The 554935-nt window shown below is 33.9% G+C and overlaps 3 protein-coding genes across 8 annotated transcripts; 1 reads left to right on the top strand and 2 right to left on the bottom strand.

Moving 5' to 3' along the window:
- Positions 1-165710: 165710 nt before the first annotated feature.
- LOC114333446 (uncharacterized) lies at positions 165711-512671 on the top strand. Of its 5 annotated transcripts, none has more exons than XM_028283317.2 (13): positions 165711-166058; positions 265749-265782; positions 408952-409039; positions 430057-430254; positions 431915-432060; positions 458636-458774; positions 461418-463127; positions 474986-475192; positions 477319-477670; positions 489715-490070; positions 495321-495439; positions 495494-495672; positions 506657-512671. In XM_028283317.2, exons 3-13 carry the CDS (start codon positions 408995-408997, stop codon positions 506842-506844), a joined length of 3639 nt encoding a protein of 1212 aa, XP_028139118.1. In that variant the 5' UTR covers positions 165711-166058; positions 265749-265782; positions 408952-408994; the 3' UTR covers positions 506845-512671. The 5 variants fall into 5 exon arrangements, with proteins under 5 accessions (XP_028139118.1, XP_028139119.1, XP_028139120.1 ...); XM_028283318.2 differs by having other exon boundaries at positions 165729-165925; XM_050663624.1 differs by lacking the exons at positions 165711-166058; positions 265749-265782 and adding exons at positions 377328-377459; positions 393714-393797.
- On the bottom strand, positions 346730-353139 carry LOC126893131 (uncharacterized). Its single transcript, XM_050663079.1, has 2 exons — positions 352769-353139; positions 346730-346793 (listed from the first exon to the last, which is right to left on the bottom strand). Exons 1-2 carry the CDS (start codon positions 353104-353106, stop codon positions 346730-346732), a joined length of 402 nt encoding a protein of 133 aa, XP_050519036.1. The 5' UTR covers positions 353107-353139.
- On the bottom strand, positions 424374-426573 carry LOC126893434 (piggyBac transposable element-derived protein 4-like). 2 transcript variants are annotated; one of them, XM_050663626.1, is made up of 3 exons: positions 426328-426573; positions 426154-426267; positions 424374-426094 (listed from the first exon to the last, which is right to left on the bottom strand). In XM_050663626.1, exons 1-3 carry the CDS (start codon positions 426524-426526, stop codon positions 424512-424514), a joined length of 1896 nt encoding a protein of 631 aa, XP_050519583.1. In that variant the 5' UTR covers positions 426527-426573; the 3' UTR covers positions 424374-424511. The 2 variants fall into 2 exon arrangements, with proteins under 2 accessions (XP_050519583.1, XP_050519582.1); XM_050663625.1 differs by having other exon boundaries at positions 426154-426573.
- Positions 512672-554935: the final 42264 nt, after the last annotated feature.

Genomic DNA, 554935 nt, shown 5'->3' with positions numbered 1-554935 from the left:
GGAGGTGAGTTTCACCCCTTTTCGGGGGTGAAAAAAGAAACATTTAAAATAAGTCTGGAAGTGGATAAACTGATTAATTCTAAGCAACTTTTGTTCTATACAGTTTTTTCGCTAAGTCACTACTTTTCGAGTTATTTGATTTTTTTGTTGAAAAATGAACATATTCACTCGCAAATAACTCGAAAAGTATTGACTGAGTGAAAAAACTGTATAGAACAAACGTTACTTAGAATCAGTTTATCCAATTCCGGACTTATTTTAAAGGTTTCTTCTTTCACCTCCGAAACGGGGTGAAACTCACCCCCAGGGTAAAAGCACACATCGGCACAATATCGCTTGTTTTGTTTGACATGTTAGCTACGTGCATGCCAAATTTCATGTCATTCCAAGTGGCTTTTTAAAATTTAGAGCAAAAACCGTGAGTAAACGTACTATAAACCGTTATTTTTGCAATAATTTATTAATAACAAAGTAGGAACGTGGTTTAAGCTATTACGACTAGTGACAATCGATTTAGCGTATAAAATTACTATGAAAAAGACTACAAACTTGCTGTAGATAACGCATTTCGAGCTTTTCGGCGAATAAACAATTATTTTGTTATTAACAAAATAAGAACACATTTTGAGTAATTGCGACTAGTCGCATTCGATTCAGCCACCAAAAATATATCAGAGAAGACCTTAACACTATCAATTTATTTACAGGGCTTCTAATAATTCCTGAAAAACACCTAATTTTACCATAATTTGTTAATAACAATTAAACGCACCACATTTGGGCTTCCAGACCACTTCCATTGGATTCAGCGACCCAAAAAACCTATAAGACCACCATCAAATCGCGGCGAACTAAAAGTGTCCACGGGACCCCCTATGTTGCAACTAGACTATTAATACAGAAATAAATATTTGGTAAATTTAAGTTACAGAATACTAATCCCGTGCGTATACACTTGGGACATATTAAAAGTGAAAGCAAGAAATAGTGACGATTTTAGATTACACTCAGTCTTTTATTAGCAAATGAGCATATTTATAGAATAAAGAGACGGTCAATAGAACCGTTTTGAATACAGTTTATTTAGAACTATCTCAGTGCCGTCTATCTTTAGGTGTACTCATTTGCTAAGAAAATCCTATGACATGTATAATTGAATCTAATTTTAGTTTTATATTCAACTGTGATATGATAAGTTTGTTATCGAACAAAAAAGTAATTTATGCGCTCCAGATAGACGTTACACAAGCTGTAAGATGAATCTTTCCCATGCAGAATTATTCATAAAGAATGGATGTTGTTACTTGCAGATTTTCGGTAGTAGGAAATTAACTTTTTGAAAAATATTTTTTTTTTTTGTATTTTTAGCCCTGAATAGAACCAATTATTAAAACAATGAAAACATAGTCCAGGGCGCATCTGTTTTGAGATGGACGTTGAGAGGTGACTCAAATTTTTTTGCAGAAATTGCTTGAAATTAACTCATATAATAATTGAGTTATCCTCCGACTCAAAAAGGTACGGAACATTGCTTAAATAATCAAAATGTCAAAAAATGAAGGAAAAATTCGATTTTTTTCCTTCTTTTTTTGATTATAACTTTAAAAGTGTTCACTTCTGAGAAAAGTTGCACCGACATAAAAGTTGCAAATTAAATTTCGTACAATATAGGATTGGTTAAAAATTTTAAAAGTTGTCACCTTTGTTGCAAAATAGCAATAATTGCGAAAAAACCATAAAAAACAAGTATTCGCATTTTACGTTTTTCAACCATGTATGCTACACTTGGACCTTCATTTTTTTATCCAGAAAAACTTTATGATATAATAGAACAATACTGCAAATTTCATTAAGATCGGTGTAATAGATTTTGCAATCCAACTTTCGCAAAAAAAATCATTTTTTCAAAATGTTGCAGGACTGAAAATAAAGCAGGTAGCAAGTTGAATTTTTTTGCGTATAGAAGAATACTGTACATTTAATTTGCAATTTGCAAAACTAAAATCGGTTAACTACTACGGCATCAGGATTTTTTTTTAAATAAACATTAATTTTTGGTGCTACGCGCAGGACAGCGGTGTTCGATTCACACAAGTTGATTTCCACCAAAATTTCTTTCAATCTTTATCTAATATATTATTTTCTAACTCTATATTTTGTTTTATTTTAATTCCACAAAAATCAAACTAATTTGATTATTGTTTGTGAAATATTGTTTAAACAATTGCATATGTTTAAAAATAATAAACTTTTATTCTCTAAGTTAAAATATATGAACAAAGAAAGTTTTTGCTAAAAAAGTGTTATTTCAAAGGACAGAGTATGTGTTTTTATTTTACAATAAACAAATTTATTTATTTATATCGAAATGTACTAAAAATTAAAATTTATCAATCATTATCAAAGGAATGGAATGCCCAATCAGAGCAAACGTATCCGCTTTCCTGCGCGTAGCACCAAAAATTAATGTTTATTTAAAAAAAATCCTGACGCCGTGGTAGTTAACCGATTTTAATTTTGCAAATTGCAAATTAAAGGTACAGTATTCTTCTATATGTAAAAAAAATTAACTTGCTGTATGCTTTATTTTCAGTCCTGCAACATTTTGAAAAATGAATTTTTTTGCGAAAGCTGGATTGCAAAACCTATTAAACCGATCTTAATGAAATTTACAGTATCGTTTTACTATATCATAAAGTTTTTCTGGGTGAAATACGAAGGTCCTAAGTGTAGCATAAATGGTTAACTTGTTTTTTTTATGGATTTTTCGCAATTATTGCTATTTTGCAACAAGGGTAACAATTTTTAAAATTTTTAACTGATCCTATATTGTAGGAAATTTAATTACGCAACTTTTATGTTGGTGTAACATTTCTCGGAAATGAATACTTTTTAAGTTAAAATCAAAAAACGAAGAAAAAGACTTTTTGAGTGGGAGGATAACTGAAAATATTATTATATGATATAATAATACAATGGGATAAGACAGGGGATTCCTTGAGTCCTTTATTGTTCAACCTGATCATGACGAAATAATAAAAAAGGTAAGAACTAAAAAAGGATACCAAATGTGAAGAAAACAACTTAAAATAATCTGCGATGCGGACGATGCAATATTAATCTCTCAAAGTGAAGATGATTTACAACGTATGCTGCACCAATTCAACATAATCGCTAGAAAATTTAACATGTTAATTTCCTCAAAAAAGTCAAAATGCATGGTTATAACAGCAGATTAGGCATCACACTATCTAGCTACGGAAGGCTCTAAACAGATGTGGAAGATCAAGTAAATAGAGCAAACAGAGCCGCAGGTTGCCTGAATGACACAATATGGAAAAATAAAAATATCGGAAAAGAAATGAAAGGCAGAATTTACAAAACAATCATCAGACCAATAATGACATACGCGGCAGAAACACGACCCGACACAGAGAGGACAAAAAGATTGCTCGAAACAGCGGAGATGAAAACCCTTCGAAAAATCGATGGTAAGACTATGGGACAGAGCTAGAAGTACAGATATACGACGGAGATGCAAGGTGGATAACATTAATAACTGGGTAAGAAACAGACGAATAGAATGGAATGACCACAGCCGAATGACAACAAATAGGGTAGTCAGGACAGCGAGAGACGGTTCCCCAATAGGAAGACGATCAGTTGGAAGACCATGAAAACGATGAAACGACAACTTACTAGAGGCACATTGAAAAAAAACAGACAGAGCCATGTCTATTAAAAAAGAAGAAGAGTTATTTTCTAGCAATTTCTGCGAAAAAAAATATGAGACCTCTTAACATCCAAATGTACTAATATTTTTACAGATGCGCCCTGGTCTAACAATTAAATATCTAATATAATATTATGTTTCTGACTGATTCCTGGGGATATAATCGCTTCCCACTCTTCATATAATGCAGTTTTTAGCACTGCCACTGTCCCTGGTGCTGGCTTACGGACCCGAACCCTGATTATGCAAGATCAGTAATATATTTGATACAAGATCAATTTCAACATACCAAAACACAAGCCGATACTTCTTGCAATACACGTCCAGATAAAACATTTTTATGTTTTGAGTATTTTGAAAATGTTCATAATCCAAATAAATAAATAATATATGTTCGAACCAATTATAATTTTGTCCACCTATTTGGTGGTGAATGTACTTATGTCTTGGTTTTCCCACGAGAAACCGAATGTTCTATTATAATAAATAAGAAACTTCTAATCTACAGCGTATTTCAGACATGCGATTCAGTGTGCGAAGGATAGGACCATGCAAACTAAATGAATAACAAAGTGACACTAAGTGAATTTTCTTGACGTTTCCGCTCTTCACGGCAGCGGCCGTAGTAGTATTTGGCAGGTACTTGTAGAGGATGATCGCTGTTCCACAACTGCTGTGGAATACAAAAGGAGGATTTATTTATGATAATTCACAGAATGGGCAAAATATGGCAAACCCGCTTGCAATATAAAAGCATACTGATACTAACGTTTTAAACGCAGTACTGGCATTCCTGGGCAGTTAAATAAGATTTTGTCTTGTCACCAATGAGTACTCGTGTCCACCCAATTGTGTGTACGTGGCACTTAAACTGATATTGAAATAATGATAAAATAATCGAAATAAATTGAATTATTTTTTATAACTAAGTAAGTAATAATATTTAACCTCTCAGTTATTAAAGAAAAGTTAATACTTCGCTTTAGAGAATATGCAAGAACAGCCCATTCATTATAAATCACTGTAAATGTTTGATGATTGTATTTGATTGTGTAATCGTGATTATTCAGTTCGTAAAAATTATCTTTTTGATTATACAACTGCCGACATGGAGTAGAAGAACTCTTGTTAAGTACCTAATTACCCTAAGACACAGTAGAATAATTCTTGTCGAGGACCTCATTACCCTAAGACTCTTGTCCCACCAAAGCTACGCAACAGCGACGTGACGGCAACACGATTTCGATAGGGCGCAAGCATGAGACATGGTGTTGTCCCATCAAACCAACGTGTCTACTACATTCAGTTCGGTGAACAATGTCGTCAAGTGAAAACTATGATATGATTTCGATGTACTGATACATAAGAAATAGAAAAAGTTAGTGAAAATGGTGGTTACATCCTTTTGCAAGAAACCAAAAAAACAGAATATTTGTTGCTGCTAAAGAACTCTACAGACATCCAGTGAAGTGTGAGTGTTGATGGAAGGCTGTTAATAAAAGGTAAACAAATAATGATTCATTTTATTGCTGTAAAGGTAGACTTCCGCACCACGCGACCGAGACAGGCGACAGATTGGCGAGGTCTCCCCACTACTGCTCTCAATGCAATTATATCGGGGTAGTGCTGCAGCCCGCGACCGAGACCAGCGACTAACTATAGCCTTTCCCGACCTATCTGTCGCCTGTCGCGGTCTCCTGTCTCGGTCGCTGGGTGCGGAATTCTACCTTAAATATGTGTAATTTACAAATTTATTCTTCTACAGCATCTACTAATTTTTCATTATATGAAATGTTCATGTTGTGCCATGATTTCCCTTTTCGTTAATTTTCCATACGATACACCGCACATGTAGCTTGAATGTCGCTTTAAAAACTGATCTGTCTAGTCGCTCGGCAACAAGATACCGACATGTAGCTTGAATGTCGCTTTGCCGGAGTGTTGGTGGGAGCACGGTGTATATAAACTATAGGTTCAAAAATAAAGATACGTCGCTATCGCCGTCGCATAGCTTTGATGGGACAAGGACCCAAGTTTTTTCGATTAGTGTGCAATACGGAAAGTTTTAATTATTTTTCTGGTATCCTTGAGGCATCCCAGTTTCTATCAAATAACGCGTTGGGATAAAGCATAATTATAAAATAATTATTTATTTGACCTTTTCCTTCTAGATCGGGATTCGTTTTCAAAAAAACAATTTTTTGCTTTGGAGGTGTATATTTATTGGATTTTAATTTATTTTTTGAAGTAAAACAGTGTGTTTTGAAGACGGTTTCCGAACTAGAAACGCAAATGGTTAATAGTATATTGTATAATTGTGGTTCGGATTATTTTTACCATAAGACCCTGTACACATGAAGATGTTAGACGCCGCGTTTTATTAACGCCGCATTTCAAGTTACCAAGGAACAAATGATATCGTACACATGCAAGCGCGCGTTTAGGATAAACGTCGTCAAAATGTGGCCCTTGTAGAATACACTTCAAACGCCGCATTTGCAGCGCGGTTTTAGTTACTAGGGGAGGTATGTGATCGTACACACGTCCCAGTAAAGCGCGCTTTTGCCCTGTTGATATAGCTGTGCCATATTCAAAAGTCTGGAATGGAAGTTGAGAATTTTGATAGAGTACTATTTATATAGGGTGAGGCAGATAAAGGGCCTATTAGAAATATCTCGAGAACTAAAGTTAAGAAAATCATGAAAATTGGAATACAGGGGTTTTGAGGTATGAACTATTTAATGAAAATATTTTGGTTTCTTTGCTACTTCCGGTTATACCGGAAGTTGATTGTAACTATAATACAGGGTAGGTAGTTTAAAAGATAATTACAGTTTTTTATAAATTTTGTAGCAAACTTCACACCCTGTAGAATTGTACTGATTTGATAACAAAAACTCCATTTATGTTCAAATGATTTTATTGATTGATTATTATCAAAAATTATTAATATAGCGAAATGTTTAATTTTAGTATACAGGGTTGGTCGAAACTCGGAATGAGTATTTTCTGAGTTTTCTTAAATGGAACACGCTGTACTTTAGTATTGTAATGAAATGATAATTTATAGTACTTTTTTATTTCTTAAACATTCCCTATACCTAACTGATTTAATTTGTAAGTTATTCGTAGTTCTTTAAGTCAAGCATTAATTGCAACAAAAATTACGTGAAATTTTATTAGGTTTGCCGTGAAAATATTCAATCATAAATAATTTTTTGAAAATTCATACATTAATCGTTAATAATCGAAAATAAATACGTTAATCTAGAATTATCCATAATTTATTAATATTGGATGAGACACCAAAATGCCTACGTTGTTAAGATTGTTGGTGCATAAAATATTTACAATAGTTTTTGTTCGGTCAGATTTCTCGTAATCTAAATGTCCAGTTCGTTGAAACCGCTCTAGTAAATTTTGAAAAGTTTCTCTTTTTGGTTGTCATCTATCATGGAATTGCTGATGATAAATTCTTATTGCTAGTAGCACAATTTTATTTGTTATACTCTCTTAGAACAAAAAAACATCTGAATCAGTTCCTCATTAGAAAAATTCATATTAGTAATGGTAGCAAAAGCAACTGGAACTTCAAAAATAATAGCAAAGCAAATGTTTAAGCATATATAGTGTCAAGGTCATAGCCAACTAGATATAATATTGTTTATTTTTATGAATATTATACAAAACACACCAACAATCTTAACTACGTAAGTATTTTGATATATCAACCAGTATTAATAAATAAAGGGTCAGTCGAGATTAATATGTGTTTATTTTCGAAAAAAATTTTATGATTGAATATTTTCACGGCAAACCTAATAAAATTTCACGTAATTTTTGTTGCGATTATTGTTTGGCTTAAAGAACTACGAATAACTAACAAATTAAAGCAGTTAGGTATAGGGAATGCTTAAAAAATAAAGAAGTAGTATAAAATATCATTTCATTACAATACATAAATACAGGGTATTCCATTTAAGAAAACTCAGAAAATACTCATTCCGAGTTTCGACCAACCCCGTATACTAAAATTAAACATTTCGCTATATTATTAATTTTTAATAATAAAAGACTATATTAAAATCATTTGAACATAAATGTGAGTTTTTGATATCAAATCAGTACAATTCTACAAGGTGTGAAATTTGCTACAAAATTTATAAAAAACCGTAATTAACTTTTAAACTACCCTGTATAATATTACAAAATCTCATATTTTAAGAAAGAAGACATCGAGCAGAATCCAAAAATGTAAAAATATACAGGGTGTCCCATTTAAAAAAACGAAGTTACAATCAACTTCCGGTATAACCGGAAGTAGCAAAGAGACCAAAATATTTTCATTAAATAGTTCATACCTCAAAACCCCTGTATTCCAATTTTCATGATTCTCTTACCTTTAGTTCTCGAGATATTTCTAATAGGCCCTTTATCTGCCTCACCGTGTATATAACACGTCTTTCTTTTTTTAACATTGTTAATATTCTATATCTTTTAAACACAGATATTTCGAAATTGTATATAACACTTAACCACTGCCATGTGGTATGCCATACCTTGCCGAAAATATATTTTGCTGTAGAACTTGTTTTATAAAAGATTTCTAGAACACCCTCTATGTACCTTCAAGTGGTGTGTAATTGTACCTGCTCCGAACTACTGCAGTTTTAGTATGGTTTAGTAGTTGAACTACGTTGAGGTAAAGTTATCTTGCCTGTTTACGTTTCTATAGTTAACACGTTGCCAAACAGTGCGTCTAATGTATGAGCAAATGTTGTGACACTATATGCATTTTGCAAAGTAGAGTAGGGAAAAATGCAACGTCTATAGACGTTGTTTCACATTACATCAATGGAATTAGACTTCTGTCCGTCAACGTGTTAAAAGTAGCCCAATGTATTCTTTCGCTATTAATATGGAGTTCATCCAGTTGTCCACCTTCAAGTTCCACACTATTTTACTATTTTTGAGTTACCAATACTGAAGTTTTTTGTAATATTCAGTTTATAAGGGATTTTGTAAGAACCTCCACCATTTTTAAATATAATGCACGCGTTCATAATTTACTTGAAAAAATAAAGCAGATTTTATTTTGAGCAGTATTTAATTCTACAGCAATGTGAAGAATCATTGCGTAGTTGATGTAAAAAACAAATACAGTGATATAGTCCATTCTTTCACGGTTTTTACTCTAAATTTTAAAGAACCGCTTGGATTAACATGAAATTTGGCATGCGTATAGCTTACATGTCAAAGAAAAAAAGTGATATTGTGCCGATGTGTGCTTTTGCCCTGGGGGTGACTTTCACCCCGTCTTGGGGTGAAAAAATAAGTCCGGAAATGGGTAAACTAACTAATTTTAAGTAACTTTTGTTCTATAGAGCTTTTTCACCAAGTCAACACTTTTCGAGTTATTTGCGAGTGAATATATTCATTTTTCAACAAAATAACCACATTTTTAGACGGTTTTTCGCAAATAACTCGAAAAGTAAGTATTTTGTCGAAAAAACGTTCTTAGCAAAAATATAGCCTATAAAAAAGTAAAAAAAATGGTGTACGCGTTAGGTCTCTGGATCTCGTAGAACTAGAGTTATAGCCAATGAAAAATAGATTCATATTCACCAAATTTCAAATAGAATATTTCGACGTGAAATATCGAAAAAATTAAGCACTTTTTGGGGAAAACCCATTATAACTTTTTTAAAGTGTTTAAAAAAAGCTTTATTTCTGTTTTTACAAAAAGTTTCTAGCATTAATTTTAAGCAAGTTACGCTCAAAATAAAGTTGGTCCCTTTTGTTGTTGCAAAAAAAAATCGGGAAGACCAACCCCTAATTAGCAACTTAAATGAAATTAATCGTTACCGCTCCACAAATTATTTTACTTATGTTGTGTTTATATAATCTGTAAGTTTCATCGATTCAAAGTGCTTATTTTTGAAAAAATTTGGTTTCAAAGTAAAAATTTTTAAAAATTTTAATTTTAACTTAAAAATTGTTAAAGATGCCAAAAATCTCGAAAAACAAGAAAAGTCAGATTTGCTTTTCTGAATATCATGTATTTTTTTGTTTTTCTGTTAGACAAAAATTGATTAAGATTTGATGTTTCTAAATTTGCATACATTCGTGATCAGTGACTCGTTCAACCCTTTTTAACTACAGCCCTTTCAATAGTAAGGACTTTGAACCGATGAAACTTCAGATCATATAAACAATATATACACGAGTCAAGAAACTTGTGACGTCGTAACGATTAAGTTCATTTAAGATACTAATTAGGGGGTGATTTTCTCGATTTTTTTACCAAAACCAAAAGGGACTAACTTTATTTTGAGCGTAACTTGTTTAATTTTGATGCTAGAAATTTTTTTATAAAACAAAAATGAAGCCTTTTTTTAAACACTTTAAATAAGTTGTAATGAGTTTTCCCCGAAATGTGCTTCATTTTTGGTTATTTCACGTTAAAGTATTCCATTTGGAATTTGACGAATATCAACCTATTTTTCATTAGCTATAACTCTGCTTCTACTAGGTGTAGAAACGTGATGTATACACCTTTTTTTTTTTATTTTTTACAGGCTATATTTTGGCTAAGAATGTTTTTTCGACAAAATACTTACTATTTGAGTTATTTGCGAAAAACCGTCTAAAAGCGTGGTTATTTTGTTGAAAAAATGAACATATTCACTGCCAAGTAACTCGAAAAGTATTGACTTAGTGAAAAAACTCTATAGAACAAAAGTTACTTAAAATTAGCCAGTTTATCCATTTCCTGACTTTCTTTGGACGAATATTTTTTCACCCCCAAAAGGGGGTGAAAACCACCCCCAGGGCAAAAGCACAAATCGGCACAATATCACTTTTTTTCTTTGACTTGTTAGCTATGTGTATGCCAAATTTCATGTCAATCCAAGCGGTTATTTAAAATTTAGAGGTTTTGCAATATTTTACCGTTAAAGAACGGACTAATATAAGACAAATTCATATCGAAATCAAAGGAGAATAGGCAACGGTATGCCATACCGCATGTCAGAGTCAATGTACTGAAACATCCATGTCAGTAGTTCAGGGTTAAATGGCATGCGGAATATTCTGTTTTATAACTATGTTCCGTTATTTATTAATCATAATTTTTTCCATAAAAATTTTTAATTGAAACAATTACTCATATAGCAGCACAGTAGATTCTTAGTTCCTAGTTGTTAGGTTTTATCAATGAATTAGTTGTATTTCTATTTCACATTCCTAGCAAACATGACAGACAGCCGAGTATCTAACTCATAACTGTATCTACTGGCTGGCTGTCGACTAAAACGCAGCGCTAAACGCTGTCATGTGTACGGTACCACTTTTTTCTAACGTGCGTTAAACGCGGCGTTTAACGTCCTCATGTGTACAGGCCCTTAGTTATCGCTCAACATTAACCTTTGTACTAATACTATTTCCTTGGACATCTTAGATTTTTAATAATGATGTAGTTGAGAAATACCCACAATTAAAGGACAAAATTTTTACTTGGCTTTTCGGTCTCTAGATTGAAGTTAATTTTCAAAATATAATTTTTTAATTGTATTTTGAATGTGTATATTTAGTTTTTTAGTTTATTTGTTAAATTAAAGAGTGTATTTTGAAAAAGTTTATTATCTAGAAGGCGGAAACGTCAAATAATGGGTGTATTGTATAATTGTGTGTTAAATTATTGTTTACCAAACTTACGAGCTTTACTGAAATTGTAAAAATTTCCTGCATAGCATATTTAAAACGTGAAACAAACTAAGGTTCCGGTTGGGTTATTAGACACACTGTTTTGAGACACTTTATTAAAAATATGAAATTATACATTATTTTAAGTTATTTCCAAAAACGTGGTAGAATATCCATTTGTTAAATAGAAAACCATTTTAAAAATTGAAATTTTTAAAATTTTTAGAGGGCCATATTGAGAATCATTGAATGCGATCTTACCAAATATAAGAAAATGTTGAGTATTGTAAGTAGTTAGCTACACTTGAGCACTCGAACCATCTCCTCCGGTCTTTCAGATATGAGTTATGGCATCTTCCTACTGATCTTTTGTCCAGGACATTACCTTCCAATACGATTCGACGTTATTCACCTTTCATCTCTCGAGCACATGACCCAAGTATTATATTTTCCTTTCTTTAATTATTCTTAGTCATTCTTTTTGTACATCCATGTGTCGAGGTCCCTCATTGTTAGTAACTGCAACAAAAATAAAATTATATTATTTACATATACATTATTATTTATTATTTTTATTTCTTATTTGTTATTTATTATTTATTATTTTTCAACAAAACAAATTTTTAAATGTCCTTATTTATTTATTATTATATATTTATTTATATATGTTACAGTTCAAGTTGATTCACACAAACGACCGATTCTATTTAGAAATTAAATGTTACTGGATATTAGTTCAGGAAATGAAACATTTTGGCTCGCAATTTTTTCGTTTATCATGGATTTACTTGAAATCTTCACAGAAGGTAGTGAATAGCCCAAGGATCATTTTCTATATCATGCCGCTGTACGATGAAACCTTAGAGGCGGTTGCCACCCCATCTCGGGGGGCGGGAATTTTTCATTACATTTTAACCAGGGAAATCGATTGAAAATGCACTTCTAAAAAAATTGTTCCTTACGTTTTCTTCGTAAAACTAATATTTTTGAGGTATTCGCGGTTGAAAGTAACAGTTTTTCGACAAAAAAATCGACTTTTTAGAAGGTTTTTTGAGAATAACTCAAAAAATATACAGTGAATAAAAAAACTATAGCTTTAAAAATTGTATCTTTTAGAAACAGAAACAAAATCCTTTTTTTATAATTTTTCTACAACCAATACAAACTGAGATACGGCATGTTAAAGGTTAGCTTTTTTCGTCAAATGCATAATTTGAAATATTTCAAGCCAAATAACGGAAAACTGCATTTTTCAAGTATAAAATTAGACCTTTCAAAAAAAGTTTCTAGCATAAAAATTGAGCGACTTATGATAAAATAAGGTCGGTACCTACTTTTTTCAAGGAAAAATCTGTGAAAACTACCCCTCCTAATTAAAATTGATCTTCGGCCTTCTGTAATTCTTTTTATATATGTATTATCAATGCACCCAAGAAGTTTGACCTATTTAAAATTTAGAAAAATTGGAGTTAAAAGAGATAAAATTGGAGATTGGAGAGATAATTTTTTTTTGAAATTTCGTCAAATATCTCTTATTCAAAATATCTCTTATTTTTTATTCAAACTATCTCCGAAAATATTAGAGATACAAGAAAAATTATAAAGTATGTATTAAATTGTATCTTTTTTAATAACTAAAATTAACCTTTTCCAAGATTTTCTTTACAGTGAAAATTTAGCGAGGTATAGCTGCTTAAAATCTCTATTTACAAGCAAACAACTCCTTATTCGAGCCCTTTAAACTCACCCTACTTAAAAACTAAGGGATCTTACGGAATTTAATTTACAAAGTCTTTATATATAATTTAGCTCTTATAGCTATAAGATAGCCCACCAGTTATAGAAAAAGACGAAGATGACATCGATCTCGATGAAGATGACTAAAAAACTATTTGTATTTGTAAATTCGTATTTTTGTGTAAATAAATGTTTTTGTACGTAATTCTACTTTTTTTTCGGTATAGATCTATTAAATTACTTATAAAAATTGCAATGTTATTAAGGGTGATTTTTAAGGCATTATAAGTATTATGATATTATATCCTAAAGCATAATACAGTCATTATTTAACCAATGAAAACCAAATTTTACCCATATTAAGGTTTACAATGTTTTATATAATTTTTGACAATATGGGGTAGTTTACACCCCTAAAAATAATCAACGCCCTTAGGCATGATATAGAATATGAAGCACAGGATGAGATGGTCCTAATCCCAAATTTTTATCCAAATCGATGCAAGCCGAAATCATTCTTTTAGGATATATAATTTTTTATATATAGCTCCAACAAGGGTGGTTTTAAGAGTTGAAATATTATAATATATCCTAAAGCATAAAACAATGATGATTTAAATAATAAAAACTAAATGTTGACCATATTAAAGTTTAAAATGTTATTTTATAATTTTTACAATAATTAGGGGTAGTTATCACCCTTAAAAAACCAAAAGCGTATAACGACTCAATATAGAAAATGTACTAGAGGGTAAAATGAGCCTAATCCCAATTTTTTTGTACAAATCCATACTGGACGAAAAAATTGCGAGGTTTTTTCATTTTTTTCAGCTTCATTTCCTGGCCTATATGTTCAAATCATGATAAGTAGTTGAAACAGTCAAAACAAAGAGACGCACAGTCATCAAAAAAGCACGTGAGATTATACTCGTATAATCAACATTTTACTGAATCGATCCAGGAATAGTCAACTCAAACTAGTAAAAGTTGAATTAAATTTTTCAAGTTAACTTTTACTGCCCGTTTTAGTTGGAGTTGATTCGAACTAGGAATAGTCAACTCTAACTGAGAATCAACTTGAACTGTAACATATATACTGTTATGATCTGCTTCTTATTAATTTTATATTAATTATTATTTATTTGATTAATTATTTTATTGTCGCAAATCATACATAAAAAATGAATAAAAAATCTCAGGGTGCCTTTTTATAATATCAAGAAAATGTCTAAATTATCTTACGTTATACTTATCTTCTCTCGTGGGTTCAGTATCTCTTAGTTGATCCTAATCGGGATAAAATAGGGAAAAGAAATAAAGCAAAAATATAAAATAAACATACAGAATTGTCTTTTATTTATCATAATCGATACTCTAAAAATCTATCAAATCTAAAACCTGTGGACACAGATGTCCGAATGAAATTTCTACCATTTAAATTTATTCTAGTTAAAAAAAAACAATTTATCGGTTTGTTCCCGATGACTTTGGTACAACAAAATAAACAAAACCAAATTATGTATTCGCAAGATTAGCTATACTTCCTATTTACTTTTTGAAATATTGGAATTTTAATTCCTACGCTTTTTACTCAAAATTTTAGTTTCTGAACATAAAAATATCTTTCACATAAGTTGACTGACCTTTTTCTTCACTCACTCTGATGTCTTCTCGTGACCCAAAACAGCTCTCCCTCGTTGACTATGTTAAAAGCTACTCATCAAAGCCCTCTCCGTTCTCCAGCTTCAAAACTATCAGCATACCAGCACCAATTCTCCAACAAGCCGGGCCTCTTTTGACCAGTACTCGATTCAAACAAAACTCCAAAAATTCTCTGCTCTCCTCACAATAATACAGAATCAAAGAGGTATTTCGTCTCAATTTGATCTGTCTCTCGTTCCACTTTTCAGCACTATTCTCCACTATCAAACAACCACTGGTACTTGCTAACTATCTATCCACGAAAACGTCGAACTGCTCCTCAGCGATGCCAATAACATAATGACTTCTTTTTCAAACTCCCTCAATCATTCAAACCACTTTTCCCCTTCCAAATTGCCAAGACTCAGAAACATTTCTCTTTTCCATTCGACAAAACAAACAGTCATTTTCAAAATTATTCCGACCATCCTAATTACTTTCGGGGAACCCTACAACATTTACTCGGGGTGAAACAAAGATATTAAAATTCCAAACTTTCTTTTAAACCATTTTTCTAGAAAATGATAATTACCTCTACCTGTGGATTCTATAGTTCCCGTAATAAACAATCTTTCCATTTTAAACCTAAATACATCGTCCTTTTCACTTTAATTATTCACAAAAGTCTTTAATGGTTCATCGGAAAGCTCATTAAAAAAGAAATCCACTTACATCCAAACTAAATTCTAATAAATATTTACAGATCAATATACAGGGTGTATTAAATTTATGTGCCCGCGTTATTTAAAAAAAAATTAATATAATTTTCATTTTGCCTTTGATAAATTGAAAACACAATAATACATTATTTAGATTTCTGGCTAATGCCTTCTACTATACTCTTAAACCTCTCACGAGCATTGTGTCGACATAATGAATCTCACATAAACTGATCAATATAATATTCAGGTAGAAATGGGTAACTCAGGCCCGGATCTACAAATTTTGGGCCCTGCTGCAAACCGCATGAAGGCCTCCTCACCCATGGGCAATTCTAGGCATTTTCGGTGTTTACCGGGAGTCTTAACTACCCCACAACCCAAAATTATGTTAACAGTTCAAACGAAATACACATTTAAATAAATAAAATACATTACATTTAAACAAAATCCTTTTTTTCTATTCTTCATTATTGCAAAATTTTGTATTAGTATTTTCGTGTCAAGTTAGGCAGCTTCCTTTGAGTTGATTGCCAATAATTCAAGGCCACCTAATCTCTCCTGACCCATACCACTCCTTAAAAAACTTTTAATTCGCTTTAACACTGAAAATGAGCTTTCAGCTGATGCAACTGAAACAGGCAACGTTAAAAATAACAGTAGAGCAGTCAGTATTTCAGGATAACTGAGGATAGTGTATCGAACTGATTGATCAGTGCAGGCCATATCATGACTTTTTTTATGGTTGTTATTTCAGTTTTCAACTTTTCCCGAAGAGGAATTACTTCCAATGGCAGAGAAGGGCCAAAGTCATTTTCATACTTCTTTTGAAGCTTTTCCGCTCTTTGCATAATTTCATCTTGTGTTAGTTTTACAAGCACACTAGGAAATATGCATGAAAATGTATCAAGTACATCCTGCAGAAAATTGCACCGTTGTGCAATCTGACCATTTAGAATGTCTAAAAGATTATAAAACATCTTTATAGAGATCTCTTTCAAGGTCAAGGTAAACGGTCTTTACTCGTTTTTAGAGTCTGCACAGTTTTTTCTAGATCTGTTTCTTTAGAATGAATATCTTAGATAGAATAACAGTCGTAATAATGAATTTAAAACTATCCATTGCTTTCACAAGTCTGTTTGCCTCTGCAACTTTGTCCGGTTTTTTGCTTTCAACAAAATCCTTCTTAGTGCTTTCATAACATCTGGGAATTTAAGTTTTATTGCGAAAATAGATTCATGTCTTGAAGCCCATCTTGTTGAATTAAACTTCTTCAAAGTCACATCGGATTCACCTGTCAATGAAGACAATACGTCCCATCTATTGATACCATGGCCAAAGAAAATATATATATGTACTTTGAAGAAAAGCGAAGTAGTTCGCGACATCCCTTCCATTACACTTCCACTGGATCATTGATAATTAAATTGTTGTGAGCTGCACAGTGTATGTATATAGCGCGAATATTCAATATCCCGAAGTCTGGTCTGCACGCTTGAGTATACTCCTACATCACAGAGGCCCCATCATATCCTTGGCCTCTGCACTTATTTAAATTTAAGCCACAATTCTGTAATATGTGTACAAACGTAAATGTAACAATAATAGATAGGCCTACTTTAAAAGTTGTACAAATTAATGTTGGAAATTATGAATTATCATTATCAATATAGGAAACCATAAAACAAAATATCAATTTCTAACAAATTTCTTATCAGCCTTTCAAATGAATATAGCTTTTTGTTTCCCATTTATTTCTTCCGTCCGGGCCCCCCCGCATTGCGTGTCTCGCGGTTCCTAGATCCGGGCCTGGGGAACTCATCACTCCAAGTCTTCTCACATATTGTTTAAGACCAGACCAACGCACTTATATCTGGTTTGCACAGATACATGTTTGTGGATCCTTAAAATATTGACTAGGATTCAGTTTTGTTAACATAGTCAATAAAACTCATATCTTCCCGAAACTCATTGTTCTTTTATCACTCTACCACGGTTATATATTCTTTGTTATAACACTTTCATCTATCTAAACAGTGTGTTCTTCTCCGCCTGTAATAACAAGAGTGAAAAGGTTCTTCTTCTTGCTATTATAATTCCGAAATTACATTAAATTTTTTCATTAATTAATCCAATATTTTATAAATATTGGATTAATTCCGCATTGTTTCTTGTGTAATATTTGTGTATATCAATAATAGAAGACACTTTCATGTTGTCATAATAAAAGCAAAAATAAACTAATTTGAAACTAATTTGAGAGAAACTTACGACAAAAATTGGCAACCTCGCACAGACGCTGTCATAATTTAATGCAAATGTCATAAAGAATACTTATTACTTTTTTTTTCTCAATCCTATGCCTTTCTTAGAAAGAAAGAATATTAATTAGCAAAATTATTATGTTAGTAGAAAAATATAGTTTTGTTTTATAAAAATAATTCAAATTAGTGTGGCTAATAACCAACTGGCCAGTGGCGCACCCTGGGGTGGGCTTTGGGGGTTAAAGCTCCTTCCAGGGCATATAACAAATTTACAAAAATAGTACAAAAACAATACAAAAAAAATTTCAGTGCCCAACCCCTTCCCCTCCCCCCCAGAGGAAAATTTTGGGTGCGCCACTGCAACTGGTACCCAAACTAAATATCAACTGAATTTATAAACTGTCTTCTAACTATCCCTTGTTGCACCAGGAGCAAAATTGTAAACTTTAGTTTATAATGTTTGATACTACCAATAAAATATCCCTATCTTTACTCGTTTACAAAAAAGTATCTACTGATTATATAATGACACTTAGCGGTGAGCCTTCTCATTCATTTGCTCAAGGCTCGTTGTCCACTCAAGTATGAATCGAAAGGTTTTTGTAATAATTCTGTTGTTTTTTCAGTACATATTAATTATTTACAAACAACATGTTTTAATTGACCAACTCACTTGAGTGATTGTTAGGTACTAGATTGTAGACGGCAAATACTTGTTGGAGACTTAAGGCCCCGTCTCACCATCAAATAATTGACAGTTATTTGATCAAACTTGACAGTCAAACTTGACTAGTGACACAAACTATACGTACTAACTGTCACTTTGTGTCACTAACTGTCAAGTTTGATCAAATAACTGTCAATTATTTGATGGTGAGACGGGGCCTTAACGAGTTTCTAAAATATGATACCCATTCACTAAACGTATGTATACAAGCCGACTGCAGTACGATAGGTAAATAGCATATGGCTTACAGAAAAAAAAAACAATTTAATTTGAACCAGAAATTATATTTTAAATTTTAAAATAATTTAAATTCATAATTTTAAAATACATGATTAAAATTTTATTGTTTGGTCCAGATTTGTTAATAAAACAATCTTCATAAATGTGACAGTTGGAATTTAATTTACCAGGTGATGTGGGTGTAATAGTGTCGAATTTTAACAGTGTGACAAAATGAACAGTTTGTCAAATATACGCTGACACTTGGCCGTATTGATATTAGGCTCCACCTACGATGCGCAGTCAACAGGAACACAATTCACTGAATGTGTTCCCACTTATTTTTCTACACAAGTGGACAAAAACGCTAAGTGTCACCGTATATTTGACAAGCTGTAACAGTGTTGTTCTAATATTTTAATATTATTTTCAAGTTGTCCATATCATTTTACTTGTGTAGTTAATTTGATATAAATTGGAAATTTGTTGTGTGTTATTTTGTCTGACAGGAATTCTTAAGTAGATTTCATTCAATCAAATGAATTATACTCCAATAATTCGTTCCAAGAGTGCATCTCAAAAATACTGAACAATTTTTTATAGTCTTTAAAATGTATATTATATGTCTTAATGGTCAATATAAAGGAGGTTGACGCTATTAGCTTTGTAAAAGTTAATGTCGTTAATATTTTGTAAAAGTTTATGGACCGAAATAAATAGACCGCCCGCTACTTAATAAGGATACTTAATAATTTTCGTCACGTAAGTAAAAGAGTGAATCTCATTTATAAAAATGAAAACAGAGATACATTCTGTACATGTGCGGATAGAGCCCAATTAATTGTAAGTCTAATCATTATTATGCAAGTTTTTGGGACGTACATGTGTTATATATGTATAAGCTCTCCTTTTATTTGGCCCTGGTGTAACCAGGGCTCTTGTATCAAGATGACATCGAACCTTCTCATTGCCTTCAATTAATTAAATCTAATAGTTTTTGGAACGTAGATGTATAAGCTCTCCTTATATTTTGCCCTGGTATAACCAGGGTAATGGGTATAAACTTTCTCATAGCAACAGTAATTTATATTCTGATTGGGGTCATTGACAACTTTTTGGGGCAGGGAGTCCGCGATAGGGGTCGCCCTCGACATGTTATTTCCATTTGTAAAGAGGTATTTATTTTTGAATACTCTTCTGTCCCATTTGTTTTCTCCGTGTCCATTGTGGTCCCACGAGATTTGCAGGTACGTCAGCCGTCAAGGCTATAATCCCCAAGAGATCGCTAGCTCTCTGCAGGCTTTGGGATAAAAACTTCCCCACCTAGCTTGTCATGTGCGGAGAACTGGAGTGCTCAGACTAGCACAGGGTGGTGAAGATGGTTTATGATAGAAAATATATTATACAAGTTTTTTTTAATTTGCTCGCACCAGAAATACAATTTTCGGTTTCATAATTTTCCCCCTACATAAGTTTTAGTGCTGAATCCGAATCACACAATACTATTTTTTTTTTTTCAAATTTTTTAGATGCCAAAAACTATTATTTTAAATTGATTTTCTTTATCAAACATAATATCATTGTTGCTTTAGTAAATTATTGTATAGTACAAGTCACTTGATGACCCTAGGAACAGTTGTAAATATTAATATAAAATGGACATGTGACTACAGAATTTTATAATTTTTTTATTGTTTCAGAATATTAACTTTGGATAAATGCGTTTTGTTTTCGTCAGGTTTCGAAATTTTGTTGCTTTTATTTACTGATAACGTTAAAGCTTTCTCATCCGTTGTAGATTTTTTATAACATCGAAAATATTGTTTTGGTGGTATTTTAGAAAGTTGTGAAAAAGGTCAGACATTAATTTTTTGATCTGAAAAGTAGATTGTATATTTCGAGAGTCCTCAAAATTCGTAGAGCTTTCCATATTGAGACCTGAAAGATCTTTTGTATATACCATAAATTTTCTATGTGGGTTTCTAAAATACCTTCGTCTCTTTTTATCCTCTTTTTCTTATTTGTGCATAGACACGACTCTGTCTGTTTTTTCAATGTGCCTCCAGTAAGTTGTCGTTCCATCGTTTTCGTGGTCTTCCCACTGATTGTCTTCCTATTAGGGAACCGTCTCTCGCCGTCCTTACTACTATATTTGTTGTCATTCTACTTAAGTGGTCATTCCATTCAACTCTTCTGTTCCTGACCCAGTTATTGATGTTCTCCACCTTGCATCTCCGTCGTATATCTGTACTTCTAGCTCTGTCTCATAGTGTCTTACCATCGATTTTTCGAACGGTTTTCATCTCCGCTGTTTCGATCCATGTTTTTATCCTCTCTATGTCAGGTCGTGTTTCTGCCGCATATGTCATTATTGGTCTGATGACTGTTTTGTAAATTCTGACTTTCATTTCTTTTCAGACATTTTTATTTCTCCATATTGTGTCATTCAGGCAACCTGCGGCTCTGTTTGCTCTATTCACTTGATCTTCCACTTCTGCTTCGAGCTTTCCGTTGCTAGATCATGTGAGGCCTAGATATTTAAACTCCACTTGTTCTATGACCTGACCCTCCAGCTCCAATTTACATCTTATTGTATTGAGAAACATTATTAAGATTATGGTATTATGATATATGGATGCTGCCATTCACTGTCTATTCGAAACGAGGTGGACTATGTTTTATTGTGGTTGAGGAGTGGTCTCCATGTTGATGTAACCGGTGCCGTCATCTCTTATTGAAACAATTAGGGTTCATTTCAATCTCGATGGCTTCCCGGATAATTTTTGGTTTGTAGAAGCGGTTGGTGACTCTTTCTCTCAGATTGATTTTGTGACTAACTTAACTTTTGGACAGTGCTGTGTACGTCTTTTTATGATAGGTCATTTTGATAAAAGAAAAGTGTATAATTCTTACTAATATAAATGTATATATACATAGTATGTGATTACCAATGTTCATAATAAAATAATAAATGTTCTAGATGTTATATGTGTGGTGATGTTAATCATATTAATTTTTGCCATAGTCCGCCAATATGTTGTTAAAGGGGTTTTTGCACATGTGCAGGAAATTTACAGTAGGTACACTTGGAGTCGTCATTGCATTCTTTTGATTTTTTTGTATTAATTATAATTACATATTTTTAATATGATTTGTTCCATATCATGCATGTAATAATTGTAGTGCAAATGCCAGTAATGTAATTTATATTGTAATTTTCATTGTATATGTCGATATTAGTGAATTGTGAAACGCCAAATTGTTTATTTATCAAAGCACAAAATAATAAAGTTATTTTAGTTCTGTTCTTTTGTTTGTTTTTTTTTTAGTTTTGTTGTTTCAGCTATTTTCTAAATTAATTTATTATTTATTCTGCAATTTTTTATGTACATTTCGACATTAATTAGTTAAATAAGAAATACTGAAATTGATTTATCCTACCTCTCGTAATATAATGGTATTCACTATGTTCTCTTGTTTTCTTTGGTTTATCTTGGTTTACTTTTGTTTTTTTTTTGGGTGGGGGGGGGTTTGAACTGGATCAATTGATCCTAGGTATAACAAAATTGTATTATGTCGTTCAATTATATAGTATTATTGTAATTATTTGGTGACGTAAATTACAAATAATAATGGCATAATGAACTTATATTTCCATATTTTATCGCTGAAAGATAATTTTACGACAAATTAATTTAAACTAATATGATGAGTCCATTGAGTTCTTTCAGAGCACTATACAAAAATTGCATTATACATAGTGTGACCAACTCCAATTCAGTCGAATCCGGGACAAGGCTGAAAAAAATACCTGAAATTCGGGACTCTTCAATGAAAATCAGGCCATTTTTTTTAATATAGAACCTTACTATTATCATCATTTTATTGATTATTTAACATTTTTATTAACCACAATTGGTTGTAACGGTATGTAATTACATTTTTTTAGTCGTTGATGTTTCGACTTCCAATCGGGAAATCGTTCACAAAAAAGGAAAAATTAGAAAATAAACTGATGTTGGATTTGCATGTAAATATAACCTTAGGTTAATATAAAATTGTAACTATCATTACAGCCGATTATGGCTTAATCCCATCAAAAATATAGTCTTTGTCAAACATCCCACAAGAAAACAGCTTCAGAACATTTTAATGTTGATTAATTCTTACTAGGTATCATATTTTTTTGTTCAACGATTGAATTTGCTTAAAAATGAGAAGGAAATCTTTAAAAATCAATCGTCCGTTTTTGAATCATCTCTTCAGAAGACGATAATAAAAATACAGAAACGAAAAAAGTCCACAGTTTGAGTTTTCGTAAAACTATAATACGACATAAATGCATGTGTTTTGAATGGGATATTATTACACTCTAGAAATTGTCGACTTTTTTCGTCCCACCAATTCAATTTCATGTGAATTCTTAGAAGAATAACGTATTTAAAATTGCAAAATAGAATTTTACCAAAACGTTGAAAATTCGGATGGCGCGGAAGCTTGTCCAGGACGCCGGGATACGACTTCGTAATTCGGGCCATGTCCCGGATTTTTCGGACTAGTTGGTCACACTAATTAGACAGTATATTTTTTATATAGATTTTATAGATTCACGAAATGTACTCCTAAGTTTACTATTGTCATTCTATAAGAAAGAAGGGCCTGTGAAAGTACTTAGATAATATTATTAATCAAGCCACTCATATATCCATCCGTTTTCCAGGGGCGTGCGGTCCATGGAAGCAAGGGAAGCATTGGTTTCCGTAGGTAATACCGTACCAACTGAGTAACAGATTATTTAAAAAAAAATTGAACAAACACATAAGCAGGATTTTATGTTACATACGAGACTATTTAATTATGTAATACAAGCAGTAAGTAATAAGAAAAGACAAACGTATTTTACTCTATTTTTGTCATACAGTAAATAACAAAGCAATGAAATACTCGTAAGCAGCGCTGCATGCTGCATATTCTAGCTTTTGTTCCGTACGCGGATCCATATGCCATGATCGTATTTCTACGTTGGTATTCGGAGTCATGTCGGCAGATAATCTGATTTCAAATTTGCTTCTCCTCAGCCTATGTAAAAATCACCGGGGTTACACGCAGAGTGGCGAGTTCAAATTTCGGGCATATCTATCGGTTATAAGCAATTTTGTCAACTGCATACAAGGATCTGTTTTCCTGAATTTGAATGGGATTTACCAGCATTTGACAATGACGGGCTTGGTTGACTAATTTTGTGGAATTATGAAGATTGATTTTATTTAATTATTTATATAAATAAATATATATGTATTAGGGTTTTGGAGAATGCCGAAAATTTGAAAAGTGGGATACAGAAACCATAAATAGCTCGAGAGGATTTATGGAGTTTTTTTAACTTTGCTTTTTTCAGAAATATTTACATTCTCAGATAATTTATTTAATGTATCGCAATGCAAGATAAACGAGATTTGTTTCTGTGTAAAAAAATTAGCGAATTTAAAGATGTTATTAACAAAAAGGGAGAGATGACTTTGAAAAATGCTGGAATAATATGATGGCAAGAAGTTTTAGCCTAATAGGAAACACATACGCACTGATAATGTTGGAGATGTCCAATCGTGCTACCGCCGACTATACTTTCAGATTTTAGATCAAATATGCCAACGAATGGAAAATAGGTTTAAGAGTTTTGATGACCAAGACTTTCATTCAGGTAAAAGAATTGAATTACATTATAAATAGGTGTTTTTACAATTTTTTTATAAATTACCTTCCCTGTTTCAAATTTCACCGCACGCCCCTGACGTTTTCATTTAACTGTAATATTTTCGTACACCATAGTTTGTCCCATAAAGCAATGAAATTTATTTGGTTCTATTGGAAAGTATTCAATAAGATAGGAACAAGAAAGACAAGACCTTTCGTGTTCAACAAAGAGTCTACTTCAGAGATGCTGCGCATCTCCAGTGTTATTCAAAATATAGTTGGAAAGTAAACTAAAAATGTTGTAAAATAAGCCTTGCAGATGATAAAGTAGTAATTTGTAGACCAGGTAGATCTGACTTAGATGATGAAAAAGCTGTAAGAAGAATATACTACAGACCTCGAGATTAACTAAGGGAAATACGTAAGATCAATAGACGAGGAAACAGAAGATTTACAGCAAAACGAGAACGTAATCATAAATGGAATACAGATACTCTTCAGTTACTACTTATAAATGAGGAAATAAAACACCGATAAATAAATAAATATCAACTTACATAGAACACAAACTATTGAAGTGGTATCGGTATATAAGAAGAGCCAACGACAGCAGTTTTTTCATGCAGTTTTGTTAACTTAAAATGTCTTTATCTCTAAGCGAGAGTGTATAATTTACGTAGAAGGTATAGAGAAATTGAAAAATTGTCCTAAAATGACAATTTAGCCAGAAACGTAGCATACCAACGCCGTACGCCTCTGCTTATATCGAGAGTCTATTTTAGACTATTTCCTTGAATCTCATAAACGAGCAACATGGGAGGTTCGAGACAAAATGACAAAAAAGATTCTAGGTTTTTGCTCCTATGGAACTTTACGTACTGAAAAATGACTTACTTGATATACAAAACTATTTGTAGACATTAGAAAGGGTAACATACCCTTATGGTTAGAATATTGTCAAAGAACTATGCAAAAATGTTGACTAGAGAACATTTGGTAATACATATTCACATATGTATATTTGCTGGTACTTACCAGCTAAGCAAACAAAACGTTGGAAAGCAAAATAATCATATTGATGGGATAAAAGCAAGAGTAATGTCAGTGACATATAAGAAAACAGAAGACAAATAGCAGAAGTGAATAAACGAACTCAAGTTAATAATACCAGCAAGAATAGAATATTAAAATATCTTAGCCGTATAAAAATATGTAATGCCAATATTGGAAGTCAAACGTAGGGGTGCAAGAAAAATCTTAATAAATTTAAGTTAACTCTATACTATTATCATATTAGCTTGCCAAGCAGAAATAGGTAAAGAAGATGAAGTTTATTATCTAAGAGCCCATTATACTTGGAGAGAGACAAAAATCTAGAGTATAGACAGCTGACGATTATTAAAATCACTTCGGGAAGGGAAAGCAACAATAAAAATTCATAATATCATTAGGTCTTCCACATGATTACACGAGATATATCAGAATTAAGTGATATGTGATCCAAAATGCACACAAGATTTGATTTTGCCGCTAATTGTGCAGTAAAGTGTTGCAACCCAAAAAAAAAGAGGACAACTTTACTGATAGTTTAGTGTGTTAAAAAGGTGGAGCGTTACACGAGAGAACAACGCGTTTTCATTGTTAAACAATATTTTAAAAGTAATGAAAGTTTGTCGTCCACATTTCGATAATTTCGTACGAAATATGGTCAGGATATTGATTTCGCTTCGTCAACTGTAAAGAGAGTAATTGGGCAACGAGCATGTAGGGATGACTATTACGATGTTGAAGTTTGCGACACCGAGCCGTAGGCGAGTGTCGTAATTCATCATCGTGAGTAATAGCCATTACATGCGAGTAAAATACTATACTTTTTCTACGACCTTTTTTATTTGGATTAGTAGACAAATATAATTTTCAACTACTAACATTATTTACAGTCGGGTGACATACCCAATGAATGGTTGACCTCAATATTTATTTGTCTCCCAAAAAAGAAAAATGCTAGAGAATGCACCGACCACCGCACCATAAGCCTGATGTCTCACACACTTAAACTGTTTTTAAAGATCATTCATAAACGCATTTACCAAACACTTGATATGGATATCGATGAACCCCAATTTGGATTCGGTAGAGGCGTAGGTACCCGTGAAGCTCTCTTTGCGTTCAACGTACTAATCCAGAGATGCTTGGATGTGAACCAGGATATGTACGTCTGTTTCATAGATTATAACAAGGCTTTCGATAAAGTCCGCCACAAACAACTGATGGACGTCCTTAAAGCAAAACAATTACAATACAATGACCTTCGAATTATAACAAATCTATATTATAAACAACAGGCACACATACGCATTAATGAACACACATCAGAAGAGTTCGAAATTAAAAGAGGAGTGAGACAGGAGTGTGTATTGTCACCACTACTATTCAATGCATACTCTGAAGAAATTATGAAAAGAGCTCTTGAGGGAGAAACAGCAGGAATAACGGTAAATGGAACGCCAATTAACAACATTAGATATGCGGACGATACTATCATAATAGCGGACAACTTCAAAACCTCCAAAAGCTAATGAACAAGATAGTTGAGTATGGAGAAGAATATGGATTATCAATAAACATCAAGAAAACTAAATTTATGAGGATATCAAAGACCCAAAAAATGATAAAAGCCTGGCAATTAAAAGTAAAACTTTAGAACAAGTTGAAAACTATAACTATCTGGGCACAATAATTAATCGCACAAACGATTACTCCAAAGAAATCAAAGTTCGAATAGAGAAAGCAAGAACAAACTTCAATAAAATGAGAAAGATACTTTGTGCAAGAGAACTGAAATTAGACTTGAGAGTTAGGCTGGCAAGGTGTTATATTTTCTCGACTCTGCTTTACGGGATAGAAGCATATACACTTAACGCGTCGACTACTAAAAAGTTGAAAGCATTTGAACTGCGGGTGTATAGAAGAATCCTGGAGATATCATGGACCGAGCATGTAACAAACAACGAAGTCATGAGAAGAGTCAACAAAAGACTGGAAATATTGGAAACCATCAAGACACGAAAGGTGCAATACCTGGGGAATGTTATGCGTAATGAGAGATACAACATACTTCAATTAATTATACAGGGGAAAATCCAGGGCAAGAGAAGTGTAGGAAGAAGAAGAATCTCATGGTTGCGTAACTTGAGGGAATGGTATGGATGCACATCAACCGAACTATTCAGAGCAGCAGCATTTAAGATCAGAATAGCCATGATGATTGCCAACCTCCGTCGCGGAGATGGCACGTAGAAGAAGAACATTATTTAAAATCGAAAGATTTTATTTTTCATAGGAAAACATATTTTATATAACTATGGCAACACTGTTAGAATCTTGGAGTTTATGAAAGTACATAGTTGTCATTAGTGTCATGGTATATAATGGTGGTGACTTTTAAAAATAAGACATATTTTAAGGCAATTACATGAAAAAGAACGTTTGCTTCCAATAAAAATCTATTGTACAATCAACAGTAAGTGAAACAGAATTCATTGATATAAATTTCACATCCGTAAATCCTTTTAGGGAATTAGAACCCAAATGTTTATGTTTACCTTTTAATAGCGTCAATCTTAAAATGTCAAATGTTGAAATTTAAACGTAAAAATATACTAACCCATTGTTACAGTTAAAAATCCTTTAATCATTTTTCGAAGTTAATTGTTGATATAAATTACAATGAATATTTTATTAAATAAACAAGTTCAAGTAATTTTATTTGCTAATAATAAGTATATTATTAAAAATGCACCACTTGAATGTAACTTCAACCCGTGAGTAATGAACTATTACTCACGGGTAAAGTAGTGGGTGTTATTATCTATTCAAAAACAGTGAATAATGAGCATATTATTAAACGGTCGTAGAAAAAAGTAATTTACTGAATCTCAATAAAAACTAGTATAAAACAGGTTAGAGATTATTGCCAACATTTATATTTTTTGTATTAGCGGGGAATCGCACACTCAGGATCATTAATTATTTTAGAAAAACGTATTTAACAGGGATACATTTTACGGAAGTTATTATCTAAACAAAAAATTCACAGAACCTTTATTCCCGAGTTATAATGTGTACCGATGCCCTAAATCTCAAGACTGTCCAAAATATGGAATAGAAAAGTTGTATATGAAGACAGCTACCATACGTAGTAACAGCCTAATTTCAGAAGTTATGGTACCTATATTCCAGAGTTATTTAAATGTACCGATTCTACCGATGCCCAAAACTCAAGGCTGCCCAAAATATGGAATAGAAAAGTTGTATATTGAAGACAGCCAAGTAAAATATACCGATACCCTAAGTCTCAAGACTGCCCAATATATGGAATAGAAAAGTTGTATAAGAAGACAACTACGATACCTAGTAACAGCTTAATTTTAGATGAAGATTAGCTACGATCTACATCAAAACAAACCATCGAGACATGCAATCCAAGGGAATTAATATCATAGTAATTTCGTCTGTACAAATTTTATATAGAAATAACATATCTAAATATACAAAAAAAGCTGCTTTCATTTGAGCACAACCCTTACGGTGCGCTTATATGGGCAATTTTTTGAGCAATAATTGCTCGACAACACGAATGGATCAATCTGGAGTAATTTCAAAAAAATGCAGCAATTGTTTCTACTTGTTCGATATATTCCATATTGACCAATATCGAAAATACCAATTGCCGAATATTCAGTGGGTATAGAAATTGAAGTATATTTGTTTATATCTTGTATAGAAGAAGATTGGAAGTACCGCGGCGCCCCAACGCGCCGAGGCGTGTGTCGTCTGCCTTTATTTGTTGTGAATTGTGGCTGCACTTAGTTCATTTAAAAAGACGTCTTTTTCGTGAAATCATGAAAAGATTATTCTTTTTATTGATGCAGTTCACTTGCATCCTTGTTTGTGGGATAACAGAAGTTCCGATTTTAAATATTTGCTGAAGAAAAGATAAATGGTTTCCTATTGGGTTCATCAGCATCAATCAGCCAATCACGTCTACTGCTGGGCATAGGCCTCTTTCTGGGCATAGGTTGCTTCCAGTGTTCTCTACACTGAGCCGCTTGTAGCCAGTTTCCCGGTACTCTTTTTACGTCGTCGGTCTATCTAGTCGGTGGTCATCCTCTGCTTCTTTTATAGTTTCTGGGCTTCAATTCCATGATTCGTCTTGTCCACTCTCCATCTTATGTTCTAGCGAAGTGCCCTCCCAGTGCCACTTAAGTGTTGTGATTCTTTCGATGACGTCTTGCACTTCTGGTCTCTACCTGATTTGTTGGTTTGGTATGTGGTTTCGAAGGCTCGCATCCAGAATTGCACGTTCCATGGCTCGTTGTGTAACAGTTTATTTGCGGATTTTTGCGTCAGTGTTTTTTCTGACTTTTTCTTAGTGAACTTTCTGCTCCATAAAGTTTGTACTGACAAAAAACATTGATTATAAACATTTAGTTTGAGACACATGGGAATTGTACTTTTTAGAATAGAGCTTAGTTTGCCAAATTCTGCCCATGTCAGGCCTATTCGTCTCTGTATTTCATGTGTTAGATTGTCTCTGCTTATTTTGATCTCATGACCCAAATATTTGTAAGCATTTGCTTGTTGTATGGTATTATTATCAATAGTTATATTTCCCTCATTACGATATTTATCAAAGTTTAGTTTTGTCAAAGTTTATTTTTAATCAGACAGAGTTTTCAGCGAATGTATCAGAGAAACTGTACCTTGTAAGTTGTCATCTGCAAACATCAGATGGTTTAATCTTTCTACATCTGTATTAATGCCTATATCCTTCCATTCTTCTTCTTGCAGTAGCGTCTCCTATCGAAGGTTGGCTACCATCATAGCAATTTTAACTTTGTTGGCTGCAGCTCTGAACAATTGTATTGAACTGCACCCGTACCACTCCCTTAAATTTTGCAACCAGGAAATCCTTCTACGTCCCACATTTCTTTTTACCGATATTTTTCCTTGGATGATGAGCCTTAGCAGGGAGTACTTTTCGCCTCTCATTATGTGGCCTAGAAATTCCAGTTTTCTCGTTTTATATTGTTTTTATGACTTCACATTCCTTCCCCATCTTCAGCAAAACATCTTGATTTGTCACTCTATCTGTCCATGGTATTTTCCACATTCTCCTGTAGCAACAGGAGAATCCAAGGAGGTCCAAGCTTCCATGCCGTACAACAGTACGGAGAAAATATATAGCACCTTAACATTCTCGTTATTAATTTCAAATTTATAAATGATTGTCTCGCTATTTCTCTTCGCCTCTTAATTTCTCTTGTCTGGTCATTAGTACCTATCAGTGAACCAAACCCCTAAATAATTGTAGGACGTAAATCTTTCCACTTGCTTATTATTTATGGTTAAATTTACATTGGTGTAGCGTAAAGTGAGGCTACTTTGTGACACATATGGTTACTTTGTGACAGTAGCCTCTAAAGTTAAACTTATTGCTGGAATTGCTGGAATAATTCAAATGTTTTATTTCAATAGTAGACTATGTGCACTATCTAAGGAACAATAACCAAAGTTCCTACTGCAACTTCGCTCGTCATGCCACAGCTGATTTGATCATCGTCAAAACAGGTGATTTTAGGTTGGCGTGAAAATTTGACTTTTGAACAAGAATTTTTAGAAGATATTTGTACCAAAGTAAATTTATATTTTAACATAATATGTTAACTCCATTTAACATTAAAACGTTGTTTCTAAAAAATGTACGGGTGTTTCTTTGTGCCAAGGTTAGAATTCCATATAAATATCGCAGAAAAACTTACGTGTCACAAAGAAACCCCCACCCATGGGGCGACTTTGTGACAATTTGTTTTGACATTTTCTTGATTTCTACAACATATTGCGCATTTTAGTTGTCACTGAACGTAGAGGAAAGATTGAGCTATCAGGTGATATTTTTAAATATATAATAAACCGAAAGTGTATGTACTATATCATCACAAAACCTAAAAAGGTGTCACAAAGTAGCCTCACTTTAAAGCCTACATAGAGGTCTTGGTTCACATCCAAACATCTCTGCATTATACACTCACACCAAACAAAGCTTCCCGTGTTCCCAGTCCACTTCTGAATCCAAACTGTGTGGCACTTATGTCCTCTTCTAATTTATTAAATATTCTTTTGTGGATTATTTTTTAAAATACTTTCAATGTGTGGCTCATCAATATATATATATATATATATATATATATATATATATATATATATATATATATATATATATATATATATATATATTGCATCAATCCTTCCATTAAGTCTTCTTAAATGTTGACTTCTAGTCAATTTTGGTGAAATATTGTCTCCTTGTCTTACTCCTCGACCTAAGCTGAATTTTACTGTGTCTTCGTGTAGTCGTATAGGTACCTACTTGATGTAGCGTTGATGTAATGCCCAGTTTCTTCGAGTTTCTCCTTATTGCTCAATATTACAGTTGCTAAACATTTTTCCAAATCGATACTTGTTGTCGTTTCCGTAAAGTGCTTGATATTTTATCACGTCGCAATCGACCATTATTGCTTATAATTCCATAATTGAGCGATTTTTGTTGCCCATGTAAGCACACCTTTAGTGGTCGGAAACAAGGACGCTGTGTCTCCACCATTGTTCAAGATTTATTTGTAACAAGCCTCTAGAGTTGGAGAGTTGTATAAAAACTAAGAGGAAACTTAAAAGCTTAGGGAAAAGAGACTTAAATTGCAATGTCTAGAATAACAGATGACGACAACTTAAAAGCGGAACATGCCCAATGTTTTAACCCAATAGTAATATTGTAGGATTAGTGGTAATAGTTGTTTTGCGTTGATCACCAAAATCATAATGTATTATCTATGTTAGATTTACACTACAACTGAAAATTTATACAAAGTTTAAATAATAATAAATCTTTCTTGCGTGTTTAATTGAATAAATGTATAGAAAATTATAAGGCATATGCATGTAAATCAAATGAAGGTAATAATTCCTGAATTTAGATACCAAGACTTACAATCATTTAATGCATTTGCGATTGAAAATATCTAATATCCCTAAAAATCACGAAACCAAAGAAGGATTTTTAAAGGACACCGCACACATCTTATGGACAATATAATGTCACTCCAGTGCAATAAAATTTACATGAATAGATTCGTCTCGAAATTACCATCATTTCATGTCATTGCTCCAACTCTGCTCTAAAATCAAATGGGTATGTAAACGATTTAAAGAGAAAAGAGATTTTGTGATTCGCCAGTTCATAAATCTTTCTGCAGGTATTAAGGCAGAGGCTTACTCTTATCTTAGAGATAATAAAGTAGGTATAATTTGATCAGTCGTACCAAAGTATATAGTTCCTCTAATCGGCTCACGTTGGGTTAAGCTCTTTTCAATAGCCACTAGACTAATAGTATTTATGAATGACAGTTTTATGGACTTCAAAAGTGTGATTTATATAAACTTTGATTATAATTTAGGCCGTTATTAATCAAAATTCAAAGTTGGCGCAATGGTATGAAATGGTTGTAATTTCGAGACGGAATCTATTCATGTAAAGTTTATTGCATACGTGACATTATATTTTCTATAGGGTGTGTGCGGTCTCCTTTAGAAATGTTTCAAATTAACTCTTTATCTAATAATCTATACCGACGGACCATTGTAAGTTAAACACCTTTAACAAAAGAGGACCTTCTAGAAAAAAAATCCTATTTTTGAAGTTTTTTTTCTGCACTGTATGTATGTGTACACATTAAGTAATAAAGTTGTAGTCAATGTTGTGCTGCCTGTATATAGAATTTATTAGTTGTTAACTGATTGTACATCGGATCTACTAGAATCAGCTACTGAAGTGAAAAATAATTGTACAATCACTTCTAATGGCTGTATGAGTACCCTAATAGCACACGACGTCCAATGGACGTCCAAAATAGGTCCATTTTTGGTCCTAACGTCCATGGACTATAAATGGACGTCCTTTGGACGTCCCATGTTGGACGTCCTTCGGAAAGAATAAATATGGACGTCCGACGTTGGACGTCCGACGTTGGACGTCCTTCGGAAGGAATAAATATGGACGTCCTTTGGACGTCCGACGTTGGACGTCCTTCGGACGGAATAAAAATGGACGTCCTTTGGACGTCCGACGTTGGACGTCCTTCGGAAGGAATAAATATGGACGTCCGACGTTGGACGTCCTTCGGAAGGAATAAATATGGACGTCCTTTGGACGTCCGACGTTGGACATTCTTCGGACGGAATAAAAATGGACGTCCGACGTTGGACGTCCTTCGGATGGAACAAATATGGACGTATATATACTGGACGAAATACGGACAATTCCCTAATAGCACACGACGTCATTTGGACGTCCAAAATAGGTCCATTTTTGGTCCTAACGTCCATGGACTATAAACGGACGTCCCATGTTGGACGTCCTTCGGAAGGAATAAATATGGACGTCCTTCGGACGGAATAAATATGGACGTCCTTTGGACGTCCGACTTTGGACGTCCATACTGGACGAAATACGGACGTTTTATGAACGCATATATTGGACACATTATACCAATTACGAGATCAAATAGCAAAATAATTCAATAAAATATTAACTTGCGTTAACTTTACGTTAATGAAATACAGTCAAACCTGTCACTAACGGCCACTAAAATGAAAGAACTATTGGCCGATATAGAAAAGTGGTCGTTATTGCCAGTTTTTGTAGCCTAGATATACAGTACAACCTGTGTTACTGGCCACCTGTACTAACGGCCAGTTTAAAAATTCCCCAAACCAATTATATCTAGACTACAAAAACTGGCAATACCGGTCACCTTTCTATATCGGCCAATAGCTTTTTCATTTTTAGCGGCCGTTACTGACAGGTTTTACTGTAATTAGTGTGGGGAATTTTTAAACTGGCCGTTAGTACAGGTGGCCGGTGTTGGCAGGGGGCCGGTAACACAAGTTTTACTGTAGTTTAAATCGATTAGATCGAAAGATTAAATCTTAATTCAAAATTGTATATTAAATTATTACAATTATAAAACTATATAGTTTAATATCCAAAACATGTTTTGATTTCATGTAATGTAATGAAAATCTTATTTGTAAATTATTGGTTACAATGTTTAACAACAGGAAATATTCAAGAATAAATAAAATAAAAGTTTCCCCTAACAACATAAAACATTCCAGGAATTCTACTATCAAAGTTCTATTCCGTGAACATCTGATTAAATTATGGCTGGAAAGTTACCACAAGATATTCTATGAAAAGAGTACAATGTCCTCCTGGAGGGGTAAAATTTTCCATACTCTAAAGAGAGGCCATTTACTATTCAATTTGCGTTCATTTTCAAATTTGCCGCGCGAGTATCTATGTAGCGTCGCGTGGTCATTGGTCATCAAGTCATCAATTATTTCATTTTCATCATAAGATAACCTAAAAATTTAGTAAAAATTTTGATTGGAAAAAAATGCATCGATAAGGGGGTGAAAAATGGAAATTAGTGGCTTTTTTTGCTGTACTCAACTGTACTGTTTAGTATGCTAGTTTTGGCTATGGCTGGATCTCTTAAACAATTATGTAAGTATTATAAAATCCGTTTTCAATTTTCTTTATGAAACGAATCATTTATGCATGTATTACCTGTAAATATTTTGATTTTTAATTGTAAAGAATAGAAAAATTACCGTTCATTTTAATTTTTTTTAGAATCAGCTGAAAGTGGTCTACAAAAAACCAGATATAACCAAAATAAAGATATAAAAAGTGTATTGGCTAATTGGAAGAAACAACATTGTCCATGCATAATAAGTTATTACTTTATAAACAAATATTAATACCTAGGAATGGAACCTGGATATAATCATCAAGAAGATAGCAGGAATCCCGACAAACAACTTAAATAAGTACAAGAATATTGAGGAAATCCTCCTCGATACTACTGGGCAAACTAGAAGATTGAAGAGGACAAAGCCTTTTGAACTAGTTTGAGTGATAGGTGATAGTGAAAAGCAGAGCATAGTGCGTGATGTGGCTGTGTATGTTAGAATAGTGCACGATCTTGTTAGATTAGATAAGAGACGCTATCGGGTAAGCTCTTCATTTTAAGAAACATTAGTAATTTAGGTTAAATTAAAATTGCTCATTGGTCAGTTATGACCAGATTGCTTTTTTTATGTTTGGCAAAAAGGGCGTAAGTCAGAATTGCACATTGCTAATGTTTTGATGATTTCTGGACCAGCAAAAAACTGTTGTAGACGTAAACTGTATGTACCAATAAAAAGAGCCGATTTTTCTGGTCCAGAAATCATCAAAACATTATCGATGTGCATTTCTGACTTAAGCCCTTTTTCCCAAACATCAGAGAATTGTAATGTACAAATTCTCCTATCTGATTTTTCATGAATTTTGTAGGAGACGAAAAACCATTTTTAGGATCATCTCCTGCTTTCACATGTAAATTTTGACATGTCTTGTAGTAAATAGATAGTTGAATTTACTACAAAACATGTCAAAAAATATATGAAAACAGGAGGTAACCATAAAAAAGTTTTTAGTCTCTCTTACAAAACTCATGAAAAAACAAATCGGAGGTATGTCACATCAGTCACTATATCCAGGGAATGTCTAAAAAATATACTTTGATGTCCCAAGAACCAAATATAACCTTTATATATATATACAGGGTGTAACAAAAATACAGGTCATAAATTTAATCACATATCCTGGGACCAAAAATAGTTTGATTGGACCTAACTTACCTTAGTACAAATGTGCACAAAAGAAAAGTTACAGCCCTTTGAAGTTATATATTAATAGCACCAAGGGCCTTAGAGGCCCATGGCTTGAAAAGTTTGTTTTTTCTTCATTTTCACGTTTCTTTATGTACTGAGATCTTCTCTGGCTTGATATGTGATTTTTCTCCATTCCTTCCTCTTATTCATTTTTCTTTTCTGACCCTGTAACACCATTCTTTCCAAATCTTTTTCGACCTCTTGCTTCCATCTATTTTCCGGTCTTCCTCTTCTCTTTCTTGAAGCTATAGTGTAGTTTAGTACCCTTTTCGGAGTCCTCGTTTTTGGCATCCTTTCAATGTGACCTCGTGATCTAAGTCTCTGTGCCTTTATCACTCATTTGAAGTTACAAAATGAAAAGTGATTTTTTCCAATGTATCGAAAACAATGTGCTTTTGTGCACGTTTCAATTTAATTATTATTGTAGTACCTACCATTTAAACAACGTTTTAAAAACTTTTTTGCCTCTTATTGCTTTTTCGAAAAGTCAATTTTTATCGAAATATTGTGAATATTTGTCAAATCCACCACATATTTGTATATGGTTAAGTACGATTATGGAGACTTGGTAATAATATGCAAACTTATTTATGCTTTACATTTTTAGGTATATTTTGAACCATATTAAAAAAGAAGCCAGACTCGATAAAACGTGCCTTATCGAAAAAATACAAAGAGGCAAAAAAGTTTTGAAAACACTCTGTTTAACTAATGGTACCTCAGTAATAGTTTAATTGGAACATACAACATTTGGGGGGTTTAAAGGAACAAAACCCCCATAAAATTTTTACGTGGACATATTAAAAAAGAAGTCGCAACTCGATAAAAACTGCCTTATCTGAAAAATACTAAGAAACAAAAATATTGAATTTAACTAATGGTACCACAATAATAAAATTGAATTGGAACATACACAAAAGTTTGGGAGGATTTAAGGGATCAAAACCCCCATAAAATTTTTATGGGGTGCACAAATTTCACCATAATTTTTCTTTAAGATATTCCTGCCATAATAATGCCACATGTCACATGTCCATTTTCAATAAAAAATCGCTAATAGTTTTCGATATAATCGAAAAAATCCATTTTCATTTTGTAATTTCAAAGGGCTGTAACTTTTTATGTGCATATTTGTACAAGGTAAGTTAGGTTCATTTGAACTATTTTTGGTCCCAGAATAATGTGATTTAATTTATGACCTGTATTTTTGTTACACCCTGTATATACAGCCCATTACGCACCACCTTAAAAATTGGGCATTTTTGATGTCTCGAATTTCCTAGACCTGTTGTTGCATCTAAGTGATTTTTTTTATAATATTCTAGCCTAGGCCCTAGAATATGTTACCTCCTTATGCTTGTCATGCACAGGGAGCTATACTGTAATATATATTATATCACATTACTATAGAGAGCGATATGATATAATATACATATATTACAGCATGACAAGCTTAAGGAGGTAACCTATAGCCTAGGCTATAATATTATAAAAACATCACTTAGATGGGACAACAGGTTTAGGAAATACGAGACATCAAATATACCCCATATTTAAGGTGGTGCGTTAATTTCTTGGAGAAGTGTATTGTAATTTAATGTAAATACTGTAATATCCAATAATTGTAATTTGATATAAGATGAAATATAAGTTCCTTAAAAAATATATTTTTTATTTCCCACAATACATTCTCCACAGGTCTAAATATCGTCGCTAGACGTCCACCGAATGACCTTCCAGGACGTTAGATGGATGTTCAGCAGCAAGACATTGGACCAAACTGGGACATCCTATGAATGCCCAAATGACGTCCACCGAACGTCCCCTCCGACGTTAGGTGGACCTCCATTGGACGTTTAACAACTTGGCCTTTGGACCAAAATTGGACGTCCTGTTAAGGTCCAATTCACGTCCCCTAGGACGTCCGATTAAGGTCCAATTCACGTCCCCTAGGACGTCCGATTAAGGTCCAATTTACGTCCGATTAAGGTACAATTTACGTCCGCTTAAGGTCCCATTTACGTCCGATTAAAGTCCAATTTACGTCCGATTAAGGTCCAATTTACGTCCGATTAAGGTCCAATTTACGTCCGATTAAGGTCCAATTTACGTCCGATTAAGGTCAAATTTACGTCCTATTAAGGTCCGATTAAGGTCCAATTTACGTCCGATTAAGGTCCAATTTACGTCCGATTAAGGTCCAATTTACGTCCCCTAGGACGTCCGATTAAGGTCCAATTTATGTCCGATTAAGGTCCAATTTACGTCCGATTAAGGTCCAATTTACGTCCCCTAGGACGTCCGATTAAGGTCCAATTTGCGTCCGATTAAGTTCCAATATACGTCCCCTCGGACCTTAGATGGACGTCCAATGGACGTTCGGTAGCGCGACATTTGGACCAAAATAGGACGTATAAAGGACGTTCCTCGGACGAAAACGGACGTCCAAAGGACGTCCCTAAAGTCCGTGAAGGACGTCCAATGGACGTCCATTGGACGTCCTTGTGCTATTAGGGTAGCCAATTCTAGGAATATTTGAAGTCACGTTTGGTTTATTGTATTTAAATGTTTTTGCGACAAAAACAGTAAAAAACTTTAGAAGAGGACCTTTTACATATACAGGGTGTATACCCCATTCGACGAATATACGACCCTCTTGGATTATCGCGAAAACGAATATTTTACTGTGCAAAATATGAAGAATGAAAGTAAATTGCAAATTATAGTGTTGTTTATTGGAGTAATTATTAGAGCAAAAGACTTTCGTACTTCTTATGTTGCACACTAATAGACTCGCGATCATAAAAAGCGGGTCACTCGATGAGTTATTCAAGTTAGATGTCTCGAATTTTCTAAACCTGTTGTCCGATTTGAGTGATTTTTTTAGTATGTTATGGCCTTATTCTTTAGCAATATCGCTATAATAATATTGTTGCTAGACCGGTAAACTGTCATTGTATACTGGGTGTAACAATCATACTGTGTTTATTCCTAATAGTTCGGAACACCCTGTGGAATGTTTTAGTATAGATAAAATATTGAAATTAAAACTCAATTGTAGCCTTAGGCTCTCTTAACATTTTCTTTTTTGATTTATTTGTTTATGTTGGATAATAAAAAAGTTAAGCACGTTAATAACTAGTAATGTTGTTCATCAATAAAGGGTGTTTCTAAATAAGTGCGACAAACTTTAAGGGGTAATTCTGTATGAAAAAATAATGACAGTTTGCTTTATAAACTTATGTCCTCAAATGCTTCGTTTCCGAGATACGGGATGTTGAAATTTTTCTTACAAACTGACGATTTATTTATTGCTCTAAAACTAATAGAGATATGCAAATGAAATTTGGTAGGTTTTAAGAGGCAATTATTGTGGATTTTTTGACATACATCAATAATTCTATATTCACCATTGGCGTGCATACGGGTATAAACATTTTAGATACATCCCGTATGCACGCCAATGGTGAATATAAAATTCTTAATTGTATGTCAAAAAATCCGCCATAACTACCTCTTAACAACTACCAAATTTCATTTGCATATCTCAACCGGTTTTAGAGCAATAAATAAATCGTCGGTTTGTAAGAAAAAATTCAACATCCTGCATCTCGAAACCGAAGAATTTGCGGTCATACGTTTATAAAGCAAACGGTCATTATTTTTTTTATGCAGAATTGCCCCTTAAAGTTTGTCGCACTTATTTAGAAACACCCTGTATTGATGAAGAACATGGTTAGTTGTTAAGGTGCCTAACTTTTTTATTATCCAACATAAACAAAAAAATCAAAAAGAAAATGTTAAGAAAGCCTAAGGCTACAATCGAGTTTTAATTTCAATATTTTATCTATGCTAAAACATTCCACGGGGTGTTTCGAACTTTGAGGAATAAACACAGTATGATTGTTACACCCGGTATACAATGACAATTTACCTGTCTATCAACAATATTATTATGCCGATATTGTTAAAGAATAAGGCTATAACATACTAAAAAAATCACCCAAATCGGACAACAGGTTTAGAAAATTCGAGACATCTAACTTGAATAATTCATCGAGTGACCCGCTTTTTATGATCGCAAGTGTATATTCGTTGTTGTAATAATCCAAAACAGTCGTATATTCGTGGAATGCACCATACCTACGGTGTAACACAAAGCTAGATCATAAATTAAATCACATATTCTGGGACCAAAAATAGTTCGATTGAACCTAACTTACATTAGCACAAATGTGCACCTAAAAAAGGTTACAGCCCTTTCAAATTACAAAATGAAAATCGACTTTTTTCAATACATCGAAAACTGTTAAAGATTTTATATTGAAAATGAAAATAGACATATGACTTCAGGAACATCTTAAAAAAAATAACAGAAATTTGTGCACCCCATAACAATTTTATGTGGGTTTTGTTCCCTTTAACCTACCCAAACGTTTGTGTACGTCTTAATTGAATTATTATTATGGTGCCATTAGTCAAACACAATGTTTTTAAAACTTTTTTGACTCTCAGTGCTTTTTCGACAAGCTAGTTTTTATGTATATATAAATTTAAAAAATGTAAATTATAAATTAATTTTCATTATTACCAGGTATCTTATATTAACCTTACTTGACCATTTACAAAATATATGTGGTGGATTTTACATTCAAAGTATCTAGATAACAACTGGCTTATCCAAAAAAGTTTTAAAAACATTGTGTTTAACTAATTGCACCACAATAATAATTTAATTGGAACGTACACACACTTTGGGGGGGGGGGGGTTAAGGGAACAAACCCCCCATAAAATTTTTATGGGGTGCGCAAATTACACTGTCATTTTTTTAAAGATGGTCCTGCCATAAGAAAGCCATATGTCCACTTTCAATATAAAATCTCTAACAGTTTTCGATATATATATTGAAAAAAATTGATTGTCATTTTGTAACTTCAAAGGGCTTTAACTTTTCTATGTGCACATTATTTGTACTAAGGTAAGTTAGGTTCAATCGAACTATTTTTGGTTACAGAACATGTAATTTAATTTGTGAACTTCCTTTTTGTTACGCCCTATGGGAGCGTTCAAGTATTACGTAACGCGATTTTTGAAGATTTTTGACCCCCCCCACTCCCCCCTACGTAACGCACTGTAATGGGCGTTTAACTATTACGTAACGCAATTTTTGAACGATCCCTTATTAATACTTGAACGATCCCTATATATCAAGGTATTTTTACTGTTAACTCGTTAATTAAAATTTGTTACTTTCAAGAATCATCAATATTTGTTGCAAAACATTTGGAACAATGTACCTAAAACTCAATTTTACAGTTTATTTAACATTCGCTATTTTTGTATGTATACGCTGTGCCAGAATTAATATTTTTACAAAATTCATTCATGAATTAGATTGTCTACGTTGTTTTAGCAATTTAAAGATTTTTGAAGTTTTTGTAGTTAAACTGTTGTTGTCAGAAAGTACAGGTGTACAGGTATACGTAGTTTCCATATTTTTCGAATATTTATAAAAGATCAATATGTAGTGTTGAAAGAATTATTTAAGAGAAGTAGGACAGTCTAGACATGGATGATTTTTAATTAATTATAATTATGTTGGTTAATGACAGACAGTGGCGGATCTACGGGCGAGGGGAATTGGGGAAATCTCCCCCAACAAGCTCCAAAATTAAAAAAAAATTGTTGAAAGATAAAAATGTATAAGCTGATATGAAACTTAAACCATAGACAGACAATTCAACCATCCGCTAGTAGCGATCTTAATGCATATTACACATAGTTTCAAAAGTTATGCATCACCCCTCGTATTCGCGATGTTTACGCTTTTATAAATCGTATCTATATCACATATTTATTGGGCCTTTTTTATAAAAAATATACTATTTTTGGTTTTTTATTTTATTTGAATACCCATTTAATTGACCTGGTTTTGCCAATGTGTAAACATTTGAAAAATTTATTTTGGTGAAATTTTTGAAAACGCGATTAAAAATGAATTGTACTTTAATTTCTGAGTTGGACCGTATAAGAATTATCGATTTAGTTGCAGAAGGCCATTCACAGCGGTTCGTGGAGGAAAGAGTGGGTGTTTTTCAGAGTGATGTCTCACGGATATAAAATAGGTTCCTGGAGACAAACTCGATACGGAATAGAGCTCGGTCTGGTAGACCCCGAGTTACCAATGATCGACAGAATAGATTTATCAGAATTTCCATCCGTAGAAATTCTTCTATGTCTGTACCAGCCCTCCAAAGAGAATTCAGGCATGCTACAGGAGTCCGAGTATCATTTTCTGTAATAAGAAGAAGAATTTTAGATTCAGGATTGAGGAGTCGTCGACCAATAAGAGTTCCTCAGCTACACTCAAGACATGTTTTGGACCGCCTCCAGTGGGCTCAAGAACACATACAGCTCCCCCAACAATTTTGGAATTTTGCGCTTTTTTTAGACGAGACCAGAATCTGTTTAAATAGTGATAACTGGCGAATTTGTGTGTGGCGAGAGCCAACAAGAGCTGCACAACTAGCCACACACGAATTTACCGGTTATCACTATTTAAACAGATTGTGGTCTCGTCTGAAAAAGCGCAAAATTCCAAAATTGTTGGGGGAGTTGTATGTGTTCTTGAGCTCACTGGAGGCGGTCCAAAACATGTCTGGGTTGTAGCTGAGGAACTCTTATTGGTCGACGACTCTTCAAACCTGAGTCTAAAATTCTTCTTCTTATTGTAGACAACGATACTCTGACTCTTGTAGCTTGCCTGAATTCTCTTTGGAGGGCTGGTACAGACATAGAAGAATTTCTACAGATGGAAATTCTGATATATCTATCCTGTCGATCATTGGTAACTCGGGGTTTTCCAGACCGAGCTCTATTCCGTATCGAGTTTGTCTCCAGGAACCTATTCCATATCCGCTAGATATCACTCTGAGAAACACCCACTTTTTCCGCCACGAACCGCTGTGAATGGCCTTCTGCAACTAAATCGATAATTCTTATACGGTCCAACTCAGAAATTAAAGTACAATTCATTTTTAATCGCGTTTTTAAAAATTTCAAAAAAATAAATTTTTCAAATGTTTCCACCTTGGCAAAACCAGGTCAATTAAATGGGTATTAAAATAAAATAAAAAACCAAAAATAGTATATTTTTTATAAAAAAGGCCCATTAAATATGTGATAAAGATACGGATTTATAAAAGCGTAAACATCGTGAATACGAGGGGTGATGCATAACTTTTGAAACTATGTGTAGTTATTGGAATGGTTGGTGTTTCATTGGAAGTTCCCTCCCCAAGTCAAGTCGCCTCCTCCAAGCAAATGTCTAGACCCGCCACTGATGACAGATAGAGTTTTGCTTCACAGCGAAAATATTTTTTACTACTTGGCACATGTAATTAACAGTAGTTATAATTCTCAGAAACCTACATGTAGAAAATAAATGTAAAATATTTATTTGGAGGCTGATCATATCAAAATTATCGTTGTGTTGATAAATGTATTTTTTTGCAAGTGTTAGCAAAATGTGAATAGTCACGTATATTTCTAGTATAAAATAAAAAAATAATTTTGAAATAATTGGCCTCTTAAAATTTATTGTTTATTATTTATGCATAAAAAACGTCATTAATTTTATACTTAATGTACCTACCTAATATATAATATATTCTGAAAATTGCTAGTGTTTCTCTTTGGAAATAAGTACATATTTAAATAAATATGTTTAAACCATAGAGCAGTATTTGGGTAAAAATCATTTTAACTTAGTTTTTTACGTATAAAGCATAATTTTGCGTATAAGGTGCCCCCGCCTGCAAAACACCAGTAAAAAAAAATCATTTTGGCGTTCCAAAAAAAAAGGAACGCCCGCCTGCAGGCACGGGACGCAACCTTGCAGGTACGTTATTGCCGGCCCTGAGCGGACTTTTTTAATTTAATAAAGAAATAACATTTTATTAAATGTTATATTAAAAAAATTCGAGAAATTCAGTATTTTTCCTAGTTTTTTCTCACATATCTCAGCAACTATTAGTTTTATAATAATTTTAGAATGAAAATTTTGCAATTAATAAATTTTACATAAGATAGGTAAATGTGGCAAATCTTAAAAATTATTATTACTAATGCACAAATACTAAAAATTACAAAAAAAAATAGTTAAAAAAAACTTTTTTTTGAGATTGTATTTATCATAGTTATATTTTATATTATACGCAGGCTTCATACTTCGAGAAATAAAATCTTAATATTTTCGATAATAATTTTTGCATAATAATTTATCTTTTTTTATAAGAAAAGTTAATAATTTTCAAGATTATGTAAGACCAAAACTGAAGTATGAGAAATAAAATCACAAAAAAACTTATTTTAACTATTTTTTGGTGATTTTTCAGTATTTTTTTATCAATAATTTTTAAAATCTGCGACCATATTTATCTTATATAAAATTTAATTACCAAACTTTTATTCCCGTTGAAAACTGTTATATAACCAATAGTTTCTGAGATATATGAGAGAAAACAATTAAAATACTGCATTTCTGGATTTTTTAAATATATTATTTAATAAAAAGCCCATTTTTGAGAACGCACGCGTAGTGAAGTTATGATTTCAAGCAAAATGCAAAATAATTGATTTTGATCAAATGTTTATATGAAGTGTGTACAAATGTATTTGAAATTTATAAATTCTGTAAAATTACAAACTAAACTTTAAGGTACTAGTACACTTTAGAAGACCAAAAATAATCATTTTTTTCAAGAATTTTTTTCTCAGAACCTTTATTAAAAATGAACATAAAACTTTTTACATGTTAATATCTAGAGTACAAAAAAAATATATATTTTCATTTATGCACGTACACTAATATTGTAGAGGGCGCAAAGTCAGGGCCACGAAAAATGATGGCGGACAGTTAATCTCAGGATTGGGATATCTGAAACAAAAAAATCGTATTTCATTTGAAAAAGGAAGGTTTCTTACGTGACAATTTACCACAATTTGACCAAAAAACAAAAAATAAATATTTTTAACCATGAAAAACTGAAGAAAAACGGGCGATTTTTTCACAAATTTTTTTCAAATTTCCGTAGAATCTTTTTTTTGCGGAAGTTTTCACTAACGGTAAATTGTCACGTAAGAAACCTTCCTTTTTTAAATGCCGTACGAATTTTTTGTTTCAGAGATCCCAATCCTGCGATTAACTGTCCGCCATCGGAACTACTTTTTTTCGAGGCCTCGACTTTGGCGCCCTCTACAATATTAGTGTACGTGCATAAATGAAAAAAGATATATTTTTTGTATTGTCTAAGAGTTAGATATCAATATGTAAAAAGTTTTATGTTCATTTTTAATAAGAGTTCTGAAAAAAAAATCGTGAAAAAATGCTTATTTTTGGTCTTCTAAAGTGTACTAGTACCTTAACTTCAGTCTTATTTTATCTATACAAATTAAAAAAAATATCGTTTTATATAATCTGTATCTATTCCAATAGGTCTTGGGCCCACACTTAAAAAAATTATTACCTCCCTCGTGAGAATTTTTTTTTCAATTATTCATGTCGAGTCGGACAACTTTTATAATACGGAAAATTTTCGGGAGGGGGACGTTTAGTAAATATAGAGGATTCTAAACTTTGGTGCATCCGACTACTGGAGTACCCTTAAAAATTTGTCGGACGATATTATCAGTTAATTATGAATATTATCATACGGGGGGCGCACTATGGAGGCATAAATGGTGATTTTTTTGCAGGGTTGCTTGATAAAAATACTTGTTCGACAAATTTTTAAGGGTACTCTAGTTGTAGGACGCACCAAAATTTAGGAACCTCTATATTTACGAAAAGCCCAAAGCCCCCTCCAGAAAATTGTCCGTATTATAAAAGTTGTCCGACTCAACATTAATAACTGAATAAAAAGTCTTATGAGGGAGGTAATAAATTTTTTTATGTCCAGTTTATGTTTTTTTACCTGTTTATTGTACAAGTAAATGGTAACCAAAGATAGTGTGTATTTGGAAACAACTAGTAATTTTCAGAAATCACCCATTAAATGTTAACACTAGATGGTTTCATGTGGTGTGACAACTTTGATGTTATTTTGGATGGTATGCATGATTTCTAGTAATATTTACGAAGTATATGGCCAATTGTAAATGTAGCACAGTTTGTAAATTATTACAGTTTGTTACATTAAATATATTTATTCATAGTACATTAATAGTTTTCACTCTCACTTTATTATACTTTTTGTTTTTTTTTTGTTTTTGTTAAAAAATTAAACTTGCCCTATTATTTTTACTTTTATTGTGTTCGCCCTTTTTATTTTCGGACAACTTCCCAGTCGCAAAGTTGAAGTGACAAAGAAAGGATACATACTGTTCAAAATTGGACATGTTGTGCAAGTATCTCTGGAAAATGGAAATCTCCAACGACAATGAGATTTTGAAGGGATGATAATTCCTCAAGTTTGTCAATAAGCATATTATCCTGGATAAGTACTCTATCTGGAGGTCGGTAAATGAAAACTATATAAAATGTAAAAGAGTTATTGATAATAAGTAAAGGGCTGATTACCTATATGTATGAAAATATGTACAGGGTTATTCACTATATTTTGACCCCCCCTGTAAACTGCTTTATTTACAGAATTAGAAAAAAATGTTAAATACAAAAGTTATTCGATTTTTAAATTATGGTTTTTTGACATATATATCGTACTAGTGACGTCATCAATTTGGGCGTGATGACGTAATCGCCTATTTTTTTTTAAATGGGAATAGGGGTCGAGTGCTAGCTCATTTGAAAGGTTATTCAATTCCCTATTCAGTAATATAAACATTAACATGATTACTTATACAGGGTGTCAAAAATTTTTTTTAAATTAAATTAATTGACAAAAAGAAGAATGTATGTAATTTATTTAATTCAAAATACATTCTACTGTTGTCAGAAAACAGAAATAAATGTATATTAAACAGATAAACACTACTTTTCACTTAAATTCAATGTTCAAGCTGCCACCCATCTGCCTCTTGGCAGTTTGAACATTGAATTTAAGTGAAAAGTAATATTTATTTGTTCAATAAACATTTATTTCTGTTTTCTGACAGCAGTAGAATGTATTTTAAATTAAATAAATTACATACATTCTTCTTTTTGTGTCAATTAATTTAATTAAAGAAAATTTTTTTTGGACACCCTGTATAAATAATTATCTTAAAGTTTATATTACTGAATAGAGAATTTAATTACCTTTCAAATGAGCTAGCACACGACCCCTATTCTCATTTAAAAAAATAGTCGATTACGTCATCACTTCCAGATGGATGACGTCACTAGTATGTCATATATGTCAAAAAATCATATTTTAAAAATCGAATAACTTTTGTATTTAACATTTTTTGCTAATTCTGTAAATAAAGCAGTTTACACGGGGGTCAAAATACAGTGAATAACCCTGTACATACACTCACCGGCACAAAATTCCGCCACCCAAAATTTTTGATTAAGTTTGACAATCTATAACTTTATTATTTGTACTCCGATTTTCAAGATTCTTGCATCAGTTTGTAGGTACATGTATTAATGTCGTTTGTTATTGTTCCGATTACAAAAAATTTTTGTTTACATGACAGTATACGGGGGTGCATGGAAGCGTTGTTTTTTCTCCTAATTTTAAAAAATTCTGTGGAAAAATTGGAGGGCTAATTTTGTTTCATACTCCTTGTGTATTATTCTGAAGGAATTACTAAGGTTTTGCTTTTTGAATTATCCAAATATCTCTTTTCTTGTAAGAGCTGTAATAAAAACACTGCTTTGAAGGTTTATTTAGTTAAAAATATCAAACGCACTAAAATTAACAAAACAAAACAAAATTAACAACAAAACAAAATCGGGTGTGTCCACCTCTTGCAGCAACGACTGCTCGCAATCTGTTTAGCATCGAATAAAGATGTGTTATCCTTGCCTGGGGAAGAGCCCGATATTCCTCTACCAGGGCCATAACGGTACCAAATTTTCTGGAGGCCTAGGATGACGGCAAATATCTTTTTTTAATTCATCCCATAAATGCTCAATAGGATTGGGATCTAGGGTGCATACGGGCCATTATAATCTTATCAATCCAACCTCTATTTTATGAGTCAATCAGTGTTTTTATTTACAAAAAATTGTACAGCTCTTACAAGAAAAGAGATATTGGGATAATTCAAAAAACAAAATTTTAGTGATGCCTCCGGGATAATATGACAGCACTATGAAACCAAATCAGCTATTCTATTTTTCCACAGAATTTTTTAAAGTTAGGAGAAAATACAACGCTTTCATTCACCCCTGTATAATGCCATGCAAGAAAAATTTTTTTTTACCGGAATAATACCAAATGATATCAATTAATGTACCTACAAACTAGTGCAAGAATCTTGAAAATCGGAGCACAAATAATTAAGTTATAAATTGTCAAACTTAATCAAAAATTTTGGGTGGCGGAATTTTGTGCCCTGAGCATTCGTCGAAAATATGTAATAAATAAATTAAAGCAATAATTATACAAAAAGAGTTAAAAACAGCTAAATGAATTAAAATGAGCTAATTAATTCGTTCACAAGAGGAAATTGGCATCTGATAATCTCTGCAACTCTGTTAACTCCATGAGCTAAACAAGTAATATGAAAAAGATTCTGAAAAAATATTTTTAAATTTTGGCCCACATTAACCAGTATATGGGGCAGCATCCGATAAGAAAATCACAAATTTATTTAACTGAATGACATCTGGCAAAAAGAAGTTTCTCAAAGTGGCTTGAATGCATCGTGTAACGGTCAAATTGTTGGCTTTTTCAAGTTGTTTTGAAGATATTAAAAATGAGTTTCCTGGACCATGTTCTTCTAGTGCGCCAATTAGCAAATGAACAATATACCTATCTTCCACAGGCGTCTGTAGTTTCGTCCACAATAACATAAAAGTAATTATCACGTATGACTTACCGTATTTGGATCATTATTGATTTATATAATATAGAGTCGACACTTGATTTTTTCAACGTGAATTCATCCGGGATATTAAACTTGCAATATTTTTCCAAAAACGATCTTAGATTAACGTTATTCACTTTTTTTAATGGAATGTTAGAAGCAACCATTGCCTTGCACAGATCTTCATTAACTTGTGTTTTATCGTTGCTTAATGAACCCGAATTAAAACAGTTTTTCAATGATTATTGACTATTTTCCCCATTTCTAATCCTTTTTATATTTGCAGTATATTTGGCTGTTTTGACATTCGTTCAAGGATCTGTAGATCTATTCAAATTATAAATAAAAAATAAATAATAGTTCATTTGATGATTATTTCTGGTTAATGCCAGGCCCCACATCTAAGTCTGTCAACTCAATTTGCGGAGATTAATAATGGTTAAGACTTAAGAGCTCAGGTAAATAGTACCTAGAAATAAATTGACAGGCCCTACATAATTACATCTTAATGGTTTTCAGGTTTTCCGTTGCAGGGTAAAGTGACGAAAATATGTAAATATATATGTATTTACCACTTAAATATTTACTTTTTTCAAAAAATCTATAAATATGTAACTTACATATAATCCGCGGCCTAGTAATAAGTAAGTGGATAATTTCTATACCTGGCCAGTCTATGTCTAAAGAAGTGCTTAATTTAGTAAAACAACGTAAGCTTGAGTACCTTGGCCACGTGATGCGGAACGAAGAAAAATATCGAGTTCTTCAACTCGTCATGCAGGGCAAAATATTTGGCAGGAGAGGACCGGGACGCCGTCGTATCTCTTGGTTGAAAAACCTCCGACAATGGTTTGGGATAACCTCCGCGGAGCTGTTTCGCAGAGCAGTCAACAAAACAATGATAGCCTTGATGATCGCCAACATCCGGACCGGATAAGACACTGAAGAAGAAGAAGGCCAGTCTATTGTTTTATTATTTTTGAAAAAATATTAGTAATTATATTTGCTAAATATTATATGCATATACCTAGATACTCCTCCTCTGTCTCTGCGAAATATAGTACAATTATCAATGTTTACAATAGTATCGGGGATAAAAGAATTAAGCCACGTTTCTATTAGGAGAATAATATCGGGTTTTAAAAGTAGAACAGTATTTAAATTCATTAAATTTAGACAGAAGAGAGTTTACATTCGTATACACATAAGAAGCCAATCTGTAAATTTTGGTGCAAGATAATTCACAGCTTTACAAAAAAAAAATAAATTTTGGACTATTTGACGAAACCATTTGACTAGAGGGTTTTTGGGGTTCGCTGACCTCTATCACGTTAGGTAAAGGTTATTTCAAGGCCAAATCAAGATAAATCGACTAGGAGTCAAAATAAATAGTAAAAGATCACAAAAAATAGGCCCACAAACATGCTTAATTGAACTAGAAGATAAAGAAGAAAAAACAACAGTCCTAAGAAACAAATACAAACTTAAGAATGCTTCACCCGAGAAAATCTGGACAACAGAGGATCTCACAAAAGGAGAGAGAAAATAAAAGAATTAAGAGATAAAGCAAGAGAGATGAGGAAAAATGGTCAAAATCGGATACAATAAAATCACAGTAGATGGTAAGGAATGGAGATGGAGTCATAAAGAAAAAAAAGTAGTGGAAATAGCGAGCTCAAAAAACTACCAGAGCCGCATACAAGGAACCAAGGAGAGGACATGCAACGAACAGGGAAAAAAGAATTTCTAAATAAGTTGGACAATGTTAATAAATGTTTAGTTTTAAGTAGTAATAAGAATTGGATTAGGAGTAAAAATGATAAATACTGTATTAATAATATTACTGGTGATGGGAATATAGGTACTAACAAGTACTAGTATTATATAGTATAATAACAATAACAATATGGTCAATATGATGGGTGAAGGAAATATTGGGAATGGGTATTTAAATAGTAATGAAGGTAGGGAAAAATTAAATATAAGCATTATAAATAAACACAGTAACGAAACAAATAGCAGATATAATGATAATACGAAAACCAAGGAGCATGAAATCATCGATAATACTAGCAATGGAGAAGAAGAAAACGGTAATAAGGAAATACATCATAACGAGACAAATCATATAGAAGTAGCGACATGGAATGTGACATCTGACATCTCTGACAGGCAAGGAACTAGAAGCTACAGAGGGTTTTTGGGGTCGCTGATCACAAAACTGGGGCCCGTTGAGCTCTATTACATCAGGTAAAGGTCATTTCAAGGTCAAATCAGGACAAGTCCACAAAACTGATTTGACCTTGAAATGACCTTTACCTGACGTGGTAGAGCTCAACGGACCCCAGTTTTGTGATCAGCAACCCCAAAAACCCCCTAATATACTTTTCAGAACGATTGTGGATTTATCTTGATTTGACCTTGAAATGATCTTTACCTGACGTGATAGAGGTCAGCGGACCCCGGATTCGTGATCAGCGACCCCAAAAACCCCCTAGTAAAATGGTTTCGTCAAATAGTCAAATTTTTTTTTGAAAACTCTGTGTTTTCTCCTAAACCTCGAAATTTCATTGACTGCGTTCACCAGATGCAAACACGTTCACAAATGTTTGCGCTTTGATTCTAAACTTGTTGACAGCGAGCTGAACGGTTGGTTGTTTAGGTTAAAATTTGACATTTTGCTTGCTTGGTTTGAACGTAACCTAAAATAAATTTTCTCAATAAATACGTTTTTGATTTTATTTTTTTTTATTAAAGAAAAAAAGAAAATTTATTTAATAGATAATAACGTAGCAGAATGTCTTCAGTAGCCTTTATTTTATATATAAAACCCTTATCAATATATTCTACAATATATACAATTTAAATTCCCGCCATATTTTTTCAATATTCAACATGTTTGCAAAGTTCAACTTAAATATCTTATGTTTGCAAAAATGGCGACCGCTTTCCAAACATGTTTGACGTTAGCAAGTCGTTCAGAACCATAAAGCGCAAACTGATTGCCAACGTTTGCATCTGCTGAACGCGCCCATTATCTTTGTACCTATATCCATTCACATATTTGATCTTAATGTCATTTTCTCCATTATTTTTACGAGTTTCCAGCTCAGTATAAAATTCCTTTAACCGAAGTTGCTGCATCAATAACAGAATAAGTTCCATTAGTTATAAGTACCTACCTATTTGTTTTCCAAAAGCTTATTTTTGTTACGAAGAATTTTTCGAGTGTGGTATTCAGAACTCATTATTCCTTTTATCATTTACCGAACCTATAAAATACGACTTTCTTGACATCCATTGACTTCCCGGGACTTTAGGGCTAAATAAATTTAAAATAATGTTAAAGGATTCTTTTAAAATATATTATAATAGGCTGCTTCCGATATCACCAAGGAATAAAGAGGCTTTGGTTGGATGGCCAACAAGAGGGAGTGTATGCGGCAAAATAAACAGTAGGTACTGAAATTCGTATGCCTCAGATTTGTATGTGTCAGGTGCCGAAACGTACTGAGTGGTTTCCGAACGTTGTTATAATCTATGTGAATATTGTGTTAATGTTAGGTGCTCCAAAATGGTTCTCAGTTTTGCGGAAATTTTTTTTATTGTGGAGTACTATTTTCGGTCATACGGAAAAGGTCACGAAAACGATCCAAGCTTAAAATCAACAATGGTTTCAGCAGGACGGGAAAACCTGTCACACTGCCAGGAAGTCTCTTCGAATACAGCCCCACTCCCTTATCTATGGAATACTGCTCGATCATTTTACGAGTTGCCACTCACCAGAACTAAAGCCACCAGATGCGTACATATGGGGAATGCTGAAGGAGGCAGAAAAACCCTCCGTCTGCCATTTCGGAATTGCGGACTAGAATTAAAGATTTTTTTCGTGTCAGAGGCAGTGGTGGATCTAGGAATTTGCCTTAGGAGGAGAAATTTGCATTAGGGGAACTTCCAATGAAAAACCAACCAAAAGTTTCCTTAATTTTCCTAATTAACTTGTTTATTGGGTTGAATTTGTCTTTCTGTGGTTTCGGTTTCATGTCATCTAATATATTTTTATGTTTGAACAATTTTTTTCTTTAATTTTGAACCTTGATAAGGAGGAAAATTTTCTCATTTTCCCTCTCCGTAGATCCGCAACTGGCCAGAGGACATCTTTAATATCTGTTTTATCGGGAACGTGCGTCATCGTGAATAATGTTTGGAAGCCTATGGTATACTAGATATCAAGGGTGATTCCATTTCAAATCACTCAATTTTGGACCAAAAAAACTTTTGGATCTCCGATTTGTCTGAAAATTGGTTATATTATTTCTACATCATCTAGACCATCTCAGAATGGTTGGGGGTAGTTATCCCCTACGATAGGGGTTGATGAAGTAAACACTACTCACAGTATATTCATTTATTATCAACTCGGAGTACGACTGTAAAGAGTTGGTGTGCTAATGTACGTTCACCCTCTGGTGTATCTCAATTATCAATCGTGATTGATCACACAATGAAATTAGAATGCCTCCCGATGTTTTCTGTGTATATAAATAAAAGAGAAAGTGTTGATATTATTTATGCTGAGTCGGCTTTGGCCATGAATTAGGAATATTTAATATTGAATCGCTGACACCGCAGGATTGACAACTGGTACACTTGTGTGGAGTAATCTGGGTCACGTAATATGTATAATAAACAAACGTGTGTTTGTTTACTAAGGACATTTAAATTTTAAAAGAATATGTCTTGCTCTTAATTGGATGCTTAATAATGGATGCTGTGAATCCCAATACATCTTTCCCCTCCTGGCAAAATTATCTGACTTCGGAGAAGGAAGAAAATTTTCAGATAGCACCACCAACTGATTACTGCGTTTTAATCAATACAAATTAAATATTTATTTCCTATAACTAATAATTAAATACAAAGAAAAAAATGTTCGTTATCAACATTGTTCCCGTTTCACTTATCACTCACTGTGTTCTCGGATTGTAAGCATATAATCTATTCTTATGTATTTCCTTGATTTTATTGTTTTCCATTCTGATCTTACAATTAACGTTATTTACCTCTGTTATTGTGAAGGGGCCTACATAAAGACTATTACACTTACCTTTCTCTTCCCTTTTTACCAGGACTAGGTCTCCTATTTTAAAATGTTGTGGTGTTGCTTTGGGCTTATTCTCTTCTTGCCGCTCTTTTTTGTCTTCATTGCTTTCATTACTTCTAATGAATTGACCTATCGTATCTATGTACTCTGTGTCCTCTGGTTTCGAAGAAGTGTCCGATATCACGAATTCTTCGACATGTGTTCTTTTCGGTTTGTTAATTTGACATTCATGACATTGTTTAGCGTATTTTCTTACGTCTTTTTCCAAATTTTTCCATCTGAGTCTTGCTTTTAGCTTCTTTATTAGTCTATTATTTCCTACGTGTCCTCCAAATATCGGGTGATTATGATATTCCTCTATGAATCTGAGTTTTTCTTTATCGTCTTCTATTTTTTCTGGTACTTCACATATGTATATCTCTACATTTTTCAATATTTTGTTTCCTTGTTTAATAAATTCATCCATTGTGCACAATTTAAAAATAATATCATTTACGTATATCTTTACTTTACGTACTGCATTCTCTACCGCCAGCTTATCAAGCTGTGCCAACGTTTGGTTTAAATCGAAATGATCGAATCCTGTGGCTATGCTCTTGCTGCATTTTATTTTGTTTTTGGCCCTAATGCTCAGTCGTGGTGAGATTAGTTCTGCTCCAAAAGACAAAATTGGTAGTCTATGCGCCTCTAAATTATTTAGTACCTTTCTTACTGTCTGTTTGGTGGCTTCGGGCTGTAGTGCGAGTTCACTTTCTGCTTTCGTTTGCCTTGATTCTTTCTCCTTTTCTCTTGCTTGAGCTCGTGTTATAGCTAGTATATGGGTATTGTCTATGTATAGGTTCTTTAGTTGATGCAATGATGCTATTTCGAAATCGTATTCCTCTAGATCTAATCTGATCCTCGTGAGTTTCGAAGTTGGTTCTTTCATTGCAAATAAATGTGTTAGTGGTTTATGATCTGTTTTTACTAAGAATGTTGGTGCTCCATACAGATAACATTTGAAATGATTAATTCCCCAATGGATCGCTAGTAATTCCTTAATGATTATAGGTTTATTGCATTTTCCTTTACTAAAACTTCTTGATGCGTAGGCTATCGGTAGGTCTATTCCGTTGTAATCTTGACTTAAAATTGCTGAACAACTCTCGTTGGATGCGTCTGTCGTTAGGATAAATTTTTTATTGAAATCTGGATATTTTAAGATCGGTGGCTTCATCAGAGATGATTTAGGCTTATTGAATGCTTTTTCGCATTCCTCTGACCAAAAAAATTCTACTCCCTTTCTCGATAATCTGTTTGGTGGTCTGCATATTTTAGCAAAATTTTGAAAAAAAGGTCGATAATAGTTACAAAATGCTACGAATCTTTTTGTTTCTTCTGCTGTCTTAGGTGTCGGGTATTGTTCAACCGTTGCGTATTTCGCTTTGTCTAGTGATACTCCTTCCTGAGAAAGATCATGTCCTAAATATGTGACTTCTCTTCTAAAAAATTGACATTTTCCTGGGTTAAGTTTCAAATTGAATTTTCGACATGTCTCGAATGTCTTTTTCAGGTTGTCTAGGTGATGTTTTTCAGATATTCCTATCACTACTATGTCATCCATGTAAAGAAATGCTTTGTCTGGTGTTAATCCTGAAAACGCTATTGACATCGTCTTTAAAAAGCTATTCGGACTTACGTTTAATCCAAAAGGTAATCTGGTAAATTGAAATGCTCCATTTTCCGTGCTAAACGATGTGTATTTTCTCGATGATTTTTCTAATGGTATTTGGTGAAAACCTGACATTAGTCTATAACTGAAAACCATTTTGCTCTTCCTAGTTGATCTAATATCGAGTCTATTCTTGGTAATGGAAATTTATCTGTGACTATTTTCTTGTTCAGTTGTCTAAAATCTATGCATAACCTCCATGCTTTATTTCCATCTATAGCTTTTTTCGGTACCAGCACTACTGGGCTGTTGTATTCTGATGTAGACGGTTCTATGATTCCTTGGTCTCTTAGTTTTTGTACTTGTCGGTTTAAGTCCTCTATTTGTGCATGAGGTGTCCTATAGTTTTTAATATATATCGGAGTTTGGTCTTTAACTCTCAGTTTCTGTTCGTAGAAGTTGTTACATGTTAGCATGTCATGCCTTAGGGCGAATATATCTGAATATTCTTCGCATAAAGATACTAAGTTATCGCGTATGTATTCTGGAATGTCTAACTTCAGTGATTCCCGTAATTCTTTTTTTCTATCCTTGCTGTCGTTGATCAGTCTATATATGTTGAATAATTTAATGTCTAACGTCCTGATTGTGTTTGCCTCTACATTTACTGTTTCGTAGGTTGTGTTCAACATTTTGATGTACGGATTATTACTTGAAATAATTGCTCTCGCTATGAATATTCCTGGTTGTATTTCCTGTTGTTCCACTATCCTGTCGTTCTTCAGTGTTTGAGAATTTTTTACTATTCTGTAAATTTCACATCTAGGCGGTATTATTATTGTGTCATTATCTATATTATCCAAAATGTTCGTATCTACTAATGTAACAATCGTTGTCCTCTTTAATGTGCACTTTAAGGTTAGCGTAGTCTAGTATGCATTGAAAGTTTGAAATAAAGTCTCTCCCAATGATTCCGTCTGTTGGAATGGGAAAGTTAGGTTCAACTAATTGAAAGATATGCTCGAATCGACTTCCTTTTACTTCTAGTGTTGTTTCAACTTCTCCCATTGTCTGCAATTCTCCTTTAGTTACACCTTTTATTTTCGCCTTCGTGTTTGGTTTCACATGTTCCTTCATAAAATCTTGTGAACATTCCAGTATTGAAATATCGGCTCCTGTGTCTATGATGAATGTATTTGTCTGTTCTAGGATTCCTGTTCTCATCTGTACAAAATTCGTTAAGTTTAAGTCGAAGTTGTAAATATTATATTACACTTCTGACTGTGTACTTCCTTTGTCTCGGTCATTCAAAACCCATTCAAAACTGCGGTTTTTCTTGTTCCTCTTGGCTGTCCTCTAACTCTAGTAGCCTTACGTTCCTGTTACGTCCTCCTCTCTGGTTTCCTCTGTATGTTTGGTTGTTAAATTGTCTATATCCTCTGTTCGAATAGTTCCGTTGGTTTTCCGTTGCTTCTCCTTCGTTCCGTTGTCCGAAGTTATTTCTTCTCCCTCTATCGTATTTGTTATGGTATCCTCTTCGGTATTGCTGCTGTCCTCTTCTATTTTCATAATTTGTCCTATAATTTAAGACTCTTCCCTGTGTGTTCTCTTCTGTCGTATCAATCAATAAAAATTTAGATACTACTTCCTGTGGTGTTGTGAAGTTACCTGCCTCCATTATTAGCTTAGCTTTATCTGCATTAACGTTTCGTTTCATCGTTGTTACCACTGTTTCCGTCGTATATTTTTTCGCTAATTCCAATGGCATTCCTTCCGCTATGTATGCCACTTTTAACTGTTCTGCTAATTCTTCTACTTCAGATGCGTACACTGCTGCATCTCGATACCCTTGCCTTTTCTTGGCTAACTTGGCTATTACAGTCTTCGGATTATCGCCTCTTAGTTCTTTCTTCAGTGCCTCGGCTATACGTGGAATCGTATCTTCCGTGGTTATTAGGTTTCTAGCCTTATTGGTCAACCTTGTCTTTATTAATGTTACAGCTGTTTCTTCATGTCCTTCTGCTATTTTCCTAAGTAGTTCTAATGCGTCTAAAAATGGTTGTAGTTTACCCGCGCTTCCATCGAACTCGTTGGGCAATACCTTGCTTGCGATATTCAAAAATTCGTTGATCGTCAGAGCCATGTTTAATATTTTTATATCTTGTTTTATGTCGCTTTTTCCCTCTTCTATTTCCTCGTCAATTTTTTCCTCTTCTATCTCGTCACCTTTTTCCTCTTTTACTTCCTCGTCGCTTTGTTCTTCTTCTATTTCCTTGTCGATTGGCTGATGTATTGAACTTGGAACTACTGTTCTTAAGTTTACAGCTTGAAATGAGCGTATAACTTTGTCTCTGATTCTTCCAAAATATTTGTTGCACGCTTCTCTTTGTTTGTCTGTTAGCGCTTCCCAATTTTTCTTCGTTAAGTGTGTGAACTTGTTATACGATTTAATTAACTGTGTCGTTACTTCTTCTTGTATATCCTTAGATTTAGGTACTTTCTTCTTCAAGACCCTTCTGCTTTGTCTTATTAGGTCTTGCGTAATCTCCTCAACAATGTTGACGAAGTCTTCCCAAGTAACTTTGTTGCTACTCATTTATTCATAATTTTTCCTATCCTTTATTCCTGTACTTCGTAACGAAAGCATAAATTCGATAGTCTTACGAGGTATAATAAAATTGTCACATAAATAATATGTCAAAAATAGTAAATGTTATATAGTGATTATATAGTGAATAGTATTCAGGGGCGTAACAGAGGGCCTCGCAGCATAAAGCTTGCGGGGGCCCCAATCGCTTAAGGGCCCCATCTTGTCATCCGATATTATGTAAAAATCTGTTATTGTTATATTATTTTTACGTTGTCTGTTTAAATTTAAAAACGTAAAAATTTCTAACTAGACGTATTTGCCAAGTGAATCATCTCATAATACACTAGAAACTTAATCCCTTCCGGCCTACCTAAATTTTATGGCAGCGACAATAAACTATATAATGCTTTGTACGTGACTATTGAAAGATATTAGAATTGCAATTTGCCGAATTTAAGAACAATATTTTTAAATCTGAAAATGGGTTTCCTTTCTCTCTGTTCTTTACATACTTTTAGTATTTCGATACAATATTATCGCCAGTAATTTCATATTGGTTGTTTGCATTGAATGTTATTTATGTTTGTGTTGTTTTACGGTTATAGTTGCAACAGTTTGGTACGAATTTATTTAACAATTATTGACGACTTTTCTTGTGTAATCATTGGACAATCTCTCAGCAGATAAACGGTAAGATAAGGAAATTATAACACTTACGCTTTAGGGAAGTCAATGTAGAAAAACTTGCATTGTTTCGGTTTCGGAAAAAATCAAACAAGCTTATATTTTTCTAAAACATTTTTTGTTAGTTTATATATCTTATCTTAAAGTGAAAAGTTCTACTCACAGATGCCTCTAATTGTTTATTAATTCTTTAAACAATAAAACTGTTTCATATTAAATAATTTTAAAAGATATCGGTGAATTCATCATTTTATTTTGTTCAAAAATGTTTCTATTTGCTTTTTGATTATGCTGAATTCGAATATGTCATTAAATCAAGGCCATAAGTACGATGTTGGGGGCCCCGGGGCAAACGTGATCTGGGGCCCCCCTACCGGGGAGTCTGGGGTTAATCACCCAGCAGAAGGAGTCCGGGAAAATTGATATTTAACCACTTGAAAACGCATTTTAATGTACTCCATGACTGAAGTTTCCTGTACCTACCTACATAAAATATTGCTATTTTAGTTGACCACCACAAAAAAATTTGAAATCACATTATTTTAAGCTAAATATTTACCATCAATATAACATCTTTTCTGTTTTCATAAAAAATATACTACATATGATGTTACTTACATTCTTCGGCTATAATGTAGGTTTTCAATCGCGTTATATTGCCTATAGGCAGTATAACGCGATTACAATCGCGGGGCCCCCTTCGCCGGGCTGTCAGACATTACAATTTGAAAATTCAAAATAATTTTTTTTGAGCACTTATACAGTATGTCTGCGTGGCTTCGAACGATATGGGAAACATTTTTGTTATCAATTTAACGAAAAAGTTATTCTTCATGAAATGCTCTAAATGGTCTTAAATCTGAGATACAAAATAAGTCAGATAAACCATCAGATATCAAAGCTTATCAATTTTCTACGAGGTAAGTCAAAAAATAGGAATTTAACTCAAGGATAAAGTTCTTTTATATTTAACAATATACGATTTTAATTTTAATATGTAATTACATCCTTGTAAATAAAAAATTAATTTTTCCAAATATTTCTCAAATTACCGATAACCAACATCATTTTATTACAATTATAATAACTATTTTATTATTAATTTTTTAATTTTACGAAAAAATTATTTATAAAATTCTTATCAGATTCTTTATAAAAAGCTCTGCATTATCTCAAAACGAAGATTCAATCGTAATATATCACATTTTACCAACTTTATACGAGGTATGTCGAAAAATATGAATTTCTCTCTAAGAGTTAAGTACCTTTATAATTGACAATATTTCAACTGGAATGATATAATTGCATATTTGAACATAGTTTTTAATTGCGAACAACTTTTTATAATAAAATTTTTCAATATTGTAAAATATAAAGGTGGTATAGGTAGGTACTACTGAGCGACATTAATATTTTTTGATATACCTCGTATAAAATCAATAAAATTTAATATCTGATTATTGAAACTTAAGTTTTATACCATGCAGAGCATTTTATGAAGAATAACTTTTTTTTCGTAATATAGATATGTAATAAAAAAGTTTCCCATAGGTTCCAAGCTACGCAAACAAACTGTATAAGAAATCAAGAAAGAATTGTTTTAACATTTACTATTTTTAAAGCTGGTTATTAAATGTGTTGTAGGTAAGTTGTACAGAAAACAACAAAAGAAGTTGTTTATTTGGACTGGGTCTGTATACCAATAAAGATGAGAAATGTAAGTTGTTATGAACAGTGAATGATAACGCTAACACAAAAAAGTTTTTGTTAAATAAGCCGTATTTAGTAATTGTTTAACGCGGGAGCAGTCGCGCTCACTTCTGTCACGTAAGCAGTCGCGCGTAGAACAAAATCTAACAATACGAATTTAAAACAAAGTTCAATTTTATAATATTTTTGTTTGCTTGTTATGTCAAAAATATCTATTTCTAACAATTTTAAAACTAATTGGTTCCCACCAAAGCCATAAATTCCAAAAAAAATGAAATTAAAATTTTTTAAAAAATCCTACTCATTACTACAATCTTCTTCGAGGCACTTACAAGTGGAAAGTTATGTTGCAAAATTTTTCATTAAGTTATCACGGAAAATGATAAAAAGTTGGATTTTTTCTAACGGCGCGACTGCTCCCGGGTTAAAAGGGGCCCCATTTCAAATTCTGCGGTGGCGGCCCCGACGGAGTTTGTTACGCCACTGAGTATAGTGATTTCTATTGCAATCATTATATCAATCATTATGAATCATCATAAAATCAGTTTGATAGAAATCGGTAATAAAATATTTGGATAAAATAGTAAATATATAAAAATCATGAAAAAATGTAAAATGTATCAATACATCCTATAAATAGCCATAATATTTGTAAAAAAAATTCCCGATAATAGCAATAAAGGTAATTAAAAATAGGTTACGTCGATAAAAATAGGTAAATATTAGATTATGTATACCTTAAATTAATGTTATATTATCATTATTATTTATATTATACGAATTACTACTATATAATGGAAATACCACAAGAATAAACAATATGGACTTACCACTTTTAAATGTCAATGTTCGTATCACCAAAAGTCTTCGATGCACGTCCCTTTTCCATACCATATTCCATTTTCCATACCATACTCAGCTCCGTCTCGGGCCTGATGTCTCCATTCTTTCTCTATCTACCACACTGTTTTTTAGGGTGGTCGAGGTGCAAGAAACCTCATCCATAGACGTTTTTCTTTACATACTCGTTCCAGACTGCCAGTTCCTGCATATATATATATATTAGTTCTACATCATCTGGACCATCTCAGAGTGGTTGGGGGTAGTTACCCTCTACGATAGGGGTTGATGAAGTAAACACTACTCACAGTATATTCATTTATTATCAACTCGGAGTACGACTGTAAAGAGTTGGTGTGCTAATGTACGTTCACCCTCTGGTGTATCTCAATTATCAATCGTGATTGATCACGCAATGAAATTAGAATGCCTCCCGATGTTTTCTATGTATATAAATAAAAGAGAAAGTGTTGATATTATTTATGCTGAGTCGGCTTTGGCCATGAATTAGGAATATGTAATATTGAATCGCTGACACCGCAGCATTGACAACTGGTACACTTGTGTGGAGTAATCTGGGTCACGTAATATGTATAATAAACAAACGTGTGTTTGTTTACCAAGGACATTTAAATTTTAAAAGAATGTGTCTTGCTCTTAATTGGATGATTAATAATGGATGCTGTGAATCCCAATACATCTCATAGCATCTGCGGGATATAGAAATAAAACATTTAAGGTCGAATTGTCTTTTTCTTCTTCTTCCTCTTTTTCTCAAAATGGTATTTTAAGCGATTTTACAGTGATTTGGTATTTATTTAAACAAATTTGCATTTTCTATCGTAAACTATCAATGAAAAACATAATATTTTAATAGAAGGGACTCAAAAATGTCATTATATGGCATTATAACAAGTTATTTTGATTTAAAACAAGTTTTTGATCAAATTTTATAGTGTAGAAAACGTTAAAATACCGTTTCTTACATTTTCTTCCATTCCCAAAATACATCATAATCCATTTGGCTGAAAATTGGCTCACAGATAGCCAAAACATAGGACTTTAAGCGGTTAGAAGGATTTGAATTATATTCCAATAGCAAAAAAGTTACATGCAATATCATAGTCAAAAATATAGGCGTCTACTGTAAGTACAATTAACTCGGAAAATATCGACCTCACGACAAAAATTGTTAAAAAGAAATTGTAATAATTGTAAATGCGATTTATTTGAAACAATTTTAGTTCCTACCATTTTTGCCGAAGAGTTAAAAATGGCGGAGATATTGAGCAAACACGGTTCTCCTTTAAAATCAAGATGGCGGCTAACGTAACGGAGGAATTCATTCGCGATTTTAAATTTAGGCTACTATTGACCCCCCTAAAGATTAGAAAAATAAAATTTTGGGAGCTCGGCATGCAAGGTCAAATGCTATCCCGACTGGACTAATATACTTTTGAGTCTGATATTATTGCATGTAACTTTTTTAGTATTGTAATATAATTCAAATCCTTCTAACCACTTAAAGTCCTATGCTATGGCTACTTGTGAGAAAATTTTCTGCCAAATCGATTATGTGTTTTGGGAATGGAGGAAAATGTAAAAATGTATTTTACCGTTTTCTACACTATAAAATATGATCAAAAATTTGTTTAAATCAAAATAACTTGTTTTAATGCCATATAATGACATTTTTGAGTCCCTTCTATTAAAATATTATGTTTTCCATTAATACTTTACGATAGAAAATGCAGATTAGTTTAAATAAACACAAAATCACTGTAAAATCGCATAAAATAACATTTTGAGATAAAAAAGAGGAAGAAGATTTTTGCCCGTAAATATCTTATTTTTACGTCCCGCAGAAGCTATACACCAAGTTTCAAAAAAATCGGAGATCCAAAAGTTTTTGCCTGAGTGATTTGACATGGAATGTACCATAAATAATCATAAAAATTTCAATATTCATTTTAGTACTGTTTCTTTGCCGCATACTGTAATTACTAGATCTCCAGATATTAGTCAATCTAGTCAGTGAAGACATTGTGGAAGTGCCATTTCAAAGATAAAGTGAATGGCAATTGGGAAGATTCAGGTCTGCTTTAATGGAGAAAAGACAACGTGTAAACCATTTTAAATACCTTGACAGCTTTAAATTGTCACTCAGGACTCAGATGAAAATAACCAGGGATCGAAATATCACAAGGCTTTAATGACCTTGAAACCTGTTTTTAGAACGCTGTGTCTATATAGGTACACGCTAACGTGTACGCAAATAAAAAAGTTAGGTACACGCTTAAACGTCATCAAGTCAGTGACTTCATTATTTAGCGTGTACTATGACTGGGTTTTTTGGTACACGCTAATTTGAGCCGCGTGTATGCTGTGGTATTAAGTATCTGTAAGTATCGCGAGTGTCAGAGTGTGGCTAGAATTTGTCTAATCGCCTTATGTTTACACTTTAATATTGATTTGTAAAGAGTTTCCTTATTTCTTACTTGTTTAATGTTTTTTTTAAATTAACTATATAGTGTGGACAATTACTGAGTTCTTTTAATAAGTTTAACAATATTCTAAAACAGTATGAAAAAGATAAGAGACAAAAATTCGTGATTAAGGGCAGCAGAAGTAATAAGATAAAATATACGGGGTGATTGATTAGTGTGATAAAGCTCAGTAGATCCGCTATAGTAATAGGTAGCAGTAAAAGTTGGTAACAAAAATTTTAGCAAACTTTGAGGTTCATATTACAAAATTACTAAAATTAGTTAGAATGTTACAGGGCGTTCGATAATATAGTGGCAGACCAAACTTATGTTTTTTTAAATGGAACACCCTATATTTTATGTTCGAAATCTTCTTAACTTCCATATCACAAAAATATAAAGGTTTATTATGTTATACAGGGTATTTACAAAGTTATAACCAATTTTCTATGAAAATCGTAACAAGTTTAACTCGCTGTATAAATAAAAATAAACACCACAGCAAAAATAAACACCAATATAAACTGGTATAATATTAACTTACGTATAAAAATTATTTTAGTAGTATTTTGTATATATCATGTTAACTAATATTTATTTTGCTAACCTGAATATATACTTTTATATACATATTGTTCTATTACAATTAAGTTTGAAACATCTGAATAGCTTTGCTTCCCTTCCACTTCCCTTAATAAAAATATTTTATATCAAAGAAACAACAAAGACTAAACATATCAAAATAGCGTGTACCAAAATATAAAGTCACTGAGCACGCTAAATAATGACGTCACTGGCTTGATGAAGTTTAATTCGCGTGTACCTAACTTTTTTATTTGCGTACACGTTAGCGTGTACCTAGACACAGCGTTTTTCGCTACCAGATGTGTGGTCTATCCTAGTATGTGGTTGTGAGTCGTGAGACATGGATATTGAATACCACAATGCTAAACAAATTATAGAAACATTCGAATTGAGGTGCTATCGACGGATCCTAAAAATATAGTGGATTTCGCACACTTCACACATGCAATGAAGATGTTCTTAAAATGATGAATTCAGAACGTCTACTCATAAAAACCAGGATAGGGGAGACCGGGGGAATTCTGCGCACCTAAGGGAAAATACTTACAAAAAGTTTCCTACGTGCCCACACACTTCCATAATTTAACTATTGAAACTTGTATCTATTGGGAACGTTATTCCCATAAAAAAAAGTTTAAAGTATTACGAACTTTGAAGAAAAAAATTACTTTAAAAAACTGTCATTGCGCGGTATTCCCCCAAGTACGGGGTAATTCTGCGCAGAAATGAAATAAAGCTGTATTCGGAAAAATTATTGTAATAAAGCAAATATATGCTTCTGATATATGCTCTGTTAAAAATGGAAGCAAGTTCAAAATATGTGATCTATTTAAAAAACGTGCGAGTTCTCAGATACAAGTCGCACTCACGGTTTAAAGCAGGGGTGGGCAAAAGGCGGCCCGCGGGCCGCATCCGGCCCTTTTGCTTACTTAATCCGGCCCGTTGAAAAATCCCGCAAGCAATTTGTGTATCTCTTTTCTCCGCCAAAAACATTAGCGTATGCATAACGCCCATACGCGGTGTAGTCCTCCGGCCCGGGAGACATTTTGAAAATTTCATTTTGGCCCGCGCTTAAAAATATTTGCCCACCCCTGGTTTAAAGCTTTCTTTAGAGGTCCAAAAAAAATTAAGTCAAGAGGTTGAAGTCTGTGTGAGGTATGAGTGGGAAGCGAAACCATAACAATTCCGTGTGATCTGCAGCTGCAGTAAATATAAATTTCCAAAGAAATGTGACTCCCATTGTTATCCAATATGAGAAGCACTGAACTTCTTTCGAGGCCTTTATATGCTGAAAATTTTTTTTTCCAGTCGAAAAATAACTGTTCATTTATCCAACCGTTTTTTGAACATCTGTATGCTTCTGCAATTATTGGGCCTCCTCTCAGTAATTGTGGATTTATGCGTATTCGAGGGAATATGAACATAGAAGGGACTAACTCTTCTGAAGCATTTACAGCGCATACTATGGCAACATTTTCCCCTCTTTCCCAAGATATTATGGATCTTACTTGTTTTCAACCTTTTAGTGCTAAAATTTTTTATGGTTTCTGGACCGTAGAAATGCATATTTAATCTACATTAAAAATTCGACTCTCAGGAAATTTGAACTTTTCCATAACTGTGAGCAGATTGTTAAAAAATCGTTCAGCCTTATCTTTATTGAATGAGGAAGTGCGGTTTTGACTGGTTCTTTCGGGTTTTCTAACACTAATAATATCTAGATGGAGCTTTAAAGAGTTCTAACCAATCTTCACCAGCGATTTTTTTGTCGAGTCGATAAAAATTGTTTTATTTTATTCGCTTCAGCAAACTGGTATATGTATAGTTCTGCTGGTGTGATTTCAAAAAACATTTTCGCCCATTTTTTCACAGGGTTGGATACGGCGGATTCCTGTTCATGATTAAAAATTGGTTTTCTGTTAAGTTTTATTTTTTTTATGGCTATCGGACTTTACTTTGTCACGTAGAGTGAATTCTGGAATGTTGAGTGATGGACCCACTTCTCGTATTTCTCGCCCAGATCGTATAGCAGTGATAGCAGCTTTTAGTTCATCTTCTGTCCATTTTGATCTTTTGGTTTTCCGAACGTAAGCCCGGGGCATTTTCGAATCTAAAAAGCAATACAAACACTATGTCAGTAAAAATTCTCACACGGGGTAATACTGCACAGCGCGAAATTACCCCGACAAAGCTGCGCGTTATTCCCCTTTGTAACGGGTAGTCCTTTCAAGACGACGGACTCAGTAAAACACAAGTTAAAAATAAAGTAAATATATTAAATAGAATTATATACAGTTTAAAACAAATAAAATAAAATATAATTCCGTCTTCTGCAAAGGAAAAACAATATTAAACTTTCTTACAGTTATCCGATCATAATAGCAACATTAAAATAATACGATAAACAGTTTATTTATATACAATAGCCGTGTTCGTGCTGCATGCCCCGAGTATGCCCAGAGGGAGAACGCCTGCGCATTACGTTTTCGGAGGGCAATATACGACCTTATTGAACGTCCAATTTTGTAATGCGCAGGCGTTCTCCCTCTGGGCATACTCGGGGCATGCAGCGCGAACACGGCTAATAACAATCTCTCTACGTTAAATCAACATAGCCCTATATTCCGATCCGGAGATCATTCCTCGCTACTACCGCACACTGCGATAACGGTCATGGCAAGACTCCACGTCACTACTGTGGCGTCCGCCTAGGCATAGTTCCACCTCAATATACGGTGTATCTTTGTCAAGCCAGCTAATGCTAGTTCAACACGCTAGCAGCAGCTGTTGAGTCATGGTTAGCTCAACACGCTAGCCACGACTGATTTTCTCATTCTCCTAGCTCGCCTTAAATATGCTCTCGATGCCCTCTCCTTCGGTTTCCACCAGTGGTGCTATGCGCCAACGCTGACACTCCTCCGGTCGTCTCTGGTAAGGTAGCTCATCGCTTGTCGAGGTATCATATCGTTACACCCCCTTCTCTTTGGAAAACAAAAAAAAAAGTAGCATACATTTTTTTTGTGCCGTGTGTGCAACACGGCTTGGACTTATCAACGGTGTGGTCTTGGTTGGTTCTTCCTTACTTCGTAAACTGGTCCTGGATAGCTGTCAAGAAGATGCTTCCCTCTGTAGATCTCGGGCTTGGTCCCCTCAAATGGATTGGGATAGTGTGCCAAGGCTTCTCTACAGCAAATGGTCACATTCTTCCTGCTGGTTGCATCTGCGGCGGTTTACTCTTAAGGCATATACTTTCTGTCGGTTTTCTTTTCGCAAACTGGTCTGGGATGATTGTCAAGAAGATGTTTCCTTCTGTAGATCTTGTTCGTGGTCCCCTCAAATCCATTGGGACAGTTTGTCAAGGTTTTTCTACAGCAAATGGTCACATTTTTCTTGCTGGTTTCATCTTCGACGGTTCCATTCTTTTTCGGTCTTTTTCGGTGATTCGTAAATTGGTCTCGGATGACTGGCTAAAAGGTGCTTCCTTCTGTAGATCTTGGGCATGAACCCATCAACTTCATTGGGACAGTGTGCCAAGGCTTTTCTACAGCAGATGGTCGCATCCTTCCTGCTCGATGCATCGGCGACGTTTATTTTCGGATCATTCTCGGTTTCGTTCATTTTCGGTTCCTTAAGAATCTGAAAACAAAGAAGCTTAATCATCTTTGAACGGGTTCTATTTATATATCCACGACGTGGACCTGTTACTGAGTCTGTGTCTTTATCTGCCGGCATATTTGGTATTTTCCGGGTAATAAGTAACAACGTTTACTTACGTATATTCTAATTTTGGCTCGGGCGCCATTGTAACGGGTAGTCCTTTCAAGACGACAGACTCAGTAAAACACAAGTTAAAAATAAAGTAAATATATTAAATATAATTATATACAGTTTAAAACAAATGAAATAAAATATAATTCCGTCTTCTGCAAAGGAAAAACAATATTAAACTTTCTTACAGTTATCAGATCATAATAGCAACATTAAAATAATACGATAAACAGTTTATTTATATACAATAACAATCTCTCTACGTTAAATCAACATTGCCCTATATTCCGATCCGGAGATCATTCCTCGCTACTACCGCACACTGCGATAACGGTCATGGCAAGACTCCACGTCACTACTGTGGCGTCCGCCTAGACATAGTTCCACCGCAATATACGGTGCATCTTTGTCAAGCCAGCTAATGCTAGTTCAACACGCTAGCAGCAGCTGTTGAGTCATAGTTAGTTCAACACGCTAGCCACCAGCCACGACTGATTTTCTCATCCTCCTAGCTCGCCTTAAATATGCTCTCGATGCCCTCTCCTTCGGTTTCCCCCAGTGGTGCTACGCGCCAACGCTGACACTCCTCCGGTCGTCTCAGGCAGCTCATCGCTTGTCGAGGTATCATATCGTTACAAGGTGAGTAACCGAACTTAATATATCACTGTTCGTTAATGACTAAATACAGCGCATTGTTTTAGTATGTGAAATTATCTATACATATAAAGCAAAATAATCATGGAATAGTTTTAATGAAAATTAATAAAAAAAGCACTTACCACTTTTTAAAGGTTATTCGAAATCTACATCATCGTCTTGAAAAACAAACAATCGGCGATTTTGTCTAAACCAACACTACGAATGCAATCATATTAAAACATGTGGTGGCTAGCAAATACGAGACTGCGCGCTTTTTTTTTGAATGTTAAACTACTTGTTGGCCGTGTTGCCAAGATACCGATGCGCAGAATTCCCCCGTGCGCGGAATTCCCCCGGTCTCCTCTACTCCTACTCCATATAATTATAGAGGAACTACATACCATCTTCTTCGTCTTATACCTAACACAAGGAAAATTGAAGGGAAATAAATTGATTGGTCGAAAGAAACTTTCATGGCTGCGTAATATTAGGCAATGGTGTGGTTGCACGAAGAATTATTTCGCACAGCAGCCGATAGAGAAAGATTTCAGGAAATTGTAAACATAACTGCGAACATCTGAATACGGACACCGTACACGGTACTTAAAGAAGAAAAAGTATCTAATAAACGTAAAGCTCTGGATAATTTAGACCTAATGGATAGAAATAAATTAAATATTATGCTTAGATACCTATATAAAGTTTGAGGATAAAGAGACTTGGTGGTGGTCAAACGAAGTACAAGGAAAAATAAAAGAGAAGAGAAAATTATATAAAAAGTGGCAAGAAACCAGATCCGACACAGATCTTCAAAACTATATGGTGGCGAGAAAGGAAGCGAAAGTAGCAGTAGCAAAAGCCAAAGCAGAAGCGCATTCAAACCTATAAGATCAACTTGATACCAGGGAAGGCGAAACGAAGATATTATATGAAATAGCCAAACAGAGAGCAAAGAAAGCAAAAGATTTTAATCAGATTAGATGTATCCGAGATGAAAATAATAAAATACTAGTTCACGAAAGGAATGTCAAAAAGAGATGGAGAAAGTACTTTGACAGCTTATTAAATGAAGAATTGGACAGAAAGCCTGCAGAGTCAACGGAGACAGTAGCAGCAATGGTCACCAAAATAACAAACGAGGAAGTGGCTCAAGCGCTTCAAAAAATAAAGAAAGGAAAAGCGGTAGGACCAGATGATATTGCTGGGGAAGTATGGAGAGCATTGGGAGAGACAGGAACAAGGTGGCTAGCAGGTCTATTTAATAGAATTATGGAAGTTGGACAAATGCCAGACGAATGGAGAAGCAGTATACTAGTACCTGTTTACAAAAACAAGGGAGATATACAACAATGTACAAACTACAGGGCTATAAAACTGCTTAGCCACACCATGAAAATATGGGAAAGAGTAATTGATAGACGGATACGTGAAGAGACCGAAATATCTGAGAATCAATTTGGCTTCATGCAGGGCAGATCAACAACAGATGCAATTTTCATTATAAGGCAGTGGATGGAAAAATACAGGAGTAAAGAAACAAACGCTCATATGGTATTCATTGATCTTGAGAAGGCATATGATAGAGTTCCTCGAGAGATTCTGTGTTGGGCACAGAGCCGGCTCTAGCCCATGTAGCGCCCGTGTGCAGTCGATGCCCTGGCGCCCTTTGGTAGACGCGCAGTTAAAATGAAATAGTCGAATATGTAGATACCTACCTAGTACTAGTACATAGGGTATTAGAAGGTATTAGGTACGCTTATAATGTAAACAAAAATCCAGATGCAAATAGTGCAATATTAAATTATGTCGGGAGCCAATTGGGACCGTGCAAGTTCGGAAGAGCGACAACTAGTGTCATAGGTCAGCAACATTTGTAGCACTTTCAATTATATTGGCCAATTATATTAGTCCTGGTTACTGAATAATTCTCAAGGCCATGGCAAAAAAAGAATAAGAAGAAAAAGTAAGATTGAACTTATGTTATTAAAAGGTAAACATTTTATGGAAATCCACTTTTCTCTTTGTATTAATTTGTGCTTAGGAGTTGGAAACGAATAGAACTTAAATTGACAATTATTTGTTGTATTTTTAAAATTTATAACACAGCATTTGCGAAATCCTATATTCTTCAATAACAGTAGGTATGAAATATGTCAATATGACAATTTCAATTGACAATGTGAATTGTCACATTGTCGAAAGTTGCAAGATTTTTCCGCTACTCGTGCACGATCGTTTCTCGTATCCCCTCCAAGTACTTGCGCACAGCGAATAGGTATTCACGGCGTCAGAACAACCTACCCAAATCTATTAAAAATGTTTCATTAAAAATGAATTTTTTTATCTAGGTATAAGGTAAGGTTTGAAAATTGGTTGAGGAAATTTGACAGGTTTGAGTACACGAGCAAATGGTACTTTTAGGAAGGAATTGGTTAGATGAATAAAAAAGATCAACTTTGTGATTATTTAAAAAAAAATAATTTATTAACGAATTATTACAAGAAACATATACTACAACATATAATTATAAAAAAGATAATTTTCGTGCTTTTGCATTAGCAAAATCTTGAATAATAATCACGTATTTTCAGTATTACTAAAAAAAGCCAACAACAAATTGTTAATATGGATAATTTTTGAGGAGCTCTGACTCCGCTGAAAGTCGCAATAATTGTGGTAGTTATAAAAGAAAAACACGTTTGAAAATGCCCAGCAAGTCCCAAGCAATTTGACCTTTATAGGTTTCACAACCGATTTCGGAATCATTGGCGGTATGTCTTCAACCGAACCAAAATATTGCCGCCCGTCCTTTGGACGGACAGCCGGGAGGGCGGCAATCTATAAATCGCGCTTAAGTGCCAATGTAATTTTTTATTAATCGTTTTAAAGCATATTTTATGTTAAAACATCCCGTCGCGCGCCCCCAACATCCCGGCGCCCGTGTGCACCGCACACCCTGAACAATAGGTAAAGCCGCCTCTGGGTGGGCACTCAATAAGAAAGGAGTCCCTGATGAATATGTAAAGATTGTGAGGGATATGTATGGGCGAGTAACGACTAGTTTTAGGACAGGTGTGGGAGAGACTGATAAAGTTCATGTGAAAGTAGGATTGCACCAAGGCTCGGTGGTTAGTCCGTATTGTGCTGCCTGTATATAGAATTTATTAGTTGTTAACTGATTGTACATCGGATTTACTAGAATCAGCTACTGAAAAATAATTGTACAATCACTTCTAATGGCTGAATGAGTAGCCGATTCTAGCAATATTTGAAGTCACGTTTGGTTTATTGTATTTAAATGTTTTTGCGACAAAAACAGTAAAAAACTTTAGAAGAGAACCTTCATATACAGGGTGTAATGTGTAACACAAAGCTAGATCATAAATTAAATCACATATTCTGGGACCAAAAATAGTTCGATTGAACCTAACTTACCTTAGCACAAATGTGCACCTAAAAGCAGTTACATCCCTTTCAAGTTACAAAATAAAAATTGATTTTTTCCAATATGTACATCGAAGACAGGAGTCCCTGGTGAATATGTAAAGATTGTGAGGGATATGTATGAGCGAGTAACGACTAGTTTTAAGACAGGTGTGGGAGAGACTGATAAATTTCATGTGAAAGTAGGATTGCACCAAGGCACGGTGCTTAGTCCGTATTTATTCTCATTAGTTTTGAACCAGATAACAGCGAGATTACAGGGTAACATTCCATGGTGCTTAATGTATGTTGATGATGTCGTGTTAGTAGGAAATAGTGAAAGAGACTTAGAACAAAAACTGGAACAGTGGATGCAAGCTCTGGAGGAAAAAGGTTTAAAACTTACTCGTAGTAGGACAAAAGCAGAGTATTTGGAATGTTCATTTAAAGATGGAGTTACTATAAATAAAATGGTATCTTTGGATGGTGAACTGATTGTAAAAAGCAATAGTTTTAAGTACCTGGGATCGGTATTACAGAATAATGGAGAAATAGATAGAGATGCATGCAGTAGAATTAGGGCTCGATGGATGAAGTGGAAAGAAGCGAGTGGTGTGTTGTGTGACAAAAAAATTCCAATGAAGCTGAAGGGAAAATTCTATAAAACAGCCATAAGACCGGCTATGATGTACGGAACTGAATGTTGGGCAGTGAAAAAGAAAGAGGAACAACGAATGCATGTGGCGGAAATGAGAATGCTTAGATGGATGAGTGGAGTGAGAAAGAAGAATAAAATTAGAAATGAGTATATTAGGGGAAGTCTAGGTGTGGCACCAATTGATGCTAAAATGAGAGAGCATAGGTTAAGATGGTTTGGTCATGTTCAACGTCGAGACGTTAATCACCCAATACGAAGAATAGCTGAAGTGCAGATTCCTGGAAGGAGTAGGAGAGGAAGACCAAAGAAGACCTGGGGGAGACAATAAGGCAGTACATATTGGTAAAGGGGATTAACATTGATATGACCCAAGGTAGAATTGTGTGGAGAAATGCTATTAGGGAAGCCGACCCCGCATAGGGATAAGGCAAAGAGAATGATGATGATTAGATACCTATATCGTTAGTAGAATAAATACTAATAGCGCTACGCTAAGGTCGTTGGAATTTTCAGGGGATCAAAACGTAGAAATTACAATCGAAAGAGTTTTAGATCAAATTTAGAAAAAATCTTTAAAATTTAGCACCAATTAAGCATTCTGATGCGTCAATATTGACAAGAATAATCCTTTGAATTCCATTTCTCATAATAGAATAAATAATTGAGTAGTAACATAATCATAGAAACATAAATATGATTCAAATTTGTTCATTGCAAAATCATTTACTTTTCAAATGCAAAAAGTTTAAAAATCTATCGGTACCTGATAGGTTTAAATTTGTTAAAATAGATGAACGTTGCATAAATTGTTTTGAATATCAACACTTTGTCACGATACATCAAAGCAAGAAATCGTGTTTAGTGTGCGGAATAATGCATCACATATACACTCATCGCCGAGAAATTTAAGTTGCTCCAGCAACTTAAAATCAGGATTTGCAAAGTAATAGCTCGTTTGAATCCTCGTGGTCTATCTTTCAGGAAAATACTATTCGTATAATAGTTTCCTTGCGTTATTCGACATCATCATTCATCATCATCATAAATACAGCTCTTCGTGAGTTTTTGCCGCGTTTACTATTGCCTTCCATATACGTCGCTCCTGTTCCACTATTTCCCATTGTCTCACTTCCATTTTCTTCAGATCTTCTCTGACTGCATCTTTCCACCTTTTTCTAGGCCATCCTACAGACTTTCTTCCATCTGGTCTTTCCCAAAACACATTGTTTATAAGGCGATTGTGGTTACTGGGTATCACATGCCCTGGTCATCTTATATTAGCCTTTATACACTAAATTTTCCTTTCCGAAGAGGGACGGCGGTCAGGCCGTGGAGTTGGAGTATTTACATTGTAAAAATGTCGTGTACCCCATCCTCCATGCTATGGCATGCTGGACGAGCCATACATTCTGTAGTCAACACCCCGAAGTATGAGCGGGAACACAAAGTGTATTAATACTCATACGCTTATACACAAACACAACGTGTATTAATACTCATACGCACCTGGCGGATCATAAAGGCCTTCTTATTTTACTATCTTTCAATTTGCCTTGAGTGAAATGTCTTTCAATCTTTTCTATCAGCCTCTCTTGGCTAACTCTTGTTTCTTCCGACCCCGAATGGCGATTAGGTTTCCGAAGGCAGACGGGTCACTAGATTTCCTTCTACTACACCCTCTACTAACCGAACGATTACCGGTATAAGTAATCCCCCATTTGTTGGTCAACAGCTACGGGTGGAAGAACCGACACTTGAGGCTGGAAAATTGACTCCGAAGGCGGATGAGCTAAATTAGCCAACGGCATTGAGATGTGGAAAGCCACGGGATGACTACTACATTAAAGATCCGTAAGGATATCCCCAGGACACCACAATGGCTGAAAACCCAAAACAAACGGCCCTCAGTCCCGGGCAACCCTTAAGTGGGGAGAGGGTGCTAAAATTCCCCCGGTCAGCCAATAATGTCCCAAAAGTGAAAAAGATCGGTACGTGGAACATTAGAAGCATGTACCAAGTATTGAAATGTTGGCTATCCTGATCCCCAAAAACATGTAAATCAGGTTGGCAATATTGACAGTAGAAGTAGTCTAATAAAATGGTTGTCACGAAGTGTTGCATATGAATTATATCTCCCAGTAAATATACCTAATTAATAAGTACTCGGCAAGCTTCCTTCTCCAAAAGGTTATGGACTCCAGTTTTACATGCCAAGAGTACATTCAATAAGAAGTAAAGTTTTTTAGTGTTGCTGTTTATACCGACCGGCAGTGTTGTGAGTGACCGCAAAAAAAATGGCAGTCCAAAGTTTAAATGGCGCGAATTCAACCGTGAGTTTGTATCCGCAATTAACATCTACGAACTTTTCGTCATGGAAATTTAGATTAGGCAATCTTCTAGATGCCAAAGGTGTTAAAGATTTTATTACCACTGAAGTAACTGCAACTCAACTCACACAATTGTCAAGAGACGAGCAATCTCAATATAAAAAGCACGATGCAACAGCAAGGTCAATCATTGTCACATGCATTACAGATGAACATTTAGAATATATTCGTGACTGTGACTCAGCATTCGAAATGATAAAAAGTTTAGAAAAAGTGTTTGAAAGAAAAAGTATTCTTTCTCGTTTATATGTGCGGAAAAAGTTGTTAACGTTGAAATATAAACAAGGTATCGATTTACAAAAATTTTTCGTTGAATTCGATTCTTTAATCCGAGAGCTTGAATCGACTGGAACTACAATCGAAGAAGATGACAAGGTTGAACCTTTTGTTGACAATGACAGATACGTTTGACACTGTTATTACTGTCTTGGAAACTTCAAATGATAAACTAACTGTTGATTTCGTTAAAGCAAAATTACTAGATGCAGAATTGAAGCTGTTGCTTGCAAGTTCTAATACAGAGAGCCAGGGATGTCAACTGCGATGTGTATGCATATTTCATAGATTTCGAGAAGGCATTTGATAAAGTCCCACATGGAAAACTAATCGATGTCCTAAAAACATCAGGACTCGATGGTAAGGATATAAGACTCGTCTTAAACTTATACCTCCAAGAAAAAGCAACAGTTCAATTCGAAAATGAACTGTCCGAAATCTTCACAGTCGAAAAAGGAGTTAGACAGGGTTGCATACTGTCACCAGCATTATTTAACAGATACTCTGAAAACATCCTTAGAGAGGCCTTGGACGAATCAGAAGAAGGTATTGCAGTAAATGGACAACTTATAAATAATATTAGATATGCAGACGATACAGTATTGCTGGCAGATAGTGCGCTGGCAGATGTTGTAGAAGCATGTAACAAATACGGTTTAAAACTAAACTGTAAGAAGACAAAAATAATTATCAGTAGTAAAAACACCAACATAAACGCCCAAATTACCGTAAACAATACACCCCTAGAGAGAGTACAGAAAATATGCTATCTCGGCTGCAACAGTAAGGATACTTTGGATTATAGCTACGAAATAAGAACTCGTATTGAAAAAGCCAGAAGCTCTTTTAACAGTCTTAGGAAAATTCTGTGCAACTTGTCTTTAAGTATCAATATACGCATAAGAATTCTTAGATGTTACGTCTTTAGTGTCCTCCTCTACGGAGTTGAAAGCTGGAGCCTGACAGAAGATGCCATAAAACGGTTAGAGGCGTTTGAAGTATGGTGCTACCGACGTATTAGGGGTCTCATATATACACCACACAACTAATATAACTATTCTCCAGAGGCTAAGAAAAGACAAAGAAATAATTAACACCGTAAAGAACAGAAAATTGGCTTACTTCGGCCACATTATGCGTAATGAAAAATACCGACTGCTACAGTTGATTCTACAAGGCAAGATTGAGGGCAGGAGAGGCCCTGGACGTAGACGTATATCCTGGCTGGCCAATCTTAGAAAGTGGACTGGTCTAACGTCAACTGATCTATTTCGAGCTGCCGTAAATAGAATAAGATGGGTCAATGTGGTCGTCAACATCTCCAGAAGGTAGGCACCTTTAGAAGAAGAAGAGGGACTCTAACTCGTTATTGTATCTGCGCCTCAATTCGTTTGACATGCTGTCTCTGCGAGGGGCAATATTTCACTCGAAGGATTTTACGTTCCCACACCACCAATTTATTTACTTCTCTTTTTGTTAGCGTCCATGTTTCGCTTCCATACGCGAATGCTGGTCGTATTATGGTTTTATATGGTCTATTATATTATATAGATATTATATATGGTCTATAAACATAGTTTCATAAGTTATGCATCACCTAAAATTATGCTCATTTTCATAGTTGATTTTTCATGAACAGATGAACGGATTCTGCTAATTTTTTTTATTATTTTAGATTTTCCTTTGGTATTTACACGCTTGGGCAAATGTTTACTCAAACTTTTTTTTTAACTTATACCGGGTGGAAGAACAGAAATGTTTTTCTTATGTTAAGTTTGAGACACCCTGTAGGGAGGACAAGGTACACAAGTTTGAGTATACATCGAAATCGTATTATAGTCTTATGTTTTGTGAACAGTTTGTTTTTTGAATGTCCCTGATAGAAACAAAGAAAATATACGGTTTTATTCTTTAACATGTGTTTTAACTGAAACAAAAGTTTGAGACACCCTGTAGAAAGGAAATGGTACAAAGGTACATACATCGAAATAATGTTGTAGTCTCATATATTGTGAACATTTTATTTTTTTAGTTTCTCTTTTATCTTTAATAACAAAGAAACTATACTGCGTTCCACGGTCACCTTTCAGTACAGACTCTTATGAAGAACAGTGTTGCCAAGAGATATTAATATTTATATTAAATAAATTTTAAAGTATTTTTATACCTCACTTGGTCAATTAAATTTGTCAGTATATATGAGAAATCTTGTAAGCTGTCAAAGCAAAGGGAGTTTAGCTCGGTGGTAGCTCGTTCGACCGGAGATCGAGAGGTCCCCGGTTCGAATCCGTGTGTTATCTAACTTTTTTTTATTTTTAGTATTGTTTTAATAAACATTTTTGGAAAGTAGTAAGTAAAAATTAGTTTAATCTTTAAATACAAATAACCTGTTGAAAGTATATTTATTTCGTTGAAATCATATAATAGAAGTATAACTTCTTACGTGCTTACAAAGTACACGTGTTAAAAAGTACATTTTTAAGGCACTCATGTGAATTGCAGAATTCGCTTCGCTCATTCTGCAAACTTTCACATGCGTGCCTTAAAATTGTACTTTTAACACTTATATCATAAATAACTATTAAATATAATATTAATCACAGGCTAATTATAATTAATATTCAAATGATATATCTTTTATATCGTATAAATATCTTTAATAGTACATATCTATGAATTATTTAAAAATAATAAAACCCACAGATTTTCAAATCAAGATGTTTTGGGCTTCTGGAGTATTCTATTTAGACGGACTTTAAGTTCGTCTGCTTAAAACCGGCAACACTGAGCTGCAAGGTTCCATAAGTTTTATATTGGGATATGCTGCCCACACTGCAAAGTGACTGCGGAACGCAGAATAGACGGTTTTACTCTATAATATGTGTTTTAACTGAAGACATGCGATATGTGAGGAGGTCATGTCTTATCATTCACTAAGATGAAATTATTTCATATACAGGGTGTAACAAAAATACAGGTCATAAATTAAATCACATATTCTGGGACCAAAAATAGTTCGAATGAACCTAACTTACCTTTGTACAAATATGCACATAAAAAAAGTTATAGCCCTTTGAAGTTACAAAATGAAAATCGATTTTTTCGAATATATCGAAAACTATTAGAGATTTTTTATTGAAAATAGATATGTGGCATTCTTACGGCAGGAGCATCTTAAAGAAAAATTATAGTGAAATTTGTGCTCCCCATAAAAAATTTATGGGGGTTTTGTTCCCTTAAACCCCCCCAAACTTTTCTGTACGTTCAAATTAAATTATTATTGTGGTACCATTAGTTAAATTCAATATTTTTAAAACTTTTTTGGTTCTTAGTATTTTTTCGATAAGGCAGTTTTTATCGAGATGCGGCTTCTTTTTTAATATGTTTACATAAAAATTTTATGTGGGTTTTATTCCATTAAACCCCCCAAATGTTTGTGTACGCTCCAATTAAACTATTACTGCGATACCATTAGTTAAACAAAATATTTTTAAAACTTTTTTGCCTCTTTGTATTTTTTCAAGAAGGCAACTTTTATCGAGATATGGCTTCTTTTTTAATACGGTTCAAAATATACCTAAAAATGTAAATCATACATAAATTTTCATATTTTTTACCAAGTCTCCATAATCGTACTTAACCATATACAAATATGTGGTGGATTTGACAAATATTTAAAATATCTCGATAAAAACTGAATTTTAGAAAAAGTACTAAGAGCCAAAAAAGTTTTAAAAATATTGTGTTTAAGTAATGGTACTACAATAACAATTTATTTGGAACGTACACAAAAGTTTGGGGGGGTTTAAAGGAACTAAACCCCCATAAAATTTTTATAGGGTGTCCAAATTTCACTATAATTTTTTCTTAAGATGCTACTGTCATAAAAATGCCATATGTCCATTTTCAATAAAAAATCTTTAATAGTTTTCGATATATTGGAAAAAATCGTTTTTCATTTTGTAACTTCAAAGGGTTCTAACTTTTTTTATATTCACATTTGTACTAAGGTAAGTTAGGTTCAATCAAACTATTTTTGGTCCCAGAATATGTGATTAAATTTATGACCTGTATTTTCGTTACACCCTGTATAATAGTGCGAAAGGAACAAAGTGTTTAAAGAGAGAAAATCTGCTCAATGTACCTCTCGCTATTTAAAGAGCCTCCATGTAGCCCCCAATTCGTACTTACTCTTAAGGAAATTCCACCTCAAAACATCACAGAGCCTTAATTAAACAATCTTGTCTCGATTATGTTGCGCTGTGCATACCGCTAACTTGGTCGACAAATAACTCTTAAGGTGCCGACCAGAATTGTTAACGTTATGTGCCTTTCTGTTGTTAATTTGTTAACTGTTATTTTTTATTGTTAATTTAGTTTTCTTTCAGTTAAAACACGTCATATAGTCATGATAAAGAATAAAGGCGTATATTTTCTTTGTTTCTAAAGATATCAGGGACATTCAAAAAATAAAATGTTCACAAAACATAAGACTACAACATGATTTAGATATATACCCATACTTATATCTCGTCCTCCCTATTAGTTCAAAAAAGAGGTTTGAGTAAACCTTTGCCCAACTGTGTAAGTACCAAAGAAAAATCTAAATATAATAAAAAAATGAGCGGAATGCATTAATCTGTTCACGAAGAAACCAACTATGAAAATGACCATACTTTTTACGTGATGCATAACTTTTGAAACTATGTGTATTTGGGATTTTGTACATTGTGAGAGAAGTTTTGACTTCATTAGATGTTGCATTGCAAAGACAGATCTGTTTCCCACCATTATTCGCGCTTCAACTTATTGTTCTATTTTGTTGTCATTGATATCTGTTCCTCCAAGATATTTAAATTATTTAATCACTTCGAAGTTATGATCGTTATGTTTTGCCTTATTCGCCGCCTATCTTGTTTTGAAACGACCAGGTATTTTGATGATGAATGATTATGATCTATACTAAATTTACAATCAAGATGCAGTAGAAATAAACAAACCGAGACACATTAAATGCTACTAGGAGCACTCCCGAATCATAATTTACAATATATATATACAATATACATTGTAAATCCCAAATCATGATTTCCAAAGTTTATACATTGTAAATTATGATTCGTGAGTGCTTCTAGTAGCATTTAACGTGTCTTGGTTTGTTTATCATGTTCCTGTTGTTGGTAAATTTATGTTTAGATTCAAGAAGGTTGCAAAAAAGAATAGCAACAAAAAGTGCGATATGAGAATACTGAAAGGTAAGAAAACAAAAGAGACAGTCGCACAGATTCTTTCAGAGAAGCTAAGTAATATGGAGCAAACATATAATGCTGAAGAATCACTCCAAAATATATGTGAAACCTTTACCAGCATCAGAGAAGAATATCTAATAGAAAAGAAAGAGATGAGAAAAAGTTGGATGAATGACAATATACTGCAACTTATGGAAGAAAGAAGAAAATCAAAGAAGAACAAAATAATGTACAACACGATTCAGAGACAAATAAGAACTGAAATACGAAAGGCCAAAGAAAATTGGTTAAAATCACAGTGTGAAGAGATAGAGTTGTTAGAACAAAAACATGATACGTTTAACATGCATAAAAAGGTGAAACAAGCAGCCGGTCTTCAGAAATCCAACACAGCTAGCAAATTGCGAGACCAACAGAGGAATATCATCTCAGACAGAAATCAAGAAATCTGCATATGGACAAAATAATACAGGAACTTTTTGATGATACTAGATCCGAACAACCTCCATCCTACATATTATGTGATGACCACTCCTGGACGTGACAATGCATATGCTGAATTAATAAAACTATTTAACACCGACGACGGTACTCAACGCCTTACCAAAATATTTAATGTAAGCGGAGTAATACCAAGAACATGGCTGAAGTCGACGTTTATTGCTTTACCAAAGAAAACAAAATCCGGATCCTGCAGTGATTTCCGAACCATCAGCCTAATGAGCCATATTTTAAAATTGTGTCTAAAAATTATACATCAAAGGATATATAGACTGTGCGAAGAAAAAATCAGCCGTACACAGTTTGGTTGTCGAAATGCAGTGGGTACAAGAGAGGCTCTATTTAGTATACGAGTGCTATTTCAACGATGTAGAAACGTAAATTGCGATATTTATACATGTTTTATTGATTACCATAAAGCGTTCGATACTGTAAAGCACGACAAGCTGATGGAGATACTAAACAATATTGGAATAAAACCTGTGATTTAAGGATTGTCAGCAATCTGTACTGGAATCAAACATCATCTATCCGGACAGAGGCAGGAGAATCCGATGATATCAAAATTAAACGTGAGGTCTGCCAGGGATGTATAATATCACCACTGCTGTTTAACATCTACTCTGAGGAAATCTTTCAAGAAGCAGTGGACAATGTTGAAGCCGGAATTCGAATTAACGGAGAATGTATCAATAACATTAGATACGCAGACGACACAGTGGTATTCGCTGACAGTGCTGAAGTCCTCCAATAGTTAATGAACAGAATCGCAGAAGTCAGTCAGAGATACGGTCTTTCGCTAAATACTAAGAAAACAACATGTATGATGATCTCTAAGAAGGAACAGCAATTTGGACGAATCAGTGTGAACGGTCAACAAATAGAAAGAGTAAAAACATACACCTACCTTGGTACGAACGTCAATGAAAATTGGGACCATTCCATAGAAATCAAATGTAGGATAGAGAAAGCAAGATCTGCATTTCAAAAAATGGCAAAGTTATTCAAATGTCATGACTTTTCAGGAGTAACCTGAAAAATCAGGTTACTCCGATGTTATATCTTTCCTATACTGTTGTACGGAGTTGAGTCGTGGAGTCTCACAGACGCCACCTGCAAGAAAATTGAGGCGTTTGAAATGTGGCTTTATCGTCGAATTCTGAAGATATCTTATACCGACCACATTACTAATCAGGGTGTTTTGCTGAGAATGCAAAAAGAAAAAGAGCTGTTAATCACAATAAAAACAGCCAAAATCGAATACCTCGGCCACATCATGAGGAACAGTGAAAGATATGGACTGCTGCAACTAATCTTGCAAGGAAAAGTGGAAGGAAAGCGAGGACCAGGAAGGCGAAGGATTTCCTGGCTGAAAAATCTACGTACGTGGTTCAACACAACAACCACAAATCCTTTTAGAGCAGCAGTGTGCAAAGTACAGATTGCCATGGTGGTCACCAGCATCCGCAACGGATAGGCACAAGAAGAAGAAGGTTTGTTTGAAGGATTTCTACTGCATCTTGAATGTAAATTTAGTATAGGCTAGGATATTTTTCGTACTTCTTGTGATATACAGTAGAGTGATCCATTGGCTGTTAAGTGTATAGCAATAATTTAAAACACTCGCAAATCCGTGAAATATACTTTATACAAGTGGGCAAAAATAAAACTCATTTTGGGGAGCATAAATCAGTTATAGAAAAATATTTAGTAAATATTTAGAGCAACTACATCACTACTAGGATCGTTTTCCTATTGGGGACCGTCTTTCTCCGTCCTTACTACTCTATTTGTTGTCATTCTGCTTATGTGGTCACTCCATTCTACTCTTCTGTTTTTTACCCAGTTATTAATGTTCACCTTACATCTCCGTCGTATATCTGCATTTCTAGCTATATCCCATAGTATATTACCAGCGATTTTTCGAAAGGTTTTCATCTCTTCTGTTTTTAGCATTCTTTTTGCCCTTTCTGTACCAGGTCGTGTTTCTGCCGCATATGTCATTATTGGTCTGATGACTGTTTTGTAAATTCTTTCTTTCACTTCTTTGCTGATAGTTTTATTTCTCCATATTATTTCATTCAGACAAGCTGCGGCTCTGTTCAGTCACGTAGCCAGGAAATGTGCTTGAGGTCCAAATGAATGTCCAAACACAACTCAAATTTTTTGTCCGATTGGCCGGTAAGGTATTGAAAAAATATTCAGAATAAATTTTAGATCCATATGCAAAATTTCAAAAAAAAACTATTTTAACCCTAGAATACTACTTAATACTCTTAAAATATACGACGCCGAATTATTTTCTGCGAAATTTCTGAGCAACGGAATATCCTAAGAACTTGGGTTCCAGAGTTGTTTAGTACTAGAGTAAAGTTGGTGTATAAACGTCAGTTAAATTTTGTGTGAATTAGGTACCCTGTCGTAAATATTACGACGCTTTAGTGTTAACGATAGTAACATAAGGCCTCTATGTGCAAGCATAAAGATTGCTATGCTTTGCGATTCATTCTCCAAATATATGATTGATGCCAGTCCCTATCTTGGCAAAAACTTCGATACCGGAGTGTGCCGGAGGATTACCTCTTACAAATTTTTATGTAAAGGAATTGACAAAATCGGTCCATGTTAGCAACCGTAATATTACTATGCATGCGATACTGTGTGTTTTTTAAGGGATAATAAACATAAGTACTGTCAATCATATGTGATATATTTCCATAATTCGCGCAAAAGCAAAACTAATATGAAGCCAGTTTTCCACTCTCAGTTTATGTTTTATTTGGGCAAAAGCCTTGCTGAGTTATAGATGCGCAAAAGATTAACCATATTAAATTTACGGCAACATATTCGACAGGACATAAACGAAATCCTAAATATACAATCAGTTTCTCAACCGAATAATCCTATCGAAAGAAAACGGACATTATGCTACGATGCTACTTATGCCCTAGCCGTCTAGGAAGAATGACAACAAACTTTTTTGTACAGTGTAAACGAGCAAATTGCGGACAAATATTTCTAAATTTGAAATATTTTAACCATGTAAAACTTACATTTTAAAAATTTTTCAAATTACTTTTACTAAGTGCAAGTAATAATGTACGGAATCGGAATGTAGAACGGAATCCTATATTTTGTTAGTAGTCACTAACATCATCAGTGACGCTAAAATGATATTAAAGCTACAATGGTGAAATTAGGTATTAAAAACAACTTACTAGGGTAAGATATAACATCTACATATGGATAATATGACGACAATCTCATATCTCATCCTAGTAAGTTCTTTTTAATACCTAATTTCACCATTGTATCTTTAATAATATCATTTTAGCGTCCCTGGCGATGTTAGTGACTACTAACGAAATATAGGATTCCATAGAAAAGAAGAATACTTTCGTTTTTGGTAAATCTGATGTTTAAATTGGATATAAATTGATCCGTACACTGAATAAAAATAGAAATAATCCTAGTAAAAAATAATAATTTCGTTTACTTTTCCAAAAAAATAATAATGACTTGGGGATAAACTTGCTACCTTAGTAGTTGGTACCAAAGCCGAGACAGTTTTGGGAGGGGTCTGGACCCCATGGACCCCTCCCTTGGACGTGCCTGGCTCTGTTTGCTTTATTCACTTGATCTTCCACTTCTGTTTCGTAGATAGATAGTGTGATGCCTAGATATTTAAATCAGGGCCGCGCCGTCCATAAGGGCGGAGAGGGGCGGTGCCCCCCGGCGCCGGACCAAAAAGGCGCCGGTAGGTGCCGAAAAAAAAAATTTGACAATACCGAACTTACCAGAAATATTAATAATATTTTATTATCTTGTACGATTGAAAATTTACCAATCATAGGTAGATATAAAAATAGCAGGTATTATTACTTTCATCCTCTTACGAACCGTTATTTCTCTCATTAAACTGAACTATTACTCCATTCACTCACGGTAAAATATTGCAAAACCTCTAAATTTTAAAGAACAACTTGGATTAACATGAAATTTGGCATACACATAGCCAACATGTCAAAGAAGAAAATGATTATTGTGTCGATGTGTGCTTTTGCCCTAGGGAGTACCACGTGCCCAAGTCAATATCTACTTTTCGAGTTATTTGCGAGTGAATAATGTTTATTTTCAACAAAAAAACACGTTTTTAGACGGTTTTCCGCAAATAACGCAAAAAGTAAGTATTTTATATATATTCTTGGGAAAAATTAAAAAAAAGGCATTTCCTTCAAAATTTCAAGTTATTTTTTTTAAATTAAAACCAATTTTTTTCAAAAATAAGCACTTTGAAATGGTGAAACTTCCAGATCATATAAATAAACATAAGTGAAGTAAATTTTAAAGCTGTAACGATTAATTTCATTTTTACGATGAATGCAATTGAAGCTGTAATGAGATTTTTACGATGTTTTGACAAAAAAAGGATCAACTTTATTTTCAGCGTTACTGGCTTACTTTTGCTTCTAGAAACTTAAAAAAAAACAAAAATAAAGCTTTTTCTAAAGACTTTAAAAAAATTATAACGAGTTTTGCCCGAAAAGTGCTTCATTTTTAGGCTATTTCACGTTGAAATGTTCGAATTGGAATTTGACGAATAAGAACCCACTTTTCTCGAACTACAACTCTTCCTCTACTAGATCTACCGAGTTCATGCGTGTATAAGTTTTTTTAATTTTTTTATAACCTATATTTTGCTAAAAACATTTGTTCAATAAAATATACACTTTTTGTGTTATTTGCGAAAAACCGTTTAAAACCGTGGTTTTCATGTTGAAAAATGAACATACATATTCACTCGCAAATGACTCGAAAAATATTAACATTGTGAAAAAACTGTATATGGAACAAAATTTGCTTAGAATTGGTCAGTTTATCCACTTCCGGAATTAGTTTTAACGTACCTATATTTTTTCATCCCCGACGACGCAATATCAATTGATGGATTCGACCGTTACTTGATGGAAGTTCATTTTATCTCACAATAAAACACTGAAAACTTTTGTTTTCTATACTTCCACAAAATTTATTATTTACAACTATGTGACTACAGCTGAGTGATATAATTTACTACTACTACTACATTGTTTGATTTGCTTGTCTGGATAATGCTCAGAAGAAATGCGTTCAATGTGCTTCCCCGTTTAGGATTTTGTCCTCTTCAGGGTTTGAGGTGAATGTATTGTGTTGGCAGCAAAAGCAAACAGTCCGAAAAACACACTGGGGCAAGCGCCGTGTCCTGGTGTTCTTGGATCCTGGGTTATGCCGGACGGTGGTGTCCAGAAGGGCTAAGAAGTCAACAGAGAAGAAAGTTTGATGGATTGTTGTTGGTTCCATAGACATTTACGTGTACTGTCCGTGCTTTGCTCTCGACCAGTCTCCCTAGAAACCATTGTACAACGACAGGCGAACCTGCGTCCCTCGTCGGCGGTCAGGAGGTGGCTTTGAGCGCAGCGTGGACAGAGTGCGTTCGAGTGGAGAAAATAGTTGCGGCTATTTTCTTGGGACGAACAGGTATAATTGTGCAATGAAGTTGGGAAACCGCAAAAAACCAACTTCTCCCTGTTCGGGGTAGGGAAGAGGAAATGTTAGAGGTGGGTACGGTAGGCTAATGGGGTAGCCTCAAGGATGTTTTCGTACTCCACCGGGAGTTCGTCAAATGCATGTTTGCATTAGAGCGGACGGTACATGAATCTTTTTGCGTTTGGGCTTTCGGTGGAGTACGTGGCCGGAAGATGAACAGGAACATTTGAGAGATTCTTGTGTGTCGGAAGGGGGACCGTTGATTACTTTGATTGTGAAGTTCCTGTTCAGAGAGTTTATTCTCTCGGTGATTTTGGGGGTGTTCGAGATGTTATGGATTTCGTTTGAGGGATATCGCCAGTGCTCATAGTTACATCTACGCAAGACTCTACGTTCTGTCCTCAACAACCTCTCTTGTTTTTGTCTTGAGCAAAGAGAGTAGATACATGATTTGTACTCCATGACGGGTCGAATAAAGGTCTTGTAAGTGTGAATGAGAGTCTTCTTGTGTGTCTTGCCAATTTTTCCCGAGAGAGCGTTGAGAAGTCTGGCCCTGTTCCTTACCCTATCTAAAGTTGCCTTTAGATCTGCGTCCCAGTTGAGAGTCCTGGTAAACAGTACTCCCAAATAGTTCGCAGTCGGGCTAACAACAAGCCTTTCTCCCAACAGTCTCAGAGGATATTGGTCGTCTTCATTGCGTATGATTCTATTTGACACAGAAGGGGCGCGAAACACAATTGTTGTTGTTTTGTTCGCGTTCAGCGTGACTCTCCACTTACAACACCATTCGCCGACGCCGTTCAACAGAGCCTGGGCTCTTCTGAAGAGGAGTCTTGTGTTGTATCGAGAGGTTGTTGAGAGCAGAGTCGTGTCGTCTGCATAGAGAAACAGCCGAGTACCTGGGATATTTTGGTTAGTGATGTCGCTGTTGTAGATGATGTACAACAGCGGTGCTAGGACTGAACCCTGGGGAACTCCAGCTTGTGGAGTGAAGGGGGTGGACCTTTGATCGCCTATTTCAACTCTGACAGTACGGTTGTGGAGGTAGGAGTGTACAATTTTGGTAAATTGCAATGGTAGCCCGATGTCCAGAAGTTTCCGAACAAGCCCGTCGTGCCAGACCTGGTCGAAAGCCTTCTGCACATCCAGAAATGTGGCTATGGCGAATGAACCATCGTTGATGGTTTGAGTAACTTTGGTAGTGAAATCTATTAATGCATGTTTAGTAGATTTACCTGACTGGAATCCGTATTGGAATTTTGGTATGATGTTGTGGTTTTCGAGAAAGTCATTGAGCCTCTCTTTTAGGATTAGCTCAAGAACTTTACCCAGAGTATTGATTAATGAAATTGGTCTATAGGATTCCACGTCGGTTGGGGGTTTGCCTTTTTTCAAAAGCATGATGGTGTTGGCCACTTTCCAAGGAGTAGAGAAGTGGCTGTTTTTGAGACATGCATTGAATATTTTAGTTAGAAGAGGAATGATACTCTCTGGAAGTTTTTTGAGGCACCTTCGGTTGATGCCATCAGGTCCGGGAGCGCTGTTTTTGCCGATTTGGCAAAAGCTCTCCGTTTCCCTGTCTGTGAGGGGGTCCATGATAGGATCATAGACTGGAATGTAGTGGTTGAGAGTAACATTTACAATGTATTCTGTGTTGAATTTAAATATGCGATCAAAGTTCGGGTTATCTGGGGTTTGAAAATTGTTTTGAAGCGAATTTCTGAATGCTTCGGCTTTCCCTTCTGGGGAATTGACTATGTGATTGTTGACCAACAGATGGGATGGTTGAGATACTTTTTGTTTTGTTAGGACTTTGAATTTTTGCCAGAATTTACCTCCGTCTCTGTAGTCCAGTTTTGAGGTAGCATCTTCCCACCGGCGAGCCGTTAGGACAGATATCTCCCTCTTTATCCTGGCACAGATCCGGTTGTACTCTGTTTTGATTAGTGGGTTTCTGTTGGCCTTGTATTGACGTAGAAGACGTCGTTTTTGTTGGATTTTGGCAATGATGTATTGTGGAAGTGCCGGTGATGTATAGGTTATTTGTTTGAGTGGAATTGCGTGCGTGATCGCCTCAGTGATGAGGTTCTCGATATCGATTGCACTGGTGTCGATACTATCGTTAGTATCGAGTTCGCCTAACATAGGGAGATTTTGTGTGATGAAGTTTTGGAATTCAGTCCAGTTAGCGTGACGATAGTCTCTTATAGATCTTGGAGGGTTTGGTTGTTTTGGAATTAGTATGTCGGTGTCGACAAGAAGAGGTAAGTGGTCTGACGTTATTGAATCGCCTATGTGGCATCTATCCCCGAACCGATCCAGAATGTTACTAGTAACTAGGATGTGGTCGACAATAGAGGCCCCATTGGCGTTCATAAACGTGAATTCAGTGTTGGTGATTCTTGAAATGGGAAGGTCTAGTAGATAATCCGTGAGGCGGATGCCTTCTGGGTTTTGACGGTGATCACCAAACTGTGTGTGTCTACAATTTAGATCGCCCATCAACACAGCTTTGCCGAGCCTCGAAAAGTACTCTAGCAAATGCCTGTTGAGTGGTTGATCCGGGTGTTTGTAGTAAGAGACTATCGTGAGGGTTTCGTTATTGGGGATATGCACGTCAATTGCCAGGAAGTCCACATCAGGTGGACGAAAATTTTGTGGGAATGTGTGTGTGTTGTGCGGTATTCCGTGTTTCACGAGAATACCATTCCCACGTGAAACCTGACAGCGGCTTCGATGGATGATCGAATATCCTGCGAAGTGTGGATCGTTTTTCGACAGAGTATCTGTGAGTGCGAGGATCTGGATGTTATGCTTCGACAGGATATTCTTGATGAGGGGTCTCTTTTTGGAGAGACCCTGACAGTTGACTGTGCCTAGGGTGAAATCCATAAAGGGAGGGTGTTTAGTGGTTGGAGCGGAATGTCACCGTGACATTGCTCCCGTACCCGTGGACCACTGTCGAGTGGTCGTAGACTTGGCTAATCAGATTAGCCGTGATTGCAGCGATATGTTCACGAAGTTCGGGCAACAAGTTAAGCAACAGAGCAGTCTGAATCGACAAGATGTTCTTTGTTTCTGTAGGGAGTTCGAAAGGGAGGAATGATCTTTCGATCGTAAGTGGCTGTATTTCGTGTTGGGCGGAGGGGATGGTGTGTCTTTGTGGACACTTGTTGGAGTATGCGGGGTGGTCACCGCCGCAATTCGGGCATTTGGGTTCCTGCTGTTTGGTGCAGGCGCTGGATTTGTGGTTGCCGCCGCAGTGGGGGCAGACGAATGCTTTTTGAGGGCATTCGTCGATGGAGTGTCCGTTAATGCAGCATTTGCTGCAATATTTTGGGGTGGGGATTGTAGGGTCGGAGCCATGAGGAAGTTCGGCATTGTAGATTTCACCATCTAGAGTTATGCCTCGGCTCAATGCTGACGTGAATTTCTCCAAGGATTTGGTCACCACCTTGATCACTTTAGAGTCCTTGCCTGTTTTGTAAGCTTTGACTCTCCACAGTCTTTCGACTGGGAATTGCTGTTCTGTGAGCAAGTCGGTGACCTCCTGCTCGGAGTAATCCACGTCGATACCAGTAATGCAGAGGAGGTAGGTGGGCTCTTTTGTGGAAGTGTTAGCATTTCTGCTACGGCTGTGGACCGTAACCATGGTTTGGCCAGTTGCTGTGTGGATAGCTTTTTCTATATCCCCTGCATTTATCGGATTGAAAAGTCGAAGGTGTGCGATTCCATGTGAGAGTACTTTGCAAGAATGAATTTTGTTGGCTAAGAGAGTGGTGGCATTTATTTGCCGAAAGAAGGTGCGTTTGTTGCAAAGATCTTTTGGGAGATCTTTGATGAGATATTCGGACAGTGTAGGATCGTTTATGGCGTTAATGACGTTTTGGTTTCTGGCTTGGGTTTTGGGGCGTGGATTGGCTGCGGCATTGGCATAAGACATTTGTCTTAGTTGTCTTCTTTGGAAGACGAAATCGTTGGGTTCAGGATTGTTTGAAGTGCTGATGGATGCTTGTTGTTGAGAAGAGGGTTGCTGTTGAGAGGGTTGTTGTTGAGAAAGTTGGGGTGCTTGTTTTGACGGTTGGGTTGGAATTTTTGGTATAGCACCATGTCTATTCCGAGCGCTCTGACGCTGAGGACCAGCCTGTGCTGGTGTTATTAGAGGCGGAAAATCGTTTGCATATCGCTGCAGAAGGGGGTTGGAGGCGTCATCCCGCTCGATGCGGAGGTAGGCCTCGCGATACTTATCGCGGACGATTTGCATCTCCGCGCTAAGCGTCTCGAGGTCCAGCTCCGCCGTGACACGGTTGTAGCCTCTAGATGGGGGTACAGTGCCTTCCTGTTGCAAGGAAGAAAACTGGTTGGCTGTAGTGGTGGCTGTAGTGGTGGTGGTAGTGGTGGCAACGCTTGTCGAGGTCGTCGTCCGAGGACGAAGCGACCGGGTGGAACTGACGGACCTTACAGATGAAGGCATGACAAATGGGAGGATGCAAGTCTAGCGATCGGAGGGCACCTCAGCCTCAAGGTGTTCTGGGGGGTAAACCCCAGGGATAAAGGTGGCTTGTCCACCCCTCCGTGCTTTTCCGGCGTTAGACAGTGACTATAACTACCTGATGGGTGCAGTTTACCCTGCTGCTGGTGGGTCCCTCGTTGTAAGCCTTTTTCGCGGTTAGTTTGGCCCCCTTACTCGCACTTGTTCTTGGAACCGTATGTGAACACTAGGTAGAGTTCGGGGCGAGCGAACTCGCTCGAGCCCAGGGCCAGAGTATTCCTCTGAAACCCCGCAATCCGTCTACCTTTTTGGTTTACACGGCCAAGCGTCGTTGGTTTTTCACACTGAGTCCAAACTAATCGCTTAGGGCTAACCGTGCGCCGCTTCTTCAGCACTTGGTGCTCTCAGGCTTCTCGCTGTTCGTCGGTAAGAGTGGGGTGTGCTAGCAGTGACCTTACTCTTCGACGTCCGGGACGAGAATGATATAATTTACAATGTGTTTGCCTTTTTAAGTCTCTAACTGAAGAGGTTGAGGAGTGGGGAGCTGTTTGTCTCGAGTTGGTCATTCAGAATTAGTGTATTCAGTGTATTTTTCAGTTTATTAATTTCCATAGAATCTTTTTCTAGAATCTATGGAAATTAATAAACTGAAAAATACAGATATAATTCTGAATGACCAACTCGAGACAAACAGCTCCCCACTCCTCAACCTCTTCAGTTAGAGACTTAAAAAGGTAAACACATTGTAAATTATATCACTTGAGAAAGGCACTATGCCGAAACAGCTGTAGTCACATAGTTGTAAATAATAAATTTTGTGGAAGTATAGAAAACAAAAGTTTTCAGTGTTTTATTGTGAGGCAATATCAATTGTTTTCTTTGTTATAAATTAGCTATGCGTATGCCAAATTTCATGTCAATCCAAGCGGTTCTTTAATATACAGAGCAAAAACCATGATGAACTATAGTAATAATAATTATATATTTATTTGTTCTCTGATAATGTAATCGTTGTTTTTTGTAAATATTTATAGTATTCATAATAACTTATCAGTATAATATTACTTTACTGCTGCTGAAAATCTAAGAGCAGAAAATAAGGGCCATGCTAAGAATCACAAGGAGACAGAATACCAAATATTATCAGGCAAAGGACAAAAGTCAAAGACATAGTTAGAACATTTAGCAAAGAAGAAATGGAGATGTGCAGGTCTTGTGGTAAGAACACCGAACAATAGCTAGACTAGAAGATTATTGGAATAGCGACCGCCGGCGGACAATCGGATAAACGAAGCAGATATCGACCACCAACGCGCTGGAGTGACAATGTAAAGAGAACTGCCGGGAACTGGATAGCTGGTAGCTCAAGATTGGGGGCATGGAGAAACTTAGAGGAGCCCTATGTTCAGCAGTGGACGATAACATTTAGATTATGATGATGATGATACTTTCCTAACACATAAAAAATAGTTTGTAGATATACCGTATAACGATTCACTAAGCTACAAAAAACTACTTACAAAGGAAGGAGAAAAGGGGCGCCTAAAATTACTTGCCCCAGGGCGCTTGAAAGCCTTGACGCGGCCCTGGCTGTTATAACCATACATTTGGTATTTTTTGGGACAGGGCCGGCGATAACGGGCCTGCAAGGGATGCATTGCAGGCGGGCGCCCCTGTTAGGAGGCGCCAAAATGAGCTTTTTTCTGCTGATGTGATACAAAATATTAATTTAAAAGAAACTGAAGGGCGCCTATGCTAGTTTTGCAGGCGGGCGCCTGATACCCTAGCGCCGGTACTGTTTGGGAAATTAACATGTAAAATTTTCTAGCGGTTATATTAATTTGGTGCAGCATACCTTGTAAATCATCTTCACGTTAAGAGATTAGTATTGCGTCGGCGTCGTCTGCATAGCAGATTATTTTTGCTTTTCTACCATTTTGTATCCTTTTTTAGTTCTTCCTTTTTTTATTATTTCATCCATGATCAGGTTGAACAATAGAGGACTACGGGAGTCTCGCTGTCTTATCCCTTACGTTATTATATTTTCCAATATAAGTAAATATTGGAAAATATAATAACGTAATAAATAAATATTTTTGTCTCATTGTCATACGGGAAGTCAGTATTTCGACTAAAATTAGGATTGGTTTCAATGTCAATGAAAAACCACTACCGGTCTGTCGCTGAATGATACAATGCTAAAAGGATATCAAATACAACTTGTAGATCTCATTGAGATTTAGAACTTTTAATTTTTTTATGGGTGATATCAAAAAATAATGTAGGCAAATTCAAATACATACAAATCAAACTTTTTTAAACATTTTGTAGGTAAATAAAGTTAGTGAACAATTATCGTGTATAGAGATGCACAGATAAAGCCGGATTTATGTTAGGACGGGGCGTGCACGGTACGTGCTGTAGAACAATAGAAAGCGCACGTCGCAGTACTTCCCCGGAGTCGCCCCGTTCCGTTGTATGATAAACTAGCCAATGCTTTTCATATCAGACGATTCTTCAACGTGCCCCCAGTGGCGGATCCAGCTGGATCCAGCATCGTCAGGAGGGGGGCCGATTTCTATGAAAAATAAATGAATAAATTAATGTTTTTATAATCTTTCTATATAACTTGGTTTGAAAGGGGGGCCGATCGCCCCCATCGCCCTCCCCTGGATCCGCCACTGCGTATCCGCCACTGCGTGCCCCGTACACGTCCGTGTCAGACAGCCGTGTCGTCCACGTCCCCATCCTAACATAAATCATCCTTACACTTGGCACGAATTGCAAGCCGTTTTGGGCTACTTTTGTGAGAGTAGATACTGAAAGGTATCGCAAATAAAAATCAAAAGAATCATTCTTTAATTTTGCTCATGTTAACGGAATAAACATGTATGGATGACATCCTGGCAAGATGATATTTCATGAATGATTTAAATAAACTAAATATTGGCGGTGTATTGGTGGTGTATTGGCTAAACGTGCAGGGCAGGGTATGGTGCTGATAGAAAAGGCATTCAGGCATCAAATTAATATCCAAACAAAATCTTTTCAGGCCATAATAATGAAAAGATCTTCTCCAATGATATAAAAAATAAAAACTTATACTGAACTGATGGCATCTCCTGAGGTAAAATGTGCCGGAAGTAAAATGAGCCTCCGTTCGGATTTCCGGGTGAGGACTATCTCAGGGGGAACACCATTGCAGGTTAGAAAAATCAGGATAGGCTCGTGGAATCTTGGTAGTCTTACAGGTAAGAGTTTGGAGTTAGTGGATGCGCTCAAACGAAGGAGAGTTCAAATTGCTTGCATTCAAGAAACTAGGTGGAAAGGACAAAGGACAAAAGAACTAGGTAAAGGATACAAATTGTGGTATGCAGGGAGTAGTAACACTAGAAATGGAGTTGGTATTATTGCTGATAGTGAAATGAAAGATAACGTAGTGGAAGTTGTAAGAACGAGTGATAGAATGATGTCAGTGAAATTTGTAATTGATAAAGAGGTATTGAATGTTGTGTGTGTGTATGCTCCTCAAACAGGTCTGGGTGAGAATGAAAAAAGAGCTTTCTATGACCAATTAGGAGACGTCCTGAGTGATATTCCGTCAGAGGAGAAAGTTATAATAGGAGGTGATTTCAATGCACATGTGGGCCAAGCCAAAGCAGGATACGAAGCAATACATAGGGGATTAGGCTTTGGAACTACAAATGAAGCTGGAGATGATATGCTTGAATTAGCAACACCACTAGATATGGTGATTGTTAACACATTCTTTAAAAAGAGATAAACTCAACTTATTACGTACAAAAGTGGACAACATCAATACCAAATAGACTATTTCATGATAAGGAAAGAAGACATACGTGAATGCAAGGACTGCAAGGTAATAGTTAGTGAGACAGTAAGCCAACAACATAAGCTGCTTGTTCTGGACATCGAAGTAAAAAGTGAAACTAAACCAAAATATCGGAGAGGACCACAAAAAATCAAGTGGTGGATGCTAAAAGATGAGAAAGAAGGTCTATTCAGGGAAAGAATAGTAGATAAAATATGTTGGAACATGAAAGGAAAACCTGCTACAATTTGGAGAAAAATGGCCAGTAGTATTAGAGAGAGTGCTATTGAAATACTGGGGAAAACGTCAGGAAAAAAGTTTGAGGATAAAGAGACTTGGTGGTGGTCAAACTAAGTTCAAGGAAAAATAAAAGAGAAGGGAAAATTATATAAAAAGTGGCAAGAAACCAGATCCAACACAGATCTTCAAAACTATATGGTCGCGAAAAAGGAAGCGAAAGTAGCAGTAGCAAAAGCTAAAGCACAAGCGTATTCAAACCTATACGATCAACTTGATACCAGGGAAGGCGAAACGAAGATATATAAAATAGCCAAACAGAGAGCAAAGAAAGCAAAAGATTTTAATCAGATTAGATGTATCCGAGATGAAAATAGTAAAATACTAGCTCACGAAAAGGATGTCAAAAAGAGATGGAGAAAGTACTTTGACAGCTTATTAAATGAAGAATTTGACAGACAGCCCGTGGAGTCAACGGAGACAGTAGCAGCAATGGTCACCAAAATAACAAACGCGGAAGTGGCTCAAGCGCTTCAAAAAATAAAGAAAGGAAAAGCGGTAGGATCAGATGATATTCCTGGGGAAGTATGGAAAGCATTGGGAGAGACAGGAACAAGGTGGCCAGCAGGTTTATTTTAATAGAATTATGGAAGTTGGACAAATGCCAGATGAATGGAGAAGCAGTATACTAGTACCTGTCTACAAAAACAAGGGAGATATACAGCAGTGTACAAACTACAGGGCTATAAAACTGCTTAGCCACACCATGAAAATATGGGAGAGAGTAATTGATAGACGGATACGTGAAGAGACCGACATATCCGAGAATCAATTTGGCTTTATGCAGGGCAGATCAACAACAGACGCAATTTTCATTATAAGGCAGTTGATGGAAAAATACAGGAGTAAAGAAACAAACGCTCATACGGTATTCATTGATCTTGAGAAAGCATATGATAGAGTTCCTCGAGAGATTCTGTGGTGGGCACTCAATAAGAAAGGAGTCCCTGGTGCATATGTAAAGATTGTGAGGGATATGTATGAGGGAGTAACGACTAGTGTTAGGACAGGTGTGGGTGAGACTGATAAATTTCATGTGAAAGTAGGATTGCACCAAGGCTCGGTGCTTAGTCCGTATTTATTCTCATTAGTTTTGGACCAGATAACAGCGAAACTACAGGGTAACATTCCATGGTGCTTAATGTATGCTGATGATGTTGTGTTAGTAGGAAATAGTGAAAGAGACTTGGAACAAAAACTGGAACAGTGGACACGAGCTCTGGAGGAAAAGGTTTAAAACTTAGTAGGACAAAGACAGAGTATTTGGAATGTTCATTTAAAGATGGAGTTACTACAAATAAAATGGTATCTTTGGATGGTGAACTGATTGTAAAAAGCAATAGTTTTAAGTACATACCTGGGATCGGTATTATAGAGTAATGGAGAAATAGATGGAGATGAATGCAGTAGAATTAGGGCTGGATGGATGAAGTGGAAGGAAGCGAGTGGTGTGCTGTGTGACAGAAAAGTTTCAATGAAGCTGAAAGGAAAATTCTATAAAACAGCCATAAGACCGGCTATGATGTACGGAACTGAATGTTGGGCAGTGAAAAAGAAAGAGGAACAACGAATGCATGTGGCGGAGATGAGAATGATTAGATGGATGAGTGGAGGGACAAGAAAGGATAAAATTAAAAATGAGTATATTAGGGGAAGTCTAGGTGTGGCACCAATTGATGCCAAAATGAGAGAGCATAGGTTGAGATGGTTTGGTCATGTTCAACGTCGAGACGTTAATCATCCAATACGAAGAGTAGCTGAAGTGCAGATTCCTGGAAGGAGTAGGAGAGGAAGACCAAAGAAGACGTGGGGGGAGACGATTAGGCAGGACATGTTGGTAAAGGGGATTAATATTGATATGACCCAGGATAGAATTGTGTGGAGAAATGCAATTAGGGAAGCCGACCCCGCATAGGGATAAGGCAAAGAGAATGATGATGATGATTTAAATAAACTAAATAATGGCTTGAATGCAGTGCTCCATAGATCTATATTTACGTTGTATAATTTTTTCAAATGCAACAGAATTATCACAAACAAATCAGAACTTCTTACAAAATTATAAATAACAGGAAAAGCGCTAAAAAGGCTTCTGGATAGGTACATAAGAGACGAAGTGGTAAAACATAATCTTCTAAGCAATCGTCAATATGCATACTAACCTGGTAAATCTACGTAGGTACTCAGTGTCGGATGATCTAAATAGGCTTATTCTCAAAGTCAATGGAGAACAAAAAGATTGAAGGGACATTTAATAATGTTAGTACCAACTCTTTGACAAAGACAATGAGTAGACGAGGCAGACCTACAGTAATATGTACCTAGATTGATAAGAGTATCCCTGGAGAATAGGTTAGTAATATAAACTCTTGGTAAATTAACCATCAAAGCAAGAGCAAGAGAGACTGTACAAGGAGGAGTTCTGTCACCTCTACTTTGGGCAACCTTAGTAGATGATCTCAAAAATCTGTCCACAAAAGACTTTTACTGTCTAAGATAAGCTGACGTCGCGTCGTCTGGGGCAAATTTGTTCAGATGGTGTCTGACAGAATGCAAGCAGCACCTAAGGTTGTGCCCTATCCCCTAATAACTGTTGTAAACAAGAGAGTCCGATATTAAAAAACACAAATCGACAACTTTTCAAAAAGCAAATGAACCAATGAAAAAGCGGATGAAATGGACAAACAAGACTAATCAATGCCATTCGTTAGACCGGAACTCCTCTGCCAGTCACATTAACGGCAGATCTAATAACCAAAGACAGGAAAACAGTCGAAGCCATATTAGGTCTGCTTACAGGGTACTGCAAGCTGAATAGGCAGTTGGAGCTGATGAGATTGACAGATGATGACATGTACACTAAGTTCCAGTAGCGTACTGATAGATCAGCGGGCCCTGGTTCCAGTTGGGATGCGGGCCCCCGCCCAAAACATTAAATATAAATCATCATAAAATGTATCATAAAAACTCAAGCTAATTTATAGTCCATTTACTCACGGTTTTTGCTATAAATTTTAAAGAAACGCTCGGATTGAGATGAAATTTGGCATACACATAGCTAACATGTCAAACAAAAAAGTGATACCTATTATGCCGATGTGCGCTTCTGCTCTAGGGGTGTTTCACCCCTTCTCGGTTGAAAATCATACGTTCAAGATAAGTCCGGAATTGGATAAACTGACTAATTCTAAGTAACCTTGAAGTTCTAAGTTGAGTTTTTCACTAAGTCAATACTTTTCGAGTTATTTGTGAGTGAATATGTTCATTTTTCAAAAATCCACGTTTTGAGACGGATTCTTGCAAATACCTCAAAAAGTAAGTATGTTATCGAAAAAAATATTCTTAGTAAAAATATAGCTTATAAAAAGTGAAAAATATAGTGTATATACGAAGTCTTTAAACCCAGTAGGTCATGAAATGTAGGTTCTTATTCGTCAAATTCCAAATCCAATATTTCAACGTGAAATAACCAAAAATGAAGCACTTTTCGAGAAAAAGTCATCACAACTTTTTTAAAGTTTTTAAAAAAGCTATGTTTTTGTTATTTTTTAGTTTCTAGCATCAATATTCAATATTAACTATGTAACGCTCAAAATAAAGTTGGACACTTTTTTTTGGTAAAAAAATCGTAAAAATCACCCTCTAAATAGCATCCTAAATGAAATTAATCGTTACCGCTTCACAAGTTACTTGACTTATGCATTGCTTATAATATAAGCATATTATGATCTGTAAGTTTTACCGCTTCAAAGTGCTCATTTTTGAAAACAATTTGGTTTTAAATAAAAAAAATGTATAGTTTTGAAATTTTTTTTTCAAACTAACTTACTAATCATTGGTGATACCAAAAATCTCAACTAGTATAAAAAATATAGGTTTTGCTATTGTGAATATTTTGGCCTTTTTGTTCTCCTGGAGACAAACATTGGTTATAAGATATGTCTGTTCAAAATTTGCATACACTCGTGATTAGTGACTCGTTTAAGCCCATTTTACTACAGCCTTTTCAAAAATAAGCACTTTGAACCAACGAATCTTACATATCTTATAAACAATAAGTTAAGCAATTTTCTGTGAAGCGGTAACGATTAATATCTTTTTGGATGCTGATTAGAAGGTGATTTTCACGATTTTTTTACCAACCAAAAAAAAGATACCAACATTATTTTGATAGAAAATTTACTTACTTTTGATGTTAGGAATTAAAAAAAACAATAGACTATTAAAACAGTAAATTAATATTAATCCTATCGTTTTTCATACTGGCATGACTGATCCTTTACGCCAGCCGTTTTTAAATAATAAAACTCAAAAATTTTCTACATCCAAATCTCCATTCATAATTAAAAACCTTAATATCGAAAAACTAACACAGCTTTTAAAAATGAACATTGGAATGAAATTTATATCAACCAAATAGATTCTCAAATTGCATATGATACATTTATAAATAAGTTAAATAATTACATACAAACCTCTAGGGAGATAAAACGCTTAAACAAAGAAATATCAAAAAAAACCTTGGATAACGGTGGGGTTGATATCTTTTATCAAACGACGAGATTTTCTTAAAAATAAATTAGTGTCTATATAGGTATATAGGGTCTTGTTATTCTTAACACTATTGTCTATATATTTAGAATTTAATTACCTACCTATATAAAAGTACAGGCTGAATAATGACGGCTCTATACACACGAGTATCGAGAATATTGTTTTGAGATTATTTTTATGACCGGTATAAAACTTGCAATACATATTTGCAACTTTGTAGTTTACCTACCTACATCTTATTCATGAATCTTGCTAATATAAAAAATACAAGTCTTTGAGTTATCACGTGTATCACGTGAGTTACAAGTGTTGAAATATGGGCTTTGGAAAGTAGGTAAAAGCGGTTCCCTGTATTTTAATAAATTTTGTTTTCAAATTTCAAATTTTTCGAGGAATAGGTATTCTTCGTTTTTATTTATAAATACCTACACAAAAATGAAAATCTATTAAGCAGTTACATTTTCTATGTGTGTACTTGTGTAGTTCAAAATGTCCCCATCAAATTAGAAACAAAAGAAGCAAAAAGCACGTTAAAGAAAATACCAACAAAATGGCACGAAAGTATAATAATCCCCATCCATAAAAAGGGAGACAAAACCAAGTGCTCTAATTATAGAGGCCTCTCCTTACTTAATACGGCGTATAAAATCTTATCGAACATCCTATTAAGTAGGCTAACACCGTTTGTAGAAAATTTCATAGGGGAATACCAAGCCGGCTTCAGGAAAAATAGATCGACAATAGATCAAATTTTTACTCTAAGGCATCTGCTTGAAAAAGGATGGGAATTCAAGAGAACTATCCATAGTCTCTTCATAGATTTTCGACAAGCGTGCGACAGCATTAAAATGGATCAGATGTGGAATGCAATGGCAGAGCTTTCAGTTACAAAAAAACTTATCCAGCTTGTTAAGATATGTGTAAATGGCTGTAGATCCATAGCACGGATAGGTAACAAACTCTCAGAATCGTTTGAAATAAGCAGTGGCCTGAAACAAGGAGATGCGCTGTCACCTCTCCTTTTTAATATAATTCTGGAGAAGGTAGTTAGAACAGGACAAATTAGAACAGAATTACTGACAGTAAATGGACCAAAACTAATACTAGCATACGCGGATGACATTGATATTGTGCGAAACACAGTCACCAATGTGAAGGAGACTTTCAATAAATTGAAGGTAGAGGCAAGGAAAACTGGTTTAAGGGCAAATGAAGAGAAAACCAAATACATGTGCATCAACAGACAAAAGGGATGAGATAGAATAGGGCAAGATGTTACGATAAACCCATATAATTTTGAAAGAGTGGAGAGTTTTAAATATCTCGGAGCAATAATCACTGCAGATAACGATATCACGGAAAAGATTAAAGGGAGAATTCAGTCAGGAAACAGATGTATGTATAGCATCGACGATACTATTAAATCTAAGAGCCTAACACGAGCATCAAAGATCAGAATATATAAAACAGTGATTAGACCGGTGTTCATGTACGGGTGTGAGACGTGGACTCTGACCAAAGCAAACAAAAGAAAACTTAGGTTTTGAGAGAAAAATCCTCAGAAGAATCTTTGGACCCTATCACGACCCTTATAGCAACCACTACCGAATGAGAACAAATCCTGAGGTCAAACAGCTGTATAGGGCGAGCGACGTAATCCAAGAAATTAAATCTCAGCGTCTAAGAAGGGCTAGGCATGTCAAGAGACTTCTTAATAACCGTCTTGCCAAGTTGATCTGTGAGAAAGTCCCCACATGGAGAAGGTCCTTAGGACGCAAACGAATGCGATGGAGAGACAATATATGGTCAGATTTGGAATATATTGACCTCTTTAACGAGCTGGGAAATAGATTTATAGTAGAAGGCGATTATAATGCTAAAAATACCCACTGGGGCTCAAGGTTAACCACAACAAAAGGCAGAGAACTTTTAAAAGCTGTAAATGAATATGGAGCCATAACCTTATCAAGAGGGAAGCCAACTTATTGGCCGACAGACCCCAACAAGATACCTGACCTAATCGATTTTTTCATAACCAAAAATATATCGCAAAACTACCTGCAAATAGACGAATGTCATAAATTATGTTCTGACCATACAGCAATAACACTAACACTAAGCGAAAACATAATATATAAAGAAAATAACCCTTCGCTAACTAATAAGTACACCGACTGGATAAGCTTCAGACAAATGCTAGAAGAAACAATTAATTTAAACGTTTCTCTTAGAACCGTAAAAGACATTGAAAAAGAAGTTGACCAATTCAATAAAGACATCCAAAGAATATCTTGGGAATGTACTCCAGACATCCAAAGACGCCTAAAAGGATGCAACTACCCGGCAGAAATTAGAACGCTGGTATACGAAAAACGGAAAGCACGACGAAAATGGTTCCAAAGTGGAGCTCCTCAAGATAAAACAATTGTAAATAATCTCACATAACAACTAAAAAGAGAGATAAAAGAATTTAAAGAAGAATCCATTAGGACATACTTAAACAACGTAATGAATGAAAGATTCACAGAATACTCACTATGGAAGGCAACCAAAGGATTAAAAAGACCAATGATGCAAATACCACCCATAAAAAAGAAGACGGCACTTGGGCTAGAAGCAGCGAACAAAAAGCAGAATGCTTTGCTACACATCTAGAAAAAATATTTCAACCGCATCAACAACAACAAGAAGAAGAAGCATTACAGAGCAACCATTTGCAAGAAGAAGAGAACATAATGCCAGTAACTGTAGAAGAAGTAATAAAAGAAATCAAGTATAATTTAAACCCGAGAAAAGCTCCTGGCTTTGATTTAATAACAGGACAAATTTTAAAACAGCTCCCAAGAAAAGCAATTGTCAAGTTGACCTATTTAATTAATGCTGAGATCAGATTAAAATATGTTCCTTCATTGTGGAAAGTGGCGGAAGTAGTAATGATACCAAAACCAGGCAAACCACCACATATAACCTCTTCCTATAGACCAATATCACTGCTACCCACAATGTCTAAATTATTTGAAAAACTTCTCAGAAGATTGTAACCAATTATAGTAAACAAAAAATTAATTCCAAATCACCAGTTTGGCTTTAGGCAGAAACACTCAACTATAGACCAACTCCACAGAGTCACCGATATTATAGAAAATGCACTAGAGGAAAGAAAAGTTTGTTCAGCTTTATCCTTGTTGCCCAGGCATTTGACAGAGTTTGGCATGAAGGACTATTTCATAAATTAGAGAATATTCTTCCAAAATCATAAACAGACATAATTAAATCGTACTAAACTGATAGATATTTCAGAATCAAGCAAGATTATGCTTATTCTGAACTTAAAGAAATAAAAGCCGGAGTCCCCCAGGGTAGCGTATTGGGCCCGGTCCTATATCTCCTTTATACATGTGATCTACCAGAATTCGATAACTACTGTTTAGCTACCTTTGCCGAAGACACCGCCATATTAGCAGTAGGTAAAGATAACGTAGAAACAGCCAATAAACTACAAAATGCGATGAGCAAATTCCAAAAATGGCCTAAGACGTGGAAGATTACATTGAATGAAAGCAAATCAGTACATGTTGATTTCACTAATAAAAAAATTCTGTACTCACCAATAAAAATTAATGGACAAGACATTCCTTATGCCAACACAGCCAAATACTCAGGGTTGTCAACGTATAACAAGATGCTAATCTACAAACAAGTTATAAAACCAGTATGGACGTATGGTATCCAACTATGGGGATGTACAAAAAAGACAAACTTGAATATAATACAAACTTTTCAAAACAAAGTATTAAGGGGCATAGTTAACGCACCCTGGTACATCCGTAATGACGACCTCTACAAGGATCTACGAATGGAGCCCGTCGACAAAGAAATCCGGAAACACGCAGAAAGTCATGAAAAAAGACTTCTTCTCCACGAAAATATTAAGGCCATTTAGCTCCTGGACAACTCAAACCAGAAAAGAAGACTGAAGAGGACCAAACCTCACGAGTTGGAGTAGTTTGCGACAAAGCTAATAGCGGAGCATTGCGCGACTAGTGTGCAAGCAACGTGTTGGTGTAGTGCGTGATAAAGTGAAAAGCAGCGCTTTGTGTGATAGTGCGCAAGCAAAAAGTGCGCCAGTAATAATAAAGACAACTAAGAAGACATCAAAGGGTGACTCTTAGATATTAAGTAGTTTTTTAAGATTGTACTGAACCAGATTGTAGCACTTAATAACACTACAAATAAAAAATAAAAAAAAATAAAAAAATGGTCAGATTTAAGAACAATGGGGCTACACACTGACCCAACTATCATGGAAGACCGTTCGAGATGGAAGCGAGTTGTGCAGTCAGTCAAGACCCACCCCGGGTTGTAGTGCTACCAGAAGAAGAAGATTCGGGAGTCACCGAACAGCATTTGTTAAAGATGAGAAAAGTTTTGCTCGGATTTTAGTTAATTGGCAAAAGTAAATATTCCCCGTTACGTGTTAGCAGATTCAAACATTTGTAAAATAGAATTACTAGACCAGAGCATTTAGCACTAAAAACACCCGAACAAATAAATTTTTAAATACAGCACCTAGAGACTTGCAGTTTTTTGCATTATGTTTAAGATGACGTCAGGAAAAAGTCTACTATCCAAAAATGGGTGGAAATGCATAATTGCACTGCAAAATGCATAAAATGCATCCAAAATTGCATAATTATAAAAATAAAGTCAAAATCAATATACTAAGGAACAAAATTTATTATTTGGGGGGTTTTTGGGATCACTGAATACGATTACGCCATCAGAATTGATCCCCGGATCACCTGGTGCCCAAGGTCACGGCAAGAGACGTCATCTTCTGGAGTTTCGATGGTTTTCGGCATTAAATCGATGTAAATGGAATACTCATGAGTTTTAGGGGTCGCTAAATACGAATATGATATCAGAATTGATCTCCGGAGTACCTGGTGCCCAGGGTCGCTACTAAGGCACGTCATCTTCTGGAGTTTCGAGGGATTTCGGCACTAAATTGATGTAACGGGACTAGTCCGGCGGTTTTTGAGGTGGTTAAACACGAAGATGTCATCAGGATAGACCTTAGGATCACCTGGTGCCCAAGGCCACTGTAAGGGACGTCATCTTCAGGAGTTTCGAGGGCTTTTGGTATCAAATTGATGCAAACGGATTACTTACGGGTTTTTGAGGTCGCTAAACACGAATATGCCATCAACACCGACTCCCTGTGCACCTGGAGCCCAAACTCACTGCAAGGGGCGTCCTCTTCTGGAGTTTGAGAGATTTAAATTGATAATAATGGATTACTCGGGGATTTTTGAGTCGTTAAACACGAATATCCCATCAGAACAGACCTCTCGATCACCTGGTGCCCAAGGTCACTGCAAGGGACGTCATCTTCTGGAGTTTCGAGGGCTTTCGGTATTAAATTGATGCAAATGGATTACTCGGGTAGTTTTAGTCGGGATTACACGAATATGCCATTATAACAGACCCACGGAGCATCTGGTACCCATAGTCACTGCAAGGGACGGCAAGTTTATTGCTAGGGGCGTCTTATTCTGGAGCTTCGAGAATCTTCGGCACTAAATTGATGCAAACAGATTACTCATAGGTTTTTGGGATTTCTGAACGCGAATACGCCATCAGACCTCACCCTCGGAACACCTGGTCCCTAATGCAGGCCTTCTTCTGTAGTTCCGAGGGTTTTCGGCATTCAATTGATGCAAACGGAATAATTACTAATCGGATTTTGTTGAACACGATTGCGTCATCAGAACAGACACAAGAGCACCTGGTACCTAGGGCACGTCATCTTCTGGAGTTTCGAGGGTTTTCGGTACTTAATAGATGCAAATGGATTACTCATGAGTTTTTTGGGTTTCTGAACGTAAATACGCCATCAGAACTGACACCGGAGCACCTGGTGCCTAAGGCACGTTATCTTCTGTAGTTTCGATAGTTTTCGGTACTAAATTGGTGCAAACGGATTACTCTTGAGTTTTTGGGGTTGCTGAATATGAATATGCCATCAGATCCAACCTACGCAACATCTGTTGCTTAAGGCAGGTCATCTTCTGGAGTTTTGAGTGTTTGTGGTACTCAATTAATGAAAACGGATTATTCATAGGTTTCTCAGGTACCTGAACACGAAAACGCCATCAGAACAGACACCGAAGCAACTGGTGCCTAAAACACGTTATCTTTTGGAGCTTCGAGAGTTTTCGGTACTAAATTGATGGAAAATGAATTACTTTTTGTTTTGGGGTTGTTGAACACGAATATGGCTTACATGAGGAATTCTGGACTATCTAGTGATTACGGTAATCACTAATAATGTCAACGCATAATAAAACTCATGTAAAAAATTAAAGAGATCAACATAGTAGAGTTCGTATTCCGTAAACCCAAAAACCCATGAGCAATTCGTTTACATCAATTTAGTACCAAAATTTTTCTAAACTCTACAAGATGATATACCTTAGACACCAGGTGCTCCGGTGTTTGTTCTGACGGCGTATTTGTCTTCAGCAACCCCAAAACCCCATGAATAATCCGTTTGAATCTATTTAATGCCGAAAACCTTCGAAACTCCAGAGCATAACGTGCCTTAGGCCCAGATGCTCCAGTGTCTCTTCTGATGGCGTATTTGTGTTTAGCAACCCCAAAAACCAGTGAGTAATCTGTTTGCATCAATTGAGTACCTAAAACTTTAGAAACTGCAGAAGATGACGTGCTTTAGGCACCAAGTCATCCGGTGTTTGTTCTGATGGGGTATTCGTGTTCAGCATCCCCAAAAACCTATAAGTAATCTGTTTGCATCAATATAGTACCGAAAACCTCGCCTAGCGGATGACGCCCCTTGCAGAGACTCTGGGCACCAGGTTCTACGATGGTCTGTTTTGATGGCATGTTAGTATTTACCGACCTCAAAAACCCCCGAGTAATTTATTTTCATCAATTTAATGTCGAAATTCCTTAAAACTTCAGAAGATGACGTCCCTTGTAGTCACCTTGGGCATCAGGTGCACAGGGGTTGTTTGGTATGGCATACATATTCGTGTTTAGCGACCTCAAAAACCCTTCAGTAATCCATTTGCATCAATTAAATGCCGAAAGCCATCAAAACACCAGAAGATGACGTGCCCTAGTAGCGACCCTGGGCACCAGGTACTCCGAAGTTCAATTATGATGGCATATTAGTGTTTATCAACCTCAAAAACCCGTAAGTAATCCGTTTGCATCAATTTAATACCCAAATCCCTCGAAACTCCAGAAGATGACGTCCCCTGCAGTGACCTTGGGCACCAAGTGATCCGGTAGTCTGTTCTGATGGCATATTCGTGTCTAACACCACAAAAACCCCAGAGTAATCCATTTTTATCAATTTAATGCCAAAATCCCTCAAAATTCCAGGAGAACACCTCCCTTGCAGTGACCTTGGGCTCCAGGTGCACAGGGGGTCGGTTCTGATATCATATTCGTGTTTACCGACCCCAAAAAACCCGTGAATAATCCGTTTACATCAATTTAATGCCCAAAAACACTCGAAACTCCAGAAGATTACGTGCCTTAGTAGCGATCCTGGGCACCAGGTACTCCGGAATTTAATTCTGATGGCATATTCGTATTTAGCGACCCCAGAAACCCGTAAGTAATCCGGTTGCATTAATTTAATACCGAAAGCACTCGAAACTCCAGAAGGTGATGTCCCTTGCTGTGACCTTGGGCACTAGGTAATCCGGTGGTCTATTCTGATGACATATTCGTGTTTGTTAACCTCAAAAACACCCGAGTAATCCGTTTGCACCAATTTAATACCGAAAGCCCTCGAAAGTCCAGAAGATGACGTCCCTTGCAGTGACCTTGGGCACCAGGTGATCATGAGGTCTGTTCTGATGGCATATTCGTGTTTAACCATCTCAATAACCCCCCGAATAGTCCAGTTGCATCAATTTAGTGCCGAAATCCCTCGAAACTCCAGAAGATGACGTGCGAAACTGGCACCAGGTACTCGGTAGGTCAATTCTGGTGGCATATTAGTACTTAGTGACCCTTAAAACCCGTAAGTAATCCATTTGCATCGATTTAATGCCGAAAACCATTGAAACTCCAGAAGATGACGTCTCTTGCATTGACCTTGGGCACAAGGTGATCCGGGGGTCAGTTCTGATTGCGTAATCGTATTCAGTGACCCCAAAAACCCCCAAATAATGAATTTTGTTCCTTAGTATACTGATGTTTACTTTATTTTTATATTTATGCAATTTTGGATGCATTTTATGCATTTTACAGTGCAATTATGCATTTCCAAAAATTTTTGAATAGTAGGCTTTTTTTCTGACGTCATCCTGAACATAATGCAAAAAACTGCAAGTATCTATGTGCTGTATTTAAAAATTTATTCATTTTGTGCTAAATGCCCTCGTCTATACACGCATTTTTTGACGCAATTGAAATGCATGTGAGAAGGATTTATACTAATCAATAATCAATCAATCAGCATTAATTACGTCTAAATCACGAGTGTCACCTTCGTCAAAAACAATGATTCCCAGGTTAGAATTGTGTGCAATAAGTTTAGGTATACAATTGGTTAGTTCTCTTTTAGATACTTTTTAGGATCAAGTTTAAATTGATGTAGGGCATAGGTAGATTGGGTTAATACAAGTTCGTCGAAGTGAAATGTTTTTGTAGCAAATCAGGTAGTAGTTATACGTCAACAATGAAAACTTTATTTGGCACCATGTGAGATCTCCATCAAAATAAAATTGTCTAAACTCAAAGAACGAAATGGTTGGCAGAAAATTGTTGCATGAAATGTTACTTATTGCTTACTAAAATAATAGTATAATTATAAAAGTATAGAATTATACACGTAAAATTATAGTATAATTTTACACGCCACTGAAATTACTCCTCTTTCTCCTCAAATTCCGTAATGATTCACGAACTTCAAAATGAATCACTGACAACTCTACGAACTACGAGGCATAAGTTAGGGATATTAGAAAATTATGCTCATTTTCATAGTTGATTGTTTCGTGAATAGATTAACGGATTCCGCTAATTTTTTTGATTATTTTAGATTTTTCTTTGGTATTTACTAAGTTGTGCAAAGGTTTACTCAAACTTCTTTTTTGTACTTATACGGGGTAGAAGAAAAGAAAAGTTTTTCTTATGTTAACTTTGAGACTCCCTGTAGGGAGGATGAGGTACAATTATGAGTATAAATCGGAATAGTATTGTAGTCTTAAGTTTTGTGAACATTTTTTTATAATGTCCCTGATATCATGTAGAAACAAAGAAAATAGACGATTTGGTAGTTTAACATAATTGTGTTTTAACCGAAACAATAGTTCGTGATACCCTGTAGGGCAGGGAGAAAAAGCTACAAAGGTGGGTACCTATTATCATCATCATCATCTTGGTGCTACAGTCCTTAGAGGGCCTCGACCTTCTCAAGCTTTCTACGCCATTCTGTTCTGTCCTTTGCTTGCATTTTCCAGTTGACGACTCCGATCTTCTCGGCATCTTGTGTTACCCCGTCCATCTACATCAGCTTTGGTCTACCCCGTCTTCTCATTCCCACGGGTTGCGCTGTTAAAATCTTTTTTCTCATGTTCGATTCAGTGATTAGTCAGATTATAGTGATAATATCTTTTCCATCAAATATATGCTTGTAGATATTCTGCAGATAAAAGTTATATCTACGCCTCCATATTCCGATCTCACAGACCGCTCCGAATATCTTGCGTAGCACCTTTCTTTCAAAAATCGATAGAGCGGATCCATCTGTTTTAGTTAGCCTCCATGCCTCTGATCCATATGTGAGAACGGGGTCCATCAATGTTCTATACCTACAGCCTTATACGAGATTTTGAGACAGGCGTTTGTTAGCTAAGTACTTTGATAGACCATGATAACACCTGTTTGCAATTATTATTCGCCTTTTTATTTCCCCTGATGTGTTATTATTGGGGTTAACCGATGTCCCTAGATACATGAACTCTTTGACCGCTTCGAAGTTTTGGTCATTGATGATTAGATCTGCGTCAACATTTCCAGCTCTTGAGTTTGTGTTACTCGCCATGAATTTGGTTTTATTTTGATTTATATGTAACCCCATTCGTTCTGCTGCTGCTACTAGCTCAGTTAGGATTTCCGCAGTTGTCGCCCTGGTTCTGGTTATAATGTCCACGTCGTCTGCATTTGCTAGAATTTGGACTGATCTATTAAATATTGTTCCCTGCTATCTAAATTAGCGTCTCGTACGACTTTTTCTAAGGCTACATTAAAAAGTTGATACGCCAGCGCATCTCCCTGCCACAACCCCCTATGTATTTCAAATGGGGTTTAAGAGTCGTTTTGAATTTTTACTACTGATAGCATCTTCACCATTGTCACTTTTATCATACATATGAGTTTTTTTGGAATTCCTAACTCATTCATAGCGTTGTAAAGACTTGATCTTAAGACACTGTCATAATATGCATATTATACCGCTTTAAAATCGACAAAAATATGGTACATATCTATGTTAAATTCTTGCGCTTTTTCGAAGATCTGTCGTAGTGTGAAGATCTGGTTAATGGTTGAACGTCAACGCCTGAATCCTGCCTGATATTCTCCTAGAAACGTTTCGGTATAAGGCTTCAATCTCTCGTGCAAAATGTTTGACAATATCTTGTATGCTGTATTTAGGAGAGTTATTCCGCGGTAATTATTGCATTCCAGTTGGTTTCCCTTTTTGTGTAACGGGCATATTAAGCTTAAGCTCCATTCTTCAGGCATTTGCTCCTCAGACCAAATTTTACAAACAATTTCTCTCACCACCTTGGTAATCTGCTCTTCACCGTGCTTAAATAACTCTACTGGGATGCCATCGCTGCCTGGAGATTTATGGTTCCTTAGTTTTTCTACAGATATTTTCACTTCTTCTACCGAGGGGGGTTCCATGAGTTCCTTATTTCGGTATTCCAGCTGTATGTTGTTAGTAGGTTCCCCTTCCAGCAACTCTCGAAAGTGCCCTACCCATCGTAACAGGATATCCTCTTTGATGGTAAATAAGTTACCTTCCTTATCATTACAATAGTTGATTCTCGGTTTGAATTCTTTCCTATTTATTTGATATATTAATTTGAATATTTATTTGATGATAGAACTTTCTTGTTTCTCCGTGACTCATATGGCTTTCGAGTCGTTCTAATATGCCATTTTCCGAGTCTCGTTTCTTTTTTCGGTGTATGCGTTTTTCTTCTCTCCTTAAGTTTTTGTATCTATATATTGTTAGTTTTCCGTTGTTGCATGGTCCTAAATGCCTCGTTCTTATCATCTGTTATTTTTTTGTAGTCTTGGTCGAACCAGTCGTTTCTTTTTTGGGTTCGGGATATTCCCAATGTGCTTTCGGCTGCTAGTGTCAGAGCCTGCTTGCAGTTGTTCCACATTTCCGTGATGAACTGGTCGACTGCCCAGGTGTGTTCTAGAATTTCTTTTATATGTGACTGGAACTGTTTCTCTATGTTTTCATTATTGTCTATTGTCTATTGTCTATTGTCTATTGTCTATTGTCTATTGTCTATTGTCTATTGTCTATTGTCTATTGTATTATTACTTGTCTAGTGCCCCTTCTTTCTTGGCATTGGAAATTCTTTGTCGTAACTTGGCCCCTACCATGAAATGGTCTGAGTCAATATTTGCGCCTCTGTAACTTCTGAAGTCCATTAGGTTTGTAAAGTGCTTTCTGTCAATTATAACATGGTCAATTTGATTTGTGGTGTTTTCTTGATATTCTTATTATTATTATTTATTTGATATTCTTATGATAAAAATATGTACTTCCCACAATTAAGTCTTTGGAATCTGCCATACTAATAAGTCTTAAACCATTGTCATTAGTAACATCGTGAAGGCTTTGTTTACCAATATAATCTTGGTAGTATATCTCTTTTCCTATCTTGGCGTTCATGTCCCCAATGATTATTTTAATATCGTTTTTGGCACAGTTATCATATGCTCTTTCAAGGTCTTCGTACAATAGAATTAAGTTTTTTAAATCTTTAATTTTTTAATTTCTTCGTCTTTTTCCTCGGTTGGCGCGTGCACGTTGATCAGGCATATGTTGAAGAATATTCCTTTTATTCGAAGGATACATAACCGATCATTTATGGATTTAAAACCAATAATAAAATTTTTGATTTTCTTTGATACTAGGAACGCGGTTCCGAACTCATGTCGTTTCGGGTTGCAGCTGTAATATAGATATCATGTTCTTTTTTCTGCATAATGCCGGTTTGTCCATCTCATCTCTTGAATGGCTGTAATGTCTATTCTATATTTTAGGAGTTGATCTTGGAGCAGCTTCAGTCCCGCTGCCCTATACAGCGTTCTTACATCCCAAGTACTAATCTTTAAATCATTGTCCTTAGTTCGGTGCCTGGGTCGTTGTCTTGAATTCAGTCCGGCTTTTCTATCTCGATATTTCGTAACAACAGGTTTTTACGGGATGAGGGAGTTAGCCTCATGCCCAACCCCCCAACCTGGAGGGCCAGGGACTCTTCTGTTAGGGTTACCATACCTTATTTGGTACGCGGGTGATATTCTATTTTTCACCTACCCGCCTGTTCTAGGACCAGTTAGGGCGTTCTCCTATCCACCACCTGGGGACGCGTCCGATGGGAGACAGACACTCCACACGGAAGGGTGGGGACCTATGCATAGATAATATATGATAGTCTCATATTTTGTGAACATTTTATTTTTTTTAATTTCACTGATATCTTTAATAACAAAGAAACTAGACGATTTTACTCTTTCGTGTATCTAGTGCGAAAGGAAAAGAGTGTTCAAAGAAAAAATCTGGTAATGTACCTCTCGCTATTTAAGGAGCCTTCACGTAGACACCAAATCCGTACTTACTCTCAAGGAAATTCCACCCCAAAACATCACAGAGCCTGCATTAAACATTCTCGCCTCTCTTATGTTGCGCGGTGTATACCGCTTACCTGCACTGAACCAAAAAAGTACGTAAATATAATGAAAAAAACATTGATTCAAAAACGGGGAGCATTAATTTTCGTCCAAAGATCAGTATCATTGGTCCAATGTAAGTAGATACATTAACTAATGCTCAAAAACATTAATTTTTATGAATTAGTACGTTCATTCAATGTACTTTCTAGTTAAGAATCAATGTATCGGTACATTGAATCAATGTATCGGTACATTGAATCAATGGATCGGTACATTGAATCAATGTATCTGTACATTAATTCTTAACTCGAAAGTACATTGAATGAACGTACTAACATAAAAATTAATGTTTTTGAGCATTAGTTAATGTATCTACTTACATTGGACCAACGATACTGATACGAAAATTAATGCTCCTAGTTTTTGAATCAATGTTTTTTTCATTATATTTACGTACTTTTTTGGTTCAGTGAATGTCATCTTCGTGTATATTTGTATATAACATACAAATAGTTAATAAGTAAATAAAATCACGACTTAATATCTACATAAATATTACAAATATAGGTTGAAGCAACGATTTTTTGCCGATTCTCAAACTAATGTTAAGTAATATCTATAAGTTTAAAGAAAGAAAAACAAATATTTTTAATTAACACAAACAATATTTTATAATATAATTTGGAAAAAACTGAATAACTAAATATAACAGAAATTGATTCTTCTTATAAAATATATAAAAATATATTTACATTATATAAAAAATGTATACCTGATATCGTGAAAATAAATACATCTACAATAATAATGTCTACATAAATACAACATCTCTCTGGGATTAATTATCACCACCCATACAAAAAACAAATGGTTGAATGGCATTTTTCTTTGATTTCAAAAATCTAATATGATCTTCGACTTCTTGCTGGGTCTTCCCGATGTAAGAATGATTACTGGAAATCTGTGATGGTATATTTTATTAGTTCGTACAAAATATCGATGTAGAACCCAAAGAATAACTGCATGTTAGCCATCTACAATTTATATTAATAATTATTATAAAAAAAATAAATCTCAATAGTGAACATAGTTGTATTTTTGGGTATCACTTTTTTTATAGAAATATTTTAATTTATCCTGAAAATAATTGCTAGATGTTGAGATGTTTATTTTTACTTTGATAGATACTACCGACTGCAAGAGTTAATAATATTTTTCAATTATTTACGGTTTAATTACCCAAAGATTTAATTTACTAATCTTTTATAAGATTATGCCATTTAGAAATATTTTCAAATGGTTCATATTTTCTTTTACCTATGTGTCGAATTAGCTTTTGAAAAATTTACAGAGAACAAAAATTAATTAATACTAAATATGCAGGATTGAATAATGAAATAGGTACCTTACATTCCGTAATGTCTTCATGGGTAACCTTTTCAAATAAAAATTTATTTGTTTTATTCTTGATATGACTTTCACACCGAAGAATGGAGATAATGCTTTCGAAATTATTGCTGTCCCATCCATCAATAAGTCCATTTCCATTTCCAAATGCCACTCCAAAGTCCATATCAATCTGCAAAGGTGGAAATAGAAGTACAACTTATTTTTATAGAAATCCAACAAAATAATTTATAAACAGTTTAAAATATATGTAAATACATACCTTACAAAAATCAACCAAACCACTAGTGCCAAACACCGCTCCTCAGAGTCTGCAGGGTGACTGTTTGATAGGAGGCTGCAACTGTTGTCACGTGATTTTTTTACACCAATAAAAACACTTAGAGTTTTAAGAAATGATCGGTTTATGTACAAAATAATTGCTACAATGAATTGATCATTGATTCAGGTATATTACATTAATACAAGGATTGCGTTACATCAAAACAATGTATCGAGTTATTAATCAAAGTCGAAAACATTGATTTGATGTTACGAAAACATTGATTCAATAAACGAGTTCGTAATTTAAAGAACACTGTACATTAGTGCAACGTTTTATATTCATTAATTTAACCCCATAATCCTGATGTATAATTTCATATATACAATGAACAAATTATTAGTATTATGAAAAAAGTCATTGGATAGATAAAAAGATTCATTGGAATAATGATTATATTCATTATTTGTTAATGAATAGAATTACATTGTAATAATGAATATGGTCGTTACTTAATGACTACATGTTTATAGTATTAACGAAATTTTCATTGAATCAATGTAAAAAAAGTCAATGATTGGCGTTCATTGGTACTATGTACAATATTTTTTCAGTGTGGTCGACAAATAACTCTTATAGGTGTCGATAAGAACTGTTTACGTGTCTTTCTGTTTTTAAAGTTTTGTTAACTGGTATTTTTTATTGTTAATTTAGTTTTGTTTCAATTAAAACACAGTTGAAGAGTAAAACTACTTATTTTCTTTGTTTCTAAAGATATTAGGAACATTCAAAAAACAAAATGTTCACAAAACATAGGACTACAATAGGATTCCGATGTATACTCATATTTGTACCTCCTCCTCCCTACAGAGTGTCTCAAACTTAACATAAGAAAAACATTTCTTTTCTTCCACCTGGTATAAATACAAAAAGGTTTGAGTAAACCTTTGCACGACTGTGTAAATACTAAAGAAAAATCTAAAATAATAAAAAAAAATTAGTGGAATCCGTTAATCTGTTCACGAAAAAATCAACTACGAAAATGAGCATAATTTGCTATATTCCTAACTTATGCCTAGCAGTTTATTTCGTTCCCTGACTTTAGTAGAGGGTTAGCAGGAAAGAGCTGTTGTTTTTCGCACATGAGGTATGGACCATCATTTTTATTGCCATTAAACATAACTTACGAACACTTCAAAATGAATATTAGTTTACAGAATTACTTCAGTCGTCAAAGACCAAAATGCTACTGTATAAATATCTTGTGTGGACTGTATTATTGTCTTGGTTCTAATTAAAAGGAATTTATCTTCAACTTATTACATTTATTCTTCTTCTAAAATACAAATGCTTTTCGAAGGTGTACGTAATGAAATTAAATTATTGGATCTTGTCATTCTGACAATCGGCAACTTACAAAATAATAGCAAGTATTTCATTGCCACCTTATTCAGCATTTAACAGATTAGGTATTAAGTTTTAACATAGCCCCCACCTTGAAGGGAACCTTCAAATAATAATAATATTAATGTAATATAAAACACAACAAAATTAACTACATTACACATGCGAGTCCTGTAATGGTAGTAAACAGAGGTCTCTAATAGATCGTTTTAAAACACCATTAGACGTCCGAACTTCCGCTACCCTAGAGATATTGTCTTTTCCAGGAAAAAATTTTAACACTCGTCCAATGTTCCATCGGAAAGACGGTAACTGGCTATTCTTGATGAGGACAAGACTGTCCACCATTATTGGAGATGCAGGTTCGTTCCATTTATACTGCTTGTGTAGTTCAGTGACAGTCTTTTGAAAACCGATTTCAGAATTGTAGCTTCAGTTGTTGCACAAATTGAAGTCTAGATAGTCGGTTAGATGGAACTTCTTGAAAATCAGCTTCAGAAGGGTCTGTGATGATCCGTCCAATAAGAAAATGTGAAGGAGTTAGAGGATTTAGGTCATGAGGATCATTGGATAATGCAAATAAAGGTCTGCAATTTAATATTCCTTCCATTTGAATTAATAGTGTATTAACCTCTTCATATGTCAATATTGCATCTTTCAAAATTCTCTTAAAATGAAATTTTGTACTTTTGACAGCAGCTTCCCATAGGCCACCAAAATTGGGAGAGTATGGAGGTATGAAATGCCAGATGAAACCCTGATTTGCTGCAAAATCTAAAACAACACCTTGATGTTGTTGTAAAAATTGACCTAATTCCTTAAGTTCGTTGTAGGCACCTATAAAAGTAGTACCATTATCTGAGTACATATATATTTAAAGGCATACCTCGTCTTGAAATAAATCTACGTAAAAATGCCACAAAAGTTTCACTCGTTAAATTTTAAACTAATTCAAGATGTATGATGTATTGACTTGGTTGAAAAACATACAAAAACACATATTATACAGGGGTGGCCAAGCTTCTTACTAGTCCGAGCCACTTTTCACAAGTTTTTCGCGAGCCGCAATAAAATACTTATTCAAAAAGTATCTATGTGTAGAAGGTATTTACAATTTTTTTAACAGAACTTTTACTTACTGAAAACCGAAATACAATTACGAAATATTTAAACTTAATTACATTTTTGTTTTCCTTCTTTTGATAATTCTTTAGAATTTGGTGAATAATACGTGACTTCTCAGTAATTCTTTTAGATGCTGGTTAGGTAATATTGATCGGTGTTAGGATTTCACGAATTATAAAATGGAATAAAATGGTCCACACAAGTACGTTGTTCCTAATATGGAAATAATTCGACAAGCATTCTTTTTTAGGGTACCTTCTTGGATTCTGGTACAAATTTCCAAAATTCGGTATTCGGCGTCGACTTATAGTTTTATTTTCGAGCTTGATCTTCTTGCGTCTCTATTAATTTTAATTCTCCAGATGTTGTTTGGGTCATATATTGGTAATAATAAAAAATTCACCTTATGAACTATGTTCATTTCAAATGAATTCGGAAAAAAATTCGGAAAAAAAGAGACGATTGAACATATTTTAAGTCTTCAAATCTATTTTGGAGTTCGGTCAATATTCCTTCCGGCTTTTTTAAATACCTACTCGTTAAGTTTTTCTAGTATAATATGGTAAAAATTTTTTTCTAAGTCGAGTAAAATGACTTAAATGCAAAATGTGTACCTAATACAAATTACAAATTACATCTGTAGCAAGAGTTATACAAAAATCGGTCTGGATTCGGTTGATTACTGACTTTTACATTGCGCCACTCTTATGTAATGTTCGTTAGCGCAGTTTTCGATGTGTCATATCATTCTTATCTTGGATGGAAATGGAATTTGTTACAAAGTCTTTCATGTTTGTTGTCAGTAAATTAAAAGATATTTTGAAACACATATTATGGAACGATAATAATTTTTTTAAATCATATCTAATACAAAATTGAAAAATAACTTGGGTACAATCGAGAGCCACAAGTAATCCTTCAAAGAGCCGCATGTGGCTCGCGAGCCGCAGTTTGGCCACCTCTGTATTATAGCATTTGGTAATTAGTTTACCTCTTCCCTTTCTATCTGCAATTGAAAATGGTCCAGCATAATATATACCACTATGCTGAAAGGGAAATAATTGCAAAACACGTTTGTCAGATAGGTTAGACATGGGTGCTGTACAGAGAGTAGGCCTTGCCTTAAAGCATATCATGCAGTCTTTTATAACCTTTTTAGCTTTTTTGCTCCTATTATCCAATATTTTTGTCTAATAGAAGACAAAAATGATTGAGTTCCTGCATGTAAGAGTGTATTTTGTTTGTGTTTAATTATGAGGTGTGATAATGGATGCTTTGAACATAATAATTTTGGATGTTTTATGTCAAAGTTAAGCAAAGTAAAACGTAACCTGCCTCCTACACGCAAGACACCAAACTCATCAATAAAAAGTTGCAATGAACGTATTTTATAATGCTTTGGTAATTGTTTATTGGTATTTAGAATGTGAATAACATCATGAATTGACTCAATTTGGACTGATTTAATAAGATTCATTGTAGCACTCTTTTTCAGTTTGTAGAAATCTTTTTCAGTTTGTTAAGGTTTTGTAATTGAACATAAAATTCATGCCAAGTTTTCCACAAGTTTTTAGGAATATGTTCATCCCATAGTAATTTTTTAGACCATAAATCATAAATTTTGTAAATATAAGATAGAATAATTGTTCTTTTTGTAGCATGGTCTGAAGGTGTAATAAACAAATCTGGTTGACTAAGCCACTGAATGCCTAAAGTTTTAGATGGTTCATTTTCTCCTAACATGAGAATTGAGTTGGAAACATTGTTGTCTGCAAGTTCATTTAACAAAGACTGTGAATTAGAAATCCACTTTCGAAGTTGAAAATGGCCCGAATTTAAAATAGAAGAAATTTGTTGACACAAGAGTTTAAGTGTTTGAAGGTCATTGGCACCAGTTAATAGATCGTCTACATAGAAGTCCTTTAAAACAGTTTTGGAAGCAAGTGGGTATTTATTTGAATGATCAATATCTAACTGATTTAAATATCGTATGGCTAGATATGGAGCAGCTGAAGTGCCATATGTGACTGTATTTAACTGCAAAACCTGAAGTTCTCTCCCTGGATCATCTCTCCAGATAATTCTTTGTAGTTACTGATGTTCAGGATGCATTTAAATTTGTCTGTACATTTTGCTGAATAAAATATGTATTGTCTGAATTTGATTAAAATAGGAAATATATTATTTTGGATCTTAGGACCCACATATTGTATATCATTAAGAGACAAACCACTAGTAGTTCTACAGCTTCCATCGAAAACTACTCTTAGTTTAGTAGTGAGATTGGATTCTTTATATACACTATGATGAAGGAAGTAATATGTTTGTAATTGTGTATCAATAGTCCTTGTAACATTGAATAATTGACCAAATTCTTGATATCTATCAATAAATTGCTTGTATAAGTATTTTAACTTTGGATTGGTTGTGAGTCTTTTTTCGAGAGAATAGAAGCGTTTTACCCAAGTATCAAAGGAATTGCCTAATATTTCTGGAGGATATTTAAATGGCAATTTAACAATGAATTGTCCATTGTGAGCTCTAGATGTAGTATTTAAGAATAATTGTTCACATCTTGTGATAGAAAGTTACTTTCAGGAATTTTTTCTAATTCCCAAAACCTTTTTAATTGCTCATCTAAACTTTTAATAACAGAAAAATTGAAAATGTGTTGACTTGAAATGAGTTTTGATATTGGTGCTAATCCTGCTACTGTCCAACATAGCATTGTATTTTGTAAAATTGGTAAGTTTTTCCCTAATTTTATTTGGCCTTCTGATAGCAAAAACCAAAATTCACTAACTCCAATTAATATATCTATGCATCCTGGCTCATAGAAAGATGGATCTAACAATTCAATATTTCCAGGAATGTGCCACAGAGAATTGTTTAAGACGTATGAGTGGAGTAGCAGTGCTAATACTTGGTATTACTTGACAGTTCAAAATTGTAGAAAATTGTTTATTGCTTGAAATTATATTGATGCTGCTTTTTTATGAATAATGCTTTCAGATTGTTTAATACCGATAATTGAAATATGTCTATTGATCAACTGAATATGGATTTTTTGACAAAAATGCTCAGTGATTAAATTTGATTGTGCTCCATTGTCTAAAATTTCTCTAGCTTTATAGACGGAGAGCTAGAGGCGAGAAATCATCGTCATAAGTAATATGGAGTTTGGCATGTGAAATGTGTCTATTGTATATTGATAACTATGACCCCTTTCAGGCTGACACCTCAGTGGATACAGGAAATAGCAATAAGGGATGAAAGGGGAAAGTTGGTGCAGTCATTAAATGTTTTCACCTTCTATTTTGTTAAACCTCCATCGATTTGCATGAAAATTGGTGAGTAGTTAGAGCATAACTCAAGAAATAAAACTGATATGGTGCCAACGTGCGCTTTTACCCTGGGGGTGGATGCCACCCCTTCTCGGGGGTGAACACTATTTTATTAAAAATAACCCCATTAATCGATAGAGGGACAAATTTGAAGCAAAATTTGTTACTTCTAATTATTAAAATAAATCAATACTTTTTGAGTTATTAAAGATCAAAGATTTGAATTTTTCGTGACATAAATGCATGATGTAAAGCGGTTTTTCGTGAATAATTCAAAAACTGTAAGTTTTATCAAAATAGTTATGATTACCAAAATTGAAGATAATAAAAAATAAACGAGATTTATTATTCGAAAAACCTTTGAGAATTAATAAAAAGTGAGTTATAGGTGATGGAATGTATATTTTTTTCGGCTAGTACCCAAATCTAAGTATTCAAGCTCAAATAACGGGAAAACGGTGCATTTTATAAAATATATTTACTGAACACTTGTCAAAGTACTCAAGAATACCTATCAAGTGAGCTCCAGATGAAGTTTATAACATCAAAGCTAAGCAAGTGATGATGGAAATAAGAGAACCCTTTCGAGTTTTTAGGAAAAAGTTAAAATTAAAACATACGCTATTTATATATTTATTTTGAAATTTGTTAACAGAATAATTTTTAAAGGAATTTCGGGAATGAAGTTATTATTATAATTTATTATCAAGTTCGTTTTATTACAATTTAAATATAACAAGTTAAAAATGCGAGCATTATAACGAAAACTTTGTTTTTTATGTATTTAAATTCCTAATCTGGAAAATCGTTATATGAAAAGTTGTTTAGAATTAAAAATTATGTTTAATGTGCAATTATATCCTACTATTTAAATATTGTGAGCTATAAAGGCACTTTACTGAGCGAATTTCTTGAGCGAAATTCACATTTTTTACACATCGACTAAAATCGATACAATTTTATATAATCTTATGTTTATGATTGCATCTTGGATTGTAGACCGTGCAGATCTTTTTATGAAGAATAATTTTTGTTCGTAAAATTAATAATAAAAGAGTTATAAATAAAAATGATGATTGGTAGGTATCTCTAATTTGAGAAAAGAATTAAATATTTTCTTTTTATTAGGAGAATGTAGATAATAGTTACATTATTATAATAATTATTAATTATTTAATTATAATAATAACAACTATTGCATATATTAGAACACAGTTTTTAATTCCAAACAATTTTTCGTAGTAACAATAATTTACAATAGTGTGAAAAAAAAGGTACTTTAATCTTGAGCGAAATTCATATTTTTTAAAATACCTTCTATAATATAGATAAAATTTGCTATCTGATGATTGAATCGTAGGTTTTAGACGATGCAGAACTTTTTATGAATTATAACTTTATTTCGTAAAATTAAAAATAAAAAAGTGTCCCGTAATATATGTGTCCAACTTAAGTAGACACACTGTATATTATACAATATAATATACATAATACATAAATCATTGGGTAGACAGCACCAAAAATTTGTAACCTGCCATTGCTTACATTAAAATTAATAAGTAATATTTATTTATTTGATATTTCAATTCTTTTACAGTTTATATGAAGTAATATATTTTTGAAATAATATGTATGTTACTAAAATATTATTTTTATATTATTTTGATATTTAATTGAATTTTTTCTATCGATATAAACTTAGTGGCGTTCTAGCCAGGGGCAGGGGGGCAGCTGCCCCCCCTACAGTTTTTACAGTACTTTTGTACTATAATTTTCGTTAAAAAGGCACGTTATCTTGTTTATTCACCGGTTGTGTTCCCTTGCCCCCAACTTTTTTTGGTCTAGAACCGCCCCTGTATAAACTGAATATGTATGTACAGAAACTGAGGGTGTCCAATAATGGGCACATTTGACATAATATTCAAACACATTTTTCCTATATTTTATATAAATGTCTTAAAACAATTTTAAAAACTTATATAAATAATATAATAATTAAGCTCCAAATTTTTGGAGCCTAAACTTTGAAAAATGTTTTTAGCATAATGTTTAATGGTATCAACTTTTCCGGGAGCTCATTTGATACATATTTCTAAGACTTTGACAAGTGTTCAGTAAATATATTTTATAAAATGCACCGTTTTCCCGTTATTTGAGCTTGAATACATAGATGTGGGTACTAGCCGAAAAAAAAAATATACATTCCATCACCTATAACTCACTTTTTATTAATTCTCAAAGGTTTTTCGAATAAGAAATCTCTTTTATTTTTTATTATCTTCAATTTTGGTAATCGTAACTATTTTGATAAAACTTACAGTTTTTGAATTATTTACGAAAAATCGCTTTACATCATGCATTTATTTCACGAAAAATTCAAATCTTTGATCTTTAATAACTAAAAAAGTATTGATTTATGTTAATAATTAGGGGTAATAAATTTTGCTTAAAATTTGTCCCTCTATCGATTAATGGGGTTATTTTTAATAAAATAGTGTTCACCCCCGAGAAGGGGTGGCATCCACCCCCAGGGTAAAAGGGCACGTTTGCACCATATCAGTTCTATTTCTTGAGGTATGCTCTAACTACTCACCAATTTTCATGTAAATCGATGGAGGTTTAACAAAATAGGAGGTGAAAACCTTGAATGACTCCGTTAACTTTCCCCTTTCATCCCTTATTGCTACTCCCTGTATCCACTGAGGTGTCAGCCTGAAAGGGGTCATAATTATCAACATACAATAGACACATTTCATATGCCAAACTCCATATTACTTATGACAATGATTTCTCGCCTCTAGCTCTTAGACTATTATGAAAATTGTTGTATTTATCCTTAACATGAAATGTTACAGTAGGCAGCAAAACTTGAGTAGCTGGAATCTTATTTTTAACTATTGTTGATTTAATTTGAGAATCAATGTGCTGCAATGTACGATGCTTTTTTGAACATTTTTTACAATTATCTAGTCTACACTGATCTTTTGAATGGCTTATATTTGATTTTATTTTAGGTAAAAAGTTATTTTTTATATAGTCAAAAGACTTATTTGAATTGGGGAAAATTGTACCATTAGTAACAATAATTGCATTTTTATTCACATAGTTCATTAATATTGCCATAGCATCAAAAAATGATGTTGTAAATGGCTTTCGTGTTTCATAATGAGTCACTAGATCTGTCTCATCACATTTCTCCTCTATAGTTCTCTGGAGTTGATTAAAATCTTGTCTTAAATCATGGTAATGAGTTAACCTGTATTCTACATCTGCAATAGTAGGCAAATTGGTATCTATATTTGTAGCAAATTCAGTTAACATTGCTAGTAGTTCTTGAGTCAAAGTATTTCTGTTTCTTATTAATTGTTTGATAGACATTCTAATGGTCACAATGGAAATATAGGCTAAATAGAAATTGTAATCTAGCAATGGTGTGACAAAGGTATAAATAGACCTATGACAATAATTGTATTTGTATTGTTACAGAAGTAAAATCGTACCTCGTAATCCTCGTATAATCGTACCTCGTAATATAGAAATGGTAAATTGGCAATTAATTGAAAACAGGTATAAATAGACCTGTTAAAATTGTAATCTAGCAATGGTTTGACAAAGGTATAAATAGACCTATGACAATAATTGTATTCGTATCGTTGCAGAAGTAATATAGAAATTGTAAATTGGCAATTGATTGAAAACAGGTATACCTAAATAGACCTGTTAAAATTGGAATCTAGCAATGGTTTGACAAAGGTATAAATATACCTATGACAATAATTGTATTTTTCGTATTGTATTTGTATTTATATTCGTATTTGTATTCGTATTTGTATGCGTATTTGTATTCGTATTTGTATTCGTATTTGTATTCGTATTTGTATTCGTATTTGTATTCGTATTTGTATTCGTATTTGTATTCGTATTTGTATTCGTATTTGTATTCGTATTTGTATTCGTATTTGTATTCGTATTTGTATTCGTATTTGTATTCGTATTTGTATTCGTATTTGTATTCGTATTTGTATTCGTATTTGTATTCGTATTTGTATTCGTATTTGTATTTATATTGTTACAGAAGTAAAATCATACCTCGTAATCCTCGTATAATCGTACCTCGTAACCTCGTAATATAGAAATGGTAAATTGGCAATTGATTGAAAACAGGTATAAATATAGACCTGTTAAAATTGAACTTATATTGAACTTGAAACTTGAACTTCAACTTAAACTTATGGAAATAATATCCCAAGTGTAATTATTGTGCAATGGTAAATGGACAAATTATTTCATCAAAAATAATTGTATTTTACTTGAAAATTATATCAGTTTTTGAAATAATAAAAAAAATTCAATATTGACCTAGAAATGTACACCAACTTTAAATGAAATCAGTTCAAAGTTCTAAGTAACTGAAACTGGAATCGATATGTCAGTTTGACAAATATTTAAAAATAAATATTCTAAATAACTTCAAAATATTCGTTTTAAGGTTGTAAAAAGGTGGTAATCAAAATAATCTAAAACTGCAAACCCTTAATTATAGTAATTTGATCAGAAAATAGTTTAAAAGGATCCTCGTGTTATAAATTTAATATCGTTTTTGAACTGTAATTTATAGTTGACCAGTTCGTTTGTAGATTGAATATATCACCTCTTTGTGTAATAATTTCTCTAAAATTTAAAATAGTTCACTACTTGACTGGGCCACTGACTGCTACTATAGACTTCGCTTGTGGCTTCTTCTTTAATAGATCGTTGCAATTGATTTTCAAAATATGGGGCTCGAATTGTACCAAAAAATATGTTGTATAAATATCTTGTGTGGACTGTATTACTGTCTTGGTTCTAATTAAAAGGAATTTATCTTCAACTTATTACATTTATTCTTCTTGTAAAATACAAATGCTTTTCGAAGGTGTACGTAATGAAATTAAATTATTGGATCTTGTCATTCTGACAATTGGCAACTTACAAAATAATAGCAAGTATTTCATTGCCAGCTTATTCAGGATTTAACAGATTAGATATTAAGTTTTAACAGCTACTGCTACTTCACCTCTAAAAATGATACAAACAAGCTGAATTTTGCCGAGAATGTTAATTTTTGGACCACCAAAAAGACGTAAAAATGTCTATTAGCACTTTTTGTGTAGAGAATGAACCGTTCTCTCAGAAACAACGCTTGAAGCGACCTGCGATTTTGAATGTCAGTTACGCGCGCGAAATCAATTTTTAAATAAAATTTGTATCAACTCGACGGTTAAAATTCGATATATTTTGATTAGAGGTACCTTCGACAAAAATCAAAATATGCTTTAAAGGCGAAGAATGAAGCATTGATATGCGCTTTGTTTAGTTTCTAGGCACTATACAATTTTCAGGCCCCTAAATAATATAATTTAATAATAATAAATGAATGAAGTAAAAAACAGACGTACTCGAAATCATTAATTGTTTAACTTCCGACAGGCCCGGCTTAAGGGCCGGGCAGACCGGGCGCTTGCCCGGGGCGCCGCGAATGTAACGGCGCCGGAGGCGCCCTTGCATTCGCGGCTCCTCAGCTTTGTCGACCACCAACAGCGGGCGATGCACTAAGTTGGTGATCCACAGCTCTGAACAAACAACGTGTGGTGCATTTTCCTTTTACTTATCTTGGACACTTTTACTTTGGAAATAATGGGGTTAATCAAATTACATTTTTAATAATAACAACGATGGCTATACACCAAATACTAGATAGTTTTAATGGCAAACCAATCGGTAGGTAATTTAAGTAAGCCGAAAAATTATAAATATCGCAAAGGACCTTCGGAACCTCTCGTTCTTCCGCTAGTCGTGAGTCAAGAAAGCAGCGCGACAGTCGGCACGATCAGCTGATCAGATTCCGCGCTGGATTGCAGACGGCAAGCGCAACTTCGTAAGCTTCGTACCACTTCCTCCGCAAAGTGGCTATCCCTCTCTGGCTCACCTAATGACTTTGGCAGATGACTTTGGTATTGCGTTATGTGCTATGTGACAAAGGAAAATACCCAGAGGTAAAAGAACGTTTTTTGTGCTTTATACCGATTGAGTCTTCAACAGGTGAAGCACTTACTGACGTTCTCTTGTCCAAACTGAACGAAATGAACCTGCCAATAGGGAACATGCGAGGACAAGGGTACTATAATGGATCAAATATGAGAAAATCAAAAAAGAATTTTGCACATCAATCCTCGCGCGTTTTTTGTTCCTTGTAGCGCACACACTCTTAACCTGGTCGTCAATGACTCAGCGTTGTCTTGTACCGATGCTGTAAACTTTTTCATGGGTTTACAAGAAATGTATAACTATTTGTCTGCCTCTACCCATCGATGGACAGTTCTAAAAAAACATGTATCTGCTCTGACTGTGAAACCACTCAGCGACACAAGATGGGAAAGTCGCATTGACGCGATCGGACCTGTACGTTACCAAGCTGGTGAAATCTATGATGCACTTCTTGAATTATCCACTGATCCATCAGGTGATGCTTATGCTAAAAGTACAGCCTTAGGTCTGGCTAAGAAGCTGAAAAACTTCAAATTTATTTGCTGTCTGGTGGTTTGGAATACAATTCTCTCGAGGATAAATGTGATCAGTAAACTGCTACAACAAGAAGATTTTGATATTGCAGCCGCTATGGAACTGATAGCTTCTGTAAAGTCCTACTTTAAAGAAATAAGAAGTGACAAGGGGTTTGAAGAAATGCTTGTTGATGCCCGAGAAGTAGCAGAAAGCCTTGAAGTTGAACCATCCTTCCCTTCTGATTCTGAACAACAAGTTCGACCAAGGAGAGTCAAGCGCCAATTTGATTATGAGGTACGAGATGAAGCAGTTGTGGATCCAAAAAAAAACTTCAGAAGTAAATTTTACCTCTACATTTTGGACACAACAATCGCATCACTTGAAGAGAGATTTTCTCAGTTATCCACCCACAATGACACGTTTGGATTTCTTTAAAAACTGAAAAGAGAAGACATCAATACTCTAATGACTAAATGTGCAGACCTGCAGATATCTCTAACTGATGGAGAGCACCGTGATGTTGAAGGACACCAGATGTATCAGGAACTCTTAGTGCTGAAAACAGTTCTACCCGACGATTGGGGAGATAAACCACAGGACATTTTGAAATTTATTTCATCACATTCTTTAAGTGAGAACTTTCCAAACGTTTGTGTAGCTCTAAGAATTCTTCTTTCTCTTCCAGTAAGTGTTGCATCTGGAGAAAGAAGCTTTTCTAAACTTAAGTTAATTAAAAACTACTTAAGATCCACTATGTCCCAAGAACGGCTAGTAGGACTGGCACTTATGTCTATAGAATATGATGTATTGCAACGACTTGATCTAAGCAACATCATTAAGGACTTTGCTGAAAAAAAGACTCGTAAAGTTGCTTTTGTAAACTAGACTTGTTATACTTAGAGAAGCCTAACAGACTAAATTACATCATTGACACCAGGCTATTGTTCATTGTTCTTTATATAATATTTTTAAATACAATGTAAATATACTTTACGTCCAAACTGTGTCCAAAGTCTTATGTTTTTTTAACTTACACTGTGCAAAATATACAACGGTTATGTAAAACAAAATGGCGTTGATTTACTATCCAATTACATTTATATGGTATTACACACTTTTTGTGAGTGTCAAATTGACACCGTCTGTGTGTCATATGCACATACGGTGTCAATATAACACACAGTTGGTGTCCAAATTACACACATACGGTGTCAATATGACACACACAAAAGGTGTTAACATCCTGTGATATCATGCTGTGTTGATTTAACACGAACATTTTTACAGTGGGGCTGTCAAAGGTCTTAAAATGAGTAGTTACTCGAAAAGTGTTGCAAACTTAAAAACCAGCTGATTGTTGTTGTTTTTATAGGGGTTTTCACTAAGAGGGGGGCGACTTGAAGGATCCTTGCCCGGGTGAAAATTTCGTCTTGAGACGGGTCTGACTTCCGACGACCGGTTTCGCTCTCTACAATATGAAGAGCATCATCAGGTCAATGGTTACAAGTAAACTAAATGCTACAAATAAAAACCAGAGACCAGATAAAAACCATTGTCTGGTTGTAAAAATTGTCTGTTTTCTTTAAAACCAGACAATGTTCTAACTTTGGTTTTTATTTGTAGCATTTAGTTTACTTGTAACTGTTGACCTGATGATACTCCGCATATTGTAGAGAGCGAAACCGGTCGTCGGAAGTTAAACATTAAATGATTGCGAGTATGTCTGTTTTTTACTTCATTCAAAATGAACTCGCATATGCAACCCACTCAAAATTTTAACAATAATAATAACTTTTTTTAAATATATGTATTAATTATTTAATTATTATTTTTATATAATAAAATTTTTTAAACATTAGTAAAAATTGAATAGGTATAGAGTTTATTAGTACATTATAGATAACAATAAAACTTGACTAACGTACCAATTGATGAAATATATTCAGGAGATTCAAAACAAAACAAACTTACTATGAGGAAAAATGTAAAGAGATAGAAGATCTTCAGAACAAATACGATCTATTCAACCTGCATAAAAAGGTTAAAGAAATGGCAGGGCTGCAAAAAAGAAACTACAACACAACTCTTTCAGACAAAAATGGAAATACTATTATAACGACTGACGAAAAGCTAAAACGAAGGAAAGAATATATGGAAGAGCTGTTCGACGACGAAAGAGGAAACCTACAAGACATATCTTTCGAAAACAGAGAAACAAGTGTAGAAATTACAAAGGAAGAAATATTGTATGCACTAAAGAACACCAACAACGGAAAAAGCCCGGGCCAGATCAACTGCCTATTGATGTCCTTAAAATAATAGAAAATCAGTACATAGATGTCCTCTTAAAGCTCTTTAATGAAATTTATCAGTCGGGTCGGGTGACATACCCAATGAATGGTTGACCTCAACATTTATTTGTCTCCGAAAAAAGAAAAATGCTAGAGAATGCACCGACCACCGCACCATAAAGCCTGATGTCTCACACACTCAAAATGTTTTTAAAGATCATTCATAAACGCATTTATTACCAAACACTTGATATGGATATTGAAGAAATCCAATTTGGATTCCGTAGAGGCTTAGGTACCCGTGAAGTTCTCTTTGCATTCAACGTACTAATCCAGAGATGTTTGGATGTAAACCAGGATATGTACGTCTGTTTCATAGATTACAACAAGGCTTTCGATAAAGTCCGCCACAAACATCAAAATGGACGTCCTCAAAGCAAAACAATTACAATACAATGACCTTCGAATTATAACAAATCTATATTATAAACAGCAAGCTCACATACGTATTAATGAACACACATCAGAAGAGTTCGAAATTAAAAGAGGAGTGCGACAGGGGTGTGTATTGTCACCACTACTATTCAATGCACACTCTGAAGAAATTATGAAAAGAGCTCTTGAGGGAGAAACAGCAGGAATAAAGGTAAATGGAACGCTAATTAACAACATTAGATATGCGGACGATACTATCATAATAGTAGACAACCTTAAAGACCTCCAAAAGCTAATGAACAAGATAGTTGAGTATGGAGAAGAATATGGATTATCAATAAACATCAAGAAAACTAAATTTATGATGATATCAAAAACACAAAATAATGATGAAAGCCTGACAATTAAAGGTAAAACTTAAGAACAAGTTGAAAACTACAATTATCTTGGCACAATAATTAATCACACAAACGATTACTCCAAAGAAATCAAAGTTCGAATAGAGAAAGCAAAGAACAAACTTCAATAAAATGAGAAAGGTACTTTGTGCCAGAAAACTGAAATTAGACTTGAGAGTTAGGTTGGCAAGGTGTTATATTTTCTCGACCCTGCTTTACGTGATAGAAGCATGTACACTTAACGCGTTGACTACTAAAAAGTTGGAAGCATTTGAACTGTGAGTGTATAGAAGAATCCTGAAGATATCATGTACCGAGCATATAACAAACAATGAAGTCATGAGAAGAGTCAACAAAAGACTGGAAATATTGGAAACCATCAAGACACGAAAGCTGCAATACCTGGGGCATGTTATGCGTAATGAGAGATACAACATACTTGAACTAATTATACAAGGAAAAATCCAGGGCAGGAGAAGTGTAGGAAGGAGAAGAATCTTATGGTTGCGTAACTTGAGGGAAGGGTACGGATGCACATCAACCGAACTATTCAGAGCAGCAGCATCTAAGATTAGAATAGCCATGATGATTGCCAACCTCCGTCGCGGAGATGGCACGTGAAGAAGAAGATTCAGGAGATCGCTCATGTTGAATACCTGTCCTATTGATATTTTTCCAGTCATTATACCCATCGGAAGTTAGAAGAACAATTTTCGTAAAAAACAGTTTACAAACGTAACAATACCCAGGGCTAAATTTTAAACTGGACACTAACTACTCGAAAAGAATGTTTCCCCATTAGCTTTCGTTTTATAAAAAAATCGCAGTTTGCAAATGTCTGGTTTTATTATTCAATTGTGTAGGTAACACACTCACTAATTTTATCAATATTTTGATTCGGCCGATTATTTATAAAATATTGTTGAAATTCCAGATTTAAATGTTTTGGATAATCTCCTATCCTATAGGTATCGCTAAGAAAAGAGTTACTAACATTGTCGTTTTCTATATGAGATAACGGAGATGCACTTGTCGCACGCCGGCAAGAAAAATGACACAAGTCAAAAATTGGGAATTTTGGGGTTATGCCATGGAAACGTATCAATGAAGTGTCCCAACGTTCACGAAAACCGCCACATCTCTAACTATAAATTTGTCCACGTGAGGGCAGTTGTGTCACTTTTATCGAAGGCTAGTTCGTCATTCGCTACAGCAAGAAAAAACAGTGTCACTTCAGCGTTAGTACTGGAAGGTGTTCCTAAACCAATCAAGAAAATCGTCACTTTTGAGTTGTGTCACTTTTCGTGAATAAGGTAAGTTTAATGTAATTTTTTATACGGTCATAATTAGTAATATTATCTTAGTAATATTAAACTAATTAGGTGTTAAATAACTTTTTTATATTATTATTATATACAGTAAGGTCTCTTTTTATGCAGATTATTTTAATGCGATTTTGAAGTTGTGCGGTTTATATTTCATCCAAATTTTCTATTATTAACAGCTACTATAATAATTTTATTTAACAATAAAACACTGAAAACGTTTGTTTTCTATACTTCCACAAAATTTATTATAACTAAGTGACTACAGCTGTTTCGGCGGAGTGCCTTTCTCAAGTGATATAGTTTACTACTACTACATTGTTTGATTTGCTTGTCTGGATAATGATCAGAAGAAATGCGTTCAATGTGCTTCCCCGTTTAGGATTTTGTCCTCTTCAGGGTTTGTGGTGAATGTTTAGTGTTGGCAGCAAAAGCAAACAGTCCGAAAAACACACTGGGGCAAGCGCCGTGTCCTGGTGTTCTTGGATCCTTGGTTATGCCGGACGGTGGTGTCCAGAAGGCTAAGAAGTCAACAGAGAAGAAAGTTTGATGGATTGTTGTTGGTTCCATAGACATTTACGTGTACTGTCCGTGCTTTGCTCTCGACCAGTCTCCCTAGAAACCATTGTACAACGACAGGCGAACCTGCGTCCCTCGTCGGCGGTCAGGAGGTGGCTTTGAGCGCAGCGTGGACAGTGAGCGTTCGAGTGGAGAAAATAGTTGCGGCTATTTTCTTGGGACGAACAGGTATAATTGTGCAATGAAGTTGGGAAACCGCAAAAAACCAACTTCTCCCTGTTCGGGGTAGGGAAGAGGAAATGTTAGAGGTGGGTACGGTAGGCTAACGGGGTAGCCTCAAGGATGTTTTCGTACTCCACCGGGAGTTCGTCAATGCATGTTTGCATTAGAGCGGACGGTACATGAATCTTTTTGCGTTTGGGCTTTCGGTGGAGTCCGTGGCCGGAAGATGAACAGGAACATTTGAGAGATTCTTGGGTGTCGGAAGGGGGGCCGTTGATTACTTTGATTGTGAAGTTCCTGTTCAGAGATTTATTCTCTCGGTGATTTTGGGGGTGTTCGAGATGTTATGGATTTCGTTTGAGGGATATCGCCAGTGCTCATAGTTACATCTACGCAAGACTCTACGTTCTGTCCTCAACAACCTCTCTTGTTTTTGTCTTGAGCAAAGAGAGTAGATACATGACTTGTACTCCATGACGGGTCGAATAAAGGTCTTGTAAGTGTGAATGAGAGTCTTCTTGTGTGTCTTGCCAATTTTTCCAGAGAGAGCGTTGAGAAGTCTGGCCCTGTTCCTTACCCTATCTAAAGTTGCCTTTAGATCTGCGTCCCAGTTGAGAGTCCTGGTAAACAGTACTCCCAAATAGTTCACAGTCGGGCTAATGACAAGCCTTTCTCCCAACAGACTCAGAGGATATTGGTCATCTTCATTGCGAATGATTCTATTTGACACAGAAGGGGCGCGAAACACAATTGTTGTTGTTTTGTTCGCGTTCAGCGTGACTCTCCACTTACAACACCATTCGCCGACGCCGTCCAACAGAGCCTGGGCTCTTCTGAAGAGGAGTCTTGGGTTGTATCGAGAGGTAGTTGAGAGCAGAGTCGTGTCGTCTGCATAGAGAAACAGCCGAGTACCTGGGATATTTTGGTTAGTGATGTCGCTGTTGTAGATGATGTACAACAGCGGCGCTAGGACTGAACCCTGGGGAACTCCAGCTTGTGGAGTGAAGGGGGTGGACTTTTGATCGCCTATTTTAACTCTGACAGTACGGTTGTGAAGGTAGGAGTGTACAATTTTGGTAAATTGCAATGGTAGCCCGATGTCCAGAAGTTTCCGAACAAGCCCGTCGTGCCAGACCTGGTCGAAAGCCTTCTGCACATCCAGAAATGTGGCTATGGCGAATGAACCATCGTTGATGGTTTGAGTAACTTTGGTGGTGAAATCTATTAATGCATGTTTTGTAGATTTACCTGACTGGAATCCATATTGGAATTTTGGAATGATATTGTGATTTTCGAGAAAGTCATTGAGCCTCTCTTTTAGGATTAGCTCAAGGACTTTACCCAGAGTATTGATTAGTGAGATTGGTCTATAGGATTCCACGTCGGTTGGGGGTTTGCCTTTTTTCAAAAGCATGATGGTGTTTGCCACTTTCCAAGGAGTAGGAAAGTGGCTGTTTTTGAGACATGCATTGAATATTTTAGTTAGAAGAGGAATGATACTCTCTGGAAGTTTTTTGAGGCACCTTCGGTTGATGCCATCAGGTCCGGGAGCGCTGTTTTTGCCGATTTGGCAAAAGCTCTCCGTTTCCCTGTCGGTGAGGGGGTCCATGATAGGATCATAGACTGGAATGTAGTGGTTGAGAGTAACATTTACTATGTATTCTGTGTTGAATTTAAATATGCGATCAAAGTTCGGGTTATCTGGCGTTTGAAAATTGTTTTGAAGCGAATTTCTGAATGCTTCGGCTTTCCCTTCTGGGGAATTGACTATGTGATTGTTGACCAACAGATGAGATGGTTGAGATAATTTTTGTTTTGTTAGGACTTTGAATTTTTGCCAGAATTTACCTCCGTCTCTGTAGTCCAGTTTTGAGGTAGCATCTTCCCATCGGCGAGCCGTTAGGACAGATATCTCCCTCTTTATCCTGGCACAGATCCGGTTGTACTCTGTTTTGATTAGTGGGTTTCTGTTGGCCTTGTATTGACGTAGAAGACGTCGTTTTTGTTGAATTTTGGCAATGATGTATTGTGGAAGTGCCGGTGATGTATAGGTTATTTGTTTGAGTGGAATTGCGTGCGTGATCGCCTCAGTGATGAGGTTCTCGATATCGGTTGCACTTGTGTCGATACTATCGTTAGTATCGAGTTCGCCTAACATTGGGAGATTTTGTGTGATGAAGTTTTGGAATTCAGTCCAGTTAGCGTGACGATAGTCTCTTATAGATCTTGGAGGGTTTGGTTGTTTTGGAATGAGTATGTCGGTGTCGACAAGAAGAGGTAAGTGGTCTGACGTTATCGAATCGCCTATGTGACATCTATCCCCGAACCGATCCAGAATGTTACTAGTAACTAGGATGTGGTCGACAATAGAAGCCCCATTGGCGTTCAAAAACGTGAATTCAGTGTTGGTGATTCTTGAAATAGGAAGGTCTAGTAGATAATCCGTGAGGCGGATGCCTTCTGGGTTTTGACGATGATCACCAAACTGTGTGTGTCTACAATTTAGATCGCCCATCAACACAGCCTTGCCGAGCCTCGAAAAGTACTCTAGCAAATGCCTGTTGAGTGGTTGATCCGGGTGTTTGTAGTAAGAGACTATCGTGAGGGTTTCGTTATTGGGGATGTGCACGTCAATTGCCAGGAAGTCCACCTCAGGTGGACGAAAATTTTGTGGGAATGTGTGTGTGTTGTGCGGTATTCCGTGTTTCACGAGAATACCATTCCCACGTGAAACCTGACAACGGCTTCGATGGATGATCGAATATCCTGCGAAGTGTGGATCGTTTTTCGACAGAGTATCTGTGAGTGCGAGGATCTGGATGTTATGCTTCGACAGGATATTCTTGATGAGGGGTCTCTTTTTGGAGAGACCCTGACAGTTGACTGTGCCTAGGGTGAAATCCATAAAGGGAGGGTGTTTAGTGGTTGGGGCGGAATGTCACCGTGACATTGCTCCCGTACCCGTGGACCACTGTGGAGTGGTCGTAGACTTGGCTAATCAGATTAGCCGTGATTGCAGCGATATGCTCGCGAAGTTCGGGCAACAAGTTAAGCAACAGAGCAGTCTGAATAGACAAGATGTTCTTTGTTTCTGTAGGGAGTTCGAAAGGGGGGAATGATCTTTCGATCGTAAGTGGCTGTATTTCGTGTTGGGCGGAGGGGATGGTGTGTCTTTGTGGACACTTGTTGGAGTATGCGGGGTGGTCACCGCCGCAATTCGGGCATTTGGGTTCCTGCTGTTTGGTGCAGGCGCTGGACTTGTGGTTACCGCCGCAGTGGGGGCAGACGAATGCTTTTTGAGGGCATTCGTCGATGGAGTGTCCGTTTATGCAACATTTGCTGCAATATTTTGGAGTGGGGATTGTAGGGTCGGAGCCATGAGGAAGTTCGGCATTGTAGATTTCGCCATCTAGAGTTATGCCTCGGCTCAGTGCTGACGTAAATCTCTCCAAGGATTTGGTCACCACCTTGATCACTTTAGAGTCCTTGCCTGTTTTATAAGCTTTGACTCTCCACAGTCTTTCGACCGGGAATTGCTGTTCTGTGAGCAAGTCGGTGACCTCCTGCTCGGAGTAATCTACGTCGATTCCGGTAATGCAGAGGAGGTAGGTGGGCTCTTTAGCGGAAGTGTTAGCATTTCTGCTACGGCTATGGACCGTAACCATGGTTTGGCCAGTTGCTGAGTGGATAGCTTTCTCGATATCTCCTGCATTTATAGGATTGTAAAGTCGAAGATGTGCGATTCCATGTGAGAGAACTTTGCAAGAATGAATTTTGTTGGACAAAAGAGTGGTGGTATTTATTTGCCGAAAGAAGGTACGTTTGTTACAAAGATCTTTTGGAAGATCTTTGATGAGATACTCGGACAGTGTGGGATCGTTTATGGCGTTGATGACGTTTTGATTTCTGGCTTGGGTTTTGGGGCGTGGATTGGCTGCGGCATTGGCGTAAGACATTTGTCTTATTTGTCTTCTTTGGAAGACGAAATCGTTAGGTTCAGGATTGTTTGCAGTGCTGATGGTTGCTTGTTGTTGAGAAGAGGGTTGCTGTTGAGATGGTTGTTGTTGCGAAAGTTTGGGTGCTTGTTTTGACGTTTGGGTTGGGACTTTTGGTATGGCACCATGTATATTCCGAGCGCTCTGTCGCTGAGGACCAGCCTGTGCTGGTGTTCTTAGAGGCGGAAAATCGTTAGCATATCGCTGCAGAAGGGGGTTGGAGGCGTCGTCCTGCTCGATGCGAAGGTAGGCCTCGCGATACTTGTTGCGGACGATTTCCATCTCCGCGCTAAGCGTCTCGAGGTCTAGCTCCGCCGTGAGCCGGTTGTAACCTCTGGATGGGGGTACAGTGCCTTCCTGATGTAAGGAAGAGAACTGGTTGGCAGTAGTGGTGGCTGTAGTGGTGGTGGTGGTGGTGGCAACGCTTGTCGAGGTCGTCGTCCGAGGACGAAGCGACCGGGTGGAGCTGACTGACCTTACAGATGAAGGCATGACAAATGGGGGAGGATGCAAGTCTAGCGATCGGAGGGCACCTCAGCCTCAAGGTGTTCTGGGGGGTAAACCCCAGGGATAAAGGTGGCTTGTCCACCCCTCCGTGCTTTTCCGGCGTTAGACAGTGACTATACTACCTGATGGGTGCAGTTTACCCTGCTGCTGGTGGGTCCCTCGTTGAAAGCCTTTTTCGCAGTTAGTTTGGCCCCCTTACTCGCACTTGTTCTTGTAACCGTGTGTGAACACTAGGTAGAGTTCGGGGCGAGCGAACTCGCTCGAGCCCAGGGCCAGAGTATTCCTCTGAAACCCCGCAATCCGTCTACCTTTTTGGTTTACACGGCCAAGCGTCGTTGGTTTTTCACTCTGGTTCCAAACTAATAGCTTAGGGCTAACCGTGCGCCGCTTCTTCAGCACTTGGTGCTCTCAGGCTTCTCGCTGTTCGTCGGTAAGAGTGGGGTGTGCTAGCAGTGACCTTACTCTTCGACGTCCGGGACGAGAATGGATATAGTTTACAATGAGTTTGCCTTTTTAAGTCTTCAACTGAAGAGGTTGAGGAGTGGGGAGCTGTTTGTCTCGAGTTGGTCATTCAGAATTATATCTGTATTTTTCAGTTTATTAATTTCCATAGATTCTAAAAAAGATAGCTTAAGGCCTTTATTTTGAATATGTTTTATGGAAATTAATAAACTGAAAAATACAGATATAATTCTGAATGACCAACTCGAGACAAACAGCTCCCCACTCCTCAACCTCTTCAGTTGAAGACTTAAAAAGGCAAACTCATTGTAAACTATATCACTTGAGAAAGGCACTCCGCCGAAACAGCTGTAGTCACTTAGTTATAATAAATTTTGTGGAAGTATAGAAAACAAACGTTTTCAGTGTTTTATTGTTAGATAAAATGAACTTCCATCAAGTAACGGTCGAATCCATCAATAATTTTATTAATATTAACTCCTCACATCCAGATATAAGCAAAGTATAGTAAGTGTTTGCAATTCGGGGAGACCCCTGGTTACATGATGTTGCTATTACATCATTCTGTACAATCTGTAATTGTTTTGAAATTAAATTTTCTCTTAGCGGTGCTATTTTATAATAAGTGGAGAATTTAAATTTTGCTGATATCAAGTTGCAGTTTAATGAGCAGCACATTTTGATTTATTGATTGAAACATTTAACGTGAGTGTCATAAAGTTTCATTTTTCATTAGAAGAGGTTATTTCCATATCAGTACCGTATTTGCCATTTTGTAATTTCTTTCAAGATTTTATTTGGCCCATAATGAAAAAAAAAACATCAAAGACAATTAATTTTGGAGGACAAACGTTTTGGTTTTATGTGATTTTAGAAAACTACGGAATGGTTACCTAGTTTTTCAAGGCAAGTAAAGTCATTTCTAATGCGATTTTTTTATATGCGCTTTTCTGTAGAACGTATCCACTGCATAAAACCAGACCTTACGTATTTTTGGGTGTCACATGCAGCAGCTTAAACTTATTAGTTCCTATGTCTATAAATAGTTTACTTTGTTGTATATTCACTTTGCAATTTCTATAAATTGTTGCAATATATCGATTTTGTTTTTTTTCACCCGTGTTGAGCTGCCCCCCCCCCACTTACAAAAATCAAAAAACAAATAGCCCTGATTTATGAGCTATTTATAAGCTCTTATATTCCGCAAACTAAAAATTTTGAGCTCGTTCCACTGAGCAGGAATTTGATACTTTAGTGGGGGGGGGGGCTGAGGGGGGGCCCACTACTTAAAAATAGGAATATTGAATCGGTTTTTGCGGCATAATTACGAGCTATTTATGAGCTCTTGAAATTATATAGTTTCGATTTTTGAGCTCATCCCCTTCACCCCCAAACAACCATTTAATTGATTTAACTTACGAGAAAAATGCTGAGAAAACTTAAAATATATCGTATTGCGGATATAATTCCTATAGCGTATATACTCTAAGAATAAACTATTAAATCACGTGTATTTCGATTATTGAGCTACAACCCCTTCGTAAGAAAACCACCCTATCTTCCCGGCTTAAGAGAAAGTTGTACTTCAAATGCATTAAATTAATTATTTGGCGACTACATATCATTTAATAATTTATAAGGTTCCAAATTACGCGCATTTAAATCAGCAAATTGCCATTTATTTTGTATAGTGCAGTCACTGAAAGTAAAAATCAACGATTACCTTCAATTTCGGTGAACCTTCATCGATTTTTACGAAAATTGGTCAGTGGTTAGAGGATACCTCAAGAAACAAAGGTGACATGGTACCACCTTGCGCCTTTACGCTGAGGGTGGATACCGCCCCTTCTCGGGGGTGAAAATTATTTTATAAAAAATAACTGCACAAATCTATAAAAGAACAAATTATAAGCAAAATTTATGATATAAAGTTATTAAAATAAGTCAATACTTATTAAGTTATTAAAGATAAAGTTTTTTTTTCTTTACTTTATTAACTTATATTTTGTATTTATGTATATTTTTTTTTATATTGACGATTTATCAAATTTCAGAAAATTGTATTTGTTATTGTTATTGTTAGATATTATTTATTTATTTTTTCTGATTTTAATTAAGCTTTGTCCATAAAATTTGTGTTTTCAGTGACAATAAAGCATATTTCTATATTCTATATTCTATTATTTTATGTTATCTCTCGAACTGTGAGTTTTTCTGAATAATTTTAAAAATAATTTCGTACGTTATTGATCTCAATTTTTAATGGTAAAATTTGTGCACACATTATATTTTAATGTATATGGGGTTAGTATAAAAATCTTTTAACAGTTATACAAAGTTAATAAAAAAAACTGCTTATTTTATACTTTCCTTTACTAATACTTTCGTGTAAGTTTTCATAATAATAATTTTCGTTTTCATGTTTCTAACATTAATTTCATAATATATTTACGTAGATATTTTTACAAGCATATCTTCAGAAAATTCGTTTTTTACAGATTCATCATGTACTCCCAGCAAGGAAGTAGAGGTAGTAAATTACTGGCACTGGCTGCTGGAGCCATTAAAATGGGGCAAGCTATGGAACAAAAAATTGGTTCAAATGACCTAAAATCTAGCACCACAGTGCTAGAATGTTATGAAGCAGACGTCGAACAAAAAATTCAACTAAAGAAGTAGAATTGGAAGACATAGTGCCAGAAGAACATGAAAATGTTGCAAACGAAATAGAATCCAGCACTATAGTACCACAATGTAACCAAGTAGACATCGAACAAAAAACTCAACAACAGAAATAAAATTGGGAAACATAGTACCAGAAGAACAAGAAAATTATTCAAAAGAAATAGAACCGAGCAACCCAGTACCTGAATGTCATGAAATACACATCGAACAAACTGCAGAGGTAGAATTAGTAGCCACAGTACCAGAAGATCAAGGTACGCATTCTAGATGGGAATGTACTGAAAACAACCATACATTGAGGTTCAGATTGAAACGGGTTACATCAACAAAACAACAAAACGAATCGTCAGATGAAAATGTGGATGATTCAGACTTGGATCCAGATTTTCGTATGTCACATTCTAGTTCTGACGTATCAAGTGCATCGCCAACAACATCGCAGGAGGAAGAAACAGAGATAGATAATACTCAAGCAGATGACAGGAGAAAATGTAAAAAAAGAAAAGCAAATCCGGTTGAATGGAAAAAATCGAAATCAAAATTGCTACGAAATGCTGGAAAATCATATGAATCATCATCAGTCCGTAAAACAAAGATTCCTGCAAAAAATTTACGGCCAGCCTGTAGAGAACAATGCAAACTACAATGCTCAAACAAAATAGACGAACCTAAAAGGCTAGAAATATTTAACAAATACTGGTCACTTGGAAATCTGCAATCTCAGCGAGAATTTATCTCTAGAAGTATAACTCCTATTAAACCTCAATATCAGTATAGGAAAGAAGGAAGCAGACGCCAGTGCAACCATGCGTTTCATTTCTTGATTAGCAACGTTAAGGTACGTGTCTGCAAATTATTTTTCAAGGCCACATTGGACATATCTGATCGACCTATTAGAACTGTGATAGCTAAATTAAACGAAGGATTTCTTCAAGAAGATCTTAGGGGAAAGCACGGACACCACCCTCAAGTTGATTCCGCAATAAAAGATGGTGTTATTGATCATATTAATAGTATACCAAGAATCGAAAGCCATTACCTCCGTGCACAAAGTACCCGAGAATATATAGAAGGTGGGAAAAATCTGGCCGACTTACACCGCGACTATAAAAATGAATGTATTCAAAAAACGTTCCTTATGCAAATATCACAATGTATTCACGAATTTTCAACAACAACTTTAATATATCATTTTTCACCCCGAAAAAAGATATGTGTGATCTTTGCAACTCTTACAACAATGCCACAGAAGACGAAAAAGTGGTATTAAATCAGAAATATGATACACATTTAAGGGAAAAAGTTCTATCCAGGGCAGAGAAAGAGGAAGATAAAAAAGAGCAGTACTAAGCGAAGGAAACATTATAGTTGCTACCTACGACCTTCAAGCAGTTCTGCCTGCACCAAGAGGGAATTCATCAACATTGTATTATAAAAGCAAAATTAATAGCTACAATTTAACTGTCACTGAACTACAGTCAGATAATGTACAGTGTTTTTTTTTTGGCATGAAGGTGAAGGTGCTCGAGGAGCAATAGAGATAGGTTCTTGCATTCTGAAATACCTAGAAGAAAAAGCCAACGCCACCAACAACAATAGGTAATCTTGAAATCATACTTTATTCAGACAATTGCTGTGGTCAGCAAAAGAACAAGTTTATAATGGGAATGTACCTATACGCTGTACAAAAATATAATATTAAATCTATTACACATAAATTTCTAATTGCAGGTCACACGCAAAATGAAGGAGATAATGTTCATTCTGTCATAGAAAAGCAGATTAAGCGAGCACTTAAATCAGGTCCCATCTATATTCCCACTGATTACGTCAGATTAATTCAGTCTGCAAGAAAAAAGGGAAATCCGTATAAAGTAACAGAATTAGATTACCAGGACTTTATGGATTTGAAGACACTGTCTCAGCAAATAGGTTCAAACTATAATAAATTATCGGACAATGAACTGATCCGAACAAGTGACATAAAAATACTTAAAGTGCAGAAGAATAACCCAGGCATTATTTTTGTAAAAACTACATACGAGCAAAAAGAATTTGCGCAGATCAACGTCAATCATAACAGAAAAATCATGCAGATCTCTACACCGGAGTGCGTTGCAGCGTATAAGAAAAAAATGCAAATTTCTGCTCTAAAGAAAGCTCATATTGAATCACTTATCTCAGCGAAAAGCATTCCTACATTGTATAAGCCCATCTATGAATCTATGTTTTCTTAAATTGCATTAATTACTTTAGTTTGTTGTATCTTATTAGTTGTTCTTTATTAAATTGTATTCATTTTTGCGTTTTGTATTTTTCTAATAAATCAATTTTCGACGTTGCGTTAATTACTTTAATTGCATTAATTACTTTAGTTCTATGTTTAGTTGTAATTGTATTGATGACTTTAGTTGTATCTTATAAGTTATTCTTTATTAAATTGTGTTAATTTTGCGTTTTGTATTTTTCTAATAAATCAATAATTTTCGACGTGTTTTATTTTTTAATCTTCCTTAAGCTGTAGTTTTTCCAGGTATATAAGGTCTGATAGTCGTATTATGTTACAGTCAGTTAAAATATACAATGGTTTGGTGTTATAAAGTAACTAACAGTACAGGATCATAACAAAAAAATAAACAAATAAAGCAAGAAAAGTGACATAACTCAAAGACCCTACCTATATCTACCTGATAATGACGCAAATTCCACAAAAGTAGACCTACATGTGCATACAATAATGCTATACAATAGAACATAATCAACCAATATAACTGTTTTTAGCAAAAACCTTTTAAAATATGAGGATAAGTTTTACAGCAATCTTTAAGTTGATTTATCTCAACTTCAGTATTTTTGGTTTGTGTCACTTTTCTCGCAGGGGTGCGTTGTGTAAAGGGTCGTTTAAACACAGCGATAAATCAAACAACTTATCAAGGTCAATCGAGTTGTTGCAACTTATCATTGTGTGTAAACGGTGCATCGCACAACTTATCAAAGTTGGAGTTGGGTTGAAGGTGGTATCGCATTGAATCGCAGCGTCTAAACAGCGTTTCAACTTGTCATCACAACTAGTTGCTGTGACTTATCGTTGTGTTTAAACGACGCATTAGGTGAAGTCGCTTGAACTTCAACAGTGGAGTCATCATTTTCTTTGGTTGCAACTCGCCCTTCATCCCATAATATATTTTCACCATTACTATTACTATAATAATAAATATAGTCACCACAGATTGATCAGAAACAGGATGGGAAGATGAACTTCCTTTTTGCGCACTGTTGTGGGGTGTAAAAATGTTTGTATTGCATTTTTTGTGCCTGCCGTTCCTGTTCTCTTAAGTAACGTTTACACGTATCCAGTAACTGGCGCCAGTCTCACTGGAATGCGAGTGCTTGACTAAGACAGCTCTGGCAGGTTCGTTTACACGTATCCAGTAACTGGCGCCAATCTCACTGGCACTCTTATTAAAAATCCTAATACTGCTACTAAAACCACAGGTACGACAGCGCCAGCGACTGGAACGCTGTGTAAAAGGCAGGTTTACATGTATCCAGTAACTGGCGCCAATCGCACTGGAACGACAGTGCTGGCATGGTAGTGGCATCATGTAAACGCTTTTTTGCTCCAGTCCAGCGCTGTCTGCCAGCGCTGTCTCGAATAGAAAGCTGGTCTATTTTTCATGCCAGTGGCCCTCGTCCGCGTCCCCTTTAACCCCGTGCCAGTGGTTGTAGACACGTGTAAACACAGCGTTCCAGTCGCTGGCGCTATCGTACCTGTAGTTTCAGTGGCAGTATTAGGATTTTTAATAAGAGTCCAGTGAGATTGGCGCCAGTTACTGGATACGTGTAAACGTTACTTTACACGTGTCTACAACCACTGGCACGGGGTTAAAGGGGACGCGGACGAGGGCCACTGGCATGAAAAATAGACCAGCTTTCTATTCGAGACAGCGCTGGCAGACAGCGCTGGACTGGAGCAAAAAAGCGTTTACATGATGCCACTACCATGCCAGCACTGTCGTTCCAGTGCGACTGGCGCCAGTTACTGGATACATGTAAACCTGCCTTTTTTACTTTTTTCGTTTTTCACTGCCATTTAAATGTTTGCAACTCATGATAATAACGAAACGATTAGTTAAGAAAAATAAATGTTTAAATAAATTTAATAAAACGACTAATTGAATGATTAATTAATTAATGATTAATGAATGGATTCGTTGAACTTGAGAAGCACAGGACTGGAAACTAATATGTTTTTTTTTATTTAATGTTGTAATATTTACAATCTGTCCTCAACTGAGAACAATAGGTAAATTATTTGACAAAAATTTAAAATTTGACCTGTAGAGGGAGATCCAGTGATCACCCTCTTTACATAAATTAAATTAAAACAAATTAAAATAAGTTTAGTTATCACAGATTATTCGAATCTTCTTGCTAGATCCACTACTTTGAATCTCTTCAGGCGTCGTACATCATTGTGGTCATCAGTAAGGTTGCTGGCTAACTCATTTGGATGAGATTCTAGTCTCTTGGAATATTTTTTGTAATATTCCGTTATTACTGTTTTTATGGATGGCACATTGAGGTCTTGCTCTATCACATAGTTTGGCACGTACCAAGGGGCATTCAGCATTGTTCTAAGGACTTTGTTCTGGAATCTCTGCAATATTTCTAGGTTAGTTTGACTGGCTGTCCCCCAAAGTTGGATACCATAGGTCCACACTGGTTTTAATATAGTTTTATATATCAGCAGTTTGTTTTCAAGTGATAGTTGAGATTTACGACCGATGATCCAGTACATTTCTCGTAATTTTATTCCTAGTTGTTTTCTTTTTGTAAAAATGTGTTTTTGCCAAGTTAATCTCCTATCAAGATGGATTCCTAGGTACTTGACAGTATCGGTTTGTGGGAGTTGAGTTTCATTTAGTGTTACAGATGGACATGTTTGTCTTCTCATGGTGAAGGTTACATGGATGGATTTACTCTCATTCGCCTTTATCTTCCATTTTTTAAGCCATATTTGTATATTATTAAGGTCTTTCTGAAGGGTTCTGGATGCTGTATTTGGATCATGGTGAGAGGCTAGTTACTAATTGAGAAGTCAATAGAATATAAAAAAAAATAAACCCCTTGTCCTAGCATTCGTGGATTTTCATAAAGCCTTTGACACGATAGAGCTGGATAGCATTTTAGAAGCTCTAAATGAATGTCGCATTGACTACCGTTACAGTACACTCATCTATAATATTTATAAAGAGGCAACAATGAGTGTTAAGTTACATGATAAAACCAAACAGATAAGCATAGAACGCGGTGTAAGACAAGGCGACACACTCTCGCCAAAACTATTCATAACTGTTCTGGAATATGCCTTTAAGATGCTCAACTGGGACAATAAAGGGATCAAAATAGATGGAGAAAAGTTAAATCATCTTCGTTTTGCAGATGACATAGTCCTTATAACTGATGACCTAGGAGAAGTAAAGAAAATGCTAAATGAGTTAGACGCTATCTGCTGGAAAATAGGCCTGAAAATGAACTTTTCTAAAACTAAATTTACGACTAATCTGATTCCTAGCGGACAGCTGATTATACGCGAACAAGAAGTAGAACTAGTGGAAAAGTACATTTACTTGGGTCATGAAATTAGAATTGGCAGAGATAACCAAACATGCGAAATAAAAAGAAGATTAACTCTTGCTTGGGCAGCCTACGGAGCTCTGAGAGACATATTTAGGAGCAGTATACCGATCGGTTTAAAAAGACAAGTGTTTGACCAATGTGTGCTACCGGTAATGACATATGGAGCAGAGACACTGACTCTAACCAAGGCAACGGCGTCGAAAATGCGGGTTGCTCAAAGGCGCATGGAAAGATCCATGCTGGGCGTAACTCTACGGGATAAAATAAGAAATGAAGATCTCAGACAAACAACCGGTATCGCAGATGTTGTAGAACGTATCACCAGGCTCAAATGGAACTGGGCAGGACACGTCGCCAGGCTGAAAGATTCAAGATGGACACGAAGGCTGATGGAGTGGAGACCAAGAGAAGATAAACGAAGTAGAGGAAGGCCGCCTACACGATGGACAGATGATATCAGGCGGATTAGTAAAAACTGGCAAAAATCAGCACAAAACCGTGAAGTGTGGAAACAATTGGGGGAGACCTATGTCCAGCAGTGGATGTAAATTGGTTGGATGATGATGAGAGGCTAGTACAGCAGTGTCATCAGCAAAAGTTGCACACGTTGTTTTGTTACTTGTGGGTAGGTCAGCAGTGTAGAGCAAGTACAATATCGGTCCCAAGACACTTCCTTGTGGTACTCCGGCTTTTATTGGTCTTAGGCTTGTGTATTCATTATCCTGCTTGACTAGGAAATGTCGGTTGGAAATATAGCTTTTTAGGATTTGATAAAAAGGATGAGGAAGGTTTTTCTTTAGTTTAAAGAGCATACCAGCATGCCATACCTTGTCGAAGGCCTGACCAATGTCCAGGAATGCAGCAGAACAATACCTTTTATTTTCTAGATCACTTCTGATGTGTTTTACCAGTCTATGTACCTGTTCTATCGTTCCGTGTTGTGTTCTGAACCCAAATTGGTGTTGGGGAATTAGTTTCCTTTCTTCTATAACTGGGGATAATTGTTTAAGGAGAAGTTTTTCCAAAATTTTTGATAGAACAGGTAGCAGGCTTATTGGTCTGTATGAAGTCACCTGAGTTTTATTTTTCCCTGGCTTAGGTATGAGAATAATTTGAGCAACTTTCCATTGTTCTGGGTAGTAACCTAGCCTAAATATTGCATTAAATACTTGCGTTATCATTTTCAGACCTTTGCATGTCAATTGCTGCAGTACTTTCCCGTTGATCAGGTCATACCCTGGAGCTTTTTTTGGACTGATTTCATGCTGGATCATATTTCTAACTTCTTTAGTGGTGATTTTTTGTATAGGTAAATCCATCTGGTAGGGCGATTCCAGAAAGTCATTTATTTCTTCCTCTGTGTCACCATCTTCCATGGGATGTGGCTGGAATACATTAGTGAGGTGATTTGCAAATGCTTCGGCTTTTTCCTTATTATTTCTACACCAGTTTCCCTCTTGGTTTCGTATTGGTGGTATTTGTTGTTTCGGGTGTTTGATTTTTCTCGTGGCCTTCCAAAGGGTATATTCACTATCTGCGTTTGCTGATAAACCTGTAAGATATTCTTGTATTTTGTTATTTTTGATATTATGCAATTGTAGTTTAATTTCCTTGGTGATTTTATTTAATTTCGCCTTGTTCTCATGTGTTCTTTTTCTTCGCCACTCTTCCTTTATTTTTCTCTTTCTAGCAATCATTTCCTTTATTACAGTTGGGCAATTCTCTTTCAATTCTGTTTGGTAGCAGTCAGGGGTAGCATACCAAGCAGCTTCTTGTATAGATTTCTGAAGATTTTCTACTGCTGCGTAGATGTCACTTTCTGTTTTCAATGGGATGTTTATGTCAATTAGTTCATCTAGTTTAGTCTTGAAAATGCTCCAGTCTGTATTGTTACTGTATAGTGATGGTTGTTTAGTACTGTTTGTTATTTGTGCATACCATGTCGCGATTACGCTAGAGTGGTCAGAGGGTAGATCGTAACAAGATTCTACTTTTGCCAATTTAACATTAATTCCTTTAACAATATAAAAGTCGAGTAGATCAGGTATTTTTGCATTGTCGGTAGGCCAGTAAGTTGGTTCCCTTGTGGTGAGGTAATTTGCATTGGTCGCATTTATAGCTTTAAGAAGTTCTCTGCCTTTTGTGGTAATAATTCTGGATCCCCAGGTAGTATGCTTAGAATTAAAATCTCCTCCTGCTATAAATCTATTTCCTAATGTTTTAAAGAAATTTTCAAACTGTTCCGTTTTGTTATTGTGCTTTGGCGGACAGTATATAGCTGATACTGTTAGTGGGCCTAGTTGATCTTCCACAACAATGCTGGTGGCCTGTAGATAGTCGCATTCATGTTTTTGTATTTCGTAGTGCTTTAGTTTATTACTAACTATTATTGCAGTGCCTCCATGTGCTTTTTCGTTGGGATGTTGCGTATGATAAGTTGTAAATCGTGGAATATTGATGTGGTTTTTGGATGTAAAATGAGTTTCTGTAATCAGCATTATGTCAATTTTTTGTGTTAATAAATAGTTTTAATTCTTCTACATGTTGACTTAAGCCATTGGCGTTCCATAATACTAATACTAGATTTTCATGCCAGTGGCCCTCGTCCGCGTCCCCTTTAACCCCGTGCCAGTGGTTGTAGACACGTGTAAACACAGCGTTCCAGTCGCTGGCGCTATCGTACCTGTAGTTTCAGTGGCAGTATTAGGATTTTTAATAAGAGTCCAGTGAGATTGGCGCCAGTTACTGGATACGTGTAAACGTTACTTTACACGTGTCTACAACCACTGGCACGGGGTTAAAGGGGACGCGGACGAGGGCCACTGGCATGAAAAATAGACCAGCTTTCTATTCGAGACAGCGCTGGCAGACAGCGCTGGACTGGAGCAAAAAAGCGTTTACATGATGCCACTACCATGCCAGCACTGTCGTTCCAGTGCGACTGGCGTCAGTTACTGGATACATGTAAACCTGCCTTTTTTACTTTTTTCGTTTTTCACTGCCATTTAAATGTTTGCAACTCATGATAATAACGAAACGATTAGTTAAGAAAAATAAATGTTTAAATAAATTTAATAAAACGACTAATTTAATGATTAATTAATTAATGATTAATGAATGGATTCGTTGAACTTGAGAAGCACAGGACTGGAAACTAATATGTACAAGCAAGCAAGACATCTTTGCAGAAATCGGCATCAAACTAAATATTAAATTTAGTGTATTTTGAATCAAATAAAAGACCTATGGAGTGGTTTTAACAATTGTGTTTATTGCTATTAAAACCGACAACGCATTATTGTTATCATTCCCTGTTCGTAAAATGAAAGAATTTTGAAAATTTAGTTTGTTATTGCAATAAAAATTTTCTTTTGGTGATCTTTCCGGACCCGAGGCAGGTGCCTCGCGGGCCTAGTGGTAAAATAGGCCCTGATAAGAACATTGGTATCGCTCACTATCGGAATGGGACGTTTCATCGCCGCCGGTTCATCGCCGCCGTTTCGATGCCGCCGGTTCATCGCCAGTCCATTTCATCGCCGTCCGTTTCATCGCCGGCCGTTTCATCGCCAGTTAGTCAGTTGATTTTGTATTACGGGAGATGACACAACACGACGTTAAATTCAGTTCAAAATTTATGACAAATAAAAGGATAAAAAATATTATTATATTAATTTACTGTTCTATTTCTACTTCTCCTTTTGATACTAAATAGTATTAAATTTGTAGTGTTAAATTATATTTTATATTAAAAAAGTTTAAAAGTCTATTAAAAGATTAAGTATGGCAACGGGAATGGTCATATCTCGCATTTCCTAGAATTCCTAATTAATACTAAAAATCAATAATAAATGTAACTGTCGAAAACTGGTCGAAAATTCGGAAATATATCAGTTAGCGATTAACTGATTGGCGATGAACCGGCCGGCGATGAATCGGCCGGCGGTGAATCGGCCGGCGATGAACTGGCGGCATCGAAACGGCGGCGATGAAACGTCCTAGACCCCTCACTATCTATGATACATCCAAAAAGTGCAGTGTGTTGTCAGGGCCTATTTTACCACTAGGCCCGTGAGACACCTGCCTCGGGTCCGCATTTTAATGGGGCCCGGAAAGATCGCCAAAAAATTTTTTATTGAAATAACAAAATAAATTTTCAAAATTCTTTCATTTTACGAACAGTAAATGATAAATGATGACTCCACTGTTGATTTTCAAGCGACTTCACCTGTCACAAGTACATCTCCGTCATCTCCTATAGAAAACGACAATGTCAATAACTCTTTTCCTAGTGATATAGGGGATTGGCCAAAACATTTAAATCTGGAATTTCAATTCAACAATATCTTATAAATAATCAACCGAATCAATATATTGATAAAATTAGTAAACGTGTTACACAACTGGATAATAATAATAAAACCAGGCATTTGCAAAATGCAATCTTTTATAAAACGAAAGCTAATGGGGAAAAATTATTCGCGAGTGTACAGTCCTAAATGTAGCCGTGTTTATTGTTACATTTGTAAACTGATTTCCACGAAAAACATGTTTTTCTAACTTTCGATGGGTATAATGACTGGAAAAATATCAATAGGGCAGTTATTCAACATGAGAGATCTCCTGAACATATTTCATCAATTTTGGTACGTTAGTCAAGAGAAGTAGTACAGGATGACAAATTGTAACATTAATGAGAAAAAGTTATTTAGAAGAAAAGTAACATTCGAGAAATGTTCTTCGACGAATAATAGCAACCATTAAAATTTTGTCCAAGAACGGTCTATCCTTTTATGGTTCAACAACCAAATTATTTACAAAAGGAAACGATATAATATGTACAGTGTGTCGCATTTAAGATGAAGACAGCCCGATATTTTGGTACCAAAATAAATACAGATTTGAATTTTTGCACAGTCACACAGGTTGAATGCTCACATTTTTTAAGATACTCAGCTGAAATTTAAATTTCAAACGCAGCCTACTGCGACTCCACAACAGGGTAAATTTTCGATATTTTGCTTGGTGCTAGAGATATCGGAAAAAAGTTATTTGAATTGAAATATTGTTCATAACAAAATTCGCACTTTTAGTTTTTTCATTATTTGTAGTCAGGATCCTAAAACTTAAAATTGGCTGGCCCGAGATACATCTCGGGACAGACGAATTTTAGGATCCTAACTACAAATGCTGAAAAAAGCTAAAAGTGCGAATTTTGTCATGCCATTTGGTATGTGGGGTTAGAATAAAATTTGGAAGTACTTTTTCAAATAACTTTTTCCGATACCTCTAACGCGAAGCAAAATATAGAAAATTTGCCGTGTTGGAGGATTCGCAGTAGGCTGCAATTAGAATTTAAATTTCATTTGGTATCTTAAAAAATGTGAACCTTCAACCTGTATGACTGTGCAAAACTTCAAATCTGTATTTATTTTGATAGCCGAAATATACCTAGAGGTGTCTTCATCTTAAATGCGATACACTGTATTTAAACAATGTTTAATTGTTTAAATATAAATTTTATTTATTATTAATAAAAATTTAAAATTCTGGTGCAACTATATTGCTATTAACTAAATATTTCATTTAAAAAAGTTACTATTACTATTAAATCATATTTAGGGGCCCGAAAATTGTGTAGTACCTCGGGCCTGATTTGACGTAAAATAGGCTCTGTGTGTTGTGTTATTTTTCGAAGATATGCAATTGATTCTGTTACCTTGCTCTTCGCAGATGTCATTTAAATTTATTGACAGAAAAATCAGAAGAAATCATGATACCTACCTGAGCAATTAAGTATTGAAAAAGTATTGATGGTTTGCGTGTAACAAAATGCAGCAACTACTACACTCCCTTGTTTGAGAAGAACATTTAATTCAGTATTATTGCAGTGCTGTTTCACAATATCCAATAATTGTGGAATTAAATACGTTATAGTGCTCTTCACCATTCTTGATATTTTTATAATTTGTAAAATATAGTATCAAATAGTGATTTTTAATAACATATATTAAATTTAACAGAACTATTCTGCAAATATCTATCATTCAACTTCACCTATATTCTTCTTGTTCTTTTAGTACCATGCCGAAATTTTAGGTGTAAGATCTGACCTGTATAAAACCAAATTGATTCTCGGATATTTCGGTCTCTTCACGTATCCGTCTATCAATTACTCTTTCCCGTATTTTCATGGTGTGGCTAAGCAGTTTTATAGCCCTGTAGTTTGTACATTGTTGTATATCTCCCTTGTTTTTGTAAACAGGTCCAGTATACTGCTTCCCCATTCGTCCTGCTAGCCACCTTGTTCCTGTCTGTCCCAATGCTCTCCATACTTCCCCAGGAATATCATCTGGTCCTACCGCTTTTCCTTTCTTTATTTTTTGAAGCGCTTGAGCCACTTCCCCGTTTGTTATTTTGGTGACCATTGCTGCTACTGTCTCCGTTGACTCTACAGGCTGTCTGTCAAATTCTTCATTTAATAAGCTGTCAAAGTACTTTCTCTATCTCTTTTTGACATCCCTTTCGTGAACTTGTATTTTATTATTTTCATCTCGGATACATCTAATCTGATTAAAATCTTTTGCTTTCTTTGCTATCTGTTTGGCTATTTTATATATCTTCGTTTCGCCTTCCCTGGTATCAAGTTGATCGTATATGCTTGAATACGCTTCTGCTTTGGCTTTTGCTACTGCTACTTTCGCTTCCTTTTTCGCGACCATATAATTTTGAAGATCTGTGTCGGATCTGGTTTCTTGTCACTTTTTATATAATTTTCTCTTCTCTTTTATTTTTCCTTGTACTTCGTTTGACCACCACCAAGTCTCTTTATCCTGAAACTTTTTTCCTGACGTTTTCCCAAGTATTTCAATAGCAGTCTCATATTACTACTGGCCATTTTTCTCCAAATTGTATAGGGCTTCCTTTCATGTTCCAACATATTTTTTCTACTATTCTTCTCCTGAATAGACCTTCTTTCTCATCTTTTAGCATCCACCACTTGATTTTTTGTGGTCCTCTCCGATATTTTTGTTTAGTTTCGCTTTTTACTTCGATGTCCAGAACAAGCAGCTTATGTTGTTGGCTTACTGTCTCACTAACTATTACCTTGCAATCCTTGCATTCACGTATGTCTTCTTTCCTTATCATGAAGTAGTCTATTTGGGATTGATGTTGTCCACTTTTGTAGGTAATAAGTTGAGTTTCTCTCTTTTTAAAGAATGTGTTAACATTCGACATATCCGATGCTGTTGCTAATTCAAGCATGTCATCTCCAGCTTCATTTCTAGTTCCAAAGCCTAATCCCCATGTATTGCTTCGTATCCTGCCTTGGCTTGGCCCACACGTGCATTGAAATCACCTCCTATTATAACTTTCTCCTCTGACGGAATATCACTCTGGACGTCTCCTAATTGGTCATAGAAAGCTCTTCTTTCATTCTCACAATAATTGATGACATAAAAACAAAACAACTAATATGGTACTGCCATGTACAGAGAATGCCAGATGACAGGATCCCTAAACAGATTTTGACGTGGACTCCACAAGGGAGAAGGAAAAGAGGAAGGCCGAAGAAGCTGGAGGGAGGGAATTGAAAAAGAACTAGAGGAAAGAGAAATTCCTCCAGGTGTATGGTTAAACAGAGACGAATGGCGGACGGTTAGGAGTCGGAAGGCGTCGGAGAACGCTGCAAGCCGGTAGTAGGTACCTATATTTAATTATGCGTGAGTTTGGTATACCAAGGAAATTGGTGTAGTTAGTTCAAGCCACCATGACTCACACAGAAGAGCAAGTACGAGTTCAAAATCAATTAACAGATCCCTTCCAGATAACCAAAGGGCTAAAACAGGAAGATGGGCTGACACCGACTTTGTTTAATATATATATGGAATATATTATAACAAAAATGTCCGTAAATCCAAAAAATGTATCGTTTAATAAGTGCAGATTGTAATGTACGCAGATAAAGGTTTGTTCCAACATGAACTTTTGGACGGTCCAGAAACTGTCACGACGATCACCGTCCTGCGCAGTACTATGGAACGTATTATTTCGTTCCCATGGCACCCATGGAACGTTAATTATCTAGTAACGAAACGGTAATCTGACGGTTCTTGGTCGTGTTGGAACAAACCTGAAACTTGATGGGAAGAACCGCTGAACCCCAAGATAGTCTAGGAGCCAGAGGGGTCACCGTGTCCTTTTCAATTCTGATGGACAAACTCAACGGTTTCTTATAGATTTTTGGCTGCTGAGACATATGGCTGCATAAACTAGAAGAGACAAAAAAGAATGTTTCAAATAAAATTTTTTCGTCAATAAAAAACGAAGAAAAAAACGTTTACTAAACTTAAATCCAACAATTATAACTCAAGATATTGTAAAATTAGTGCACAATGCAAATTGCAAAATAAATATTTTTCGAAGCTTTATCGATAGTAACTCGGCTTCTACGCGGGCAAATGAGTCTTAGAAGGTCTCATTTTAAATCTTCATTAATAGGCTTCCAAACAAAGTTTGTTAAATTACTTGATCTTTATTTATTTTAAAGTTATACCCGTTTGAAGTTATAATTTTCTTAAAAAATTGTACAATAATTTGTTTATAAGGGTTTCAAGTAAATTTGAGCTGTAAACATTTATACTTTAATTAACAATAATGATAAAAGAACTCAAAAGGAACAATTTGAGCTTAAGAAAATGTTCGTGAGTTTATTTTTGATCAAGATATCGATATTTTAATGGCGCGCTATGAGGCGCAAGATCGGCCAAGTAAGTATTTTTCGACGCTTTATCGATCGTAACTCGGCTTCTACGCATGCAAATGAGCCAGTATGTGATATCCATATAAAAATGGATCGAGTTCTTTTGCAGCATCATCATTGCATATAAAACGAGCATTTATGTTCTGGCGGCATACACACAAGTGACGTGCCTTGATGATGCTGCAAAAGAACTAGATCCACTTTATATGGATATCATGTAGATAATTAGACTCTGAAGTCCCAGAAAGTTTTAGTTTTACTGCCTACAAGAACAGACTTGTACCACCACGTAACTGTAAAAATAATTGCTGTAAGAACTTATGCAGATGTAAAAAAGCTGAGATTCCCTGTATACCTCGATGCAGATGCATGAAAGAAAATGTTTGTTAAAATAGTATTAATAAATAATATCAACTTACTTTTTAGTTATATTTCTAAAATATTAGTTTTTTATGTTTTTTTTTTCTAATTTAGTACAAAAAATAGAAGGCGAAGTAAATAGAATGAAAGGTGATACGAGGCACAGTATGATGATTTAATTATAAGAATTATATGATCAAATTTTATTAGGATCTTCAAAAATGAAGATAACGTATATATACATAGAAATTATAATTTGCATAGAGAAGTTAGCGCGTGAACGTTTACGCTGTGAGCCGATCTTGCGCCTCAGAGCGCGCTGTTAAAATATCGATATCTTGGCCAAAAATAAACTTTTTTTACGAACATTTTCGTAAGCTCAAAATGTTCCTTTTGAGTTCGTCTATCATTATTGTTAATTAAAGTATAAATGTTTATAGCTCAAATTTACTTGAAACCCTTATAAACAAATTAATGTACAATTTTTTTAAGAAAATTATAACTTTAAACGGATATAACTTTAAAACAAATGAAACAAAGTAATTTAACAAACTATGTTTGGAAGCCTATTCATTAAGCTTTAAAATGAGACTTTCTAAGGCTCATTTGCATACGTAAAAGCCGAGTTACGATCGATAATGCTTCAAAAATACTTATTTTGCAATTTACAATTTGCTTTGTGCACTAATTTTACAATATCTTGAGTTCTAATTGTTGGATTTAAGTTTAATAAACGTTTTTTTCTTTGTTTTTTATTAACGAAGAAATTTTATTTGAAATATTCTTTTTTATCTCTTTTAGTTTATGAGCCAGAGCCTTATAAACAATTTATAAACAATTAAATTGTTTATAACAATTTTTTGACCACTCGGATCGAAATCCACCCTCGAAATTCGTAATCAGCAGCCAAAAATCCATAAGAAACCGTTGAGTTTGTCCATCAGAATTGAAAACGACACGGTGACCTCTATTTGGCGCCTAAACTAAGAGACATCACAGAACTTTATGTGGAGTTTGAAGAAAATCCGAAAGAAATAGGACTAGCCATCAACGTAGATAAAACTAAAGCCCTAATACAAGCAAGGAAACGACAAAACTTGCAGAATTTGACAATACACGACGCTAACATTGAAATATTAAAACAGCTCACATACTGAGGACGGAAGCGAGGAGGAGGAAATATGGAAACGCACAATGCTTGCTAACAAAGCATACTTCTCTCTGTCGTAAGTGTTAGGATCAAAAAGACATCCATAGGGAAGTAAAGTTTAAAATATATAAAATCATCATACCATACGACCAATAGCAACATATGCCGTAGAAAAATGAATCATAAGAGAAAAGACAATAAACCTTATTAATACTTTCGGAAGAAAGATATTAAGGAGGATATCAAGACCTACACACACCCAAACTTATATGTTATAGAACCTACAACGGGGAAAGACTATTGGTCTTGTGTCTTGTGGAGCAAGTAATGTTCTCAGAGGGACATAGCTGCAGAGCTAGGTGTAACACAGGGCGTTCTGTCTAAAACCTATGCTATGTAACAGGAAATAGGAAAGCTCAAAAATAAAGAAGGGAAAGTCGCCAAACAGTAATAACGGCTCGCCACGATCGTTTAATTGTCCAATCAGCTGGAAGACACCCAATCATTTCTCACCAGCAGCTCCAAAGGCAGCTTTTGGAAGCTACAGGTGTAACTGTTTCAGTTGAAACGATAAGAAGAAGAGATCGTGCCAAGAAGTATACAGCAGGAGTTATGGGTTCCCGAGTTATCCAGGCAGCACAAGATTGATCGTCTAAATTGGTGTCTTCACCACCAAAACTGGAACATTGGCAATTGACAAAATGTGCTATTTTCAGAAAAAGTCAGGATTTGTGTAAAATCAGATGACCCACGAAATCGTATACTTAGAGGTCGGGGAAGACAAGCAAGAACGAAAACTGTCAGATCTGTTTACAAATGTAAAAGGGGAAGTGTAAGGTTCTGGAGGGGATTTGTGATCCGTAAAAAAGCTCCTTTAATTTTCATCCAATCAACGTTAACTAATCATAGGTATGTTGATAACCTGTAGTTAGGCTCTGGAGAGGTGCAACAGAAGAAAATTTAATTTTCATGCATGATAATGGACCTCCACATACCATTAGAGTGACTAGAGACATCATTGAAGCAGAAGGTATCCCTTGTTTGGAGTGGCCTGCTTGCTCACCCGAGCTTAACCCTATTGAGTATTTGTGGGATATGCTTAAAAGAAAAATTAGAGCTCGCCGGGAAAATCCACAAAACACCGCACGGCTAGTACAAGCTTCTCTTGAAGAATGGAGCAACCTACCACAACAAAATGTTGATAATTTGATTAGGAGCGTGCCCCCGCAAACTGAAGCTTGCATAAGGACTAGAGGTGATAACACTCACTACCAAAAAAACAAAAAAAAATTAAAATTGGAAAGAAATCCTTTGTAAAAGGTATAAATTTTTTTTATTAAAAATCCCTTAAAAGGGCTACATCACAACAAAACGTTTTCGATTTTTATAAAAAAGCATCATTAGTGTTCGATAAACTGGATGCTAGCTGAGCCACAAAAGAAAAATATCTGGGTAAAAACCCTTTACATATAATATAGATGCCTTAAAAGTGCATACTTCGATAAAAAGGCCTGTGATGGTCACATGGCAAACAGGATAATGCCCTAAGGTAAGGTATACAGGTTTCCCAACACGTGGGATCCAAATTGAGTTGATCACATTTCAATGACTTAATGGCAACTGGATCCCTCAATTTGGATCCCACGTGTTGGGAAACCTGTATACCTTACCTTAGGGCATTATCCTGTTTGCCATGTGACCATCACAGGCCTTTTTATCGAAGTATGCACTTTTAAGGCATCTATATTATATGTAAAGGGTTTTTACCCAGATATTTTTCTTTTGTGGCTCAGCTAGCATCCAGTTTATCGAACACTGATGATGATTTTTTTATAAAAATCGAAAACGTTTTGTTGTGATGTAGCCCTTTTAAGGGATTTTTAATAAAAACAATTTATACCTTTTACAAAGGATTTCTTTCCAATTTTGTGATTGATGGTATACAGCCAACTACAGGAAAACCTTTTCTTTTCCTTGTGAAAAAAAAATTAATAAAAACCATTTAAACATTATTAGTTTTACATTGAAATAATTGATGCTATTGACTTAAAAACAACTAGTTACAATTTGTTGTTTAAATACTTTATTGTTTTATTTAATTGTTATTTATTTGTGACTAAATTGCTCTAAAATAAATATTCCTTGACTTCGTGTGTTCGTTTTTTTAAATCCGCACGAAATAATAAGAAATATCAGATGATTCCATATAAGTTTGGGTTTGTGTATTTGCGACAATGGTATATTGAGAATAAGACCGTCCGCACATGGGGCGACGCTCGAACTACTCGACTCGATTCCAGTCACGTAGGTCTCTCCCCGCCAGTAAAAGGGGTGATACACACGCGAGTAAGTACGCGAACTTATGGCTCGACGACCTTTTTCGCGCGTGTATCATAGCAAGTACGCGTACTTTAAGTCCGCCGAGTAAGTACGCCGTCGATCCAACAAGTTTGAAATCTTACTCGTAACCCGTACGTGTATCACTGCCACGAGCCGCGAACCTCGAGCCATCATGTTATTGCGTTTAAAATTACACTTATATTTTCACTAATTAAGCAAATTGCCTAAAAATAATTCAATCGTTTATTGTTGAAAGGACACAAGTTACATTTTATAAGTTTTGAGAAAACTGTAGAACACTATTTTAAGCTATACTAAATTATTTTTGATTATTTGTTTTTGAGTAAACCTAATTATTTATAGGCTGTTTTATCCTCCTGATGAAAATATTACCCTCTTATCTATGATATTTTGTTTGTTACCCACACTTTTCGAGTTCGTCTTTTTTATTAGTATTAAAAATATATAACACGATAGGATACGATACGAAGTATATAATACGATAAAATTCCTAAATAGCACAAACCACCGACGGCGACCGCGATGTTTAAAACCGCGTACTTTAAGTCTGCCGTGTATCACCGACGGCGAGCCGAGTAAGGCCCATTTATACATACCCGGGCCGTGTCCGTTCAGGGTCAGTGCCGAGTCCGGGTATTTTTAAAGCAATATTTACATACAACCGGGTTGTGGCAGTGTGCGTACCGGGCCGAATAAGAGAGGAAAACGTTATTACATATCTCTGTGTAAAAGATAGTTGAAAATATTTCGGCTTGGATAGAAGCTCTCACCTCACAATATCTATTGCTTGTCTGTTTTCCGGCACTGGCGTTCACAAAACAATAAAATCGTGTTTATACAAGTACCTGCGATCCGTGTCATTTTCGTGCATCGCCAGTGCCGACAGCAAAAATATCGGCTGGGATTAATTTCAGACCCGGCCCGGACGGGCACCGTCCGGGAAACGCCAATGTATAAATATACTCATAAGAGTACATATTGTTTTTTTTGGACCGGGCCCTGTCTTAACACGGAACGGACACGGCCCTGATATGTATAAATGGGCCTTAAGTCCGCGATCTTTAAACCCGCGTACTTAAAGTTTGTGTGTGTATCACGCGCTTAAAGTTCCTTCGTTGTGGCATTGAGCTCCGTACACGCAGCGTGTAGGATTGCAAATCTCTTCGTCTTGTACGACGCTCGTCGCAGTCGTCGCTTGCGATCCGCAGTGCACGAGAAAGTTCGAGTGAGACGAACGTTTCCAGTCATATAGATAGGTAGTTTATTTTATTTGTTTCCTTCGTTTTTTGTTGTTTTTTGCGCTGAATTAAATTTTACTTTTACTTAAAGATCGGTGCATGTTATGTTCGTTGATTGTAGTACTACCTACTAACTTTGTGGAAATATATTGTTTGTAATATAAAATTCTGAAAACATTGAACTTCTGTTTCTAGGTGTTTAATATAAAATTCGTTGGGGAAGTAGAAAAATGTCCTCAGTATAATGCTCATTGTATTGAAATTAATACTAAAAATGTAACAATACCGTACTTTTCATAAATCGAAATAGTCGTTTTGGTTGATATATAAAAAATGCGTTCTTCCTGGTTGGAAGATATGAGCAAACTGAATCGACTAGTGTGCGGAGAACAATCGCTTGTGCCGCAGGGTTTGTACAAGACGCGCGAACTTCGAGACGTGTCTTCGATCGACCCATGTGCGGACGGCCTAAGGTTCAACCACGAGTTATACTAATATTAAAAAGAACCCTTTATAGCATATTATGCAAAAATACAAAGCCTGCGCTGGGCAGGTCGTCTTTTAAGAATGGATAATGACAGAAGACCTAGTAGAACGCTTAGCAGAACTATGGCGGGACGTCGGTCAGTAGGAAGACCAAGGAAGAGGTGGCTAGACGAAGTGAGAACCGATGCTAACGAGATATTTTGAGGCTGGATCACTGGAGTAGAGCAGCCAGGAACAAAAATACTTGGAGGCGGATGCTGGGGAGGCCAGGACCCGACTTGGGCTGTAGCGCCATAGGAGAAAGAGAGATAGAGAGATAGAGAGATAGAGAGCTAGAGAGATAGAGAGATAGAGAGATGGAGAGATAGAGAGATAGAGAGATAGAGAGATAGAGAGATAGAGAGATAGAGAGATAGAGAGATAGAGAGATAGAGAGATAGAGAGATAGAGAGAGAGAGAGATAGAGAGAGAGAGAGGGGGGGGAAGAATAGAAGAATCTTTTGAGGCAGGCCAAGGCTCACGAATGACGGTAGCGTCAATTGATGATGATATACCACTGTACTCTTTATTAACATTTACTTTTTTTGGAAAGACTTTTCATTTTTTTTCTGTGGATAGTCCACTCTTTCTTTTGATTAAAGATATTCTTATTATTTCTTTTTATTTTTTTTTCTTGTAGAGCTGTTTCCTTTAGTGGAGGTTAGTGGCTACACTGACAAATCTGTTTTTGTCTAATGCGGCTCTAAACAAAGATGTTGAATTTGAATCAAGGCCGGTCCAGTCTCTGAACTTTCTAAACTATGAATTCTGGCGCCTACCGGGACCAAGTTTTCCTTCAATCTTGCCCTGGACATGGGCGCCCATACCCACGGGCAGGGGGGGGGGGGTGTGGCCCCTCTGGCTTTTCGGCTGCTTTAAACTATATATATGGTTATCCAAAGTATACATATGGTAATGTGCAACATCTACACGTCTGCCCCCCCCCGCTAAAAATTTTTATATGGGCACCCGTGGTCCTGGATGATCACTTGCGCGAGACGGTTACTTTTCGTTTCTCATTATGTATCCCAGGTAGCTAACTTTTCTAACTTTGATGATCTTTAGCAGCTTCCTATCTGTACCTATTCTCAGGGCCGCCGAGAGGGATGAGCGGGCCCCGGTAAGAAGTGACGAACGGCCCCCGGCAAAAAGTGAAGACCGAAAAAAATTGTTCAACTTTTATAGAAATAAAATTATCAATAGTAAAAATATGTAATAAGAAACATTTCAAATATAAATTTTATTAAATTTTGATTATATTTATAACAGTGAAAATATTTATAATACAGGTGCTTTTCGAGTTTTCTGATTGGAAAAGATGTCTATAACTTTCGAAAAATCGCATGATTTTTATTCCAAATCATTCTCAATGCACAAAGTTGATAGGCGAGTTAACCAATCCTGTTTCATTGTAGATATCACAGCCTTAAGCCAGAGGCCGCACATCAAAGAAACATGAAACGTAAATTACGTTTCATGGAAATAAACCACTGCTAAACAAATATACGTCCGGCCATTTATGAAACTCTCCGAAAATAAAAATGTGTCATGAGCATGAATCACACTCGTTTCATTGGTAGGCGGACTTTGAGATTTGTTTAGCAGTGTTTTCTTTTCATGAAACATGTTTTTCGTTTCATGTTTCATGTTTTTCGTTTCATGTTTCTTTGGTGTGCGGCTTGCCTTATATGCGGGAAAGAAAACTAAAGAATATATTCGCTTCTCCAACTGCCACCGGCAATGTGCAAAATATTCTTAACGCAATAACGACGTTAGGAAATAATGAATCTAATTTGAGATGTTTAATTTTATTAAGTAAATCTATTGGAGAAATTGCAGGGAAAGATTCAAGGAAGGCGCAGCATAGGTAGAAGAAAAATATCCTGGCAGAGAAATCTCAGATAATGGTTTGGATCCAGTTCAACTGAACTCTCTCGGGCTGTACTGTCAAAAGTTAAAATAGCAATGATGATTGCCAATCTTCGTCGCGGAAATGGCACGTAAAGAAGAAGATTGGAGAAAGTTGAGATTTACCAATATTATCCTTGTATATCGCTCTCAAATGAAAAATTTCATCTATCAATTCTTCACTGATGTCTTCTTTATAAAACTCGCGCAATATATCAATGTTTTTCTTAATATTCTCGTCATCGTCATCTCGGAATGTCCACAAAATGTTAAATAGCGAATGAATTTCATTTGCCGCATTAAATATTCTGGTTAAATTGCTTATTATTTGACAATATTAAATAGTATACAGCGAAATATTGCGTCGGGCTCAAAATTATCAGTCGCATCACTACTAGGCCCAGGCAATCATCAAAAAATCTCACAGACTTCTTGCGCCGCTTTTCTTTATTTGATATAAATTCTGAATTTATTCCATAAATGCTGGTAACTAATTTAGATTCTTCAACAATGGAAGACCTGATCCCTTTAGATTCTGACCCTTTATATTCTTCAATCAATTTTTGATTTTTTGTAAATCTTCTAGAAGCCCTGATATATTTTTAATCTCCATATCCATAGTTATCTGACTGCACTGCAGCATTTGACTTCTGTGATTTATTGCTGTTAAAATTTTACACCAAACCAACTAAAGGTTATGTTAAATATAGCCGATGAATTAAACGTATTATGGACATAAAGTGAAGAGCAAAAAAAAACGGAAAAAATTACGTCTTTGATCTGGTTGACGCCGGGCCCCTTATAATGCCGGACCCCGGTACAATGTACCGGCTGTACCGCCCTCTCGGCGGCCCTGCTATTCTCCTCAGAACATTTTCATTGGTGGTGTAGGTTGACCAAGGTATTTTCAAGATTCTTCTATATAAAGCCTTTTGAACTTTTGATTTTAAGTGGTCATAAGTAAGTAGGTATACCTACCATGAAATTAAAAATATAATATTATACTTAGGTAAGGGAAATGCTAGAAAAAATTGGACTTTTCTTACAAATTAGGATTTATCACACCACACATCAATATTGATGAAGAAAGTTTATCGTATGTGAGGCAGGGTTAATGATAAAATTTCATGCAGAATTTGCCCAACCCTGTATATATACAGGGTGTTCCATTGGGAAACGGAAATACTTTAACGGTGAATAGAGGTCACCGAGTCGGTTCTACAGATACTACATTTTTTGCCCTACCGACTTTTATAACCGAGTTACAGGGTGTTTTATCGATTTTGCCAATTTCTTTCCTAAGCCGTAACTTTAGAACCACCCTGTATATTTTTTTGATATTTGGCACAAATATGTCTCATTCTAAACAGAAACGACCGACATACTAACCATAAGAAAAATCCAGGTCCGGATTAACATAAAATTATAAAGTAATTGTGACCTTAAAACAACACCCTGTATATTGAAATTTTGAAAATATGTTTGCATATTTGAAAAGAACACAAAAACTAAGTTAAATGGTTCGCTTCAATTTTTCGGCCAGACAATTTTATGACTTTAATTTTGAAATTATATTGAATTTTTTAAGAACTCGGACATTAAAAAGCAGGTATTATTAACTTTTAGTTATAAATTATTACAGTTAATGAATAAATACTCATTTTAAAAATAATCAATACTTATTTACCACATTGGAATATTGGAACGACCCAATTGCTAATGACAAGAAAAATCCAGGTCCGGATTAACAAAAAAAATAAAGTAATTGTGACCTTGAACCAACACCCTGTATATTGAAATTTTGAAAAGTTGTCTGCGCATTTTAAAAAAGCATAAGAAACTTTGATTAAAGGTTCATTTTAATTTTTTGCGCCTCTGATTTAATTACATCAATTTTTAAATTATATTGAAATTTTAAAGAACTCTGCGACTAAACACCAGGCATTATTAACTTTTAATAATTTAATGTTAATGAATCAATACTTATTTTAGAAATACTTAATACTTATTTACTACGCTGGCTTCATGGAATCTCTGGATTTGTAGCTGTATGCACATCATTTAACATTAGAATTGCGAGAATTGGGATATTTTATTAATTTAGTAAAGAATTAATAAAAACAGCTATATCTAATAAAAAAAAATTCGTTTAAACAATTCAACAATTTAACATATATTAAAAATGTTTGAACTATAACAGTTGATCAAAATGTCCGCCATTTTGTTCTATACATTTCCTTGCTCGTTTTAAAAATTTCGAATTGATTTTCTAATTACTTTGGGATTGTTCTTAATTTTTCTGGCAGCTTCTTGCCACCTTGACAGAATTAATCAATATGATTTCAAAATTGACGTAATTAAATTATCTGCGCAAAAATTTGACATACACCTTTTGACGCAGTTTTTTATGCTCTTTTAAAATACGCAAACAAATTTTCAAAATTTCAATATACAGGGTGTTTGTTCAGGGTCACAATTACTTTATATTTTTTTGTTGATCCGGACCTGGATTTTTCTTGTCATTAGTAATTGGGTCGTTCCAATCTGGTAAATAAGTATTGATTATTTTTAAAATGAGTATTTATTCATTAACTTTAATAATTTATAACTAAAAGTTAATAATACCTGCTTTTTAATGTCAGAATTGTTAAAAAATTCAATATAATTTCAAAATTAAAGTCATAAAATTGTCTGGCCGAAAAATTGAAGCGAACCATATAACTTAGTTTGTTGTTCTCTTTTCAAATATGCAAACAGATTTCAATATACAGGGTGTTGTTTTAAGGTCACAATTATGTACTTTATTTTTTTTGTGAATCCGGACCTGGATTTTTCTTATGGTTAGTATGTCGGTCGTTTGGGTTTTGAATGAGACATATGTGTACCAAATATCAAAAAAATATACAGGGTGGTTCTAAAGTTATGGCTTAGGAAAGAAATGGGCAAAATCGATAAAACACCCTGTAACTCGATTATAAAAGTCGGTAGGGGAAAAAATATAGTATATCTAGAACCGGCTCGGTGACCTCTATTCACCATTAAAGTATTTCCGTTTCCCAATGAAACACCCTGTATAACTAGCAATGTAAAGCCGGCCACTCACGGTAGGTACTGCGGCGTCGTTCAATTCTGTCGAATTCGACTAATTGGCAAGAGTGTTGATCGTGTGTGACAATGCATCCAACAGTCGTACAATTTTACCACACAGAGACAGGCCTGTCTGCTGCAGTAAATACTGCAGAATTTATATCATTGACGATCTTGTCGAACGACACCGCAGTACCGTGAGAGGCCGGCTTTAAGTGCTGCTGATGAGAACTATACGAATTTCCTCAGAGTTTGAGTTGTGTATTTGCAAGAGATTCGTTAACCGTTCACTGTTCCGTCCATCGGTCTATCTCTCTACCTGCTTTTGCTTAGTCCGCTCCGCGTGTAGCTGTGATTTGGATCGACATAACATAGAACATAGAACAGATGAAAAGTTTCTCCAGCCGTGGCGTGTCAGTTTGTTTCGTTTCATTCGTCTCGTAAGTAGGAATTGTATACTGTTGGCAACACGGCATAGAATTCGTTTCGTAGGTACGTTCACCTTTTAGAAAATAGGTATTAAACTAGAATTACCTAAATAATTAAATGTGGAAATAATTGACATCATCCTAAGTGCTAAACAGTGCTAAAGGGATTACCTAACCTCGGTTTAAATGACAGAAAGGTATGTACTTTTAATTTTTACCTTAATACTTTACTAAATAAAACAGACTGGTACCTTCTTCAGACAGTACACCTTTGTTTATTTTACCATTATTCACTGTTGACAATTACAATTTTAAATAACCCATAAACAGATCTTAAATTGGAAGAGGCTGTATTTATTTTTATGTGCATTGCCTAGGTAAATATGTGGTATGTGGTGTGCAAGATATCAAGGTCACATAACATTTTGTTCAAGAATGTCAAATGCCTAGGTAAAAACTACAGGAAATTGTATATAGCTAGGCTTAGTTTTTTGCAAGAGAGAGAATTACGTAAATGGCAAAATTGTAATTAAAGATAGGTGTGTTCAGTCCTTTGCTAAATCAAACAGATCACTAAATACTATTTTAATTATAGATATATGTATGTACTAGCTCATTGGTATTGGAAGCATAACAGTTTTTTATTTATATTAAGGCAGTACTACAGTTTGTTGTTAATTATTACCAAGTTGTTTGTAAATCACTAAGTGAGGTCTGGGTATCTATTTTTGGAGGTGTATGTATACTTACATACTTGCCATAAATGCAGTCAGCTTTCTATTTACAGGAATTTTATTTGATACTGTGCAGTTACAATTATTGCAGAATGTGCAGTGTAAATTCCAAATAATTTACAGTTATTTTTATACTGACATAGGTATTTCGGGCAAAATATTTCTAGATCAGTTATAAATAATCCAGAGATAATCATTGTTTTGATTTTGAGTGCAGTCTCCATACAATTAGTGTCACTCAGTGACAAAGAAAATATTTAATCTAATTAACATTTATGACTGCTATAGGTAAAAAATATAATATAACAATTTTGCATTTTGCTAATTTTTCAAAGATAAGTCAACACAATATGACATTATTATTAATACAGTTCTATAAAGACTGTTTAAAGTATTATGTTTAAAACTTTTTATTTACCCAGTTAACAAGAATTAACAAAAAAACATTAAATTTAGTTGAAATTATAACATGAAGAGGAAACACTTTGTTAACCTGTTTGTTTTCAACATTGATGTATTTGGTGACAATCATTTAAAGGCCAAGGTAAGGCTAAAACAGAAGGAGCTACTTATAAAAAATCAAAAAAGTAAAATTAATTCAAAGAAACTGTTGATTCAGTGCAAGTAGTCTAAGTTACATTCCTTAGTTAGGTATATAGGGAATCCAATAAGATAAGAGATAAGTAAATCAACAGAAACATTTTAAGAACAATAAATTAAACTAGGCAATACTATGGAATAATAAAAATTAAGATGTAGTGTTAAACAAAAAAATTAGTGGTCTAATTATTATGCAAAACAAACTAGTGCATTTAAAATGTAAATATACCTATCGAAAAATCTCAAGGATGTCTTGAATGTTCAAACTTCATTTTGTCGAACATCTTGTAAAAATAATTAATATCAACAAAGTTTTTAAGGAAGCTATACTTTCAAGTCACAACTGCCAAACTTTTTTTGCTGGAAACAAACACCTTCTGGTTCTGCAGCACCTTTATCTAAGTCTCTTGATCTAGTATATCCTCAACTTCTATCAAAAGATCCATATTTCTAATAACTTTAACTTGAGTGTATCAAAATGTTGAGTATATCTTAGTGTTGAACATAGTAGAGAAAGTAGAAACATTTATTAAACAATAGTTTTTCACATTAGAAAATGTTTATGTTAACATTGGTGATAGAATTTTTATACAACAGCTTGATATAATTACTTTCATTATACAAAACCACATCCATGGAGATATTCCATATGAAAATAATAAATGCATAATTTGTTTTTGTATTCAGAAAAATTTTAAAATGCATAGTTAATGAATAATTAAATTAAATTTGCAAATGATATGTTTTATAGAATTGCACCTCTTTAATACCTTTTTTGATATTCTAAATTCTTTGATTTTATGAAGCTATTTTGGGTCAATATTTCTTTGCAACACAAACAGGCTTCATATTTTGCTGTAAGATCATTCGTCACAATGCAGTGACTATTTTTATGTCATTACCATTTTTCTTAGAATGACCCATACCAGAATATTCAAGAAATGCAAATATTAGTTGTATAACATACAGTTCAGATTTAGAAATAGATTAGGAATGTCGGAAGCTCCTTTTTCCTTAAAGGTACTTACATAACAGCATAACAACCCTCCTAGAAGAATCCTTATCTCACAACCTGTGGGAAGTAGAAATAGGGGTAGGCCAACATTCAGATGAAAGAATGGTGTAGACGAGGATGGCAGAAAAATAGGTGCAGCAAACTGGCAACAGTTGGCAATGAATAGAACTGACTGGAGTAATAAACTTGGGAAGGTTGAGGCTCTTTTATAGGGCTGTAGCACCATTTATGATGATGTTGGTACTTACACAATGATGCAGAGACATGAAGGTAGATTGTGTCAAAATTGTAATTAAAAATAAGTGTGTTCAATTCTTTTGCTAAATCAAACAGATCACTAAATACTATTTTAATTATAGATATATGTATGTATTAGTTGTATTGTATTGGAAGCATAACAGATTTTTATTTATATAAAGGCAGTACTCCTACAGTTTGTTGTTAATTACGGAGTTGTTCGTAAATCACTAAGTGATGTCTGGGTATCTATTTTTGGAGGTGTATGTAGACTTACATACTTGCCATAAATGCAGTCAGCTTTCTAATTACAGGAATTACAATAAATTCCAAATAATTTAGTTATTTTTATACTGACATAGATATTTCAGGCAAAATATTTCTAGATCAGATATAAATAATCCAGAGATAATCATTGTTTTGATTTTGAGTGCAGTCTCCATACAATTAGTGTCACTCAGTGACCAAGAAAATATTTAACCTAATTACCATTTATGACTTCTATAAAATATAAAATAACAATTTTGCATTTTGCTAATGTTTCAAATATAAGTAAACACAATATGACATTATTATTAATACAGTTCTATAAAGACTGTTTAAAGTATTATGTTTAAAACTTTTAATTTACCCAGTTAACAAGAATTAACAAAAAAACATTAAAATAGTTGAAATTATAACATGAAGAGGAAACACTTTGTTAACCTGTTTGTTTTCAACATTGATGTATTTGGTGACAATCATTTAAATGCCAAGGTAAGGCTAAAACAGAAGCAGCTACTTATAAAAAATCAAAAAAGTAAAATTAATTCAAAGAAACTGTTGATTCAGTGCAAGTAGTGTAAGTTACATTCCTTAATTATATAGGGAACCCAATACGATAAGTAAATCAACAGAAACATTTTAAGAACAATAAATTAAACTAGGCAATACTATGGAATAATAAAAATTAAGATGTAGTGTTAAACAAAAAAATTAGTGGTCTAATTATTATGCAAAACAAACTAGTGCATTTGAAATGTAAATATACCTATCGAAAAATCTCAAGGATGTCTTGAATGTTCAAACTTCATTTTGTCGAACATCGTGTAAAAATAATTAACATCAACAAAGTTTTTAAGGAAGCTACACTTGCCACAATTGCCAAACTTTTTTGCTGGAAACACCTTCTGGTTCTGCAGCACCTTTATTGAAGTCTTTTGATCTAGTATATCCTCAACTTCTGTCAAAAGATCCATATTTCTAATAACTTTTAACTTGAGTGTATCAAAGTGTTGAGTATATCTTAGTGTTGAACATAGTAGAGAAAGTAGAAACATTTATTAAACAATAGTTTTTCACATTAGAAAATGTTTATGTTAACATTGGTGATAGAATTTTTATACAACAGCTTGATATAATTACTTTCATTATACAAAACCACATCCATTGAGATATTCCATATGAAAATAATAAATGCCTAACTTGTTTTTGTATTTAGAAAAATTTTAAAATACATAGTTAATAAATAGTTACATTAAATTTTCAAATGATATATTTTATAGAACTGCACCTCTTTAATACTTTTTTTGATATTCTAATTTCTTTGATTTTATGAAGTTATTTTGGGTCAATATTTCTTTGCAACACAAACAGGCTTCATATTTTGCTGTAAGATCATTCCTCACAATGCCAGTGACTATTTTCATGTCATTAACATTTTTCTTAGAATGACCCATACCGGAATATTCTAGAAATGCAAATATTAGTTGTATAACATACAGTTCAGATTTAGAAATGGATTAGGAATGCCGGAAGCTCCTTTTTCCTTAAATGTACTTACATAACAGCATAACAACCCTCCTAGAAGAATCCTTATCTCACAACCTGTGGGAAGTAGAAATATGGGTAGGCCAACACTCAGATGGAAGAATGGTGTAGATGAGGATGGCAGAAAAATAGGTGCAGCAAACTGGCAACAGTTGGCAATGAATAGAAATGACTGGAGTAATAAACTTGGGAAGGTTGCTGCGGCTCTTTTATAGGGCCGTGGCACCATTTATGACGATGATGGTACTTACACAATGATGCAGAGACATGAATGTAGATTGTGTCAAAATTGTAATAAAAATTAGTGTGTTCAAGTCTTTTGCTAAATCAAACAGATCACTAAATACTATTTTAATTATAGATATATGTATGTACTAGCTGTATGGTATTGGAAGCATAACAGATTTTTATTTATATAAAGGCAGTACTCTTACAGTTTGTTGTTAATTACCAAGTTGTTTGTAAATCACTAAGCGAGGTCTGGGTATCTATTTTTGGAGGTGTATGTATACTTACATACTTGCCATAAATGCAGTCAGCTTTCTATTTTCAGGAATTTTATTTGATACTGTGCAGTTACAATTATTGCAGAATGTGCAGTGTAAATTCCAAATAATTTACAGTTAATTTTATACTGACATAAGTATTTCGGGCAAAATATTTCTAGATCAGTTATAAATAATCCAGAGATAATCATTGTTTTGATTTTGAGTGCAGTCTCCATACAATTAGTGTCACTCAGTGACAAAGAAAATATTTAATCTAATTAACATTTATGACTGCTATAAAATATAATATTATAACAATTTTGCTAATGTTTTAAGGATAAGTCAACACAATATGACATTATTTATACAGATTTACCAATACTGTTTAAAGTATTATGTTTAACACTTTTTATAAAGTTTTTATTTACCCAGTTAACAAGAATTAACAAGAAACATTAAGATAGTTGAAATTCTAACATGAACAGGAAACACCTAGCTTAACCTGTTTGTTTTAAAATTTATGTACCTATTTAGTGTCAATAATTTAAAGACCAAGGTAAGGCTAAAACAAAAGTACTTATAAAATACCAAAAAAGTAAAATACATAGAAACTTTTGATGCAGTGCAAGTGCAAGACATTCCTGAGTTAAAAGGAACTCAAGAACATAAGTGAATCAACAGAAGCATCAAAAATAAATTAAATTAAGCAGTAAGTATAGAATAATAAAAATGAAGTGGTCTGATTATTATACAAAATAAATAGTGCATTTGAAACGTAAATATAGAAAAATCTCAAGGGTACCTTGATTGTACAAAGTTCAATAAGTCGAAAATGTTGTAAAAGAACTAACATCAAATACAGTTTTTAAGGAAGGGACCTTTAAATCAGAATCGCCAAACCTTTTTGCCGAAAAATACCTTCATGTTCTGGAGCACCTATATTGAAGTATCTTTATTTATATTTATATTCCCTAACTTCTGTCAAAAGATCCATATTTCTAATAATTTTAAGTTGAGTGTATCAGAGTGTTGACCATATCTTCATGCTGAACATAGTATTGAAAGTAGGAACATTTATTAAACAATAGTTTTTCATATTGGAAAATGTTTATTTTAACATATACAAAACCACATCCATGAAGATATTCTACATTACATGAAAATAATAAATGCATAATTTGTTTTTATATTTAGAACTATTTAAAAATACAGAATGAGTAATTAGATAAAATTTGCAGCTGATATATTTTATAAAATTGCACCTCTTTGATACCCTTTTTGATATCTTAGAATCTTTGATTTTATGAAGCTATTTTGGGTCGGTGGCGCCCAAAATCCCGTCAGCCAAATTCCCGACGGCCAAAACACCGACACGCCAGAATCCCGACACGCCAGAATCCCGGCAGGCCAAAATCCCGACATGCAACAATCCTCGCATAAGTAAAAATTCCGACCACTACATTTTAAATATTTATTGTTTCCTTTTCAAATGCAATACCAAATCATACCAAAATTAGTTCATATTAAACGGTAAATACTTTTGTTTAGTACAAAAAATTAAAAACAGATGGCCATCAACAAAAAACAAGAAATAAATGTAATTATAATATGTTAAAAAGAAACTTATCAAACCTGTCGGGATTCTGGCGTGTCGGGATTTTGGCTGTCGGGATTTTGGCTGTCGGGATTATGGGGTAGACCCATTTTGGGCCACTATTTCTTTGCGAGGTGTAGAAGGTTATACCTCTCTGGATGTCTTATTACATGGCCGAGATATTGTAACTTTCGAATTTTTTCGATTCGTTTTCGTTATTTCTTTGCAATATAGACAGGCCTAATCTTTTGCTGTAAGCAATCCTGTATCATTCCACACAATACAAACTTATACAGACTTATACAATTCTTATCACCCTTAACACTTTTCTTAGAATCACCCATACCCAATAAATGCAGATAACGTGTAGATGTATTAGATGATTTAGAAATGTATTGAACATGTGAGAAGCTCATTTTCCTTCAATCTACTGATACAATGATGCAGAGACACAATTGTAGATGTACATTGTTACCGGCCAAACTAGTTTGGAATACTGTTATGGATATACTGTATGGCCTATAACCAGTAAACTAGTTTGTCCTATCGCGCGTAGGCCAAACTAGTTTGTCCTAGGCCAAACTAGTTTATCCTGATATAAATACACACACTTCAGGCCAAACTAGTTTGGCCTAGGCCAGACTAGTTTATTCTGATATAATAAAGACTCACACTTCAGGATAAACTCGTACGGCCTAGTCTAAACCAATTTAGCCGGGTCGAAAGTAATTTAGGGAACATGTAAGGTGTAAAATTTGACCTAGGCTGTCTGTCCGTCCAACCGCGAATATAAGTCAATATTATTGTTTGTTTGTTACAAATAATTATAATTATTTATTATTTATATTAAGCCGTACTAGTTCGCTGAATTACTTTCTTCTTCTTGGCTTTTTCCCATTATGAGTTTTCCGTTTTCGTCTTCCATAGTCTCCTATTCTCCCAGTCGCCATCTCTGAGGTATCTACATTACATATCTATCATAGCTTTTCCTATGTGAGTTTTCCATCTCACAGCAGGTCTTCCTCCCCGCCGGTCCCAGTCCAGTAATCTTTTCCGGCCACCTGTGCTCCGGCATTCTTTGTACTGTACATGCCTGTACCATTTCAGGGCTCTACTTTTACTACCACAACTTTTTTGTAATTGAGCGTTCCACTTCTATTCTGTTTTATATTTCCTCTGTTCTTATTTTATCCTACCTGGTAATTTGTAGACATCTTCTCATAAACTCCAATTCAACTGTTCGTATTTTATTTCGTATTATTGTTGTCACTGGCCATCCTTCCGCTCTTGTAGGGTAATATTCAGCACTATGCCCTGAAAAATATTTTTTTGTTTACTTTAGTTAGAGTGTTCTTCCATATCACTCCATGGATTGCTTTCGTGACTTGTTTTCCCCATACTATTTTCATTTCTATATCTTTCATACAAGTGTCATCTCGGTTTATCATTTAGCCTAAATACATACTTACAAAAACTAAAAGTCTTACAACTCTTAATAGTCTAACAATAAAACACTGAAAACGTTTGTTTTCTATACTTCCACAAAATTTATTACAACTATGTGACTACAGCTGTTTCGGCAGAGTGCCTTTCTCAAGTGATTTAGTTTACAATGGTTTGCCTATTTAAAGTCTTTAACTGAAGAGGTTGAGGAGTGGGGAGCTGTTTGTCTCGAGTTGGTCATTCAGAATTATATCTGTATTTTTCAATTTATTAATTTCCATAGATTCTAATAAAGATAGCTTAAAGCCTTTATTTTGAATATGCAGAATTTGAAACTGTTCATTAAAAGAATGATTATGATCTACGAGGTGAAGTGCGTATGTAGAAGTGTCTGTTTTTATTGTTGAAAGCCCTTTTGTGTTCTGCTATCCGTTTGTCAAAAGTTCTGCCAGTTTGACCGATGTAAGTTTTCGGACAGTCACCACAAGTTAGTTTGTAAACACCACTCTGTAGTTGTTTTCTCTTTCGGCTCTTATTGTTCTTAATATATTTGCTTAAGTTGTTGTTAGTTCTGAAAGCTGGTGTTATTCCTTTCTTTTTATGTATCTGGCTATTTTTGTTGTTATCTTGCCAGTATATGTGATAGAGCAGAAGGTACTGGGTTCTTTCTGTGGTGGTGGATAGACTAATTTCAGGGCTTTCTTATGGAGTTTTTGGTTTAAAATTTTGTTAATTGTTTGTTCGTTATAGCCATTGTTTACTGCTATTTGTTTAATGATGTTCAGTTCTATCTCGAAGTTACTCTTTAACATGGGGATTTCTGTCAGTCTATGTATCATGCTATGGTAGGCTGCTAGTTTGTGTTGTGTAGGATGGGATGATGAATTGTGTATAGTTATGTCAGTATGGGTAGGTTTATGATATACGGAGAACTCATGTTTGTTGTGTAGTCTGGTAATTGTTACGTCTAGAAAGTTTATGGACTTATTCTGTTCTGTTTCTATTATGAACTCAATGTTACTATGAAGTGAATTAATGTATGATAGAAATTGGTCAAGTTGCCTGTTAGTTCCTGTAAAGCATACTAGTATATCATCCACGTATCTCCACCAATATAAGAACTGTTTAAATACGGGATGTTTAGAAATTGTTGTTTCAAGCTGGTTCATAAATATATCTGATAGCAATGGGCTTAGAGGATTACCCATAATAAGTCCTGCACTGTTCTAATTTATCTAATTAGCCTTCTTCGGTCCATCTTTGGCCATAGGCCTCCCCAATCCTTTTCCATTCTTCTCTGTCTGTCGCTACAGTTATCCACCTAGAGCCCACGTGCTTCTTGACATCATCTGCCCATCTCATTTGTGGTCTTCCTTTGCTTCGTTTATATTGCCACGGTCTCCAATTTATGAGAATTTTGTTCCATCGGTCTTCCTTTTGTCTTATAGTGTGTCCGGCAAATCTCCATTTCAACTTTGCAACTTCTTGTCTAACATCCCTAACTTTGGTTTTCTCTCTTATCCACTCGTTTCTCTTTTTATCCAATAGTTTTATGTGCAACATTTGCCTTTCCATTGCTCTTTGCGTCTTTATGATCTTGTCCATGTTTGCTTTTGTAAACGTCCACGTTTGGGAACCGTAAGTGAGAACAGGGAGTACGCATTGATTGTATACCTTGGTCTTAAGATGTTGTGGATATCTTTTGTTTTTAAGGATGTAGCTTAGTTTTCCAAATGCCGCCCATGCCAGTCTAACTCGTCTTTTGATCTCTGCTGTTTGGTTTTCCTTGTTAAGTTTTATAATCTGACCCAGATATATATAATCATGAACTTGTTCTATTTCATCTTGTCCGATCCTCATTGTGATGTCCTCATCTGTATTTGTTATGATTTTGGTCTTGCTGTAATTCATATTAAGGCCTATCTTTCCGGCTTCTATGTCCAGTTCTTTCATCATTTCAAACAATTCTTCTTTTTTATCGGTTATCAATACGATGTCATCGGCGTACCTTAGATGGTTCAAGCGTTGTCCACAAATTTTTATACCTTTTTCTTCCGATTCTAATCTTTTAAAGATATCTTCCAGAACCTGATTGAAAAGTTTCGGTGATATTGTGTCACCCTGTCTTACGCCTCTATTTATTTGAATTGATTGTGTTCCTTCGTATACTTTAATTGTTGTTGTGGCATCTTTATATATATTGGCTATTAGGTTAGTATATCTGTGGTCAATTCTGCTGTTAATCAAAGAACTTTTCACTGCCCAATGTTCGACACTGTCAAAAGCCTTTTCGAAATCTATGAACGCTACATATAGAGGGATGTTGTATTCATTTGCTCGTTCTATAAGGATTTTCATACTTAATAAATGATCACTTGTGCTAAATCCCTTTCTAAAACCAGCTTGTTCTTTCGATTGGTATCCGTCGAATTTTGTCGTCAATCTGTTGGTTAAAATTTTTGTTAGGAGTTTATACATTACATTGAGGAGTGTTATAGGACGGTAGTTTTTTATATCTGCTTTGTCCCCTTTCTTTTGTAAGATAATGGTTACGGATTCCTTCCAGTTGTTTGGGATTCTATTTTCTTTTATATTTTGTTAAAAAGGGAATAGAGAGTATTAATTACCACTTTTCCACCATATTTCAGCATCTCTGTAGTTATTCCATCTTTTCCAGGCGATTTGTTGTTTTTCATTTCTTTCAATGCCTTCTTTATTTCTGATTTGCTTATTTCTGGCTGTAATTCTGAATTGACATTTTTTATTTTCGAGTTAAGTTGGGTTTTTATTTCTTCTGATGGTTCCTTTTTTGTTTTATATAACTCTGAGTAGAAATGTTGGATTATATTTATGATGTCGTCTTTAATGTTTGTTTCTACTCCGTTTACGTCTTTTCTTTTGTTTATTTCAAATCTGCCGATTTTCGGTCTTAAGCATTTCATATTCTTGTTGTTCTGTATTACTTCTTCTATTTTTATTTCTTATTCTTTTCTCTTAGTTTCTTTTATCATTTTGCTTATTGTCTTATTGATTTCTACATATTCTATAGATTTCCTTTTGCCTTCTTCGACAAGCTTTCTTCTTTTATCCATAAGCTTCTTTGTTTCTTCTGATACATAGTTGTCCTTTTTAACATCCTTTTTTGCTATTTCTTTTCCTGATGTAACCATCGTTGCTGTAAGTATGTTGTTTATTTCGTCTATATCTTTATCATCACTGTCAAATTTTTCGGTGAATTGTTCTTTTAACAGGTCTTTGTATTTCTCTTTATATTGCCCTAGTTTGTTTCTATCTACTATATCCGAGTTTCTTATTATTTTTCTTTTCATCTCATAGTTACCGTCGATATTAATTTTTGCTCTGACCATCCTGTGATCGCTACCTGTTGTGAATTTGTTAAGAACTGTTACATCTTTAATGATATATCGTTCCGTGGACAGTATGTAGTCGATCTCATTTTTTGTGGACCCATTAGGGCTGATTCATGTCCATTTTCTTTGGGACTTTTTTTTGTAGAAGGAGTTCATTGCGTATAGACGCTTTTCTTCTAGGTAGTTCATCAAAGTAGCACCTCTATCATTTCTCTGGCCGTATCCGAAATTTCCTATTTTAGTTTCTTCTTTGTTTAGTTTCTTACCCAGTTTAGCATTGAAATCTCCTATTACTAGTGTGAGACGATTTTTATGTTCTTCCATAGCCTTTGAAATATCTTCATAAAATATTTCGATGTCTTCGTCATCATAAGCTGTCGTGGGGCATATACCTGGATAATTTTAATTTATGTTCTTCTTATTTTGAGTATGACATAGGCGACACGATCTGATATACCTTTGATTATTTGAACATGCTTACTTATGGTTTTATTTATTATAAATCCTACTCCAAAATTACTATTCTTTTCATTTCCTTTATAATACAGTAGATTCCCGGAGTTTAGCTGTATTCGGTTTTCTTCTTTCCTTCGAGTTTCCGATAGGCCTATGATATCCCATTTTATATTTTTTAGTTCTTCCTCCAGTTCATGTACTTTTTCATCCGTGGACATTGATTTAATATTGTATGTCCCTATTGACAGATTGATAGATTTTCTTGGTTTCTGTTGTGTTCGTCTTAGTGGGTTTTTGTTTTTATCTATCAAGAGCGAATTATTGCCTCCCCCAGAATCCGTGAGGCAGACCTTTGAGGTGTGGGATTCAGAAATTTCCTTACCCACCTGGGGACCATTTCCGTTTGTTTTATTATTCGCCATGATAAAAAGAGGGGGGTAATGGCAGTTAAAACACCACGCTTGCCATGCGGGTTGGTGAGTTCTTATTCAGCCGCCAACTCTGGGTCAGACGCTGTTTGTAGCCGCTCACTCTGAGACAAACGCTACTGGTTTGTGAGATTATACTATCCCTAAAATCAAGGGTTGCCAGCTCCGCCATCTTCGCCGTACCGGAAGTATTCTTCGTCGCCTTGGATGCCGTTCTGGACTTCATCCGTGACCCTGGACAAGGGACCCTTAGCAGGTGCTAGCTTCCCGGGTCAGGAAGCTCCTGGAATCTGCAGGGGGCAGGGATTGATTCACTTTCCCTGATAGGACTATCCAATAGAATCCGAGGGACTCCAAAGGAGTTCCTACCCGCTACCCGTCCTGCACTGTTGTTTGTGTATATTTATGAACCAGCTTGAAACAACAATTTCTAAACATCCCGTATTTAAACAGTTCTTATATTGGTGGAGATACGTTGATGATATACTAGTATGCTTTACAGGAACTAACAGGCAACTTGACCAATTTCTATCATACATTAATTCACTTCATAGTAACATTGAGTTCACAATAGAAACAGAACAGAATAAGTCCATAAACTTTCTAGACGTAACAATTACCAGACTACACAACAAACATGAGTTCTCCGTATATCATAAACCTACCCATACTGACACAACTATACACAATTCATCATCCCATCCTACACAACATAAACTAGCAGCCTACCATAGCATGATACATAGACTGATAGAAATTCCCATGTCAAAGAGTAACTTTGAGATAGAACTGAACATCATTAAACAAATAGCAGTAAACAATGGCTATAACGAACAAACAATTAACAAAATTTTAAACCAAAAACTCCATAAGAAAGCCCTGAAATTAGTCTATCCACCACCACAGAAAGAACCCAGTACCTTCTGCTCTATCACATATACTGGCAAGATAACAACAAAAATAGCCAGATACATAAAAAAGAAAGGAATAACACCAGCTTGCAGAACTAACAACAACTTAAGCAAATATATTAAGAACAATAAGAGCCGAAAGAGAAAACAACTAAAGAGTGGTGTTTACAAACTAACTTGTGGTGACTGTCCGAAAACTTACATCGGTCAACCTGGCAGAACTTTTGACAAACGGATAGCAGAACACAAAAGGGCTTTCAACAATAGAAAAACAGACACTTCTACATACGCACTTCATCTTCTAGATCATAATCATTCTTTTAATGAACAGTTTCAAATTCTGCATATTCAAAATCAAGGCTTTAAGCTATCTTTATTAGAATCTATGGAAATTAATAAATTGAAAAATACAGATATAATTCCTCGAGACAAACAGCTCCCCACTCCTCAAGCTCTTCAGTTAAAGACTTTAAATAGGCAAACCATTGTAAACTAAATCACTTGAGAAAGGCACTCTGCCGAAACAGCTTTAGTCACATAGTTGTAATAAATTTTGTGGAAGTATAGAAAACAAACGTTTTCAGTGTTTTATTGTTAGATAAAATGAACTTCCATCAAGTAACGGTCGAATCCATCAACTCTTAATAGTGTCTTCTAAACTTATATTTAAATCAGCAACCAATCTGTAATTAATTACTTTCGACTAGATTAAATTGGTTCAGACTAGGCTAAACTAGTTTATCGTAATATAAAAACATACACTTCAGGATAAACTAGTTTGGCCTGAAGTGTGTGCATTTATATCAGGATAAACTAGTTTGGCCTATGCGCGATAGGACAAACTAGTTTGGCCTAGGCCAAACTAGTTTGTCCTGAAATCGGGTTTGACCGGTAACATATACACATGAAAAGAATTTAACAGTGTTAACCACCAAAATTGTGGATTTTCAATATTGGTATACATGGAGATTTCGATATTTAATTATCTAGACGTCATTTCTTGTTCTTTTTCTTTTGCCTTTGGGATTATGTCTCCACGATCGCTCGGATCGTGGATTTCGATCTTTCTCTGTTTTGGACTGCTAGTGAAGCAGCCCAGTTTATGGGAGACCTTCCTCTCGGAAGTTTGCCTTTGATTCTACCCTGTGTGATCAGTTTTTCTATGCATTCTGTTCGTCGCGCTCTGTGTCTGAGTTATCTGAGGTAGGACTGATTTATTTTTGTTGACAATCTTGTGTTGACCTTTAATTGCTTTATAATTTAAGTTTGTAATTACCTATCAGAAGAAGTATCAGGGGTCGGAGCCCCCCCGCAGAATTGAAACTGGGGCCCCTTTTAAAAAAATTACTAAATGCGACTTGTGTAACAAAAACGTATACATATAGTGATTTGTGCACTGTTTATAACCACTTTATTGGTATAGAATTATCATTTACAACAACTTTATTGGTATGGAATAAAATAGAACAAAAATTAAGAGCCTAGTCGCAAAATTTCGTGCCAATGCTTTTTAAATACATTTTTTCGAATCCTGAGAAAACTAGTAAGTATTTTTGAAAAATTAAAACGCATAATGAAAGATTACATTATTACCGAGAGCCGAAAGTCCCCGAAAACTTCTATAATGTTTAATTCAGTAAGTTACAGGGGTAAAAAAAAAGAAAATTTAGAGTAGATACCTAGGATTTTTAATTTCAAATATCCCATTCAAAAGAAATTTTTGTTTATTCTAAGGAACTTTCAGCCCTCGGTAATAATGTAATCTTTCATTCTGTGTATCAAGTTTTCAAAAATATTTATTAGTTTTCTCAGGATTCGAAAAAAAAATGAATCCATTTAAAAATCATTGGTCCGAAATTTTGCGCCTACACTTTTTAAATTATTATAATATTACATAGTATTATTCTATGAGATGAACAACTTTCTTCGTGTACTACTATCAGCGAATATATCTACAATTATTTTAATAATATATATCTGATGGGCAACTTCGTTTTCAATAGATACTTATAGCGCTAGAGAACTTCTGACATTGTACTACGAAGATATGGTTTTATTAATTTAAGCTCAGAAAAATATCTCTCTGAACTAGTGGTCGTGACGGGTAAAGTTGAAAACAAAATGTACGCATGACACACTTCTGGTATGCAAGATGCAAGCACTAGTGCAATGAAAATCTATAAGAATAATTTTGGCTGCATCATAAATAAAAGATTACTGTGTCCTCAATGATTTTCTTACAAATTGCAGTTTTCCAAAAACTCATTACTTAAATCTGACCGGTACGCAGCAACTAATTTACTGACTCATGCAAAAACTTCTGGATCCGACTTGAAAAGATATCCACTTCTAAGATGTAAGACTTTAAAATCGTTGTTCACTTTGTACATACTTATAAATCCAGCTTGAATTTGTTCAATGACTACATCGAAATTTCCGAAAAATATGCCTATAATTCAACAAAATGCTTCTTAACTTTACCAAATCTTTTGATTTTAAAACTACAGGGAAAGCCACAATTAGCAAAATCTTTGGATTCTTGTAAAAGTGACGTATAGTTTTGTCTAAAGATTTGATAAACATTCTTTACAGTTGTAATGTAAAAGCAGTACTTTATTTTGTTAAATAGATGGGAAGACAAATTCAAACTGTTCCATAATTATTAGTGTTGTCATTCTCTACTCACGATCTGTGGTAGTTAATATTATTTTAGACAATGTTTTTAAAATTGTCATGTAGTTCTGCTTTACACCAAGCACAGTTTGTAATCTGGATCACCACCTAGTCACCGATTACCGATAACGTTTTTAGAGTAAGCGATTTTGTTTGGACGTTTTTCTGCATTGTTTGCTAAATCGAATCAAGGGAAGTTTTTGAAGATTTCCAGGCACTGCTGAAAAACGTTGCGTATGCATGCTTAAAATATTTTTACATAATGTTAGACGACAAGATGGGGCCCCTGATATATTGGAGCCCCCCGCAAGCTTCATGTTGCGGGGGCCTCTGTTACGCCCCTGACCACTTCTTGTTGACGGTATAGAAACTTACATTAAAATATTACGTAAATATAAATCGAAAACTAATAACCGTAATGCACTTAATGTAATAGTGGAAATTTCAGCAGATATATTTAATTATCTAATTAATGAAAGGGAAAAAATACATATAGGATGGAATAGCTACAGATTTTTTGAACACGTAAATATTATTCGTTGTTTTCGGTGCTGGAAATTTGAGCATTTTGCAGATAAATGTACTTCACAGGATGTTTGTCCATTATGTGGAGGTCAACACAAAAAAGATGAGTGCAGAATTACTAACGATAATTTTACTTGTGTTAACTGTAAATATGCAAATGAAATTCTTAAACTTAAACATGTTAATTATAACCGTAATGTATTTGATAGAAATTGTAGTAGTTATCAAAGACAGTTATTAAAAGCCAAAGAAAGAATAGGGTATAATATCTAGCCATCAAAGACGCCTTCAAATATTACACGCACAAATAAAAAGTGCACAAATAAAAAGTGTACAGATAATCTTCTTCTTTCTTGTATTAATGCTGAAAGTTACTATAAACATTGCGATGAAATCAAACTTTATGTTCAGGTATATGACCCACACATTTTATGTTTGACGGAAACTTGTATCACTAGCGATTTTTCAGATTCAGAGCTACAGATCCCTGAATATGTAATGGCGCGTTGTGATTCTAGTAGTCGTCATACAGGAGGAGTTCTAATTTATACGAAAGAATACATAAAAGTCAATAATATCAAAACATTTATTATTGACAAGAGTTTGTGGGTTTTGTCTTTGGATGTTGTAATTAATGGATCATATTATGGAATAGTGGGTATTTATAGATCGCCAAGTGGTAGTATAAGTGAATTCATTGATGTATTTTTCAAGTGGATGGATGATTATTATGAATCACATAGTAGTTGTAGTATAGTCATTGCTGGAGATTTCAACATACATTATGATAAAAATTGTCAGGGTAAAAGTAAATTGAAAGAATATATAGAAAATAATGGAATGCAGCAACTTGTAAATGAATATACAAGAATTTTTAAAGATTCAAAATCTATGATTGATCTTGTCATAAGTAATGACTATACGTTAACTGCTCATGTAGAAAAAAATTACATAATATCTGATCACTGTATTGTCCATGTGCTCAATAATAAAGTAACTAAAAATGAAGTCATTGAAACAAAACAAATTCGTTCTAAAATAATATATGATAATATGGTAAACATGTTGATTGAAAAAGATTGGGCATATTCTTCGGTAAACATCGATGAGGTTACTGATACTTTCAACAGTAATATCGTAGATGTTTTCACCAGTTAAAACTGTGGAAGTTAAGAACTTTGGTAATAAATGGTTTGACAACACTTGTAAATTGGCAGTTAAGAATAAAAATCTTGCTTATAAAAGATTTTTGTTTACAAACGATTGCGTAGATTGGAATAACTATAAAATTGAAAGAAATAACTGTGTTAGAATTTTGAAACAAGTTAAAATTAGATTTTATGAGTCAAATATTAATAGGAATAGGGGTAATTCTAAACAAATGTGGAAACATCTCAAACAGTTAGTAGGAACTAATAAAACTATATCACAATTTCAAAGTCTTGAACATGAAGGTGTAACATATAGTGTAAATTTGGCAAACATATTAAATCAATATTATGTTGATAGTATTAAAGATATTATTGTAAGTTTTGAAAAAAATAGTGATATTAATTTAAATTTGCAGACAGTTGTTTCATCTGATGTAAATTTTGAAACTTTTGAGAGCATATCACTAAACCAACTATATGATATAATCAAAGTACAATATAAAAAAAATAGTACGGATGAAGTAGGTCTTGATATTATCAAAAATCTATTTCATGTGTTAGGTTATCCTTTATTAAATTTAATTAATATGAGTTTAGAGAAGGGCCTGGTGCCCAAGCAATTTAAAATATCAACTATAGTTCCTATTCCAAAAGTTCCTAATACTAATAAACTTGATCAATTACGTCCAATAAATATGCTCCCATTTTGTGAAAAAGTTTTAGAAATTGTGGTGTACAATCAGCTGATTAAATTTATTACTTCAAATAATATCCTGTATAATTACCAGTCTGGATTTAGAAATTCTCATTCATGTGAGACCGCATTACAGTTAGTTGTCTCAGATATGAAAAGAATTTTAGATACGACAGGGGTTGGTATATGCGCAGTTTTTATAGATCTCAAAAGAGCATTTGAAACAATAGATCGTCATATAATTCTTTTGAAATTAAAGAAATATGGTTTTAACGGGACAGTTTTTAATTGGCTGGAAAATTATCTGTCAAATAGGTACCAAAGGACTAAATTAAATAGTGAAATGTCAAATCCACAGTTAAATGATATTGGTGTGCCGCAAGGCAGTGTACTTGGACCTCTACTTTTCATATTATACATTAATGATTTGGGAAACGTATTAAGCAAATGTAAAATTCATCTTTTTGCTGATGACACATTAATATATTTTTATGGGGAAGATTTTGTTGATGTAGTGGACACGATGAATCGTGAATTGCATTTATTAACTGAAAGATTTAAGTTAAACAAATTGAAAGTCAATGAGTTAAAATCCAAATACATGTTTATTGGTAATAATACTCTTTTCGGGAAATTCTTAAGTTCGGATGTTCACATTAAATTAAATAATGAAAAAATTGAAATGGTTCAGGAAATAAAGTATTTGGGATTCATATTGGATAGGGAACTAACTTTTAGTAAACATGTTGATTACATTTGCAGAAAGATAGGGAAGAAAATAGGTTTTTTTCGAAGAGTATCATCATTTTTGACATTTCAAACTAAATTAACAATTTATAATTCGTTAATATTACCTCACTTTTTATATTGTTGTTCATTGATTTATACAGGATGTTCTAATTATGACAGGCTTCAAATTCTCCAAAATAAGGCTATGCGAGTAATATTGAGATGCAATCGATATACTCGAATTCAAGATATGCTGAAAACTTTAAATTGGTTAAAAGTTGAACATTTTATGTATGTCCAATCTATGACATTCTTATTTAAGATGGTAAACCATTTATTGCCTGAGTATTTGAACAGTCAGTTGGTCCCGATAGCAAATGTTCATGAGCATAGCACTAGAGCTGCAAATTCAATAAATTTTTATGTTAGAACAACCAACAAGTCCAGTTCAATGAAAAGCTTGTTTCATAAAGGAATTGTACAGTTCAATAATATACCTTATCACATTAAAAATAGCCATAATGCAACTATCTTTAAGAGATTATTAATCCATTATATTAAAACTAAGACCTAGAAACCAATTGGCAATGTTTGTTGTTCTTCCAGTGTTTTTATTTTTATTTTATTTTTTCTTTTTTTATTTATATATTGAATGTTTCTGATTAATTTAATTTGACAATGCTTATTTCTTTATTTGTTTAGTCTCATGTTTTTAATTTTTGTAATACTTTATGATAATTATACAGCGCTCCTTGTCTTGACAATTCTTATGTAATTTGTACAGGTGTGGAGTGCAATGTTTTTGTTTTGTGTATTATCTATTATGATAAATAAATAAATATCTATCTAACTTCTAAGTCTGCAGTATTTTTTATTTTGGACGTATATTCAAATTCCATGTAGATATATTACTTGGAATAGTAGTCTTCCACTACTAAAGTGTTTTCACTATTTACAGCTTGAACTTTTATTTGAATATATTTCTTGCACCTCCATTTTTGATTATGTATTGCATAATGAGTGATGAGTCAGTTTTGGATTGTATAATTAGCAGTAAATTGTAGGCGTATTATTCTTTTCTATGAAAGTTAAATCGTTTTTCGACAAGTGCTTACAATTTCTGTCCTGCTAATTTATTGATGAATTAATTTAGAAAATCTTTCCGAATCAACTGCTTTTTAAACCATTAAGTACTTACTTTTTCTCAATCGTAACATATTTGAAAAAGGACGTAATGATGTGAGAAGAAAAGAACAGGTACATTCAAAAAAATATTCGGAATAGAAGAAAAAAAACGCAACAATAATTATTGAATTTGATGTACTCTTGAATTATGTTCACTCAAAAAATGTTTACTCTTTATAATATTATATAGCTATATAGTCCAGATTCCAGATTAATAAGGTATTCCTGTGATGTTGACCCGGCCGGGGTCCGGACAAATAATCCCCGGACAAATAATCCCGGACAAAAAATCCCCCACACATTATCCCTGGACAAAAACTCCCCGGACAATAAATCACCGGAGAAAAAATCCCCAAGAAATATTTCCTGCCGAATAAATCTCTAAAAGTTTTCCCGAAATTTTACCAAATTTCAAATTCCAAGTCCATGCTGAAAACTTCAAATTTTACATGACAAAAGGGTGTGAGTTTTTTCAAAAATCGTGGAAGATATGGGGAATGAGCTAAGGCCCCGTTCTCATGACAGGCGCTTAACGCTCGTTTTGATAACGCGCGATTACAACTACATACATTTTACTTAAGACCGTTCACATGCTAACGCGCGTTTTAGGTCGTTAAAACGCGCGTTGGCTTGTGAACGGTCTCAAGTAAAATGTATGTATGTAGTTGTAATCGCTCGTTATCAAAACGTGCGATATGCGACTGTCATAAGAACGGGGCCTTAGCTCATTCCCCATATCTTCCACGATTTTTGAAAAAACTCACACTCTTCTGCCATGTAAAATTTGAAGTTCAGCATGAAATTGGAATTCAAAATTTGATAAAATTTCGGGAAAACTTTAGAGAACTATTCGGCAGAAAATATTTCATTTCGGACATCTTGGATATTAATGCACCCTATGTAACGCACAGCTGAATCTTATGTTTGTGCGTCACAGTGTTGCCATGCCATTTCTTTCATAATTTCAATCAATGTTAAATGTACCTACAAGAATAATAGAATAAGAACGTTTACTTCTCCGTCATTATACTAGGTAGAATGACAAATGAGGTGTCAAATGAAAGCTTATAATCCAAGGATAGTACTAATGGTGAGAAATTAGACCTAGATTGTCTGTCCCTCAAAAAATAAGCGTTATATTGGGGATTTCTAATGTCGACATTAAAAGTTGCACTATTTTTTTTCTATAAAACATTTTGATCTAAAACTTACCGGAAAACTTCTTTGTACTCTCTACTTTCAAATAAATGTAATTAAGAAGCTAAATTTTAAACTTCGTCACACAACTTTTGCGATTAAACTTTGCAATGCACAAATCCGCACCATTTTCTTTGAAAAATTCATAACCTTTATCATGATAAGAATAAAACTTAAAGCAGGTACCTTTGTCTTCAGAAATGTTAGAGCTCTATACTGTAAAAATTTCAGAAAAAAAATATTAAAATGGAACAGAGTTGTAGCGAGGTAAACGTGATTTCATTTTTTTTTATTTTTACGTTAAAATTGCGATTTTGACAATGTTCCCCAACACACAATTAAAAATAAACCTCATTTTCGTTTTCAGCACCCTCGAAAATATAAAGTATGAAGAAAATTAGCCATTCACCCCTCCGCGGTCAGTATCTCGAAAACTTAGTGTTTTTTTGAGGGTGTTCCGCTCTTGTACAATATCACAAAATATTGTAACGTGATAGTATGAAAAAATAGAGGATACGGCAACGGTGTTACAAGTGATGGTCGGATCCAATGCCAACGGAGGGGTGAATGGCTAATTTTCTTCATACTTTATATTTTCGAGGGTGCTGAAAACGAAAATGAGGTTTATTTTTAATTGTATGTTGGGGAACATTGTTAAAGTCGCAATTTTAACGTAAATTAAAAAAAAATGAAATCACGTTTTTTGCGTTTACCTAGCTACAACTCTGTTCCATTTTAATATTTTTTTCTGAAATTTTTACAGTCTATAGCTCTAACATTTCTGAAGACAAAGGTACCTGCTTCAAGTTTTATTCTTATCATGATAAAGGTTATGAATTTTTCAAAGAAAATGGTGCGGATTTGTGCATTGCAAAGTTTAATCGCAAAAGTTGTGTGACGAAGTTTAAAATTTAGCTTCTTAATTACGTTTATTTGAAAGTAGAGAGTACAAAGAAGTTTTCCGGTAAGTTTTAGATCAAAATGTTTTATAGAAAAAAAATAGTGCAACTTTTAATGTCGACATTAGAAATCCCCAATATAAAGCTTATTTTTTGAGGGACGGACAATCTAGGTCTAATTTCTCACCATTAGTACTATCCTTGGATTATAAGCTTTCATTTGACACCTCATTTGTCATTCTACCTAGTATAATGACGGAGAAGTAAACGTTCTTATTCTATTATTCTTGTAGGTACATTGGGTAGGTATTTAACATTGGTTGAAATTATGAAAGAAATGGCATGGCAACACTGTGACGCACAAACATAAGATTCAGCTGTGCGTTACATAGGGTGCACTAATATCCAAGATGTCCATTTCTTGGGGATATTTGGTGGGGATATTTTGTCCAAAAAAAATCGTGGGGATTATCTGTCCGGGATTTTTTGTCCGGGGATTTTTTGTTCAGGGATAATTTGTGGGGATTATTTGTCCTAGCTTCCCCGGCCAGGTATCTGACAATTTTTTTGAATTTTATGGACCTCGATAACCCAAACCAGTATGTGTCATGCTGTGGGTTCGGTAGACTTTTTAAATTATTGACAATTTAAGGCCAAAAGTGCACCATTTTAAGAACTTTCGTCTACTAATAAAAAGTAAAACAATTTGAACGGAATTGGACGTAATTATTTGATAAAACACGTTTAAAGCTTTAAAATGGCGATTTATGAATGTTGATTTACTAATTTGTTGCTTAGAAACCTGTAAAAAACGTAAGAATTCTTAATTTTTAATAAATATTAATAACTATCGTAAAAATAAATCTACAACCTTGATATTGCGTGGAAAGTTGGGTCTTGTAGTGTTAAAAATTGATCAAAATTTCAGAGTGAGTCATCTATTAGTTTAAAAGTTATTAAATTGTTTAAAAATTGCTTAATAAGTTTACAAGGTTAATTTAACATTAAATTGATTAACGGCATATTCGTTATTTACGTAAAGAATACATTCAAAGAACCGGGAATATTTTTGGCTATCTCGAATTTGACGTTCATATTAATTTTTCGATGTCACTCATTTGAAAAAAGGGACTAAATTCGTTCTGAATAATCGTGGAAAAACTTTTTTAAACTTGCCAGCTTTTCGATAATGAAAAATAATGTTTCCCGGGGAATAACAGAAAAGTTATTCAAATTGGTTATAAGCAAAACATTGCAAGAATTTTGCAATCAAGTTTTGCAATGTTTGAAATGTTTTTTTTTTGTCTTTTTTAAAATACTTTTGATAAAATAACTTCCTCACTCTGTCTTGCTTATGATATCTGCAGAATCATTTTAAGTTCATTTATTTCTTACTTATATTATTGCAAGAAAAAGTTGTTTCGGATAAACAAATTGATTCCCTTTAAACTAATAATTGATGACTCACTCTCAAATTTTAACCATATTCTTATCACTATAAGATCCAATTTTTTACACAATATCAAGGTTGTAGATTAATTTTTTACAATTGTTATTAACATTTATTGAAAATTAATAATTATTAGGATGTTTGCAGTTTTCTAAGCAGTAAATTAATAAATTAACATTCAAAAATCGCCATTTTAAACACTTGAACACGGTTTATCAAATAAGTACCGCAAGTCCGTTCAAATATCTTGAAAAATAATGACTTTATCGCTACAAATAAAAATTTATTTGCATAGAAAGTATTGGAGAATCTAAAAATTACGCTAAAATAGCAATTCCGTTAGTGGCGTAGAATTTGGGAAGGGTCCACCATTCACTTTCCCCTGTCGTACACCTCTGGTAGTAGCCAGACACGATTAGTTAACATAATTTAGTAGGGTGTATAGCATCTACACTTTCTGCAAAGTATGACAAGGATATGTGGAATAGTTTTAAAGTACTATACTAAAATCACAATCAAGATGCACTAGAAATAAACGAACTAAGACACGTTGAATGTTACGAGGAGCACTCCCAAATCATGATGTATATACATTTTATTTCAAATCATGATTTACAAAGTTTATGCATTGTTGTAAATCATGATTCAGGAGTGCTCCTCGTAACATTCAACGTGTCTTGGTTTGTTTATTTCTAGTGCATCTTGATTGTGATTTTACTATAGGTACAAATAATTTTTAAACTTTTAAATAAACTAAAGTAAGTCAGTAAGGAGCCACATTTCATTTAAGTGATTTAGGTTGAATCTTAATATTTTGAGCTCTAGAATCTACAACTCAGAGATTGGAAATTGTTAATGAATCACCCTGTATATATTGTGTAATACATCCCATATGTTGTGCCTACAGTTGACGAGGTAAACGGTAGTGGCGCCAGAACAAGACTTTTTCTTTGAGAGGTTCCTAACCGATCATAAATTCTTTTATACCGTGAGCATAATTAAAGAAACTAGGCTTGTTAATTCGGCTTGTACAACTATTTTAATGAGAGATCTTAACGGTTAACTACGTAAAAGTTTAATAGAAGTTTATTTTATTACTGACAAATATTAAGTTCTGGGATTTGATAAATTAATGGATGTCACTTAGATAATTCAAACATGATGTTAACAGGAACTCTAATCTGTGTTTGTTTTGTGTCACTTTTGTTCTAGTGAACAGATAAATGAGGGTATAAAAAATTAGATCGTTAAACCTTCTATCAAATTCTAAACTATGAAATCATTTGTTCCTTTAATAGTCAAGGAAAGACTGTAAAAAAACAGCTTCAGCCGGACAAGCTGGGACAAATAATCCCCGGAGAAATAATCCCGGACAAAAAATCCCCACAAATTATCCCTGGACAAAAAATCCCTAGACAAAAAATCCCCACAAATTTTTTTCAACAAAATATCCCCACAAAAAATCACGGACAAAATATCCCCAAGAAATATTTGCTGCCGAATAGTTCTCTAAATAGACCGGGCAGTATCGTCGCCCCCCGCTAGCGAAATTATTCCGATTCGATTTTTTTGCACAAACTTACTCAAAAAGAGGTCCTTATAACATATCCACAGGGTGCCGGGCGGTGCCGTGGTCGAAAAATTGTTTAAACAATTTTTTTAAACAAATTCACAATTTTTTTTTCATTTCGAACAATTTTTTTTAGATAACTTGGGACAGTCTAGGCAAAAAGGTCTCTTGTCATTTTTTTCTAAAATTGATTGTTGTCGAGTTAGATGTAATTAAAACTTTGAAAAATGCGAAAATGGCCATTTTTAAGGCTTAATAACTCGATTAAAAATTATTATTATGAAATTCAAAAAGTGACCAAATGAAGTTTCAAACCCCTTCTTCGAGGTCCTAAAGAGATTTTTGTAATTATTTTATTAGAAAGCTGTTATTTTTAATTATTAACAATTAGCGCTATAGTCCAGGAGGTATCGTCGCCCCCGCTAGCGAAATTATTCCGATTCGATTTTTTTGCACAAACTTGCTCAAAAAGAGGTCCTTATAACATATCCACAGGGTGCCGGCGGCGGTGCCGTGGTCGAAAAATTGTTTAAACATTTTTTTAAACAAATTCACAAAAATAATTTTTTCACTTCGAACAATTTTTTTTAGATAATTTTTGACATTCTGAGCAAAAAAGGTCTCCTGTGATTTTTTTCTAAAATTGATTTTTGTCGAGTTATACGCTATTTAACATTTGAAAAATGCGAAAATGGTCATATAACTCGACAAAAATCATATTTAGAGAAAAATCTCAAGAGACCTTTTTTGCTCTGAATAACCCAAATTATCTAAAAAAATCGTTCGTAATGAAAAAATTATTTTTGTGAATTTGTTTAAAGAAAATTGTTTAAACAATTTTTAGACCACGGCACCGCCCGGCACCTTGTGGATGTGTTATAAGGACCTCTTTTTGAGTAAGTTTGTGCAAAAAAATGGAATCGAAATAGTTTCGCTAACGGGGGCGACGATACAGTTGAACTATAGCGCTAATTGTTAATAATTAAAAATGGCAGCTTTGTAATAAAATAATGACAAAAATCTCTTCAGGACCTTGAAGAAGGGGTTTGAAACTTGATTTGGTCACTTTTTGATTGTCATAATAACAATTTTTATTCGAGTTATTATTCGAGCAGCTATGTCTGGTTTGATTTTTTGATAAATTTTTCGCATGACATATTCTAAGTCCAGGTTGAACAACAATGAGGACAACGGATCTCCCTGTCTCAGTCCAGAATTTACGCAGAAAGCGTTTGATATATTCCCCCCTATTCTAACTTGTGTAAAGGAGTTAGGCACCTACATTGGATCCGTATTTCTCCGATCCGATCCGACGTCGGATTAAAAAATAAACCCATAGTATTAAATGGCTGCGCCTACATTGGATCTGTTTTTCTCCGATCCGATCCGATATCGACCAGCGACGTCGAACTGCTTCTCTGCTGTAGCTTCTCCTATCAATTGCCCAATACCGGGATATTTACGGATCCAATGTAGGTGCAGCCATTTAATATGTACCATGAGTTTGTTTTCAAACCGACGTCGGATCGGATCGGATCGGAGAAATACGGATCCAATGTAGGTGCAGCCTTACTTACATACATTTGCGTTACCGTAGTTAGTTTCTTACAATCAGCGAGCAATAGTAAGAATTGAAAAAGAAACATCTGAAGAGATGGAAATAAAGAGAGGAGTTAGGCAAGGCTGCATACTATCACCTCTATTATTTAACGCTTATTCTGAAGAGGTAATGCGAGAAACTCTGGAAGATAAAACAGTCGGCATAAGAGTAAATGGAGTTAGTTAACAACATCAGATATGCAGATGATACAGTAATAATAGCCGATAGTTTACAAGACCTGCAAAGACTCATGAGTAAAATAGTAAGGTGTAGTAGGGAGTACGGACTCTCTCTCAATATCAAAAAGACGAAGTTTATGAAAATTAGTAAAAACAACCATAATACTAACGAAATCTTGATAGTAGAGGGCCAGCAGATCGAAAGAGTAAAAAAGTACACTTACCTAGGAACACTTATAACAGAAAATAATGACTACACTGCAGAAATAAAAGTCAGAATCGAAAAAGCACGTTCTAATTTTATAAAAATGAAAATGGTCCTATGTAGCAAAGATTTAACATTAGCTCTTACAGTACGCCTAACAAAATGTTACGTCTACAGTGTTCTATACTATGGAGTGAAATCATGGACGTTAAATGTAGAGACTATGAGACGACTTAACGCCTTTGAAATGTGGACCTATAGAAGAATTATGAGGGTTTCCTGGGTAGATAGAGTTACAAACAATGAAGTAGTGAGAAGAATAGGTAAAGAGAAGGAAGTTGAACTTACAATTAAAGAAAAGAAGCTACAGTATCTCGGACATGTGATGCGGGGCGAGAAGTATGACATCCTACGACTCATAATGCAGGGAAAGATAGATGGCAGAAGAAGCATCGGAAGAAGACGAATTTCATGGTTGAAGAACCTGAGAGAATGGTTTAGATGCAGCTCAAAACAACGATTTAGAGCTACTGCCTCAAAAATTAAAATAGCTATGATGATTGCCAACCTCTGTAGCGGAGATGGCACCTGAAGAAGAAGTTAGTTTCTTGGGTACGCCCAGCTCGGCAATTTTGGTCGAGCTTAGGCGTACGTATTAATTGAATCATAAGCGTGTTTGGAATCTATAAAGATCTGATGCACGTCTTGATTATACTCCCAATTCTTTCAAGCATTTGTCTAATAGTAAATATTTGATCAACAATCGATCTTCCAGGCCTGAAATCACACTGGTAGTCACCAACTATTTGTTCGGCGTATAGTAGTAATATTTTTAGTAATACCGAGAAATATTTAGTCATCCGTTTCAATTCAATACAAACAACATTTCAAAAACCTGCTTCAAAAGCTATGTCAAAAACCTGTGTTCTGCGTTTTCATAGTAAAGCTAAACATTCGTAATAGAGCAAAAGTTTTGCATGGATGTACGCTGTACACAGATAATACGCAATGTTTTAAACATAGTTATTCAAAGCAGAGCGAGTAAAAGTTTAAGCGAAAAATTACATGATTCCCACAGCCTTAGCTCATTCCCCATATCTTTCACGATTTTTGAAAAAAACTTACTATTTTTTGTCATGTAAAATTTGAAGTTTTCAGCATGGAATTGGAATTAGAAACTTGGTAAAATTTCGGGAAAACTTTTAGAGAACTATTCGGCAACAAATATTTCTTGGGGATTTTTTGTCCGAAATTTTTTGTGGGGATATTTTGTCCAAAAAAATTTGTGGGGATTATTTGTCCGGACCCCATTTGCATAAACATGCTTTTTATGGTACGTTTAGCAGTAAATGGTTGACTTCAGTGGTCAATACTTGTACTGGTACTTCAGTAGTATAAAAGGCCCGGTTTCAGGTAAAATTGAAATATGCTTGAATGTTTTGTTTTTCTATAATCTTAGCAATTAAAATAGATTTAATTTATTTTAAAACAAAGCAAAATATTTTACGTCCGTTTTTTTGTTTTTGTCGTCGTAATTATTGTAAATTTTGTGGATTCTTTGCTTTATTATAGGACTACCGTCTAGTCAGTGTTAATTGTCAAAAGACCAACTCTGTCTACCTCGGTTACTTATCGCTCCGGGTGGGTCTTAACAATGGACCAGGTCAGATAAATTTAATAATATTTACGACCGCGCTAATTGAAGTCAACCATTTACTGCTAAACAAACCATACCTAAAAATTTGATAAATTTACCTGTGACCGTTCTTAATATTCATCATCATCATCATCATTAATCAACCCTGATTTGTCCATTGTTGAACATAGGCCTCCTCCAGATATTTCTATCTTCTTATGTACTGCACCTCTGCTATCCAATTGGTCACAATTCTTTTGAGGTCGTCGGTCCACCGCGTTGTAGGTCTTCCTCGGCTTCACTTGTCTGCCCGTGGTCTCCACTCAAGCAGTTTTTGTTTTCTGTCGTTTTTTATTCTTGCAACATGTCCCGCCCATCTCGATTCTTGCCTTGTAATACATTCAATAGTATCTTCCACTCCGGTTCGTCTACGAACTTCCTTGTTTCTTACTATATTTACTCCAGGGAAATAAGGCAAAAATATACCACGTTCGGGACACTCGAGCAGCCAGGTTGCAAATGGTTTTTTTGGGTACTATATACCTAATACATTATAAATACAAAAATGCCCGTCACAGTTCGGACGAGAATTTTAGAAATTAACAAATAAGGGTCAAAAATGGCAGTTTTTTCTTTTAAATAGCTACAGGTAAAAACAGTCTAATGAAATATCTTATTTAGAGTATTTATCCTTTAGTTAGTAGATGGGCAAAGGTTTAAAATGGCAGTTTCTGAATTTTGATCCGATCATATGTTGCTTCGGAAATTGCAAAATAAAACTAAAATGTGGAAAATCAAAAATTTGCTATAACTTTTGAGAAAATAAACTTCAGACTTAGATATTGCATGAAAAGCTAAATCAAACAGTCCTTATAATGCACAAAAAATTTTAAGGTGATTCATCAATCAGTTTAAATTTTGTTCAATTTGTTTATCCCATGGAGCTTTTTTTGTGCAATGTTATTGCTCAGAAAATTATAATAATATATCGATTTTGCGGGTACCACATGAAAGAAGATGAACAATATTTTCATTATTTTTAATAAAAAATCAACAAAAGTCGTGTTTACCATTGCAAAAATATTTTAGTAAAGTCATTTTTGGCTTATAAACAATTTAAATGACTTTGTTAATATTAACTGTAAACTAAATCCACTTTGTTATTTGTAAAGCTGATAAAAAAATTCGCCTAGATCAATTAATGTCAAAGTTAGCCACTTTTATTCATTTAATTCACAGCTATTTTGTTTATAACAATTAAGCAATCTAACTAACGCCATTTTGAAGTTCAAGGTATATAATTTATGTATAAAAGTTTGAGTAAACTTTGAACTTTAACATAGTGTTAAATAAAGCTTTAAAAATAACTAAATCGGTTCGGGGTCGGTGGAGGGGAATTATTAAAATCCGTGCACTCAAAAAATGAAATTGATTCTTCAAAAATATAATGCGATTAATATCTCCAGAGATTGTGGATGGATTTTTGATTATTATTTGTTTAATTTGTATGTACTCGTAATCTTGTCGAGTACTTTATGTACACATATCCCCACCTAACATTTCAATATGTTAGGGGGCACCCCCTTATCAATCAGGGATATGAAAAATAGATTACGACCGATTCTCAGACCTACCGAATATACATATATAATTTGATAAAAATCGGTCAAGCGCTCTCGGAGGAGTATGGCAACTAACACTTTGACATGAGAATTTTGTAGATGTTAATATATAGATGGGTATTAAAAATGGGGGTTGTTGATAGAAAGGTGAAAATTAAGGGTTGTATGTATTTTTTAATGCTACATCATATAAAATTAAGGTAGACAATTTTGTCCAAATAAATTTAAAAAAATGTCAGGGGGGCAACCCCTCTTATAACTTATGGGTATGAAAAATAGATTACAACCTATTCTCGTTCCTACAGGATATACGTGTAAAATTTTATAAAAATTGGTAAAGCCGTTTCGGAGGAGTATGTTAACTATTAACACTGTTACAGGAGAATTTTATGTATATAGTAGTAATTGTGAAGTAAATAAAAAAGTGGCTAACTTTGACCGTAATTAACCTAGGAGAAAAGTTTTTTTTCGAAAATTCGTGTAAAGATACCAGCTTTTCAAATCGCAAAGTAGATTTAGTCCAAAGTCAATATTAACAAAGTTATTCAAATTATTTATAAGTTAAAAATGACTCTACTTTAATAAAAATTTAAGGAATAAAATTTAAACTAATTTACGAAATATATGTCTTAAGTTCATTTTTGCAAAAGTTATGGCACATTTTTAATTTTCAAAATTTTAGTCTTACTTTGCAATTTTCGAAACAACAAATAATCGGACCAAAATTTAAAAACCGACCGCCATTTTAGACCTTTGCTCATCTACTAAAAGATGAATACCCCAAATGAGATATTTAATTACCCTATTTTTGTTTGTAGCGATTTAATCGAAAAAACTGCCATTTTTGACCTTTATTTATTAATAACTAAAATTCTCGTCCGAACTGTGACGGGCATTTTTGTGTTTATAATGTATTAGGTATATAGTACCCAAAAAACCTATTTGCAACCTGGCTGCTTAAGTGTCCCGACAAAAACCTTATTTCTCTGGACTAGTTTCTTAAGCTTATTCCAAGCATCTCAATATTCACCATATAAATCACCCAAATATCAAAAGGAGAAGTAGTAAAAACCAGCCAAAGAGAAAGATAATCAAGCTCCAGGTCCTAATAACCTTCGTAATACCAAGTCAATTTTAAAACTCCTAGTACCAGGTAGGACGAATTATGACCCTAGATTTTTTTTCGTATATTTATACAAAATTATTGTTAAAATGATATAAAAGCGGTAATATTTTAAGACGTTATAATTTTACAGACAGTTTTACTAATAACTATTAGGCACAGACTATAAACAAAAAAATATATATAGAAATAACTTTAAATTATAGAAATAATTTAAACATTAAGAAATGTAATTGTTTTCAATAATTTTTGAATTAACAAATCAACTTTCACATTTATTACATATTTTAACTTTCTTGCAGTGTGATGGACACACAATATTATTGCATTTAGAACATTTGCTTTGGTACTTGCAATCTTTCTTCCTTGTGCAAATACGGTACCTTCCTTTTCTTTTTGATTGTGGTTAATTCGGTTCTTCCATTGGTTCTTCTACGTTGTAATGATTCTCCAGCTCTTTTAATATCTCTGGTTGATGCTTTCTTTTGTTTTGTTGGTTAGTCGAGATTGGATCGATTATTTTTCTTTTTAAGTGTGGCTCTAAAAAACTTTTGCCTAACTCTAAAACAAAAACGTCATTCTTTTGTCTAAATATTGGCATTTCCATTCATAGTTTAAAGCCGGCCACTCACGGAACTGCGGTGTCGTTCGACAAAATCGTCGATGATATGGATTCTGCATACGGCAGCAGACAGGCCAATCTCTCTGTGGTCAAATTGTAACGATTTTATTGAATGTACGGTCACACAAGATCAAAATTTTTGTCAACTAGTCGAATTCGACAAAATTGAACGACGCCTCAGTCTCGTGAGTGGCCGGCTTAAGATACGATGTAAGATGTAAGATCGACCTGCACCGATCTGTTTAATGGATAAAAATTATTTGGTATGTAATTTAGTAAGTATAGTTCGTCTGCTATAACTTTTCCCATGAGTCACGATTCATTTTCGAACAAATTAAGTCAAAACATAAAGTGAAACGAACGTCGATGTGTATATACATTTTGTATACAGTAATACCTCGACTTACGCTACCCCGACTTACGCGAACTCAGAGTTACGCGGTTTTCAAATCTTGTCAATTAGTCATTTGAGCGCCACACAATCGCTCGATTATCGATGAAATAGAATTACCGCCCACATATTATTGCCCATCCAATGGAGATATTTGGACTTTTCGCACGAAATCAGCACATCACTAGAATTTATTTTGTACATATTAAACGGGCTCCACACTCTCGGCGAAGTTACTTCGCCAAAGTTGACCGAAGTCCGAAGTACCTCTCTACACACTCCGTTCTACTTCGCGAGGAACACATTCAAGCGGTGTGATACCGACAAAGATCCCTTTGACTCGGACGCGCCAGACCGACAGATTTCGGAAGTAGAACGAAGTTAGGCAAAGTTACACAAGGTGGCCGTCTGCACACTCTCGTACTTGTTGAACCTCGATTCGCGGCATTAAGCCCGCACTTCACTCTCGCCGAAGTCGATCAAGGTTCAACAAGTACGAGAGTGTAGACGGCCACCTTGTGTAACTTTGCCTAACTTCGTTCTACTTCCATTCTCTGTCGGTCTGGTCAAAGGGATCTGTGTCGGTATGGCACCGCTCTTTGTCGGTATCGCACTTCGAACGAGTGTGTAGAGAGGGTACTTCGGACTTCGGTCAACTTTGACGAAGTAACTTCGCCGAGAGTGTGGAGCCCGTTTTAGGTATTTCTTATCTACAGTTTTGTCTGCGAGTGGGTGTTTGTTATTTTTATGAGATTAGTAATGCGATTAAAGAAGTTGTTGATAGTGATGACGTTGAAGAACTGTTGAATTCCCACAATCGGGAGCTAACTATTGATGACCTCATAGAAATGCATGAGGAAGAACAAGACATTGAAGAGCTTGTTGTTTGGATCCAGTTTAAACTGAAGATCAAATAACGGTTGGAAACTTGACTGAAGGTCTCACTTTAATTGAAAAGGGCTTACAAATTTTAGAAAATATAAACTATAACAAAGATCGCATTTTTTCTACCAAACAAGGGATAAAAAAATTATTAGCCTGCTATGAAGAAATTTTGCGGGAGAAAACAAATCTGAGTAGTCTCTTTGTTAGATTTTATGCAGCCTTCTACATCAAAATAAATTAAATTGACAATTTTATATTTGTATATGCTATTTTTCTTAGCTTCCGGTCCCAATTAAAAATAATATATACCTATACATACATATGCGAAATTACACCCCGATTTACGCGAATTTGACTTACGCGGTTATTGCTTGGTCCCACCTATCGCGTAAGTGCGGGGTATTACTGTACTGTATACTATATACTACACACATCGGCGTACGTTTCACTTTATGTTTTGATTTCATTTGTTTGAAAATGATTCGTGACGCATGGGAAAAGTTATAGCGGACGGACAATATGTTAAAAATTACAAAAAACAAGGGGTGCCCGATATAATCTTGTTCTGTCTAATATTATTAATTCATGATTAAAAAATAACTTTTTTTTATATTAAAAAAATTCGGCCGGCAAATATTATTTTAGTTTTTTTTGGATCATTAGAAAAAAAAAGGCTTTTTGTAATTTTTCTTTAAGTTGATATTTTTCGAGCTATAAACAATTTAAAACTGAAAAAAGAACGAAAGATGACGATTTTCAAGGTTCAAAAACATCAGTTTAAAATAGCATTTTTGAAATTACGAAGTACCTAATTCAAGTTTAAACCTTTTTCTATCAGTTCTTGAGAAGTATTTTGAGCTTATTTAATTTTAAAACATTGTTTTTTAATTATTAATGCAGGTCTTTTCATAAGGAACCTTCCTCATTAACAATTAAAAAAATTTATTTTAGAATAAAATAATGCAAACATTTTTATGGGGACCTTATAAAAGAAGGTTTGAGCTTGAATTTAGGTACTCGATGATTACAAAAATAATATTTTTTACTTGTGTTTTTGAGCCTTGAAAATCATCATGTTTCGTTATTTTTTCAGTTTTAAATTGTTTATAACTCTAAAACGATCAATCTAAGAAAAAAAATACAAAAAACTTTTTTGTTTAGAATTATCCAAAAAATCTGAAATAATATCTGCCTGGGTCGATTTTTTTATTTATAAACAAAAAAGTCATTTTTTAATGATTAAATAATTATAGTCAGAACAAAATTATATCGGCAACCCCTTGTTTTTTATAATTGTTAACATACTAAATTACATATCCAATAATAGACCAGGGTAATAAGCTAGAAATAGACCATGTTCGGGACACTCAAAGATCCAGGTAGCTGACTACTTTTTTGGTTATTGTAGACCTATAGGATGAAACCTACCTGTTTCCTGCCTAGAGTTCGCGTCCGTTTTTTAATTATTAACAATTTAGTGCAAAAATCGCGATTTTTTCGATTTTTTGCACCCCATTTAAAAGCTAAATAGTTGACATAAAATTACAAAATTTAATTTTTTAGAACATTAAAAAACCTTCAAAATGCCGATTTTTGAAAGTTAAAAAGGTAATTTGTTGCTACGCAAACTGCAAAATAGGTGAAAATCGTTATTTGTTAATAACTTTTACAAAAACTACCTTAGAACTTTAGTGTTTCAGCCAAAGTTGGGTAATGGGGTATTTAACAAACCCTGAAAATTTGAGACCGATCCATTAATTAGTTTAAGAGTTATTCTAATTGTTTATCCCAGATACCTTTATTTTGCAATAACATAAGACAGAAAATAATGAAGATTGGGCAATTCTGAGTATGCCAACTGAAAGTAGAAAACTGATACTATCAAAATATACTAAAAAACGATAAAAAGATTATCTAATATATTCAAAAATCCTAATGCCAAATTTGTGAAATTTTGTAGTTTAAAAACATTTAGAATAACTTTAAAAATATTGTCTGTAGAAAAAGTCATTTTACATATTAGAAAAGCTTAGAAAAGCTGGTATTTTACACGAATTTTTAAAATGTAGTTTAATTGGTGACTAGTCGTGGTAAGTGAAGGGGGAGCTGGGAGCCGACAAATGCACGAGTTCAAAAACTATAAAAAGCAACTTAAAACTACTATCATTTTCTATATCTCGGGATCTACTGAATATATTTTGATCGTTCTTTTTTTAATTAGTATGTAATTTTTCTGTACATTACAAATATGCAATTTTCTAGACGTTTATTAATTAATAAACAGTCTAATTTGTTTAAACAATTTTTGAAAAATAAATTTTTTCCCAAAAATCCATGATTTTAATCATACTATCGTTCTTAATCATAGAAAAAGTTAGGGAATACTTTAATAAATAAATTATCTTCAATAAATAATTATCTAATAAAAATCACTTATCTATTAAAGTGTACTTTAACTTTTTCTGTGATCATTAATGATACTATGATAAAAAAAATAGATTTAAAAAAATATATATTTTTTCAAGAATTGTTTAAACAAATTAGACTGTTTATTAATTAATAAATGTATAAACAAATTGCATATTTGTAATTTACGTAAAAATTACATACCAATTAAAAAAAGAAAGATCAAAATCCATTGAGTTGATCCGGAGATACAGCAAATTATATTTGTTTGAAATTGCTTTTTCGGTATTTCAACTCACTGGATTTGTAGATTCCCCCTAGTAATCGTTTGCACTACATTTTTGAAAAATTGTAGAGGGTGCTGTGAAGGTATAATGTTTGTGCAAATTTTTTAAGAAGAAATACAAATCCCATTCTTTAAAATGGCATTGATGAGATTCCTTAATTATTATAAACAAATTAGCTGTGAATTAAAAAAACATATGGCTAACTTTGTCCAAAATGAGCCGAGGCTAAATTTTTTTATTTGAAAATTCGTGTTAAAATACTATCTTTTCGAATATATAAAAATATTGTTTCTACGGACAACATTTTTAAAGTTATTCTAAATGTTTATAAACTACAAAATTTTAAAAATTTGGCATTAGGATTTTTGACTTTGTTAATTATTTTTTTATCTTTTATCACTCTTCTACTTTCATTTGGCATACTCAGAATTGCCCTATCTTCATTATTTTCTGTCTTATCTTATTGCAAAATAAAGGTCTCTGGGATAAACAAATAGAATAACTCTTAAACTAATTAATGGATCGGTCTCACATTTTGAGGGTTTGTTAAGTACCCCAATGTCCAACTTTGGGTGAAACACTAAAGTTCTAAGGTAGTTTTAGTAATAGTTATTAACAAATAACGATTTTCACTTATTTTGCAGTCTGCGTAGCAACAAATTAACTTTTTAACTTTCAAAAATCGGCATTTTGAAGGTTTTTCAATGTTCTAAAAAACTGAATTTTGTAATTTTATGTCAACTATTTAGTTTTTGAATGAAATGCAAAAACTCGAAAAAATCGCGATTTTTGAACTAAATTGTTAATAATTAAAAAACGGACGCGAACTCTAGGCAGGAAACAGGTAGGTTTTCTTCCTATAGGTCTACAATAACTAAAAAAGTAGTCAGCTACCTGGATCTTTATGTGTCCCGAGAAAATCCTTATTACCCTGTACTATAAATTGTTATCCATTAAACAGATGGGTGCAGGTCGATCTTATATCGTGTATTAGACTAAGAGAATGTGATCACTAAGACCGCATCTTTACTTTTTCAAAAAAGCTTAAAATATTGGAATGCTTTCATATTTAATCCAAAATAGTCGCAAATTAATGGAATACACTATACAGTTCTTGTTCGGCTGTCACTATTTACCATAATATCTTTGTTTTTATTACTACTTGCTACAAGAACTGTGAGCGTCCATAGTAGGTCATCTAATCTTATTCTTTTTTCTTTAAGAAGCGTTAGTCAGCACTTGCTGTACTTGTTTATAAATATTGGTGTATCATTATTTAATGAACAATCACTAATAATTGTTTAATCACAAATACTTTTCAAGGCGCACGATTAGACCTTGATGTGGACACTTTGTTTTAAAATGGTTCGATAATAAACATGTGTTTGACATATCTAATTTAGATTAATTTAGATTAAACCTGGAGGTTATCAGAAGTAACACGAAAGTAAACAAACTTTGTGGATTTTAAAAACATAGTAAGTCTTAATCTTTTTTCTTCTTGCTGTTATTTTTTCCTGATTTCATTTGTATTTAAAGATCAGTTCGTTATTTTGTGAAAATTAAAATTTTTGTTTTTATAAACTATCGGCATTCTCTATTTCATGCATAGTCTGACCAAGTGATATCGCTTGCGATAATATTGCTATCTCATTTTTTCCTGATTCTATTAGTATTTAAAGATCATAAAGATTTTTTGAATATTACAATTTTTGTTTTAGACAATACAGACCAAATTATAGACAAAGATAAAGATCGGTAACATTATTATTAGATCAAGGAAGTAATGATTTTCCCATTCTTTGATACAGGTATCTAAAAACGAATGTTGGCGATCATCATGACAATATTTATCTTATCTGCAGCAGCGCCGAAAAGCTGCACATATATTGTGTTGTACCAGGTTCTTAGGATGTTTCTTCTTCCTGGGCATTGCTTTTCAAATATTTTCCTTGAAGGATGACTTGCATGAGGGCATATCTGGATTAATTTCGCATAATGTGACCGAAGTATTGCAACTTTCGAGATTTGATGGTGGTCCGTACCTCTCGGTTCTTCTTCATTCTTCTCCTCATTTGTGACTCGGTCAGTTCATAGGATTTTACGTGAATCAGTCATTTTGAAAATAGTCTAGTCGCAACATAGAGGGTCCCGTGGACACTTTTAGGTCGCCGCGATTTGACGGTGGTATAAGTTTTTTGGGTCGCTGAATCCAATGGAAGTGGTCTGGAAGCCCAAATATGGTGCGTTTAATTGTTATTAACAAATTATGGTAAAATTAGGTGTTTTGCAGAAATTATTAGAAGTGCTTTAAATAAATTGATAGTCGTAAGGTCTTCTCTGGTGTATTTTTGGTCGCTGAATCGAATGCGACTAGTCGCGATTACTCAAAATAAGTTATTATTTTGTTAATAACAAAATAATTGTTTATTCTCCGAAAAGCTCGAAATGCGTTATCTACAACAGCAAGTTTTCATACTATTTTTGTACGCAAAATCGATTGTCACTAGTCGTGATAGCTTAATCCACGTTCCGACTTTGTTATTAATAAATTATTGCAAAAATAATGGTTTATAGTAAGTTTACTCACGGTTTTTGCTCTAAATTTAAAAAAAAAACCACCTGGAATGACATGAAATTTGGCATGCACGTAGCTAACATGTCAAACGAAACAAGTGATATTGTGCCGATGTGCGCTTTTACCCTGGGGATGAGTTTCACCCCGTTTCGGGGGAGCAAAAAGAAAATAAGTCCGGAATTGGATAAACTGATTACAGTTTGTAAATTTGTTTACTTTTGTATTTTTGTTAAATTGTTGCTTAAAAAATAGCTTCAAAAGTCGATTTTTTGAAAATTAATAATATGTAACTTTTTTTAAAAATGCACAAAAAACTTTAGTTTCGAGTAAGAATGGGGAAAATATTACAAATAATATTTAGCTATAAAAATTGCTTATTTCAACACAAACCATTGAAATCGTTAATTGTTTTAATTTGATAATACAGATAAATAAATAGATATACAGAATAACAAAAATACAGGTCATAAATTAAATCACATATTCTGGGACCAAAAATAATTCGATTGAACCTAACGTACCTTAGTACAAATGTGCACATAAAAAAGTTACAGCCCTTTGAAGTTATAAAATGAAAATCGATTTTTTCAAATATATCGAAAAGTATTTGAGGTTTCGTATTGAAAATGGACGTGTGGCATTCTTATGACAGAAACATCTTAAAAAAAATTATAATGAAATTTGTGCACCCCAAAAAATTTTATGGGGGTTTTGTTCCCTTTTGTTCCCCCAAACTTTTGTGTACGTTCCAATTAAATTATTATTGTGGCACCATTAGTTTAACACATTGTTTTTAAAACTTTTTTACCTCTTAGTCTTTTTCGAAAAGCTAGTTTTTATCGAGATATTATGAATATTTGTCAAATACACCACATATATGTATACGGTTAAGTACGATTATGGAGACCTGGTAATAATATGAAAAATTATTTATAACTCACAGTTTGAGGCATATTTTGAACCATATTAAAAAAGAAGCCACATCTCGATAAAAGGTGCATTATCGTAAAAATAATAAGAGGTAAAAAAGTTTTAAAAATACTCGGTTTAACTAATGGTACCGCAATAATAGTTTAATGGGAACGTACACAAAAGTTTAAGGGAACAAAACCCCAATAAAATTTTTATGTAAACATATTAAAAATGAAGCCGTATCTCGATTAAAACTGGTTTATAAAAAAATTAGTAAGAGGAAAAAAAGGTTTAAAAACATTGTCTTTAAACTAATGGTACCACAATAATAATTTAATTGGAACATACAAAAAAGTTTGGGGGGTTTAAGGGAACAAAACCCCCATAAAATTTTTATGGGGTGCACAAATTTCACTATAATTTATTTTTAAGATGTTTCTGCCATAATAATGTCACATGTCCATTTTTATTAAAAAATATTTAATAGTTTTTTATTATCGGAAAAAATCGATTTTCATTTTGTAACTTCAAAGGGCTGTAACTTTTTTTGTGTGCATATTTGTACTAAGGTAAATTAGGTTCAATAGAACTATTTTTGGTCCTAGAATATGTAATTTAATTTATGACCTGTATTTTTGTTACACCCTGTATAAGCCTTTATCTTTCAGAATTAATGTAGACCAAATAGTTTACGCATAGTAACGTTGTAGATAAAACTTTTTGGGATAAAGAATTTCAAATTTGTAATAATTATTAATTGAAACTTCTTAAAATTTTGTATAGCTGAATATTTGTTATATTGACCCCATTATCACGGAAAATTAAAGAATTTTGTGAATCTTTAGAAAAGTTATTAATAATTTTCAAAAAATCAACTGTTGAACCTTTTTTGCAATGATTAAGCAACAAAATACCAAAAATAACTTTACAAACTCTCATTTTAAAGGATGTCTATGCTTTTTCAGTAAAATAGTGTTACTTTTTTTATATAATTTACCGCTCTTCACCTTTAGTATTTAAAGTCAAACAGCCATTGTTTATACACTCAACGAAAAAAGTACGTAATATCAATAAAAATGTTAATTCAGACAACAAACGCAATGCTTAAAATTTGTCCAATTCTTGGTTTTATTGGAACAACAAAGCGATGTTCATCAATTCATTATTTTCGTTAGTTGAGCCAATGTATTACGTTTATTGAATGTATGAACATTCATTACAGTAGGAAAAATGAAAGAATACCCATAAACGAACATATAAAACACGCTGTATTTTCCTGTCACCGTGTCACACAAAAATTGGCCAGCGCAAGTACATGTAATAATTATAATTTTAAAGGATTTTCCATACTTTTTCATTAAAATTGTCTCATTTTTCCTTATTATTTACCGGTATTCACCTTTAGTATTCAAAATCAAATGGTGATCTTGTATAATATTATGTAGCTTTTTTACAGGCCTTTTAGGCCCAGAGCTTTGTTGTTCTTTTCCATAGCTTTCTGTTATTTGTCAGCTTCTTCCAGTCTGTTAATCCCTTTTCTTTTAGGTCTTCCACTACCGCCTCTCTGCATCGCTTTCGTGGTCTTTAGTGTTGCCCAAATGCAAGACCAAGACGAGAATTAGACAGTCTTGGTCTTGGTCTTGCGCCAGTACACCTAGTCTTGGTCTTGGTATTGCGCTCCCGGTCTTGGTCTTGGTCTTGCAGCAAGAGTCTTGCAAGTCTCGTAGTTGCCTGGGACCGTGCAAGTTCGGCAAAGCGACGCCTGGTTTCTACGCTCAGCAACAAAATTTGCACATTTAATTATATTGGCCAATTATATTAGTCCTGGTTACTGGATAATTGTCAAGGCCACAGTGCAAAAAAATAATAAGAAGAAAAAGTCAGATTCAGGTTATGTTATTAAAACGTAAACAATTGTATGTAGTAAATAGAATTAGTTATTAAAATGCAGTACTGCAAGCAAAATACAATTAATTAAACTTACCTTTATATAATAATTGCATATCATATCAATATTGTGGAGCAATATATAATTTTTCTTCTTCAATGACAGTAGGTATGAAATATACGTTAATTTGACAATTTCAATTGACAATGAATTATTTAAGAAAGTGGCAAGATTTCTCCGCTATTCGCGCACGATCTTACACAAGTATTTGCACACCTCGAATTGCATATCTTTGAACAACGTAACAGAGAGGTATATTTTAAGCTAGAATATCACAGCCATAGTCAAGACCAGTCAAATTAATAAATATCTAGACCAGCGGTTCTCAATCTGTGGTGCATGTACCACTGGTGGTACATATCATTATTTGCGGTGGTACACAAAACGCAAAAACAGCCAAAATCAGCCACAATTTTTATAGTTAATTGGATTACCTAGCTATTTCAGTTAGGTGGTAACAAAAATAATAAAAAGTATTTTGTGGTACCTACATGACTCAAAAAGATGGAGAATTACTGATCTAGACATTTCGACACTGGGTGGGGTTTGAACCCACGATATAAGTGATCCGTGCCTATGTTCTAACTAACTAAAGTTTATTAGAAATTATGTATTTTATTATCCAATATAAGCGAATGAGTAAAGAAACATAATGTTAAGAAAATATGAGGCTATCATTTAAATTTCAGTATTTTATAAATGCTAGAATATTCCACAGAGTGATGCTAGCTCTGAGAAAAACCACAGTTTGATTGGGACCTACATTCGGTGTACAATGACAGTAATTGATTTGTCTAGCAACAATATTATTACAGCGATATTTATAAAAATAACACAACATAATATTAAAAAAATCACTTATCGGACAACAGGTTTAGGAAATTCGAAACATTAACAATGACCCGTTTATAAGGTGGTGCGTAAATTTTTTGGAGAAGTGCATATCGTCATAATATTTCGGTATTTTGTTAGGCTTTCAAATCTGGCATTATCAATCTGTTCTTTTGTCTCGGTATCATACTTTTAATTATACGCGCTGTTTCGGCAAATTTTGTTTAACCGAGTGACCTCATAGCACATTCCGCAAAAACAATACATAATACTCTTACTATTCTATATACCGACAAGATTTGTGTGTTTAAATTCCTGGAAAACTAATAATGAAAAAAATTAATTACTTATTAGGTATATTTTTTATCAGCTAATTTTAAAAAGTTTGGATACGTTATTCGATATTACTTTCGGCGTCACAAAGCAAGAATGTTATGTTTTGATTAGAAGGCGACTACATATTCTCATTCTCATAACCCGGACAATTAATTTCAGAGAAGTCGTCTGCTGAGAAGGAATGTACGTACAAAATATTTTATTTTTACATTGTAATAATGACCTCTGATTACATGTCAAATGTGTGAAGTGTTCTTTAAATGGATATTTTGATTCGCTATGTATGTTTATGTCCAATTTTCAAAATTTTTGTTTCTCATAGAGTATCTAAGAATAGAGTCGAACTAATATACTCCCTAAAACGACCCTCAGTTCTAACTGCAAGACGCAAGAGTCTCGCAGGCTGTCTTGTTCTTGCTCAAATCTTGACCACTTTGTCATCGTTCATTCTTTTTATATGGCCCAGCCACTGCAACCTTCTTGATTTTATTACGCTATCTATTTGTAGTTCTTTGTAAATATTATAAACTTCCTCATTTGTCCTTATATGTATACCCCTCCTCTGTTCTCTTTCCTCCTAATATTCTTCTGAGTATTTTCCTTTCCCATCTTCTTTCTGTTTCTTTTGTTGTTTGGTTGAATATCCATGTCTCACATCCGTATATCGCTGTTGGTCTTATTATAGTCTTGTTATGGGATAAAGTTCAAGGTAAGCACACAATTAGGAGAGTTTAAGTTTGAGGAAATAGACGGATTTGTATATCAAGGAGCAAGGATAACAAACAAGTGTGAAGAAATGAAAGAAATTGATGCCAGATTAAGTAAAGCCAATCGATCTGCGGGAGCCATGAATTATTTACTAAGATTAAAGTCGCTGTCATGGAATACGAAATTCAATGATGTTTTATAGGTGTATTGTTTACAATTAAAAAATTACGTTTAATCTTTTGCATATTTTGTTTGTTGCATATTTTTATCACCATCTTATGGAAAATATAATGTCACTCAAATTCAATAAAATTTATACGAATAGATTCGTTTTAAATTAACGGTCAAATCTTATCATTGCGCCAACTCTATATTTTCAATAATAAGAGCAGAAATTGATATAAATAAATCTGAAATCAAATGGGTACGTGCATAAGTTAGAGAGAGAAAAAATATTTTAAAACACCCAAATTGTCGGTACTCCATAAATCAGCGGATTAGTTTCACTAATCCGCTTAGGCTTAGCGGGGGTTTTAAGCTCTTTTGAATAGCACCCAGAGCAATAGTGATGGTAACTGACACTTTTACTGACTCAAAAAATGTGATTTCGATAAACTTTAATTGCAATTTGCGCCGTAATTATACTTAATTAAGAGTTGGCGCAATGATAAGATTTGACCGTTACTTTAAAACGAATCTATTCGTATAAGTTTTATTGAATTTGAGTGACATTATATTTTCCATAAGATGTGTGCGATGTCCTTTATCAAACGCAGTTGTTGAATACCTGTATAAAAGAGTGTCACGAAGAAGGCTTGTATTTTACTAATTTCTCTCGGCTATATTATTATTATTATTATCAGATAACAGTGTTTGCCACTATTCTCAGTGATATGCAGACCAGATCTTTTACTTTTTTATATTATACCGAGCCATCATCTTTACGGAAGTACACCACATCCTGTTTGAAGCAACCCTTGCATGTCATCCAAGTATATACAACTCCCTTATTTCCTGTTTACCCTGTCAACTTGTTTTTTGGCAGGGACAAAAAAGATAACATCTACACACCCGCATTCGGTATATCGGAAATCATAATTATCTATGTATATCGTGTTTCGGAAAGGTTTAGTGAAATTAAACATTGATTCTAAATTGATTTAAAAAAATAATTTGCTTGCTTGTTTGTTATTAGGTTTTAGCATGAAGGAATACTGCATGTATTTTTCTGCATATAATTAAATATTTGATTGTAATTCTGTCAAGATTTAAGGGGCGATCCTAGTGTAAAAGTACGAAAATCATATACTTTTTTGGGAATTTCTAAAATAAAAAGTACTGTATTAATTGTTTTGAAAATTTGCATGAGCAGTTATTAAAAAAAAAGTACCTGAAAAACAAGTTTCATAAAAAAATATTGAAAATTAAACGATTTATGCTCCATCGACTGGCACCGTTAAAATAAAAACATGGCCCCACTGCTGCAGTGATTGAGGCTATTAGAGATCCTGAAACAAACATAAAATTTCAAAGTGATTATTGAAATATACGTTATTTCCTATACCATTAACTAGGATTTTTGAAAAATATTAAAATTTAGAAAAATGACGAAGTGTTGAATGAAGTGAAAAAACCCCTAGTTGATGGTATAGAATATAGAAAATAACTTATATTTTAGTAAGAACTTGGAAATGTTATGTTTCAGGATATCTATTAGTCCCAACATAGGCGTAACCAGGATGATCCTAAGGGGGGGTTACAACTACCTGAAAGGGGGGGTTACAACTACTGGAAGGTCTCTGAGGGCTATGGTGTTAAGCTTATAGAGCTCAAAGTACATCCCAATGTGGGGGTTATAACCCCCAAAACCCCCCCTGGTTACGCCTATGAGTCCCAATCACTGCAGCAGTTGAGCTATGTTTTTATTTTGACGGTGCCAGTAGATGGCGCATAAATCGTTTAATTTTCAATATTTTTTTATGAAAATTGTTTTACGTATACTCCTGTTTATAGTAAATGCTCACGCAAATTTTCAAAACAATTTTTACAGTACTTAATATTTTAGAGATTCCCAAAAAAGTATATGAATTTCGTACTTTTACACTAGGATAGCCCCTTAAGAGTGGCTCAAAGAGAGAATAATAAGCCAGTAAAGAGAAAAACAGCTGAAAAAATCTTAGGAAATATTTATATTTATATTTTATATTTCGATAACGACATCCGAAGTGGAAGTGGAAACGTCAATAAAATCATTTTTCAACTTAAATTGTGGCTTATTTCCCAATTAGAATAGTAAATTACATAAATGCCACAAAGAAACAGCTTCAGAATAATATCTTAGGAAAGGTTTTTGAAGGTTCTAAATAAAAGGTATATTATTATGAGGGATATCTGATGACAAATCCTTGAAGACGTACAGCTAATCTTGCTTTGTTTTTTTAACAATCAAATAGTGAAAAAATAATTTCTTTGCCTACAAAACGTTTTTTAAACAATTTAGGGAAAAATGGTTCAAATAAAAGTTGTAAATCTTAAAAAGTCCTTTAAATTTTTCGAGTCTCTAAGTTAAAATACATAATATAGTCCAGGGCGCATCTGTTTTGAGATGGACGTTGAGAGGTGACTCATATTTTTTTTTAGAAATTGCTTGGAATTAACTCATACAATAATAATTGAGTTATCCTCCCACTCAAAAAGGTCCGGAACATTCTTTAAATAATTAAAATGACAAAAATGAAGGAAAAATTCGATTTTTTTCTTCGTTTTTTGATTATAACTTTAAAAGTATTCATTTCCGAGAAAAGTTGCACTGACATAAAAGTTGCCTAATTAAAGTTCCTAGAATATACGATTGGTTAAAATTTTTAAAAATTGTCACCCTTGTTGCAAAATAGCAATAATTGCGAAAAACCCATAAAAAACAAGTACAGTGGAACCCCGTTAACTCGGATTAATCGGGACCGCGGCCGATCCGGGTTATCGAAAATTCGGGTTAGCCGGAGAAAATGGTAAAAATTATTAAAATATGGTATGCTTACTCCGTTATAATTGGCACACAGACACTTGTAAACCACGTTCGCGTTCCACACATACAAAGCGTCGTCGAGAGTCTCATTTTTAGCTTTCTTATCTTTGCACCGATTGTCCAAACTGTCTTTTGTTATCATTTTGAAACACAAACAACATTTTAAGTTTTATTGCCATTACGTAGACAAAAAATCACGGAAACACAAAATCTGAATATATTTACGAACGATTACAGAACGGAACGAACAATGCGACTTTACTACACACACACACACAATACCGTCTCGCAACGAGAACGAACTTATGTTATTTAATAAGAGTGAAGACTAAGACCATTGTTTGAAAAATAATTTTTTAATAGTTTTTTCTAAACAATGCTAAGACAGTTTCAAGTAAATAAAGGATACTACAGATGCCTGTTGGTTTCGATAACACATTTTTACTAAGGTATATTATGTATCAAATTACACAAATACGCATTATCTCTCATTGTATAATGTGTTTGACATTGAAAATTGAAACGAATGAACTACATAGGAATTCGCTAAAGCGACAAATTTTTACGAAGAAAGTTTATTATGATAAATAAAATTAGCCTGAAAAATATAAGATATTATAGTATTGGAACAATATGTTTATAAGGAAAGATAAAAGAAAATATTTCAAGATGTTGAAAAGAAATTGGAAAATCCAGCATAAAGGACATACATTTTTATTGTTGTAATATTTGTCTGATAAAAATCGGTCCGGGTTAGCCGGACTTCCGGGTTATCGGGGGCCGACTTATCGGGGTTCCACTGTATTCGCATTTTACGTTTTTCAACCATTTATGCTACACTTAGGACCTTCATATTTCACCCAGGAAATCTTTATGAAACAATAAAACATTAATATAAATTTCATTAAGATCGGTTCAATAGATTTTGCAAAATAAATTTTGCAATCCAGCTTTCGCAAAAAAAATACATTTTTTCAAAATGTTGCAGGACTGAAAATAAAGCAGATAGTAAGTTAAAATTTTGTTTACATATAGAAGAATACTGTTCCTTTTATTTTCAATTTGCAAAATTAAAATCGGTTAACTACCACAGCGCCAGGAATTTTTTAAATAAACATTAATTTTTGGTGCTACGCGCAGGACAGCGGATACGTTTGCTCTGATTGGGCATTCCAATGACCTGTCAAACATTTCTACCAATCTTTATGTATTATATTATTTTCTTACTCTATATTTTGTTGTATTTTAATATTTTAATTCCACAAAAATCAAACTAATTTGATTATTGTTTGTGAAATATTGTTTGAAACAATTGAATATGTTTAAAAATAATTAACTTTTATTCTCTAAGTTAAAATATATGAACAATGAAAATTTTTGCTAAAAAAGTATTATTTCAAAGGACAGAGTATGTGTTTTTATTTTACGATAAACAAATTTATTTATTTATATCGAAATGTACTAAAAATTAAAATTTATCAATCATTATCAATTATCAAAGGTCATTGGAATGCCCAATCAGAGCAAACGTATTCGATGTAATGCGCGTAGCATCAAAAATTAATGTTTATTTAAAAAAAATCCTGACGCCGTGATATTCAACTGATTTTAACTTTGCAAATTGCAAATAAAAGGAGCAGTGTTCTTCTATATGTAAAATGTTTTTAACTTGCTATCTGCTTTATTTTCAGTCCTGCAACATTTTGAAAAAATGCATTTCTTTGGCGAAAGCTAGATTGCAAAATTTATTTTGCAAAATCTATTCAACCGATCTTAATGAAATTTACAGTATTGTTTTATTATATCATAAACTTTTTCTGGGTGAAATATTAAGGTCCTAAGTGTAGCATAAATGGTTGAAAAATGTAAAATGCGATTACTTGTTTTTTATGTTTTTTTTTCGCAATTATTGCTATTTTGCAACAAGGGTGACAATTTTTAAAATTTTTAACAAATCCTATATTGTAGGAAATTTAATTACGCATCTTTTATGTCAGTGCAACTTTTCTCGGAAATTAATACTTTTAAAGTTATAATCAAAAAAAGAAGAAAAAAAATCAAATTTTTCCTTAATTTTTTGACATTTTGATTATTTAAACAATGTTCCGGACCTTTTTGAGTGGGAGGATAACTCAAATATTATTATATGAGCTATTTTCAAGCAATTTCTGCAAAAAATATGAGTCACCTCTTAACATCCAAATGTACTAATATTTTTACAGATGCGCCCTGGTCTAATAAACAATTGGCCGAGATTAATTAAAAACCCTTTCAATAATTCATAAATGTTAATAATTTTGTCTTTTGCATAATGACATGTGATATAGCTACTTGAAATTATAGCAGTTAATGAGTTATTGACGTGTGCTACATGTCAGCTAGATCGAGCAAATAATTTGTAAGTTATTCAATTTGTTTATCCCGGAGAGCGATTATTTAAACAACTGTACTTACCCAAGCAGTCACTCTAGAGCAGTGGTGCTCAAAGGGTCGATCGCCAAAGGTTTTGAAGGCGATCGCGATTCACGGAAAAAATACAAAATACAGAAAAAACATTGATTAATCAAATGAACAGAAAGCATTTAAACAACTTTCCATCGTTGAAAAAAAGGGTAACCGCTCATTTGAATTATGTTTATTACGAGACGGAGCTGCAAGCACATAGCGAGTTTAAAAGACGCTTCGCTGATTTTAAAAAACTGACAGATATTGTAACATTCGTGTCTAATCCATTTTCTTGTGAAGACGTAGAAAAAATTACCACAGAAATATTCATTACTTTCAACATAGAGATCATTTCCGCCCAAACTGAGGTACTAAAAATAATTTCACATGTACACCGTAAGTTCAGAGCGACCGATACGACATGTTGTTCTTTCATATCGTCTGACAACTGTCCATCTTTGAAGCAAGTAGCTCTGGAGCTTACATTTTGGATCAACGTACTTGTGTGAGCCTGCAATGTCCCAAATGAAGGTAGTGAAATCAAAGTAGCGTCATAAGCTTACTTACGAACATCTCTCATCATGCTTGCGTTTGGTCCTCGGTAATTACTTACCATCATAAGAAAAACTTGGGATAGATCATGGATCAACATACAAATAAAATTCAGATGAAAAACATGACCTTAATTACAACTCCCTGTAGTTACAACTTTTTATTAATATGCAATAATTTTTTTTTATTTTCAAATTTTTTTTTACTAGCAGTCGATCGCTGGACGCTTGCAGTTTATGTGGTAGATCCCACGCAGTATAAGTCTGAGCACCACTGCTCTAGAGGTATTTTGTAAGTCGCAATCGATTCTTTGAGGCTTCAATTTAAAAAAAAATTCAACATTTTATCAACATTATCTAATATTAAAAAACCGTTTGAAAAAGGACTAACTTTTTAGCTTTTTGTAAGTAGGCTGTTTGAAAATATGGTGAAAAACACAGTATTAAAAAAAATCTGTGACAAATAGCAACCAATTTTGTTGGTTTTTTTTTCTTAAAATCATTATATTCATTGTTAATTAACATTAAGAGCTGAAAATTGAACAGATTGTAAACGAATATCTAAATTTTATGATCCATTTTATAAATGGAGTAAAAAGGTATAACCTTATTAAAATTATATATTTACATATATAAATAATATACATTCATTATTAAAATTTAAATATTTCTTATTCGCATAAGCTATGCACTAGATGTAAGTAAACATTAGTTGACATCGATGTCTGCAACGAACGAGATGGCTATTTGGTTCAGGTTTTGAAAATTTTTGGGTAACAGTTACTTGTATAATCGCGTAAATTATTCATTAATTTAATTAATAGGAATATTTTTTCACTATCTATGTATTCAGTGATAATAATTTATATACTACCTATACAGTAAAAACTAATAATTGAGAAAAGAGAAAAAGTGATAGTGATTTTAATAATATTATACTGTAACTATGGAACGAATAAATAAATAATAATATATAAAAAATAATAATAAAACCCCCAGCTTTGCAAAACAATGAAAAATGTAAAAGTTGTTGATGAAGGCATGATCTGTTGCGACTCAAATCTAAACATTGACAGTGCTATTATAGTCCAGGGCGCATCTGTTTTGAGATGGACGTTGAGAGGTGACTCAAATTTTTTTGCAGAAATTGCTTGAAAATAAATCAAATAATAATATTTGAGTTATCCTCCCTCTCAAAAAGGTCCGGAACATTGTTTAAATAATCAAAATGTCAAAAATTGAAGGAAAAATTCGATTTTTTTTTCGTTTTTTGATTATAATTTTAAAAGTATTCATTTCCGAGAAAAGTTGTTCTGACATAAAAGTTGCGTAATTAAATTTCCTACAACATAGAATTGGTTAAAAATTTAAAAAATGGTCACCCTAGTTGCAAAATAGCAATAATTGCGAAAAAACCATACAAAAGCAAGTATTCGCATTTTACGTTTTTCAACCATTTATGCTACACTTAGGACCTTCATATTTCACCCAGAAAAACTTCATGATACAGTAAAACAACACTTTAAATTTCATTAAGATCGGTTCAATAGATTTTGCAAAATAAATTTTGCAATCCAGCTTTCGCAAAAAAAATTCATTTTTTCAAAATGTTACAGGACTGAAAATAAAGCAGATAGCAAGTTGAATTTTTTTTTGCTTATAGAAGTGTACTGTACCTTTCATTTGCAATTTTCAAAATTAAAATCGATTAATTACCACGGCGTCAGAAAATTTTTGAAATAAACAATAATTTTTGGTGCTACGCGCAGGACAGCGGTGTTCGATTCACACAAGTTGATTTCCACCAAAATTTCTTCCAATCATTATCTAATATATTATTATCTTACTCTATATTTTGTTGTATTTTAATATTTTAATTCCACAAAAATCAAACTAATTTTATTATTGTTTGTGAAATATTGTTTAAACAATTGCATATGTTTAAAAATTGCATATGATTTTAATAAATCATCCCAAATTTTGGCATATGCCGATGACGTGGACCTAGTTGCCCGCACAACACGCAAACTAGAAGAAATATATACCACCTTCTCAAATGCCTCAAAAAATATGGGCCTGACAGTAAACGAGGAGAAAACTAAGATGGTGGCATCAACACCCAACAATAGAGCCAGAAACATCGGTCACCAATTCTCTGTTGATAACTCTACCTTTGAAGTGGTGGACAAATTCACATACTTAGGCTCCCTGATCACCAAGGAAAACGTCATGACAGAAGAAATCAAGCGAAGGATAATCCTAGCGAACAAATGCTATTTTGGACTGAGTAGACATATGAGAAGCAGAAACTTAAGCCAAAAAACAAAAATAACCATATACAAAACCCTTATACAATCAGTGTTGACATATGGATCGGAGACATGGACCATCTCCAAGGCAGATGAAAACCTTCTGCTTATATTTGAACGAAGGATCCTGAGAGACATATTCGGTGGCATCTGTGAAAATGGTATTTGGAGGAGGAGGTACAACTACGAGGTATACCACAGATATAAACATATATTTGGTGGAAAAGACGTAGTATCTCTTATAAGAATAGGACGACTAAGATATGCAGCACATCTAGCAAGATCACAGCATAACAACCCTCCTAGAAGAATCCTTATGTCACAACCTGTGGGAAGTAGAAATAGGGGTAAGCCAAAACTTAGATGGAAAGATGGTGTAGATGAGGATGGGAGAAAAATAGGCGCAGCAAACTGGCAACGGTTGGCAATGGATAGGACTGACTGGCGTAATAGACTTGGGAAGGTCGAGGCTCTTTCATAGGGCTGTAGCACCATTGATGATGATGATGATATGTTTAAAAATAATAAACTTTTATTATTTAAGTTAAAATATATGAACAAAGAAAGTTTTTGCTAATAAAAGTGTTATTTCAAAGGATAGAGTATGTGTTTTTATTTTGCAATAAACAAATTTATTTATTTATATCGAAATGTAATAAAAATTAAAATGTATCAGTCATTATCAAAGGTCATTGGAATGCCCAATCAGAGCAAACTATCCGCTGTCCTGCGCGTAGCACCAATAATTAATGTTTATTTAAAAAAATTCCTGACGCCGTGGTGTTAATCGATTTTAATTTTGCAAAATTGTAAATGAAAGGTACAGTACACTTCTATATGCAAAAAAATGTTCAACTTGCTATCTGCTTTATTTTCAGTCCTGTAACATTTTGAAAAAATGAATTTTTTTTACGAAAGCTGGATTGCAAAATTCATTTTGCAAAATCTATTGAACCGATCTTAATGAAATTTAAAGTATTGTTTTACTGTATCATAAAGTTTCTCAGGGTGAAATATGAAGGTCCTAAGTGTAGCATAAGTGGTTGAAAAACGTAAAATGCGAATACTTGTTTTTGTATGTTTTTTTCACAATTATTGCTATTTTGCAACAAGGGTGACTATTTTTTAAATTTTTAACTAATTCTATATTGTAGGAAATTTAATTACGCAACTTTTATGTCAGTACAACTTTTCTCGGAAATAAACACTTTTAAAGTTATAATCAAAAAACCAAGAAAAAAATCGAATTTTTCCTTAATTTTTTGACATTTTGATTATTTAAACAATGTTCCGGACCTTTTTGAGAGGGAGGATAACTCAAATATTATTATTTGATTTATTTTCAAGCAATTTCTGCAAAAAAATTTGAGTCACCTCTTAACATCCAAATGTACTATTAGTGCCCAAGGCTTAATTACTGAAGATGCGAATATTACTGAAGATCAATTCTTTAAAAGGCAAGTAGAATACGTAAAAATTATACAGTCACAAAAATATTATAATTCGTGAAATCCAAGAAAAAATTAAATTCATTCACAATAATATAATAAAAAATGTAAACAACCAGTTTCTTCTTTCCCCTCTAATGCATGCCGGGCGGAACCTTAATTGACAATTTAAGCGTCATTGAACCAAACTGAAGGTCAATGAAAGTTAAAGTAGCCGAAAATACTAAGAAAGTGCCATATGTGGATGCTAAACCCAGACATTCAAAGGCCCCTTTACCTGACATGTGAGATTAAAAGTCAATTTGGAACAGCTTGTAACAATCTAATTGTAAACAATACTATAAATTATGTATTTAACAGAAAAGCTGTTAGCCACGCCATACACGATGCTGTAAATCAACAAAAAAATTTCAGAAATACCAAATTTAGAAGAAACTGATTGTGGGATTAAGGGAGATAGATGGTTAACTCAGATTCGTTGTAAACGTAGGTGTCAATATTTAATTGGGGGAAATAAGGAAGAAAAATCGACCGTTCCAAATGTGTCTCTGCATGTGACACGTCGAAAACTGCAAACTACCCCTGATGACTACATAAAATGCTAGCTGTATAATTTCCTGAAATACAATGTATGGGACACAAATAAAAAAATACTAGAAGCATATAATTCCATAATTCCACTATTAATCAAGGAAACCTAAAAAGATGCTGGACCAAAGATGTTTGGCCAAAGACCCTATCATAGTAACTTATGATGTCCTCTCCTGGGATCACTCTAATCATATTGATAAAATGTTTGGACTACAAAAAAGTGTGTTCGTATTATATTTGGGCTTGGTTATAGAGCAGACTGTATAAACCCCTTGCCTTTGGAAAGGCCCAAAGTATGATACGTGGAGAAATCGGAGAGAAGAGGATATGGGACCACTGATGAGGGGGAAAAGACCTCCGAAACCGGTATAGACTCTTCCTGTACTCTCCTATTTAACCAGAGTATTATGCAGCTGCTGCATTTTCGTGTTGCAAAGAAATTGAAAATGTTTATACATTTTTTATCCCTTTAGATTAGATCTTTTAAATTTTGAACTTTATCTTGTGTATATGTTACCGGCCAAACCCGATTTCAGGATAAACTAGTTTGGCCTAGGCCAAACTAGTTTGTCCTAAACGCGTTAGGAAAAACTAGTTTAGCCTAGGCCAAACAAGTTTATCTTGATATTAATACGGACACTGCAGGATAAACTAGTACCGCCTAGTATAAACATTATAGTATACCTACAGCCAAAATAAGCCAAAATAAACAGATAAACTAAATAAAATACTCTGTAGTTGAATGTAAGATAATTATTTTTATTAAAACGATAATGATTCGTAGTTACAACTAATGGACAATTGGTAATATACAATCATATTATAAAAAACCCCAATTATAAAAATTATTATTTATTTTTCTATTGAGTGCTTTGGTGACACTTATAATTGCATAGTATCATTGCCTTCTTGCACTTGCATCTATTTGTGGAGCAGTTTTTGTTGCAGCTGCAGTTGACAAGACCTTGTCCTGAACCAACTGAATTTCTCGTAGCTTATTACCGTATTCGTGGACACGACTGCATATGCAGACACTTACAAAGGGACGTGACTGTCTGCATATGAAGTCGTATCCGTGAATGTGTTAAGTGTAAGAAAAAAGAAACCCAGAATATAGTTTCTGAAGAACACCAAGTTTGGTACCAACTTTGTAAAATCCTTCATCATTTGTCTAAAGAATAACTCCAATTAATGATGTTTCTGAGATCACCTTTGCCTGTTAGCATCACTGTCTTCTCTTAGATTAACATTCGAATTATTGTCTATTATCTTCCTTAAGTTCTCTTTATCCTGAATGTCATTTATTAATTTTTGCTGCAAAGATGAAGTCGCAAGTTAGAGTATTTTATTCAGTTTATCTATTTATTTTGGCATTGTAATTATACTATAATGTTTATACTAGGCCGTACCAGTTTATCCTGCAGTGTCCGTATTAATATCAGGATAAACTACTTTGGCCTAGGCCCCTAGGCTAAACTAGTTTATCCTATCGCGTTTAGGACAAACTACTTTGGCCTAGACCAAACTAGTTTATCCTAATGCGTTTAGGACAAACTAGTTTGACCTAGGCCAAACCAGTTTATCCTAAAATCGGGTTTGGCCGGTAACAAGAGTAATTAAAATTCAAAGATACCTTATAGTATAGTGAATTCTTTTTTTTTTTTTTTCATTTGAGGAGTAATTTTCTTCCAATTTTAATCTGTTGTAATTGTCATCTGTATTATTTTTGTTAATACGCTTATTATGGGGGCCTTTAATATTTATATTACTGAAGATTGTGAGAGATATGTATGAGGGAGTAACAACTAGTGTTAGGACAGGTGTGGGAGAGACTGATAAATTTCAGGTGAAAGTAGGATTGCACCAATGCTCGGTGCTTAGTCCTTATTTATTCTCATTAGTTTTGGACCAGATAACAGCGAAACTACAGGGTAGTATTCCATGGTAGTATTCCAGCGAAACTACAGGGTAGTATTCCATGTATGCTGATGGTGTAGTGTTAATAGGAAATAGTGAAAGAGATTTAGAACAAAAACTGGAACAGTGGAGACAAGCTCTGGAGGAAAAAGGTTTAAAACTTAGTAGGACAAAAACAGAGTATTTGGAATGTTCATTTAAAGATGGAGTTACTACAAATAAAATGGTATCCTTGGATGGTGAAATGATTGTGAAAAGTAATAGTTTTAAGTACCTAGGATCGGTATTACAGAGTAATGAAGAAATAGATGGAGATGCATGCAGTAGAATTAGAGCTGGATGGATGAAGTGGAAAGAAGCAAATGGTGTGTTGTGTGACAGAAAAATTCCAATGAAGCTGAAGGGAAAATTCTATAAAACAGCCATAAGACCGGCTATGATGCACGGAACTGAATGTTGGGCAGTGAAAAAGAAAGAGGAACAACGAATGCATGTGGCGGAAATGAGAATGCTTAGATGGATGAGTGGAGTGACAAAGAAGGATAAAATTAGAAATGAGTATATTAGGGGAAGTCTAGGTATGGCACCAATTGATGCCAAAATGAGAGAGCATAGGTTAAGATGGTTTGGTCATGTTCAACGTCGAGACGTTAATCACCCAATACGAAGAATAGCTGAAGTGCAGATTCCTGGAAGGAGTAAGAGAGGAAGACCAAAGAAGACCTGGGGGGAGACGATAAGGCAGGACATGTTGGTAAAGGGGATTAACATTGATATGATCCAAGATAGAATTGTGTGGAGAAATGCAATTAGGGAAGCCGACCCCGCATAGGGATAAGGCAAAGAGAATGATGATGATTACTGAATAGAGCATTGTATAACTTTCGAATGAGCTAGCAGTCAATCCCTATTCTCATTAAAAAAACCATCGATTACGTCATCACGCCTAGATGGATGACGTCACTAGTATGGTATATATGCCAAAAAATCACAATTTAAAAATAAAAATAGACCTGACTTGGGATTTTTCCCAAAGTGGCCTATTCTCAAAAAAATTAATTTATTCCATAGCCTTGAATCTCTATACAGGGTGTTAAGAAACTTTCGTGACAAACAAGGACTGGAGATACCTCAGACAATTTTAAGATAATTTAACCCAATTCACCTAGTCCGAAAATGCTTCCTAAGGCAGCTAGAACTCTTTGAAGGTGGCGTATTGTAACTAGGTTTTTTTTAAATACCTCCAGAACGCTTTTATTTAGAAAAACGAAAATTGTTGCGCCTATTTATCTTCCAGAGATAAATCGATTCCATAACTTGCAAATTTTTAGTACCGGTCATAGGCGTCCGTTTTGGGTAGGGCAACGGTTATTTTATCGTATAATTTTCTTGTCTTTTAAGCATTTTTGACACTGCATTATTAAATTGTGAATTGTGAGGTATTCTAGTACTCAAAAGGTACTTTAAGTCGGTAGGATACACCGTTTTCTAGAAAAATCGATAGAACTATATACTAAATTTACAATCAAGATGCAGTAGAAATAACCAAACCAAGACACGTTAAATGCTACTAGGAGCACTCCCAAATCATAATTTACGATGTATATACATTTTAAATCCCAAATCATGATTTCCAAAGTTTATACATTGTAAATTATGATTCAGGAGTGCTCCTAGTAGCATTTAACGTATCTTGGTTTGTTTATTTCTGCTGCATCTTGATTGTAAATTTAGTATAGCTCCCTTAGGAAGCATTTTCGGACTAAAATGATTGGGTTAAATTGTCTTAAAATTATCTGAGGAATTTCCGGTCTTCGTATGTCAGGAAAATTTCTGGACACCCTGTATATATTTGACTACTAACTTCGTTACTTATATTTTATGTTTATATTTGACTTTTAAAAGTACCTACTTGTATATTATTATTACCAATTAACTATCTATCTATCTACTTATAATATGTATCTATCTATCTATCTATCTAAGTTGATAAGATCTTGATGAAGAAAAGTATTTTTAGTTTTACATTAATTAAACAAAATGTGTTATAGCAGTAATAAGCAAAGTTAGTTGCCTCACCGCAGTTAAAAATAATAGTCATTTAAAGAAAAAAATAAATAACAGTTGTTTTAAAGCAAATCCTAATGTTTATATTTTGATAATTATAATTTAAATTTTTTTGCTTCTTGCACATTTCGACACTCTTCCACACTTGGCTATAATTAATTTGATACACTACGTAAAAGATATATATGTACGATTTCTAAAAATTAACAAGCCTGTAATAATTATTCTGAATTTAAGGAGAAATTCTGTGATACAAATTAAAAACAGTTTAGTAAAAACTCATTGATATAAAGAATGTAGGAAGTAGCTACTCATTGAAATTTCTAAATATTTGTTGTTTCAAAACGTGTAAAAAATGCAATCTTTAACTGATATAGTTGTTCCATTTTATCTTTTCACAAACGTCATGATTAATTTACAAACAAGTTAAATGAAAACATTAAGTGAAACGTACGTTTGATATGTATTATCATTGATATGTACTGTCAAAGTAATAATTAGGAAATGGCTATTATCGGTGGACGTATTTTATAAAGTTATATTGTACATTGATATTTAACTATATACCAATATAATAATATGCATACTTAATAATATGTTATAATATATTTTATCGCCAACCGTCACTAAAGTCATTCATTATTGTACTCATTTGACGCCATTTGCGGCAGTAAAGTAACACTTTATTGTACTGAAAGAAGAATTTTACTTTACCTGCCGCGATTAATCAAATTAACTGAGATTGAATGTAAGTGTTCGATGGCAGCAATCGATTATTTATTTGAGTGAACTTAAAATTTATTTACTTTAATTATTGAAAATATTGTACACAATTTACGTTATTATTAATTAAATTTATGCCAAAAAGTGAAATTCTGTAGTATTTTGCAATTATATTCATATAAATTAATCAAAATTTTACCGATTTAGTAATTATTCAATATTGATAACTATCTATCGATTAAAAATCGAAAGCGGCATGCAGAAGTCACCTGTCATCACTGTCATATTTAAAAAATTTAAATTGAAAATTGTATTTATTGTAATAAAAGTGTTAAAACGAATATCAAATTATAGTACAGTAGTGCTGCTTTGGAAATGGAAGAAATTACATGAACGCCACCTGAAATACGCAAGAAATCGTTAGAGACAGTTTCAGAGCTTCTCCCAGCAAAATCCATCGAAAAATACAATAGGCAATATGACATATTTGAAGCATGGCGTGAAAAAAATTGTATTACAAATTACAGTATAACCCCGATTATCCGTGCTCCTCGGGATCGGACGTTGGCACGGATAATTGAAAAGCACGGATAATCCGAACATTTATTTCTTACTGTAATACATATGTACGTATATCCATACATATAGCCGTATCATAAAAAGACAACAGAAAAAATAAATCTTTCATTATGAGTCTCCCTCTTCGCGTATAGAGTTTCCGTCGAGTGATTTACAGTGACGCTATTTTGATAAAACCTCAAAAATGCAATTTAAGTAATAGAAAATCATAGCACGGATAATCCGCACACGGATAATCGGGGTTCTACTGTATAGTGAAAGTGTTTTACTAGCATATTTCTCTGAATTGCCTAAAGAATATTCTCCATCGACTATGTGGTCCTATTATTCGATGTTAAAGGCAACTTTGACCACAAATAAAGACATAGATATAAGCAATTATAAAAAACTTACAGCTTTTTTGAAACAAAAAGGAAGGAATTACATTCCCAAAAAAATCAAAAACCCTGCCGCCGCAAGAAGAAGTGCTAAATTTCTTATTAAATGCACCTGATAACGATTATTTTTTATGATGAAGGTAATTCAACAAAAATAAAATTACTACTACATATTATATTGTACGTAAAGTTCTTCTTCATATCCTTGAATCTACCATGATTTATGTATAATGTCAATGTCTTTTCATTTGATGTCAATTATTTTCTTTACATTTTTTACTTGCCTATTTGTTCTTTTTATACCTAATATCGGCCGTGTCTAGCAAGTGGTTGCGTAGGCTAGCGGTATGTGTATCTAGTTACGGACTTGTCAGTACTTGGTTCGAATCCCCCGTAAGGAAAACTTTTTTGTTTAATATTAATGGTTATTGACATATTTAGACTATTATAAGGACTTAAGTACACACACTTTTTTCATTAGAAGGATGTAATTAAGTAAGTGTTAAGTAAGTGTTAATGTTTTTATGATTGGCGATAAAATTTTGTATGCACCACGTCAGTAAAGACTCTTTATCGAACTCGTCTGTTATTCGCCTTGCTCCCTACGCTCGCTCGGCTCATAATATCAGGCTCGTTCGATAAAGAGTCACTTTACTGACTTGGTACATAAATAACTATAACATAATATAACTTTATAAAATAAACAAAATACATATAAGTTATAAATTCCAATAAACACACCAAATGCGCTAAATGTTACTATCACTGAAAATGAAAACGTCAAAATTCATAGTAAACAAGGTATCAAAGACGTATTGTTTATCCTTGTTTAACTTATTGTGGTTTCTATGGACAAGCAGTTTAATTTTGCGATAGGTACTACACTTGAGAGCAAAATAATTAACTCACTTTTTGAATTGTACACGTTAGAAGTCGCGAATTTCCTAAACCTGTTGTCCGATTTGAGTGATTTTTTTAGTATGTTATAGCCTTATTTTTTAAGAAAATCGATGTAATTTTATTGTTGCTAGACAGGTAAAGGTGACTTTATACCGGGTGTAACAATCATACTTAGTTTTTTTTTCTTAAAGTGCGGAACACCCTGTGTAATATTCTAGCAATATATAAAATAGTTAAATTAAAACCCAATTGTAGCCTTAGGCTTTCTTAACATCTTGTTTTTTGATTCATTCGCTTATGTTCGATAATAAAAGAGACATGTACTTTTATATTACACATGGGGTAAACTATTTGGTCTTGATCAATATCATTCCAAATCTCGAGAGCTACTGTTTCTACCTCTTGTAAGGTTCTAGGAGGTAACAAACGCTGTCGTAGTCTTCTGCCAATTATGTCCCACAAATGTTCGATCCGGCTAAGATCTCGACTATGCGATGGCCAATGCAAATCCGAAGGTTTACCTGTTGTAAATATTCGGTTACAGTTCGTTAACGTGAGATCTTGCATTATCGTGCATTAGCAAAAAATTGTTATTAATATAAGGAGCCGATAGCATGGTAGCTAAGTCCTTCGCTATGTAAGATCACTGCTTGAACACACTCATCGCGCGTCAAATTTCTTGTAGCGCGTTCCATTTCCCCCAAATAACAAAAAAGAACTACGATTTAATTGAAACTTAATAATAATTAACTTAATAATAATATAATAAACTAAAAAATCAAAATAATAAATCTACTAATTTTCACAACAAACCAGACACTTTTTGACTGTTAACCATTTGACATCCATTAAATTGTTAATTTCTTATAGCCTACTTTAGGCTTGTTTATTAGACTAAGCAGAAAATGAGCATTTATTGGCTAGTTGTTAACGTACCTAACTTTTTTATTAGCCAACATAAGCAAATGAATCAAAAAAGAAAATGTTAATAAAGCCCAAGGCTGAAATTGAGTTTTAATTTAAATATTTTTTATATGCTAGAATATTCCACAGGGTGTTCCGAACTTTAAGAAAAAACACAGTATGATTGTTACACCCGGTATAAAATGACATTTACCTGTCTAGCAACAATATTATTACATCGATTTTCTTAAATAATAAGGCTATAACATAGTAAAAAAATCACTCAAATCGGACAACTGGTTTAGGAAATTCGAGACATCTAACGTGTACAATTCAGCGAGTAAGTCGATTATTTTGCTCTCAAGTGTAGTTTCTGTGAGTAAAAAAGAGACCTAGTGTAAAAAGTAATTCGTGAATAATTTCATACATATGCGAAGATACAATAGAAGAACTATATACAGTCCGACAATCATTTGAAGAGGGTGATTCATTGTCAAAATCCAAGTCAACTAATGGGTATTAATTCCACAATTCCAGCGGCGCCGTTATTTGATTATTTTTTAGGATTGGGTAGGTATTGCACAATATTGGTTTAGTTGTGGTGATAAAACACTTGTGAATTTTATATCTTCAAAAGTATTCCAGTAGCTAGTTATCGTATTGTTATTGATAAACGCTGACTTGGTGAAATAGCATCTCACATCACAGTATCCCTTTTTTTAATTTCAGGTATAATTCAGATATAAACAAATTTTCATGAGTGTACTGACTTATTTTTTTTAACCATTCCTTCAGCCACCTGCTTTTCTTTTTCTTCTTCCTTTTTGAAGTTACAACTAATGCAGTAGCCATACCACTCGCTGTTTAGAGATCCAGCCCCCCTAAAAAAACAATTTTTCGGATTTTTGAAGGTGATGCAAAAAATCTGAAAAAAATTAGAAATACAGTGTCTCTAAAAAATAGACATGTTTTGTTAAAGCCTCAACTATGATTGTAAATTTTTTGAAATTTTAAAATTGATTGCATCGCACCTAAAAAACTAAAACGAAAAATGACGTTTTTTATGCTTGGGGTGGGGGGAAGGGGTGGTGGGTGAAAATTGTGCTAAGTGTTATTTTTTAATCGCGTAGAATGTAAAAAAGTTGAATTCTGGGAGTGAGGGCATTTAGCCTGTATCGGGGGAGTACCTTTTAGGTAATTTATTTATCCCGTCCATAAGTGGAAAGTCTGATGCGCCACTGTCGACGCATGTGCCACTGACATGTAGTCATAGGTTTTGTTATTTAAGAGACCGGTTCTGCCGTTATAACAAGGGCGGATCCAGGGAGGGGGCCATGGCCCCTCCGAGAATTTAAAAAGTATAAATTTAAATATTTGCAGTTCAAGTGTTTTTAATTTCAAACACATATATATGTGCAAAACAGGGGATAAATAATATGTTTTCTGGACTAGAATTGAACAAAGACAGTAACAGAAGCTTCAAGAATGACATAGGATGTTTTTTAAATCAAAATGTTGATAGTTTTACAAAGTGCCAATTGTTAGAACGACCTTGACAGCCATCAAAACCGAATCAATTTCCATATTCTATACACACAAGGAATAAAAAAGTCACTAGCACTTAGAAGAAAGGAGTTGGTTAGTATTTTCGCACAGTCAAAAGGAATTGTTTTACAAGTATTGTGTTTTATTTTTCTAATGAATAGTATGGTCACAATAAAGGGATCACAGCCCAAAGCCTTGTTACGAAACCTTCTTTCACCAAACTCATGAGCAAAGACGGAGCCATACAAACCCATGAAAAAACATCATACCACATGGAGTGCGTTCAGGTTGAGCTGGATTTTCTACAAAATTATCGCAACCCTCAAAAGTCAGTCATTAACCAGATAGACTCTCAGAGGTCTAAACAGATACAAAAAAATAAAGAAAGACTACGACCAATAGTAGGGTCCTAAATATTCCTCTAAGAGACCATCGTGATGATGGCCTTCTGCTTCTGGACGAAGATGCTGGACCTAGCAATGACGGGAATTATTGTTAAGGTTTAAAATCGCATTAGGAGATAAGACTCTTAAATAACATCTATCCACAGCATCTTCCTGAGCAACATACATTAGTAGCACCAGTCAAAAGTAATTAATAACATGTTGTGGTGAAGAAATAATTGAACAAATCTGTGGTGCTAAGGCAAAACCCGATATGTCAAAAAACGTGATTTTGCAGCAGATGAGTTTAAAAGTTCGCGGCCATGTAGGGTTTTGTCATCATATTCTTTATCGCTCAATGTACATATTGGCATTAAAAACGAAAAATCGATAATTTTGACATATCGGATTTTTCCTTAGTACCACAGAAATAATGAATCAGGTTCAAAGTGCAAATTATTATACTTATGTATACTTATTAAAGTACTGTCTCTCATATTTGACGAAACGGTCGACGTATCCCACGTGGAACAGCTTTCTCTAAATTTGAGATACATACACAATAACAACATTCATGAAGACTTTTCAAGTTCATCGACGCTTATGAGAACTTAAGAATAATTAGTGAAAATCAAGAAAGAGGGATAGAACAATGCCTGACAGGAGAAGCATTGGGAAAATAGTATTAAACTTGTTGAAAAAACTGCACTTGGATCCGAAGAAATGTGTAGGAATCGGGTACTACGGCAGGAATGGTGAATTTTAAGGCACTTCTCATTAGCGTTACCAGGTGTCCCGATTTGCGCGGGACGTCCCGATTTTCAGGGGTCTGGGGACGCGTACCGATTTGTACCTGATCGGGACACTAAATGTCCCGATTTTCGCCCACGAAAACCAGTTTCAGGAGGACTTGCAGTGAATTTTATAACTATGTTATAAAAACAAGGCACTTCTAAAAGCGGCAAAATCGAATGAAAAATATAATTTTAATAAAAATAAATAATTTACTTAATCTACGATTTTTTTTGTAATTTCGTCTGATTATTATTATTATGTATAGTAGGATTAAATACAGATTATAGAAACACCTTGTAGTCCAGTAAATGAACGGAAAATACGGCGATACCGTGTAATTTTCAGGATCAACTCCGAAGTGCATGAAAATTTGGACGGCTTGTGCATTGGTTGCTTTTACTCGGGGGGTAACAGTTACCCCTAGTTGGGGGTGAAAAACCGCGCGTTTAAAATAAGTCCGGAGATGGATAAATTGACTAATTCTAAGCAATTTTAGTTCTATAGAATTTTAACTTGCTTAATACTTTTCGAGTTATTTACGAATGAAAATGTTTATTTTTCGACAAAAAATAACGTTTTCAGGCGATTTTCACAAATAACTCAAAAAGTAAGTATTTGACCGAAAAAAATATTAGCAAAAATGTAGCATAATATAAAAAAATGAAAAAATTGTGAACTCGTAAAGTCTATAGACCCATCAAAAGCAAAGTTGTAGCTCATGAAAAATACGTTTTTATTCGTCAAATTCCAAATCAAATATTTCAACGTGAAACAACCAAGAAATTAAGCACTTTTCGGGAAAAACCAATTAAAATTTTTTAATAAAGCTTTAATTTTATGTTTTAAAAAAGTTTCTAGCATCAAAACTAAGCGAGTTATGCTCAAAATCAAGTGTTGACTCCCCCTATTTAGCACCCTAAATGAAATTAATCGTTGCCGCTTTTCAAAAAATTTACTTTACTATGTATTTTTTACATGATTGAAAGGGCCTGAACGAGTCACTAATCACGAGTGTATGCAAAATATGAACAGCCATATTTGAACCAATTTTTGTCAACAGAAAAACAAAATGAATCTATCATATTTATAAAAGCAAGACCTACCTACTTTTTACTCCTTGAGATTTTTAGTATTCCTCTACTTTTTAAGTTATTTTGAAAAAAGGGCATTTTCCAATATTTTGCGAAATTTTTTTTTACTATAAAACCAATTTTTTTTAAAACTAAGCACTCCTAACCGGTAAACCTTACAGATCGTATAAACAATACACATATAAAGTAAATGGTAAAGCAGTAACGATTAATTTTATTTACGGTGCTAAATAGGGGGAGATTTTCACGATTTTTTTTACCAAAAAAAGGAGCCAACTTTATTTTGAGCTTAACTCGCTTAGTTTTAATGCTAGACTTTTATTTACTACTGGGCTATTGTTGTTTATTTGTCCCGATCTACAACCCTAAATCCCGATTTGTTTTTGCTTATGTACCGATTAAAAACAAATCGGACCTGGCAACACTACTTCTCATACACGGTAAAAGTGTGTGAAAAGTGCCTTAAAACTCACCATTGTAACCCTAATTTTTAAAAATTACCCCCTGTACCTTCGGTATCTCTCCCCAAAAAAAGTTCATGGCCCCTCCCGAAAATCGGTCCTGGATCCGCCCCTGCGTTATAAGAGACTATAACGGCATAGTTATAGTCTCTTACGGTGCCTAAAGTGATTAGCAAATTTTACCTATCCCGGCTCTTAGTCTATAAGTTACTCTTGTCATGTGAGTCAGAAGTTTAGTTTTTGCCCTTTGGCAATAGAAAACTCCCTTTACATAATGTAAGAGGCAATAAGGGGAGTCGGTATAGGCTAGGATTATCAGTATGTCTATGTACGTACTAATCTTATTAGGATTACAGGATTTCCAAAAAAAAAAAGAAAATATACACTCTTTTAATCTACTTACGTCTCGGATATACGACGTTTCAAGAGTTACGTAAGACGGCGAGTGGACGGGATTTAAAAAAAAATCTGTTAAGTTTGTATTTGTAGTCCAGGGCGGATCTGTTTTGAGATGAAAGTTGAGAGGTGACTTTTATTTTTTTGCAGAAATTGCTTGGAATTAACCCATATAATAATAATTGAGTTATTCTCCCACTCAAAAAGGTCCGGAACATTGTTTAAATAATCAAAATGTCAAAACATGAAGGAAAAATTCGATTTTTTTCTTCGTTTTTTGATTATAACTTTAAAAGTATTCACTTCCGAGAAAAGTTGCACTAAAATAAAAGTTGCGTAATTAAATTTTCTACAATATAAGATTGGTTAATTTTTTTTTTAAATTGTTACCCTTGTTGCAAAATAGCAATAATTGCGAAAAGAACATAAAAAAGTATTCGCATTTTACGTTTTTCAACCAATTCTGCTACACTTAGGACCTTCATATTTCACCCAGAAAAACTATGATATGATAAAACAATACTGTAAATTTAGTTAAGATCGGTTTAATAGATTTTGCAAAATAAATTTTGCAATCCAGCTTTCGCAAAAAGATTCATTTTTTCAAAATGTAGGACTGAAAATAAAGCAGATAGCAAGTTAAATTTTTTTTACAAATAGAAGAATACTGTACCTTTCATTTGCAATTTGCAAAACTAAAATCGGTTAACTACCACGAGAATTAGAGTTTTTTTAAATAAACATTAATTTTTGGTGCTACACGCAGGACAGCGGTGTTCGATTCACACAAGTTGATTTCCACCAAAAGTTCTTCCAATCTTTATCTAATATATTATTTTCTTACTCTATATTTTGTTGTTGTATGTTCATATTTTAAGTCCACAAAAATCAAAATAATTTGATTATTGTTTGTGAAAAATTGTTTAAACAATTGCATATGTTTAAAAATAATACACTTTTATTTTCTAAGTTAAAATATATGAACAAAGAAAGTTTTTGCTAAAAAAGTGTTATTTCAAAGGGCAGAGTATGTGTTTTTACTTTGAAATAAACAAATTTATTTATTTATTTCGAAATGTACTAAAAATTAAAATTTATCAATCATTATCAAAGGTCATTGGAATGCCCAATCAGAGCGAACGTATCCGTTGTCCTGCGCGTAGCACAAAAAATAATGTTTATTTAAAAAAATTCCTGACGCCGCGCGCCGTGGTAGTTAACCGATTTTAATTTTGCAAATTGCAAATGAAGGGTACAGTATTCTTTTATATGTAAAAGAAAATTTAACTTTATTTTCAGTGCTGCAACATTTTGAAAAAATAATTTTTTTTTGCGAAGGCTGGATTGCATAATTTATTTTGCAAAATCTGTTAAAGCTATCTTAATGAAATTTACAATATTGTTTTGCTATATTATAAAGTTTTTCTGGGTGAAATATGAAGGTCCTAAGTGTAGCATAAATGGTTGAAAAGCGTAAAATGCGAATACTTGTTTTTTTATGGTTTTTTTCGAAATTATTGCTATTTTGCAACAAGGGTGACAATTTTTAAAATTTTCAGTTAATCCTATATTGTAGGAAATTTAATTATGAAACTTTTATGTCGCTGCAACTTTTCTCAAAAATGAATACTTGTAAAGTTATAATAAAAAAACCAAGAAAAGATCGAATTTTTCCTTCATTTTTTGACATTTTGATTATTTAAACAATGTTCCGGACCTTTTTGAGTGGAAGGATAACTCAAATATTATTATATGAGTTATTTTCAAGCATTTTCTGCAAAAAAATATGAGTCACCTCTCAACATCCAAATGTACTAATATTTTTACAGATGCGCCCTGGTCTACTGTACATATAACATTTTTGGAATTAAATAAGGAACAATAAATATTATTTTAGGAGTGTTAACTGAGGTTAAAGTCTATTACCATGCAAAGCAACTATTAACACGGAATATACCTATGTATTACCAACTCGTTCAAACGTGTCAACTAGAGTATTTTAATGACAATCAATGTCAAGTTCTTTGTTAAATGATAAACATAAACATGTAAAGATAACATGAACTATTCATTTTTTACAAAATAAACATTTTTTAATATCAGAAAGTGTTTAGAAAATTAATTTTTAATGATAATAACTCATTTTAAATGAGTTATGGAGGCGAAACACGAGTGTTCTTTGGAGAGGGTGACGGTCTAACGAATGACGGAAAGAAAGCTATGAGAATATATTATGCGATTAATAATACGATACTGGGAAAAAGGGAAATCAGACAGAAAACAAAAATACATGTATATAATACAATCACAGTACTAACTCTTCTATATGCAAGTGAGACATGGGTTACAAATAAAAGACATGAAAGTGCCACAAATGCAGCAGAAATGAAGCAGCTGAGAAAAATAGGTGGAAAGACGAAGATGGACAGGGAAAGGAATGAAAACATCAGAAACGTGCCAAGTCAGGAACCAATAGAGAAAAAAATTGAAAAAAGAAAACTGAATTGGTTTGGACATATAACTAGGATGAACGAGAACAGACTAGTAAAGAAGGTGAAATATGCCAAAAGACAGGGGAAAAGAAGAAGGGGCAGATCTAGAAAGGGGTGGATGAAACAAATCGAGGAAATCGGGACCAAGAGAGGGACCAACAGGTGAAGGAAATGGTAGGAGATCGGAAGGCGTGAAAGAAATGGGTAAAAGATGGATAGGTAATACCAAAGTCCGACGCTCTTATAGGTCATAAGGATAACGAGAATAAGAAGAAGAAATGAGTTCAGATTTGCGCCCTTTAATTTTTTTAAATATGAGTATAGCTTATCCATGTTCCAGTATAGAGTAGAGTTTGTCTTCTAAAGATACCTTGTTGGCGCCCTAAACGGGAAGCACGTGGCCCTGTATATTCCTGTATGTATTTTCTTCTATTTTTCTGTCAACAGAGTATCAGGGATAGCTTTGTAAATTTTTCTTATTAGAGATCTGTTGAAACTGGCTAAATGACAAACGTCTATGCCACAAAAAAATAAAAAATTCTTTATTAAGAAATAAATTAACATCAATATCTATTTGTGTTTAATCTCAAAAACGTACGAATTAAAAAAAATATGCCAACAAAAGACCACCAAAGAGAAGATGAATAAGCTTCAACGATAAGCATATTTAATCATAATAGGAAGGATATTGACTACCCATTACCGATATTGAACGATATTTTTGATATAATCGCTTCCATGGAGGCCATGCTTAACCCCGCTCCATTTTATATGGATGGAGAAGAAGGCGGATAAGACGCCAGGAAGTAGGACAAAAGGATACTGGCATCAAATCTGGAGAGATAATTAAAAGTCACCCAGAGTTGGAAATGGTATCAGATGCAATGCAACCTAAATATAATTTCGAAACGCTGTTTACCGTCCTTTTTCTGGAAATGTACGAATTAGAGTCGAATAAAACGAATGTCATAATGGCAGATCAATGCTGTATACTGACGGCTCTAAACCGATGAAGGATCCCTATTTGATTCAACATATTTTGTAAGAGTACTGCAACCGGTTACTACAGTTCCCCCTTTTTTTATTTTTTTCATTTGGTCCATTCTTGTGAGAGATAAGGGTCCGTACCTACTAGTGTTGCCCAAGTGCAAGACCAAGACGAGACTTGGTCTTGGTCTTGCGACAGTACACCTGGTCTTGGTCTTGGTATTGGTATTGCGCTCCAGGTCTTGGTCTTGGTCTTGCAGCAAGAGTCTTGCAAGTCTCGCAGTTGCCCATTAGCCTATTACATATCTTAGAACTAGAACAACGTAACAGAGTAGGTCAATTTTAAGCTTTAATATCACAGCCATAGTAAAGACCAACCAAATTAATTAATATCTAAACAACTGACACCGGGTGGGGTTTGAACCTACGATCTAAGCGATCCGTGTCTATATTCCAACTAACCAAAGTTTATTAGGAACTTACGTATTTTTTCGAGTATTTGCCATTGCCAATGTGTGATTTGAAAAGAATTCAATTCAGTGACAGATGTGCACAATATGAAGGGTCAGAGGGAAAAAGGATGAATGTCAATTTTTGGTCATTTTGAGATTGTTGTGTAATCTGTTAGCTTAGAAAAGGTACTATCAACCTGTGAATGGACAAGGGGAAATAAATATGATAATCGTCAAAATCACGTCACAAGATTGGACGCAAGGGGTAAAAACAATGAATATGTAACTTTATTTCTCATTTTACCGAAAATGCTTGCAGCTAGACATTCATCGTTCTTTCCCCTGACCCTTCATATGTTAACGCCAGTTCTCATTTTGGTACCGAATACCAAACCGAGAATAATAAACTTCTCCAAGAAATTAAGGCACCTCCTTAAAAATGGGTCATTTTTGATGTCTCTAATTTCCTAAACCTGTTGTCTGATTTAAGTGATTTTTTAATATTATATAGCCTTATTCGTTAACAATATCGCTGTAATAATATTGTTGCTACAAGTTAAATTGTCGTTGTATAGGTACCCGATAACTTATCGGTACTAATGAGTGTACCAATCAAACTGTGTTTTTTTCTCAAAGTTAGCATCATCCTGTGGAATATTCTAGCATTTATAAAATACTGAAATTAAAACCCAACTACAGTCTGATATTTTTTTAACATTTTGTTTTTTCATTCGCTAATGTTGGATAACAGTAAAGTTGGGTATTTTAACAACTAGCCATGTTTTTCATCAATACAGGGTGTTTTTAAATAAGTGTGGCAAATTTTAAGGGGTAATTTTAAACAAACGGGTCGTTTTACCCGTATGCGCGCCAATGGTGAATATTAAATTCTTAATTGTATGTCAAAAATGCGTAATAACTACCTCTTAAAACCCACCAAATTTCATTTGCATATCTCGACCGGTTTTAGAGCAATAAATCGTCAGTTTGTAAGAAAAATTTTAACACCCCCTGTTTCGGAAACGAAGCATTTGCGAACATACACTTATAAAGCAAACTGTCAAATTATTTTTCGTGCAGAATTACCCCTTAAAGTTTGCCATACTTATTTAAAAACACCCTGTATTGATGAAAAACATGGCTAGTTAAAAAAGTACCTAACTTTTTATTATCCAACATAAGCAAATGAATCAAAAAAACAAAATGTTAAGAAAATATGAGGCTATAGTTGGGTTTTAATTTCAATATTTTATAAATGCTAGAATATTCCACAGGGTGATGCGAACTTTGAGAAAAAAATACAGTTTGATTGATACACCAGGTGTACAATGACAAATTTACCTGTCTAGAAACAATATCATTACAGCGATATTTATACAGAATAAGGCTATATTATTATCAAACATTAAAATCAAATAAATAAAAAATCAAATTATCAACCACTTAAATCGAACAAGTTTAGGAAATTCGAGAGACCAAAAATGACCCGTTTCTTGGAATAGTGTATAGTGTATATCAACCAAAGAGCATAACAAAAGAACAGTCGATTGATAAAACCAATGACCAATTTAATTTAACTACCTACAGAAAAAACTGCTATAAATGTCCTTTTGTTTTCCATGTATTTCACTGTAAATATTTCTTTGTTGAATGCCTCGTAGACTAAATATTTGGGTATTTGGTTACACGGTATAGCCGCCACTGCATTATCTGTCATAGTCTGTCTCCTTATCGTAATCACACTCAGCAGAAAAAATATACATAATATGTAGTCTTATTATTCTATAAATATATCGATATGATTTTTGTGTGTTTAAATTCCTAGAAAACTAATTAAGGAAAAAAATGAACTACTTATTGTAGGTATATTTTTTATCAGCATATGACATATTTTTAAAAAGTTTCGATACATTATATGTAGGTCTGGATCCCGCGTATGGAAAAAAAATTGATTAATAGCAAACTGAAAATTTGTTAATAGCTTAACGGTGTCTAGTCGGATAAACTTTGATATATGGGAACACTGGAACAGGGGCAGTTTAAATTGTGGAACAGGTTAAAAATTTGTAACGGTCAGACCACGAAAACGGCACATTTATTTTGTCCGACAGAATAGACTTAAACTCTCCGAACAGAGATTAAACTCTCATGCAAAAATCAGACTGCTATTGATCACCTGTCATAATTCCTGTCATTTGACATATTCTACATGTTCCACTCATTAAAACGCCCATTTGGTGATAAATAGCAGTCTGATTTTTGCATGAGAGTTTAATCTCTGTTCGGAGAGTTCTGTTCTGTCGGACAAAATACATGTGCCGTTTTCGTGTTCTGACCGTTAGAAATTTTTAACCTGTTCCACAATTAAAACTTCCCCTGTTCCAGTGTTCCCATATATCAAAGTTTGTCCGACTAGACACCCTTAAGCTATTAACAAATTTTCAGCTTGCTATTAATCAACTTTTTTTCATACGCGGGATCCAGACCTATTAATTTATGAATGAATGGAGGGAGGGCGGCTATTCTCAAAACCTGGACAATTAATTTCAGAGCGAAAAATGTATGTTTGTTTATGGTATTGTTCGTAAGGCGCATAAGTCCAATTTTACAAATTTTTTTGCTTCTCATAGAGTACCTACGTAAGAATATACCCGAACTAATATACTTCATAAAACGACCCCCATTTCTAATTGCAAGACGCAAGAGTCTTGCAGGCTTAGTCTTGTTCTTGCTCAAATCTTGCACGGTAAGTCTTGGTCTTGCTCAAATTAGGCGGTCTTGGTCTTGCGAAAAACAAGACCAAGACTGATTTTGGGCAACACTAGTACCTACAGAGCTTCCAATGTAGGAATAAGGTCTAATACAAAAGGAAGTGCGAATAATGCCTTCAGTAGACCATTTGTGAATATAATTATTTTTGGACACGCAACTCCCATGCAGGTTTAAGCACAGTATAATACTTCCTTACCTAACTTGTTGCTGCTCTCTTGGTTCCCTGGCGACAGTTTGGCTAGCCCAAGAACCCATCATCACCACCATGTTCCATCAAGGGGTAGTTTTTAATCAATGATCAAGGTGAAACAACATGGATGCAATCCTACCTAAAGAAATAAAACGGAAAAATTACGTTTTTGGTGGTGGAGTGAAAAGGAAGGGGATGGTCGGCTAAAATTGCGCTGTCTTATTTTTTAATTACATATAACGTAAAAAAATTAAATTCTGGGAGTGAGAGCATTTTGCATATCTTAACGGGGGGTATCCATTTGTTATTATTTTTTGTTACTTTGTTTTTATTCAAAAATAAGTTACCCACTTAATTCAGCAAAGCACAATAGATTTGGTGGTAAGTTGCTTATATACACATCTTTGTATATTATTTTCTAGTGCGGTATAGATCTTAAATCCGATAAAATTCTTAAAGGTAGTTAAGATAGTTATATCTGGTTTTATAACATACAAGTTCTCAATATTATAATTTATTGTCCAATTATACAACCATATTAGAACACTTCTATTTTAAATTAAATACAAAGTGTTGTATAGTTACATAAGTATGTTCTTGCAATCGCAATGAAGGTGTTTGGCAATTATACGTATTCGCTCAAATTTCCCACTTATTTAGTTCAATTGGATTAAGTTTTGCCAATTATGTCGTCCATTATATCAGTTTAAAGACATCTTTAATGTATAACTAATGTATAATAATGAGCGATCCACAATTATCTTCATCAAAGCTCTCCGAGCAAACGATTACGTATGTCTTATTTTAACCTAAATTTGTATTATTGGTTTATAAATTAATTTTGATAACATTGTAAAACAACAAAATCCGTCAAAACCTTTCACACAGAACTTCAATAAAAAATAAAAAAAAATAATAAAATTATAAGTAACAATAATAAATAAAATCAAAGAAGATGCTGTACTCGTATAATATGACCACCACCAACATATCTACATAACGTAACTGTTCTTCTCATTGAGTCTATAGTCTCTATAACATTGTTTAGAACCCACGGAGTATTACTTAATTCTTCAATATGATTCTCTATTCTTTGTCTAAGATCTTCCAAATCAGCTACAGGAGTTTTAAAAATCGAATTTTTTAAATGTGGCCACAGAAATAAATCGCAGGGAGTCAAATCGCAGGATTAAGGGGGATATAATAGGCGTATTTAAACTTATGACTATGACCCTTAGCGAACGGCTCCACGGGCGAGAAATTGACGCTGGCAGTAGCAGTGAAGTGAACTTGAGGTTCCGCGGAACGGAATGGGAATGGCCGAACTGTACCGACTACAGGACTTGTGCGTAGTCGGTTCAGTTCGGATGTTCCCATTCCGTTCCGCGGAACCTTAAGTTCATTTTGCTGCTACTGCTAGCGTCAATTTCTCGCCCGTGGAGCCGTAGATGTCAAAAAAGTCCATAATAAAATTCAAATCTTGCAGCGTTTTATGAATTCGAGCCCCGCCTTCTTAAAAATATCCTTCTATTAATTCATCATCTATCAATTGATTTATAAATGGAGTTAAAATTTCTTGATGGTATCTTTCAGCATTTAGAATCCGTTAAAAAAATATGGATTCTACAGTACGTCGCACTGTGGTTCCAAATGCCGAAAAGGTAGTCATGAACCTTTAAAAGCGTATATTTTTCATACACTTTGGAATTACTTTCGTACTTAGGGATTGTTGGCATCGCTGATTACGAATCTGACATTTTTTTTTAAACAAAATGGCGGATTCAACATGGTGGAGAGAAATTGAAAATATCAATGAAACCGCAAAATTTTTTGTCAAATTTGGTACTTTAAGGGGGTGTGTTCAAGCCGCAGTTAAAATAGGTGGCGATTATGTAAACTAACGTTTAACAATTCTTTGAATATATGGCAGCACGTACATATATTTTCTTATTAAATTTAGTTCTCTGAACGACACAGCATTGATGACACGTATTGCAACTTACGCTCGGCACAGTTCGCTTTCAATCGTGCTTTCTATTTACAGACGACAGTTCTTAATCCTTTCTTTACCTGCCAAGGGTAAATTCTCATTAATAGATACTAAACGTTCATTCATTTGGAAATACAGTCGAACCCGCTTATTGGAATAGCCGTCGTGCCAAGAAAAGGTATTCCTATAACAGGGATATTCTAATAATCGATCATATAAGCCTAGTAAAAACGTTTTGGGACCTTAAATTTCTATTCCTTAAACCGGGATATTCCTTTAACCGGTATTCTAATAATAGAAGCTAATATTAGAATGAGCTGGACAGATTAACAGAAAATGATTTATGCTTCTGAGCAGTACAAGCAATAAACTATTCTTAGCTGTTTAATATTTTTTGGTAAAATATGTTTAGTTTTTTGTTGTTTAAAGACGGTTTTTTTCAATTTTTTCTTTCTTTCCGCTCAGGAATTAAAAATTCTGCCTCTGCTGTTCAAAAGAACGAAAAACAAAATACATAAGGAATTACTATTTAAAAGTTAGCCAAAAATTCTTAACATAACCTAAAAAATATTAAAAGTTTCAATGATTTTTCCTAGGCCCGATTTTCAATTTAAAAATCTGAAAAATGAGGCTGTTTTGTATTCAAAAAATATATCTGCTTGAATTTTTTTAGATTGTTTAAAGCAAAATTGGGCTCACAAAAAACAAAGCCGAAAAAAGTTACTTTTCTTTATTCAAGAGGTTCTATGGCCTTTTCTATTCCTTGCGGGGGCAGTTTTGACGGGGCATCTTATCCCGCTATAGCCTTTAGGTGAGAGTATGCCTTTCTTTTGAGAAACTAATCCTTACACCACATACTCCGTGATTTTCTTCTGTTTTTGCACAAAATAAGCCAGTCTATCGCAAGGATGTCGTCGTTTTCTATCACGGATGACATGTTTATAGTCTGAGATTCGACAGGGAACTGATGATAGATGCAAATTTTGGAGTCATGTGGACACTCAATGGACCAAACAAATGAAATAGAGAATGTGGAAAAATCCCCTTACGAACAATTCACACATCCACCATTTCAGGTTGGGAAAAATTTCTTGAATAGAATCAAAGATCCAAACACCTGTTCTTAGAAATGTGTTTCGCCCTCTTCAACCTCTCTGGGCTTATCAATAAAGATGAGAGGTTGAATATCTTTAGACACATTCCATCAAAAAACAACATTCGAGACCCAGACATAGCAGGAGCGTATATCTACGCCGCATAATCTGACCATGACAGCCTCACGTTTTAATTCCCTAATTACTATAAGTAAAATATATGTTTGAAAAACAAAAAAACAAAAGATGTAAATCTTTGAAACACACTCAGTGATCAAAAGATCTAAGTTATTGGTTTACCGACCAAACGTAACTAAATCAAACAAATGAAATAGAGAATGTGGAAAAATCCCCTTACGAACAATTCACACATCCACCATTTCAGGTTGGGAAAAATTTCTTGAATAGAATCAAAGATCCAAACACCTGTTCTTAGAAATGTGTTTCGCCCTCTTCAACCTCTCTGGGCTTATCAATAAAGATGAGAGGTTGAATATCTTTAGACACATTCCATCAAAAAACAACATTCGAGACCCAGACATATATTTTACTTATAGTAATTAGGGAATTAAAACGTGAGGCTGTCATGGTCAGATTATGCGGCGTAGATATACGCTCCTGCTATGTCTGGGTCTCGAATGTTGTTTTTTGATGGAATGTGTCTAAAGATATTCAACCTCTCATCTTTATTGATAAGCCCAGAGAGGTTGAAGAGAGCGAAACACATTTCTAAGAACAGGTGTTTGGATCTTTGATTCTATTCAAGAAATTTTTCCCAACCTGAAATGGTGGATGTGTGAATTGTTCGTAAGGGGATTTTTCCACATTCTCTATTTCATTTGTTTGATTTAGTTACGTTTGGTCGGTAAACCAATGACTTAGATCTTTTGATCACTGAGTGTGTTTCAAAGATTTACATCTTTTGTTTTTTTGTTTTTCAAACATATATTTTACTTATAGTAATTAGGGAATTAAAACGTGAGGCTGTCATGGTCAGATTATGCGGCGTAGATATACGCTCCTGCTATGTCTGGGTCTCGAATGTTGTTTTTTGATGGAATGTGTCTAAAGATATTCAACCTCTCATCTTTATTGATAAGCCCAGAGAGGTTGAAGAGGGCGAAACACATTTCTAAGAACAGGTGTTTGGATCTTTGATTCTATTCAAGAAATTTTTCCCAACCTGAAATGGTGGATGTGTGAATTGTTCGTAAGGGGATTTTTCCACATTCTCTATTTCATTTGTTTGATTTAGTTACGTTTGGTCGGTAAACCAATAACTTAGATCTTTTGATCACTGAGTGTGTTTCAAAGATTTACATCTTTTGTTTTTTTGTTTTTCAAACACTCAATGGACGTTCGATAAACTGCACCAACATAGAAGCATAACATAGAATGACAATTATTGTAATTTTACCCCTTGACATTGTGAAAGTATGCAACTATCCTTCAATGAATACATAAATTGCTGAGTTCTATGTATAATAATCACGATAGAGAGAATTCGACAAACTATGATGCACTGAACATCAACATTTCAACAACTTCTTCTTCATGTGCCGTGCTCGATTATCGAACGTTGGCTATCAAATTGGCTATAGCAATTTTGTTAACGGCAGCTCGGAAAAGGGATGCAGAGGATCTGTTATACCATTCTCTCAGGTTTTTAAGCCATGACGTTCTTCTTCGACCTGGCCCTCTTCTTCCGTCTACCTTGCCTTGTATTATTAAATGGAGTATATTATATCTCTCTGGGTGTCGCATAACATGGCCAAAATATTCAAGTTTTCGATTTTTAACTGTTCTGACGACTTCCGTGACTTTTCCCATCCGGTGCAAAACAACTTCGTTACGAACTCTATCCACCCAACTTATTCGTAGGATTCTTCGGTATACCCAAATTTCAACAACGGAAAATGCGAAATACATAAACTAAAAAATAAAGAGGGCGAAATAACATCAAACAGATGATTTGCTAAATACTGTGGAAGAATTTTATTTATTTGGAACTAAACTTACGTGCATAGAAATCGACCCACTTAAAAATTTGGTCATTTTTGATGTCTCATATTTCCTAAACCTGTTGGCCGATTTAAGTGATTTTTTGAACATGTTATAGCCTGATTTTTTAATAATACCACTGTAATAATACTGTTGCTAAACAGGTAAATTTTCATTGTATACCGGGTGTACCAATCAAACTGTGTTTTTTTCTCAAAGTTCGCATCACCCTGTGGAATATTCTAGCATTTATAAAATACTGAAATTAAAACACAACTATGGCCCCAGGTTTTCTTAATATTTTGTTTTTTGATTCATTCGTTTGTGTTGGATAATAAAAAAGTTAGGTACTTTAAGAACTAGACATGTTCTTCACCAATACATGGTGTTTCTAAATAAGTGCGACAAACTTGAAGGGATAATTCCATGGGCGCCCATACCCATGGGCAGGAGGGGGCCGTGGTCCCCCTAGCTTTTCGAGTGCTGTTAACTATATATGGTTATCCAAAGTATACAAAATATAATGTGCAAAATCTTCACGTCTGGCCCCCCTGAAAATTTTTATATGGGCGCCAGTGGGTAATTCTGCATGAAAAAATAATGACAGTTGGCTTTATAAAAGTATGTCCGCAAATGTTTCGTTTCCGAGATACGGGATGTTGACTTTTTCTTTAAAACTGCCGATTTAAACCAGTTGAGATATGCAAATGAAATTTGGTAGGTTTTAAGAGATAGTTATTGCGGATATTTTGACATAAAATTAAGAATTTCATATTCACCATTAGCGTGCATACGGGTAAAATGATCGGTCATATTACACGTATGCGCGCTAATGGTGAATATTAAATTCTTAATTGTATGTCAAAAAATGTGCAATAACTATGTCTTAAAACCCACCAAATGTCATTGGCATAACTCAACTGGTTTTAAAGCAATAAAATAAATCGTCAGTTTGTAAGAAAAAATTCAACATCCCGTATCTCGGAAACGAAACATTTGCGGACATACGTTTATAAAGCCAACTGTCATTATTTTTTCATGCAGAATTACTCCTTCAAGTTTGTCGCACTTATTTAGAAACACCGTGTATTGGTGAAGAACATGTCTAGTTGTTAAAGTACCTAACTTTTTTATTATCCAACACAAACGAATGAATCAAAAAACAAAATATTAAGAAAGCCTGGGGCTATAGTTGTGTTTTAATTTCAGTATTTTATAAATGCTAGAATATTCCACAGGGTGATGCGAACTTTGAGAAAAAACACAGTTTGGTTGGTACACCCGGTATACAATGAAAATTTACCTGTTTAGCAACAATATTATTACAGTAGTATTGTTAAAGAATCAGGCTATAACATGTTTAAAAAATCACTTATATCGGCCAACAGGCTTAGGAAATATGAGACATCAAAAATGACCAAATTTTTAAGTGGGCCGATTTCTATGCACGTAAATTTATATGCGAGCCAAAGGCAAAATAAAAATAATCTGAGGGAAACAGTTTCAAAGAAAATAATAAACCAAGGCTCCGAAATACTACCAGAGATAACCACTAGCGAAATCCATCAAGCACTAAGAGAAATGAAAAAGCACCAGGTGAAGATGGAGTTGTAATAGAGGCCATTAAAAACGGAGGTCACATTCTTATAGGTAAAATAAACAATATTTTCAACTTATGCCTTCATCAAAAGTCGATACCTGAAAAATGGAAAACGGAGTAACAATACTTTTGCACAAGAAGGGAGATAAGACAGACTTAGAACATTACAGACCCATTAGCCTGCTAAACCACTTAAACAAACTCTTTACAAAAGTAGTGGCATCAAGAGTAAAAAAGAAGCTAGATAATAAGACCCTTTTCCTAGCAATCGTGGATTTTCATAAAACCTTTGACACTATAGAGCTGGATAGCATTTTAGAAGCTCTAAATGAATGCCGCATTGACTATTGCTATAGTACACTCATCCATAATATTAATAAAGAGGCAACAATGAGTGTTAAGATACATGATAAAACCAAACAAATAAGCATAGAACGTGGGGTAAGACAAGACGACACACTCTCGCCAAAACTATTCATAACTGTTCTGGAATATGCCTTTAAGATGCACAACTGGGACAATAAAGGGATCACAATAGATAGAGAAAAGTTAAATCATCTTCGTTTTGCAGATGACATAATCCTAAATGAGATAGCAGACGCTATCTGCTGCAAAATAGGCCTGAAAATGAACTTTACTAAAACTAAATTTATGACTAATCTGATTCCTAGCGGACAGCTGATTATACGTGATCAAGAAGTAGATCTAGTGGAAAAGTACATTTACTTAGGTCATGAAATTACAATTGGCAGAGATAACCAAACGTGCGAAATAAAAAGAAGATTAATAAATCTTGCTTGACCAGCCTACGGAGCGCTGAGAGACATATTTAGGAGCAGTATACAGATCAGTTTAAAAAGACAAGTGTTTGATCAATGTGTGCTACCGGTAATGACATATGGAGTAGAGACACTAAGGCCGCTATTATATTAGGCAACTGGTGACGCCACCAAGTTGCTCCACCAGTGACTCATGACGTCACGGGGCATTTAAGTAAATGAGACCTATTAGACTACGGCAACTGTTTGCGCCACCAGAAATTGTTGTCGATCTGGTGGCCGAACCAGTCCACCAGCCGGGTAACCGGGTCTGGTGGTGCCACCAAGCCGGGGCATTATGTTATATGGACCCTATTAGACTGAGCAACTGGTGTCGGCCACCACTAGTTCATTTGTATTGTAATCGAGTGCTTTGTATTTCTTTTCTATTAACTTCTATATTTTCTATTAACAAGCGTATATTTTTATAAAACCTTTTTTGTTGATTTATAAATATGCTATATTAAAAAGTTCTTCTCGCAGATTTAGCCGTTAATTGTTTATTCTTCTTTAAACAATAAAAGCTCCTTTTATATTTTAGAAATATCGGTGAATTCATCACTTTACCTTGATCAAAAATGTTTCTATTTTGTTTTTAATTATGCTGAATCCGAATGTGACGTTAATTGGAAAATTTAAAAAAATTGAGCTTTTATATATAGGTACAGTATGTCTGCGTAACTTGGAACCATATGGGAAACTTTTTTCTTATCAATTTTACGAAAAAGAAATATTATTTCTAAAATGCTCTGCATAGTCTATGTTATACGAGGTATGTCAAAAAAATTGTATGTAAAGTACCTTTAGATTTCACAACATCGAAAATTGTTATTATGAAAAGTTGTTAAGAATTAAAAAAACTATGTTTCGGGAGGCATTAATTTTATTACATCATTCTAATTGAAAAAAAAATGCATTTTTTTTAAATTACGGATACCCAACATCATTTTATTACAAATATATCATAATATATAAACTTTTATCAATTCTATACGAGGTATGTTAAAAAATATGAATTTCGTCCAAGAGTAAAGTACCTTTACAGTTCACAATATTTCAATTAGAAGAATGTAATTGCATATTCAAACATAGCTTTTAATTCCGAACTTTTTATAAAACATTTTTCGATATTGTTTAATATAAGGATACTTTACTCTTGAGCGAAATTCATCTTTTTTGACATACCTCGTATAAAATTCACAAAATTTGAATCTGATGGTTGCATCTTATATTTTATACTATTAAGAGCATTTTATGAAGAATAACTTTTTTTCGTAAAATTGATAACAAACAAGTTTCCAATTGCATTTGATTATTTTTCCAATTCCAATTAATTTTATTATTTTTGCTGGTGGCTATTCTCGGCCACCAGTTGCCCGTGCTCACAATTTGGTGGGCCCACTAGTTGCGCCACTAGTTGCGCCACCAGTTGCGCCACCAGTTACCTAGACTAATAGAGCCCTAACTCTAACGAAGGCAACAGCGTCGAAAATGAGGGTTGCTCAAAGGCGTACGGAAAGATCCATGCTGGACGTAACCCTACGGGATAAAGTGAGAATTGAAGATCTCAGACAAAGAACCGGTATCACAGATGTTATAGAACGTGTCACCAAGCTCAAATGGAACTGGGCAGGACACGTCACCAGGCTGAAAGACTCAAGATGGACTCAGGAGCTAGTGAAATGGAGACCAAGAGACGATAAACGCCGTAGAAGATGGCCGCCTACACGATGGACAGATGATATCAGGCGGATTAGTAAAATCTGGCAACAATCAGCACAAAACCGTGGAGTGTGGAAATAATTGGGGGAGTCCTATGTCCCGCAGTGAACGTAAATTGGTTGGATGATGATGACACACTGAAAGAAGGTTTTGGTATGAACTTAACTTTATTTTTATATATAATATATAATGGATTTCTACGGCTGTCGCCGCCTCTCCATACCCAGCTTCCAATTTTTTCTATCGTAACACATATCTTCATCTAATTGCCTCGAATCCATTGCCTCCTGAATATTGTCCCTCCAGCTTCTCCGTGGTCGTCCTCTTCTTCTTCTCTCCGGTGGGACCCACTCTAATATTTTTCTCGGCCAGCGAGTCTCATTCATTCTTTTAACATGACCGAACCATGTCAGCAGTCTCTTTTCAATATCGTCTATTATAATTTTTTCTACCTTCATACGTTCTCTTATTGTTTCATTTCTTACATGTTCTAATCTCGAAACCTGACAACTTCTCCTCAAAAAGTCCATTTCTGTACTAAGTAGCTTCTTTTTATTTCTTGCACTTATGCCCCAAACTTCTGCACCGTAGATTGTAGCGCTCTTCATTATACTTTCATATATTCTTCTCTTTGTTTCCTTCCTGATATCTTTGTCCCATAAAATTGAATTGAGGGATCTAGTGATGCTTCTACCTTTATTGGTCCTGTGTTGTATTTCATCTTCACTATTTCCTCGTTTGTTAAATATAGCTCCCAAATATGTGCATTGTTTCACACCAACAATATGTCCTTGTTCCAGTGGTAGGTTTTCAATGTCTTCGTTTTCCACTATGAAGTATTCTGACCTATCCATATTTATTACTAATCCTGCCTGTTGGTAATGCTCATTTAGCTTCCGTATCATATAGCTTAAGTCAGGGGTGGGCAAAAGGCGGCCCGCGGGCCGGATCCGGCCCTTTTGCTTACTTTATCCGGCCCGTTGAAAAATCCCGCAAGCTTTTTTTTAAGAGCATAGGCGCAATGCTTTTTAAATGCATTAATTTTTTTCGAATCCTGAGAAAATTATACTGCCGAGGGCCGAAAGTCCCTGAAAACTTCTTCAATGCTTATTTTAGTAAGTCGCAGGGGTGAACAAAAAAGAAAAAAAAATAGTGTGATTTTTAATTTCAAATATCTCATTCCAAAGAAACTTTTTGTTTATTCTAAGGGACTTTTGGCCTTCGGTAATAATGTAATCTTTCATTCTGCGTTTAAATTTTTCAAAAATATTTATTAGCTTTCTCACGATTAAAAAAAAGGAACGCATTTAAAAAGCATTGGTCAGAAATTTTGCGCCTACGTTCTTAATCCCTTTTATGCGATTTTGTTGAAATCAACAGTATTAGTGTCTGTAGTGTTCATATAAATAATGAATCTCTATCTTCTGCTTTTCTTAAAAGCGTCTGTGTGTTTACCCCGGTCCAGTCGCAAGTATTTTTCGGCCAGGGTATTTGTCGTCTACCAGGGCCCTTTTCCTTCGATTTTCCCTTCATAATCAGCTGCTGCAACAACTTACAACAACATACTTATCATTTATTAGTATGTGCTCTTTCTCCTTGGTGTCCTTCTCCCTTTAATGATGGTCAAAGTTCTCTGTTCCTTTTCCATTCTGTGCAACACCATTTCGTTCGTGTATAATACGATCGGTCCATGGTATTTTCAAAATTCTCCTAAAAAGCCACATCTCAAAAGCTTCCAGCTTTCTCACTAAGTCAGCATTAACAATCCAATAATGAAGAATAGAGTGGACATAACATTTTTTATTATCATCCCGGTTTTTTATAGGATTCTCCGCCTTCCGGTTCCCAGTTTCCAGCTTCGTCCGTCGTTGCATTCGCCAGGGTGAACGTTCCTTTCTGACATTGTCTTCTGAATGACACCCAGCCAGGATTGTTTAGGCTTTCCTCTCTTCCTTCTTCATTTTAAAATTTGTTTAGGTAGCCTGTCATCGTCCATTTTTTCTACATGACCATACTAGATCAGTTGACACCTTTGAATTTCGACTATGATGGTTGACTTGACCTACCATTTTACCATGCGATATCAGATTTGCAGATTGAATCTTTGGTTGCTCAGAAATTTCCTCATCTTCAAAAACGCTGCTCTTGAATTTCTAAATTTCATTTTTATCTGGATCCCTGTTATGGCTTAATATAATGGACCATATTAAAAATTTCGTAATTTTACTGGGAACAAATTGTTCGCATGTACACACAAGTAAGACAATTGATTATTACTATTATTTATTATTAACAGTCAAATGTATTTGTTAAAATGCTTTGAAATGATGCTTATAGTATTTATGTCAAAAGACTTTCTTGGACGGAGAAAAACCTCCACCAAAAACATTATTGTGTGCGCAGCGTACATACTGGGTATAGGTCTCCGGCCCGGGAGACATTCTGAAAATTTCATTTTGGCCCGCGCTTAAAAGTATTTGCCCACCCCTGGCTTAAGTCATCTTGATCTTGGGCTATAACAACTTGGTCGTCCGCAAAGTATAATGTAAATAGGGAGTCGTCTCCCACTTTCAGTCCCATCGGTTTTACTGCTTTTGTCCACCTCTGTAAGGATTTGTCAAGGTATATTTTAAAGAGAGTGGGAGATAGACAACATCCTTGTCGGAGGCCTTTTGAAGTATTAAATGACTCAGTGAAATTTTTGCCGTTTTTGATTCTGGTGTTAGTGGTCTCATAGGCTTTTTCTAGGTCGATAAGAGCGATGTGGGTTTCCTGATTCCTTTGTATTCTTTTTTCTAGTGCTATTTTTAAAGTGAAGAGATTATCTACCGTTTAACGTCCCGCACGAAAACCAGCTTGTTCTTCAGCTTGCTTTTCTTGAATTTCTTGTTCTATTTCATTTCTTAATAGCCTGGAGTAAAATCTTCCAATGGTGCTGATGACTGCGATTCCCCTATAGTTTTTGGGGTTATTTTTAGGTCCCTTTTTATGTATGGGAATAATATGTGATGTTAGCCATTCGTCTGGTACTTTTTCTCCATTCAGGCATCTTTCGAAAAGATTTTTAAGCATATCCCATAGTTTGGGTGGTCCATATTTTATTAATTCAGGATTAATTCCTCCAGCTCCGGTGCTTTCCGGGATTTCATAGTTTTAATAGCTTCTTCCACTTTGATTTTATCTAGTTCTATTTCGTGTTCACTCTGTATATTATTCTCTTTTTCTTGTATTCTTGTTATGTATTGTGGTCGTTTTTCTACCAATAATTCCTTAAAATGTTGTTACCACTCGGTATCAGATATACTCTTAATTGTGTGCCCACCTTTATGTGATGTTCTGACATTCTTTATCATCTTCCATGCTTCTGAACTCCTAGTTCCTCCTAATTGTTGATCTATGTATTCACATTTTTTGATACAGGTTGCGTTTTTTCTTTTAATCACTTCTCTTTTTACTTCTCTATTTAGGTCCTTGTATTGTTGTTGAATCTCAACGTTTCCCTGATTTTGTAGACGTTGTAGGTGAAGTTGTTTTTTCTTCTCTATTTTCTTCTCGATATCTTTATCCCACCATTCTGGTTTCTTTCCGTTTTCTAAGTTTCCTAGTGCTTCTTGTGCTGCTTGTTTTATGCATGTTTTTATGTGATTATATTCTTTTCTTCGGTTGTTCTTTGTTCTTGACTTAGTTTCTGTTCAAGTCTGTTACGGTACAGATATTGTGTACTTTCATGTTGTAAGCTGTTAATATTATATTTTTCTATTTCTGGATCATATGAATTCCTTTTGTGTTCTTTTTCTTCGGAGTTCTTTTGTTTTGGTATAAATGGAACATAAATTTTACCGATTACTAAGCAGTGGTCTGATCCGCAATCAGCCCCTCTGAAAGCTCTAACATCCTGGATGCTAAATTTTGTATTTTGCCTCGAAATTAGATAGTCAATGATTGACTTAAGTCCACGTGTATGTTGGTATTGTACCCTCGGAGATCCGTGGAAAAAATTTACACCCAAAATAACAAAATTCAGTTTGGCAACACTGTGCGAATGTTGATACTAACATATCCTTTTTAAGATAAGCACAACGTTAATTTAGTCCAAACAAATTAATATATTTTTTTTGCCAACAAAAATGAGATTTTTCAACCAAATAATGTTTCAAATATGATGTGCAAAATAATTTTTAATTGGGTTCTGCTAATGGGCTTGCTTTTTTTGTCATTAAAATAAAAAAAACTAAATTTTACTCATTAAATCAATGTTGTCCGGTTATCGTCTTAATTATTTTAACTGTACTAATATCCGTTGAGTAATTATGAATGATTAATAGGTCGTTAAAACATTTTATCTATAGCGGCTTCTGGAATATCTTAAAAATATCGAATTTCATTGATAAAATGCGCATATTCCACCGATCTTCGCTTCAACAATACCAAGTAAATTTATGGATATCCTTATGTTCAAAAAATGTGTTGTATATTTTAAGTTCATACTCCTCGCATAGATTGATCAACCTTATCCCATTGTCGTTAATTCTTTCTTCTCCATATTTTCCCACTACATTACTGTGGCCTTGTTTGCCTACTCTGGCATTTAAATCTCCTACTATAATCAATTCGTGCGTATTCGGAACCTGTTCTATTTGATCTTTTAATATTTCTTCAAAATTGTCTTTTACTGCTATCTGGGCATCGTCATTGGGAGCATATACGCCTAGGATTGTAATCGTTCTTCCTCTAATTGAGAGGGTCAGTTTTATTATTCTTTCGTTTATAGCTTCCCATGATTGTATTTGGTTTTTCCATCGTTTGTTAATCATTACTGATATCCCTGCTTTCGCTCTTTCACTTTTTAATACTCCTGTGTAGCAGTGTATATAATTCTTAAGATCTTCACAGGCGTTTCCCTTCTTCTTTGTTTCCGAGAGGATAATCAGGTCCAAGTTTCTTTTTTCTACTTCCATAAGAATTTCTCTTTGTTTATTTCTAATTCCTTGTATATTCCAAAAACCAATATTCAGTGTCCATTTTCGTTGCCGTGTTCGTCTTTGATTAAAACTGTCCCGTTTCCGAGGCCAATTTCTGGGTGTTTTAGCTTTTGTTTATTTTTTTACGGGTGTAGGGTTGCTGGCCCTACGACCTAACCCTCCTTTTTTTTCCGGGCTTGGGACCGGTAAGAATGACCGTCAAGCTACTCGATCCACCCAACAGTCATTCCAGGCGGAGTTTTACTTTATTTTTACACCTCGTATATGGGTAAAACGATGACATTCATGATGCACATGAGTGTGTAATTGTTTACACAAAACAATATGAATAATATCGAAAATAAATTGGCGAATTGGTATTTTCGTCCTTACGAAAATAAACGAAAATCAAAATGGTTTATACAATCTCTAGAAAATATTTGTATTATTTTTAGTTTGTTTTTTATGCATTTCGAGGCACTTCCTACGCAAATCTCTGGTTTTGATGTTACCAGAATTTCATGCTCTAATAATTCTACCTGTATTGCTTATTGTTACTCAAACTTGTGTTACTAGTACATTGATATATTTTAATTTAACTTTTTCTTTCTTCCTGTCTTTGCGCCGTATTTCTTTGAACTTTTAATTAAAAATGATTCTATTTTTTAATCATGTACATACCTCAATTTTTATACAAGACACTGACGACTTCTTTGACAAAAAATCTGCATTTTTTTAAGAGAAAGTTACGTCATGCTCCCAATAAATCGTCTTGGTAATGCTTTGTCATTTACTCTACCTGTGTTACCTATTACTTTCAGTCTGGTAATTTTAGTAATCTTTCTAACGCATTTACTATTATTTCTTATATACGATATTTGCTATATATGTTTGATATTTCGTAGCTAGATCTTTTTCAGTGTCTGAATTTTTATTTGATATTATTTTTGAGTCATATATCAGTTTGACTCTTATGTTTCACGGACAAAAATATTGCATATTTCGAAATTAACGTGTGAAATAATTTTTTTTTCTACGACCGTTTAATAACATGCTCATTATTCGCTATTTTATCATAGATAATAGCACCCATTACTGTACCCGTGAGTAATAATTCATTACTCACGGGTCATTACTCACGGGCTGAAGTTAGATTCAAGTGGCGCATGCCACTTTTAATATTAATCGTATATAAACTGCAAATAAAATCACTTAAACTTGTTTATTTAATACAATAATTATTGTAATTTATATCAATAATCAATAATTAACTTCGAAACATTTTTAAAGGAATTTTAACTGTAACAATGTCAGTATATTTCTTACGTTAATAATATCTTGTTTACTAAAATTTTTGACGTTTATCATTTATTTTAGTGACAGTGACATTAGCGCATTTTATTTATGTTAATTGGAATTTATAACTAATATTGTGTTTATTTTTCAAGTTATATTGTGTTAAATATGTTATCATAACATATTATGTATTGTATAGTTATATTATATAGTTAAATGTAAATATACATTATAACTATATATATATATATATATATATATATATATATATATATATATATATATATATATATATATGAAATACGTCCACCGACAACAGCCATTTCCTATTCATTAGATTCACTGACAGTAGGAACACATTTAGAGCAAGGACACACCAGGCGGCGCGCGTCGAATCAACGTCGAGGCAGCGTAAAACACATGGCGCGGTATAACAGCGGCAGCTATGCTTCTATTTAAAGTATTTGTATTTCGTTGTTGCCAAATTTAGTCGCGTGTTAGCTGCTGTACGATACGATGTCTGAAAGTTATGACGATTTGTCTTTTGTAATAAATACAAGTTTATTTTATCTTAGATTAAAGAAAAAAAGAAACGCAGATATTGGATACATCCCCTCATAAAGGAACGAAATTATAAGGGATTTTTTACACATTATATTAACGAAATTAATATAATAAAGGCCCAGAGATGTTTTTTAATTTTACAAGAATGTCAAAAAAAATGTTTTCATGAGTTATTAGTGAGTATTAAAGAGCCGTGTTCAAGAAATAACACTGTTATGAGGGAAAGCATATCACCTAAGAAAAACTATTTATATCTCTAAGAGGCTGTCCATTCTATGGTACGCCACTGAGCAAATACAGGTGTTAAATTGATGCCCCTCTATTATACCCCATCTATTGGGAAATAGTGATGTTTCACAAATGAATATTAACAAAAAAATTATTCAAATTAAAGCCAAAGTACGTATCGAGAAAGACGAAAACCAGAATATACAAAACCGTTATAAGAGCAACAGTCACCTACGGATGTGAGACATGGGGTGCTAAATAAAACAGAAGAAAAAATGATATAGAGTTGAGGACGGAACGTACTAAGAGCTATTTTCAGGGGAAAGAATACAGATACAGAAGACGGCTGGCATAGAAGCACCAATCAAGAATTAAGGATGCTTTACAAGGAACCAAGTGTAACAAGATACACAAAGTCATAAAGAATCAGGTGGGCGGGTCATGTCGAGGGGATGGATAAGAAAAGAATGCTAAAGATGGTACTGCACAGAAGATCAGTTGGGACTAGGAGACGAGGTAGACCAAGAAAAAGACGGCAAGAAAGTTTCAGGAAGGTATAGTATCGATGGAAATTACACACTTAAAAGAGGAGGTGAAAAATAGGATATAGTGGAGAACCATAGTTCAGCAATTTTTACATAGACATCAAATACAATTATATATAAATTATTAACATAAACTGTATTATCTAAAATTGTAAATACAAGGCCTGTAGAGCATAATAAATAAAATAATAAATAGGGCCTGTTTTTTTATTATTTTGTTTGAATATTCATCAATACGCATATAACAAATAGCTGGTCTCATTTGAATTTCATTAATTAATTTTTCTACATCTGTATTTCCCATCACAAAAACACGATCTGACAACACTCACTACAGAATTCGCTAGAAAACAGCTCAAACGTCTGTGTTGCACCACGATACACGCCAGGGTTACCAGACCTAGGGAATTTTCCCTAAACCTAGGGAATTTTGAGCCAGCTTAGGGAAAAAGGGAATTTTATTCAATTCTATGACAAATCTAGGGAATTCTTAATATTCGTAAGATGATTTAAAAAAAAATTGTTGGATTTAATAAACTTTAGAAAATTGCATATATTATCTACATGGAAATCGTATTCTTCGGAAATTCGGGGAATCACAGCGATACGTCAAAGTTTAGAAGTGAAGAGAATATTACAGATTACGATAATTGCGATTCGGGAATTCGGGGAATCACAGCGACGCGTCAAAGTTTAGAAGTGGAGACAAGAATATGACAGATTGAGATATCGATTGAATATGAGATATCGATTCAGATCAATTTTTACGATTATTCCCCATTTGTTATTAAAGGCAAACAAACATCAATAAGGTTATGTTATAAATCCATAATTTATCAGGGTTACTCGTTTCTCGGTTGTAGGATGAAATTATTATTATTATCCATATATAAAATCCACGAAGAAATTTATCTGGGATTGGGTTCTACCATTAGTATGGTATAAACAATGATGTTGTCATAAAACTTCGAGATGCTGGAATCAATTTCTATAGTTGGACTATTATTATTTATAATTTAGTTGGACACAACATTTTATTACATTTGAGTCGAAAAAGAACAACTCTAATAAATAAATAGAAAATATAAAAATATTAGATAACCATAAATGTTCGATTTTTGATTTGTTGTGTCGCTTGTCAATAATAATCGATTTGAATCGATCAGCGTTTCGATCATTTTTAATTTTGACCATTTCGATTATTGTACGGTTTGGAAGTACAATGCTAGAAGTGTACAATATTTTCCGTACAATGCCATGATTGCCCAATTTCGGGGGTTTGCTCGTAACATATATACAAAAATACTGGGTCTATTCGCAGAGCACATCCTGAACTTACCCAGAGGGAGCACGCCTGGGCATTTGATGTTCACAGGGAAGAATTCGACCTATCCAACGCCCAGTTTTGTAATGCGCATGCGTAGGATGTGCTCCGCGAATAGACCTATTGAAAATATATAGGGAATTCTAGGGTAAAAATGGTCGTCAAGTTGTTGGGGAAATCTAGGGAAATTTTGGCAAAAATTCTAGGGAATTAAAAAAAAATCATCTGGCAACCCTGATACACGCATTTATGATATGCCGTCGAAGTCATAAAACCGATTGGCGGTGGATGGGTTCCAGGATATGCCGCCAGAAAGTCGCTGAATTGAAAATTTTAAGAGCGTCTGGTGTGTGTTACTGCATCAAAGTATAGTAAGGGATGCGTCGCTTTCGACATCTCAGCGGGGGTTCAGTCGACGTACGCCGCCCCGTCTGTGTTACCTCTAAGCTTATAATTTTTCGGAAACGAATAGAACTTATATTGACTATATTTCTAGTTGTATTTTTACAATAAATAAGAATTTGGTAATAGTAGGCAACTAATTATTCAGCCACGTACTAGGGGTAAATAGCATTTAGGTATTTTTGTAAATTATTATAATTTAAATCTCGAGTAGTTGATAATTACATTTTTTACTAATTAAAATAAAAAAAAGGTCGTAGAAAAAGTATAGTATTCTACTCGCATGTAATGGCTATTACTCACTCTGATGAATTACGACATTCGCCTACGGCTCGTGTCGCAAACTTCATCATCGTGAGTAATAGCCATCATTACATGTTCGTTGAATAATATACTATTATGCCGCCCTCAGTGTCATAGAAATGGGCTTTCTTTTTCGAATGCGATGTTTTGTTGTACTATATCATATAAATGGTATATTCGGATTTAAATTTAATATGGGCTATATGGGGGCCAATACAATTTTTAAATTGAAATTGAATCTCATCAAGGTAAATATTCACTATTCTACCGACATGAAGACCGCGTCATGGTCATGGTATGGTGCATTATTTATTTATTTTTATTTATTTATTGACGGGCTAAACCCTTTTTCAGTTTTTGTACAATATGTATAAAATACAGTAAGATACATAAGCTAGCTAAACAGTTTTTTAACATGTTTTTTAAATGATGCAGTTGAAGTATTAAATAATTCTAAATCTGTTTGGTAATTGTTCGCAGTACGTAACATCCTAGAAATAACTTCATTAAGTCCATAATTAGTAGAATGGAAATCTACAAAAAAAACAGGTCAGAATTACGGGTTCTTCGCATAGGTATATTAAATGAGATTAAACCCAAAATTTCAGGGCAATTAATAAATCCATTTAGAAGCTTATGTAAAAAATTTAATTCGAATTCAGCTCTTCTTGTCTCTAATTTGTTCATTTTAAGTTGATTAAGAATATAACTGTAATTATAATCTCCACGTCTTAAACCCATTTTATAACCACATATCCTTAAAAATCTGTTTTGAACTTTTTCTAATTTAGTTTTCTGGGTATTATAAAAAGGACACCATATAATAATACAGCAGTGTTTCTATAATTGATCGCACTATTGAACAGTATAATATTTTAAACGTAAAAACTGAAAAGTCCTTTGAATTTCTCTGGATAAATCCTAACATTTTAAGGGCACGTGAAGTTATGTCATTAATATTATGATCAGTAAAGTTCAGTTTTATATCCAGTGTTATACCCAAATCCCGTACCTGATGTATCTCTTGCAGAACAGTACCATTAAGTGTGTAATTATTATTAAAAGAAGCCTGCGTTTTACTAAACGTGATTTTAAAACATTTTTTTAAATGTAAGTTTAAAACATTTACTTCACACCAACGTGAAAAATTATTTAACGACAACTGCAAACATTCACAATCAGAGAGGCAAGCAATAGATCTAAAGATTTTTATGTCATCAGCGAATAAGAGAGATTGGTAGGAGTTAATTACTGTTTGTAAATCGTTAACAAATATATTAAACAGCAGTGGACCCAAATGAGAACCTTGTGGAACACCTGATGTTATATGAATTGGCTTTGACAAAAAACTACCATATTTAACCATTTGAGAACGATCAGACAAACAATGTTTAATCCAATTTGAGATGTTATCGCTAATGCTATAGCCACAAACTTTGGCAGTCAAGATCTCATGATTGACTCTATCGAAAGCTTTTGAAAAATCAGCATAGATTGAATCGACCTGAGAACCAGACAGTTAATGATAAAATTTGTATAATACACGAGATTTGTAACTGTGGATTTGCCTTGGCTAAAACCATGTTGTTCACCAATTATTATGTTTTTACAATCAAAACTTAACATTCTATTTACAAAAAAATCTAATAGTTTTGGTAACTCTGACTGTATACAAACTGCACGGTAATTTTCAGCTTTATCTTTCTGACCAGACTTGAAGATTGGTTTTAAAAAACTAGATTTCCAGAAATCGGGAAATATCTCTGATGTTAGTGATAGGTTAAATAAATGGTGTATTGGTTCTGCCAAGGTGTATACACATTTTTTTAAAAAATACAATGGAACTTCGTCAGGTCCCCTGGTAAGTTTCCATGGGCTACTCAGAATCTTATCAACTATTTCCTTAATGTCAACAACATAATTGCTTACATTCACAGATTTCTCAAATTTAAAAATAGGAATTTGATTAACTACAGCATCATTGTAGACAGTTGAAAAAAAGTTCGCAAAAATATCAACGATTTCTTCACTATTTTCCCCAGTATAATCATCATACTTAATAACTGATGGTAACATATGTGAGTTTCTTTTACTATTTATAAATTTCCAGAATGATCTAGGGTTTTCAGATATATTGTTTTCGGTTTCCTGAACATGTCGTTTATATAGTGAATTCGTAAGTTCTTTACACTGAGTTCTAATACTTGAAAATATATTATAATCTTCTTCCCTACCTGTGTGCTTGAATGTTTTATGAGCAGTTTTCTTTTTTAATATTAACGATTTTAGATCACAGTTATACCAATTAGGATATGTGGATGTTTTTATTTTTTAATGGGTACAAAGTTATGTATTAAATTGTATAGAATTTCATAGAAGGTTTCAATAGCCTCGTTAATATTTTTGTTGATGAATACTAATTTCCAATCAATCTCAGCCAAAAGATAATTTATGCTAAAGAAATCACCATTTCTGAAATCTAAAAAGCATTCTTCATAATTTAAAGTGGATGAGTTAACATTAACAATCGGTCTCTCAGAGACCGAAGACCGAGACTGCATCGAGACCGCATTTCTCTCCAAGAAATACCACTCCATAGCATTATGCCGCCGCCACCAAAATTAACATTCTGAATGAGGCTACATGTGGCATACCGTTCGCCATATGGAAGCGAGATTTACAAAACTTCGTCTACAGAAGAATTGGCGAACAGTATGTCAGTTGTAATCTCATACAGAGGGTTAGTTTTGGTAGGGGCGACATAGTGCTATGGAACGGTATTGCTTTGAAAGGATATACCGAACACGTGGAGGTGATTAGGCGAATTCCAACTGATAAGTAAATTTAAAACATTTTAGAATATGATGTTTTGCCATTTGAAAGCCATATTGGATATGACATATTAGTGCTAATGCACGTCTTCATGCCGTTAGCATAGTGCATACTTACCTTGATGAGATTCAATTTAAAAATTATACTGGCCAGTATATGCCCAGATGAGATTTAAATCCGATTATAGCATTTATATGATACTTTAAAACATCACATTCGGAAAATAAATCCTATTGCTATGATACAGGGTGGCTAAGGATATCAGTAAAAAAAAATTCATTCCACATGTTTATGCAATATTTTTGTCCGTGAGTATATATTCTGAAAATACACCTTTTTCCCATACACAAATCGTTTTCCATACACAACCCGAATTAGCCCCTTTTATTCAATAATTCCCCGGGGCTTTGTTTATAAACATTAAGAAATTTAAAAAGCACCATAAAAAAAGATTAAAAGTTTTGCCAAAAAAATTTTCAAAGCAATAGTTTTAAAACTGACCCGTTCATGATGCACCGAAGATGAAGGGTTTAAAATCGAAGCGATTTTACTATTTGAAAAACTGAATTTATAACTTCAAATTTATAAAACTCTCAATATCTCCGGTTCTAATCAAAGAAAATTGATGTTTTTTTAATTTGGGGTAACTTGTTGAATAGTTCATAAAGATGCGATAAGTTGTGTGAATTGTTTATTTAACCTAGTAATTTGTTTAGACAATTTAAAATAAATATTTATTTTGAAAAATTTTTATGCAACGAGATTTTATGCAACCCCAAATTAAATAAAGGACATCAATTTTCGTTGATTAGAATCAAAGATATTGCGTATTTTATAAATTTGAAGGTATGAATTCAGTTTTTGAAATATTAAAATCGAGAGGGAGAAAACTCGGGTTCTAAGGGTTGTAGGACATTGTATTTTAAATGTTTATAAGCTTTCAATCACATTACTTTTGTAAACCTATTTTATAATATGTACGTAAACGTTACAATAACTAAAGCATCTTTTGCCCTAACGAAGAAATCCTCAACCCATGATAATTTCCTTTTAGCAGTTTATGTATTGTGTTAGGGCCCAATTAAGCAAAAATCATATTTAAAATTATTTCCGGCCCCCCACCTTCAAAAAAGGCTTTAAAAAATGTGTATCTTGTGAGATACATTGGGCAGATAAGTCTTGGAAGCGGTATCCTAAGAGATACATTTGGCACGACAAACCACTATTACATGGTAGGAAAATGAGTTACAAATAACATAATTTGACTGTATAGCATTTGTGTAATTAAAAAAAGTTATTTTAAAAATGCAATATAAATAATAAACATAAATTAAGTATATTATACAATAAGTGTATGATTTTATCATATGTGATGATACCTATTTATAAAAAAAGTTTTTTTGGTACGAAACATAACCTAATGTCACACTTTGAACACCGCACAGTAGTTTGTCCTTTCTGACACTTTCTACATCTATCCTTGTCACCACAATTGGGAATACCATAGTTCCTCTCTAACAGATAGATCTAACTAACAGCGCTCCTGTTTTTTCTGGCTAAATTTTTAGCAGCGTCTAGTTTGAAAGCTTGAAGTGACATTGACAAATTATTTGAAAATGTTTTGATGGTCCCTTGGATACGTAAACAATGTCACAATTAGGACCATGCTGCCCAATGTGTAAATACATTTTATAAAAGTATATTGCAAATAAACCAGAAAATATTAGTGCTTAAAACTTGTGAATAATTAAACATAAATAACATAATAATAAGTCACTTGAATAGGTTTTCATAAAAAAAATGTAATACAATGGTAAGAGTAAACTGAATTTACCGCTTGTGTTGATGGCTTGAAAAACGCGCACACTTACAGAACAAGAAAATAAATCAACATAACTTAATACTTTCAAACCGTTTAAATCAAACAAAGATAGCCAACTGTATAGAGAAAGAACAGCTGATTGTGACAATAAAGGTTTGAACTATTGAAAAAGCCCGCAATATTTAAAAAATCAATTATAAAGTCATGTATTTTGTGAGATACATTGGACAAAAGAGGGTTAAGTGAAACTTCTTGAAATTTTTATAGCTGAATACTTCTGATGTTCCTATTTTCACGCGAAATTAAAGTTTTTTGTGCATTTGTAGAGAAGTTAATAATAATTTTCACAAAATCGACTTTTAAAGCTATGTTTGCAATAATTAACAACAAATTAACAAAAAAATAACTTAAAAACTCTCATTTTAATGGATTTTCTATGCCTTTTCGGTATAATTGTGTCACTTTTACATATAATTTACTCGTCTTCACTTTTTGTATTTAAAATCAAATAGCGATCTTACATAAAGTAGAAAATGACGTTTAAACTTTTGCATATTTAACTGCAATGTACTTTCGATCGTATTTGATTAGAGTGTAGCAACTTCAGAAACTGTGACTAAGATAAATTTACTTCGAATTTATATAAAATAGCCTACCCATAGAATTTTTCAAATATTAAAGTTTTTTGTGAACGCAATTTATACCATAATTTAATGAACAATTGTTACATTATAAAATTGTATCGACCATGACGTTTTATTATCTGCCTCGTATAAAATTTACCGCGGTATTGTTTTGATAATTACAAAAATGAATATATCCCCTTCCTTATACCCTTTCAGATGTCGGATTTGGGTTTAATTATGCTACATATTCACTCATCTCTTCCATTCTTTTCTGTCTTGTGCTATTGTTTTCATTTCTTCTAGCGTTTTGTGTTTAACCTTTCCCGCATCTACTATTTGATGTATCCATTTTTTTCTTCGGTCTGTCGTTCTTCTTTTTTATATTTCTTGTTTCGTGAATTTTTCTCGTAAATTTACTGGGTTTCATTCTGATCAGATGTCCATACCAGTTTAATTCTCTCTTTATTATTTTGTTAATTATTGGTTCCTGCTTGGGTATCCCTCTTATTATCTCATTTCGTATTCTATCCCATTTGATATTTACGACTATAGCTTGTAGATGTCTCATCTCCATTGCGTTTATTCTACTATTATGTTGTTTGTGCGAAGTCCAATTTTCACTCGTTATAGTAAATATCGTCGGTATCACAATCGTATTATATATTTTCATTTTTGTTTTTTTCCCTTTTTTTCTGAGAACTGGTGCTAGTGCGTAGTGTAACATGCTACGTTAACATAGCTTCGAACAGAACTTCTACGAAACAAAATATAATACAGTTTATATTAGGGTACATATGATCGGCATTGACCGCTAGTAAACCATGCATGTTGAAGTGAACACCAAATTCGATTCCGTGTACAACGGTTCATATAGGATATCAGAAGTAGGTAAAGTAAATTGCATAATTAAGTTAAAACCGGGAAAAGTTCAAATATAATTATAGTGAAAATGAAGGCATTTTATTGAATCCCGGACTGAGGGCGCTATAGCCCTGCCACCAGACGTATTACTGACATATGGCGATGCTGCCAGGCAATCCTACAGTTTGTTCGATTTTTTTGTTCTGTTTGTTACTTCGAGGTGTATTTTTCCATCATTGGTAATTATACTTCCAGCTGAGTATTTTTGCATTTTATATTTATTTCATTTTCTTCCTTTTCGCCGATGACCATTATTTTACTTTTTTCGATGTTAATTTTAGTTTCTCTATTTCCTCTGTCCAAAGTTTTTGCATTTTGGTTACGGAATCTACTATAAGGGCTATTTCATCCGCATACAATAAGGCTTCTATTTTTACAGGATGTAATCTATGGTATCCTATTATTGTCCGTATTTGGTTGGTTCTCTCTCCAGTATTTCTAATAAATTATTTCATGACTATTATGAATATTAGCAGGCTAAGACTGTCTCCTTATTTGATACCTCTTTCCCAATTGAATTCTTCAGATCTTTCTCCTGCTATCTGTATACGTCTTTTTACTACTCTCTAAATACTTCCAATTATTTTTATAAGTGTAACTTTCATTTTCTGCAAGCATTGCTATATATTTTTTCTTTCTTTAGAGTCGAACGCTGCTCTTATATCTATGAATGCCAGAATGAGCTTTCCTCCCGAGTCAATACTCATTTCCATTATATTTCTAATCATGTAAATCTTATCGTTTGTCATCTTTCTGTCTAAATGCTGCTTGTTCTTCTCCCAGTTCTTTTTCTACCTCTTGACTTAGCATCTTCTGTACTATTTTCGTGTATATTTTAAAACATACCGATAACAAACATATTGCCCTATAATTTTCGCAGATTATTCTTGTTCTCATTTTTTGTATATTGGCATTATAAGCATAGAATGATAACTTAATCAATCAATGCAAGGTCATTTTGCCAGTCTTTTGGGATTTCTTGCTTTTTCCATGCCTGTTTTTAATTTACATCATATAAAAGGTTTTTGTGAACGCACTTTATACTATAATTTACTGAACAATTGTTACATTATAAAATTGTATTGACCATGACGTTTTATTATCTGCCTCGTATAAAATTTACCGCGGTATTGTTTGGATAATTACAAAAGTGGCGTCTTACAAATACCGAAATGTGTGAGAAAATGTAAATGCAAATGAATATTTCATTAACAAGAAATTACGACACTAGTGTATGAAACTTTCGTTTTTAGATAATAAAGGTAATGATGTGTTAATTTAAGCTTTGTTTTGTTTACTTACAATTGAATTATACCTATATAGACCAGTAAGGATCTGTTCAAAAACGACTATATTTGGATGTGAGAGACTACATTTTGTAATTAAGTATTTCAGCCACAATTTTACTAAAAAATGAATTTATTAACGTTTCGAAGCCCAAATCGGGTTTCGTTGTCAAAATACAAAATACTATTTAATATAGTAGCTTTTTCCATAATCTCGAAGATATTTGTACTAAAAAAACCATAAGTTTCCCTGTTTTCCATTGATTTGAAAAAAAAGTGAAAAATGCCATTTTTTGACACTTAATTGTTTATAAATAAAAATGGCCGCCAGATCCTACGCAGGAAATAGTTACAATTTGCTCTTATAGGTATTACCTGTCGAAAAAACGCTTCAGTACACTGGCTGTTCAAGTGTCATGGAAAAAACCTTATTACCCTGGACTCATTGTCCTGCTGATTTCTATGGTTTAAATGATTGTAATTAAAGTTCATTGTTTTTGCTTTGACGTCTCGATTTTCAGTGCGGAAATAGTTCTCAAAAAAAGTATTATAGAGATTGATATAACCTGTAAATTCTTGTTTTTGTGAAATTTTTGTAACAAAAAATATAAAATATTCAGTTTAAATATGTAGGTGTATTACTTAATCAGGGACCAAAATATTCTTTAACATTATTCTTCTGTCATTTGTATTTTATTGTGACTAATTCATTTATTTTTTTCTAGCTGCAGTGATTGTTTCTGTCGCCTACAAAAGAGGGTAAATATTTTTAAAATTATTATTCAGCGTTTCCCAAAATTCATTTTTTATATTTTACTGTAAATAGGTTTATATTCTATTGTTAAAGTTTATTGGACATTGTATTCACCGCTAAATTTTAAACTTCCGGTGTATTTGCGTATTAGCATGAGACCTCGTTACATAATGTTTCTTTATACAGTGCTCTTCAGATAAAACTATCCACATTATATAACTTTTAAACTACTGAACCCGGATGATACGGGGGGGTGAGAGGATGCCTTTCCCGGCAAGCTTAAATATGGCATAATGTCTCCCCCTTCAAGTATTATTTGACGTGTTTTTGCGTTTTTTCTGAAAATCAGTGGTTTAAAAGTTATTTAAGGTGGGTAGTTTTATCTGAAGAGCACCGTATAACTTTATTTGTACCGGGTGTCCCAATAAGAATGGCTCTCGGCCATATCTCAGGAACCGTTTATAGTACAGCTTTGAGAAAAAAATATTTATAACAAAAGTTGCCTCGGGAAAAGCCTGGAAATTATTTTCATAAGTGTAGGTCCACCGCTAGAGGGCGTAATTGAATATCAAAAATTAATAAATCAAAATTTTACAAATTTTACCTAATGAAAGGGCACTGGAAATCCAATCATCGTATTATTTATAAAATTCTGCGCATATTTAAATTCACAAGTTTAAGTCTACCTTTGCAGATAAGAGGTGGAGGTGAGTGGGAACCTTCTTATGAAAAAATGGCTGTACGTCCGGTTCTGCTAAATCGAATTTTGCATACATACCAAGTCTTGGTCTTGTTGAAAACAGCTCTTTTCGTCAATGTAAGAGTCTTATTTTCGAAATAGCCTAATAAGTAATATGCCAGCTAGTAGGCGTTATTTAATTATTTTCGGAAATCTAGTTTTATTTGGAGAATATAAAATAAAAGTATGCATTTTTAACAGTGTATTACAAAATTAGACCAAATTAGAAACAATACCAAAAACCGCATCTCGATACCTTTTTTCTATCTCGAAATATCTTAAGAAACGTGTAAATTTTAAACAACTGTTAATGTCACCGGTAAACGAAGTTACGGAAAAGTAGTTTGCTATGGAAAAAAAAACAAAGAAACATTTTCCAGATGTAAACGTATATAATTAATTAAAACAACACTAAGACAAACAACACTATAAAATATAACAAAGAAATAAAAGCAACTACTTACTTAGTGACGACCTTAATGTTCAAATTGTTGCCCATCATTTCCGATGCAAGCATTTACTCTTTCAAGAGTAGATTGAACAGCAGTTTCAATTTCTGCTTTCGCAATGCTTTGAATGACGTTTTTTATTCTCGTGATTCTAGATCATGTTTTCTCGAGTAGCGGGCCTAGCGGCAAAAACAAGGTCTTTAATCCGTCCCCATAAATAAAAGTCTAAAACAGTTAAATATGTTTCTATTCAATCTACTCTTGAAAGAGTAAATGCTTGCATCGAAAATGATGGGCAACAATTTGAACATTTAGGCAGTCACTAAGACTATGCAAGTAGTTTCTTTTATTTATTTGTTATATTTTATAGTGTTGTTTGTCTTATTGTTATTTTAATTAATTATATACGTTTACATCTGGATGTTTAAATGGATGGACTTAAATGTTTGTTTTTTCCATAGCACACTACTTTTCCTTAACCTCGTTTACCGGTGACAGTAACAGTTATGCTTAAAATTTACACATTTCCTAAGATATCTCGAGATAGAAAAAAGGTATCGACATGCGGTTTTCGGTATTAGTTGCTAATTTGGTCTAATTCTGTAATACAAGATTAAAAATGCATACTTGTATTTAATATTTTCCAAAGAAAACTAGATTTCTGAAAATAATTAAATAACGCCTCCTAGCTCGCATATTACTTATTAGGCTATTTCGAAAATAAGACACTTACATTGACGAAAAAAAGCTGATTTCAACAAGACCAAGTATGCAAAATTCGATTTAGCATAACCGGACTTACAGCCATTTTTTCATAAGAAGGTTCCCACTCACCCCCACCTCTTATTTGCAAAGGTAGACTTAAACTTGTGAAATCAAATATACACAGAATTTTATGAAGAATACGATGATTGGATTTCCAGTGCCTTTTCATTAGGTAAATTTTGTAAAATTTTGATTTTTTAATTTTTGATATCCAATTACGCCCTCTAACGGTGGACCTACAATTATGAAAATAATTTCCAGGCTTTTCCCGAGGCAACTTTTGTTATAAATATTTTTTTCTCAAAGCTGTACTATAAACGGTTCCTGAGATATGGCCGAGAGCCATTCTTATTGGGACACCCGGTACACGTTTTTGTAACTTTATCTGTACATTTGACAGCTCATTATATTGGTACTCAAAGGTTTTACATACATATAAGTTTTAGTATCTCTTGTTTTGTTTTTGAAACCGTTTTCTGAGACTTCTGCATTTAACCATAATACATTAAAAACTTTTGTTTTCAATATTTGAACAAAATTTATTACAAATTAATGTCACTACACCTGTTTCGGTAGAGTGCCTTTTTCAAGTGATGTATGTGTGGTCTATGTGTCTAGTCTATAGTCTTTAATTGAATAGGTTGGAGAGTAGTAGAGTTTTAAATTGGCCATAAAAGAATGTTTATTATCTAGAAGGTGAGGTGCGTACGTAGAATCAGGGCCGTAACTACCATTGGGGCAACCGGGACAGTGCCCCGGGGCCCCCGGCCAAGAGGGCCCCCGTTTGGTTGGCCGTGCATAGAATTGTAACGAGGTCAAATAAACTTTTTAAAGTACTTTCAGTCAAGTTCCACTTTAAGTTGTCCGATTGTAATAAGTACACGGCACATTAATTCTAACAACTTCAATGGTCGATTTTAACCGGTGTTACCTTAGCCATAAATTCCATCCATAAATTTTTTTTTCATATTTTCACAAAAATTTGGTATAAATTTATCAAAAATGAATAAAACAGATAATATTGACAAGAAAAATGTTATATATGTTATATATGTTTGGAAAAAAAATTTAAACGGGCGATGTATTGACGGTGAGTAGATAATGCCACTCAAATTCAAAAATCCTTTATGGATGGTACGTTAGTCAACTTTTTTTCTCAGTTTTTTGTTAAATTCTCAAAGTAAATATAATAAAGCATAACATATAAAAAAAACGTGATGGAGATATTTTCCAAAACAAGAGAAAAAAATTCTGAAACTTAGATGTATTGCGGGCTATTCGGTAATACGTCTCAAATTCAAAAATCCTTTATGGATGGTACGTTAGTCAAATTTTTTTCTCAGTTTTTTGTTAAATTCCCAAAGTAAATATAATAAAGCATAACATATAAAAAAATCGTGATGGAGGTATTTTCCAAAACAAGCGAAAAAAATTCTGAAACTTAGATGTATTGCGCGGTATTCCATAAAGGATTTTTGAATTTGAGACGTATTACCGAATAGCCCGCAATACATCTACGTTTCAGAATTTTTTTCTCTTGTTTTGGAAAATACCTCCATCACGTTTTTTTATATGTTATGCTTTATTATATTTACTTTGGGAATTTAACAAAAAACTGAGAAAAAAATTTGACTAACGTACCATCCATAAAGGATTTTTGAATTTGAGACGTATTAATGAATAGCGCGCAATACATCTAAGTTTCAGAATTTTTTTCGCTTGTTTTGGAAAATGCCTCCATCACGATTTTTTTATATGTTATGCTTTATTATATTTACTTTGAGAATTTAACAAAAAACTGAGAAAAAAAGTTGACTAACGTACCATCCATAAAGGATTTTTGAATTTGAGTGGCATTATCTACTCACCGTCAATACATCGCCCGTTTAAATTTTTTTTTCCAAACATATGTAACATATATAACATTTTTCTTGTCAATATTATCTGTTTTATTCATTTTTGATAAATTTATACCAAATTTCTGTGAAAATATGAAAAAAAAATTTATGGATGAAATTTATGGCTAAGGTAACACCGGTCGATTTTAACCTGTTTCACATGCACCATTATAAAAAAATTTGTCTCAAAATTTCTCCTTGAAGTCACCTCATTTTCTTTGCTTTTATACCACAAAGCAGCTCCGTTTTTTAGATGGGCTCTTATAATTTCTTTGCAGTCTTCGAAGTTCTGCATATGCTGGAATTTGTTTTTTAAGATTTTAAGGAGGGGGTATGGTTTGAAATATTTAAATTTTTTTATTATTTCAAATAAAAGTGCATACTTTCAAGAATACTCTCTGAAAATTTCAAAATAATCGGAGTAAAATTACCAGAGATACAGGGTGTTGAATATCCCTACCTTCGACTCGCTTTGCCGCGGCTTCGCGCCAGCACGCCGGAGCGTAGTGAGAAACGTTAAACAACTGTTCGCCTTCTCTTTTGTAGATTACTCCCCAATTTAAAAAACATATTCCAATGTTCATCACTTTACGATTTGGCAGACAAATAAGAAGATGAAGATGCAGTTGTCAAAACTTTAAACGCATTTTTCTCAAAACTGCTTTTTCAAATGCGGTGGACATTGTAACTGAAAAACTACTCGGCCGATCTACCTGATATTTTGCACAGATTTTCTTTAGACAGTTCGTGAGGTAACAACGTCGAGATATTTTTCGTTTTGTGCTTATTTTTTGTTCAACAATATTAAATCTGTTGGTTTTCAAAAAATTTTTATCAAAAATTTCGTATTTTTGACTTTTGAGTGATACCAAAAATTCAAAAATCATTAAAAATAAAAAAACTCGACGTTGTTACCTCGTGAAACTCATAAGCTAATAAAATCTTTTTGAATTTTTTGTTCCGTATGATCCAGTGATGAGTTCTGATGTCCACCGCAAAATCCATTTTTTTTTGAGCTGCCTGCCAAAATTTGTCGCCAATGGCTTATTTTTCAATATTTTGGATTGAATTTTTTCTTAAATATTCTTTGAATTGTACTTAATGTGTTTATTTAATTTAAAAATAAAATAATTCTACCATAGTTTCGAAAAAAAAAAAATCACAAAAATGTGCTTGATATGTTGATTTCAAACCATACCCCCTCCTTAATGAAAGGTACTGGATGTCGTTTTCTAATATACCCGCCAAATTGGATTCTGCTCTCATTAGAGCTGTATATAATTAGTTCTCGACGGTCTCCTCCTTTTTGAAATTTTCCTATCTTCTTCAATTTTTCTTCCACTTTTTCCATATCGAATTTTACCGCATTCTCGAATTTTTCTTCCACCTTTTCAATTCTCTGCATCTTATCAGCAATCTGATTTACCTCTTCCTGTTTTTTCTGATTTTCTCTAAATAAACCTTCATATCTTTATATTTTTCCAACTCCCAACGAACAGGATCGTTCGTTGGGACGCACTGAAGTTCTCATACCAATCTGAAAGATGTTCCTCGAAAGTCACTCTACGACTTCTCAATCCAACATGCTGGGCTGGAAGATTTAATGCAGTCAATACATTGAAACACAGATTTTGCGATGCTTTGAAGTGCCTTTCAAGTCTAGTTCTTACAAGTAACAAAAGAAATGAAAGAGACGAAGCAACACAACTGAAAGAAAGAAACGAGAATCATTCAAATTTGTTTTGTTACTAGTTGTGCAAAACAAAATCCTTGAAATCCTCAACATAGTCTCGAAAACACTGCAATCAAAATCTTTGGACCTTTTAATAGCTTACATTTTACTTGAAGAGAGCCTCTTAAAACTAATTGAAATGAGAGGACAATTTGAAACCTTCTTTGAAGAGACTTCAAATATGTGTCAACGTTGGGGAATACCAGTAGGGTTCGCTCCAAAAATAATGCGGAAGACGAAAAACTTCGATGAACTATGCGAAGATGAAAGACTTCAAGATCCCAAGTAATGCTTTAGAGTAACCGTGTTTTACTCAATGATCGACACATTATGCCATCAGCTAGGCCCTCTCTTTCAAAGAATGAAAGCCGTGTTAGACGTATAGAATTGTTCAACCTGATTTTATTTTGAATGCAAACGAACAATACCTTCAACAGGAAGCAATCAACTTCATAAAACGTTTTCCAGATGATTCCAGATGGGAGATGGAGGTTTACCCCCCTTTCGGTGGGGGCAAACCCCCGACAAAACCCCTCAGTAGGGGGCCCCTAACATCGTACTTACGGCCCTGCGTAGAATCTGTGTTTTCTATTATTGAGAGCCCTTTTGTTTTCTGCTATACGTTTGTTAAAGGTTCTACCAGTTTCACCGATGTAACCATACGGCCAGACTAGCGACAATTACAGCGCTGTAAGAGCAGTAAAATGAAGCTCGAAAAATGGATCCTTCAGTGAGTATAGTGAGTATATTTACATCGCTGTCTGGCCATCCACTATACCCACTGTAGAACCCATTTTTGAGCTTCATTTTACTGCTCTTCATCATCATCATCTTGGTGCTACAGCCCTTAGAGGGCCTCGACCTTCCCAAGTTTTCTACGCCATTCTGTTCCGTCCCTTGCTTGCATTTTCCAGTTGCCGACTCCCATCTTCTCGGCATCTTGTGTTGCCCCGTCCATCCACTTCAGCTTTGGTCTACCCCGTCTTCTCATTCCCACGGGTTGCGCTGTTAGAATCTTTTTTATCATGTTCGATTCAGGGGCCCGGGCTACATGTCCTGCCCACTGCAGGCGGTTTCGCTTAATTATAGTGATAATATCTTTTCAACCAAACGTATGCTTGTAGATATTGGGCGCGACCCAAAATAGTGACAAATCTACCTTATTGATGATAGTCTACGAGAAGAGCAGGGTAAATTGAAGATGGAATTACAAAAAAAAATTTGTATGTCTTTGTACTCACTTTATAATGCTCAAAAAATTACGTGATCTGGATTTCAATGCATATTTTTTTGATAATTCAAGTATCAAAGTTGCGCGTGAAGTTAGGCATGTTAATGACAGTATAGATTTTGGGGACGACCCGTAGATACTCTGCTGTTCAAAGTTATATCTACGCCTCCATATTCCGTTCTCATAGACCGTTCCGAATATCTTGCGTAGCACCTTTCTTTCAAAAATCGATAGAGCGGATTCATCTATTTTAGTTAGTGTCTGATCTCTGATCCATATGTGCAAACGGGCATTATCAATGTTCTATACAGCCTTATACGAGTTTTTTGAGACAGACGTTTGTTAGCTAAGTACTTTGATAGACCATGATAACACCTGTTTGCAATTATTATTCGCCTTTTTATTTCCCTTGATGTGTTATTATTGGGGTTAACCGATGTCCCTAGATATATGAACTCTTTGACCGCTTCGAAGTTTTGGTCATTGATGATTAGATCTGCGTCAACATTTCCAGCTCTTGTGTTTGTGTTAGTCGCCATGAATTTGGTGTTATTTTGATTTATATGTAACCCCATTCGTTCTGCTGCTGCTACTAGCTCAGTTAGGATTTCCGCAGTTGTCGCCCTGGTTCTGGTTATAATGTCCACGTCGTCTGCATATGCTAGAATTTGGACTGATCTATTAAATATTGTTCCCCTGCTATCGAAATTCGCATCTCGTACGACTTTTTCTAAGGCTACATTAAACAGCTGACACGCCAGCGCATCTCCCTGCGTTAACCCCCTATGTATTTCAAATGGGGTTGACGAGTCGTTTTAAATTTTTATTGCTGATAGTATCTTCGCCATTGTCACTTTTATCATACATATGAGTTTTTTGGAATTCCTAACTCATGCTAGCGTTCTAAAGACTTGGTCTTAAAACACTGTATATGCCGCTTTAAAATCGACAAAATAATGGCACACATCTATGTTAAACTCTTGGGCTTTTTCGAGGATCTGTCGTAGTGTAAAGATCCGGTTAATGGTTGAACGTCCACGCCTGAATCCTGCCTGATACACTCCTAGAAACGTTTCGGTATAAGGCCTCAATCTCTCGTGCAAAATGCTTGACAATATCTTGTAAGCTGTTTTTAGGAGAGTTATTCCGCGGTAATAAATTATTGCATTCCAGTTGGTTTCCCTTTTTGTGTAACGGGCATATTAAGCCTAAGCTCCATTCTTCAGGCATTTGCTCCTCAGACCAAATTTTATAAACAATTTCTCGCATCACCTTGGTGATCTGCTCTCCACCGTGCTTAAATAACTCTGCTGGAATGCCATCGCTGCCTGGGGATTTGTGGTTCCTTAGTTTTTCTACAGATATTTTCACTTCTTCTACCGAGGGGGGTTCCACGAGTTCCTCATTTCGGTATTCCAGCTCTATGTTGTTAGTAGGTTCCCCTTCCAGCAACTCTCGGAAGTGCCCTACCCATCGTAACAGGATATCATAAAGCTGTCGTACGCGCACATATGTTCGTATAGGTTTTGTTCTTAAGTTCTCTTCGTGTCTTCATAAGTCCCTTGATTAATTTTTTCCTCCTTATCATTACTGCGATATGTATTGCACGTTTTCTGACTTCTTGATAGCTTTTATTAAGTTATCGTGTATCGTTTCGACGTCCATATCGTTTATGTTTGTTGTTTCGTCATCTCAATGGTGTTTTCGATTGAATTCCATTTTCAATAACTTCAGACTGATTATCAGAACCACGTATCATCCAAAGCTTCAAAATAATTTAAATTGTATTTTCAATAATGATAGAGTTGATCATAAGCTAATTAAATACTAAGTTTCTCGAATTAAAAACTGTAATGCTATAGATATAATATATACTGTCAGATTTCAATAAAAGTTCAACCACAATTTAATCCCTTAGGCCTTTGCGAGTACTGAAAGATGAATTCAAGAAGAGTAAACTATGTGCAAAGTGTGGTGTTTCCCAGGGAAATCTAAGCCAAGTCGCACACCAAATAAACATGAAACGAAAAACATGAAACATGAAACGAAAAACATGTTTCATGAAAAGAAAACACTGCTAAAAAAATCTCAAAGTCCGCCTACTAATGAAACGAGTGTGATTCATGCTCATGACACATTTTTATTTTCGGAGAGTCTCATAAATGGCCGGATATATATTTGTTTAGCAGTGGTTTATTTCCATGAAACGTAATTTACGTTTCATGTTTCTTTGATGTGCGGCCGGGCTAAGTGAACATTGAATTTTGTTTTTTCTGCCTTGTGCGACGATTTTCTGCCTTGTGTCATTTTACGAATAGATATTTTTTGTCTATCAACAAAACACTGAAAACGTTTGTTTTCTATACTTCCACAAAATTTATTATAACTATGTGACTACAGCTGTTTCGCCAAAGTGCCTTTCTCAAGTGATTTAGTTTACTATGTGTTTGCCTTTTGAAAGTCTTTAACTGAAGAGGTTGAGGAGTGGGGAGCTGTTTGCCTCGAGTTGGTCATTCAAAATTATATCTGTATTTTTTAATTTATTAATTTCCTTAGATTCTAATAAAGATAGCTTAAGGCCTTTATTTTGAATATGCAGAATTTGAAACTCTTCATTAAAAGAATGATTATGATCTAGAAGGTGAAGTGCGTATGTAGAAGTGTCTGTTTTTCTATCGTTGAAAGCCCTTTTGTATTCTGCTATCCGTTTGTCAAAGGTTCTGCCAGTTTGACCGATGTAAGTTTTCGGACAGTCGCCACAAGTTAGTTTGTAGACACCACTCTGTAGTTGTTTAGTTTTTCGGCTCTTATTGTTCTTAATATATTTGCTTAAGTTGTTGTTAGTTCCGAAAGCTGGTGTTATTCCTTTCTTTTTTATGTGTCTGGCTATTTTTGTTGTTATCTTGCCAGTAATGTGATAGAGCAGAAGGTAGTGGGTTCTTTCTGTGGTGGTGGATAGACTAATTTCAGGGCTTTCTTATGGAGTTTTTGGTTTAAAATTTTATTAATTGTTTGTTCGTTATAGCCATTGTTTACTGCTATTTGTTTAATGATGTTCAGTTCTTTTTCGAAGTTATTTTTTGACATGGGAATTTCTGCCAGTCTGTGTATCATGCTATGTAGACCAGGGCGCATCTGTAAAAATATTAGTACATTTGGACGTTGAGAGGTGACTCAAATTTTTTTGCAGAAATTGCTTGAAAATAACTCAAATAATAATATTTGAGTTATCCTCCCTCTCAAAAAGGTCCGGAACATTGTTTAAATAATCAAAATGTCAAAAAATGAATAAAAAATTCGATTTTTTTCTTGGTTCTTTGATTATAACTTTAAAAGTATTCATTTCCAAGAAAAGTTGTACTGACATAAAAGTTGCGTAATTAAATTTCCTACAATATAGAATTGGTTAAAGATTTAAAAAATAGTCACCCTTGTTGCAAAATAGCAATAATTGCGAAAAAAACCATACAAAACAAGTATTCGCATTTTACGTTTTTCCACCATTTATGCTACACTTAGGACCTTCATATTTCACCCAGAAAAACTTTATGACACAGTCAAACAGTACTGTAAATTTCATTAAGATCGGTTCAATAGATTTTGCAAAATAAATTTTGCAATCCAGCTTTCGCAAAAAAAATTCATTTTTTTCAAAATGTTACAGGACTGAAAATAAAGCAGAAAACAAGTTGCATTTTTTGCGTATAAAAGTGTACTGTACCTTTTATTTGCACTTTGCAAAATTAAAATCGATTAACTACCACGGCGTCAGGAATTTTTTTAAAATAAACATTAATTATTGGTGCAACGCGCAGGACAGCGGATAGTTTGCTCTGATTGGGCATTCCAATGACCTTTGATAATGATTGATACATTTTAATTTTTATTACATTTCGATATAAATAAATAAATTTGTTTATTGCAAAATAAAAACACCTACTCTATCTTTTGAAATAACACTTTTTTAGCAAAAACTTTCTTTGTTCATATATTTTAACTTAGAGAATAAATGTTTATTATTTTTAAACATATGCAGTTGTTTAAACAATATTTCACAAACAATAATAAAATTAGTTTGATTTTTGTGGAATTAAAATATTAAAATACAACAAAATATAAAGTAAGAAAATAATATATTAGATAAAGATTGGAAGAAATTTTGGTGGAAATCAACTTGTGTGAATCGAACACCGCTGTCCTGCGCGTAGCACCAAAAATTAATGTTTACCTAAAAAATTTCCTAACGCCGTGCTAATTATTCGATTTTAATTTTGCAAATTGCAAATGAAAGGTACAGTACACTTCTATAAGCAAAAAAAAATCACCTTGCTATCTGCTTTATTTTCAGTCCTGCAACATTTAAAAAATGAATTTTTTTGCGAAAGCTGGATTGCAAAATTTATTTTGCAAAATCTATTAAACCGATCTTAAATAAATTTACAGTGTTGTTTTATTATATCATAAAGTTTTTCTGGGTAAAATATGAAGGTCCTAAGTGTAGCGTAAATGGTGGAAAAACGTAAAATGCGAATATATACTTGTTTTGTATGGTTTTTTTCGCAATTATTGCTATTTTGCAACAAGGGTGACTATTTTTTAAATCTTTAACTATTTCTATATTGTAGGAAATTTAATTACGCAACTTTTATGTCAGTACAACATTTCTCAGAAATGAAGAGTTTTAAAGTTATAATCAAAAAACCAATAAAAAATCGAATTTTTCCTTCATATTTTGACATTTTGATTATTTAAACAATGTTCCGGACCATTTTGAGTGGGAGGATAACTCAATATTGTTATTTGAGTTATTTTCAAGCAATTTCTGCAAAAAAATTTGAGTCACCTCTCAACGTCCATCTCAAAACAGATGCGCCCTGGACTAATGGTAGGCTGCTAGTTTGTGTTGTGTATGATGGGATGATGAATTGTGTATAGTTGTGTCAGTATGGGTATGGGTAGGTTTATGATATACGGAGAACTCATGTTTGTTGTGTAGTCTGGTAATTGTTACATCTAGAAAGTTTATGGACTTCTATGAACCCAATCTGTCGTCTTTTTGGATGTCAAAAGCTGCAAAGGCTTTCAAAATTGCACATGAAGAGGCAGTTAAAAAATGGCTGCCATTTGGAACATATTTGTGCGAATAAGGCTTTTCCACTCTAATGAACATAAAAACGAAGAACAGAGATCAGAAATCGATTAAATGTCGAAGAATGTATTCAAATCGCTCTTACCTCAAAAAGTCCCAACTTTGAAGCAATTGTATCGAACATGAAACAACATCATTTCTCCAAAACGTAAAGGAAGAGTGTTTTCAATTATTCTTTTTTTTTTTTTAATTTTTTCAATTCTAATTTTTGTTTGTACCACCACCATTATTATTATTATTATTACATATTTGTTACAGTACCATAAATTTTCAACACTCAATTGTACCCCATTGGGTTTCAATTTGTTATATATTACTTATATTACTATTATTACCGTTATGTATTACTAGGTATTACATTGATAAATTGAATGAATGATAATTGATGGATTCGACCGTTACTTGATGGAAGTTCATTTTATCTAACAATAAAAAACTGAAAACGTTTGTTTTCTATACTTCCACAAAATTTATTATATCTAAGTGACTACAGCTGTTTCGGCGGAGTGCCTTTCTCAAGTAATATAGTTTACAATGTGTTTGCCTTTTTAATCTTCAACTGAAGAGGTTGAGGAGTGGGGAGCTGTTTGTCTCGAGTTGGTCATTCAGAATTATATCTGTATTTTTCAGTTTATTAATTTCCATAGATTCTAAAAAAGATAGCTTAAGGCCTTTATTTTGAATATGTATTTAAACAATTTCTAAACATCCCGTATTTAAACAGTTCTTATATTGGTGGAGATACGTGGATGATATACTAGTATGCTTTACAGGAACTAACAGACAACTTGACCAATTTCTATCATATATTAATTCACTTCATAATAATATTGAGTTTACAGTAGAAACAGAACAGAATAACTCTATAAACTTTCTAGATGTAACGATTTCCAGACTACACAACAAACATGAGTTCTCCATATATCATAAACCTACCCATACTGACACAACTATACATAATTCATCATCCCATCCTACACAACACAAATTAGCAGCCTACCATAGCATGATACATAGACTGACAGAAATTCCCATGACAAAAAATAACTTCGAAATAGAACTAAACATCATTAAACAAATAGCAGTAAACAACGGCTATAACGAACAAACAGTTAACAAAATTTTAAACCAAAAACTCCATAAGAAAGCCCTGAAATTAGTGTATCCACCACCACAGAAAGAACCCAGTACCTTCTGCTCTCTCACATATACTGGCAAGATAACAACAACAATAGCCAGATACATAAAAAAGAAAGGAATAACACCAGCTTTCAGAACTAACAACAACTTAAGCAAATATATTAAGAACAATAAAAGCCGAAAGAGAAAGCAACTACAGAGTGGTGTGTACAAACTAACTTGTGGTGACTGTCCGAAAACGTACATCGGTCAAACTGGCAGAACTTTTGACAAACGGATAGCAGAACACAAAAGGGCATTCAACAATAGAAAAACAGACACTTCTACATACGCACTTCACCTTCTAGATCATAATCATTCTTTCAATGAAGAGTTTAAAATTCTACATATTCAAAATAAAGGCCTTAAGCTATCTTTTTTAGAATCTATGGAAATTAATAAACTGAAAAATACAGATATAATTCTGAATGACCAACTCGAGACAAACAGCTCCCCACTCCTCAACCTCTTCAGTTGAAGATTAAAAAGGCAAACACATTGTAAACTATATTACTTGAGAAAGGCACTCCGCCGAAACAGCTGTAGTCACTTAGATATAATAAATTTTGTGGAAGTATAGAAAACAAACGTTTTCAGTTTTTTATTGTTAGATGAATGAATGATGTTTAAATTAAATTTTTAGTTATTGTAATATCAACTTACACAAAAATATTTCGGGGTAATGATTAAAAAAGTTCCTCGACCTCTGATCTATTACTAATAGAGTAATAGAATATCACAATTAAAAAAGGGTTGATGTGTCAATTGTCTAAGATTTTATTGAAAATGACGGCTTAAGACGGAAAATGCTATTTACTTACACCTGTCTAAGCTAAATGTACAACATTTTCGGATAGGTTTAAATATCTTTTATGTGGTTTTCAGCAAACAGCTATTTACTGGTGTTAAATTTTTATTGTTTGTACTAAATAGATAGTGTTGTTTGCTAATTTACATTGCAACGTGTGACAACGAAAAAAATATGATAATTTTTGTTTTTTTGGTTTATCTACGTAGGAAATTGTTGTCTTTACGTGCACGTTGTTAAATATGTTTAACAAAGTGTTATAAAAATTCCGTTCCTCGTGATTAACTCCTTTCTTTTCCTAAAATATGTTTTGTTTTATGGTGCATTTTTTATCATAGGCAATTTACGACAAATATAGCTGATTTCATCTTTACTCTTTTTTTTTGTAAAATATTGTAGTGTTCTTGTTCATAATATGTATTCATTCTAGTCCCCTCACTTAGTATGTATGCATTTTCTGGATTCTGACCTAAAATTATTTTCTTAAACTATACTTTTTTTTCTGATCTTCTTCTTTGTGCGCCGTGCTTGTTTTCAAGCGTTGGCTATCGTCGTGTTAACAAGCTGATGCAATGTTTCTTGGTCGGCATCTATATGAAACAATTCCTCGACCGTTCGACCTGTCCGTTGTCTAATGTTACGCGGCCAGGACAGTTGTTTTCTTCCAACCCAGCGTTTTCCTTCGATTTTGCCCTGAATGATCAACTGGAGTAAGCGATATTTAGGTCCTCTCATTGTATGACCGAAGTATTGAACCTTTCTCATTTTTATGACGTTGATCAATTCTCGCCCTTTGTGCATGCTCTCCAGCACACGTTCGTTGGATATGTGTGTTATCCACGGGATTCTGAGCATGCGACGGTAACAGCACAACTCGAACGCTTCTAATTTGTTGAGATTCTTCATTTTTGTTGTCCAAGTTTCACATCCATAGAACAAAACGGACCAGACGTAGCACTTCAATACTCTTAGACGTGTGGTCAATGACAGACTTCTACTGCACAATCAGTGGCGTACTGAGCATGGTTCCGCGGGTTCCGCGGAACAAGGGCCCGGGCCACGCAGGGGCCCGCTCTAACCCGATGTTTGCTTCTTTTTTTCCTAATTGGATGGGGACATTTTGAACTACACAAGTACGAAGTACACACTAAAAAATGTAACTGCTTAATAAATTTTTATTTTGTGCAGTTAGTTATAAATAAAAACGAAGAATACCTATTATCAAAAAATTTGAAAAAAAATTTATTATGAAACATATAGAACACCTTTGTAAAGTTTCTGTACTCTTTTTACCTGCTTCAAACCGAAGCAATGGTTTCAACACTTGTTTAACCGCCTGTAAATGCTAACCCAAACACTTATTGTATTTATATTATCACGATTTATGAATAAATTGTAAACTATTGTAAAAGTTCGAAAATTGAGATAATGCAAGGTTACATTTTTATATTAGATTTTATATTATTATGCTGTTTTTAAACCAGGAGGTGTAATTCAAATTTACCGCGCCGTAATGCTTGTTTGTAATTGGTGCAATCTGAGGCAAATTTACTCCATTGTTATGAAATTTTGACAGTATTGTCATTTATGAAATTTTGACACTATTGGCATTTCATAGGTTAATCAAGTTATATCGGCGATATTTTGTGTTTTCTGCGCTGTTTCTTTAATTTTTAGATTTTTAGTCTGGTTTTATACAAAAAGCAGTTGTTTTTTTTTAGAACTCTTCAGCGACGTCTTAGTATAGGTAATAATATGAGGCCATGAGAGCCAGAGTGGCCTAACTGATTTTAACATTACTTTACATAATCAAAGAAAATGATCAGAAGCTATCAATGTCTGATTGGTTTAGTAATTGTATGTTGACCAATAATGATTCTTGGTCAACATAAAACTACTAAAACAATCGGACATTGTTAGCTTCTGATCATTTTCTTTGATTATGTAAATTAATGTCATTGATTATAAACTACCGAGTAGTTTATAATCAATGGTAATGTTAAAATCAGTTAGGCCACTCTGGCTCTAATGGCCTCATATTATATTTATTTTACTATCAAGGTATTCAACATCCAAAGTGGTTTACCGTATACCGTCGGTCTTGTTCTGTAGCATTAACTTTACGATAGATGTTTAATTTTACTTCTAACTTCCAACCATAATACTACTTTTGTGCAAAATAATTGATACAGTGTCTATTGACTTGGTGTAGTGCAAAAAAGAATACTCTTGCCTACGCATGGTGCTAAGTCGATAGCCACTATGCTTTGTTTTTAAAACAGGAGAAGTAAATTTAAAAGACAGTTTCACACCCAAGAAGGTCACTAGAAAAATCACCAAATACATCTTCCGTTTTGGTTGATCATGTCGACTTTCGACGGTAATCCATATTATAATACAAATATTTATTTAAACTTTACTCCGATTATTGATATAATTTTATTAGATGTATAATAATATTTTTAGACGTTTGCTTCCGACCAGATATATCATTCATAATCATAATATTCCACATTTTTTTGTTCGCACCAGCTTCATGAATTTTATTTTGATATAAGTCGTCTTTGGTTTTTTTTATAAACTATTAAGCTTATTTCTATAGTTTTTATAATCAACATTAAGAGCGTAGGCTGAAATATTTACGGATATCCCTACTTTTTCTTTCTTTACACAGCAAATTACGTGTAGTAAAATTCTCATTAGTATGGAGATGTAAACATTGGTTGACAATGGCATTATCATGATTAACTTAGAGATGGCTTTTGAATGTTCTTGGATAACCGTTACTTGTATAATCGATTAAATTATTAATTCAGCTAATTAATATGATCATTTTTTCACTAACTATGTATTCAGTGACAATAGTTTATATACTATACAATAAAAACTAATAATCGAGATAAGAGTAAAACTGATTTTTTCAGTAATATATTGTTACTATGGAACGCTTAGATAAATTTTGAACAACAAAATACTTGGATCACAGAATTTATCCTGGTTTATTCTCTGCTTGGCTCTTCCATAAATAATAAACAATAAATAACTTTTTATTAATTTCACGCCTTGAATGAATTATTTATCAAATAATACACCATCAATATTATTTAATAAATAACTCAAAATTTTTCGGAAGCCATGTTAGTGTCAAATATTTAGTAAAATATTTAACGCAGAATGAAAGACTACATATTACCGAGGGCCGAAAGTCCATTAAAATAAATAAAAATTTTCTTTTGAATGAGACATTTGAATTTAAAAATTACACTAAATTGTCTCTTTTTTTCACCCCTGTAACTTATTAAAATAACAATTAAATAAGTTTTCAGGGACTTTCAGGCCCTCGGCAATAACGTAATCTTTCATTCTGCGGTTAAATCTTTTAAAAATAAAAATACGAGATCCTTTGTAAAAAGTATATTTAAAATTCCCTAAATAAGGGTTACATTAAATCACAGAACGTTTTCGGATTAAGAAATCAATCATCAGTGTTACTAAAAGCCAAAAAATAGCATGCCTGAGCCACCAAAATGTTTTGAATGAAAAATCTTTAAATGTTTACAGTTGTTGTGTTATACTACATATTAATAAAAATACTCAATGATGTTGCAAATATACCTGGATATTACCCAGGGCAACACAGGACTCTTCCCACGTGGTTGGAATTTGAGGATTAAAACCTCACATATTGAAGTTCAGTGGCCAACTAAGATGGCCAATTTGTTTTAAATTAGTTTGAGTTTTTATAAATATATGATTATTTATATTTAATGTTTATTAAAAACTTTTGATATACAATGTGTATTTTTATTAGGCGGGGGGCCCGCATCCCAACTGGAACCAGGGCCTGCGGATCTATCAGTACGCTACTGGGCACAATACAGAACGCTAGCTAATAAAGCTTTTTCGTGCAAGTTCTATTCTCTTTGAAATTTCCTCATCACTTTCAACCCTGCAGTCAATACAGCTACCCAGATATCTTAAGTGTTCCAACCTTTCCAGGATTTTGTTATCTAATTTTAGTACTGAGTCTTCTATATTAATTTTTCCGACCACCATCCGCTTTGTTTTCTTTGCGTTGATTGTTAAGCCCTTTACAATACATTCGTTGTTTACAGCGTTCAACAGGGTTTGAAGGTCTTCCGGACTCTCTGCCATTATGACGGTGACATCTGCGTATCTGATGTTATTAATGATTTCATCACCGATTTTAACACATTCGCGACGATTATTTTTTGTTCTGATAGTTTAATCGATATTTTCTAACTCAATAGATAGACCCCCTCAGGAACTGGTGCCCGCTGTCACTGCTAAGTCAAGTCATCTTTTGAAGTTTCGAATATTTTTGGGTATCAGGTGCCCGGCGGTCGATTCTGTTCAGCGACCCCAAAAACTCCCGAGTAATCTGTTTCAATTGCATCAATTTAGTGCCGGAAGCCCTCGAGTCTCTAGATGACGTGCCTTAGCAGTGATCCTGGAGCACCTGGAGTCGATTTTGATGGCATATTCGTATTCAGCGACCCCAAAAACCCCCGAGTAACAAAATCTGGCCCTTAATAAACTGATTTTGACATGTTCATGCAATTTTGGATGCAATGTATGCACTTTAAAATGCAATTATCAATTTCCGCCCATTTTTCTATTGAAGGCGTTTTTCCTGACCTCATCCTGAACACAATGCAAAAAGTTGCTGTATTTAAAAATCTCTAGGTGCTGTATTTAAAAATCAATTTATTTTTTCCTAAATGCTATGATCTTCCTCCAAATCTGTTCAAAATGTTTTACTTTTTACTGATAGCCTGATAGGCAAAAGGTCCTAAGTGTATTTCTGGCTTTATGAATAATAATTGTTAGTAATTTAAAAAGTAAAAAAGAAAGTGTCACGGCTGCAAGATTGTTGGAAAGAAACTATAAATCTTTTGAGAGATAACGATAGAAGTGTCAGAGAAGTTTGTACAATAATTATAACTAGATATAAATGTTAAAGAGCGTTGTTTTCCTCACTGATTACAGTAATAATATCAAAATTCTTGATTTAAATTAACTCAATATTACTCGTATATGTGATTTTCAGTCTTAAAGGTTAAATCTACTAGACACGATAATATTTTTCAGCACACAAAACAATTTGCTTGAACGAAAGTGGTAAATACACTCCGCCAAAAAAGTCTCGCATCGCCTTAAAAATGGGACATTTTTAATGTCTCATATTTCCTAAACCTGTTGTTCGATTTATAGCTTTTATTGCTTTATTCTTCAAGAATATCGATGTAATAATATTGTTGCTAAACAGATAAGTGTCATTGTATACCGGGTGTAACAACGATAGTGTGTTTTTTCCTCAAAGTTTGGAACACCCTGTAGAATATTCTAGCGTATATAAAATATTGAAATTAAAACCTAACTTAACCTTAGGCCATCTAAACATTTTGCTTTTTGATTCATTCGCTTATGTTGGCTAATAAAAAAGTTAGGTACTTTAACAACTAGCAACGTTCTTCATCAATACAGGGTGTTTCTAAATAAGTGCGAGAAACTTTAAGGGGTAATTCTGCATGAAAAAATAATGACAGTTTGCTTTATACACATATGTCCGCAAAAGCTTCGTTCCGAGATACGGGATGTTGAATTTTTTCTACAAACTGACGATTTATTTATTGCTCTAAAACCGATTGAGATATGCAAATGAAATTGGATAGGTTTTAAGAGGTAGTTATTGCGCATTTTTTGGCATACAATTAAGAATTTTATACTCACCATTGGCGTGCATACGGGTAATGTGACCGGGTAATATGTCCCGTATGCACGCCAATGGTGAATATAAAATTCTTAATTGTACGTCAAAAATGCGCAATAACTACCTCTTAAAACCTACCAAATTTCATTTGCATATCTCAACCGGTTTTAGAGCAATAAATAAATCGTCAGTTTGTAAGAAAAATTCAACATCCCGTATCTCGGAAACGAAGCATTTGCGGACACATGTTTATAAAGTAAACGGTCTTAATTTTTTCATGCAGAATTATCCCTTAAAGTTTGTCGCACTTATTTAGAAACACTTATTGATGAAGAACGTTGCTAGTTGTTAAAGTACCTAACTTTTTTATTATCCAACATAAGCGAATGAATCAAAAAGCAAAATGTTTAGATGGCCTAAGGTTACAGTTGAGTTTTAATTTCAATATTTTATATACGCTAGAATATTCCACAGGGTGTTCCAAACTTTGAGGAAAAAACACACTATCATTGTTACACCCGGTATACAATGACACTTATCTGTTTAGCAACAATATTATTACATCGATATTCTTGAAGAATAAAGCTATAACATATTAAAAACATCACTAAAATCGAACAACAGGTTTAGGAAATATGAGACATTAAAAATGTCCCATTTTTAAGGTGATGCGATAATTTTGACGCTTAGTGTATAATAATATAATAGTTTGTTACTGTTTACAGTTTACTAGTTTAAAGTATCAGACAAACATGTATTGCTAAAGCAAAGCCACTGGAAAGTGTAGGTGTAGATTATAAATATATTATAAAAATCAAGATTTTTGAATGACTGAATAGTTGGGTGCGTCTAGTAACTCCATGGAATACACATTCGCTAGACCTTGGCGTTCCTAACATTGAACTTGGTTATATTATATCTATAATTACATATTATCATATATTTATTTTAGCTTTGTTCTATTTGAGTTAAATATTATGTATGCATCGCTTGTTTATAAAAAGTATGTTTAAGATAAGATAGGGTCTAGTCTACGGAAAATATAAAAAAATTTGGTAAACATACATGAGTCCTTTCTATTTGATTTTGTACAGTTATTTTTAGAGCTTTGTAAATATAGGTTCTAATATTTTATTTAAAATACAACTATAGAATATCTCAAATTTTGAATTTCCCTGGTATTTCTGCTAGTGTACATTAGTTAAAAAAAGATACCGATACCCGTATGTTAAAACAAGAATAGTACACCAGGGAAATAAGGCAAAAATATACCATGTTCGGGACACTTGAGCAGCCAGGTTGCAAATGGGTTTTTGGGTACTATATACCTAATACATTATAAATACAAAAATGCCCGTCACAGTTTGGACGAGAAATTTAGTTATTAACAAATAAGAGTCAAAAATGAGAGTTTTTTCATTTAAATCGCTACAGGTAAAAATAGGGTAATTAAATGTCTTATTTATAATATTTTTCTTTTAGGAGATGAGCCAAGTTTTAAAATAGCGCTTTTTGAATTTTGGTCCGAGTATTTGTTGCTTCGGATATTGCAAAATAAAACTAAAATTTCGAAAATAAAAAATTTGCTATAACTTTTGCGAAAATGAATTTAGGACTTCCATATTGCATGAAAAGTTGAGTCAAACAGTCCATACAATGCACAAAAAATTTTAAGACGATGCGTCAATTAGTTTAAATTTTATTTAATTTGTTTATCCCAAGGTGCTTTTTTTGCAATGTTATTGTTCAGAAAATAATAATGATACAGCAATTCTGTGAAAACAACATGAAAGAAGAATAGTCATATATTTTCAAAGCATTTAAAAAAATCATCAAAAAGTCATTTTTATCACTCAGAAAACATTTTACTAAAATAGAGTCATGTTTGGCTTATAACTTTGTTAATGTTGACTGTAGGCTAAAAGTACGATGGAATTTGAAAAACTGGTATTTTTATACGAATTTTCAAAGAAACACTTTTCGCCTAGGTTAATTACGGTCAAAGTTAGCCACTTTTTTATTTAATTAACGGCTACTTTGTTTATAACAATTAAGCAACCTAACTAGAGCCATTTTGAAGTTGAAGATATATAGGTTATGTGTAATAGTTTGAGTAAATTTTGAACCTCAACAGAGTGGTTAATAAAGCGTTAAAAATGGCGTCCCAACGGAATTAATTCGTGGTCGGTGGAGGGGAATTACTAAAATACGTGCACTCAAAAAATGAAACTGATTCTGCAAACTTATGCTGCGATTAATATCGCTGGAACTTGTTGATGGATTTTGATCATTTTTTTTTAATTTGTATGTACTCGTAGTCTTATAGAGTACGTTATGTACACACAACCCCACCTAAAATTACAAAATGTTAGGGGGAACTCCCCTTATCACTCAGGGATATGAAAAATAGATTACGACCGATTCTAAGACCTACCGAATATACATATATAATTTCATAAAAATCGGTCTCGGAGGAGTATGGAAACTAACACTGTGACAGGAGAATTTTATAGATGTAAATATATAGATGGCTATTAACAAATAGGGGTTGGTGATAGAAGAGTGAAAATTAAGGGTTGTATGTATTTTTTAATTCTACATCATATAAAATTAAGGTAGATAATTTTGTCCAAAAAAAATATCAGGGGGCAACCCCCCTTATAACTTATGGGTATAAAAAATAGATTAAAACCTCTTCAACGTCCTACAGGATAAACGTGTAAAATTTTATAAAAATCGGCCAAGCCGTTTCGGAGTAGTATGGTAACTAACACTGTTACAGGAGAATTTAATGTAGAAGTAACTGCGAATTAAAAAATAAAAGTGGCTAACTTTGAACCTAATTAACCTAGACAAAAAGTTTTTTTTTGAAAATTCGTGTAAAAATACCAGCTTTTGAACTCCTAAAGTAGATTTACTCTATAGTCAATATAAACAAAGTTATTCAAATTGTTTAGAAGCCAAAAATGACTCTATTTTACTAAACTTTTTTCGGAGTGATAAAAACGACTTTTTAATGATTTTTTTCAATACTTTAAAAATATAACTATTATTCTTGCATGTTGTTTCCACAGAATTGCTATGTCATTATTATTTTGTGAACAATAACATTGCGAAAAAAAGCCCTTTGCGATAAACAAATTGAATACAATTTAAACTAATTAACGAATCGTCTTAAAAATTTTTGTGCGTTATATGGAATGTTTGACTCAACTTTTCGTGAAATATGAAAATCTTAAGGCCACTTTCGCAAAAGTTATAGCACATTTTTTGGTTTTGAAATTTCCGAAACAAAAAAGGATCGGACCAAAATTCAAAAAGTGCCATTTTAAACCTTGGCTCATCTACAAAAAGAAGAATATTATAAATAAGATATTTAATTACCCTATTTTTACCTGTAGCGATTTAAACGAAAAAACTGCCATTTTTGACCCTTATTTGTTAATAACTAAGTTTCTCGTCCGAACTGTGACGGGCATTTTTGTATTTATAATGTATTAGGTAAATAGTACCCAAAAAATCCATTTGCAACCTGGCTGCTCAAGTGTCCCGACAAAAACCTTATTTCTCTGGACTATAGACATAAAGTCATATATCGATAAATCAATGATTGAATTAGATATACGTATGACAAAAATGAGATATTTATATTAGAGGTCAAATTAAATGAAAATTTGAAGGTCACGCCATTCGTCAAAATAGTAGGGATGGATTCTTAAATTAGTAGCATTCACAGCACTGTGTCATTAACAATTTTATTATAATCGATATTTCAGTTTTATTACAATATTCCAATAATTCTAAACTAAAAATACCTTTCTATAATTTGATTTCAGTTTTATTACAATATTCTAATAATTCTAAACTAAAAATACCATTCCATTATCATAAAATTTTGCATTCGACGAAATAAGACTAGGCCACATGTAGGTGCAGTATCAATACATAAAATTAAACAAGGTAGACATATCTAAAATATGGAAGAATTCTATATTAGCAACAATAATTATGGAACTGAAGGTACATGCTTGCATTCAGAATAAGTGGAATCATAAGTTTTCCAAAAATGCTAGATAATGGAATCCCTCAAGGATCCATTTTAAGCCCAACCCTATTTTTAATTGCTTTTAGTAGCATCATAATATGTAATTAGAGCTCCTAGTTAGAGCTAGTATTTATGCAGATTATATTATTATTTACGCCAAATCTAACAAGTAATGGAGATAGGCGGGACATGTTGCAAGAATGAAAGAGGACGGATGGACAAAAATTCCGGTTGCAACTCTAAAACCGGAAGTCCGAGATCCAATTTCTCATCTTTAGTATCATCCTTGGGTTATAAGCTTGTTAGTATGTTTCAGTTATTTTTTGAAAGTAAATTTCTAGAATTTTTGCAAATATATATAAACATTTGTAAAATAATTTTTCGATTGTTATATAACAAGCATCGTCATTAATATCGTCCTTTAATTTCTATTTTGCGTTCCCAAAAAGGTGTTAAGTAGGCATTTTCAATCTGACCCCAACCAACAAATCTTTCGTAAGAATTTTTTCATCAGCAATACTGATTGTATAAGCAAGTTTATATATATTTTTAGTGGGTTTTAAAACAATGGGTAGGTTGTAACATTTTTTTATTTTTATTGTTAATTATTTTTAATGGTCTAAAATTGGGCGTTGAAAAGTAAATAAATATAAAACCATAAAATTGTTTATAACAAAAATTCTTCTCAATATTACGTCGTAGGTATTATAATGTTTACCGATTTACTCGTACATTAAAGTGAAAGAATGTGAATAACAAAAAGGATAACCGACACAATGGACTTTTTTGTATTGCGTCACAGTCTATGAATTACAACAAATACTTCAAACCACTAGGTTTGTACATGTTATACTGGGCTATTTTTATACAGAGAAGGCCTTAATTATATTTGGGGAAGCTTAAAATATTGAGACTTTAAATTGTAAAAATCCATTTTCATTTCGTATAGTTCTACAATCTATCTAAGAGACCCATTAATGTTCAGCTCAGCGAGGTGCTATTGTTCGAAACTTATATAAACAAGGGGTCATTCCATAAAACAGGTAAATCCCTTGTTATGGAATTTCACACCTAGAACAATAGCACCGCGCTGGGCTTAATAACTAGGGCGCGGATTATATGTAAGTTACATATTTTTACATATATTACATATTCATAGATTTTTTGAAAAAAGTGCATATCTTAGTGGTAAATAAATATATTTACATATTTTCGTCACTTTACTCTACCATTAAGATGTAATTATGCAGGGCCTGTCCGTTTATTTCTATGTACTATTTACCTGACCTCTTAACAATTCTTAATTTCCGCAAATTGAGTTGACCGACTTGGATGTGGGGCCTGGCATTAACCATAAAAATTCATAAAATGGTCTATTACTTATTTTTCATTTATAATTTGATAGACTTACAGCTCCCGAAACGAATCGTGGCCGATCCGATGGCAAACGCTGAAGATCTGTGCAAGGCAATGGTTGCCTCTAACATTCCATTAAAAAAATTGAATAACGTCTAAAATCGTTTTATGTTTAAAAGTTTAATGTCCCGGATGAATCCACGTTGAGGAAATCAAGTGTCGACTCTATATTTATATAAATCAACAATGATCCAAAGACGGGGGGTCATACGTGATAATTACTTTTATGTTATTTTGGACAAAACTACAGATGCCTGCAGAAGATATTATATCATTCATCTGCTAATTGGCGCACTAGAGGAACATGGTTCATGAAACTCATTTTTAATATCTTCAAAACAACTTGAAGAATTTGACCGTTACACGATGCATTCAAGACACTTTGACAAACTTCTTTTTGCCAGATGCCATTCCATTAAATAAATTTGTGATTTTCTTATCGGATGCTGCCCCATTATGGTTAAAGTGGGGCAAAATTTAAAAATATTTTATCAGAATCTTTTTCATATTATTTGTTTAGCTCATGGAGTTAACATGAGTTGCACAGATTATCAGAGCCCGATTTCCTCTTGTGAACGAAAGGCTCCTTTGCGAGTTCAATTATACAAAGAGAGGCTTCGCGACGTACCGCTACCCCCCAACCTGTATTTACTCGATGGAAGACTTGGTTAAGTGCAGCTATTTTTTACGCTGAAATTTATGAAAAAAGAACGTAAAAAACGACATATCAGACTCTTCACAGGCTGTCATATCATCAAAAGCAGTTTTCGATAATAAGGAGGTGCATAAAAGTCTGATATTTATTAATACGAATTATAGTTTTATCCTGGAACCAATTTCGTTACTAGAAAAGAAGTCGCAACTTCTACTTGATTCTGTGAAACTAATTGAAAATTTTCAGAAGGAATGCCAAAAAGTAAAAGGCGACATTGGTACAAAAGTTTTGGGGAAGTTTAACCTTCCGATGACCAACCTTTTTTTGTTACACGGATGACCAAGGGGGGGAAAAATGACCCCAGATCAAAAATGTCAAAAAATGACAATTAACAAAAAAATGAAGTTTTTTTTTTAATTTTTTTTTTATTTTTTTTTTTATTTTTTTATGGCATGGACTTTATGTCATTCAGCCAGTCACAACATGAGTATTAGTATCATGTGTAGTGTGTATGTTGAGTATGTGTCTTGTTACTTTGCAAAGTTGACGTCAATAGCGTAAAACTACTTGGAATTACACAAAATAGACGGTATTTTACTAAACATCAACTTCAGAATATATTTTTTATTCGTAAAATATAGGGATTTTTTTTATTTCAAAATATGAGGATATCTAGATTGATATTAAAGTCAAATAAAAAAATAATGAGTTAAAAATTGAAAATACTTTTGGATTTATTAACGAAAAACATACGCTGGGGTCACAATTTCCCCCGCTTGGTCATCCGAAGGTTAAGCAGGTTTTAGAAAATAATAAAGGCTTCAAAATTATTCAGAATGTGTCATACATTTTTAGAGGCCATATAGAAACGTTTATTGATGGAAACCTGTTGAAACAATTAATTATGCCCCTATTACCTCAGTAGATGTGGAGCGAAGCTTCTCTTTATGTAAAAACACAACATGTTTTCTGATAAAAGATAAACCTTTACCCTAGAAACATATGTAAAGATAAAGTTGCTGAGTATTAATGTTATTTGTTTTTAACTCATTTTATATAATTATTGCTTTAATTTATTTATTACATATTTTCGACGAATGCTTTCATATATTTTAAAAAATCTTTACATATATATGAACATATTTTCATACATATAATCCGCCCTTTATTAATAACCTATCTAAGAGACTCATTACTCTTAGATAGGTTGTAGGACTATACTTCATAAAGGATTCGTCTAGTTACTCACAAGACATTTGATTAGGCTCTGAAACAGCCACAGGTTGTATGAAATGAGAATTACATTTTTACCTAAAAATTTGACGTCTTCAAAAAAGATTATTAAAGAAACTGTGTAGGAGTGTATAACCACCAAGGTGTTGAGGAGGTTATCAAACTATTGTGAAAACCGATCAGGTCATAAATCTATTTTGGTTTTGATAGCTTGAATTTTTTTGTTGGTGCTTCATTGTCAAATTGTGTAAGGAATTTATTTGGAAAATAAACATTACTCAATAATGGTTTATTTATACTTTTTGTCTAAATTTAAGGCTGCGCTGAGAAATGAAACATCTATTACAATTATGCAAGACATTGATTGTGATGTAAAAAATCGAGTTTTTTTTGGCAAAACATTTTCAGTATATTCTCGCGTTTGCACAAGATACGTATTCCAATGATATTCTAAGCTAGCAATGCTTTCATTTAAAGCTGATCAAGGCAAGTCCTTGAAATCGAACTTTCAAGCATGTTCCATCTTCTATCCAAGGTTGGATATCAACTTGGCAATTCTTATTTTACTTACAGCAGCTCTAAATAGTTGGTTAGAGCTCAGACTAAACCATTCCGTTAGATTTCGTGACAGTAGGTTTGTCTTCTTCCTACATCCCTTTTACCTTTTAATTTTGTCTCTATAATCAAACGCAGCAGACTTTAACGAGGGCTTACTATATTCAAATTCAAATGTGAGCTTCCGTGTAACCCATTCTAATTAAATATTATAAACTGTCAAAAAATAACATTGTTGTCATGATATTCCTATCACTGTCATACTCTACCACAGTTGCATTGTGGAGCGGTTGTTTCGAAGTTGAGTTCCATTAATAGACCAGGGCGCATCTGTAAAAATATTAGTACATTTGGACGTTGAGAGGTGACTCAAATTTTTTTGCAGAAATTGCTTGAAAATAAATCAAATATTAATATTTGAGTTATCCTCCCTCTCAAACTCTCATAAAGGTCCGGAACATTGTTTAAATAATCAAAATGTCAAAAAATTAAGGAAAAATTCGATTTTTTTCTTGGTTTTTTGATTATAACTTTAAAAGTATTCATTTTCGAGAAAAGTTGTACTGATATAAAAGTTGCGTAAATAAATTTCCTACAATATAGAATTGGCTAAAAATTTAAAAAATAGTCACCCTTGTTGCAAAATAGCAATAATTGTGAAAAAAACATACAAAAACAAGTATTCGCATTATACGTTTTTCAACCATTTATGCTACACTTAAGACCTTCATATTTCACCGTGAAAAACTATATGATACAGTAAAACAATACTGTATATTTCATTAAGATCGGTTCAATAGATTTTGCAAAATAAATTCTGCAATCCAGCTTTCGTAAAAAAAAATCATTTTTTCAAAATGTTACAGGACTGAAAATAAAGCAGGATAGCAAGTTGAAAATTTTTTTGCGTATAGAAGTGTAGTGTACCTTTCATTTCCAATTTTGCAAAATAAAATCGATTAACACCACGGCGTCAGGAATTTTTTTAAATAAGCATTAATTATTGGTGCTACGCGCAGGACAGCGGATAGTTTGTTTTGATTGGGCATTCCAATGACATTTGATAATGATTGATACATTTTAATTTTTATTACATTTCGATATAAATAAATACATTGTTTATTGCAAAATAAAAACACATACTGTATCATTTGAAATAACACTTTTATTAACAAAAACTTTCTTTGTTAATATATCTTAACTTAAATAATAAAAGTTTATTATTTTTAAACGTATGCAATTGTTTAAACAATATTTCACAAACAATAATAAAATTAGTTTGATTTTTGTGGAATTAAAATATTAAAATACAACAAAATATAGAGTAAGAAAATAATATATTAGATAAAGATTGGAAGAAATTTTGGTGGAAATCAACTTGTGTGAATCGAACACCCCTGTCCTGCGCGTAGCACCAAAAATTAATGTTTATTTCAAAAATTTTCTGACGCCGTGGTAATTAATCGATTTTAATTTTGAAAATTTCAAATAAAAGGTACAGTACACTTCTATAAGCAAAAAAAAATTCAAGTTGCTATCTGCTTTATTTTCAGTCCTGTAACATTTTGAAAAAATGAATTTTTTTTGCGAAAGCTGGATTGCAAAATTTATTTTGCAAAATCTATTGAACCGATTTTAATGAAATTTACAGTATTGTTTTACTGTATCATAAAGTCTTTCTGGGTGAAATATGAAGGTCCTAAGTGTAGCATAAATGGTTGAAAAACGTAAAATGCGAATACTTGTTTTTGTATGGTTTTTTCGCAATTATTGCTATTTTGCAACTAGGGTGACTATTTTTTTAAATTTTTAACCGATTCTATATTGTAGGAAATTTAATTACCCAACTTTTATGTCAGTACAACTTTTCTCGGAAATGAACACTTTTAAAGTTATAATCAAAAAACAAAGAAAAAAATCGAATTTTTCCTTCAATTTTTGACATTTTGATTATTTAAACAATGTTCCGGACCTTTTTGAGAGGGAGGATAACTCAAATATTATTATTTGATTTATTTTCAAGCAATTTGTGCAAAAAAATTTGAGTCACCTCTCAACGTCCATCTCAAAACAGAAGCGCCCTGGACTATCTAATGAGAAATTTAAAATATGTTTTGACGGAAAATCAGCTAATTACGATATATTATGCACTCGTGGAGTCCAGGCTAAGATACGGGATATGTTTTTACGCTTATTCGAGAACGAAATGTTCGTTACAGAACGTTCTATTCAAACATGTAACCATATACAGGGTGTTCCATTTAAATTAACAAAGTTAACATCTGTGGCCATTGTGTTTGCACCTTATTTGTTTTTCTACTATCATTTTCGAAAACTACATAAAAAATCGTGTAACTTTTGTATTTTACATTTTTTTCTAATTCTGTAAATAAAGCAGTTTACAGGTCAAAATCTAGTGAATAACCCTGTACATTGTATTAATAATCATGATATACGCCAATCGCATATCGCGCTTAATTTTTTATTTAACAAAATCTGAAAAAAAATCGAAAATTTTTACTTTTTGCTTCCATATTTTCGCCTATGCCTATAACTCAAGAGATATTGCTCCTACAGAAAAAATTATACAGAATAAAAGTTTAATTGTTCAATTTTCATAATATTTGACTAGCTAGAAATTGAAAATGTAATGTTTATTGTTTAAAAAATAGCAATAATTGGAAAAAATTATAAAAAAATGGAATTTTTTTTTATATTTGTTCAACCCCTTAAACATAACGGAAGACGTACAGTTGATTTTGCTTTGTTTTTTTAAACAGTCTTAAAAAGTGAAAACATCTTTGCCTATAAAACGTTTCTTATACATTTTAAAATATAATGGTTCAAATAAAAGTTATACTTAGATAATAAAAAGTTCTTTGATTTTGAGAGTTTCCTAATTAAAATACATAAACAATTGACCAGGATAATTGCAAAAAGCCATTATTTTTGCAGTAATTTATAAATGTTACCAATGTTTTGCAAATTATAGCAATTAATGAGTTATTAAAGTGTACTAACGGAGCTCGGACAGTTCTCCCCTCCACTTTTCTGTGGCGGTATTTTACGAGTACCATCACTTTAACGGGTAATAACTTTGTACTCCTTCACTGTATATGTATATGCCATCTATAAGTTGGATCATAAAATTTAGATCTTCGTTTAGAATTCGTTCAATTTTCGGCTTTTAATGTTAATAAACAATGGAAATATGATTTTTAGAACAAAATGGTAAGATCTTGTTTTCTCTTGGTCACAGAAGGTTGTGTTTTTTTTTGGAAAGTGTTTTTTCACCAGCTTTTCATTGAACCTGCAAGCATGTCACATAAGAAATGTCCAAAGTTAGGCTCCGTTCACATGAAAAGCGCTTAACTCGCGTTTGATATGGTGCGATAACAACTCAATAAATTTTACATACATTTTATTAACGCTCGCTAAACGCGTGAACGCCTCAAATAAAATGTATATTCGATACCTAAACTCCAAAACCTCTCAACTGTTTTTGTCCGTTTTTCATATTTTGGTCTTTTTTTATGTATCAGAACTCCTGCAACCTTTTTTTAATGCATTGTGCATGAAATTAAGACCTTAATAAAACAAAAAAGATATAGATTTTCTTCGTCAATTTACTACTATAAATATTTTTTGTCCATAAGCGAAAGGCCACACACGCGATAATTTACGGTGCCGTAAGAGCAGTAATTCCATCCCTCAATTATTCAAAAAGTATGGGATGCAATAAAACACAAGAAGTATGGGAACTTATTAAATATGGAGGTGCTACTCTGGCTAATCTAATATATAAAATAATACTGAGAGCCTGGAATGAGGAACAAATCCCGGAAGAGTGGTGTATTGGAATAGTTTGCCCACTACACAAAAAGGGTGATCAATTGGAATGTAGAAACTATAGGGGAATAACCCTCTTTAATACAGCCTACAAAATATTTTCGAGTATCTTATATAGTCACCTAAGTGCACATTCAGAGGAGCTTCTTGGAGAATATCAAAGTGGTTTTAGGCCTGGTCGATCAACAACAGACCAGATCTTTGTGCTAAGGCAAATACTGGAAAATACTAATGAATTCAATATCGACACATACCATCTTTTCGTAGATTTTAAATCGGCCTATGATAGTGTTCTAAGAAATAAATTGTATGAAGCCATGGATGAATTCCACATCCCTGATAAACTAATAAGATTGGTTAAGGCTACAATGCGTAAAGTTGTTTGCAAAGTCGAAATACAGGCCGAACGCGAACAATCACAGGCGTTTGAAACGCATGCTGGGCTGCGGCAGGGAGATGCGCTGGCGTGTCTCCTCTTCAACATAGCTCTGGAAAAGGCGGTCAGAGATGCCCGAATAAACAACAGAGGAAACAGTTTTAACAAATCATCCCAAATTTTGGCATATACAGGTGACGTGCACCTAGTTGCCCGCACAACACGCAAGCTAGAAGAAATGTATACCACCTTCTCAAATGCAAATGCCTCAAAAATATAAACCTGCAAGTAAACGAGGAGAAAACTAAGATGATGGCATCGACACCCAACAATAGAGCCAGAAACATCGGTCACCAATTCACGGTTGATAATATAACTCTACCTTTGAAGTGGTAGACAAATTCACATACTTATAGGCTCTCTGATCACCAAGGAGAACGTCATAGAAGAACGTCATAGAAGAAATCAAGCGAAGGGTAATCCTAGCAAACAAATGCTATTTTGGACTGAGTAGGCATATAAGAAGCAGAAACTTAAGCCAAAAAACAAAAATAACCATATACAAAACCCTTATACAACCAGTGTTGACATATGGATCAGAGGCATGGACCATCTCCAAGGCAGATGAAAACCTTCTGCGTATATTTGAACGAAGGATCCTGAGAGGAATATTCGGTGGTATCTGAAAATGGTGTTTGCAGGAGGAGGTACAACTACGAGGTATACCACAGATATAAACAAAAATTTGGTGGTAAAGATGTAGTATCTCTTATAAGAATAGGAAGACTAAGATGGGCAGGGCATCTAGCAAGATCACAGCAGAACAACCCTCCAGAAGAATCCTTATGTCACAACCTGTGGGAAGTAGAAATAGGGGTAGGCCAAAACTCAGATGGAAGGATGGTGTAGATGAGGATAGGAGAAAAATAGGCGCAGCAAACTGGCTATGGTTGGCAATGGATAGGACTGACTGGCGTAATAGACTTCGGAAGGTCGTGGCTCTTTCATAGGGCTGTAGCACCATTGATGATGATGAAGAGCAGTAAACCTGACGAGGCATTGGTTGACTAACTCCTATTTCATCTACAATTGGTCAAGTTTACTGGTCTTACGGCGCCGTAAATTATCGCGTGTGTGGCCTTTCGCTAAAGTACAACTGAACATTTTCAGTTGAGAGGTTTTGGAGTTTAGGCATTGGTATGTAGTTGTAATCGCGCCGCGCGTTATCAAAACTTGCGTTAAGCGCTTGTCACGTCAACGGGGCCTTATTATAACGGCCGGTTTCACAAAGTAAAGTTAACTTGTGGTTAAGAGATAACCAGAGGTTACCCCAAAATATGCGTTTTAGTTTCAGGTCAACGGCGAAGTATGGTTAACTCACAGAATTTTTAACCAGAGGTTAGAGTGGGTTACCCTTATGGGTATACCCAGAAGGGTAACAATTATAAAACTGAAACGCATATTTTGGGGTAATTTTGAGGTTATCTCTTAACCACAAGTTAACTTTACTTTGTGAAACCGGCCGTAAATGTTTGTAAGCAAAAAAGTCAGTTCTCTGTTCAAACTGTTTTTTAATAACAAATTTAATAAAATAATTTTACGAAGTTGTTTTAAAGGTACGTATAGATATGCGCGCCGCGCACTTCGCTCCGTGAGTGAACTGCGCTTTTGTGGCGTGTTCGTTAGATTAGTACGTGTTTTCAAGTGGCGCACCACGATCCAACTTCTGTCGGCGCCACAAACTCGCGGCGTACACACGGCGCGAAGTGCGCGGCGCGCATATCTATACATACCTTAATACCCTTTACAAATGAAGCCTCAAAGAATCGATTGCTACTTACAAAATACCTGTAGAATGACTGTTTCGGCAAGTACAGTGGTTTAAATAATCCCTCTCGGGTATAAGCAAATTGAATAATTTATAAACTGATTGGTTCATCTTGATCTGTCTGGAATTTAGCACACTTTATACTAAAACAAAGTTATTAACATTTATAAATTATTGCAAAATAATAAGGGTTTTTTGTAATTATATCGGTCAATTGTATTTGTTAAGATTTTTTCGTGGATTCATTGATTTTTTCACAGATAGACTGGTACTAGTGAACGGTCCTCGTACACGGAGTCGTAATTTTTCACTCAACACAGGATTTATGATGAAATAACATTAAAAAGGTGATTTCTTAATATTCGAATCAAGCCTGCTTAATTACAGGATATCTTATTTTGAAATGATTTTTCTCCACTGATATAAAAAATAATGTAATGTATTACCAAGTTAGATTCTGATGTTATGATACGGTATTTACTTATACTGTATTCTTAATGATCTAGTAATCTAGTCATTATGATGAGTCAGATAAGATTGATAAAAATTTCGTAATCGTATCGTTGGTCAGTGTTTTTAGGTAATGTTCGAGGAGGTGTAAATTTATAACACTTCAAATACTTTTTCAAACTTCTAATTTTAACTATGACTAGCGGAATATTGTTTTCTAAACACTTACCGGAGTTAGTAAGTATATTTCAAATTTCAAGTAGTTTATTTTGGTCTTGCGGTTTTTGAATATATTTCACCGTTTTCTGTTTAGCGGAAACATCCACAGATCGCGGTTATACCTATGACTGGTTTTGAGTGAGGTGTATTGAAAGTAAATGACTAATGTCTAGATATTTGTGAAAACGTAATACTGACAAATCGACGATTAGTGTTTTTTTGTGTACTGGTGAAGTGTTGTGTAAATTTGGAGAGGAGATCCTGACAATATAGGAAGCAGATCACTGCAACATTTGCTGTAGGTACAACCACAACTTTCTTATGGCCATTTTGACTTTAAATAAATTTCGTATGTGCTGAAACTATTTCTTGTATCTGTTTTTAAATATCTCCACAGATATTATCCCACAGAAAATAGTCCACAGTTATAAAATAACATATATAATATATACCTAATAATAATAATACTATTCCAAATAGAACTGACAAACATTTTCTAGAAAAATGATCAAAAACACAATGTTGAATACTTTAGTAATTGTCTAAGATACGATAAAAGGTCGGCCTGCACCGATCTGTTTAATGGATAAAAATTATTTTATATGTAATTTAGTATGTTAAAAATTATAAAAAACAAGAGCTGCCAGATATAACTTTTTTCCGCCATTAATTAATAATTAAAAAATAACTTTTTTTATAAATTAAAAAAATTTCGGCCCGGGCAAATATTATTTTAGATTTTTTGGATCATTCGAAACAAAATAATTTTTCTCTTTTGATCGTTTTCGAGTTATAAACAATTTAAAATTAAAAAAAAAACGGGAGATGACGATTTTCAAGGCTCAAAAACAAATAATTACGACGTACCTAAATTCAAATTCAAACCTTATTCTATTAGTTCTTGATAAGTATTTTGTACCTATTTGATTTTAAAACATTGTTTTTTAGTTGTTAATTTTAGAATAAAACATGCCAAAAATTCTTCTATCGAAACCTGATAGAAGGTTTGAACTTGAATTTAAGTAGTTAATGATTACAAAAATAATATTTTTTACTTGTGTTTGTGAGCCTTGAAAATCTTCATTTTTCGTTTTTTTTTTTAGTTTTAAATTGTTTATAACTCGAAAACGATCAACTTAAGAGAAAAATTACAAAAGACCATTTTTGTTTCAAATGATCTAAAAAATTTAAAATAATATGGCCCCGGGCCGAATTTTTTTTTATTTATAAAACAAAAGTCATTTTTAATTATTAATTAATTATAGTCTGGACGAAATTATATCGGACACCCCTTGTTTTTTATGATTTTTAACATACTAAAATTACACATGAAATAATTTTTATATTAAAATATTAATAGTAAAACTTGAGTTATCATTTTACGGTAAAACTTTAAAATAGTAAGGACTAAATTCGCAGATACCATCTTATCTACGAAACTGGGTTATCATGTCTATTTTGATTTTTGAAACACCTAAAATTAAATCTAACACCACTCCAAAGAGTTGACTGACACTACATACATACAATCCACTCCCTTAAATTTCTGAATTTTCTTCCGATACTTCTTTTGTCCATTAGTTTTCCCTGATTGATAAGTCGTTGGATGCTGTGTCTTTCACCGCACTATACGCCCAAAGTATTGTATTGTTGTACCGTTATTTCTACCTCTTTGTCTTTCCCCATCCCCTTTAACACTTCATTATTATTGGTAATTATGTTAACTGATGGTTTCTGAGTGTTTCCTTTACACCTACATTAAAAAAAAATAATTTTTCTTATTGCTTTTACGTTTATTATGTCAGATGTTTTCCGTATTTATCAAAGCAAGTTTTTTCATAATTCCTTTCGAGTATTAAAGAGAATACTTTACCTCATTTTTGAATATTGTATTTATATGGGATTAAACAATAGTTATAAAAATTACATTTTACGTTTGTTTTGACGTTTCAACTTCCACACCGGAAATCGTTTTCAAAAAAGATCATTTTAAAAATTCTGGGAAATTGTAGGTATAATTAACAAATTGTTAAAATGATATGCTTTTTCGAAATTGACCGTTGATTACTTGGCCGCGAGCTTATAAGAAATAGCCTACTTTTAGTTGAAAATTCTGAGGGTGGTGTTGTACCCTCGGACTTTTTTGCTCCTGTTTTTGAGGTATGTATTGCTTCTAATTTTAACTATGACTTCTTCTTCTTCAAGTGCCGTCTCCTGATCGGAGGTTGGATATCATCATCACTATCTTTACTCTATCCACCGCTGCTCTAAAGAGTTCCATAGAACTGCATCTAAACCAGTCCCTTAAATTCTTTAACCATGACACTCTCCTTCTTCCTATACTCCTTCCGCCTCTTATCTTTCCCTGTATTATCAGTCTTAGCATTTCATATCGCGGTCCCCTCATTACGTGTCCCAGATATTGTAACTTTCTTATTTTTATTGTGTTTATTATTTCGCATTCTTTACCCATTTCTCGCAGTACTTCCGTGTTCGTTTTCCTCTGTGTCCATGCTATTCTAAGCATTCTTCTGTAACACCACATTTCAAATGACTGTAGCTTATTTATGTGTTCTTGCTTTAATGTCCAGCTTTCAAGTCCATATTGTAGTATCGAGAACACGTAGCATCTCAAAGCTCTTGCTACGACTATGACTAGCGAAATATTATTGTTTTCTAAACACTTATCGGAGTAAGTAAATTTCAAGTAGTTTATTTTGGTCTTGCCGTTTTTGAAAATATTTCACTGTTTTCTGGCCAGCGGAAACATCCGCAGATCGCGGTTATACCTATGACTGGTTTTGAGTGAGGTGGATTGAAAGTAAATGACTAAATATTTGTGAAAACATAATATATATCTGACAAATCGACGATTATTGTTTTTGTGTGTACTGGTGAAGTGTTGTGTAAGTTTTAAGATTAAGTCGCAGGTCCTGACAATATAGAAGCAGATCACTTAAACTTTTGCTGTAGGTACAACCACAATTTTTTATGGTCATTTTAACTTTAAATAAATTCCTAAATGTTCTGAAACTATGTATTTTGTTTTATCTCAACTTTTATAAAATATCTCTTTGGGAATAGGCCAAAATTATAAAATAAAATATACAAAAAGGGTCAAAATTATGGAATAAATTCATTTTCTCTAAAATGGACCATTTTGGAGAAAAGTCCCGAAACAGGTCGATTTTTATTTTTAAAATACAATTTTTCGGCATATATTTCATACTAGTGACGTCATCCATCTGAGCGTGATGACGTAATCGATAAATTTTTTAAATGAGAATAGGGGACGTGTGGTAGGTAAGGCTGTTCAATTCTCTATTCACTAATATTGTATATTATACATTAACATCATTATTTATACAGGGTAACTAAAAAAATTATTTTTGAATTAAATTAATTGACGTAAAAAGAAGAATGTATGTAATTTATTTAATTCAAAATACATTGTACTGCTTTCAGAAAATAGACAAAATAGAAAAAAATGTTTATATCACAAAATAAACATTTCTTTCCGCTTAAATTAAATTTCAACAGCCTCCCACCTGCCTCTTGGCAGTGTGAACATTTAATTTAAGCGAAAAGCAATGTGAGTTTGCTAAATAAACATTTTTCCTATCTTCTGACAGCAATAGAATGTATTTTGACTTAAATAAATTGCATACTCTTCTTTTTGCGCCAATTAATTCAATTCAAAACAAACTATTTTGGCCACCCTATATAAATAATGATGTTAATGTTTATATTACTGAATAGAAAATTGAACACCCTTTCAAATGAGCTACCAAACGTCCCCTATTCCCATTTATAAAATTCATCGATTACGTCATCACGCTCAGATGGATAACGTCACTAGTATGAAATATATACCAAATAATTTTAATTTCCAAATTACCAAATCGACCTGTTTCTGGATTTTTCTCCAAAATCATCCATTTTTGAGAAAATGAGTTTATTCCATAATTTTGCCATTCTCTATATGTCGAATAAAATTATTCCAAGTAGAACTGATACATTTTGTATAAAAATTATCAAAAACACAAAATATATGCATATTTTGTTCATAATAAACACCAATAAGATGTTTAAGAACATTACAATCTAATCCAACAATATGGTCAATGAGCAACTTTTTTCTAGCCTAAATTACTGCTACAAATTTAAGACCAGGGACAAACTCACTAGTATCCTGGTAAGTGTGAAAGAGATTCACCATTCCGGCCGTCCAATGGTGAACTCACTCGCACTCATATTGACGGCAGCCTCAATACGCGCTTAGCGCTCATTGTTAATAATTTAAAATAACAGATTAGTAATAAAATAATGACAAAAATTTCTTCAGGATCGTGTAGAGGGCTTTAAACTTTGATTTGGCCACTTTCTGACTTTCATAATAATAATTTTTACCGAGTTAGTAAGCCTTGAAAATGGAAATTTTTGCGTTTTTCAAAATTTTAAATCGCATATAACTCAACAACAATCAATTTTAGAGAAAAATCACAAGAGACGTTTTTTTGCTAAGAATGACCCAAAAAATCTAAAAAAAATTGTCGGAAATGAAAAAAATAATTTTTTGAATTTGTTTAAAAAAAATTGTTTAATTTTCCGACCGCGGTACCTCCTGGCACCCTGTGGATTTGTTATAAGGACCTCTTTTTGAGTAAGTTTGTGCAAAAAACGAATTGGAATAATTTACCTAACGGGGGCGATCATACAGCCTGGACTACAGTTGAGTCCCGGGTTCTTTACCCGTGCGCCATTAAACCTGGCGAGATAAAACACATACTTTTTATCTAGCATCATTGTCTTCCACGCATGAAACTAAAGATAAACCAGATACCTTCCTGTTATTAAGTAAAGACACATGTTGTTAGTACACATGTATAAACGCTCTAGAGTCAGTACATCGAAAAGAGATATGTAGGTACAAAAAACACGCTGCGGAACGTTTTCAGATTTTAAGTACAATTTGTGACGTTTCTGGTTTGTTTACTTGTCACTGTCAGTTTGTTGGATTTTTTGCTGTTTTTTTATCCTGTTTTTGCATTTAGAAGTTATTTATATTAAATTAACAGTTGTTGTCACAACTAATGTTATACTGGAGTTTGAAATTTTATGGTAAGTGTATTTTATTTTGCCCTTAATTTACATACAAAGTTAACCTCATTCACAGTTGTTAAGGAATGGTTTTGTTTAAATTTCCGTAAAAGTGAAATAAATAAAAACAAAATATTTTATTTTCAAATATTTATATTATAACAAATATTTAATATCACTAATGATATTAACACAATTTATTAGGGGGGGTATGGTTTGAAATCAACATATCAAGCACATTTTTGTGAATTTTTTACGAAGCTACGGTACAATTATTTTATTTTTAAATTAAATAAGCATATTAAGTACAATTCAAAGAATATTTAGAAAATAATTCAATCCAAAATATTGAAAAATAAGCCATTGGTGACAAATTTTGACAGGCAGCTCACAAAAAACTGGATTTTGCGGTGGACATCAGAACTCGTCACTCGGTCATACGAAACAAAAAATTCAAAGAGATTTAATTAGCCTATGAGTTTCACGAAGTCGCAACGTCGAGTTTTTTTATTTTTAATGATTTTTGAATTTTTGGTATCACTCAGAAATAAAAAATGAAATTTTTGGTAAAAATTTTGTGAAAATCAACAGATTTATTATTGTTTAACAAAAAATAAGCAAAAAAAGAAAAATATCTCGACGTTGTTACCTCATGAAATGTCTAAAGAAAATCTATGCAAATATCAGGTAGATCGGCCGATTAGTTTTTCAGTTACAATGTTCACCGCATTTGAAAAAGCAGTTTTGAGAAAAATGCGTTTAAAGTTTTGACAACTATCTTCATCTTCTTATTTGTCTGCCAAATCGTAAAGTGATGCACATTGGAATATGATTTTTGAATCGAGGAGTAATCTACAAAAGAGAAGGCGAACAGTTGTTTAACGTTTCTCACTACGCTCAAGCGTGCTGGCGCGAAGTCGCGGCAAAGCGAGTCGAAGGTAGGGATATTCAACACGCTGTATCTCTGGTAATTTTACTCCGATTATTTTGAAATTTTCAGAGAGTATTCTTGAAAGTATGCACTTTTATTTGAAATAATAAAAAAAAATTAAATATTTCAAACCATATCCCCCCCTTAAGCTACTTCAAATGTAACTGCAATTCTGCACAAAAATTTTAAATTCTATTTATGTTATAATATAATCCGTGATCGGAACAGTAGCCACTTTCTGTCGCTTGATGTTGCGTGGAATAGATATCCGACTTATTTCATATGCTTTACATGATGACGCACGGGTAAAGAATCATGGACGCAAGTGTATGTTTTCTTTCTTTAATCTTGTAAAATTCCTTGTTTATAAATGACAGTAAGTAATCATTTTTTGTTAAAAGCTTTGCTAGCAAGTGTTTTTTCTTTATGAAATGCATTTTCATTAGAGCAGGTGTTTTGGTTTATTTTTAAATAATCTTTAAACCAACCCTAGGATGGTAGTATGTGTGTCGCATTTTTTAATGACTGACAGAGAATTATCTCTTATGGCCCGTCCGCATTGATAACTTTTTCGTGCGTATTGAACTAATGGTTTTTCCCAAATTTTTGCCAGTGAGGACGCAGTGCTCAAATCATTTTTTGCTCGAAAACGATAGTCGAGGGAGCGTGTGCGTTGTGTGCGTCGAAAATTCTTGCGTCCGATTTATGCGACAGCCAGGCAGCGCTCTGGATGATGTTGCTATAACCAACAGGGTTAGGTTGGTATGGGTACCGGGACACACAGGTGTGGAAGGTAACGAACGGGCTGACGCCCTGGCAAGACGGGGCTCATCCTCTCTGCCTGTAGGACCCGAACCTGTGATTGGAGTGCCCTTCAGTATTGGTCGGGGTAGTCTCAGGGAGCTTCTTCTGCGGAGGTTCCAGGACTCCTGGGCCAGTTGTGGAGGTATGAGACAGGCCAGGCTCCACATAGTGGGGCCATCCAAAAGTCTTACAGCCCAACTGCTTCTTCTGGATCGTAGAAGATGCTCCCTGGTGGTCGGTATGCTCACCGGCCACTCTAGACTCCGACGGCAGCTTCTTCTGCTTGGACTGGCGGATGGCTCATGGTGTCGTCTATGTAACGAGGAGGAGGAAACCTCCTCACATGTCCTCTGGGAGTGCCCGGTATTGGCCTATCGGAGGTGGCAGATCCTGGGATCGGCATCTATGCAGCCGAGCCAGGTGAGGGAGTTGTCTTTCAAGACACTTGTGGCTTTCTGTGAGGCCATAAGGTTTCTGGGGGACTAGCATGGGAGCTCGGTGCAGCCTGGGCCCCATAAACGCCAAAGACCAGGTTCTTATGGACCTGATCTGATCAGCAAGATAGGGGTGATACAATGGACCCGCCGTAGGAGGTCTAAGTGTCTGAAGGGCTCACAAGTGGGCCCTGTCCCAATATACCATTACCATGCGACGAACACGTACACACTAATTAGCACAATTTACTTCGAGCACGCAAATATTTGAGACAAACAGCTTTTTCGACGCAAAATTTTTACCAATGCGGACGCGCCATTACAGAATGATTCTAACCCTAACGTAATTAATATAATATATAATACATTACTACATAGTAGTAAGTACATCCTTATGTACTTACTAACAATACACCAATCTAATCAGTCAGAAAAGAAACAGAAAGTTGTAACTTTATGAATTGCATACTTGAATTTCGCATTAGAAAATTATTTGTGGTCTATTCGTAATCTTAATCTAAAACTTGACAGTGCCTACCTGCAAAAATGCTCCTGTATATTGCCCATAAAGTGTACTATCGCCTTTTATTGCTAATTTTATGAAGCATTTCATACGTAAAAACGTAATCAGCGTCTCAAAGGAAAACGCATGAGTTTCAGATTTTCCGATCATAAAAAATTTGTCTATCATGGCATTATTTTCGCTTGCTGTTTTTCTTCGACTGTTTAGAATGCGTGCTAAATAATGAGTATTAAAACAATATTTAGCATTTGTTAGTGTATTACAGAAAGTGTCAAATTACTAACATCTGTATAGGGGGTATAAGATTCAATCTATAGCATGATTGGTACTGGCATTACATGAATCATCAGAAGAGTCTAGGGAAATTACTATTATGTCTGTAGTCTCTTCTATGAGCTTATCCCAAACCAAAATTTCCTCTTCTTTAATAACATAATTCACCACATTTCCCCAATATTCTGCAGTTTTCATTGTCGATGAGTGTTTCATAAGGTCATGAATATTTCTAATATTAAATGTTTTATTTGGTCTATCTATGTACATAACATTTTATTTATTTGTGCCGATATGTGATGTGGTGGCAAACGAGTCACTTTTATCCAGCGACGTTTAAGCTATTTCATCGGAGATATATTTTTTTAATTTTTAATGAATATTGCCATCTCAAGCTAACTTTGAAAAAAATATATACAATTTCAGTGTCATGCTAAAAATGTCTTTAAAAGTTCCATGTAATCTTCAAATGTTATGTATTTTTTGTTAATCGCGAGAATAAGTTGATTTGCCGTAACGATTACAGAATGTTTTGGAATTAACTCAAACAGTTGTACAGGGTGTTTGGTAAAGAATGGGCCATAGCTTAACTTTAGATTCCTGAGCTTAAAATAGGTCGATTTAAGCTAACTTATCTTAGTACAAAAGTTGATGATAACCTAAATACAGACCTAAATACAGGGTGTCAAAATTAAATTCTTATTTTATTTTTTTTTTGAATATATCCTGACAGGCATGGGGCAACAACACGAAATTTGGTAAGTGGTGCTGGTATTGTACAATCTACTAAATTATGTCAAAAAACGTTTCTGGCTAGAATAGAATAGAAATATGCTTTATTGTCATGAAAAATTGTACAATTTTATCGATAAAGCTTACAAAAAGTCAGGAAAACAAACCAATAACAATTCAATTTACTAAAATTACATAAATCGTCAGGCTACTACCAGAGGCGTACGACGGGGGAACGTGAATGGTTGACCCTTCCCAAATTCTACGTCACTGGCGGAATTGCTATTTTAGTGAAATTTTTTATTCTCCATTACTTTCTATGTAAAAAATATACTGTTCATTCGTAACGATAAAGCCATTAGTTTTCGAGATATTTGAAGCTAAAAGCGAAGGAGCATAATATATTAATCAAAATAAGTGTACCTTTTCATTTTTAACTTCAAATATCTCGAAAACTAATGACTTTTTCGTTACGCAAGAAGAGTATTTGCATAGAAAGTATTGGAGAATCTAAAAATTATGCTAAAATAGCAGTTTCATCAGTGACGTAGAATTTGGGAAGGGTCAACCATTCACTTTCCCCTGTCGTACGCCTCTGGTAGTAGCCAAAAACGATTATTTAACATAATTTAGTAGGGTGTACAGTGCCTACACTTTCTGCCAAGTATCACATGGACATGTCAAATTATTTTAAAGTATTCTTTTTTTTTAATAATTTTTATGGTTGACCCTTACCAAATTCTACGCCACTGATGAAACTGCTATTTTAGCATAATTTTTAGATTCTCCAATACTTTCTATGCAAATAATATACTCTTCATTCGTAACGATAAAGTCATTAGTTTTCGAGATATTTGAAGTTAAAATGAAAAAGCACACTTATTTTGATTAATGTATTATGCTCCTTCGTTTTTAGCTTCAAATATCTCGAAAACTAATGGCTTTATCGTTACGAATGAAGACAATGTTTTTTACATAAAAAGTATTGGAGAATCAAAAAATTGCACTAAAATAGCAATACCGCCAGTGGCGTAGAATTTGGGAAGGGTCAACCATTCATGTTCCCCCGTCGTACGCCTCTGGTAGTAGCCAGAAACGTTTGTTTAACATAATTTAGTAGATTGTACAATACCAGCACCACTTACCAAATTTCGTGTGGTTGTCCCATGCCTGTCAGGAAATATTGAAAAATAAATAAAATAATAATTTAACTTTGACACCCTGTATTTGGTTTATTATCAACTTTTGTACTAAGGTAAGTTGGCTTAAATCGACCTATTCTAAGCTCAGGACTCTAAAGTTAAGCTATGGCCCATTCTTTACCAAACACCCTGTATATTCAATGATATAATCTGCACTCATTTCTTCATAATAGTCTTTCATTGAAGTCGACCAAAATTCTAGTAAATTATTTCCAAAAAAACATTTATTGCATCCAGTATTGAATATCATCAGTAGATAAGCCTTCTATGAACGATTGACATCTAGTTTGAATATTTTCTTTCAATTGACTTTTTAGGAGAGGAGAGGCTTTTCCATTTTTCCTGTACCTAAGAACCCTGTAAATATTACATTCATTAACTCGTCATGCACATATCATCCTGCACATATCACAACAGTTTTCATTTGTAAATTAAACACACCCTTGCACTTAACTGGGGTAAAGTTTGAAGGAATTTTTCACAGCACAATTATGACATCTTGACTGCTCAAAGGAAATTAAATTAACTAAATGTATACACATTTTTATACTCCAGTCATCAGAAACGTTAAAATTAATCAGCGAAGAAAATATCGAAATATTTGTCCTTTTATTCAATCGCATTTATAATACAGGTAAAATACCCCAATACTGGCTAGAGTCAATATTCATTCCACTACCGAAAAAGCCAAACCCGCAACACTTCAATGAGTTCCGTCTGATAAGCCTTATGAGTCATGCAGTAAAAGTCGTATTAAAAATCGTACATAATCGTATCTATAGAAAGGGCGAAACAATCATCGGAGACGCATCAGTTTGGATTCAGAGCCGGCATGGAAACGAGAGAAGCCCTCTTCAATTTACTAGTTCTCGCTCAAAAATGCTACGACCAACAGAAAGATATATTTATATGCTTTATGCTTTATAGACTTCGAAAAAGCATTTGATAGAGTAAGACACGACCTACTATTAGAACGTTTGCAAGAAGTCGGTTTAGCTGGAAAAGACATCAATTTACTAAAAAACTTGTACTGGAACCAAAACGCCAGAGTTAGGATCGAAGGTTCCACATCCGCCGAAGTAGAAATTAGGAGGGGAGTTAGACAGGGATGTGTTCTGTCGCCTCTGCTGTTTAATCTTTACTCCAAGTTTCTATTTAAAGAGACACTGGAGGACTCCAAGGATGGAGTCAAGGTGAATGGCGTAAATATCAACAGCATCAGATACGCCGATGATACGGTGTTGATTGCGGATTCCGACTTGGGCCTACAACGACTCATCGACAAGACCAACTCGACCTGTGAGCAATTTGGTATGAAATAAATATTTAAAAAAACCAAAGTGATGTCAATCCGAAAAACCCAGAACGTACCTCAACCTTACACAATAAATGGGCACATTTTAGAACAAGTCAATAGATTTAAGTACTTGGGATGTTGGATCGATAGCACCCTAAATCCTGATCTAGAAATAAGATCGAGAATAGAACAGGCCAGAAAATCTTTCCAAAAATTTAAAAAACTGCTTTGTGATTCTCGAATAAAACTCGAAATTCGACTACGTTTATCCAAATGCTACGTCTGGTCGACTCTTCTCTATGCAGTTGAGACATGGACCCTTAAAACATCAATCGTAAATAAGTTGGAGGCCGTTGAGATGTGGATCTACCGGAGAATCCTCAAAATTTCATGGACATCGTTTATATTTCTGATACCAACTAACTGTAGTGGGGAGAGGTAATAGGGCTTTTCATCGATTGTCATTTGTTTAGAGCTTCTGTCATATGTCGTATAATCCGTGTATATTAATATTATACACAGATTATAAAACATAATATATGACAGAAGCTCGAAACAAATGACTGTGAATGAAAAGCCCTACTCTCAAAACTTAAGTTAATTAAAAATTGACTTCGGTCTATGATGGGCCAACGGCGTTTGAATCATCTCTCTAAAATGAGCATTGAACACGATGTCTTAAAGCAATAAGACATGTCCGACATAGCCAAGGAATGTTCAAGTAAAAAATCTCGAAAAGTATCCGGACTTCAACCCTACATCTTACTATGTTTATTTTTAATATTTTACTGTAACAAATTTTAATTTTAAATTTTACTGTATTTAAAAATATAGATATTTATTAAAATAGATCAACATTTTTTAAATGGTAGGACGTAGGGCCCCCACAACAATTCTGCCCAGGGACCTCCACTGCCTTAAATCCGGCTCTGATTCGTTGTCGACATTCATTTCACTCATTTTTTTAAATTGTTGATGAGAAAGGTTCCTTATGGGAAGACGGGCGATTAGGCTGCATTAACAACTAAAAAACAACGTTTTAAAATGAAATAAGTCAAAATACGTATAAAGAACTGATAGAATAAGGTTTGAACTTGAATTTAGGTACTTCGTAATTTCAAAAATGATATTTTTCTTTTTGCTTTTATAGCCCGATCAAAGCACAATCTGACCCCAAAAAAAAATAAAGGAAGGATGAAAATTTGGGAATAGGCAGTTGAAATTATCTATTATTATACATAGGGTGACCAACTAGCCCGAAAAATCCGGGACATGGCCCGAATTACGAAGTCGTGTCCCGGAGTCCCGGACAAGGCTTCCGGGCCATCCGAATTTTCAACGTTTCGGTAAAATTCTATTTTCAAATTTTGAATATGTTTTTCTTTTAAGAATTCACATCAAATTGAATTGGTGGGACGAAAAAAAGTCGACAATTTGTAGAGTGTAATATTAATACCACATCCAAAACGGATGCATTCTACATCGTGGTATTATAGTTCTACGAAATCTCAAACTCTGGACTTTTTCCCGTTTTCAATTATCGTCTTCTGAAAAGACGATTTAAAAACATGAATATGTATTAATGATAATTATATTTTTAAAAGGTTTTATTTACATAGAAATCCAACATCAGTTTATTTTCTAATTTTTCCTTTTTTGAGAACGATTTCCGGATTGGAAGTCGAATCGTCAAAAACTAACAAAAATGTGATTATCATTACAACTCATCCCATCAAAAAAATTGTTGTCAACATAAAAATGATAAAAATCAATAAAATGATAATATTAAAGTTCTATATTTAAAGAAAATGGCCCGATTTTCATTGAATAGTCCCGGATTTCAGGTATTTTTTTCAGCCTTGTCCCGAATTCGACTGAATTGGAGTTGGTCACACTAATTATACAGGGTGTCTGCGTAACTTGGAACCATATGGGAAACTTTTTTAATATCAATTTTACGAAAAAAAGTCATTCTTTATAAAGTGCTCTGCATAGTCTAAAACCTAAGATGCAATCATCAGATATCAAATTTTGTCAACAGTATACGAGGTATGTCAAAAAATATGAATTTCGCTCAAGAGCAAACTACCTTTATATTTCAAAATATCAAAAAATTTTATTATGAAAAGTTATTTGTAATTAAAAACCATATTCAAATATGCAATAATAGCCTTCTACTTGAATAAAAAAATTTGTGAAATTTTCCTAAATTACCGATTCCGAACATCATTTTTATTTATTAGACATGTAATAACTCTTTTATTAATAATTTTAGGAAAAAAAGTTATTCTTCATAAAAATCTGTGCATGGTCTAAACCTCAAGATGCAACCATCAGTTATCCAAGTTTGTTAATTTTATACGAGGTGTGTCAAATAATATGAATTTAGAAAGAATTTCTAAATGCTTTCTAAATTCATATTATTTGACACACCTCGTATAAAATTAACAAACTTGGATAACTATTATCTTGAGGTTTAGACCATGCACAGGTTTTTATGAAGAATAACTTTTTTCCTAAAATTATTAATAAAAATTTTTTTACATGTCTAATAAATAAAAATGATGTTCGGAATCGGTAATTTAGGAAAATTTCAGAATTTTTTTTTTCAAGTAGAAGGCTGTTATTGCATATTTGAATATGGTTTTTAATTTCAAATAACTTTTCATAATAAAATTTTTTGATATTTTGAAATATAAAGGTAGTTTGCTCTTGAGCGAAATTCATATTTTTTGACATACCTCGTATACTGTTGACAAAATTTGATATCTGATGATTGCATCTTAGGTTTTAGACTATGCAGAGCACTTTATAAAGAATGACTTTTTTTCGTAAAATTGATATTAAAAAAGTTTCCCATATGGTTCCAAGTTACGCAGACACCCTGTATAAGAAAAAGTTTACAATTCTACATCCCCTCCATTTTACCCCTCCAAGGCCCAGAAAAACAATAAAGCTCCGGGAGTTGATGAAATACCAGCAGAACTATATAAGGTAGGTGGCGACCACCTAGCAAGTCACATCCACGCGCTCATCAGAGACGTATGACAAGAAGAGAAAATACCCGACGACTGGAAGAAAAGTATAGTATGCCCGATCTATAAAAAAGGAGACAAACTCCAGTGCAAAAACTACCGTGGAATCTCTCTACTATGTACAGCATATAAAGTCCTCACGTATATTATAAACCAGCGGCTCCAACCACTAGCAGAAAATATTATTGGAGAGTATCAGACGGGCTTCCGACGGGGAAGATCGACACTGGATCAAATATTCACAGTAAAACAGATCTTGAGCAAAGCATGGGAACACGATATTGATGTTCACAACGTGTTTGTAGACTTCAAACAGGCATACGACTGTCAAAAGGAACAAACTATACTATATATTGGCTGAATTGGCAATACCACACAAGTTAATAAGACTCATTAAAGCCACAATGGATGAAACTCAGGCATGTGTACGAATACAAAACCACCGGACAGACTTTTTTAACATTTCGCAGGGACTAAAACAGGGAGATGGGCTGGCCCCAACATTGTTTAACCTGGCACTGGAGTATGCGGTTAGGCAAATGCAAACTGGACGAGGAAATCTACTGACCAACCGAACGGTTCAACTGGCCGCTTATGCTGATGATATTAATATTATGAGTAGAACATCAACAGGAGCACAGGAAACATATGCAGAGTTAAAAACACAAACAAAAATGCTAGGTCTGGAAATTAACACAGAAAAAACAAAAATAATGACTCAGACGAGAAGAAATATAGTCCCAGAAAACATTATACATGAAGATGACATTGAAACGGTTGAAAAGTTTACATACCTGGGAGTAGAAATATATGCCGACGGATCAGAAGATGGAGAAATAAGGAAGAGAATAACGCAGGCAAACAGAGCTTATTTTGCCCTCTCCCATATATTTCGGTCAAAAAGTGTCCACCGAAATACAAAGATGAGAATCTATAAAACCTTAATTCGACCAATAACATGCTATGGCAGTGAAGTCTGGGTGCTGAAAGAAACATCCAAAAACAAACTCGACACATTCGAAAGGAAAGTACTTAGGAGAATACTAGGACCTGTGAGGGAAAACGGAATCTTCAGAAGTCGATACAACAACGAGCTTTATCAACTTTATAAGGAAACGCCCCTGTCAGACTTCATTAGATTACAAAGATTGCAATGGGCCGGACATTTGGTAAGAATGGGAGAGGATAGGCTACCAAAACGAGCACTGAATGCTAGAATGCAAGGAAAGAGACCGGTTGGGAAGCCACGAAAGCGCTGGGAAGACACAGTAAACAGCGACGCACAAGCCCTTTTAGGAGTCCGTGTATGGAGAAGAGCAGCCACAGACAGGCAGGGTGGAGGCAAAAAATAAAGGAGGCCAAGGCTCAATTTGGGCTGTAGTGCCGTAGAAGAAGAAGAAGAGCACTTTATAAAGAATGACTTTTTTTCGTAAAATTGATATTAAAAAAGTTTCCCATATGGTTCCAAGTTACGCAGACACCCTGTATAAGAAAAAGTTTACAATTCTACATCCCCTCCATTTTACAACAATGGAGGGGAATACCCCCTCTCGAAGGTGAAAAATATACATTCAAAATAAGACCGAAATTGGATAAAATGACTAATTCTAAACAACTTTTGTTCTATAGAGTTTTTTCGCTAAGTAAATACTTTTCGAGTTATTTGCGAGTGAATATGTTCATTTTTAACAAAAAAAAAACATGTTTTCCGACGGTTTTTCGGAGATTACGGTTCGACGGTTACTCAAAAAGTAAGTATTTTATTGAAAAAAATATTCTTAGCAAAAATATAGCTTATAACAAATTTAAAAAAATGGTGTATGCATAATGTCTATAGACCCAGTAGAAGCAGAGTTGTATCTAATGAAAAGTAAGTTCTTCTTCGTCAAATTCCAAATCGAATATTTCAATGTGAAATAACCCAAAAACTGAGCACTTTTCGGGGAAAATTCATTTTAGCTTTTTCTAAGTGTTTAAAAAAAGGTTTATTTTTGTTTTAAAAAAAACTTCTAACATTAAAAGTAAGTGAGTTACGGGCAAAATGTTGTTGGTCCCTTTTATTTTTTGGTAAAAAAAATCGCTAAAATCACCCCCTAATTAGCATCACAAATAAATTTTATCATTACCACTTGACAAGTTACTTTGGTTATGTATTATTTATATGATCTGTAAGTTTCATCGATTCAAAGTGCTTATTTTTGAAAAAGCTGTAGTTAAAATGGCTTGAACGAGTAACTAATCACTAGTTTAGGCAAATTTTGAACAGCCATAGCATAACCAATTTTTGTTTAACAAGAAAACAAAAAATCAAAAATATTCAGAAAAGCAAAACGAATATTTTATTACTCTTTGAGATTTTTGGTATTACTAATAATTTTTAAGTTAATTCCATAAAAAATTCCATTTTTTTCAAAATTAAAAAAACATGTTTTATTTTAAACCCATTTTTTTTTCAAAAATGAGCACTTTGAACCAATGAAACTTATAGATAATATAAACAATACGTAAATAAAGTAACTTGTGAAGCGGTAACGATTAATTTTATTTGGGAAGCTAATTAGGGGGTGAATTTCGCGATTTTTTTAGCAAAAAATAAAAAAGACCAGCATTATTTTAAGCGTAACTCACTTACTTTTAATGTTAGAAGTTTTTAAAAAAAAACAAAAATAAACCTTTTTAAAACACTTTAAAGAAGTTGAAATAAATTTTCCCCGAGAAGTGCTCCGTTTTTGGGTTATTTCACATTGAAATATTCGATTTGGAATTTGACGAAGAAGAACCTACTTTTCATTAGCTACAACTCTGCTTCTACTGGGTCTACAGACCTCATGCATACACCATTTTTTTCAGCTTTTTATAAGCTATATTTTTGCTAAGAATCTTTTTTTTTCGCTAAAATACTTACTTTTTGAGTTATTTGCGAAAAACCGCCCAAAAACATGTTTTTTTTTGTTAAAAATGAACATATTAACTCGCAAATAACTCGAAAAGTATTAACTTAGTGAAAAAACTCTATAGAACAAAAGTTACTTAGAATTAGTCATTTTATACAATTTCGGACTTATTTTGAACGTATATTTTTTCACCCCCGAGAAAATATTTTTCACCCCGTATTTCCCAATTTTTATAAAATGGAGGGGATGTATAATTGTAAACTTTTTCTTATATAATAATAGACAATTTCAACTACCTATTCCCAAATTTTCATCCTTCCTTTATTTTTTTGGAGGTTTTCGTAAAATTTTGTGTTCCCTGATCGGGCTATTATGTGCTGTTATTTAAATGACTTTTAAGCATTCTGTTTTAAACAACGCTATTAGGCATACTTCAAATACCACATATTGGTTGCCAAAACTCAAAATTGAAATTTCATATTGTAGGTTTTGAAGAGTAGACTTTATCAATAGAAATTCCATAGTGAATGGAAGTAATAAATTTTATTGATATGCGAATCGTTAAAAATAGGAAAATCATTTCACAATTATTTATTGATCAAAAGATATCGAATTTTTACTGTCACTCGTCGAATTGATACAAATTGATTTAAAAAATTGATTTCGCGCGCGTAACTGACATTCAAAATCGCCGGTTGCTTCAAGTGTCGTTTCTGATAGAACGGTTCATTCTACACAAAAAGTGCTAGTAAACATTTTTGTTCAAAATTATTATCTCAGCTACTTTTCTTGTTTGAAATATTTTTTCAACGGAGTACAGATTCTTGGTAAATTTTAATTATTAAATCTTAATAATTTTCTTTTTCCAGAATTACATGCAAGCAAATCATAAATAATTAATGTGTTGTTAAGCATTTATAGCACGTTAACTAACTGAAAGTTGATTCTAGTAATGCGTGGGACCTGTTGTAATCGTTTTTTGTGTGGTCCCAGTTATTACATTTCAACAGAAATGAGTGTACACACGATACTTAACTTTTATTGTTTTCAAAGTGAACAAGAAACTCGGCGATTCAAGGAATAATAATTAAACGACAATGGAAGTCTTTCCTTCGCGTGAGTGGCTTGCGTAACGTTATCCCTAGCACCAAGAAACAATTTCGAACACTCATAAAAACTACCTCTGTATAAGCATATTTTAATTCACCGCGAATATATTTTTTCCTTGTAATTTTCCACTTAATCAATGAAAAGACTGATTATGAGATCATAGAAGTAACAACTATACCCTATACCCCAGAAAAGAAAGCATTTAAAAATCGAAAAATTACTATCTGCTATTTTTCTACTGAAATATCTGGGGGACTATTTATCAATAGAAAAGGAATATCATCTCGTAGGTACCGAAATTTTTTACTGCGTCATGGTTTTTTATTAAGATTTTAAGCAAAAAAGCGACTATTTTCAGTCATTTCTATGTTGTGAAAAAACTACGCATTGTCGATGAAAACGTTAAACAGACGACTGTCTTGAAAATAAAAACTCTCAAAAAAATGTTTTTAAACAAATAGTTTAAAAACAGCAAATTATATAAACCCGAAAGTAAGCATTTTTTTTTTCAATTGTTTTAGTTAATATAATACATATATAGTGTGACCAACTCCAAGTCAGTCGAATTCGGGACAAGGCTAAAAAATAACTAAAATCCGGGACTTTTCAATGAAAATCGGGCCATTTTTTTTAATATAGAACTTTAATATCATTTTATTGATTGTTTAACATTTTTATGTCGACAAAAATTTTTTTGATGGGATGGGTTGTAATAATAATTACACTTTTGTTAGTTTTTGACGTTTCGACTTAAAATCCGGAAATCGTTCTCAAGAAGGAAAAAATTAGAAAATCAACTGATGTTGGATTTCCATGTAAATAGGACTTTAGTTTAATATAAAAATATAATTATCATTAGGTATTTTAAAGGTTTTGATTTAAATCTGTCTCCCTCCATCCCCCGATAGTACTATTTCTAGGTCTACCTGTTGTCGAGTCGAAATTCATTTCATGTTTTGAATCGTCTTTTCAGAAGACGAAAATTAAAATACAGAAACGGGAAAATGTCCAGAGTTTTCGTAGACCTACAATACCACGATATAAAATGCATGCGTTTTGGATGTGGTATTAGTATTACACTCTAGAAATTGTCGACTTTTTTTCGTTTCACCAATTAAATTTGATGTGAGTTCTTAGAAAAATAAGGTATTCAAAATTTCAAAATAGAATTTTACCAAAACGTTGAAAATTCGGATGACCCGGAAGCCTTGTCCGGGACGCCGGGACACAACTTCGTAATTCGGGTCATGTCCCGGATTTTTCAGGCTAGTTCATCACACTATACATATAGGAAATAGAAATCAGAGTAGATTCCGTGCTGGCAGATCTTGTGTTGATAATACAGTAAAACCTCGATATAACGGACTAATTGGGGGGACGGGATGTCCGTTATATAAAAATGGGTTTAAAATCAATCAATTTTTTTAAATATGTACATACTGTATTTAGATACAGTGTACAAATCTGTAAGGTAAAAAAGGAATCAAGTTGTATTTACTACTTTTTTACTTTTCTACTTCATCTAAAAACTTTCTGCAATATAGGTACCTACTCGTTTGGTTGCCAAAATTATTCAGATCCATTGGTATTCAACCCATTCAAGCGATGTATGTTTTGTCAAAAACATACGGTTAAAGTTGCTATCTTCTGAATGTCGAATATTTTCAGAGGGATAAGCAGGAGTGCTGCCTGAAATCAATAAACATTTCACCTCTTTCGGCGGTATTTCCAGATTCTTCCCTTGAAATTTTCTCACTGCAGTTACAAATTCTTTAAAAAACCAAATTTTAGAATCATGCCTTATTAGTTATGTGTACTATGAAATGGATAGATGATGCATTATATCTTTGACAATTCTAGGTTTATGAGATTTGCCAACAATATAGCAGTCAATCCATGCAATCCATCGGCGTTAGCACAAAGCAGTGCCTAGATCCTGTCCTTACTGATTTTTCTTCCAGAATTCGACTTTTCAAATTTTTTTTTACATTTGATCGGATTTTTTGTCCGTTATATCCGGAGTCCGTTAAATAGAGGTCCGTTCTATCGAGGTTTTACTGTATATATTTATTTGTACTTGTACGATAGAATCCTCCTGTTATAAATAAATACGTCACCGGTGAACACAAACATCATACAAGTCTATGCACCCACAGCAGACCATAGTGATGAAGAAATATCAGAATTCTACAAACAAATAAGCAACCTTATAAGAAATATACCGAGACACGAACTCCTTACAGTCATGGGAAATTTCAATGCGAAAACAGGTAACGGAAAAGAAGGGCAACATATTGGTCCACATGGATTAGGAGAGAGAAATCAACGAGGAGAAACAATGAGTATCTTTGCAGCTGAGCATGACTTAATCGTGCTAAACACATTTTACAAACTACCACCTAGACGCCTGTATACGTGGAAATCACCTAGACTAGAGACAACGGAGAAGACGTTATTATTAGAAATCAAACAGACTATATGCTTGTTAACAAAAGATATCGAAATAGTTTCAACAGTGTTAAAACCTACCCAGGTGCTGATATTCAATCTGACCACAATCCTTTAGTGGGCGTGTATAGAACCAAGTTAAAGAAAATACGCGGAAAAACTGTAAAAAAACATGACACGAGAAAACTGAAATGTAGCGAAGTAAAAGAAATAGTCAGCAAAACATTAAATAGAAAATTTAAAGAAATCGATAATACAACGGAAAGCACAGAAGATAAGTTAGTTAGAATCCCTTAATAAAACCATAGACGACATTAAAGGCAATTTTATGAAGAACGAAGAATGTAAGAATAAGACATGGATGACGACAGAGATTCTGCAACTAATGGAAGAAAGAAGGAAAAACAAGAACGCTAACTCCATGTATAAAACATTACAGCGAGAAATACAGAGAAAGATCAGAGAAGCTAAACAGAAAGAACTGGAGAATCAAAGTAAATACGACGACTTCAACGTGCATAAGAAGGTAAGAGAAATTACAGGCAAATGTAAAAACAGAAGAATAAGTAAACTTGTTAATGACAATGGAGAGATAATCGTGGACAAAGAGAGTATCAATGATACCTGGAAAAATTACATACGAAATTTATTTTTTGATGAGAGGGAGAACCAGTCCCCAATACCTACGGAAACAGGGCCACCTATACTAGTGGCAGAAATAAGAACAGCCATAATATCACTAAAAGAAGGTAGAGCTCCAGGACCAGACGGAGTACAATCTGAATTTCTGAAACTTCTTGATGATGAATCTTTAAGAATACTATGTAAAATCTTCAATAATATCTATGACACAGGCAATATCCCAAAAGATTGGCTAGTTTCAGAATTTATTACCTTACCAAAGAAACAGGGAGCAAAAAAGTGCGGAGAATATAGGCTAATAAGTCTAATGAGCCATACATTAAAACTTTTTCTTAAAATTATACATCGTAGAATATACAAGCTATGCGAAGAGAGAATACAAGACACACAGTTTCATGAAAGACAGGATTCCTAGTAATCTAGAATCCCCTAGTAATCGTTTGAACTACATTTTTGAAAAATCGTAGAGGGTGCTGTAAAGGTACAATGTCTGTGCAAATTTTTTAAGAAAAAATACAAATCCTATTCTTTAAAATGGCATTATTGAGATTCCTTAATTATTATAAACAAATTAGCTGTGAATTAAAAAAACATATGGCTAACTTTGTCCCAAATGAACCGAGGCTAATTTTTTTATTTTAAAATTCGTGTTAAAATACTATCTTTTCGAATATATAAAACGATTGTCTCTACGGACAATATTTTTAAATTTATTCTAAATGTTTATAAACTACACAATTTAAAAAAATTTGGCATTAGGATTTTTGACTATATTAATTATTTTTTTATCTTATTTTAATACATTTTGATATTTGATACTATCACTCTTCTACTTTCATTTGGCATACTCAGAATTGCCCTATCTTCATTATTTTCTGTCTTATCTTATTGCAAAATATAGGTCTCTGGGATAACCAAATAAAATAACTCTTAAACTAATTAATGGATCGGTCTCAAATTTTGAAGGTTTGTTAAGTACGCCAATACCCAACTTTGGGTGAAACACATAAAGTTCTAAGGTAGTTTTAGTAAAAGTTCAAAAATCGGCATTTTGAAGGTTTTTCAATGTTCTAAAAAACTGAACTTTGTAATTTTATGTCAACTATTTAGCTTTTGAATGGAGTGCAAAAAATCGAAAAAATCGCGTTTTTTGCACTAAATTGTTAATAAATAAAAAACGGACGCGAACTCTAGGCAGGAAACAGGTAGGTTTTCTTCCTGTAGGTCTACAATAACTAAAAAAGTAGTCAGCTACCTGGATCTTTGAATGTCCCAAGAAAATCCTTATTACTCTGGACTACACAGCTTGTATGGTACGAGCATGTAATGCGAATGTAGAGTAGTTTCTAAACAATTATTTTTGTTTATCTCATTTGAGAAAAATAGGTCATTTTCAAATGGCTGCACAGGTGCTTTGTCAATATTTAGAAGCGCTTTTTTGATCTCATTCTCTTCGTAAGGTAATAATAGGGTTCTCCATCGTGAAGTGAGTTTAACATTCGAGTAGGAGAGGCTATTTGAGGATCTCTACTCAATTTGAACCGCTATCACATAATTACAGTAAACTCAAAACCTTGATTTTGGAAAATGTATTTACCCGATTTTTGAATTAGATAACGAAAACTGACGAAGTGATATATATTTCTAAACATATCTACTCGTTTTAATAAATATGAGATGCATAAAAAGATAATCACAAAGTTTCTAAAACATCTGTTAATTCAGACGTCTGTTCTCTGTAAATTATGGCATGATATAAAAAAATATGGTAACACCCAAAAACACGACAAATATGTTAATCTATTTCTGAAAATATGCAAAATTGATGTAATGATATGGTGCAACAACTTTCCCCAAAATTTCTAATGTTTTTATTACGAACGCAACATACGTTTGTTCAATCCAAAGAAACATTTCATCGAAGTACATAGCAAGACCGTACCTTAAATAGTCAAGAAATATTTTTCCATAGCCTGATCAAATAAAATCAAATCAAAATGTACTTCCGAACAAACTTTTGATACAAACTTTAATGTATCAAAGTTTAGGTGGAAACAAAAGATATTTTCAAGAAAGTATATTATTTATAGAGGGTGTAACAAAAAGGCAGGTCATAGATTAAATCACATATTCTGGAACCTAACTTATCCTAGTACAAAAATGTGTACATAAAAGAAGTTACAACCCTTTGAAGTTACAAAATGAAAATCATTTTTTTCCAATATATCGAGTTTTTTATTTAAAATGGGCATGTGTCATTTTGATGGAAGGATCATTTAAAAAAAGGGCGGGCATGTTTTCGACGCTAAAGTACCTGAGGGTCTTAAAAGTACCCGTGTTTTGGACGCTGCCAGAAAGTAAAGTTAGGACCGAAGGGTTGGGTCTTCCTCCTTTGGGTCTTTTAAATTTAGCGTCCAAATCATGCACATCCAACGGGTTGTATAAATTCCACTGATGTAGAGTAAGAGGTAGAATAGGATTTATTCGGTGAGACATTCTGTATAGCAACATCTGATGACATATTGATAATTTATTTACGGTACTACCGAAACTAATTACTTTCGTTTCCCGCAAAAAACAAACTGGTAATTTGTTTGTAATCTATAAACCTGTGTCTATTTACAATAACTCATGTACTAGACAGGAATATAAACTAATAGTGAATATGGAAATTTCAACGTTAGTAAGTAATCGTGGTAAAATTTTGCTCAAAGTGAACAGTTTTACTTTTTCTCAAGATAAAGTACTAAAATCGGGAGAAACGTATTGGATGTGCGTAAAACGGTCGTGTAAAGCGAAGATATTCACGAAAGGGCTAGAAAAGTTAGTGATCCGAAGTAATCTAGAACATAATCACGAGTGTGATATCAAGACGCTTAATAGACAGATAGTGCGTAGCAGTGCCAAAAGGAAGGCTAAGGATAATTTGACCGAAAGGCCGTCCAAAATCATACATAATGCGTTGAATGAAAATGTAGATTGCTTGAGCCACATGACTGTTAAAGACGTTAATTTAATACGAAATCAAATATACAGTGAACGGCGAATGGCTCAACCTAAACTGCCCAAAAGTAAAGAAGAAACTATTGCTGCGGTAAATATTATGAATATCAAAACACTTAAAGACGAGAATTTTATATTTGCGGTTGAACCAAGTTCTAACATTATCATCTTCTCGTGTAACACTAACATGCGTTTTCTGTGCGGCAGTGAAACGATTTATATGGACGGTACATTTAGTTACTGTGCTCAATATTTCAAGCAAGTTTTTACCATACATGTATTTATCAACGGACATTATATACCATTGTGTTATTGTTTACTTCCCGACAAATCGCAACAAACCTATATAAAACTATTTAATGTTTTGAAAAGCAAATGTGAAGTAATTGGTCTAAAATTCAATCAAAAAATCATTTTCTCCGATTTTGAAATTGCTATCCACAATGCTGCGCGTTTTGAATTTCCAAATGTGCACATTAAAGGGTGCCGTTTTCATCTTATGCAAGCTTGGTATCGTAATATCGGCAGTTGTGGCTTAATTCGGGAATATAAATTGGCAGACAGTGAAATATCTAAATGGCTGAAATATATTTTTGGGCTGCCATTTTTACCTCCCTCAGAAGTCGAAGAATCTTTCATATATGATTTTATGGCTATTCAACCAAAGGATGCAAAAATTGAAAAGTTTTCCGACTACTTATTGGACAACTACATTGGCGACCACGCAACATTTCCGCCGGAGATGTGGGCTACGATGAGTGAGAGTTTAGAATAAACCTTATCAAGCTTAATCTCTAGAATTTTATTACCTGACTTTCCATTTACATTTCAATTATACCCAGCGTCCAAATCATGTATGCAGAAACAGGTAATTTTATTTTTCAGCGTCGAATTTTAAATTTAGCGTCCAAATCATGCACACCCAAAAAAAATAACAGTGAAATTTGTGCACCCTATAAAAATTTTATGTGGGTTTTGTTCCTTAAAACCCCCCAAACTTTTGTGTGCGTTCAAAATAAATTATTATTGTGGCACCATTCCTTAAACGCACTGTTTTAGTTATAAAACTTTTTGTCTTTTAGTATTTTTTCGATAAGCCAGTTTTTATCGAGATATTTTGAACATTTGTTTAATCCACCCCATATTTTGTAAATGGTTAACTAAGATTATAGAGACTTGGTAATAATATGAAAATGAATTTATTTTACATATTTTAGGTATATTTTGAAACATATTAAAAAAGAAGCCATATCTCGGTAAAAACTGGCTTATCGAAGAAATACTAAGAACAAAAAAAGTTTTAAAAACATTGTGTGGCACCACAATAATAATTTAATTGAAACGTACACAAACATTTGGGGCGTTTAAAGGAACAAAACCCCAATAAAATTTGTATATTAAAGAACAAGCCTCATCTCTATAAAAACTGGCTTGTCGAAAAAATCCTATGAGGCAAAAAGGTATTAGAAACATTGTGTTTAACTAACGTTACTACAATAATAATTTAATTGGAACGTACACAAAAGTGTGGGGTGGTTTGTTTAAGAGAACAAAACTCCCATAACATTTTTATGGGGTGCACAAATGTCACTATTATTTTTTTAAGCTGATCCTGCCATAAGAATGCCACATGTCCATTTTCAATAAAAGATCTCTAATCGTTTTCGATATATTGGAAAAAATCGATTTTCATTTTGTAACTTCAAACGGCTGTAAGTTAGGTTCAATCGAACTATTTCTGGTCCCAGAATATGCGATTTAATTTATGACCTGCCTTTTTGTTACACCCTGTATAAGGGGATCATTGTTTAAATAATGAAAAATGGATAATTTTTGAACACAAGGGAAAAGCTTTAATTTAAGGCTTTAACTGAGTTAAATCTGACCGTTAATAATTTATTTAAATGCATAATTATAAATAAATCTTGAAAAACAAATTTGCAAAAATTATTATTTGCATTATGTTACCAGCATATAAAGCAAAAAAATTGATTGAAAAATATTTAATAGTTTGAGATTTAATTTTTATCTATATTTTCGATAAATGCGTTGAGAAATCAAAATTTCAATTAAACTCCCCTCCAAAATGAAGTTTGAAAATTGTTCTAATTTGTGTATACCTTGTTTTTTAAAAACGTCGGGGGGATTAAAAATTTTGAAATGCCGTTTCGATATTCGTGTTCCTGATAATTTTTCATACATTTAAAAACACTTTTTAGCACCATTTTTTGCTGAGATAGCTTTTCCAACTTTAAAACCAATTTGTTTATCTATCAATATTAACATTTAAAACTGCGTTAGTACATCTAGCAACCCTTTTACTTAATAATGCCATTTATACCTACATACAGTAAAAATGGGAGAATATTTTGAAAAATCAGGATTTTCTTAGCGACCTTAAATGAAAATATACATAAAAAAAATGAGATCTTATAAAAGTTATCGACAACCATCGCGTTTTTGCAATTGAAAAAATAGTGACATTTAATAAACAAATAATAAATCTCGTAAACTTTTAATATTTTTCAACCAATTTCTTTTTGCTTTATACTATGGTCTGTTTTTAAACCAGGAGGAGTAATTCAAATTTACCGCACCGTAATGCTTCTTTGTAAATGGTCCAACCGCAGGCAAGTTTACGCCACTGTTATGAAATTTTGACAGTAATGACATTTTTGAAATTTTGACACTACTGGCATTTCATAGGTTAGTTAAATTATATTGGCGATTTTTTGTGTTTTCTGCGTTATTCCTTTAATTTTTAGAACTCTTTAGCCACGTGTTAGTATAACATGTATGGATTACCGTCGAAGGCCGATATGATCAACCAAAAAAAAATATGTATTTGGTGATATTTCTAGTGACTTTCTTGGGTGTGAATCTGTCTTTTTAGTTTACTCCTCTTGGTTTAAAAATGAACAGTAGTAATATAGCGCTACTTCTGCGATTTAAAATATTTTATAGTGCTTATTTAAAATGCAAATACATAATAACTTTTGGCACATGTGTTTGCAAGCTTTATTTATACTTATTTAAATAAATAAGAGGTCAAGTTTAATTTAGTAAGTCTTAAATGAAAGATTTTTCCTTCAACTCTACAGAAAAAAATCGTGAAAACCTTCGTAAAAACATGAATTACCGCACCAGATTAAATTGTGTGCAAAAATGACCCATTTTTGATGATTTAAATAAATTGTACACTAAGCATCAAAATTAACGCACCACATTAAAAATGGGACATTTTTGATATCTCGTATTTCCTTAAACCTGTTGTCCGATTTGAGTGATTTTTAGTATATTATAGCTTTATTTTTCAAGAATATGGGTGTAATAATATTATTGCTAAACAGGTAAGTGTCATTGTATACCGGGTGTAACAATGATAGTGTGTTTTTTCCTCAAATTTTGGAACACCCTGTGGAATATTCTAGCGTATATAAAATATTGAAATTAAATATCTACTGTAGCATTAGGCTATTTCTTAACAATTTAGTTTTTGATTCACTAGCTTATGTTGAATAATAAAAAGGTTATGTACTTTAACAACTAGCAACGTTATTCATCAATGCAGGGTGTTTCTAAATAAGTGCGACAAACTGTAACGGTAATTCTTCATGAAAAAATAATGACCGTTTGCTTTATGAACATAATATGTCCGCAAATACTTTGTTTCCGAGATACGGGATGTTGAATTTTTTCTTACAAACTGACGATTTATTTATTACTCTAAAACTGGTTGGGATATGCAAATTAAATTTGGTAGGTTTTTAGAGCTAGTTATTGCCCATTTTTTGACATACAATTAAGAGTTTTATATTCGCCATTGGCGTGCATACGGGTATAAACATTTTAGATACCTTCCGTATGCACGCCAATAGTAAATATAAAATTCTTAATTGTATGTCAAAAACGCGCAATAACTACCTCTTAAAATCTACTAAATTTCATTTACATATCTCAACCACTTTTAGAGCAATAAATAAATCGTCAGTTTGTAAGAAAAAATTCAACATTCCCTATCTCGGAAACGAAGCATTTGTGGACATATGTTTATAAAGCAAAGGTTCATTATTTTTCATGCAGAATTATCCCTTAAAGTTTGTCTCACTTATTTAGAAACACCCTGTATTGATGAAGAACATGGCTAATTGTTAAAGTACCTTACTTTTTTATTATCCCACATAAGCGAATGAATCAAAAAGCAAAATGTTAAGAAATCCTAATGCTATAGTTGAGTTAATTTCAATATTTTATATGCGCTAGAATATTCCACAGGGTGTTCCAAACTTTGAGAAAAAAACAAACAATCATTGCTACACCCGGTATACAGTGACACTTACCTGTTTAGCAATAATATTATCACATCGATATTTCTGAAGAATAAAGCTATAATATACTAAAAAAATCACTCGAATCGGACAACAGGTTTAGGAAATACGAGACATCAAAAATGTCCCATTTTTAAGGGGGTGCGTTAATTGAAGACATAAGTGGATAAAGGTCATATGTCCCAAAATAATGTTTTTGAGTAATGAGCATTTTAGTGTATTTTGTTCCAAGTTAGTTATTTATTTTATAAATTTGCATTGCTACACTTTTTTAAACAGGTATTTGAAGGTACTTTTTTCACACTTTAAATTGAATTTAAAAAAAGTTACTTTAAGCCTAATATTTTAAATTTTGTGGACATATTACCTTTATCCACATAGTAAAAATAATTAAAAAATGTTAGGGTTAAGTGGATAAAAGAGTTAAGTATCAAAAATGGGCATTGATTGTCAAAAAAAATTGCAATACAAACTGTAAAATTAATAAAAACATATTTTTTAGTAGGTTCTTCTTTTCTTTTTTGGATTTTTTTTATTTTCCTCTATCGCGTTTTCATAAAACCATCTATACTCTTCGGGAACAAATTTTATTCGGTCTTTTAAATGTCCCAGTTTTTCCAAACTCAAACTGCCAGTTTTATTTTCCAGTCTTCTTGGTCTATATTCAGTTGTGGTTAGATGTGCTGTCCTTTTTTTTCTTAAATCTAGTTGCTGAAATGGCATGTAGTCATTAAGGTATCTATGTCTTATAGAGATAGAAGCCAAATTCGTCCACTCTTATCCATTTTACGTATCACGAAAATTAACCTTTTGATTTGAAGTGTTTGTTTTCTTTTTACATAAATAGAGGTTCGTCAGCAGATCTTCAAAGTAGTAGAAAAAATTCTCCGTATTTACACATTTCACATGGATAAAGGTATTATGTCCAAATGCGATATTGGACATAATACCTTTATCCACTAGAATTCAAAAATCTAGTGGGACATATTGCTTTAATACCTTCCTGTTATTTTAATTTAGCTAAAAATAGGATATTTTAAAATTTTAAAAGGTAAAACAACATATTAGAAGAACAAAAACCTAATAAAACAATTTTCTCAAAAAATGTGACATCTGACCTTTATCCACTTATGTATGTCTTCAATTTTGATGCTTAGTGTATAAATCATGTACTTTCTTGAAAATATCTTTTGTTTTCACCTAAATTTTGATATAAAATGTGTTCCAACCTGTACAGAATTACATTTTGATATGTGTACGTGTACATAACATTGTAATTTTATTTGATTAGACTATTATCATTTTAATCACCAGCGTTAATCAGGTAATGCTTTATCTAAATCTGAAAAAGACAAGAAATGTATGTCGTAACATGTTACACCATTTATAATTGGTACTGCGTAATGGTTTCCTCTCAATAGCCACTGAGAAAGAAACTGACACGTACTTCGGAAGTCATAAAAATATTTAGTTTTACTTGCTACAGACTAATAAATCTTGTTCAACAATAGAATGTAAGATGTAAGCATCCAAACCATTAGTGAGATTGGATGCTCATTTTACCAAACAACTAGGGATGGCGGTTTGTGACAAAACACCGGTTTTCGGTTATACCGGTTTTTTTTTTGCTTACGGTTTAACCTGGCGATTATAACCGGCCAAAAAAACCGGTTTTTGGAAAAACCGGTTTTCGGTTTTTTTAATCCAATAGGTTACAAAGTTACATTTACAATGCACTTTAGTTTGCGATACTCCATACGACTCGATATCAATATGATCAAAATTAGTACTATCGAAAGATCATCAATATCAATATAAATAAAACCCAATTTTTAATAAAACCATTTTATTCTATTAATTAATATATTTATTTATTATTTTATTATTATTATATATTTATTAATTATTATTAAATATAATATAGCGTAAGATTAATATATACATTGGATCGAAATAAAATTTGATTTGTGTGAATCCCAAAGATTTGTGAATTTCAGTAGTCAGATGTAGAGAACAGTAAACCAAAATTATTATTATACTACTGCTCAACAGAGAGCGCTGAAATAATTCAGGTTGTATCGTCATTGAATATATTATGAGAGTAGAATATAATATGCAATTGTTATATTCAATTAATGATGCAAATTTAATTTACCATTTAAAAATATAATCCTCTAAAATACCCACCAATTTTCCTCTCCTCCCAAACCCAAAAAAATCCCCAACCATTTCAACTTATAAAAAATTTCCCAGACTCTTTGAAATGGGATTTAAAAAAAATAATATCAACATAAATATTTTACTTAAAAATAAATTGGATAATGCAATTTATCTTTTATTTTTACTACCATCAAAAAAAATTTATCATGTATTACTTTTAACACATTTGTATATTTGTAGAATAGGTACATTTTAACTCATTTAATACTTCCTGTATGGGTGTACCGTTTTGAAAACGTAGGGAAATTCTTGGAGATTAGTATTCGTAATCAGTAATTCGATATTCATAGTCAGAGCATTATTTTTGGTAATCAGAAAAAGTCATTCACCCACTTTCAATGTCAAGAGTTAAGTGTGAAAAATAGATGATGTTTGCGTCTAATTCAACCAGATCATTTCTTATGTAAATATTATGATTACAAATACCTTTTCAAGGAAATATTATAATAAAACTTATAAGTTGTTTCTGGCTGATGTGAGATTGCACTTTCAGTTTGCTTCTGTAGTTATAAAATAAAATAAGATTTGAATTATGGTTTTGTTTGGAATAATTACTTGAGAATAATAATTATGATTGGGATCCAAAATAATACCTAACCCAATCCTAATCACTGTGAAAACCTAATAACCGGTTTTTACTTTAAAAAGAAAAAACCGGTTATAACCGGGACAAAAAAACAACCGGTAAAACCGGTTATTTCGAAGTAAAAAAACCGGTTTTAGGTTTAAACCGGAAGTTTTTTCCCATCCCTACAAACAACTCATAAAAACAATCAAACATGTTTTAAGTACAATAGACATGCCAATGTAATTACGGTTTTGCCAGAATTTTAAAAACGGTGATCTCCCAGAATCTATAGTGTAGTTCTTAGTGGCATATATTTAAAAAGAAATTTATCTTTTACAGGGTGATTCTCATAATTTTACAAGTGATTACTAAAACTCTAGCGCCAAAATAGTTGATCGTATTTCCTGACATACTTATCTGTTTGAACTATACATATTTGTAATTTTTCCAGATTTTTCTGTAAGGCACCACCTTCAAAAACCAGAAAAACGGGTTTTTAGGGGTTTTTGGATTTTCTCCATTTTATAGATTTCAAAATCAAGATTTTTTATAGATTATGTATAATTTGAAGTAACTGAGTTCTTTTAAACAATCAAAAATTGGGCGAAACACGTTCAAACCCCCCAAAAATCATGTTTTCAAGGTTTTAAGGATTTTTGCGAGTTAATCATATTTTTGAGATCGATACAACGTGAATCAATTTTCTCATTTTTTACGTGTTTTATGTTATTATAAAATAAAACAGCGCAATTTTATCCCACCACTCAGTGGCGTAACAAATTCCGTCGCCCCCCCCCCCCAGAATTGGAAATTTGGCCCCTTTAAAAAATTACTAAATGCGACATGTGTAACAAATACTATATGTATGTGTTACAGCCCAGTAAATCAACGTAAAATATGGCGATACCGTGTAATTTTCAGTGTCACCACCGAATTGGTCAGCTCAAGACTTTTCGAGTTATTTATAAGAAAAAATGTTTATTGTTCAACAAAAAAACGCGTTTTAGACGATTTTTCGCAAATAGTTCAAAGAGTAAGTATTCGATCGAAAAGAATATTGTTAGCAAAAATGTATCTAGCTTATAAAAAAGTGAAACAAAAATGAAGTCTATCGACTCAGTAAAAGAAAAGTTGTAGCTCTTGAAAAGTTTTTCGTAATCGTCAAATTCCAAATCGAATATTTCAACGTGAAATAACCAAAAAATGAAATACTTTTCGGGGAAATTAATTAGAACTTTTTTAAAGTGTTTAAAAGAAGCTTTATTTTTTACAAAACTTCCTAGCATCAAAACTAAACCAGTTACGCTCAAAATACAGTTACTCCCATTTTTTGGTCAATTTTTTTTTTAAATCTCCCCCCGTTTAGCACCCCAAATGAAACTAATCATTATCGCCTTACAAATTACTTAACTTTTTTATATGACCTGTAAGTTTCACCGGATCAAAGTGCTTATTTTTAAAAGGGTTCTAGTTGAAAGGGCTTGAACAAGTCACTAATCATGAGTATATGCAAATTTTAAACAGCCATATTTGAACCAATTTTTGTCTTACAGAAAAACAAAATAAAGCAAAAATATTTATAAAAGCAAGACCTACATTTCTTTACTCTTTGAGATTTTTCGTATCACTAATATAATTTTTAAGTTATTTTGAAAAAAAGGCATTTTTCCAAAATAAAAAAACTTTACTATGCAACCAAATTTTTTCAAAAATAAGAACTTCAAACCGGTCATCCTTACAAATCATATGAACAATAAATATTTAAAGTAAATGGTAAAGCGCTAATGATAAATTTTATTTGGGGTGCGAAATAGGGCAGATTTTCACGATTTTTTTTTACCAAAAAAGGGGCCAACTTTATTTTGAGCGTAACTCGTATAGTGTTGGTGCTAGAAACTTTTATAAAAAATAAAAATAAAGCTTTTTTTTAAACATTTAAAAAAGTTTTAATGAGTTTTTCTCGAAAATTGCTTCATTTTTTGGTTATTTTAGGTTGAAGTATACGATTTGGAATTAGACGAATAAGAATAATTTTTCATGAGCTTCAACTGTGCTTTTACTGTGTCGATAAACTTCATGAATAAGTACACAATTTTTTTGTATCTTATAAGCTACATTTTTCCTACAAATATTTTTTCGATATCTAATATTAATTCGATAAATACTTATTTTTATAATTTAAAAAATAAACATTTTCACTCGCAAATGACTTAAAAAGTATTAACATAGATAAAGAAACTATATAGAACAAAAGTTGCTTATAATTAGTCAATTTATACATTTCCAGACTTATTTTAAACGTATGTTTTTCACCCCAAGAAGGGGTGTCACCCCCCAAAGTAATAGGAACCAACGGCATAAATCCAACTTTGAAGTGGAGTGTAACTAGAACCTAAATGCAAATTGTCAAGCAAATACGTCCGTCGTGACGCTGATAATTTCACTCGAAAATTGTCATTTACTGATCTATTGGTGTATTCATGCATTGTTTATGACGACTTACATTTTTCATCTTTATTGGTATAGAATAAAATAGAACAAAAATTACTAAATGATTACATTAGTATTATTCTATGAGATGAATGATGAACAACTTTCTTCGTGCACTATCTACTATCAGCGAATATATCTACAATTTTATTAATTCCGATGGACAACTTCATTTTCAATACAGCACTGCTTAAAAAACGTATTTATGCAAATAATATATTTAACAACACATTTTTACACATATTAGACAACAAGATGGGGCCCCCCGTAAGCTTCATGCCGCGGGGGCCTCTGTTACGCCTCTGGATAATTGTATCGAAATACTAAACGTAGGAAAAGATTGAAGAGAAAGCCCATTTATAGATTTAGAAATATTGTTCTAAAATTCGGCAAATTACAATTCTCAAATCTTTCAATAGTCACGTACAAAGCATTATAGTTTATTGTCGTCAGCCATAAAAATTCGTGAGACCGGAAAGGATTAGTTTCTAGATATGAGATGATTCACTTGCCGAATAAGCCTATTTAGAAATTTACGTTTACCTATAACATATTTTTACATAATATTAGACGACAAGATGGGGCCCTTGTCGATTAGGGCCCCCCGCAAGCTTCACGCTGCGGGGGCCTCTGTTACGCCCCTGCACCACTAGTTCGCCAAAAAATCGCCAGTTTTTCGTTTTTATTTTTTTAGGTGGGATGTAATTGATTTAAAAATTTATAAAAATTCATAGGCATAGTTCAGGCTTTTACAAAACATGTAGGTATATTTTTTATAGACCAGTAAGTTTAGTGTACATAACCTCAAAATGCATTTTTTTTTTCGAAAAAAAGCGTATAACTGTTTTTGTGAGATGGCTGCAGGTGTATTTTTTTATTTTGTGTATTTTACCAAAAACTCCATTTCTAATCTTTTTTAGATTTTTTCCGTAAGGTCCGCCAGAAAACTAGTTGTTTAGGGATTTTGGGGAGTTTTCCTCATTTTATAGACTTCAAAATAGATCAAATGAAGTTTTTTATAGGTTATAAATAAGCTGAAGTAAAGGGTTTGAACATTTTTCTTCCATTTTTGAATTTCCCAAAGGACTCAGTTACTTCAAATTATAAATGTATGTATATAACGTACAAAAAAACTTGATTTGATCTATTAAGTCCACAAAATGAGGAAAATCTCTAAAAGCCCCTAAAAATGCAGTTTTTCGGGTCTTTGAATGTGGCGCACCGTACAGAAAAACTGGAAAAAATTAGAAATAGAGCTTTTGATAAAATACACAAAATAAAAAAAATAGACCTGCAGACAAAAGTTATACGGTTTAAAAAAAATGCATTTTTAGGTAAGGTATCAGGGGCGTCATTTGAAATTTTGATTGGGGGCAAGCATTATATATTATACAATACATTATACAATACTATAGTAATAAAATTGATGTATTTTTGTAAATTTGAGTCATTTACAGGGTCAGGGGGGCAAATGCCCCTCCCTGACCCTGTCAAATGACGCCCCTGTAAGGTATGTACATTCAATCCACGAGTCCACATACCACCTAAAAAAAAATAAATACGAAAAAATGACGTTTTTGGTAGAGAGGGAAGGGGAAAGGGTTAAAATTGAGCTGAGTCTTATCTTTTAATTACATAGAACTTAAAAAATGAAAAAAAATTAATTCTGGGAGTGAGGTCATTTTGCCTATGCCAACGGGATGTACCCTTTAAACTATGTTTTTAGCAAAACAGAAACCACTTATCCTTTTTTTAAATATTCTTACTTGTGCTTGAAGGATTATAAAGCTTTTTGTAGAATTACAATTGACTTAATCTTTTCTTAGAACAAATATTCCCAAAAAGACTCATTAGGCATTATTTTCAACAAAATATAGCAAATATCTCGAAAAGGAAGTATTTTTCGAAAAAAATTCCAATAGTGAAAAAATATTTTGTGGATGAGATGTTCCTAAAAATTTTATTCGAAGCGGTTTAGGAAATTGTTTTTATTTTATTAATTATTCTAGCCAACTTCCAGCCCACTTGAAAAGATTTACAAAATATTTAATTCAGCTTTGAAAAATAAGGTTGAATCGAGTAGAAAAAGGGTGTAGTGCGGAAGAAATGCAAAAATATTAGCCTGTATGTACTCTGGGTATGGGGGTAAACCTCTCGACTATTATGAAAGCTTGAGTTTCTGGTTGAATACTTTTGTCCTACAATTACTCCAGGGTAATAAGCTAGAAATAGACCATGTTCGGGACACTCAAAGATACAGGTAGCTGACTACTTTTTTAGTTACTGTAGACCTATAGGATAGGAAGAAAACCTACCTATTTCCTGCCTAGAGTTCGCGTCCGTTTTTTAATTATTAATAATTTAGTGCAAAAAATCGCGATTTTTTCGATTTTTTGCACCCCATTCAAAAGCTAAATAGTTGACATAAAATTACAAAATTTAATTTTTAGAACCTTCAAAATGCCGATTTTTGAAAGTTAAAAAGTTAATTTGTTGCTACGCAAACTGCAAAATAAATGAAAATCGTTATTTGTTAATAACTTTTACTAAAACTACCTTAGAACTTTAGTGTTTTACCCAAAGTTTGGTATTGGGGTACTTAACAAACCCTCAAAAATTGAGACCGATCCATTAATTAGTTTAAGAGGTATTCCCGCGTATGTGTATGCCAAATGAAATTAGAAAACTGGTGCTATCAAAATGTACTAAAAAAAGATAAAAAAAAATATCTAATAGTCAAAAATCCTAATGCCAAATTTGTGAAATTTTGTAGTTTATAAACATTTAGAATAACTTTAAAAATATTGTCCGTAACAAAAATCATTTTACATATTAGAAAAGCTGGTATTTTACACGAATTTTAAAAATGTAGTTCAATTGGTGACTAGTCGTGGTAAGTGAAGGGGGAGCTGGGAGCCGACAAATGCACGAGTTCAAAAACTAAAAAAAGCAACTTAAAACTACTATCATTTTCTATATCTCGGGATCTACAGAATATATTTTGATCGTTATTTTTTTAATTCGTATGTAATTTTTCGGTACATTACAAATATACAATTTGTTTAAACAATTTTTGAAAATATATTTTTTTCCCAAAAATCCATGATTTTAATCATACTATCGTTATTAATCATAGAAAAAGTTAAGGTATACTTTAATAAGTAAATTGTTTTCAATAAATAATTATCTAATTTAACTTTAACTTTTTCTACGACCATTAATGATAATATGAATAAAAAAATAGATTTTAAAAGAATATATATTTTTTCAAGAATTGTTTAAACCAATTAGACTGTTTAATAATTAATAAATTTATAAACAAATTGCATATTTGTAATGTACGCAGAAATTACATACAAATTAAAAAAGAAAGATCAAAATCCATTGAGTTGATCCGGAGATACAGAAAATTATATTCGTTTGAAATTGCTTTTTCGGTATTTTAACTCGGTGGATTTGTAGGTTCCCCTAGTAATCGTTTGAACTACATTTTTGAAAAATCGTAAAGGGTGCTGTGAGGGTACAATGTTTGTGCAAATTTATTAAGAAAAAATACAAATCCCATTCTTTAAAATGGTATTAATGAGATTCCTTAATTATTACAAACAAATTAGCTGCGAATTAAAAAAAACATATGGCTAACTTTGTCCCAAATGAACCCAGGCTAAATTGTTTTATTTGAAAATTCGTGCTAAAATACTATCTTTTCGAATATGTAGGTATATAAAAAGATTGTTTCTATGGACAACATTTTTAAAGTTATTCTAAATGTTTAGAAAGTACAAAATTTCAAAAATTTGGCATTTGGATTTTTGACTATATTAATTATTTTTTTTATCTTTTTTGAATACATTTCGATACTATCACTCTTCTATTTTCATTTGGCATACTCAGAATTGCCATATCTTCATTATTTTCTGTCTTATCTTATTGCAAAATAAAGGTCTCTGGGATAAACAAATAGAATAACTCTTAAACTAATTAATGAATCGGTCTCAAATTTTGAAGGTTTGTTAAGTACGCCAATACCCAACTTTGGGTGAAACACCAAAGTTCTAAGGTAGTTTTAGTAAAAGTTATTAACAAATAATGATTTTCACTTATTTTGCAGTTTGCGTAGCAACAAATTAACTTTTTAACTTTCAAAAATCGGCATTTTGAAGGTTTTTCAATGTTCTAAAAAACTGAACTGAATGTTATGTCAACTATTTAGCTTTTGAATGGGGTGCAAAAAATCGAAAAAATCGTGTTTTTTGCACTAAATTGTTAATAAATAAAAAACGGACGCGAACTCTAGGCAGGAAACAGGTAGGTTTTCTTCCTATAGGTCTACAATAACTAAAAAAGTAGTCAGCTATCTGGATCTTTGAGTGTCCCGAGAAAATCCTTATTACTCTGGACTAAATAGTTTTTGAACTGAATGTCCTTCATTGAACCGCCTTTCATCTGGATCATATATTTTTCTTTCTTTCTTGTGTTTTCGAATATTTTCGAGCCATTTTTTTGTCTTTCTCTACAACACTTCTTCATTATCATCATCATCAACGCCGTTCAATCCGAGGGGATTATGGCAATACCGGGGCATATAGTAATCCTTTTTTCCAGGGCCCTTCTAATGGACATTTCGACTCAAAACACGTCGAAATTAATATGGCGACATCGAAATATGACTTTGCGAGCCTTGTGGATTTCAGTTGAACTAACTAAAGTACGTCATTAAATTTCGATATATCGAAATTAATTTTAACTGTAAGAAAGTGGTTGAAATTTCATTTCGAGTCGAAATTAATGTAACATGACTGGCTGGACCGGGAAGGGCGAGATTAGCTTTAGTTTAGGGGATGTCGTGTTTTGGTTGCTTCTTGCAAGGAAAACTGAAGCAAAAGAATTAATCTGGCTGCGTTTTATGAAAATTTGCTGGGTTTGGAGGCATTAAAGAGGTTAGTTGAACAAACAAGAGGGCCAACCCAAATTTTGAGCAGTGTCAAAATAATAAAGTAAATATCCCCAGTTGTAACTAAAATCGAAATGAATCAGAATCGCTAGCAATTGCGACTATCATGGCGTAGTCGCTTTTAAATTTCGACATCGAAATGAAATGGCCCCAGGTAGATTATTCCTGTTTGGTTTATTTCTTATAGCTGTATATGTCTTTGTCGCTTGTTGTTTTTGATCTCAATATTGATGTCATTATTTTCTTTCTACTATTCTTAGATCTTTTTGTTCTTTTTTTGTCAGCGTCGTGGTTTCCATTGCATACGTGATAACTGGTCTGATCAGTGTGTTATACGTTCTGATTTTTGTTTGTCTGCTGATGTTTTTGGATCTGAGTAATTGCTTATTCTTTCCAAAAGCTTGATTACCCTTCTGGATTCTCTCCTGTATTCTGTCTTTGCTGTTTTTTCCTATTGTTATTCCTATGTAGTTGAACTTGGTTACTTCTTTAAATTTATATGTACAACACATAGAATGCTGGGACATCTTGGATATTAGTGCACCCTAATATGTCTGTGTAGATTTTGGCATTGGATCCATCACTTGTAACACCGTTGCCGTATCCTCTATTTTTTCATACTATCACGTTACAATTTTTTGTGATATTATACACGAGCGGGACACCCTCAAAAAAGCGCTTAGTTTTCGAGACACTGACCACGGAGGGGTACATGGCTAATTTTATTCATACTTTATATTTTCGATGGTGCTGAAAACGAAAATGAGGTTTATTTTGAATTTTATGTGGGGGAACATTGTCAAAATCGCAATTTTAACCTAAAAATAAAAAAAAATGAAACTACGTTTTTTTTTGCGTTTACCTCGCTACAACTCTGTTCCATTTTAATATTTTTTTCTGAAATTTTACAGTATATAGCTCTAACATTTCTGAAGACAAAAGTACCTGCTTCAAGTTTTTATTCTTATCATGATAAAGGTTATGAATTTTTTAAAGAAAAAGGTGCGGATTTGTGCATTGCAAAGTTTAATCGCAAAAGTTGTGTGACGAAGTTTAAAATTTAGCTTCTTAATCACGTTTATTTTAAAGTAGAGAGTACAAAGAAGTTTTTTGGTAAGTTTTAGATCAAAATGTTTTATAGAAAAAAAAAATAGTGCAACTGTTAATGTCGACATTAGAAATCCCCAATATAACGCTTATTTTTTGAGATATTGACCATGGGTGGCGGATGGCTAATTTTGGTCTTAGATTATGTTTTTGACAGTGATGAAAACAAAAATAAAATTTATTTTAAATTTTAGGTGGGGGAATATTGTCAAAATTGCAATTGTACCCTAAAAATAAAAAAAATGAAATCACTTTTTTTGCGTTTAGCTCGCTGCAACTCTGGTCCGTTTTAATATTTTTTTCTAAAGTTTGTACACTATATATCGCTCAATTTTTTGAAGAGAATGGTTTCTGCTTTAAGCTTTTAGTCTTATTCTAGTAAAAGTTATGAATCTTTTAAAGTACAAGGTGCAGATTCGTGAATTGCAAAGTTTAATCGCAAATTTTGACTGACAAAATTTGAAATATAGATTTTAAATCAAATTCAAAAATAAAACATGAGTGCAAAGAAGTTTTCTGGAAAATTTTGGATCAAAATGTTTTATAGAAAACAAATGGTGCAACGTTTAACATCTACGTTATAAATCCCCAAAATAACGCTAATTTTTCGAGATACTGATCATTGGTGGTGAATGGCTAATTTTGGTCGTACTTTATGTTTTCGAAAGTGCTGAAAACGAAAATAAAGTTTATTTTGAATTTTAGGTGGGAGAACATTGTCAAAATCGCAGTTTTGCCCTAAAAATAAAAAAAAGTTAAACCATGTTTTTCTTAAAATTAAAAGTTGAGCTCTATGGTTTAACATAAACGGAATCATATAGATAATTTTACATTTTGTCACTTAATTTTTGCGATTTAACTCTGCAATTCACGAATCTGCACCTTTTATTTTTAAAAATTCATAACTTTTATAAAGAAAAGACAGAAAGACTACAGTTATTTTCATAGTCTTCACAAAGGTGAGAAATACATGCTGTAGAAATTTTAGAAAAAAATATTAATATGAAACAGAGTTGTAGCGAGTTAAAGGTAAAAATTCGTGACTTCACTTTTTTTTCATTTTTAGGTTAAAATTGCGATTTTGACAATGTTTCATTCCATAAATTTCAAAATAAACCTCTTTTTAGTTGTCAGCACCATTGAAAACATAAAATATGACCAAAATTAGCCATTCACCTCCCATGGCCAGTGTCTCGAAAAATAAGCGTTATTTTGGGGATGTATAGTTATATTATAATATGTCTCTATATTAAAAGCTTTCATTGGACACCTCATTTGTCATTCTACCTGGTAAAGTGACGGAGGAGTTATATTCGCGGTCAGACAGACAGATGGACAGACAACCTAAATCTAATTTCTCATCTTTAGTACTATCCTTGGATTATAAGCTTTCATTTGACACCTCATTTGTCATTCTACCTAGTATAATGACGGAGAAGTAAACGTTCTTATTCTATTATTCTTGTAGGTACATTTAATATTGATTGAAATTATATAAGAAATATATAGAAAACAGCATGGCAACACTGTGACGCACAAACATAAAGATTCAGCCTTCAGCCACATTCAGCTGTGCATTACATAGGGTGCACTAATATCCAAGATGCCCGAATGCTGTTAAGTGCTGGGATTTCTTTGTCAAAATAAAACACTTCCACCTGCACTTTTGCATACCTTCGTCAATAAATTAGTCATCAATATATTTTTGAATCCTTATTTTAATGGAATGCAGACAATACGCAATTGTCAAAAAAATTAAAATGCATGTAATACATAGTCTATTTACGTGATGAAATGATGGTAAACTTACACTTTATGTATTTCATACACCTAATTCAATTTCGCAACAATTTACTGAAGAATTCCACGTGAATCACAGCCTTACTTAAAATGCAAAGCATACTATGGTCATGAAAGTAAAACACTACATAACTACATACTGATTCTTGACTTTTACAGTTATATTTTATTTATTTACATACACAGTTTTTTCAAGTTTAAGGTGGAGACGTTATCTTGGCAAATATTTTTATTTTGACGATTTCAAGGTAATTTGTTTATATGAATATATTAAGGTTAATGTCAATGTTAAATCCAACTGCTTTAGCTGTAGAAACGTTCTGCCTCTTTGCAGTTATCAGTTTTTGGAATGTTGGTTATGTTCTTAAGCCATGATATAGGTATCTCAAGATTTATTCGGGTCACGTTTGCTTATATATCAGTTATCCTTTAATCAATATGGAAAATTTTATCGCAGATTTTATTCATTTTATACAGGGTGTAACAAAAATGCGGGTCATAAATTAAAACACATATTCTGGGACCAAAAATAGTTCGATTGAACCTAACTTACCTTGGTACAAATGTCCACATAAAAAATTACAGCCCTTAGAAGTTAAAAAATGAAAATAGATTTTTTTCAATACATCAAAAACTATACTAAATTTACAATCAAGATATTCAAGATGCAGTAGAAATAAACAAACCAAGACATGTTAAATGCTACTAGGAGCACTCCCAAATCATGATTTTTAGCCCCGGCGCAAATTGATCCTAAGCCAGACACAACCTGCGTCGACGGACTGCGTAGACCGTTCTGCGCATCCTACTATCAGTTCATGCGTTCGCAGGTCGAGCTTGGGAAGGCCTGTCGTCAACGTACAGTTTTCTGGGCCTTGGGACGGGTGACTCACCGCCAGATGTATATTTTTACGTGTTTTTGTTTGCGAGATGGAAATATCTGAAATGAATAAGCGGCGATATATTTTACACTATCTTGAATTTACACAAAAAAAGTTACAGCCCTTTGAAGTTACAAAATGAAAATCGATTTTTTTTCATATATCGAAAACTCTTAGAGATTTTTTATTGAAAATGGACATGTGGCATTTTTATGGCAGCAACATCTTAAAAAAAATTAAAGTGAAATTTGTGCACCCCATAAAAATTTTATGGGGGTTTTATTCCCTTAAACCCCCCCAAACTTTTGTGTACGTTCCAATTAAATTATTGTTGTGGCACCATTAGTTAAACACAATGTTTTTAAAACTTTTTTGCCTCTTAGTACCTTTTCGATAAGCCAGTGTTTATCGAGATATTTTGAATATTTGTTGAATCCACCACATATTTTTATATGGTTTTAAGTACGATTATAGAGACCTGTTAATAATCTGAAAATTTATTTATAATTTTTATTTTTAGGTATATTTTGAAAAAGAAGCTACATCTCGATAAAAGGTGACTTATGAAAAAAAGACTAAGAGGCAAAAGTTTTAAAAACACTGTGTTTAACTAATGGTACCACAATTATAGTTTAATTGGAACGTACACAAACATTTTGGGGGGTTTAAAGGAACAAAACCCCCATAAAATTTTTACGTAAATATATTGAAAAAGAAGCCGTATCTCGATAAAAACTGGCTTATCGAAAAAATATTAGGAGGCAAAAAAGTTTTAAAAACGTTGTGTTTAACTAATGGTACCACAATAATGAATTAATGGGAACGTACACAAAAGTTTGGGGGGGTTTAAGGGAACAAAACCCCTATAAATTTTTGATGGGGTGGACAAATTTCAGTATAATTTTGTTTTAAGATGATCCTGCCATAAGAACATGTCCATTTTCAATAAAAAATGTCCAATAGTTTTCGATATATTGAAAAAAATCGATATTCATTTTGTAACTTCAAAGGGCTGTAATTTTTTTTGTGAGCACATTTGTACCAAGGTAAGTTAGGTTCAATCGAACTATTTTTGACCCCATAATGTGTGGTATAATTTATGTCCAATCTTTTCAAGACACCCTGTATAAACTGTTCTTATAATACTGGTACTGGTTCATTACTTTCTGGAACATGGAAAATTTGTGTTTAATATGATCGCTCATGGGTAATCTTTCATTTTTCGTACTAAGGATGCTAGTCAACTTAGAAGTATGTATTGGCATCCCAGAGTTTAACTAGATTAAGGGTATGCACACAAGATCTTTATAGGTCGAAGTGCGGAGAGGCTGCATGGCCTTAATGTCCTCACATAATCTAATCTAATACTTGTCCACTGCTGAACGTAGGCCTCCTGTAGTTCACCTCACAAATTCCCGTCCTGAGCCGCTTGCATCCAATTTTGGCATATCCGCTTCAGGTCATCTGTCCATCTTTTTTGTGATCGTCCTCTGCTTCGAAAGGCGTCCTGTCTGGGTCTCCACTCAAGAATACGTTTCGTCCATCTGCCGTCCTTCGTTCGCACGATATGCCCTGCCCAGTTCCATTTCAAGGTCGATATTCTTTTGATTGCGTCGGTTACTCTCGATCTACAGCGAAAGTACTTGTGCAATCATTTAATAAAGAACTGTGCTCGATATCTGCCTTTTATTTGTAAAATAAAAAGTAATATAAATTGCACTCAACGAAAAAGGTACGTAATATTAATAAAATTTTTAATTCAGACAACAAAAGCAATACTTAAAATTTGTCCTATGGAGGGTATACCTGCCGGTCAATTTAATGTTTTCACCCCCCTTTTTGATTTTTTTTGCTTTTTATTGATTTCAGTATCTACCTATGTATGTATGTGCGTGCATAAGTATTATATGTGCGCATATGTACGTAATCTTATTATATTTGAAATGTGTATTGTAGCAAACAGTAATTTAGTATCTATCGTGGCTGAATGGATCAAGTAATCCAAAGCCAATAAGGAAAGAAAAAAATTTGTCCAATTCTTGGTTTTATTGAAACAACAAAACGATGTTCATCAATTCATTATTTTCGTTAGTTGATCCAATGTATTACGTTTATTGAATGGATGAACATCCATTTATTAATATATAATACTTTCATTATGTATACCATAATATCACTTTATTGATATTACGAACACTGTTCACTGAGTCAACGAACACTATTCATTGAAAGAACAGCGTCGTTAATTGACCGACGAAGACTATTCGTTGTGTCAATAACAGTTTTATTTTTCCTAACGTATACTGCTTCATGCATCCAATCAATTTCATTTATTTCTAAAATTATTTCCCTTTATTCTTACAATTAATTCCATTCATTCCCACAATAAATACGGTTATTCTTACAAGCAATTCTATTCATTCTTACAATCAGTTTCGTTCATTCCTACTATGAACGTATTTTATATTAATAATGACTGAATGCATTAGCTCTATGTATGCTATTAATTGATTAATAATAATTTTGCAAATCCCCCTTTTTTGTCTTAAACCGAATGGACTGTACACTGTGTGATTTCTCATATGATTTCACTTATATAGTGCGTTGGAATAAGTGTTACCCCCCCCCCCTTATTAACTTATTTATATTTAGCACATAAGCCACACGCTCGGACAGGTCGATTTTTCAAATAATCAAAGTATATTATAACATCAATGTTTCGAACTTTACGCGATCCATCTTCAGGCGACAGACACAACTTTCCTTTTTGAGAGCGCAGGTGCAAAATTTCGATCGAATTCTTTTTAAACGCATTCATTTTTTTTTGGAATCCTGAGAAAACTAATAAATATTTTTGAAAAATTTAAACGCAGAATAAAAGATTACGTTATTACCGAGGGCTGAAAGTCCCTTAGAATAAACAAAAAGTTTCTTTTGAATGGTATATTTGAAATCAAAAATCATACTAAATTTTCTCTTTAAATAATCATTATAGAAGTTCTCAGGGACTTCAGATCCTCGATAATACTGTAATATTTTATTCTGCGTTTAAATTTTTCAAAAATACTAATTAGTTTTCTCAGGATTCGAAAAAAATGAATACGATAATAGACACACGAAAACTTCCTTCCAGTACGGACTACACTTGGAAACGAAATGAAATTATTCGGTACTTCGGCAAATAATTCTTTTTTAAACAATGGTAACACAGAGAAGCTCGGGGTACCACCATAAGGAAAAGCCGTTACATTTCAAATGGTCAATCAAAACATTTATTGTTTCAACAACTGCGTTTATTGTTACCATGAACGCATTGATTGTGGATATTAAACGCAGTAGTAGATTGATTAATGCATTCGTTGTCATAACAATCAGTTTACATCTATGGAATAATCATATATTACTCTATATTAACAACATTTGTACATCGTTTTAATGAAATCTGTACATTGTCACGATAAAACAAGGTAATTGCTTATCATCTACGAAATCAAGAAAGTCTTTTGCTGCCAGAATTACTATTATTTATTAAATATACGAATCTAATTTATTGGCTGAATAAATTGAGTGTTATTGATTATTAATGTACTCTAGTTATTTTGACAATTAATATTCAATCATTGTGACAATAACCAAATACATTCGTCAATGTCTAAAAGTTCTTTGAAACAAAAAAATTAAATTGTTGTTACAACGAAATACTATTCAATAATCACTGTTAATCAATATTACGAACTAAATTTTATGGAGTGTGTCTAAAAAAACTCCATAGTATTGCAAATATTTTGTTGAAAAGAATCAGATTTAAAAAAACTTTATAATTTGTCGACAGTGACTTTGATATTATTTATTTGTTATAAGTTTCTTCATCCTCTTGAGTCCATATTTACATAAATGTACAAGAAATGATTAATATTCATGTAATTATAACTAAAAAAAAATAAGTATTACATTGTTTATTAGAGTGTAGACGTGTCTCGGTATTTTACCATTTCACTGAATTTTGTAAGGATGTGATAAACATTTTTAATATTTCAAACAAGTCCATTTTCACTTTCTAATACAACTATTTTTAGTGAAACTCAGATCGATGTGATCTGCTTGTATATATCGTAATTTGAATTAAAGAAACCGTCTGCATAGCAGAATATCAAAATAAATAATTTATACTTAATTGATTGGTGTTCATTAGATTGTCATTTTTTATGATTCGACATTTGGAAGTAGCGGATTTGCATTTCTGTATTTTTCATCTCATTTAACCATGTGCAGTTTGGGATCCAAGTATCGAATATAGAGTAACAAAAAGATTAAATGAACATTTCTCAATATACTCCGCAGAATTGACAGCTATTTTTGAGGCATTATTATATATAGAAACTAAACTAACTGCCCTCAGGAAAATTTCATTATTTTTTCTGACAGCAGAAGCGCCCTAGAAAAATTAAATAAACTCCACAATAAAATCAATTTAAATTGTATTGAGCTAAATATTGCCAAAAAAATTATGGAATTAACGAACAGTGGAAAACGCATAAAACTAGCATGGATTAAAGCGCACTGCGGTTTAAAACATAATGAAATAGTCGACAACTTAGCAAAAGGGGCCCTAAATATAAATTACATTAGCAATTATAAATGTACCCCTTCAGATTTAAACATATTTTCAAAAAACCAAGTGAAGCAGGAATGGGAAAGTTGGTATAGTGAAAGTCACAAGGGAAAATTTTATAAAAACTTAAAAAGTTCTATTCCTTCTTCTACTTGGTTCAAAGAGGGCATTTTCGAAAAAGCATTCGTCAAAACGATTTGTAGATTAAGATTTAATCACACTTTGGTTCCATCCTATCTTTTTAAAATTAAATTAAGGCAAGATCCCTTATGTGATTGCGGAGAAATAGGAACAACGGAACATATGATCTTAAATTATAACACCATACAGGATAAGGTACAACATTTAAATTATGAATTGAATAAATTCAAATGTATTAAAAATCCATACAATCTTTCCCAATTACATATATCTAAAGATATAAAAGTATATAAAACGCTGTATAAACACATTTGTAATATAGGTTTAAAATTGTAAAATGTATGTATATATTTGGGAAAAAAGAATAAAAAAAAATAGAATAAAAAAATAGAAATAAAAAAAATAGAATAAAAAAATATAATTATAAAAAAATAGAATAAAAAAATATAATTATAAAAAAATAGAATTAAAAAAAATTTAATTATATCAATAGGTAGAAGTTATCCATCTGAAAGAGTGACTTGTGGATACTTTTGGCGCCAATTGATTAAAACAAATATATACATAAAAAATATATATATATATATATATATATAAAACCAAACACCTTTTGTTAACCACAATAAAAAAAATGAAAAAGAAATTATAAAGTGCAGCAATTCATGAGCTCAAAATATAAAAATTGTTTAGATCCAGTAATCCGCAGTCACTTTTTTTCAACCACACACACACATCTCATTTAACCAGAATTGACAATTTAAGATGTAAATATCTTGTAGATATTGAGCTTTACTCCACATTTTATATAGTGATGAGAGCGCTAATAACCGGCAAAATAACGTAAAATATGGAAAACCGTTGGAAACCATAATACATTGTGAAGTAAAAAGAGATGAAACTAGTGGAGATGGAAATTATCGATATAAACGTATAAATTAACATTACATTACATTTCCCCCTTTAGACGTATCGGAGGAGTATGACAACTGTCACTGTGACAGGAGAATTTTATAAAATACTCCTGTCACAGACGTCTAAAGGTGGGAAACTATGTAATGTTAATTTATACGTTTATATCGATAATTTCCACCTCTACTAGTTTCATCTCTTTTTATTTCACAATGCATTATTGTTTCCCATTTTTGCGTAATTTTGTCGGTTATTAGCGCGCTCATCACTGTATTCTTATTTTTTAAATGTTTCTGGAGACCGTGAACAATTCTGTTAGCTATTGCTATAAGTCTTTTTATTTCGTCGCTTGTCGTGTTTGTTGCGTTTATTAGCGATCCAAAATATGTGAATTCTTTGACTTGCTGAAAGGTATGGTTGTTAATTTGAGTTTTTTCCTCGTTTACTACAAGTCTATTTCACAATTAATATATTTAACTAACATATTTCCTCGAATTCATGCTGTTCACAATTCTTCTCTGATATCGTGTAATTGTAATACTTTTCTTTCATTATTTTGTATCTTGAGCAACTTCTCCGTTTGTAATAATCGAATACTGTTGCAGTTACTGACTCTTCCGTTTCTACTTATGCTCTACCAAATTCTTCATTATTATCGTAGATCTTCCATTTATTAATGATACCTATTCCAGAATTCTGGAACCATGTGCCAGCTTGTAAAGTTGATGGTGGATGGCTATCATATGTTTTTGGAATCACTTTGTAAGTTCCAAAACCAGTTTGCCGCCTGCGATCTAGTTCCTCGCAGTCAGAGTTATGTTGTGTTTGGAATCAGGATTTTTCTCTTTCTGGGTCAGGCTCTGGACCAAATTATTTTGTAGTGATGCTCTTATAATATGTTTATCAGTTTTTCATCACAACGTCTTTCATGCTGCCCTGGTACCAACACCAGTTTGGTCACTGTTATATTCCGCCAGTGGTTCGAGTTTTCTCGGCATTATCTTAATTTCTCTTGCACATTGCAAGATTGCATAAAAGTCTGTCTGAAATACAGAGGTATATTCTCCTATTGGAATAGACATGTTTATATTTTCACCACTACTGTAGATTCTGTGTAACCCTGCAGGTTGTGTTGTGTTTCTTTTGCACCATCCCTCCCATGGGCAGATGTTCATTTGGAAGGGTCCCTATAGCGTTCGGAAAATCATTCCCATGAGATTGTTTTGCATAATCGCTTTCATTAGATATCCCAGAATAAGGTTCAAGAGGTTGCCCATGTGAAAAAGGTTCCTAATTTATTTAAACATTTATTTTTTTGGTCTGTATAAACTTTTTAGGTTTTTTGATCATTCTGAACAAAAAAGGTATCTTGTAATTTTTCTCTAGTTAATCGTGTTCGAGATATAAACAATTTAAAACTGAAAAAAAAAACGAAAAATGACAATTTTCAAGGTTCAAAAAGACGAGTAAAATTACACCAGGGAAATAAGGCAAAAATATACCATGTTCGGGACACTTGAGCAGCCAGGTTGCAAATGGGTTTTTTGGGTACTATAATACAGTATTTGGGTACAATATATAATACCTAATACATTATAAATACAAAAATGCCCGTCACAGTTTGGACGAGAAATTTAGTTATTAACAAATAAGGGTCAAAAATGAGAGTTTTTTCGTTTAAATCGCTACAGGTAAAAATAGGGTTATTAAATGTCTTATTTATAATATTTTTCTTTTAGTAGATGAGCCAAGGTTTAAAATAGCGTTTTTTGAATTTTGGTCCGATTATTTGTTGCTTCGGATATTGCAAAATAAAACTAAAATTTCGAAAATAAAGAATTTGCTATAACTTTTGCGAAAATGAATTTAGGACTTTCATATTGCATGAAAAGTTGAGTCAAACAGTCCATACAATGCACAAAAATTTTTAAGACGATGCGTCAATTAGTTTATATTTTATTTAAGTTATTTATCCCAAAGAGCTTTTTTTTCGCAATGTTATTGTTCAGAAAATAATAACGATACAGCAATTCTGTGAAAACAACATGAAAGAAGAATAGTCATATTTTCAACGCATTTAAAAAAATCATTAAAAGGTCATTTTTGTCACTCAGAAAACATTTTACTAAAATAGTCATTTTTGGCTTATAAACAATTTGAATAACTTTGTTAATATTGACTGTAGGCTAAAACTACAATGGAATTTCAAAAGGTATTTTTATACAAATTTTCAAAGAAAAACTTTTCGCCTAGGTTAATTATGGTCAAAGTGAGCCACTTTTTTTACTTAATTGACGGCTACTTTGTTTATAACAATTAAGCAACCTAACTGGAGCCATTTTGAAGTTGAAGATGTTGTAAAAGTTTTAGTAAACTTTGAACCTCAATAGAGTGGTTAATAAAACTTTAAAAATGGCTTCCGAACGGAATTAATTCGTGGTCGGTGGAGGGGAATTACTAAAATACGTGTACTCAAAAAATGAGACTCATTCTGCAAACATATGCTGCAATTAATATCGCTGGAACTTGTTGATGGATTTTGATCATATTTTTTAAAATTTGTATGTAGTCGTAGTCTTATAGAGTACGTTATGTACACGCAACCCCACCTAACATTACAAAATGTTAGGGGGAACTCCCCTTATCACTCAGGGATATGAAAAATAGATTACGACCGATTCTAAGACCTACCGAATATACATATATAATTTCATAAAAATCGGTCAAGCGGTCTCGGAGGAGTATGGAAACTAAAGGCCGCGTCCCACCATCAAATAATTTGATCAAACTGGTTTGAGCAAACTGAAAGTGACAGTTAGTGACGTCACATCCTGAGTGTTCATTGTGGATAGTAATGAAAAATTTTAATTTTAAATAAAGTACAAACAAGTTAGACAACTCAATACAAAAAATTTGATCAAACTAGACTGATAGTGAGAGCACAGATTTTTAGAATTTCAAAAAAACTGCAATTGTGACGTCACTTTGACGTACTTCCTCAAGTACGTCAAGTTTGCTCAAACTGTTTGATCAAATTATTTGATGGTGAGAAGCGGCCTTAACACTGTGACAGGAGAATTTTATAGATGTAAATATATGGATGGCTATTAACAAATAGGAGTTGGTGATAGAAGAGTGAAAATTAAGGGTTGTATGTATTTTTTAATTCTACATCATATAAAATTAAGGTAGATAATTTTGTCCAAAAAAATTTAAAAAAATGTCAGGGGGGCAACCCTCCTTATAACTTATGGGTATAAAAAATAGATTAAAACCTCTTCAATGTCCTACAGGATAACCGTGTAAAATTTTATAAAAATCGGCCAAGCCGTTTCGGGGTAGTATGGTAACTAACACTGTTACAGGAGAATTTGATGTATATAGAAGTAACTGCGAATTAAATAATAATAATAGCTAACTTTAATAATTAACCTAGGCAAAAAGTTTTTTTTTCTGAAAATTCGTATAAAAATACCAGCTTTTGAAATCCTAAAGTAGATTTACTCTGTAGTCAAAATTTACTAACAAAAAAGTTATTCAAATTGTTTAGAAGCCAAAAATGACTCTATTTTACTAAACTTTTTTCGGAGTGATAAAAACGACTTTTTAATGATTTTTTTCAATACTTTAAAAATATAACTATTATTCTTGCATGTGGTTTCCACAGAATTGCTATGTCATTATTTTCTGAACAATAACATTGCGTAAAAAAAGCTCTTTGCGATAAACAAATTGAATAAAATTTAAACTAATTGACGAATCGTCTTAAAATTTTTTGTGCATTATGTGGAATGTTTGACTCAACTTTTCGTGCAATATGAAAGTCTTAAGGCCATTTTCGCAAAAGTTATAGCACATTTTTTATTTTTGAAATTTCAGTCTTATTTTGCACTTTCCGAAACAAAAAAGGATCGGACCAAAATTCAAAAAGTGCCATTTTAAACCTTGGCTCATCTACAAAAAGAAGAATATTATAAATAAGATATTTAATTACCCTATTTTTACCTGTAGCGATTTAAACAAAAAAACTGCCATTTTTGACCCTTATTTGTTAATAACTAAGTTTCTCGTCCGAACTGTGACGGGCATTTTTGTATTTATAATGTATTAGGTATATAGTACCCAAAAAATCCATTTTCAACCTAGCTGCTCAAGTCATCATTCATCATTCTCTTTGCCTTATCCCTATGCGGGGTCGGCTTCCCTAATTGCATTTCTCCACCCAATTCTGTCTTGGGTCATATCAATGTTAATCCCCTTTACCAACATGTCCTGCCTTATCGCCTCCCCCCAGGTCTTCTTTGGTCTTCCTCTCCTACTCCTTCCAGGAATCTGCACTTCAGCTATTCTTCGTATTGGGTGATTAACGTCTCGACGTTGAACATGACCAAACCATCTTAACCTATGCTCTCTCATTTTGGCATCAATTGGTGCCACACCTAGACTTCCTCTAATATACTCATTTCTAATTTTATCCTTCTTTGTCACTCCACTCATCCATCTAAGCATTCTCATTTCCGCCACATGCATTCGTTGTTCCTCTTTCTTTTTCACTGCCCAACATTCAGTTCCGTACATCATAGCCGGTCTTATGGCTGTTTTATAGAATTTTCCCTTCAGCTTCATTGGAATTTTTCTGTCACACAACACACCACTCGCTTCTTTCCACTTCATCCATCCAGCCCTAATTCTACTGCATGCATCTCCATCTATTTCTCCATTACTCTGTAATACCGATCCTAGGTACTTAAAACTATTGCTTTTCACAATCATTTCACCATCCAAAGATACCATTTTATTTGTAGTAGCTCCATCTTTAAATGAACATTCCAAATACTCTGTTTTTGTCCTACTAAGTTTTAAACCTTTTTCCTCCAGAGCATGTCTCCACTGTTCCAGTTTTTGTTCTAAGTCTCTTTCACTATTTCCTACTAACACGACATCATCAGCATACATTAAGCACCATGGAATGTTACCCTGTAGTTTCGCTGTTATCTGGTCCAAAACTAATGAGAATAAATACGGACTAAGCACCGAGCCTTGGTGCAATCCTACTTTCACATGAAATTTATCAGTCTCTCCCACACCTGTCCTAACACTAGTCGTAACTCCCTCATACATATCCCTCACAATCTTTACATATTCACCAGGGACTCCTTTCGTATTGAGTGCCCACCATAGAATCTCTCGAGGAACTCTATCATATGCTTTCTCAAGATCAATGAATACCATATGAGCGCTTGTTTCTTTACTCCTGTATTTTTCCATCAACTGCCTTATAATGAAAATTGCATCTGTTGTTGATCTACCCTGCATAAAGCCAAATTGATTCTCGGATATTTCGGTCTCTTCACGTATCCGTCTGTCAATTACTCTTTCCCATATTTTCATGGTGTGGCTAAGCAGTTTTATAGCCCTGTAGTTTGTACATTGTTGTATATCTCCCTTGTTTTTGTAAACAGGTACCAGTATACTGCTTCTCCATTCGTCTGGCATTTGTCCGACTTCCATAATTCTATTAAATAGACCTGCTAGCCATCTTGTTCCTGTCTCTCCCAATGCTCTCCATACTTCCCCAGGAATATCATCTGGTCCTACCGCTTTTCCTTTCTTTATTTTTTGAAGCGCTTGAGCCACTTCCTCGTTGGTTATTTTGGTGACCATTGCTGCTACTGTCTCCGTTGACTCTACAGGCTGTCTGTCAAATTCTTCATTTAATAAGCTGTCAAAGTACTTTCTCCATCTCTTTTTGACTTCCCTTTCGTGAACTAGTATTTTATTATTTTCATCTCGGATACATCTAATCTGATTAAAATCTTTTGCTTTCTTTGCTCTCTGTTTGGCTATTTTATATATCTTCGTTTCGCCTTCCCTGGTATCAAGTTGATCGTATAGGTTTGAATACGCTTCTACTTTGGCTTTTGCTACTGCTACTTTCGCTTCCTTTTTCGCCACCATATAGATTTGAAGATCTGTGTCGGATCTGGTTTCTTGCCACTTTTTATATAATTTTCTCTTCTCTTTTATTTTTCCTTGTACTTCGTTTGACCACCACCAAGTCTCTTTATCCTCGAACTTTTTTCCTGACGTTTTCCCAAGTATTTCAATAGCAGTCTCTCTAATACTACTGGCCATTTTTCTCCAAATTGTATTAGGGCTTCCTTTCATGTTCCAACATATTTTTTCTACTATTCTTCTCCTGAATAGACCTTCTTTCTCATCTTTCAGCAGCCACCACTTGATTTTTTGTGGTCCTCTCCGATGTTTTTGTTTAGTTTCGCTTTTTACTTCGATGTCCAGAACAAGCAGCTTATGTTGTTGGCTTACTGTCTCACTCACTATTACCTTGCAGTCCTTGCATTCACGTATGTCTTCTTTCCTTATCATGAAGTAGTCTATTTGGGATTGATGTTGTCCACTTTTGTAGGTAATAAGTTGAGTTTCTCTCTTTTTAAAGAATGTGTTAACAATCACCATATCCAATGCTGTTGCTAATTCAAGCATGTCATCTCCAGCTTCATTTCTAGTTCCAAAGCCTAATCCCCCATGTATTGTTTCATATCCTGTCTTGGTTTGGCCCACATGTGCATTGAAATCACCTCCTATTATAACCTTCTCTTCTGCTGGAATATCACTCAGTACGTCTCCTAATTGATCATAGAAAGCTCTTCTTTCATTCTCACCCAGACCTGTTTGGGGAGCATACACACACACAACATTCAATACCTCTTTATCAATTACAAATTTCACTGACATCATTCTATCACTCGTTCTTACAACTTCTACTACGTTATCTTTCATTTCACTATCAGCAATTATACCAACTCCATTTCTAGTGTTACTACTCCCTACATACCACAATTTGTATCCTTCACCTAGTTCTTTCGCCCTTTGTCCTTTCCACCTAGTTTCTTGAATACAAGCAATTTGGACTCTTCTTCGTTTGAGCGCATCCACTAACTCCAGACTCTTACCTGTAAGACTACCAAGATTCCAAGACCCTATCCTGATTTTTCTAACCTGTAATGGTGTTCCCCCTGAGATAGTCCTCACCCGGAGATCCGAACGGAGGCTCATTTTACTTCCGGAACATTTTACCTCAGGAGATGCCATCATTTCAGTATAAGTTTTTATTGCGTTTGGAGAAGGTCTTTTCATTATTATGGCCTGAAAAGATTTTTGGATATTTGATGCCTGAATGCCTTTTCTATCAGCACCATACCCTGCACTGCACGTTTAGCCAATACACCACCAATGCAACCAAAGTGCAGTATTACCCCACACCCGCCTGCATTTTTCTGTATAGGCCAGGATCCCTACTGTAAGGACTGCCCTATAAGCCAATGTATTGTTGCCCGTATCCCGCCGCTAGGAGGCACGTACTTTGGTTATTTCGGGATACCTAGCTGCTCAAGTGTCCCTACAAAAACCTTATTTCTCTGGACTAAATATGTATTATTTTTAAATTCACCAAGTGCACAAATTCAAGGTCAAACCTTCTTATATCAGCTTTCTATGAATATGAATATTTTAGGCTTATCGTATTTTAAAACATTGTTCTTTAATTGTTAATTAAGCGCTTATTAGATAAGGAGAGAATCTCGGATCCATTCGAAAAAAAATTTCCAATGATCACATTTATGAGATACCCCAAAATAAGGGTCAAAAAGTCACTCACGCAAAAAGTACTTCCAATTTTATTTAAAAAAATTTTTAAACAAATTGTAAAAATCAACTTTGTTGCCTAAGACAGTTTTTTTATATCACTTATATATAACTGCACCCTTAACGGAGTCTTTTCGAAAACTTTTTTCATAAAATTTATAAAATCATTTTTCATCAACGGAAGCAGATTTCTTATTTCTTCTGCAATTCTATTTACCCCGTGGGCTACACAAGTGCCAATAATAAATTTCAGAAGATGACGTTCCTCAGCAGTGTCCTGGACAATAGGTGCTCTGAGGGTCAGTTCTGATGTCATATTCGTGTTCAGCAACCACAAAAACTCGCCGAGTAATCTGTTTGTATCAATTTAGTGCCGAAAATCCCCAAAACTCCAGAATATGGCTGCTTCAGTAGTGACCCTGGGAACCAGGTGCTCCGGGGATCAGTTCTGATGACGTATTCGTGTTCAGCGATCCCAGAAACCTCTCAGTAAACTGCTTGCATCAATTGACTGCCGAAAACCCTCGAAGCTCCAGATGACGTGCCTTAACAGTAACCTTGGGCACCAGGTGCTTCGGGGGTCGGTTCTGATTACTTATCCGTGTTCAGTGACCCCAAGAACCCCCTAAATAACAAAATCTAATTCTTAATATACTGATTTTGACATGTTTATGCACTTTTGGATGCATGTTATGCACTTTAAAATGCAATTATGCATTTCCACCCATTTTTTTATTGTAGATTTTTTCCTGGTGTCATCCTGAATAGGTACAATGCAAAAAGTTGCAAGTCTATAGGTGCTGTATTCAAATATCGATTTATTTTTTCCTAAATGCGCTGGTCTAATAATCCAAGCTTTAGTCATAAGTACGAAATTTCATAGATCACGATCTATGTTGTTTATTAAATTTTTATATGATTGGATTTATGGTATGTTTGATAAAACACATTTAGGACCAGCACATACGGTGACGCAAATGTAACGAAACTGCAACCCTCAGTTACTTTTGAGTGTCATTTGGGTTTATGCCATAGACGCCTATGAGAGACCACACATGATGAAACTATTTTGATCGTTTCAAACTGACAGTTTGAAACGCATACAGATCAGTTGCATTGAAACCGGCTTGCAGGAAACTCGTGTTTGCGTTTCATCGGATTTCGCGTCTTTGTGGGTACAACAAAATGGAATATCAACAGGAATCCTATATAATTCTACGGAATACTCTTCTGTGAATCAAGACATAAATTTTGGAAACTTGGTATGAATGAGTTGCATGCCTAAAAATGACTTAGCTCATTTAATGTTTAATTATATAAGTAATAATATTGATAAACATTTGATTTCATCATTTTATCATTCTTATTTTAATCATTGATATACTTAAATATGATTCGAGAAATTGTTTGTAAAATTTAGTCTGAGGAGCAAATGCCTGAAGAATGGAGCTTAGGCTTAATATGCCCGTTACACAAAAAGGGAAACCAACTGGAATGCAATAATATCTGCGGAATAACTCTCCTAAATACAGCATACAAGATATTGTCAAACATTTTGCACGAGAGATTGAAGCCTTATACCGAAACGTTTCTAGGAGAATATCAGGCAGGATTCAGGCGTGGACGTTCAACCATTAACCAGATCTTTACACTACGACAGATCTTGGAAAAAGCGCAAGAGTTTAACATAGATATGTACCATATTTTTGTCGATTTTAAAGCTGCTTATGACAGTGTCTTAAGATCAAGTCTCTACAACGCTATGAATGAGTTAGGAATTCCAAAAAAACTCATATGTATGATAAAAGTGACAATGGCGAAGATGATATCAGCAGTAAAAATTCAAAACGACTCGTCAACCCCATTTTAAATACATAGGGGGTTAAAGCAGGGAGATGCGCTGGCGTGTCAACTTTTTAATGTAGCATTAGGAAAAGTCGTACGAGACGCTAATATAGATAGCAGGGAAACAATATTCAATAGATATGTCCAAATTCTAGCATATGCGGACGACGTGGACATTATAACAAGAACCAGAGCGAGAACTGCGGAAATCCTAACCGAGCTAGTAGCAGCAGCAGAACGAATGGGGTTACATATAAATCGAAATAAAACAAAATTCTTGGCGACTAACACAAACACAAGAGCTGGAAATGTTGACGCAGTTATAATCATCAATGACCAAAACTTCGAAGCGGTCAAAGAGTTCATATATCTAGGGTCATCGGTTAACCCCAATAATAACACATCAAGGGAAATAAAAAGACAATAATAATTGCAAACAGGTGTTATCATAGTCTATCAAAGTACTTAGCTAACAAACGTCTGTCTCAAAAAACTCGTATAAGGCTGTATAGAACATTGATAGTCCCCGTTCTCACATATGGATCAGAGGCATGGACGCTAACTAAAACAGATGAATCCGCTCTATCGATTTTTGAAAGAAAGGTGCTACGTAAGATATTCGGAGCGGTCTGTGAGAACGGAATATGGAGGCGTATCTATAACTTTGAACTGCAGAATATCTACAAGCATACGTTTGGTGGAAAATATATTATCACGATAATTAAGCGAAACCGCCTGCAGTGGGCAGGACATGTAGCCCGGGCCCCTGAATCGAACATGATAAAAAAGATTCTAACAGCGCAACCCGTGGGAATGAGAAGACGGGGTAGACCAAAGCTGAGGTGGATGGACGGGGTAACACAAGATGCCGAGAAGATCGGAGTCGGCAACTGGAAAATGCAAGCAAGGGACAGAACAGAATGGCATAGAAAGCTTGAGAAGGTCGAGGCCCTCTAAGGGCTGTAGCACCAAGATGATGATGATACTTAAATAAATATTTTAACTCACACATTCCCTCACAGCTGAGTTTCTACAGTGTTGTGTTTCTACAGCTGAGGTGTCATTATTTCAACAAGTTCAAGATAATATGTAGTTTTGCTCATACGATAACAATCCATGAATTTTCAGTTTCTGTTTCTTGTAATTCTTTGGCAGCCACAGACATACATGTACAATGTAGGGATGTATCCACACAGTTCTTCTATTGTGCCATTTTCTTTGTCGAAGATATAAATACATAACCACCACTGCTTCATCACTTGAACAAGACATTTTACAGATGTCTGTTATCACAGAAAACTGAAATGATTGTGAGGTTTTGGGTTGCGGCGTGCGTGGTAAACGATTAAAATAAGTTTCAAACTAATAATTTCAAAAGGGTTTCGTTGCAGTTTCGTTTCACCGTATGTGCTGCGCCTTAATGTCAAAATTACTATCACATGCTTAATTAAAACTTGGATGAAAGTGCAATATTCAAAGTTTGCATTCTCCATATAAATTACCACAAAATTTCCTAGTAATAACAAATATTTTACCAATTATTTAACAAAAAAGCTGTGACCTATGATACGCAATATTGCCGCATTGGATTTCACTTTTTACAGATGAATCCCGTATTTTTATTACAAAAAACAAATCTAATAATCATAATCCTAATAAAAGGTTAATAACATTTAAAACAACAGAAGCGGATAATCTTCCGACATCTTGGGTCAAAGGTGCCGGTGAAATCAGATTTTTACAACCAACTTTGCATAAAATATAGAAAATTATATTTCTATGGCGAGCGTGTTGATTACAGTATTAGAACCCGTTCACATGACAGGCGCTTAACGCGCGTTTTGATAACGCGCGATTACAACTACATTCATTTTATTTGAGGCCGTCCACATGCCAACGAGCGTTTTAATGACTTACGGGGCTATCCTAGTGTAAAAGGACGAAATTCGTATACTTTTTTTGGGAATTTCTTAAATAAAAGTACTGTGCCAATTGTTTTGAAAATTTGTATGAGCATTTATTATAAAAAGAAGTATACGTAAAACAATTTTCATTAAAAATATTGAAAATTAAACGATTTATGCGCCATCTACTGGCACCGTGAAAATAAAAACATAGCTCCACTGCTGCAGTGATTCTTGGGACCAGTAGATATCCTGAAACATAAAGTTCCAAAGTTATTATTGAAATATATGTTATTTTCTATACCATCAACTAGGATTTTTGAAAAATATTAAATCACTTGCGAAAGGCACTTTGCCGAAACAGCTGTAGTAATAACATAGTTGTAATAAATTTTGTGGAAGTATAGAAAACAAACGTTTTTCAGTGTTTTATTGTGAGAAAAAATATTAAAATTTGGAAAAATGAGGAAGTGTTGAATTTCTTTTTTAAATTAGCTAAAACATTTTTCAGTTTCAAAAACCGCCAAATTGACATTTTTTATCTGATCAAAAAACCCCTAGTTGATGGTATGGAAAATAACTTATCTTTCAATAATAACTTTGAAATTTTATGTTTCAGGATCTCTGTTATGTAGTCTCAATTACTGCAGCAGTGGAGCTATGTTTGTATTTTTACGGTGCCAGTAGATGGCGCATAAATCGTTTAATTTTCAATATTTTTTTATGAAAATTGTTTTACGTATACTTCTTTTTGTAATAAATGGTTATGCAAATTTTCAAAACAATTGGTACTGTACGTTTTATTTTAGAAATTCCCAAAAAAAAGTATATGGATTTCGTACTTTTACACTAGGATAGCCCCTTAAAGCATGTGAACGGTTTCACATAAAATGTATGTAGTTGTAATCGCGCGTTAAGCGCTTGTCATGTGAACGGGCTCTTACTTGTAATATTTATTACTTGTCTAAATTTTATATAAAATATAAAAGAAAACAGTTTGCAGTATGTTTAAGCAACAAATATATACATATCAAGGTAGAAATTTTTACTTTAATTACTTTAATTCATTACACAGGTCCACATCTGGACTTTTATTTATGATTATTATATTATTAAATCGTTTTACTTTGTATATTTTTTATTTTTATACGTTGTACGACATCGGAGTCGATAAAAGATATTCTCAAATTATAGAAGCTATTTATTGGAATCAAACAGCAATCGTAAAGACCAATTATTGTTACACGTCAAAGCCAATTGAAATATAATGAGGTGGCAGACAGGCTTGTGTGCTATCACCAATACTGCTTAACGTTTACTCGGAGGTACCTAATATTTGCGAACGCTTTATCGCGCTCTTTAGAAGGTATCAGGATAAACGGACAAAGAGTAAATAAAATCCGCCGTGCAGATGGCACTGTTTTAATGACTGATTCGGACCATAATCTCCAGATACTGTTAAAGAGGGACACTAAGAGTTGTAAAAAATGGGGATGAAGATCAAAACCAAAATTATGAAAATATGAAAGAACAAAAATTTACAACTTCCAATTAGTCCAGAGTAATAAGGATTTTCTCGGGACACTCAAAAATTCAGGTAGCTGACTACTTTTTTAGTTATTGTAGACCTATAACAAGAAAACCTATATGTTTCCTGCCTAGAGTTCGCGTCCGTTTTTTAATTATTAACAATTTAGTGCAAAAATCGCGATTTTTTAGATTTTTTGCACTACATTCAAAAGCTAAATAGTTGACATAAAATTACAAAATTCAGTTTTTTAGAACATTGAAAAACCTTCAAAATGCCGATTTTTGAAAGTTAAAAAGCTAATTTGTTGCTACGCAAACTGCAAAATAAGTGAAAATCGTTATATGTTAATAACTTTTACTAAAACTACCTTAGAACTTTAGTGTTTCACACAAAGTTGGGTATTGGCGTACTTAACAAACCTTCAAAATTTGAGACCGATTCATTAATTAGTTTAAGAGTTATTCTATTTGTTTATCCCAGAGACCTTTATTTTGCAATAAGATAAGACAGAAAATAATGAAGATGGGGCAATTCTGAGTATGCCAAATAAAAGTAGAAAAGTAATAGTAACAAAATGTATTAAAAAAGATAAAAAAATAATTAATATAGTCAAAAATCCTAATGCCAAATTTTTGAAATTTTGTAGTTTATAAACATTTAGAATAAATTTAAAAATGTTGTCCGTAGAAACAATATTTTTATATATCCGAAAATATAGTATTTTAACACGAATTTTCAAATAAAAAAATTTAGCCTGGGTTCATTTGGGACAAAGTTAGCCATATGTTTTTTTTTTTAATTCACAGCTAATTTGTTTATAATAATTAAGGAATCTCATTAATGCCATTTTAAATAATGGGATTTGCACAAACGATTACTAGGGGCAACCTACAAATCCACCGAGTTAAAATACCGAAAAAGCAATTTCAAACGAATATAATTTTCTGTATCTCCAGATCAGCTCAATGGATTTTGATCTTTCGTGTTTTAGTTTGTATGTAATTTCTACGTACATTACAAATATGTAATTTGTTTATGAATTTATTAATTAATAAACAGTCGTAATTTGTTAAACAATTCTTGAAAAAATATTTTTTTTACAAAAATCTATTTTTTTAATCATAGTGTCATTAATGATCATAGAAAGAGTTAAAGTACACTTTAATCTTCCGATGACCAACCTTTTTTTGTTACACGGATGACCAAGGGGGGAGAAATGACCCCAGGTCAAAAATGTCAAAAAGACAACAAAAAATGAAGTTTTTTTTATGGCATGGACTTTATGTCATTCAGCCAGTCACAACATGAGTATTAGTGTCATGTGTAGTGTGTATGTTGAGTAAGTGTCTTGTTACTTTGCAAAGTCGACGTCATTAGCGTAAAACTACTTGGAATTACACATAATAGACGGTATTTTACTAAACATCAACTTCAGAATATATTTTTTATTCGTAAAATATAGGGAATTTTTTTATTTCAAAGTATGAGGATATCTAGAATGATATTAAAGTCAAATAAAAAATAATGAGTTAAAAATTGAAAATACTTTTGAATTTATTAAAGAAAAACATACGCTGGTTTCACAATTTCCCCCGCTTGGTCATCCGAAGGTTAATAAATAAATGATTTTTATTAGATACTCATTTATTGAAGATAATTTATTTATTATAGTATACCTTAACTTTTTCTATGATTAATAACGATAGTATGATTAAAATCATGGATTTTTGGGAAAAAATTATTTTTTCAAAAATTGTTTAAACAAATTAGACTGTTTATTAATTAATAAATGTCTAGACAAATTGCATATTTGTAATGTACAGAAAAATTACATACGAATTAAAAAAAGAACGATCAAAATATATTCAGTAGATCCCAAGATATAGAAAATGATAGTAGTTTTAAGTTTAGTTGCCTTTTTTAGTTTTTGAACTCTTGCATTTGTCGGCGCCCAGCTCCCCCTTCACTTACCACGACTAGTCAACAATTGAACTACATTTTTAAAAATTCGTGTAAAATACCAGCGTTTCTAATATGTAAAATGATTTTTTCTACGCACAATATTTTTGAAGTTATTCTGAACGTTTATAAACTACAAAATTTCACAAATTTGGCATTAGGATTTTTGACTATATTAGATAATGTTTTTATCTTTTTTAGTACATTTTGATAGCATCAGTTTTCTACTTTCATTTGGCATACGCTGAATTGCCCTATCTTCATTATTTTCTGTCTTACGTTATTGCAAAATAAAGGTCTCTGGGATAAACAATTAGAATAACTCTTAAACTAATTAATGGATCGGTCTCAACTTTTGAGGGATTGTTAAGTACCCCAATACCCAACTTTGGGTGAAACACTAAAGTTCTAAGGTAGTTTTAGTAAAAGTTATTAACAAATAACGATTTTCACTTATTTTGCAGTTTGTGTAGCAACAAATTAACTTTTTAACTTTCAAAAACCGGCATTTTGAAGGTTTTTTAATGTTCTAAAAAATTAAATTTTGTAATTTCATGTCAACTATTTAGCTTTTGAATAAGGTGCAAAAATCGAAAAAATCGCGATTTTTGCAATAAATTGTTAATAATTAAAATATGGACGTCAACTCTAGGCAGGAAATAGGTAGGTTTTCTTCCTATAGGTCTACAATAACTAAAAAAGTAGTCAGCTACCTGGATCTTTGAGTGTCCCGAACATGGTCTATTCCTAGCTTATTACCCTGGAGTAAATATGTGAACCACCAACAGGTTGAATACGTAGACGAATATAAATATCTTGGCCGCTGATTCAACAATCAACTTGATTATAAACAAGAAGTCAAAGCGAGCATAGAGGTAGCCCGACAATGATTTATCAAAATGAAAAGCTTATTTTGTAACAGTAGCAGAAAACGACATCAGATCAGCCTAAGCCAAGCCGCACACCAAAGAAACATGAAGCGAAAAACATAAAACATGAAACGAAAAACATATTTCATGAAAAGAAAACACTGCTAAACAAATCTCAAAGTCCGCCTACCAATGAAACGAGTGTGATTCATGCTCATGACACATTTTTATTTTCGGAGAGTTTAATAAATGGCCGGACATATATTTGTTTAGCAATGGTTTATTTCCATGAAACGTAATTTACGTTTCATGTTTCTTTGATGTGCGGCCTGCCTTAGATGTCGTTTTCTGCATTGCTAGATATGGCCAATACTTTTGTATGGAACGGAGGCCTGGACGCTCAACATAACGCTGATGAATAAGATACGCCTTTGAACTTTCAGTTTATAGAAGAATCTTGAAAATACCTTGAACAACCCACACCACCAACGAAAATGTTCTGAGGAGGATAATAATACAATATCTACAAGAGTTGGGATTGGATGCCAAGGACATAAGAGTTATCGCTAATCTTACTGGAACCAGACAGCAATAGTACGTCTTCAAAATTTCGACTAAACGGAAGATTTCTCAATAAAAAAGGGAGTACTTCAAGGTTGTATACTTGTTCCATTGTTGTTTAACTCATACGTAGAAAAAGCATTCGCAGAAGCAGTTACAGACTCTAATATTAAAGTAAATGGCATATTTATTAACATTAGGTATACGGCTGATACAGCGATAGTGGCAGATAAGATCGAATATCTTTAATGTCTTTTAAATGATCTAACTCTTGCAAGTGAAGCTTTGGGTTTGAAAATAAATATTAATAAGAAGACAAAAACAATGATTATAGGTAGAAATAATTACCCAAATGCTAAGATATACATATGTATGTAATTGGAAAAGAGCATGTTAGACAGTTTACATACTTGGGTTATCTGCTAAACGATGGTTGGAACACTGAGACTGAAATAAAGAGCAGAATAGAACAAGTCAGAAATGCTGTTGTAAAACTTCGTAAAGGACCCCGCAACACTCCTTATGGAAAAGTGGTCCCGATCAAATTTAACGAAACTTTGGTCAATGATAGTTCTCATTGAGCAGATTAAAAAAGTCCATGGCACCTAGGTCTGAAAAACTACTTTTCTCGAGCTACAGCCTTCTGAAGTTTTTAAATTCAGGTAATACTCGGTTTACGTTAAGTTCACTAATTCACGGTCAAGTGAATGAAAATATCTATTATTGAAAGAGGACAGACTTATTTTCTTCATGCATATTTGGGTGCTGCATATGAATTCGTGGTCAAAAATATATGCATCGTATTTTAGTCTTCAGAAAACCTCAAAAAGTCCTCACAAAACTGAAGAAGTGCGATAGAAAATGTGCTGCTAGATTGACATAAAAATTATCATGTTTTCATGAATGGTTCACACTTATCCAATACCAGCATAGCTGCAGTTCTACCTTATCTTTAGAAAACTACTGAACAGTGGCGGATCTAGGGGGAATATGGGAATTCCCCCGTAACACGGTCCAGAATTAAAGAAAAAATTGTTGAAACATGAAAACTATATTATTAGCTGACATGAAACTTACTACACACATACAGATTCAACCCAATTAACTCGACAGTTAGGAAAATTAAGAGAACTTATTGCACATAAGTTATCTATGTATTTTATGTAGTATGGGTTTATCTATTTTATGTACGTTGGGGTTGATGTTTTATTGGAAGTCGCCCCCACCCCCAAGACAAATGTTCCGCCACTGCTACTGAAGCATCTTCAGTGAACTGAGGAACAACCACAATAAGTGCTGCCAGAGCAGCACAAGACATCTCACGTTTTCACGCATGCAGAATAGAGTGCCTCTATGTATGCCGACAAAACATAAGTTTTGGAAATAGCCTAGATGGTTTGCAAAAAATAATGCCCCGCTTATCAGATATGAGTAGAAATAATGGACTTGATCTCAATACGAAAAAAAAAAACAAAGTACATACATGGTAGTAAGTAAACGCCAAATATTAATTACAATCTTCTATGGAAAGTCGGGTTTTGTCATCTTCGACTATTTGTACGTTAAGATTTTACTGATTTCGGTTAAATGCATCATATGCCGTATTAACTATCCTGTCGTATCCAGTCTTTCTTTATAAATGTGTTTGCTCGGCTCCATCTCGTTCATTCTCCCTAAGTGGCCTAGCCACCAAGTGGCCTAGCCACCACAGCCTGCTTATTTTGATGGATCTACCAAACTACATTGATGTATAGGTACGTGAAAACGTGAGAAGTCTTGTGCGACTCTAGCACCACTAGTTATGGTTGTTCCTCAGTTTTCTAAAGGCGCTTCATTAGCAGTGGTGGATCTAGACACTTTCCCTTGGGGTAACTTCCAATGAAACACCAACCAAAAGACATATAAAAAAGATAAACCCAAACTGCTTAAACGACATAGGTGCCATAGTTCTCTTTATTTTCCTAACTGTCCCGTTAATTGGGTTTAAATTGTCTCTGTAGTAAGTTTTATGTCAGATAATATATGTTTTATGTTTCAAAAATGTTTTCTTTAATTCTGGACCGTGTTACTGGGGAATTACCCTATTCCACCCTAGATCCGCCACTGTTCAGTAGTGTTCTAAAGATAAGGTGGAACTGCAGCTATGCTGGTATTGGATAAGTGTGAACCATTTATAAAAACATGATAATATGTCAATCTAGCACCACATTTTCTATCGCACTTCTTTAGTTTTCTGAGGACTTTTCAGGGGTTTTCTGAAGACTAAAATACGATGCATCTATTATTGACCACGAATTCATATGAAACACGCAAATATGCATGAAGAAAATGAATCGGTCTTCTTTCAATACTAGATATTTTCATTCACTTGACCGTGAATTAGTGCACTTAAAGGGTCGTTTAAACACAGCTATAAATCAAACAACTTATCAAGGTCAATCGGGTTGTTGCAACTTAACATTGTGTGTAAACGGTGCATCGCACGACTTATCACAGTTGGAGTTGGGTTGAAGTTGGTATCGGATTGAATCAACTTGGATTGATTCGTCGTGTCTAAACGGTACAGCGATTTATCATTGGAGTTGGGTTGCATCAGTTTAGGAGAATCTTACCGAATTAGAATTTATTTACATATCCAATTAAATGTATAGGGTGATTGATTAGTCGGGTAAGGCTACGTAGATCCGTTATAGTAATAAATAATAATTATATAAGTATATAGATCCAATAAAAGTTAATAACAAAAATTGTAGCCAACTTTGAGATTCACATTTCAAAATTAATTAGAATGTTACAGAGGGTGTTCGATAACATAGTGGCAGACCTAACTTATGTTTTTTTTAAATGGAACACCCTGTATTTTATTTTATATTCAAAATCTTCTTAACTTCGCCATTACAAATGTATAAAGGATTGTTATGTTATACAGGGTATTTTACAAAGTTATAACCAATTTTATACGAAAATTGTAACAAGTTAATTCATTGTATAAATAAAAATAAGCACAAAAGCAATGGATTATTGATGCCATATTTTTTTATTTATTATCAAAATTTTCATAAATTATTATTCTTCTTCTTCTTTTTGTATAGACATGACTGTCTGTTTTTTCAATGTGCCTCTAGTAAGTTGTCGTTCAATCGTTTTCGTGGTCTTACCACTGATCGTCTGCCTATTGGGAAGCCGTCTCTCGCTGTCCTGCCTACTCTGTTGTCATTCGGCTTATGTGGTCATTCCATTCTATTCTTCTGTTTTTTACCCTGTCTTCTGTCGTATATCTGCACTTCCAGCTCTGTCCCATAGAGTCTCACCATCGATTTTTTCGAAGGGTTTTCATCTCCGCTGTTTCGAGCAATCTTTTTGTCCTCTCTGTGTCGGGTCGTGTTTCTGCCGCGTATGTCATTATTGTTGTGATGACTGTTTTGTAAATTCTGCCTTTCACATCTTTTCCGATATTTTTATTTCTCCATATTGTGTCATTCAGGCAACCTGCGGCTCTGTTTGCTCTATTAACTTGATCTTCCACTTCTGTTTCGAACCTTCCGTAGCTAGATAGTGTGATGTCTAGGTATTTAAACTCTTAAATCTTAAATCTTATTGGATCTGCTGTTATAACCATGCATTTTGTATTTTTTGGGGAAATTAATATGCTAAATTTTCTGGTGGTTATGTTAAATTGGTGCAGAATACGTTGTAAATCATCTTCATTTTGAGAGATTAGTATTGCATCGTATGCATAGCAGATTATTTTGAGTTGTTTGTCTCCCATTTGGTATCCTTTTTTAGTTCTTACTTTTTTTATTATTTCGTCCATGATCAGGTTGAACAATAAAGGACTCAATGAATCCCCCTGTCTTATCCTATTGCCGGCTTCAATTAGGTCAGTTAGTTCATCTTCCACTTTTACTTTTATTGTGTGGTTCTGGTAGATGTTTTCGATCGTTTTAATTATTTCTAGAGGTACCTCTCTCGAGTATAACAAATGGATAAAGTCCCTTAATTTGACCATGTCAAATGCTTTCTTAAGGTCCACGAAACATAAATATGCCGGTTTGTTGTATTCCAACGATTTCTCTTGAACTTACCTCATTATAAATACAGCGTCAGTGCATGACCTTCCTGACCTAAAACCTTGTTGTTCTTCTGCTAATGGTATAATTTCAGTCAATTTGCTTGTTATCACTTTGGTTGTTAATTTTAATGTCGTGTTTAATAAGGTAAGTCCTCTATGATTCTCCGGGTCCGATTTTTCTCCTTTTTTGAAGGGAGGTATTAGAATGCTTGACCTCCATTGTTGTGGATGCTTGATCTCCATTCTTCTGTTTTGTTCTATTATGTTTTGTATTAGTTTTAATAGTTGTTTAGTTAGATCTTGTTCTCCGTACTTTAGGAGTTCGTTCGTATATCAATATCATAAATTATGGATACTGCTAATTTTCTTTATATTGAATACAGGGCGAGTCAAAACGCAGCTACCTACATTTTCTCAGTAATTTTAAATGGAACACCATGTATTTTATATCACTATCAAAAAGTATCATTACCGTACTTTAATTTTTATAAAACATTCCCTATGTCTAAATTTATTAGTTTTCGAGATATTTTCATTTTTCAGAGCAAATTATTAATTACGGGTCCAAATTTTGAGTAAGCCATGACTGAATTGTCTAAAACTAACAATTTACGATTTAGTACTGATTTATCAATCTGGTAATAAATATAACAATGTAGCAAATAAAGAAAGAAAAATAATTTATTTATTATAAATTTTGCAAAAAAAAACAAACACAAAACAAACATTTTGTGAAAACAAATAAAAACTACTTTTTTATGTAAATGTACCAATGTAACAAATAAAGAACGAAAAATAATTTATCACAAAAAATTTTTAAAAAAAGACATGAACACAAAACACATTTTTGAAAAAAATTAAATATTTTAAATATTTATGTAATTACAAAGTTGTTCAAAATGACCGCCTGTCTTATGCATTTCTAAAAACGGTCATTGAATGAGTTACTTACACTACGAAGCATTTGTAAATTAACACTTCGAAATACACTTTTTATTCTATTTTTCATCTCATCTCTTGTTGTTGGAGGCATTTTATAACCTTCATTCTAAAAGTAACCCCAAAAAATCAGTCCAGTTTATTAAATTCTGGTGATCTGGGTAGCCACGCTACTGGTCCATTGAAAAATGAAAATATCTCGAAAACTAATAAATTTAGACATAGGGAATGTTGTATACAAATTAAAGTACGGTAATGGTACTTTTCAATAGTGATATAAAATACAGGGTATCTCATTTAAATTTTACTGAGAAAATAATGTATGTACTTGAGTTTTAACTCACTCTGTATTAGATATAAAGTAAATTAGCAATATCAATCATTTTTAAAATTTTTGATAATAAATAAAAAAATATGGCATCAACAAACCATTGCCGTTGTGCTTATTTTTATTTATACAGTGAGTTGAACTTGTTACGATTTTCATATAAAATTGGTTATAACTTTTAAAGTAACAAGATCTATTTGTTTAGGATGAAAACTAGTTAAAATTTATTGAAGGGTCTAAAATGCACACAATGCTCCCTACCCTCTTCAACTTGTTGTGGTCAATCACATCGCGATAAATCACATCAACTTATCGCAGCGTCTAAACAGCGTTTCAACTTGTCATCACAACTAGTTGCTGTGACTTATCGCTGTGTTTAAACGAAGCTTAATATAAACGGAGTACCTGCATTTAAGAACTTCAGAAGGCTGTAGCTCAAGAACAGTAGTTTTTCAGACCTAGGTGCCATGTACTTTTTTAATCTACTTATCATCATCACCGGCTTTCATGGTCTGGAAATAAGCCCCTTCGACCATACTCCATGTGTTGATGCTCTACCTATCTAAGAGTAGATAGGGGTGTGAAGTGTGTTGTCTGCAAAGCTGATTATAACATCTTTATTCCATTTTATAACCGTACGTTATATTCTGCAACTAGTTTGCCAATTCACGGCGTTTCTCAGTATTGAGGTTTCACCTCGTATTCTTACATTTGTATTTTAAGAAGGGTAGGTAGTAATTACACAGTTTTTAGGTTTGAAAACAAAGAACTGCAGCACAGTATTCTAGTTAAAGGCATATATGCCTGCAAAGAAGGCCACATGGCCGTCACGGCGTAGGCCGAAGCCCGCACGACGCACGTGTGGTGCTCGTAAGAGTCGAAGAAACTAGAGAGGCCGTCGGTAGAGATTCGCCACCTTTTATAGTTTTGAATCACTACCGACAACAAAGAAACGTGAGGGTGGAGCCTAGGCCGTGCACAAACGAGTGTCATTGGTTAAATGAACCCTGTTGGTGACATACTCATTGAGACCTATCATTGACCGAAGTTTCGTTAAATTTGACCGGGACCACGAGTGTTGCGGGCTCCTTTCTGACTGATCGCAAGTTGGCCTGAAGTACTATTCGTTGCAAGATATTTCGGATTTAATCAGATTTATCATTTAGTAAAGTACCTTTAAACTTTGGATATAATTTAAAATTGAGCCTAATCTGACGAAAGACTAAGGGTGACTATTCGTTACAGCATTAAGGGAGTACAATCATTTTGTGCTTGATATCGATCCAGTCTCTTAATCTGGGGAATTCCATCCGAATTATCTTGCAACGGATAGTACAAGATACTAAAGTGTTTCATTCAGCCTGTTCCATTGTATGGAATGGAGGATATAAGCCAGATCCATTAACAAACTTAAAATTTTTGAATTCTTCAATGCTTATAATATTATAGGACAGAGTCAGAAATGCGGAAGTATTGAGGAAAGCGGGCTTCCAGGATAGGACACTTTTTGATTATGTAAAAAGTAAGAAGACTGCATATTTAGGACACATATTATGAGGAGAACGATACATTTTTCAGCAACTAGTACTAGAAGGAAAGATAGAGGGTAAGAGGGATCTAGGACGTAAAAAGATGTCATGCTTGCGTAACATTAGTCAATGGAAAAGAATCCTCAATTATCAAATGCTTCTTAATGTAGTCCAGAGAAATAAGGTTTTTGTCGGGACACTTGAGCAGCCAAGTTGCAAATGGGTTTTTTGGGTACTATAGACCTAATACATTATAAATACAAAAATGCCCGTCACAGTTTGGACGAGAAACAGTTATTAACAAATAAGGGTCAAAAATGGCAGTTGTTTCGTTTAAATCGCTACAGGTAAAAATAGGGTAATTAAATATCTTATTTATAATATTCTTCTTTTTGTAGATGAGCCAAGGTTTAAAATGACACTTTTTGAATTTTGGTCCGATCCTTTTTTATTTCGGAAAGTGCAAAATAAGACTAAAATTTCAAAAATAAAAAATGTGCTATAACTTTTGCGAAAATGGCCTTAAGACTTTCATATTGCACGAAAAGTTGAGTCAAACATTCCGTATAATGCACAAAAATTTTTAAGACGATTCTTCAATTCGACGCACCCATCGAACAAGGTTGTAACTCAAGTTACATCTATTTTCAGATTTCAACACAGTCGAATTCAGCAAAAGATTGCGCACACGTCAATATAAGCGACATAGTTTAATTTTCAATAGTTTGGCTAATACTCCATTGAAAAAAGTTGTATTTTAACTTACGTGTGCCATTTTAGTGTGAAAAAGGCAGTAACACTGGATACTCCCTATGTTAAATATTTACTTTGTTTATACTTGACGATTAACAAGGTTGTTAAATGAGTTACAACTTTGTTGCACGTATGTTTAAGGTACTAGTACACTTTAGAAGACCAAAAATAAGCATTTTTTCAAGACTTTTTTCTCAGAACCTTTATTAAAAATGAACATAAAACTTTTTACATATTAATATCTGTTTTGTAAAGAATAAACAAAATATATCTTTTTTTATTTGTGTACTTACACTAATATTGTAGAGGGCGCCAAAGTCGAGGCCTCGAAAAAAAGTAGCTCCGATGGCGGACAGTTAATCTCAGGATTGGGATCTCTGAAAGAAAAAAATCGTACGGCATTTGAAAAATGAAGGATTGTTACATGACAATTTACCACCATTAGTGAAGAATTTCTCAAAAGAAAGATTTTACGGAAATTTGAAAAAATTTTGTGAAAAAATCGCCCGTTTTTGTTCAGTTTTTCACGGATAAAAAATATTTATCTTTTATTTTTTGATTAAGTTGTGATAAATTGTCACGTAAGAAACCTTCCTTTTTCAAATGCCGTACGATTTTTTTGTTTCGGATATCCCAATCCTGAGATTAACTGTCCGCCATCATTTTTCGAGGCCTCGATTTTGCGCCCTCTACAATATTAGTGTACGTGCATAAATAAAAAGAGATATATTTTTTATGCTCTCTAAGAGTTAGAGATTAATATGTAAAAAGTTTTATGTTCATGTGTAATAAAGTTTCTGAGAAAAAAATTCTTGAAAAAAATGATTATTTTTGGTCCTGTAAAGTGTACTAGTACCTTAATTGATAAAGTATTTAAACATATGGTGTATCTTATAAGTCAATTTATCGAAATGAAAATAAAAAAAGGATTTAAGGACTTTTTTCCATTTTGATAGTTGCGGTGGACAAAATAAATATAGAATAGTTTTTGCTAAATACTTCTATATAGTGAGACAGTGTAATATTACCATTACACATGTATTTTTCGAAATAGCACATTCACAAAACTAGGGTGATTCAATGCCATGCCCTTATAGAAAAACGGAAAAAACATTAAGTCGTATATGCTCCAGACCAATGGATAACCATGATACGATATGCCAAAGCATCAGGCAAGCCTAAATCCGTAACTGAATTAAATCAGAACCAAATTCTAAATTTTAAAGTATTTAAGGACACACATGTTAATTTTGAAGTAGATATTAATAGTAAAAGACTAAAGTAATCAAGTAAAATGGTTTAGAATTAAACATTTACAGATATGCAATAAAAATGCGAAAAATCTGAGATATTTTATACCACGATTTTTTCATAGTGATAGAATATTATTGTTATTGTAAAATTTATAATTTCCAATTAAAATTGTGAACACTGTTAGTTGATATTTTGTTTAAATACCCCATAAAAATTCATTTTCTCCTAGCTATATTGCAAATAACTCAAAACATACAACCTTTTAATAGTTAAACGGGAAAAATAATTAACACAGAGAGTGTAAAATGGTTGTTAGGCGACTTACAACCTTTTTCTACGAATACTCATGTTTAATCTCAAGCTTGTATCTCGATCAAACTCAAGATTTTCAATAGTTATTAAAATTACAAAACATACATCTCACAGTAATCCCTTATTATGATATAAATATCATATCACATTAGTGTAAAAGAGTCTAATCATTTCGCTACAAATTTTAAAAAAGTCATGTTTTCGTTTTTTGCCTCTCCTGTAAAATCGCTAAAACTGAGTTACAACCTTGTTCGATGGGGGTGTCGAATTAGTTTAAATTTTATTCAATTTGTTTATCGCAAAGAGCTTTTTTTCGCAATGTTATTGTTCAGTAAATAATAATAATGACATAGCAATTCTGTTAAAACCACATGCAAGAATAATAGTTATAGTTTTAAAGTATTGAAAAAAATCGTTAAAAAGTCGTTTTTATCACCCCGAAAAAAGTTTAGTAAAATAGAGTCATTTTTGGCTTCTAAACAATTTGAATAACTTTGTTAATATGGACTATAGAGTAAATCTACTTTAGGATTTCAAAAGCTGGTCTATTTTTATACGAATTTTCAGAAAAAAAACTTTTTGCCAAGGTTAATTAGGTTCAAAGTTAGCCACTTTTATTATTTAATTCGCAGTTACTTCTATATACATCAAATTCTCCTGTAACAGTGTTAGTTACCATACTACTCCGAGACGGTTTGGCCGATTTTTATAAAATTTTACACGTTTATCCTGTATTCCGTCGAAGAAGTTTTAATCTATTTTTTATACCCATAAGTTATAAGGGGGGTTGCCCCCTGACATTTTTTTTTATTTTTTTTTTTGGACATTATCTAATTTTATATGATGTAGAATTAAAAAATACATACAAAACTCAATTTTCACTCTTCTATCACCAACTCCTATTTGTTAATAGCCATCTATGTATTTACATCTATAAAATTCTCCTGTCACAGTGTTAGTTTCCATACTCCTCCGAGACCGCTTGGCCGATTTTTATGAAATTATATATGTATATTCGGTAGGTCTTAGAATCGGTCGTAATCTATTTTTCATATCCCTGAGTGATAAGGGGAGTTCCCCCTAACATTTTGTAATGTTAGGTGGGGTTGTGTGTACATAACGTACTCTATAAGACTACGAGTACATACAAATTAAAAAAATTATGATCAAAATCCATCAACAAGTTCCAGCGATATTAATTGCAGCATATTTTTGCAGAATCAGTTTCATTTTTTGAGTACACGTATTTTTAAAGCTTTATTAACCACTCTGTTGAGGTTCAAAGTTTACTCAAACTTTTACATCTTCAACTTCAAAAATGCTCTAGTTAGGTTGCTTAATTGTTATAAACAAAGTAGCCGTCAATTAAGAAAAAAAAAAGTGGCTAACTTGGACCGTAATTAACCTAGGCGAAAAGTTTTTCTTTGAAAATTTGTATAAAAATACCAGTTTTTCAAATTCCATTGTAGTTTTAGCCTACAGTCAATATTAACAAAGTTATTTTAGTAAAATGTTTTCTGAGTGACAAAAATGACTTTTTAATGATTTTTTTAAATGCGTTGAAAATATGACTATTCTTCTTTCATGTTGTTTTCACAGAATTGCTGTATCATTATTATTTTCACCGCTTGGCCGATTTTTATGAGATTATATATGTATATTGGGTAGGTCTTAGAATCGGTCGTAATCTATTTTTCATATCCCTAAGTGATAAGGGGAGTTCCCCCTAACTTTTTGTAATGTTAGGTGGGGTTGTGTGTATATAACGTACTCTATAAGACTACGAGTACATACAAATTAAAAAAATGATGATAAAAATCCATCAACAAGTTCCAGCGATATTAATCGCAGCATATGTTTGCAGAATCGCAGTTTCATTTTTTGAGTGCACGTATTTTAGTAATTCCCCTCCACCGACCACGAATTAATTCCGTTCGGACGCCATTTTTAAAGCTTTATTAACCACTCTGTTGAGGTTCAAAGTTTACTCAAACTTTTACACATAACCTATATATCTTCAACTTCAAAATGGCTCTAGTTAGGTTGCTTAATTGTTATAAACAAAGTAGCCGTCAATTAAATAAAAAAAGTGGCTAACTTTGACCGTAATTAAACTAGGCGAAAAGTTTTTCTTTGCAAATTCGTATAAAAATACCAGTTTTTCAAATTCCATTGTAGTTTTAGCCTACACTTAATATTAACGAAGTTATTCAAATTGTTTATAATCCAAAAATGACTCTATTTTAGTAAAATGTTTTCTGAGTGATAAAAATGACTTTTTAATGATTTTTTTAAATGCGTTGAAAATATGACTATTCTTCTTTCATGTTGTTTTCACAGAATTGCTGTATCATTATTATTTACTGAACAATAACATTGCGAAAAAAAGCTCTTTGGGATAAACAAATTGAATAAAATTTAAACTAATTGACGCATCGTCTTAAAATTTGTGCATTGTATGGACTGTTTGACTCGACTTTTCATACAATATGAAAGTCCTAAATTCATTTTCGCAAAAGTTATAGCAAATTTTTTATTTTCGAAATTTTAGTTTTATTTTGCAATATCCGAAGCAACAAATAATCGGACCAAAATTCAAAAAACGCTATTTTAAACCTTGGCTCATCTACTAAAAGAAAAATATTATAAATAAGACATCTAATTACCCTATTTTTACCTGTAGCGATTTAAACGAAAAAACTCTCATTTTTGACCCTTATTTGTTAATAACTAAATTTCTCGTCCAAACTGTGACGGGCATTTTTGTATTTATAATGTATTAGGTATATAGTACCCAAAAAACCCATTTGCGACCTGGCTGCTCAAGTGCCCCGAACATGGTATATTTTTGCCTTATTTCCCTGGTGTAATGTTACAAATGCTACAAATAGATTAATTTAATCCTGACTATCTTACAAGTCACCTGACAAGATAATGTACGGTGGACGCCTACGCAGAAATGCACGGCACTTTAAGAAGAAGAATATTAATATGAATAAATAGTGCCTATACATAGATAGATAAATGGTAGCTTTATTCACTATAGAGAACATCACTCAATTCAACAAAATATCCTTGGAACCAATTCGTATTTCCCCAAAAAATAAAACAAAATGTGAATTATAAAAATACCAATTCATATTATATACATACTTGTGATCAAATAATATTCGAGATATACGAGTACTAATCTGTAAATCAAGGAGCCATGTAGATTTTTATCTATATATGTATTGTAGAGGTTCACTTTTGGTTGTTGTAGATAAGTAAAATGACATGTTTATATGAAAATCAAACTAAAAGTGTTCTGTATGTTTTGGATTTTTTATTGCAGCTGGAACTTCATAAACACTTAAGGTGTATTGTTTAATTTGAAATCTACATATTGTGTCAACTGTGCTAATATTGATAATGTGAGTATTGATAAGTTTATTATGCAACTGTATGCTGTATCCAATATTTTTTATTTATTAAAACAGTTACTTCTACGTAGGTTTCTTTTTCGTAGTCACACTTGATTTTTCACAAACATAAATATATTTGAATAGTGTTTAGCAATATTAAATATTCTTGCAGTAAAAGTAAAACAAATATCATTGCGTGTCATATTTCCGTTGTCGTTACATTTCTAATCCGATTGCACAAGGATAGATTAATTAAAGATAGATTAATTAGGTTTTATTAGCTGGACCATTACAATGTATTAGATCACGATAGTAATGACGTAAATGTTTCACTTGCATATCTGTCTATAATCTTTTCCCATCCGTCTCCATTTAACCCTGTCATCCGTTTGTCTTTTCCACATTTTTGATCTACAACTTTCTTAATTAATATCTTCTCTAACACATTTGTGTTCAACCTGTAACATAATTTTCGGTGGATATGATGGTATTATTTATACTCACAGATAGTCCAGAGAAATGAGGTATTCCCGTGAATTTGATGGTCAGGTATATGACATTTTTTTTAGTTTTATGGACCTCGATAACTCAAACCTCTATTATTAAATTTCGTTTACCAGTGAAAAGTAAAGCATTTTGAACAAATTTGGAGGTAATTATTTGACTGTAACTGTAAAAAAACCTAAGAATCTTTATTTTCAGCATATGTTAATACCTATTGTAAAAAATGAATTTCAAGCTTGATATTTCGTGAAAAGTTCGGTCTTATCGTCACTTATCGTGTTAAAAATGTTAAAATGTCAGAGTGATTCATCAACCATTTATTCATCAAGCATTACATCCCTAGGGATTATAGCTAAGATTCAAAATTCTTTCCTCTGTTCTCTCTTTGGTCGATGCCACATTATGCGTTTTGACCGGATGCGGTGAAAACGCATCCGTTTCCAACGCAACCGGACCGACCTGTCACACTATGCGTTTAGTCTGGTGCAGTTTGTAAGCGCGGGCCGATGACTCAAAACGCATCCGTTTCCAACGCAACCGGAGCGATCTGTCACACTATGCGTTTTGACCGGATGCGGCGGAAACGCATCCGGTGAAAACGCATCCGTTTCCAACGCAACCGGACCGACCTGTCACACTATGCGTTTAGTCTGGTGCAGTTTGTAAGCGCGGACCGATGACTCAAAACGCATCCGTTTCCAACGCAACCGGAGCGATCTGTCACACTATGCGTTTTGACCGGATGCGGCGGAAACGCATCCGGTCAAAACGCATCCGTTTCCAACGCAACCAGACCGACCTGTCACACTATGCGTTTAGTCTGGTGCAGTTTGTAAGCGCGGACCGATGACTCAAAACGCATCCGTTTCCAACGCAACCGGACCGATCTGTCACACTATGCGTTTTCACCGGATGCGGCGGAAACGCATCCGGTCAAAACGCATAATCTGACATCGGCCTTAGGTCATCGTGTGTTTAAAAGGACATACTAAGATGTTTCTGTACGTAGTTGCAGAAATATAAGTAGTTATTAAAAACAAATAAAACGTCTTTATTTATCATAATATGGGTAACATATTCATAAATACAAACAAGGAAATAATAATATTTTTATAATATACAGTTGTAGCATATAATAGGTACTTTAGACTGGGTGTTTTCGTCAACTGGCATAATCAGTCGCTCTTTACCACGTATTGTAATTACATCATATATTTAAAAACCATTCTATAGTGCTTTGTTGTTTTTTAGCACCCGGTGTTCTCAAAATATTTTTCGCTCCTTTAATTTCACTTATTCGGCTATTGTATTCGTCACAGTTTAAAAATGATTTATTGTCATCACGTTTTGACTTGACTATTGCGTTTATATAATTATTAAAACGAGTGCGTAAATCGTTGATACCCATGATAACACTTATTAAATAAATTTACGAGTAATTTCAGCACGAAAACAATACACAATATACACACATGAAGTAAACAATAGTAAACCTACACTAACCTATCTTTTAGTCAACATTTCAACATTGACCGATTAACAACGGGCATTGTCGACATTGACCGGGCAATGATAGAAATGTTATCAAGAATTTAAAATTATCATCAATGTCCAGTTGCTATGGACAATAACGTTAATATCCGGCCATTGTCGACAATGACCAATTCAACCGGTCATTGTCGTTATTGGCCGGCCAATAACGTTATTGGCCGGATTTGCGTCATTGTCCGTAACATAAATATACACTGTGGGCCGAAATAAAGGAGTACATTTTTTAGTTGAAAATAACTTTTTTGTTTTGTGGGCCATTTAATTTCTTTTTGCAGGGCTAATAGCCTAACATATCCTCAATATGACTAAAAATTTAGAAGCACAAATAACGTACAGGGTCGGACTTATAAAAAATTTTATGTAACGGTGCATTTGAGCTCGTTGCAAATGAAAACTGTCTTGCTAAAATTGAACTGATATGCTCTTTTGGTAGGTTAATTATCCAGGACACTTCTGTAAAAAGGAAATTTTTCAAAATTACCGGATTCGCAAAATATCATTTTTTTTTATTAAATTATTTTTAAGCAATTTTTATTAAATTCGTCTGCGTCATAAATTGATAGCGCCATTTATTACACCCTGTTCAAAATTTTTCCAAACAAACTGCATTCTTTCTTTGAGCTGTTCGAGGGTTTCAAATTGTTGTCCGTCATAAAAATTTTGTTCGAAAATTCCCCAAATTGAATAGTCAGCCGGATTTAATTCTGGACTGTTAGGTGGCCACATCTCTGGCTCAATATAGTCCGGGGAATTTTCACTCAAAAATATCCTTGTATTGTGGAAAGTGTGTGAAGGAGCATCATCCTGCTGGAAAGTATAATCATAACATACTTCTTCAATTTCAGGTAATAAGTGCTGCAAGATTTGTTCTTGATATGTTTCTGAATTAAGTTTTACTCCGGCATCAACAAAAATCAGACGATATTTTCCCAACATCAATACTGCAACAGAGACCATTTCACCTTTTGAGAAATGACTTTTTTCAATTAAAAGATACTCTAAAGGAATTTCTCTCTTAAATTGTACGTCAGAATACACCGTATTATTTTGGGTATTTTTAGGAGGCCGTAAATAAAACATTTTTTCATCTGAAAACCATATTTTTCTGATGTCTTCACGAGAGCGGAATCTTATTAGTAGCAAATTACATCTTTCCAGTCGTTTTTCTCTTACATTGGCAGTAAGTCTTTGACAGTAAACTTTTTTAAATACTTTAAGATGGCAATCATCTTTAATGATTCTTAGAAATGATGTGGGGGAAATCCTAGTTTCTTTTGCGATTTTCCTTGTTCCAATAGATTAGCCAGGTTGCAAATTTCCTAAAACAACTTTACTCTAACAATATTTTCTTCATTTCTTGAGCTTCGCTTCCTTCCTCTTCTACTTTTATGTTCAATAGACCCATGAGTAAATGCATTTTTAAATGCATTTACAATTTTTCTTGCACCATAATTATATTTTTCACGGTAATATTTAATTAATATTCTGTCCTCTTTGCTTTAAAATGGCATTATGAACTGGCCAATTTACTTATGTAACTATAAATGTCAAACAAATTCCATGGCAATCTAGCAATCATGGCTTACTAAGTAAAATTGACATATTTGAGCGTTTGAGAAATTCTTAAGACATTTAACAAAAATTACTGCTAATATGTGGCAAAAACGATGGAATAGATGTAATTTAGTGTTTAGAGGGTTTCAGTCTGGTGAACATATTAGAAAAGTACTCGAATAAGATTTCATAATACAATTAAAAAATGATATTTTACAAATTTGGAATTTCTTTAAATGTTTTAACTATTTATAATGGGAAATAAGCCACAATATTATTAAAAAATGATTTTTATTAACGATTTGGGCGTCGAAACGTTAATAAAAATCATTTTTTAATAGGTAGTATTTTGTATTTTGACAACGGCACCCGATTTGGGCGTCGAAACGTTAATAAAAATCATTTTTTAATAATATTGTGGCTTATTTCCCATTATAAATAGTTAAAATTGTAAAAATGCCACAAGAAAATAGCTTCAGAACAACATCTTTAAATGTTATGGCGAAGGCGTGTTCTGAACATTATTTAAATAAAAAAATAATATTTTTCGAATCCGGTAATTTTGAAAAATTTCCTTTTTATCGAAGTGTTCTGGATAGTTAACCTGCCAAAAGAGCATACATATCAGTTTAATTTTAGCTAATACAGTTTTCATTTGCAACTAGCTCAGATGCACCGTTACATAATTTTTTTTATAAGTCCGACCCTGTACGTTATTTGTGCTTCCAAATTTGCAGTCATGTTGAGGACATATTAGGCTATTAACCCTGCAAAAAGAAATTAAATCGCTAAAAACCCAAAAAAATTATTTTCAACTAAAAAATGTACTCCTTTATTTCGTCCCACAGTGTAGATACTATTATACCTCTATTCCAATTCCAATCGTCTGGTAGTATGTTTTGTGTACAAATTTGTTGTATTAGCTGGTTTATTTCTTTATGTAATTCTCTTCCTTCGTATTTTATTAATTCCACTGCTATTTAATTCTCTCCTGCTGCTTTTCCGTTTCGAAGGTTTTAATTTCTTTTTGTACTTCTTCTGTGGGAATTGCTACTTCGTCGTTATCTTGTACTATTGGTCTTATTGCTGATCTGTTTGTCCTCAAACACGGTTTCTCCGTGTAAATACGGAGAAACGGTTGTGTACCGTTTCCCGAAGTAAACTCCGTGTACTCCGTTTGTACTAACTACAACAGAGCAAATGATAAATCCACAGAATTGGACTTTTGGCAAAGATCCGCAGGAAAATCCTGGAGAGAACTAATAACAAATGACCAGACCAAACAGGAAGTAATAATAGTAGACTATTATAATAAATGGCACAGCATGCACAGATCATATTAACACATTAAGAAACATTGTAGAACAAACAATAGAATGGCAGAGCAAAATCTATATAAATTTCATTGACTTTAGTCAAGCCTTTGACCGGGACAGAGAAAAAATGTGGGAAATATTAAAGAGATATGGAATTCCATTATAATACATAAGTATTATCAAAATGTTCTATGAAAACTATACCGCACAAATCATGCACAATGGGAAACTCACAGAATCAATCAACATAGACAGTGGAATCAGACAGGGGTGTATTCTATCTCCAACCATATTTTTGATCTTAATCGACTGGGTCATAAAGAAGGCAACGAAAAATAAAACAGGAATTAGATGGAATGCTTTCGGTCAGCTTGAAGATCTAGGCTTTGCGGATGATATATGTCTGTTTCCGAAAAAAGACAACATATGCAGAAAAAAACAGAAAAGGTGACAAAAGAAGCAAGAAAAATAGGATGAAGATAATTATGAAGATAAATACGGAAAGAGAAATGGGTATATTCATTGAAGGAGAAGAAGTAGAAAATGTACAGAAGTTTTGCCATCTGGGAAGCATAATTGACGCTATCGGTGGAATAGAAGAGGAAATTAATGGAAGGATAACTAAAGCCCAAAATGCGATCTATATGCTGAAGAAAACATGGGAGTCCAATAAATTAACAACCAAAACCAAAGTCAGGATATTTAATACAAATGTAAAGAGCATTTTGCTATATGCAGCAGAAACTTAGAAAATAGAGAAAAAGATTATACAAAAGGTTCAAACATTTGTAAATAGATGCCTTAGACCAGCGGTTCTCAATCTGTGGTACATGTACCACTGGTGGTATATATGTTATAGTCAAAGCCCGAATTTCAGGCACTCCTAGGTTTGACTAGGCAATCCTCAGGTCTGACTGACGGTCTTAGTCAAAGCCCGAAATAAATTACAGTTTCGGCCTTTGACTAGTCAAACCTAGGAGAGACTAAGTTGGTCAGGCAAAGGTCGAAATTTAATTTTATGAAATCGGAGTTTGACTAGTCAAACCCCGATTAGCTATTAAAATGTCGTAATTTGTTAGATTAGGTTTAAAAAAAGTCATTTTTTAATTTTAGTGTTTATTATTTTTATTTTGTCTTAATTAAAATTAAAAAATTTGTGTTTATTTTCACTTGTTAAGGCATTATCGCAATTAGAGTTGCACAATACGTTAGACTTTTTACACTTATATAATTTTGAAGAGCATTTCTTATGACAATAGCATTTTATAAAGCCTTGTCCTCCAAATTCAGAATCTTTTGTACTAATTTCTCTTATAGACAGCTTAACGTCTGAAACATCTTCGAAATTAAGAGAATTCTCTTTGCATTCTCTTATTTGATTTCTTGAAAAAAAAGTGTGTTTATTGTTCCGTATTTCATACCAACTCTATATAAACCGTTAATTTTTTTATCTTGTATGATACAAAAATTTTTTCGAGCAGCTCCTTTGGCTCTATCAAAGCTGGAGGTAGATATTGTTGCCGTTTTTTCGATCGGAATTGGAGGACATTTTTTTCACGTAATTGTTTCATAGCATTAGCCTGGGCATGAAGACCTTCCACCGCCTTTACTTTATTTTTTTTTTTTTAATTTTTTCTGTCTGTGTACAATGCATGCATGTAACTTTTCTTTCAAAACCTTCATAGTATGCACCTAGTGTGCTGTCAGCGCACACAACATGTACCACCTGATTACAAATTATGCACGTATGTGCGTCAGAGCTCCCCTTTTGGCAAATACAACAAACCACATCTGAAGAAGTAATCTGAATTTTTTGACAATTTTCTTTCTCTCCTAGTGACGACGGTCCAGGGGCTTCGTTAGTATTATGATGATCCTAAGATTTTTCTCCGATTGCAATATCTTTTTTCACAGTTGACGATGACATTCCTATTCCATTTGTTTGTGCTAGAATAAAATTGATATACTTAGTCAAATCAAATTACGTGTAAATAATAATCAAACTCCGTTCGCTCCACTCAGACGCATTTTGACAGATTCATACTAGAAAAAGATTAAAATAAAGGAAAGGCGATTGAAGGTCTTCATGCCCAGGCTAATTCTATCAAACAATTAAGTGAAAATAAAAAATTCATCCTAATTCGATCGGAAAAACTAACAATATCTATCCCTAGCTTTGATAGAGCCAAAGGAGATGCTCGAAATATTTTGGGTATAATACAAGATAAAACAATTGACGGTTTATATAGAGTTTTTACGAAATACGGAACAATAAACACACTTTTTTCAGGAAATCAAATAGGAGAATGCAAAGGGAATTTTCTTAATTTCGAAGATGTCCAGGCTGTCTCTAAGAGAAACTAGTACAAAAGATTCTAAATTTGGAGGACAAGACTTTATAAAATGCTACTGCAATAAGAAATGCTCTTCAAAATTATGTAAGAGTAAAAGATCTAACGTATTGTGCAACTATAAATGCCATAATGCCTCAACATATGAGAATAAACACTATCTTTTTATTTTAATTACGACAATATAAAAATAATAAACATTAAAATTAAAAAATTACGTTTTATTAAACCTAATCTAACAAATTACGACAGTTTAATAGCTGATCGGGGTTTGACTAGTCAAACCCCGATTTCATAAAATTAAATTTCGACCTTTGCCTGACCACCTTAGTCTCTCCTAGGTTTGACTAGTCAAAGGCCGAAACTGTAACTTTATTTTGGGCTTTGACTAAGATCGTCAGTCAGTCCTGAGGATTGCCTAGTCAAACCTAGGAGTGCCTGAAATTCGGGCTTATACAGAGGATGGCAGAAGATGGACTACCAAAGATACTATTAAATTGGGTACAGCCAGGACGCAAAAAACGTGGAAGACTAAGAAGAAACTGGAAAGAAAGCGTAGCTAAGGAAATAAGAGACCGCAAGTTAGATGAGGATGCATGGAGATATAGTATATATATGCATATATATAGCATGGAGATATAGTATATATATATATATATATATATATATATATATATATATATATATTAGGGCAACATTATCATTAGAAATAAAAATTACTTGCAATAACATCTCGAGATATAATCGACTTATATGTAACATCAAATCTGAACTTTCTGAGATTCTTCCAACTGATATGATACGTGAATACGAAAATCGTCTGAAAAGAAAATTTAGATCTGAATTTGAGAAAATAAAACTTACGAACATCAACAAATTTGAACGACTATACAGCAATAACGAAAAACACAACCGTGTATTTAAAGACAACAGCAAATGGTTTAAAAATATCTCTAGCATAGCCATACCGGAAGAAGTCGCAAATTTCTTATCATTGGGACCTAAATTTAGTGTGCCCTGTGTTGGTAAAGATGTCAGACTAGATAGGTTTGTTGCAGACTTAGAAAATATAGTGGATGATATTCCAGATGAATCAAAGGATGTCGTACGAGCTAGAGCAACCAATATCATAACTAATTATGTGAACCACACTACAACAAACAAACCAAACCACTTCAACAGGATGTTTGAAAAAACACGCAAGTTTTTGAAATCAAATCCAGATCTATACATTTTGCAATCAGACAAAGGTGGGTGTACGGTTGCCATGGATAAATCAGAATATATGGATAAAACTGAGATAATGCTACAGGATTCTTCCACGTACACCAAATTAAACACTGATCCAACGGTGAAAATACAAACCAAATACAACAATATTATTAAGAACCTGAAATCCATAGGTGAGATAGACGCTAATGCTGCAAAACAACTAATGATCTACAACTCGATGTTTCCAAAGTTATACTGTCTACCAAAAATTCACAAAAGCAATGTTCCTCTTCGCCCTATCATCAGCTCAATCAACTCCACTACATACAACATCTCGAAATACTTGGCAAACATTCTAACTGCCACTTTTGAATATCAAACTAATTATAATGTGAAAGATACATTTACGTTTGTAGAACTAATTAAGAATGTTACAATTCCTCAAACCTATGTACTTATATCCTTAGATGCGGTATCGCTTTTCACGAATATTCCTCTTAACTTGATTATTGAAATTTTAGAGCAAAATTGGCTCTTAATAGAACCCAACACCACACTAAGTAAGAATAACTTCTTCAAACTAATCGATTTTATTTTTTCTAATGTTTACTTTTCTTTCGGTGGAACTTTTTACTCACAAATCTTTGGCACTCCCATGGGCTCTCCTATCAGCCCCATTCTAGCCACCATAGTTTTAGATCATCTATTTAATATAGTAATTCCACGACTACCGTTCAAGTTACCGTTCATATACAAATATGTGGATGATGTGATAAGTGCGATCCCCGAGGACTCTATTCAAACTACACTGGACCTCTTCAATGGATTTCACAAACACCTACAATTTACCGTTGAGGAGGAGAAAGAACAAAGTGTGCCCTTTTTAGACACTAAGGTGATAAGAACCACAGAGAACAAGATAATTTCGGATTGGTATCAGAAACCAACTGACTCTGGAAGATATATAAATTATTTCTCTCAGCACTCGAAAAGCCAAAAACACAACACTGTTGTGGCAATGAAAAACAGAATTTTACACATCAGCAATGACCTGTTCACACAAAAGAATTTAAAAACACTCTACAACATATTCTTGAACAACGGCTATCCAAGTAAAATTCTTAAGCAACTGATATATAACTCAGACTTATACGACGGGCAACGTGACAACAGACCATCAGATCCCGTGATTTACAAAAAGTTGCCCTTCATAAATGGCTTAACCAACAATATAATCAAGCTGCTGAACGGAATTCCTAAAATCAAAATAGCGAAATACAATAGCATATCCAACTACAGCTTATTCTCGAAGCTTAAAGACCAGACACCGCTTCTAAATCAGAGTCATATCATCTATCAACTTTCTTGTCTCGAATGTGATGGGCAGTATATAGGACAAACATCGCAATGGCTGAAACAAAGAATAACGCAGCACAAAAGTGATTGTTAAACACACAAAAATACTTGTGCAGCAGCACACCATTCCATAACAACAGGACACCAATTTAATTTGTCAGATATCAAGATCTTAGATTCAGAAAGCAATTATAAGAAAAGATTGTTCCTCGAGATGTACCACATAAACAGTAATAAACGTTCAATTAATTACAAATCAGACACAAGTAGATTAAGCGAAATTTACTGCAATGTTTTAAAATTCGAAAAATAGCAGAATATTAAACAGATGGCTCGATATTGGAACTTTTGACCCTTAACACATGTGAGAAAAGATACCTGACTCAGTGCCGCCCTCGACGTTCTCGTGAAACGACATGCATAGCTTTAAGTTAAATTGCTTTATATAACATACCTACAACAATTCGTAAGTTATATCATTGTAATATTATGTTTGTACCTAACTGTTAGTTAATTTTGTAGTTTGTTCCTGATGAAGATGAAAAATTAATAAATACTCATCGAAATATCGAATTCAACAGAATTAAATGTAGTTTCAATCTAAGCCACAGACCGCAATTCCCGATAATTTCAACACTGTTTTATAGTGTTATAGAATATACTTGCACGGTCGATAAATACATCGGATTTCGAATCCAGTTCTATATATATATATATATATATATATATATATATATATATATATATATGCATGGATACATGGCAACTGAGTCTTATTTGCCAAACTTCACTGCCATAAGTTATTATGCTCCGGATTATAATATATTTTTTTGTTTATTCGATTTAGATATCAGAGGACCATTTAGTATCGATATTGTTCTCCTACCCCGTATGTTTCTGTATCCTACTGGTGGTCCATCGTGCATCATTTGTAATTTATATAAACCTACATAGATATTTATAGTTTTCGCAAGGCCTGATGTGTTCCCCACTTTGTAGTATTAGATTCAGTTGCACATATTGTCTATTTTATTTACGTTTACTTCTAGTCCCCATTTACTATATTATATTATTTTACGAGTTTCCTTGTCATGTATTCCAGATTGTCGTGCCAGCGCTATCTGGTCGTCTGCGAAGCACAGTATTTATAGGGTTTTCTGGATTAGTGGAAGTCCTATCCTTAACATTTCATAACCAAGGTTACCTTAATGTTTTCTGAGAATTTATTCCCTATTTTTACTCAAGCTTGTGTGTTAATATATTAGTTCTTTAATTGCCTTTATAATGTTGATGTTAATACAGTGGAACCCCGATAAGTCGGCCCCCGATAACCCGGAAGTCCGGCTAACCTGGACCAATTTTCATAAGACAAACATGTCAACAATAAAAATATATGTAATACAATATTTGAGAGATAATGGGTACATATTTGTGTAATTTGAACTATGCGATAGTAAAAATGACTCATGGCACACGGCGGCAGAACAACGTTCATTGTCTGGGCTTATCAGAAACAACAGGCACCTGTTATTCCTTTATTTATTTCAAACTGTCTTAGCATTGTTTAAAAAAGACTAAAAGACTATTTAAAAAATTCTTTTTTAAACAATGGTCTTAGTCTCCACTGTTCTTAAATAACATAACATCGTTCCGATTGTGACTGTATTGTGTGTAGTACACTCGTATTTCAATTATAACTCAGTTTATCTGTAAGTATACCGTATTTTATTAATATTTACCATATTCTCCGGCTAACCCGGATTTTCGATAAGCCGATAGGCCGTGGTCCCGATTAATCCGAGTTATCGAGGTTCCATTGTATTGCTCAATTCTAAGGTTTCTCAGTCGTTTGTATCATGTTTCCAAAACTATTGGTCCTTGCGCCCCCCATTTAAAAAAATTATTACCTCCCTCATAAAACTTTTTTTATTCGGTTATTCATGTCGAATCGGACAACTTTTCTTTTTCGGAAAATTTTTGGAAGGGGGCCGTTTTGTAAATATAGAGGTTTCTAAACTTTGGTGCGTCCGATCACCTTAAAAATTTGTCGGACAATATTACCAGTAAATTGTAAGTATTTTTATCAAAAAATCCTGTAAAAAATTCACCATTTATGACTCGATAGTGCGCCACCCATAGGGGGGGGACGCATGCATCATAAAGAGTCATAAAATTTATACCCTCACAGCTGATTTTTGCAGGATTGTTTGATAAAAATATTTACAATTAACTGGTAATATTGTCCGACAAATATTTAAAGGTAGGTACTCCAGTTGTTGGAGGCACCAAAGTTTAGAAACCTCTATATTTACGAAACGCTCCCTCCCGAAAATTTTCCGAAATAGAAAAGTTGTCCAACTCCACATGAATAACTAAATAAAACAATGAATGTCGACTCGATTCAAGTTCTCTGTTAACCCAGATATGATGATATCAAAAGGCACCGCTAGGAAAATATTCCAATATGCGATTCAGAGAACCTGTATGAAACGAGTCTTTGTACTCTAATACAGAGTATGGGATTAGTAAAAATAGAAAATATACGGTTTCGTTTTGATTTAACACTGTCTCCTGCCATCCCCCGATAGCGCTATTTCTAGGTCTACCTGTTGTCAAAGAAGGCTATGCAAGAAGACAAATTTACAACAAAACGTCCGTAGTTCTCGGTACAAAATAAAACTATTTATACCGTAGTATGGTTAGAACGCCCTCTAACGGGGAATAAGTGAAATGAATGTCGACTCGATTCAAGTTCTCCGTTAACCCTTGTAACTCCTTGACAACAGGTAGACCTAGAAATAGCGCTATCGGGGGGTGGCAGGAGACAGATTTAAATCAAAAGGAAACCGTATATTCTCTATTTTTACTAATGCCATACTCTGTATTAGACTACAAAGACTCGTTTCATACAGGTTCTCTGAATCGCATATTGGAATATTTTCCTAGCGGTGCCTTTTGATATTGTCATATCTGGGTTAACAGAGAACTTGAATCGAGTCGACATTCATTTCACTTATTCCCCGTTAGACGGCGTTCTAACCGTACTACGGTATAAATAGTTTTATTTTGTACCGAGAACTGCGGACGTTTTGGTGTAAATTTGTCTTATTGCATAGCCTCCTTGACAACAGGTAGACCTAGAAATAGCGCTATCGGGGGATGGCAGGAGACAGATTTAAATCAAAACGAAACCATATATTTTCTATTTTTAAATAAAAAAAAAGTCTCGTGAGGAAGGTAATATTTTTTAATGGTGGGTCCAAGGACTGTAAAAAAACTTTTGAAATAACTGAGTAAATTTTTACTTTAGTAAAATTTTATCTAAAAAATTATTCGCCGATCTTTATCTAAATTCCTTTTGAAGTGCAAATGTGATTGTCGGATCCCGTTGTGTGTTGTATAGATGATTATCTAAATCACAACTTCAATTTATCTATGGTCCAGTTGTTTCTTACTATTTGGGAACCCTGTTCCATTATTATTGTTCGTTGTTTGCGTACTTATTTAAAAATACCTGCGGAAGCTTCGGTTATTTTTTATCTCGAGAGTTATTTATTCAAAGACCTGGTTTTTTGTGAAATCAATGCACAGCACACAGCAAATCAAAATAATATAATAACGCTACAATTCTTATGAAAAAATTGAATAAAACCATTTTCTCAGGTAAACGGTACAAGTATGGTGAGCAATTTAGAAGTTGTTCACATCATTACTATTGTTAGTTGCTTTAGATTTTGAGAAAATGAAAGTTGTGAGGAAAGTAGACCAATTGTTTTATTAGTTTCTACGTTGATGATGATGAATATAATAGCGATGTAGTAAAACTGTTATATCAGACCCGAATTAGTATTTTTTATATTTATTTATCTTTAGTAAAAGGCGAAAGATTTATTCGCCTTGGAGGGAAACCAGAGGACCCGAAATAGGCAGCGACCATTACATGGTGGTAATTAAGATACGAGAAGAAATAAAAAATAAGGAAAGACCAAGTACAAGCTAAGAAACAAAGAAATGGCAAAAATATTTGAGAAAAAAGTAAACGAAAAACCTTGAACAATAAAAGAAACTCAAGGCAATAATGATATGCTTTTTCTCATGAGGATCTTTCAGTGCGTCACAGTTTTTCGAGTTCTTTCTAACGCATTAAATTGTATGTGACAGAAAAAAACGCACGTCGGTGATTACATTTCGTCGGTGACATTTATAACATTTATTCTAGTTGTCAATAGATGGCGCTATAATCGAAAATAAAATAATTTGCGAATTATATAATATATCTACGAATATAATATGAACAATTTAAAAGACTATACAAATCAAAGAAAATACCATTTTATAAGTGCAATAAACACAATTGATTTGTTTTATGCCAAATTGCAAGTAAAATTTGACAACTGTCAGATTTAACTAAAATGTCATGTCACTAAAATATATATTATCACGGACTTACCCTTTTTCTATCATTTGTGACGCACTGAAAAATGCTCATGAAAACTACTGAGTATGTATGTATAAAAGCTATACGCTCCCGAGGAAGCTGAAGCTGTTTTCACTTGAAGATTCTTTTTGTGTGGGGGATCATCCCATTCTGGGAGTGGTTTTACAGTTGCCTGTGTGACTTCGCTGTTTCCACTACATTTCTCCATTCTTCTCTCTCTTTGATTTTCCTTCTTATATTTCTAATATCCAAACTTCTTAAGTCTTCTTCCACTTGTCTCCATCTCAGTTTATATCTCCCTCTGGTTTTTTTACCTGGTGGTATCCATTCCGTTATAACTTAACGCATTGCTCTCCTCTCTTTTCATTATGTGTCCATACCATCTAATGCTCTGTGCTTTATTGCTCTAACTATGTTCTCTTGATCCATCCATTCTTGTATTTCGTGATTCATCCATTACCTTGCATCTTCTTCGTTTTCCCTCTTTGGTCCCAATATTTTTCTCATAATTTTCCTCTCAAAAACTTTCAGCTGTTCTTCTCTTGTTGTTAATGTAAATGTCTCTAAAACATAAATACCACTATTGGTCTTATGGTCGTTTTGTAAATTTTCGTTTTTGTCCTTCGGCTCATAATTAAAAGATCACTTACAGTTGCATTTTGGAACCTAATACGCATTTTGTGAAAGTTTCACCAAAAACTGATGTCTATTTCCTCACGAAGTCAACTTTTTTGCACCAACGAGCAAAACAACTTGCGGTCACACCAACTTTTAACATCTATCCAAGCAAGTATGTGGAACAAGTAAAAAAGACTCAACAAAGAAACATATAGCTGCCTTGCTATTTCTTCCACACAGTGATGGTTTGCTGTTATTTCTGCCTGGAAAATTGTGACGTCCTTAAATAGACTTACAGGGAAATATATCCCTTGCTTTGTCCCTACTATAGGTTCCTACACCCTCCGATGCTTTTGACCCATCAGTGTACCAGGTAACTTCCGCTCGTATGGTTACCTTCCTTCCAGTCTTCCCTGCCTGGTAAATATATTAATTTTGAATTTATTTTCAAAGCTTTATCTGGTAGCTGTTGCATCGATAGGTTGTCCACAATATCTGCTTTTAACTCTCGATTAGCTTTATATTGTCAGTACTATGCGCCTGGCTTATCTGTTGCTGACTATGCATTTATTTGATAAAAAAAACGAAGAAGTGTTGCTATCAACTCCTCATGTAATTAATACTTTTGCTTAAACAATAAATCAATCCATCAATCAATAATTATAAGATGGCGATTATAACTGACTTACCAACTTTTTGTGTTTATAACTGACTTTATATTAAATTTACGGATGTAATGCTAGAATTTATATATTACAACAGAATTTTAAAGTTTTTTTAAAAAACAAAAATAAACCTTTTTTAAACGCTTTAAAAAAGTTGTAATGAATTTTCCCCGAAAAGAGCTCCGTTTTTGGGTTATTTCAAATTGAAATATTCGATTTGGAATTTGACGAAGAAGAACCTACTTTTCATTAGCTACAACTCTGCTTCTACTGGGTCTACAGACCTCATGCATACACCATTTTTTTTTTAGTTTTTTATAAGCTATATTTTTGCTAAGAATATTTTTTCGCTAAAATACTCACTTTTTTAGTTATCTACGAAAAACCGCCCAAAAACATGTTTTTTTTTTGTTAAAAATGAAAATGAACATATTCACTCGCAAATATGTAACTCGAAAAGTAATAACTTAGTGAAAAAACTCTGTAGAACACAAGTTACTTAGAATTAGTAATTTTATACAATTTCGGACTTATTTTGAACGTATATTTTTTCACCCCCGAGAAAATATTTTTCGCCCCGTATTTCCCAATTTTTGTAAAATGTAGGGGATGTAGAATTGTAAACTTTTTCTTATATAATAATAGACAATTTCAACTACCTATTCCCAAATTTTCATTCTTCCTTTATTTTTTTGGAGGTTTTCGTAAAATTTTGTGTTCCTGATCGGGCTGTACTATACAGTTAAATGCTTTTTCGGAATCAACGAGCGATATAAATAGTGGTAAGTATATGATATCTAATAATTATATCATTTTCTATTAATATTTTACATCGAATTATAAACACATTGGAAAAGTATAGGGATATTTTTAATAAAAAAGTATGAAAAAAATATTTTTAAGAAACGCTTTTCTTTAGTTACGAGTGACTAAAATTAAACATATTATAAAAAAATCAACTAAAAAGCAAAAAATAAAAAAAAAATGAAAAACCTAACACATTCGTCAAAAAAAATCATGGCGCGTCTTCATCGAATAAACGGTTTTCGCACCACGCTTGTCTTTAACGAATGTGTTAGATTTTTCAAGTTTTTTTTTATTTTTTGCTTTTTAGTTGATTTTTTTATATGTTTAATTTTAGTCACTCGTAACTAAAGAAAAGCGTTTCTTAAAAATATTTTTTTCATACTTTTTTATCTTTTACTTATTAGTCTTACACTTTTCAAATATTAAAATATATCGTCATGTTTATTAAAATATGTATAAAACATATGATGTACTAACATGAAAAGTAGTCGGAATCGGCAAAAAATTTGAAACTTTATTGTTTATTTATGAAGCATAACGTAAACAATTAACGTAAAAAGCGAAATTATGTATAGTTAATATAATTAGCTACAATTTGTAAAAGTTTCAAGTTTCTTCATTGTAAAAAACAAGAGAATTTAAGCATTTTCCATTAAAATCGTTTTTTTTATTTAAACAATTAATAAACATAAAAAAATTATTGACTATTCGTGTATTGTTCCCGCGAATGCTTATGTCTGCAAATTTTCATTCATTTGCATTGAAGAAAAGTCAGTCAAATTAACGTCTAAAGATTTGATGCAAACTATTGAAGTAAAGAAAAGCGTTTAAAAAAGCGTTTAATAAAAAGAGACGTAATTTCTTCTTTAGTTGTTTTGGATAAATAATAATATAATCGATTTGTAGTGATTAGTAGTAGGTATTTAATCTACAACAAAATTTGTTGAAATGTCAATAACAACGAGAATACCTTTAAGTACAATTAAATATATCATCATCATTCTCTTTGCCTTATCCCTATGCGGGGTCGGTTTCCCTAATTGCATTTCTCCATACAATTCTATCTTGAGTCATATCAATATTAATCCCCTTCACCAACATGTCCTGCCTAATCGTCTCTCCCCACGTCTTCTTTGGTCTTCCTCTCCTACTCCTTCCAGAAATCTGCACTTCAGCAATACTTCGTATTGGGTGATTAGCGTCTCGACGTTGAACATGACCAAACCATCTCAACCTATGTTCTCTCATTTTGGCATCAATTGGTGCCACACCTAGACTTCCCCTAATATACTCATTTTTAATTTTATCCTTTTTTGTCACTCCACTCATCCATTTAAGCATTCTCATTTCCGCCACATGCATTCGTTGTTCCTCTTTCTTTTTCACTGCCCAACATTCAGTTTCGTACATCATAGCCGGTCTTATGTCTGTTTTATAGAATTTTCCCTTCAACGTCATTGGAATTTTCCTGTCACACAGCACACCACTCGCTTCCTTCCACTTCATCGATCCAGCCCTAACTCTACTGCATGCATCTCCATCCATTTCTCCATTGCTCTGTAATACCGATCCCAGGTACTTAAAATTATTGCTTTTTACAATCAGTTCACCATCCAAAGATACCATGTTATTTGTAGTAACTCCATCTTTAAATGAACATTGCAAATACTCTGTCTTTGTCCTACTAAGTTTTAAACCTTTTTCCTCCAGAGCTTGTCTCCACTGTTCCAGTTTTTGTTCTAAGTCTCTTTCACTATTTCTTACTAACACTACATCATCAGCATAGATTAAGCACCATGGAATGTTACCTTGTAGTTTCGCTGTTATCTGGTCCAAAACTAATGAGAATAAATACGGACTAAGCACCGAGCCCTGGTGCAATCCCACTTTCACATGAAATTTATCAGTCTCTCCCACACCTGTCCTAACACTAGTCGTTACTCCCTCATACATATCCCTCACAATCTTTACATATTCACCAGGGACTCCTTTCTTATTGAGTGCCCACCACAGAATCTCTCGAGGAACTCCATCATATGCTTTCTCAAGATCAATGAATACCATATGAGCGTTTGTTTCTTTATTCCTGTATTTTTCCATCAACTGCCTTATAATGAAAATTGCATCTGTTGTTGTTCTGCCCTGCATAAAGCCAAACTGATTCTCGGATATTTCGGTCTCTTCACGTATCCGTCTATCAATTACTCTTTCCCATATTTTCATGGTGTGGTTAAGCAGTTTTATAGCCCTGTAGTTTGTACATTGTTGTATATCTCTCGTGTTTTTGTAAACAGGTACTAGTATACTGCTTCTCCATTCGTCTGGCATTTGTCCAACTTCCATAATCTATTAAATAAACCTGCTATCCACCTTGTTCCCGTCTCTTCCAATGCTCTCCATACATCCCCAGGAATATCATCTGGTCCTACCGCTTTTAGTTTCTTTATTTTTTGAAGCGCTTGAGCCACTTCCACGTTTGTTATTTTGGTGACCATTGCTGCTACTGTCTCCGTTGACTCTACAGGCTGTCTGTCAAATTCTTCATTTAATAAGCTGTCAAAGTACTTTCTCCATCTCTTTTTGACATCCTTTTCGTGACCTATTATTTTATTCAATTAAATAATATAACAATTACAATTAAATTATATTATATAATTAAATATATATTTAAATATACATATATTAAATATTATATGAAACAATTAAATATATATTTATTATAAATAAAACTGTCGCGCAATAATTTGCATTCAGTTTTGATATTCTTGACACCACTCTCAGCTTGCACCGCGATTGCTTCTGGATATAGGTGGACATCCCAATGGCCTTCGACAAAATGTTTGAAACAAAAAAGGTCTTTTATAATTTTTCTCACAAGTTGATCGTTTTCGAGTTATAATCAATTTAAAACAGAAAAAAAACGAATAATTACGATTGTCAGGGTCCAAAAACATAATTAAAAATACCATTTTTGAAATTACAAAGTACCTAAATTCAAGTTCAAACCTTTTCAGTTTTTGATAAGTATTTTGGGCTTGTCTCATTTTAAAACATTGTTTTTTAGTTTTTAATTCAGCTCGATCGCCCGTCTTCCCATAAGGAACCTTCCTCATTAACAATTAAAAAGATATTTTAGAATAAAATATGAGAAAAATCCTTATCGGAACCTGATAGAAGAAGATTTGAACTTGAATTTAGGTACTTGATGATTACAAAATTAATAATTTTCACTTGTGTTTTTGAGTCTTGAATATCGTCATTTTTCGTTCTTTTTTCAGTTTTAAATTGTTTATAACTCAAAAACGATCAACTTAAGGGTAATATTACGAAATACCTTTTTTGTTTTTTTTTTAATTATTAATCTGCGTCATTTTTTAATCATTAATATATTATAGTCTGGACCAAATTATATCGAGCATCTCTTGTTTTTTATAATTTTTAACACTAAACTTAACTAAATTACACATCAAATCATTTTTATCCATTAAACAGATCGGTGAACGTCATTCTTATATCGGATCTTAGACTATATTACATTGATAAATATCTAGTAAAATGTACAATTTATTGCTACACCAGTCCAGTCCTGCCGCCCGTATTGTAAAAATGATATAACAGTTCTTTTTGCTAGCTGTTTATGATTTAACAGTATTAAATCATCGAGTCTATTAGGATAGAATGTTCGGATCTTTAATTTCTTATGTTGTACTCAAAACGGTAGTTGCTGAAAGAATTCGACAGAGATTATTACGACCATGACCTGTAGAACAACATTTTTTAAGAAGAATGAATGGGTAGCCTTAAATTTTGTTGTTGTTAATTTATGTGGGACATATCCAACCAATTTGTTATAGTTTTTGTTGATTTATAACAAACACTAATCAATGACCAATAAGCCATTTTAATATAACCTAAATTACTAATGTTTCGCAAAAATATTTCACCTTAAGGCGTCTCTTATCTAATCTAACAAATATTCTACTATTCTAACATGCGTACACACCCAATTTTTGCGCTACCCAGTAAGCTCTGCTTTTACTAACATTTAAATTAATTTTAATATGTACTATCGTCATCATCCATAGACATAACTAAAGTTAATATAAAAATGATGAATGGGTTTCATGTGTGGTTTGGATTGAAGAATGGATTGAAAAATGGATTGAATAAATAAAATTCAGACTAAAGGAAGAATCATATTATCCGTTCGGGCACTAGCGTTTCGTTTCCGAAAAATATAAAAACCTGATTTTACAATGAGTTGTCTGATATTATACGCTCCGGACAGTATGAATTGTTCATATTTAAAACCATAAAAACAATATTTTTCGGAAACGAAACGCTACGTGCCCGAACGGATAAATATGAATCGTCCTTTACAGTCTAGTCGCAACATAGGGGGTCCCGTGGACATTTTTAAGGAGGACACCCATTATGAACGCCCAAATTTTATATTTCCATATTTCAAAACAAACAACGCGCTTTCAATTAAAAAATCAACAATATATCTGCTTACTACCAACAATTATGACACAATGGCGCCGACTGGCCGTTCAGGCCGTTCGACTTCAACGGATTTTATTCTCGTCGGAGAATTTCGGCCGTTCCGTTTGCGTGCTGGACTGTGCCGGGCCGAGCTGGCCGCTCATAATGGGTTACGTTGCATTTAAAACTATACAAATGAATTTGGACTGTCCTGTGCCGTGCCGGGCGTTCATAATGGGTTTCCAGGCCGGCACGTCTAAAAACCCATTTGTAACGGCCGGCACGGCACCGGAAAAATGATCATTTGCCATAGAGACCTCGTCAGAAGAAGAGGTTATAATAGTAAGTGAAATTTGTGCTTAGATTGAAACAGACGAAAATGCAAAATGACTACGGAAACATCGGTTTTTTGGTTCACGATATATTAAAAAAAGAAGAGAATATGGCGATTTTCATCATCTTTTCCCGCATAAAGATGATCCAAAATTTCCCAAATAATTTCGAATGTCTCAAACCAAATTTTATATTTCCATATTTCAAAACAAACAACGCGCTTTCAATTAAAAAATCAACAATATATCTGCTTACTACCAACAATTATGACACAATGGCGCCGACTGGCCGTTCGACTTTTTACGGACTTCAACGGATTTTATTCTCCTCGGAGAATTTTGGCCGTTCCGTTTGCGTACTGGACTGTGCTGGGCCGAGCTGGCCGCTCATAATGGGTTACGTTGAGCGTTGCATTTAAAACTATACAAATGAATTTGGACTGTCCTGTGCCGTGCCGTGGTGGTGGTATTATAGGTTTTTTGGGTCGCTGAATCCAACGAAAGTGGTCTGGAAACCCAAATGTGGTGCGTTTAATTGTTATTAATAAATTATGGTAAAATTTGATGTTTTCAGGAATTATTAGAAGCCCTGTAAATAAATTGATAGTGTTAAGGTCTTCTCTGGTGTATTTTTGGTCGCTGAATCGAATGCGACTAGTCGTGATTACTCAAAATGTGTTCGTATTTTGTTAATAACAAAATAATTGTTTATTCGCCGAAAAGCTCGAAATGCGTTATCTACAGCAAGTTTGTAGTCTTTTTCATAGTATTTTTATACGCTAAATCGATTGTCACTAGTGGTGATAGCTTAAACCACGTTCCGACTTTGTTATTAATAAATTATTGCAAAAATAACGGTTTATAGTACGTTTACTCACGGTTTTTGCTCTAAATTAAAAAAAAAACACTTGGAATGACATGAAATTTGGCATGCACGTAGCTAACATGTCAAACAAAACAAGTGATATTGTGCCGATGTGTGCTTTTACCCTGAGGGTGAGTTTCACCCCGTTTCGTGTGTGAAAGAAGAAACCTTTAAAATAAGTCCGGAATTGGATACTAGAAGTCAATACTTTTCGAGTTATTTGCGAGTGAATATATATCTTCATTTTTCAACAAAACAACCAAATAACTCGAAAAGTATTGACTTAGTGAAAAAACTGTATGGAACAAAAGTTGCTTAGAATTAATCAGTTGATCCACTTCCGGACTTAGTTTAAAGGTTTCTTTTTTCAACCCCGAAAAGGGGTGAAACTCACCCCCAGGGTAAAAGCAGACATCAGCATAATATCACTTGTTTTGTTTGACATGTTAGCTACGTGTATGCCAAATTTCATGTCAATCCAAGTGGTTTTTTTAAATATAGAGCAAAAACCGTGAGTGAACGGACTATAAACCGTTATTTTTGCAATAATTTATTAATAACAAAGTCAGAACGTGGTCTAAGCTATCACGACTAGCGGCAATCGATTTAGCGTATAAACATACTATGAAAAAGACTACAAATTTGCTGTAGATAGCGCATTTCGAGCTTTTCGGCGAATAAACTATTATTTTGTTATTAACAAAATAAGAACATACTTTGAGTAATCGCGACTAGTCGCATTCGATTCAGCGACCAAAAATACATCAGAGAAGACCTTAACACTATCAATTTATTTACAGGGCTTCTAATAATTCCTGAAAAACACCAAATGTTACCATAATTTGTTAATAACAATTAAACGCGCCACATTTGGGCTTCCAGACCACTTCCATTGGATTCAGCGACCCAAAAAACCTATAATACCACCATCAAATCGCGGCGAAATAAAAGTGTCCACGGGACCCCCTATGTTGCGACTAGGACTAGACTATTACTCACAATTTGTTTTATTGACTCAAAAGGACGATCGGACCGGTCTCGGACACTACAATTTACCGTCGATCTTCAGGTCGTCGATAAAGATTCACTCAAAATGATCACGGTTCAAGGAATATATGTAGTAGAATAGACGCGGCGTCATTTTGAATGGACCTTTACCGATGACCTGAAGATGGACAGTAAATTGTGTCCGAAACCGGTCAGGTCGTCCTTTTTTATACTAAATAAAACAGATTGTGAGTAAGCCTGAATTGTATTTCTTCAACCCATTTTAAAGTTAATATATGTATACGATGGTATCCTCTTTTGGGTCTTTTTCTTTGAGTACTGATTACCCAAATTTTAGGCGGGGGTACCTTCCATGACAATTTGCCGATAATGTTCTTGATCCTGCAAGACATATAACAATTGATCTGCTGATAAGCCAGTCCATTGACGAAGGTTTCGAAGCCATGGATATTTCTTCCTACCAATTTCTCTTTTTCCATCGTTCTTTCCGTTGAGTATTAACTGCAACCTCGAGTATCTGTTTGTTACCTTTCGTTATATGCCCAGATATTCAAGTTTTCCCTTTTTTATCACCTTCGTCGAGTCACCTTCGCCTTGACCTATTCTGTTTAAGACTTTTATGTTTGGAATGCGTTGAACCCATGATATTTTGAGCATTCTACGATATGAATCTCGCAGGCTTCTAATTTGTTTGTCATTGTGATATTTGCAAAGAAACGGCAGATTTGAATCATATTTTTTTTATTTTTAATTGTAGCAAATATGCACATCAGTCAGACATCCTTCCCTCTGTTGTTTCTAGTAATATTTTTGTCCTTTCGGTGTAAGTTAGTGTCTTCTTAATGTCCACGAAACATAAACTGGACTAAGCTTAAAGCCAAAACAAAAAAAAGCTGTATGAATGTACTGTTTTTACAATTATTTAATACCATTATTTCAAACTAGAAAAACGTGAAATGAATATAAACAAAACGCAGAATTATCAGCATACTTGGCTCTTTTGCCTGCGTACAAGACCTTATTCTTGTTTTTGTATAGACATGACTCTGTCTGTTTTTTTCAATGTGCCTCCAGTAAGTTGTCGTTCCATCGTTTTCGTGGTATTCCCACTGATCGTCTCTTCCTATTGGGAAACCGTCTCTCCCCGTCGTTACTATTCTACTTTTGTCATTCGGCTTATGTGGTCATTCCATTCTACTCTTCTGTTTCTTACCCACTTATTAATGTTTTCCACCTTACATCTCCCTCGTATATGTACTCCTAGCTCTGTCCCATAGTGTCTTACCATCGATTTTTCGAAACGTTTTCATCTCTACTGTTTCTGGCAATCTTCTTGTCCTCTCTATGTGATAGTAGAGGATCCGATATAAGGTCGATTTGCACTGATCTGTTTAATGGATAAACATTATTGGATATGTATAACATGTTAACAATTACAAAAAACAAGGGTTGCCCGATCTAATCTTGTTGTAACTACCTATAATTAATTAATAATTAAAAAATGACATTTTTTTATGAATTTTAAAATAAAATTTTCGACCCGGGCAGATATTATTTTAGATTTTTTTGATCATTCTAAACAAAAAACGTCTTTTGTATTTTTTCTCTAAAGTTGATCGTTTTTGAGTTATAAACAATTTAAAACTGAAAAAAGAACGAAAGATGACAATTTTCAAGGCTCAAAAACATAAGTAAAAAATATCATTTTTGTAATCATCAAGTACATCAATTCAAGCTCAAACCTTGTTCTATCAGGTCTCGATAAGAATTTTAGCCATGTTTTATTCTAAAATATATTTTGTTAATTGTTAATGAGGAAGGTTTCTTATGGGGAGACGGGCATTAACAACTAAAAAACAATGTTTCAAAATGAAATAAGTCCAAAAGACTTATCAAGAACTGATAGAATAAGGTTTGAACTTGAATTTAGGTACTTCGTAACTTCAAAAATGATATTTTACACTTATGTTTTTGAGCCTTGAAAATCGTCATCTTTCGTTCTTTTTTCAGTTTTAAACTGTTTATAACTAGAAAACGATCAACTTTAGAGAAAAATTACAAAAGACCTTTTTTGTTTAGAATGACCTAAAAAATCTAAAATAATATCTGCCCGGGTCGAATTTTTTTTTTTAATTTATAAAAAAAATGTTTTTTTAATTATTAATTAATTATAGAAGATTAGATCGGGCAACCCTTATTTTTTGTAATTGTTAACATGCTATATTACATATCCAATCATTTTTATCCATTAAACAGATCGGTGCAAATCGACTTTATATTGTATCTTAGACTATGAGGTAGTGTTTCTGCCGCGTATGTCATTCTTGGTCTGATGACTGTTTAAATTCTGCATTTCATTTCTTTTCCGATATTTTTATTTCTCGATATTGTTTCATTCAGACAACCTGCAGCTCTGTTTGCTCTATTCACTTGATCTTCCAGTTCTGTTTCGGGGTTTCCGTAGCTAGATAGTGTGATAGATATCCTAGATATTTAAACTAAATCACTTATTCTATTATCTAATCCTCCAGCTCCCATTTACATTTTATTGGATTTGCTATTATGTATAACCATGCCTTTTGTCTTTTTTGGGGAAATTAACGTGTTAAACTTTCTGGCGAGTATATGAAATTTGTGCAGCATACGTTATAATCATCTACACTTTGGACCATGTTCGGGACACTCAAAGATCCAGGTAGCTGACTACTTTTTTAGTTATTGTATACCTATAGGATGAAAACCTACCTGTTTCCTGCCTAGAGTTCGCGTCCGTTTTTTAATTATTAACAATTTAGTGCAAAAATCGCGATTTTTCGATTTTTTGCACCCCATTCAAAAGATAAATATTTGACATAAAACTACAAAATTTAATTTTTTAGAACATTAAAAAACCTTCAAAATGCCGATTTTTGAAAGTTAAAAAGTTAATTTGTTGCTACGCAAACTGCAAAATAAGTGAAAATCGTTATTTGTTAATAATTTTTACTAAACCTACCTTAGAACTTTGGTGTTTCGCCCAAAGTTGGGTATTGGGGTACTTAACAAACCCTCAAAATTCGAGACCGATCCATTAATTAATTTAAGAGTTATTCTAATTATTTATCCCAGAGACCTTTATTTTGCAATAACATTAAGACATAAAATAATGAAGATAGGGCAATTCTGAGTATGCCAAATGAAAGTAGAAAACTGATACTATCAAAATGTACTAAAAAACGATAAAAAGATTATCTAATATAGTCAAAAATCCTAATGCCAAATTTGTGAAATTTTGTAGTTTAAAAACATTTAGAATAATTTTAAAAATATTGTCTGTAGAAAAAGTCATTTTACATATTAGAAAAGCTGGTATTTTACACGAATTTTTAAAAATGTAGTTTAATTGGTGACTAGTCGTGGTAAGTGAAGGGGGAGCTGGGAGCCGACAAATGCACGAGTTCAAAAACTATAAAAAGCAACTTAAAACTACTATCATTTTCTATATCTCGGGATCTACTAAATATATTTTGATCGTTCTTTTTTTAATATGTATGTAATTTTTCTGTACATTACAAATATACAATTTGTCTAGACATTTATTAATTAATAAACAGTCTAATTTGTTTAAACAATTTTTGAAAAAATATTTTTTTCCCAAAAATCCATGATTTTAATCATACTATCCCTATTAATCATAGAAAAAGTTAAGGTATACTTTAATAAATAAATTATGTTCAATAAATAATTATCTATTAAAAATCATTTATTTATTAAAGTGTATTTTAACTTTTTCTGTGATCATTAATGATACTATGATTAAAAAAATAGATTTTTGTAAAAAAAATATTTTTTCAAGAATTGTTTAAACAAATTAGACTATTTATTAATTAATAAATTTATAAACAATTTGCATATTTGTAATGTACGTAAAAATTACATACCAATTAAAAAAAGAAAGATCAAAATCCATTGAGTTGATCCGGAGATACAGCAAATTATATTCGATTGAAATTGCTTTTTCGGTATTTTAACTCGCTGGATTTGTAGATTCCCCCTAGTAATCGTTTGCACTACATTTTTGAAAAATCGTAGAGGGTGCTGTGAAGGTATAATGTTTGTGCAAATTTTTTAAGAAATAATACAAATCCCATTCTTTAAAATGGCATTAATGAGATTCCTTAATTATTATAAACAAATCAGCTGTGAATTAAAAAAAAACATATGGCTAACTTTGTCCCAAATGAGCCCAGGCTAATTTTTTTTATTTGAAAATTCGTGTTAAAATACTATCTTTTCGAATATATAAAAATATTGTTTCTACGGACAACATTTTTAAAGTTATTCCAAATGTTTATAAACTACAAAATTTCACAAATTTGGCATTAGGATTTTTGATTATATTAGATAATATTTTTATCGTTTTTTAGTACATTTTGATGCTATCACTCTTCTACTTTTATTTGGCATACTCAGAATTGCACTATCTTCATTATTTTCTGTCTTATCTTATTGCAAAATAAAGGTCTCTGGGATAAACAAATAGAATAACTCTTAAACTAATTAATGGATCGGTCTCAAATTTTGAGGGTTTGTTAAGTACCCCAATGTCCAACTTTGGGTGAAACACTAAAGTTCTAAGGTAGTTTTAGTAAAAGTTATTAACAAATAACGACTTTCACTTATTTTGCAGTTTGCGTAGCAACAAATTAACTTTCTAACTTTTAAAGGGATCGGTCCCAAATTTTGGAGGTTTGTTAAGTACCTCAATACCCAACTTTTGGTGAAACACTGAAGTTCTAAAGTAGTTTTCGTAAAAGTTATTAACAAATAACGATTTTCACTTAGGTATTTTGCAGTGTGCTTAGCAACAAATTAACTTTTTAACTTTCAAAAATCGGCATTTTGAAGGTTTTTCAATGTTCTAAAAAACTGAATTTTGTAATTTTATGTCAACTTTTTAGTTTTTGAATGGAGTGCAAACAATTGAAAAAATCGCGGTTTTTGCACTAAATTGTTAATAATTAAAAAACGGACGCGAACTCTAGGCAGGAAACAGGTAGGTTTTCATACTATAGGTATACAATAACTGAAAAAGTATTCAGCTACCTGGATCTTTGAGTGTCCCGAGAAAATCCTTATTACCCTGGACTAGTTAGTCTTGCATCGTCTGTATAGCAGATTATTTGAAATTGTTTTTCTCCTATTTGGTATCCTTTTTTAAGTTTTTACTTTTTTTTATTATTTCATCATGATCACGTTGAGCAATAAAGGACTCAAGGATTCCCCCTGTCTTATCCTATTGCCAGCTTCGTTTGGCTCAATTAGTTCATCTTCTACTTTTACTTTTATTGCATTGTTTTGGTAGATATTTTCGATCGTTTTAATTATTCCTAGAAGTACCTCTCTTGAGTAGAACAAATGGATAACGTCCTCTAATTTTATCCTGTCAAATGCCTTCTTAAGGTCCACGAAACATAATCTGGACTAATCCTAAAGCCAAAACAAACAAAAAACTGTAGTAAATGTACTGTTTTTACAATAAATAGTTAATACCCTTACTATAAAAGTAGAAAAACGTGAAATGAATATAAACAAAAACACACAATTACCAGCATACTTGCCTCTTTATGACCATGACCTATTTGGAAGAGCGATCAATTTATTAGGAGTACCTGCCCATTTGTTGTGGTACTGTGAAATGAATAGCGAAGGCCGATTCAACTAGATTATGTATTATCGTGTATTATTATAGAATAAAACTATAATTTATTAAAAGATTCGCAGGAAAAAGTACATTTAACTGTACATCATGCGAACACCATTTGGATTATTGTTTAGCTATTATATTGTCAATTAGTACAAGAAACAAAGATTTTAAAATGGGAAAATGATACAGTTTTTATCGTTTTCTTAAACGATTCATTTTAATTATATTTAGGTTTTGAATGTCTTAATTGGTTCTTTGTAAATCTAGCAAATATTGAAATATGACATATTTCTCTAGGTTAAGTTACATTTCTTTCAATATCTAAATAATTATCTGTTAAGCTTATTTACTTACCTTTCTTTATTTTTTGAAGTGCTTGAACAACTTCGTGGTTTGTTATTTTGGTGACCGCTAAGGTTTTCACCTCATTGTAAGACTTTCCTTCGCGTCTTATCTCGTTCACGATTGATCTTCTTTAAGTTTGTCCTAGGCGACCTCTTTTTCTTTTTCTTTGGGGATTCCACTCTAGGTCAAACTTTGCAATACTGGAACTATTTTTTCGGACTGTGTGAACCAGTCCCAGATTAAGAATCTTGAGGCCCCTAGGCAACCCAAGCTATGAGGCCCCCTAAGAAACCTAGGCTTTCTCCGTTTTTAATAATTTTCACCATTTTTGACCATGTCAGTTCGCCTGTTGCGAAATAACAACATGACTGTGTAGCAGAAATAGTTTTCCCTACAAGTCTTGAAACTGGGCTATAAAACATTTGAACTGCTTTAGTTCATCTTCAAGTTCAGATTCAATGTCATCAGGATAGTTTTCATGTACTTTTGCCCAGCACACTCATTTATTAGAGTATCACTCAATTTTGTAAAAGCACAAAAGACCAAATACTGAGTTTACTGACCCGTACACTGTCAACCGACGACTCTGCTCAGTAATTAGCTTATCGAATATTGGTGGATACGTTTCAACCTTTAACTTTTGTCCGCACTGTAGAAAAACTTCCATTGAAATTAGCATCATCAAAATGTAGTTTTCTTGCTGGTTTTCGTTTACTCGCGTCGGAACATTCAGAGTATAGATCGCAGGTCTTCTGCTGGTAGTAAGCAAAACTATGTCTTTGGGATTAAGAACTCCAAAAGTGTATTTAGAAGTTGAACTGCAGTTTGAAGTTCAATCTCTTCTCTTCTCTCTGTAATGATTTACTGACAGCGTGGACGCGTTCTAAAATTGTTGCCCAAAACTCATTCATTATGAATGTTTCTTTTTTTACATTTCTTTCAACAAACACTTTGCCTCATGAACTGTTTCAGCTTTCTGATTAGTGTCTTCAGCAAAAGTATGAACAGCAGATTCAAAAGCGTTGTAACCTTTAGACAAAGGTCTTGTTGCATGTGCCCTTGCAGACAATCTTGTGCTGCTTGTTCTTTTAAGTACTCGATCGTGGCGAATGAGATCGCTTATAATCGCAGATATTTATAGTGGAGTTTCATTTAAGCATTTGATCATAACTTCCCAACGGTGGCTAGAGGCTGAAAAAAGTTGTACCTACACGGTCTGAATAAACCCAAAATACGATATTCCATTTGAGGGAGAATACGTTATTAGCCAATCTCTTCGAATTTTTGTTCCACTGATATATTTTCGAAAAACCATAGATTTTGTACAAATCTTGTAATATCTTCAAAATTTCTTTTTGATGCTGAAAAACTTTCATCAAGATTTTTACATTCTGAAGACCTTTCCCGATACAAAATCTCCGTACTTCTTCAGTTATTGTATTCTGTAATCCCAGTGGCGGTTCTAGACCAAAAAAACTGGGGGGCAAGTCACAATAGATTTTGAGTGACCGGTTTACAAAAGTGATTATAGTAAAAAGTCCTGTAAAAACTGGTGGGGGGCACCTGGCTTCCTGCCCCGGGCTAGAACCGCCACTGCGTAATCCTATGTCGTTTTCCGAATTTAGGACCCAATTATTTATCTATAACTTCAATTTCTAAGTTAGTTTCGGTTTCTGGTTCTTTAACTTCTTGAACTGGAATAGAATGTCGTTACATGTTTTTTTATCTTCTTCAGTTACGGAAGCTACTATATGTTTCACTCAGTTATTTCTATTTCATCACGTGCATTTTTATTGGTTGCAGCTTCACTAGCTATGGATTTCCGTGTGAAACTTAATTTAAGTAACTTTTGGTTCTGTTTTCGATCTTGCTTAAGGGTCTTTTCTTTCTCCTGCTTTTTCTTGCGTTTTTCTGCTCCACTCTCGAATCGTCTGTCTTATTTCCATCTGTAGTACTGTTCCTATTACCAAAGGGCATTCATTAGCGATTTATTCTCACAGCATGGACTTTCTATGTGAACAAAAGTATGCATTGTAGTGTAGTTTTATACGTCCACCATTACTCTTATGGTATTGCTCGATATTTGAATTTTTCAACATTTATAGTTTTTATTTAATTCTAATTATTATTTCTTCGTTTTGGGCCCTGCGAGGCCCCCTTTGGGGCCGAGGTCCCTAGGCAACTGCCTACTTTGCCTATTGGTTAATCCGGCACTGGTTATTGTAGGATAAAAATCTACCTTCTCATTATAGAAACTTTTGTTGATACTAATGTACTTATATCAACCTTATATTTTTAATCTTCCAAATTTAATATTTATGATAGACCATGAGGTTATGATGGGCAAATCCACCATTTTATTTAATAGTGTTTACAATGTTTGCTAATATTATTTTCTTTTGTTATAGATATCCGTATCTTCCAACAGCATGACATTTTAAATGGACAGTAATGGAGAATAACGAATATCCAACAGATCAAAATAAAGAGAGACGAGTAAGTATAAGTTTCTTGTCTTTGTGACATACACATATTCTATATATAATAAATATGACAGGCTGAAAAATCTTCCATTATAAATCATTAGAGAGCGGAATATATGCAAAGTACATATAGATGCATATATTGCATATTTTCAGACAACAAACACAACATTCCATATTTAAGCTAAACACGATTTATTTTGCATATTTTAAAAATAAATTATATAAAAGTTTAAAATTTTCCTCTCTTAGTTGGAATTTTATAACTTCGATATTAACGAGCTCGTTATTTATCTATCTATCGCTCATCTGGACTTTCCCATTACTACCTGAATTTAACAATTATGGGTGTTCCCAGAAAAATATTATTTTATTAGCGTAGCAAGTCGTAGGTACCTACCTGCTTTTAAGGGTCTAATAATTATTTTGTCAGTTTCCGGCCAACATTTGTTTAAAGTAAACGTTGTATCGTATTTAGTGTTTTTGAAGTGATTGGTATATATTAAATTTAAATATGTCTACCATTCAAAAAAGTGCTTGGATAAAGTGTTTCCCGAGTTAAAGCTAAGTGGAGACAAAGTATTTTGCAAGGCCTGTTCCAAAATCGTAAGTTACATTCATTTTCACATTTCATTTTTTAAATGAGGAACTGACAAACAAAAGCATCATGTCCCACACAAGAAATTTTTCTGGAAAGAGTGTTTTTATTCGACAAATTCGCTTTTACTTCTATAAAGACGGACATAGAGAGAAGCATCAAAATACAAAAATCCATCAAATTGTAGACAATTCCGCTTTTGTTCTTCAGCTTAAGTAACGTACTTTGTTCTTTAAGTAACGTACAAATTGCTAAAGAACTTATGTTCATAAAAGTTAATTTTAGTTTTTTACCAGATCTAATAAAGTCATTAGAACAAAGGAATTTACAATTAAGTGATTCGGTTAATCTTGTTAACACTTTTTCTGCTCATTGTCAAAAAATTCCCGGAAATACAGGGATTACAATTAGAAATAAATTAAAAAATGTTTTAGAAAAAAATGAGGGCTTCGATTGTTTGAGGAAAGTTGTACGTATTTTTGAAGGCAACTTTTCTGAAGATCTTACGACTTAATATATTGTTTTATTTTTGAGTATTTTTAATATGCATTTGCATATTTAGACAAATTTAGAAAAAATACCTGCATATTTGTAGTAAAAGTAATGCATATATATATGCGCATATTTTGGTAATGTTGTGTTGCATATATTCCGCTCTCTATAAATCATATTTAAATGATTTCTTTACTTAATTTATTAGTCTTTGTTGTTCATTTATTAGTCTTTATTGGTTAATTTATTTACACACACTTTACTACAAAATATAATTTATAAATATTTATTTACAATTTTCCCCGACAAAATCTTACAAAATCGAAAAAACGAACGGTTCATTTTAAACTCGAAAAAGGAATGTTCAAGCGTTTTAAATCGGTGTTTAGACGCCACGATAAATGCGAGCAATTTATTGTGACGATAAATTGCTACGATTTAAAAAAACTGACAACAAAGGATGTTGGAAACTATCGTGACAGATGGCATTTACAGGAACACAAAGTTCATTAGATTTCCAGAAAAACGGAAGCTCTGACAACAATGTAAATACCACCATAATATCGGCCGCATCACAAGACCCTTACCTACATACCAAAATTTATAGATTGAGAATGAAGAGAAAAACAAAAGCATTATTGTAAAAGTATACAAAAATGGCTTTATGTTTGTTTTTTGAAAAAGTTTGTAGGTGCTTTTGAACAGATTTTACTGTTCAAATTCACTATCATTTCGCTCATTCACACTTTCGTTCAGATTTAAGTAATAAAGATAAAAAAAATCGGCTCCAAGAGTGTGCTCTCAAATTTTAAAATCAATGTTTTTGACATCAAAAAAGTGGATATTTCTGTGAAATTCGACATAATTTGTAATTTCACTATCAATTTTCTATTCGGAATTCTGTCTATTGACAGCTTGACATTGATATGGTCTGGAACCACTATTTGCAATCAAATATTTAGCAAAGTAGTCTAAAAATTTCGTCACTTATATGGTTACTGCGTGTGTCATCCGTTGTAAATTCGTCATTCTGCTATCAAAGTATCATCAAATTGGAATAAATCTTTTATTTTTATATGCTTATGTAGGAGGTAACAGGTGTTAATTACCCATATTGTCCGATAAATAGGGTTGAAGATTAATATCCTATTTAAAATTCCCCACTTATTTGTCTGCCAAAACAACACGTTAGCCTTCTTCATGGTCATATTAGTCGATAATACTAAAACGTTGTTGCTTAAATTGGGATCATGTCTAAGAACTTGTCCAGATAAGGCGAAGTCTTCGTCATCAATTAATATAAACGGTATTAGTTGTGCGTATGAATCATCTCCATTTAGAATCATGGCCATTTTGTCACCTTCTTGCAATACATTTCGTTATTGCTAGTAATTTAGCGGATTTGGGTTGTTAAGTGTGTCTCAAAACTTACATAGCAGGTCGGGTAATAGCTAATCTTAATTAATGGTAGATTTTATTGTGACAGCTTTACATAATTGAATGTATTTTGATTCATACTGATATAAACTGCTCATCAAAAGTTCAAGATATTGGTATTATTTAAATAAAACATTTGCTATCGAAAAAAATTGGGATTTTCATATCAAATGGAAGTAAACAGTCCCATTAAATCCCTTTTTTATACGCAAAAAATTATCAGTAGATATATTTTTATTCATACTTATTTCAAATTCATACTTTTTGACATACCTCGTATAAAATTTATAAAATGTGATATATAGGGTGGAAGGCACTTATGGAATAAAATTATTTCTGTCATTGTTTCATAAAATTATAAAAAATTCTGAAACCCGTCGATTTTTAAATAAAAATGTGCACTTTTTAAACATAAATTTAAATGTACAGGGTGATTCTTGCAAGTCTAACAGAGTCCATAAGCTTTATTTTTAATGGAACACCCTGTATATTCTTATATTTTTAAAAGCTGCTTAACAACCTGATTTCAACAAACTATATCATGTAGGATGTATTATGAATAATACAGGGTGAAATTTTGAAATTAAAGTGTATGGAAACCACTGATGGAATAAAATTGTTTGTGTCTTTATTTTAAAAAATTATAAAAAATACTGGGACATGTCAACTTTTAAATTCTAATGGGCGATTTACAAACATAAATTAAAATATACAGAGTGATTCACGCAAGTACAGCATAGTCCATGACCTTTAGTTTTAATGGATCACCCTATATATTTTTATATTTTTAGAATCTGCTAAACAACCTCATATCAAAAACGTGTATACCTATTATGTAGGGCCTATTATGAATAATACAAGGTGAAATTTTAAAATTATGTGTAATTTTCGGCAAGATATTAAATACATAATATGCTTTAAATAATGGTATGGTATATATTTTAAATTAGCTAAATAAAGGCATCAATTTTCTAAACTAAGTATTAAATTTATTGGGTTTTGTTATTAGTGTCTTGACAAAATTTATAAATCATTTCAAAGTTTCACCTTGTATTATTCATAATGGACCCTACATAATACACTTTTTTGATATGAGGTTGTTTAGCAGATTCTAAAAATATAAAAATGTATAGGGTGATCCATTAAAACTAAAAATCATGGACTATGCTGTACCTGCGTGAATCATCCTGTATATTTAAATTTATGTTTGTAAAGTGCCCATTTGAATTTAAAAGTTGACGTGTCCCAGTATTTTTTATAATTTTTTAAAATAAGGACACAAACAATTTTATTCCATCAGTGGTTGATTAATAGCAAGCTGAAAATTTTTTAATAGCTTAAGGGTTTCTAGTCGGACAAACTTTGATATATGGGAACACTGGAACAGGGGATGTTTTAATTGTGGAAAAGGTTAAAAATTTAAAACGGTCAGACCACGAAAACGTCACATGTATTTTGTCCGACAGAACTTCCAATTGATTTGTTACCCTTTCATTAAACTCTCATGCAAAAATCAGACTGCTATTTATCACCTGTCATATAGCAGCCTGATTTTTGCATGAGAGTTTAATGAAAGGGTAACAAATCAATTGGAAGTTCTGTCGGACAAAATCCATGTGACGTTTTCGTAGTCTGACCGTTCCAAATTTTTAACCTGTTCCACAATTAAAACTTGTCCCTGTTCCAGTGTTCCTATATATCAAAGTTTGTCCGACTAGACACCCTTAAGCTATTAACAAATTTTCAGCTTGATATTAATCAACTATTTTTTCATACGCGGGATCCAGACCTAATAGGTCGATTTAAGCTAACTTACCTTAGTACAAAAGTTGATATAAATCTAAATACAGGGTGTCAAAGTTAAACTTTTATTTTATTTATTTTTGAATATTTCCTGACAGGCATGGGACAACAACACGAAATTTGGTAAGTGGTGCTGGTATTGTACAATCTACTAAAATATGTTAAACACTGACTACTACCAGAGGCGTACGACGGGGGAACATGAATGGTTGACCCTTCCCAAATTCTACGCCACTGGCGGAATTGCTATTTTAGTGCAATTTTTTGATTCTCCAATACTTTTATGTAAAAAACATACTCTTTATTCGTAACGATAAAGCCATTAGTTTTCGAGATATTTGAAGCTAAAAACGAAGGAGCATAATACATTAATCAAAATAAGTGTGCCTTCTCATTTTAACTTCAAATATCGCGAAAAGTCATGACTTTATCGTTGCGAATGAAGAGTATATTATTTGCATAGAAAGTATTGGAGAATCTAAAAATTATGCTAAAATAGCAGTTTCATCAGTGGCGTAGAATGTGGGAAGGGTAAACCATTCACTTTCCCCTGTCGTACGCCTCTGGTATTAACCACAAACGATTATTTAACATAATTTAGTAGGATGTACAGTACCTACACTTTCTGCCAAGTACCATAAGGAATTATAAATGTCAAATAGTTATCGGGCACACATAGTTCTTAAAGTTTTAAATAAAGAATAAATTATTTAAAAAAAAGAATACTTTAAAATAATTTGACATATCCATGTGATACTTGGCAGAAAGTGTAGGCACTGTACTTCTTCTTTATGTGCCGTCTTCTACCGAAGGTTGGCGACCATCAAACGATAGGTTTCTCTGTTTTGTGCCGCATGTATTATGTTCGCAGCTTCTGGTATTTGAAACCATTCTCTCAAGTTTCTCAGCCAGGATTTCTTCTTCCTGCCCAAACATATGGCACTGTACACCCTACTAAATTATGTTGAATAATCGTTTCTGGCTACTACCAGAGGCGTACGACAGGTGAAAGTGAATGGTTGACCCTTCCCAAATTCAACGCCACTGATGAAACTGCTATTTTAGCATAATTTTTAGATTCTCCAATACTTTCTATGCAAATAATATACTCTTCATTCGTAACGATAAAGTCATGAGTTTTCGAGATATTTGAAGTTAAAAATGAAAAGGCACACTTATTTTGGTTAATGTATTCTCCTTCGTTTTTAGCTTCAAATATCTCAAAAACTAATGGCTTTATCGTTACAAATTAAGAGTATTATTTTTTACATATTAAAGTATTGGAGAATAAAAAAATTGTACTAAAATATTAATTCCGCCAGTGGCGTAGAATTTGGGAAGGGTCAACCATTCACGTTACCCCGTCGTACGCCTCTGGTAGTAGCCAGAAACGTTTGTGTAACATAATTTAGTAGATTGTACAATACCAGCACCACTTACCAAATTTTGTGTTGTTGTCCCATGCCTGTCAGGAAATAATCAAAAATAAATAAAATAAAAGCTTAGCTTTGACACCCTGTATTTCGGTTATTATCAACTTTTGTACTAAGGTAAGTTAGCTTAAATCGACCTATTTTAAGCTCAGAAATCTAAGGTTAAGCTATGGCCCATTCTTTACCAAACACCCTGTATAAAGTACATGGTAAAGCTGTAACGATTAATTTCATTTGGAATGCTAATTAGGAGGTGATTTTTACGATTTTTTTTTCCAAAAAAAGGTTGCTTGTTGCTTGTTCTTGTTGCTTGTAACATTTTAAATAAACAAAAATAAAACTTTTTTTAGACACTTTAAAGAAGTTGGAATGAGTTGTCCCCGAAAAGTACTTAATTTTTTTCACTATTTCACGTTGAAATATTCAATTTGGAATTTGACGAATAAGAACTTACTTTTCATTAGCTACAACTCTGCTTCTACTGGGTTTGGAGACTTCATATATAGATTATTTTTTTCACTTTTTTGTAGGCTATATTTTTGCTAAGAGTATTTTTTCGATAAAATAATTAATTTTTGAGTTATTTGCGGGGTTTTTTGTCGAAAAATGAACATATTCACTCGCAAATAACTCGAAAAGTATTGACTTAGTGAAAATCTCTATACAACAAAAGTTGCTTAGAATTAGTCAGTTTATCCAATTCCGGACTTTGAACGTATGTTTTTTCACCCCCGAGAATACCCCCGGGTATTCTCGGCCCTATTCCCCTGAGGATACCCCTTTTATCCCCAGGGCAAAAGCACACATCGGCACAATATCACTTCTTTTCTTGTTAGCTATGTGTATGACAAATTTCATGTCAATATAGGCGGTTCTTTAAAATACACAGCGAAAACCGTGAGTAAATGGACTATTATTTGTAGACTAAAATATTAAAATTAAACAAACAAAATAAAAGCATGACAAAATAAATTAAAATGCCTGTCTTCTGACATGTTCTCGCAAGTGGGAATCGGCAGTAACTGGATGATATACTTATAATTAATCCTATTTAATTTCTCAACTTTTATTTTAAAATTAATTTTTCATTTTTTGTTTGTTGGTTTTTTTGCAATTTTTGAAACCTGGTTTAGGCGCCCCTAAAGGATGGCGCCCATGTGCATTGCACACTTTGCACATATGGGAGCGGGGGGACTGACGTTAAATTATTATTCATTTTTTTTTAATAATGCACCTCCTCATTGAAAATCGAGCAGACATAGTGCACAAATCAAATTCTCGAACACAACAAACCAAGGCCGGATCCAGGACTGATTTTCGGGAGGGGCCATGAACTTTTTTTAGAGAGGGGTACCGGAGGGTCTGGGGATAATTTTTAAAAATTTGGGTTACAATGGTAAGTTTTAAGGCACTTTTCACAGCCATAAAGACATTCAAAACTTATCGTTATTAAAGCATTATTAAAGTCAGTAAAGATTCCTACACATTTCTTTGGATCCAAGTGCAGTTCTTTCAACAAGTTTAATACTATTTTTCCCAATGCTTCTCCTGTCAGGCCTTGTTCTTCCCCTCTTTCTGATTTTCACTAATTATTTTTATGTTCTCATAAGCGTCAATGATCTTGACAAAGTCTTCACGAATGTTGTTATTGTGTAAGTATCTCAAATTTAGAGAAAGCTGTTCCACGTGGGGTACGTCGGTTATTTCGTCAAATATGACAGAGTAAAAATTTGCACTTTAAACCTGATTCATTATTTGTTCAATTATTTCTTCACCACAACATGTTATTAATTGATTTTGACTGGTGCTACTAATGTATGTTGCTCGAGAAGATGCTGTGGATAGGTGTTGTTTAAAAGTCTTATCTCCTTATGCGATATTAAACCTTAACAATTCTCCTCATTATTAGGTCCAGCATCTTCGTCCAGAAGCAGAAGGCTATGATCACGATGACTTTCTCTATTTTTTTGTACCTATTTAGACCTCTGAGAGTCTATCTGGTTAATGATTGAATTTTGCGGGTTGCGATAATTTTGTAAAAAATCCAGCCCAACCTAAACTCACTCCTTGTGGTATGATGATTTTTCATGGGTTTGTATGGCTCCGTCTTTGACCATGAGTTTGGTGAAAGATGTTAAAGGTTTCATGACAAGACTTTGGGCTATCATCCCTTTATTGTGACCATATTTTTCGTCAGAAAAATAAAACGCAATACTTGATAAACAATCCCTTTTGACTGTGCGAAAGTACCAACCAACTCCTTTGTTCTAAGTGCTAGTGACCCAAGTAATGCTTTATTTCTTTTCTATTCTTCGTGTGTACAGAATATGGAAATTGATACGATTTTGATGGCTGCCAAGATCGTTCTAAAAATTGGCACTTTGTAAAATTAGCAACATTTTAATTTGCAAAACATCCTATGTCATTCTTGAAGCTTTCGTTACTGCTTTTGTTCAATTGTAGTACAGACAATAATATATTAATCTCCTGTTTTGTACATATACATGTGTTTGAAACTAAAAACATTTGAACTTCAATAATTTAAATTTATATTTTTTTAAATTCTCGGAGCTCCCTGGATCCGCCCTTGCAACAAACGCAATAACAATAAACATCATTTGCCGCGGTTCAAAAGACTGACAAAGTTTGGCTCGTCTCAAACATCGTTCGACCGCAGCAGTGTTTGCTTTGCCGCACGTAACAGTGTGGTATCCACTTTCCGCAACAACTGCAACGAACATGCCGGGCAGCCTCGCGAAATGGATACGCGGTTCGGTTACATTCTGCTAAAAATTAAATATTACAGTAAAACCTCGATAGAACGGACCTCTATTTAATGGACTTCGGATATAACGGACAAGAAATCCGATCAAATGTAAAAAAAAATTAATGCAAAAATATATGAAAAGTAAAATGCTGGAAGAGAAATCGGCAAGAACAGGATCTGGGCGCGAATTTACAAAAGCTATACTAATTCAGTCATGGGGTTAATTGAATTCGAGTAGGTTTTGTATGCAGAATATTAGTTACATATTCTATACTCTATACTATTACGGTCCACAAATTAACTGTATTGGTGTAGGATTTGTAAGCGAAATTTTTGATTATTATTGAGTAAATGTCTATACTGTTTCAGTCATGGACGTATAAATAAATAAAGATTTATACGTTCATATAAAGACTAAGATACAATCATCAGATATTAAATTTTATTAATAGTATACGAGGTATGTCAAAAAATATGATTTTCTCTCAAGAGTAAAGCACCTTTATATTCCAACTGAAAATTGTTATTATCGAAAGTTGTTTGAAATTAAAAATTATGTTCTAATGCGTAATTACATTTCTCTAATTGAAAAAAAAAATTTTGAAGATACAAAACATCATTTTTATTTAAGTATGATAACTCCGAAATTAGTAATTTTACCAAAAAAGTTATTCTTTATAAAAAGTTTTGCGCGTTCTACAAAATAAGCGTCAATCGTAATATTTCACATTTTATTAATTTTATACGGGGTATGTCAAAAAATTAATTTCGCTCAAGAGTAAAGTACCTTTATTTTGCACAGTATTGAAAAATTTTATTATAAAAAGTTGTTCAGAATTACAAAACATGTATGAGAATACAATTACATCTTTTAAATTGAAATATTTTGAACTATAAAGGTACTTCACTCTTGAACGAGATTCATATTTTTTGACAAACCTCGTATAAAATTGATAAAATTTGATAAATTATGGCTGTATCTTTGTTTCCAGACCATACAAAACTTTTTATAAAGAATAACTTTTTTTTCGTAAATCTAATAATATCGGGTTATCATAAATAAAAATGATAACCCGATTATTTATCTGTAATTTGAGAAAAAAATTTTCTTTCAATTAAAAGAATGTAATTGCATATTAGAACATTATTTTTAAGTCCAAACAAATTTTCGTAATAACAATTTTCAATCTTGTGAAATATACAGGGTGTAACAAAAATACAGGTCATAAATTAAATCACATATTCTGGGACCAAAAATAGTTCGAATGAACCTAACTTAACTTAGTACAAATATGTACACAAAAAAAGTTATAGCCCTTTGAAGTTACAAAATGAAAATCGATTTTTTCGAATATATCGAAAACTATTAGAGATTTTTTATTGAAAATGGATATGTGGCATTCTTATGGTAGGAGCATCTTAAAGAAAAATTATAGTGAAATTTGTGCTCCCCATAAAAATTTTATGGGGGTTTTGTTCCCTTAAACCCCCCCAAACTTTTCTGTACGTTCCAATTAAATTATTATTGTGGTACCATTAGTTAAATTCAATATTTTTAAAACTTTTTTGGCTCTTAGTATTTTTTCGATAAGGCAGTTTTTATCGAGTTGCGGCTTCTTTTTTAATATGTTTACATAAAAATTTTAAGGGGGTTTTGTTCCTTTAAACCCCCCAAATGTTTGTGTACGCTCCAATTAAACTATTACTACGATACCATTAGTTAAACAAAATGTTTTTAAAACTTTTTTGCCTCTTTGTATTTTTTCGAGAAGGCAACTTTTATCGAGATATGACTTCTTTTTTAATACGGTTCAAAATATACCTAAAAATGTAAATCATACATAAATTTTTATATTATTACCAAGTCCCCATAATCGTACTTAACCATATACAAATATGTGGTGGATTTGACAAATATTCAAAATATCTCGATAAAAACTGACTTTTCGAAAAAGTACTAAGAGCCAAAAAAGTTTTAAAAATATTTTGTTTAAGTAATGGTACTACAATAATAATTTAATTGGAACGTACACAAAAGTTTGGGGGGGTTTAAAGGAACTAAACCCCCATAAAATTTTTATAGGGTGTCCAAATTTCACTATAATTTTTTCTTAAGATGCTACTGTCATAAGAATGCCATATGTCCATTTTCAATAAAAAATCTTTAATAGTTTTCGATATATTGGAAAAAATCGATTTTCATTTTGTAACTTCAAAGGGTTGTAACTTTTTTTATATACATATTTGTACTAAGGTAAGTTGGTTCAATCAAACTATTTTTGGTCCCAGAATATGTGATTAAATTTATGACCTGTATTTTCGTTACACCCTGTATAAAGGTACTTTACTCTTGAGATAAATTCATATTTTTTGACATTCCTCGTATCCTATTGATAAAACTTGATATCAGATGATTGCATCTTAGCTTTTAGACCACGCCGAACTTTTTATGAAGAATAACTTTTTTCGTAAAATCAATAATAAAAAAGTTTCCATGTGGTTCCAACTTACAGGGACATACTGTATGTACTCGTACATTAGTAGTTATTCATTTGTTTTTAATTTTTAATCATATCCAAATATATATTATTCATTTTAATTTTAAAAATATATCTAAATTTTATGATATAATAATAAATCCACTTCAGTAAATACTTGATTAGTTTTACTTACATGACTGAAACAGTATAGACATTTATTCAATAATAATCAAAAATTTCGCTTACAAATCCTACACCAATACAGTTCATTTCTGGACCGAAATAGCATAGGATATGTAACTAATATTCTGCATACAAAACCTACTCGAATTCAGTCGCTTCCATGACTGAATTAGTATAGCCACAGAATAAATGACCATATAGTGGTATAGCTTTTGTAAATTCGCGATCTGGGCACTGTTTTGTGCTAACGTCGATGGATCGATCGCACGATTCGCACGGATTGACTGCTATAATTTTTGGCAAATCGCGTTAGCCTAGAATTATTATTGTCAAAGATATAATGCGTCATCTGCCTGTTTTATATTATAATTATAGTTCTAATAAGGCATGATTCACCACAGATATTTTCAAAAATTGGTTTTTTAAAGAATTTATGTCTGCAGTGAGAAAATTTCAAGAGAAGAAACTGGGAATACCGCTGAAAGAGGTGAAATGTTTATTGATTTTAGACAACGCTCCTGCTTATCCCCCTGAAAATATTCGACAGTCAGAAGATAACAACTTTAATTATATGTTTTTGCCAAAAAATACATCGCTTGTTCAACCCATGGATCAGTGAATAATTTTGGCAACCAAACGAGTATATTGCAGAAAGCTTTTAGATGCAGTAGAAAAGTAAAAAAGTAGCAAACAAAACTTGATTCTTTTGTAACTTACACATTTGTACACTGTACATACATATAGGGCATTTCAAGACTTTGACGTTCGGGAGGCAAAGCTGTCAAACATTTTGTTTGCTTATATTATTTTCACCACATGTTTCTTAAGTTTTTTACCGTTAACAGGTTTTTAGTTGTATTTTCCGAACATTTTGTTGTAGATTTTGTGTAGATTTTTGATTTGTAGAAAGTACTTGAATGACTTTATTTAGTTTTAGGCAGTGAATAAATAAACATGACTATAGACCGGTCTAGTTAGACTCAAAAATAGGAGTGAGGCTACAATAATTACCATCAAGCTGAAAATTGGCAGGATTGTTCAAAATACCATCATAAATGAAATCTAAAGGTCCTCATAAATCCGACCCGAGCTAAAAAATTTACGCGGGGTCAAAGGTCACCAAATATGGTTTTTAGCGATTTTCAGAGAAACGGTAAGTTTTATCGTAAAATTAGTTCCAACAAAAAATGTAGATTAGATAATTATCTATAAAAAATATCTTAATACTTTTTTTCCTAAGAGCCACCGTTTTTGAGATACAACGATTCAAAGAGTTGAAAGACTTCTAATCGTCATAATATATGTATGTATTAGTACACCACTGAAGGTATATACATCACTGAAGCTGTAATACAAGTAAACATAATATTCTATCGGTCAACTTAACTTATATTACACATAATAATATAAAAAACCAATACAGAAGTAAAAACTTCGAGATGTATTCTGGTATAAAATCGTTTATTTAAAAACTATAAAATGTCATCGATTGCAGAACGTTTTCGTTCTAAACAGAACATCTTCAGTGCCTAGAATGAAGTATTTCCACGTTAGATTAAAGCAAAAGGTTAAAAAAGTGACTGTTAAAGTGTGTTTTTAACCTTTTGCTTTAATCTAACGTGGAAATACTTCATTCTAGGCACTGAAGATGTTCTGTTTAGAACGAAAACGTTCTGCAATCGATGACATTTTATAGTTTTTAAATAAACGATTTTATACCAGAATACATCTCGAAGTTTTTACTTCTGTATTGGTTTTTTAAACTATGGTATACAGCCAACTATTGGGATTTTCCCATTGATTTTTTTTTTTTTTTATAATAATATAAGATTATAAATATGATAATGTTTCTACTATAGAGCTTGCGGTCTACCGAGGGATGCAATGTATAAGCTGTATTATATTAGAGTGCCAACAAAAAAAATCTTTACAAAGTGAATGTAACGCGAAAATAATAAGAATTATTTGGATTTTACGGCTTAATCCCAACAAAAATAGTAAATTGATATGACAAAGTATTAACTTATAATAATTCTTTTTATTTATGCGCCTTAATTCAATTTGTAAAGATGGGTTTTGTCGGAATAAACACGTTCGTTGGCTAATCTAATCACCCTACCTATTCTTTTCTCAGAAGAATTTGAACATAATAGTGAAAGACAACTTTCTAGGCAAAATGTTTATTGCTAAGTACTAATAAATATTTCAATATACAATAAACTTTATGCAAGTTTAGTTTGTTTACTATTGTGCAAATTACACCGTAATCTTCCTGGATGGCGAAATCGTTCAGGTAGATGACACCCTCGAGGTATTAATTAGTCTTGAGTACTATATACTCCGGAGTGAAAATACGTGTTAAACCTATATTTTTTAACCTATTTCGTGTTATTTTCATTGTTATAACACAAATGTCAGAATATTGTTTTATTTGCGCTAAAATTTTAACTACAGGTGAAATTGTTACCGTTGAACGTGGTATAAAAACATTAATCAATGCAAGTACTGAAAGAGCTGATGAATTTTTAGAATTTCTTAAAGAACAGAAATTTGTGACCATACATGTGGAGTGTCGTAAAAGTTATACTCGAAAGTGTTCTATTGCTGCAGCTATTAAAAGACAACATGAAAAACAAGAAGCCAGTACATCGACCAAAAGTCCTCCTCTTACTAGAGCACGTGTAAGTGAACCAGCTTTTTGTTTTAAACAACAATGCTTAATGCTTATTTTGCCGCCAGGGATGTAATAAAGAGCGTGAAAAAAAAAGCCATTGGTTAAAAACCACGTTAAAAAACGCGCTAAGTACACTACCTCAAAGGTGGTGTGGAAACGTGTGCGCATATTATGACGATTACCACTTTTTGAATCGGTATATCTCAAAAACGGTGGCTCTCAGGAAAAAAAGTAATAAGGCATTTTTTTATAGATAATTATCTAATCTACACTATTTGTTAGAACTAATTTTATGATAAAACTTGCCGTTTCGCTGAAAATCACTAAAAACTATATTTGGTGACCTTTGACCCCGCGTAAATTTTTTAGCTCGGGTCGGATTTATGAGGACTTTTTAGATTTAATTTATGATGGTATTTTGAACAATCCTGCCAATTTTCAGCTTGACGGTAATTTTTGTAGCCTCGGATGTGTAAGTTGACCGGAATAATATGACTAACATGAGTGCATATAAAGTTGTTGGTAGACAATACAAATGTAGCTGATAGGTACCTAGACGCACAGTGGTAGGTACAAGCAAAAGATTGGTAAAATAAATAATATATGTCCACTTTCCCTTAGGAGTCTGAGTTAACCTACGGTTTTGACGTTTTCCAAGTGTAAGTAACTTGGATGTAGTTAGTTATTTAACATTTTTATAGAACGTTTTATAGCATTTAACCATTACTTTTGTCTCTCAGATAATAACTTATTTAGTTGTTTTATGTTTTTGTCTCTCAGAAGATAACTTATTTAGTTGTTTTACGCTTAAAATGTAGTACCTACTGATGGTAACCGATAAAACTGAACTTTATCATTAATACTTCGTATTCTACACAAAACACAACAGAAATGAGGCATATTATCATTTTAGATTAATTCTTCTAGTAAGAATGTTAAATCACCTCTTGTACAAAACAAAATTACAAATAAACGCAATGAACTAAAACACATTAAGAACTGATAGAATAAAATTTATGTTTGTGTCCCCGCTGTCAGATTGATTTAACCTTGACAGTATGTTGGAATGGCCTATGGACAGCATGTTGGAATACAATACATATTTTCAAAACAAAAATTAATTGATTTTAAACCTATTTTTAAATAACGGACTTTCAGCTTTAACGGACATCGCGTCTCCCCAATTAGTCCGTTATATTGAGGTTTTACTTGTATTTAGAGAATGTATTTAATTTATTTAATTCAAAATACATTTTCCTGTTGGCAGAAGACAGAAAAAATGTTTATTTGACAAATAAACATTGCTTTCGCTTAAATTAAATATTTAACACGTTAAGCCCCGGACCATCATGACATAATTTTTCGGTCAGACCGGAACATTTTTTTAATAATTTTGAAATAAGAATCTGTATAACTATTTATTTCTATTCTAAAATAAAAACAAAATACATTTTTTAAGTAAAAAAACAGATGTACCAACAGGGTACACACGGTCTATTTATAATTATTTTTGTAATTTGTTTTAATGTGGACCATGTGTGCCATATTGGCTCACACCAGGAAGATAATCAAATACCTTCTCCCTAAGATATTTTAAGTTTAAAAATACAAAAACAATTTATTTTTTCAAAGAACATGTATGAATATTCACAAAACACTTAACACACATATATGCGGTATTAACGGCACATGCCGGACAAAAAGTGTATACCCTTTTGGCATTCTTCATCGCTGATGCTCTTCCTTCACGGTTCGAAAAGTTCTTGTAACATGCTGAACACCTTCCCCTTTTCTCTTTCTCGTCCAACGTATGCAGAGTTGTTAAAGAGTTTTCAGAAGTTGTTAAAGAGTTTTCAGAAGTTGTTTGAGGCATTAAAAGACTTTGAACAATCTGTTCACGGAACTCAGTAATTGAGAGATGTTTGCCAGTAACAGATTTGTAGAGAACTAAATAGTTCACAAGTGCGGTATTTGTTAGTAATTCCACAGCCAATTTACGATACCACTTCATACTTTGTCGAACAGGGGAATTATATGCAGCCTTTTGATCCGACACATCGATAAAAGATTTTGCAGAATTATAGTCAACAATGGTCGATGGTTTGGGAACAGGTCCACGTTTTGTTTGAACATCTATCATCAAAGGAATATCCTTGGTCGTTAAAAACAAAACGTCCCGTTTATCTTTCCATTTTCCGATAACAACTTTTGTATTACTCTGTAGATACTTCATGTCACCTCTTTTTAATTTTGCATTGACTACCGCTTTGGGATTATGTTTCCTATTGGAACGTAATGTTCCGACTAAATGGGTTTTCCTATTATTTAAATCATGAGCCAAGTCAACACTCGTATAAAAATTATCAGTATATAAACTTCTGCCTGTATCTAGAAGCGGTTGCATAAGTTCCATCACCACTCTGGATGCTAACGACTTTTCAGATGGTTGCATCTCTTTTCCACCGTACACTTTAACGGCGTACGTATATCCATCTGCGACGCAAAGTTTAAACAATTTGACTCCATATTTGTGTCTTTTTCCAGGAATGTATTGCAAAAAACTAAGTCTACCACGAAATGGCACCATAGTTTCGTCAATACATAACGATTCTCTAGGAGTACACATTTTCTGAAACTTTTCATTTAGTATTTGTACAAGAGGAGAAATTTTGTAGAGTCTGTTTCCAGGTGGGCAGCTCTCGTTATCTGAAATGTGAAAGAAGTGTAATAATATTTCAAATCGACTTCTACTTATTTCACACATTTTAGAAACTTCATTTTTGTAAAGTAAATTGTTACTCCAATAATTTCTGAGTTTCGGTTTTCTGTCTAACCCCATCCAAATAATGAGAGCCAAAAATCGAAGCAATTCTTTTCTGTCAATTGGTCTCCAGTTACTCATAAGCGAATGTTTCGTTATTGACTCATTTACAATACCAGTGATTATGGTTTGTTCGGCGTATTTATTAGTTTCAGTAACCAACAAATCTTGCACTTGACGGTCGATAAACAGTAGGTAGAAATCTATTGGTTTGTGGTCTGTAAGTTTTGCGAGTTCTTCCTGATTTATTCCTGAAGTAAATGATAGTTCGAACTTATTGAGATCATCTGGATTTGGCACATCGCTCCATGTTATTTTATTTCTTGATACAACATCGTCAATAACAGCTTCCAGGCTAACGTTTGCAGATTCAGCTTTTTCTACAAAGCAAAAAAAAAGTAAACTACAAACAGAATTTGTGCATTCCTAAATAACTTACCTATCCTTCTTGTATCAGCCTCCTTTTGGATACAACTAGGACCTGCAGTTATTTTATTTCTTGATACATCGTCAATAACAGCTTCCAGGCTAACGTTTGCAGATTCAGCTTTTTCTACAAAGCAAAAAAAAAAGTAAAGTACAAACCGAATTTGTGCATTCTTAAATAATTTACCTATCCTTCTTGTATCAGCCTCCTTTTGGTTAGAACTAGAACCTGCAGTAAATTCTTTGCAATTTTGTGTTTGTTTGCAAATTTTAGCTTTTTTTCTACGAGACTCATATTCACTACTGTATGAGTCTGAAGAACCATCAGTAACATTTTCATTGTACACTGGATCGGCATCAGAATCATAAAACGTACTTTCAGACATACTACTATCACTAAAGTCACTCTCCTCAGCAAGTCTGCGAAGATCGTCTTCCGATAGTCCTTTACGGAACATTATCTTATTTTTTAGTTCCACTTTTTAACAAAAAACTGAAGAGAAAATAGTGTTAGCCTCGTTAGATGTTCGAACCGATACTGACTGAAGCATGTTAGAAATTATAACCTAACCTGTTTGTGAACACGTGGTTTAACGGACCAACCTCTGATTTTGTTTACCACAGACCGTTTACACACATTTATACATAAGAAAGCACGGCAAATGCGATCCTCGACGAGCCACGGCATTAGGAACACGACACTTCGCTGTGGCCTGATAGGTACACACGGTCCCAGATAAAACTAGAGTGTGTGCCAGTGTGGTACACATGGGGCTTAACGTGTTAAACTGCCAAGAGGTTGGTAGGTGACAGCTTAAACATTGAGTTTAAGCGAAAAGCAACGTTAATTTGAAAAATAAACATTTTTTTCTATTTTCTGACATTAGTAAAATGTATTTTGAATTAAATAAATTACATACATTGTTGTTTTTGTGTCTATTAATTTAATTTAAAAAATTGGACGCCCTATATAAATAAATATGTTAATGTTTATATCACAGAATAGGGAATTGAATAACCGTTTAAATGAGCTAGCACACGACCCCTATTCTCATTTTAAAAAAATCATCGTTTACGTCATCACGCCCAGATAGAAGATGACGTTACTAGTATGATATATATTATATGTTAAAATATCATAATTTAAAAACAAAAATCGACCTATTTCGGGATTCATTTCCAAAATCGCCCGATCACGAGAAAATCAATTTATTCCATAATTTTGCCTCTCTCTGTATAGGTATATCTGTACATACTCGTATTATAAAAACGTTACCATAAAATTGAGAATCCTCATCAAGTACCTGATATATCTACTATACACATTTAGTCATTAACTACGCGTATTTGTGACGAATATATAAATGTATACTGGTTGCGAATGCCATATGTAAAATGTAAACAGAAGTTCTTTAAACAGATGTGACACTGAAACAAGTCCATGGATTCCAGCCAATGTACCGTCTTTCAGCTGATATAAAAGGTAGACAAAACGAAAGAGCAATAACTTTATTTTCAGTATAAACTGGCGTGAAATTTGTAGAAAACCTTCAACTTCTAGGCGGTCATAAGTAAATTCCAGTACATGATTTTATAAATATTTAATTTAAATTTCACTAATATTTAAATCAATTTCTTATATTTTTCTTGTTTTTTCTTGAAACTTTTTAATCTCTTCCTAGTCATATTTCCTCATATCTTGAAAAACTAAGATAAAAATATAAAGCGAACTAGAAATACAAAAGTTATAAAGCTTAATAGGCAATACCAAGAAGAAACAGAAAGATCTCTGAAATTATTCCGATTCCATTTTTTTGCACAAACTTACTCAAAAAGAGGTCCTTATAACAAATCCACAGGGTGCCAGGCGGTGCCGTGGTCAAAAAATTGTTTAAACAATTTTTTTCAAACAAATTCACAAAAATAGATTTTTTATTTCGAACAAATTTTTTTTAGATAATCTGGGTCATTCTGAACAGTCACAGAAAAGGTCTCTTGTCATTTTTCTCCAAAATTGATTGTTGTAGAGCTATACGCGATTTAAAATGCGAAAATGACCATTTTTAAGGCTTAATAACTTGATTAAAAATTAAAAAAAAAATAAAAACCTTATTTTGTAAAAGGTAAATGTATTTAAAATCCCTAAAAAGGGCTGTATCACAACAAAATGTTTTCGGAATCAATATTGCATCATTAGTGTTATCACAGGTTTACATGCTTTAAGCCACTAAAATGTACGGGTAAAAACCCTTAAATTGATTTTAAACAGTTGGGGTTACATTATATTATCTGATTTTGAAGGATGTTAAAAATATTTCCAGATTAACCCCTGGCATCACATGACATCAACCATATTGGTTGGAAAATTGTAGGTAGAACCTTACATGGCAGAGTTCAGTTGTCACCTAACTTATTTTCCAACCAATATGGTTGATATCATGTGATGCCAGGGGTTAATCTGGAAATATTTTTAACATCCTTCAAAATCAGATAATATAATGTAACCCCAACTGTTTAAAATCAATTTAAGGGTTTTTATCCGTACATTCTGGTGGCTTAAAGCATGTAAACCTGTGATAACACTGATGATGGAATATTGATTCCGAAAACGTTTTGTTGTGATACAGCCTTTTTTAGGGATTTTAAATACATTTACCTTTTACAAAATAAGGTTTTTATTTTTTGTGATTTATGGTATACAGCCAGTACAGGATTATTTTTTTTCCTTGAGATATGATTAAAAATTATTATAAAAGTCAAAAAGTGACCAAATCAAAGTTTAAAACCCCTCTTTCAAGATACTGAAGAAATTTTTGTCATTATTTTATTACAAAGCTGTTATTTTCAATTATTAACAATTAGCGCTATAGTCCAGGCTGTATCGTCGCCCCCGTTAGCGAAATTATTTTGATTAGATTTTTTGCACAAAGTTACCAAATAGGTCCTTACAAAAAATTCATAGGGTGTCAGGTGCCACCTTGGTCGAAAAATTGTTCAAACAATAATTTTTTTTAAACAAATTTACAAAAATAATTTTTTCACTTCAAATAATTTTTTTTTAGATAACGTGGGTCATTCTGAGAAAAAAAGGTCTCTTGTTATTTTGCTCTAAAATTGATTGTTGTCGAGGACAACGATGGTTGTCCAGAACCTGTTTGAAAGAAAGAATCAAACTAACAACCTATAGAGAGAGGAGCAGTAACTCCTATTGAATTGTTTTTCACATACCCAACTCTTTCTTGCATTCTTATCAAAAACATATAGGAACACCCATCAGTGGAGTTACGACATACCAAATATTGGATCTGATTACAGCCCTTTAGTCGCCGATGCAAGAGTCAGGCTAAAACGAATAGAGAAAAAACATCAGCAAAAGGATTTTAATATTTCAGATGCCAACAAAAGTAAAATCGAAAATTATGTAAACAATTAATATCTTTTATTTAAAATTTGTAAACCTCAAACAAATAATTCCACTGCACAAGTCACAAATTAAAAATCCGAACAAAATCCGTAAACTCTTTTGACCGTTTTAAGCCAGTTTCCAAATCAAAATTTATTTTAGTTAGAACGCTCGACTAGTAGTTTCAAACTACATAGTAGTTTCTGTGCTTGAACGCAATTAAACAAATGCGCATGCTTCTAATAATTTCAAACCGTTTGAAACTGATTCTAGAGAACATACCTATTATATACCAGGAATAGAGTATTTAAAATGCTAGATACTAATGACGATTAAGGGATTAAGGTATATGCGCTTAAATACAAGATACATGGATCCTGTCTATCTTTTAAATCTGTGATGAGTACTTATATGCCTATTAGACCTCTTTACTAGACATTTATACCATAAATATTTTTATAAACTGTAGTTTTGTATATGTACTTGTTTTAATTGCTTGTTCTTAATTTTCAGAATTCAAATACGGAGTATATGTCTACAAAATGTCGAATAACGAAGCCAGAACCACCAAAACCTGCCACGAATCCATTGCAATTTATAAAAGTAGCGCCTTGTCCTCTTTTCCAAAAAGCCCACGAACAAATAAAAAAAGTAGAGGAAATAAAAAGAGAAGAAAAAGAAATGAGAACAGAAATTGAAGATTGGCAAACGGTAATATTATTATGATGTTAAATATTTAAAAATGTTAGATTTAGTTATTCGTGTTAGAAATAATACCTTGTGATTAATATACAATACATTATATACTAAGGATATCCACAGTTTTCACTGTATTCCTTCACTTAACCGTTCTCTCTACATAGTTCTTTCTGTTTAGTCTAGTCGCAACATAGGGGGTCCCGTGGGCACTTGTAGGTCGCCGCGATTTGATGGTGGTATTATAGGTTTTTTGGGTCGCTGAATCCAATGGAAGTGGTCTGGAAGCCCAAATGTAGTGCGTTTAATTGTTATTAACAAATTATGGCAAAATTAGGTATTTTTCAGGAATTATTAGAAGCCCTCTAAATAAATTGGTAGTGTTAAGGTCTTCTCTGGTGTATTTTTGGTCGCTAAATCGAATGCGACTAGTTGCGATTACTCAAAATATGTTCTTATTTTGTTAATAACAAAATAATTGTTTATTCGCCGAAAAGCTCGATATGCGCTATCTACAGCAAGTTTGTAGTCTTTTTCATAGTATTTTTATACGCTAAATCGATTGCCACTAGTCGTGATAGCTTAAACCACGTTCCGACTTTGTTATTAATAAATTATTGCAAAAATAACGGTTCAGGTGGTTTTTTAAAATCCAGAGCAAAAACCGTTAGTAAACGTACTATAAACCATTATTTTTGCAATAATTTATTAATAACAAAGTCGGAACGTGGTTTAAACTATCACGACTAGTGACAATCGATTTTCAGTATAAAAGTACTATGAAAAAGACTACAAACTTGTTGTAGATAACGCATTTCGAGCTTTTCGACGAATAAACAATTAATTTGTTATTAAAAAAATAAGAACACATTTTGAGTAATCGCGACTAGTCGCATTCGATTCAGCGACCAAAAATACACCAGAGAAGACCTTAAAACACTATCAATTTATTTACAGGGCTTCTAATAATTCCTGAAAAACACCTAATTTTACCATAATTTGTTAATAACAATTAAACGCACCACATTAGGGCTTCCAGAGCACTTCCATTGGATTCAGAGACCCAAAAAACCTATAATACCACCATCAAATCGCGGCGACCTACAAGTGCCCACGGGACCCCCTATGTTGCGACTAGACTAGTTTTGCCATTCCTGTTCGTGCAGATTTCTTCTTTCCATTGCTTCGTCCACTTCATCTCTGAAAGATCTTCGAGGTCTGTCTCTCTTCCTATCGGGCTTCACTTTGTTATTCTGCTTATCCAACGTTTTCTCTCTGCTCTTCTGACATCTCCGTACCAGGGTAATCTCTTCTGTTCTATGTAGTCTATTATATCTGAGTTCATTCCCATTCTTTTCTTAATCTTTATATTCTTTATTCTACCTCTTCTTGTTACTCTACAGCTTGTTTTTAGGAATTCCATCTCTGTTGCTCTTGTTTCTGGTTGAAACATGTTGTTTCTGGTTTTCTTATTTATTATCCAATTTTCAAACCCATAAGTCAGAATACTTCTTGTCATGATGTTTATATATTTTTCTTTTTGTTTTTATACTGATGTTATTATTCCACAGTACTGGGTTCAATTTTCGTATGCAGTTTCTTGTTTGTTCTAGTTTATCTTCTTCATTTGTTTAATATTATGAAAGCTATGATATTTTTATTATTTTCTTTTCAGAATCTTGACAACTGGAAGAGCAGTAGAAGAAAAAGACAAGAACACATCATAGAACGGGTAGTAGAAGTAAAAAAACTTACAGAACAAGAAGAAAATGAGAAAAGCAGAAGAAAAAGTAAAACCTTTAATGAAATGATGGAAGAAAGGTAAGTGGTCCGTGAATAAATTATGACTCTCAACTTGTGATAGATTTAATGTTTGATATTCATGTATTTTATCCATTTTAAGCATATATTTTATTAACTTTCTGAAACTGCTTTCTTGTGGCATGTCTAATTTAAGTACATATAATGTTTATATAGGATTAAGCCACAATTATTGGTGCTATAAAAATTACATTTTTTTATAATTAAAGTTTGACGTTTCGATTTCCGCTCTGGAAATCGTTCTCATAAAAGATTGTAGGCCACAGCATGTGTATGTGTAGTGTATGGGTGAAAAAAATTTGAGGGGGGTGTTATTACCCTAGGAATATCAAATTCAGACTGTTTCGTGTGTCATTTGTTTGTGTAATCTGTATCGTAGTTGTGATTGTGTAACGTAACTTTTGTAACATAGATTTGTGTTTGTGTATTGTGTGTTGCATATATGTATGAGATTGTAGATGGTTTTTCTATGATTTCCTTTACTCCGCTATTGTTAGTACATTCTTGTTGTTGACTTCTTCTTTTAGTATTGGCAACCAAAGCCTGCTACATTCTGCTGATGGATTTGCTACCCATTTTGATTCGTTAAGTAGGAAGAGGACTACTTGAATTTCTCTATTTCCTTTCTGTTTCTTTCATCATTATTGATGCATCCAGGCGCGGATACAGGGGAGGAGGTCAACGGGTACATGGACCCCCTATTGTATTTAGTCATAAGTATTTTTTTATTATTTTTTTTCTGTTAACTCTAAACTTTAAGCCATCAGTACAGCACTAAATTACACGACACCGCTTCTGCTTCCAAAGAATTGAAAGAAGCCATAAAATCTAATAAAACACCCTTCTCTGAAAAAATAATCTGCAGGCCCATTTGTTTGGGTACCGGTGGAACCATAAACAACGGAACTATTTTTCTCAATTCAAAGAATAACAAAAATAATATTTTAAAATGCAAATACATTACACTGGGTATAAACCTTATCTCATGAAAAGTCACGTTTCAAATTTGCGATACAATAAAGATATAAAAATTTGTATTTTACTAGATAATCCATGCGTACCTACCCATTGATGGTAGAAAGGTTAATCTTTATGGTAAAGAACGACCAGTGAGATTAATAGTCGTGAATTGTCTATCAATCCTTTTGATACCGTAGGTATCTGGGATTATATAGTGTATTTTATCCTTAGAATAAGTGTGAGTCGTATGGCTAAATCTGGAAAATATACTATTTGAGCAGTGTTGCCACAGGTCTTGGACTAAATTTCGGGCAGAAATCGTCAAATTTCGGTAGATTTCATTTTTGCTATCACATTGCAAAAAATGATACTTTAGGTACGAGTATTCAAAAATAAACTACATTCATCATCATATAATGATCAATAATCACCATTCATCATAAAAATCATTCAAAGTTCAAAATCGGTATACCTTAGAAAAATGTATTTTCTCATCTTTCTAGGTATTATAGAGCAATTTTCTTCATTTGTTTTAATCCAAAGTAACTCGAGTAGAGCCGTCTAACTAACGCAATACTAAATATCAAGGATGCTTTAGTTTTGTTATAAGGAATTAACTTATGTATAATCAAATAAAACTGCATATTTTTTATTGTTGTAGACTTTTTAAAAAAATTTACCACACGTGTACCTATTAACGTTCAAAATACAAATATTCTTATTTGAAAGCTGTATAATTGTTTAAACAAGTTAAAAATTTTTGTTATAATAAATAATAGTTATAAGTTATTAACATTTATAAATTACTGCACAAATAAGGGTTTTTTGCAATTACCTCCAATTGTTTATGTATCTCAAATTAGAAACTATTAAGATCTAGAATATTTATTTGAAACATATTTCTCTAAAATCTACAAGGAATGTTATAGGCAAAAACATGATTTTTTACTTTATAATCGTTTAGAAACAAAACAATGTCGGATATTGAAGCAATTGAGAATGTTCTTTAGTTATGTCGAAATACTGTAAGTTAAAATGGTGCAAAATAAATTTCTCCTGTTTAAGATTTTAATATAAATAATATTTTTAGTTTGGAATTATCTTCTATATCAAAATAAGCCGCAATCCTTCAGTATTCACTATTCAGATTCAGGACTGGTCATAAAATTGATATCGGTAAATTCCTTATCTGCTGGTTCGCACATTGTGTCACAAGCTAGTTAAAGCAATTCAAGAATTCTTGAAAATTGACTAAACTCTGTTGCCAAATCTATCCGCTAAAATGGTCTAATAATTTTGATTTTTCGGTAGAAAAAAGGAGAATTAGGTAGATCGGTAGATTTGACAGGTATTCGGTACATCACCGAAAAATCGGTAGCTGTGGCATCACTGTATTTGAGGTAGGTCTGGCCCCCCTATTATGAATTTCTAGATCCGCGCCTGGATGCATCTTTCCATTATACTCTTTGCTTGGCCTGTTTGCATATCTGGGATTTCTTGAAGTCTCTGTTTTTTATGTAAATTTCATGCTGGTTCACCCTGATACTTAGTGGTCTTGCAGTTGCTCCCACGTAGAAATTGTTGCATTCACAGGGTGTTTTATAGATGGAGTTTTTGGATCTTTCTTGTGTGTCGTTGGATTTAGTTTTGGACAGGATAAATCTCAGTGTCCAACGAGCATAAAACATACAAAATCAATGGGAAAGTCCCAATAGTTGGCTGTATACCATAGTTTAAAAAACTCATACAGAAGTAAAAACTTCAAATTGTATTCTGGTATAAAATAAAACATACATCAAGAACAGAGACTTGCAAACAGATATGCAGACATACCTGGGACAACGAGCAAGACAAAGAAACAGACATGAAAAAAGAAAAGTCAAGAAGCAGCTGTCATCCTACTTAACGAAGAAAAATGTGTAGCCAAACCCATCATCAGCAGAATGTAGTAGGCTTTGGTGGCCAGTACTAAAAGAGGAAATCAACAACAAGAATATACCAACAATAACGGAGTAAAGGAAGTCGGAGACAAATCAGCTAGAGTCTCATACACAATACATATGCAACACACAATACATAAACACAAATATATGTTATAAAACTTACGTTATCTACACAATCACAACTACGATACACATTACACAATCAAATGACACAAAATAACACACTAAACAGTCAGAGTTTGGTATTCCTAGGTCCAAGGGTCCTGAAAATTGTTTCATGCTGTGGCCTATAAGATTAATACCAAGTATGTCAATTTTGAAAAGGCATAACCTAATAAAAATTGGTTATACAGTATGTCCCTGTAAGTTGTATCCATATGGAAAACTTTTTTATTATTAATTTTACGAAAAAAAGTCATTCTTCATAAAAAGCTCTGCATGATCCAAAACCTAAGATTCAACCATCAGATATAAAATTTTATGAATATTATACGAGGTATGTCAAAAAGTTTGAATTTCACTCAAGAGTAAAGTAGCTTTATTTTTCACAATATTTAAAATTGCTATTATGAAAAGTTGTTTGGAATTAAAAACTATATTTTAATATGTAATTACATCCTTCTAATTGAAAACATTTTTTTTTGAAAAATTATGGATAACTAAGATTATTTTCAGTTATTTCAATTCTGATAACTCTTTTATTATTAATTTTACGAAAAAAGTGATTCTTAATAAAAAGTTTTGCATGGTCTGAAACCTAAAATACAACCATCTTATGTCAAATTTTATCAATTTTATACAAGGTACCTATGTCAAAAAATATGAATTTGGCTCAAGAGTAAAATACCTTTATTTTTCACAATATCGAAAATTGTTGTTATGAAAAGTTATTAAGAATTAAAAATCATGTTTCAGTATGTAATTACATCCTTCTTATTGAAATATTTTGAACTATAAAGGTACTTTACTTTTGATCTAAATTTATCTTTTTTGACACACCTCGTATAAAATTGACATAAGATGGTTGTATTTTACGTTTTAGAGTATTTTAGACCATGCATAACTTTTTATTACGAATCACTTTTTTCGTAAAATTAATAATAAAAGAGTTATTAGAATTAAAATTACTGAAAATAATGTTAGTTATCCATATTTTTTCAAAAAAAATTTTTTTTTCAATTAGAAGGATGTAATTGCATATTAAAATATAGTTTTTAATTCCAAACAACTTTTCATAATAGCAATTTTCAATATTGTGAAATATAAAGCTACTTTACTCTTGAGTGAAATTCAAACTTTTTGACATACCTCGTATAATATTCATCAAATTTTATATCTGATGGTTGAATCTTAGGTTTTGGACCATGCAGAGCTTTTTATGAAGAATAACTTTTTTTCGTAAAAATACTAATAAAAAAGTTTTCCATATGGATACAACTTACAGGGACATACTGTATACAGGGTGTATACAGGGTGTATACAGGTCATAAATTAAATCACATATTATGGGACCAAAAATAGTTCGAATGAACCTAACTTACCTTAGTACAAATATGCACATAAAAAAAGTTACAGCCCTTTGAAGTTATAAAATGAAAATCGATTGGACAATCGAAAATGGACATGTGGCATTCTTATGGCAGGAACCTCTTAAAAAAGAATTATAGTGAAATTTGTGCACCCTATAAAAATTGTATAGGGGTTTTGTTCCTTTAAACCCCCCCAAACTTTTGTGTACGTTCCAATTAAATTATTATTGTGGTACTATTAGTTAAATTCAATGTTTTTAAAACTTTTTTGCCTCTTAGTATTTTTTCGATAAGGCATTTTTTATCGAGTTACGGCTTCTTTTTTAATATGTTACCATAAAAATTTTATGGGTGTTTTGATCCTTTAAACCCCCCAAATGTTTGTGTACGTTCCAATTAAACTATTACTGCGGTACCATTAGTTAAACACATTGTTTTTAAAACTTTTTTGCCTCTTTGTATTTTTTCGATAAGGCACCTTTTATCGAGATGTGGTTTCTTTTTTAATATGGTTCAAAATATATATACCAAAAATGTAAATCATAAATAAATTTTCATATTACCAAGTCTCCATAATCGTACTTAGCCATATACAAATATGTGGTGGATTTGACAAATATTCAAAATATCTCGATAAAAGCTGATTTTTCGAAAAAGTACTAAGAGGCAAAAAAATTTTTAAAACATTGTGTTTAACTAATGGTACTACAATAATAATTAAATTGGAACGTACACAAAAGTTTGGGGGGTCTAAAAGAACAAAACCCCCATAAAATTTTTATGGGGTGTCCAAATTTCACTATATTTTTTTCTTAAGATACTACTACCATAAGAATACCATATGCCTATTTTCAATAAAAAATCTCTAATAGTTTTCGATATATTGGAAAAAATCGATTTTCATTTTGTAACTTCAAAGGGCTGTAACTTTTTTTATGTGCACATTTGTACTAAGGTAAATTAGGTTCAATCGAATTATTTTTGGTCCCAGAATATGTGATTAAATTTATGACCTGTACTTTTGTTACACCCAGAATATTTTAAAATAATCTTTTTTGAGAACGATTTCCGGAGTGGTAATAGTAATCGTAATTTAAAAATGTTAAAAAATAAAAACCTTATCTTGTAAAAGGTATATTTAAAATCCCCAAAAAGGGTTATCACAACAGGACGTTTTCGGAATCAATATTCCATCATTAGTGTTATCACCCAAAATAAGTGTAACTAAATAAGTAAAGCAAACGTGAGGTTAAATTTTGACTAAGATAAAAAAGTTAATAGATAGTTATACTTACAGGTTTACATGTTTTAAGCCACCAAACTATACGGATAAAACCTAAATAAATAAGTTGTTTTAAAATTGTTATGGTAACATTATATTATAAAATTTTTAAGAGATGTTAAAAATATTCCCAGATTAACTCCTGGCATCACATGACATCAACCATATTGGTTGGAATATTTAAAGGTAGGACCTCACATGGCAGAGTTTAGATAACAACTGAACTTATTGGCTCTCTGAACGGTGTCAGCACTAGGCTGTCAATGTACCTTGACAAACTGTAATGATATGTATAGTTAATATACATCGTTCAGAGAGGCAATAAGTTTAGTTGTCATCTAAACGCTGCCATGTGAGGTCCGACCTTTAAATATTCCAACCAATATGGTTGATCTCATGTAATGTCAGGAGGTAATCTGGAAATATTTTTAACATCTAATGTAACCTTCACAATGTTAAAACAACTTAAGGGTTTTTACCCGTATATTTTGGCTTTTGGTGGCTGAAAACATGTAAACCTGTAAGTATAACTATCTACATATTAACTCACTGGCGAAGCGTCCATGTAACCACTGTTACCATTGGTAACAGTTAAAAATCTTGCAAATAAATATTTTATGACTACTGTGAAATAATTCCATTTATATTTTTTACTAACAAAAATATTTATTAATAGTACATACCTAATTCAGTAAATAGCCAACTAGACACACGAAAATATTGGCTAGATTATGTGAATCCGTTGCACGATATAATATTATATGCCGTTACCAAATTTAATAATAATAATAATAATAATGACTTTATTGCTTTTTTTCAAAAAAAAAAAAATACAAACTAGACAAACAGTAATAATTATAATAAAGCAAAAGGCGACGTTCGCTCTTAGATGATGTTCCTAGAAACACCAGCTAAAAGTATGGTAACGTAAGAGAATATTCGCTGTCGCTCGGGACTAGCTCGTTTATGAAAATTTTGAAGGAGCAACGGCTTTAGACCCGGCGCTTTGGCACGCTGTGTATATCAGCACTGTAACCATAATTTGATTTGGTAACGTTAGTTTAGTACCTATTACAGATTACAGTGTGCGTGCATTTAAACATGGAAGAGTGTTGCTGCGTATTGCGTAATCGATCAACTACTTGAAAAGTCATTCTCCTTGTATATTTTTTTTATATATAAGTAATTTTGAAGAAATGACATTATTGAAAATGGAAGACTTAAAATATAAACAATAGTTTTCAAAATATGTTCTTTTTCCTTTTTGTTCATTTTTTTATGTTAATTTTATGGTGGAATAATCTGTTTAGTTTGTTTATTATTTATTGTTATACCTATTACTGTTGATTGATAAATGTACAGGGGTATATTCATCAATCAACGCTATTACATATACATAATTAGATACATACATATAATTTGGTAATAGTGATTTGTTTAATTTTATCCCACAGAATTAAAAACAAAAACTTATACTTGGGAGGTTCAAAATAATTTTTTTAAATAAGATTTTTTTACATCTGCTTTTGGTAACACTTTCGAAAAAGTCACGCGTCGCCACTGTATTAACTTTTTTATCTTAGTCAAAATTTAACCTCACGTTTGCTTTACTTGAAGATTTATACTTATTTTAGGCGATAACACTGATGATGGAATATTGATTCCGAAATTGATTCAAAAGGATTTTTTAAGGTTTTTATTTTTTGTGATTTATGGTATACAGCCAGTTACAGGAATTTTTTCCTTGTGAGATTTTTAAAAATGTTATTTTAATTACACCAATAATAATTTTTTTATGGCTAAATCCCACCTCATAAACATAATACTTAAATACACTAAGCATCAAAATTAACGCACCACCTTAAAAATGGGACATTTTTGATGTCCCGTATTTCCTAAACCTGTTGTCCGATTTTAGTGATTTTTTTAGTACATTATAGCTTTATTCTTCAAGAATATCGATGTAATAATATTATTGCTAAACAGGTAAGTGTCATTGTATACCGGGTGTAACAATGATCGTGTGTTTTTTCCTCAAAGTTTGGAACACCCTGTGGAATATTCTGGCGTATATAAAATATTGAAATTAAAACTCAACTGTAGCCTTAGGCTTTTTTAATATTTTGTATTTTGATTCACTCGCTTCTGTGGGATAATAAAAAAGTTAGGTATTTTAATAACGAGCCATGTTATTCATCAATACAGGGTGTTTCTAAATAAGTGCAACAAAACTTTAAGGGGTAATTCTGCATGAAAAAATAATGATCGTTTGTTTTATAAACATAATATGTCCACAAATGCTTCGTTTTCGAGATACGGGATGTTGAATATTTTCTTACAAACTGACGATTTATTTATTGCTCTAAAACTGGTTGAGATATGCAAATAAAATTTGGTAGGTTTTAAGGATGTATCTAAAATGTTTATACCCGTATGCACGCCAATGGTGAATATAAAATTCTTAAATGTATGTTAAAAATGCGCAATAACTACTTCTTAAAACCTACCAAATTCCATTTGCATATCTCAAACAGCTTTAGAGCAATAAATAAATCGTCAATTTGTAAGAAAAAATTCAACATCCCTTATCTCGGAAACAAAGCATTTGCGGGCATTTATGTTTATAAAGCAAACGGTCATATTTAGAAACACCCTGTATTGATGAATAACATTGCTAGTTGTTAAAGTACCTAACTTTTTTATTATCCAACATAAGCGAATGAATCAAAAAGCAAAATGTTAAGAAATCCTAAGGCTACAGTTGAGTTTTTACTTCAGTATTTTATATACGCACAGGGTGTTCCAAACTTTGAGGAAAAAACATACTATCATTGTTACACCCGGTATACAATGACACTTACCTCTTTAGCATGAATATTATTACATCGATATTCCTGAATAATAAAGCCACAATATTCTGAAAACATTACTCAAATCCGACAACAGGTTTAGGAAATACGAGCCATCAAAAAAGTCCCATTTTTAAGGTGGTGCGTTAATTTTGATGCTTAGTGTATTTTCCATATAAATATAAAACTTAAATATTTTTTATATAATTAACTTTCATCTTATTTTTATACTATATTCGCTTATTCGCTCTTCCCGGTTTCCATCCAGTATAGTTTTTGTATAATTGTATTTTTCATTATATTTTAAAAATATTTATTACCGAAGGCGAAATCTTATGCATTTTATTTGTCTGAGGTTGAAATTGTGCAGTGTAATGCGAGATGTAAAATGACCTACAGAAAATTAATAGTGTTACAGGTTTCCGGTTTCAAAGGAGAAGATATTCCTATTTGAAAGGCAATACTTGCGGATTGGATATTTTTAAGCCTACACATATATTTTCCGCATATTTTATAACATCGATTTAGTTCTCTTATTTGGTTTTTAAAAAATGTACTAAAAAAAATAATAGTAAATTTGATTTCCCATATCTAACAGTAATGGCGTCCTGAAATTGTTTTCTTGTGGATGTGCCATAAGCCTTAAGCCACAATTATTGGTGTAATTAAAATTATATTTTTAATCAACTAATGTTGAAGTTTCGATTTCCACTCCGGAAATCGTTCTCAAAAAGATTATTCTGAAAATTGGCCAAATGGACAACACATTATCTACATTTACTTTTAAATTAGATATAGGAGAACACCCAATACATGGCAACACTGCTTCCCCGCTTCTCGCACCCGAGTCACAGCATAATAAACTAGACCAGCAAGGACACTCCCCGATGCCGCCTTTGAAGATGAAACGTACAGAGTCGCCATTTTTCGCGTAGTACATCTCAGAGGTGATGTGATGTGTTCGTTCATCAGTGTTGCCGATGTCACTAGATGAAATTATATTAAGCCACTGCTAAAATGATCAGATTTTGCCAAAAATTATGTTAACATTTTTTATCTTGGTAGTTTCTAAGGGTAATAAAAATACATTAAGAAAAAAGTTATTTTATTCAACTTGTTAATTCAAAAATACTTGTAACAAAATTATATGTAATATATTATATATTACTATAATAAAACTACATCTGGAACGCTTTCAAATAAAATTTCCTCATCCTCATCTTGTGAAAATAAAGACTTTATGTGTTAAATTAAAATAATTTAACATTTTTTGTCTGTTTGAAAGGAGTAACATTCTTTTACTCCTTCACTTTTGCTAACACTAATTTAATATTTGTTCACAGATCGCATTTAAACGTCGACAGACAACGATATCTAAGAAAACGTGATTTTTTTATTTCTGCATTGCTGCCAGTATCAGTTTTTGCGCTAACTTTATTACCCGTAAGAGATTCTTTTTAAATATTTTCTGGAATGTCTGCAAAAGATTAACAATACAATCGCCATTCATCGTCAATATTTTGTGTTATGTCCCAATTATTGACATAATTCCCACATGCGTACGTATAAAATTATGTTAAAAAATATTTATTATCAGAATGTCATAAAAGTTAAGTAAATCTGAAAATTATGTACAAATCGGCAACACTGTCGATTTTCTCGAAGCGTTAATAACCGCTATGAATTCCAAGATTTTATTGGTTAGAACTACCCACGTGATATCTGTGTTCGTATTGGTCAAATGATTAAGAATGACAGAGCGGGATATTTAAATACCAATATTGTATGCAAAGTGTCGTTTCAAGAAAACAAGTCTGCTGACCGAGGATAACGGATAAATATTTCTTGTTTATCTGACAATTGACAATTTTTGTGATAGAAATAAAAGTGTGGTAGAAAATCAATATTGAAAAACAGTATTGATTAAAAAAACACTATTTATTCGTATCTACTAGTCTGCTTTCTAGACTGTACCTAGTCTCATAAAATATTTCTTTTATCTCATAAAAAATATAAACAATTATTGTATAGTAATAATATTATTTTAATTTATTTCAGTTGTTCAATAGAAACACAGCAGCACTAGAATAGATCTTATAAATTAAATTATAAATGCATGAAAATTAAAAACAGATAATTTACATAAAAGTAAATATACTGGATATGGGGAAAAGTAATTTAGAGGAAATTATATGTTATATTATATAATTATGATTTTCTTCGGCATTTTGTGAAATATAGGGCATGTTGTGTCTTGTGTCCTTTTAAAATGTCTGAAATTTCATATTTCATTTACATTTGGATTTTTAAACGTATGTATCACTTATTAATATGTTGCTACGATTTTTGTTTCTTTGTGGAGAAAAACCGTTTCTGTGGTTCAATGTTTTTACATATTGAAACTTTTAAAACACTTCAATTTTTTTTTTATGCAAATTTTGATTAAATTTTTTGTTGCATGTAGGTATATTTGACAAGACAATCTAAAAATTTCTGTCACTTAAATTATCTAAATCGGGTGTATGTATTTACAAGCATCGTCAAATCTTCATGATCTTTTTTATTGCAAATTAAATTGATGTTACTTAAATCCTTAAAGTCGTGGTTTCACTATCAAATAATTTGATCAAACAGTTTGAGCAAACTCAGGAAGTGACGCCACAACTGCAGTTTGTTCAAATTATAAAAATCTAGTGGTCACACTACCAGTTTAGTTTGATCAAATTTTGTATTGAGAGTTGTGGTAGTATGTACATATATCAAAACCCACAAGCATTCCAACCCTTTAACGAATAATAAGCCCCAAACTCTCTCTCTATTGTAGAAGGGAGACAGTAACTAACCAAAAAGAAATCAAGTCCTGATTAAGAAAAATCTAGAAAACAAACAAGAGTAACTATTGGCTACAAAAGCTGCTGTACAAAAATCAGTGTGCACGCTGAAGAAAGCAAAGCAGGGAATGATCAACGAAACAATTTTAATGTGTAGCTAGGCCACGATTGATAAACATATACAGGGGCTCACAGCTTAAATGATGCAGTCGCTACTCAATAAAGCTAGCTTGTGTCAGTGGCTCAATATTTATTAGAAAAAACTTACATACTTAAAGTAGGTAAGTTAGTATGAGTCTTCTAAAATAGCATAAGCTATGTTTTGGGTTTCAAATATGCAATAATTAACACTCCCAGCGCCAGTGTATTCTTTTAGATACACACTGTCCTCAACACTGTGTACCGAAAAAGATACACATGGCTTGTTGTGTTCGATCTGTTGTGTCACCTAAAAGGACACACTTTCTTAAGTTTTTATATGTAGAGAACAATGCTATGGCCTGAGACAATTTCCTGGTATAACTGGGTTTGGCCTTACGGCATGAAAAGATAGGTTGTATGTAACTAGAAATTCGTATGAAAAATGTTGCCATGTATGGGCCAAAACAATTTGCTCCAACTTATTATGCAGGGAAAGATTCAAGGAAAATGAAGCATAGGGAGATGCTATACGCTGTACGGATGTACATCAAACGAACTTTTCAGAGCAGCTGTCTCCAAAGTCCTAATAGCAATAGTTCGTCCGCTACAACTTTTCCCATGTGTCACGATTCATTTTCAAACAAATTAAGTCAAAACATAAAGTGAAACGTACGCCGATGTGTGTAGTATATAGTATACAGTATACAAAATGTATATACACATCGACATTCGTTTCACTTAATGTTTTGACTTAATTTGCTTGAAAATGAATCGTGACGCATGGGAAAAGTTATAGCGGACGAACAATAAGATGTATTGTCAGAGAAATAGCAAATAATCCCAAAAAAGTGCACCAAAATTGAGAGATGAGGTGGAAAGACAGTTTGGAAAAAGATGTAACCCTGAAACAATTAGACGGATATTACAAGATAATAATCGACATAGCTGAACTGCAAGAAATAAATCTATCAGCCAAAGAAATAAGCAACAAGGAGTTTTGTTTTCTTTATTAATTTTAGCTGATATCAAAATCATACACAAAATAATTAAAGGATTATTGTTATTTAAGTATGGTATATCTGAAACCCAAAACATAGCTTATGCTATTTTAGAGGACTTATAGTTAGTAACTTACTTTCAGTATGTAATTTTTTTCTAATATTGAGTCACTGACACAAGCTACAGTTTTATTGAGTAGCGACTTATCATTTCAGAATTGAGGCTGTGAGTCACTACAGGTGCAGTGCAGTACAATAATTTTGCTTATACAAATTATCAGTAATAAATATTTATTTACATCAAAATAAAAATTCTATCACATAATGATGTCTAACAGCTGATTGTCACTCTGACCAATACGAACACAGATATCACGTGGGTAGTTCTAACCAACACATCGACATTCGTTTCACTTAATGTTTTGACTTAATTTGCTTGAAAATGAATCGTGACGCATGGGAAAAGTTATAGCGGACGAACAATAAGATGTATTGTCAGAGAAATAGCAAATAATCCCAAAAAAGTGCACCAAAATTGAGAGATGAGGTGGAAAGACAGTTTGGAAAAAGATGTAACCCTGAAACAATTAGACGGATATTACAAAATAATAATCGACATAGCTGAACTGCAAGAAATAAATCTATCAGCCAAAGAAATAAGCAACAAGGAGTTTTGTTTTCTTTATTAATTTTAGCTGATATCAAAATCATACACAAAATAATTAAAGGATTATTGTTATTTAAGTATGGTATATCTGAAACCCAAAACATAGCTTATGCTATTTTAGAGGACTTATAGTTAGTAACTTACTTTCAGTATGTAATTTTTTTCTAATATTGAGTCACTGACACAAGCTACAGTTTTATTGAGTAGCGACTGTATCATTTCAGAATTGAGGCTGTGAGTCACTACAGGTGCAGTGCAGTACAATAATTTTGCTTATACAAATTATCAGTAATAAATATTTATTTACATCAAAATAAAAATTCCATCACATAATGATGTCTAACAGCTGATTGTCACTCTGACCAATACGAACACAGATATCACGTGGGTAGTTCTAACCAATAAAATCCTGGAATTCATAGCGGTATTTAACGGCTCGTATTTTCTACACTGTCTGGTACTACGCGAAAAATGGCCGACGATCTGCGCAGTAATAGTGCGCGAACTTTTCCTGCCTTCTAGTGTGTCACTGCTGTTGCGTTTTATATGCTGTGCCCGAGTCACGCTGATTTATTCAGTCATTCGTCGATTCTACAGTGGCAATGCAGCTCATTATCATAAGCAATGTTGCCGATTTTAGCACGACCTTCAGTGGCCTATCTCTAATCGAAAACTAAACGTATGGTATCTCCACCATACAATGGGTTGTTTGTCTTGTTTGTGCCCTGTATGTATTATGTTCGAAATCCTCCATTAATATGTCAGCTAATAATGCAAACAAGGATGAGCCTATAGCTCGGGGGGTCACCAATTGGCGGACCGCGGTCCGCGTCCGGACGGTAGGCTAGTTTTGTGCGGACCGCGAATAAATTCAGAATATAGTGTTTTGTAGATTTGAAAATGTTTGGCCATGAAATTGTGTACTATGTTTGGCTCAACTTATGTGTGCGAAGCCGCTTTTTCAAGAATGAACTGTATTTCACAGATCTCAGCTAACAGATGATGAATATCTCGAACTCCCTAATGAGAATCAGTTGCACTGAACTCATTCCAAACTTCAGACAGCTTATACATTTTTGAAGTTATACTGCTTTAGGCGCGATTGGGAGTGAATTTTTAATATTCTGCGCGCATGCGTACACAGACAGTATGGCGTTAGTTGCTAAATCTTTCAAGTTATGTATATACCAGTGCAAAAAAAGGTGTGAAAAGAATATATTAGTGTTTGTAGTAAAAATATTTATTATAATTTTTGTCTTTGGATTTGTCTTCCTCGGGAGTAAGATAAGTATTAAAAAAATTTTTATATTTATTATACTTCACTTCGTCTGTTTGTTACCGTGAATTGTCATTATGTCCGAGAAACTATATAAACAGAGAGCTCGTGGCGTTATTGGTAGAGGATTCGGCTACAGATCGAGAGGTCTTGGGTTCAAATCCGGACCATTCCTATTCTTTTTTTTTTTAAGTGTTTTAATTAAAATTAGTTTAATATTTAAATAAAATAAAAATGAACTGTTTAAAGAAAGTATATTTATTTCGTTGAAATCATATAATAGAACTTGCGTACAAAGTACACACACACACATTCTTTTTTTACATATTAAATAATTTTCTTTAAACAAATTCAAAATTACCTTTTTTCTCGAAAAATGTATTCTTAGGTTTGTTTGAGTGATTTTAAATAAAAAAGTCTCTTGTCATTTTTCTCAAATGTTGATAGTTTTCGAGTTATGAGCGATTTAAAATCTGAAAAATTAGAAAATACGCATAGGTACCTACGCATTTTCGAGGCATGTAAACTCGTGCGTAAATTATTTTTTCTATAATCACTTGATAAAGAAGACTTTTTTGCTGGTCAACCGCAACAAAAAGTTGACGTTTACTGAGTACCGTCACTTTATCGCTCTAGCCTAGAGTGTTAAAGTTTGATAAACACGCGTCGTCCGTAGCAACCATACAATACAAACAAATTGAACATTTAAACTGACCGATATAAAAGTTTGCTTAAAATTAAAATAATACTTTTACAATTTGCGATAATTTCAATAAAGTTAATGATTTAAAAATAGTTTCATTTTATCAAGTGATTGTAGAAAAAGTGTCGTATGTATTACAAGCATAAGGTGACATTATTGCTTTCGAGTAATTACCCCGCTCCGCTTCGCTTCGCGCGGTAACTATTACTCTCAAGCAATAGCGAAAGGCCACACGGGCGATAATTTACGGCGCCGTAAGAGCAGTAAACCCATTGGTTGACTAACTCCTCCACCAATGTTAGATGAAATAGGAGTTAGCCAACCAATGCCTCGTCAGGTTTACTGCTCTTACGGCACCGTAAATTATCGCCCGTGTGGTCTTTCGATAATGTATCATAGTCCAGGGTAATAAGGTTTTTTCCATGACACTTGAACAGCCAGGGTACTGAAGCGTTTTTTCCACAGGTAATACCTATAAGAGCAAATTGTAACTATTTCCTGTGTAGGATCTGGCGGCCATTTCTATTTATAAACAATTAAATGTCAAAAAATGGCATTTTTCACTTTTTTTTCAAATCAATGGAAAACAGGGAAACTTATGGTTTTTTTAGTACAAATATCTTCGAGATTATGGAAAAAGCTTTAAAATGACTTATTACAAAGTTTGATATACTCATTTATTGTTAATATAATTGCGAAAAAGGGTTCGGAATTGCAAAAAAAATTATTTTCGCAATAACTGTTGTAAAAATTAGTGTACAGCTTTGAAATTTTTGTCAAATAAGGGTTCTTTAATGCTTAATATGTGATAAAAATTTCAAAGCGATTCATTCAATTGTTTAAATTTTATTCAAATTGTTTATTCCAGAGAGCATTTTTTTTGCAATAACATAAGTCAGAAGAAAATGACGTTAGAACCATTCCACAGTTGTCAAATGAAAGAGCAGGAGACATATTTTCAACTTGGTTTAAAAAAAGTGAATAAAAAATGCATTTATTAGTAATAAATAATTATGCAAAAGTATCGTAAATCTTTCCTAATAAAATTTTTATTTTGTTATATAAGAAATTATACATATCTATTTATTACAATTTTTTATCAATAATGATATAGATAACATTACTTGGTAGTTGTGCACTTAAAACAGGGTAAAAAAGTTATTTTTTTTGGAAAAAGTTATTCAAAAAGTTTATAAAGAAAAATTGACGATACTTTTGCATAATTATTTATTACTAATAAATGCATTTTTTATTCACTTTTTTAAACCATGTAGAAAATGTAGCTCATGCTCTTTCATTTGACACCTGTGGAATGGTTCTAGGTCATTTTTTCTGATTTATGTTATTGCAAAAAAAATGATCTCTGGGATAAACAATTTGAATAAAATTTAAACAATTGAATGAATCGCTTTGAAATTTTTATCACATATTATGCACTAAAGAACCCTCATTTAACAAAAAATTCAATGCTGTACACTAATTTTTACAACAGTTATTGAGAAAATATTTTTTTTGCAATTCCGACCTTTTTTTGGCAATTATATTAACAATAAATGAGTATATCAAACTTTGTAATACGTCATTTTAAGCTTTTTTCATAATCTCGAGGATATTTGTACTAAAAAAATGATAAGTTTCACTTTTTTCCGTTGATTTGAAAAAAAAAGGTGAAAATGCCATTTTTGACAGTTAATTGTTTATAAATAAAAATGGCCGCCAGATCCTAAGCAGGAAATAGTTATAATTTGTTCCTATAGGTATTACCTGTCGAAAAAACGCTTCAGTACCCTGGCTGCTGAAGTGTCACGAACAGGGTATATTTTTGTCTTATTACCCTGGCCTATCACTTTTCGCTCTTAATGCATAAATAACTAATAAACTCATGTTCAGGTTGACAAGTGCCTAAATTGAAGCTTTTACATCCAATTTCTAGATTTTAACGAGTAATCGGGTCTTATTTCAATATAGACCGCTGTGTTTTAATTTTTAATCGTCGCGCGTCGCACATTATGGTGCGTCTCTGTCGCACGTATACACGTACTTATGCGAAAAATTCCCAATAAATATGTACTTGACATTTATCAAAATTTTATAATATATTAACATAGTTTTTTTAAATAATTTATTTATTTATTCAATTAATTATTGCCAATGTGCTAATTAAATACGCCAATCATATCTATACACACCATATAGTGCGACGCGCCGCCGCGGTGGCTTAAGGGTCGAGTGGACGCGCATAATTAACAATTAAAAACAACGGTCTAAATTGAAATAAACCACGATTCTCATCAGAATCTTGAAATTGAAGTTTTTAAGCTTCAAAATGCTCATTTTCACATTTTTCAGATTTTAAATCGCTTAAAACTCAAAATCTATCAACTTTTGAGAAAAATGTCAGATCTTTTTTGTTTAAGATGACCCAAAAATGCCAAAAACATATTTTCCGGGACAAAAAGGTGATATTTTGAATTTGTTAAAAAAAATTGTTAAACAATTTGTGCCCAAAAATTTCGATCGGCACCCTTGTGATTTGTTAATAGGGAATATTTTTTAACAAGAATCCGCAAAGAAACCGAATCAGAACAACCAGACACAGGTAGCATTAAATCCGGACCCCGGAAGTGTCATAGGTTTTTCGAAACGGACCCCCAGGGAACATAATTGCTGACCCCTGCATAGCTAATCTGAAATTTTGTTTATGGAAGTCATTGGGTGCGTTCGGACGACCATAGCGGCTGGCTGTCAGCAGAAATCGGCTGAGTGGTTGTATCCAGCCGTGATAGGGAAAGCTTAGTAAATCTCTCAGCGGCTGGCTTCCAGCGGTGACGTCTGACAGCTACTGCTGGCTCAGCTGTCCAGCCGCTGTGGTCGTCCGAACGCACCCATTAACTAGTTGACAACAAGTGTTATCTGTGGAAAATGTTAGTAGCTCCATGGTAGATGATACATTCAGTTTGGTTTTTGTTGTCAGTGTATCATCACTTTTTTATCTCTCCATTTTTAAGGTTTTCTCCAGTGGTAAATTAGTGAAAAGACTGGTATGTCAAAACTGACTAATAATCTATTTCTGCTAGTTTTTGTAAGAAATTCTGTAAGTTTTTGGTAATTCACGTACTTAATTCCAGCATTATAATTACAGCAATATGCTAGCCAGTTTTAAAATTAACCAGTTTTTTAACAATGTACCACTGGAGAAAACCTTAAAAATAATAAGAGGTAAACTAAAAAGAGATGATGCATTGACAACAAAAACCAAACTGAATGTCTCAGCTATCATGGAGCTTGGAGCTACTAACACTGCACAGATAACACTTGGTTTCAACTATATAATGATTAGCTTAGAATTTCGGATTAGCTATAGGCTCATCCTGTCTCCATTATTAGCTGACATATTCAAGGAGGATTTCGAAAACAACACAGTACACAGATAAGCAAACAACCCACAGTATGGTGGAGATATGTAGGTAATGTGTTCTCCATTTGGCTCCACGGACCAGAGGCATTAAACAAATTTCTGATGGACATCCACAATAAAGAAGAAGGCATCAAATTCATCATGGAACAGGAAAACAATAATTAACTTCCACCTTTAGCAGGCTGTTTGGTAAAATCTTAAAAAACATGATTGAGCAAGAATACGAACCTCATGAAATTGAACAGCAAGCAGGTTTTAGAGCTGGAAGATCTTGCGTAGATCACATATTTACCCTAACACAACTTAATAAAAAAAAAGTTGCAAGAAGCCAGGAAATACATATTTTATTTGTGGATCTCACAAAAGCATATGACACGATTCCTGTGAGAAAGCTGTGGTAGTCTCTTAAACGATCTTCCTTAAATAACACGATCATCGCCGCGGTCAAACAATTATACAATAAAGCCACATCAAAAATCAAACTAAACAACACCTTATCAGAAGAATTTCCAGTAACAAAAGGATTACGACAAGGATGCTGCCTCTCCCCAGTACTATTTAAGATCTATTTAAATGAAGCATTAAAACACTGGATACGATCTTGTTCAGGGATGGGAATTCAACTTGACGATGATACAACATTGTATACTCTACATTTCGCGGATGACCAAGTCGTAGTAGCAGCGGATAAGGAAGATTTAGAATTCATGACGAGACGGTTATTTCAAACATATGAAGAGTGGGGCCTTTCTGTAAATAGAAACAAAACGCAATACTTATGCATCTTGACTGAAGTAGAAGATCTAATAGTTAACGAACAAGAAACAATCAAGAACTGTGAGGAATATGTATATTTGGGAACAATCAACAAGAGTGGGCGCACCGAAAAAGAGATAGAGCAAAGGATCGTGAAAGGAAAAAGGGTGATTGGATGCCTAAACCCGATGCTATGGTCAAAAGAACTATCTAATCAAAGAAAACATCTTATCTTTAACTCCATCTTTAAAAGTATAGTGCTCTATGGATGCGAAACATGGCAACTTGCTAAATCCCTGGAACGACGCCTACTTGCATTGGAAATGGACTTCTGGAGAAAATCAGCTAGAAAATCAAGGCTTGAAAGAATACAAAATGACCAAATCAGAAATATAATGGGAGTCAAGTCAACCATCATAGACGAAATTCAAAGGAGACAACTGATCTGGTATGGCCATGTAGAAAGAATAGACGACGACAGACTGCCAAAACAAATTCTAAAATGGACGCCAAGGGAAGGAAGGAGGAGAGGAAGGCCGAAACAATCATGGTTAGGCGGCATTCAGAAGCCAATGGCGGAAAGGAATCTTCACCCTGGCGAATGGAATAACCGACGAAGCTGCAAACTGGGAACCGGAAGGCGAAGAACGCTATAAATAACCGGGATAATAATAATAACACTTCCTTATCTGGATGTGCCAAATACAAAAGAGGACACAGGTTAAGCAACCACATGAAAATGCATTTCAGGAAGAAAAAACTTGCTAACAAAGTTTTTGACTAAAAGTGACTACCCATTGTCATTTATAAACAAAGAATTCCACAAGATTGAAGACAAGAAACAACAAAACACCACAAGCATTCCAGAGACATTTACAAGAAAGGATCCAAAGATGACAACAATACCATATCTATGTTAAGGGCTTATCAGAAAAATTGAAAAAGATAGGAAACAGGTTGGTACAATATCACAACATTTAAAATAACGAACACTCTGAGGTCTATCCTGACCAAAACCAAACCCAACAGCACACAAAAAAGATACAAAAACTTTATCTATAAAATACCATGGGAATGCAACAATTTCTACGTGGGAGAATCTGCAACACCAAACACCACTGAGCGTCAGGGTAAACGAGCATGCATACATCAAGAACAGAGACTTCGAGAAATCCCACATATGCAAACATATCTGGCGCAGAGAGCACAGAGTACAATGAAAATATGCATCAATAATCATGAAAGAAACAGACATGAAAACGAAAAAAGTCAAAGAAACAGTCCTCATCCTACTTAATGAAGAAAAATGTGTTGCACATCACATCACCATCACCTTCAAACAATTTTTTTCAACCACACACTTGCCGTGGTCTATGAGATCTAGATATGTCAACTTTTGAAAAGGCATACATTAAATCTAGTCGATTGGATAGCTCAGTGCAACTAGCGGCTGACCCACACTTCACTTCGCCGTGAGGTATGTGCGTTCAAGCCCAGCAAAGGCCATCGGAAAAACAAAAAGGCTAACGCGTCAGTATAAAATTCTAAATGTGAATCTGGCGCTTAGACTAAAAAATATGCGGGCATCTGATCGACCTATGAGGGAGCAGTACGGCAAGGGATAAGGGCTTGCGGCTCGGTGAAACTCCCCCATAGATCCCTACCGAAGGGCGTTGACGCCTAAGAACGGTGTATACATACATACATTAAATCTAGGTTATAGAATCTTCCCAGATTCTTTAGAATAATCTCTTTTGAGAACACTGGCGAAGCGTCCATGTAACCACTGTTACCATTGGTAACAGTTAAGAATATTGCAAATAAAAATATTTTATGCCTACTGTGAAATAATTCGATTTTATTTTTTTACAATAGAAATATGAGTGTTAATTAATAGTAATTCAGTCAAAAGCCAACTAGACGCACGAAAATATTGACGAGGTTGTTTATGCGACTCGGTTGCAGGTTCTTTTGTTACCACTTTTGTTTGTGGTAACGAAATCGGTCGGACGGGCGGAAACGGCTCGTGTCTGAAAATTTTGAAAGGCGAAGGTGTGGGTGCGCTATGGTGCTGTGGACTGTGGATAATAGAACTCTTGTTACCACTTTTTGGAATGGATACAATGGTTACTTACCTATTACAGTGTGCGTGCAATTAAACATGGATGAGTGTCGTTGACGATTTTTTTTAATTGTTGACACTATGGCTATTCAACTTAAAAATAGTGTTTGGCAATATATTATGATTTTGACAATTTTAAAAATAACACAAAAATTTTCCCAGATGTCTTTCATCAATTTGTAAAGCTATATGGACATAATTAAACTGTAAGAAGACAAAAATAATGATCATTAGTAAAAACACCAACATAAACGCCCAAATTACAGTAAACAATACACCCCTAGAGAGAGTACAGAAAATATGCTATCTGGCCTACACCATTAAGGATACTTGGGATCATAGCTACGAAATAAAAACTCGTATTGAAAAAGCCAGAAGCTCTTTTAACAGTATTAGGAAAATACTGTGCAACTTGTCTTTAAGTATCAATATACGCATAAGAATTCTTAGATGTTACGTCTTTAGTGTCCTCCTATATGGAGTTGAAAGCTGGAGTCTGACAGAAAATGCCATAAAACGGTTAGAGGCGCTTGAAATGTGGTGCTACCGACGTATGTTGAGGGTCTCATATATACACCACACAACTAATATAACTATTCTCCAGAGGCTAAGAAAAGACAAAGAAATAATTAACACCGTAAAGAACAGAAAATTGGCTTACTTCGGTCACATTATGCGTAATGAAAAATACTGACTGCTACAGTTGATTATACAAGGCAAGATTGAGGGCAGGAGAGGCGCTGGACGTAGACGTATATCCTGGCTGGCCAATCTTAGGAAGTGGACTGGTCTAACGTCAACTGATCTATTTCGAGCTGCCGTAAATAGAATAAGATGGGTCAATGTGGTCGCCAACATCTCCAGAAGATAGGCACTTTTAGAAGAAGATATGGACAAAAATTTGACAGAGTAAAGTTAATAACAGAATTGACAGTTCCTTTTAATAATCCAGATTATATCGATAACTTGATAATGCATTTCAGGAAGATCTTAAAGATCTCTTAGCTACAAATGCATCCGTTGACGGCAGTTTTTCGGCAATGAAGCGGATTAAAACCTGCCAAAGAAATACCCAATTGCAAGATTGAATGTCCTCATTTTCTTTAATTTTCATTGAGAAACGCTTTTTAAATGGATTAATGACAAAATCCTCTTTATACAATTATGTTATTAACATTTTTGCAAATAAACAAAAACTTGTATTTGGGAGGTTCAAAATAATTTTTTTAAATAAGATTTTTTACATCTGGTTTTGGTAACACTTTAGAAAAAGTCACGCGTCGCCACTGTTTGAGAACGATTTCCGAAGTGGAAATTTAAAAATGTAATTTTCATTACAGCAATAATTGAGGCTTAACGCCATATAAACATAATACTTAAATTCCCATATCTAGTTCTACTTAGCGTCGGTATCGCTTAGACGAAATTTTACTAGGTTACTGATCTTTGCCGAATCTGTTTATAAGATCTATAAAACTCACACCAAAACTCGTAACATACTAAATCTGTGTAGTAAATACACTTATGTGTAAACATTTGTTATCTTTACAGACATTATCGTTGTTTTTACATAAACTGTTGCAAGCATGCATTAAATATCTTGTTTACTAATAGGGTGCCACCAGGCCGGCGATAACGGGTCTGCAAGAGATTCACTGCAGGCGGGCGACTGTTTGGGGGCGCCAAAATGAGCTTTTTTGCGGTGTTAAAAAAACCGAAGTGTGCCTATGCTAGTTTTGCAGGAGGGCGCCTTGTAGCGCCATCCGCTAACAACGGATAAACCCTTTATTTGGCCCTTTCCGTATTCAGACGTTGACGTTATCATGTTTACAATTTTCTGAAACCTCTCTTCTTCTACCGTGGAACTACATCATTGACTAATATTACGCAGCTATGAAAGTTTCTTTCAACCAATCCATCCCTCTCCCTCCACTTTTCCTTGTGTTATAAGGGTTCCATGACATCTCGTAACGCGACAGTTCGTAACCGGACAAATGGTAACAGACAATTCGTAACGGACAATTCGTAACGTCCAAATTGAATTATTCTGTTTATTTTTGTTAACGTGGAAACTAACTGTTATTACAGACATAAATGAAATTATGTTTGCACTGGCGGATCCAGAAATTTTGGGGGGGGGGGTCATGGATCTTGATGGTGATTACTTTTCTCTGATGCAAGGTCACTTAGTCTTAGCGCCAATACGAGAAGCGGGTTTTCAAATATTTTTGGGGGGGTCGTGACCCCTTATCTGAATCCGCCAGTGTGAACATAATGTTTGTCAATTTAACGAATCAGTATCAGAATGCCCCAACGCTATAACCAATTACAAGGTTTATTATAATAACAGGTAATTATAATATTTCCTTTACAAAATGTTTACTTAGAAAGTTGGGAATGTCTAAAGACGGTTGTTGGCTTAAAGATTTCACGAATTACTTCATTATTCTTTTGTCTAGATATATGCAAATTTAAGGACCAACAAGAGGGATAAACTTTTAAAAGTATTGTTAAAAGTTTGTATTTATGTATTTAAATATTTGTTTGTGTTTAAAGACTTTGAATATTCTGAAACACGAAATATAAAATGTGTTAAATATGTTTAGTTTATCCCGGTACTGATTCGTTAAATTGATAAACATAATTTCAATTATAACTGTATTAACAGTTAGTTTCCACGTTAACAAAAATAAACAGAATAATTTATTTTGACGTTACAAATTGTCCGTTACGAATTTGCATAGTTACGAACTGTCGCCGTTACGAGTTGTCCATTACCACTTGTCTGGTTACGAATTGTCGCGTTACGAGATGTCTGGTCACGGTTATAAGGCGATGGAGATGGTATTTAGGTCCACTAATTATAGGTATAGGTATTCTGTTTTTCTTCTCTTTATGATGTTTATGAGCAGACGTTTTGAATTCATCATTTTAAGTACATCTTCATTAAGGGGTTTGCGAATCTCACGATATTTTCAGGACCTGTCGATAGCCCCACAATTCGAATGCTTTTAATTTATTTAGCATTGCGGTTTTTAATGTCCATGTCTCCAACCATATAATAGGATAGACCACACATAACATTTCAGGACCTTCTTGCAAATATGTATTCACAGGTATCTGTTACATAAAACTGGTTTCCAGGTCATAAAAGCCTTACATGATAGGCCCCGTTATCATGACAGGCGCTTAACGCACGTTTTGATAACGCGTGATTACAATTACATACATTTTATTCGAGACCGTTCATATGCCAACGCGCGTTAAATGACCTAAAACGCGCGTTAGCATGTGAACGGTCTCAATAGAAATGTATGTAGTTGTAATCGCGCGTTAAGCGCCTGTCGTGAGAACGGGGCCTTATTTCTATCCTGGTTATTATCTCTCCATCAGAGTTTCAATTTACATGTAACCAGCTACCTAGGTATTTAAAATGGTTTACACGTTCTATTTCCTCTCCACTAAGATAAATCAGACCTTGATCTATATTAATCTTTCTAACTGCGATCCAATTTGTCTTTGGCATATTAATTTTAAGACCTCTCCGACAATTTGCTTTACTGACTAGATTTACTGATGTCTGGAGATCTTATAAATTTTCTGCAAGAATGGCTGTATCTTCAGCGTATCTGATATTGTTGATTACTTCTCCGCCCAGTCTTACTCCCTCTCGTATGTCGTCCAAAGCCTCCCTAAAGATTTCTTCAGAGTATAGATTAAAGAGACTGGGTGACAAAACACAACCCTGTCGCACTCCACGTTTGATGGGTAGTTTTGCAGTACGACTATCTCCAACTTGGATAGATGCTACTTGATTGTAATATAAGTATTTTATTTACTATTGTTGATGACTAATATGCTATTTCATAATTATCGATACTCCTTAAACTGGGTTACTCCTTAATACTGGGTTCTTTTACAAAGGCTAAATCAAACCTTCTCATAGCCTCACTGTGAAGGTTGGACTGTAGTATCCCCACTAGAAGGGTCATTAGGACCTATTTGGGGCACATATAGAGTCCACGACCTGGATCGCCTCTGCTCTTTCCCCTTATATTTTTCTTTGTAGATTCGGAAGAGTTACTCATTTTTGCGACCCCTTCTGGGCGGTTTATTTTTGTCTCCATGTCCATTTTGTTCAGACGAGCTGGGACGAAATGTTGTCAAGCACGCCTATACCGTGCCAGGACTATAATTCCTCAGAGCTCTCTGGGGTATTCCTTTGGCACAATGGTGGACACCTCGAGAATGAGGAACGCAGTAGTCACAGGACAAATCTCACTGTATGATGAGCCAGTAATGGTAGGGCTGTTTGGTGATTTACCAATTGAGCATGGTGTATGTCATTTTCTCAATTGATCGCCGGATGTCTGTTTGGTTACACCTTAATACTGTAGCGTGCTTACGGTTAAAATAATACTCTCGGTTCGTTTATACGAATTTATTTATACAAGTTACAGACGAATTTATTTTACAGACTAACTACTCCTAAAAATGCCATCCTTATTTATATTAAATACAAAAATACAAGCCATGTTATTGAACGTTCCAGAAAAACGGAACCGCCCTACTTTAGTAATGCGTAGGCGATCTTTCACGAGAAATCTCTTCCTCGCTCGTCTGATGAGTCATTCTTCCAGAAGTCTCCATACGTAACGAGCTGTCGAGACGGAACCTGTTATTTGCTGTCGGTAATTCAACTACTCCTAAAAATTCCATCCTTATTTATATTAAATACAAAAATACAAGCCATGTTATTGAACGTTCCAGAAAAACGGAACCGCCCTACTTAAGTAATGCGTAGGCGATCTTTCACGAGAAATCTTTTCCTCGCTCGTCTGATGAGTCATTCTTCCAGAAGTCTCCATACGTAACGAGCTGTCGAGACGGAACCTGTTATTTGCTGTCGGTAATTCGTCACAATACCTTATTCACACCTGTCCTATTCTCCTATATTATATCCATAGGACGTTTCCTATTAGTTATGTTTTGCGTGGAGTCCCACTTAGTATGGATCTCCCCCGCACAGGGAGCATTATTATTATTATTATTTTTACACTTGTTGGCGTATATTTTACGAATATATTTATTTCATTGTAGGAGTAGGGGCAGACATAAATTTAATATTCCTTTATACGAAGACGATTCAAATGATTTAAGCGATTATGGAATTGGTAGCAGCAGCTCGAAAACGAATAGCATTAAAGATGTTGATACAGACGATAGTAGCAGTATACTGGTAAGTCATTTTAAAATATTTTTTTGTATGATCAGAGTCAATATCATCAGTGAACAAATTTATTGGCCACTTGTTTATTTTACTCTTCGTTGCGATACTAACCCTAGCTCAGTACGAGAGGAATCACATATTCGATTATTTGGTAGACGCACTTACTCGAGCGGTTAATGGTCCGAATCTACCATACGTGGGATTGAGCCTGAACGCCTTTAAAGCCGTATCCTTTCTAGTCAAAGGTGGCAACGATCTCTGGGAGTTCCGAGAGTAGAAAGGCTCAAAACAATGTGACTTTACTAGGCAATCGTAGTTCGCCACGGTTAGATGGCACAACCCCCAACCCAGAGAGCCAGCATTTGTTGAAAGGGTTTGTTTCCTTTTCTTCTTCTTTCATGTGCCTCATCCCTTAAGTACATTGGCGATCATCATGGCCCATTGTACTCTGTCTGTAGCGATTCTGAAGAATTCTATTGTTGTTTTTCCACTCCACTGCTTTAATTTTTTCAACCAGGCCGTTCATCATCTCCCCAGTCCTCTTTTTCCTTCCACATTCCCTTGTATAACAAATCACATCAAATGTGACCAAAGCAGCTTATGAGCTCATTTTTCTTTTCTTCATTGTGTTTAGTATTTCTTTTTCTTTTATCATAAATCTTGACCTGCATAATCAGTAGCAGTATTTGATACTTTGTGTTACGCTTCGTAGGCCTGAAGTAACGTAATTTTATTAGAATAACGTATGAAAGTAATAAAATAATCTGTTTTACATGTTCCTAAACAACTATTTTAAAACGTTTAACAATCCATTTTAAAAATAGTTATAGGCTACCTAGGTACCTGAAATTTTCAGAATAGTTTAGAACTAGCTTACAATGCAATGTTTAACTGCTATTATACAGGGTGATTGATTAGTAGGGTAAAACTCCGTAGATCCGTTATAGTAATGGATAGCGATAAAAGTTAATAACAAAAATCATACAGAAGTAAAAAATTCGTTTAAAACTATTAAAAAGTCATCCAAAAGGATTCGCAAAACGTTTTCGATCTAGATCCGATCATCTTCAGTGCCTAGAACGAAGTATTTCCACGTTAGAATTAATGCAAAAGGTTAAAATTATGACTAGTTAAAGAAAAATGTGGCAAATAGTTACGTTCTGCTTAGTAGATGAAACTAGCAACCCTATCAAATAGGTGACATCGAGAAATATGATTTACATGTTAATAATCTGATGTTAGTAACGTGTGGTTCTTGCCAGTTCAATGGACACTTATAAAATTCATATTTTATAAGTTAATTATTATACAGGGTGTCAGCGTAACTTGGAACCATATGGGAAACTTTTTTAATATCAATTTTACGAAAAAAGTCATTCTTTATAAAGTGCTCTGCATAGTCTAAAACCTAAGATGCAAACATCAGATATCAAATTTTGTCAACAGTATACGAGGTATGTCAAAAAATATGAATTTCGCTCAAGAGCAAACTACCTTTATATTTCAACATATCAAAAAATTTTATTATGAAAAGTTATTTGTAATTAAAAACCATATTCAAATATATAATAACAGCCTTCTACTTGAAAAAAAAATTTCTGAAATTTTCCTAAATTACCGATTTCGAACATCATTTTTATTTATTAGACATGTAATAACTCTTTTATTAATAATTTTAGGAAAAAAAAGTTATTCTTCATAAAAATCTGTGCATGGTCTAAACCTCAAGATGCAACCATCAGTTATCCAAGTTTGTTAATTTTATACGAGGTGTGTCAAATAATATGAATTTAGATCTTTCTAAATTCATATTATTTGACACACCTCGTATAAAATTAACAAAATTGGATAACTGATGGTTGCATCTTAAGATTTAGACCATGCAAAGATTTTTATGAAGAATAACTTTTTTTCCTAAAATTATTAATAAAAGAGTTATTACATGTCTAATAAATAAAAATGATTTCGGAATCGGTAATTTAGGAAAATTTCAGAAATTTTTTTTTCAAGTAGAAGGCTGTTATTGCATATTTGAATATGGTTTTTAATGACAAATAACTTTTCGTAATAAAATTTTTTGATATTTTGAAATATAAAGGTAGTTTGCTCTTGAGCGAAATTGATATTTTTTGACATACCTCGTATACTGTTGACAAAATTTGATATCTGATGATTGCATCTTAGGTTTTAGACTATGCAGAGCACTTTATAAAGAATGACTTTTTTTCGTAAAATTGATCTTAAAAGTTTCCCATATGGTTCCAAGTTACGCAGACACCCTGTATATAAATATTATAATATATACTTACCTTTTTAAACAACCGTGGTATTCACAAGTACTTTTTTATACTAGTGTAATTTTTGGAATTATAATTTTAACAGATAATACACCTACTAAAAATTCATTTCTTTCGAAACATGTTGTGTCCTGTATATAACAAAACCGTGGTATTATAAAAAGTACTTTTTATTATAGTGTAATTTTTGGAATTTTAAGCATTTTTTATCGTCAAATTATTTTATATTCTCTCCTATAAATAATAAAAACGTTTTATTATAAAAAAGTTCTTTTTTATAAAAGTAATTATTTCATAATTCAAAAGAATTGTTATGTTTACTATTATTTTTTGAAATAAATGATAATATTTTCAGGACGAAAAAGACAATCACACATTCGATTTATCTAGTACTAAAGGCAATTCCAGTACCTCAAACCAAAGTCAAAGTGAAGATGAAACCAACACCACCAAAAATGAACCCATATCTGTAAATAAAAACAATACGTTTACAAAAACATACACGAGTACCTTCTCCACTAGCCTAAGTTCCAATAAAAGTAAACCTGTGTCCTTAAGTAAACCCTCCATATTTGAAACGAATTCATATCAAGAACCTAAAGAAAAGCAATATACCTACGAAGGGGCTATCCAAGACTACCGGTCGAGAATCCAAACGATTAATTCAGAAGATTCTAGCAGATTTAAGCCTAAAGAACAAACTGAAGTATTTCTTCCTAAAGGAGAAATATTTAAGAGAAAGGGATTGTTTGAGAGCAATATAGAAATTAGTCAATTAGAGACTCCTTCTTCTAGAAGGTTATCAGAAGACTTTGTTAATACTAGAAGCATTAAGGATAGATTGAAGAGCTTTGAACAAATAAACGACCAATATCCAAAAACTGTAGATAAAAGTGAAATACAAGTCTCTGTGAGACAAAGGCTTCAATCATTGAACAAATCCAATGAGACTGATTCTACAAACAACAACCTCACCAGAACAAATATTAATAAAATATATTTATTAAATAAATCAAATAGCTCCAATTCCTTCGAGTCCAAGAAATCTTGGAACAGTGACGACAGATGCTTCAGCCCTGAAACTGAACTGTATGTTAACAAACTGAATATGTTCAACAGGGATTTAGATAATCTTATGATTAACAAATCTCTAGACGAAAGTTATGCGCCCTCTATATCTTCCACCGAATTAACCTGCATTTCTTCTGACAGAGAAGACAGTGGTATTCACACAGGTGATGTATCCTGCTCTGTCAGTCAAGCAGATGAATCGGTAGATGTAGAGATAGCTACTAACATAAATGAGAGACTGAACGAAGATACTCAATTTGAGAAAGATCTCGCTCAATTTCAAGCTGATATGGAAAAACTTAAACCTGTAGATAAAAATGAAAATATTTTTAATCAAAACAAGAAAATTACACAAGGTGGTGATATCATTGTTATGCCTATTACTAAAGAAATTATTGATACTACAATCGAATTTCTAGAAACGTGTAGACAAGATTCCTCAGAGAATTTAACACCTCAAGAACCAATTAACAAAAATATAGTAATGCCCTTACCAGTAACCAAACCAAAGCCTGTAATATACGAAAATGTTGATGTTAAAAAGTTAGGTCCTGCATTGGATTTCATTACGAGTGATTTCGTTTTAGATGCTTCCTTCTCCGATTTCAACCCTCCTCATATAGAACCTCCCAAAGTCAAACCTCCTCCCCCTCCACCACTAGACAAACCTGTACATGATTCGGTTAAACGCGCAAATTCAACAAAAAGAATCAAGAAAGAACTTGATATTAAAAGATCAAGTTTTCTCGGACTAGATGAACCGAGTAACGATGAAGATATTTCTTTGGAGAAACCACCAGACTTAAGCAAGTATTTTCCAAATATGCAGAAGCTTGACAAAAGTACTGAGAAAAAATTTCCAGGGGGTGTACTAAGTAAAGTCGAAAGTCAGGATTCTGGTTTGGATTTGGATAAGGGAAGATTATCTAGTGATACGTGGTGTAGCAGTGTTGGTGATTCTGGTACACCTAGTCACGAAAGGCAAGTTAGTGAGGTGAGCAGTAATCTATATTTTCTATTTGCTAATAATAAGTTTATGTAAAAAGGTTTATTCAATAAGCTCGTATATTACAACTTTTCTTGTAAATTCGTTTATTGACACAATCTCTATCTAGTTTATTATCACTTACTCATTATTGACGTCTTAATTCATAACCGTGAGAATTAAATAAAATCAGATTTTGGATTTGTTAACTTTGTGTGTCATGAATTATATTCGACGTACATATTAGGCCAGTAAATAAAAGAAAAGAGCTGAAAAGATATTATACAGGTCTTTGAAGGTTGTGAGAGGTACAGTCGGAAAAATGAAAGAATACTCATGAACGAACATATAAAACACGCTGTATTTTCCTGTCACCGTGTCACAAAGAAAATTGTCCAGTGCAAGTACATGTATCAATAATTATTACATGTACTTGCACTGGCCAATTTTTTGTGTGACACGGTGATAGGAAAATACATCGTGTTTTATATGTTCGTTCATGAGTATTCTTTCATTTTTCCTACTGTATATGAGGGATAGCTGATGGCAAATCCTTGAACACTTTTAAACAATCATAACAAGTGCACAAATCGTTTTTGTCTATAAAACGTTTCTTATACAGTTTAGAGAAAAATGATTCAAACAAAACTTGTAAGTATAATATTATAATATCGTATGCCATTAGTGCCAGGGAGATCCTCTCGGATTGTTCCGGCGCCACTGCATCTTTAACCCTGTTTGAAGTAGCTGGTATCGATACACAACTAACCCAGGGGGACCGACGCTTAACGTACCCTCCGAAGCACGGTGAATGGCTGGTATCATTTTTAGAAATGACAATGTCGTTGTTGCTGCCGAGAATCGAACTCATCCGCTCTGGCTTATGAAGCCAGTACCCTGCCGCTGAGCTACGGCCGTTCACAGTTCTAAATTATAATACATAAACAATTGACCGAGATTAATGAAAAAAACCTTATCTTGTAGTAATTTATAAATGTTATAACTTTGTTTTTTGCAAAATGACATGTAATACTTGAAATGATGGCTATCATAGGCGTAGCGTGACCTAATAATTTGGGGGGGCACGGGGTCTACGGGGGGGGGGGAGTGGTGGTCCCGTGGAAACTTTTTTGAAAACTACCACTTAAGAACTAAAGTAAAGTATATGTGTATTTTTGTTAAACATTGGTTTTAATCAATTTTTACTATATTGATGGATTGTAAAAAGACTCAATTTCAAAATATACAAGTTTATTCTATTCTAGACATAACTGCATGGACATTTATAACACAAAAACAAATTTGTGTACAAGACAAAGTTTTAAGGTGAACAGAACTACAGTAATGGTTTTCAACGAACCAATTTTCGTTAGTTCTAATGAAGCATTAGCCTCCTATCGGCTAGATTTGAAAATCTGTCAACTAACAGATCTAGTTTTTTATCTTTCATGTATTCAGACGTCAATTCTTGCTCAATAGACATCAGGGCAAGCCCACTTAAGCGGTCTTCTGTCATGGTGCTTCGAAGAAATGTCTTTAGCCTTCGTAGTGTAGAAAACGATCTTTCTGCGCTTGCTGTTGTGATAGGCCACGAAAGTGATATTTCTAGTAGCTGCCAAACATCTGGTGCACTGGCTTGAAGATCATTCTCAATAAAAAAATCAGCCAACTCTTGGAACGTTACTCTTGTGGTTGCTTTGTCTGTTTTGACAAAATTGTTCTTTGCATAACAGTGAAAAAACTTAAGATGTGCAGAGAAACTTAAAGACAAGTTATAAAACTTTTGGATTGCCATAACAGCGTTGTTGTCAATTTCGGTCCAATTAAATAGTAACTGGGCAATGCAGTTGATTTTATCATAATCGTTCTTGGAAAAACGAGATTGCAAGTTTACAATTACTGTGTCTAAAGCAGCAAAGTAAATGTCAGTCTTGAACATCTGTTCAGGTGATTGATGAAATGCAGCATCTGAAGAGCTACTACTAGCTTCAAGTTTTTTCGGAATCTTCCGTTTGCGTGGTAGTGAAGGCCTTTCAACTGACAAACCTTTCATACCATATTTGTTACACTGTTCTTCTGACTCATTCCACATCTGAATAAAGCCATCATCATTTCTGTCCAGTTTTAAACAGTCAATGACTGATTCAACTTTTGCAAAAACCTTAGAAATGTCAAGAGATTCACTCTGCAGTTCTTTGGAGAGTATATCAGTCTGACTCAAAACGCTGTGCAATAGTTTTAAACTGAATACAAATTCAAATGTGCTGATTTGTTTGGCTAGACCATCAGCTTCGGCTGCAATTTTACGATTTGATACATCGTTTGCAATAACTTCCAAAGTTTCGTACACTTCAGGGAGCTGCTCTAGAATTACATGGATTGCTTTGTGTCGAACTGTCCATCTAGTTCGAGACAAGCTCACCAGTCTTTTCATTTTTGTTTCTCCGCTTTGCTTACATATTGATTCAAATATTGAAAACCTGTTAGCTGATGCATTAATTAAGTTATACAGGTTATTTACTATGGATAAGCAATTCCGAAGCTGTCTTATTTCTTCACAAAATCTCTGAACAGCCAGATCAAGCAAGTGGGCATGGCAGTGTGTGTACAAAGCTTTAGGCTCTTCTTCTTGGAACCTTGAGGCAACACCTTTGAATTTGCCGCTCATGTTACTAGCTCCATCATATGCCTGGCCGTGCATTTTATTTAAGCTTATACCCAACTGCTGCAGATACTGTTTAATAGTGTGATGTAAATTTTCACCAGTAGTGTCTGACACATCAACGAAGCCCAAAAACCTTTCATTGATTTTAATGAGTCCATCTATTTTAGTAGTAACAAATAGACTTCCGAACGGTAAGGTTGTATCCGAGACGTTCTTATCAACGAGTAGTTAAATTAGTATATTATTAAGGATATTATTTATCGTGAGTGATGTCCGACGATCCAATTAAATGGTCGTTATGTTATCACGAAACCAGAAACCAAAAGTCGATTAATAAGTAAGTTTTTACTTTTATTTTTATTAAAAATAAAGGAACAATTATTATTTTAAAATGTTTCCTAATCAGACGCCAACTGAGGCAATATTAGTCCAGGAAAAGAACGTTTTATTTTCAGAAAATGCACAACGTTCGAAAAATGAACAAGCATTATATAATGCATGGGTTCAATCAGAAAATAATGTTCAAAAACTTAATATAGATAATCAGCGCCTAAATCAAATAATTATCACAATGGAGCAAAGATTAGCAAAGCTTGAGAATACCCAACAAGATATAGGGTCAACAGCAAGCGCCGATAAAACAAAAACCAAAACAGACAAATCTGAATATTTTACCGATGAAGAAGATTTAGCCAACGAAACGGAGTGGATAAGACAAGAGAACAGGAGGACCAAAAAACGCAAAATGGATATTTCATTATCTCCTCCCTCTCCAGAGAAAGCAACAGCTGTAAAGCAAATTCAAAAGCCAAAACTGCCACCTCCGGTTGTAGTAGAAGGTTTCGAAGATGCTGCCAACTTAAGTAAGACTCTAGTCGATGCTAGTATTAAATTCACCATGAAAATAATAAACAGTGAAGTCATAAAAATCAATACACCCGACAGTAATGAGTATAGAAAACTAATAAACAGTTTAAACACGAGTAAACTTTCCTATCACACATATGAAAATAAACAAGAAAGACCAATCAGAGTAATGGTTAAGAAACTACATCATACCTATCAGCCTAATGACATAGTAAATGAGCTACAAAGAAGAGGATATAAAGCTATACAAGCTGATAAGAAATTGAAGTGGAGAACTAAAAAACCTCTTGATATGTTCATCCTGACGTTCAGACAAGATGAAGATATAAACAAAATCTTTGGAATAACTGACATTTTGAGCATGAGAGTAGAAATTGAACCACTAAGGAGCTTGAAGCTGGTACCACAGTGCAAAAGATGCCAGGCCTATGGTCATACCTGGAAATATTGTAATAAGGAACCAATATGTGTTAAATGCATCGGCAAGCACCTTACCAAAGATTGTCAGAAACCACTAAAAGAGGAACCAAAGTGTATCCATTGTGGTGAAAATCATCCTGCAAGCTACCGAGGATGTTATGTAGCCAAAAAAATACAAAAGCTGAGAAATCAGAGAACAAATAAGGCCAGTCTACCAAAACCACCACAAAGGGTCAATGAAAAGGAAAAGCCAAAAGCACAAAACGTCACTGCAAATAGAAAATACAGTGATGTAGTTAATAATGTACAACAAACGGACCAAGAATTGGAAACCGAGAATACATTGAAAATAATATTAGAAAAACTCATCAAGATAGATGACAAAATAACACAAATAGATATACGCGTTACTAGGTTGGAACATAGCGCTAAAGGAGCTATACCGAAAATTCGAAATGGCTAAGCAACTACGAATCATGGAATGGAATGCCAATGGGCTTCTACAACATAAAAATGAACTGCAAACTATCCTAGATACAGAAGAAGTTGATTATGTCTCATAGCTGAAACACATTTCACGAAACAATCTTTTATAAAGCTTAGAGGATACAGGGTATACCACACTATACATCCTGACAATGCAGCCAAAGGAGGCAGCGCACTAATAATAAAAGATAACATTGAACATTATGAGGAGCTAAAATATGAAACAGAACACATACAAGCAACTACGGTATGTGTCAAACTCAAAACTAATTGCGAAGTTAATGTAAGCTCAATTTATAGCCCCCCTAGGCATTCCATTAAAAAAGAACAGTATGTAGAATACTTGAAAAGTTTGCGAAAAAGATATATCATTGGAGGTGACTTTAATGCAAAGCACACCCAATGGGGATCAAGATTAACAACAACCAAAGGAAAAGAGTTACTGGCAGCCATAAAAGAACAGAAATGTGAAGTAATATCAACAGGTAGACCGACTTATTGGCCAACAGATACAAACAAAATACCGGACTTAATTGATTTCTTTGTTATTAAAAATATTTCATCCAACTATGTAGATATTAATGAAGGTTGGGACATGAATTCAGATCATTCACCCATAATACTCACTGTGAGTGACACGATTATCAGAAAGGATCGTAACCCAATACTAACAAATAAACTAACAGACTGGGAAAGTTTTAGATCAATCCTTGAAGATAGAATTGAACTAGCAGTACCATTAAAAAAACCTGAACAACTAGATGAGGAAGTTGAGTTGCTTGTACAAAATATACAAAAATCAGCATGGGAAAGTACTCCTACTATAAGATCAAACGTCAAAGGAAACAACTATCCGAAAGAAATTAAAAAGTTAATTAAAGAGAAAAGAAAACTTAGAAGGAAGTGGCAACAAACCAGAGCACCCCAAGATAAAACAAATTTAAACAATGCTAGTCAAAAACTTAAAAGAGAGATTCAAAATATAAAAAATGAGTCAATCAGTTATTACCTGAGAGAGTTGACGGATAATAGTAGCACAGAGTACTCTCTATGGAAAGCTACAAAAAGGCTAAAAAGACCAGTAACCCATTCTCCACCCATTAAACTAGAAGATGGTAGCTGGGCTAGAAGTAATGAGCAAAAGGCAGAGAGATTTGCCACATATTTAGAAAATACATTTAAACCGCATGATGACCAAAATAATGATCAAATATCGATAGAGCCTAATCAGACAGAGGAGAGAATCAGACCAACATCCCCGAAGGAAGTAGCTGATGAAATAAAAGACAATATAAATCCTAAGAAGGCACCAGGATATGATCTAATTACTGGAGAATTACTAAAAAACCTGCCTCGTAAAGCCATAGTCAAATTGACCAACATCATCAATGCTGCATTTAGATTGAGATATGTTCCAAATTTATGGAAAATAGCTGAGGTTATAATGATACCAAAACCAGGAAAATCACCAAATGAAGTGTCTTCATATAGACCATTATCACTTTTACCAGTGATGTCGAAGCTTTTTGAGAAACTTCTGCTAAAAAGAATAAAACCAATAATAGAAGAGAAAAAAATGATTCCAAACCACCAATTTGGCTTCAGAAATAAACATTCTACGATTGATCAGGTACACAGAATGACTAACATAATTGAGAAATCATTAGAAGAAAAGAAAGTCTGTTCTACAATCTTTTTAGACGTAGCTAAGGCCTTCGACAAAGTTTGGCATGAAGGTTTAGTCTACAAACTCAAAATTCTTATGCCTAAACAATATTCAGAAATTTTACAATCATATATATCTGACAGATATTTCAGAATTAAGCAAGAAGACGTGTACACTGATCTAAAAGAAATCAGAGCAGGAGTCCCTCAAGGAAGCGTATTAGGTCCTGTTCTCTACCTGTTATACACATACGATATACCTGAAATGGAAAATGATACTATAGCCACATTTGCAGATGACACCGCTATCTTAGCAGTAGGTGATACCAGCGAAGAAGCAGCAGAAAAATTACAGTTGGCAATCAATAAAATACACAACTGGACTAAAAAATGGAAAATCAAATTAAATGAATCTAAATCTATTCATGTCAATTTTACAAATAAAAAAATCGAAAACATTCCAATTAGAATAAATGATGCCCAAATACCATATGCATCTTCTGCAAAATATTTAGGTATCACACTTGATGCAAGGCTTCGCTGGAAAGTCCACATTAAAAAGAAAAGGGAAGAATTAGGTATCCGTTACAAAAAAATGTATTGGCTGATGGGAAGAAACTCTGCATTGTCCACATATAACAAAATACTTTTATACAAACAAATACTTAGACCAGTATGGATGTATGGTTGCCAACTCTGGGGCTGTGCCAATTCAAGTAATATTCAGATTATCCAGAGATTCCAGAATAAAGTATTACGGAACATCGTTGATGCTCCTTGGTATATCCGAAATGTCGACCTCCACAAGGATCTTGAGATGGAAGATGTAGACAAAGTTATCAAGAAGATGGCAGGTAGTCACGAACAACGGCTCCATAGTCATGTAAACATCGAGGCCATCCAACTCCTCGATAATACTGGGCTAGAAAGAAGACTCAAACGAAGAAAACCATTTGAGTTAGTGTAAAGTGTTAGTGTAAAAGCAGAGCATAGTGTTGTATTGTGTGTTAGTTTTAGTATTAAAATTTCATACTTGTTAAAAAAAATAAGAGGACACCATAGGGTTAAGATCTTAGATTATGTATCATTTAGTAATATAAGTTAAAGAAGAACTGATAATTGGTCAACTAATGACCAGATTTCAGTAGTCTAAACACAGCTTGTGTTTAATAAAAAAAAAATCTATTTTAGTAATGTATCGAATGCAAATGCTAAGCTGTTCACGGGTTGAAATATCCGTAGTTTCATCACAAATAATTGAGTAGGCCAAAGCCTCACTCACCTCTTGGACAATTTGTTGAAGCATTTCACTTTTTATGCAATCTATTATCTCATTTTGTACCTGGGCACTTTTGTATGAATGGACTGGGGATTTCATTAATGTTTGGATTCCTTCCTCCATTTCAGTAGATCTCAGTTCTAGCAGTTCTATAAAGTTCCCCCTGTTAAATGAAGCAGTACTCTCATCATGTCCTCTTAAGGCAAGATTCTGTTTTCCAAGGAATAGGATGTTTTCAATTATGAATTTTAAATACCTCCTATTCATCTCAACCATTTTAGTATGTGCCGAGGACAACGAATCTGCTACCGTGCTTCCTGCTTTTCTATACTCATTGAGAAACTGTTTAGATTTTTGATGCATTTCACTCTTCTCATGTTTCCTGAATTTTTCCAAAGCTTTCTTCCAATTGTTCATGCCCAGTTTAGTGAATGACTCCTCCCCGCGACCAGACTTATGTTGACAAAATAGTCGGCATGGGTAACAAAATGCAGCGTCTGTAATGGGGCTATATTCGACCCAATTAAATTCACTGTACCAGGATTCTTTGAACTGCCTCGATTTGGATTGAATCTTGCTTACCTTAAAACAATCAACAGGCTGAAATGCTCCTTTTGCAATATCTGCACTTTGTACTCCCAATGAAGGATCTGTACTTTCGCCCTGGAATGTAGCATCACGATCTGGGCGTAAACAAGATGGCGATTCATCACCAACGCTACCTCCAGTGCTACTTCCCGCTAAATGTCTATCTTCATTTACACTTTCACTTGAATTTCCAAGTTTTTTAAAGAATGTTAGTACAGAGGACTGTTTCTTAGACATGATAACAAACGAACATCCGCAAAAATTACACAAACAATAGCAGCTCAGCTAGTAACAATAAGCTTATTGAACGAATAAAACGTGGCGACCACCTACACAACACAACACACGCGCACTGAGCTGGTATGATATCCCTCCGCCAGGCGTCGGCTGGGCTCGGGTGCATTCGATCGGCTGCTCCAGCTCGGGCGCAACCGGCCAGAGTCGGCTCACCGGCACTTGTAAATTTAGTTGTAACACGCGCATACTTTACACACACAGAATCAAATTAGATGCATACAGAAAAATAGACTAACGGGGGATCTATATTAGTTATTCATTCGTAACTTTTAGTGTATACATATACGTAATTTAAAGATAATTTATATTTTTTCTTTTTTTGCATAATGTTGGGGGGCACGTGCCCCCCCGGCCCGACGCCACTGATGGCTATTAATGTGTTATTGAAGTGTGCTAAATCTCAGCTAGATCTACCAAATAGTGTGTAAGTTATTGAATGTGTTTATCCCGGAGGTCGATTATTTAAACAACTTATACGCATCCAAACAGGTATGATACTACGGAGATATTTACTAGATCGCAATCGATTATTTGAGGCTTCAGTTATAAGATATATTTAAAATAGAAAATGTCAACATTTTATCAAAATTGTTTTTAAAAAAACCGTTTGAAAAAGGGCTGACTTTTTAGCTTATAAACATTTAGAATAACTTTGACATCGTTTATGTCACACGCTTGTAACTAGGATCAATGAAAAGCGGATGAAAAAACACACTTTCCAAAAAATCAAAACCCTATATGACCAATAACAAGAAACAAACCGAGATATTGCAATGGACAGTTCTCCCCTCCACTTTTCCGGGGCGGTATTTTACGAGTATCATCATAAAGCGGGCATATTATTAATGCCACTTGTAAGTAGGTTCACAAGATGTCAACCTTTTGCAGGTACTTGTTAACCCTTTTGCATAATGTATCTCACAAGATACATGTCTTTATAATAATTGATTTTTTAAATATTGAGCTTTTCAATAGTTGTCACAACCAGCTGTTCTTTCTCTATACAGTTGGCTATCTTTGTTTGATTTAAAAGATTTCAAAGTATTAAGTTATGTTGATTTATTTTCTTGTTCTCTTATTATGCGCGCTTTTCAAGTCATCAACACAAGCGGTAAATTCAGTTAACTGTTACTATTCTATTTTTTTTGAAAACCTATTCAAGTGACTTATTATTATGTTATTTAAGTTTAATTATTCACAAGTATTAGGCACTAATACTTTCTGGTTTATTTGCAATATAATTTTTTTTAAATGTATCTTCCACACATTGGGCAGCATGGTCCTAATTGTGACATTGTGTAGGTATCCAAGGAAACATCAAAATATTTTCAAATAATTTGTCATTGTCACTTAAAGCTTTTAAACTAGACGCTGCTCAAAATTTAGCTAGAAAAAAATGGAGCGCTGTTAGTTAGACCTCCACCTTCATCTGTTGGAGAGGCACTAAGGTATGACTGTGTAGGAAATTTTCCCATTTATGGTAACAAAGGGTCACAAAGTGTATATAGAAAGTGTCAGAAAGGACAAACCACCGTGAGTTGTTCAAAGTGTGACATTGGATTATGTTTCACACAAAAAAACTGTTTTTATGAATACCATTACATGTGATAAAATCATACACTTTTATTTACAATTATTGTATAACATAATTAATTTATATTTTATTGCATTCTTAAAATAACTTTTTTTAATTACACAAAGAATGTACAGTAAAATTATGCTATTTGTAACTAATTTTCCCACCATGTAATAGTGGTTTGTCGTGCCCAATGTATCTCTTAGGATACCGCTTCCAAGACCTATCTGCCCAATGTATCTCACAAGGTACATATTTTTAACGCCTTTTTTGGAGGCGAGGAGGAACGGAAATAATTTTTCCACCTACCTCTACCGAAAGTATACTTTTCCGGACCTGATTGTAGGGAGCAAAGTTGTACTTTTCCTCCCTATTGAGGAAAAATATTTTACGTCATGGTATTTCATTCATGAAATATAACGTATTGACGCCCTGTACAATATCTATTTTCTATTACGTAAGTATCTATACATTTTAACGCTTATTTATAATACACCCTGTATTATTAAATAATAATACACCCTGTAAATTATTATTTTGATTTAACAATGTTTACATTAATAATTTGACTTATATTTGACAGTTGACAGTTATATTGTACCTACTTGTTAGTTTTAGTTCTAATAAATTTTGTTGGTTAGTTACATAAATAAATTAAGTAAAAATGAAAAAATGACTTGTTATTTGAGGAAGGTGGAAAAACCATATGTATAACCTGGGAGTAACCTCCGCTACGCGTCGGGCAGTAAACTTCATTCTCGGGAGGAAAAGTAGCACTTTCCTCCCGTGTTATACAAATAGCTATTAAATATAATATGATTTTTGCCTAATTGGACCCTAACACAATAAAATGCTAAAAGGAAATTATCATGGGTTAAGAATTTCTTCGCTTGTACAAAAGAGGGTTAAATACCGCTTGTCCGATCTCTGTTCTTTTTTTGAGAATTCAACTTCAAATTGGAGGGCGATGAAAAAATTTGCAATATCTCGGTTTCTATGGCAAGTAGAAAATTTATTTTGTTTAATTGCGGTAGTTATTTTCACCTCTTGGAAAAATCGGAAAATAAAGGTAAAATCAATTAGTTAAATTTTTCCATAAAGAAGTTGAATTTTACTATTTTCGTAAGAAATATTTAAATTTTATTGATTAATGTATGTTATTTAAATAAATATATAATAATTATTATTAATTCTTATTGTAAAGTACAAAATATTTTATGCAAAATTTATTTTAAAACCATTTATTCAGAGAGTATAAAAATGTCTTAAAAAATAAAATAAAATAAGAGATAAGATAAAATGTTGAATCTTAAAATTGAAGCCCCAAAGAATCGATTGCTATCTACTAAATACATCTAGAATCACTGTTTGGACAAGTACAATTGTTTAAATAATCGCTCTCCGAGATAAACAAATTAAATAACTGTTTGGCCGATCTGTTTGAAATTTAGCACACTGTAATAACTCATTAATTACCACAATTTTAAGTAGTTATATTACATGTCAGTATGCAAAAAACGAAGTTATTAATATTTATAAATTACTGCGAAAATAAAGCGTTTTTTGCAATGATTTCGGTCGGTTGTTCATGTATTTTAATTTAGAAACTCGCAAATTAAAGAACTTTTTAAGATCTACTACTTTCATTTAAACCATTTTTCTCTAAAATGCATAAGAAACGTTTAATATAATATGTACCTTTTAGAACTTTCAAATAGTTGTATAACATTTTTACTTGAAATCGATTATTTTTCAAAGATGGACTAAACTATATTATGTTTTGAGTCCTCCTTTATCATCTTTAATTTTTTATATTTTCTCATACCATTCTGATGTTCTTTTAATTCCACAAAACATGTCAAGGTTTTATCTTTCTAGTTAAGCTTTTTCCAATAACATAAATATGTTGTATTATCTTTTATTTGTGTGTAATTTCTTGTAACTTTCAAAGCCCTGTAAATTTTTCCAATATTTTTTCTTGAAATATTTTATGGTCATATTCTATTAAGAAATTTCGTTTATAGCAAACAAACAGTATTACCTCAGAAGAAGACGAAATAACCAAAAAGGAAAGAGAAATAATAGAGCTGGTAGAAAAAGAAGAACAATATCGAGATATTGTAGATTACTTAAATAAAGAACCTGTAAATAAAGGCTTTAATTCAGAAAAAGATTCTGCTTATGAACCATCCCTTGGTAGTGAACAGTTCGATAGTCCTTGTTTTAATACAGTAAGTAAAACTTATATTAATTATTTCCAAAAAATAGTTAAAATACTTTATAAAAGGTATATTTTCGAAAACACAGAACGTTTTCGAAATAAAAATTATATCATCAGTGCTGCAAACCTAAAATAAGTATAACTACTAAATAAATGCAATAGTGAATATTAAATTTTGACTAAGGTTAAAAATACATTACATAGATGTTTACATGCTTGATCCACCAAAATATGTGGGTGAAAACCCTTTTGAGTGTTATAAAGTTGTAGAAAATTTACATTTTATATATAAAATAATGTGATGTTTAAAATATTATTGATTTTACATCAGGCAACATAGGACTCTCCACAACGTGGGTTACTAGTTCGTAATGCGAGGTTCTGACCTGAGGGTCAGAACCTCGCATTACGGACTCTAAATAACAACTGATTTGAATCACAGTTTGAAAGGATGCCAGAAAAACACTGTCAATGCAACCGGATTGGCATTTTATTCATAACGAAACCGTAGATTTTCTTATTTTACTAATGCCATACTCTGTATAGAGTACACAGACTCGTTTCGTACGGGTTCTCTGAACCGCATATTGGAATATTTTCCTAGCGGTGACTGTTGGTATGGTTATACCTGCGTAAACAGAGACCTTGAATTGAGTCGAAATTCATTTCACTTATTCCCCGTTATAGGGCCTTCTAACCATACTGCGATATAAATTGTTTTAATTTATATCGAGAAACTACGGTCGTAATGGTAAAAATCTGTCTTCCTCAGAGCCTCCTTGACAACAGGTAGACCTAGAAATAGTACTATCGGGGGATGGAGGAAGACAGATTTTAATCAAAACGAAACCGTAGATTTTCTTATTTTACTAATGCCATACTCTGTATAGAGTACACAGACTCGTTTCGTACGGGTTCTCTGAACCGCAAAGTGGAATATTTTCCTAGCGGCGCCTGTTGGTATGGTTATACCTGGGTAAACAGAGAACTTAAATCGAGTCGAAATTCATTTCACTTATTCACCGTTAGAGGGCGTTCGAACCATACTGCGATATAAATTGTTTTATTTATATCGAGAAACTACGGTCGTAATGGTAAAAATCTGTCTTCCTCAGAGCCTCCTTGACAACAGGTAGACCTAGAAATAGTACTATCGGTGGATGGAGGAAGACAGATTTTAATCAAAACGAAACCGTAGATTTTCTTATTTTACTAATGCCATACTCTGTATAGTGTACACAGACTCGTTTCGTACGGGTTCTCTGAACCGCAAAGTGGAATATTTTCCTAGCGGTGTCTGTTGGTATGGTTATACCTGGGTAAACAGAGAACTTGAATCGAGTCGAAATTCATTTCACTTATTCCCCGTTAGAGGGCGTTCTAACCATACTGCGATATAAATTGTTTTAATTTATATCGAGAAACTACGGTAGTAATGGTAAAAATATGTCTTCCTCAGAGCCTCCTTGACAACAGGTAGACCTAGAAATAGTACTATCGGGGGATGGAGGAAGACAGATTTTAATCAAAACAAAACCGTAGATTTTCTTATTTTACCGGAAGTATTTCTATTTATTGTTACTCTAGCCAACAATTTAAATGATTAGTTATATCGAAATTAAGTATAACAGTAACAAACATCAATGTGTTGGGGTTGAAAGTTAATCTAGCTTGAATGTTAAAGGTAAAAAATATCAAATGATTGTATAAATCAAATACCTACGATCAAATGGGTGTTTCAAATGTGTGGGAAACGATGGTTTGTCAATAAAGTAAGTTATGGTGAATCAATAAACTTAGAAGGTATAAGGCCATGTATGGTAAAAAATATTTGGTCCTTAGAAATTTTAATCTGTACATTTTTTAATATAAGTGATATTAAGGCCCTTTACGTGGAAAACTGTCTTATTCTAGCATATTGTGGGGAACCTTCAGTTTGCATTTATTAATTGATTATACTTATTTCAGGTTAGCAGCACCGATGATAAAATTTTTATTTTGAAAACGTTGTGTGATGTAGCCCGAAAGGAATTTTTTAAATTAAATATACCTTTTATAAAGGATTTTCATTAATTTTTTTGTGATTAATGGCATATAGCCGACTATTGTACCTTTTACTAATCGTAAATTTTGTAGCAACACTCAGATTTCTTAGACCAAGACTCAGAAGTACTGAAAGTTGAACAAGAACTTCGCCAGCTGGAACTGGAAGAACTGGAAAGACAACGCGAAAACATGTTATTTCGAGAGAGCAGAGCAAAAGCACATCTTCATAACAGACACTCTTTAGAAAATCTAGCGGACAAAATGTATCCATGTTACTTATATGAGAACCATATGGACTGTCGAAAATCGATGCCTGAATTAGCTATTCAAAACGCTTCTCTTGATTATGGACGATCCTTACCGACAAATCAAAGCTGTGCATACGAAAATATTAGAGATTTAGAAATGAGAGGATACGTCCAACCTGGAGCGCTCGTTGATGGTGAGTAGAGAGTATCAGAGTTGCTTATAACCCCGCACTATACTTTATTTGTTTGAAAGTGGCAGCTCATTACAAACGCAAATCTTCACTAATTTGTAAACAGCTGGTAAAGTGGCCAAACTGAACTCACTCCAAATTATATTCTCTCCTGATAAAATGTATTTTTAGATATTATTTTTTAAAGAGTCCACCCTGCTCTCATAGAAATAATACAAACCGATGGATTATGTACCTAACAGGTATGAAAATTGTGACGATAATATAATTTTATCGTCTAGAGTACGCCAGTGAATTAAGTAAAACGTGTTTTTGTACCGTCTTGGACGATATAAAAGTCGGAACGAAAAGCCTAGTTGATTATTATATATATTTGCAGCGGCATAGAACTTTTGATTTACTTTCCCTTTGCCCTTTCCTCGTTTGCCTTCTTTTTGCTCTGACGTTGTATACTTATTGTTTGCAAAATTTTTAATTTTTTAATGTGTACTTAATAACTGTAAAATTATATTAAGTAGTATATATAACTCACGCCATTTACTTGGTGTCTGTTTCTGTTTTTGTTTTGTTTGTAGTTTTTTACTATTTTTTGTTGTTTATTGTATTTTTTATTTTGTATAAGCTTTGTCCACAAATTGTTAAAATTTTTTGACAATAAAGCATACCTTACTTACTTATTATTCTTGGAGCGTTGATCAAAGAATAATAAACAGCAACGAGGTATAAGAGGTGAGTTTATGTAGGTAGTATTTCCCGACCATTTTCCGCTGTCGTTTTGGCGAGCTGAGCGAATCCCGACAGTTTTCCTCTTACCTATCCTTTTACCTATCCTTATACGAGCGGTGATCGTATATTCCTAATATATCTTTTCATCTGGCTAGCTGAGCGAGATTCCCTTTCTTCCCTTTCCTTATACATTCATGTCGTATTAATAAAAGCAATTCCTATTTCACGCGATCGTCAAAATCATTCATTCATGTACAAAATATCGTCACATCGGGGCGAACAGAAAGCTCGATGCGTGAATTATAAATATATTTTATTAACGAAATTAACGAGTAATTAAGGCTAATTATCTTATCTTTTGTATGTTTTGATTCCAAATAAAAATGTCTTAAAAAGCGAACTCTTTTCTTCGACTGATTTAGTTACCTGGAGCAACAACGCAACGACCTCATTACATTGAGGTCTAACTAGTTTGCTGATTTAAAAGCAAGGTTGAAATCCTCCGTAAAATTGTTCCAGTTTTCCCAGGAGTCGACGTTGTTTCGGAACCATAGTATCGCTTTTCCCCTAAATACTTCTGGTAGTGCTTTCAATAAAGCATCGTCTCGAATCCGGTAACAGCTTTTTAGTTCGTATAGCCTCTCCAAAAATTCTGTGGGGTCTTTGGATCCGTCAAAATGTAAGCCCCATTTTCTAACTGTGTCCATTTTCTAACTTGACTGTGTTCATTTTCCGTTTGTGTATCGTCTGTTTTAGGATCCTCAGTTTCGATATTGGTAACTGTGCCGATCTTTTTTGAGCGTTAATGTAAGACCATTCTTGATCGAAGATCGTTTAATTTACCTGTCGTATCTAAGTTAAATTTTGCCATAACATTGCTTAATTCCTCTTTCTTTAATTTATATACCCAGCCTACCGTCTCATCCGCTATTTCTAAGCCTAACATACCTTCTGATTCCGCCATATTTATAATATATTTATTTAAATGTCTTAAACCCTATTAAAATACATACTCGGGCGCCAATGTAATGAGGTCGTTGCGTTGTTGCTCCAGGTAACTAAATCAGTCGAAGAAATAGTCTAAGAGCTAGTGAATCCTCCGACTAACGGTCCTCCTGTAAGGCTAGAAATTTGTCTAGTGATAATTCATAGCACACCAAGGCTAAAAACCATGATCTGGCAGGTATCAGCCGTGCACGTGTATCTACCAGGTGAATCGAAAAGTGGAAATTTTGGGGGGTAAAATAAACTTTCTCCTGTAAAGTTTAAATTTAAGTATGTGTTTGAGTAAGTCATTTAGAAGAAATGTGTACAATGACAGGCGATTCTGAAGAGCATAAGACCTTGCCAGGCGAGGGGAAAGATTAGGGGTTTTTTATAAAATTATTTTTTTTGCATCGAACAAAGTTTTTTTAGGTTTTTTGAATCATTCCAAACAGAAAAGGTCCTTAGTGACTTTTCTCTTAGGTTAATAGTTTTTGTTATATAAGCGATTAAAAATTTTGAAAATTGCGAAATCGGCCATTTTTAACCCTAAATCGGACATTTAACTAAAAATTTCAATGTTGCCAAGGTAGGTAGATATTCTTTAAACATTGATTAATGAAATCCTGAAGAGTTTTTTTGCAATACAATATCGAAAACCCCTTTGTTTTTTAATTGCTAATCAAGCGGGCGCGACACTGTAGTATAAATGAGGACGTTTGAGTTTGCATAAATTCATTATCTCGATAATGGGCAAATTTGAAGAGAAATCCTCAGACAGGTCGATTTTTATTTTTAAATTAGGACTTTTTGGCATATATATATAATACTAGTAACGTCTTCCATCTGGGCGTGATGACGTAATCGATGATTTTTTTAAATGAGAGTAGGGGTTGTGTGAGTGCTCATTTGAAAGGTTATTTAATTCTCTATTCAGTAATATAAACCTTAACATAATTATTTTTACAGGGTGTACTAACAATTTTTTTCTTCTTTTTGTCTAAATTAATTTAATAAAAAAAAATTTGTACACCCTGTATAAATAATTATGTTAATGTTTATATTACTGAATAGAAAATTAAATAACCTTTCAAATGAGCTATCACACAACCCCTACTCTCATTTAAAAAATCATCGATTACGTCATCACGCCCAGACGGATGACGTCACTAGTATTATATGTATGCCAAAAAGTCCTAATTTAAGAATAAAAATCGACCTGTCTGAGGATTTCTCTTTAAATTTGCCCTTTCTCGAGATAATGAATTTATGCAAACTCAAACGTCCTCACTTATACTACAGTGTCGAACCCGCTTGATTAGCAATTAAAAAACAAAGGGGTTTTCGATATTGTATTGCAAGAAACTCTTCGGGATTTCATTAATCAATGTTTAAAGAATATCTACCTACCTTGGCAACATTAAAATTTTTAGTTAAATGTCCGATTTAGGGTTAAAAATGGCCGATTTCGCAATTTTTAAAATTTGTAGTCGCTTATATGTCAAAAACTATTAAACTAAGGGAAAAATCGCCAAAGACCTTTTCTGTTTGGAATGATTCAAAAAACCTAAAAAAACTTTGTTCGATGCAAAAAAAATAATTTTAGGAAAAACCCATAATCTTTTCCCTCGCCTGGCAAGGTCTTATGCTCTTCAGAATCGCCTGTCATTGTACACATTTCTTCTAAATGACTTACTCAAACACATACTTAAATTTAAACTTTACAGGAGAAAGTTTATTTTACCCCCTAAATTTGCACTTTTCGATTCACCTGGTAGATACACGTGCACGGCTGATGCCTGCCAGGTCATGGTTTTTAGCCTTGGTGTGCTATGAATTAGCACTAGACACATTTCTAGCCTTACAGGACGACCGTTAGTCGGAGGGTTCACTAGCTCTTAGACTAAAAAGAGTTCGCTTTTTAAGACATTTTTATTTGGAATCAAAACATACAAAAGATAAGATAATTAGCCTTAATTACTCGTTAATTTCGTTAATAAAATACATTTATAATTTACGCATCTAGCTTTCTGTTCGGGCCGATGCACAGTGGTTCCAAATGCAGAAAACGTGGTCATGAACCTTTAAAAGCGTATATTGTTTATACATTTTGGAATTACTTTCGTTCTTAAGAGTTTTTGGCATCGCTGATTACGAATCTGGCATTATTTTTTCTGAAAAACAAAATGGCGGATCCAGCATGGCGGAAAGAAATTGAAAATATCAATCAAAAAGGAAAATTTTTTTCAAATTTGGTAGGTTAACGTCGCTGATTACAAATCTAACATTACTTTTTTTAAACAAAATGGCGGATCCAATACGGACGAAAGAAGTTCGAAAATTTTATTTTAGCCTCATTTTTGTGTAAAATGTTATACTATAAGGGACTTTTAAAACTGCTGATTACCAATACATTTTCTTTATGAAGTACAATATTCAGAACGTATTACTTATGTACAACTGTCCATACATACTCAACAATCGCCAGAATCATGTAATATGCGTCATTTCCCACTTTTGTATTCAAACAACTGCCAGCAATGCATAGGCAGTTATAGGCAGCTAAACCAAAGTGATTCTGTATCTCCATACTATATATTTTAAGATTAATAAACATTAGTCGCAGAATTATGCAGAATTTTGTACTTTTTGAATGCATCTGTACAAAATTTTAATTATTTCAAGTATATTTTCACTATTTAACCTCCTCAGTCCATAGGTCCAGCCAGCTGGACAATGTTTACTAATTTATTACACAGTGACTATTCGGGACCGGCATCGCTGCATCCTATATTGCAGCATATTGGACTTCCTATTTATCAGTCAAATTTACTCATTTGAAAAATTCGACAACAGCGCCTACCTCGGTAGTTTGTTGTTACATGTGGTGAAACTTTTTAAGCTATGATTGTGGCTCCACAAAAATACAGTAAGTTGTAGTGTTTTTCTGTACTTTAAAGTATTGATTGTTTTTAATGTATGTTACTTGATGATTGGACGTATTTGTGGTAAATATATATTTGAAAATAATTACAACTGGACACGTTAGCGGTCCTCTAAACTGTTTGTCCAGCATTTTGGACATTGGGACTTAGCCAAATATGTTACCATACTCACATTTTTTAAGTTTAGTTACAGATAGTAAAAGGATATTGATAGAAAGTGCATTGGAGGCTATTTTGACAGATAATGATTTTTCGTCAGTGAAGATAGCGATAATGATCAAAGGAAATGGATTTACAGGAATTTAATCGGTATGTTGGAAGGTCTAGATGGTAAGCCTGCAAGTGGGAGATAAGCTAGTGCGTCTATTTCAAGAAAACCAAGACATCTGAAGATGAAGTGCCCATAATTCCTGTAAAAAGATCTACAGTTTTCCAGTTACCGTCTATAGATGTAAGAAAAACCAGTAATGACCATCTTCCAATATCCTCTGTCAGCAATAGAAATTCTTATCCCGTTGCCTAAACCTCTTGAATGCACTAAGAAGATGAGATTCTTTTGTACAAAATGCAAAATGTATATGTGTATTTCTCCTGACCAGAATGTTTTTTCAGTCTCATACTTAAATTATATGAAAGCTAACTCCTGATGTCCATTATGCTGGACCTGTCATATTATGTCTGTCAAATAATTTTTTTCTAGTTTTTATAGATTTGCGTTTATTGTTTTCACAAATGAGGAGAGAAAATAGAAAATATTGTTAAAATATTTTGGGGCTGAAGAGGTTATGCATTAACAAATTTAAGGCATTTATTGTTAATAAATGTTAATTTAAGTTACATCTTGCATTACTACATACTTAAAAAATAAGAATATGCTTTACAGCGATAAAATTGATAAACTACAAAACGTTTTACAGCGTTTTCAATATACGCGTTTTTTTCACTTTCTCTGCCGGCCAAAATAACCCCGGACATGGCCCACTTGTTCCTGAGTTGTGAACCAAAATACATCCAGTCTGATCCTCATACCTGCGTATTAGGACTCTACGATAGTATGAGAAAACAACTGTAAACATGAAAATCCCTAAATAAGGACTCCTTTTTTCGCCTCATGACCACGTTTTCAGCATTTGGAGCCACTGTGCGATGTGACGATATTTTGTACATGAATGAATGATTTTGACGATCGCGTGAAATAGGAATTGCTTTTATTAATACGACATGAATGTATAAAGAAAAGAAAGAGAAGAAAGGGAAGAAAGGGAATCTCGCTCAGCTCGCCAGGTGAAAAGACATTAGGGATATACGATCACCGCTCGTATAAGGATAGGTAAAAGGATAGGTAAGAGGAAAACTGTCGGATTCGCTCAGCTCGCCAAAACGACAGCGGAAATTGGTCGGGAACTACTACCTACATAAACTCACCTCTTATACCTCGCTGTTGTTTATTATTCTTCGATCAACGCTCCAAGAATAATAATCAACTAGGCTTTTCGTTTCGACTTTTATATCGTCCAAGACTGTACAAAAACACGTTTTACTTAATTCATCGGCGTACTCTAGACGATAAAATTATATTATCGTCACAAAATCATGGTTCAGTGTTTAAGAATCAAAAAGGGACCGATTTATATGTTAAATAAAATTAATGTTATAGAGGATATATATCGTCGTATTGATATCTAACATTTAAACAATGTGCATAAATTAAAAACTTACTGTTTTACTTATAAATTATGGATCTCTTCCAGTTCTTTTGTGTAAGATTCGTTGTCCGGCTCGATTGGAATGATTATAGATTGACAAAGTTCTTCAATGATATTATCACCAGTACACGATCTTTCTTCCTCTTTTTTTTATGTAGTTTACGGCATTGATTCAGTTATATTTCGTTACGTTTCTTATGGAATTTAATAAAAGTTGTTTGACATCCTTCAATTTAAAAGTTGTATTTTGTCTGGCCACTTCACTTTGTACTTGAGCCCATATTAACTCTATTGGATTTAGTTGACAATGATAAGGTGGCAAACGTACCGTTATTTCTTTTGTTTTTGCCATTTTGTCAATGACATATTTTTTATAGTACGATTTATGTTGCCTTGCAATTTCGTTTTAAGCATAGTCTGATCATACGGTATTGTTTTGTGTTGGAGCTAGTCAATTATATCTACATTTTTCCATGAGATCTTCGGTAACTTTTTCACTAATGTCGAGTGATAGCTGGCGTTATCGAAATCAACGACTACATTATTTGGTAGAAAATTCAATATCTGAGAAGTAATCCTCAATCGAAGGTTCAAATCGAAGTTTATTTCTTCATGGTAATCTTTAGTACATTTTGAAACGAACTCAAATAAATCATTATCCGAAAAACCATGTTCGCTACCAATGTGCCTGATTATTAATCTTCGATCCATTCCTGCGGGAGCATTTAAACTTAAAAAACCAATAGAATATCCTTAAGCGGAAAACACACCGAAGCGATGTAATTTGTAGCTATTTTAGGACGATAGACTCAGTAAAACACAGGTTAAAAATAAAGTAAATATATTTAAGAAAATTATATACAGTTAAAATAAACAAAGTAAAATATAATTTTATCTTCTGCAAAGGAAAAACAATATTATTATACTCATTACTGTCATCCTAACATAATAGTAATATTAAAATGATACGATAAATAATACAATATATACAATAACAACCTCGCTACGTTAAATCAACATAGCCATATATTCCGATCCGGAGATACCGCATTTCACTTCAATGGTGACACGGCTGAACGGCGACACGCAGTCACTCGTTCCTCGCTCCTATCTCCCACTGCGATAACGGCCATGGCAAGACTCCACGTCACTAGTGTGGCGTCCACCTCGGCATAGTTCCACCTCACATACGGTGCATCTCTGCCAATCGAGCTATTGCTAGTTCAACACGCTAGTAACAACTGATTTTCTCATTCTCCTGGTTCGTCTTAAATATGCTCTCGATGCCCTCTCCTTCGGTTTCCTCCAGCGGTGCTATGAAGAAGGAATGCGCCAACACGGACACTCTTCCGGTCGTCTCTGGTAGATCAGCTCATCGCTTGCCGTGGAATCATATCGTTACAGCGATAACGACGCGATGGCGTTCACGATGGCGATCGCGATTCAACTCGTCTGAAACAAACAAGTGAATCAGCACATACTTGTCGCGATCTGCTGGCGATCAAAGGAATTTGTGCAGCGTTCTGACTGCGATCGCGGCGATATAACTAGTTGAGCGTTCAGAACGCAGCAGGTTACATTTATCGCTGGTCGCGACGATGCAAATAAAAATAGATATCTAAAAATTTATTGAAATTGTAAAAAAATATGATATATTCTTCGACCTGTCCCACCCGATTATAACATACGTATTAAAAATAAATATTTCGTCAAATATTTCTAAAATATGTATAGAAACGGTCTATACATCCCTGCGAAGTTCTGGGAACAATTTATGAAATTCTCCTTATTGCTTGTGCCCCAGGTTAATGTCATGTACATACCCAAACATCTCTTCTTTTTCTGCAAAATAAACTGCATAAATGTCTTCATTTGTAAATGGAAAAAATTGAAAGCCCACGCATACCTTTTATTAAATTTCTTCCTGTATCCGAATTAATTTAGAATAATGAAGGGTAAATTACATGCCTTCAAATTAGATTAAATTGTCTTTTTTCATCCAACAATACTGCAACAAGCAGTGATTTGTAAATCGCATATTTTATACACACTATTTCCAACTGTATTATTTTATACTAATGTGTTCGGCTTCTACAGAAACCGAGATCGCCATCGCCATCGTGGACGCTATCGCGATCGTGGTCGCTTAGCGCTGTTTCACATTATAAGAATTTAAACGTGCGAGGGTTAGAACGCACGACGACATTCCAATGGTGGCTCATGTAATCATATGGAGCCATTCTTACTAGACGGTGGTTGGAACGTTCGGTGAAGTCGCCGTGTTTATGTCGTCCCTTGCTACAACAAAACAGACGTCAGCCGTGATGTCTTTAAGCACTCAGTAGCCTAGGTGATTTAATGCATCCTTTCATATGATACTGTCGTTCAGTCGCACGAAGGTAGTTTTCCTTGGTTGTTTGGTACAATATTTTCATTTACACTTTGTGGCTGTTTGAAGTAGGTACATATAGTTTATATTATGATGTCTCAGATTGATAGTGAAATATTTTTAACATTAATTGAACCGAGACCTGTTCTTTGGGACAAAACAATAGAAATATATAAAGGTAGAAACTTGACGAGAAATGCTTGGAATGGTGTTAACAGTGAATTTGACGAATTAGGTGAAAGAAAAAACACATTTGGTAAGTTCAGCAAAATTAATTATATGTTACTGATAACAACAGTAATTAAAACTGCTAAGTATTTTATAATAAATTTTATTTTACATAGTTGCAATTAACGTTGAGTATAGAGGGTGTTCCACCAATATGTGTGAATATAAAAATATATAAATCGTATCTTTTTGCGTTCATAGGATGGACCCAATGAATTCGGTTCCTCTTACTTCTCTTTCTTCGACGATAAAGTAACCACAACGCTATAATTTACGCTATATTCTACGAAATTATATGTAGTTTTATAGGGTAAACGACTCATAGGGTGAAGACTGGAGTAGGGCGGCCGTCACGTCTTATGTGAAATTATCTAAAAACAACATTTAAAACGAGGGGAACAACATTTAAAAACGAGTGGATGACCGAGGGTCTTTTAAATTCTGTACATAAACAACATAGATTGTAATGTTGTTCTGAAGTTTTTTCCTTGTGGCATTTTTGTAATAAACTATTCTAAATGGGAAATAAGCCACAATTTAAATAATAAAATGATTTTATTAACGTTTCGACGCCCAAATCGGATGTCGAAACGTTATTAGAAGGACGTGTCTATGAAAACCATCAATTTCCATTGGTTGTTTTCGTTTATGTCCTTTTGGCTCAGTAATGTTTCCTTGTTTTCTTTCACTTAAAAATCTGTAAATGGTTCTAACATCTGTCATATCGAAGCACATTATTACCCGTTGTTAAAGGTTTTTGATGAACAAGGAAGTCATGAACATTTAACACAATAGTTTTGTCTCTCTCAGAGAATACGCACCATATTATTATGTAAGTTTAGCAGCAACAAATTGAGATGCCATTTTAACGCATGGGCTGCGGACACGTATCAAATTCGTCAAAACTTTCCCTTACTCGGTCGGCAGGTAGGCAGTTACCCCAAAGATGATTTGTCAAAGTCGTCCATGTCATTAATAAATGATTATCCTCTAATGAGACAAGGTATTCTATGAATGTAATGGTAAATATATGCTTTATAAATCCAATTCCATTCAAATTTATTAAAAGAGAGAAGTTGCCTGTTGAAAAAATTAAACAGCTGCAGTAAAATACAGGTAATTTTCTGCCTAAAATACAACTTTTACAAAATGTGTGCCTAGTATTTTCTTATTATTAGTGTTAAAACTTTTTAATTTCATGGGATCTTTTTTAAAGTATATGTACAAATTAATGCATAACTCCTAATTATTTAAACAAAAACCTTCTTTGGTTTCAACTTCATCCGTACGACATCGTTTATGACCTTGACGATAACCCTTAACCCTTAAACGCCCAAGGGTGGGTAAAAAATGTCCACCTAATGCGTATTCCCTTGTAACATATTTATTACGTGTTTAAAAATTTTCCAAAAATTATTTATTGTTAAAAAGACAGCCTTTTATCGAATGTTAAATTGGTTCTACTGATATTTTTGAAAATAAAAGTAATATCTTGAGTTAAATATGTGTGGGCATAAGAAGTACACACTTGGTAAAACTTGTTACTAAAGGTTTCTATTTAATTTCTCGTTGGTAGGAACATAATCTATATAATTATCGACGTATAATTACATAATCCACATAATTATCCGCCAATAAAGAGGCTGAAAGGAAGAATGTGGAGAAAATCGAAAAACCTGAATTACTGGCTTTTACTGGTATGTTAATTTTGATGTACATTGTAATTTTGTTCTAAGGTTTGTAAATTGTTTATATTAATATTTTAGAAGATGCTGTGTTTATTAAGCATAAGATTCTTAAGTTTAATCCATTTCCAACAACTGTCAATAAATATATTAGCTATTTTCGAGGTGGGCATTTTTTTACCCACCCTTGGGCGTACATGGAACCTAAAAAAGGTTGGGCGTTTAAGGGTTAACCTCTATTTTAAGATTTGCATTTATAATGAGCTGCCAGTTGCAATCAAATAGACTTTAGTAAATCAAATTGTACTTGTAAATGTCTAATTGTAAAATTTAATTTTTTCCGAAGCATTTTCGTACTATGAATTTAATTTCTCGATATTTCCTAGATAGACAAGGCGAAAACGGCGGGTTCGTTGGAAAAAATATTCCCATGAGATTTTTTTGCATAATCAGATTGATGAGACACCCCAGAATAAGGTTCAAGAAGTCGCCCACGCGAAAAGTGCTCCAAATTTTTTTAAAGAATTTTTTTAAACAAATTGTAAAAATCAATATTTTCGGTCCGGATAATTTTTTAGGTTTCCTGGACCATTCTGGACAAAAAAAGTCTCTTGTCATTTTTCTCTAAAGTTGATCGTTTTCGAGTTATAAGCAATTCAAAATTTGAAAAACGCGAAAATAGCCATTTTTAAGACTTAATAACTCGCTTAAAAATTATTATTATGAAAGTCAGAATGCGACTAATCAAAGTTTAAAGCCCCCCTGTATGATCCTGAAGTAATTTGTGTCAATAATTTATTACTAAGCTGTTATTTTTAATTATTAACAATGAGCGGTAAGATCGTATTGACGCGGCTGTAAGTGTGAGTGCGAGTAAGATGCACAATTGGACTGCTGGAATGGTATCTCTCTCGCACTCGCCATTGACGGCCGCGTGATACGTGTATGGCGCTCATTATTATTACTTAAAAATAACAGCTTAGTAATAAAATAATGACAAAAATTTCTTCAGGATCTTGTAGGGGGGACTTTAAACTTTGATTTAGTCACTTTCTGACTTTCATAATAATAACTTTTAACTGAGTTATTAAGCCTTGAAAATTGCCATTTTCCGTTTTTTTTTTCAATTTTAAATTGCTTATAACTCGAAAACGATCAATATTAGAGAAAACTTATGAGACCTTTTTTGTTCAGAATGGTCCAAAAAACCAAAAAAAAATTTCCCGCTACAAAAATATTGATTTTTGCAATTTGATGAAAAAAAAATTGTTAAAAAAATTTGGACCACTTTTCACGTGGGCGACTTCATGGGAATATTTTTTCCAACGAACCAGCCGTTTTCGCTTTTTCTAAGACCTCCTAAAGGAACTGTGTTTTTCTGCAGGTAACTTAGGTATACCAGTCGACAGCAGGAAATCAATGCCAGACCTTCAGCAAGTGTATAAGAAATCCAGTCCTGAACACCAGCGTCCCCTAGTCAAGCAAAGCACACGGATTCCTCTTGAACATAGAAAATCTATGCCTGAATTGCAGCTAGATATGAATCCTTTGGCTTTTAAAACTCCAAAAGCTTCAGCAATTCCGCCCAAGCCTTTGAGAGCTAAAGAATGGGCAATATATGACCAACAAAGTTCTCAACCAGTTTCCAAACAATTAGGTGTTCTACACAGACGTGACAAATGGCACCATTCTAAATCAAATAGTGAGGGTAGGAACTACAACCAACATTGGCTTATTCAGGTAAAAAAGCAAAAAAAATTTTGTACTTTTTAAGGGGAGAGCATGGTTTGAAATCAACATTTCAAACACATTTTTGTGATTTTTTTTAAACTATGGTACAACTATTTTATTTTTAAATCAAATAAGCATAAGTACAATTCAAAGAATATCCAAAAAAAATTTCAAGGAAAAATATTGAAAAATAAGGCCAACGGTGGCAAATTTTTACAGACACCTCCAAAAAAAAAATGGATTTTGCGGTGGACATCAGAACTCGTCACTGGATCATGTGAAATAAAAAATTCAAAAATATTTTATTAGCTTATGAGTTTCTCGAGGTAACGCTGTCGAGTTTTTTTATTTTTAACAATTTTTGAGTTTTTGGTATCACTCGAACTCGGAAAGTCAAAAAAGCGAAATTCCTTGTAACAAAAGGGTGAAAATCAACATATAAAGAAAAAATAAGCATAAAACCAAATATATCTTGACAGCGTTACCTAACGAAATGTGCAAAGAAAATCGATGCAAAATTTCAGGTGGATCGGCCGAGTAGTTTTTAGTTACAATGTCCACCGCCCTTGAAAGGGCAGTTTTGAGAAAAACGCGTTTAAAGTTTTGACAACTTTTATTTTCAATTCCTTTTTGTCTGTCAAATCGTAGAGTGATGCCCACCGGAATATGTTTTTTGAATCGCGGAGTAATCTACAAAAGAGAAGGGGAACAGCTGTTAAACATTTATCACTACGCTCAAGAGGGCTGGCGCGAAACCGCGGCAAAGCGAGTCGAAGGTAGGGATATTCAACATGCTGTATCTCTGGTAATTTTAGTCCGATCAATCTGAAATTTTCAGAGAGTATTCTTGTAGTTATTCACTTTCAATTACAATAATAAAGAAATCGAAAATTTTAAACCATCCTCCCCCCTTAACAGTATAGTTAAAATTAGGTTTCCATATGCAACTCTAATCAAACCAGAAACATATCTTGAACTTATTTATTGCAAATACTACAGTTAACATTGATCTTGTAACTTTAACGAACGAAAACAGGAAAAAATGACCTAATTTTGCAAGTCATTATTCATTTATACGTAAAAACATGGAAAATAAATAATTATACGAGATAATTAAAATTTTTAAGCGCGTCGCTGTTTTGAATGTATGATTTCATTTTTGATACGGCTGAAATTGCTATCCACACCACAGCCTCTCGATTTTTCTGTATTTATAAAATTTTAAATAAACATTTTAACCAGGATGCACAAAATAAAAAAGGGTAAACTTTATATCTACTATTTAAAAAAAGCAGACCTCAAAACTTCGTACTATTATTGTAAATGCCAGTCAACTTCAATCGATCATAACTTCGGAACGAATTCCGAATTAATTGAATTAAAAATTGAGTTATTCTATTTGTTTATTAGCTTAAAAATTGTACAGTTGTGCATAACTGCCAAGATATAGCAGCGAATATGATATAAAAATAATTTTTATAACGTTTTTCACAAATTGTTTAATAAAAAATTTAGGCCACTTTTTGAAGTGCCATAATAGTGAAATTATAACAAAAATCCACGAGGAAAATAAAATTCCTGTAGCTGGCTGTATACCATAAATCACAAAAAATACAGGATCCTTTGTAAAAGGTATATTTAAACGACCCCAATAAGGGTTACATCACAAAACAAAACGTTTTCGGATTAATAGGTAAAGGTAATCCATCATCGGTGTTAAGCCCTAAAATATCGGGTTATCGGTCTTATCAAGTGTTTTTAGTCTCATTCTCATTCGCACATAACAACAAAATTTCTTCAGCCAAACGAAACATACCATCACTTTCCAATTTTGTAAAGTTTATCTGTACTCAACAAATTAGATCAAATTATCAGTCATCAATACACTCACACATTAATCAATAACTTAGAATTGTACATTTATGTACATATTAAACAAATTCTGATATCGTAGACGTATTTCGTAAAAGGCCTTTTTAATAATTCTAAGTCTATTACCACATCTGTAAGATCCTAATGTGTTGCTGTCTGCATAACTCCTAGTACCTATTTATCATTTGTCATGTGCATATATTTAATCATCACACATTTCACAATTTTTACATTTATGTTCGAATATTTCTAACACCAATATATGGATCTTTGATAATGTTTTATTTTCATCATCAACATAAACTTTAAATTCGTTGGCTGAAGTAACAAAATAGTTCATAACGTCGCATTTACAATCTGTCACTGGCATACTTCCAAAGTTCTTTCACCTTTCAGTTCAGTTGACACTCAATTCTCAATATGTGACGTTCAATCCTTGCATATCACATCCACGTGGGTTAGAGTCCTGTGTTGCCCTGGGTTATATGCAGGAATATTTGCAACATCCATCTGTTTTAATAATAATATGTAGTATCATTTAAGATCTTGAAACTTTTAAAGGGTTTTCACCCATAACTTTTTGGTGGCTCACGCATGCATGCTATTGTAAGTATGGTAAGTTAAAGTACCGAAAAAGCAATTTCAAACGAATATAATTTTCTGTATCTCCGGATCAGCTCAATGGATTTTAATTTTTATTTTTCTAATTTGTATGTAATTTCTACGTACATTACAAATGTGCAGTTTGTTTATAAATTTATTAATTAATAAACAGTCTAATTTGTTTAAACAATTCTTGAAAAAATATTTGTTTACAAAAATTTATTTTTTTAATCAAAGTATCATAACTTTAATAAATAAAATATTTTTATTAGATAATTATTTATTGAAGATAATTTATTTATTAAAGTATACCTTAACTTTTTCTATGATTAATAACGATAGTATGATTAAAATCATGGATTTTTGGGAAAAAGTTATTTTTTCAAAAATGTTTAAACAAATTAGGCTGTTTATTAATTAATAAATGTCTAGACAAATTGCATATTTGTAATGTACAGAAAAATTACATACAAATTAAAAAAGAACGATCAAAATATATTCAGTAGATCTCGAGATATAGAAAGTGGTAGTAGTTTTAAGTTACCTTTTTTAGTTTTTGAACTCGTGCATTTGTCGGCTCCCAGCTCCCCCTTCACTTACCACGACTAGTCACCAATTGAACTACATTTTTAAAAATTCCTGTCATACCAGCTTTTCTAATGTGTAAAATGATTTTTCCTACGGACAATATTTTTAAAGTCATTCTAAATGCTTATAACTACAAAATTTCATTGGCATTAGTATTTTTGACTATATTAGATAATTTTTTTATCTTTTTTTTAGTACATTTGGATAGCATCAGTTTTCTACTTTCATTTGGCATACGCAGAATTGCCCTATCTTCATTATTTTCTGTCTTATGTTATTGCAAAATAAAGGTCTCTGGGATAAAACATTTGAAAAACTCTTAAACTAATTAATGGATCGGTCTCCAATTTTGAGGGTTTGTTAAGTTCCCCAATACCCAACTTTGGGTGAAACACTAAAGTGCTAAGGTAGTTTTAGTAAAAGTAGTTATTAACAAATACCGATTCTCACTTATTGTGCAGTTTGCGTAACAATAAATTAACTTTTTAACTTTTAAAAATCGGCATTTTGAAGGTTTTCAATGTTCTAAAAAACTAAATTGTGTAATTTTATGTCAACTATTTAGCTTTTGAATGGGGTGCAAAAAATCGAAAAAATCGCGATTTTTACACTAAATCGTTAATAATTAAAAACAGGACGCGAACTCTAGGCAGGAAACAGGTAGGTTTTCTTCCTATAGGTCTACAATAACTAAAAAATGAATGTGTGTGTACTTTGTACGCACGTAAGAAATTATACTTCTACTACATATTATGTGATTTTTAAGACAATACCAAAAATTTAAAAAAATAAAAGAATAAAACGCACACAAACACATTGAAAAATGCCACAAAGAAAAAATGATTTCTGAACGATAATAATTGTTGGCAAAAATTTTAAATACGCATTTTCTGAAAAAAAATTATATAACAAATATACTTACAATTATAAAATGCATAAAAAAATAAAAAAATAAAAACTTGCATCGGGAATCGAACCCGTGAATTTCTGGGCGCTTTGATTCGAAGCCTAGACTCACTCGTCCAATTCCACATTATTTGTCATGTGGAAAAATAGGGTAACTGAACGTTTTACTGTTTGACAGTTGTTTTGAATATAATTAAATTATGTAGTTTAAATTTTGTGGAAGAAAATATTAAAATATAACAAAACAGTAAAAAAACAATATATTAGATGAAGATTGGTAGAACTTTTGTTGGTAACCAAATTAAGTATGTAAATCAAAGCATTACATACCTACTAGATAAATAAATCTACGCCAAAAAATCATAATTTAAAAATAAAAATCGGACCTAATTTGGGATTTCTCTCTAAAATCCCCATTCTTGAGAAAATAAATGTACAGTAGAGCGTCGATTATCCGAGCAAGCGTTAGTAATTGACGCTTAAAATATCTTCAATTTTCTTCAATATTGTATCCAAAAATAATTATGTTGTTGCAAAGACTGCACTTTTTTGTTTAGTTGCTAGTTGTCATTATCAAGATATAAATAAATATGTAGGTATATAAATATGGCTTTTATTCACTTGTGGATAAATATGTATGACTATAAATATGTATCAATATATTGTAGTTCGATTATCCGAACAAATCGGTTTTCCGAACACCTATGTCCCCCAATTAGTTCGGATAATCGACGCTCTACTGTATTTCAACCTAATCCAAATGTATAATTACAATATGATTATAATAAAAACTACTTACCAAATTAGAATGAGTTTTCCTTGTCCAAAATAGTCCAAAAATATAGGTATATGAAAACTATTTAAAAAGGCAGTATAACTATTAACTAACTTTTGTTTGTTGTTTCTTTTCACACAAATTTTAAAACGCAACAACCATAAATAATCTAACTACAGCTGTGCCACAGCCGCCATATTGAATAATTTTTGACATGTCATTTGAACATCCAATCAGAACAAAGTTATAATGCGCCGGGATCATAGGTTTTAACATATAAAAATTCACCCTCATATCGCCGGTAAAGAAGTATAACTTCAAAAAGTAGTCAGCTACCTGGATCTTGTGAGTGTCCCGAACATGGTATATTTCTAGCTTATTACCCTGGAGTATATGTTATTAATTATTTCTTCATTTATCTTTATTACCTCTGTGTCATACTTACTTACAAATAAAAGTAATTTGTTTAAACATGAATTATTTCTATTATATTTATATTCTAATATATTTTGTAGGAAGCTGAACTGAGAAGGATATCTGACCAACAGAAAAATTTAGTAACTGCTCGACATCCAACAAGACCACGTAACCCAGCTAGAATAACTAACGAAATGATACAGCCGTCCGTACAAAGGTAGGATGACTAACTTAACAACAGCATCTTTAAAAAACAATTTTTGACTTGCAGGTCTGAACCAATTTACAAGGATGATTATATACAGAACACCTTTAGAAACCACCCTCAATCAGTAAATCACGCCTTACCAACAGTGGCCTATTCACCACCATCTATGCCTAAGGAGTCCCAGGATCGGATTTTGAGTGTTAGTGGAAAAAAGAAGTGTTCATATTGTGGAAATGAACTAGGTTTGTCATTTTGTAATTTTTATTAAAGCCAAAAATAATATTTTGTTATTCCTCCTATATTTTTTCTTCTTCTCTCTTGTATGTAGGCTTTAAAGCCTGTTTCTTCTTCAATATTAGCTCCCTAAATTGTTTAAATTATCGCACCATCTTTTTCTTGGGCTGCCAATACTTCTTCGTCCATTTGGTGACTTATCTCGTGCTATTCGTACTATGGTGGTTCGGGGTAGCGACCCCCGATGATGGGGTTGCTTAAGTTGAAACACTAATTACCGAAATATATTTATTTGGAACACTAAATATGACAGTAACTAGTTGGTGTCGGGATGGATAATGTCTCTACTCTCACCACGTCGGTTTCTGAATAATGAATAATCTCTTTCTTTACTTTCTACGTATCTATAAATAAATCCCAATTGTTTGTTATGATTGGCCATACTTAAATGTGACCGTGAATTACTAATAGTAACATAATTGCTGACTCCGTTGTTTTCAAAACGAGTGACCTACATTGCAGAAGCAATGTCACCCATTTACGTAATGTAAACAGTACATGTAAATAATATTTGTTTGAGACTTTTAAAAATTAAATAGATATGGATTACTCTTATTTTTTTGGATGCTAATATAAATCCTGTACAGTACTATCCTATCCTCTGCCATTCTACTATTGTGTTCGTTCCACTTCTGTTTCCGTTTTGTCACCCATGCATTTATGTCTTCTAAATTGCATGATCTTCCTATGTTTTCGCTTCTCTCCCTATCCAACAGACGTTTCCCTGATATTCGTCGGATTATTTTCATCTCTGTTGTTTCTAGTAGTCGTCTCGTTTTAGATGTGTCAGGTCTTGTCTCCGCCGTGTATGTCAATATAGGTTTAATTGCTGCTTTATAGATTCTTGCTTTTGTGTCTTGTCTTAGGTGTTTGATCATTATTTCCTGAAATCTAGGTTCCCAAGTATTTGTTTTTATCAGCCGTTTCTATCGGTAGGTACATCTCCCAAATGTATGTTTGTATAATATTTGTTTGGTATTTAGTATTTAGTCATTTTTATATCCATTTTTAGTCCATATTGTTCACAGAATCTGCTTGTCTTATTTAGTCGTAGTTGGAGTTTATTCAGCAGATCTTGCCATAATCACGGCGTCATGTGCATATATTATACAGGGTGTAACAAAAATACAGGTCATAAATTAAATCACATATTTTGGGACTAAAAATAGTTCGATTGAACCTAACTTACCTTAGTACAAATATGCACACAAAAAAGTTACAGCCCTTTGAAGTTACAAAATAAAAATCGATTTTTTCCGATATATCGAAAACTATTAGAGATTTTTTAATGAAAATGGACATGTGGCATTCTTATGGCATGAACATCCTAAAAAGAAATTATAGTGAAATTTGTGCAACCCATAAAAATTTTATGGGGGTTTTGTTCCCTTAAACCCCCCCAAACTTTTATGTACGTTCCAATTAAATTATTATTGTAGTTACCATTAGTTAAACACAATGTTTTTAAAACTTTTTGCCTCTTAGTACTTTTTGGATAAACCAGTTTTAATCGAGATGCGGCTTCTTTTTTAATATGTTTACATAAAAATTTTATGGGGGGTTTGTGCCTTTAAACCCCCCAAATGTTTGTGCACGTTTCAATTAAACTATTATTGCTGTACCATTAGTTAAACACAGTGTTTTTAAAACTTTTTTGCCTCTTAGTATTTTTCAGATAAGGCACCTTTTATCGAGATGTGGATTCTTTTTTAATATGGTTCAAAGTATACCTCAAACTGTAATTTATAAATAAATTTTCATATTATTACCAAGTCTCTAAAAACAGTACACAAATATGTGGTGGATTTGACAAATTATTCAAAATATCTCAAAAAAGCTAACTTCTCGAAAAAGTACTAAGAGGCAAAAAAGTTTTAAAAACATTGTGTTTAACTAATTGTGCCACAATGATAATTTAATTGGAACGTACACAAAAGTTTGGGGGATTTAAGGGAACAAAACCCTCATAAATTTTTTATTGGGTGCACAAATTTCACTATAATTTTTTTTAAGATGATCCTATCATGAGAATATCACATGTCCGTTTTCAATAAGAAACCTTAAACAGTTTTCGATATATTTAAAAAAATCGATTTTTATTTTGTAACTTCAAAGGGCTGTAACTTTTTTTAGGTGCACATTTGTACTAAGGTAAGTTAGGTTCAATTGAACTATTTTTGGTCCCAGAATATGTGATTTAATTTATGACCTGTATTTTTGTTACACCCTGTATTGTTAGTAGTTCTTCTGTTAACTATTATTCCTTCACTTTAATATAGTAATGCTTCTTTAAAAATGGATTCGCTGTATTCATTGCATAGTAGTGAAGACAGAATATATTCCTGCCTAACTCCTCCCCTCATATCAATTTCTGAACTTAATTCGTTATCTATTACAATTTGTGCTCTTTGATTTCAGTAAAGGTTTGTTATTATTCTAAAGTCCCTCTCGTCTATGTTTTTGTCTTTAAAATTTGGACTAATTTGTCATCTGACTTTGTCAAATGCTTTTTCAAAATCAACGTAACAAACATGCACATCCACATTTATATCCATGCATCTTTGAGGTATCACATTAAAAGCAAATAACGCCTCTCTGGTTCCTGATCCGTTTTTGAAGCCAAACTCACTATCATTTATTTTCTCTTCCAGTTTTTTTATTTATATGACCAAGTATTGTTTATAAAAATAATTTGAGAATATGACTTATTAATGATATTGCTTCGTATTCACTTCCGTCTTTAAGGTTTGTATTTTTAGAGATAGAAAGGTGAAGAGTTATTGTTTCGATATAATATGTCCTGTTTTGTATATTGTGTTAAACAAGTCTACGATAACGTCGAAGGTTTCATCATTTATGCATTTTAAACTTTCTACTGGGATTTGGTCTGGACCTACTACATTGCCATTTTTGCTATTTTTAATGCCATTTTAATTTCCACTTTTACTTACTTACTTAGTCCTAAGCCTTTCTACCTTTAGGTGTAAGGCTGGTGGAGTTGAGTTTGGCATTGTAGTCTCCATGCTTTCCGATCTTGCGTTAGGTTTCTTGCACTTTCCAATGTCAATCCCTTCTTCTCGACTTCTTTCCTGATTTCATCTACCCACATAACTCTTGGTCTTCCTCTTTTGTTTTTCCCCTGCACTCTCGTTTCGAACACTCGTTTTGTTAGCCTCTCGTTCGACATTCTACACACGTGCCCGAACCATCTAAGTTGCCCCTCCACTATTTTTTCATTGATTGGTTCTAGTTTTAGGTTTTGTCTAATTGTTTCGTTTCGTATTTTGTCTGTCCTCTTTCTGTTTGCTATTTTCCTCAGGAACCTCATTTCCATAGCATTGACTCTGGATTTTTGTCTCCCCGTCAATGTCCATGTCTCGTTGCTATACATGATTGTTGGTCTAACTACTGATTTAACGACTGCCGTTTTTACTTTCTCCGGTATCTCTTTTTTCCCAAAAAATGTTATTTTCATAGTGTTAATAAGCTTCCTGTTCGTCCCATTCTCTCGTTTATTTCCATGTCTTGTTTACCATTTGATTCGATTATTACTCCTAGGTATTTAAAATATTCCACTTGCTCTAGTTGTTTCCCGTCTAATTCTATTGCGTGTGTCTTCCTCGTATTTTAAATTATCATTGTTTTGTTTTGTTTGTATTAATTTTCATATTTATGTTTGGTAGTTCTTCTAGGATTTCAAGATTGTTCTGTAAGTCTTCTCTGTTTTCTGCTATCAATACCATGTCGTCTGCAAATAGTAGCTCCGATAGTTGAGTCCGTTTCATTTGCCAGTATCCTAATGTTAGTTTTCTCATTCTTCTCTTGGCTTTCTTTATCGCTTCATCCAGTATCACTGAGAATAGCAGTGGACTCAGCACGAATCCCTGTTTGACGCCTTAACTTGTAGTAAATTCTCTGGATTCCTCGTTATTGGTTCTTACTGTATTTGTATTATTTTTGTACATATCCTTTATTACTTCTATTATGTGTCTGTCGACTCCCCTTTCTTTTAGTGTCTTCCATACGTCCTTTCTTCGAATTCTGTCAAACGCCTTTTCCAGGTCAATGAAGCACATAATGTATCTCTCTATTCTTCTTGATTACCTTCTCTTGATTTCCACTTTTAATACCTATAAAATCACATCATTTTCTATTTCTATCTCCATCTGTTCTGTTCTATGGTCTTTAAACAATTGATTGAGTTCTGTCCATTTCTTTAATTTTTCGATAGTATTCAACACTAGTTTATGATTTGTACCTTTCAGTATTTCCGGTGATCTTTTTTTATCGTTGTAAGTTAATGCTTTAATTTTTTTGTGTGTGTTAAAACTATCATGTCTTTTCTGGCATTCTTCTATTTCTACGTATTGTTCTTTTAACGATTTTTCTTTCGCTGGCTTAATTTTGTATTTTATTTGTGTATCCACTTTTTGTTGAATCTGATTATCTTTGTTCCTATGTTGATATTGTTCTTCCATTAAATCCAAAATTCCCTCCGTTATCCATTGTTCATTTTGTATCTGGTTGGTGTTTGAATTTATTTTTGACTTTGATCTATTTCTGTCTTTATTAATAACCACTTTGTATCCGTGTCAGTATTTTGCAGAATTGGTTCTGTAACATTCATTAATCGATTATTGATGTCATCTGTCAGGTGTTGCCTTATGTTTATCTTAATAGTTTACAATGTCAATTTTATAGATGTCAACTTTGCGTTTTGTAATTGAATTAGTAATAATGGCTCTTCTATTTAGACGGTTCATCATCAATCAGCCAATCGCATCCACTGCTGGACATAAACCTCCCTCAGTTCTTTCCAGTGTTCTCTAGACTGGGCCGCTTGTAGCCAGTTTCTCGCTACTCTTTTTATGTCGTCGATCCATCTACTCGGTTGTCGTCCTCTATTTCTTTCATAGTTTCTGGGCCTCCATTCCATGATTCGTCTTGTCCACCGTCCATCTTGTGTTCTAGCTAAGTGCCCTGCCCAGTTCCACTTAAGCGTCGTAGTTCTTTCGATGGCGTCTTGAACTCCTGATCTTTGCCTCATTTGTTGGTTTGTTATGTGGTCTCGAAGGCTCACGTTCAGCATTGCACGTTCCATGGCTCGTTGTGTTACTCGGGTTCTTGCCCGAGGAGTTTATTCTCAGATTTTTGCGTCAGCGTTCAAGTGTCTGCTCCTTAAGTTTGAATAGGCAAAACATTGGTTATAAACCGTTCGCTTGGAGCACATGGGAATTTCATTTTTTAGAATATGGCTCACTTTGCCAAGTGCTGCCCATGTCAGGCCTATTCCCCTTTGTATTTCATGTGTTTGATTGTCTGCTTATTTTAATCTCGTGTCCCAAATATTTGTTGTATGGTATTATTGTCAATAGTTAATTTCAACTCATTACGAGATTTGTCATAAGTTTAGTTTTCTCACAGTTTATTTTCAATCCTACTCTCTCAAACATAGTTTTAAACGAACGTATCATAGAAACTGTATCCTGTAAGTTATTTGCGATTAATACAACATCATCTGCAAGCCTCGTCTGATTTAATCTTTCCCAATCTATATTAATACTCATATCTTGCCATTGAGTGTTCTTAAACATTGACTCTAGAGCTGCCGTGAACAATTTTGGTGAAATATTGTCTCCTTGTCGTACTCCTCGACCTAGCTGAATTTTTCTGTGTCTTCGTGTATACTTGATGTAGCGTTTGTGACGATAATATAATTTTATCGTCTAGAGTACGCCAATGAATTAAGTAAAACGTGTTTTTGTGCCGTCTTGGACGATATAAAAGTCGGATCGAAAAGCCTAGTTGATTATTATTCTTGGAGCGTTGATCGAAGAATAATAAACAACAGCGAGGTATAAGAAGTGAGTTTATGTAGGTAGTAGTTCCCGACCATTTTCCACTGTCGTTTTGGTGAGCTGAGCGAATCCGACAGTTTTCCTCTTACCTATCCTTATACGAGCGGTGATCGTATATCCCTAATATGTCTTTTCATCTGGCGAGCTGAGCGAGATTCCCTTTCTTCCCTTTCCTTGTACATTCATGTCGTATTAATAAAAGCAATTCCTATTTCACGCGATCGTCAAAATAATTCATTCATGTACAAAATATCGTCACATCGGCCCGAACAGAAAGCTCGATGCGTAAATTATAAATATATTTTATTAACGAAATTAACGAGTAATTAAGGCTAATTATCTTATCTTTTGTATGTTTTGATTCCAAATAAAAATGTCTTAAAAAGCGAACTATTTTCTTCGACTGATTTAGTTACCTGGAGCAACAACGCAACGACCTCATTACATTGGCGTCCGAGTGTTTATTTTAACAGGGTTTAAGACATTTAAACAAATATATTATAAATATGGCGGAATCAGAAGGTACGTTAGGCTTAGAAATAGCGGATGAGACGGTAGGCTGGGTATATAAATTAAAGAAAGAGGAATTAAGCAATGTTATGGTAGAATTTAAATTAGATGCGACAGGTAAATTAGACGATCTTCGATCAAGAATAGTATTACACTTACGCTCAAAAAAGACCAGCACAGTTACCAATATCGAAACTGAGGATCCTAAAACAGACGATACACAAACGGAAAATGAACACAGTCAAATAATGCACACAGTTAGAAAATGGGGCTTACATTTTGATGGATCCAAAGACCCCACAGAATTTTTGGAGAGGCTATACGAACTAAAAAGCTGTTACCGGATTCGAGACGATGCTTTATTGAAAGCACTACCAGAAGTATTTAGGGGAAAAGCGATACTATGGTTCCGAAACAACGTCGACTCCTGGGAAAACTGGAACAATTTTACGGAGGATTTTAACTTGGCTTTTAAATCAGCAAACTGGTTAGACGATTTGGAAGACCAAATCAGAACGAGAACGCAGAAAAAAACAAACGGTTTAAAGATTGTCTATTAGAGCTTCAAACGCTAATCAGAAGGTACGGCAAAATGGACAAAACACAAGAATTAAAAAAAATTGTAACGAGATTGTAAGGGTTTGCTCACTACGGAAACCAAAGGATGGTATCCTAGCCTAGAGCATGGTATCGTACTCTTCATATTCGTGAATTCTCGCATTTAAAATAATGCATTTATTTTACCTGGCGATCGAAACTATATTATCGATCGCTATGTAAAATAAATGCATTATTTTGAATGCCAGAATTCACGAATATGAAGAGTAGGATACTATGCTCTAGGCTAGGATACCATCATTTGGTTTCCGTAGTAAGCACACGCTAAGAATGTAACGAGGTCGTTGCGTTGTTGCTCCAGGTAACTAAATCAGTCGAAGAAGAGAGTTCGCTTTTTAAGACATTTTTATTTGGAATCAAAACATACAAAAGATAAGATCATTAGCCTTAATTACTCGTTAATTTCGTTAATAAAATACATTTATAATTTACGCATTGAGCTTTCTGTTCGGGCCGATGTGACGATATTTTTTTTGTACATGAATGAATGATTTTGACGATCGCGTGAAATAGGAATTGCTTTTATTAATACGACATGAATGTATAAGGAAACGGAAGAAAGGGAATCTCGCTCAGCTCGCCAGATGAAAAGACATATTAGGGATATACGATCACCGCTCGTATAAGGATAGGTAAGAGGAAAAGTGTCGGATTCGCTCAGCTCGCCAAAACGACAGCGGAAAATGGTCGGGAAGTACTACCTACATAAACTCACCTCTTATACCTCGCTGTTGTTTATTATTCTTCGATCAACGCTCCCAGAATAATAATCAACTAGGCTTTTCGATCCGACTTCTATATCGTCCAAGACGGTACAAAAACACGTTTTACTTAATTCATTGGCGTACTCTAGACGATAAAATTATATTATCGTCACACGTTCTCATAGATGTTTTTGATTATGTGTACCTGTCATCTATTTGGCTTTGCTTTAGGGCTGTCAGTGTTGTTTCAAACTCAACAGAATCAAAAGCCTTTTCGTAATCGACAAATTCAAGAACCAGTGGTATTTTGTACTCGATGCATTTTTCAGTTAATATCTTTATGGTATGCAAATGGTCATTTGTGCCATATCCTGCCCTGAAACCTGCCTGTTCTTTGGTCTGATAGGAATCAAGTTTAGGTGTTAGTCTCTTTATTTAGTCGGTTATAGCTAGAGATTTAAAATTTCCGGAAAAATTGGGTGCAGGAAAAAACCTGTTTTTTCCGGAAAAAAAAACAGGAAAAAATGGAAAAATACGGAAAAATTGACATTTGTTACAATATACTAAACAAATTCTGCATCCCGTATCAAAATCGATAAAGTACCCCGCACAAACCTTATGGAAATTAGGTCTCAGTGGATGTCGTTCATACTTTGGGAAAATACTCTTTGAAGCATCCTGATAAAAAGTTCTAATGGGCACAACTCAATCGTATGAAGGATTTTCAAGATATAGAGGCACAAACTCGGAAAATTATAAGATTTACTGAGTATTCCAATTCCCCGAGTTACTGGTTATCTGGCAACATGTAGAAGTTTGGATAAAAGAAAAGTACTAGTAGTCTAGGATTTTTTTCCTGGTTATCCAATGGCGACCTTTACTTTGACCTTGACCTTCAACTGCCGTCATCTTCTAGAGTTTCGAGGGTTTTCGACATTAAATTGATATAAACAGATTACTCATGGGTTTTTGGGATCGCTAAACACGAATATGCCATCAGAATTGACCTCCGGAGAACGTGGTGGCCAGGGCCACTGCAAGGGACGTCATCTTCTAGAGTTTTGATGGTTTTCGGCATTTAATTGATGCAAATAAATTACTGGAGGGTTTTTTGAGGTCGCTAAACACGGATATGCCAGCAGAACCGACTCCAGGAGCACCTGGTTTCCAAGGTCAATGAAAGGGGCTCCTGGAGTTTCGAGGATCTTTGGTGCTACATTAATGCAAACGGATTATTTATAGGTTTTTGAGGTTGCTGAACATGAATACGTGATCAGCACAGACACAGGAGCACCTGGTGCCTAAGACAGGTTATCTTCTGGAGTTTCGGAGGAATCAAATGGATTACTCTTAGATTTTTAACTCTAGAAGATAACCTGTCTTAGGTGCCAGGTGCTCCTGTGTCTGTGCTGATCACGTATTCGTGTTCAGCAACCACAAAAACCTATAAATAATCCGTTTACATTAATTTAGTACCAAAGACCCTCGAAACTCCAGGAGCGCCTTTCATTGACCTTGAAAACCAGGTGCTCCGAAAGTCGGTTCTGGTGGCATATTCGTGTTTAGCGACCTCAAAATCTCCTCCAGTAATTCATTTGCATCAATTAAATGCCGAAAACCATCGAAACTCTAGAAGATGACGTCCCTTGCAGTGGCCCTGGTCACCACGTCCTCCAAAGGTCAATTCTGATGGCATATTCGTGTTTAGCGATCCCAAAAACCCATGAGTAATCTGTTTATATCAATTTAATGCCGAAAACTCTCGAAACTCTAGAAGATGACGTCCGTTGAAGGTCAAGGTCAAAGTAAAGGTCGCCATTGGATAGCCAGGAAAAAATCCTAGACTACTAGTACTTTTCCTTGATCCAAACTTCTACATGTTGCCAGATAACTAGTAACTCGGGAATTTGAATACCCAGTAAATCTTATAATTTTCCGAGTTTGTGCCTCTATATCTTGAAAATCCTTCATACGATTAAGTTGTGCCCATGAGAACTTTTTATCAGGATGCTTCAAAGAGTATTTTCTTAAAGTATGAACGAAATCCACTGGGACCTAATTTCCATAAGGTTTGTGCGGGGTACTTTAGTAGAATTCGATAGATCAATATTATCAGAAGTGCCTTTTGTATTTAAGTAGGTATATAAAAGACGCAATATTAAAAAATATTCCCCAACAAGTTAACCAGACTAGTTCTCTTATTGAAAGCTTGCTAAAATATGTATGTTGAAAAGCGCTACGAATTTTGTTCTAAGCTGATTCACTTTGCAGCCTCTTGATGCTCGCTTTAAAGAAAAATAATTGAATGAAGATCAACTAATGGAAGCCATAGACTTCATTTCTGAAATAGCTTGTTCACTAAGGCCCGGTCTTTTCACCTCCGAATATCTAGTTATCGGGAAGTTTATTTGACAGATTTACATGTAATCTGCCGGATAAACTTCCCTATAAATTTTATTTGCAGGTGAAAAGACTGGGCCTAAACCTAGATGTAGGGAAGGTGGTGGCAAATCTAGCCCAATTTAGAACAAAAACTGGATTTTTTAGTCGAAATTCTTTATGGGATAGTGCAAATATGTAGTACTAATCCCGTTATATGGTAGCAAGGTTTATGTACATCGCAGCCACTTATGCCAATTGCCTCCCGAATTTTAAATGGACCGCCATATTCCGCCTCTTCAGAAAGAAACTGGTCTTTACACGGCCTCATATATACGAGCAAAAAAAAAATGTTATCACAGGAAAAAATTTATAAGTTGTTGCTATTCATTTAAATTTGGTTATAAACGAAAAACAGATATTTATTTACGATACTAGACTAGATCCACTTTTAAAAGAGACTGACAAAAATCATGTTGTGTTATCCGTTCAGGATGGTGAAGCGGAGATCAAGTCTGAATCAGATGCTTGGTCTGAAGATTCAGATTCAGACTCAGATAAAAATATACCACTGAGCAATTTGGTTAAATAAAGTGCTTTCTACTTTTGCAGTTTCGGTTTTGACACTTACAATTAAAGTATTTTAGTTTAAGTACACTTAAGTCTGAATTAAAAAATATTTTCAAATTTTCCCATTTTTTCCAATTTTTCCAATGGTCTGGCAAAAACGGAAAAAACCTGTTTTTTCCCAATTTTTCCCGTTTTTTCCGATATGTTAATTCTCTAGTTATAGCACGCTAATTTATGCTTTATAATTAATTTAACGTAGTGTTCTTTTAACGTTTCTCTTTTTGTTGTTTTAGGAAGAGGCGCTGCCATGATAGTCGAGAGCCTGGGTCTTTTCTACCACATGGACTGCTTTAAGTGCTGTGTGTGCCACGTCAAATTAGGCGACGGCATGATGGGAACTGACGTAAAAGTTCGCAATCAAAAGTTACACTGCCACAACTGCTACTCCAGCGATGATGGTGTCAAATTCAGTTGTGTTTAATGTATATAATTAAAGATTTTTGTTATAATATGTATAATTTATATACGGTAATTTGTTTTGTATATTAGTCATATCGGTTGAATTGTAATTAAAATTTATATAGTTAAATCACTTAATGTTGAAAAGACTTTGATAGTATTACGGTCATTTGCCGAGATGGAGGTCTTATAAAAATTATTTATAACTACAGGGTGTCCAGAAACTCTCCTGGCAAACAAAGACCGGAGATTCCTCAGATAATGTTAAGACACTTTAACCCAATTCACCTAGTCCGAAAATTCTTCCTAAAAGAGCAGAGCTCTTTGAATATGGCGCCTTGTAATTAGTTTTTTTAAATACCTCCAGAACGTTTCTACTTAGAACAACGAAAACTGATACGCTTATTTATCTTCCAGAGATAAATCGATTCCGTCAATTGCGAATTTCTAGTACCGGTCATGGGCGTCCGCTTAGGGTAGGCCAACGGTTATTTTACCGCATAACTTTTTTGTCTTAACTTTTAAGCATGTTTGACACTGGATTATTAAATTGTGACATTGTGAGGTATTCTAGTACTAAAGGTTACTTTTGCTTGTATTTTACCGACTTAAAGCAAGAGTAATATTTTAGTACTAGAATAGGTACCTCATAATTTAATAATCTAGCGCCAAAAATGCTTAAAAATTAAAGACAAAAGAGTTATGCGATAAGAGAACCGTTGCCCTACCCTAAACGGACGCCTATGACCGGTACTAGAAATTCGCAATTATTGTCGGAATCGATTTATCTCTGCGGAAGATAAATAGGTGTACCAGTTTTCGTTTTTTTTTTAAGTAGAAATGTTCTGAATGTATTTAAAAAAAACTAATTACAAGACGCCATCTTCAAAGAGGTCTAGCTACGTTAGAAAGCATTTTCGGACTAGGTGAATTGGGTTAAATTATCTCCTGTCTTTGTTTGTCAGGAGAATTTGTGGACACCCTGTACATTGTTAATATTATATATTAGTGTGTAAATACCACGAGCGTATGTTAAAATTTTGAAAATTTGTCATTTTAATGACCAGCAGTGCCAAAACAATTTTGTCTTCGTAAATATTTGATTGTTGACTATACAGGGTGTCCCCGAAAATAGTGTGTTCCTTAAAGGTATAGGTAGAAGGCACAATGTAGAGCAAAAAAGTCATAACATTTTTTTCTAAATTCAGCCGTTTGACCAAAAAACGAAAATACATTTTGATATGCAAACTGAAGTCTGGCAACAACGTGTAATTCAAAGACAGTCACAATAGTAGGTTTGTAGGTCAGTAGTTGTATCTATGTAAATATCAACAAAACCTGCAGGGGTCTAGTGTTTACATTTCTTCACCCTGTCCGTGGTTGTCCCCTCACATCAAACAAATCAAGAATTTGGTATGTTATTGACATTGAATATTTGGCATAATTGGTTATCTAGTTTTATTCTGTACCAAAAGAACGGGCATTTCTTATTTCTTAACAAGTAGGCACAACGTGAAATGTGGTTTCGTCACGACGGAGCCCCAGAGCTGTGAAAAATCTTCAGGATACCACGTTTAAAATCAGAAAATCGACATACGTAGGTACAAATAATTTTTCCTAAGTGCATTTACATTTTAGGAATTAAACCATAGTTACTTAAGTAAAAGTTATAATTTATGTAAAATTTCGAGCCCTAATTATAAAACCTTCATTACTTCAGATAATAGCAAAAATGCCACATTATTAAAGCAAGAAATAATTATTTTGCAGGTAGTTACCTACCGATGTCAACAACCCCAAAAATCACACCTCAAATAGTAAATAAACAAGGGGTTCCATTAGGTTAAATTTTCAACAGTCACAACAAGTTCTTCTACGCCACGTTGCCATGTCATTTAAATTCATGAAGATAAAAATTCACTTATATTGAGAACAATGTAATTTTTTTCTTGGAAACGGTTAACTTTAGAAAAAAATGTTATAGGACTTTTTTGTTCTAAATTGTGTATTATATCCATACCTTAAAGGAACGCACTATTTTCGGAGACATCCTTTATTTTATTAGAATTTTTCGAGAGATAAAATATCTGTTAAGCAAAATGACCTTAAAACTGTCATCCATTGGAACTTGCACAGGTGCCAAATAAAAATTAACGCACGCTGCCCTATGGAAATGCATCATCTATTTTTTTTTCTTCACTCAAATGGAGTTATTATTATGTTTAGAACCATGTTTATAAGGATGGGTATATTTTTTATTTTACTATTAATTTGGCTACAAAATTTAAACTTTTATATCTCATTCATTTTTGACGGTTGACTCACAATTTGAGTGTATAAATATGTAATCCTTCTTTGTTAATTTACAGTAAACTTCCTCTAATCCGGCACATTTGATAATCCAAGTGGATTTTGCGTTGTCAATGCCAAATTTGAAAAGTAAACTTCTAACCAAAACCGTGACCCACATTGCATAATTTGACTGTAGTACTGTTATTTACTGTTCTACAAAATATGAAAAAAAAAACGAATTAAGCGACAACTAGGCCAAATGAAAATCATCCTCTTCCCCTTATTTTGGCGTCATAACCCTGGATGGGTCTTTGTGCCTAGTGCCCTTCTCTTCATCGTCTTCCACCCCATCCAATAATCTCGTTTTAGGTTTTCTTCTTTCGTCGTCCTATCGGCTTCTATAAGTAATATTTTCTTTTTCTTTGTTGATTTTGTTTCTTCTCTCTAGACATGTCTCAGTCATGACAGTCTCTGACTTCTAACAAATTTTTGAATATAGTGCCCTACATTCACTTTATTAATCTCGCCATTTCTCCTGATTCTCCATGTGCCCTCTTCCTCTTGCAGTATCCTTCTCTCGAATGTCTTGAGATGCGCTTCATCTTTTTTTGTCATTGCCCAGGTCTCACAACCATAAGCTCTGTAGATAGTCATTTTGGTTCTTTTGTTTAATAATTTCAATGCCATTTCTATGATATTCCCTCTGGAAATATGTGAATTAATTTCTCTGCTTAGAGAATTTCTGATTGTTTTCTGTTCCCATATATGTCGAGGGATTCACACGTTCGATGGTATAGTTGTCTTTTTGTGTTTTGGTGTTTGTGTTTTGTGATGTTTGTGATGGTGTTTTTTTGATGGTCATGTACTTGGTTTTTGTTTTGCTCATTTTAAGCCCTCTTTTTCATGCCTCAGGATCAATTTACTTAGTCGTTGCTTGCTCATACTAATGATAGCTACATCATCTGCATATCGTCAGTGATGTGACAATACCTCCTATCTGCCTTTTCATGAATTTTGTAAGAGAGACTTCAAACTTTTTTTAGGGTCACCTCCTGTTTTCATATGTGAGTTTTGTCTTGTTTTGTAGCAAATAACTAGTTGAATTAACTACAAAACAAGTAAAAAAATATATGAAAACATGAGGTGACCCTAAAAAAAGACTCTTACAAAATTCATGAAAAAGCAGATAGGAGGTATTGTCACATCACCGACGATATGCAGTAATTTGTGCTGATTTGTTATTTATATAGCCGGTTAAATTGGTTTTTCTGATGACTGTCTGAAGAACTAGCTTAAACAGCATAGTAGATAGAGCGCATCACAGTATTACTCCCACATTGATGTCAAATAGGGGAGTCAGTTCTCCAATTACTCTAACTGGGCTTTTGAACCCTACGTCATTTTATGAGGCTGATATATATTTCTGGTACACCTAGATTACGAAGGTTATCCAGAATTTTGTCTCTTCAAACTATCAAAAGCTTGTTTAAAATCTATATACATACATATTATATAGTTATATTTTGTAATCATAAGCTGTTTCTTGAATCGTTCTTAGTATGAAGATATTCTCTAATAGGGGCTCTATTTGGTCTGAATCCATTTTGATAATCACTGGTTATATTCTCGGAGTATTCTAACAATCTATTATAGATAATACCAGAAAGAATTTTATATAGTACATTTAGCAATGTAATTGGCCTATAATTCTGGTATTCCCCCTTATCTTCTTTCTTATAATATACAGGGTGTCCCCGAAAATAGTGCGTTCCTTTAAGATATGGATATAATACACAATTTAGAACAAAAAAGTCCTATAACATTTTTTTCTAAAGGTAACCGTTTCTAAAAAAAATTACAATGTTCGCCATATAAGCGAACTTTTATTTTCATAAAATTAACTAATTTGGCATCACTGTACAAGAACTGTTTGTGATTTAGTTTATTGACACCACAAATGTAGGTCAGACAGGTACACCTGCAAAATAATTATACCACCCCATGTTTGAAAATCCTACAAAACAAGAATTTGTTTGTTTGTTTAGGATGAAGACAGGGTTTAATGTAAATACTTATGGCTAAAATGCTGCAACTATTTTTGAATTGTGATTGTCTATTAGATTTTTGTATACATAGTTGTCAGATTTCAATTTGCATACCAAAATGTATTTTGGTTTTTTAGCCAAACGGTTGCATTTAGAAAAAAATGTTATGACTTTTTTGCTCTACATGGTGCCTTCTACCTATACCTTTAAGTAACGCACTATTTTCGGGGACACCCTGTATATTGGGTGGGTAAGTTCAACTGCTCAAATAATAATATTATTAGATAGTTCCATATTAATATTATTAGATAATGAATTCTTCCCCAGAGTTCGGATCACCCATGTTTTAAATATTCTGCCCAAATTCTGTCCGTCTCTAGCGCTTTATTGGTTTTTAGTTTCGTAATTATTTGTACTACTTCTTCATAACTCGGATTTTCAATGTGCTGCTCCGCCTTATAATATATTGTCTCGTTTTCATTGTCTGTTTTTGCATATTGTCAATTTTGTCTAAATGACTCTCTATTATTATTTTATATAATTTTCTGCTTTCTTGTCTGTTTATGTGCTCTGGAATTTCTTGTACTTATTTTATCAAAGCGTCTCTTTTTCTTCTGCATGTTCTAGTCGCTTGTATTCTCTTCTCGTTAATAATTTCCCTGTTATTTCTGGTGTTTCTTTGAAGTTTATTAAGCCTTTTTTCCATTCCATCCTGAGCATACACTAAGCACTTCTTTGTATCTTGGCTTTTCTGGCAATGTTTCCATCATTATCGTTTTTAATTGTCTCAATTGCAATCCATTGCCTCCTTTGCAATTTATTCCTGGGAATACTTGATAATCCGGCAATCTTCAAGGCCCAAAAGTACCGCATTAAATGAAGTTTACTGTGTATAATGAAAATTTATCCACTATTTTCCACCTCTCTGCTTCTTTTTCTTTTAATAACGTCTCAACGACTGTTTACGCAACAAAAAACGTTTTTAAAACTCCCGACTTTTATTGCATTTTCATTGTGTTCATTACATAATTCTCTTAGTAGGTCTGTCGTTATTACTTCTAAATTATGAAATAATATATCAGTGTTGTGGCATAATAGTGTAATTGTTTTGCAAAATTTGTAACATTGCGTTTTTGGACATGTATAGATGTATGTTATTTGATTTTTTGTATTAATACTGATTAGTCGAATTTTTATGCAATTACAGAAACATTATGGTGGGATTTTATCAGATATTTGTAAATGCATTAAGATTGTTGATCTAATCAACAAGTGAAAGGAAATTGACAATAATTTTTGATTTTTTTACTTTAAATCCGAAAGAAAGTGATAATTTCGGACACTTGAGAATTTGTTTGGTGAATATATTTAATAGTTTCATTATCGTTGATTTATAGCTCTAAGAACATACCAAATTATTACAATGTAAGAAGTCTTACTGACATACTTTTTACATATATTATATAAATCTATGTATAAAATATTAACTTCAATAAAGGAATTTCTTATTAACCAGGTGTAGGCTCTATATTCATTATTAACTCTCTCTCTCTCTCTAGAAAAAAAAGTGGGAAAAGAGGATATACAGGTCCATTCAGATTTAAACGGAACATAGCGAGTTTATACAGTGCCTCGAACCTACATTTAAAATAGTGGACCAGTTAAAAGTTGGACACGACGCCATAAATATAGCAACGATAAATTATTTGACATGCAGCAAATAACCTGCTTCTTTTGCCAGAAAGTAGCCGAGTCGCGCACACTGATCGCGTACAATTCAATTAGTATAACGGGATGCCACGTCTTGCTAAAGTCTCTGCATTTTCAAATTTCGGGTTAATGTTTAGTTGCATATTTTTTTCGAATCCTTAAGAAACTAATAAATATTTTTGAAAAATTTAAACGCAGAATGAAAGATTACATTATTACCGAGGGCTGAAAGTACCTGAAAACTTCTGCGTTTATTTTAATAATTTACAGGGGTGAAGAAAAAAGAGAAAATTTAGTGTGATTTTTAATTTCAAATATCTCATTCAAAAGAAACTTTTTGTTTATTCTAAGGGCTTTCGGCCCTCGGTAATAATGTAATCTTTCATTTTGCCTTTAAATTTTTTAAAAATATATATTAGTTTTTTCAGAATTGTAAACCAAAACCGAAATAAATTTTTTAATTGTTACCTATAATAATGGACCCCCAAAACATTGAATTGATTACTTGAATTGATGAACTTTTGTATTCAATTTGTTAATAATACCTCATTAAAATGCCGCCTGTGAAAGGGTATTCTCCAAAGTGAATTTAATTAAAACTAACATTAGAAGTCGCTTACATAGTAGTGTCAATTCACTTTTATTGGCATCTCAAAGTATAAATAGTGAACGCCATAAGCCATAATTTTAACGTTACGTCAAACACGATTGATTCAATAACATGGTATAAACGTCGATGATGAAATTGTAGACATTCATTTTGAAAATAGATAAAAGTGTGTCCTGATCCATATTTGTCTTTTATCATTATTCATTTGTTGGTGCCACTATAGTATGCGGTCTACCGTTGCGTTTCTGTTATAGCTTGCGTCTACCTGTGCGGTTAAAAAAACCCTTTGCGCTGTTTCACATTATAAGAATCTCGACCGTGCGATGGTTAAAATCTACAGAGTGGCTCGAGAATCTTTCTCCCTCCACCGAATGTTTCAAGCGGTGAAGGGAGAAAGGTTCTCGAGCGACTATGTAGATTTTAACCATCGGACGGTCGAAATTCTTATAATGTGAAATAGCGCTTAATTTTTTCCCAGAAAAGTTTGCACACAAGAACGAAAGACAATAAACCGTTTGTAGGCAAAATGTTTATTACTACCTAGTACCTAATAAACCTTTTCAGGAATATGCAATAAACTTATTTCTTTACTTATATGCGAGAATCACTGACTGTCTTTCTCTCTTAAATAAAGGAGGAAGCATTTTTTCTTATATAATAATTAGGTTACATAAAATTTCTTTTTGTAAATAGTTGAGGTGCGTTTTTTTTTTGTAAATTATTAGACCCCTTTCATTTTCCATTTATTTTCCTCCCAAATATTTATTACTTTATTATTACTCTCAAATATTTTTTCTACAAGAGTTTTCTTACATTTCACTATTTCGCGCAAATCGTTCAAGAAGTTTCAGCTTGCGATCTTTAGTACGCTGTCAACCTCGAGGGTGCGATTTACCAAAAGGTTATGCACAAAATAAAGAAATGGAAGAAACCTCTTGTAGAAAGAAATATTTATTCTTGTTCCAGATAATGTGTTGTTGATAGTCAAGACAACTAATTTTTGTTAATCTACCAGGCCATTTTATTTGAAAAATGGGGATTGATATTTGCGCGTACTTTGGGAAAATATTACGGTGTTATTTGCATACCTAATAGTAAAGAAACTAAATTTGCATAAAGTTTTGTGACGATGATATAATTTTATCGTCTAGAGTACGCCAATGAATTAAGCAAAACGTGTTTTATACCGTCTCGGATGGTATAAAAGACGGAACGAAAAGCCTAGTTGGATTATTATTCTCGGAGCGTTGATCGGGGAATAATAAACAACAACAAGGCATAAGAGGTGAGTTAAGTATATCCCGACCATTTTCCGAAATCCTACAACCCCCGTCGTCTTGGTGCGTTGAACGATTTTGACGGTTTCATTTTACCCATCCTATATGAGAGGTGATCGTAATTCCTTACATGTCTTTGCCCTTGGCGAATGGAGCGAGATGTCCTCTCCTTATACGTCCATTTCGTATTAATAAATGTAATTCCTAATCCACGCGATCGTCGGTATTATTCATTCATGTACCAAATATCGTCACATCGACCCGAACCTAAAGTCCGATACGTAGATTATAAATATATTTTATTAACGAAATTAACGAGTAATTAAGGCTAATTATCTTATCTTTTCTATGTTTTGATTCTAAATAAAAATGTCTTAAAAAATTAACCTTGTCTTCGACTGTATTTTGTTACCCGAGAGCTTCGCATTGGACGAGATCATTAACAGTTTATTGTATATTCCTAAATAGTAGTAGTATACAAGTTTGTTAGTATATATTTATTAAGCGCAACAGGCCTTGTAGGCCTAGGGCTAAAATGTTTACATTTCTGATTACATAAGTAATATAATAAATAACTTAATATAACTTACATAACTTATAAAACTTATAAATTTTATTTAATTACACTTCAGTCTTTTAATACACTCCTTCCACCTCCCTCCATCTCCTTCTGTCCAATGCTAGTTCTTTCCATCTCATAATGTTACTTTTCTTCAAGTCTTCATACACACTGTCCTTCCATCTTTTCCTTGGCCTGCCTTTCCTCCTCTTTTGTATTGGTCTTCGTGAGAGTACCATTTTTGGCATTCGTTTACTTCCCATTCTCTCGATGTGCCCCAAGTATCGTATTCTCTGTGCTTTGATCGTCGTCGTGATCGTTGGCTCTTGATATAGTTCTTCCAATTCTTTATTGGTCCTTCTTCTCCACTGACCTTCTATTTTCACACCTCCATATATTGCTCTTTGCATTTTTCTCTCCCATCTTTCTAAAAGGTCCGTTTCTGACTTTTTGAGCATCCATGTTTCGCATGCGTATGTTACTGTAGGTCTGATAACAGTCTTATAAATTCTTATTTTTGTTTTTCTTGATACGTATTTGGATTTCAATAATGTGCGTAACGCTCCATATTTTTTATTTCCTTTAGCTATTCTTGCCTTTATCTCCCCTTCTTCATGACCATTTTCATCTATTTTAGCACCCAGGTAAATAATTTCTTTGACTCTTTTGAACGAGTATGTTTTTTCTCCATCTATTTGTACTATGATCTTATTCTCTTTTTCTTTTTGGATCTCTCCCATTATCATATACTTTGTCTTTTCTTCATTTATTTTAAGTCCGGATTTTTTGGCTTATGTTATAATGTTTTTCATTAACTTTTGTAGTTCTTTTTTGCTTGTTGCTAATAGCGTCAGATCATCTGCAAATGCTATGCATTGGTGGCCGTTTTTAAATATCGTTTCTTGCATGTTTATTCTACTTTTCCTGATTATTCCTTTCAATGTTAGATTGAATGCCGTTGTTGATAGTGGGTCTCCTTGTCGTAATCCTTCCTTGGTTTCAAACATTTTGGATGTACATATACCCTTTCCAAGCTATTTCGTTTGTTGTGTTTTCCGATCGTCATCTTTACCATCCTGATAATTTTACTTGGTATCCCCAATTCTTTCATCAGTTCGTACATCTGCTGTCTGTTTACTGTGTCGTAAGCCTGCTTAAAGTCTATGAACAAAGCATATAGTACTGTTTTATGTTCGTAACAGGTAGTCTGTATTTCTTTTAAAGCAAATATTTGGTCAGTCGTTGATCTGTTGTTTCTAAAACCTGCCTGGTATTCTCCCAGTATTTTTTCCGAATATTGACTTAGCCTTTTTCTTATACTTTGTGCTAAGATTTTGTAAACTATTTCTAATAGTGCGATGCCTCTGTAGTTTTCGCATAGCATTCTACCACCTTTTTTATGTATAGGGCATATCCTTGCTATGGTCCACTCTTCTGGCATTTTTTCTACTTCCCATATTCTTTTTATCAGGTCATATATCTCTTTCTGTAGTCTTTTCCCTCCTGATTTTATCATTTCGGCCGATATTTCTGTTATTCCTGGGCTTTTGTTATTTTTCAAGCTCTTTATTTCGTTCTTTATTTCTTGTTCTGTGCGTATTTCTATTGCTATCTGATCATCTTCAATTTCATGATTTGTTTCCTTTTGTACTTCGTTCTTATTTAGCAGTTCTGTGAAATAGTTTTGCCAGCTTCCCATTATCTTTTCCGGCTCCTTTAGCAACCTCCCTTTATCATCTCTCATATATGGGTTGTTTTTTTGATATACTCTTTCCACAAGTTTGTTAGTACTTAGCAATAAACATTTTGCCTACAAAGATGTAAACCCTTCTGAGAAAATATTATGGTGAATAGCCGCACATGTATACAGTACCGTCAAAAACAATCTTTACAAAGTGAATAAAACGCAAAAGTCAGAAAAAATATTGTTTTAATTTTACAAATTAATACTTTGCCAATTCACATTTGGGAATAAGCCACTTTGGCGTATTCCGAAATAAAATAGCAACTTGATATGGAAAATTCAATTATTAATATTAGGTCTTAATTTGTAAAATTAAAATAATAATATCTTATGATTTATGTGTTTTATTCACTTTGTAAAGATTTTTTGTCGGCATTGTAACATAATAGTGCTTATACACCGCATCCCTCGGTAGACCGCAAGCTATAGTAGAAACACGACGGTAGATTAAATTTTAATATTATGTTTCATATTTTGGTTGATGGTTATTTATTATTTTGTATTGTTTTTATTTTTTTATGAAAATACGATAAATTAAGTTGAGATAAATTAAATACGAGTTGAGATAAATTAAGGTACGTATAGATATGCTCGCCGAACACTTCGCGCCGTGTGTGCGGTACGCGTTCGTGGCGGATTCGTTAGATTAGTACGTGTTTTCAAGTGGCACACAAACGGTGCGCACACGATCCAACTTCTGTCGGCGCCAAGAACCCACGGCATACACACGGCGCGAAGTGCGCGGCGCGCATATCTATACATACCTTTACATTTGGATGTTTTTTTAAGTTTTTAATAAAACAATATACCATTATACAACCGAATTTTTTGTAATAATGGTAATGGTAATGGTATATCGGGGCAGGGCCCACTTGTGAGCCCTTCAGGCACTTAGACCTCCTACGGCGGGTCCATTGTATCACCCCTATCTTGCTGATCAGATCAGGTCCATAAGAACCTGGTCTTCGGCATTTATGGGGTCCAGGCTGCACCGAACTCCCATGCTAGTCTCCCAGAAACCTTATGGCCACACAGAAAGCCACAAGTCTCTTGAAAGACAACTCCCTCACCTGGCTCGGCTGCATAGATGCCGATCCCAGGATCTGCCACCTCCGATATGCCAATACCGGACACTCCCAGAGGACATGTGAGGAGGTTTCCTCCTCCTCGTTACATAGACGACACCATGAGCCATCCGCCAGTCCAAGCAGATGAAGGTGCCGTCCGAGTCTACAGTGGCCGGTGAGCATACCGACTACCAGGGAGCATCTTCTACGATCTAGAAGAAGCAGTTGGGCTGTAAGACTTTTGGATGGCCTCACTATGTGGAGCCTGGCCTGTCTCATACCTCCACAACTGGCCCAGGAGTCCTGGAACCTCCGCAGAAGAAGCTCCCTGAGACTACCCCGACCAGTACTGAAGGGCACTCCAATCACAGGTTCGGGTCCTACAGGCAGAGAGGATGAGCCCCGTCTTGCCAGGGCGTCAGCCCGTTCGTTACCTTCCACACCTGTGTGTCCCGGTACCCATACCAACCTAACCCTGTTGGTTGTAGCAACATCATCCAGAGCTTTCTTGCACTCAAGAACCAGCTTAGAGCTGATCTTGGGTGCTTCCAGAGCCCTTAGCGTGCTTCCAGAGCCCTTAGCGCTGCCTGGCTGTCAGAGCAGATAGAGATGGTCCTGCCTGAGCAAGCCCTATCTGTAATCTCTTGAGTACATGCCAGGATCGCAAAGATCTCGGCCTGAAAGACTGATGCATGAGAGCCGAGAGCCTGGCTAGACTCAAATCCGACTCCACCTCCATACGCTCCAGCACCTGCCCGCTCGTCTGTTCTGGACCCATCTGTGAACCAGGTGAGCCCACTCCGACAGATTAGTGTAGGTTCTCGTTCTATCCATTCATCCCGGTCAGGAAATTGAACCAAGAAGGAGGATGAGAACTCAAATTGAGGGGACATGCTGTCCTGTACCATAGAAAGCACAGGACAACATTCGATAGCCTGTCTCCAAATGTCACAATGGCTCGGCGAATTTTTTACTTCTCTATAAGTTATTTATAAATTACTGCAAAAATAAGGGTTCTTTGCCGGTTAAGGTCTACAACTTATATTCAATCAATTTTCTCTAAAATGTATAAGTGCACGAATATAGTGAAGCCTCGCTGCTCGCCATTCATCTCGACACGCATCTGGCATCTCGCCAGGACTCATTCTAAATGTTCCCAAAACATTCAACCACTAACTTTTTTATAGATGTAGATAGATGATTTATAGGTGTAGGAGCATAGTAAAATTACATCACTTGAGAAAGGCACTCTGCCGAAATAGCTTAATTAATTAATTTGCAATCAATTTTGTGGAAGTATTGAAAACAAAAGTTTTCAGTGTTTTATTACTAGATAAAATGAACTTCTCTCAGGTAACAGTCGAATCCAATCACCAATTCTTAGTTTAATTTGATGGTAAATGCAGATAGAGTCAAGGCACATTACAGTACGACCAAATTCACTTTGAATATGAGATATGAGAAAATAAAATTCAGAAAATGTGAAAGAACCGAACGTCAACAACAGTCTGCACCCAAATTTCAAACACAAAGTGAATTTGATCGTGCTGTAGATCAGCTGGAAATATCTGCAGAAACGGTTAGAACAATTTATGGAAGAATATTGACAGAAATTGGGCAGAGAACAATAACAACTCTTCTTCTTATGGTGCCTATCCGTTACGGATGTTGGACACTAACATGGCTATTCTGACTTTGTTGACTGCTGCCCTGAAAAGTCGGGTAGTGGTTAAGTTAAACCATTTTCGCAGGTTATGCAGCCAGGATATTCTTCTTCGTCCTGGACCTCTTTTCCCATGCACTTTACCTTGAAGTATGGTCCGAAGTAGGTCATATCGTTGTTCATTGCGCATTATATGGCCCAGGTATTCCAGTTTGCGACGTTTTATGGTTACGACTAGTTCGCGCTCTTTACCCATTCTATGTAGAACTTCTTCGTTGGTAACTTTGTCTATCCAGGAAATCCTCAACATGCGTCTATAGCACCACATCTCAAATGCTTCAAGTCTCTTCAGTGATGCTTTAGTTAAGGTCCATGACTCCACGCCATATAAAAGAACGGAGAATACGTAGCATTTTAGTAAACGAACTTTTATTTCCAATTTTATATCGTAGCTGTTGAAGATTTTTTTCATTTTGACGAAAGCTGATCTTGCCTTCCCGATCCTTATCTTAATTTCTGTCGATTGGTCCCACTGTTCATTTAAGTTTGCACCCAAATAACAAAAGTTGGTGATTTGTGTTATAGGTTGTTGGTTAACTAGTAATTGACCAGGTGGTATCCTATTTTTGCTTATAACCATGTATTTGGTTTTTTTTATGTTAAAATCAAGCCCAAACCTGCTACTTACTTCTGCCACCCTGGAGACAAGTGTCTGCAGACCTTCAAGACTGTCTGCAAAAATGACAGTATCATCAGCGTATCTTATGTTGTTCAATCGTTCTCCGTTTAGTATTCCCTCGTCTATGTCCGTTAGCGCTAGGTTCATAATGTGCTCTGAATATGTATTGAACAATAATGGGGACAATATACATCCCTGTCGCACACCTCTTTTTATCTTTATGTCGTCTGTTAACTGATCCCCTACTCTAACAGCTGCAGTTTGTTCGTAATAGATATTGTTTATTATACGGCGATCTCTGCTGTCTAGAGAAGAACAACTCAAGAATTCGAAATTATAATAATAATAATATGAAAACAGAACAAGCTTTATAAAGGGACAAAAAGTAGATTGGTTAACATATAGAAATTCTTGAAAATGAAATAATAGCAAAATTAACCCTCAACTGGTATAGTGATTTAGTTAAACGTCTAAGGGTACGAACATGCCGAAGATGCATGGATGTGCGCGGTGTATGTATGTCGCGATCGCGGTCGCTACATCGACGTCAAAACAAACCTTCATTTTCTTATGAGACCGCACATACCAAGGATGTGTCACCCGTTCATCCTTGCGACCTATCATCACGGTTTACAGCGATGTCGATGACAAAACAAAATAGTTTGTTTTACATCGCGATCGAGCTGCTGATCTCGTGGTAAATTAAAGTTTATTGGTGGTTTTTAAACCACGTGACGTTCGCCGGAGATAAGGCTGGTGTATTTATTCATTTCTTGTTGTAATCAGGTTGCGACAAGTTTTGGTTATATGGAAACAGCAGAGAACACTGAAAGGAAGGAATCTTAGGTATGTTCTGCCCGTCATCGATGTAAACCTCGACCGCGATCGCGACCTACACCGCGCTCATCCATGTATCTTCGGCATGTTCGTACGTAAGAACAGAACAAGTAGGTCGCGGTGGAGGTCGCGGTGGAGGTCGCAGTCGATATCCATGTAAAACAAACACATTGTAGTGAATGGAAGAGAACAGAGCAGGTAAGTCGCGGTGGAGATTTAGCGCGATGTCATCCAGGAGGTTTACATCGATGCTTTTGAAAATAAAATGATTTTGTTTTACATGGATTTCTACTGCGCGGCCTACAAAGATGCTTCGCTGTGATTGGTCCGTTCGAAGCCAAGTTGTCATTACCTGCGCTATCTGAGTTGATACTTTTTATATAATCCCTTTTTTGTGTGCAGTTTATTTTTGAATTTCTAAAGTAATTAAATTCAGTAAATTTTTGAAATATGAAGGAAGATCTGATTATTTACAGCTGACATTTCATCACTATCATCATTTGACTGACACAACATCGCAAAAGCACAGTCTTTTTGTCATTAAAATTTCATTAAACTACTTCACTTGATAGTGGTTCTAGCTCGACTGACAGCGCAGGTGACCTTCTTGCTATGTGCTGTCGACATCGGCCGCGACTTGACTAGTAGCATCCACCGTGACCTACACCTCCACCTCGACCCACTTGTTATGTTCTTACCCTTAGGTATGTTGGGTCAATGGTGACCCGCAAGTATAAATCCTGTATGATTTTACATATATGCGAAATATATTATGTTGTAATTAGTTTATTTTATTAATTAAACATTTAGGAGCAACATAAAACAAGAAAATATATGGAGACAGATTATACAGGGTGTTTCATTGGGAAACGGAAATACTTTAATGGTGAATAGAGGTCACCGAGCCGGTTCTAGATATAGTACATTTTTTGCCCTACCGACTTTTATAACCGAGTTACAGGGTGTTTTATCGATTTTGCCCATTTCTTTCCTAAACCATAACTTTAGAACCACCCTGTATTTTTTTTGATATTTGGTACACATATGTCTCATTCAAAACCCAAACGACCGACATACTAACCATAAGAAAAATCCAGGTCCGGATTAACAAAAAATTATAAAGTAATTGTGACCTTAAAACAATACCCTGTATATTGAAATTTTGAAAATCTGTTTGCATATTTGAAAAGAGCACAAAAAAGTAAGTTTAATGGTTCGCTTCAATTTTTCAGCCAGACAATTTTTGACTTTAATTTTGAAATTATATTGAATTTTTTAAGAACTTTGACATTAAAAAGCAGATATTATTAACTTTTAGTTATAAATTATTAAAGTTAATGATTAAATACTAATTTTAAAAATAATCAATACTTATTTACCACATTGGAACGACCCAATTACTAATGACAAGAAAAATCCAGGTCCGGATTAAAAAAAAACAAACTAATTGTGACCATGAACCAACACCTTGTATATTGAAATTTTAAAAATTTGTCTGCGCATTTTAAAGGAGCATGAAAAACTGTGATTAAAGGCTTATTTTAATTTTTTCGCCGTTGATTTAATTACATCAATTTTGAAATTATATTGAAATTTTAAAGAACTCTGAGATTAAAAACCAGGTATTGTTAACTTTTAATAATAATTTAATGTTAATGAATCAATACTTATTTTAAAAATACTTAATACTTATTTACTACGCTGGCTTCATAGATTCTCTGGATTTGTAGTTATATGCACATCATTAAAAATTAGAATTGCGAGAATTGGGATATTTTAATGATTTAGTAAAGAATTAAAAAAACTGCTATATCTAATAAAACAAAAATTCGTTACAATTCAACAATTTAACATAAATTAAAAATATTTGAACTATAACAGTTGCTCAAAATGTCCGCCATTTTGTTCGATGCATTTCCTTGCTCGTTTTAAAATATTTCGAATCGATTTTCTAAGTACATTGGGATTGTTCTTCATTTTTCTGGTAGGTTCTTGTGATCTTGACAGAATTAATCAATATGATTTCAAAATTGCCGTAATTAAATTATCTGCGAAAAAATTTGACATGCACCTTTTAACGCAGTTTTTTATGCTCTTTTAAAATACATAAACAAATTTTCAAAATTTCAATATACAGGGTGTTGTTTCAAGGTCACAATTACTTTATATTTTTTTCTTAATCCGGACCTGGACTTTTTTTTTGTCATTAGTAATTGGGTCGTTCCAATGTGGTAAATAAGTATTGATTATTTTTAAAATTAGTCTTTATTCATTAACTTTAATAATTTATAACTAAAAGTTAATAATATCAGCTTTTTAATGTCAAAGTTCTTAAAAAATTCAATATAATTTCAAAATGAAAGTCATAAAATTGTCTGGTCGAAAAATTGAAGCGAACCATTAAACTTACTTTTTTGTGCTATTTTCAAATATGCAAACAGACTTTCAAAATTTCAATATACAGGGTGTTGTTTTAAGGTCACAATTACTTTATAATTTTTTGTTAATCCGGACCTGGATTTTTCTTATGGTTAGTATGTCGATCGTTTGGGTTTTGAATGAGACATATGTGTACCAAATATCAAAAAAATATACAGGGTGGTTCTAAAGTTATGGCTTAGGAAAGAAATGGGCAAAATCGATAAAACACCCTGTAACTCGGTTATAAAAGTCGGTAGGGCAAAAAATTTACTATACCTAGAACCGGCTCGGTGACCACAGCACACTATGTCGGTGACCTCTATTCACCATTATTAAAGTATTTCTGTTTCCCAATGAAACACCCTGTATACCTTATTAATATGAGTTAAACATAAACACTGAATTTTTTTGGATGCTGATACAAAAACTAACAAAATAATAATATAAATATTTAAAAAACGCCAATTTAACATACATTAAAAAAAAAGAGTCGCCCGCACGCACAATGGTTGTAGGTCGTAGGTCAACTGAGAGTACTGTAGAAAATAGGAAAATTCATAGCTGGCCAGTACCTACCGTACGCCGATTGCAGTATTGGTTAAATTGTCAAACTAAATTTTGTTGAGTCAGTATTGACCCACCATACGAGTTGAGGGTTGATAAAACGGCAAATGTCACCAGAAAAGGGAAGAAAAGAGAGACAGCGAAAAAAATGACTAATTGATGCTTTTAAAATGATGATAATGTTAATCATTTTAAAAATTATAAAGACAGAATGCTGAAATACACAGACAGAATACTTGAAAGTAGTTTAGGGTAGAACCTTAAAATAGAATATATTGTAATTTTTTAAATTGTAGAAATTAATTTTGTATTTAAAACCGATTAGAAAAATGGGTGCGTTCGGACGACCACAGCGGCTGGACAACTGAGCCAGCGGTGGCGTTTAGACGACAAGTCAGCCGCTGAGAGATTTACTAATCTTTCCCTATCCACGCTAGATACAACCACTCAGCCGATTACTGCTGACAGTCAGCCGCTGTGGTCGTCCGAACGCAACCATTATTAGTCCAGAGTAATAAGGATTTTCTCGGGACACTCAAAGATCCAGGTAGGTAACTGACTACTTTTTTAGTTATTGTAGACCTATAGGAAGAAAACCTACCTACCTGTTTCGTGTCTAGAGTTCACGTCAGTTTTTTAATTGTTAACATACTCCAGGGAAATAAGGCAAAAATATGCCATGTTCGGGACACTTGAGCAGCCAGGTTGCAAATGGGTTTTTTGGGTACTATATACCTAATACATTATACACACAAAAATGCCCGTCACAGTTCGGACGAGAAATTTAGTTATTAACAAATAAGTGTCAAAAATGGCTGTTTTTTCATTTAAATCGCTACGGGTAAAAATAGGGTAATTAAATATCTTATTTATACTGTTATTCTTTTAGTAGATGAGCCAAGGTTTAAAATGGCAGTTTTTGATGTTCGGTTCGATCATTTGTTGCTTCAGAAATTGCAAAATAAGACTAAAATTTCAAAAATAAAAAAATTGCTATAACTTTTGTGAAAATGACCTTAAGACTTTCATATTGCACGAAAAGTTGAGACAAACAGTCCATATAATGCACAAAAAATTTTAAGACGATTCGTCAATTAGTTTAAATTTTATTCAATTTGTTTATCCCAATCAGCTTCTTTTCGCAATATTATTGTTCAGAAAATAGTAATGTAATAGCAATTCTGTGAAAACCACATAAAAGAAGAAAAGTCATGATTTCAAAGTATTTTAAGAAAATCATTAAAAAGTCATTTTTATATCATTCCGAAAACATTTTACTAAAGTAGGGTCATTTTTAGTTCATAAACAATTTGAATAACTTTGTTAATATTGACTGTAGATTAAAACTACTTTGGGATTTAAAAAGCTGGTATTTTTATACGAATTTTCAAAAAAACACTTTTTGCCTAGGTTAATTACAGTCAAAGTTAGCCACTTTTTTTATTTAATTGACAGCTACTTTGTTTATAAGAATTAAGCAACCCAACTAGCGCCATTTCGAAGCTGAAGGTATATAGTTTATGTGTAAAAGTTTGAGTAAACTTTAAACTTCAACAGAGTTGTTAATAAAGCTTTAAAAATAACGTTCTAACGAAATCGATTTGTGGTCGCTGGAAATGAATTATTAAAATCCGTGCACTCAAAAAATGAAACTGATTCTTCAAACATATGCTGCGATTAATATCTCCAGAGCTTTTTGATGGATTTTGATCATAATTTTTTTAAATTGTATGTACTCGTAGTCTTGTAGAGTACGTTATGTACGTAAATCCTCACCTAACATTTCAAAATGTTAGGGGGAGTTCCCCTTATCACTCAGGGATATGAAAAATAGATTACGACCGATTCTAAGACCTACTGAATATACATATATAATTTCATAAAAATCGGTCAAGCGGTCTCAGAGGAGTATGGCAACTAACACTGTGACAGGAGAATTTTATAGATGTAAATATATAGATGGGTATTAACAAATAGGGGTTGGTGATGGAAAAGTGTAAATTAAGGGTTGTATGTATTTTTTAATCCGAAATCATATAAAATTAAGATAGACAATTTTGTCCAAAAAAATAAAAAAAAATGTCAGGGGGGCAACCCTCTTATAACTTATGGGTATGAAAAATAGATTAAAACCTATTCTCAGTCCCATAGGATACACTTGTAAAATTTCATACAAATCGGCCAAGCCGTTTCGGAGTAGTATGGTAACGTAACACTGTTACAGGAGAATTTTATGTATATTGAAGTAACTGTGAATTAAATAATAAAAGTGGCTAACTTTGACCGTAATTAACATAGGCGAAAAGTTTTTTTTTTGAAAATTTGTGTAAAAATACCAGCTTTTGAAATTCCAAGGTAAATTTACTCTACAGTCAATATTAACAAAGCTATTCAAATTGTTTTCAAGCCAAAAATGACTCTACTTAAGTAAACTGTTTTCGTAGTGACAAAAATTACTTTTTAACGATTTTCTTCAATAATTTGAAAACAAGACTATTGTTCTTTAATGTGGTTTTCACAGAATTTCTATATAATTATTATTTTCTGAACAATAACATTACAAAAAAAAGCTCTTTGGGATAAACAAATTGAATAAAATTTAAACTAATTGACGAATCGTCTTATAATTTTTTGTGCAGTATATGGACTCTTTGACTCGACTTTTTGTGAAATATAAAAGTCGTAAGGTCACTTTCGCGAAAGTGGTAGCAAATTTTTTATTTTCAAAATTTTAGTTTTATTTTGCAATTTTCGAAGCAACAAATGATCGGACCAAAATTAAAAAACTGCCGTTTTAAACATTGGTTCATCTACTAAAAGAATAATACTATAAATAAGATATTTAATTATCCTATTTTTACCTGTAGCGATTTAAACGAAAAAACTGCCATTTTTGACCCTTATTTGTTAATAACTAAAATTCTCGTCCGAACTGTGACGGGCATTTTTGTATGTATAAATACCCAAAATATGTATATAGTACCCAAAAAACCCATTTGCAACCTGGTTGCTCAAGTGTCCCGACAAAAACCTTATTTCCCTGGAGTAACAATTTAGTGCAAAATTCGCGATTTTTTCGATTTTTTGCACTCTATTCAAAAGCTATTTTTGGATTTTTGAAAGTTAAAAAGTTAATTTGTTGCTACGCAAACTGCAAAATAAGTGAAAATCGTTATTTGTTAATAACTTTTACTAAAACTTTCTTAGAACTTTAGTGTTTCACCCAAAGTTGAGGATTGGTTGGGGTAATTAACAAACCCTCAAAATTTGGGACCAATCCATTAATGAGTTTAAGAGTTATTCTAATTGTTTATCCTAGAGACCTTTGTTTTGCAATAACATAAGACAGAAAATAATGAAGATAGGGCGTATGCCAAATGAAAGTAGAAAACTGATGCTATCAAAATGTAGTAAAAAAAGATAAAAAAATTATCTAATATAGTCAAAAATACTAATGCAAATTTGTGAAATTTTGTAGTTTATAAACATTTAGAATAACTTTAAAAATATTGTCCGTAGAAAAAATCATTTTACATATTAGAAAAGCTGGCATTTTACACGAATTTTTAAAAATGTAGTTCAATTGGTGACTAGTCGTGGTAAGTGAAGGGGGAGCTGGGAGCCGACAAATGCACGAGTTCAAAAACTAAAAAAGGCAACTTAAAACTACTATCATTTTCTATATCTCGAGATCTACTGAATATATTTTGATCGTTCTTTTTTTAATTTGTATGTAATTTCTACGTACATTACAAATATGGAATTTGTTTATAAATTTATTAATTAATAAACAGTCTAATTTGTTTAAACAATTCTTGAAAAAATATTTTTTTTACAAAAATCTATTTTTTTAATCATAGTATCATTAATGATCATAGAAAAAGTTAAAGTACCTACACTATGATTTTTATTAGATAATTATTTATTGAAGATAATTTATTTATTAAAGTATACCTTAACTTTTTCTATGATTAATAACGATAGTATGATTAAAATCAAGGATTTTTGGGAAAAATTATTTTTTCAAAAATTGTTTAAACAAATTAGACTGTTTATTAATTAATAAATGTCTAGACAAATTGCATATTTGTAATGTACAGAAAAATTAAATACAAATTAAAAAAAGAAAGATCAAAATATATTCAGTAGATCCCGAGATATAGAAAATGATAGTAGTTTTAAGTTGACTTTTTTAGTTTTTGAACTCATGCATTTGTCGGCTCCCAGCTCCCCTTCACTTACCACGACTAGTCACCAATTGAACTATATTTTTAAAAATTCGTGTAAAATGCCAGCTTTTCTAATACTATGTAAAATTATTTTTTCTACGGACAATATTTTTAAAGTTATTCTAAATGTTTAGAAACTACAAAATTTCAAAAATTTGCCATTAGGATCTTTGACTATACTTGGCTTTGGCTTGACTGGGTCGCGGACGTTTCCCCAACTGTCATCAATACGACTAACTTCATGCGTAACTTTGATATGAGAATTAAAAAAATATATGCATTGAAATCCAGATCCCGTAATTCGTTAAGCGTTATAAAGTGAGTACAAAGACATATATATTTCTTTCTTTGTAATTGCAACTTCAATTTACCTTACACTTCTCGTAGACTCTGCCGATAAGGTAGAGTCGTGTTGGGGAAAGCTCGCGTGCCCGACTTGACTATACGTGGCTTGTCTTTTTAGTTTTGCATATAGCCGCTTAGAGGGCGCCACCAATAAAACCTTCCGACACAAACGTAACCTCAATCTTTTGTTAGACATAAATCGAGAGTTTCATTGCAATAGAACAAGTCATGTAGATACAGTGAATTTTTGAAATTAGCAAGTCGGTCGAAAAATGGATCTTAGCCGAGAACATTTTCGAGCAATAATTTTTTACAATTTTCGGAGAAGATTATCCCAAGAGCAATGTCACGCTGAAATGGTTTCTGTGTTTGGGATTAAAGCATCACACCAGTCAACTGTTTCCCGCTGGTATTGCGAATTTTAACGTCGCTTCAGTCTCAGCAGCGAATCTAGGCCAGGTCCACCCAAAACATCAGGCACGCAGCAAAACATTGATGCGGTTCTTCAGGTAATTAAAGATGACCGCCGTGTAACATACCTGGGGAAAGAGGCATTTGGCATTTCAAAGACCCCGATCCAAAAGATCCTATATAAAGAACTGGGTGTTAGGAATTTGGTTTACCGTTGGATCCCTCATTTGCTTACAGAAGAGCAAAAAGCGGTTCGCGTCAATTGGTGTCCAAAAACATTGGAACGGTTCAACAAAGAAAGCTCAAAAAACGTTCATAGTATTGTTAGTGACGATAAATCTTGGATTTACTCCTACCAACAGAAAATAAACGCTAATCAGCTGTGTGGGTGTTTCAAGATGAGGAAAACCCAACAAAAGTGATCCGTCCTCGCAGTGAGTCAAAGAAAATAGTCGCAACTTTTGTGTCAAAATCTGGTCATGTGACAACAATTGCTTTAGAAGATCGAAGAACAGTTATTTCTGATTGGTATATCACCGTTTGTTTACTAGAAGTTATCGCGAAACTCAGACAAAAACAACACACAACGGCGAATCATCCTACATCAGGACAATGCAAGTGCTCACACTACCCAAAAAACAATAGAGTTTTTGGAGCTTCAAAACATCGAATTGTTAAACCATCCACCGTATAGCCCCGACCTAAGTCCCAATGACTTCTTCACGTTCCCAAAGATCAAGAATTCAATGCGTGGGCGGCGTTTCCAGTCGCCAGAAGAAGCCATCGATGCCTTTAAAACAGCCATTTTGCAGGTGTCAACTGAAGACTGGAATATCTGTTTTACCAATTGGTTTGAATGTCACAAAAGTGTAGCGATCTTGGTGGGACATATTTTGAAAAGCAATAAAGTACTTTAGTCTATATATTTTTTTTGTTTTTATGGCTATATGCCAAACTAAAAAGACAACCTATCGTATTAGTTAATTTTTTATCTTTTTTTAGTACATTTTGATAGCATCAGTTTTCTACTTTCCTTTGGCATACGCAGAATTGCCCTATATTCATTATTTTCTGTCTTATGTTATTGCAAAATAAAGGTCTCTGGAATAAACAATTAGAATAGCTCTTAAACTAATTAATGGATCGGTCTCAAATCTTGAGGGTTTGTTAAGTACCCCAATACCCAACTTTGGGTGAAACACTAAAGTTCTAAGGTAGTTTTAGTAAAAGTTATTAACAAATCGATCAGATAGCTCAGTGCGACTAGCGGCTGACTCGCACTTCACTTCGCCGTGAGGTACGAGAGTTCAAGCCCAAGCCAGGCCATCGGAAAAACAAAACGGCTAACGCGTCAGTATAAAATTCTAAATATGAATCTGGCGCTTAGACTGGAATATGCGGGCATCTGATAGACCTATGAGGGAGCAGTACGGCAAGGGATAAGGGCTTGCGGCTCGGTGATACTCCCCCATAGATCCCTACCGAAGGGCGTTGACGCCTAAGAACGGTGTATATAGGGCGAGGCAGATAACTGGCCTATTAGAAATATCTCGAGAACTAAAGGCAACAGAATCATGAAGATTGGAGTAAAGGGGATTTGAAGGATAATCTATTAAATAAAAATATTTTCATCTCTTTGTAACTTCCGGTTATACCGGAAGTTGCTTATAATTTTGTTTTTTTTAAATGGGATACCCTGTATATTTTTACATTTTTGGATTCTCTTCGATGTCTTCTTTCTTAAAATATGCGGTTTTGTAATATTATACAGGGTATTTTAAAAGATAATTACGTTGTATTATTAATTTCGTAGCAACATTCACACCCTGTAGAATTGTAGTAGTTTGACATCTAAAACTCTACTTACGTTCAAATGATTTTTAATATACTCTACTATTGTTAAGAATCATAAGTATAGCTAAATTTTTAATTTTAGTATACAGGGTTGGTCGAAACTCGGAATGAGTATTTTCTGAGTTTTCTTAAATGGAACACCCTGTATTTTTGTATTGTAGTGAAATGATATTTTATAGTACTTTTTTATTTCTTAAGCATTCCCTATACCTAACTGCTTTAATTTGTGAGTTATTGGTGATTCAAGCTAAACATTAATTGCAACAAAAAATACGTAAAATTTTATTAGGTTGGCCGTGAAAATACTCAATCCCAAATAATTTTTCAGAAATAAATACATATTAATCCAGACTGGTCCTAAATATTACCAATAATGGTTTAGCTATCAAAATACCTACGTAGTTAAGATTGTTGGTGCGATTAACAATTAAGCACAAATTAAAGCAGTTAGGTATACGGAATGCTTAAGAAATAAAAAAGTACCATAAAATATCATTTCATTACAATACTAAAATACAGGGTGTTCCATTTAAGAAAACTCAGAAAATACTCATTCCGAGTTTCGACCAACCCTGTATACTAAAATAAAAAATTTAGCTATACTAATAATTCTTAACAATAGTAGAGTATATTAAAAATCATTTGAACGTAAGTAGAGTTTTAGATGTCAAACTACTACAATTCTACAGGGTGTTAATTTTGCTACGAAATTAATAAACAAACGTAATTATCTTTTAAAATACCCTGTATAATATTACAAAACCTCATATTTTAAGAAAGAAGACATCAAAGAGAATCCAAAAATGTAAAAATATACAGGGTGTCCCATTAAAAAAACGAAGTTATAACCGGAAGTTGCAAAGAGATGAAAATATTTTCATTTAATAGATTCAAAACCCCTTTATTCCAATTTTCATGATTCTGTTGCCTTTAGTTCTCGAGATATTTCTAATAGGCCCTTTATTTGCCTCACCCTGTATACATATTAACAAATAAAGATTTTCACTCATTTTGCAGTTTGCGTAGCAAACAATTAACTTTTTAACTTTCAAAAATCGGCATTTTGAAAGTTTTTTAATATTCTAAAAAATTAAATTTTGTAATTTTATGTCAACTATTTAGCTTTTGAATGGGGTGCAAACAATCGAAAAAATTGTTAATAATAAAAAAACCGACTCGAACTCTAGGCAGGAAACAGGTAGGTTTTCTTCCTATAGGTCTACAATAACTAAAAAAGTAGTCAGCTACCTGGATCTTTGAGTGTCCCGAACATGGTCTATTTCTAGCTTATTACCCTGGAGTATATCTCTAAAACTCTAACCGTTGCGCGTTAGTGGAATATTTTCTTTAAATGTTCTTAAACGATATAAACTAGAAAATTGAATATTTTCTTTAAATGGTATAAACTAGAAATGAAACAATAAAAATAATAGAAACACTCAATAAAATTTAACTTAGTAAAACAAATGCGAACTAGGATTGAACGAATTGCTGATAAATCATTCCATCAAACTAATCTAAAAAAACTATATAACATGTTTTTAGACAATTCTTATCCTCCTGTAATGTTAAAACAGTTATTATTTAACACTCCATCTATCACACCAACTATTGTAGATAATCATAATACAGCTAACAATAATAGTGTTGTCATTCCGGAAGTAGTTTCATTCATCTCTTTGCCTTTCATTAGAGAGATTACACCAAAACTCCCACGAATTGTAAAAAACGAGCTAAACATCAAAATAGCTAGTAAACCAGTTTTAACTATTAATAGCTTATTTTCAAAGATGAAAGATAGATCTCCAAAAGAGCTATTAACTGATGTAGTTTACAGTATACCATGTATTGATTGTGACAAACAGTACATAGGCCAGACAACTAGACGAGTCAAAGATCGTATGACAAGTCATAAAAGTGATTGTAGATTATATCCAGACAGGTGCTCTTTAGCTACACATGTTGTAAATGAAAGCCATAATATGGACTTTGAATCTGTAAAAATTTTAACAAATGAAAAGAACTATCACGAAAGAACTTTTCTTGAAATGGCATTTATTTATCAGAATGAGCAGACAATTAATAAAAGAACAGATATTAAGCAATTAACAGAGATCTATTCTTTCCTTCTTGAGCTTGATAAAAACTTTGTCAATAAAGATTTTAGTTTAGATTCTAGTTCATAGTATACTACCTATTTCTGTCATAATTGACAGTATATTGACATAATTGTCTCTAATACCTTTCTGTGCGACGAATTTAAAAGATTTTAATAATTAGTGGTTTTTAGCATAGTTATTTATATTATAGTTCCATTTTTGATCTTTTTATTTGTTATATTTTTAATTTTTAATAACATTCACTGCAATTCTTTTTATTAATGCCGCTTTTTTACACATTTATAACATCGTTGACTAAAATCTCAAACTGGTGAGTTATTTTTTAATACCCAGTTTCACTATTATACCTTTAATATTATTTCAGCGTCCCTGATGATGTTAACGACTGTTAACGAAATATTGGAATCGTAGAAAAGAGTACACTGAGTCTTCCATTTCAGCAGTTAACCCAATAATTTGTAAATTGATATATATATATATATATATATATATATATATATATATATGCTTTCTGTTGTTTTCCGGGTTTGACTCCGCGTTGAATAATTTTGGTTTTGATAAAAACCATTATTTTGACGACGTTTCGGCAAGATCTCACTTGCCATTGTCAAGTCAGGTAGTTCCGCTTCTCGCTGCTGCTTGAAGTAAACTGAATTCTTACTCACGATACCGTCACTTATGTAGTTGATCCTGATGCTGCTTGCCCTGCGCGAACTCTGGTTCTTGTTATTGGTCCGGTGTAGGTTGCAGTCGTCGGCGGGATGTTACGCGTGGATGTTGCGGCCTGATTTATGTTGGTCTTTTTCTTCAGTACCGTTTTCCATGTTGTAGGAAGCCGTTGCGCATCATCTCTTTGGTTTAAGCCGTTGGGATTTCTTTCAATTTCTATCGATTCTCTGATTTCCCGTTTTCTTTTTACTTCGATGTTAGCTAACATCTTTGTTTGGTTCAGGTTTATTGTGTGTCCTGTATTTGCGACATGTTGAGCCAGGGATGACGTGGTTTCTCCCCTTTCGATAGCATTTCGGTGTTCTTCTCGTCTTACCTGGATTCTTCGGTTTGTCTGTCCAATGTACGACTTTCCACAATCCCCACACGGAATCTCGTATACACCTTGGCTTTCTAACGATATTTTGGTCTTTGGTGTTGGTAAAATAGTTGAGATCTTTCTGTCCGTATTGAATATCGTTTCTATGTTGTGTTTTCTCAGCACTCTCCCTATTTTCTCTGTCGTACCCTTCACATATGGCAGAATGGTTTTGCCGATCGGTTTATTGTCTTCTGTAGGGTCCTTATCTCTTCTTCGAGCATTTTGAGCTTTTTCGATGTTGTATGTTGAGAAGCCGTTTTTTCTTAACGCTGTTTTCACGTTATGCATTTTTTCATTTTGATGTTCTTGGTCTGTTAGTCTTTCGGATCTTGTAATCAAGGTTTTGATGACTGAATGCAATTGTGCAGGATGGTGGTGTGAAGCAGCATTTAGATATCTATCGGTATGTGTCGGTTTCCGATACACTGTATGGCCTATGTGTCCGTCTTGTTTCTTTATTATTAACACATCTAAGAATGGAATTTGATCGTTTTCTTCCAGTTCCATGGTAAACTGAATTTTATGGTGGATATTGTTGATGTGTTCTAAAAAAGCCTTTAGTTTTTCTTCTCCGTGGGTCCAGATGATAAAAGTGTCATCCACGTATCTAAGCCACAGTTTGGGTTTGTATTCAGCTGTTTCTATTGCCCGCTGTTCTATTTCCTTCATAAACAAGTTCGCTATTACTGGTGACAGTGGGGAACCCATCGGTGCTCCCTCAACTTGTTTATATTGTAGCGGAAGAGAAATCTTGGCCGATCCCCGTATAACAGTAAACACCTCGAGAATGACGTAATCGGATGTGCTAGGCCTCGCCGGAGAATTCTGGAAGGTACGTCACGTAGGCGGAACAAGCCGATAGCTCGAGATGGCATATCAGCAACAACTGGGTATAAATACGGGCATATTTTGTGAATAAGTTTAGTGTATAAGATAAATTCGTCTGTAACTTATATAAATAAAGTCGTATATAAATTACGAACCGCTAGTTTTATTGTAATTAGAAGTAATTACACTAATCACGCTACAGTTGGTGTCGGTGTTCGGTAAACTTAGTGCGATATAAATAAGTGAATTACAGAGAGACTTTAAAAGACTTTTGAACTTTATTCGTCGGGAATAACCGGAGTGCGTTAATTGTTCGGTATTCGGAAAGACTTTAAAAGACTTTTGGACTTTATTCGTCGGGAATAGTTAAAGTGCTTTGATTGTTCGGTATTCGGAAAGACTTTTAAAAGACATTTTGGAAAGTACGTGTGTGCCGACCAAAGATGTTGCTACGAGAACTTACAGTAAAACAGCTCCGTGAACAGCTAGAGGAACGGGATCTGGACAGCAGTGGGCTCAAGATAGTCCTACAAGAACGACTCGAGGAAGTCCTAACGAAGAACGGAGATGATCCAGAGACGTTCCACTTCCAGTCAGCAGAACAAGCAATCTTATCGAAATTAAAAACTGTTTCTGAAACGATTGATGATACTTCTAAGATAAGCAACGAGAAATTTGAAAGTGTTTCTCAAAAGATCGATGAAACTTCTAGACAGAACAACGAGAAACTTGAAGAAGTTAGTAGAAAAAGCGACGAGAAATTCGAAAATGTTGCTAAAAGATTCGATGAGACTTCTCAAATAATTAAAGAGGTCTGTAGGCAAAACAACGAAAAACTAGAAGAAGTTTGTAAACAGAACAATGAGAAATTTGAAGAAGTTTCTAGAACATTCGATAAGATGCAGAAAAGTGTAGAGACCGTAGAAGAAAAGATCAAACAGCTAGAGAGCAGGATAACCGATACAAAAGTACAACCATCAGTTAATGCAGCAGCGTTAGATCCTTTAGTGAAAGATGAACTACCGAGAGACGAAACGTCGCATAATATGAGATTCAAATTACCACCATTTGATGGAAAGTCCTCTTGGTCCATATATCTTAGACAGTTTGAAGCTATTGCGACCGCCAATCATTGGACCGAACAAGAAAAGGCTGTTTCCTTGACTGCTGCTTTACGAGGTGATGCTGCAGATATATTAAGGTCAATTCCCAAGGGTCAAGAAAATTGTTACCGGACCTTGTTCACTCGTCTAGAAAAACGCTATGGAGATGCCCATCTACAACAAGTATACAAAGCACAACTGCGAAGTAGAAGTCAACGAGCAAGTGAGAATCTGCAAGAATTTGAAGCAGATGTGGCTCGTGTGGTGCGGTTGGCTTATCCAGAGGTGCCAGACAGCGTTTTAGAAGAAATTGCAGTAGATACCTTCGTCAATGGGCTGAAAGATAATGAACTACAGAAAGCTTTACGACTAGCAAGACCGAAAGTTTTAGATGAAGCACTTGCTATTGCATTGGAACACGAAACGGCTAGTCAAACTTCACGAGGCCATAGAGTAAGAACCATTGAAGAAAGTGACGAACACAACGATGAACGTCTGGAGGAAATGATACGGAGAGTATTAAGTAATCAGATGCCAAAGATACGCGAGCCTAGATGTTGGAATTGTGGAGACGTAGGCCACATTCGTCGTAATTGTAAGAAGATCGTACAGCCGTCGGAAAACTAGAGCGGGTCGACACCAAGGGGCAACTGCCGACCTCGAGAACTAGAGCCCCCATAGTAACTGTCAACCTTACGTCCTCCGGTGGAATCCACAACTTATACATCGAAGGTCGTATCAGTAATAGATGTAGATCATTTTTGGTGGATACAGGTGCAACGAGAACTATCGCACGTCCAGATGTAGTACGAGACCATAATAAATTATCACCTGCAACAGTAAAGCTTAGAACAGCGACTGGTGAGCTAATTAATACATATGGCGAGGCTAATATGTCAGTATCCATTGGCCAGACCACAGTTGAACATCAAGTATTAATTGCCGAGATCTCCGACGAGTTCATATTGGGGATGGACGTACTACGAAAAGTGGGGGCAATATTGGATGTTCAAAATGGAGTTCTCAGGATCAACGGTGAAGAGTTGCCCTTTCACGACGACAAAGAAGATGTCATCCGCTTACTAACTACATGCGACGTAACCATACCCGGTAATAGTGAGAAAATTCTGATGACCATGCTTGATGGACACTGCCGAGAGGGAAGTTTAAGGATGGTCGAAGATGTAGAAAATGTCGAGTTCCTAACGGCGAAAACTTTGGTAAAAGTTCGAGATGTCATCCCTGTAAGAGTTATGAATTTAAGGGAAACTGCTATTAAGTTAAGTAGAGGAGCTTTGATCGGACAGTGTGTTCCCGTGGCTTCAATTTGCTCTATGAATACCAATGAGAAATCATCAAAGTCAAAATATCCAAAAGACCTTGTCGAGATGATCATTGAAAGATGCCAAGACCTTGACTATGAACGAACGGAAAAAGTAAGGTCTATGCTGATAGAGTATCAAGATGTTTTTGCTATTGATAAGAAGGATAAGGGCAAAACAAGCATAGTAACGCATAAAATAAATACCGGAGACGCTCAGCCAATCAGACAACGGCCTAGACGACTTCCATTTGCGAAAAGAGATGAAGCCGAAGAGATTATCAAGGATATGGACAAACAAGGGGTAATTGAACCATCGAACAGTCCATGGACATCACCAGTAGTTCTGGTAAAGAAGAAAGATGGTTCAACGCGTTTTTGTATCGACTACCGCCAGCTCAATGCGGTAACAAAAAAAGATAGTTATCCTTTGCCCAGAATAGACGATACATTGGATACTCTCTCCGGTTCTCGTTGGTTTTCCACACTCGATTTAAAAAGTGGATATTGGCAAGTAGACATGGAGCCAGCCGATCGGGAGAAAACCGCATTTTCGATAGGATCAGGGCTTTGGCAGTTTACGGCTATGCCGTTTGGTTTATGTAATGCCCCTGCCACATTTGAAAGATTAATGGAGGCAGTTTTAAGAGGTCTAACATGGAAAACATGCCTGGTTTACTTGGATGATGTAATTGTGGTTGGAAGGTCCTTTGATGAACATGCCAAGAATCTAATAGAAGTCTTTCAACGATTGAGGGCAGCGAACTTGAAGTTAAGTCCGAAGAAATGTCACATGTTTCGACGAGAAGTTAAGTATTTGGGACATATTGTATCGAGTAATGGTGTAACAGCTGATCCTGAAAAGATTGAAGCAATTAAAGATTGGCCAGTACCAAAAGATAAACATGAAATTAGAAGTTTCCTTGGCCTATGTACATATTACCGACGATTTGTCAAAGGATTTGCCAATATCTCCAAGCCCCTAACAAAGTTGACGGAGGAGGGCAAAGAATATACATGGAGTGAAGAGTGCCAAAAAGCTTTCGAACAACTACAAATGGCTCTGATCAGTGCACCGATATTAAGCTACCCGGGACAGGCAGGAAAATTTGTTTTGGATACCGATGCTAGCAACAGTGCTATAGGAGCTGTTCTCTCCCAAATCCAGGACGGACAGGAAAAAGTCATCGCTTATTTCAGCAAAGTCCTGTCGAAACCGGAAAGAAACTATTGCGTTACCAGAAGAGAACTGCTGGGTGTAGTGAAGGCTTGCGAACATTTCCATAAATACTTGTATGGCAGAAAGTTCCTTCTTCGCACCGATCACGCTGCTCTAAAATGGCTCATACAATTCCGTAATCCAGAGGGCCAGATGGCAAGATGGTTAGAACGATTACAAGAATATGATTACGAGATAGAACACAGGGCCGGAAGAGTTCACTCAAATGCTGATGCCCTTTCGAGACGACCATGCAGTGCGAATTGTAATCACTGTGCCAAATTAGAGGAACGATTTTGCCCCGTGAGACGAACCACCGTAATTAATGAGCAATGGCAGCCCCAACAGTTACAAGACGCCCAAGAAGATGATCCATGTATAAAAAGAGTATTGGATTGGATGCGGCAAGGTGAGAGACCTAGTTGGCAGAACATTAGTGCATGTAGTCCAGAAGTCAAGGCCTACTGGAGCCAATGGAATTGCCTGGTACTAAAAGATGATCTTCTGTACAGAACCTTTGAGAACGATGATGGTACAGAATCTAAGCTTCAGTTAATTGTACCTAAAAGTAAAGTGTCAGAAGTATTGCGTCAGTTGCATGACGGTACATCAGGTGGACACTTTGGTATTACGAAGACTCTGCAAAAGGTTCGAGAACGGTTCTATTGGGTGAATTGTAAAGATGATGTAAGAAGATGGTGCCGAAAATGTGAACCGTGTGCATCCGGTAATGGTCCGGTTGGTAAAAAGAGAGCACCCATGAGACAGTACAATGTTGGAAGTCCTATGGAAAGAGTAGCTATCGACATTGCAGGTCCATTTCCAGAAACCGATGCTGGAAATAAATACATCCTGGTAGCCATGGATTATTTTACAAAATGGACTGAGGCCTATGCATTACCAAATCAAGAAGCTGCTACCGTTGCAGAGGTACTTGTTAAAGAATTCTTTAGCCGATTTGGTGTTCCCTTGGAGATCCACTCCGACCAAGGGCGAAACTTTGAGTCAGCTCTTTTCCAAAACGTTTGTAAATTGATTGGTGCCAATAAGACCAGAACAACACCCCTGCATCCTCAATCAGATGGGATGGTCGAGAGGATGAACCGAACGATGGGTAAACACTTGTCCAAAGTTGTATCTGAACATCAGCGAGATTGGGACCAACACATTCATTTATTCCTGATGGCCTACCGCTCGGCCGTAAATGAAACTACAGGTCAAACACCAACCTGCCTGATGTTGGGTCGTGAAGTTCGGTTGCCCTGCGACCTAGAGTTTGGCTGCGGACCTTCCGAGGAACATGTTGCAGGCGAAGACTACGTTGACCGCCTGAAATTACGAATGAACAACATTCATGAACTTGCCCGACAACACATCCAGATAGCCAGTGACAGAATGAAAGATCAATATGATTCTCGATGCAAGAATGAAAGCTTCGAAGTAGGTGATCTTGTCTGGCTTTATAATCCGCAACGTCGTCGAGGCTTGTGTCCTAAACTGCAAAGACAATGGGAAGGTCCGTATGAAGTTAAGAAGAAAATAAATGACGTAATATATAGAATTAAGAAGTTGCCAAACGGTAAACCAAAAGTTATTCACATAAATCGTCTTGCACCATATGCTGGCTCAAATGAAACAGAAGAAGCACGAGTCCTCCAACAGGAGATGAAAGATGTCGCACAGCCAAGTTTTAATCAATTTATGTCAAATTACGCAGCGAGAAAGAGTGCTAGATTCGGCGTGACCACAGAAGTTCAGCAAGATCTGTTTGGTGTTCCAGAAAACGTCTCTCTGGCCCACTGTGTTGCCCAAGACCTCGAGATGACTAAAGGAATATCGTCCGTATTCAATAGAAAGTTCGGCCGCCTGGACGAGTTAAGAAATCAGCAGCCTAAAATTGGAAGAGTACTGCGATTGGAAGATGGTCCTCGATCTTTGCTGTATATGGTGACCAGAAAGTCTTATACGGACACGCCAAGCTACGAGAACATATGGCGTGCTCTAACTAATTTGAAGAAAATCGTGTGTAATTATGACATCAAAAATTTGGCTTTACCAAAAATAGGCCATGCAGTAGAAAATCTGGATTGGAAGATTGTGAGAAGCATGCTTGAAGTGGTCTTCAGAGGAACTGGTGTACAAATCACTGTGTGTTGCATGAACCCGAAGATGTCGTACCCTTCAAAGACAGTAGACTGTTATTTCTTCTTAAAGGGTGTATGCAGAGCTGGAGAGTCGTGTAGATTCCGCCATCCTGGGCCTTCATTTAGAGTTGCTGATCGAGACGCTCAGATCTTAAGAGGGGAGCAGTGTAGCGGAAGAGAAATCTTGGCCGATCCCCGTATAACAGTAAACACCTCGAGAATGACGTAATCGGATGTGCTAGGCCTCGCCGGAGAATTCTGGAAGGTACGTCACGTAGGCGGAACAAGCCGATAGCTCGAGATGGGAGTCGATTGTTCCAGAATAACAACTGGGTATAAATACGGGCATATTTTGTGAATAAGTTTAGTGTATAAGATAAATTCGTCTGTAACTTATATAAATAAAGTCGTATATAAATTACGAACCGCTAGTTTTATTGTAATTAGAAGTAATTACACTAATCACGCTACAATATCTTTGTTCCTTATAGATGAAATAAGTGTTATTTAAACAGTGTTTGGTTAGGTTTAGTGTATCCGGTGATATTGGATACTTTTTGCTTATGATGTCCAGTGATTCATCTATAGGAACATTCGTGAAAAGTGAGACAACATCGAAGCTGACTAGCAAATGTCCCGGCCCAAGAGTCACACCTTTTATACGCTCGATGAAGTGGCTCGCGTTCTTGACGTAAGAATCCGCTTCTTCCGCGTATGGTTGCAACTGTTGGGCCAGAAATTTCGCCAGCGGTTGTAAGGGAGATCCGATGGAGCTCACAATTGGTCGCAGTGGTAATCCTGCCTTGTGTACCTTGGGTAGGCCGTACAATTTTGGGCATCTAGATGACTTCTCTCTAGGTATGAGATGGACCTGTTGTTCTTTATTGATATTTGAGGCTTTGATCTTGGCTTTTGTTATTTTCTCCAGATAGGTTGTAGGGTCTGACGAGATGCTTTGATATGTTGTATCATTTAAGATGTCGTTTATTTTTGTTTCGTAGTCTTGAATATTCATCACTACCGTAGCGTTGCCTTTGTCAGCTGAAAGCACGATGATTTCTTTGTTGTTCTTCAAATTATGTAAGGCTTCTTTCTCTTCCCGTGTTAAATTTCTTTTTGGTGGTTTAGCTGTTCTTAATATTTTTGATACGTCTTGGCGTATGATCTCGGCTGTTTCTGCTGGGAGATTAGTAATTGTAGTCTCTACCTCAGTAATGATGTTTTCTACGGGAATGTATGTAGGTGCAACAGCAAAATTGAAACCTTTTGCAAGAACACTATTCGTGGCTTCATCCAGTGTCAGATTTGAAAAGTTATATACTAAATTGTTTGTTTCTATTTGTGGACTTTCTTTCTTTTTTGGCCGCTGTTGTAGTAACAAATTTTCAAACTTTTTAATTTGTTTGGTCTTAGTGAGATCAGCATCTGTTTCTGCTCGAAAGTTTGTCAGTTGTTCAAAGAAATTCCATAATGTTGGATGGATTGTGTTACTTAGTTTAAGATGCAGCTGTAATGATTCTGCATTCATTTTGTCGATGTCTCGTCTGGTATCATGGATTGACTCTCTAATAAGCGCCAGGCTTGCTCTTCTTAAGATGTTTTTAGTTTTATAGTTGTTTTTGTGAAAAGTGAGCTTCATACAAGTCGGTATAATGCTTTCGTCACGGCAGCGTTCTAAAAACGTAAAGGCGGAGATACATATGCGCTCTGCTCGGTGTGCGAGCCGCTCGCGCGCAGCGTATTCGTCAGATTAGTACGTGTTTTCAAGTGACGCACAAACGGCACGCACACGGCGCACCACGATCTAAATTCTGTCGGTTTTTCAACAAACGCTTTGATGGTTCGCAATACGTATTTGGACGGGTTTGCGAGTGGTTTGTTGGTTTTGGCGCGCATGAGTTGAATATTTGTTAGTAATGGAATGGTCGGAACTGTCGGAAGGAAATTGATCTTTACCGTGGAAAATCATTATTGTGGGATCCTCAATAAAGAAACATTTAATTTAAAGAAACAACTTAAATCCGATCTGAACGGAAATAGAAGCTGAAATAAAAAAATGTACATGCGGACCTTTTTAAAAAATGTTAGTTCATTGTTGTACTAAAAATAACATGTATTAAAAATAAGATTTACTATTTTATTTGGGCATAAGCCACAATTCGAGTTTGAAATCAAGTTTACTTGACCTTTCGACTTTCACTTCGGAAATAGTTATCAATATCAAAAAAACATTCATAAGCAGATATATATTATGTGTCACCGGAAAGCGAAATAGGTAACGCACGACTTGGAGAACCTATAGTTTTCTAACTTCGTGTCTGGTGAAGCAACGCAGTTGAAACAAGCGGATATATTATAATTGTGTCACCGGAAAGCGAAAAAGGTAAGGCACAACTTGGAAGACCCAATAGTTTTCTAACTTCGCTTCTGGTGAAGCAACAGAGTTGGAGCAAGCAGATATATTATAATTATGTCACCGGAAAACGAAAAAGGTAACGCACAACTTGGAAGAGCCTATAGTTTCCTAACTTCGCTTCTGGTGAAGCAACGGAGTTGGAACAAGTAGATATGTTATAATTGTGTCGTCGGAAAGCGAAAAAGGTAACGCACATCTTGGAAGAGCCTATAGTTTTCTAACTTCGCTTCTAGTGAAGCAACTGAGTTGGAACAAGCAGATATATTATAATTGGGTCACCGGAAAGCCGAAAAGGTAACGCACAACTTGGAAGACCCAATAGTTTTCTAACTTCGCTTCTGATGAAGCAACGGAGTTGGAACAAGCAGATATATTATAATTGGGTCACCGGAAAGCCAAAAAGGTAACGCACAACTTGGAAGACCCAATAGTTTTCTAACTTCGCTTCTAGTGAAGCAACGGAGTTGGAACAAGCATATATATTATAATTGGGTCACCGGAAAACGAAAGAGGTAACGCACAACTTGGAAGACCCAATAGTTTTCTAACTTCGCTTCTGGTGAAGCAACGGAGTTGGAACAAGCAGATATATTATAATTGGGTCACCGGAAAGCCAAAAAGGTAACGCACAACTTGGAAGACCCAGTAGTTTTCTAACTTCGCTTCTGGTGAAGCGACGGAGTTGGAACAAGCAGATATATTATAATTGGGTCACCGGAAAGCCAAAAAGGTAACGCACAACTTGGAAGACCCAATAGTTTTCTAACTTCGCTTCTGGTGAAGCAACGGAGTTGGAACAAGCAGATGTATTATAATTATGTCACCGGAAAGCGAAAAAGGTAACGCACATCTTGGAAGAGCCTATAGTTTCCTAACTTCGCTTCTAGTGAAGCAACTGAGTTGGAACAAGCAGATATATTATAGTTGAGTCACCGGAAAGCCGAAAAGGTAACGCACAACTTGGAAGACCCAATAGTTTTCTAACTTTGCTTCTGGTGAAGCAACGGAGTTGGAACAAGCAGATATATTATAATTGGGTCACCGGAAAGCCAAAAAGGTAACGCACAACTTGGAAGAGCCTATAGTTTCCTAACTTCGCTTCTGGTGAAGCAACTGAGTTGGAACAAGCAGATATATTATAATTGGGTCACCGGAAAGCGAAAAAGTTAACACAGGGCTTGGAAGAACCTATAGTTCCCTAATTTCGTTTCTAGTGAAGCTACGCAGTTGAAACAAGCAGATACAATACAATTGTGTCACCGGAAAACGAAAAAGGTATCGCATGACTTGGAAGTACCTATAGTTCTCTAATTTTGTTTCTGGTTGTAGGAACAAGCAGATATATTATGGTAGGGGAGCAAAGTATGCTAAATGTGCAGTCACTCGAGCGCTTTGGGGACCTATTGGGTTGTGATTATTAGGTCCTAAAACCAAAAAAGTTAAGTAAAATTTTCCATTTTAGTGACGGGGTCTACCATTTAAGATTTTAAAGTAACCCCCCACCTCACCTCCGTGGGGGGGTCGTGTTTGGAACCATTCGATAGGTTTGTCAAAAACATTGATAAAGTGTATTTTGCAGTTTTTCGATATGATGTTTATTTTGCGAAAGATCGCGGGATTTGTATTTAAAATTTTAAATTTACCCCCCACCCCTCTCCGTGGGGGGTCAAGTTTGGTATTTTTCGATAGATTTTTGAAAAATATTGAACACGTAGTTTTTAGTTTTTCCATCTGACGTTCATTTCGCGAAATATTCGCTTTCTTTTGTGAAAATTTTTGACTCACCCATTTCCGTACGCCCCGCTCAAATCGTCATATTTTTGAAATATAGACTCTTTTGCATGTACTTAACTTACCTTATCTTAATCTGACAATTTCGAATATTTTAAGGATAGATTTTTTTTCGGGCCCCCCCTGAACGAACTCCCCTGTGTTAAGAGCCAATATATGGTGGAGGTACATCTGCAGGGTACCACGTTTCTCCCCTTATGATAATCTGACGCGCTCGAGTAACTGCAAAAATCCCCGCTTGGGCTCCCCTACCATTATATTTGTGTTGCCAGGAAGCGAAAAAGGTAGTTCCCGAAATGTTCCCAAACTGTGGCTTATTCCACATAAAATAGTAAATTGCATAAGATGACACAAGAAAATAGTTTCAGAACAATACCAAAATAAGATGTAGTAGAAGTACAGGACAGAGACATGATTATCTACAATTACTAAACGTTCGTAAGTTTCCTCTGGATCGTCAAAATGAAAAAGTTTAACGAACAATAACCGCGCCACGAACGCGCGGCGCACACACGGCGCGGAGTTCGCGGCGCGGATATCTGTCTCCGCCTTAAGGTTGCATAACAACGTTCTTCGTTTCGATCGTAGTTTTTCGTATCTTCTGATGTCTGGTAGAATTTCCTCCCCGTAGAGGTTAATTATGTTACACTTGAAGTTTCCGCGGGAGCTATATGTGCTTTCTGTTGTTTTCCGGGTTTGACTCCGCGTTGAATAATTTTGGTTTTGATAAAAACCATTATTTTGACGACGTTTCGGCAAGATGACGTGGTTTCTCCCCTTTCGATGGCATTTCGGTGTTCTTCTCGTCTTACATGGATTCTTCGGTTGGTCTGTCCAATGTACGACTTTCCACAATCCCCACACGGAATCTCGTATACTCCTTGACTTTCTAACGATATTTTGGTTTTTGGTGTTGGTAGAATAGTTGAGATCTTTCTATCGGTGTTAAATATCGTTTCTATGTTATGTTTTCTCAGCACTCTCCCTATTTTCTCTGTTGTACCCTTCACATATTGCAGAATGGTTTTGCCGATCGATTTTTCGTCTTCTGTTGGGTCCTTTATTCTTCTTCGAGCATTTTGAGCTTTTTCGATGGTGTATGTTGAGAAGCCGTTTTCTCTTAACGCTGTTTTCACATGCATTTCTTCACTTTGATGTTCTTGGTCTGTCAGTCTTTCAGATCTTGTAATCAAGGTCTTGATGACTGAATGTAATTATGCAGGATGGTGGTGTGAAGCAGCATTTAGATATCTATCGGTATGTGTCGGTTTCCGATACACTGTATGGCCTATGTGTCCGTCTTGTTTCTTTATTATTAACACATCTAAGAATGGTATTTGATCGTTTTCTTCCAGTTCCATAGTAAACTGAATTTTATGGTGGATATTGTTGATGTGTTCTAAAAATGCCTTTAGTTTTTCTTCTCCGTGGGTCCAGATGATAAAAGTGTCATCCACTTATCTAAGCCAAAGTTTAGGTTTGTATTCAGCTGTTTCTATTGCCCGCTGTTCTATTTCCTTCATAAACAAGTTCGCTATTACTGGTGACAGTGGGGAACCTATCGGTGCTCCCTCAACTTGTTTATATCTTTGCTCCTTATAGATGAAATATGTGTTTTAAACAGTGTTTGGTTAGGTTTAGAGTATCCGGTGATATTGGATACTTTTTGCTTATGATGTCCAGTGATTCATCTATAGGTACATTCGTGAAAAGTGAGACTACATCGAAGCTGACTAGTAAATGTCTCGGCTCAAGAGTCACACCTTTTATACGCTCGATGAAGTGGCTCGCGTTCTTGACGTAAGAATCCGCTTCCTCCGCGTACGGTTGCAGCTGTTGAGCCAGAAATTTTGCCAGCGGTTGTAAGGGAGATCCGATGAAGCTCACAATTGGTCGCAGTGGTAATCCTGTCTTGTGTACCTTGGGTAGACCGTAAAATTTTGGGCATTTTGATGACTTCTCTCTAGGTATGAGATGGACCTGTTGTTCTTTCTTGATATTTGAGGCTTTGATCTTGGCTTTTGTTATTTTCTCTAGATATGTTGTCGGGTCTGACGAGATGCTTTGATATGCTGTATCATTTAAGATGTCGTTTATTTTTGTTTCGTAGTCTTGAATATTCATTACTACCGTAGCGTTGCCTTTGTTAGCTGGAAGCACGATGATTTCTTTGTTGTTCTTCAAATTATGTAAGGCTTCTTTCTCTTCCCGTGTTAAATTTCTTTTTGGTAGTTTAGCTGTTCTTAATATTTTTGATACGTCTTGGCGTATGATCTCGGCTGTTTCTGTTGGGAGACTAGTAATTGTAGTCTCTACCTCAGTAATGATATTTTTTTCTACGACCTACAACGTCCTACGATCGAAACGAAGGACGTTGTTATGCAACCTTACGTTTTTAGAACGCTCCCGTGACGAAAGCATTATACCGACTTGTATGAAGCTCACGTTTCACAAAAACAACTATAAAACGAAAAACATTTTAAGAAGGGCAAGCCTGGCGCTTATTAGAGAAGCGATCCATGATACCAGACGAGACATCGACCAAATGAATTCAGAATCATTACAGCTGCATCTTAAACTAAGTAACACAATCCATCCAACACTATGGAATTTCTTTGAACAACTGACAAACTTTCGAGCAGAAACAGATACTGATCTCACTAAGACCAAACAAATTAAAAAGTTTGAAAATTTGTTACTACAACAGCGGCCGAAAAAGAAAGAAAAATCACAAATAGAAACAAACAAATTAGTATATAACTTTTCAAACCTGACACTGGATGAAGCCACGAATAGTGTTCTTGCAAAAGGTTTCAATTTTGCTGTTGCACCTACACACATTCCCGTAGAAAATATCATTACTGAGGTAGAGACTACAATTACTAGTCTCCCAACAGAAACAGCCGAGATCATACGCCAAGACGTATCAAAAATATTAAGAACAGCTAAACTACCAAAAAGAAATTTAACACGGGAAGAGAAAGAAGCCTTACATAATTTGAAGAACAACAAAGAAATCATCGTGCTTCCAGCTGACAAAGGCAACGCTACGGTAGTAATGAATATTCAAGACTACGAAACAAAAATAAACGACATCTTAAATGATACAACATATCAAAGCATCTCGTCATACCCGACAACATATCTAGAGAAAATAACAAAAGCCAAGATCAAAGCCTCAAATATCAAGAAAGAACAACAGGTCCATCTCATACCTAGAGAGAAGTCATCAAGATGCCCAAAATTTTACGGCCTACCCAAGGTACACAAGACAGGATTACCACTGCGACCAATTGTGAGCTCCATCGGATCTCCCTTACAACCACTGGCAAAATTTCTGGCTCAACAGCTGCAACCGTACGCGGAGGAAGCGGATTCTTACGTCAAGAACGCGAGCCACTTCATCGAGCGTATAAAAGGTGTGACTCTTGAGCCGGGACATTTACTAGTCAGCTTCGATGTAGTCTCACTTTTCACGAATGTTCCTATAGATGAATCACTGGACATCATAAGCAAAAAGTATCCAATATCACCGGATACTCTAAACCTAACCAAACACTGTTTAAATAACATATAATTCATCTATAAGGAGCAAAGATATAAACAAGTTGAGGGAGCACCGATGGGTTCCCCACTGTCACCAGTAATAGCGAACTTGTTTATGAAGGAAATAGAACAGCGGGCAATAGAAACAGCTGAATACAAACCTAAACTTTGGCTTAGATACGTGGATGACACTTTTATCATCTGGACCCACGGTCCATTTTTAGAACACATCAACAATATCCACCATAAAATTCAGTTTACTATGGAACTGGAAGAAAACGATCAAATACCATTCTTAGATGTGTTAATAATAAAGAAACAAGACGGACACATAGGCCATACAGTGTATCGGAAACCGACACATACCGATAGATATCTAAATGCTGCTTCACACCACCATCCTGCACAATTACATTCAGTCATCAAGACCTTGATTACAAGATCTGAAAGACTGACAGACCAAGAACATCAAAATGAAGAAATGCATAATGTGAAAACAGCGTTAAGAGAAAACGGCTTCTCAACATACACCATCGAAAAAGCTCAAAATGCTCGAAGAAGAATGAAGGACCCAACAGAAGACGAAAAACCGATCGGCAAAACCATTCTGCCATATGTGAAGGGTACAACAGAGAAAATAGGAATAGTGCTGAGAAAACATAACATAGAAACGATATTTAACACCGATAGAAAGATCTCAACTATTCTACCAACACCAAAAACCAAAATATCGTTAGAAAGTCAAGGAGTATACGAGATTCCGTGTGTGGATTGTGGAAAGTCGTACATTGGACAGACCAACCGAAGAATCCATGTAAGACGAGAAGAACACCGAAATGCCATCGAAAGGGGAGAAACCACGTCATCCCTTGCACAACATGTCGCAAATACAGGACATATAATAAACCTGAACCAAACAACGATGTTAGCTAACATAGAAATAAAAAGAAAACGTGAAATCAGAGAATCGATAGAAATCGAAAGAAATCCCAACGGTCTAAACCAAAGAGATGATGCGCAACGGCTTCCTACAACATGGAAAACGGTACTGAAGAAAAAGACCAAAATAAATCAAGCAGCGACATCTACGCGTGTCACCCTTCCAGACCCCCCAACATATACTGGACCAATCACAAGATCCAAGAGACGCGCAGGTCAAGCAAATACATCAGGATCAACGATATAAGTTACGGTATCGTGAATAAAAATTCAGTCTAATTCAAGCAACAGCGAGAAGCGGAACTACCTGACTTGACAATGGCAAGTGAGATCTTGCCGAAACGTCGTCAAAATAATGGTTTTTCTCAAAACCAAAATTATTCAACGCGGAGTCAAACCCGGAAAACAACAGAAAGCATATATATATATATATATATATATATATATATATATATATATATATATATATATATATATATGTATATATATATATATATATATATAAGGAGTCTTTGCTGACAGTATATAGACAGACTTTTATGGATATTGGGTTCTGCAGCAATTGAAAGGTGTACTCTTTTAAGTTTTTATTCCAAGCTTTCGGTTTTGATTAAAATATTAAAATATCCTCAATAAGTTGTAAGTATATATTATTTTACACATGTTTTTCATATTGTCTCACATTTATATAATATTGTAGCACCCTGATGATGGTTTTAATCAAAACCGAAAGCTTGTAATAAAAACTTAAAAGAGTACACCTTTCAATTGCTGCAGAACCCAATATCCATAAAAGTCTGTCTATATATATATATATATATATATATATATATATATATATATATATATATATATATATATATATATATATACAGTGCTGTTTTTGTGACGGTACGCGCCGGTACGCCGTACCGGCACCTTTTGGGACAAGAAAAAAAAACAACCAATATTTTGTAACTTTAGGTGAGCATTATGCGATTGACGCGATGTAGAACTTACAACTTTGTATTTAACGCGAGACAGGTGGGATCACGATCGGTAGAATTCTATTTTGCTGACGTCACAAAACGAATTTTACAATGCGAGAATCGACGGTTGCTAGACAACGTGACGTCAGCAAAATAGAATTCTACTCATCGTGATCCCACCACTGTATTTTCTTCTACCCTCCCCGCAGTCTCCGCCCCCGCGGCCGGCAATATTGCACTATCCAAGGTCGTGTGTTGTTTTGTTTTCCATATTTCACTCAGTTCCGCAGTGACCGCGGTCAAAGTGACAGGTACTTGCCACTGTCCTATTTGTGCGCCCTAATCTGCTACCCTCTTCCGCTCATTTAGTATGAAAGTGTTGTGTTGCTTCAAAAATGCAGAAGATTACTAATTATTTTAACCAGCCCAAAAAACGAAAACTAGATGAACAATTTCAAAAATTCTTAACATCGCCAGTGATATTGGACCAAACGCCTTCACTAGTGTCTAGTCCAAAGAAGGTGATAAACATTGGCCAGACTGTTGGACTTTTGAACAAAAGAGTGAACATAGTAGGAAAAACGATTGGCTTATTGTACAAAACAAAAAGTTAGGCCACAGGTTAGGCTGTGACGTTTGCAGAAAAGTTGGATCTCTGGGTGTAGAAAAAAAATGGTATGAAGATGGTCAAGCAGTGGACTGAATGTGATGTTAGTAGTTCTGGAGAGAGTCAAGCTCAGCAACAAACTTCACTAAGAAAAAAGATATTTGATCACAAAGTTAGTACTGCTCATGAAGCTGCTGTTAAGATTTTTGTAGATTCACAGAAAGAAACGTTAGAAAAGGTTTTTTTAAAAACAGTGTCAAAAGAAAAAGAAGTAACGGCGCGAGTTTTTCGAACTGCTTATAAGGTAGCAAAGGAAAATCAATCTTTCAACCACTTTGAGGCAGAAATAGATGTTCAAGAGCTAAACGGGTTAGATATGGGCAGAATTTTACATTCACGGAACGCTTGTGCTAATATAATTACTCACATAAGTTCAGAAATGAAGAAACAAGTTGTACAGGAAATTGTCACCTGTGAACTTGTTTTAGACCTTGTGGAACTGGAAAATGTGACGTCTCGCGGAATTTTTAAAGCTGTTATGTAATGCCCTGAAGGGCACAAAATAGATGAAAACATTTTAAAAAGTAGACTTGTTGCTTTGGCATGTGATGGAGCAGCAGTGATGCTTGAAGGGAAGTCTGGGGTTGGTGTACTGTTGAAAGATAAGTTTCCATCTATTGTTATTTGGCATTGCTGTAATCATAGACTTGAGTTGTGTGTGAGTGACGTGGTAAAGAAAATGGCAAGTATAAACCGGATCAAGGGATTTATAGACAAACTATACGTACTGTATCACGCCTCACCCAAGAACAGTCGGGAGCTGCACGTATGTGCCGATGAGCTTGGTGTACAACTGTTAAAAGTCGGTAGAGTGTTGAACACGCGGTGTGTCGTATCAAGTTTTCGCACAGTTTCGGCCGTTTGGGAAAATTTTGAGGTCTTAGCCAACCATTTTGCAGCAGCCAAAGTAGACCAGACGCGTAATTCTTTGGAAAGATCCAAATATGAAGGCCTACACAGAAAGCTGACATCAACGTGCTTCATTTTGGATTAGGGACTGATATGCGACGCACTGCAAGAACTATCTGATGTTAGTGAGGAGTTACAACATCGAGACCTTGACCTATTTCGAGCTAACAAGAAACTTCAGATTTTGATGAACACGTTTGTTTCTCGAAAAGGCAGTCCTGGAATGTTTTATGCGCAAGCTGGGACAGCTGTCAACAACAGAAGTTTTATGGGAATCGAACTGTATGTGAAATCTAAAGAAGGCCCCATCAATGCTGTTGTGTTTTATGACCACCTTGCTCAATCAATCGAAAAGAGGGTGCTCAGTGGAGACGATGCAGTGTTGGCCAATTGCGCCCGCATAGTTGACAAAAGCGCTTGGCTCAAAAACATTAAAGACAATACTTTTGGGGAAAGAGACATTGAAGCGCTCGCAGTTCCTCCACAAGTGAACAAACGAGAGGCAATTAAATCCTTCAGAGAATATGTTTTTGACAATTGTAGAAATTTGGGGGAAAATTGTGAGAACAATAGCTACCCAGAAAATTTGCTACGTTTGACAACAGCTTTAAAGACAATACCAATATCTTCCACTGAGTGTGAATGGGGATTTTCCCAAATGAACCTGATAATTACTGATGACAGAGTTTCCCTACTCACAAAAACTGTTTCTTCATTAATGTTTGTGAAGTTAAACGGCCCACCTCTTACTCGATTTGAACCCTCGAAGTACGTGAATTCGTGGCTGCTTCGGGGACGGCACTCAGCATTGGACACAAACAGCACGGAAAAAGCAGAGAAGAGACTTATGACAAAATCGTCTCCAAACTTTGGACAGTTCTATAAACTGCAAGTTCTTTCTTGTAAAATGTAGCTATGATCTAAAAACTTACACTGATTAATTTGTTACTGAATACTAACTAATTTGTTACTTTTGAACTGTTATTTGAAAAATTATGTAATAAAACATGTAAACTAAGATTTTGTGCGTTTTTTATAATATGCCCTTGAAATGTGTACAAGACTAAATTTCTACAGTAGGCCAGTTAATTAGCAAATACAGTTTTTTCCAGTAAAAGCAGACATACCTGTTAAGAAACCACAAGTTAAATAGGAGTAAAAAATTTCAAGTTTTCTGAGAAAAATAATCTGTGTACTGTTATTTTATCAATGGTGTAGCCAAGTAGAGATGGTCTTAGATTTTTTATAGTTTTCAGGTCAAATTATATACAAATTCTTAAATTTTTTCTTGCTTCCAAATGGCTTTAAAACGCCCTTTTTGAGGCTAAATTTACAAAGTTTTCCCGGGGCCTGACCCCCCTTCTGAATACCCCCAGACTAGTGGAACAATGCGTACCGGAACCTATATTGTTACAAAAACAGCACTGTATATATATATATATATATATATATATATATATATATATATATATATATATATATATATATATATATATATAAATGTATCGATCGCATCGACGCGAGATGCGCGGCGACCAGCGAAGCTTCACTATATTCGTGCACTAAAGAAACATTTATAGACAAAAAATTATGTTTTCGCGTTTTATTTTTTTTTACTTTACTTATGATACCTTTCGGTGTTGAACCATTCATTCAATCTTAATAAGGTGTCGGGAGTAGCGTCTAACTCTTAATAAACTTTCTCCATTCTTTCCTATTGGTTGCCATTTGTGTTGCTTCTTGCCAAGTTTTCCTCTTACTTTGTAGAATCTGGAAGATGTCACTATTCCATTCCTTAATGGGCCGTCCTCTTCTGTACTTCCCTATTGGTTTTATTATTGTTTAAAAAAAGCAAAATCGGCTATACTTATTCACGGACTTGTCATAAATTACCTCTCATATATCTTTTGTAACTTTCAAATAGCTGTATATAGACGAGGGCATTTAGCACAAAATAAATACATTTTTAAATACAGCACATAGAGACTTGCAGTTTTTTGCATTATGTTCAGGATGACGTATGACGTCAGGAAAAAAGTCTACTATTCAAAACTGGGTGGAAATGCATAATTGCACTGTAAAGTGCATAAAATGCATCCAAAATTGTATAAATATAAAAATAAAGTCAAAGTCAGTATACTAAGGAACACAATTTATTATTTGGGAAGTTTTTGGGATCACTGAATACGACTACGCAATCAGAATTTCGGACATCCGGATCACCTGGTGCCCAAAGTCAGTGCAAGAGACGTCATCTTCTGGAGTTTCGATGGTTTTCGGCATTAAATCGATGCAAACGGATTACTCACGGATTTTAGGGGTCAATAAGTACTAATATGCCACCAGAATTGACCTCCGGAGTACCTGGTGCCTAGGGTCGCTACTAAGGCACGTCATCTTCTGGAGTTATGAGGGATTTCGGCACTAAATTGATGCAACTGGACTATTCGTGGGGTTTTGGAGGTGGTTAAAAACGAATATGCCATCAGAACCGACCTCTGGATCACCTGGTACCCAAGGTCACTGCAAGGAACATCATCTTCTGGACTTTCGGTATTAAATTGGTGCAAACGGATTACTCGGGGGTTTTTGAGGTCGCCAAACACGAAGATGCCATCAGAATAGACTGTGTTGGGATACACGGCATCTCTTAGTAATCTTCTTATTAAAACAAATTACCTGGTGCCCAAGGTCACAGCAAGGAACGTCATCTTCTGGAGTTTCAAGTGCTTTCCGTATTAAATT

The sequence above is a fragment of the Diabrotica virgifera genome, chromosome 10, assembly GCF_917563875.1.
Source record: "Diabrotica virgifera virgifera chromosome 10, PGI_DIABVI_V3a".
NCBI classification, from domain to species: domain Eukaryota; kingdom Metazoa; phylum Arthropoda; class Insecta; order Coleoptera; family Chrysomelidae; genus Diabrotica; species Diabrotica virgifera.
Note: the sequence above shows the minus strand (reverse complement) of the source record. Positions and strands in the feature narration are given on the sequence as shown.

Excerpts from the sequence above, each read along its gene's own strand:
- LOC126893131 (XM_050663079.1), bottom strand. The coding sequence starts at position 353,106 with ATGATGTACGGAACTGAATGTTGGGCAGTGAAAAAGAAAGAGGAACAA. Across the intron at positions 346,794-352,768 it reads GTAAAGGGGATTAACATTGA|TTATAATTACATGAATATTA; the intron begins TATGACCCAAGA and ends ATTTTTTTTTAG.
- LOC114333446 (XM_028283317.2), top strand. The coding sequence starts at position 408,995 with ATGGAGAATAACGAATATCCAACAGATCAAAATAAAGAGAGACGA. Across the intron at positions 432,061-458,635 it reads AATGAAATGATGGAAGAAAG|GAGTAGGGGCAGACATAAAT; the intron begins GTAAGTGGTCCG and ends ATTTCATTGTAG. Across the intron at positions 490,071-495,320 it reads ACCAACATTGGCTTATTCAG|GAAGCTGAACTGAGAAGGAT; the intron begins GTAAAAAAGCAA and ends TATATTTTGTAG.
- LOC126893434 (XM_050663625.1), bottom strand. The coding sequence starts at position 426,526 with ATGTCTGAAAGTACGTTTTATGATTCTGATGCCGATCCAGTGTACAAT. Across the intron at positions 426,095-426,153 it reads GGCTGATACAAGAAGGATAG|AAAAAGCTGAATCTGCAAAC; the intron begins GTAAGTTATTTA and ends TTTGCTTTGTAG.